Raw genomic sequence first — 553,369 nt, forward strand, 5'->3', positions numbered from 1 at the left:
CAGAGGTAATTTTAGATCTAGCATTGTACAAAGGGAGACGAATAAATCATCAGTTAAAAGACAGATGCTGATGATAATAGTGATACACGTAGGAAATATGCGTGAGGATGGACGACAGTGGGGGAGGGTGGAGGATAAAGCTCCCATTGCCATGCAGGAGCCTACTGAATTACTTTCAAGTGGTGCAAAAGCCACAACTGAGCCACACACAGCAATATGAAAAAATTCATGCCTCGCCAAAGTGATGTACAAAGCTTGGTATCAAGAAGGGCTGTGTTTGGCCTTAGGTGTCAGCTACTGCCCAGGACTTCATGTCAGGGCCTGGCAAGGGGGAAGCTAATCCAATCCCCTTCAGATCATGCTCACGTGGTATTAGCTGACATTGCTATTCAAATGGCAAGGTTGTTGTTTTAATTTCATATCCATTAAACAAGCAATATAAAACAGTTAATGAAGGCTTTTATTTTTTGTAAGGAATATGCTCTCTTTGGTAAGAGCCTGCTGTGATTTATGCATCCACAAAACCAGGATTTGCCTGTATTATGAGAAACATCTACTTACAAGGGTCTGTGCTTATTATCACATACCTGTAAGCAATATGCACCTACTATTGGCAGATTTGGGGAGGGAAAAAAAAAGACAACAACCAAACACCCATACTGAGCTCAGCAGGAACACTCCAACAATACCAGGACTAGAACATACCCACCCTGCTTAGGTATTTTACAGGCACAGAAACAAAAGAACATGCATTCTGAGAAAGTATTTGATCTGTACTCGTGAGCAAGGAGTTGTGAGAGGAAGCAGAAGGTGAACAAGCGTCAGAAAATATGATTAAAAAAATCAGTGCCTATTAATGAAATGAATTTCGGAGAGAAAGACTGATAAATGCTCTGCAGAGACACACTGAACAAAATCTGAATCTGAAAACTATGAGGGGTTGTGGCTTTGCTGCAAACTTACCATATTTAAAAGAGAGGCAAATAAATAAGGATGCAAAATACCACTTTTTTTTTTTCTTTAAATAAGGCTGTAGAAGGAGGTAGAGATGTATTAAAGAGGAATAAAGTGCAACCTCTGAAAATTACAGTATGCTTAAAATACACATGGCTATTCTTCCTTCTGCTACCCTGTATTAACAGGACATAACACTAGTCCAAGTGAGTCTTTATTTTAGTGCAGGAAGCTTTTGCCTGTGTCCAAAAACTAGAAAAGACCAAGAATGCTTTTGCCCAAATTTTAGAAGTTTGTTCCAAAACAGAGCTATTAAGCTGCTTCTGCTCACATCTGTAAAAACTGTAACCACTTCTTAGCGTAAGGAAACAAACTACTCCTTGTTCACACTCTCCAGATAAATGTCTCAACCACCTCCTTTAGAAAGCTTCTAAGCAAGCAACATGAGACATATATTTGGAATATGAAAGTTTAATCCTACTCATTAAAACACGACAAACTTATAATTAACTGAGAATGGAGTCAATAATGAGAACATCCTTCATTGTAATGATGTTGGTACTATCAGCTTGTAATATGGGAATACACCACAAGGAAAGTGAAGTGTAATAGGGGAAATAACAATTCAGTTGCTAGAAAAAAAAAAAGTGGCCTTGAAGTTTTCACTTTGGTCCAATCTTTAAAGCATAAATTTTAAATCCTCAAAAGTTACATTTTTCCTGTCATCAGACAAGATAATACACTACTGTGTTTTCCTGTGATGAGGAATAACTCAAGGTCTTACAATGCCTGATTAATCTCACAACCAATATTTAGAAAAGGTTTCTCTTTGAGCTAATCAAACTTGACAAAAGCAATCTTCAAACTATGCCACATTCACTGATTTGTAAGATACCTCAAACTTGTGTTTTATCAAGTGCAGCTTAAATTAGCAACAGCTCTAAATCCACTTGCTTGTACTACCTGCTGAATCTCACAGGCAGTGTATGAGGAACACAAAAAAACACACAGGTCAAAATTATTAGGACAAAGTATTCTTTTCCTTAAAAACAGATGCTATTTTAGCCTGAAGTCAACACCCAGCTACATCTCCACACTGACTTTATGATTTACTTCTGGAGAACATACACTGCTAGCATTCACTTTACCTTTGCTTCTGGAACTAAACTGCCTGACTGTACTGGATAACTTCTGTCCAGTGATTCTTCCAAACAATGCTTATTTTTATACCATTGAATCTGTATACAGTATACTCATTTCTTTACGTATCAAAGGTGTTGGCCTTTTGGCTTGACTGAGCCACAACGAGTGAAGAGGAATTGTCTTAGGCTGAAGGAGTTAGCTATAAAAATACCAAAAAAAGAGTCTATTTTTCATTAAAACATAAAAGTAAAGCACAACAAAACAAATCTAGCAGGTTGGGCATATATATTCTAAGTCTTCCAGTGCCACAGATGGATCACAAGGCCACAGTTCCTACAGAAGAGCACTGTTACTATGGAAGAGCTGCCAACATGAGTGCAGCTACCTGGGAAGCACTACAGATCTAACAGGGAACAATGTAGGAAGCATGTAAACACCTTCACAATCCCTTTTTTAATATTGGTGCTTCCTTTCTTTTTGGGAATGTCCATGCATATGTGACCAGGATTTTCCTATGGTTTGGGGTTCAGTTTGGCTGCACAACCCCTGCACCAGAAGAGATTCCTTAATAGGGCAGCAGAGCAGAAGGACAAAAACTACAAAGGTATAGCAGTAGTTCTCTATTGCAAATACTCAAAAAGAAAATGAAGCTTCCAGCTTTTTCTTCTCTTTATGCCATACTTAAGTTCAGGATAAATCTCTCTATAAATCTCTTTCTGAGCTACTAACTCCCTTTATTTCTTCACGGTTGTGTACAACATAGACAATGACTGTTCAAGTGATCTAATATCATACTTCATTAACAAAGACACACATATCAGAAGTTGCTAGTATAATCCTTTTCCAGACCCAAGGAAGTATAACCAAATATTGGGTAACACACTCTGAGAAGACTATCAGTGAGTTTCTCTATTTGTTTATATAAATGGGCCAATGCTTTAAAGTACTTCAGAGCACTTAACCAAAGCAAACAAGCACTTGAACTTTAAATATCTAGCAAGAGGAGCTATTGACAAGTATGACTTTACTTAGTAAATCTTAATATCTTTGCAAACTTGAATTTATAGTCTCTTCATGAGGAGAAACAGCAGACTCTTACCTCAGCCTCAGCTCTACCTCATGTTCCCACACAGTGAGAGGGGTAAGCAACTGCACACTCCCTTTTTATTTCTTTTTGTTTAAACAGACTGCTTCAAGTTTTCCTGGATGAGCACCCTGAGCCCACAGTAGTCTTCAGAAAGCTGTTTCTGAAGCTGAAACCAGAACATTATTCTCTCTCTCATTTGTCCTGTAAAGTATGATTTCTCCATCTTAAAGAACTTCCCTTTCAGCTCCTTGCTACCCACAGGCAACAAAGCATCAATGATGGAACGCATCTACCTTGCACTCTCTGAATAACTCCCAAGAGGTGAATAATGCTGTGGGAATAGCTCGCTACTCTCAGTAAAACACTGAGCAGAATCATTCCTCTGGTGAGCAACCCTGCAGTAGAGTCAGTTTGAGATCAGTCTTTTTGGTCTTCACACTTGTGAAACCCTTCTTAGCTACTGCATTATATACAATTAGAGTGCTCATTCCTTAGCCAAAAGATGATCTGATGTCCATATACGTTTCCGCTGAGAAACCAGCATCCAAAGAAATGGTCATAATTAGTATTCTGTTGGTTTAAACAGTATTTTTTTCTTTGAAACGTTATGACTTCATGTAGGTCAAGTACCACACAGCTTCATAGCTGGAATCTCTGCCAAATCCGGTTTGCTGTACCTGAGCAGCTGCACTCAGCAAGGATTTATGTGTTTTGAGGACAGGTCAGTGGCAATTTTCAGAAGGATAAAACCACCAGTACACACCAGATCATCTCAAGCCCTAAGTTTGCACTGAGAACCATGAATGCTGCACTTAAAGCAAGCCCTTCCATCCAGCAGCAGGCTAAAATCCTGCAGTGCCTGGAGGGTGTTTCCTTGTGCACACACCTGCATGAGTGTACGCACACTGAGTGAATTTGGTGGCACAGTCTATTAAAAGATTTGCACTAGCCAGACTGGTAACAAAGATCCCTCAAAATCTATTTTACTAGAAATAAAAAAAAAAAAACAAACAACAACACAGGAGAGATGCAGTTGAACATATGAACTACTCAGTGATAAATCTTCAGTCTAGATGCGGTTCCTCAAGGAAACGGCTTTGAAATTTCATTGAAATACCCTTTATTTTATAAATAGATTTTAATAAATAAAACAGCTGAGAAAGAAAACAACCTTTCTCAAAGTTTATGAAGTAATATGTCTGTTTCTTATAATTTCTCAAGAGTCCTGATTTTAAGCTCAGGTGTCTACTAGCACATGATCTCCACAGTTGATGCTGAAGAACACACAGTTTTAATCAAATTAATATTTCAGAGCCCAGTTTTCTGATATTATCTTCCCCTCATCCCCCCAGGTAGGTGTTTTTCTATAGAACTATTTCTGCTCCTTAATCTTAATCAGAAAGTGAAACTAGAATTAAGGTTATTCTTGGTTGCTCTGTTCAAGATACACTTTGGTCTACTATGTGAAGCAAGTTGGATTTGGACATACTGAGTACACATCACAATGCTCTGACAGGAAACTGAAAATAAATAGAAACTAGTATCTTTTTTATTGTTAGTAATACAGCGCTCACTTATTTAAAGAACAATTCTTATTAGTGAATGCATATTTGAAAGATCAAGTCCAACTAGAAAAGCAATATAGCACACTTTTGGGTACAAATATCCCAAATAAAATGCTATCTTAGAACAGTGATAAAAACATGGCTACAACAAAAGAAAGTGTAATTCAGTTTTCAACACACTGCAAGTAACATGATGTAATTATTTAGAAAGCCATCCATGACCCCATGGTTTTGGTAGAAATGAATTAAAGGGCAAAACTGAAGGAGAAAAACTCAGACAAAATGAACTCAAAGAGAAAAGATAAAAACAGTGGGAAAAAAAACAACCAGGCACAGGGAAAGTACTGGTCTACTTTGGTCTAATAATAGAGTCATCAACAGAGTATCTATATGCACTAACACCTAATTTGAGCAACCTGAATTCTGATCCTGATTTCCAGAGATGGCAACTACATATTAAAAAAAAAAAAAAAAAACCTTAAATTGCTCATTACTAGAAATAGATTGATTTGCATGAGAAAGTTAAGAACTAGATTCCCATTTTTTTAATGAATGTTAAGATCATAGGCTGAGCTCTCAAAGTGAGCCCTAACTACCAGGTTAATGTTTTCCTCATGTTGGTAGCAGCATCACTGTCCCTGGGAACGGTACTGTGTGGGAGTGGCATTGGAGTAAGCCCAGCAAAAAAAAAAATGGACAACGGCTCTGGAGATGAGCATGAGAACCTTTCAGTATCTAAGGAGGGGCTATTAAAAATAATAAAAAAAAAGGGGGACAAATATTTAGCAGTCTGTTGTGACAGGACAAGGGGAAATGGTTTTAAACTAAAGGAGGGAAGATTTAGATTAGATAGAAGAAAGAAGTTTTTGCAATCAGGGTGGTGAGGCACTGGCACATGTTGACTGGAGTGATGGTAGATACCTCATCTCTGGAAACATTCAAGCTCAGGCTGGATGGGGCTCTGAGCAACCTGATCTGATGTAGGTGGTCCTGTTCATTGAGGACACTTACAAGGAGTTGAGTAGACAATATTTAAGAGGCCATTCCAACTCAACTCCGCAATTCTATAACATGTAGCTCTGCTCAGCATTCAAAGACAAACAGAGAAACATCAGGATGGGGAAAAAAGAAATCATCAACAGTAAGAGACTGGAAGATACCTATGTTAGTCTGACAGCATACAACAACACGCATCAGGCTTACAAGCAGCTTGGTAAGGGCAGACCCTTTGGTAAGGGTGGAAAAAATTGGCACATGTTGAACAGCTTCCAAAGCTGCAGCCCTTCTCAACTTTTCTATTTTTCATTTGCTTTCTCTCCTTCAGCAAAACTTGCTGGTAGAAGTGCTTGACTGCTTCTCTTATTCTTATGTACACGAATTCAGAACAACCAAAGAAAAGGGAGCTTATCCTATAAGAACATCACCATGTAGGACTGATCCAGTGTGGTGCACATTTGGCACAAAACACTGACTGCAAGATAGCAGCCATCATTTTCAACTGCTTCAAGGTTTTATGTTTTAAATTGTGTACTAAATACTAACTTTAGACAGGCCAGGGTTTTTTTTGCGTGTTGGTTATTGGTTTTTTTTTTTTTAATCTTTTTTTGCTAGAATTTACTACATTTTATATAATTAAGTGACTACACTAAGCTATAAGATAATTTGCTTGTTCAGACAATATACCGAGGATCTAACAGTGTTTTCCCACATTGCCAGGTCTAAAAATTGTGTTGTCAGAATTGACATCCCCTGAATGCTACAGATGAAAATTCTTAATTCAGCATTTTTGTGCATTAGCACTTTACCCAAACACAGTTGTTCACGTTGTTAAGAACCACCCCAAAGTTCTTATAACTCATGCATTGCCCATTGCTCTGTAGGAGACAGTTTTTGTTGTACCAGATAGTGGTTTGTCACCCTCTAGGAGAGGCAGCCACCATGATCTTTCTCACCTTTCTTTACTCAGAGGACAGTGAGGCAGTGGCACACCTGCCCAGAGAAGCTGTGGTACCCCATCCCTGGAGATGCTCAAGGCCAGGTGGGATGGGGCCCTGGGCAGCCAGAGCTGGGGAGGTGGAATTGAGTGAGCTTTAAGGTCCTTCCCAACATAAGCCATTCTATGATCTGCAAGCACACAGCACATTTTCTTGTTTTAAATGTACTGCACAATCACAGCTGCTCGAAACACAATTATTTAGCGCAAACTACTAAACCCCCCCCCCCATCCAACCACCCTGGGCTCTAGAAAAGTTCAGAAACAGGACCCAGATTGGACAGGCTGGCATAAAACAGCAGTTCACACTTATTCTCTCCAAAGCCGAACACCAGAGAGGTGAGCAGCACGCTGCTGGCCATGGTCTCCCACCACCCCAACTCCTGCCTGTGCATTCTGCCAGAGCAGTGCACAGGAGAGGGCGCAGATCCCCTTCATCACTCACCATCCTTTTCTAGTCACATTCACTACGCATTGCACTAGAAAATCGTAACGGTGTTAAAATATTTTGGCAGGATTTGTTATGGCCAGATCACTCACTTCCTTTGGGACACACAAAGCCTCCTCTGGCAATGAAACAGCCAAAATGTCAGCAAATCCTATAGAACAAAAAAGGGTCTGTCAATGTAGAGCTTAAATGAATCTCCATTAAATGCAAGCAAACAAACAAAAAAAAATATGCATAACAAAGATATACACACATAAAAAGAAACAGCCTAGAAATAGTCACTTTTTATTAACATTTCCTTTTTTTACCCTCCAGAAACTTTTTAGCAGCATTCCAATGTATTCATCACCAGGTGCTATTAGAGAACAAGCTCACTCCAAGTGTTACCAATTCACAGACAGATTAGAGGGCACATTAATAACATAGTTAATATGAAGTGTTTAGAGCCTTTACGTCGGTGACAAATACGACTCAGCCAAATTTCCTGACCATTGAGGCCACGGAGGAACAATTTGGTAGATTTCATCAACAGCTCTAATTATGTTCCTGTCAAGTCGAGAACAAAGTAATCCATAACTGGGGGGCTGCTCAGAGACAGTGGCACACAAGAGTAATTTATGCCCAAGACATAGGGCCCTTGTTGTAGTTAGAGAGCACAGCGCCTGACTAACAAGTGGCTTCAAAAATGAATTTATTAGGGAAAGCGCAGCCCAAAGTGCAGCCTCACGGGGTGTTACAAGGGAAGGACTTGTAGCCAGCCTTGTCTATGCCAGCATCCCAGTTCATGCTCTCCCCAAACTCTGTAGGCTCTAAAATGCAGGGTCTGAGCTCAAAGCATTACTCAGCTGGGAATGGGACTCCAGGACCAAAAATCACATCAGTCCCTGGAACAGAGGCTGCACCACAGGTGCCCTCTTGCAATCCCATAAATAAGGCACTAATGAAACACGCAAAGGGATTATTAGCAATAGTGAACTAAAATATTGCCATGTACCACACACCTCTTACCACAGCCCATCTGGGAAACAGGCTGAGAAGAGGAAGAGGGGGCAAAATGAGGGAGAAGCCGTCATGTAATTTTGAGTCATTTTCCACTGTGATCTATATTGGGATGCAGCTTCTGTGCTTTAAGACTGGGGGGGGGGGGGGGGGGTTGCTGGGGGAAGGATATGTGTGGCACTCGTGGCATTTCACAGAAAGGCAGACACGTATCTCTGGGGTAGGGAGGAGCATGAAGTCTGCTCACTTGGCACTGACTATTTTGTGAGTAGTTAAGAGAAAACAAAAGTATGCACTGCCAATGTAATTAGGAATAGCTGTAAACCCTTGGAAAAATAATTATAACCAAAAATTAGACTGCAAACGTATGTTTATGACAAATATCAAATGCTGAATAGATTTTAAAGCACGGTTTTCTGAAGTTAGCTATGAACTAACACTCCTGTCAGCAGTTTAAGGTTTATATTTAACTAGACAGACAACACAGAACTAAAAAGAGTCATTTTGCTGCTTTATATCCTTTATATTCCTTTATTTGATAGCAAAGAAATAAGCTAATGAGATTGGCATCAGCTAACTGAAGCAGCAGCCTTCCTGAAGGGACTGAAGCACTGGTGATGGGAGCACTCAGACAAGACCTATTTGAGACTGACCACTGTTACAGGAAGGTTGCTTGCTGAGCTCCCCACTGGTAAAATGGATGCAACTATGCATTAGGAAGGGCATCATCCTCATGCGTTGTATCTTACCAAGGGATTTTTGGATCTGGCCTCACTGAACTATGGGTATTAGTTACCTCACCTTATAAGAACTGGTACAGATCAACTGCAAGATGTAGCTGGGCAGCACAACAAAGAAAAACCTTTAACTTCTTTCATGCTTTGCTAAGATTTCTTATTCAAGTTTGCTTGAATGTATCCAAACCTGAAAATCCTCTGCTGCTAGGTTCAGGGAATTCCCCAGTGCCTTCTGAGGCGGCTGGTATTAGTCTTATAGCAGAAGCACTTCATAGAATTATGATTACTTGCACCTTGTAACACTTTGCATCCAAGGATAAGCAAAACAACAGAACAAATAAAACACACACAACTCCCCTCCTTTCCCCAAAAAAGTCACTCCACAAGCATTGATGGCTTAAGCCTCACAAGGAGGCAGAGGGAAAAAGAAAGGACACAGTCCTATTCTACAGATGCAAGAAGAGAAAACTCTGGTAAATCACAGAGGGTAAGTGAGAAGCCAAGCAATGTCTGGACTTCATAATTCCCAGGCTCGTGATTCAGTCACAAGACACGCTTCCTCTCCTGGTGAAATGTCATGCTGCCTCATGCTTCTGTTACAGAACGCATTTTAACCAAGTGTAGCAAAAGCATGATGATCCCATTAAGTATCTAACATCTAATACCTTGTGAAAACTAATTTAGTGCTTTATCAAATCTCTAGTTTGTATGTAGAGCATAAACTGGCTACATTTGCTAATAGGGCAGATTGACCCATCCCATATATTATCAAAACACATCAAAGTCTGCTGGAGGACACAGCCTTAGCTACTTATTATCCTCTGCATTAACTCTCTCACCAGCTACTCAACCAATACGTTTTCCAGTAACACATCTGTCATGATTTCACAGAGAAATCAGCAATTCTGAGCAGCAGGGCAGTTAGAGACAGATAACAGGACTAAACCCATCGCCCGACTTCTCAATCTGCTGTTAATTGGCAAAAAACAGAAACCCACGGCACCAGCCTTGCACAGCAGCACTCCATTGCTGGCCTCCAGAGATTCCCCGTTAGGCTTGTATTTTTAGAGCTTTAGTCATTCACATGATTTCTGCATGATTTATTACATATGAGGGAGAAATAAAGTGATATACTAACATCAAACTTATAAGGTGATTTTTAATATATATATTTTGTAAGCAGAAAAAGGGCATCTTATGCAAGAGAACATGTGGCTTTGTAATCAGGAAAGAAAGTGCCAGAATATTACTACTAATAATGTTAGATCAAATGAGAACATCTTTGTTGGCTTGGATGCCATGCAATCGTATCCCTGCCTGTGATATATTTAGAGTATTGCTTGAGACACTATATAATGAACTGTAAATTTTGAAACCACACTTCTTAATGGCTGTGAGCTCACCTCCATGGCTAATAGAGGTACTTTTTATTTTTTTAATTACAACTGTTACTAATCTCTTTCAGGTAGTATTTGTCTTTGGAAATCTGACCCATTGTATGCAGGACTCTCAGAGACCTTCTCTGACCACTCGGCCACCTGAGTTATCAATTATCTCCATAACCCACTGGTGAGGAAAGCAGTGCTGGAATATTCCAGAAGAAAGCCAAAAAGAAACTCAACAGAAAGGAGAAAATAGATGTTTCACTTTTTGTATGTGATTACTTACAGTTGTAAAATATAAGCACAGCCCTAGCATGGTGCCTAGTCATTCACATTTAATTCTATGGCTTCCATTGTTTTGTTCCGTACAGACAGTTGGTCAAGCACTGATTTCCTCTTTTCCCTTATAATCTGTGGCTTCCCACATCTTTAACCAGTAATATAAACATGTAAAAGGCATTTCGGGGTGCAGGATGTTTCAGGGATGTATTCTCAGTTATTTCAAGCCCATTGAAGACAGGTCATTTATCACCAAGCTGTGGTTGGTTGTCACCAACCCAAATGGGTCAATACAGCAAGTTTTCTGCTGGGTGAAACATCTAGTCAGAGAAATGAATGCACTGAAAGCAAAAAAAGAAAAGTGGCCAATGAGTGAAAATGCAACAATTCTATGTTACAGAATTTAGCTGTGAGTCCTTAGAGCTTTATCCCATCTTACTTCCCTGGATGTTGGTTGTTTTTTTTTTCCCTTCTGTTTTTATTTTGAAATCACAGGAACTATACAGCCTACCAAGGCTGTAATCACTCAGCAGGAGCCTGGCACAGGCACAATGCAGCCACCAGTCAGGCAGTGGGGAAATAAAGGAAATCTCTTTCTTTCTCTCCCTGTGTTGCTTAAAAGGGGCTCGGCATGAATGAATCTTCCCGGTAGCCACCAACAATTTCTTATTCCTTCCGAGCAATCATCAATTTCAGTATCAAGTGGTTTAGTGGATCCACAACTGGTAGTGGCAGCAGAGGAAGCCCAGCATGCAAACGTTTTGGCTAATTTAAAACCCTTGTGCTGCCGAATCAAACATGACAAGACAACAGTAAAAAGAGAGGCTATTATCCCAAATGAGAGGCGGCGGATAGCTGAAATTGGCTTGAGTGGCAGAGACAAAAGAGGTAGAAGGAGCAGGCACGATAATACCAGATACAGCGTGCACATCCTCCCCCACCCCCAGTGGGCTCACACATATCACCATGAGAAGGGAAAAAGGCAGCATTTCCAAGTTTCACGCCCAAGCAGAAAAAATACACATAAAAGGATACAAAATAAATTAGCAGCTGGTAAAACATCTGCCCCGTGGGGATGGAGAAACTTAACTTACAAGAGGCATCGCCCTTGCGATAGAAAAGCTAACGCTCTGAACATTAAAACTGTCATTTCCTACTGAATTAATGTCCTGCTGCCCAGAGTTCATCAGTGAGTTGAGGAGCAGAAGCACTGATTTAGGATGGAGTAACCTTAAAAAGAGAGTAACCTGAGGTGCAGCCACTACGTACCAAGAGCTCGCCAAGTTCCCAGAGCTCAGGGCTGCCGGGGGAGGCAACGCAGAGGGCAAAGGAATTAATTTTGCAAGGCATTTGGGAGACCATGAGCAGACTGATGATGTTCAGAGCCGTGAACCCTGGTGATGGCTTGCAGCTCACAGAATGACGACCTGTGGGATCACTGGAGAGCAAGCAAGTTGTCTTTTGCAAGATTAACAATTTAAAAGTGCTGAAATTAATTTTGTTTAATAGCTGTGGGTGCAGACTCCTTACAAAGTAGGTTGCAAGGTCAGCAAGCCTCCTAAAGCCTTTTAAAATGCAGCTTTTTATAGGGACAGTAGATTTAGGGTGGCTGAGGTCTTAAAGATCTAAAAAGCAGAAGTGTAAGAGGTCACTTCCCACCACTTCCAAATCTTGGGTGAAGACATCTCTGTTTCACTTTTCACTTGTAACACACATTTACTGGTACATTCACAGCTACTCGAGGCAGCATGGGCTTTGTAAAACAAGGCAGAAAAGACAGTACAATCAAACAGGAGAACCAGGTTGATGAGTATGTAGCACACTCCTGGAGATCTCACAGGAAGGTGTCCTCCCACACTACAAGTTGGGAGAAGGAAATTTTAAAAAGGAGAACGAAAGTCTGGAAGGGAAAAGACAAGGGCAGGGAGTGCTCACCCCTCACAGCAGAAGTCTGTGATTCCTCTTTACCTGAGGCCACTGCTCCCCAAATTGCTGAGCAGAGTGCAGGGGAGCAGCTGGGCTCAATGCTGAAATTCAAATCAGCTGTTTGAGACACTTGCTCAGCCTCACATCCTGACACACATGAGCTATTACAACACACAAAACAGACTGACTATTGCTCTACTGCATGAGACTCTTGTCCTACTCTTTTATAATAGCATCCAACAAACTACACAGGTAAAGTTCTAGTTCCCAAGTTGCACTCACATTGAAACAGTGCTTTTGCTTTGCAAAGCTGCATGCTTGAAAGAAACTCACATAATCAAGCTGGATTACAGACCCAAAGAGTATACCCCCACCCTAAAAGCCAACTTCTCCACTTGGTATTTCTATGCATGTTATCCCACCAAATGAAGCTGGCCCACTGTGGTCCACACAGGCAGAGGAGTCATTTCCCTGGCAGCAAGGGGGCCACCGGTCATTAGTGAGGATGCAATTAATTCATCTGCAAGCCTGTCTGACAGCAGCTGAAGCAGAGCACCAGCCACCATTCTCAGCCCATTCCAGAGGGAGAAAGAACAAAGAGCCCCTGAGAAGTACTTGAGACAACACAAGAAAATAATTTTAGATGCATATTGATACTGCCACTGAGTAGCATGTGCTTTCAAACTGACAGACACTGCTATACAAATCTGTGGTATTTGTTCCCTTTTTTGTCCCCGAGTTGAATTCATATCCTCGTGCAGTGCTTCAAGAAAGCCCCAGTTCACAGTTCAGCGAGGCACTGCTTAAAAGGCAAGCCTGCTGCAGGTCCTTAGGGCACCTCATCCATCCTGCACTCTGATGGCATTCACCACCAAGGGACCCCATTAGGAAGGAAGGGCAAACTGAGACCCTAACCCAAAGCAGTCTGAAACAGCACCGGCATACTGGTGTAGCAGCAATGGATGAGACTTCATTTGTCTTCAAAGCAAGGGAAGCCAATATATCTGCTTCACCACAAGCTCAACTTCAATTTCCAACCTTGTAGCAAAAACATGGAACAACTTTCCGTCTGGGGATCTGGGGATAAAGAAGCAGAGAAGTGTCACCCAATTAAACAGATGGGAAGTGACGCACTTACAGTGCAGCCCCGTGCAAAAAAAAAAAAAAACAACAAAAAAACACCCTAGACAATGTCTGTGTCTCAAATCAATTGCCCAGAAAGGCAGAGCCACAGGCTATGAAATATTGCCTCTCCCTCCACACAGTGGAGTAACTCCGAAGCATCCTGTGCTGAATAAGATGTGCTTGGAAAGGCAGCTGCTGCAGGAACATTAACAGTGCTGGAGATATCTCAGAACCCACGCTCCCTTCGGAAGGTTAGGTCCTTACAAGCAGGAAGAAACTTCGTGTTTGTTCTACAGCCAAAGTAATTACAGGCTTACCTACGTTACTTTGTATTTCTCCCCTCATAAAAGAGCTTTGTATTGTTGTTGAATGAACAGAGCGTGAGACTACTGTTTATCTGAAAGTCTCAGAGATAAATTTGGGGCTGGCAGAGGATACAACTTCACTCCGATCAGGAAAGTTGATTCTGTTTGTACCAAGCATGAATATGGCCAAGTGAGCTTCCTTCCAAATTGCTTGTGAAAACAGGTAAGTTAGGTAGGTGTAACACCCTCACAGGCAATATGCACGTAAATATTTTTGGACTTCATTTTGCACATTAGTTCATTAAGATAGTACTGCAGCACAAACTGCCATTCTTACTCTGTGGATGCAATTTCAAGGAGAACATTCAAAATCTTGTTCAAATACTTTCAAGGAGAGATTTAAATACTGTAATGTAAAACAAGTTAGGTAGAGAAGTACTATTTTTTGAAACTTGCTCATCATTTTCTAGGAATCTCTAGCTAAGGCTCTTATTTATTGTTCAGCAGCCCCCTCTTGATGCAGACAAGATCCTCCTACGCCAGGAACTTTCCAAGTGCAAGGAGAGAAGACCACCACAATCAATACTCTAGAGGCTGTTTAAGCAGCTTTTAGGGACCAAACATTTCTTCTGCTGCAGCCAGCACTGTAAGCCTAAGGTTATACTTTCCTCGTGCAGAGCTGTATCACCTCGAGCGCCAATCTGGCTGACCAGAAGCACATATATCTACCTACCTATTCAATTCATATCAAGAGGAAAGCACGAGGAGAAAAGGCAAGGTCAGACACTTACGTATGAGCAACACACCTTACGCAGATCCAAACCAACAGCAGAAACAGCCTTCTCTTGACAAATGCACAATTTGTTGCTAACAAGTTAATTCACGTGAAATGCCAGACCAATTCTCCTCCTATTTATGCTAAGATCACAAAAGCATTTCCGGCCAAAAGCCTTTTTGTACATTCAAGTTTATCCTCTGTGAGCCCTCAGAGAAGACAAACCTGAGTGTTCTGCTAATGTAACAAACCTTATTAACACAAAGACAGCTCCATTCTCTGAATCACCAAAATGTTCACTGAGCATCATCCTTAGCTACTGCAAAATCTGTATGGATGAGATATCTGGGGACATAATCCCAGACATCTTCTTTAAACTCATTGTTTCAAAATATGGACCTCTTTCTCCTACATTCTATACTTTTAGCTTGTCCTTACCCTCCAGGAGAACGGAAGAAATGCAAGAGCCACCCTTCGGTTCAATTCTCCTTTGAGAATTGACTGACATCTTGTGTCTTGACATTTCTTCCAGCCCACAGTACAGCACTATTTCTGAATGTTTTGAAGAATAATAATAGGGAGAGGGGCAGTTGGAAAAACTCAGACTGAGATCTTAGCAAAAAAAAAAAAAAAAAAGAGAAAAAGTAAAAAAAAAAAATAATAATTAATAGAAAAGCCCAAGTCAGAAAGTTTCATCTGCAAAGAGATTTATGAATTTCTGCCACCGCAGGACACTGTTGAAAAGAATTTGCTTTTCCTCTGAAACACAAAAAGTTGGGTTCTGCCAGTGATTTTTTTTTAGCTTATTTTCAATCTATCTCCATATCTAGGATTATTAAACATAAGTTGCAAAAAAAAAAAAAAAAAAAAAACCAAAAACCATCAAGAACTGACAAGCTGGAGCCATGAAACCATATGTTACTCTCCTTGCCCTCACTCCTAACAAGCAGGAGACCAACACTATAGCAGTCATAAACATGGCCATGAACAACTTTTCAAGGCGTACAAAGAGTCAAATAACTTTGATGCTCATTGCAATGCCCAAAAAAGAGGAAGCTTACTATTTTCATCAAGAAATACTTAACTGCAGTCACCTCCAAACCTTTGTCAGTACCACTGGGACAAACGCACTCCATACAGGGAAGGGAAGCACTAGGAGGGATTTTCTGGTGTGGTACAAGGAGAAAAAAAAAAAAAAAAAAAAAAAAAAAAAAGATTCATACTGTTCATAAATAATAGTGATTTTTAAAGAGATGCTACAACATGTCCCATAGTTATTAAGGGGACCATTATTACTCATTTGTTTTAGCTTCCTTCTGCTAGGAGACATCTCTCCTGTCTTAAATAGGATTTCAGGTTTGGTCCACGCAGAGGATTTCCAAACTAGATGTTACTCTAGTACCAAAACATCATGTGAATTAACCAAAGTATCCTGATTCACAAAAAAATCTGTATAAACTAAGATGAAAGCAGAGCAGCAAACATGGAAATAATTTTGTGCCTCTTTCCTCAGGTGTACAGAACAGTTACTGGGGAACAGCCCAAAGTTGAAGGAACTTACTCCTAATTACTGCAAAACAGCATTGAGTGGCTTTTTTTTTTTTTTTTTTTCTTTCCATACAGGGTCAAAGCATGATAAGGCTTTTGGGATCAGACCACATCACAGAGTAGGGATGAGTAGCCTTCAGTCCCACTCTACAAACCCTTCCATCAGCATAAGTCTCCAGCAGGTCGGAGACAGACTAACTTTTCCAAGGTATTAAATTAAAAGATGTTGAATTAAGTTAAATGCCCCACATTGAATTGACATTTCCCTTTTTTAATGCAAGCTAAGATTGATGAAAAATACCACTTATCTACATTAAGGGTCAAAATATCCAGCAAAAGCAGCCTCTGGTTCAACGCGTCAAAGCAAAGTCAGTCTTACATAATCCGAGGACCAGGACGCGGATCACATCCTGATGATCCAATTAATGGTGGGATACTTTGCAATCAGACAGGAAGCAAGGCCCCTAACAGATTGTGGGGCTGTAACATCAATTTCTTAAGTGCATTTAAAGGATTACAAATGTTAGTCCTGGCTTGAGATTGAAACACCTATTGAGGTGCTCTGAACCACATTACAGTAATTGGGTACCTGAATTAATGCCATTTCTTCTGATGGGCAAGTTGAATACATTGGAATTACGGGTTTCTTTTGCTGTATTTCACTTTGTCTTCACCACCCCATCCCCTCCTCAGAGCATAAATCTGAGACAGAATATTCTCTTTCCTATCTAGTTAGCCTTAATTACAGCCCTGAGGCACCCAGGCACTGTCCTAATTTTACCTTATGCATTGTTTTGGTTCTTTTTAATAAAAAAAAAATAATAAAAGTGTGATTTATAATTTTACTATGCAAAGACATTAAGAGTGGAATAAAATAGCTTTTTTCTTGAAGCATTATAGGGAAGAGAGGGGGAAGGTTGCTTCCTTTCTGTAGCCCTCTTGCACTATGTAAACCTTTTTATGCATGCACCAGATACCATGTGCAGTGTTTTACACCTCTAGAGAGCTAGAACTAGGGCTGCCTCAATTAGTCTTCTATTCCTTCTGAGGTCAGTTCAAGTAAAGGTCTCAATCATACCAAATTGGCAGGAATGCTAACTACGTGGGTATTTCAGACCAAGCACAGTTCAGCTAAAACACATAGCTGTTTTCACACTGTGATTGTACAGCACAAAACCGTACGTGTGTGCCAGAGATTATGCTTATGTTCAAAACTTAAAATAGGTTCAGGGCATAGGGGTGTTTGTAGGGTTTTCCAGTCACCATCTCTGCTAGACTGCAGCAACAGCAGTCTAGTAGAGGCTGCACACACTCTCCTCGTATCATATGCATTTTGATAATTAGCGTTATAGGAGGGAATTGCATCCAGCTTTGCCCTCAGCCTATGTGGGGCTGACATTTCAGTGACCTCGGCGATTTCTCACTTGCAGCCAAATGGAACAAACACATCCACACTATAAAGACCAGGCTGCGGGAAAAAAAATAAAAATAAATGGTGGGGAAGGAGCGTGGTATTCCAGATATTCCAGTCCACTCAGTTTCATTTAGCTGGTTACAGCACATGAAATTTAGATATTGTTTAAATTACTCAATTTTTCAAGGTAAATTAGTAACTCGAGTTAAAAATACATGCACAAGCATGTTTTGTATTCCATATATACCTCACTTTAGAGATATCCCAACTTTTTATCCTATATTCAGGATTCTGCAAGAAACTGATTTCACAGTGATTCTGTTTTGATTTTGTTTTAACATAACTGTAAACAAAAAAGATACAGGAGCTATTTATCTTCATTGCTGGTTAAGAGGAAATCACAGTGTATACCTTAGAGGAGCTAAGGAAGCACAATGATTTAACTGACATATGCAAGAACCAGCTTCTAACTCACCAATACAACTTTCTGACTCTCAAGGAAAAGCAGTTCACATGGCGCTCTCAGCCTTTCACTTCTAACAATGTTTTTTTTTAATTTATTTATTTATTTCTTACTGTATTAAAAATACCATAGAAAGCAGGGATCACTGGGGACCATTCAGCTGCACTCCTGGTTTCTCCTGAATGTTTTCCAGTGTTGTTTAATTTCCCCTACACACTAACGTGAAAAATTCATAGAGTTTATACATAATCCTTTTGAAATAGAACAAAACCTACAAACTAGCTACTCACTGGAGGTGATTAATCAGAGGACAGACAGAGCTTTGCTGTAGGGCTATAAGCCTACACATGGTGCAAGGAAAAGACAAAGAAAGAATGAATCTGGTAAGTCTCAATTCAAATTTCAGAGCAGTTGTTGCCGCATTAGATCATGCTTGCTGAAATGATTTACGAATAGATAATGAAAACACAAGCCCTAAGGACTAGTTAGCTGTTTAGCAGTGTCTATATTTTGTATAATCATTTCCATACATCCGGTTTTAAATTCATTAACAAAAATTAATTGCTACCCAGTTGTTGATATTACACAGCACATAGCTTCAATATACTTTTTAAATTATTTTGTCACTCCTTCAAAGATATTACAGATAATTTTGCTCTCCTAAAAGTATTAGCTACCGATTTGTAGCAAAGCTCATAGTTGTTATAGTTAGTGAGAAGTAACAAGTCAACTCCAGGAAATGTTTGCACTGAGTTTGTCTGTTGGGTTTGCAGTTAGCACTGTTTTTATTGTTGGTGGTGTTGTTTTTAAAATATTTCAGTAATATCTTACTAGCATGGAACAACAGAAAACTTTCCCCCCCCACTTTCCTTTGAAAAGGGCAACATGATGTCCTTAACACTCTAGCGCAGAAATATAACACAGCTCTCCAACTTTTCTTCTGGACTTGACCCAAAACTTACTGAAGTTACATGGAGACTTTTCATTGACTTCAGTATTCTGCAGTTCAGGTCTTACAGTGATTCCCCAGCCCTTAAACTAAGCTTTGCCCTGAGAGCATTAACTGTTGTTATTGTAGCAGCACACCTAGCATTAAGTGTGCAGTGATAATGCTGTCCAAACATTGTTTTTTTTTCCCAATGTCTCAGATAAGGTGGGAAAAAAACTCATTATGTAATTAACAGAAATTGGTCTTGGATCTTTAAAGATGCTTTATAGCGATTTGAGGCACAAGGTAAGGTTTGATTTCTAATAATTACATATAACAGAAAAAAAAAACAGCACAAACCTTTCCATACTCTTTCCATCATATTTCACAAATATTTACAGTGTACACCTCAGGTTTGAAATAAGCCAGGGAGAACTAATTCATTGTTTACACTTGGAATCCGAGGTGGCCCAGTCCCATAAGGGCAGCACAATGCACTGTATCTTTCCGTTCTCAGTACTTATCTTAATCTTAATAACTAGCCAGACAACTGACTCCAGAGTCCTGGGCTTATCAACTGGAATTCGTCACATGCGCACCAGAGAAGACAAGAAATGCATTATATAACAATGCCATACAAATCATTATCTTTTAATATTTCGAAGTATGTATTCAAACTCTGATATGGAACCATTTTGGCTTAACTCAATTCCACTGGTTGTTACTAAATTTGATAGCAAATGAACAAAAATACACTTGTAACATATTTATCTGCAAAGGAGTTTATTTACAAGAGATCAAAAGGCTGCTTCTTACTGCATTTTAGTTACTGCTATCAAATGCAATCTGCCTTTTAAACATGCTTTGATATAGGAAGACTATTTCCAAAACAGTTTAATAGGAAAATACATACATATTTTTCCTGGTCTCTTCCGTACCAAGAAATGCCGAGAGCATGAAAAGAAAATCTATTGTGCCCTCATCATGGGTCTAACAATATGATTTCTTTGAAATGAGTTTATGTAAGCAAATTCATTTCAACTGCCTACACCAGAAACTTGGAACATGTTTTCAAGCTGACAGATGGATCCTAATTTCTGGTTCTGGTATCTCACATTTAACAGCATCTTTTGCCAGCCAGCAGACTACTCCAAATGCATGTAAAACAAAGAATCAGGGCAATTCTTTGGCCTCATTTTAGGGTTTTCATTTACTTGGGTTCTCACATGCACAATGGTAAACAAGAGAGAGAAGAGAAAGGTTAGTAATATACTTCAACAGAAAGAAAAAGGGAAAAACATTTTGAAAACAAATCTAAGTTGTCCCCATTTCATTGCCTGCAAAAAAGTGAGCAGATTGGCATCTTGCATACAAGCATTCCCAATATGCACTTACAGTGGGCTTATAAAAAATTATCAGGGGGTTACAAATACACTGGAAATTCACTCCTCAGACCACTTCACTCTAACATAGCCCACAAAGCATTACTTGTGCTAGGTATTAGTATCCTCTGCAATGGGAATCCTCCAGCATAAGACAATGGAGCAACATTTGCTGCTAGTTGAGGGCATTTCCAAAGTTTCTATTCCACAGCAAAAAGTTCTGAAACCTACCCTGAGCCAAACCTGGCATTAAACACAAAGCATAGTAAATCAATTAGTTAATCAATCCAATCAGGCAATCAATTAACATGAAGTAAGAAAACCCTGAGCAGACATTCTCACATGAACATAGGTCACCCACTGGGGCCTTCATGTGTCTATTCATATTAGTTTAAGCCCAGGTTTAGAAGGAGAAATTTCCTATGATAACAGTTCTTTGTAGTGATGTGTCAGCACAGACACCTAGTCTCTGTCTGCGCCTGGCAGAGATCATCCGTATTTTTACTCTTGTAATAATGAGAGGCCACTTCCAGAACAAGGAATCTGAGATTTGCATTCAGTTACAGTGCAAGAGATAAGACCTCCTTAGTTCCAGCAAAAAGACTTTGCACAAGGATTTGTAACCACTTTAACAAAAGAGGTAACTGGACTTTTTCAAGCATACACCTTGAAAACTGCAAGTGTAAACAAATTTAAGATCAGCCCCCCGATCTTTGATCCATTTGCTAGGTTCAGACTAATAAATGGGTGGGAGAGGCATGTTTTGAACTTCTAGAGAAACACCTGCTCAGTAATATGTTCAAAACTTACTTTCTAGTCAGAAATATAGAATAATCACATGAATTAATACTATTTTATAGCAATGTGATAATTACTGTTCAGATATAATCCACACTTTAATGATAAATCGTCATATATGCAACATAATTGAAGTTACTGCTATACATCAGTTGGGTCACTGAATTCTTGGGATTGGGGGAAAAGTTCCCAGTGCACGTAAGGTTCACAAAGTTCATAGCAAAGCAGCAGTTTCAGCAGAATCAAATATGGAGGTAACCCAAATTTTGTGGAAGTGAAATCTTATAGATGAATCACGTCTCTGCAGAAGTCTGGAACTGCAGGTTTGCTGTGTGAACTGGAACTTGTAGTTCTGTACATACGGTACAGCCAAGCCAAATAATCCATACCCAGAACAACTCAACTTCCATACTATTCTCATATGCTGTATTGCTTTCCTTGGTTCACCAAACGAACCTTAAGAAATGTCATAATGCACAGTCACTATCACTACTTATTTCAATGTGGCTGTGCTATGATGTTTCTCAGAGTAATGCTTCCTTCAGATAATGAAGTTGTGTAGAACCCAATCTTATATACTTCCAAGATCTATTGCAAGTTCAGCCCCCCTTCCACATCACTGCTTTTCCACTGAACAAATTCAGCAGCAAACATGAGTTCAGATAAAAGCTGGCACGGCTCTTCTAATTCTAGCCAAAGCCAGTGAAAGAAAGACGTATGGAACAGCTGAGAACCAGCCTAATCTGGGATTGGAAAAAATAATGCAAAGGTATGAAAATGTATTCAGAAGTTCTCTTAGTTCTCAGCTCTAGTGGTGACAGGGCTATAAGCAGATGCATTAGTCTGGAAATATATCCAGGTTAGATTAAGGTGCAGAGTTCCCATTTTATTAATGGTCCTCAATCTCACTCCTTAATAAAGTGGAATCCATTTGCAAAATTTTGTTCAGAGCCCATTGTTATCTTTCAAATGCTTGCAACCTTTGGGTAGGTTCAAGATCATATTTCAGAGAGCCCAGGCCTGAAAAGGAAAGATATACGGGGAAAAAAAAGGAGAAAACAACTTGAGGTGAATCAGACCTTGAAATGTATTATGTAAACTACAAGTTAGACTAAATGAAAAAACAACTGGGACAGTTTTGTTTCGTTTTTTCCTTAGATGACCACTGCAGCAACTGCCACAGAGGTGTAACTAGAAAAGTAAGTATCAAAGATGCCTATATTTAAATATTATCAAGAAAGGTACGTTGAAGACAAGAGTGTTGTTTGGGACTGGGAGGTCTGGGTCATCATCAGGATGAATAAAGAAGCTTGAGTTGCAATAAATGCACTGAAATATCACTATCAATTCCTTCAAATTTTCTCTCATCTGATGTTGGGGAATAAGAGGAAGAAAGATTTTACACAGCACTTACTGTAGAGAAAAGTCTTGTCCGATAAAATAAAGGTGACACAATAGGAAAGTTCCTAGAAAATTATCCCTCAGCTGCATTGCTCAATCAGAAGTTAGTTTACATAGAAATAAACTAAAAATTATACTTACTAAAAAGAATTTGAAACTCAGAACTACATGACAATCTCAATTAATAGCAAACCTGCCACAAATGCATATTCTGTACTGCTGCATTTCTGGTATCTGAATCCTGAAAAAGCAATCTTAAAGGAAATATTACTGATAGACAGTCTGTGGATGAGCTGACTGTAGACTATACAAAGTTTTCAAAAACAGCTTCAGCCAGGCTTTTCTCTGGAATGAGATCCAAAATAAAAGGAAAGAACTGACAACAGGTTACTCAAGTTCTTTCTGTAGCCTTCAAAGAGGGAGAATGATATCACATAGAAGATCTCCAAGCAAGATCAGTATTTCAAAAAAAAAAAAAAAAAAAAAAAGACAAGGAAAAGAGTAGAGCATCATCTACACTGACATACAGCCTTTGGTAAGAAGAACGGTCGCATTATCCAAGGCCACGGCCTTTGTTAGCAGGCAAAGGCTTTTCCTAACACTTGAACCTGATGACGTCTATTCTAATAAAGCTTACATCCATAATGAAGCTTGAGCACTTCCTCTGGGAAAGACCCAGAGCTATCAGGAAGGACAACATGCTACTGTGACAAATTACAAGTCTGTTTCTCTCCCTTTGACTTTGATATCTACTTGGATGACATTTGCAGCACTGATGGAGACGACATTACAGAAAGGAGAACCTTGATTAGTCTAGCCCAGAGAAAGTCACCTACTATCCTAGGAGACAAATTTGGAAATTTTTAATAGAACTAGATGCTGTCATTTCACCACCTTACACAACTTAGGCTCACGGTGACCCCAAGAAAAAAAATATAGGCACATATTCAGATTAACTGAACTATAGCTGAAACCTCAATCTGCTCTTCATGAAAAGCTGTGTATTCACTAAATGGGAAGTACAACTGAAATTCCAGATGAGTTTAAGCATCTTCTCTATACAGTGTTTCAAATATCTGTTATTTGACCTAGGGTGAAATAAGTGGTTTAAGACCAAAAATTACATACAGTCACAGAAATATTACTGTTCCACAACCTGTATTTCTACAAAATAGTTTCTTCATAATCTGCATAAGACAGCCATCTCACATTAGAATCTTCCTGTTAATGCATAACCTTTGGCATTTTGGCAATAGAATTGTAGAATATCCTGAGATGGAAGGAACCCAAATGGTCAGCTAATCCCATTCTGGACTCCATACAGCATCAGCCAAAGTCCAAACCCTATGTTTGTGAGTATTGTTTGAACACTCCTTGAACTCTATCAGCTCAGGGCTGTGCCCACTTCCTAGGGCAGCCTGTTCCATGTCCACTACCTCTGGAGCAGAACCTTAACCTAACTCCCAGCTGCTCCTCCCCAACACAGCTCCATGCCGTTCCCTCTGGCCCTGTTGCCTTCACAGAGAGCAGAGCTCAGCACTGCCCCTCTGCTCCCTGTGAGGAGCTGCAGCCTCTCTTCAGCCTCTTCCACTTTGGGCTGAACCAACCCAGGGACCACTCTTCACGCATCTTGTCCTCCAGACCCTTCACCATCTTTGCAGTCCTCCTTTACTTCTTCTCTTCTAGTTTTAGATTCTTTTAGACCCTAGAAAGACAGCATATTTCACACTGCAACCTTGAGATCAGGCACACGCTGAAATCAAAGATAAGTGTCCCTTATTCTCTTAGGCCTAAATGTAAGTCTCTCTACTCAGTATAACTATGTTGAGTGATATAATCACAAGGATCACAAGTATGAAACAAGAAAATAAAATGAATACTTATTCTTAAAATAAACAAACCAAGTCAGTAACTTGAAGCCTTCTCTGGAAGACATCAGATAGACTCTACAGAGCCTTCAGTTTAAGTCCATCTCATACTGAAACCGAAGGTATCGAGCAAGTTGTTAATCCAGTGCATCACACAAACTAGCAGTTTATTTAAAACAAAACTTGATCCTTATTGGAAGCTGAGATATTTGAAGCATACACAAGTAAAACTAATTTAACCTTTGAAAAGTTATCTCCGGAGGGAAGAAAAGAAATCCCTTTATAAGATTTTTAAGCACTGCAATTATTGACGAGGACTATATTACTTCAGTTTTCTCTGATCAGAAAAAAAAAAAAGCAAAGCCACAGGAGACATCAGCAGCTGTCAGGCTGTTTTCCAACCGCAACAAGGTAGTTTACAGTGGGCTTGTGCCAGTCTCTTAAGACCCAGTTAAGAAGCCTTTTTAAAAATGCCTTAAAAAGCCAACTCATACATTAATCAAGTTGAGCCCTCATCCATACTTACTGCAATACATCAATTACCATGTCTTTTTTTTAAATAATAAATTCCAGTTGACAGCAGACACCTTATTAAGGCTCACTAAAACGATACAATAAGTAAAAGGCTATTAATATTGCTTTTTTTTTTTTCCCTGCTGCTATTGTCTTGCTGCACTGGTCTGCAAACAAATTCAGGCTGCATTACAATTAATGCCAATGGAACTCCTAACGACTTCCAGCTTGCTAATTTTTTACGCTAATAATAAAAAAAAGGCATTGCTATGCAAGAACGGCCCCCTTTTATCATGCTCGCATGGCACACTAGAGAGCTCCTGCCATTGTTCACATGAAAGACAATTAAACCCAGGAACATCAAACCCAAAAATGACAATCTGCTAACCAGCACTGGGTATTGCTGAATTCTTTTCTCTATTTTCTGAACTGATAGAAAACAATTCTCCAAAGACCTTTCCCTCCCCCATGCCCACCCCTTTGGAGGAAAAAAAAAAGTTTGAAAAATACCCTCACTGATTTATGCATCTCTGCTCAGAATTTATTAACTGTCTAAGGCCAATTTCACTCTTGCACATCTATTGCCTCCAGGTTTGAATTCCGGACACATTTCAAGAAATGTAACAATAATATTGTCCATATAGGTTCATATTTAAAAATAAAAACAATTTTCTTTTGTGGCTCATGTTTTCTTGAATACAGCATAAAATGCCCAAGGCAGGCAGTTTATTTCTCTCAATCTTCTAGAAAAAAAGGATGGATAGAGAGAAGGGACATAAGGCTTGTTGAAAATTACATACATTCAAGATGTTAATTTAGAGTAAAGGTAACATCTTATAAAGGTGCATTCTTTCCTACTCTCTCATCCAACTAAAGACACAGTTTTACAGCAATATTTTCAGGTCTGTACCACTTGATGTGTATATATGAATTATTTTTCAATAAAAAATTCTTTGGTATCACAGTACTTATATGGAGACACAGTATTATAGATATGGGTAACTGTGCTACTTTTTACCTTTGTAACAACTTTCACCCAACAGCTTTGCAGAAACGTATTAATTCTCACAAGATCACTGAGAAGCAGGTGCTTTTATACTTGTTATACAGATATAAACTTGGTGCCAGAAAGTTTAAGTGATGTTTCCAAGACCATGACCTGGTAGCAATACAAGCACAGCCCTACAAATCCATCTGTCCTCAAGAACATGCTTCAGTAACTTTGAGGAGTCTTCAGCTCAATGTAACACTTAAGCATATACTGTAAAGATATCATTATTCAGGATCTTGCTTGCCTAATTTCAGTGAGGCTCACAGGGCCTGCTGGATTTTATTCAACTCCAGTTGTCCTGATTACAAGTACTTCATTTGCCTATGCCTACGCACGTCCTGGCAACTTGGGCCCTGGTTTAGCTATTTCATTCTACACCACAGAAGTATTTATTGCAAGAAATTAAAACTACAATAAATAACTATTTTATGTTCTTAAACATTCATGAATAAGCCTACAAGCATATGTATACGCATGTTACCTATACACTGTAAAGAAGTAATTGATAACTTGCTAATTATTGCAGGTTTGGTATGAGTAAAGCTTTGACTGAAGCAAGAAAGTCTCATGTAGAGTCTAAATGATATTTGGAACCAGATCACAGCACAGTGCACAAATATATGACCTTATAAGCATGCAGGGGTAGAAGGAATTTACATTCTTAATAAGAAACTAGGAAATAATTTTTCTATGACAAAAGAGAGACAATCTCCTAACCCCTTAGGCTGAAGGACATTGGGCCTTAAACCTGTCACTTGAATAGGTCTGAATATTTTCAGGGCTCTGCTTCAGACCAAAGTTATTGTAAATTCTACATTTGGAAGAAAAAAAATGTTTTTGTGTTGTTTAATAGCCACTGAGAGCTGTGGAGTGTTAAGAATATACCCCAAGAAAGATGGATTAGTAGGAAGTGGCCAAAAGAGGCCATAAAATGTGCATTATAAATGCAATTCATCACATAACTGTGCAATTTGTCAAATGGATATTGTACCATGCATAGTGTCTTTTGGGACAGAAGAAAAAGAAAAAGGCCTGGGAGATAATGGTTCTATTCCTGGCTCTGCTACTGGTTCTCTTTTCGACCTTGGAAAGGGCTTTTTAACCAAAATATGTAGACCATTTTCTATTTTTGTTGTTGCACATCCACCTTTATTTTTATTAGGCTCAGGGCTGCATTTCTGGAATTGCAGTATCCCAAACTCAGAAGTAAGAAACATCTGACAGACAAATCCAGCTTTTAAAGCACCTGTCAGCCTAGGAACTGAAACTCTGGATCTTTAGGCATTTTTTCCTATTGAAAATAGGAAAAAACCAAACATGTTAACATTGTAAAAGAAATACCACAAAAATTAACTTGATTTTTGCACAGATGTGATTGAATAGCTATTGAAGAGTCTCAACATTCAACTGAAATGACACTAAAATAATTGCTATCAACACAAAATAGAACCTCTCATACCACAAACTTGTATAGCCACTGAAGTCAATACTTGAAAAACATAACTCACTTTGTTAAAATACAGCTACACACCCCAAACCAGCTGCCCAGAACTGCTGTCTTATTACCCAATGGGTTGAATAGGAAATATCTTTTTTTGCCATTAACCAGAGGGTTACACTATGTGGATATTGAGCATGTGTTCTTTGCCTAACTCCCAATGAAGGAAAGGTTTTGTTGTAGCAACATGACAAATAAAGCTTACAGCATTTCCCAAGTTGTGTGCACCTGAGAAACCTTGGGAACAATCACTGTTAAATCTACTGGAAGCAGCTGTAGTGCTTTAGTGTGGTGTTGCCCACCACTATTGGTAGCTGTCTTAGCAGCTGTTTACAGGAGCATTGCAGACCAGCCTTCAGTAGCTTCAATGACTGCACCCTCTTCCAGAGTAGAAAAGCTCACATTGCTTTGCCCTGTCAAACCACTAACTTCTTTAATAGCTCTAGTTAAATCTACCATAGCTTGATAGGTCACGGTTCATCCAAACATGCACTGATCTGGCCCTCAGTAATGCAATTACAAACATTCATCTCTAGATTATACTACTTTTCCAAGATAACAGCTGGGAAGTCCATTCAGCTTGGAGATACGGACAAATGCATCTGCAGAAACTACAGTAAATGCTCCTGCAGCATCTTGATGAAACACATGGAGCAACCAATTACTTGTCTGTCCCACTACCAGTGGAAAAGCAGATAATTACCAGGGAGCTTCCACAGATGAAGATATTGCCATGCTAATCTGAACGCCTGGATGCTCAACAGGCAACTTGACCTTGGAGGTAGATATGATCATGCGCCTAACACCTTTCTGCCTTCCTTCCCTTCTCAACCCCATGATAGAGACTTCATTTTCTCTCTAACGAAGATTTCAACTCCACAGCAGAGCATAGGCTTTCACTCCATGTGAGCTTGATGCTTTATGACCTGCACTCACATGCACATAAACAACTGTAATTCTTTAGCACGACTCACTAAGATTAAAACAAAACAAAGCAAGAAAACCCACTCCATTTTTATTTTACTTCCAGAAAAGAGGAACCAAATTAAAAGCAATAAAACCATCAGTTTCTTTTTCATATGGACTCACATCCACTGACTTCGACTAATTTAGGCACTACATCTGAGCCAATTTATGTGTGACATCTGAGACAATTACACAACTCCCCGAAGTCTACAACAAAAATCTGAGACAAACATTTTCTTCTATTCACATCACACCAAGTTTTCAGCTCATCTGAGCTTTATATATAAAAGGAAAGCCAACAACTTTAAATTGATACTGCTGAAATTAAAAGCCAACTCACACACTTTCAATTAATATGATCACAAAATAAAAGTAGAGAAAATGAAGATGTCTGACACACACAGCCAAATTTTCTTATTGTTTTACTGATGTCAATTAATAATAAACCAACGGTTACTCTAAATTAATGCAGATGAAAACTGAAAGTAGACAAAACCTGCACTGACTATAATGAAATTGCTTATTGATAGTTCTTTGCTTATTGTCCAAATAAAACCAGAGTATATGACAGAACCGTATCATATGCATTCCTCTCCTTTTAATTAGAGTAAGAGCTGCAATTGTTATCTTTTCTATCAGCTTACTTAGATTTATCATATGGCCTGCTCTCCACACTTAAGACAATATAACCTTACAACAAGGCAATATTATGGTACCACATTGTGTATCCTAGCAACAGTTTAGGGCTTGCATTTGATGTCAAAATAATGGGTCCTGCTTAATCTCGTGGTTTTTGTTGTTGTTGTTGTTGGTTGTTGTTTTTTTTTTGAAGTAGGAGGTCAAATGTTGAAACCTAGGAATTTAAAAGAATGTATGTCTGAGGAGCATTCTAAAAGCATGCACATAGGTGCTCATGTGTGCATACACACATACACATGCATAATTGTGTATGGATAAATAGGTAATCTCATGTGCACGAAACAGATGGTCCAGTTCTTGTCTCTGTTGTTTGGGTAGATGTGAAAACTAAGAAATGGAATGTGGTATATAATTTTCTAGATATCAGAAGCTTTTAAGAAATACAATTTTCCTTCTCCTTTTATCAGTTCACGGTCTTAAATAAATTGAAGAGGGGAAAAAAAAAAATCTATCTAACTTACATTCATCTTTCCCCCGTGTCCACATTTGAGGAGATGGAAAAAGCTACCAGTCAGAAACTTACTGGACCTTTCTATTTCCTTTAGAAGAGTTGCTTAAAACACACTGCTTAAGTAGTCTGCCTCTTTATGATATTCACATGAGACAGCTAAGACTGATCTGTATTTGATTACGTAACACATTAATTCTGACAGAAGACCCCAAAAAGGATGTTATGAAGTATCTCTAAAGCTTTCTAAAGCTTTAAGTGCTGAAGAACAAGTGGAAGAAGTGTCAGCTTTGCTATTATAATCTTCCCCAGGTAACTCGATTCCTCTTTACATACAGATGCATTTTTGCTACTTACTGCCAATGCCCCTTGGAAGAGGGCTAAGCAGGTAGGGTAGCTGAGCATCAGCTGTCCCACCAGCAACAAGTAAATACTGCTTTGTTGAACTAAGATTTCTAAACATGGCTGGTATTCAAACACCGCCCTCAACTGTTTGCTCTTCTTTGCCCCTGAGGCCTCACCAGAACAGAAGAAACAAAGATTGTTTCAAATTGCACTTCATTTTCTCTATAGATCAGTATAAAATACACAGGAAATAAAGCTACAGAACTCTTGCCCTATAAAATCCAAAGCAAATGTGCAAACCAAGACCACGTTATGTGCAGCACTCACCATGCTTCCCCCAGCTATGCTAACAGAGCTCCAGAATCCTGCAGTGCCACCACTTCACCTTATCCCATTGCACCCCACTAATACGATGTCAGGAAAAGCCAGAGAAAACAGCCAGACCCGCAGCACGCTCCAGAGTCAACAAATGCCGGCTGTGTTGGACCAGATGAGAGCAAAGAAATTGGAGGAGCCGCACTTGGGTGCCTGGTACAAAGGGAGTGACACAGCACGAGAAGAAAAACACTACTCAGGCAAGAGCGGTTGCTTTTTGTTATCCACAATATTTTACTTCTAGCTGAAAGCCTATGCAGGGAGAGCTTGAAAGAATCTTTGCGAACTCTGTTTATTTATTTAAAGCAATTCTTGTAGTCCTCCTTCTCTCCAAATAACACCAAGGTGAAGAGTTTACAGGAGCACATGGGCATGAGTTCAGCAAGTGGCTGGCCACAGCTCCAGCAAAACCCAGCACTGAGCCTGGGAGCTTTTTCCCCCTCTCTCTTTAAGAGAACTGCTTACCATTTATGTACACACACACTGCAATTCACCTCTCTCTGCAATTGTCATGGCAGTCGTACTATTACTGATATTAATATCCCGTGAAGATGCTTCATGGACAACCCTATCCCCTGCTAGGCTGTCCCAGTTTTAGAAACAACAAATCTAGTCAGCTTACACTATTAAAGGGGAAAAATATATAAAATAAATCTGTTAGAAAGGACAGCTGCCACTACACCACTCGTTACTGTGGACACAGCAAGGGAATGCTGTACACCATGGGCAGATCTCATCCTTACCAGTGCCAGCAGCAGCAGAGATACACTGGGAGCCCTGCAATGCTCTGCTCTGATCAGCAACATGGGGCCCAGCAGCAATCACATGGAGTGGATGGGGAGGCAGTTTCAAGCTCCTCCAAGTCCCAGCTTCTCTCTACACCAATGCTGCTTCAAGAAAGGATTGGGAATTTAGGCAATACCTTAGCACGTGCTAAACAGAACTGAAGACAGACATAGCCTTATCTGCTTTTCTGAGCAGAGCTCAGCATCCCCAGTTGTTACACTTGGTATTACAGCTGGAAAGATTATTACGATAAAAATGGGAAAAGAAACAAACAAGAAAAGAATGCTCACCTGTATCCAAAGATCCAAGTTCATAATAAAGACTCCACAGCAGGGGATCTCAAGAAAGAGCCTTCCCCAGTGGCAGTAAGCCCTTAAATAGGGTCTAGGAGGGGTGGAGCCAGGCTCTGGTCACACAGCTGAATTGTCTTCACCTGTGCTTCCATGGCTGACTCAGTCCTTTCCTCAGGTGATCAATCAGTGGTTCAGGCCATGACTAAAGAGTTCCCATACACCAATACTAAAACTCAGAACAACAGAAAAGCTATAAGTGCAAAGCAAGACTTCAATGAAATAATTTTTTTCTTCTCCAGAGCTGTGTGCTCCTACAGAGCTTGGCAGTAAACATAACAGGGGGAACTTACAATGTATTTTCAAAGGGGAGTATCATAATAGAAACTTTCATCAGATCACTGCTGTTGTATGAACGTGGGGCTCTGCATACCAAAGCATTTATTTTTTTTCCTTTGAACATTCACATAGATCAAAATAAGTAAGAAACATCTTGCTTAGACAGTACTCATTTGTTTGACACAGGAAAATTCCCTTCACATTTCCTGGCACTGGAGACTGGATATTCCCCCTGCTCCACACACCACAGCAGGCTTCAGGATTCACTTGGGAGTGCATACATTTCCCACCCTGGTGTCATACAGGCCCATTTCATATTTCCATTAGACAAGCAAAATTAAAATGACAGGCAGGTAAGGAAAACATTTACAAAAAAAACCTGTCTGACACGTAAGCAGAAGGCTTGTCAGCCAGTTTCTGAGTGGTTAGTTTGCATAAACCCACCACAGACACACACCTGTCTGAAGTAGTATGCCCTGATCTTTGGTATTTTTTAAGTCCTTAGTTTTAGTAGTCTTTATTCTTAATAGAGTTAAATAAATTGTATTGATGCCACAACAAAAGTATTTCAAATGCTATTGGACAGGCTCTCTCTCTTGACTGGATGAGCAGAACTCTGTAGGAAAGAATGAGCATGTTCAAAACCCACAGAAAACTAAAATCTTTGAAAGGGAAACAACAGAGCAGCAAACTATAGGAATTTCAAAAAAGGCTTTAAAACAAGTCTCAGCTGAGTCACAGTACAGTAAGAACTGTCATTTTGATATATGCTTGCATTTTGCTTAGAACAAAGGGACAGAAGTCTCTAGTTGCTACCACACTACAAACAGTAACACTTCCACATCCTTAAAAAGTATGCATCAGGCTGCTGCCAAAAGACCAGATTGATGAAATTTACATTTTTTTTTTCTTCCAGTTAACATTCACCACCCCTTTCCTCCCCCTAAAAACACAAAAAACAACAACAACAACAAAAAACAACAACAACAACTGTATACTGTGTCAGAACTGTATACTAGTCACATTCTATATCATTCTTGTTGGTATGCTTCCTTCCCAAGACTTTTGTTATGGATTTCCAGCTCCATGAACAACCACAAATCAGATACCGAAACACAGCCAGCATCGCACCTAATAATTCTGCAACAAGTAATGAAGTAAAATTCAAGCTCTTGTATAACAAGTGCATGTTTTTAATAACAAATCTTTTGCTGTAGTTCACATTCAATAAGGAAACTGAGTTTTCAAGGTATACATTTCCTCTTGTTATCATCTGAAGATAGAGAAGAGCCCTACTGGCATCCTTATCTGTGACTTTCTACAGATGCGGGGTTTGAATATCAAAAAAAGTAATCTTCTGAAATGAAGTGTCCATAGTTAAAATTAGTCAAGCATTGTAATTCAAGAAATATTATTCAAGAACAATTTCAGCACAGCAGCTAAAGCAGAAGATTTAGAGTAAGGATCATCACTAGGTGCTTCTCTGAAAATATCTCTGGACCAACTGGGACTGAAAATTTGAAAAACAAATCTTAATAACAAAGTCTTTCCTCAGAGGTTTTAGGCTCTTCCAATTCTAGCCATGTCTATAAAAGTTAGGAGAACATATTTTCCCATTTTCATCACTGGTAAGATGCAGGTAGTGAAGAGACTTGCAAGAAAGCTAAAAACTTCATTTTATTTCCTATCATGGGTGGCAGAGTGCTCAACTCCGTAACATAACCAAGCACAATACAAGCTAGCAGGTGAATGGATTGAGAGCACCACTGAGGAGAAGGACTTGAGGATGCGGGTACATGAGAAGCTCAGCACAAGCCAGCAGTGTTCACTTGCTGCCCAGAAGGCCAACTGTACCCTGCGCTGCATCAAAAGAAACACGATCAGGAAGGCAAAGGAGCTGATTGTCCCCCTCTACTGAACTCTAATGAGGCCTTAGCTGCAGACCTGCACCCAGACGTGGGTCCCAAGCACAAGATATGGCACTGTTACATGAGTGCGGAAGAGAGCCACGAGGATGATCAGAGGGTTGAAGCACCTCTCCTACAGAGAGAGGCTGAGAGAGTTGAGGTTGTTCAACCTGGAGAAGACTGCAGGGTGACCTTACAGCAGCTTTCCAGTACTAAAAGGGACCTGCAAGAAAAATTGGGAAGGGACTTTTTATTTGTTTGTTTGTTTGTTTATTAAAACAAGTTAATGTAGGGATAGGACCAAGAATAATGATTTTAAACTAACAGAGAGTGGATTTAGATTAGACGTTAAGAAGAAATATATTGGAGGCACTGGCACAGCTGAGTGTGGTGCCCCATCCCTGGAGGAACTGGAGGCCAGGGTAGACGGGACCCTGGGCAGCCTCACCAGGTGGAGGGACAGTTGAAACAAGATGGTCATTAAAGTCCTTTCCAAGCAAAAACATTCTATGATTCCATGATTTTTTTAATTTTTTTGGGTGAATAGTTAAATTATTGGCAAAGACCGATTGACATTATTCCCTGATACCATAATAAGTACATACGTACTATAAAAGTATAAGCGAGGACAGGGAAATCCCTATAACAGTGATCTGTGACCCTAGGGGAGGAAACCCAGCTATGGGAAATGTGGAAAAGGATTCCAAAGAAAATAACAATTTTTCACTAGACTTTTCACAGGAAAATATCCATGTTGCATCAGACATATATATCAACCTACAAAACACCAAGGTAAAGGTGAGCAATACAAACATTCATGACCATCTTTTGCCATTCTTTCATTGTACTGCCAGATCCAGAATGCTAAATTTTAGTTGCTTTGCGTATGCATAACTAATCTAGTAGGATTTATTTTAACATTTACATACAACTACTATATTTTGTAAACGCTTAACAATGCAAATACTCAGCATCTGCCATTCCAAGTGTTCTCTGTCAGTAAAATGTTTTCAAAGGTTTTGATCTCAATATGCTGAAATGCTGAGCCTAGTATTCTCACATTTATGCCGGTGCAAATTAACAGCAAGTCAAGGGAGTTTAACTGGAGCAAAAAAATAGTGGAAAAGCAGAATAAGATTCTGATATTCACATTTTAATTATCACGGAAATTAGACTTGAAATGCACTGCAGCAATACTCAAGTAAAAATGCTGTTGCTTGGTAAAATTAATATTTATAAAATAAACTGAACATAGCTAAGATTAATAATGTTGACTTTGTTTCTTTAAACAGTAAGTTGAGTTGCCTAACCATTCTCAGCAGTTCCTTGTTTTACTCTCCCTTAATAATGAAGCACTAAACTAAGGTGATATTTTTAGGTTTTCAAACGTTTCTGAAATATAGAAAATAATTAAACAGTTGTACCTAATTAGTAGATTTAGTTACTCGGTTCAATAGAGACTCTAGAAGCTACATCACTGAGAACAATGTGTTTTTAAAACACATCATGCAGCCTGGTTAACGCTGATGCACGTGCTCTGATCTGCCAAGTTCAAATATGAAGTGCCAACTGCTAAATAAAGGACACGCTCCTCTCATGAGGGCAGATAAATAGCTCCTAAAGTGAGTTTTTAGTCAAGCAATGGACCAATGGGAGGAAGTTCACTGTGCATTGGATCTGAGTTACCATTCATTAGACATGTCTCGATGCTTATCTGCAAGCTCTCTACAGGACAAGACTTCATTTAACATGTAGGCAGAACAACTAATTAGCAGCTTTTTTCCTCTGACTAATACAGTCCCCTTGTAGTTGCTCCATAAAGAAGATTCAGTGGAATACCTCGGCAAAAGCATAGGAATTCCAGGTAGTTATGGTGACGAATTTCATTGTGAATGAGGATCAATGTCCCATACTACTTTGAATAGTAATTTCTTAATTCTTATTCAAATCCGGCCAGCAAGATAATATAACTTGAACTGAATTGGCCATGTGATCCTGATGGCATCCCATTAATGGGCTGTTCACTTAATTTATGTAATTTTAAAAAATTAAATAGTCATATTTTAAATCCCTACTGCAGTCTTTCAGATTGAAAGTACACGTTTAAAAGTTATAGTATCTTTATAAATCAGTATGTCTGCACTTCTTAGTTTGTTGACTGAACTTTCCTAAAGTTTTAACTCATCTTCCCTCATATCTCTCTCTCTCTCCTGCCTGTGGGAACACTGAAATCCCAGAACAGAACTGTTTCATATCCATTACTGATCATGCTCTCTGCCACAAAAGAACAAGAGAAAAAAAAAAATCCTCTACCTCCGTAGGCTCTTATTTGAGTTGGCAATTAAACTAAGGTTTTCTGTTTGTACAGGGAGAGCACAAAAATCAAGAATCAAGTTATAGGGCCACTTCCACTGATGGTTGAAAGCCAAACAAATTCTGTCTGTAAGCAAAATGAACACGAGGGCAGTTATTAATATCAAAAGCTTACAGGTCTAATCCTGCAAGATGCTGAGCCTCCTTTGACAAGCCAAGAGGAACCCAAAGCAACTTGCATCTCCTGCAAAGCTTTTGGCACTCTTGGCTGCTGCAGTCTGAGAGGCTCATCTCAAACACTCCCTCCTGTCCCAAGAGCACAGTTTCCCTGAGCAGCCCTGGAAAGCCAAGCCAGGAGAGGGCACACCGCTGGGAAAAGCAGCGCCCATCTATCTAGGGCTATTTATAAAACTTGTACAAAACATTTAGAGCCAAGCCCTAACTTGGCTAGGTGTCAAGGACCACACTGAAAAGAACCCCATACCCTCATTAAGAAAATGCACGAAGCACGATTTCTATTTTTGGCTGCAGTTGTAAGCATCACCAGGGTTACAGCTGCTTTATTGTGGCTTCTCAAGAATTTCCTTGATAAAAAAGGACAACAGAATTAGCTGAGCTTTTTGGAAATAGCTGCACAGTCCAGCTGTAAAACAATGTCAAGTAGTTGGCAAAAAAAAAAAAAAAAAAAAGAACACCAAAAAACCAAAATGACAACAACAAAAAAACAACCACAAAACAAAACCCTGTAACACAACAGTAGCCTGCTTGCCTTCTGAAGTTCTTTATCTGGATCTAGGAGAGGGAGGGTTGAGAAGATGGAGGCTTGAGAAAATAGCCACATTAAATCCCTGCCCCAAACCACACAAACACGTGATAACTGACTGGAGAAGACACTTTCTTCTAGCAAGACTTACTGGTGCTGCTAGCACGTACAGATAAGGGAGGTAGTCAGGAAGAGTTCAGTTCTCTTTCATGTGGAAAGGCATTAGTGATTGAATGATGTATTAGAAGCAAAAAGTGAAAAACAAAAGTAATAAAATCTTCAAATTAATTAGCCTTCCTTATTTTATATTTTCATTCTATGTCACTTGCTTGAAGAGAGTAGCTAAGATAAAGGAAGACTGGATTTATTAATGACTATCTGCATAATATTGGGCAGGCAATTCTGGCCCTTCCTATAGGCTCTCTGCAGGAGTCAGAGATTATCAGTGGTTCAAACCTTAACTGAACCAAAAGAAGGAAGGCTTTCAACTGCATGGACATTTATGCACAAGCTCATTTTATGTCTATATAGAGGGAAGGATCATCCATGCACTATTACGTATCTGGTGTTTCAGAATACTAACTTATAACTGTACAGACAATGGAGATGTCCTGAGACTCTGCATGTTAATCCCATAGTGTTTGTTTTGCTCACACACTATTCTACTTGCTTTTTTTTTTTTTTAATTAGGAAGGACAAATTTCCTGCCTCTCCTTTAGTTCAAATATGAAAGTGCTGACAAACATGCTGAACAGCTAAATATTTTGTCTACATAAGAAAGATACAAAGTGAACAATGTATTTCTTGTTACCTGTTTTTGAGGGCAAAGATCACAAAAGAAGTGGAAGGAAAAAAAACTTAAGTCACTATTAGGAACGGAGAGAGTGAAGCACTCCTGTAGATCACAACAGACTGCAAACTAATACCATGCACCAGGAGCCAACATCTGTTAAGCTTCAGAGTAAATTCTTACTTTAAAAAAAAATTAGTGGCCCTTAAATAGTCAAGCTTTCTTACATAACAGTATTACTTGCAGATATACATAGATTACTCCAAAAGTAATGCCTCCTACTTATTTCCATGGAAACTACAACAGATACAAAGCAAAATAACACTATTTGATAGAGCAAATTCCCAGCTATGAAACACTATCTTTGTGGTGTGAAAGCTGTGCATGGCCATCAGGGACACAGGTTATCTTTCATATCACTGCCACAGTTATTGAAACACACCACCCAGCACCTCACTGATCTCACATCCGCTGTTCGGTCTCTGCAAATGTTCAGCAAATGTTGATGAATGCCAGCATTTTTTTTCCACATGGAGAAATTCAATGACACCCCTTTTCTTCATATGCACTTCTATGTCTGCCGCCATTTTGTCAGAATGCCCCTCTGCTGCCACCTATCTCACAGCAACAACATGTAATGGAATATTGGTGAGGAAGTTCAACATCTACTGCTGTACCACCAACATTTGCCTCTGACATCATAGGCCAACATGCTAAAATGGAAAGTGCTACACTTTTGGAGCACTGCTCATACTAAGAAATATTATTACTGTGTATAATTACCCCCAAGATTATCTCACATAGGACCTTTCCCATTCCCTTCCATTTGCCTACGCCGCGTCAGCCACCAGAGTGAAGGCATGGGCAATACCTTCTCACATGAGGTGAAGCATGGGCAATACCTTCTGTGATTAAAGCAGATGATGGAATCAAGACCAAAGTGAGTTAGCTACTCTGCCCCCTGGCAGCCTTACTGCTGAGTGATAAAAACATCTTCCCCCTTATCAAGTTGTTTTCAAGCATTTGTATAAGAAACACACAGGAAACAGTGGTTTCATTTGTCATGTACAAGTATAGAAAACAGGGCACTCGGCTGGAACCCAGAAGACATGAATTACAGGCAATATTTTCAAAATTGCCTAAGGCCTGGATAATTAAATCAACTCAGGCATAGCTCCCTCTACATTGTTGTGACTGGATTTTTTGAGACATGAGTTCAAGGTCAGTGTTGAACAATATCCAAAGACTCTCAAAATCCCATATTTTAAGAAACAAAATCTCATTACGGAGCAATGGTGAATGTCTCTGAATACCAACAATGTCAAAGTTAGGCACATTGGTGTGCTTGCTCTATAGTATGTGCTATCAGTGTCGACAGATGAAGGACCTAAGGACCACATGAAGCTCATTGGGCTGGCCTCCTGGAGGACTTTGTCTCGATATAAACCTATGTGGAGAGGATGGAATATTCAGCCCTACAGACTGCTTTTGTTGACAACTAAAGAATTGTGATGACCTTCCTCAGAATTTAAGACAGCTCAGCCAACTTACCTGGGCAGCTCAGTGAGCCCACAGCAAATCAAGTGTTATGAAGCAAGTTACATCATCTCATGATTTAGACTGTTTGGGCAGAAGCCATCATAAGAAAGTTTTAGTCTTTTACTAAAATCATTTTCACTGATTTTGTATGCTTTGCAAACCACTTCATGCTGTGCATCCAGTGATGTTGCCTGTTGGCCTGATCTTTTCATATTACAAACCCCTCGGTCTAGAGACTGCGTGAATTCTGTTTTCCTTCTCCCTTGCAGAAATCAACCTGTGCTTGCTTATTTCAACTTAACATCAGCTCCCTCAATGAATCAGCTTGGAATAAGAATGCAATAGCGTGCTCAGTCCATCATTATCACAGAGCTTGGTGTGATGCCAGCTGGGGGTCTTTAATTTTGCTCCATTCAATGCAGTATTTCTACATACAGAAGCATGTACAAAAGATCATGTCTATCTTTGGATTCTGCAGAAGCGTTCTTTGCAGATTTCCTAGTAACCAACTTAACTATTTCCTTAGAAAGAATACCCAGCATCCCAAACATCAAATGAGTGAATGGAAAGCCAGAAATAGAGCCCTGTGGATCAATAGATTTGACTGAGAAAGCGTTTGCATTCTCAGGGGTAAAGATCATTGTGTTTCTAAGTGGATCAGAGATATGATCCTTGGCCACTGTGAATGGAATGGAAACTGGATGCCATCAGCGGGAGAACAAGTGCTGATGTGGTGAGGTAATGCGGTAAGGAATAGAAGAGTGGAAGGAATGCAGTGCCACTGCCCCAAGGAATCTTAAAATAAGCTCAATCTGGTATTCAAATGTTGGGTGAGGGCAGAGGGTGAAAACCAAAGAAAAAAGACATTTTCACACGGCAATCATTTCTGAAAGCAGGAAAGGTATCGTTTATAACTTGTTCAGAAAACCAGCTTTTGTTGTGTTTAATATTTGGTCCCTACCCTCCTGCTAAAAATGAGCAGGAGATCACCAATCTCTTGCCAACTTGAGGATCAGAATACCAGCTCCTCACACCAAGACCTCCAGCGGAAATGGCTCAGACACACGTGGGTCAGGCAGCCAGGGGACACTGAACTGGAACGTCTGACCATTGTGTCCAGTAACAGCTGCTTGCTGAAGGTCAACACATGCAGGGCACACTGTGCGAGCTGTCCATTTTGAGCAGCATCTCACCATACTATCCACCAAGATCTGTGAAGCAGCTCACAACTGGCAACTCACTGCCAGCCTGCCACTGACCTGGTGAGAGCCACAGCCCTGGGAAGGAATGGCACAGCTAAAAAAGATGGATTATTTCCACTGGAATGCCTCAAGTGGATGATAATTTTTATACAGAAATCTCAAAAGAAAGGTTAAGTTTCTCTATAGCTTTTGTACAGATAAGGAACCATGTCTGTTTTGAATGGTACCATTGGAAGTCTTGTTTTTGTCTTTTTGTTTTTTGTCTTTGATGCAGGTAGAATTAGCTTGAGAGTTAGTTTAATGAGTCCAAGATGCAGGTGTTTCTGTAGAGTTCCTATGGTTTGTGTTGCCTCCTCTCTAGTCAAGATGCCATTGCTTGGTTTATTCAGAGAAGACAGTTGCCTTTTTTTTCCTCTATGCAAAAAATAACCACAGTACATCAGAGCTGCATTATTAACCTTTCACAAAAGTTTCTATTATCAGAAATGCCAAGTATAAAGCACAACTCCAAAGCTACTAGAAGGCTGCATTCTGTGAGCAAGAGGTAAGAACTGAACAAAATATTCTCGTTTCTGTCTTCATTTAGGAATGGCATACCATAATGCTTGTAATTATAAATATCCTAATTTTCTCCTATTCAATGTTACTTAACTGTTGCACAAGTTACAAATGCCTTAGCCAAAAGATAGAGCCTGATGGTAGGCAAACTCCAAACTGGTGGTAAATGCACACACTCTGCAGTCACATCGCTGCTTCATGCTATTCCAGAAAAGGAGTTACAGACTAAAAGGCCGAAAGAAGATAGGATCTGACCAGAGAACTAATGCATAGATTTTATTATTGATGGTTACATGGTATATATCCCAAGGGCTAACCAGGGATTTTGAACTATGTTTTACATCTTCACAAGTATTCTATTAAGCATTTCCATAAAAAGGGAAAAAAAAATAAAGGAAGGGAAAACTGAAACCTTATGAGGCACAATGCTCAGTGAATAATATCTGCTTGGCACAAAGCAGATTGGGTCACGTCAAGGAGATGGTGATGTGCCATCCTTACAGACAACCCCAAATTCTCCATATCAGCAATTCTAAATTCTGCTGCTGTTCTACCAAGGTAGAACAGGTACTGGGCAAACAGAAAAGGCAGAGGTGAAATGAAGCTACACCATGTCATCTGCCTGCATCGCTCGCACCTAAGCAGAATCAGAGAGTGCAGGTCATCACATAAATAAAAGTAAGGCAAGACTCAGTCTTGCTCCTGAAGGAGCTCTTCTTTTACAGGAAAAAACCTCACCAGGGCTTTGCAATCAGATGATGGCACCCCATGCATTGCTCAAGCACTGTCAAGGGGCATTATACTCAGAAGACAATCCAGCCCTTGAACTCCCCAGGTACTGGTTTTAAATACCTCTCATGAGATCCAACTGCATTCTATGTCAGTATGCTCCAAACATCTAGCTTCACATTTGGTTATGTCTACAAAAACACCAGCTAGGAAAAAAGTGATAATGAAGAATGATTTTAGTCTTTTATTTGAGCAAAAGTTAAACATATGGATCCTGGCACCAAAAGTATGGAATCTGTGATAAAACATATGGATATCCATATGGGGGAATGAGAAAAAAAAAAAAAAAAAAAAGGAAAAAGCTTCTTGGCCAGAAATCCTGCTCTTGCATTTTTATCCTGTATGCATGGTGCAGCCCCTTTCCTCTGCAGCACAGTGCTGCCTGCCGACGGATTAGGATGTTATAAATTCACATGCAAATTCCACAAAATGCTCCACTGTTATCAACTTTATTAGATTTACGAATACAGTCCCGCTTAATTTTTTTTTTATTCTCTTAATCCCTTTCATCACTTAATAGCTCAGAAAGTAATGGATTTTGGTAAAAAGGAGAGGCTTATTACAATCAATTCTGTTGCTGTATCTCTCTGCTCGATGCTCAACTAATGAAACTTATTTTTCTTTGGGACCTCTACAGAAAATCCTTTCCTAAGGAAAAAGAAATAATGTTTATTATGCTGCTGGCTTGTAATAATGCAACTGTATTATTCCTCTCTTTTGGTTGTCCAACCAGAGGTTTGTAAAAAGCTATTAATCATACTCCACAAATTCTAGCCTGTAGTGTACCAAGAAGTCACTGAGGCTTGTTTAATACAAGATATCAACTTAAAGGTGCAATGACTGAGGTTCTCATGGCAACGTTCAACTCTGACTGCTCAAGGAGCCCTATTTAAGGAGAGATGGTAGCAACAGAAGGAAGGTCATCTGCATCAAAAATAGTTGAGACTCTCCATCGCTCAAGTCAACCTTCCATGTCTTATTTGAAATATGTCACTTCCATAAGTGTTTTAAGAACTCTCTTCTCCTTCCTTCTACATATTCTGAATGATGAGGCATAAGTAACTGAATATGAGAAACAGCACATGCACCAACCTACCAAATGCAAAACAGGGACCAAGACAATGAACCAGGGAGAACTCCCGACAGTTCAAAAGAAACAAGAAAATATTTCCTTGGATTATTTTATTATTAATGTAAATATGTATTTGCTGTTCCATTTCGCTTCTGGCCAGGGCTAGAAATGGAAGTAACATAAGAAAAGTTAAGCATCATAGGTGTTCTTTTACAAACGTGAGATGCTGGATGTGTCCTGGGATCAAGCAGTTAAATTCCATTTTCATTCTCCAGCTGCACCAAGTCCACGATACAACATGGTTTTAGGATTTTCTACAGTCAGTTGACAATAGCACAGGGTTTTCTATAGTGCTGTCAGTGCCTTGAGGCCAGTTCCAGGACCATCCAAGGAAGTCACGTAACACCACCAAGTAAGCAACACTGAACTGGGAGTCTTCCCAGTCCAAACTGGTTATTTATGGCTTCTCTATCTTTCTTATCACAAAGAGTGCAGTTACTCTTGAATAATTTACTGCCAGATGTTTTTGCTGTTTTGTTTTTACTAAAGATGAAAGAAGAGGACTTAGGAAAGCAAGGGCTTTGTGCATGGATACATACAGAAACCATAAAGCTTGACCCTACAAATACTTTACATGGTTAATTCATGTGAGTAAACTGCTTTTGTGATAAAGTTGCACACATGCAGGAGCATTTGCTAGGCTGATCCCTAAAACCATTAAATTAATGGCAGAAATATATAAAATATATAATTGATGAAAAAGTGAATTTCTTCTCAAAAGTAGGTAAAAAAGGATTATCACTCAGGCAAACTCTCTCTCCAGTGACTGCTCCTGATTGATAGATTTGTATAAGGCTGAGTTTCTGATTAGTTCTGAGATATGAATGCTTCAAAACGTAGGAATAAAATATAGACTTTCCAAAAATGAAATGCAATACCCAATTCAATTAAAAGAAAATGCTATGATCTGGAATTGAACCAAGACTTTGGGATAATGTTATTTATTCTGTGCCAAGTTTAGTAGATGTTTTCCAAAATGCCAGTTTACTTGGATTTTATGGAAAAATTGACCTTTTCACCCAGAATAGAGGCTGCTAATTTCATTAAAGTTGTTAGAGATTTTCTCAGACTGCATCCATGCCAATTTGAGTATTTCATTCCTCTATTTTCATCTATATTCCCCTAGCACGGAAACAGCCTGACAGAGCTATAGCTATGGCATTCTGCTTCCCGCTCCTACTGCACCCTCTGTCAGTGCAGTTATTCAGACTGCAAGAGCACTGCAGGCACTCAGAGAAGCAAGCATCGCCCATTCAAAGCAGCCCTTTCCCTGAAGGCTGGTGGCTGCAAGCCCCTGGGTCAGGCAATCCACACTTCTGGCATCCCAGAAGAGCCTGAATCAACTCAGCTGCCGTGAGACGAGCCGAGTCTGTCAGCTCATACAGCAGCTTGAGCTCATCATCTGTATTTACATAGTTCCTCAATCAAACTCTCATGCTCTGTAAACTATGTTTATTACCCTTCATGCAGGCCGATAGATTTTAGCTTGCTCTCCTTACAGTAGGAGCAGCCAAAGATCTGTGCTTGATGGCTATTTTCTGCCTTAATTTTGCCTTTAAGGAGGGAGATGTTATTACTTGCCAAACCAGCACATGTTCACAGAGAGAGTGCGGTCAAGTGGTCAGGAGCAGAGCTGATGTTAATTAGCAATGAAATGAGGAATGAACCAGCATTAGCCCTGAGACTAATCAATGGGAAAATCACTCCAAGCAGGCAGCTTAATGAAGTACTATACAGCTGTTTATTTTTAGTCCGTTTTAGCCTGACAACAAAATCCCTATTAATTAAACAACAAAATATCTAAAATGCATTTCCTTTTAGAGCCTTGCTATAGCTCTGACTTTTTGCTGTTGTTAATTATTGCATTTATCTATACCTTTCCCTGGCAATGATAGGTCCGATTAGGAAAAATTAAGGCAGGTCAAGGATGCTTATAGCTATCATTGGCACATGTTTGTCCCTTGCCATCACCTACCACCCCACAAATGACCCACTCAGGGTCCTGCACACTGCTTATCCTGGTGCCTTTCTGCTGCAACGTTGGAGGACATGGTGCCCTGCACGTGCACCATCCCCTCAGGCAGATGGAGAGACAAACCTTGCAACAGGCACATGCCACCTGTGATCTGGAGAAGGCATCTTGATCTCCACCCTGCCAAGTGGTTCTGTGATGTATGGGGTACCCCCCCACCACCCCTCAACTTTTCCTTTGCCCATCTCGCTGCTGATCCATCCTCCATGCAAACCCCTGTATTTGCTAATAAAGACAGGAAAGATGCAAGGAGGAGAGTCTTGGGAAGATGCGTAAGATCCAAAGTCTTCCCACTGCCATGCTGCACCAGACAACAGCACTGTGATACAATATTGATTTAGCCAGTTGAAAAATAGTGAGCTTGGCATAAAATAATGCAACTCTGAAGTTTGAGGCTTTGATAATTCCTTTTAGAAAAGGAAGCGCTTTCCAATGCTTTCCAGCAAGCAGACACTAAATATGAATATGACTGTTTGGATTTTGACTTGCCATTAAAAGCAGGAGCTCTAATACCAGCAGAAACAAGATTTGAAGATGCAGGCTGTGCCCTTGGGAGAGCTGTGTGGCACCCCTTCCCCTTCATATGCACAGATGAAAGGTTAACTAAAGCTTGCTTTTGTAGGAAGGGTTAACAAATAAGACACACAAAACTGTGTGTTAGAGGTTCACAGTTCGTTCGGTCAAAGTCCTTTCTGAGACTGACAAACTTAATTCAGGGATTTGGGAAGAGGAGTTTCTTAATCTTTCCAGTATAACCAATAAGCCACCTCTGAAACTGCATCAGAAAAAAAAGAAAAAAAACATCCTATGCAGATATGCCCTGAGCTAAACATACAGACAAACCTTTAAGGATTTTTGTATCTGCTGTTTTTGCCTGCATGTTGCACAAAGCAACATAGTGTGATCCTTCAGGTGAACTCTGCTGCCCCAGATAGAGCAGCACAAGCCAGAGAACAGCCCTTTCCCAAGGAAAAAAAAAACAACCAACTTCCAACTCACATTATCAGCTCCTCTACTGCAGAGAGAATTCCTAAGTCAAATTCACCTCCTGAAGATGGAGACATTACAGTAAATGTATTCATCAGATCTCAAGTGACAAGCCTTAATTAAAGTGTACTGTTTGCAAAACGAGAACCAAAACTGAAGACACTCTAGTAAATATATATTTTGCGCTGAGCAGAGCAAGGCAAATGCTGGCTTCCACCTAACACCCACAACATGAAAAACACTCAAATATGAATATTTGATATGTATTTCAATAATACCGTTAGAAGACATTCAACACAGCATGATACAGGAATCACACACAGTAACACATTCAGACACAGACATATTTGCATTCTTCAACATAAATTAAGTTTCTTATGGTCCCTACTGCATATATGAAGAGCATGTTTTACCAGTTTTTCCTCTTCAGTCATGCCACGATTCACCAAAATAAATATTGTTAATGTTTTTCACATCAATAATTCCATTCATGTAAAAATCACAACTACTCACAAATTTCAAAAAACTGCCTTGGGAAAGAGAGAAAGAACTTGAAATATCTGACCAGCTGCCGTGAGGTAGAGGCAAAACAACAAAAGGGGGATATCTGTTTAATAGTATGCAGTTGCATTCTAAAAGAAGTACACAGAAAAACTTTAGGCTTCCAATAGAGGCATGAGCTGATTAAAAATATCCACTGTTCTTGCAGCTGATTTTTCTCTGGTGTGGAGAAGAACCAGGGAAGACCTTCTCTCTCCCAACAGCTCCCTGAAAGAAGGTAGTGGTGAGGTCAAGTCAGTCTCTTCTCCCAAATATCGGTGCTGATATGAGAAGGATTGGGCTCAAGCTGCATCAGGGGAGGTTCGGGTTGGATATGTCTCAGCAGGAGTGGTGAGACATAGGAGCAGGCTACCAAGGGAGGCAGTGGAGTCATCATTTCTGGAGGTGTTTAGGGAAAGGTATTTAAGGACATGGTTTAGTAGGCAATGTTGGTGGTAGGTGGATGGTTGGACTAGATGATCTTAGAGGTCTTCTCCAACCTTAATGATTCTACGATTGCGATTTATGATCTTTAAAGGCACCTCCTTGCAAGACTGGACTCCATCCAACTGCAAAGTTTGATTTTCAGAGTTTTTATTCTTAATTATTATTTCTATTTTTCTTTAAAGCCACAGTGAAGCAATTATTTCTTAAAAAGCGCAGACCTGAAAAACAACATCACCATCCAGGTAATCCCCTTTATAGTCAGATTTGATAGCTCATGGAAATCTAAACAAAGGCACAATGCTGTGCAACCGCAACAGCTGGGTTGGAAATTGCTGCAGATTGTTAGGAGGAGCTGCAAACTAGAGATAGGCAATGAAAAGGTTAGAAATGATAGTTTAGAAAAAAAATAAAAAGACAAATTACTCCAAAGACCATATTCTTTAAATCGTTGAAGCAAAACATGTTTATTTGATTTGTTTGTATGCCTATTACAAAAATGCTACTTTGGGATTCTAGGAACCCAGTCTGTCAATTTTTCAGCTTCTGCACTTTCATGGTTGCTTAGAGCTGTTTAATGCAAATACACTTCCAATAAGAGATTTCATGCCCCTAAATTACACCCAGTTAAGGGCGAATGAAAATGTAAGGTAAATAACTATAATCAGCCATATTATCTTTCTCTTGGCACCTCTCACTTTACAGGCATATTTAAAGGCATCTCTGGGGTCCTATCCTTTTTAACAAGCGGCAGCGTATTTCCTGGAATATTACTTACGGTGCTATGCTGTGAACATTACACAGGTTAAAACGTTACCTAGAGACCTAGAAAGAATTGCATCTGTTGCAGAGCCACGCTTGTTGCCATGTTTAGGAACATTTGAAAAAGCAGCAAGAAAATTTTTAACTCCAAGATGAGAAAAAGAGACCAAAACTCCTGAAGTAGATCTTCCAGATCCAACACCGTTGATGACCACAGCAATTAAATGCAAGAAAATGAGACTACACACTTCTGGCATTCACTGAAGGTGCCCTGGAAATCACTTGGGAAACCATGGGGAAAAAAAAACTTAAAGGAACTTAAGCATTTCACTCCCATGTTATTCTTCTTTTTAGGCTAATAAAACCACGTTTAAGAAAGAAAGGTGACCCAAGCATTGTAAGAGCCACATAGTCCCTTGTTGCCTCTGTGAAAAAAGTACATACCAATAATCAAGCTGCTCACTCAGCAAGAAGAATATAGAGCAGGACTCTCCAGAAGGAAATGCATACAAGTCTTTCAACGCATACTGTGATTATTTTGAGCATTGGGCAGTTTCACTTTGCTTACAGAAAGATGAATTTCTGGTTCTACAAATAACTACTGCTCTGCTTCATCTAGAAGTGTCCTAGCACCAAATTAAACCAGAGAAACTCTGAGACAATTAATTCATTCAACCTTAGATCTGTTTGGATTGTCTCACATACATCCCAGTTGCTGCCATACCTCTATTTACCAACTTTTCATTACAGATGCTATTGTTACATCATTTGTTTGCAGATCTGCTTATGCCAATGTTCTGTTTTCTCCTAGGAAGTCACATTCCATGCAGACATTTGTCTTTTGTAAAGCAGCCCCCCAAATCCTGGACTGATTTATCCCCCCTCTACAGCACCAGCAGAAGATCACACTCAGCAATTTAAGTAGTCCTTGTGTACAGAAGCCATGCTAGATGCTCCATAGTGATGAATTTCTCCCCACATAGTTGTAGAAAAAAGTAGAAGCATGGAAAACAGATGGACAGACTCCTGTTTATGTGTTGCTTACTGACACAAAAGGTAACCTTTGGAAAGCCATAAATTATCTAAGCCTTAGCTCTCCCTCTGTAAATGGTTATGGTAACAGCTTCACAGAGTGAAGTCCACTTTTTGTAATCCTCAAAGTGCTGATGAGAAACAAACTGGTATAAATAGAGGTCTGCCTTGGATCTGTTAGACAGCTCAGCCCCTAGGACAGGTCTTTCACTATTACCATTGTGTTTCTGCTACTACAGTGAAGCCTCCCTGATGTTAGAGCAGCTACAGCAGCTCAGGAGCACTATATGCACTGGCTGAGTTTCTGTGAAACACTGACCAGGCTTAAGGACAGAAATGGTTACTAATCTGTACTTTGTTACAGAATGCAGCAGAGAATATAGTGTCAATTAACCCCTTAAATAAATGCACAAAATAAGTATCCAATTTTCCAACCCCAGCATCAAATCAATTAAAAAAAAAAATAAAATACCCTTCCATCTGTTTTATCTGCAATTGTATTAAATACAGATGGAAATGTGACTTTCAAATATCTGGGTTTCTATTATGTGCTCACCTAAACCTCATCCCAGCATGTGACAGAAGGAAGCTGTACACAAGACTTTGATTTTTCTTTTTGAATTAGAAGACATTAAGCATCCAAACCCTTTCATAAAAGATCTGAGGCAGAAGCTACATAACATCTGTGCAAGCAATGTTTTTTTCCCACTTAATCCAGACCTTAATGATCAAGAGATATCAGAAAAGTGTCAAAGCAGATAAACCAAGTTATCCCTATTAGTGCATCTAGGTCTCGTCACCAGTGGCAGCTGATCTGTAAGCTTCATTCCTGCACCAGGGATATACAAAAGAACTCCAACTTAAATGTCAATATAATGAATGGCTGATTCACCGGGAGAAGTCAGTCATCGTGTACCGAGTTTCTGTTACAGCTAGCAATGCTTCGAGGTTCCCAGGATGAACTCTGTGAATAAAAGTGCAGGACAAAACAATTGTCTCTTATTGTGCTCTAATGTTTTTCTGGACATGTAACTTCTAGAGCTTTGCAGACACCACAATAGGAGGTTTCAAGCAAGAAACCTGAGAAAACTCCTGTTATTGCGGACTAGGAGTAACTGCTGGCATGTATCTTCATCTAACTGTGGATACCAGCTATTCACATAGGTATCTCCTGTAACTATCCACCTCATTTTAGAGCTGCTCAACCATCAGCTATTACTCTGACACTGCTCAGACAAAGCCAGCTGTCTCACCAGCCCGTGCTACAGCCCTCAAAGGGAAAGGCAAAAAGAAGCCATCTCAACAATGTAGCAATTTAGCACTTCAACACTGCATTTTCTGTTTATACAATGTCTATAAGTAATTGGAGGGGGGGAAAATAACCTTTTAGAATCTTCCAAAAGAGATGTATAGGAACAAGGGTACTGTTTGAGAGCTTGATGGGTATGTCCTTAAACACCAGTAACTGTTTCTTCGTCTCGTATGTGACACTGCATAGTCCATAGACAGTGACAGATCCGAAAAAAAGTCATGGCTATGAGATGCGCAATATTGCCTTTAGCCACAATTCTTCAAGCAGCTCTCTGACCTGGCAGAAGTAGGGTTTAAGCTGTCCCTACAGAAGCTTCATTTGTCCAACTTCCAGTTTCACCCAGTTTTATGTCTCCTTCAGTTTTATTCAGGTCAGCCTCTGAAGAACTGCTTCTTTTCCCTGGTACTTTCTTCTTGTTTCCAAACCAGTTTTCAATTCCAGGTCAGAAACTACAGTAAAGTCAGTGTGGAAATCTAGTTGGTTAACATTGGAAAATAATTTTACAGCTAATTTGCTTTTTATTGACTTAGGATTCATTGAAAAATAGTCAGTTATGAAATCATAAAAGCTATGGGCACTGTCAAAAACAAAGCATATAACAAACAACTGCCTCTGTCCCTTTAAAGAGTAACAGGGCAGCAGAGGAGAAAGTCTGATATGGGCAATAATAAAGTCAGCACACATCTTCCACAACTCCCTTTTGGGGCAGACAGGCCCAAGCTCTTTGCTAATCAGAACATGTCATTCAATGATTTTCACATCTTTAAATTAGCAGACACACACGGGAGGGGTGGGGGAAGCCTGTGCACACACCACCACAGCATGAGCTGTTCCTAGTGGCTCCCAGGGCTCGGACACCAAAGCTGATAAGCACGAGCCACAGACTAGAAGTGCACTCTGATATCAGCATGCAACCTGACATCTGAGCCTTCAGCTCAGCTTCCTGAATTCCCACATCCCACAGTGCCATCACAGATTAACAAAGGAAGGAGGGAGACCTAGGAGTCTTATGCTCTCAGCATACGCTAAGGACAGGTTGTGCAGAAGGTTCTCCTAGCTTACTCCTCATCTTGTTTCCTTTAAGCATATTTTCTTCCTCTGCACTTGCTGAGAAACGCTTTGACCTTCAGACAAGAGACTTCATGCCTCCACAGGGACTGATGCTCTTTTCTCCTGAGTGTACAGCCAACTACCACTAGATGGATGCTTCTCTACCAGAAACAGGATATTCCGTACAAGTAATAAATGGAGTTGCCTTGGGTCTTTATCTGGTGGCCACATAGGTGATGGTAAAACAATCTATTGTGCTTTCTATTATTATTTTTTCCAAGAGACATCCCAGGATTCGTGGACACATTCAATTCCTTTCACAGGGCTGTTTTAAGGATGCCATAGACTGCCAAGATGCTCCTTCTGCTAGCCTAGTCTTCGCGTGATCAGCATCTAGTTTATTGTTCGTCAACACAGTATAGAATCCTCCAAGTAAGAAAAACCACAAATATGTGTGAGAAGTGTATGAATATCCAAAGTGTAAAACTTAACTATCATCGCACAGCCCTGGATACAGACTTCATGCTTAGGATTTGAATCCTCAAGGTTGCATTGTATTGGCATATTTCATCTTGGTTTCAGATTAAACTTGTAAGAAAGGAAGTTTAGATGTCAGATAAGCCTCAAATCTAGTACGCTATTTAATTTCCTTATTTAAAAAAATAAATAAATAAATAAGAAAACCATGTTGAGTTATTAAGTTAGTTCAAGACATACCTGCATCCAGAGGACACTCTAGTTAGCAGTCAGCTTGAAGCCAAAAATGTTGATGTTAAAAATATAATGGCAACTTCCAACCAGTTTCAAATGGGTACGCTTTGAAAAATAAATCTTTACTACAGTGAATTATTCTCCTCCCCTCACATCATATAACAGCTATAAAAATAATAGAAATACACGCTCCACAAAGATGGGAGAAAGATGTTCCTGAAATTCCTAGGGAAGATTCCTATTTCAGTGTCATTTCATGTGGTTCCAGAACTTTAACAGTCTACACATTTCAACCTGTTTGGTTATTTTTGCTTAGTATTGAAATGCTAAGAAAGCGATCTCTAAGTTGGGCTAATAAATAAAATCAGAAAACTCACCCTCCTTTTAAATACTTTCCCAATAAATTCTTTCTATCAAGTCAGAAGGAGGCAAATGGTTTTAAAATCTGAAATGTTCTGTGCATTAGGAAAGATGAAAGGGCAGCACGTACAAGCACTCTTCACAGAAGAGTGTTAAGTTCAAACTCTACAAGGAAGAGTTTTAAGTTCTATGGCAAAACCACCACGACCCTGAGCTCAGACAGAAAAACCGCTATAAGATGGGCGCCCCTGCAACCCCATGCCACGGGGTAGAGCAGCCTGCCTCAGGCTCCATCACTGGCAGCATGCTGCATCACATGCAGCAGGAATGCTAGCTTACATCTTTGAAAGGAAAGTTCTCTGGTAATTTCAAATGTTCTCAGATCCCCACCCAGTTCTGATCCACAGTAACAGTTGTGACCACCAGTCACACCATCCCAGTGCAAAAAAGAAAAGCAACCCTCCGCATCTGCTAGCAGTTGTCAGGGCAAAGTTTTTTTTTTCCATAGAACTTGTTGGCAGATACATGATAACTACATGGTTAGTGTACACTTACAGATCCTGAGTCTGCATCAGGAGATCAACTAATTAGCTATTTGCATGCACAATTACCTGATTTGTACAAGCAGTCAAGGTGATTGTACATGTAAATTAGGCATGGATTTGCACAACTTACTCATCTGAAAAACTGCAATTTTACTTATTTTTAAGCAAAAATCAACAGCTACTGTAGAGAGACTGCTGACTTAATGTCCCTATGGTTCATACATTCACTGAGTTTTACAAACACTCCTCTTGCATCACTTCTGCGCCACACTGTGGATGTGTACATGTGTGTTCATGCCCACTTTTGTTAGACACATGCATGGTGCTAACAAAGTCATACAGGAACAGTGACCTGCTTCCCAAGACGGGGAAATATTTCTTGTCTCCTAGAGGTCCCGTTTTCCACTGTTATCTCTTCAGTGCTGGGATCTGCTGAGCTTAGCAAAGTAAACGTGCTTTTACTTATCACACTGAGCTCAGGAAGCTCTACAAGGAGCAGAAACCCAAACAACAGTGATGCAAATACTCAACCTGGAGCCCTGAGGACTTTAAGTTTTAAACCCCAATGCTGCCATGCTGACTGGCTTGCAAGGGGTTTTCAAACACAAATAGGTCATCCACATTTTTAATGTGAAGTTGTACCATAGCTGCTAAACAAGTGGATATTTATGTCACTTTGGGTCTGAGCAGGGATTGCAGCCTGGAGCATGCAACCAGTGGGAAAGGCAAGTTCTCCTATCACCTCATACCTTTATTCTCTTCTCCCAAGGTATCTCCGTTAGTTGTGGAGGGATTCAGGATAGTATCAGTGCATCAGATAGCTCAGTGACTGAGTAGTTCCTGGTGACTTCAAATATAAGAACAGCTCCGCTTGCTTGAAGTGGCAAGGAAGTAAAAAATTCTCAGTTTACCAAGGAGAGAAAACATTAGCCCTGTCAAATAGGAATAGAAATCATAAGCTGATGAAGACCAAGCAACACTTACTTTAGAGCTGATGAAGTAACCCAAATAACATTACATTAGTAATAGTCTGAGAATGAGGCAGTATTATTTAGCTAGGCATGAAAGCCTTTTACAAATGGAGAAGGGTTCTGTCTCTGCTTCTATCCCTCAGCACACATTATTGTGATGACTGACTCTTGTATGGTTGTTCAGAGATTCTTACTTTCTCAACTAGGAGATGCTCCCCCTGACCTCAGGCAAACTGTTTTAGATGAATACAACACAGCTCCTTCCACCTCGTCTCCCTCTCTCTCCTCACTTATACTCACTAAACCAGGAACTGCTTCCAGTCAATGGTCCTGATGCTATGATAGAGTCACAGCTTCCTGTTCAAAGGGTCCACATAGCATCACAGCTGTAAGATTTAAAGTCCTCCTCAGTTTTCCATCAGTGCACTGAGCTGCGGAAGCACATGCTATCCAGTAAGGACCTCTGGAGGAATATCAGGGCTTTGCCGCACAAGCTGAGTGCAGCTGCTGTGGGTTAGTAATAGCAAAAGAGACAGGACCACAGCTGCAATACTGCACAAATGCCCTCACTGATAAACCATCACTGAAAAAGCCTAACTTCTTCCACAGCCAAATATTTATGCAACACAATGGCTTTGAGAATGGTAATTGCTGCGTTAGAACCTTCTTCTATGCCTGCCCTGCAAAGAAGTTCAAAAGCTACCTCACAAAAGCACATTTTCCTTTTGTTACATTAAACAAAGGAGGCATGCTGAATGTTTGCTCACTGAGAAATTCAAAATACTATAAATACGCTCAAAATAGGAGTCAAGTTGCAATTTCACATCCAAATATAATTCACCTCCTTGGAGAACCAGGGAATACAGAAGAATCAACCCTGGGGCTCCTTCCCATGCTCAGGGGTTTGAGTGTTTCTCTGGGAAGGCTCAGGTCAGTCCTGTGCCACAGGAGCATGTCCTGCAGCTGGAACATCTGAAGCAGGGAGCGCTCCATGTTGTAAACTGCTCATGCAGCAGGACTGAGAAAAAGGCATCTCCTGGTCACCGGCTGTTCCTGACTACAGGAAAATGAAAATACAGCATCTCCACACCTGTTCACCTGATGGTGAAGGAAGGAAAAGCCATTACCAAGTGACAGGAGACGAAAAACCAAAATCCACTTCAGCAACTCATCCCAGCACTGGTGATTAATCTCACACTCCCACAGCCTGATGCACATTAACCAGATAATTAATAATTTCTTTGGGGACTCCAGCTCGGCAACTGTTTTATCAACCTGCACAGCATTAGGAGAGACGCTGTGCTTGTGATCAAACTGCTGGAACTATAGAAACGTTCTACAGGAACAGTAAAAGCTTGAGAGCAATCTGTGAGCCCAGTTTTACAAGGAACAGTAACATATGTGCAAAAATCAAGGCTGCTTCTTTGTCAGTGCAGTCACTAGACTCAAAATCGGAGTGAGATCAGCATAATAAGAATAATTAACAGCAATGCTCAACTCCCATCTTTCCCCAACAGAAGTGCTTTTCCATATTTTTTTTTAAGTACATTTTGCCTGATGCAGTAGCATTATGTCAGATCCTGTTCTTTCACTGTCCTCGGTATGGATAATCAATTAGATGCACGTACCTTAACACTAAAGAAAGTTTAACATTAAAAGTACAGAAGCATCACACGATATTCAAATTCTCTATGCTTTCAATTAATTTGCTGAGGAGCAGAAAACTTGGTATTGCTCTTGCTAGTAACTGTGCCATCTTCAGTGCATTCACACACTATGTTCAAGGACAGAAGTTGTACAAGACCATGAGCACAGTACTGAAGCGCTGACACTGCATCATCTTCCCCAACACTTACAAATGGACTGCTGAGAAAAATGATGGTAAGTAGTCTTTCAGATATTAAACTCTCTAGTGTGTTAGATGTATGTCAGTATTGGGCAATTAAGAATAATTGATAATTAATTAAATCACACCCATGGCCCCACCCCTGAAAATAATATTTAGATCCACATTCCTGCCTAAATATATCCTTCTTTCCAAAAGAGCAATACTGTGCAGATGTTACTTGCAAGAAGGTACTGCAGTTTGTCAACAGGTTTCAGAAGAATAAGTTATTCGGATGCTTTTCTAAAAATAGTTTAGGTATCATCACTGTATGCATAAGGAAATAGAGACACAATTGTACAGGTGTCCCAATGAAGCCTCCCCACCACAAGTACTCTGGTTCCTAAGCAGAGTCTCAGTTTACCCTTTCATCACACAGGTTTCAGCTATGGCTCAGCAGTATACCTGATTTTTAAAGGCATTCTGCTCTTAAGATTACAACCATAGAAAAGCAGAGCTCCAGAAGAAAAGTACCTTGGCTCAGGTAACTGGGAGACTGGGTACATACCTCCAAAATGATACATTTTCTCTGAAGTCTGTCTAAGACTATGTTAGTAATAAAGAATGCATTTTCTTTTAGTAGATAGCACAGCTTAATTTGTATTTTCCTTTCATATGGCATTAACTAAAATACATAACATCTCCATTTTTTATCATCTACTCTAGTATTTATGACTCTCCTCACCATAATATTTGAGCCCCTTCATTTTCATAGTGTCAGTTACCATTATTCCATTAAATTAAATCCTTTTACAAGCATCTTCCTATAAACATGCACTAGAGATAACACAGCCACATGGTGAGGATTCACAGACTACAGTAAGCAGATTACACCTGTCTTGATTTTCAGTGTAGCTGTCGGCAGAGAATATTCTTCCATCAAACTGGGCACAGATCTCCTCATTAAAGCTACAGGGGAGAATAATTACAGAACAGTATATTGCAGTTTACCAATTGGTCTTGCATACATAATGGCTTATGAAAGAAAAACTGCATCCTTTAACAGCTGGGAAAATCTTTAAATTGTTATTATTATTATTATAAAATGCCCAACATTTTAAACTATCCAATAACTTGCCTCCTGTATGCAAAGCAGACAGATACAGGTGATCAGAGCCAAAAAGGTCTCAGACTCCCAGTCCATAAATACAATTATTTTTCGCTTTGTAAACACTCCATTCCACAACCTTCCGTTCTACAGCAAAATCCTCTCCTCATGAGAAAATTATGCTGATTGCAGAGGAAGCCCTGAAAGCAAATGGGTGGTTTTCTGGATCCGCTAATCTCTCACACTGAGTGTTAAGCATCCTGTTCCCCTGCATACTCATTCTTCAGTAGAGAATGAGTGAAACCATCAAGTCCTCTGTCCCTCTCCCACTGGAAGGGGAAGAGGATTTGCAATGGTAGACCAATCTCCAGCCATACCTGTGTCTTTCTTCCAGTAAGCCTTCTTGTTAGCCAGATGCCTGCAGGGGCACTCCCATCCCTAGTGGGATGAGGCCTATGAGCACCTCCAAGCCACACAGAGATAGCAGCTCTTGGTGTCCCCATGCCTCACCAATTGCAATCCAGGACCGAAGCATCCAGAATATATTCATACAATCATTTTAATTGGAACTCTTAAAGGTCACCCAGTACAAATGCCCTGCAATGAGGGGACCTGCACCTACAGCAGATCAGGATGCTCAGAGCCTCATTCAGCCTGACCTTTTGCACCTCAAGGAACAATGAATCCACCACCTTCCCAGGCAACCCATGCCAGTGCCTCACCATCCTGATTGTAGAAAGCTTCTTCCTTATATCCAATATAGATCTCCCTTCTTTTAGTTTGGGACCATTCCCTGCTGTCCTATCACAACAATCCTGCTGAAGAGTCTATCCCCTTCTTTCTCACAGTCTCCCATTAGATACTGAAAGGCCATTATCAAATTTCCAGGCTGAACAGCCCCAGCACTCTCAGCCCATCCTCACAGGGGAGGCGTTCCATCCCTCAGATCATTTTTTGCAGCCCTCTCCTGGATGCACTCCAACAGATCTATGTCTCTCCCATACTAAGGGCTATATATTAAATGTATATTACTGTGGCACGTTAGGAAAACTGAGTTTTCACCCATGTCAATAGCTAAGACAGATGATATGCATCACTGAAGAACAAGACGGTTCTGTCTGTGAAAGGGCTTTCAGTAGGAGGCACTGCAAACAACACACTATGCCACTCCAGCCAGCCTCAGCTCCTGGACAAGCTGGCTTCACACCTTTTCCTGGCCCCCATCATCACTAGGCACGTGCTGGTGACAGCAGTCCCATGAACATATATGCTGCCCATATATGTAGAACCTCATCTGTGTACCTACAGTACCAGAGGGAACAGTGCCTGCTCAGGCCAGCAGCCAAGAGCCAGACTGGTCACCCCAACAAAGTTCTAAATCTTTGAGCCTCTCCTGAAGAGCAATCCACTGCATGGCATACTCACAGGTTGATCACCTGAAGGCTGAAAGAGGCGACCCAGTCCTGTGTTTGTCCTGCGCAAACACTGACCATTAACTTTCACCCATTTTAGAATGGAACTCAGCAAGGCCATCCTCAGCCAGCAGCTCTTTGTCAAGGCCAGCAGTGAGAACATGTGGGCTGAAGGATGTTTGGCTTTTAGTCAGAAAAGAATAAAGCAGTTTCTCCTTCATTCCTTCTTCCATTGCCCCACAGCACAGAAGAGTCCAAAATAGTTTGCTATTGATTGCCACAGTAGCAGAAGACAGCTCTTAAGGAAAATCTTCCTTGTCTGCAGTGGTTCTGGACTAAAATCTCAACCAAAGTTCATAAACTAATACAGCTCATTAAAAAAATAATAAAAATAAATAAATAAATAAATTCAACATCCTACAGAAATTGTTCTTTTTAGAAGTATTAGAGGTCTGTAATATCTTTTCTTCCCACTACTGTCCCCTGTACTGCTGACTGTACATACATATTCCAGTCATCCATTTAAAGGTACTCAGTAACAAAGCAATCCTTAATTAAATTATCAGAATATATCTCCCATGTGTTTTTGAAATAAATCTGAGTTCAATGCAAACTGCTTTTACAAAGTATTTCTCCTACACTTTCCTGCTCTTCTGAGGAAAAAAACAAAAAAACAAAAAAACAAAAACAACCCAGACAAACAAAAAAATCAATTTGGCAAACAGAAAGAAAGCAATTACAAGCCTATTACTGAACACATAATATGAAGCATTAGCCAGGAACTGCTAAAAGTTGGAATCTTTTTTTTCCTGGATGGAGAAGGATGAATGAAGCACCTGGCAAAACTACCCACTACCCACCACAAGAAAAAACATTGGAGAGAAAGAAAAAAAGATAAGGATACTATCAGTTAAGTGGAGAAACCTGTCACAGGTATTTCAGTAGATCAGGTCTCTGGCTATGTAACAGAGAAGAAGCCCTGATCAAGTCACATGCCCTTTACTACAGAAGATCAGATCAAAAGGTTTCAAAGGGAACTGATGGTGACAGTTTCTTCATTTGTATGCAATGTGACATACCGGATTCAAACTCCTGGCTACTTTTTGAACTATATGTCAGGGGACAGAAATTATTATTTTCTTTTATATCTTACTTTTAAGAACTTCTAGCCATTTGGGGGTTCTCCCCCCAGCCCTCTATGTCCCACTACCCTCTTTTTTATTTTCAGCCAGGATTCAAACGTTCACCTTTGATGTAATATTTTTTGCTGCACATCAGAATAGCTAGACAAAGCTTCAGAAAGGCAATTGAATCCAGAGAATGAAAAGGATGACATCACTTCAAACATGAACTTTTAATAAAATTATCCTTAAGAAACCTCCCTTGTGATTTTTCTTGCCCTGTGCCTTTATTATTATTATTATTATTATTCCCTTCACTCTTTCCATGTGTCTGAAGTAATTTAATTATTGCCATACTAGCTGCAGTTTACTCTGACCGATCAGCTACAGGCAGGCACAAATATTTCTTCTTGTTTCTCACTGCTTCTGCCAAGAAGTGTTAAACATAATGCAGAAAGCAACTGTGCAAGATCACTGCTTGCTTAGCCAATAACAGACTGTGTAACAGTTGTATTCATATAGCATTTAAAATAAGTGGGAAGACTTCTGACTAGCTCAGACTCTCCATGGCCAAGACCCCAACTGGTTTTGTGCCAGCATTTCCTGTTTACATCTGAAAAGTTCATTCACTTGTTATATTTATTAGTAGATCCACTCCAAACCAGGCTCTTCTACCAAAAAAGAACCAAAACCCTCACTGAAGCGCTACAGAAAGGCACTCAATATTCATGAGCCAGTGATATGTTTAAGGTAACAACGCTCTCCCAAAAGTGTTGTGAAACATTCAGGAGCAGCAGTTGCAGTCATGCCAGTATCTGACACAAAGACAACCAGATCTGAAAACAGAAAAACAACGTTGCAGTCTCCTGGTCAAAGGAGAGGCTACTTCAAGCTACCAGAAAGTTATACAACATTCACTCTAGTTCTGGTAGATGCAAGCAAAATAAATGTTACAGTTGTGTAAGTTGTTTCTAAACGTGAAAAATTATGTTTAAATGTTTCAAACTCATACAAATCTTCATAAGTATTGGAGCAACGTTAATAAAGAATGCTGAATTTAAACACTTAAGCCTGTAAGCTTCTTTCAATACAATGGAAAAAAATAGCTCTTTCCAAACAATTTGCTTCAAAAACATTACTGAAATACCTGCTTTTTGTGTATTAGTTTATCAAGAGTTTACAGCGGAACCAGGCTCCACCTCTTGCGGCAGCACAGGTGAATTGCCTTCACCTGTACTCCTATGGCTGACTCACTGCTCACCTCAGGTGATCAATCAGAGGTTCAGGCTGTGATTCAGCAGTTCCCATACACACACACAAGCAGAAAAGTCACTCTTCATAGGCTCTCACAACAGCGCACAGTAATAAAGCAGCTTTTCTAAGGGTGCACAAGGGTTAAAGCCTAGGTAGGAGCCTGACAGGTATAAGTCACTCTTCTGACATGCTCAGCTGGCTGAAGCAGATGCTAATTCACTAGAACACACATATCTGTGAATAGCAAGAATCTAAGTACTTACAACAACTGTCTCTGCTATAAGGCCAACAGCTTCTAGAGACAGACAGCCTTTTATCACAAGAACTGCATCAGCTGTTTGGGATCAACTCACTACCACACATGAATCAACACCTTCAGGCTTTCAAACTATAGGTTAAAACCCAGGTGAAACACATCCCTGCTTCCCGGGTGTTAAACAAATCAGCATTTTATTCCTTTGCAGGATATAGTAGCTGTGGGTTTGGGGCTGCCCTGTCTGCTGCCAAAGGAAATCTGTGTGGTAATGATGATGACTGCAACTGGAAACGCGGATAAGCCTCTATGGGAACAAAGGGGATTCAGACAGTTCCTTCTACATTCCCTGTTAAGCTTCGGTAAGAACTGTGGGTTTTGTCCCTGTGCAGGTGTCAGTCACCAAGAGATGGAACAATTAAGATGTGCTCAGTATCCTCAGCGCAGTATAACGCCTCAGTCATCAAATAAACCTATTGTACTGCTCAATACTTTCTATCAGAGTAGGAATATGAGAGTATGTCCAAAGATAGCAATGAACACACCAGGTAATTATTTTTAAGCTTGCTAATCACAATCAATAGTTTCTTAGCAAAACTGATGAGCTGAAGTTGGCTCCTATTTTTAACCAACGAGATATGCAGTCAAGACTTGAATTACACCATCGGGCAATTCTCCAAACTCCTAATGACTTCCAGCCAAGAGAAGGATGGTGCCTTGGTAGGTCTTGCTCCCTTCCTGAGCATGATACCAAAGCTTTTTTTCCATATATTGTAAAACCAGAAGTATATTGTAACCATAGCATGACTTCACTGAAAACACTGAACGAGAATTTAACTCCATACATCAGAAAAGAGTAATAAAATTCTAAAATGCCTGAGGATGTTTACATGATTAATTTGAAGGTTTTTAGCTGTCATATGAGAGATAAACTCTTCATAGAGCAGTGCCATGTGCCTTCTAGGGGTGTACAATTAGGGACAGATGAATAAAAGTTGAAGACTCACTAGAAAGCTCAGCCCCTCTCCTTGTTGTGGTAGGATTTTTCCCCAAAGTAATCTTTCTCGTGTTTTGCAATCCCTTTTTTTTTTTTTTTTTTTTTTTCTTTTTTTCTTTTTTTCTTTTTTTCTTTTATTTTATTTCAAAAGCTCCTGCTAGGAAACTCCTCCATTCTCTGCCTCTCTCAGGAAGGGGTTTTGCCCCATATGATACTGCTTAAAACTGTTGCTGACATTCAGTACTACAGAAGTAATTCCCTCTAGGAAAAGAGAATTGGTTTTCATTTGTTTTGTTTCTTCTATCCACTGATTAAAAGCAACAGTTTGTATGAAGGAGTAGTACAATAGCATCAATGGTAATTATTGCCTCTCGCAGCAGACATGAATGGGATGAGGAAACACGTCTACCCTTATTACTGGGAAAATACCAGGGATAAAATGTGCCAGTGGGGACAGTCACAAGACCATCTTTGGTCCTGTATTTGCTAACTGGATGGAATTACTGTGGTTAAGAGGTTGCATAATTACATAAACAATTAAACCCTTCCTTCATTTTCCTGTAGAGTCTCTCTAGACTCAGACATATTCTACTTCATTCCTGCAGTCTGCTGTTGGGTGAGGATGACTGAGAGGAAGGTCTGGGCAAGACACTGGAGTGCAGGGAGGTCGGGTGGCCTCTCGCAAGGCCTTCTCTGAACTGGGAAGTGACACTGCTGCACACGACATTGGTTTCTGAAGTCTCTCCCTACCATTATGTGCATCGACACTGTTTATTAAAGATAACTAATGCCCTAAGTCTTTATTTACTTCTGTTTATTGCTATTTTAGCAAGAGTCATCAGAGAGCAGCTATGCTTCTGGTCCACCAGGGTTCTTTAATCACTGTTAGTAGGTAAAATCATGTGTGACAACTAATCCAAAAAGCAGATTATATTTATTTTGGCTACAGTGGCTTGCAATTCGTTAAAATCAACAAAGCCTTTTCATTAGCCCCCTGCTGATGTCCTAAAAACAGACATTTCAAGGGTCTCAAAGCACAGAGCTACACATGTGCAGCAAAGCTGGGACTGACAGACTTAACGTTGCCATACATACCATAAAATCTTATTAAAAACAACAGCAAACTTCTTACTTCCTTTCATAAGATGGCTTAATTTATGATCTCAAATTCCAAAATCGCAGTCATAAAAGCAGGACTTCTTAAATTGAAGAAAGTATAAGTGAATCGACAGTACAATTAGCAGTGAAATGGTTGCACAGGGCTTCGTGTTTAAAAAGAAGAAAGCTGTTCTAACACTGTAAGGAGTGGGATTAGAGATTCAGCAAGTCTAAACATTAGCCTACATGCTTGCTGAGCCCCCTGCATTCTGGAGACACATTTGAATAATTGAATTTCTAGTTAATGGTGTGATCTTGCAACTCTTATTCTCAGTGATTTCATGATCTCTGGCTATAATCTCCTGACGATGCTGCCTCAGACCTGCAACTGAGAGAACATACTCTAAAAATGTCAGTGTGTCAGAGCAGATTCTGAAGTTGTGAGATAACCATCTCCTCACTGACATCTCTTAAAGCACTGTGAGGAAGTTCATAACCCAGAATCAGACTCCTCATAGCCTACAAGGGTCACCATTCAACCAAATAGGAAAGGAATGCATTAAAATTCCAGGTGAGTGATCGAAAAAAAAAAAGAAGAAAAAAAAAAAAAAAGAAGGAATAACAGAAAATATCCTGATTTACATCAATTTTTTTTCTGTCTTAAAATAAGTTACCTGAGTAACAGACACATTTTTTGCTACAATACCTTTCTGGTAGTGAAGACAGCCACTTTTATGTGCTTCCTACCACACAGACATGCAGACATATTTATTTCCCACCTCACAGCTGGATTTGGATGTGGAGCTGCTCTGCAATTTTTCATGTCTACCACTGAAGTGGAACTTCTTGTTTGTCCCTCAAGCACAATCTTGAACATTGTCAAGGCTGATTATTAGACATCACTTCACACGAGGCTTTTTCAAATACACAGATCTCCATCAGTTCAAAGGGAAGCCAAAAGCAGTCCTTCAGTGAGACAACGGGTCTTAAACACCCCAACCAGTACCCTAGCAGTCTGCCCCAGAGCAGGAGGCTCAGTTCATCTGCTGAAAGGCTAGGGTCCAGCAGCTCTTCAGCCTGCCTCAGCCCCTCTGAGTTCACACTGTGAGCAAAACAGCTGTCTGTTAAAGCAGATAATAAAATCCAGCCTGGGAGGAAAACCAAGATACAAAGCTTTTCTCCAATGCCTAATCAGAGTTCTGTCCACAGGGAAAACTGAGCCCCATCTGATATACAAGTTATCATTTTGGCTCTCCATAATTAAAACTATTGTTGCCATGGCAATACAAAGGCTGTTGAAAATATAGGCAAGGCTAATGTCATGCTTCTTTGTTGATAGAATTTGTCGTCCCAGTCTGGTTTGTACCAGGATGGAAAGAAATTTGACTCGGGCAAAGGGTTGACTTTGGGAGGATTGTTGTTTAGGAATCAGATGCTATGTGTGCTGTAAGACTGCTTTCTCAGGCTCTCTAACATGACCACTAATCCTTTTACAGTCAATAGCAGTTTGAAAGATAATTTCAAAGAGAATAGTTCAGATCCTACACTACTAAATTTCTCTTAGCACTGTAAAAAAAATAAAAAAATAAAAAAATACATAGAGAATGATAACAAATAACAACCAATCACAGAACAATTAATATATGTAAAATTTAAAGTAGATAAGAAATTAAAATGCGAAAATAACTGTTTATACATTCGAACACCACACCATAAACACTCACAGTCTGTTTGGCAGTTATTTATTCATTTGAAACTACGATCTCTACTGAGTGTGCTATAATCAAACAGGAATTCCAGGTCACCCAGTGACCTCTGAACAGCAACAAGTAATCTGCTATTTAGGAGATATCACGAAGTACATGTCTTTCTCTATGGATACACATCTACATATGCAAAATACACATAAACATGCCAACATGTATTTTCATAGTCTAATGTGACAATTTTTGGAGTTTCATGACTCGCAGTCAAGCCATTTCATTCTCACTTGGAAATCTCTGTCTTTAATAGGTCTGTAGAAGTCTGCTCACACACAAAACTGTGCAACTGCCACTCTTTAATAACATGGACAGTCATACATGAATATATACTGCAACAAAAAGGTGAGTCACACAGGACCTAATTTAAGTGAAAATCCCATTTATGCCAATGTCCATTGAAATGAGCCAGAGTTGCTTGGCTGAAAATCTCAGAATCAGTATCATAAGCCTGGAATGAATACACTGGAGTAGAAGACTAAGGCAAAAGACAAGTGGCATGCAGTTAGCAACCATCTCAGCAACTGATTGTTCAGAATAGCAGTGCACTGACTTTATTGCCAGATGTGTTCTCACAAGGGTGCATAGGAAACAGAATACAGAATGTGATCAAAACACCTAAGCCTGGTGAAGGAGAAGGGCCAAAGATGCCACAGCATTTAATGGGTACCATACCTAGGAAACAGTCACTATGTCATGCAAGCTACAATGCCATCCCTTTGTACCTTTGTACCTTGCTACATGGGGGACTCAATACATGCAGATGGAAAACTGGTGAAAAATTTCACCAGCCTGCCAGTGGAATTTGCAGCACTAATAAGAAAGAAAAATAAAACAGAAGGCTCATAATGATCCACATGAACATGAATATAACTGTAAAGCAAATTTCTTTTGAGCCTCCTTTCCCTAAGAACATGTGATGAAAGACAGAAAATAAGTATTACTAATTCATCGTGCTTGGTAGGCTTATAGCAAAAGGGTATTATTTATATTGACATAGCAGACTTCTTTTGAGAAAAGAAGTCACATTGGCCTTCTCTACTTGGGAGAATTGTTAAGGACAATCAGGAAATGAACAATTTATTTACCCCAGCTACTTCTAAGCTAAGTAAAATCCTTTTCTTCATCTCAATGAGAGAAAATTGCAAATCCATGTGTAAGGGAAGAAAAAAACCAATGACTGTGAAGCCATTCAGACGGTAGGAATTTGAGTGAAGGAATGCAAAGAAGCATGTTTTCTGCAAAGAAAAGTTCCATACTGCTCAAGAACAGACCAAGAAAGATGGTCATAGGCTTAAAGGAGGGCACATTCCAGGAGAGGGGAATTACAACCATGACCATTGTGAACAACAGCTTCAAAAAATGCTCAAAACCAACAGACACTCATAATTTCACCTGGATTTGCATAGATCTAGTGCTGCTGCAAAGCAAAACACAAGGTCTGTTCTGAAAATAATGCATCCTATTTTATTATGTTGTCCCGTGACATCAGATGTAGATGGTGGTAGTATGGTAGCAGAAGTTGAACCTTCCTGCCAATATTCCATTCCATGCTGTTGCTATGCAACACATGGCAGCAGAAGAGCAGTCTGACAAAATGGCATCTGACATGGAAGTGCATATGGAGCAAATGTGTGTCATAGAATTTCTACATGCAGAAAAAAATTGTTCCCATTGACATTCATTGACACTTGCTGAATGTTTATGGAAACCAAACAGTGGATGGTGGATGGTGCATTTTAGCAGTAGATGGTGCAGATTTTTGCAAGCGTGGTATGCAGCTTCTTGTTCATTGCTGGTGAAAATGCATAGCTAATGGTGGTGACTGTGTTGAGAAGCACTGTTTTGTAGCTGAGAATTTGCTCTATCAAATAGTGTTATTGTGCTTTTTGTATCTGTTGCAATTTTCATGGCAATAAATAGAAGACATTACTTTCAGAGCTATCCACATACCTTTTATTCTACAAATCCCATCATAAAGTTTATTTTCAAGAGTTCCAGCTGCCACATGGCCCTTGAAGTATAAATTATAAGCCAGTAATAGAAGAACTCGGGGACTATCAGGATCAAGCCACTAGCCAGAGTTGAAGGTGAAGAAGAAGAAAGTTCATGAACAGTATCTAGGGAGAAGGATCAGGAAGATCTGTTTTGGGGAAATGATGCTGCACAAAGAGTCATTGCCCAGATATCACAAAAAAGTATCTGGGAACTTCCCTGGGAAACAGCTCCAACACCAAAGTCCAAATGGGGCAGTGCTGAGAGTAACCACTGTCTTAACTGTGTTAGTGTAGATATCACAGCCCATAGGAAAGAAGAGGGAAAATAAAAGGTGTAACAGCGGTCAGACATATCACTTAATATACTCCTGGAAGGAGCTCAGATTCTCTAGTCATTAGCACATAATAAAACTCTAAAAAAAGCCACGAGGCAATGAAAAAAGAATGGCAGAGAAAACTAATGGGCCAGAGGAAGAACAATAAACTGACAGATGGGAGGTCCCGGCTCAAGAAGAATTTGAAGGAATGGAGAGATGTATTCTTGGAAGAGGAAGGGTACATCAGGTAGTTGACATATTGAGTTTCCAGGAAAGAGGGTAGAGTATTAATGACAGTGCAGCTGACGGTTTCAGCAGCTACCAACGAAATGATTTGCCCTTCTTTTTCAGCTGAAGAGGTGACAGTGTGGATGTGGCAGCTGATTTACATACATCATCATAACTTCCATAGGAATATCAGATTTCTTTATAAGGACTTGTAGTACCAGCTTTGCAGGTCAGTATCAGTGTCTAACTGAGCCACTGGAGACGAAGGGGATGATTCAGAGAGGCACTGAGGCACCTGAAACAGGGCTTAAACTGAATTTAATTGCCCAATTGAAATTGGGATTCCAAAATCCCCTGCTTCAGAAACTGTAAACACATCAAAGCTCACATTTAAGACCATAAGGACCACTGGAATAAATTCCTGTTGCCCAGGCAGCTGTGTGCCTACCACCTTCCTGTTCTGTACTATGATCCAGACACGGGTCCACACATGCTGCCCATGTAGTGGAGGGGCCCACTTCCACCAGTGAACTTAGACTGCTCCTAGTACATACAGATGATGCCCTTCATCTTCCCCACCTACATTTTGCCTGCAACAATAAAGTATCCAACTTATGCAATAGCAGTGTGCTGGCTTTTGTGTAAGGTATCTATCTTGAGCTACTGCAAATTAGGGATTGTAACACTCTGAAGTAGAAGAACTTATGGTGCCTGAAGCCACAGCTAAATATTGTCGCAAAACATATCAGTTTATTTGTGCTGCGCAGAAGGTTATTAAGCACTTTTATTTTGCTGAATAATTTGCTATGCCATCAAACTACATTACTTACATGCATGGATGAAGGAAGGAGGGAACATACTAGCAGAAAAAAATCTTCAGTCATCAGATAAAGTAATGATGGTATTGCAGCATGCTTTCCCTGGTTGACATCGCTATGCTTAAAGGCAAAACTGTTCACGGTATTGGGCTCTAATTGTGCACAAACCCTTGTCCAGTGCAAGGAACAAAGAACTGTTACCAATGAAGCTGCAGAATGCCGGGTTTCTATCTATAATCCAGGTTTAGCAATGTATTGAGGCTTTGAAACACATAAAACAATTGAGGGACCAGCAGGATGTTTGATATTACAGCCAGTCTGACTTTTAACATGTTCTCAACATTTGCAGATGTCCCATGTATTTCTGACATCCTCTACTGCATGTAGATTTTGCTACTACAAAAGTTCAGGTTGTGGATTTTTGCCAGTAACAAGCTGATGTTGCTCAGAGCAGCATTAAAATGCTATCATGCTGTTAGATTAAGTAACCTATTTTCTCTACTAGCACAGATTGTACTTTAGGTTTGCCCTTGCACTCACCAAATTGCTGTTTCTTGCAACATTTCCCTTTGAAAGCAGTTTGCCAATCTCCAAAACAGTGCAATTTTCACCAAATGAAGGAGTTTCTAAATGAGTTGAATGAAAGTGGGATCCAGTCCTCTTTGTGAGATTCTTTGTTTCAAAAATCATGAGAAGTAAACTAAACAAAATAACAACAACAACAAAAAAAAACAGTATGGAATAATAGGGAGTTGAATTTCTTTACTTTTGAGCAGCACTCCCCCCTCCCTTGATGTGACCCATGAGTTATCTGTGTATGTATTAATATAAAACAGGTTTTATATAGAATGTAGCCCATAGACGTACAAGGTCCTAAAGCAGCTGACGTAACAACCAATGCATTTAACACAAATTTCTTCCTTTGCCTCTTTCTATTTTTTAAGCCTTCTTTGAAAATCTCTCTGCCTTCCCCTTTCCTCTGACAACTCTCTGAGTTTTGGTTTTTCTATCATACCATCTTTAGAGGAGACAATAAAAGGTACAGTCAGAAACCGAATACAGGCATTCAGAGACTCGAGGGCACTTCTAGGACATCAAACATAAATACTAAATAGGGTGGAGAAATACAAAAAAAAGCTGCCAAAAGAGACCAAACTACAAGAAACCAGTCGCATCGATTAGCTGATTAGTTTGCCAGCGAGCGATTAGTCAGAAAGACTTGAATTAGTCTGTCCAACCCTGCCTCCCATGAATAAAACGTGGGGAGGACACTCTTTCCCACCCTCAGTGACAGATGATATCTGTTTTCTCCTGCTAGCTTGAATTTAAGAGCCACTGAAGCTCAGCAAGAGTATATTCTGGCTCAAATGAGCTGAAAATTGCATTCAATTTGAATTTCAAAACCGGAGGAGAAGGGAGGATGAGGGGAGCGGGAGGTGGAGGGAGCTCGCCAGGACCCACCGGCCCTTCCCTGCTCCTCGCTGCTGTCGAGTGCGGAGCCGGGGCGCGGTGCAAAGGAGAGAGCCTTGCTGGACAGAAGCCCAGTCCCAGTTTAAAAATAAACGTTTCGCTGTCAGGATCAAAGCAAACTCCGCTTTTATGTGTATTGCAAGCTGTATGCTCAGAAGGAAAAGATTCTTCTGGTTACTGGAGGAGAGAGAGGCGGAAGGTAGAGGGGGATCCAGGATTTCCCACTGAAAATCCCTCAGTAAGATGGTCTGACCCCAAAAGCACTTCCATCCCCTTTCACACTGCGTGTGTGCAGAGTGTATACGCTGAACATATGTAAGGTTCATTTAGAATTATGCTTTTTAGTGTGGGGCAACTTTTAATTTACATCCTCGTGGGTGAAGGGATTATTTCCCTTTCCCTTTGTGCTTTAAATTTATGGTTATATCTGATGACACTGAAAGAAATGGAGTTTTGCCCACAACCCAAATATATCCTGTAATTTGATGGCATGAGAGCAGTTGGTCTCTTTAGTGCAACTGATAATATTCAATATCCAATACAATGAGATATACCAAATCAAGAGATTCTTCAGCAAATTTCTTACTGACTTTAGTGTGCAATTTGACCCAAGGGTTTGGAGTAGTAATAAAAATAATTACAATTAATCATGAGTAATAATTAATAACTTAAGGATTAAAATGTGTCCATTTTTACATTCAGGGTCAGCATTTTCTACGTACCCTGGAGAGGCTTTTACTTCCTTTTCTAAACAGAATGCTTGCAGTAGCACTTTATAACCAGAGAGTCCAGCCATCAGAAAAACCAGGGGTATTCTGTGGCATGCAATTTGTAACATGACATTATATCCATGGACAAAAGGGTCCCTGTTACACTGAATAAAGTACACATATCCTGTGATGCGGTTTGTATTTCAAACCCCAGTGATGCTACTGCAAGCTTTTCTCCCTTTTTTTTTATACTAAGTGGTTTTTTTCACTGATAAATAAGTAAGTTGCCAGCTTTATACATCTACGTGATAAGAGTCAGGATCCAACCCTCAAAAAAAAAAGTCAGGTCAATTTTCCTGGCCATTGCATTTAATAAAAAGCTCCCAGACAACAGAGTTAAGCACACACTAATAGATATACCTTAGCATGCTATGCCTTCAGCAAGTCTTTGGTTTCCCTCTATGGAAAAAGACTGCATTAACACGCTAAGTGAGCTAGCGTCCTGCTTTTAAGCTTCTTCCATCATCAAATTAAATTTTTACCTGAGCTTTTGACAGATAATTTGAACAATCTCTAAGGGAAGTTTCTAAACAACACCTTCACATGCACAAAAATGCAGATGCAGTTATTCTTCTGTGCTCACTGTCCCCTACACACAGCATGCAACTAACTGCGTCTTGCATTCATGTTCACTTGATAAACCTTTTACACATCTGCAAAGCTACTCAGAGGACTACTTTGTTCAGGATGCTTTCTAGACCCCCAAACATACATTTCCTCACCTCATATTGGCTGGCATTTTTTGAAAGTTTGTTTCATTGCTTGCATTGCACTCTCACTCTCTAGATTGAAAGGCTTCAGAAGATAATCTAATTGCTCCACCTTAGCCTCCTAAACATCACAGTTTTCTCAATACAGACTGCAGAGGCTGATTTCTGAATGGCAGAAAAGGAAATGCACAGACCTGGCTCCATCCCTTCATTTTTCAAAGCAAGCTTTCTCTGAAAATCAGATTATCTGCCATTACAGCGCTTACTTTACTGAAGACAACATTCACTTTACAAGAGCTGAACGAGGACGATAAATATGCAAAATGCATGGCACGCTCCTGACAGATCCATCTTCATCCTGTGCTTCTTGATCTCACGCTACTCGTAACGCACAGCAGGAGTTGCAGCTTGACGGCAGCATCACACTGAAGAGCTGCACAGCTCCCAGACCAGAACCAGACCATGCTCAGCCCGCTCCATCTACGCACACCTACCCATGTGGACATGCTCTGGTGGTGCTTTCCTCTCCTAGTCGGGAAGCTCTGACCTGATCCCATTATGGCTGCAGGCACTCAAACTGCTCAGACTCTGTGAGGATCACCATGTGAGCGTGGGTAACAAAGGCATGGCATTAGAGGAAATTCTTGACAGTTTCTCCAAAGCACTGGACACTAGAGTAGTTCAGCTGAATAGCATCCATGCCCACATGATGTTGCAAGGTTCAAAAAGACCTTATGCTATTTACTAGGTGAGTACTGATTTTAGGCATTACAATTTTTTAATTGAGAGAAGCTGTAGTTTTTATCTGCTTTGGAAAAAAAGTATATTTTTTTTCTACACACTCAATAGAAACATAGAATAGTTTGAGTTAGAAAAGACCCTCAAAGTTTGTCTAGTTCAGTTCCCCTGCAAAGAACAGGCACACCTATAGCTTGATCCGGTTGCTCAGCTCCTCTTATATTCAAGAATCATTTACCCACATGACATTGTGTAGTAATATTACAAGATGTCCACAGATCTTACAAATAAAGTCTCAGAGCAGTAACAGTTTCTCACATAAGCCATCTTCCAGTGGTCCCAGTTCTCCCACTGGCTGCTGAAGCCCATGTCTGGCTGTTGTTACAGCAAAAACACCAGCAATGATTTATGAAGAGCTCTTAGCTGCATCAGACACTTTACAATTAACAATGTTAAATACAAATAAATACATAAATGAAATCAGAGCTCTAAGTGCAGGGTGTACCCAAAGCTTCAATGACATCATCATCAACTGCCACTCACCCAGACAGCAAAAATAAATAAGAGCTGGGGCCGGGAGAGGCAGGGTATTTACTCAATCAGTACCTATTTTTGAATTTCCTTCAAGCTGGCTTGGACCAAGAGCCATCAATTATTTAAAAGAAGTAACATGATGCTTCCTTTGTTGAGGCAAATCTGCAAGTAGACCCCAAGAGAGAATAAAAAATGAATTAGGCAGAATTTATTAGTGCGCTTGAAGAAAACAGATTCAGCTATCAGAGCTGACTGTGGTTTTAAAAATAGCGTGCTTCTGCCCATGAACAATAGTTTCTCTCTGTCTCGTTTACCCCAGCAGATCCTAAATAAACCCACCTCTTCCCTTTCCTTATGCTTTTTTCTTTTCTTATTTTTTTTGAAAGAGGGCATAATGCTGAAAGAGGCATCAATCATTCCTTAAACTTCTTCCTTCTTTTCTGACTTGACTTGATGTATTGTCTTCATTTAAATTACAAATATACTAATCTAGAACACTGTTTACTAAGCAGCATATTAAATGAAAGATGCAAGAAATTGCATCACTCACATTTTAAAAATGACTTTCGACTCAGGGACACATAAAAACAACATGACAAGATTATCTGCCTTGGCTGCTCTATTTCCATCCATGGAAATAAGCAAATAAGCAAATAAGACTCACTTACTGGGGATTTCTGCTTACGATCTTGCTACCACAGTAGCTGGGTCAGTCAAACTGACAGGGCCAAAACCAGTACAAAACTTTCACCTTGGTAGACAACTAGCTGGAGCTGATACCATCAGGCAGGGACATGGTGAAACCAAATGCTCCATCACAAGACCCACTCTTCATAATACAGAAAGAAAGCGCAGGGATCTGGTGAGGATTCTGGAAACATTAGGACACATTCAGGCTGCTGCACAGAAGGAAGCACTGAGATTACAGTACTAGTCTGCAGCAGCTGCAGTAGGGAGGGGAACCTTGGCAGAACAAAAAAGTACTGCATTCAACCAAAGGTCCCCACTCACACTGCTCATGCCAGGAAAACAATGCCCTTGGATCATTTTGGGTGACCTTTGCAATGTCCAGCAGCAGGGAAGGGCACCATGCCGCTGTGTGACTACATGGGGCTGGCTCGTGCGTGAGCAGCATGTGGTGACAAAGCTCTCAGCAGGACAGGAGAGCACGGGGCGGTCACCACTCAGCAGGGACCAGCGTCAGAAATGCTGCCTTAGCACACCTCCTTCCCCCTCAAGTTCCAGCCCAAACACAGCCCATAACAAAATAAAAGACGCCGCTTCCTAGTTGTTCTGCTTGCAGGTCTTGACTAAAGGCACAGTCATGTCAGAAGCCAGATAGGTTTAGGAAAGGCTCTGAACATGGCCTTGTCATCTGAAATCCAGGAAGAAAACTCTCTAACTCCAATGTGGTGTTAGAACCTTGAAGAGCATTTTGTCACGTTAAACAAAATTACCAGAATATTATTTAGCAGCAGGAGCCAGGAAGAAACTATAAACCTTTGGAAATAGAGCCTTCTCCAGGCTGGCTATGTTTGCATTTCCTTGGATGAATGCAGAACATAGAAGGTTTTGCAGAGGTTGTCTATGGATATTGAGTGACAAGGAACAAGCTGAGCACCTGAATGCTACATCCCACCTTACCCCTCTTATGCTCAGTAGTACAGAGAGAAAGAAAACAAAGAAGTATTTAAACCACTCTGCAGCAGAAAAAAAAAAAAGAAAGAAAGAAAGAAAAAAAAAAAAGAACTGATTCATATTTGTTTTTGGAACAGAGCAATAACACCAACTTGCCAGGCCAGGTGCTGACTGTAGCCCCATGGCAGCCCCTTCTCCTCTCTGCCCTCACTGCACCACTCACAAGACTTTGCCCATGCAGGAATGGCTCCTTGCAGTGGCCTGATCCTGGCAGTGCCCTGGATGGACACCCAGCCCTCAGAACAAAGCGGTGCTACTGGAATGGCAATAAGCGGCATCTCTTTCAGGCTGTTCTCTAAAAATAATAACAATCTTCCATTCCAGTAAGCTCACAGCTACTCTCTGCCTTCTGATCTCACAGATTCATCCAGCACCTCTGTGGGCCTTTTGCTAACCAAAACATGATTATGCATCATAAATCTAAATGTGTTCATGAATTTGTCTTTGAATAAATATTTCAAAGGTTGTATCAAGTTTTTACAGTATTCTATTTTCACCATATCTGCTTCATTTTTTAACTCCCACACCAGATTACTCTTTTAAAGGAAGAAAAAAGAATTGAAAAGACATAATTCAGGTGAATGTGAAAGAGAAGCTGACACTGCAAGGTGCCAAGACAACGTCATTCCTCTTCTCTTCCTCACCTCTCTGTCTCTGGATGGTAATCACAAGATCCTGAGTGCCAAACTTTGGAAAATATCCTTGCAGAGGTAGCATCTGCTCCCTTGGCATACTTCTTGAGCAGTTGTATTGGCAGCTTTAGATTTGTCCGAGTCTATCATATGACAAGACTGCAGATGGGTTGCCTTGGATGCTCTGTTTTCCTGGATGCTGTTTTTCTTTTATGACCATTTTACTCTAAGAAAACTTATGTACAAAACTGTATGGGGAAGGTTCTATGTACATATGATTTCACACCAGTGAGACACTTCACTCTGCCTTTATCTAGATTTTTTGCTACCATTTAGCCTGCATTCTTGCAAAGGCCCTGACTTCTACTGAAGTCAGTATGTGGCATCAAGCAGATTAGGCCCTTACTGGGTGGGTCGGCATTTCAACCAGCTATTTTTCCACTTGCTATAACTTTTCCCATCTGTGTTGATCTTTCTTTGCAAATTAACACCTGAGTCCTCCAAATATTTGACATGGAAGAAAACTGCTCATTTTGAATTAACTTCTGTTCCCATTGAAATCAATGGGAGTTTTTTCCATTTGTCCATTATTCCAACAAACAAATAATGGAGCAATGACACAGTTGTTGCATATGGTGGAACTACATCTTTTTCTCTTGCTTTCTAAGCTTAATGTTCCTTCCCTATCTCCCTTACACTAATCACATGGCCGTGAATCTACGCATGCATGCATTTTTAAACTGTAAATAAAACTAGAATGCATAAATTCCTACAGAAATTAAGGCAAAGAATTCTAAGAGAAAAAGTAGGAGAAGTTATCTAATTAAACAGGGGGATACAGAGCAAAGGGGAAAAAAAAAAAAAAAAAAAAAAAAAAAGAAAGAATAACTAAATCTCATATAATCCCAAGAACATACTCCTAACCTTTCTGGAAGATTTTTGCCTTGTCATGAGAGTATTTGCTTGAATGTTTCATGAATACAGTATGAAACAGCTTTGAAAGTAATTTTAAATGAAATGTAAAATAGAAAGGCAATGTTCTAAAACCACTGCTTTCTCAGAGCATGTTTTAATATAATAATCTGTTATTTCCTGGATGGATAAAGGCACAGAGCTACAAAAATACAAGCTCTCTTTCAGTTCATTTTTACATACTGTTCCAACAAAGCATAAAGTATACTGACTGGAGTCCAAAAATAGACTACCTACTACCCTATAGTCATCTTTTTGGGGAAAAGCTTGAGAAAGCCACAACTTGCATTAGGCAAGAGACATCAAACATAGGCTCTAGTGAATCAAAGTGAGAAGTTATTTTAAGAATATAAAGGAGTGAAGTAGAGTCTTATAAAACAGGTAGAAACTATGAAAAAAAAAAAAAGCAAAAACTGATGGTTCTGCTGTTGTTTTCACCCAGACTTCAGAAAAAGAGCATTCACTGTAGCCTCTCCTTATTGAGTCAGTTGTCAAACTCCGAAAAGATATTTTGCAAGGAATCAGGATTGATAAAACTGATCCATATTTACCACTCCTTTAAAACTCCTTAAAAAGAAGAAACCTTTAAATTTTCTGGGAAAAGAGAATGAGACAGTGCACCAGTTATGATTCAGTGAGACTTCAGGAATTTAGGCATAATCACAGTATTGAAAAAATCATATATGCTCCAGCCCTTCTTTCACAGTTAGTTCCTAATCTCGGTGTCCATGGCTTCACTCTCTTGCTCACATGAACCGTCCCCATGGTTTCTCAGATAAAAATACACTTCTGACAGAAGGTTAAAAGTCAAGCCCAAGAGCTACAGAGAGGGGATCCTCCAACCATTCTTAGCCTCAAAGGGGTCTACATTTCTCACACCAACATGGGATATTCAGATCCTTCAGTTCTAGCTCATCTCTAGTGAATAAATACACTAAGAACCAAAACTTGTTTGAGAAAATCATACAGTCGGTTTGACTTATGTACCCATGTATCTCATATACATGTAGCAGACATACTCACCTTAGGTAAAACAGTTCATACTTTTGGAGACGTCTCAAGAAACCAAGAGTAAGCAGTAATACACAATGTTAATGTAAAGGAAGCAATCAAATTAGAAATTAGGAAAATAAGATGGGGCATAAACTTGTCCATTCCTGAGCAGTGATCCTCTCGAAGCATGGAAAATAAAACCTATGACTCCAAACCACAAAATGAAATGAGCACTGAATGAACACTTTGAGCTACTACATAAAATGAGGCATGGTCAATCACACTTTGCTTAAAAGGGTCTAACCTCTCAGATGTTCTTCCAAACTAAAAATATGGAAATTTGAATCAACTTTGCTAACACTTTCAGAGTGGCCAATATCAGGTTTTGGTGACAGGATCATCCACATGTTTTCTTTTGAATAATATACAGAAAGTTACACATACAACAGTCTGACACGTGTCTTGCAGGAGGGAAGACAATACCATGATAGCACTCCATATCACCAACCCTTCAATTAAAAAAGGGTTTGGAACATCAAGAGTCCTGGTTGCTATTCTCAGATGTTTCACAAATGTGATAAGACCTCTAGAAAAAAATTGAATGAGGAAAAAAAGATTTATAATTCAACAGATGTGTATTTTTCCAACTCCTGAAAGATGATGTTTAGAGAGATAGTACTAGGCTACATCTTGAATACCTTAAATTTTCACTGGTAGCAGTAAGACTCTAGAGGACTCCAAAAAGCCAAGCAAGGAATAAAGTCAATGCCCATCATCAATGATCAGTCCTGATCAACAATGATCATTGCACTTGTTTAATATTTTTATGCATAAGGCAAGCATTATTATAAAAAACAACTTACATGTAATAATCCATGCAAACACTGCTCTTTAAATTGAGATATTTAACTATATCACTAAATATTTAAGTGCTCTTCAGCACAAAGGACAAGGGAACCTCAATATTGAAAGTGATGAAATATTTGTGCTCCCTGGAATGTACAAATACACTGCCAGCTCCCTGCATTTTCATTTAGTATCAGAAACAGCTTTCCAGGGACTTAGATGCTCCTGAAAGTGTCAATATCAGTGTTACTATTTATAGCACCATAAACTACATTTTGACTTCTATCGGTAAAGTTAAGCTTAGGTAGCACTTCTAGTATTAATATCTTAATACAGAAATATTGCTATAAGTGTAGTTCACAGCCTGGAACATAAACACAAATTCAGCGTTACTAATAAATCACCTTCTGGACTGCATGGAAACATACTGCTGAAATGTATTTTACGCAATACCCAATGGAGCAAAATGCAACAATATAGATGTATTTAAATTTCCCATTTTTACACTGTCACTCAAAAACTTTTCTTCTTCCTTTTTTTTTCCTACCTTATCGATCTCACTAGCTTGCGATAGCATTTCAGTTGCTTGCTGAGCCATTTTTAGCTTTTGCTTCTTTTTTTAAAAGCTAAATCAGGGCTCAAATGATTCGATCAATTCAGCTTTTTCAATTAGAAAAGAAAGTTCAAAGAAAACCCCAGGACATGATAAACTACAAAATTTTCTCTCCCTCTCAATTTTTTTCCTTAGTATCAATAGTTTCCTTTTACATAATATCAACCCCGTGGTATGCAGTATGAAGTTTATCCACAGCAAGACAACCCCATTAATTTTTACCAGGAAGTGCGATTTTATCAAAGACCATTCATCAGGAAGCAAAATGTGTGGATAGGTAACTCTACACACCTTCAGAGTTACAGACTTCAGCAACAGCCTGCTGCAGCTCTCTGACTGCAGTAGAGACAGTTAAAAAATGCATGACTTTGGGCAACAGAGAATGTTGCAGAAGATATCTGGGACCTTTTTGAGTTGTATCAAAAGATTCTGTCAGTCCCAGGTTAAGACCGATGTTCTCCATTTGAACAGACCAAGCTTTTTAAAAGGGTACTTCAAGAAAACAGAGATGTTGCTCCAATGTAAATCAGGATCAGCAGGAACAAATGAGACACAATAGGTGAGGTTCAAATCACCTGGATCATACTTCTATATATAGATCTCATCTCTGAAAAATCTCAGATCAGTCCACTTGTCAATGTTTTGGTTGCACTCAAGCGGTGACTACCATATTAAATTTCAAATGACAAGCGGGGCTGAGAGGCTACAGAACTCCTCCCTGCAAGCCTGCTCATGGTTTAGTGTAGTTACTAAACCGTGAAGGATTACACAGGAGCTTGGATTTATGGAGTTTCTTTGGAACCCTTCCTAACTTGAATGAACTGCTCATATCTATATCTGGATAGAGGCAGAGGGTGTGAGGACACTCAGAGCATCTCTTCCTGAAAGCCCTGCAGAGAGCACAGCTTGCTCAAAGTCAGATCTGGGGCCCATGACACAAAGTTCACAGTCGTGCTCAAAGAAAACCTTTGCATTCTGCATTAAAAAAAAAATCCTTCAATAAAAATAACTGCAGCAAGACTCATATAACATATGAGTATAACAGACGTATAACATATGTATACGTATACGTATAACAGACTCATTCCTCATCTGTCTAAAGGAGCATCCTTCCCAAAGGGTCAGGTCCTCTTTCCCTTGTGTTCTCTTTCTCCATGATTTTTTTTTTTTTCCCACTATTACTGGATTCCAGGCACTTCCTTTTTAAGTACAGCAAGCCTTTAACTAAGCAAGGGTGGTAGACTGTCTGAATACTTTCCCGTATAATTAGCAGTACCTAGGATATGGGAGTGAATTCCAAATTCTCACATCCTTCCCTGGCACTTACTTTAAGCAGGTCACTTGGCTTTCCTTAGGTACTTTTGGTACTGCAGGAGGAAAAGAAAGTCTTCCTACTTTAAGTTGGACAACCTAAGATGGCTGCTAACAACAGAAAAGAGCAGTGAATATCGCAGAGCTGAGACTGGCAGCTTGTGCTTCATTTCAGGCTCCTCTTCAGGTTTAACTCCAGCTGTCAATTTGGTCAGTCATCACATAGATCACAGAATTATATTTAACCCAACATAGCTACACATTTTGTTTTGCATTTGGTCGAGATACACTGCTTGACTTTAGCTATCTAAATAAAATAAACATAGTAAAATAGGTATAAAAGCACACATTAATTCAAGAGAAATGTTTCACAATGATTAATTTACTCATGCAAGAAGAGCATTCAGAGAATTTAATGGGAGATACTAAAACATGGTTAAAAAGCCATTCTTTTAAATGTTATTTTCTTATTACCTTTTTCTTTCTTTTCTTCATACTTAAGCTAAACACATACATCTATTCAGGTTCATAATAGGGAGTCGTCACTAAAACAGCTAGAAAAAGATAGTTAGTTGACCCAAATAATTGGGGTGATTGTCTGATTATTTGATCAAAACTGTTGGAGGCACCTCATTAGGGTTTTAATGGCAAGTGGCATCAAGCAGTTTATCAGAAAATCTGCAGATGCTGGAAATCTTGTCCTTGCGCCCCACTGCACCCCATGTGCATGCAGTGCTTCTGAAGGTATGTCAGAAGGAAGCAAGTCCATTGTGTTCTGTTTGTAGCTACAAGGAAATTCAATGAACACTGCTTAGGAACTGGAGGATCTCGTAACTAATTGCCAGTACTGCAAAGGACTACAAGAGGGCAAGCACATCCATAATGTAAATATACGGGTGATGAATGAGCGGTGTGGTCATGGTCATGGATCCTAGAGTGGTTGTGAACCTTGCAGTCACATTTCCCTTTCTGTGCAGGGGCCTACATGGACAGAGTGATCTTTTCCATACTGCAGAGACTTATTCTTAGTGCTAGCAATAAGATTTTGTTAACCTCATTACTACTATTTCTGTTATTGTAGAAGTAATGAGTAATGGAGACGAAAGCAAAGGAAAGTAAAGCAGAGTGCAAGCCCTTTTTTACCTGAAAAAAAAGGAGAAAGATGGAAAAAAAATCACTTCTAAACTAATTTGATGTATCTTGTATGTGCATATTTTAGCTACTAGAAGCTCATTTGTCTCCTTGATACAGTCGCAGAGTTGCATGAACACAAAAACAAAACAAGTTCTTTGGAAATAAAATAAGACACTTAGGGTTTGCATCCCCTTAATCCCATAAATAACTGGGTCTTGCAATTATTTCTCACAATGTCAAGGCTTCGTATTGCCCATTCTTAATGCAGGTATGAGCATTTACTATTATAAACATATATTTTAAGAACAATAAGAAAGTGATGAATTGGCCACTTGCAGTTTTCTTGACAGCAAAGTGTAATGGTAGCTGCAGTGACCAGGGGATGTCCTGGTTCCTCCCTGCAGAAAGGTATTCCGCGCACGTAATAATTATTCATCTATCTCGCTCACACTAAAGGCATCGGCAATGCAATTTTAGCCTGATAATCAAGACCATATGACAAAAACCAAGGCCATTAGGGACCAATTTCAAGTATTCTCTGCAAGACAATGATTTTCCAACTGCACTTACATATGCTGAATAGTTACTTCTGCACGACCGCACCTGCTCTCATTTATGTAACCCTCCATCCTCTCCTCTTTTTCTACCCCTTCCTTTCTCATAATGCAAAGAAGGAAAGTTTCAAAGGGTTGCTGGGTTCTTCCTAGAAACAGATTTGATTTATTTATATTTCTGGCTTGCCACATGCTGTGAGCAAATAAGACTCTGGCAAATGTAAAAGTTAGTTTGTGCTAATGTCAGATCAAATTCTACCCTCAACAGATTTCATGGGGCTGCAATAATGTAAGTGGGAGCAGAATTTGGTCCAACACTTTCATTCTCTTCCTATACATATTCAAATTAAATGAATATTTCGGACAATCTCTTCCTCCTTCTTTTATACATACACAATTCTATCCCAGCTAGGTTCTAATCTTAGTTACACTAGTGATTTCCTTGAAGGTTTTTTTCTGGGTTTATGCCAGTGCTGCATGTCTGAATGAGATGCAATGGGACTATTTGCTCAAGAAAAGCAAGTAGAGTGTGGCCCTTAGTTTCTGGGTCAAGTCTGCTCCACTGTAATAACTTTGTCCCTTAATTACTCTCTGCTTATTTCTGAGTGTACCATTTCAGTATCAGTGACATAATAATGTTGCCTTTGGAAAGACTGTAGTGTCACTGTAAATCAGAGTCCCATAAGGTTAAAGACTTCAGTTGCCAGAAGGGAAAAAATGCCAAAATTATTTCAAAATTATAGAGGGCATAACTGAAAAACTCTAGCATTTTTAATTTAAATGCTTCTAAGGAAATGAATACATCTTCAAGCTGTTTTAGAGATAACACAAAATTAAAAGCAACAATAAGATCCATTATTAATGATGTAACAATCTTTTCTAGAAGAAAAATAGAACCTATAAAATTAGCAAATAGGAAGCCAACAAGCCAAGACTGCAGCAGGAAATGACTCTGTAATAACATATCACAGATCCTGGTCCCGTAAGCCTTTATTTGCATGAGTGATTGTCTCACATAAGAAGTGCTATGGACTTCAGTGGTCAATTCTTAGAAGTGAAAATTATTCATGAATTTGAATAAGAGAGTATAAGATCAGCTTCTAGCCTTCTCTGTCAATGATCAATCTTGCTACAAAACACTCCATTTGAAGTTAAACAATAAAAAAAAAAAATTGAAAAAGAATCTTATGAAAACTGAAATACATTTGGTTTTCTCAAAGAGAAGATTTGGGCTACTCATCTGTTATTAGAATGAGAAGGAATACTCATGGATCCTGTCCTTGCTCATATGCATTCTAGACCTGTAACTTTAGTCGCATTTTATAATAATTTAGGACAATGACATCAGGAAGATCACTGTAGCTACATCCTATTATTGAATTAATCTTGCAGTAGCTCTGGTGTCTTCAATAAACTACAGCATGGAATCCAAAGAAGAACAACCTTGGCTTGCTAGTTGTAGTCCTAATTTTTGACAAATAAATATGATGGTGTTTGGTAAAAATGTCTATTTGATTTTTGAATTGTTTAGCTGTTGGCATGGCTGCCTTCTGTTCCCATCATGAGCGATATTGCCCAAACGTAGAGTCTTGATAAAACTCACTCATGATAGTTCAGGAAAATAAAACTGAAGAGTAGGAATGCCATTACTATACACTCACTGTATTGGTTCCTATAGGAATATTCCTAAATTCCTATATTCCTAAGTTCCTATATGGATATCTAAAGAAATCAAAACACGGAACATCCTGAAGTTATTTGTAATCGTTTTCCAAATTTCAAGGGCCTTACTAAAGTGCCTAAAAAATTCTGTAAACTTCATTTAAATGTCTTAATTCAACTGAGCCCAGAGGTCACTGATATCTCAGTAATTTCAATTTAAAAACATCCATTCAAAATTGAGAAAACAAAAACTAAACTGCAGCAGAATCTCCTCTAGAGGTTATTCTCATTTTAAAAGAAATTACCCTGCCTGACTTTTTATAAGATAATTATTGCAATTGTTTTGTCTGATTAATATTGTTTGAGTATCATAGTGTCACGCTATGCATCTTGAATAAGCAACAATTAATAGAGCTTTGTTCTTTTGCCATCCCAGGACACATCTGAAAGGAAAACCTGGCCCCAAAGATTTCTTTCTCTGGCTAAACAGTGCCTTCAACACAGCAGAAGTAGGACTCAAAGACACTGCTGCAAAGAAGATACAAACCAGGGACATACTGTCAGTAGAGATCTTAGAGACAGAGCCGATCATTTCATTCCCTTACCGCTCCTACAAATCTAAAACATACTGGAAAATGAAAGCTTTTTCTTCCAAAGACTTTGGGGCTTGATCAGAGAACACGAGTTTTACATATGTCATTCTAAAGCCTTCAGTGGGATTATTCTTGGTTTCTATCAGTGTAAGCAAGAGGAGATCAATTTGCTGATATTTCAGTTTTCATTGAGGTAACAAAATTGATCTTTATCAGTTTTCATACAGACTGCTAGGGCAGGATTCTAATTTCAATTACACCGACACAAATGTGAAGCAATGCCCTTGTCTTGTACTTAAGAATGCGCCTTCAGGAAAAGGGAACAATTTACCTTATTCTTTCGACATTTCCATCCTTTGAAAATCTCTCTTCTGTGTATGGCCAGAGACAACTACTTAATCTAGTTAATAAAAAGGATATTTGAAGAATTGAGAGCAATTGTTCAGAGTCACCTGTGTACTACTCTCTGTAAACCCGGATCTCAAGGAGGATTTGAACACCAAGATGTAAATAATCCATTCTTCAAGACAAGACATCACTGGAAGAATATTCCTAAGTTATGGACAAGAGCTCTATGCGGTATTTTCCTACATCACATACTGCAACACAACCTTGGAAGAGAGATACTGAGCTGGAGACTGAAATAGCCCAGGAACCAATGCCACCGTTCCCACATCTGATGGATCACAGAGCCCAACATGAGCAAGTGCTTGGTGACTTGTTATATAACGAATGAGATTGGACCAAGCCCATGAAAATCCAAGCAACGCTTTTCCAGTGTGATCACCATCCTATGAGATCCATCACATCTAAAACAGAAGCTTATTGCCAGGTCACTAGCATATGGGTGGGGGCACTGCAGCGCTTTCCAGTGGGATTGCTTATCTTCAGGTATCTTAAACTGGAAGGAAAAAGGCCTCAGCTATGGTAAGGATAGGCCTCTGAAATAGATCCTCACAAATCTCCCCAGATAGTTGTCTGTTAATTAAAATCAAGAATAATGCAATCTTTGTGAACATGTGGCCATGAACATATTTCACCTTCATAAAACTTATGAGAAAATGACCACAGTATCATTTGGATTTACTCTCTGTAGCCTAGAAAAATAATAGAAAGTGAAGCTTGTCAGCGTGTCACCATTTTCCAGCTCTACATTTGTGAAAGAAATAACATTGGCAGGAAAATAATACAAAAATGTATCTCACACACAGGCTGCAGAAAGATATAATGTTATTTTACATATTTGATATAGAGCCTAAATTAAGCTCCAGAAAAGGAGCTATGAATCTTCACAGCCTCATTATCAAGCCTCCCTAAACCTCAGATACAGGAAAATACATTTCATAAACAAAGACCCAATAGGATTTTAATAGTACAATAAATTTCACTGATGTTCACCACGATTCACATTTCAAAATATATATTTAAAAACAAAGTTCATTCAACACAAAACCAGATTTGGAAAAGTAGTGTAGCACAAGCATACATTATATCTATTGTGCTTACTGTAGCCCATTTTTGACCGAATTCTTCAAATTACCACTTTTGATATGGTAGGCTATAATTCCACAGCATTAAGCATAAACACTCTCTCTTGCCCCTCATTTCCTATCTTGGGACATGGACTCAGACCATAATGCTATTCATGAACAAAAAATTTATTTTCCATAGCATGCTGAGACAGCAAAACAGATCAAATCCTTACTCCTATCACTGCACAACAAAACCATCTCCACTGAGCCTCTTCTTACCAGCCGCTAGGTGCTGCCTTTCAGATGTGATTATGAGTCACTTAATGACCCACAGTGAGAAAATCAGAGCTCCTTTCCCCTTTCACACATCTCCTAAAAGAGGAAAGTTTTAGGAAGTTTTAAAGAACAGAGACAAATTGTAGAAGCATCTTAAAATAATTTCTTTTCATGTTTTGAACAATCTTAGAAACACTCATCAGGTATTTCTAAATTATGATTTTCTGTATAGGGCATTCTTTTTGTATTTTGATGTAACTGAAACTGTGCAGGTGAGACTGCCAGCCAGCCATGAAGGACAGAGTGCTTTGGAAGGAAAACTAAAAACATGAACATTGTTCTAGATTTTCCATGCTCACAGGAATCCCAAACCAATGAGCTTTGAGTCAGCTCACTCCAAAGCCCAGCAGTGTTAGATCATTGAACAAAGGCTCATTTTTTTTCTTGCCAGAGCCACCTTTTCAGTGCAATTCTTCCATCTGCATGAATTGTTATGCTGGTATCTGACGTCAGAGCAGCTAAGTGCCATCAGAACTGGAATAAACTCCCCAGCTCATCTGACTAAGCCCATCCAGGGCCTTCAGACGGTAATACCATTATTGACCTGGGCCGAATTCAAATGCATTTGGAGTGCTTGATATTTATCCAAATTATGCCCATTGAAAAATCCCTGGCAGAATACAGATAATATCAAATTAAAATGTATCATTATAATTACTTCAAAGAGATGCCTAGTATAGAAATAATTAGGTTAGTAAATATTTTTAATTAAATTATGATTTTTAAATTGTGTTAAAACTACAACTTGCAGCTACGGGCATTGTAACAAAACTAAAATCCTAAGAATTCAGGGTCTGAATATGAATATTTGCATTAATATAATACAGTTATTGTATCATTAACTCCAGTGATGTAATTCCAAATTTACACAAGCACAATTAAGGCCAGATCCAAGATTCAGCAGATCAATACAAATCTTTCCATGTGCTGTAGTCGGCATGATAAGGCCCTAAGAAAACAACTGACTGGACTCCTCGAACTTTATTGCCTAATAGGACTTCTCCCAGCATGCCCTTTATCTCCCTAAAATAATGCTCCTGCTAATAGCTGCTATTCACCTATAGTGAACGTGAAAACACATGTATGAAAGCAAGTAGATATGAGAAAAACATAAAACATAGGCATAAATACTATCTGTCTTTAGCCAGAAATATTTAAAGAACTTCAAAAAATCCCATGAAGTTTTTTTTTTAACCACTTCTGTCCTTCACTGAGATTTGATAACAGTCGTACCGGTTGGGATTTTTTAATGCCACATGCCTTGTTGGTCAGTTGAATCGATTCTTTCTGCTAACGTAGGAAAAATAAGAAAGTTTTAAATACCATACTGCTTAAGACTGTAATTTACATTTATAATCCTCTTTTCTTTAAACAGCTTGACACCTTGAACATAAAACTGTGTTTTACAGATGCTCTCCTCTTTTAATTGAAATCACATCTCAGGTCGAGATCACCACTTTCCTTCTGCTTCTCTAACCTCTTCTTGCCCGAAGGCCTGTAACTTGTGAATTATTTAACAATCATATTTGCTGCTGAAAATTGATTTCTGAGAGAATCCATATTGATTGAGATATGTGAGACTAATGAGTTTGAGGTTAAGGTGTTTAGGTATCATTATCTCTGATAAGTTTTGAGCAAGAATCTTCATATTTTTGCATCTCCTTGTCAATATTCAGTTTTGTATTATATCTTTGCTTCAATCCATGCCTATCTATTAAGGTAAAGAGCAAAAATGAATAAACATTTTAGGCAATGTCTGGTGTGTCTCCAGCAGTCTCCCAAACATGCCTCAGCCATAAAACGCCACAAGAAACTGGGGATACAAGCAAAGCTCAGCCAAACTTTTAAACTAAAATAAAATAGATTATTTTAGAAATAGCTGGAGTGAATGGGCGGCCCTCGCTTGGGCAAAAACAGTGTGTATGCATGAGGATCTGTCTCTGTGTGAGACTTTATCTATATTCTTGTATAAGGATTCTTGTTTTCAAAAAACTTCAAAGCAGGCAAACAACAACAGAAAACCCCTCCAGAGTACTTGACCTTGGTATTAGACCCTGTTTGGAGGGGCAGATTTGAAATCAGCTATATATATGATTTAAAAATGATACAGTTCTTTAAATGACCCAGCTGGAAAAGGATATTTTTGGTCAATGATCTATTTTTATTTCTGATCTGCTGTTTCTCATGAAGTGAGATGAAAAAGACCTGTCCTTCAAAGCTAGTTTATAGCTTCTGAATTAGCATTTTCAATTCCTTTCTCTGGATGAAATCTACTACAGTTTTGTTATAAGGTTTATTTTAGTGAGGAAAGGGAGCAAAACACTTTGTAGGTTAGTTCTGCTTCTCTTTTAAGGTAAGAAACAACTAAAATTTTCAAAGGTTCTTTTTAAATAAGTACCAAAAAGTTAAAATAAGACCTATGCACTGCATTACAGTATTTAAGACACGTGCTTAAACTGTTGACTACATCCATTTTTGTTAACAAATTTATTTTATGTCACTCTTAATCAGTAGAGGTATATTTTTGTTACTATTATTGATTTTGCAGCCATGCCAGTTAATGCTATTATCTTGGATAGTACATTCTGAACAGTTACCCTTACAGACATTTTAAATAAAAACAAACATCAATTGGGAACTCAAAATGAAATCAGATCGCTTTATGAACCTGAAAGAACAACCTTCATACTATACTGCATAGTCTTCTTTGAATGACCTACCTTTTTACCGAACTTTGAGGATACTAGAATAAACTTGACAAACTACAGGGGAAGAGGACACTTTTTTTTTTTAGTGAGACAAAATTGACATATTGAATCCTCTAATTATTCCTTGTTCACTGAGGAACTGAAAACTCTCATGATAGATAGCTAAAGATTCTCAGATATTACAACAGGAAGCATGATCTAAACATGAAGATGAGCATACAGACTTTATCTACATTAAGATAAATCAGCTATGCCAGCCAAAACTCAATAATTTCTTTCTAATCAAGATGGAACAATAAGCAGCTCCCCAAACTGAACTTTTACTCACTGGAGAGATGTTGAATAACTGCTATCTTAATAAGTTAGACTTGCAGAAACTCAGGACTACAGAGGATCACATTTTTCTGGAGGGTGGGTCTTGTAGTAGTTAGCTACCTGCACTTTGATGCTGTGCCCAAAATTCCTACTCTTCCAGTCTCTCCAAACTGCTTTGTTCTGAATACAGACTACCTCTCACAGCATAGGTCTGATTTCACAGGTCAGCACCCTCAAGATCTTATAATTTTAAGGTACTCGGGGCTCTAGATACTAGCAATCTGTTAACTGGCCCCATTTAGCAAACTCATGTGCATGCCTCACCAGAAAAAGAATTTACCCCATCTCAGTAAGACTACTGGGGCAATGGTAATGTGAATGAATCTGCTAGCTATGCAGACTAAAATTTAACTCAAGGAAATTTGCATGTGGCCCTTAAATGGAGATCTGTGCTCAAAGTAATATTTCTACCTTCATTATTATTTCATCTTTTTGACCAAAGGAGAAAAAACAAATTCAGCTCTATATTTCTAACTTAATTAAGAACAGAAGATTTTTTTATTTTTTAGCTTAGCTTCTGGTGTCTAAATCTTTTTTTTTTTCTTTCCCTAATATTAGTTTAGTCATAGCAGAATACACTAGAGCAGACCAGAGTTCAGTATTCTAGATGTAGCGATTTTGTGCTGATTAATGCATATTTATACATATGTATATGTGCATGTACATTCAGAACATTAAATACTTTCTTAACAAGAGGAAAAGAAAATCCACAAGTGAATGTTAGATAGCCATGCTATCACAAAGGGCATAAAGAATATTCCTTTGTCCTCAGATCAGAAGAAGGTAATGTCCCATATTATAACACAAGGAACAGAGAACGGCTATTTTCTCATTGCTCACTTCACAGTAGTATGAGGCTAATTAATAGATGGGAAAGTGAAAACAGGCAGTGTTATTTGTGAAGCTAATTAAGATATGTGGCAGAGAAACATGCAGACAGGCAATTTCCTGATTTTAAAGGTTTGTGTAGCCAGATAGTTTTATTAGTCAACATTATAGGTTTTTTTAGTCCTCAGCTACATAGTTGTGAAATATGGACTCCACAATTAATCTTTCAAAGGCTGACTTTGATTTATCTCAGAGGGAGGTTGGAGTAAAAAAGCAGATGTGTATTAAGAAAAAAACAAGAACAACAACAAAAAAAACAACAGCTTGTTCCCTTTAGTTCCTGGTTACAAAACAAGTGCATTGATTTGATCTTCTAAACCTGTTCCTACATGCTCTCCATTTCATCTATTATCGAAGGAGGTGGGGAAGTGAATCTAAATGCCCGTTCCATTTAATTCCCCACAGATTTAAAATGCAAGGAAATTCTCACAACGAAAAAGCTTTGGTCTCAAAGACTTGTTCGTCAGCACATAGGAAGTCTGTGGCAGAGCCAAGAATAGTGCCCAGTTCTTCAAAGCACTTATCCACTGCCTAAATCAAGAAGCACAGAGCTAACAAAACTTAGCTATTTGGAAAGACTGGGGTCTGAAGAGATCTTCCTCAACATTATGATTGCAAGTTTCCAGATACCATTATTTTCCCAGACAGCATCACTTGATTTAGTGCCTTTTCTTTTGTTCAAACTGAAACAGTTTTAGAAGAGAAAGTCTAACAGATTTTAGTTTTAAAAAAACAAAAGTTCAAAGCAGTAAAAAAAAAAAAATCAGTGAAATGGACTATTCAAAATCTAAAAAATGTTGCTTGAATCCTTTATTTAGAAGAATGTACTTATGACCCAGATACCCTAGGACCCTCTTAGATAACTCAGTCTTTACATATTCCAGGTGACACGGTATTTCAAGACCCATCCAATGTAAATCCTGATGTATATTAACAATGGGTTTTTTTTAGTGACTGTACCATACAGCTCTCTGCTTAGTAGGTACCACCTAACTCTAGGAAAGGACTGGAAGCTTTAAAATGATCCATAATACGCATTCCCACAACAGCTGAATGCCAAAGACGAGCACTCAGCCAGCTATTTCAGTTCTGGACCTGAAATAACACCCTGCTCATTTTCACATTTACGCAGACCTCAGCCTATCTCGGCTAAGGCTAGTGGTCCTTCACAGAATCAAAGAATGGTTTGGGTTGGGAAGGGCCTTAAAGACCGTCTACTTCCAACCCCCCACTGTACCAAAATAACTAAACCCATCAGCTGATGCCACTGAGGCCACAACAGCACTATCCCTCATTACCAGCCCATGCTAATTGCAGTTATGGAACAGGTTTGTGTGTCACCACCTCCATCACAGCCTACCAAAACCATCCTATGTACAGCCTGGTGTGCTGTTTCTCCACGGAGATGGGATGCAAGGTAAAGGAGGGGGCAATGTGGGTTGTGGATGTTAAATAAACAATTTTTTCTTACAGCAAACCCCAGCACCTGTTTTCACCATGTCACAGCCTGTGATGACTTAGTGTCTACCAAGCATGACCAAGCGATTAGTGGAGCCGTGTCGCTGTATCTCAACAGTAATGGGGCTCTCTTTCCATTTGCCTCCTATTGAACTCTAAGCGCTCCATTGGCCTGTGCATTTTCAGCTTGATGAATTCATTATTCTCCAGGTTTTTTTATTCTGTTTTTTTTTTCTTTTTTTTTCTTTTTTTCTTTTTTTCTTTTTCCTTTCTCAGGTCAGAGCTTTACCTAAAAGCCAAGTGGCTGTTTTTGGTTTTCCCCCTCCACTTTTTTTTTTTTTTTTTTTTTTTAATAAAAAATGGAATATCTTTTTTCTCTCTTTCTAGGGAAATGTCCAAAAGTCTAGCAGTGACTCATTTGTTTCAAACAGCATTTCAATATATATTTGTATCTATGTATATTAGACAGCAAACAATCATGACACTCAGCTTATTTATTTATTTATGTGGAAGAAAAAACATGCAGTTGTCTGACATCCTTCAACTAATGATATCTGGAAAATACATTTTTGAATTCTGAGGCAAGGGAAGCATTCAATTCATATTCTCTAGCAAAAAATGACACCACATAAATAAAATACAAAACTATTCGACTATCATTAAAAATATGACATTCATCCAAAGTGAGAAATGCAACAATGTGGCTATTGCATTTTGTCTTTAAATATTTACATGGTATGAAAATACGATTAAGATACCTGATATCTGAGTTCTCCTGGAGATATTCGTCTTTTCACCTCAAAATTGTGCCTAGTCAAGCAGAAGGGACTTTGGTCATTTGTCTGGCACTTTTAGACACCTAGAGGCCTTTTTTAGGGCATAATTGGTGCAATACACTCAAGATAGTTATAAAGAAATAAAGGCATATTACATATACACCAAAGCATAAATTGTTTTTAAGAGGCACAGTTTAGGAATGCTTCTGTGCTGTGCTCAAGCACAGAGCACAAAGCCAGAACTGAGCCTGGTATTTAGCACTAGATCTGCTATAGGCTTTACCCTTGTTACTCCATTTTCTCCATTAGAAAAAAAACAAAACAAAACAAAAACATTTTTCCACTTCAAATAAAGTGATCATTATCTGTTTGTACTGTAGAAGCCTCTTGGACAAGGTCCCCACTACAGTAGATGCTGTACAAACACAGAGCCACATGTCATAATGTGGGAATGGCATACTCTTAATAATACCTTAGGCCATTTTGAAACTATTAAAGGGAAGAAGTATTTAAAAATTCTTATTCGTTTCCTCCATTTAAAAAAGAATTAAATTTGAACAAATAGGTTAGGAAGCCACTTCCAGAATGCCCAAACTCAGATTCTGAAGACAAAAGCACTGTATTGGTTGCTGTCAGGGTAATGAACAAAAAAACAGCAACACCACATTCTTTTACTGTCTGTCACCAACTTCAGATTTTTCCAAAATGGTTGATTTCACTACTGTTCAGCTTATTTACCACTTAAGTGAATACAGTATATCATGGGCACATAATATAGTTTGAAGAAGATCCTACCTAGACTGAACTAGTTTCACGGCAAGAGTGTTTATTACACTTGATAGAATTTGGAAGATGGGGAAAATTATAATTTTTTATTTATGTGCAAATTTGACATTATTGTTAACATATATTCCCCCAGAGCCTTGGATGGACATATTTTGGAAATATCAAATCAATAAGTGATTTAATATCTGTCAAGTGCTTTGGGATCTTTGCTTGAAATGAGTGTTAGAAGAGCAATATCTTATTCTCAACTCCATAATGTGCAACCGTGCCTTCTATTAATACTAGAACCCTTTGGAACCATTATAGTTTATCAGCTAAATACATATTTTGGCACATTAACTAATTTTTGATTACCCAATTAGACTTTAACAGCTCCATCTATCATGTAAATTTTTCTTAATGTGCAGATTATGGACCCAATAGAACTTAATGGAGCTCCTTACAGTGTTCTGAGTCAATGCAGCTGGCACATGGACACTAAGGAACGTATTTTCCTCACAGGTAAGAATTGCACACACATCTTCCCATGCTTCTAATGGGTGCTATGACCTAAGATGTCCCTGGGCACTGAGACAATACAAGAGACCCAAATGGGAGCCAATTTATACCATTTTATATGTTGGCTCCCATAGACTTCCACTTCTGACACCATAACAAAAGCACATTTGCTACAGTCAACTGAGCCATAACTGCACAAATGGAAACTCAGGACCATTTGATCAATACCTGCTCTTCTGGTAAACCATGGCAATTGTGAAAAGGTTAGCTAGTGGATAGCCAAAGCAGTGAGAAACTGCTGGAGATGTCTTCTTCCCATCAGCTACAACAGCAGACAGAAGTGTGCTGGAGATAGTGCTCCTGTGCCTTGTGCCACTGGGCACTTCCTATCTCACTCCATCATCTCGCATAAAGCAGTATATGCACTGTGGCCAGCACTGAGTCAGGCCTTCTCCTCTTCTCTTATGCAAGCAGCATTTTTCTTCTCCACTATACTGCCCCACATAACATCCCACTCCTCACACTCTTTGCCCTTACCTGCCTATGGGAGAGAATGAATTCTCATTTCCTAATGGAAGCACAGGCACTTAAAAAGCCGCTGGAAAGAAAAAGGTTACTTGGATCACTGGGATAATAGTTGTGGAGTAGACAGATGGAACAAAGAAGTTGACAGAGAGCTAAAACATTTAGGTAACAAATCTGCACCCCCTAGCCTAAAGGCTTAATGCATGGTACTGGCTTAATGCTACCCACATTTGGCATGAGAATGAATACAGAGCCTTTGCTCAGAATCAGCAAATAATTAACAGTTAGAATGGAAATGCAGAAATACAGTACAAGTTCTGCTGAGCTGGCTGTGTGCCCACATCTGCCAGAAACTCCAGCTATGTGGACAGCAAACAGGGCTCAGCCAAGAGGAGATCATGCTCTGCTGCTGGAAGTGAGGCAGATTAACTCCAAAGAAAAGTGAAAAAGGATGACTCCATGCACAAAAGAGCAAATGTTTTCCATGTTGAAGTAAATAACTCTATAGTTATCTAAAGTACCATTGACTAATTGAATTAGTTTTTGTATCTCTCATTTCTCCTGGCCTTGACAGTGAAACAACTCAAGCTGCTTCCTGTTAGTTTCACTTTCTCTCCTTCCACACAGGCTGTGAGCACAGCAGTGCAATGCTTTTACAACATGGAAACATTCCTTTACTTCTATGAGAAATCCCTTTTGCATTACTTCTGTAAGAACTTCTTAACAATTTTTTTCTTTCTTTGTAGTACTCCTTTAACAAAGAGTGTTTGTGACACTTAGGAGAACGAGCTTCTCATGTTCTGCATATGGTCTCACTCCTGTGCTTCCATTCTTCCCCAGCATCATCCCTCCCTGACGTCTCCTTCTGTGCACACTCAGAGCTGACAGCAGTCACACTCAGCTGGCCACACTGCCCTGCACTCCTCCAGCTGATCCCTCTTTTCCATCTGACAAGGAGTTTGAAGGAGAACTACCTCGGACATAGCTTAATGGGCAGGCACCTATACACCATCCACTACATCAGCAAGAGGGGAATAATGTGTTTTTTAGGAAACAATTCCCACTAGCAGTCATAACAACAAAAACCACACCGCAGCTACTGTTGGAAGAAAATGAAATCCATTTTAATCAATCTGTATTTACATGGTGCTCTCCTGCTCCTTGAATTTTGTGCTGCAAGATTTGACTCATAGAGGTCTCAGTGTAGACTTTTTGTTATAAAGTTCATTTATTTCTTAGTCATCACTCCCACCTAATTTATTTTTCCATCTCATTCTGGGAAGTTGGCCTTCCTGGCAAAAACTCCAGATGCCTGAACAGGTATGTTTCTTTCACTATGCTTTCGTTGCACAAGGAAAAACAAATGAAGGTATACATTTTTAATGGCACATAGGGACATTTCAGCAATGCCAATACACGCTGCATTTTGCCCTTTATCTGCACACATTGCAGGCTGTACTCAGACCCTTACTTCTGCCTTTCCGGCTGAAATTTGCACCGATGCAACATGTACCTGGAATTTGGAGCCACAGAACAGACACAGGTCATGGCAGGCACTGCTCTGCACAGCCACCTACACAGCTCCAGGGACAGCCCTGACACCAGGTCTATATCTGTGCCAAGCTATGGGCACGGAGGGTTACACACAGGCTGTCCCATGCAGCAGAGGCTCCTCTGGGAAATCCCATCCCAGCACCCGCATTGCTGCTACAGATGCTCCAAAGTACGCTTAGCATACAGAGAGTGGCAGCAACGATTTAGAAAGTTTGAATGATGCTTTAAGATTTGATACTAGGTACAAAGTATCACTTACTCCTCAGTCAACAGTTTGAATATGGTTCCAGAGGTGATAACTAAAATTATTACCTTCTGTGATAACTGTGCCCCATTTGAACCAACGGGCTCTGTCTAATTTCCCCTACTCACACAGAACAAAAAAAGTATTAAAATACCCACCTCAAACCCACTAGTATCATTTCAGTATTTGTGAGCAAGACTTATGGGCTCCAAGCATTACAGTATTGAAGTTTTCATCACTGCTTAGTAGTGGGCTTAGTAGCAGACTCAAAGCACTGCACACCAGGAGCTGGTACCATTACTTCTGCCTCACAGCAGGGGAAATGAAATACAGGACGTGAAATAACTCACCAGATGGGTATGATCTCCCATGCAGTTGTGAGAATCCTAAAATCACACGTGAATAAAGTAGAATGCAAGAACTTAAAAATAAGTTCTATAAAAAAAAGAAAGGAAATGTAATTCCCATAGAAATTAATACTGTTTTTTCAGGGATTCTTCTGCAATAAAATTATCTTTCCAAATCTTTTGGAAATCCTTCATTGTTTTTGTTTATTTAAAATCAGGAAAAATATTAAATACAGAAGTTAGCATTGCTGCATGTAGAGGAGTGCAGCCCCACTGATCAGAACAACACTTCCTCAAGCTCAGAGTCCCACTACAACACAAGCTCATTACCAAGGCAATAGCCAATCACAGAAACACCAAACCTAAACAGAGCAGCCAAATACTAGATGCAGAGATTCTGTTTCTAGATTCTTCCCCATGATGCTAGCCAACACCTCATGTACCAACACCTTGAACAGAGTCCGTTATGGATGAATTAATCAAAAAGGCTGTAGTTCTCTCTGTGACCTTCCCCCATAGATAAACATTAGATATCACTAGCGACCAAAAGGCGCACAAATGCTTTAGAATAACTCTCTTTCATCTTTCACCTCAGCTGCTCTATGGAAAATGCATACCTCAGGGCTCTGGCCTGGCTGCATCTTGCTTGCCTTTGGCCTTGGGGAGCCTAGTTCTCCCTTTGGGTGCTCTCTGGCCTTTGCCTTTTATTGATTTAATGAGTGTGCACCGACACACCCCCCAGTTCATTCCTCTTTGTTATAAAGCATTGGCAGTTACTTGCTTTGGATTCTGCAGCTTTTCATAAAGAGCTCTTCACCCTCCTTCCTCTCCTTTTACACATACCTTTGATCACACAGCTTATTAGCAACTTTGACAATTAAAGGCTTATCACTGAGTAGGTAAATCAGCATCCATTTAGATGAAGTGGGGCAGTAACATCTTTCCAAAATTGCATCTTAGACTGGTGAATTTTACTGCATCAAATAGCCTCAGTGATTTAGTCCTCTTTGACATTTGGGACCTCAGGTTACATCACTTAAGTGAAGCCCTTAATTCCTGAGAAAGAGAACTCTTTCTTGATGAGAAAGTGCTGGTGTACTATTCCATGTTCCTATTCCTGGCTGCTGCATGAACATAGCACATCTTTACAGTGAAAAACAGCTGGCTCTACAAAGCTGCTGTCTGTTGACGAGTACATGCTTGGTATGCAATAAAATACCGATGACTACTTTGTTCTCATTCAAAAGCACCTGTACTTGAAATATCCATCCTGCAAAATGTAGAATCTACACGGAGTCAAAGGAAGAAACTATATACCCCAAACTTGGGCTTCAAAGGAATTTATGCACCTGCTATAAACAGTAATCTTGAGAATCCAGCTGCTCACCAGCCCTGAGAATGTATGAACTCCATGTATTTCTCAGTCTGAGGACTGAACATACATCACCACCTCACAGCTGCATTTCTACACACAGTTCAAATTGCGTCTCTGCAAAGAATTGGTCGAAGCGATGTATAACATGGGACAAAATCTATATAGGAGCCACAAGCTGCTTCTGCCTATGTCCCTAGCAGCATTCATGGTGCTAGACTAAAAGCAACACGCATCAGCATGGTCAGAATTCACCCTGGCACTGAAAGCTACTCAGTACTGCTAGAATCCAAAATCATTGCCTTGTTCCGCCTATGAGAACCTGTTTCATGTATAATAAAATTCAAACAGCATGTTTTATCAGCTGCAATCCTCTCTCCACATGGCAGGAGGGTGCTCTGAGTCAGCTCCTTCTGTGTTTGTTTCTAGATACTTGAGTGCTCCTCTGTACAATGCCAAACTAGTGCATAAATGCTAAGCACCATCGCTGGGCTGACCTGTAAGGTCTTTACTACCTCTGAAGCCAGAGACCTGGCCTATAATTAGTTTTGAAGCCATTTTCTTCATTCTGACATCTGCTGCACAGTGTAAAATAAGTTTGAGAGTAAAACACAAAGAACTTAATACTGAATTGGTCTTTGCCATCTCATTTTCATATATTTAATCCTAACACATATCAGATATCATCTTTTATGTCTTGGACAGTAATGTAAACTTCTCGATTATTCTACCTTTCCTTTGCTGCAGTTTATCACAGTTCATCACATAGCCCTTAGAACAACACTAGGTACTAACTGCTGTGTTGTGCATGATCCCAGTCTCGTTGTGGAATGTCTTGATTTAATAGAGAAATAAAATGATATAAGGTCGTAAGCTAAGACTACCATAAAGTGCATTGCAGGCACCCTAAACTTAAATGCTCCCATGCTGCCTCTTAACTTCAAGTGAAGCAATTTGCCTAATGCCCATAGAAGTGACACAATTAATTCCCCTCCCTTAAATAATCCTAACCTTTCCTCTCTAATGTGCCTCCATAAAAGAATGTTTTCTAAAATAAAAATGATTTTGAGAAAAATCAGATCCTTAAAAACCCTAGCACTGAAAATGCTGTCACACAGAAAAGTACTTTAGAAAGTCCTTCTTGCATAGTTTTCAGATAATCACAGGAGATCCCCTTCTGAAGTGAAGACCAAACCCCACTCCAGTATAATGAGCACTGTAAATACACTCAGTGGACTGCATGAAAGTGGCCTCAGCCATGAACAGCAACCTCAGCATCTTTCTGTTCATGTTTCTGCTAAATACTTACAAAGGAATGAATAACATCCAAATGAGTCGTTAAGACTGGAACCTTTGTCCTGAAAGTGCAGTGCTTCCTTGTTACTCAGCAATCTGATATTTGCCACACCAGTTGATAGTTGGCTACATGGAAGAGGGTCCATAAGTGCCACCCCAACCTAAGAAGCAGTTTTTATTTCATAAACTTATATTTGAAGCATTTCCCAGAGGAAAAGATACGCAGTTTTTGGAGTATTACTTAATGCAACATACATACTTCCCATACGCCCAAGAGCATGGTCATTTTGTAGTATGGTTAGAAAATTGGGCATAAAGTACTGATACATCAGTCATATGTTCACAAACAAGGAATAGAAAACTACCTCTCTACTTAATCATACAAATCAGAAAAAAACAACAACAAAAAAAAAAAAAAAAAACACAAAAAAACACAAAAAAACAAAACCCTACCATCAGCTTTCACAGGAAGAATTTATGGTATATCAAACAAAATGTTATCCAACTGGATTGTTTCCTCTCAGTGTTTACTAGAAACATCAGCTACTGTTGTAGGCGAATGCGAGACCTGCCCCACGGAGGAATAAAACAATACTTTTTTTTCCTAGAGAAATTAGGAAGCATTATAGAAGTTACTATACTGGTATCTCAATGAGATTTAGCTTGAGAGAAAAAAGAGAAATAAATACTGGGTATTTCTCTCGAAAATTAAAGACTTCCCTAATCAACACATATCAGCTAGTAAATATATTATCCGACATTTAACTCAGTTAAAAGGATGAGAAAGGTAAACCAGAACATGCGCATTCATACTTGCTACTAGACTCTAGATACCAGAACACTAAAATTAACAGGCTCGTGATGCTTGAAAATGTAATTATCCTCATTGTACTCACTGTATACTTTAACATTAAACAATATAAAACATGCCTGGCATGAACAAATACTGGTTTACAAAATGAGCTAAACAGGGATTTGCATTTATAAGCTAATGCCAGTTCCATGCCAGTGGAAGTTTCGCCACCAATTTCAGTCAGTGCAGCATCTGCCCTCAAGCCTTGATAGAAACAAAGTGTCAGTAGTTTACCAGACCTGTCTGGATGCTGACTCTTTCTAAAGCCTTTTAGTACATAGAATTATTTCAGATGAGCAAACCATCTGTTTTTCTCTTGACTCACTGGTAAGCAAATTGGGAAGTCATCACCTTCTCACAGCCATGATTCTTAAACAGATTGTCACACCAAGGCACAGAAAATGGTTTTAGATGTCTGCTGTTCTTCCCTGTGCCACCACACAGGACCATCTACACACCTTTCCCATTCCTCACAGATATTCTCTCGTCTGCTCTGAAAAGTCTCCCAGAGATGCCACAACAAGCTCATTTGGCTTGCACTGATGTTTCATTTTATCCACCTTTGAAGATTATTCCTAATCTGAATTTTGTTTGGTTCAATTTAACAAACTACTTCTCATACCCTCCTACTTCTCTCCATGCACACAGAGAGTAAACTTCTTACTTTCTCTTCCACCAGTCTTTTGTTCTTTTACCACCCATCATCTCTCTCCAGCTTCTCTTTTTCCCAGGCTGAGCACTGTCATTTCCATCAATACTTCCTGACAGGTCACATTCCCTCTTATCATTTCATTGCTTTTCTTTCATACTTTCTCCTAATTCTCTGTATCTCCTTTGGGGTGCACCACCCAAATCTGTGCATACCCAGGTGAACTCCAGAGTTGAGAAGAGCCACAGGAGAACATTGCTTCATACTCCTCACAGGCTATTTTTATTTTATGTGTTCAGCCCTTGCTATCAATAAACGTTCTTAATTTCAAAGTACACAACATTTGTTCCGTAGGCTTCACAACTATTCTTAATTAACTAGAAACTTTAACACCGTAAACAGCATTAAATTAGAAGAAGTCATACTTAATTGGGTATCTTCATCAGCCTACACCCAAAAAATGACAGAACACTTCAGGATTACTACCGGAAATATGTAAACACGGGCATACACACACAGCCTGAGTACAATTATCAGAGACTTATAATATAGTCTGTATTCAGATGCAGATGTATAGAGATAAATAATCTACAAATACAATACAAACACCCACACACTGAGTGGGTCTGTAACTGAGAGGTTTATCTAAGTGATTAAGAATACCACAGATTTTCTAGCATTAAAAAAAAAAAAAAGGAAAAAGAAAATAATCAGATAGCTGAACGTAACTACAGTTAAAATCTGATTCCCTTCTTTTACTGTCCCGAGTCTAGATAAATGTCTATGCGGAATATATCATACATACTTAACCATGTCATATTGTCAGTTCCTCCTCCATGTAAACATGCTCAACTCCTCCAAAGTCAGTTAAAACACATATACAACATCAATATGTGTGTGTGTGAGCCCATGGTAAATGAGAGCAGAATAAGGCGCCTGGCTTGCTTAAGTAATTAAGGTAATAGAAAAAAACAAGAAAGTACTTATATGCTGTAGTTACCTACTATGCAATAATTATAATGTAATTATACTGTAATTACAGTACCTGATTATGAGAATATTGTAAAATAAACTGTTATCAAGGTTTTCTACTTCTATTTACAGTCGTCTGTGATAAAGACTAAGCCTTCCCAAAAATGCATGATAAAGCTTCTTATCACAGGTTTTAATGCCTCTAATAACTACTGTAATTCTGTATGATTTAGTGCTTTGAATAATCCACCAGGATTTTTCTCTAGATCTTTAAAAGGATTGCAATGTGTACAGAGGCGTCGTAGTGATTAAATTTACAGGACACTTACCAAAACAGTGATAAGAATGGGTGTTTAATTAACACGTGTACACGTCGTTCAACTGTATGATCATGCGAAGATGGAAAGACCTGCATGAGACCCCTACCTTCTTTCAAAATGTTAAAAAAGAAAATTAAACAAAGGATTATCCTCACCATTCAATATATGAGCAGACATTTTGAGGGCAACGTGAACTCCAGCAGCACCTGAGCATGGTACCAGCCTACTGTCTGTATCAGCCAAGGTTCTGTACTAGCTGGACATCCCAGAGAGAAAGGACAAAGCAGCATTTGCAATAGTACAGGCGAGTTTACCAGTTGGGGCTGGATATACCAGTCTCTTGGCTAGTGGATGGTTCAAGGACACTGCATTTCTCTTCAGTCATAAAACCTAAAAATATCAATGCTTTCAGGGCTCATTGATAAAAATCATTACAGACAAAATAGCAAAATGTTAGATTATCAGATGTTTTTGTATTCCAAGTCTCTAAAAAGCACACAGGCACTCTCAAAAATCCCTTTTCCCTCCATCAGTGGATTTATTTAGTAGCCAAGGCTATCCCTTCTTTTTATAACAGATAAGAAAATTTAAGTTAAGCTAGAAAGCATTCTAGCAGACTAAACCCCAACAGAAAAAAGCAGCAGGCTCATCCATATAACAGGCCCTGGAAGACAACCTTTATCTCCCTAAGGAAGCTTTCCATTTAAACTTCACCTGACATTTTGTCCACTGTGATGCTGACAAAAAAAAAGTGATAGAGAGATCTAAAGGTGTTAACACATATGATCAAAAGATGAAAAAGAAGTCAAGAAGCTCATGCAACCCACATTCCCACAGGGGAAATAGCCTTTTTAATATTAGAATTGTTTGTACTTTGAAATGGAAATCCCAGCATCTGCAAGTGCATGCAGTTGAAGCCCAAATGGGCAAGTGCCAGGAAGGAGCAGGGCAGGAGAAAAGGCTTCAGCTCCATTAACAGAAACATCAGCTTTGTAAAAGCAATTCTTAATGATCTCAAAGACCTCCTGATTTAGTATGGGAGACAAGTGTCACTGGTTTCTTTAGCATGAGTCCCACGTATTTTGCATCACAGTGTTGGCACAGGCCTGAAGAGATGAAGTCACTGCTTGACCATCATGGATATGCCTGCTCTGATCTGCAGTGCTGTGCAGGGGCAGGCAAATACTGGAAATGGTGCAACTGCGTTATTACTGTGCTCTGCACAGGCTTTTATACCCTGGTTCTCAGCAAGACTAATTATTCTAAAAGAAGCTTCACGGTACTGCAATTATCCTGCTCCCAAAACCTGAGTTACATCATTTAGGGCACTGTGCTTTGCTATTCAGGCAGATCCATGCAGCTTTATTTTTCGCAACAAAGATTGTACTAGGGAGGAAAAAAAAGCATTTAACAAGAACGAGCTCAGAGATCACTAACAGGGCTGAACACAATATAACAGGAATAAGCAGTAGGCACAGATGGTGTCAAACATCACACGCTCCTGAGTTTGATCAAATGGCCAGTGGGCAAGCAGGAGAGCTTGCCTACCTCATCCCTTCTCTACAGCAGATGAAGGTGAGGGGACTTCTCTTTCCCTCTTTTGCTAGCAGCATTCACTCAGCAGTGCGTGGAGAGAGACTATGGCAGAAATTTATTTCTCAGTGCTGTCATCAATAAATTACTTAGCCAACTCTTGGGACTCTCAGAAAGTATTTGAAACATAACCATCTCTTGGCTAGCTACTCTGTGGATGGGCTGACAAACTTGTCAGTAAGATGGGCAATGGGTCTAAAAACCAGTGCAAGTTCATCACACATTAGATAGAACATCCAGACTGACCTGTGGGTGAAGCTGAGATGGATTTTAATCAAACTCTTCTCTTCCTGGGAGAGAATTTACAGTAGTAAACATTATTTAATATCCCCATTAAGAGAGACATTAACAAATAAGAAAAAAATAGCATCTGCTCAGTGACTCCAATGTTTTCATCTGTGCTTGTTCGTGCCTTCTGTGCGTCAAGACTACTAGCAGCTTCCAAATGTGATAGTTAATCACATTTTTGTTACATTTCAGCACAAGATGACGAACAATTAGATTTGCAGCTGAGAAACGTGGGGGGGGGAGGGAGAGGAAAAAAAAGACAGAAGAAAAGCTGCCGCCTCTTCAGCCAAATGACTCAGAGAGGGAATGGCACATCATCATCTTCAGACATCAGAAACTAAATGATTTGTGAAATCTTCAGAAATGTAGATGATCTAGCTAACTACAACGAGGGTGGTTTTAAACTCAGATAAAACAATCTGTTGTAACCAACCATGCACCATCTTGAAGTTTATCATTTAAAAAAAAAAAAAATCCCCAAACATTCACGTAAGCATCTCTAGCTCACTTTCCTTTAAAGAAGCTTGCTTACCTTTCTATCCTCCCTCTGCTCTTTGCCTCAATACAGAAACAAGATGTCACAGAAGGCACCTGAATGGATTTCATCACAAAACATAGGCCGTATCCTTCGTTAGCACAGAAACAAAAAAATGAGCTTGTTTTGATCTAACTCTGTGCATTTAAAGAACTACCAGCAGAACGTAAAATGAAGCAGAGAGGTCTATTTAAGGTCTCAGTGTTCCAGCTATTTTTACCAAAGCTGCCAGGGATTGCAGTGGGAACGCAGCTTGCTGAATGGTGACAGGAAGCGGCTCCTAGGCTGGAGCAAACTGCAACTTGTATACAAAGGAAAAGATGCTCGCTCTATTGAAGGCATATGCGTGCTGAATTGCATATGTTAAATTAAAGACATCTGCACTTTGGCAGAATTTGGACAATGACTCACTTATATTTAATTATGTAAAAATTTCAAATGGGGCAAACTCCACTGTAGTGACTCACATTAGTGCTACCACATGATCTTCTGATAACTACATCAGTATATAATTCATGTCTCTGCCGCACAGAGTTTCTACAGAGAATGACATATTACCTGACTAGCATTAAAAGGACTCCATGTTCCCAACAATGACTGGTACATTAAGTAATGCTTCAGAAAGTAGCACATAGCACACAGAGGGTTTTTTTTTTCCTCTCTTGACACAAAACTACATATCCTCTAATGACAATAATTCACTGTCATTCAAAAATCAATTTTCTGTTTGCGTTTCATTTCCTTAAATTTATATAGTTGTGGGGAAAGATTCCAGAAGTAGAAACTTACATCATTTCCTTTTCCCAAGAAGAATTATGTTGCTGCAGACCTCCTTGCCCTCCAGCCCAACGCACTCCCTGTCCAATCCTAGAGGCAGCTGCTTGTACACCTACAGCACCTTCAGACACAAAAATTTCTGCCTTGATCTGTGAGGTTACCATGAAGTTTCTTATGGCTCCAGGACCACCCCTGGGCATTTCCCTGCACCACCAACATATGTTATTTTGCCTGATTTGAGTGTAGATGATGAGAATGGACTGTCTATGCATCCTGTGTCGAGTTAACAGCACTGATCACCTTGAACTGCCCACTGTGAAGAAAAGCTATCCTGTACTTTTTGCTTCGGATTTTCAACAGTAGCAAACATTTTATTTTGACATTCTTCAGAAAAGACAGGGTCCCTTGCTGATCTCCAGGTATCACTGCATTTGTATCCCAAGGTACCACTCCATCACACTTTCATTAAGAGTTTGAAAAATGGTGTTAACCATGAGGCTGTTCTGACACTACCTCCAAGTTTACTGCATGAGCTGACACAACCCTTAAGTAACAAAGAAATACGCAAAAGGCATTTCCACAATAGAAAAAATATCTCAGTGTGACAAATATAGCCTTTGTTAAAGCTAGATGTTGACCATAGGTGCGGATGAAGAGTATGATGATTGAGTGTAGAGAAGACAGTACTCTAAATTGTGCAATTAGTTCTTTTTTGCTTGTGGAATGTTTTGGCAGTATAGTTACAGGCCACTGATAGACTAGTGCTCCTAAACAACAGTTTTTCAAAAGAGCTCAAACAGCTCAGAAAGTCGCTATACCTTTTAAGCAACTACTCTGGAAGGATAATGAAAAATGATCCCAAGTAGCCTTTGTATGGCTTAAGTGTGAAGCTAAGCACTGAAGTGCAAGCACAGTGTGAGCAGCAAGAAACAGCAAATGCAGGGAACCCTGAGGGAATGCCTTAGGCCAGAGCAGTGCCAGAGGGGATGGGAGCCAAACTTGGCCTCAGAGAGATGGGGCTGGTAGGAAGAGGCTGAAGGCACTGTGACCATGTGTGTAATGAGCTGGATCAAAGAGCAATGAACAGATACATAATGCGTTCCTTTATCTTTCTTCACTTCTACCAAAGTAAAGACGACATCCTGACTATTCTACAGTCTTCCATTTCATCTTTCACTTATTCTCTTTTTCAAGGCACATATAACCTTTCTTTTTTTCCTCAGGGTTCACATAAAAGTTAGTTTCAAAATTGCAATTCATATTAAAGTTCACCATAGCACTCATTCCTGAGTGTAAAGATAAACTGCCTAGAATGCGATAACAATATGGGTGTTGAGTGATGACCTGGTCATAACACAGACATATCAGAGCATACAGGAGTTCATTTCAACCCTAGTATCACCTCAGGAATCCACACCACACACAGCTGGGGAGGAAAGGTATAAGACATAATGCCCTGTTGGCACCACACTTACTCAATTTGTACATTTAGTGCCACTGGGCATCAGGAAAGATGCCCTGATATGCCACTCCAAGGTGTTGACTGGCACATACTGTAGCAATCTGGTTTTCTTTCCAAAGAACAACTTAGGTCCTCTGGAACATGTTATAAACCATAGCAAAGATTGCCATTGATATTTGAATTGTACATTCATAAACATGAACAAACAAATAAGTAGAGAGTCAAGGAGTGCCAAACTAAGGCTTTATTTATTCAGGATACCTCTGGGCCAGACTCTCTGTTGCCTTTCAGACACAACACTGCAATGCCTTCCATCTCATTCAGGTCAGTACTCAAAACAACAGAAATATTAACAGAAATACTCCAGAAAATACCAGAAGTTTCAAGGTTGCAAACAAGATTTACTTAATTGCAACCTGAAGTTCAACTTGATGAAAGTATTTACTTCGAATAGAAGTAGGAATAATGTAAGAGTATCTTCTTCACTAAGTGAAGAAAGATGGCGTCACATGACTTTTTACCCTAGGTGCTGTTTATAGAGAATGCTTAATTCTCAAATTATTTACCATTGCAGAATGATACTGGATATACAACTCCAGGCAGAATCACAGAGAGCAGCATTGTATGTACACAGAGCTAAGATTCACATTCAGTAGCACCTCTTCCAGCTGACTGCAAGCATCTCTACAGTAAATACCCAGGCCAAAACACCACTTGGAAATTCATTAGCAAGCACAGCAAACAGCAGTCCTGAAAATAGCATCATTCCATTCAGTGGAATGAAACCAACCCCACAATATTCTATGTTCAAAGAGGGAAGGGCAATCCTCTTCTAAACCTAGCTTCTCATGAACCTGAATCCAATCACACATTTCCTTTGTAACAGCCATGTCTATTGCTGCTGTTCTACAAAACTTACATTGAATCACGACCACCTTAAAGGTCGAGAGTGGTATTTCAATAAATAGAGAAACGTTTCCTTAAATCACTTGTATTTCTCTTGCTGCAGTCATTCTGGCTCTCATCTCTTGGTCTTGCCTAGCTCCCTTTCATATGAATGTCAAATTTTGCATTTGCTGTGTGCTGTCATCTAGGCTCCTGCTGTAAAACAGTTTGTTTTTCCCTCAGTTGGTGCACCAGATTAGCATCCTCCTCTCCCCCCAGAACAGAATGCAATTAAAGATCATGGGAAGACAACACACACACAATTCATAAAGTTAGAGAATTTCAGGTTTAGTTCTGCTTTCCAATATTACATGCTCTGCTTCACATCTATATATAAAGATAAATATAAATGGCTTTGGTCACTGAATATCTATTAACTCCTTGTGAATCAAATCTCAATGAAGCACTGAGATGACAGCAAGATCCACAGCAACTTAAGAGAAAGAGCCTATGCTATTAAGAGCAGCATCCCATCCAATTCACGGAAAATGAAGCCTTTTGTCCAAGTATTTCTCTCTTCACCCTATCATCACTAAACCCTTACCACTCAACAGTTATGGTCTATAAACCAGAACTATCTCTGTGTTTACCATGTACAGGAAAATGTTTCAGGACCCAGATGAAAATTTAAATCTGAGAAGCCTGCCAGGATGATCATCTTGATAGCCTTGATAGATAGAGAAGAACAACCAATTGGCTCTGCAAAGATCAGAGTTGGAGGTAGCAATGGTACAACCGCCTTACAGCAGATGTTCTCTTTTGTACAGTCCCACTTCAGGTTTTCTGATGATAAGATGTAACTATTTGAGACATTACTTTGGCTGTGGGGCCAGTGTCGCCAGAAGAAAAGTTAACTGTTTCTTAGCTATTATAAAAGCAAAGCAAACCAAAACACTCAATCTGCTTCTACAGAATGGATAAAAATATCAAATTTCCATTTTTCTTCTCAAAGAGTGAACAAGATACAGTTGTTGATTATAAGAGTCTCCTGGCAGTGGATTCTGGAAAGGAAAAACCCACCCGGTGATCTCTTACTGTGAAGGCAGGCAGCAGCTGGGATGCAGCTCAGGACTCCACACCCCAAGGTCTACCACAGCTAAATCAGATTCCAGTCTGTCTCCTTGTTAAGAGGAAAAAGAAAGGAACAGGGGTCACTGAGAAAGAAGATATCCATGCCAAATCATTTGACACACAGCATTACACAGGCAGAATTCATAACTTATCTAAGCTGTGAAGACTGTGGTGGATGTCTAGAAAATAAATCCAGATGTTGTGGTGTTTCCTTAACCACAAAATTCCTCTATCTCCATCAGATAGGGGAGAAAGTACATATTCACCTTTACCGTTGTTCTACTGTAATTACTTTTTATGGTCAACCCCCTCCATTATTTAGAAGATTGCAGTAGAATAAATGGAAAAATGAAGTCTAGCCCAATTATTCTCCACTGTAATCTAAATTAAGCTAATACAAGTTTGTTTACATATTTCAGTGGAGTTATGCATTTTCAAAAGCTACTTGCTGAACTTGAACATATCTCCTGACACTATATTACCCACTATATGCAGTAAAATATATTCTAATGCAATACAATAAAACTGAAAAACCAATAAATGTTCCTATTTATTGAGAAATTGGACAAAAAAATAGCTTATTGTCAGTTTTTAAAGACTGAAAATCAATAGATGATAAAAGGTTTTATTTTTTGTTACTATTAGACTGTTGACTCTAGCAATAAGAGAGACATGGATTAGAAACTGGGGGAGTAAAGAACCGGTGAGATATACAGTTTGGAACTTCTTGGTTTTTTTAGATGCTGAATTTTCAGTATTTGTGCAGTAGCAGCCATCTCAGTAAAACTGCTATTGAATGGGTCCTCCATTTTGTTGACAAAGCCAATTTTAAGTATTTCCCTGCATTTATGAGCATTTGCAAATCAAGGAGGCTCTTGAACAGGCTTGATTCTCTTAAAGAGCATAAGGAAAGGAGATCCAACTTTCACTTACATTCACACTCTGCCAGTCTAAAAAGTCCTCAACCAACAGAATGAACCACAGCAATTTCCAAGAAGAGAGGAAGAGGAATTCCTTCTACTCCAGATATTGCAGAAGTCCTCATATTGCACTAGAACAAGCTCTGATAAGCTTGCTTACTAAGGTACAATGAATGTAGTGACGGAAAAGCTCCAAACCATATGCCTTTCCCATGCATGTATTTTCTAAGTCCCATGTGAATTGAATCCATTCAGATAAGCTCTATGGGCTCCCTATGCCTGGCCCTAACACCGTCCAGCCTTCACTTAACAACAAACACTGCCAGTGCTGGATGAAAACGAAGTTAAAATGGCTGTTCAATTTGAAAAGACCTTAGGCTCCTATGTGATTTTTTCCTTGTTGTACTTCTTCACATATAAGGTTTTCAGCACCAGAGCTGTGACTGCAGAGAGTCTCCCATCTGCAGCTGGATAATTTTTATCCAATACAGAGGGTCTATCCAGCGTAAAGGTGCAGAAAACAGAGATTTTAAAGCATTTCTTTTTCCAGAAGAACTTGTTCATTGGAGTCAGTTTATAACCCATGTTTTTTTGTATTCATTAAACCAAAACCACATAATTATGTAGAAGCTAGAAAGGCATTTTTGTTCTGCAGTGCACACACACAAAAATGAAATAGAAAAAAAAATTCACTGGTAAAAATCATTGATATAAACAGAAACATGGCACCCAGCGTCCTTCCCTAGTGATCTATTCCAACACTCATCTAAGTGTAACTGTAGGTATGGCCATTACAAAGAAACCCAAATATAGATGTTCTGCACTACTTTTCTAAGATCTGGAACAACTCTTGAAAGAATGCAAATTATAATAAGGAATTGGGGCTGCTTCGGGATTTATATTCTTGGTAGAGCAGCTGAAATCTTGCTAGATTGGAATGAAGTAGGAAAAGACTACACTGCTTTCATATTCACAGATGTTCGTCAGCATGCCCCTCATAACAGCGGTCAGTGTAAAAAGAACCAGCAGAGTTGTCAGGTGTGCTTGCAGTCATGCACTACTGTGCAGCACCTGACTTTGTAAGTGCACAGAAGTGTGCAGCTGTAAGCCTATGGAAAAAAAAAAAAAAAAAAAAAAAAAAAAAAAAGGTGTCCCAAGACTTTGAACAAGATGATAGTTGCAGAAATGGATGTCCTGCTGCTGGCTCCATTCCTGCACTCCTCTGATGCAACTCTTTTGCTTCAAACTGAGGGCAACACAGATATCAGTCATTTCTACAGCATAGTTTCCTCTGTTTTCCCAGGTAGAAAGCTAGCTGTTTCTAAAAAGGGGACTGTTACCAGATACGCATAATTGCATACCAAAAAAGATTCATGTTGTTCCTGTAAGCTTTTGCTTATGTACTCCATGGAAAATAACTTTGATGAAGTAATTTGCCCAGAGCACTGCCTGTCTGGAAGATTTCTATAATTTAACTGCAGTTCTGTAAATAATTTGGTGATAGACAGGCCATCAGCATAATTTGGGGCTAGACCCATGTAACATTAAGGAAATGGCCAGCAGGTCACAAAGTAAAATCTGAACCCTAGTACATGCATTAAGAAACATTAAATTAAAACATTAAAAACAGCCTAATTATATTCTTTTTGGAATCTGCTCATTCAATCTAGAGGAAAACACTGAGTTTTGCTTTGGAAATGAACACAAAGTAATTTCAAGTTGCTTTTCACTGAGAAAAAGAGCACTCACATATGTTACACCTACAGCCTTCAATAAAGACGTGCAGTATTTTTATACAACAATATTCCTAATTACTGCTACAGCACAATTACGTAAGGTTGCATTTTTACTTTACTGAACTATCAGTAAGTTTCACCAAATTCTCACGGTTCTCCTTTTTCTTTTTTTTTTCCTTGTAAAAGAGCAAATACTATTGCCCTGATTTTTAGTCAAGCCTTAACTGAGACTGCAAGATAAGAGGTACAAAATTGTATGCATGGTACATTGCACCTTTAATCATCTACCTACCTGAAATATTCAAGTAAGTAAATGTTCCAACTGCAGGCTTAAAACAAATGAGATCTGTGGCACATGACTGTGTCCGCATTACTTGAAAATTTGTGTTCACAGCCCCTGTAGCACTTCAGCCACAGGCAGACCACAGAGAGTCCAAGAAAAGGTCTGAGATTAGCATTTTGCAGCTGAAAAAAAGAGGAGAACCAACAACCTCAGGATGCTTTTCATGTCATCTGTGTCGGGATGACCATTTCTTCCCATCAGAAATATCCCCAATCAGCATTTCCCTCCAGCATGATCAGATTGCAGAACAAGATATGTTCACCATGGCTGCTGGAAGCTTCAAATGCTTTTTCATGAGAATGAAAAGAAAATAGAAGGGAAAAAAATATACAAAACAAGGCAATAAACCTCTACTGGAAAAATGCCACAAGCAGCAGATATATTTTTACTTCTTTTTCAATTGAAAAACAGAGAAGGAGGTGAAGTAGTTGGGTTAAAAGCCTGCAAAAAGTAGAATAAAAACCCCTCACCAGGTATTGTTGCAAGAACCCCTAGATAAGCATCTTAAATCAGGGTAAATTACACACCTCATGCTGGTGACTCGGTCATGGGAAATTATGAAGCTACGTGATGTCTCATTTGTTGTGCTGAAAACAAATGTAAATAAATTACTGAGAGAATCTCATTTACATTTAGAAATTCATCCCGATGCATGACATGACTGCTGATTTTCTTTTAAATGACACTTTGAGAAGAAGTGCCACTATTAAAAACAGATCATAACCACCTCAGCCAGAGTCTGTGTGTGTGTGCGTGCATACGTGTGTGTGTGTGTGTGTAAGCGCATGAGTGTGTAAAAGTAGCTCTTCTCAGGAGATCTTTTGCATCATTGGAAAAAAAGGTTTCCTTTCACTGTCTGACAACCAAAATGGTGGTATCAGAAGACAGAAACATCAATCTGTGTTCTTCTGTGTCTTTTTGCCCCCCTCAAGAGAGAGAAATAGAAACATGTTATGGATCAACTGCTGCCAGTTCAACAGAAATTGCAAATATTAAAATCACAGTGACAAAAAGTGTGGCAAGTCTGTCCATCATACAATTAAACCTCTCCTTACATACATGCACAAAAAGCATTTTGCTTGGCTTTAATCTCCGCTCTCTAAGCTTCACATTTTTAAAGCTGTCACTAAAACAATTGAACAGGATATCCAGGAAGCTGTAAGATGGACAGAAAGCTTAAACGTGGTTAGCTAAGCAGCATACATGCAGGCAAATATCCAAATGTTTAGGACCTGTCATTCTCCATCCCGTGTGGGAAGGCTGTGAAGAGACAGACTTGTTCGTATCATGATTGCTCTTATTATTACAACAGTGAAAACACTGCATACTAATGGATGCGTTTTCAGAAAGTAGGCTGTGTGATGGCTTTTTAGACTCTGTACTTGGCTGTCTGGGCTACAGGCTCTCATTCCTCCAATCCCTTTCTTTGCTTCCCAAGCAGAACTCCAAATAAAAAGTTTCTAACATGAAGGAGAAATAAAACATATTTCCAAATGGGGACATTACAGTGTTCTACAACCCCACATACGGCAGCATATTTACATAAGCCTGCATAGGTCAGAGAGTTTATTTGTTAAGGGACAAATAAGCAGGCCATGAAATAATTATTTTTCATTGTGCCCTGCCAAACCTATCCAGCCAAAGGCTAAATTGAGCTGCTATTGTGATTATTTGAACTGTGGAGCCAAAAGTCTTCACTGCAAAGCATCCCAGCTGTCCTAAATTTTATTCTGATGGCTAGTTTTCACACTAGCTTGAAACTTGCCAAAAATGCTCCACAAAATAGGCAGGCGGAAGGCTTGCTTTATCCAGACCTACATCAATTACGGATTTAGAGCTGTTCTGAGAACTTGATTATTAACAAATCACTTCCTGACACTGTTACCATAAGATTCTCATATGCAAATAGCAAGCTGCTCGTATGTACACAGCTAGCAGAAGAAATTAATAGAAAGGCTCCCAGATTTATTTATGGATATTTCCTATTGTGCTTTACTGTAAATTTCACCTTTAAAAAAAGTCAAAGATATGGGAGAAATCCAGCCACAGATCTGACACACAGCAGCGTGGAAATGCAGAGGTCATAAGCACTCAATGTGCCCTCCCTACAGAGGTGGGCCTGCCAGCATAAATGTCTTCCAGCATAAGAGGAAGCAATGCCACTACAGTAGCTCTCAAGCTTCAGATTTTGCCAGCACACCAAAGAATAGGTAGGATTTACCCTGAAAACAGCTCAACTCAATAGCTTGGGAGGATATTTTACACTTTAAACAAGGTGGATAGAAGAGAAGGAAGAACAACAAATATTTTTAAACCTCATGCTTCAAAGATTAAATTAATCCCAAATAATGAAAGATTAGGATGAGACCATGTAGAGAGAAGATTATCCTATGTCTTCCCATTGTGAGGCTCTTACGACTTTCCTTGAGGCATCTAGGACTGTTCATGGCTAGAGACAGAGGGATCAGAGGAATGATTTGTTTCACACTTTCTACATTTCTGTTTAAATAACTAAGAAACAAACTAAAGAAAGGAAGCTAATTTTTCTGAAGGGAGCAGGCATAAGTGACGTGTCCATCACTTGAAATCAGGCTGTACATGCAGCAATTCTGATGAGGCAAGTGCATCTCACTGCAGCTGCCCTCCTTCTCCCCAGCACCTCCTTTTTATTTTTGATATTGTTTGTAATTTCACTGTGATATCCTCCGGGCAGCAACCACTCCACATTTACACATGAATTAGAACAACACCTAGCACAACAACATACCAGTCCTGATTGGACCTGGACCGCTCCTGGGAATGCTATTGGGAATGCTGCTATAAAAAGAACTCATAAATGTATATAGTACAGCACAGTAACACACACACATATACCTTTTATCACAGTTAACATTGCTGGAATGTTAACTCTCTCTGTTCCCAATAAAAGTGCAGGTTTTGTGTATTCTTAAGCTCCAAGATGGCTGTAGGATATGCAAGTAATATCCAAGACACCTTCACCAGCATGATTTCTGGGGTTTACTATGCATGTCTGTACTTAATGTATAATAAAATGACAAATTTATGGAGTCTCATTACAGATGCAGAGGCATAAGGGTGAATTTTGGTTAAGATCTGCACGACCTAATCATGAACTGGGGCCATTGGGGCCATTCACAATGACGAATCAAAGGAACCTCATGTTGGTGTCAGCCACATCTGTTTGCACTGGTTACAGACCCACTGTATCTTAAAACGTTTAGCCCAAATTCCCTTTTAATTTCCATCCTTCTCTGGGAGAAGGTTTTGACCTTTGTGCTGATATTTTAATATATTCTGTAATTTGAAATTTTGCATGTAATAAACCAGTTATTTTTTGTTTCTTCAGATATTAACTACTACAATAGATAATGTTAAGTTATTCCAGTATTCAGTCATTTTACTTTTAACTGAAAATACAATAAATAAATTTGAAAATCTTCATCTACATATTTCCATTTTTCATAACAATTCTGACATGTAAGTAATTTTGTAGGGTTTCTACTTTCCCTAAAGAACCAGTGTAGTTTACACAGATCAAAAGGGAAAGGAAGAGGATGCAGGTAAGTTGGCAAATCAATGATTTGAGTATCAGCATAAATTCCAGGCATCTGAACTCCCTCTGAGATAAAGCTCTATGTTGGAATAATTCTAATATATAATATCTAGGGAAAATAAATAAATAAATAAATAAATAAAACCAAACCTGAGGAAATGGCCAAAATGTAAAATATATAACAATTTTTCTTAGAATAAGATAGTCACTTAACTACACCTGTATTCTATGTTTGTGTGGCAACAAAACTCCACCTCAAACATTTGTCATACAGTTTACAGATATATTATTTCACCCTTCTCTAAAGAAAAGAAAATATATGAATAACTTTTCTTGACTATCAGTTGATGAGCCTCTTATTTATTAGAGCAAATATAGCACACAGTCAAACCCTGTGGAAAATTCAGGTTATTTTTCTCTGAATCCTGACAGGTTTTTAGCTTTACAGGTCTTCATGTGCTTTCCCATAAAGCCCTGCACTCATCACAAGTTGTGTCCGTGAAATAAATATGTTGAGTTCTGCCTCTTGGAAACATGATCCTCCTTTTTGGATATTCTCAGTTTGAGCCCTTTAGCCTCCCTGTGGACTTCCTGCAGCTTGTGCCCTAATCCTCTTGTCTTCTGCCCAAAGCACCTACAGCTTCAACTGAAGCAAACTCCAAACAAAGCTACACTTCTGCTTCAGAGGAAAGATCACTCAGAAGTGATTTCCCTATTTCTACAAAGATAGTAAGATGCGGTGATCTACGTACAAGAGGCTATTGACAATGCTGTCCGCGCTTGATCATAGTCAGATATGTGAGAGAGTCCAATGAAATCTCATGAAGGACTAATACAAATGACAGAGCTTAAAGAATAGTTAGCTCCTAATTAAACAGCCCATAAATCCGTTCAGAACTAGCAGAATTTATCACCAGAACAGGAATCTGAAGACCTCTCACAGAGACTCATTTCAACAGACCACTGAACAAAAAAAACACTTGCTTACACACAAGGTACTTCACCAACCTAAGTACTATTAAAAGATGACTATGCACTGAGCTTTCCTGAAATTGTATAACATTTGCATGGTATAACACATACTCTTACTTGTTCACTGCAGTCTGATTCAAAGTGCTATAAATATGTTTGCCCTTTCTGCTAAGCCTGCCTTAGGGATTAGCAACCCCCCAAAAGTTCAGTTGAATATTAACTGCATTAACTTTGCAGACTGTAACATACTGTTACACTCAAACAGCCTACGGTGCAGTATGGATGACTTGCTTAGTAAAAAATGTTTTCATGCAAATCCTGGTTGCTAGTAAAAAAAAAAAAAATCTCTGTCAAAGGGGATGACCTCTTCCATTTAACTCCATTAAAAAAAAAAAAAAAATACAAAGGAGATATTTACATTGATGGCCAGAGAAACAATCATCATTTTGCCTGTCCAAACCAATGGACTTCCCACAGCAACACAATGCCACTTTATGTTAGGAGTTAAGTAAGTTCACCATAAAAACCTGAAACCATGAAATATGGTAGAAACGTGTCACCTACTGCAGTAGCATTAATTAAAAAGAAAAAACACCAACAGAAGAGCGATGGCTTGCTTACTTATTTTCTTAAGTAGTACTTTACATGCTGACTCCCATAAAAAGTACATGTGCCAGAAGATTTTCCAGTGTGAAGTTTCACAGCAGTGAAGAGAAATAAAAGGAACAGAAAATATTTAAAACTCCGAAAAGGGAAAGTGGATAGGAGTGTAAAAGGAAGCTGACTTGATAGCTAATGCCAGAAGTCAAGGAAGAATGGGTTCTTAAAACCTCACAGGTGGAGAGGAAGCTGAAAGCATCTGATAAAAAGAAGAAGAAAGTAAAACAGAAAGAGGAAAAAGAGAGTGGTTGGAACCACTTTACTTTCTGAAAGTAATATAGAATGAAGTAGGAGCAGAAAGTTGTTTGAGATATCCAATAACTTGTTCAAATAATTCTAAAGAATAAAAAACTGCAATAAGACAAAAAATGTAAATACCATGAATTGCAATTAGAAAAAAAAAAAAAAAAAACACAATATATTTTCTGAGTTTAATTAAAACAGAAAGATGAAACTTTCACTGTGTTGCTGTTAGAGAACAGAACAACTCTCAAAAAGATCCTGACACACCAAGCCACAATGAAATCTTTCTCATTCAGTCTTAAAGAATCAAATATGTTTCAAATGCACATACCAAGCCTGTACCCTCCCAGACAAAGAACTTTGGGTGTAACTGGAAACAAAAATGTAAAGAATTAGAAAACATATTTCTTCATAATGTTGTAGACTTACATGCTTCTGCCATTCACCATCACCATTACTCTGTCTAGAAATGGAGTCCAACAAGAGATGTTGATGATTATGAAAGAACCTGAGAACACAGGGAGTTCTCAGACCATAATGTTAAACTGGAATTAAAGCGTTAGAGGAAAAGAGAAATATTTCACTCCCTGCAACCCCCCCTCCCACATACAACATGCACACTGCACACCTGCTACCCACCGGCCAGATGGGAATGAATTCTCCTGAATCAGATCTTGGATTTTCAAGCCCAGCTTGAGTTCAATTGGATTTTGAGACATCAAAATATATTATTATTTCACAGATAAAAACTACATTGTTGTCCAAGATCTCCTAGTTTCAACATCGTTTGCATAGTTACGTATATGTTAAAGTGGGATTATTTCTCCAAATTTACTAATACAAATAAAATGAAGTTTCGCGACATTTGATTACATGCACACATTTGAAGCATGAAAAAAAAAAAAATCCCAAAAAGTTGATTTTATATCAGCATCATGCTAAACAGTACTGGAAATTTAACCTGTAGTTACCAGCATTGCTTTTAAAGGTCCATAAAGCCATTTTAAGCATCCCAAACTGACTTAAAAACTGTAGGAACTTGCCCTTAATGCACAGGTATCATGAAATATTAAAACGGGTTAAGAAAACACTGGAAAGCATTATATTCCTAGAGAATTTGCTAGGCTTGCATAATGCACTGCTTAGCTTCAGTAAGGTTTTTTTCTGTTAAGAGACCTCTAGCCTGCTCCTCAGAAGCAGCTCTCCCTCCCTCAGCACCAGCAGCAGAGCTCTCCTGAGTTTCCATCGCCTTCATTTCAGTCGGCTTCTTGCCCACTGGTAAAGTCACTTGTTTAATTGGGACCAGTCTCTGAACAAGGCTCTCTGCTCTCTCCATTGGCCCTGAAACCAATCAGAGGCTTCAAGGGGGCTTGTAAGCGATTGGCCAGCAGCAGGATATTCTCCACAAAGGCTGTGGACACCTGGAAGCTGCTTCTGGTAGTGTGCATCCAGGGTTGGTACCTTGCAAACTTTGAGGCACAGAAATGCTAATCCTGCTTGGTTGGCCAGCCTTGGACTGACCTTTAGTCATGACAAAGAACAGGAGTTTTGTTAGTGAACACAGAGTTCTGGTCTACACATTTTTGAATTGATTATTTTATTGATGTAAAGTGCCCAGGTGCCCTCATGGCAGTTACTAATATAGATTTTGAAAATAAAATTAATTAAGAACCAGTCTGGACCACCTTTACTGTCATCACATAGTACCCTTTTCTACAAGTAACAATGCTATCAACCAGCAAGCACAAGTCTGTGGAGTATTTCATTACATCTCAAAGCACTTTGCTATGGAGGTCAAGAACATCGTCACCTACCTATGCGCAAACACAGCACCCTCCTCCCCCCAACTCTCCCCTCTTCTCTCCTACCTTCCAAAAGGGAAATTGGAGTTCAGAAAATTCAGGTGACACCAGTTTGTGCAGCCGTGTTGTGCCAGCAGCTGCACTGGGCTCTGTCTCACCCGACAGCAAGGCACAGCACGGTTCCGAGAGGGAGCAGGGCACCCTGGCATACAGGCTAATCTAAATTACACTCATCCAGCCCTTGAAATGGTTCCTCATTAGCTGTGGGTTAATGGAGTCCCAATGAGTAGTGTTATTTTCATCCTCTGCCTACTGAACACAAAATTCATTTGCAAATATCCTGTAAAATACTGCAAAGCAAGCCAAAGAGATATGACAACATAAGAGGCATACTATTTATGGAATGCACTTACCGTCATTTAGAAAAGGAAGCTGACATGAGCAACAGCCTAAATTTAGCAGCACATTTAGTTTTTATTCACTAGTCACAATGACAACATTTTAGAAGGATACTGCACACCTTGTGCACCAACAGGCTCCGCTGAAATCAAGACAGACCTTGATCTGAAAGGAATTCAGGATCTGCTCCTTAATGAACCCAACACTGAGTTAAATTAAGGCAATCACCATCTTGACTTTCTATTCCAAGTAGATATAAAATTACATTGATTGCAGGAAATGGTGGCATTCAAACAATATTGCAATGGCCAAAGCCTGAAAGCTAAATTCATTGTCGAGCTAAACTAGGCTTTCAGAGGGTACCATTTGATTTGAGGGAAAAAAGCATCTACAAACCACATATTTTCAATTAATAGTTTAAAAGGCACAGAGTAAGAAAGGAAAAACAGTGGTCAATAAGCCAAGTGCCCCTCAAACAAGCAAAGCCTGTGCATACAGATGCATATACTGTGCACATACATAGATGGACGTGCCCACCTGTTTTTGCTGATTTGTTTTTTTAAGGGAAGCTGTACAATAAAGACCACATTAGAGATCCAGAGAGACACAATGTATTTTTATCAGTCTGAGAATGTTGTTGTTTTTTTTTTTTGTTTTTTTGTTTTTAAATCCATGCTATCTTTAATGCAAAAGTAATTTCAGATCAACAGCATTCAAAGTTGAATCTAGTCTTGAAAATTCAGAAAAAGAATTAATTCTAAGCCTTACCTTTTGCACCTTAAAGACTTTTGGCCATGACTTACCTGTATAAATAGAAAGAACTAATTTACTACAGAAATGCCCATGGGCAAACATGTTCTGGCTAATGAAGTGTTCAGCTTTTGCATGATTAACCAGCTGGTGGGGGTGGTGTAAAAATCACAGGGCATAAAATAATAAGAAAAATTGATTAGCAGTTCTCTTTAAAAGAACTCTGCAACATTTTCTTCTTTTTGCTCAGCAGTTTGGAAAGTGGCTGTACAGAAAGACAGACTTGGATGACTTACTGAGGAGACAGGCAGAATCTGCACCAGGCACTCGCTCCTTCAAGCCTTAAATTGCAGAGATGTTCAAGAGAAAAGCAAGATACCAAAGAGCACTGCAGCTGGATTACTTACACAACAGTTCTTGTCACTTGTCATACAGTGAATTTTCTACTGAATTGTAAAAGACATTATATGAAGTTAAAAACTCTGACTATGCTTTGAGTCAGTTCAGTTTCTTTCCAGGCTCCCTGTTTTTAAGCATCCTAGCTAGCTACAAGTACTCTTATGAGCCAGTTTAAGAAGTATAAGAAGTATCTCCATGTGAGCTGAGATGTTTATAAGCTACTCAGAAATAATACACATATTTATATTCTGCTACATAAAGAAGATGTGTCTTGTACTCGCCAGGACAAAAACCCCTTATCCTTTCCATCCCTCTTAAAGGGGTTTGTTACAAGTTCATGTGCTCTACCCTCAAAATAAGTTCTAATTAGTATACAAATACTTCACAGACAGGTCACAAAAATAAATTTATCATTAACTATCCCTAACCCAAAGCAGGTTATCCTGAAGCAATTTAACTTCATACACATTTGCTTTACAACTCCTTGCCCTAAACACACATGGCATGTAATACTCCCTTTAAGAATGAAAAACACTTTTTTATGTCATGGTATTACCACAGAAGTATCAAACAACTTACAACTTCTTAGCATTTTATTCACCAGAAATACTAATGCTAATAGTAATGCTACTGATTATTTTCAGTAGGTCATAGTAACAGTCATTTTAACCGTCTACTTCTATGGAAAATGCATATTTCACATCTATTTATGGACTGTTAAAAACTGGTTTACAGCTATGTACTATGGGAAAAGCAGATAAAGGATCCCCATCTCCTGGATCTGCAGTGTGCTCCAGTGTTGTGGATGCAGCTGTGATATCATGAACTGAGGAACTACACTGACTTCCTTTGGCACTACACAAGCATCCATGACTGATCTCTAACCTCAAGCAGATATTGCCTTCTGGAGCTTTTCCTCCTTAGAGCGTGTGGTGGTAAATATCTAGCTTCATATCCACAGCTACCTGGTATGGGTCCAGGTCCTCACATCATGCTGCTGCATCATGCGTACCACGACTCAAGCTATTCATTTACACCATGTTGTTCTTTGCGCAGAGAATGAACTTGGCCTGAAATTAGAGTTTCTGTTAGAAAAACCAAAACTGAACTATAAGCCCTTTTTCTTTCTTTCCATGACTCCTTCATTTATCTCAATTACCACTTTCTATGGAAGAAACACCCCAATTACACCAAAAGAGAGCTGATTCTGGTCTGGTTCCCTACAGGAGCCAGAAAGGTTATCTGAGAACCGATCTTTCACACAGACACTATATGCTCCAATTCACCCGAAGGCTCACACCAATGACTCGGCCAGGCTTGCAGAGATCAGATAGCTGCACAAGCACTCTGCAGAGGTCTGCCTTTCTTATCACGTCAATTCAAGAATGCTTGTCAGTAACTTCACAGTCAGACGAGACTTCAGCATCAAAGAAGTTTTTGCATATTTTCAAGGCTTTGCTGGATAGTTGGATCTATCCACGCTTGCATGGTTCTTGCTTTTGAGCCTCCCCTAACCTTTTGGAAACATTTCTACATATTAACACTTAGGGAAGTGGGCACAGAGCTGACACAAACAAACAAAAATAGAGGAAAACTGATAACACTGGCATGAAGTGACATTGCCCTCAGCACATCAATTTGGAAAGTGCTATCTCCAGATAGAATTCACAATAAAGGATAAGTCTCTAGTTAGGTGAGGAGTGGTGTTAAATTCTAATTGATTTCCATTTCTATGATCATATTTGAATCATTAGCAATTTCTCAAGTGTCAGGTGTTCCTAACTCTCATCTGCTGGGACTCATACAGCACTGGGTCTTCTAAATCCTATTTTGGGCAATTTTAAAATATGGATGCACCTAACATGACCACAGTGATTTACTGATTGCATTCCTCATTAAAAGACAATGCTGTTTGTACTCAAAATCTTACTTTAATTGTCTCTTTATTTACTTGTAAGCAATTTGGAACAAACCCACATTGAGTTGTGCGTTCTTCAGAAGTGTCAAGTATAAAACCTTGCTGCAGGCCTCAGGTTTAATTTCCAAGACCATACCTACACAACGGTATTTTGGCGCCTAATTCCACTTACTTCAGCTCTCAACAAAATGCATAGAGAATAAGCACCTTTGAAGGCATAGTATTTTCACATTAACATTCCTCATCAGAATCCAGATCTGTGCTTTCAGGAAAACAAAGGAGCAGAAACCAGGAAAACCATTTTGCTTTGTGGCCTCCTTTTGAGTTTCTCTAAAGGTTGACCATGGTCCCCAGTAGAGGACACAATCACCAAACAGGCTGGTCTAATTAACTGGAGTTTTTCCTACTAATTAGTAACAACAAGAGCAGAAAGCAATCAATAGGACACCTTATGCCACTTCTGCTCAAAGTCTGCTTGGCCTACCACTGGCACAGCCATACCCTTGAAGCACTTTTGCAGCATTCTTCCTGCTACATTCCCATGCTACATGAAGCTGTAGTCAGGATAAGCTTTCCTATTATTCTCAAAACTGATAATCAACATAGTTAACCTACATGATACAGCTCAAGTTAGGTGTAAATAGCATGACAAGGAGCCACAGAATTTTTAATAAAATGTTTTGACAACCTGTTGGATTTAAGGCTAATTGCATATATGGTCATGGAATAACAGAGAATTCACCCCATTGCAAAGAAGATGACCAAAGACTTGTAGACCCTATTCAAGCTCAATGAGAAGCATGCTCTATTGCTTCATTGTATGTATAGCATTTTATTTCTATTTTTATATTAAAAAAGCAACCAACAGATTAAAAAAAAACGAAAAACTCAGTGATTGAATTCTGAAGTTACATTGAGCTCTTTCAGAATAAATTCTGAAGGACAGCTGGAAAGAAAGAAATATCCTTAAAGAGAGAAATGCAGAAAACCTGTGCACCACGTTCTCCAATATAGAGACCAAACTACTAAAATCAGTTTCTGGAATTTCTTCTTTGCATGACAGTTTCATACAAGTTTCGTTCCAAATGACCACTGACCAACAATCCTCTTGACTTTGAAATAATCCACAACTAGTCATGAAGACCTACTTTCTGATCAGATATATGCAACTCCCTCTTGAAATATCATATACTTGTGATCTTATTAAAAAAAAAAAAAAAAAACAAAAAAAAAAAACACACCAATGCACTTCTGTCCCAGTGTCCTGAAAGTAACTGTACAAACCCAAAGAACTCAGATGCCCTCTCAACCCCCACTGGAAGTGACAAATGAGTCCTTCTAAAATTGCAGACACACACTGTCAAGTGCAGGTGTTTGTAAACAAGTTTGGAAATGTTTCTAAATATAAACCATAAGAGTTAAAATTAGAAGTCCAATCCGCTAGCTTAAAAAAAGAACTTCCAAAAAGGGTTCATCCAACTGAGAGCAATGAGTGATGTTCAGATTAGTTGCAAGAGCAGAATTTCTGTGCAGAGAGGCACACTGCTCTTCATCAAACTTTCTGCTGTTACTGTACACTTCTTTAAAAAAATTCTAAGTCAAATTTTAATTGCTGTGATATCATGATAGTGAGTGTTTGATAGTGCAATCTGAAAATACTCTATTCACAGGTCTCCTGCACTTCATATAATTAAAAAAAAAACAAAACTGTTCTCAAGAATTTGGAATATGTCTTGACTGCCAACATCAAAGTTCAGCTTTTCTGGGGAACTTCCCACACTGACTTTTGGATAAGCAGGCAACTATGCTTGAAGGAGCCACAGTAGTCTGGATGAAGTTCTCCCTGATAACCTTACTTACTGCAAAGTAACTTACACCTCCTTGGCATAGCCTGCCAAGGGATGAAACCAGGGAGAGCAAAAGGCATTGGAGCTCTAGAGGTCTGCCTGTTGCAGATCTCAGACGCCGGCATTGAAATGGTGGTGTCTCAGCCTTGCTTCCTACTTTCAGGTGCAAAGGTCAGAAATGCAGCTCTAGGCAGCCACGTACTTTGACCAACACCTCGGGGAGAGGTCAGAAAAAGGCTAATTGTGCAGTCCTTTTACACCCCAGATTAAGCTTGCAACACACTATGATGAGGTTGACCAGGTGAATAGATTGACTTTACCTCTGCAGAAGCTTTGGGAGAAAACAAAAAAAAAGTATTGCAATCTCTTCATGCTCCCATATTTCTTAAAGGAAAAACAACAGCACATTGGAGGATGTCCGTACAGCTTTGCTTGATCAGAGGAGTAAAAATAAAATAATTTCAGAGACTACAACCTCACTTTAAGCTTGAACAGAATCCAGCAGTGAGGACCTGTCCCAGCAATGAGGCGGGACTGCCCAACAGACCTGTGTCTGACCTCCTTCTCAAAGAGCTCAAGAAAATCCTTCTCTAAGGCCAGTACAGAGAGTAAGCTGCCATCATCCATCCCATTTCACTGAAAGAGCTATTTCATAGAATACCACAGTCCAATTACTCCTTTTTCCTCCTTTCAATTTATTTTTAAGATTCCCTTTGTAAAAAATAATTATGGTTCCCACATTTTTTCTGGATAGCATTTTGCATCTCAACTTCAAACTGAAGGTTTGTTTACCATCAACATGACCTTACTGGTTGGTGCCAGGCTTACACTTAGCAAGTGCAGTGCTGCATCAAGATGAAAATACAAGCGTGGGGAGCTTTGCAATCTGCACTTCCCTTTCTTTAAGCCATGGATATAACACAAAATTAATTACCATTTGTAACACCTCCCCTCCCCACGTACACTTTTTTTTGTTTGTTATTGGCATAAGGAACAAAGAAGCCAAGTCCTCCATTTTGGTGAAGAGACCAGAGCAAGTGCCACAGGGTGAGGGCACATCACCCCTCCTGCTGAGAGCAGCTGGTGGTCTCTCTCCTTTTTCTTGCCTTGGGTGACTTGTCCTCCCCTTCCCTGGCTGGTGCAGTGAGAGCTCCCCCTCCTGTCCCAGCCTAACCCGTGGTAGGCCTTGCTCTGCTGGATGCCCCTCAGTCAGGAAATCAGGGTCACAAGCACATCAGTGATTTCGGTGTCCTGCCCAAAATTGGCACAAAAATTAATTCCCTGAGGGTGAAATATGAGACTCTTTCATCTTAAACACAGTTAAACGTGGACACACACAGATCTATGTTAGTATGCATACTAACACATATACACTCTATATTTTTTGTATATGTGTATGCACACACACATACACCATAGCAAATCCTCAATACTAGCACCGGTGTTGCTATTTTAATTCAAATTTTATATAAAAATCATTATTTCCCACAAGCCCAACTAACTTACAAAGCACAGTATGTTCAGCAGAATGATTTTTTTTTTCCCCAAATGAATAGACATTGGAACCATGTTTGCAAATTTTAAAAACCTAGGTTTCTCACGTGGTATATGCATATTGTAATTAATAATATGTATCTATTTAGAGTCAGCATCCAAGCCTAGATCAGATACAGCAATTAGAATGTTACAGGTTTTTTGTTTTTGTTTTTTCCTAAGACACTAGATAAAAGAAAATACACTTAGGAAATGCTTAACTGGACTTAAATTAAGCATTTGAGTGCTAAAATAGTCTCAGATAGAGATTTATTCCTAATATTTTTTTGTGTGCGCCTAAAATGACAGCGTGAAGAGCAGCACAAATGCATGCGTCTTCTACCAAAAATAGCTGAAAAATACTACAGAAGAGTGCCTGCTGGGTGGGTTATAAAAGTAAAGTATAATCCATTAACTGCTAATTAGAAGCATCAGAAGCAGGCTTTGCTGCAATAAGAGCTGGCCCCTAAGTAGATGTTTCTGTAACCATTTAAAGGCACAGGGTTTCTCCAGTTGCTGAGTGGAGCTTGGATGGTTTCAGCATAAAGGCCATGTGAAAAGAGACTGTGGCACTTCGCCATGTTACCCAGCTGTTTTCTAAATATGATGACAGGTGCCATTTTTTCCATTTGATCGTGGAACGTAATACATCTTCAAACAAATTTTCCCCAACCAGCCTGGTGCAGTTACATTTCAGAGATTCAAATATAAGAATGTTTTTTCTCTGACAGACACGTATTACAGAATCTTTGGCAGATATTTCATTATCTGCTTTTTCCTCAAATCTGATTTTTATTATATGTATTATTTTATTTTTTATTACTAGTAAGAGGGAAAGAATAAGCACTTGGACAAAGGATTTCATTTTGAAAGAGAGTTTCTTTGGAGAAAAAAAAAAGAAAAAAAAGAAATGCTACTATTCATAATCAGACTTCATAAATTTGCTTTGCAATAATGAAGGATTCTATTCTTCTTTGCCCTCTGCTTCCAAAAGGATGAAAAGTATCCCTGCAATTTCTCCCATTCTTTATCTGACTGACCAAATGGTCAAACCGAACTTCTGCACACCTACTGAAGACTAAAAAGACCTTCTGATCCAATTGCTTATCAGAAGGCTTTAGGGAACTCAGGACAAAAAAAAAGGTGAAGCCTAAAGAAATACCAATACTAAGCTCCCTGCAGAAGTAGCTAAGACAGGAAGTGGCAACTTTGGACATTAGCAACAAAGAGAATGTCCTACAGTGCATGACAGGCTCCAGACCCATGCTGGATGTGGAGCCAATGCTGCCTCCGCTCAAGTAGCCTTGAGCGGCTTTGAACAAGGGATGATGACAGGTTACAAGTCTGGCTGTATAACTCAAAGAATCAGGAAAAAGAAAAAAACAAGCAGATAATTAACTTCCCCTCTTAGGAAAAGGGACATAGCTAACACGACAGGAAATGTTTCAGGTCGTAGGTCTGAGCTTTTTATCTCCTTGTATCAGCCAACTGAAAAACAAAGGAAGAAAGATTGTGTTGGGCAGGAAATAAGAGTATTTTTCTCTCTTTCTGCCCTATCTCCATCTACACACATAAGAATTCTTTGTTTGTTTTGAAATAGTAAAACAGATTCATTAAGAAAAACTACAACAGCAGAATTTTTTTTCTGAAATTAAACATTTAATAAACAGTAACAGTACAATTATAATAGAAATGATAAAATAATTAATTTAAAACAATGCCTTAGGTATCTGCTATCACTAGCAACTACTTTTACAAGGTAGGTGAGTAGTTCTGTTTTTATTGTGGATATAAGAAAACCATAAAATGCCCCAAAGCCATGGAGGGAGTCAGTGTCAAAGACATGATTAGCAGTTCAGAAGTTATCTGATTCGGGTCACATGGCGTTCCAAAAACATACCTAAATATAGCATGCAAGAGATCTGCACAAAGAGCAATCCCATCATGGGAGCAAAGTAAAATCTCCTTTCCACAAAATTAATTAGAGTTATTTTGAGGCAATCCGATGAAAGCCAGGAGGAAAGATCAGTCCTTTCCCTGCCCAGTTCTTCAGTAGCAGATGCCTCTGCTGGAAAGAAGCACAAGGACATAGGGAAACTCTTAGCAGCCTCCTGTGGGAAACTGTACTTGGTGCTAATGTGGAAAGGAGATGGAGGACAGGACCAACGTGGTGGAGGAAAGGATGATCCTTCTTGAAAAAGAGACTGCAGGTAATCTAGGAGCAAATACCCAGCCACTACTTAAACTTCTTTTACAACTGTTAGTAGTGTGACTCTAGTGGAGAAAATGATCACCTTTTTGGAAAAAGGTCAATCCAAATCTTAACTTCAGCACGAACAACAAAAACTCTGGGAAAAGCTAATTCTTCTGAAAACAAAATCAAAATAAAAGGTAATTTGAAAGACATTGTTTCTAATACCTGGTACTTTGATTTTCCACAAGGCTTTACCGTTGCCAGGGAGGACTATTTTCTCAACAAATGCAGTGTATAGAGCTAATTTTAACATAAATATAGGGAAGGCTGTATCAGAAGTATCTATATGAAAAAGTGTGTAAAACACCCTCAAAGTGCAGCAGGAACAGGAGAAAGGACAGAACATTCCCAGACTTCTCAGGCATCTTTTGGGCCTCTGTAAAATGCAAAGGCTGTTTCCCATATATCCTTAATAATGAATTTCCATTTGAGCTTTGCTTCTGACTGTCGCTGCCTGACACACTCATTTCAACCAGCATCTGAAGTTCAACATTTCCCAGTAAACAGTCAAAGCTTTTTTTAAAACAACAACAACAAAAAAAGTTTTGTTTTGTTTTAAGTCCATTCTGGAATGGCACAATGAAACACTTATGTTCACTACAATGACTGTTCTACCTTTCTATCATGCCTGATTCCTTTGTACTCAAGGAAACCTAGATGCTCTTCATTGAAGCATTACAACTGCAGCAATATTGACACTATCTCAAATGAAAAGCTGAAGACTGGGGCATGGAATGGACAGAGAACAGGTGACAGCAGGACAGAACCAAAAAGAGGTGTTTTTGTTAAGTACAAACTCATGCACACATAGCATAGCAGGTGCTCCAGAAGGCAGGTGCTAACAGTCTGAGTGTGTGTGGTACATGAACTGCAAATTTCGGCTTGAATGCTTCAGGCCATTAGCAGGTGCTTCAGGCACTCATCCAAATCAAAGTAAGAAAGTGGAAAGAGCCAAATGCTGGTTAAAGAGGTTTGCAAACGTGAAAATCCCAGCGAGGGCAGATGAAATGTTTCCGGGGTTGTGGGAGCAGGCAAGTAGGAAAAGGAAACAAACAAAAAGCATATGTAGTTTTCGTAAAAAAGGCTGTGTTGGGGATTTGACTATCTTGTACTCAAGCCCCAAGATGCAAATGTTGGCTAAGATGCTGAGATCAGCAGTTACATGTCCTCAGGTGGTTAAAGACAAGGCAGAAAAGAGCTCGCATTTGGGGAAAATAGAGGGCCCATTTGATAACGCTTCACTTGAGCGTATGAGGGTTTCCCCTGTGGGTATTGTCCCAAAGAAAGCTCCAGGCAAGTTTAGACTGGTTCATTACTTGTCACATCCAGAAGGTGAGTCAGTTACTGATTACCCCAGCTCCCTTTTGAGTTCCGTTTCACATGCTTTCAATCAGAGAACTGCACTCTCATCAAGGCAAATGCCACACACGACAAGCAGAAACGCAGAGGAAAGCTGCTTTTTAGTTGCTCGCGGCAAATCTATACTTATTGCATTAATCAGGATTTCACTATCAGTTTGCAAACCGCGGTTTTGGTAGCTAAAATATGGAACTTATACCCCATGTTATTGAGTGGCACTTTTTGATATAGAAGACATAGAAAATATAGATACCTGGCACTTGCTTTTTCTTTTCTTTTTTTTCAATTAGCTTCCAAAGGGCCCAAGACATCAACTTTTCTAAATAAACAGATATTGGAAGCCGGTGTGGTTTCCTTACAAAAACTGACTACTTACTTCCTTAGGGGTTAATTCCCTGCAGTCTCCTCAGCCTGCAACATTGCCACTTGCTTTTAGCCCTGTTACACAAACACTACAGATAGGATTGTCTCCTCTAAACTATTGTGGCTAACGTTCATATATTTAAATCAGATGGTCATTTGAACTTTATTGGTAAAGTTCTTCTCGCTGAGGGTTGCATCCTTTGCCAGAGGCTAGCAGGCTTGACAGAAGGGGAGAAACAAATTCCTTTCACCAGAGTAACATGAGTCAATATGTGGAAAGATACTTCCATCTGCTCTCTGTTTCTGGTGACATGACATTACCGTATAATTTGGTATACATTTCTAACAGAATACATAAAACAAGATAGCTCAGTGAGTACCGTTTATGTCCCACATCTATGGGAAGTTCTATCAAAGCATTTTCAACATACGGAGCTATATGAGCATCTAAGACTTGCAATGGAAATGCTGGAGGGAAAAACATGTTGCTGTTTATTGTGAAGAGTTATGGCACAGACAGACTCATCTATGGTACACATCTAAAAGGAAGCACATTATATTTTCAGAACCCTCTCCAAAAGGACACATTTGGTCAGCCACAGACATCACCAGAGAAAGAAACCTGCTGTGTCCAGTAACTTACAGACACACGCAACTCATTAGCTGTAACCAACCCCTAAAGCGGCCTGGGTTGTGTCTGCAGTAATTTTGTGTCCCTGTGTGTTACCAGAGTCCTGGGAGTTTCACGGTCTGTGGGCAGCAAATCGTCTGAGCCAAAAGGGAAGGTTCCACCTGACTAAGCCAGTAGGAGCTATATTAAGCTTTGTCTCAGCTGGAGGTCATTCTGCATATTTTGAAGGCTGCTTTCTTGGTTCTTGGTCAAGCAATCAGTGTCCAGAAATTAAGAGTTTGGTTTTTATAACCACCATAATACTTGTAGCTCTTCTGAACTCTAGTCTAGCCTCTACATATCTTAAGGTTTTAATTTCTAGAATGTTTGACCATAGCCATTACTTTCAGGCCCAAAGAGGCTCTTCAGTTTATTCAACAGTTGCTTTGTGCCTCATTCTCATTGATATCTCAGTAGTAAAGAATTCATTTTTCATAATTCCAAAACATTTTTTGATACTTCCTGACTAAATGGGTTTTGCAATGGAAATTGGTTTCTGCCACCATCTGTTGTTAAATACTTTGGAAGTGTGAGAATTTTCCTTCAAGAGGGAAGAAGCTGGGGAAGACTCATGGCCAATCCCAATGGAACAGATATTCTTCTCCTTACTGTCTTTTTATGTGGAAGATTTGGCCTATTTCTCAGCAGCTGTGAAATTGTCATCAGCAGGATTCTTTACAAAGCTTGGTGGCATATGGAATATATTGCTCATTTCTTAGTACTGTAAAAACAACCTTGCTGCATAACTGAGCTAGGCAAAGAAAGCAGGTGCTTGATAAAAAATAACCATCATGCATCAAGCATTTATAGACATCGTGGAAACTGTAGACAAAGATATTTTGGAGACAGTTCTGTTTACAAAGTAACTAAACACTATTTTGGAGAAGCTCCTAGAATTCAGAGGTAGAACCATTCCTTACAATGAGTAGGTGAATTCACTCTGTTGAAGGATAACATCATATCCTTCCATTCTCTAAGGGGGCACATTCATGTTCCACATTTAAGTGTCACATCCATTCTGTGACACTTAAGCAGTGCAAGCATCCAGTCTCAATTTTTGGTGCTACAGAAGACTATCTACCTAGCATCAGGTTTAGTCTTACATCTGTGGACAGGTCACCATGTGAATCAAACAAAGTAATAATGATATTAGAAAAAAAAAAAAAATGGCATTTGGGCAAACATGAAGTCTAGTAATTTTACCCTGTTTCTAATTTGGTTTAAGTCCTCCCAACAGAAGACTTACAAAAAGCAACAAAAGATAAATAAGCATGCTGAATTTTCTTGAATCTCAAACACAGAACAATCAATAGCATTTTCATACACAGCTATAAAACATTACCTCTACAGAAGCTGTCAGAAAAGAGATTATGAAGATACGTAGTCAGTGTCCCCACTATTGTGCATTCTGTATAGATTCCAAAGTTCGTTCAGCTGAGCACAAGCACACACACACACCTACATACTCAGGGTCATCTGTGTTCTGCTGGACCACTGAAGGTCCACTTAAGTTTGGGATAGCAGCAAACAGCAGACACTCAATGATGATGATGGGGCAGACATCTAGTGACAATTCCCCATGCCACTCTTCCCAGCTTCCATCTATTTGTGGCTCAGAGACTTCCTCCAGCACAAAACACACAATTTTTCCAGATTAGCTATCTGTTCTTAGAACTCCTCACTTGCGGTTACAGACTATTTGTTTTAGAGCACAGGGTCCCCAGCTGTGCACTAAGCAAGCCACTTTGTACCAGTACAGAGAAACCCAAACTTCCTCCTGGAGCCCAGAGGAGAGGATAAAACAAGCACCTGGACAGCCTGTGCTGTTTGAACTGCCAAATGTGTCTTCTACAGCCAACACAGAAGAGGGGTCTGATGCAGTCATTACGTTGCTCTACCAGAGATCCTTCTACTATGGTGATAGCTTTAAAGTCCTGACCTAAGGGTTATAGTTTCAAGCAGGACATACACTAATAAAGCAATAGGTTCTGGTCTGCCATGGATGGAGCTCTGAAATTGCTATTCTAATCATCTCCTATTACTGCCTGGAGAGCACAAAAGTAGTCAGTCCTTCAGTAGAAGGAACCAGAAGCATGTCGCGGGACACTGAAGAAGTACCAGTTCCATGAACAGCCATGAGACAGCACATACCCATTCTCTCCCCATGCTTTCACACTGAGAGGGTCAGTATTCTTCTAGAGGTACCCATAACCTCATTTGTTCATGGCTCAATATCTTTGCTATTTAAGCACCTCCTCATGGCACAAATAGCTGCTGCATGCTTTACCACTCAAGAACATGTGATTAAGCCAGAAAAACCAAAGCCAAAGGAAAGAGCCAGTGTGCAAGAACAAAAGGCTCTCCTAGCTGCTTTGCACTCTATTCATGTAACACATAAACCAAAAAAATAATGCAGACTAAAGCCCACTGTCTAACTAAGCAGGCTTAAGTAACACTTAGCTCTTTTGTAATGCTTTTCATCCAGAAGTCTCAAAATATTTTACAGAGGCGTGCAGACAGGGTAAGAGCCAGAACACAGCCCACTGCTCCTGACTCTCAAGCACTTGCTCTTTCCATTTGACTACATCTCTACTTTCAGGTACATGCAGACTTTTCCTATAGTTGCCACAGAAAGATGCAGATGTGCATTAAAAGAATAGTTTTTCCTTAATTTTCTCTGCACTTACTGCTTTTAAAGCCTTGTTTTAATAACTCTCTTCAAAAATAATAGCTCACAACGCACCCACGTTTCTCTACTTATCCCTACAAATAAAGCATCTCATAAAATGCGATCCTCCTTTCTGCTACAATAAGAAAATGGACAATAATCAAACTGGAAATGCTTCTTCTCAAAGCTGTTATTCTCTCCCAATTATAAAGGAATAAATAGATTTGCCAATCATCAACACAAAATGAAAGTGACTATGTTATCTTACACAGAGTGAACAGAAAACTATGAAGAGCATGTTAGAGACAGGCAAAAGTCAGCAGTACTCTTTCCCCAAAAAGAGACAAGCTTGCAGAAATCATCACGGAAGCAGAGTTTCCTTGCAAAATTCAAACAACCAAAATGGAACAAAAAAAAAAAAAAAAAAAAAAAAGAAAGCTCAAAGTTCTACTTTCACTTACTTTACTTTCATCAAAAGTCAGTACCAAGTGCAGCCCAAGCCAATAAAACATAATAACGTTCATCTACATTCTCAAATCAGAAAACTTCTCAGTCAGATAAGTTTCAACCCACACTCCAAAAGAGGAAAAGCGCAATAACTCCTCAAAGAGAGTAGATAAATTCCAGATTTATACATATAAAGCATCAGACTCAGGACTACATTTCTGATTTTTAAAGCATTGTTGAGCAAAAGATATTCAGCATGCATCAGTGCCCATGGGCTTCCAAAGAAGAAAACTAACAGAAATAAACTGCATATGAAAGAGGATGCATGCCAAAGCTCTCTGTTTATATTTTTTTAAGGTTTGCAATAGTAATAGTATTGTTCAGAGAAAAAAAGGAAAAAAAACTACCAAAATGTATTGTGTGTTCTTACCAGCTAGAGCTGCTGGCTAATGAGTTCATTTGTGTAAACTCAGTTCAAAGAAGACACAAATAGCATCTATTTTAGCTAGTGATTTTCACCACAGGCCATCTAAAGCAGGAGTTCAGAATGGCCTTAAAACAGACCCCTTCTGTGTTCACATGAGTTTGTTTATTTTTGTTTTGCTCTACTTTAATGTATTGTATACATCCTGTTTTCAGCTTGTCTGTTTTGCCTCCTCCCGTCCTCCGCACTCCCAATCTGTCAGCAAGACTCAAGAGAGAGTTATTAAAAATGACCATGTTTTAGAACTGTACCTCACTGTGTAACAGTCTTTCCAGAAGTAAAAGGACTAAAAAAAACTGAAGAGTCCCCCACCGTCTTTGCCTATTAAAGTCCACAGTTTGCTGACAGGAAGCCACATTTTAGTGTCAAAGAACAGGGCATCATCTTGTGTTTCCATGTGACCGGTAGCGCTGGTAATCCTGGAATAGATCACACTGTTTGTGGAAAAAGTCAGCAATGCTGGGATGCTCAAAAACACCCTGTAGTATTACACAGGGAACGCAAGCTGCGTGCTGAGACATGGCGCTAACACTGTAATATGGGTGATTCAGCATGAGTGATAAAATTTTATTTTTGGTCTGCTCAGGCAGTATTTGATTAAAATAGGATGAAGTCCTCACCAGACTTACTTCATCATTTTGCACCTATCCCATCGGGCCGCTCCATTCTCAATCTTATGATATTTTCTACTGCTAAGAAGAAAGGCTTCTATTCATCAAATGGGCAAAGAGGGAGGCAAAGTCCTTGAAAACAGTAATTCAAGGAAGGAGAAGGAAGGCTTCCGTCAACTGGCAACCAAGCAGAAGTCTTCTGCTATTTCCCACAGCAAAGTAATAGTATCTGGGCTATAGATATGTTTGTCAAACATATCTATAGCAGAGATAATTAAGTTAGTGCAGCAAACTAGCTGCATGCTTTGAAGTGTTCGCACAGTTGCTATACTAACCTTTCTTTCACCTGGTAGGTTAAGCTCACCAATCTCCTCACACGTACTTGCAGATTCATGACCTATACTCTGTCCTCATTATCACATCACTTATGATAGCTGAACAACTTGGAATGATATTCAAGGGTTTTGTTATAAATAAAGGAGAGACTACCAGAAGCCCAAATACAGATTTCTGTTAAAAAAGGAATAACTGAGATTTCTTACGGCTTCTTTCTATTAAAGAGTTCAAATATTTTATAAACAGTTCTGTAAAGCACTGCTATTTTTCCTCTTTTGAGGTGCCCCTTTCAATTAGTGCCCATAGCCTTGATTCTCAGTATCCTATCACTGAGATAAAAGAAAAAGAAAAAAAAAAGAAAAAAGAAAAAAAACACACACAACCATTTTTACCCTGCTTGGCAAGAAGCCCCACAAACATTTCAGTTTCTGTGCCGGTATCACTCAAAATAACTGTGTCAAAACATAAAATAGAGAGTTTTAAAACTCCTGTCTTTGGCAGTATTTTTTTTTTATTGTTGTATTACTAGCATACTAGCTCTTCCTGTAAAGATCAAACCTAATGTTATGGTGAGGATTCTGCTGAAGTCTGTACTGGGGTTTCAATCACCAGCAGGAAGAGCACCAAAGGAGTATACAGAATATACAAAGATATCAAAGCAGATTCCCACTGATCTCAGTGAAGACAAGATTTTATCCTGCATACTTTTCTATACAGCTGGAGAATTATTTCATAGGTAAAGATCCTCACTTAACTACATCCTCCTACAAATCAGAGCTCTCAACTTCCTGTTCTTCATGCAACTTGACAGGAGCCTATTGCCAACCTCAACTTCTTCACAGTGTGTACCTATGGAAAAAAATACTATTACCTTTAATTACATTTGTGTATTTCTAACTAGAGTAGGACTTTGTGCCCACAAGACAGTCTCAAGACATTGATTTGCACTGCAATGGAGCAGAGCCCAATGGAGCAGATTCTGGGCTTGCTGCACAGAGAGACATGTACTCCTGAATTTCATTTCACACAGAAGTAACTGATACTTACTTCTGAGCAAGAGCTAAAATGTTGATAAAAACTGCATTGTGTGTACTCTATTAGGCGACTCCTGATTATTTTGTCAGAGAGAACTGCATTTGGAGCATTTGTGAATCTGAGAAATTCTAGTTCAGCCACGATCACACATCAAAGACATCACTCTTATCATCCTTGTAGTTTCCATTCTGTGGGAAGATATAGGCCCTCATTTTCCAGCAACTTCAGCTAGATATGTTTCAACCTATTCATTTGGGAAAGAAAAAAAAAAAGAAAGAAAGAAAAAGAAAAAAAAAAGAAAAAATATATACATATCCCCTTGATGCATTTGGTTGTCACCAAATTGTACCTCTGCCTTTATTTTCAAACAAATTCTTAGTTATGCATATTGTCCCTAGTACTTCTCAAAGTGTTCTCTGGATGGCTGAAGTCTAACCTACTGTGTTAGTTTTATATTATGGCAAAAAAAAAAAAAAATCACCTGTACCCTAAATTCTTTACCTGTACCCATAAGCAAAAACCACAAACAAAATCTCTGAAAAGAGACAAGCAACAGACTTACCTCCTACACTTTGGCTGCCTCCACAGAGACAAAGCAAATAAGCATTACAAGGCTGAGAACCTTGCTTTGAAAATAAGCTTCTTGCTTGCCTTGAAAAATAAGACTCCTTGCTTCTACAATGGATCTAAGTCCACCTCAGACACAGCATTTTTCCCACACCAACATGAAACACACTAGCTGACAGATCATCGGGGATCCTAGAAGCTGCTTTTAGGATAAAGAAGTTATGGTGCGCAAGGGAGACCAAACTTCCTCTCACACACAAACCCAAGATTCAATTTTCTGCCAGATTACCTCCAATAATTAAAATGTCCTGTAATTTATCCTTAAAAGCCAGTGACTATGGGATCCATGAGAATCAATCCATTATCTTTCACCTCTGCATGTACTGTGCATATGTATATCATATGTAATATGGTTTACCAAATGAACACAAGCAATATTTTCCACTAATTGCAAGAGCCACTAAGCTGAACCTTAACTAAAATTAAGTTGACTACTAAAAGCTCAATGAGTAACCTGGCAAATAGAAGTGCTGCATATAGGATTTAGCAAGCATGCATGCAAGTAATCTAGTAGCCACGAAGACACAATATTTGCTGAACTTCCTATACCTAAAATTGGTCACATACAATAGCCACACATTCATTACATACTGCAATTAAACACTCACAATGCTATCTCCTCCCTGCAATCAGACAGAAGTATGTTGCTTTCTGTCACCTTACTGTGCTATATCTGATTTGTCACTCTGTGTAGCAAGTTGGTATCTTCGGAAAAGTCCAGAAACAGATCTTCTGCAGCAGAAGAGGTAAAACAGCAAAACAAGAACGCTCACAGGACTGCCCCTGACAAACTTGATCAATCTGTCCTTGAAATGCCACAGTGTGATTGTATGACAAATAATTCAAAAGTACAAGTGAAATTATGAAAGATGTGCCCAGGAGCTAATGTTTGTATGCATTAAAATACTCAGATAAATATGTCACGATTCAAGTATGCTATGCTGAAAATACAATGTTAGTGGACTGAAAGGTGCACAATAGCTTATAACACCTATAATCTCCATTAAAATAACAGATTTTAAAACCATATAGATAACATTCTTAGCTATTAAGATGTCATTATATTAGGCAGTCCTAAAAATGTTATCTACCCAAACATAAGCACACCTTGTTTCTGTACAATACACAAAAAACAATCACTATTAGATGTTAATATTGTTCACTATATATTGGTTCCTTCTGATCACAGTTTCAGAGTAGTTTTCAGAGTACATCTGACTGCATAGTTTCTAGGCTACATCTTTATAAAAATGTTTTTGGCTCCGTTCTGTTGTTTATAGGATTGCATACATACACAAATTAAAAGCAGTAATAAACAGCTTTATGGTTGCACACGGTCCAACCGTCTTGAGAAATTAGAAAACCAGGAGCTTCCCTGAGAAAAAATATGGGTTTTCAGTGGGGAAAAAAGACTTACCCATTAATGTGCAGAAAAGTGTGCATTTGCACAACTTCTGACTAAAAAAAAAAAGAAGGGATGATTCAGTAGAAATTCTGACAATTTTTTTTTTTACGTACAGCGTGCCCAAAAAAGAAAAACAAACAACAATCACCTAATGTTTTAAAAAGAAAAGGTCAAAATGAGCCTATAAGAGTTAAGGGAAAGAGTTAAGGTTATTGATTAAAGACTATTTGCTGATAAAGTTTCATCTATTTGAAATGGGATAGCATTTGGGACTACTCGAACAGAAGTCTACAGAAAACTGATACATCAAGGAACTGAGCAGGATTTAAACAAACAGCAGACATGGCTAAGAACACAAAAATGTCACGAGTACAGCTGAGAAATAAGTGATGGTACAGGACCACTTACTCAGCTGCTAACAAAACATTATTTGCTTTCACCTCCACAAAATAAGGCAGCCATCACTCCACTCACAGCTCAAGGAATTCAAAAAGTGATTGTTACTTCTGTGTGTGCACATGGAACACCCCAACAAGTCTGGCTTTCAGAAAATGGAACATTTCCCACATGTCACAGAGACAGGTGGGATTCTATGTGATTCCTTGCAGAAAAAAGTTTATAAAAGTTCTTCCCTATAAACCTGCTATTACAAAACAGCAAGCCTGGATTCATCAAGGTGTGATAATTTCACAAGCCAGTACCCAAATTTTAGATGTTTTGATAATATAATGAAACTTTCAGCCCTGATAACTACTCCTGTGTCTTATGCTGATAATTCATGAGAGATCACTGCCAGCAGCAAACAGTCCAAGACTGCCAGGAGGCAACAATGAAGGCTGTGCTGCATCTTAAATCTCACTTCTTCTCTAGGACCTTTGGCCCTCCACAGTAATGATCAAATTTCTAAGTTTCCCAGCTTGCTCCTGACATAAACTTCATGAAAACTCCTTTCATTTAAGGACACAACTGAAGAAGGTGAGATACATCACACTCAGACAGTCATAGTCCTGCAAGTGGAGCTTGTTTTTTCTGAAGTCTGCTAGAACGTGAGGGAAAAGATGGGAGCAGAGAGGCTCAACCTTGTCAGGATGGAAAAGCTTGAGAACATCCAAAGCACATCTTTGGCCATCTGGGAAAGCTGGATATTGAAAATATAGGCATTCACATAGGTTAGGCAACTTCTAAGGTTAAATGGCAGTTCAGTGAGAATATTGAGGATCTCGATTTGGGCTTTCAATGCCTAAATCCCACTTAAGTCCCACTTAAGGCACCTAATCCTTTTGTGGATCCGAGCCTAAAGCTTTGCCAGAAAGAAGAGAGTCTATGCATGCAAAAGCTAACGGTCAGCGTCAGTCTGGTTCTATTAAAACTAAAATATACAGAGAATAACCTTATTTTATACAAAGGAATAATACAGAATAATGGAAGACCTTCTAGTCGCAGAAAGTTAATGCAAAGTTAATCCAGCCAATTCTGACCACAGTCCTGTCTGTTGACCCCACAACACATTTGCTAACATAGAGAAATTTACAGTCCATAAGCCATGTGTACAATTAGCAAATGTACAGTTACAAGAGTGGCATAGTTAGGATGGTATTTTGCAGTTTTATAGTTAGAAAGATTATCGCAGTGGAAAGAGACAATCAAAAATGAAATGCTCACCCATGCTTGAGGCTCGCAGTAGAAAATTCCAAAAGGAGGGATCTCCAGAAAGAGATCCATCCCCAGTGGCCGTCAGCCCTTAAGTGAGGTCTAGGAGAGGTGCAGCCAGGCTCCACCCCTTCCGGTCACACAGCTGAATTGCCTTCACCTGTGCTCCCATGGCTGACCCAGTCCTCACCTCAGCTAATCAATCAGTGGTTCAGGCCACAACTCAACAGTTGTGCATGGGAAGAAGCACATTCAGAAATGCTCATAAGATTGAGTGAGTTCTCAAAAAGCTTTGCTTACTCACATCAGCTAAAAAATAAACTAGAAGAGAGTGGAAATTTATCAAACACTGTACTGTTCACATAGAGTTAATAATTTAAAGAACAATGTTCTGTCATTCAGTGACCAAATAGTTTGCTATGCTCCACGAAATTAAATAGTTTCAGCCCAGTTCTCTATAGCCAGTAGCCCACCTGACAAGAACTACAAATTTATTTCTCACTCACCTGCACCAGAACTGGCAGTCTTAACAATTAAGTGTGAGCAGATCTAGGTACCAATTTACTCTCTATACCTTACGCTTGGCACATCTATATCAAGATTGCCTTTACTCAGCAACACTTGAATTTAGCTGATAAGACTATTGATGTGATATTTACATATCCAAATATTACCTAATCAATTAAAGCAGTTTGAATAGAAGTGGTAGATTAGAATTACAATCATGAAATACAATTTATTATTATTATTATAACCATGTTTAAAAGGGATATTGCCATTAATTGTTACCAATTATTCTTATAGAATTTCTGCTAGTCACCAAGGATGCTCTCTATAGCACTGCAACATTTGCCTTATTGTATACACTGAGACTTCTCTACAAGTAAAACACCATGGTCTCCATTCTGGGGACTCAAATGCATCATTACAAGGCTCTGCTTCCAATGAGAATTCTAGCCTAAATCTTCTGCAAATACCCAATACAGCACCTGAACTTTATAAACTGAGAGAGGAACAAAAGAACTTGCCTTCCAGCTCTTCTTATCTACAAATGGGAAAAGATTTCTAGCAGCTCATCCACTAACTGGTCAAAGTTTAACATTACAAAATACAGGAAAGTAGACTTGTGCATACACCACAAATTGCAAAGATACCAAAGATATTTTGAGCAAAGGAAAACCACCTATTGTCCCATGCCAGATAAGTCCATGGAAGGCATTGCACACTACTTCCTTCCTGAATATTTCACTATCTTTCCAGATTGAAACCTGGTTCTTCAGCCAGACACAACAATTCTCCATTCTTCCACCTGTTTTTTAAGAGTTGCAAGAATTATTAACAGTACATTAAAAGCCCATGGTGGATAGTCTAGTGTGCTTTCTCCAGGTCATTCAGATGTTGGTCTCGACTCTCATTGCTTTTATCAACATATTACTTTCAGTTCTCCCAGATTGTGCATGCAAAGTTAAGATGGTGCCCTCTCTGTCTCCTCCTTTTTGGTAATTTTGTAGGTCTGGTTTACAAGAATATCCTCTCTATGACCAGCCCCGACAGAAAATGTTTTGCAATTTGGCATTTTTTTATTTTTTTTTTCCAAATCCTCCTTTGCCTCCTTATTGAAAAGGTTGCTTGTTGTTTTGTTGGTGATTTTTTTTTTTTTTTTTCCAGTAGAAGACAGTCTATTCTTGCCTGTATTATGTGAGTGACTTGCTGTTAATCTATGTATAAGCTAAATCTTACCTTTCTGACTCACACAAGCAAAACCACCCAGCTTGACAACTAATCTCAGAAGAACAGGGAAAGCAAGACTTGTCCTGTATCTACCTACACATCTTCAGTTGCAACCTGTGTTTGACAGAGATTGGTCATCTGTAAAAGACTAATGAGAAATTCTTTAAAATATTTCTGATTGAAAAACATATAAACCACAATTACTGGGAAAGCAACATCTATATGAGGAACTCTAGAAAGACAGAAATAACTGAAAATAGAAATAATCTAGACCTAGACTGGAACTACTCTTGGCTTTTCCAAAAGATGTGTTAAGGAAATTTGGTACTCAAATGAGTCAAGTTGGTATGCTTCAAGGTGACAGTTTCGCCTACAGAACACTAAGAGTTAAAATTTTTTAGACATTTAGGGTAGAAGGTGTGAGTTTAGATTGGTAGTGATTTGAGCTGTTGTATTACATAAAGCACAGAGATATTTCTGTTTGCATTTCTGACCAACTGCTATTATTATTCCAGGTTCCTTCTTACAAAGGACGTGTGGTTAGCAGAGGCATGACAGGGAAGCAGCGCCCAAGAATAAATTAATGGAGAAATATTAGTGGAATGCAGCAGGCTTGGGGGAGAGCCCAATTTACACAGAGAAATCACTTAAAGCAGGGCCATTTGTGCCTGCACACACAGGGACGTAGCAAGGTTTGGTTAGAGCATGCACACGGAAACGGATTTGGTTATGGTTAGAATTTGTGAGTGACAGCCATGTGACAGCTGGGAGTCAGCAAAGATTTTGTAGGGATGGAAATTCTTGAGATAGGACACACGACTGCTCATGCGATCTGCATGTGCCTATCATCATGCTGTATTATAATAGCTGACACCCCAGTGTACCAGTTATCCAAAGGAGAGAGGCTATAAATTAAGAAGAGGATTTGAGGAATGGTGGATATGAGAAATGAAAGTCATAACATTTAAAAACGAAGGGATAAATATAACTTGTTTTCCTGTTATCCAAACAAGCAAACGATTTCCAACCAAACCGCACACCAGTACTAAAACTCGCATTTCCATGATTTATCATTAGTGACAGGTTATTATTTCCTTACAATTTAAATTTTTTTTCCCTTTACTAACTTACCTAGAAAGGCCTTGATCCTACAAACACTTATACAACCACCTAATTTTAAGTACATGAATAATCTCACTGATTAGAGTTACTCATACATTTTTGGGATCAGGGTATAAGTCATAATGTGCAATTAAGCAGATTCATTTCCAAACACTGCTTCATTTTCTGCGGGTCTCACGCAAATGTGAAGCTCCCAGAGATGTTCAATTTAAATCAAACCTGCAAATCTGAAATACTTTCCCTTTAACACTGAATTCAAGCCGATACAGTATCACATGACCTTTACCGTAATTTCTATTAAAATCATTTCATGTCTGGTTGCTTCTGCTATCCTGGCTCATTTGTATTGTTTACAACAAGTCATTGCTCTCGACAGTTAGTGGTGGCTGAATCCATGGTTACCAGTTTTTACATTCACTAGTTAAATGGAATGCAGCTCTTCTGGGGGGTTTCGTGGAGAAAGCTCTTAAGAAACCACAATCCAGCCATCAATCAGGCTAACCTGGGAGAAATTAATCATATAAACATAAGGATTGTTGCATATTAAAAATTTATCAAAAGGGAGCTCTGGGCTTTTATTAGTTGTAGTCACAAAAGTGGACAGGTTTGGCTCTGACTTAGTGCACAGAGGACTTGGTTCTATGGTCTACATCTAACATTCGTCCATGTTGTGCCTCCTCTGGTGCTCACTGCTAATAAAACTATACTGTTTAGCGGCTTTAAAAAAAAAATCTCAAACACTTATTTTACCAGAAATGTGCTCAGAATATAAATAGTGCTTAAATACAGGTTTAACCAGACTGCAGTCCCAGCAAAGTAACTTAAACAGACACATACAAGACCGTAAAAAACAGAACAGACAGCTCTGAGTAGAATTCAATTAAGACAAAAAATACCCCCAAACAATGGAATGCTACTAACGAGTAAATTAAGCCACAAAAACAAATATATTTTATGGCTACCTCAGAACAATGTGTGCTAATTCCCTTTGCCCTGTTATTTATAGTTTGTCGTAGGGTGGGGTTGCCAAAATCAAAAAGCAAAGGAAAAACTTATCTGCACAATGGCTACCAAAAATCATTTAAAATGCCTAAAAACATCAGAAAAGTTCTGTACAGGATGATGGCTACAATCATTGTCCCACGAGAGCAACGAATAGTTAAATCAAACACATTACTAGCTCATCTACTGCAAAGTCACTGTATCAGAAGCCCGAATTGATTTGTTTCCTTAGAACAAACTGAAAATGAACGTAACATAACATCTGAAAACAACCCCTCCTGCCCTGCTAATCGGATATTGTATAATGGTTGATTGCAGCGTTGCTCTGTGCTATTGTTGCCTATAGCATACATACTTACAGGTTCTGGGTTCTTCCAAGAGTTTGGTGCAGTTTCAAGGACAAATGTCTTAAGGAAGTCTTTCTACTGTGCAGCAGTGATCCTAGCTCTGATCTCATTACATGAGCAAAGTGCTAAATCTGACAATATAAAGAAAACTTCCTGTGTGAAGAAGAAATCTTGGAAAGTCTCAGGGTTAAAAAGGCTCCTTAAATGTGCTGGTTGATTTGCTCCCTAGTTGTGTATACACAGTAGCAGCTGATCTCTGTTTGCAGCCCTGCAGAAAGAAACCTTTGCTGAAAACCAATGGCATCACATTTCAGTGGAGCTATTGCCAGGCTCTGGAGAGCAAAGCAACCTTTGACAACTTCACCCAGTCTGAATCACCGGGGCTTGCTGCATGTCCTGCAGGACTTCAGAAACCCACATTTACCGTATTACCGCCATTAACACTATCTGAAACCCCTGCTTGTCACAATACAAGCAGTAGTCTCGGTCACTGTAAAAGGAGGTTTTAGTCTGTCAGGACTACAAACTGCAGAATTCACCAGGAGATATTTTTCTTTATCTTGATCGCGGTATTTGCAGATGAGAAGCTGTAAGCTGCACCCAAAAGCATTTTATGCCTCAGAATTGTTCAATGAGTACAGTGGGCATCCTGCTTATCCTAAATATAACCGGAACCTGCCCTGCATCAGCTGCACACACGCCAGCTGTTTTCTTCTGATACAAAGTACAAACCAACAGATTTGGGGAATAGGAGAAGGCTGGTTCTTTTAATTTAATAGTCAAGTTAGACCCGCTAGCACTGGATCAAATCTGCGGAGCCCAGTGCCCCTAATTTAACAAAGCCTGGGACTCCAGGGCTGTGACTCCAACCACACACAAGTACCAGCCCAGCTTGAAGCTTGGCCCCAGCACCATGGGAGACAGGCAGGACCCAGCCCCACTCCTGAACCTCTTACTGCTGTCCACACGAATTGATGAAACTGGAAAAGCAATATATAAACACACTAGAGCTGTTTTTCGACCCTAAACTTGACAGCAACATTTGATTTTAAAGAATTACTAAGGATTAATTTCAATTAGTTGCCTCAGCACTTAGCCCAGAGTAATGCCCAGAACAATCATGACCCATGACCAGAGTATGACCAAGATCCTGCATGCTGCCTTCTGGGGTGGCAACCATTCCTCGCAGGATAACAACCAAACCCCAAAACAACGCTTAGAAGAGCACTTTTTACAAGTACATCTCTACAGAGTTGGGTCAGGAGTAGCTAAGGTTTTATTTTAGGCATTCATAAAACAGATTATTCACCACATTCCTTTCCCCTTGGGCACTATGACTATCCTAGCTCCTAATATATTGTGTGTTATTTCTTTAACATTTTGAACTTTATTCCAAAGGGCAGAAAGCAAAACTGACAGTACATCAAGATAGCATGCTCAGTGCTTCAAACAGGAAAATAATTGAGATCCTGTGCACACACAATATCTGAGCACGCACGTTGCACACATGTGCACACTTGCAAGCACAAACAAGCATAAGTGTTGGTGGCCCAATTTTCAGAGGTACTCACAGTTCACACCTTTTGAATTAAAAAGCACCAAGAAGAAACATAAATCTTCTCCCTGGAGGGACGATGCAAGCAAAGGAAATGCCATCTTCATGGTGAAGTTGGACTCTTTCTAGCTTCTACCACTGCTTGGCTATGTAACCAGAACACACCACCTCACTTTTCCGTGCTAAAACCAGCACCATAAAATGTAATGCATGCTACAAAAGCAAGGTTTCCCTGCCTTCATTGCTCAAGCTGTGAAACAAGGACTGCATGTTGGGGAGGTAATGGAGTAAAACATGAGTTTTGGAGCGCAGCTCCGAGCTGCGCCATAAGAGAAGCAGTGACCTTGGACAACCTGCTCTCTGTGCTCCAGTACCCAACCTGCTGCCCAGGCTCTGCATACTTTGCTCCCAACCTTTGTCCACCTGGTCTCATTTGTCCTTAATTCAGCAAGAAATGTTTGGTGTCACTTTTCTTTTTCCTGTTAGAAATTCAGCACAGAGTAAAACAAGCTCTTTGGCAGATGAAACCAAGACATCCACCCCAGTGGAAACAGAAATGTCAGTGAATGAAGTATCCTCACCAAGAGCCCACATGTCTATACAGATGGTCTGAATCTTCCAAATTCTGCAGGAGAAGAATAACCTAATCATACTCAGCAGTTCCAGCCCCTGCTTACTCTAGTACTTGGCCAGGGCTGGAGAACGCCCACCCAGGAAAACAGACTCAGTTTCTCTTTCCATCTCCTACACGATTATGTCATATCACTCACAGTCATGTAACTCTGTATCTGGGACACTTCTTCAACTCTTTTTTTGTGCAAGTATATTCTGATCCCAACACAGGGCACCCAAAAGCAAAACCCTTCTCCCAATCTTGCCAACTATCCCTTAACCTGGCACATTCTGCCTTCCCTTATTTGCCCCTTCCTGATTTCCTCATTGAGTTTTCAGGGTACAGGAAAAAGAGTTAGGAGAGAAATGAAGGGAAGCTAGTCCTGAGCTTACACAATGTCAGAAGGTGTATGACTCCATCCCTCCTCCACCTATGTCCAGGCTCTGGGAAACTAACCCCACTGCCTCTGACACCCAAACCAGTGCTGGTGCCAAAGGAGGGCCAGGCCATGCCATGCCATCCCTTTGTCCATCAGCTTTGTAACAATTAACAAATTCATACGGATCTTACAATTCAAAGACATCATCAATAGCCAGTCATTTAAAACTAACACTACTAACAACTAAAAATGGTGTGAAAACTTCTGGGATGTTTCTTACGTATTTTAAAGCCTCCTTTCCAGAAGTCAAGTAATTAGTTATCAGCTTGCTCTTTTAAAAAGGGATGCCTGGGTATTGTAACAAAAGAATTACTGAAAGTAACCACAGTGAAACAGAATTCCAGCAGAAACATGACAACAACTTTAGAAGTCAGACCTTTTAGCTAATCCCCAAATTTGTGGTAGAAATCTTCCTCTTTCTTTTTTTTTTTTCATTCAGATTTTTTCTTGAATAGAAGAAACTCAGTTCCTCCAGACCTGCCTAATTTCTGCATGCATCCCCAGTCAGTCCATATAGACATTAACAACGACTACTCTATTTTCTTTTTAACATTTTAATGCCTTTGGATCCTTATCAGCATGAGGTAAACCTTCCTCAACTTGATGAGTTGAAGGACTCATCAAGTCTACTCACTCTTCTCATGGAAATTCTTCCACCATAGCATTTTGTCCCTTTTCATCTATGAAAGATTTCAAACAAAACCAAACACAGTCACCAAGAAACTTGTATGCTTACGCTTAGTGTTGTACTCACTTGCAGCTCTGCAGCACCTGATCAATCAGGATTCTCCTTCCTGTTCTATTTAATAGAGTACAAAATATGGCTGTGCGTACAATCACAGTTATTCTTTATCCATTTGCTTTCCGTAACATTCTTGCCTTTTATTTGCTCCCTAAAGTAATCAGCATATTTTGAAGCCAATATAAACAATAACATAGATGTAAATATTGCCACGGAGGCATCACAATAAATATGACATTCGGAATAATTCATTCAAGGTGTCTAGATCACAATTTAAATCCTTTCCCAATTTTAACCAAAGCTTCCATCACAGATGCGCTTAAGCCAAGGTGTACGGCTTCATGCTAGGCTGGTAATCCACGCTAACTAGGAAATAAATTTTCAGTGATTAAGTTGAATTGTTCGTACAAAACGCCAGCTTCAGCCTTTCACCCATACAAAATAGCTTGGAAAATATATACTGCATGTGTTTATTATAGCTACAGTTGCTATGAACATCTATAACTCTCCAACAATTTCTTTGATTTATGTTCAAAAACATACAGGGCATGAAATGATGCCTGCAACCTTACATTTCCCTCAAGAACATTGTGGGGAGAAGATATATTCCAAAACATCATGTTCGATTCCTTGTTATGTCTCCTTTTTAAAATAAATGTATGATAATCAATTACACATGCTTCAAAGCAACTGCCACAAGATTCCCCAACAGAAAAGCTATTTGAGAAAAGTTCCATTTCCCTTTCCCCTAATGGCTGAGTTACAATAAGAGATCTTATTCAGATATTAAAAGCAGAAATCGTGTTACAAAGGATGGGCCCTGCTCAGCCTGTATATGCACATACAGCAGCATGCATGCCCAGACTTGACTCAGGACAAGGTTTTCAGCACAGGAATATCCCCACCGATCAGCACGCTGACACAGGCACACACGTGTGAAGCAGTTGCATGAAGAAATCCAGTTGATTTCAACAGAATGAAAAAGACATAAGCTAAAGTGTCAGGCTTGGCTTTCCCTTCAACCCCAATATGCAGAACATTCCTTTAAGAAGTCCATCCCACTGAAGCTTCCACTAAGAACACACATCTTCCAGTGCTGCTAGCAACAAAGCTGAATAGCACCTGTGCTGTCAGTGCCGGCGCACATAAGATTTGACTCTCCAGGCCTGTCTGAACTCCATGAAAATGTTGAAGAGAGCATTCACCCTGAGTATTGGAGAGAACGGGCTCTGTGCCATCAACAGGAATGTACAATAAGGTTTTCAACTCCACAACCCAGCACAGGGGGCGAAGGCAGCATCCTTCCTGTGGTGGGGTGGTTTTCCCATCTGAGCAGGCAGGAGTGCCTGACTCAGAAAATGTCAGGACCTTTTGCCTTCCTGCACCAGGTCCTTGTGCTGCCTTCATCCCAAGAGACAGCTCCCTTTCCCTACATCCCAGGGCTAGGTTGCAATGCGAACAGCTTGGGACCCAGGCTGGGTGGGACATACCTCTCCAGCAGGTCTGACTCCTACTGGCACCCACTTTACAGCAAATACGGGATAAGATGGATTCGAGACTCGTTTCAAATAGACCATGGCTCTGATCATCAGTGCAAGAATGCAAAATGCACATGCCCAATATGGAAAGAGAAATAAACTCATTCACTGCACCCATTTTTTCTGTCTTTCTTTGAGTCAAACCCTCAGGGATTGAAAACTCACGAGAGAAAATACTCACATGCACCCCCTTAAATAGAGCACTACCATACCCATTAGTAATGAGGTCTTCAAGGAGGAGGGGAGTTTACTGGATGTGCCCAAACAGCCCCAGCTAGATAGCATCAACAGTTGTTCTCCTATTTTCACAGCAGGAAATAAGCAGGTACTGTCCGTATAGGAAGAATCCAGAGGAATCTAGGTCAAAATCAAAGCAAGACTGCTCTGTCCATTTGACAAAACTCACAAGCATACACAATACCAATGCAAAAACAAAGAACTGGCTTGTAATGCTATCTCTCTTAAGATTGCTAAATAAGTGTGCAAACATTGAACTACTTGGAGTGAAGACAACATTCCTTTTGTGCGACTTCTGAAAAGGCATTTAAAAATCAATCTAAAACTTCAATATTAGGAAATTTTAAAAGCATTATTTCAAACAGGCAGACTTGAAAGAGTCTCTTGTTCATGAGTAAATCTGCAGTTAGTTTTTCTAGTACTGGTGGTTCAATCGAAAGATTCGCCAACTGCCCCCTGGAGAAAACTGAAGATCTGCATTTAAATGGAGATATAGTATTTCCAAATGCACACTACCTGGAAGGCAGATACTGTCAAGGTTTCTCAGTGAGTGGATCTCAAATTGTATTAGGTACATTTCAGTGCTGTAACTATCCCCATTCCGCAGGACTGGGACTATTTCCATATCATTTTGCCATGTGCGTGCTCCGTAATATTTGTCCTGATAAGCCAAAATTAAACCCCCATCTGCAACACAGCCTTCACAGACTAACAAGGAATTACAGCCGTATAAATAATTTTCTGATACGCACAATGAAGACGATATTAGATAGCTCGGCTAGAAATCTTAAATAATTGAAAAGTATGATGACTTAATAGAGTAGTAAGCTTGGTTTACAACGCAGCCAATTTAGAGCCATAAAAACACTGTGTAAAATTTTTATCTTGTGGTTGACCATTACATATCCTATTTATTATTCCAAAGTATTTCAACAGCATTTTTTCTTCATTAATGTGGCTGCTGGCATTTAGCACCCACTCTCTCCTTGCACGTGATTTTCCTGGAACAGCTTTAAGAAAAGAAAACAAAAACGGAGCAGACCACTACGGGGCTGTTCCTCAATACAACATGCATCTTTTCACAGTCTGACTCGAACTGGCTTCACGGGCTGTAAAATACACTCAAAACCTCCGAGACTTAAATATAATTAATCAAAGCCATAGACGTAAAGTTAAAAGGTGCAGTGTGACTACTGATCCCGACACAACAGTGAGGAAATAAATAAATAAATAAAATCAGACCTCATGAATATTTTGTTGCTAATGCACAGTAGCTCAAAGATCGGGTGATCCTTTTAGGAAAACAACTTAATCTTGGAAAATCATAATAACCTTCCAGAAAAGTTTTTGCGAGTACATAACATGGGGAGAGAAAAGGTTTAGAGTGCAAAAGACACTCGTGATCAGCTTCAAGCGCACAGGCATTAGTCCAGGCAGCCTCGTGCTGAAATTCAGGTTGCTATTGAATCGTCCCCGTAAACAAGGTTACTGTGAACGGCCCCAGATCTCCTTCCCGCAGCACCTTCAGCGCAGCCCTTCAGCTGTCTACTTAGTTCGTCCCACCTTATCTCGCAGCCCTGACATTCTAATGCTGATTCAAATTCAGGATTCAAAATGAAAGATGAAATCATCTCCAAGATCACTTAATATTGAAATACCGTTGCAGTAATAAGTGGTGCTGGGTTTGAGATAGGAACACAGCACTCCAGCAGTAACCTTTTAATTTCTGGGGGAAATAATAATAATAATTAAAAAAAAAAAAAAAAAAAAAAAAAAAAAAACCGGTATGGGATGACTGCAATACCATTAATGCAATCGATTTGTTTGCCTTATTTTGATAATGAGCGTGCTGAATGCCATGTTTGCTTTCTCCTGCCCCCCAAACATCTGAACTGGAAGGTGCTGGAGAGGAGCACGGGCAGCCTGCAGGGGCCCCCGGCCCCAGGGTCACCTCGATGCCCCCCAGCAGCAGGGACACGGCCCTACGGGGTACTTCTCCATGCTCAGCCCTGGTACATGCTCAGCGCACCATCTATAAGCTAATGTAGGTTATACCGCAAAGTGCTCCCGTCCTCACCGCGGCCGCATGCAACGTGTGCGGCACGGGAACATTCTGTGCTCGAGAGCAGGGGGAAACACGTATCAGATAAGTTTTACACTCTGTATCTCAGACAGGGCTGCTGCTACATGCTTAAAACTTCGGTGCTTTCAGGCAAAAGGGCGTTCGGGTTCTCACCTCCCCCAGCTGCATCCCGCGCCCACAACGGCACTTTGAGGCTCGGGGTCACCCCGAGCAACAGAGAGGAGCGGGGGGCCGGGCCGCCTGCCCTGTGCCATTCACCTTCACTCGCACTCGGCTCCTTCCCACCGCCTCCCCCATCGCAGCCGCCTCCCACGCGCAACCCAAAGCGCCTGAACTCCACGGACGCTCCGAATGCTGCCCGGCACCGCTTCTCCCCCCCTCACAACACAGCCCCAGGCCCAGGGCACGCAACGGCGTCCCTCCCCCCCGCTCTCTACCCCGCACGTGTGCCCTTGCGTCCCTCCCCCCACTTCAGCCCGGCAGGGTCCGGCCAGGCCCGGCGGCTCCCGCTCGGCTTCGGGACGGAGCTTTCCCGAGGGGGAAGACCCCCCGCGTTAAAGTAGCAGTCACCCCGGGACCCCGAACTCTCACTGTGCCTCAGTCACTTCCCCGGCACTCCTGACCCCGTGAAGGGGGGGAGGGCAGAACTGCGGGGCTAGCGGAAAGAAAGAGAAAAAAATCGCACCCCCCTCACCCCCCTCGCTAATTGCCGATGACCGGGCGGGCCGGGGGACGGCGGGCGAGTGTGCGGGGCTGGGGGCGGAGGAGGGGGGGGAGGTTGGCCGCGGCTCGCCTCCGCACCGCCCCCGCCCCGCCGCAATGTCAGCGGGTGGAGAGGGGGCCCCGCGTTACCTGGTCAGCGCGGAGCCGCAGGCCGGCTAGTCAGGTGAGTCGTCGGGGATTTTAAAGAAGCCGAAGCCGGTTTCTTTGCTAGGAAAGTCTACAACACCATGCAGGGACATTGCAAAATCTTTACGCACGCCTCCTTTCCCCGGGCTCCCCCGACCTCCGTTGGAGAGGGGGGAGCCGCCGGCGGGCGCAGGCCGAGCGGCGCCGCTGCTGTGGGGCGGGGGGCTCAGGGGGCGGCGGCGGCGGCGGGCGCGGCCCCGGCGGGCGCGAGGGCGGCGGAAGGAAGGCGGCGGCGGCCCCGGCCCCGCGGCCCCGGCCCCGGCGGCGGCCCCGGGCCTCCCTGCCGCCTTGGTAGCGCCGGTCCGCACTCGGCCTGACCCGGGACGTCACGCCGCCTGTCTGTTTTCTCAATGATAACTTGGCAGCGGCAGGGGGAAGCGGCCGGGTTATGTATTTTATTTCATTTTTTTTCCCCTGGGCTCGGTACCGGGTACGTGCGCGTTTCTCTGCATGCGTTTTTAAGCGAAACGAAGGGGGGAAAAAAAAGCCGAAACAGGAAATCCGGCGCGCGGCGGGGGCTGCCGGCCGCGATGGTGGCGGGCGCGGGGGAGCAGGCATGCGTTCATCTTTTTGTCTTTCATTTTACCTTCAGGTTGACGCTGGGCGCCGGGCGAGCCGCGCTGGTCACCGCCGGGTCCCACCTGGAGGAGGGAAGCACACGCAAAAAGGAGGAAAAAAAAAAAAAAAGAAAAGAAAAGAAAGAAAAAAAAAAAATCACGGAAACAGGCGGGGAGGGGGGATGGGAGAGGGTGCCACCCGGATGCGGCGGATGGGACAGCGCACCACGCGCAGAGCAGGGCCCCGCCATGTCCCTGCAGGGAATGGGACTGGGGGAAAAAAAGCACCCCGTATCGCGAGGGAATGTGGGGGACATGGGGAATGCAAGCCCATACGGGCTGCCTGTGGGTCACCAGGCTGTTGTGTGGAGGCTGGCAGGTGCTGGGCCAGGCTGGGTTGTGGGTGACCAGCATGTGGTGACAAGGGCTGCAGCCGCCAGGTCAACCTGTATGACTGGGTGTTGTTGTGAGCAGGGGTAGGAGTTGGCACTGGGGTTGGCTTGCTTTCCTTGGCATTTGTGTTCCTAAAAGGAAGACCATAGAATCGTTGAGATTGGAAAAGGCCATTAAGGTCATCTAGACCAACCACCAACCCATCACCATCATGCCCGCTAACCCATGTCCCTCAGTGCAAGTACACATGGGGGCAGGGACCTTTTAGTTGCGTGCATTCCTTCCTGAACAGAGTTATTTCCAGTGCTAGGCCTCACTTTCAGGTATCCATGGTGGCACAGACCACTGTGCCCTTTCAGCCAAAGATTGCACACATACACTTTTAATATCTCAAACTGCCAACTCACCGCAGCACCTGCACACTGACCAAAGATCTCAGTAAGGCCCAAAGTCAAGTGCCCCATCCCACACTGCATTTTCTACTGCCTGTTCTGACAACAGCTCACCATGTACGTGTAGCTAGTGCAACAGTTCACAGAGAAGCTGAAAAGCTGAAGCAGCACAGGGCTGAAACTAAATTATTGTTGCAGCTTCTATATTAGCATTAACGCTTTCATTTTCCTCATTTAAATACAATAAAAGAGAACATGGTCTTTGCTTAATATTGTTACTAACCAGGTTTTGCTCTTCCAGTTTTTTAAGAAGATGAAGCCAGGGAGAATCTAGCATGCTGCTGTGCTGCTGCTGTATTTAGTACACTGAAACAGTGCCTTATTTTGGTGAAAAGTCTTTGCTCTTTAACTGGGAGGAAAAAATAAGTTTTCAGAATACAGCGAAGTCCAAGCACTGCTCTAAGGAGAATGAAATTGAAAAAAGTACTTCTGATTTTTAACACAAGCTAGTCGAGGTGCTTTCTGTCTTGTCTATAAAGACAAATTTGCATAGTGTTTCTGTTTCAGACTTGTTTTCAGCGGCATTTAGACGTAGAAGTTTTTATTTGTCTTAAGTATACCGTCTCAACAGTGCGCTGGAGAGCACAGGGTACATTACTGATACACTGGTTTTGGTAGACTTAAAAAGCACTTTGTGCAGCTTGATTGTTGTCTGTATTTTGCCATTTATTTTTCAGTGAGGCTCTTCTGATTGATGTGGGGAGTTTCTTTAAAGAGATGTAAGTTATGGCATAGCTACCCAAGATGCTCTGCGCAGTTGTTCCATACCTCTCCTAAGAGAGAGATTTTAGTTGTGATTGTTGTGCTTTTAAAAGGGAATTAGTTAATCAAATTGCTGGTTTTGGAATGCATTGAAAGGAATATTGAAATGCATTAACTTCATTAAAAGAAGTGAGCAGATAGGTAACAAAACAAGTATTAGTCAAATAAGCATGAACTTGCCTATGGAGCCAATTCAGCCCTAGTGAAATCAACACAGTTGTGCTTGTCTACAGCATATTTAATTTGGCCTATGCAGCCACAGAGCCAACACTTCATTTGGCTGTCAAAGGTGTGTATATTAAAAACGTATGAGCCATGCGTCTCCTTCATGTGATTAACCTCTGAAGTCAGTCGCCCAGTTTTCCACTTAGTTCAGCTGCACAGTCCTATCACATACGCAGTATTTGGTGCACGTATGCACTGGAGGTGCAGGGAAACATTCCCATCCCAGCATTAGCACGGGGATGTGAGCTGTGTCTAAAGCGAGGACATGACGAGATGTGTTGCAGCAGAGGTTGCTCACAACCATAAGGGTTCCTGTGTGTAAGTCCCAGTTAATGGGCTGCACTGAGGTCTTTGCCACCATCTTTCATTACTGCTGTTACTCACACCAGCGAGAGTAAAGGAAAGGCTGGTATGTCTATAATCACACATTCATTTGCTATGTAGATATATCTTAAGAGCCACTCAACCCAGGAAAATTGTGCTGGAATGAGGTAGTGGATGGATGTAAAACAGAACCATGTGCAGGTGGCTCGTTCATTCTGGAATGACAGAGCTTCTTCCTGGTTTCACTTAATCCACTTCTAAAGTGGATTAGGAGAATTCAAAAACGTGAACTCTTATGCTGGCATGATATTTGACTACATATGGTTTTGGTTAAGGGTAATTACTGCAGTGTAGCTAATAACTGTTTTGGAATAATTTTGTGTGTAGACAAGTCCAAAATCGCACACCTGAAAACAACACACTGTACATAGCCTTTCTGTAGAACATAAAGTTAATTTAGCCCAACATTTGACCTACTTCTTTCCTTGTGAGGCATATTTAATTCATTACAGGTTTTCTTTCTTAGCAGAAACTGTACAACAGCCATGTGCTTATGATCAATTCAAGGACAGTGCTTCCATGTGCACTCCACAAGATAAATAAACAATTTACACAACATATAGTCTGAGTACATTCTCAGCTGTGTTGAAGCAGACAGTTGGCCCTCTACTGCAGAAAATATCAGGTTCTAAATTGTAAATATTTTGAGTAGGCTGTTAACAAAAGGAAAACAAAAGCCAAAGGTCTGTGTCCTCTTGAACCCCCATGATCTGCTTATCCTTTGACTACGTAGTGCTCAAAGCAGTAGTGTCTGCATGAAGCACCCGTTATAATTCAATACCTCTAGCTCCTGCATGAGGAACCTCTCAGGTTAGCACAAGATGGCTGGCAAAACAATGGGGTTTCCAGGAGGTACCTTAGGAACAGGGAGCTAGTTCTTCATTTGCTTACAGAGACCTGAATCAGGAAAAGCCTACTGTAGTCTCAAGCAATTATTCTGCTCTGAACAGATGCAGGAGGGCTCAGAATCAGCTGTGTTGTATCACTGCTGGTTCATAAGAAAGTTATTGAAATGATAATGAGAAAGGAATTTTTTTTTTTTTCAGCTTTGTGCCAAGCAGAAAGATCTTCAAACATTATTCTGTCTCATTCTGTACCACACACCTCCCTGCAAAGAGAGGTGACTCTGACCTGAATTACAAACTTTAACCTCAAAAAAAAAGGGGGGAAGCTGAAGGTGGGAGGGGGAAATAAGGAAAAAAAAAAAAACAAAACAAACAGATGTAAGCTCAGGTAGTAAATCAAACAAATTTTAAAGAGAAAAATAAGATGGTACAAATTACTAACCTTGAAACACTGACATGGGAAAAGCCAATAAAAACTACGAAAATATGAAGAAAAAAACCTTACTATTTGTAAAAGGCAGAGGTACCCAAGGATCTTCCTATGTGTAGATGAAGTCATCCTGCTATCCCATGTATCAGTCAACCAAGCTACAAACACAGTTCTCATTCTTAAGCTCCAGTTGTGATTATGAGCATGGCTTTACTCTGCTGTGCTGGGCTTTGGCTGAAGGATACAGGAAATGGATTTCACGTATGTCTCCTTCATGCTAAGTCTGCTTATTTAAGTACAAAGCTTTCTGATAAGAAAGTAAGCATTGAATGAAGAAGATAAAAACACAGATAAACATGATAAAAAAACCAAGTTTTTGAATCCTGTTGTAGTGTAACATTGGCCATGGGCCTAGTCTTGATAGTAAGGCTGAAAGCGGACTGAGATTGAAGGCAAGCAAGGCTTGGGGACCATGCAGGAGCATGTCTAAAATCATTATCGTGTCAACAGCTGGAGTAGATTGCTTTACACTGCTGCCACTAGGAGCACTCTAAAAGCAGGAGCCACCTGCAGTGAGAGGGTGTCCAGGATCTGCCCTGCTCCTGCTGGGACAGGGGACTGCTGATCCAGCAAGGAACAGGTCTGTGAAATCGAGAGCTCTCGGAGAAAACAACACAAGAGAAAAAAGAGGAAACCTCAGCATATGGCTAGTGCAGAGAAATGAAGGATCCTCTCTGGGAATTGGTTAGTAGCGCTGATGTTTAATATTTGTCATAACAACCACTGACTGTTTTGTTTTTTGTTCTAACAATGTGAATTATGCATTAAACATTAATACAAGCGAGTGTACTTTTCTTTTGATCTTCAAGCATAATCATTTCTAATGAGAGTTTATACACGAGCACTGAAACAAATCCCTGAGTCATGTGAATTTACATTGGTTTTACTCTGTGTGAAAGATATCCCACATGGGTTACTCATGTCTGTTAAACATAACATACTTACAAGTCAGAAGAAAAAAAAAGAACTCGTGTTTGGCTTAACGTAAGTATCAGTGTAGACATTTGGTTCACACACTAGCAATAATGCAATATTGAAAAGTGATTTTATCAGAGATCAGAATCAGGGTGAGGTCCCCACCTAATTAAGTCAGATCCAAGTCCTCACAGAAAAAAAAAAGCTCACCTGACTTCCGCAGCCTGGCTTCTAACAATGCTTGGGCCAAGTATTGGAGGAATTTGAACTAAATGAATAAAGAAGGTGACAAAGAAGTGAGGCTCTGGCTTGCCTGATGTAGATAAAAGCTGCCCAGCTGCCATCTGCAAGTACCAATACTACATATAGACAGCAGAGAAATTCTACGATGCTCAGTGGCTTCCTTGATGTTCTTGACAGACAAGCTGCAGTGCAGGGCTGACTTCATCTGAACCAAGGCCAGAACCATGTCTCATTTCTGCTCTTTTAAACATTAGTGACAAACTGCATTTTGTGAAAGCACAAACACTGTGCAACTGCTAACACAATTATTTAAAGTAAAAATGTTTGAGCCCTTCCACACGCAGTGTGTGCAAAGTACATACAAGATACAAGTGCAGGGTAGAACAGTCTGTAATGAGCCTGATCCCTCTGCATACGAGGTCTCATTACAAGATTTCTAAAATGCCTCTCCAGAACAGATCTTGAAGGCAAGGGCTGCAGAGGAAGAATGGCTGCCAAGAAGATATTATGTTTAATGGCAGATAGACTCTATCTATGATCCAGAACATTCCTCAGGAATTCTCAGAAGTCCATTAACATATTTTATTCTTAACATATGAGTGCTACAGAAGGATTGGAAGCCAGAGACCCAGGATTACCCCATGTAATATGGTGTTCTCACAGGAGGCTGCAGTCATGCTTCCTTCTGCTCCTCTGCTTTGGCTTGAATAAGCTTAAAAGCTAATGGTGGAGTTTTGAAAGGAAGGGCAGAAGATGCCTATTCGAGGAATAGTTTACAGACTAGAAGAAGAGGGAACATGAAACCCTTCATCCCTGAATCTGATTTCTCTAACTGCTATTTTTTATATGAAGACAGAGGGACTGATACTACTACAGTCGAGAAGAAAGTACCTCTGACTCCATTATGGAAACCCAACACTGTATGAACTAAATCTTCCCTGAGATTATAGGGCTTCATATATGGGAGGCACATGGCGTGTCAAGTTGGAAGATGAATAAGTCAATAATGAATCTTTAATAATTTTCACCTGAAGGACCCCAGCTCCATCTACACCCTGCTAGCAGCCCATTTTCAGAACCTAGCCTCAAAAGTTCAACAAGTTTTCTGGCTTTTCAGAATCCCAAGTACCTCCTCAGGCATGCAGAAAAAGCCTTGCTTTCAGTGATGTGGGTAGAAAATGGTATACGCAATGCATATGGAGGGCTTTCTCAGCCGTGGTTCAGCATTACAAAGCCTGTCAGACCACAGGCTCCTGGGATGCCCTCACAGCCCTGGAATGCTAGCTGGAAGTGTTCCCCTGTAATTTAGCTCATTTGGAACATTAAAGATGCTCATTTCTAGGGACATAAGTGAAATGCGCTGATACTGAACACATTGTTTTACACCTGCGGGCCTTTAGCAACCAGCATAGAGGCTAGTGGGAAGGGGAGGACACCAGTTTTAATTTTGTTGTTTATGACAGAAAATGGTGAGAATAGCAGGAAAAGATCATATTCTACAGACTAATGCACTTATTTACACTTAACTGCCTAACCCCAGTCAGAACCTTATATTCTATTACTGACTACACAAAAATACCATCTCATGTTGAAGTAATTAGCTGGTCAGAGCCAGAATACAGACCAAGCATACAGCTGGAGAAAGCTGACAGAGCTCTACTGAAATCAGTGGAGGCATACCAGCTTATACCAAATAGAGACCTCATTTGCAACTTTTAATCACAAAAGGGCGAGGGGGGGGAGGGAGGCAGGGAGAGAGAAGTTGCATTTTGTTTCATGAAATAGTGGCCATACAGTAAAGCAACAAAGTAATAAAATAAAATGTAATATATATATATATTATATATATAATATATATAAATACTTACATGGTAGCCAAGACAGAAGCAGAGAAGCAGAACAAACATGTAAATCTTAGCAATGAAATCCTACACTTGTGTTGCTGCGTATTTTAGCATCAGAACCACAGAAATTACCACTTGACTTTGGGACAGGAAGCTGAGCTCATTTTCTTGCCTCTGTACTTTTGGACCCCATTAGGGCTGCAACCTTCTCATCCCCGTCATAGCTCACCTCCTGGTAACACTCCAGGGAGAGGGGCAGAAACGACACAATAGGTGATTTTCCATGGGCGGATGTGTACATGTGAAGGGAAACAATCAAATTTTAATGACAATTTGGAGGCTCTTGAAGCTAATTTCTGGGCAGTGCAGAAATTACTGCCAGGAGCCACATGCTCTCTTCTCCTGCTGATGTAAGCAGGAATCACGGCTGTCCAAATTTTGTAGAAATAAGTCCAAAACCATCAGGTCACGCCATAAAAGGCACAATGAAAGAGTCCAACTGAGCTGCCCATTGCCAATGCAGAGCAATTCCTACAAAACTGCGGATGAGTGCACCAGATTAATGCTACCAAAGCTCTGTTCTCATTAGGTACTTATAGCACAGTAGCACTGTTCAGGGTAAGAAGATAATTTGGTTAGGTGCTGTATAAAGCATTTAACCAGATGAAGTTCCTGCATCCAAAGCCCTGTGAGAAACCTTGCTGAGGGAGTGTAGCAAACGGGATATCCTGGGGAGAAAGCGCAGCAATGATGGTAACAAAGGCAGCTACAGAGGGTTTTCCTCCATCAGGCTGGTGATAATTCTGCCAAGAAAATAAGCTGTTTATTTCCTTTCTAGCTATGATACTACATTACATTACTGAAACACAGTTCAATAACAGCTTACAAACGAAGTTTATAAAGCTTTATAAACCTTGTATCTAAGACAGCATGTACTGCTTAAACTCCCTAAACTATATGAAAACCAATAGGGTTTATTTTTGTTTTTGTAGATACCTCCTTATAGATAACTAAATTTAAAAAGAATTAATTTTCTAAATAGCATTAGCCTTTAAGTTGCTCTGCAGTTAGGTGGCAGAGTTGCAAACACTTCTACTGAAATAAGGGAACTCACTGCAGAGAACTGTCTTTTCACTTCTGAGCTAGACAATCACAGCCTCCAACAGGCCAGAAAAAGGGTCAGTCCATCCCCCTTCATCCCTCTGCTCAGGTTGCAGCTCTGGCCACATAGAAGGGGAAAGAAACACAAGTCTAAAGGGCAGATGTGTCCACCTGGCACTGCCTAAGCACTGGGAATGGCTTATGTAAGGCAAAGCACAGAGCAATTCACTTTGGGAACTGCCTCCCTTGCAGACACCTCTGTATCACCAGCTGCCTTCTGCGAATGAGAGCCTACTGCAGCACTTTGGTGAGGCAAAGTGAACAAACTGTTCGCTTTCAGCACTGTGTGGGGTCTGTTATTGCTCATGCACCCAGCACAGTGCAAAGAGTGCATAAGACATCATCATTGGGCATGTTTGTGAAGCTCTCCTGGCCTGAAACACCTTCTCATTTTAATTTTGAAGAAACCTCAGGAAGACTGGTGTTAGTGACTGATATCAAACCAGCTTTTTCTCAGTGACTCTCTGTATAACTGACTGAAAGTCTTGCTCTTTATTTTCTCTATTCAGTCATTTCATAATTTTTGTATGGCTTTTCTTTTTTCTTTGGTACCACGTGATTGTATACTATAGTACAACTCATCACATTAGAGCAATTTTACTACTACGGAGACTGCACTATAATGTTTTGCTACCAAAACTCTGTTAAAAAATAGAGCCACTAGCTCATGAACACTTAATCCAAGTCCTTCTGGAGCCATCTTGAGAACTTCATTGATCTGCCTGAGGCCTCTTTTGTAATAATGACTCTTAGAAAGAGATTGGTGTTTTCTGTTGTATCAATTTCCATCACTTAACAACGGTAGCTCTACGGTCCTACCTTTATTAGTAGGATATCACATTCCTGCATTATTTCTATATGCCACACAGAGCAGCATCCAGAGGCAGGTTGTTTCTCATATTCCACATGTACTCATTGCTTCTTGAGACAGCTCTTTTGGTTCAAATTCAATGAAAGTGACTCTTCATTATTTTTCCATTACATTTCAGTTTTTTTCTCTCTCAGCTGCACACTGCTGCAGAGAACAAACAACATCAGATGCTGGTTTTGCTCCCCATGGCCTCAGCACTATGAATTGCTTTGTCAGAGGAATTCCTTATGATTTTAGGTATTTCTGCTGTTATGCACAGAAATACAAGAGATAGCATTCAAGGAATTTTTTGGTTCTGGGAAGACAGGTGGGTCTTCTCACTCTCATACAGGTACAGGCTTTATAGACATTTAATGAACAAAATGTTGCCACTAAGCAAAGGAGGGTCACAAAACTCTTGAGGAGACAGTTGGAACCAGGTTTTAGCAAGTTGTGAAGGCATCATAAGATGTGTGGGCTTGATGAGACTGCGTACATGTAGCAGTTCTATGCTACCTGCTTTGTAGTCTCACATCAATCACTCACATACCTTTGGGATCTTGGGCACTTCTCTCTCTGTCCCTCAGTTCACATGTGTGAAAATACAGATGAAATTTACTCTTTAAATGTCAGTATTATAATCACTCACAGGTGTTTCATGTCTGTTTCATCAAAACTTTTCAAACCATAATGCCAAAATAAGCCATTCATAAGAATTGAGCATAGTTGCAGTAGATCCAGAGTGCAGAGCACGAAGCAAAAAAAATCAAAACTAAAAAAAAAACACCAAGATTTAAAGATTTTATCTATTGTATGTTTTTCTCTAAAAGAATTCTAATTAATTGAGGACAATTTATTTGCCAGAGAATGGGTGAATGAACTGAGAAATAATTCAGTCAGCAATTGGCTGCGATCACTGTCATTTGCATATGATGGAATATGATTTGTGATTCTTCCCTACTGAAACTGAATTGTGCTTGAGAAAGGAGGGGTGCTACCATTTCAATAATTTCTTCATTCTACCAAGACAGACAAATTAGGACCCACAGAATCCCTCTCCTACGTGACACTTCCTTTAAAGCAAAATTGTCACTCTGAGTAACTTTTCCCCTAGCTGTGAGACATTCCTATGTCATTTATTCCTTTAGATAGATGTTATTTCAGCCTAGGAATATTTAAAAATAAAAATAAAAATAAAAATGATTCACCCTCTGAGTTGAGTATCACCCAAGTTAGAAATAAATGCTCCATTTGCTTCAATTTTTCCCTGAATACACAACCAGAAGCAATACTATATGTACACATACAGCTGCAAAATATTTTCATTTCCACATGTCAGTGGTGACCACCACTGGATTACACTATTTTTTCTGTCTGCAAAATAGGTTATCTTCCTAGTTCTTATCACCTTCTAGTGATGAAAAGATGTGACATGCAGCTCCAGGTATCGTGCAAACACTGAGGAGTGATTACACAGGATGCTACTAAAGTACATACCCTTTTCAGCATGTTTCAAATTGTCGAGTTGAAGAGAACAGTGTTAAGAAGATTATTCAGGAAACATCCATACATGAAAAAGTAACAAGTTTTCCTAATTTATAATTCAGAATTCTGCTCTATTTTCATTCCTTGTGTAGAGTTTTATATTTTTTCTATTACATCTTAAGCAAATTTTAGATGCCTCACTCTTTCCTTGAATACAGAAAATACAAAAGTTAAAAGTTCTAAATAATCATATAATTTGTTCGGGAAACATACTGATAAGTGAATGCAAGGAATTGCCTGGTTCAGTTTTGCTTTCCTCAACTTGAACATTTTTCTAACTGAAAGAAAACTTCCCCATCCGTTTGATCGGTCATCATTAATGAGAGTTAAACACTTTGACTTTTGACTGGTAACTTCCCCATAAAGGCAGCAATATAATGTTTTGTATTCTATGCAAGTTTAAAAAAAATAATAATAATTAAGAAATTATTGTCAAGCTCTACTTGTACATAGACTTGAAACAATTAAGCATCAAACACCAAATATCCCACTTGTGAACATGACAGTGATTTCCATGACAGCAGAGAGAAGACGGAGAGAAAGGAGGACGAGGGGTGAAGGAAAGCTTCTTACTACAAGATGTCAAAAGTAAAGAGCACTAAACAGAAATACATGAAAAATTAAGGCCTGTAACCATAGATTCCTACAGAGAGGTGGTGTTATTTTTACATATTTCCGGCTAGGAATTCTGAGCATTTCTGTAGTCCAAATAGTAAGAGGAAGCTACTCAAAGTCACGAGAATTTTCCTATCAACTGCAGTGGAAACAAAAATGAGCCTTTAACCTTAATTAGCTACTTGAAGCGAACTTACAGTGAGTTATCTTTTCTCTCCTCTGTGCTCAAAGATAAAACCATTATTTATACATTACTGATGTTCAGGCTGAAAAAATATGCGCAAGCATATTACTATTCTTGCAAGTATTTTCAGAGAAGGAATTTGCGTTTGTTATTCCCATGCTACATCTTAAGGTCATGATTCACTAAGAAAATACTTATTTTTGTGCTTTGAATGAGACTTCTTTTAAAATATAAATATGATGAAATCATTTCTAAGTTTATTATTCCTACTCTCATTATTAAAAATCAGACACACTTTGAAACATTAAGTTCTTAGGTAGAAATACATCATTACCACAAGTACTTCTCACAAACGTGTCTACTCAGTTGAGCTGCTAAGCATTCTTCTATACCTCATGATGAAAAGAGCTCCAGATCTATGCATACATTAAATAACAGTAAAAAATAAATGTTCTAAATTGGTAGTTATAGAGCTACTGAATCTTAGGCAATATCTGCTCTTATTTACCATGGCTACTGGTAATTCTACACATGCAGTTAGCACTGAAGGCCTTTGTAATTGTTGAAAACTTGAGATTTGCATGACTCTGTAGCCTCTATCATTATATACTCAGCCAAAGAAACAAAAACAAAGTAAAACTTGGCCATTTAATAGGGGAAAAAAAGCTTTTAATTTTGGAACAAGAGATAAACTAATAAAAGAGAAGAAAATATTAAAGTTGCAAATTTCCACTCTCAAAATAACTCATATAATTAAATGCTCTCCTTTCTTTTCAGTTAAGAACTAATTTTCTGAGGGGATGTCAAGGGGACTGCTGCTATGCGTTTTGATAAAGTTAGCATGCCATCATCTGCTAAATGCCTATGACACGTTGTTTTACATTTCTTGTCAACTTATGGCTCTTTCATTTAAGAACTGTTTAAATAAACCAGTATACATTCATACCTACACATAGAAGTAACTGCTTTAAAAGAGTGTTTATTTTACACTTTCTCCTTATTCTTGTTTTCTGCCGTTTGCTGTTTCCTCAGTGCTGTTCTGATATCATATACAATAACAGGTGCAAGTGAAGTAAAAAAGAAAGCAATATATTCCCCCTCATTTGTCTCAAGTATTTATTGACAGACAAAAACTGTGAGGCAAAAGGTCTAGCCTGACATCTCTTTTAAAGTCTCAATAGTGTACCGAACAACTGCAACTCAGTAGCTTCGTCTCCTGCTCTAAAGAAGCAAGACAAACAAACTCCCAAAATACCTTTATATATTTAGATTTTCCTTCTAAAATCTGGCCTGATATTTGGAAAGTTATATTTGTTGGCAAAGTTCCCAAGAGATTCAGCAGAGTATTGCTGTTTTTTTAAAATATCTATAAATTCTTCATCTATTAAAATACATGCATATCAGTAAAAAGTATTTAAAAAAATAAAAAATAAAAAAAAAAAAAAGGGAAAGTTAATCAACACAAAATAAACACAACCCACTCTTCCTTCAGTGGATTCTTCTGAGTCAGAAGAATTCATTTTTCTCACGCTGCAGAACTCCTCTATTCAAACAACAGCCCAGGGGATCAGCAGTGGCCCCCTAATCATCCTTGCTACCAGAAGGCAGAAGCAAGTGCTATTGATTAAACACAGCATTCTGTAAGATCCAGTTCTTCTGATCAAATTTGTATTCTCTCCCTTAGACGTCTAGTTCTGTTCAGTTCTGAACAAAATTACAGATGTACCTTTGTTAACTCATGTTCATTTCCAGAAACTGATCCTCTCGGTAATGTTAGCTATTAGTGATTATAGTATTGCTCAAGGCAGATTCCTTGTTGTAAATGGCACCGAACGCTTTACCTGGATATTGCAACAACACATTATGAGCATTGGGATATAAACAGAGTAATGAGTAATGTGGCCAGCCTCTGGATTTAAGCAATAAACTAGCTGACTTCTGTGTGAAGACACACTCAGCTAGAAAATTGAGCTATCATCAAAGCATCTGATATGATGCCTGTGTCTTTTCTACTTTGCTAGTGACTGATCGTTATATTCAGCTGTGAACCATGGCCCGAAATGAGAAAGGTCAAAGTTTTCAAGGGCGGCTTCTGGATTCAAGTTTCCAGCTTGAAATACCTATAGGCAGATTTCCCAGGTGCAGGGTTGCCTGACATTTTGCTGGGTCCATATCCCCTTAGTATCAGGAAAAAACAAGGCTGGAAAAATCCACACACTACCTCAGATAAAAAGCCATTTCATTAAAGAATTGATCCTGAGGTTTAACATCTGTCAGAAGGATGGTATGATGCCTACTAGCATATGCACATTAGAAAATCCAGATCTAAAAAATTTATTTAGACTACTTAACCTTTTCTCTCCTCATTTCCCAACATGTTTTGTCTGCTGTTACAAAAAAATCTATATAAATTTTGGAAATATAGCTCATTACCATAAACAGTTTTGGCCTTTTATTCAATACAGACGTACTATGGAAACAGTCTCTTATAAAAATAAGGCTTTGTAGGATCTCTACATATATAAAAATAGAAAATGTACATTATGCTGGTATAAACATTTACAGCCATCTCTTGATTACAAAAGAAAATACGAGAATTACGCTCAAGAATCTTTCAATGAATTCCAGAGTTTTACATTCGTCCATTATGTCACTGGCTACAAGAACACGAGTACAGCAGCACTGCTGGAGAAGTCTGCCACTGAGTTCAGGGCACAAATCTGGCGCTGTCAGCAACCTGTTGTCACCTAGTCCAGCACACCATCTGAAAACTTCACTTCTTGTCTGCTTTTCTAAAACCAAATGCACCCAAATGAACTGTTTCTCTGTTTTCACATAACAGGAGCAACGGGTGGGTAATTCCTATTTGCAAGTTATGGGTGATTTCTTAAGAAAGGGAAAATAAGTGTAGTTCTCAAGCATTTCACTGCTATTGGTAAAGATGGGATAACATACACAATTCTGTACTAAATGAAGAGTTGTTCCTTTTCCTTATATTGCCAGCACCAAATGATACTATATGATCTCCCAGTAGCGATGCTAAGGCTGTCCTTTAAGCTGCTCTGTGAAGGTATTTCATCCCCTCTCAAGCTAAGTGCCAACTTGTTTAACTTGTGACATTTTGCCACAGTCCCGTCAAGCGAACAGGAAGAACGCTGAAAAGACGGCGATTAGGCCGAATGCCTCCCAGTTCGCGCAACTCAAACGAATACACGTCCCGTAAAATCCAACGTTCAGAAATCCTTCATCCCTGTGACCTCCCGCCTCATCTCATTACAGCGCATCTACCGACTGTCTTTGCCCTTTCGTGCCAGAAAGGGCAGCGCGGACAGGCGCCCGCCGCAAGGCCAGCAGCTCCCCGCGGCGCCGAAGGGGTGCCCGGTCCGGAGCGGGGCGCCGCACCCCATGGAGCCTCCGCGGCTCCTTCCTCCCCGGCATCGCTGCCGGCGCGGCCCGCTCCCGGCTCCGCACGCCGATCCCGACGCCAAGTGATACAAAACGACGCGGTCCGGGGACAGAAGGAGCACCGGGAGGGAGCCGTGCCTGCTCTCGGGGCTCTGACGATTTAATCCCGGGGCTTTCAGTAACTTTCACCCGCGCCTCCCATTCTCCCAGAAACTTCGTACAAAGCCGAGGAGCGGGAAAACAAAGGGTCAAAGAACAAAGAGCCCAGCCGCGAGGGGAAGGAAGGGCTCGGGCTGACCCCTCTTCACCTGCCTCCACCCCGGGGCATACGTCGGAGGCCCCGACCAGGGCGTGAACCCCCTCCGCAGCATGCGTGGGCTCGCTCGGGGTCTGCTTCGGGCCCGACCAGCGGTGCTCTAGGGAAATAACTCGGCTAGAGATGTCTCTGCTCCCCTATAACGCTGGAGGCCCCAGCGCCAGCTGAGCACCGCGGGACGCCACCATGGGAGAAGCGATCGGGAAGACAAGGAAAAACGTCCTCACTGCTCTGCTGCAGGTGTCCCGCCCGCCTCAGCGCTGCTTTTAACTCTCGCTGAAACGTCGCCAAGCGCCGTTGTTTTGGCTGTCCCTCTCTCCCCTACACACCTATACCGAGAGTGATCCCTCCCGCGAAACTCCTACCCTGCTCAAACTCCCCTGAAAGTGGCAGGTATCCTCTTACCTGTTGCTACGAGGTCCCTGTGCTTTCACCAGGGTGCTTTAATCCTTTTTTTTTTTTTTTTTTTTTCCCTCCCCCTCCTCCCCCGCACTGTAACCTGGTCGTCGCAGAAGCCACACTGCTTTTGGAAAGCGAATTCAGCCAGGCGGCGGGGCACGGCAGGGTTCGGTCGGGAGTTACAGACTTATTCGGGACAGCATTTCCAAACACTTTAAGAGGTTGTTTTTCCTTCACACGTAAGCTAGAGGTGAGCTAACAGAGTCTCTTTCCTGAAGGAGAAATTAATCTAGCCCTTAATCAGGGAAAAGCAAAACAGAACCGCCACGGATGTGTATATCGGGGTGTGAAAGTGGCTGCGCTCACGCGGAGCCCCACAGCCCGCACGGGAAGAGCCGCCGTGCCCCTTTCCTGACCTCACCGTGAGAGAAAGGCGCTGCGTGGGGAACGAGCCCGAGCTGAAAGCCTGAGGGTCGCCACTTGGGAGCAGCTGCGACGCTTTCGCGTGAAATCTGCCGAGGGGACGGGAGCAGGACCCGTGGCAGCCCGTGCCCTCGGTGAGCTGCAGCCAATTACTTTGCTTTCATGTGAGAAGTTTTGCGTATGGCTGCTTGTGAGGAAACGCGAGAAGCTGACGAGCCTTTGTTATGATTTAATCAAAGAAATTAAAGAGGGAAGGGTTGGGATACACCCAGTTTGGGACTTCAAAAATTTTTTTTAAAAGGAAAAAAAAAAGGGGGGGGGAATTAGTTTTCAGGACGCTCTGTCCAACCGTTTTCCCGATGCGCAGGGCAGCGCCGGGCTCGCCAAGCCCATTCATCGCACCGCTGCCTGGGGTTTGGGGTTTCTCTTTTCCCCTCAATGGGGTTCCTTTCAAGACGCGATTGCGATTTCGGGGGGAAAGGATGAGTAGGTGCCAAAACAAGCTGAGGGTGGGGCGGATTTTGGCGTTTCAAGCAATTTAGCAGTTGTGCTCGCAGCAGAGATGTAGGTGGGTACATGAAAACCTCTTCCACCGGGGTGTCCTATTTTAGCAATTCTAATTAACACAGAGTTTAAAAAAATGCGAAGGAAGAGCGAGTTCCTTGCCTTGTTTCCAATGGGCGCGGGGGATACCGTCAGGTACAAAGTGCTCCTAGCTTGTTCTAACGTGCACCTTTGTTTAAAAGAGGAAAAAAAAAATAATAATAAATCAAGCTCTTCCTCCGATTTCAACTAATGTATTTTAAACTGGATTTATTTCCTCTGCTTTGTGTGATTTGATACCTACCGTGTAGCCCTGGCCCACTTTCAGCCCTGCGGGTGCGCTCTATTACGTGCGCAGCTGAAAGAAAAAAGACGCTCCTGCTCGCTGTACCTGCGCTTGGGAGCTGAATTGTGAGCAAACCCGGGCTCAGCGGAGCGCGGATCCTCTCCTCTCCCTGCAGCCGTGGCTGTGCGAGTTCAGCCCAGCCCCTCGGATCAATCCCTCAGCCGTTTCCTGGTGCTTCTTTACACGGCTCCTTATTGAAAAGGAGCCTTTACCGCCACCTACAAATAGCCCCGGAGAGGAGGCACTTTTCCTGCGCTCCGTTCTCCCCACTCAGCGCTCTCTCCCATCTGCGCCGTGCGGGAGCTGCCCGCACGGCCCCTTCGCAGCCTTTGGAGCGAGCGATCGGCTCCGGGTTCCAACACCCGACCACGCCGGGAGCCTTGAACTTTGTTCCTAGGCACGTGAGGGAGAGGAGCAAACACCGACACTCACCGCGCTCTTTGGATTCTCAGGCGCAACTCCGTCTCTCCCTCTTCTTTGTGTATGAATGAGCGGAGGTTACAGCCCGGGCACGCTGTATAATGCCCCGGATAACCCCGGCCCTGTTAATTTAATGCTACGCTAACCCAACGGCGTGCCATTGGAGCCCTGTGAAGGAACCAGCAGTACCGCGCCTCCCCGCGCACAGCCGCTCTAAGAGCCACCGTCCCTCCTACAGGACGCGGGGGTTTTGTCCCCACTTGAAACAACCGAGCGCTGCGCGTGGTGTGAGCGCAGGGAGAGGGGAAGGAGCATCGCTCGAGGCGCGCAGATAGCGCGCAGCCATCGCCCCCGCGTCCTTGTAGCCCGCTCCTCTCTCTCTCTCTCTTTTAATTCCCCCAGATAGGTTTTGATGAATACAGATCGTTACCCGCGCGGATACCACGGGAATTGTCTGGGGGGCCGAGCTGAGCGCTCCGGGAAGGAGGAGGGAGGGCTCTGAGCCGCGCTCTCTCCCGTCCCCAGCTCCCCGCCGGCTCGGGGGACAGCGCGAACGCCTCATCCCCCCCCTCCTCCTCCGCTCCTTCCTTCCTTCCTTCCTCTGCCCGAGCACATTTCTCCCCCACATTCGCCTACGTTCCATTCCTCCTTGCAGAAAGGAAGGAGCCGTGCGAACTCTAACTAAAAAGGAAAAAAAAAAAAAAAAAAAAAAACACCAGAAAAAAAGAAAAAAAAAAAAAGGTGGGAGGGAGACAAGACGGGAATAAAAAAAAAAAATAAGGAAGGGGAGGGAGGAAGGAAAAAAAAAAAAAAAGACAGAAAGTGTCTGTGCGTGATCGCTGCCCATCTGTGCGAAAGGTGCTGGCTGCGCGGTACTCACATGGCTGTGTGGAGCGGCTCGCGGCAATTAATGAGTCTCGCAGCTGGAGCTCCTCTCGGCCCGCTCTGGTGGAGCGCTCTCCGCTGCCTCTCGCGCACGCACAACCCCGAGCAGATGCTCCAGGACCGGCCGCTTTGTGAGGGGAACAACGCGGGAGGGTTTGTATCGCTCCACGTTCGGGTGTGTAGCCTATAAATAGCGAACTTTTTGATGGAATCAGCGAACAAATGAGAGGAGAAGGCGTAATTTTGCGCAGGGAGCCCCCCTTTCTCTTTGCGAGATTAAACCCCCCCAGGCAGCGGCCAGAGCGAAAGTTGTGGGTGTGCAGAGAGGAATTTGAGTTCACTTTGATTGTGCGCGAGATTTTTGTTTGTTTGTTTATTTGGGGCTCTGCTTTCTGTTTTCCCCCCACAGCCCATACATTACACCCTCCCTCCTTCAAATCGGGGGCAGGAACTGACCCGGATTAATGCCGACTTTAACTCTGAACTGGAAATATGAGGCGTTTGAGGGTGTTCCTTTTTTTTTTTTAATTTTTTTTTTTATTATTTTTTGGAGGACGAAGAGGGGGGTCCACGCTATCCCGGATGGACGTGGATGAGGCGGGCAAGCGGCTTTCTTGACTTGGAAAGCAAGAGGGGGAATAGGAAAAAACAAACCAGACTGGAGTTATTTGAGGGATACTTCAGGAAGGAGGAAGGGAAAGGGGAAAAGTGTTTGTCCGCAGCTTTAGGCAGTGCCCCGAAAGCGCTTCGCTTGGGGTTCCCCTCAGCCCACACAGAGTCGCACTGAGGGGTAGGAGCGAGCGCAGTGCTCCCCCCGGCTGAGATCAGCACGGAGGAGCCCGGCCTTGCCGGGGCAGCCGTCGGGCAGGGTCCCTCGGGGCAGGCTACGCTCAGCCCTCTCCCCGTATTTTGTCTGAGTATCGGCAATTTTGGGTCTCCCCTCTCGCTGATCGCTCCCTGCCTACTGAGGGTTTGCGTGCCAGGAGACAGAGATCCAACCGCGGCACCGAGATTTTCTTCCCTGCCCGCTCTGACCTGCCGTCCTGTCCCGGGGAGCACAGCCCTGCGCCTCCCGCAGCTCCGGGACGCGCCGCGCTCCCCTCTCCCGGCGGCAGCGAGAGGAGCGGCTGCGGGGCGGTGCCACGAACGGCCCGGCCCGGCTCCGCAATGCCCGCTGCCGCAACCCGAGCCCTGCTGCCCTGCGTTCCCTTCTGCCCGACGCCCTGCTCTGTCCGCGCACGTTTCCAATCTCATGGCTCATAAACTATTAGCGAGGAGATTTCATTATTCACCTTCTGTATCGTACGAAGACGAAAAGAAAGAAATCACAAAGATAATCCCGATCCGAGCAGCATCGCGCTGCAATGGGAGAGCTGCACGGGGCCCCGGTGCTTTGCGGTGGGTGCTCCCGAGGAAAGGGTGAATCCTGCGGATGGCACGGGGGCTTTCTGTTTTTATTTTTTTTTTCTTTTTCTTTTTTTTTTTTTCTTTCTTTCTTTCTCTTTTTTTATCCCCCTTTTTTAATAGGCTGTGCAAAAGTTTGGACCACGAGGTAATTATAAAAACCAATATAGCGAATTTTAGAGAGAGACCCACTTTGCAATTTTACACCGAGAAACGAGATATTCCAGCAAAATTTCGGGTCATCGTCGACAATGGAGAGATGTTCTCTCGCTGTTTAATATACATGGGGTGGGAAATGGAGGGGAAGGCACCGCTAGAACACGTAGTGCCAAAGGAAAGGAAAAAAAAATCAAATTACTGCATCACATTTTGGGGCTATTTGGCAGGACGCTTCAAAAAGAGACCCACACTTGATTATATCTCTAATGATTTTGCTGTGTAGCTGCTAGTTAACAGTAAGGAGCAAAAGGGGCTTTCTACAGAGTTTGTGCATTAGGATACCTTCAAAAAGAGAAGAAAAAAAAAAAGATTTTCCTTGTACATTGATGGCACATCTGGGACTGCAGATGACCAACCTGGACCGACTTTTAATTAACACATTGACCTGCAGAAGAAGCGAACTCCCTGGGAAAAATGCTGTGTATACACCAAGAGCTTTTCACGTGCTGTGGGATCAGCTTGATTGCCTGCCCCAGCCTCCCCCCCAACTCGTTCTGGAGGAATACTGCCACTGAAAGGAGTGCATGGCAGTGCCCCAAAAGCCCGGAGCTGCTCAGCAGAGCGCGGAGATTCGGGTGCTCAGGGGTGGGTTTCACACTGCACGTTGTGCCTGGGGCTGAGAGTAGCCCCACCCGTGTGTTGTGGCCCTAAAGCCCCCCCCCCCGCCCCGGGTGAAGCACAAAGAGAGGTTAGTGGCCTGAAATGCGGATCCTTCCCTCTCTATTCTGTCTCGCTAATCCTTTATATCTGTATTTGTATTCCTTTTTTTTTTTTTTTTTTTCTTCTTTCTTCCCCCTCTCCCCCCCCCCCCCCTCCCACCCCTTTTTCCAGGGCAGATTTCAGACAGGTTAGGTGCATTATGCCCCCCTACCCGCCCCCCCCCCCCCCCCCCCCAACCTTCAAGCAGAGAGACCAGAGTATGTGGAGTTAAAGTGTAACTTCTTGACAGGTAATAATTAAAAAGCTTCTTTCTAAATCTCTTTCCCCTCTGCTGAAAACACCAAGGCTTGCTTTTGCAATAGATCGCATTGATCGCACTCTATGCACTGATCTGTCACCAGCCCCCAGCCCAGATGCTCTTCTGCACTCACCAGCACCTTCCCCTCTTTTGGCTAGATGGCTGCTCCAGGGCCGTTTCTGGGACCCACCAAAGAGGAAAACCAGAGAGTCAAAGGGGACCAACTATCTCTCACACAGCTGGGTTGTGCAGACTGTACCTCTGATTTTTGCCCTACGTTCACACTGTGGGGGAGTTTGGAAAGAAAAGATATGCAGGAAACCAATTCACTGCCATTGTTGGGGAGGATCTCTGCCAAGAGGCCTCAAACTCTTCCCAGGGGCAGAACTATCCAAAGCAAACCTTCAGCCTCGTCCTAGCAGCCGTGTTGAAAGTTTTAGGTGCTCTGAGTTACATGAGGTCATAAATTAATCTGCCAGAGGAGCGCGGCAAGCACCTGATATCAAGGGAGGGTCAGGAGCCGGCCAGCTCCAGCTGGCCCCACGTGTGATTTACTCCAGGCTTTAAAGATGTATGCTGTGGTGTTTTGATAAGAATAAAAGAGTCATCAGTTTGATTTGGCAATTTTTTTTTTTTTTACTCTTCTTTCTGAAGAGGGCTGCAGCTTTAGCTGTGGAATTTGTTATTGCTCTCAGGGTGCTTTTTAGCAGAGGCTCTCGGTCTGCATGGGGCTATTTCATCCCTTTGCTGTTAGACTTAACTACGTTTCTGTCTCTATGGAGCAAGTCAGACAACAGCACGCACTTCAGCTCCTCTCCTGCCTGCAGCATCTCCTGAAGCACTCAGAAAAACCACAGCCCAGTTGTGCAGATAAGATTCTCTGCCTCGGCAATGGCCCACCACTACGTCACATTTCTGACCTCCTACCACAAGTCCTTGCCCTATAGGTCACTCTCTTCCCCCGACATCATTCCAGTACATAAGCACTTTCTTTTTGTCCTGTACAGGTGCATTCACACATTGTTCAGGGCTGAGTGTGGGAGGATGTCCTGCTCTTAGCTGAACACATCTCTTACGTGCAGGTCCCATCACACCCACGGTGCCCTCATCCAAAGCCCCCAAACTTTCAGTCATAGCTTTTAATCAGAGAAAACTGAAAGAGTGATTCCCATTCTGACATGGAGAGACCACCAGAAATACCCCAGAGCAAGGAGTAATGCACCAGGAGCATTCTGCAGAAATGACAGCAGTCACAGATAGCAGAATTGCATGAGGAGTTTGGGATTATATCCCTGTTTTTTTCTCCTTTCTTCCTATTTTAGTTTCTCTGCCTGTAAAATAGGCAAATAGCTTCTGACCCTACTGCTTTTCCATGAGGCAATTGCTCTCTGAAAAAAGAAAAAAATCAGAAACCCTCCGAGGACACAATTGGTGACAGTGTTCTGAGGTGGATGCACTGCCATTCTTGTGTTGTGCTTGGCTTAGACTTCCCAGCACAGACCCTGTTTTCTGTTGCATGTAGCTTTAGAAAAAACATCATCACTTCAGCTGAAAACTGATATGCTGACTGTCTGTACCAAGATGATTATTTTGAAAATACCTGCCAAAACAATTTGTCCATTTCCAAGAACAAGGTTATGGAAAAATAAACAGTTTTGCTCATACTAAAAAAATGGAAACTTTTTCCTTTGAAATGCTCTGCTGCCCTCAGGCTTTGAAGCACGGACTCAAAATGTGACCTCTTTCATTCAAAACGCGCCTTTCCTTTCTCTGAAAATTTACACAAATCTGGCTAACTTGTACATATTAGATTATTTTCTTTCTTGGATGAGCACACTCTCAGTAATGATTTCTTTTCTTCTAATAGAGAAAAAAAAATAAAAAAGGATCATTAAAGACTGGTCTTGTCTGAGAACAGAAGCTTAAGAATACTGTGGTAAAGCTAGATTTCCACTTTAATCCCCACCTCCAAATTTTCCCAGTGAGCACAAGCCTTGGCACAGGATCTGAGAGGTAGGAATCCTATCTCTTCTAAGCTCTAAATGATTTGAAGGTTGTATCAAGAAGAAAGGTCTCTGCATGAATACGACAGGGAGAAAATTCCACCCTGTGACAGAGAAGGCAATGGAAGCAGCCAAGCAGCCTGGAGAGAAAAACTGGGACTGGTGTTTGGAGCAAGATCCTGGGACTGATTAGGTAAGGAAACACAAAGGTGTTATGGAAAAAGCAGAGAGAAAGTGCTCAGCAGAGAAGCCTGGAGGGGAGAAAAGGGGCTGCCATGTCCAGAATGTCCAGAATAGCTGGGCTGAATCTCAGGTGAAACACAGTAAAAACTGTAAGTCAAAATGTTTTATTTCTGTATTGTTAACTGATGTACTTCAGCTTCTCTGTCAAGCATTAATGTTTTTTATTTTGAATAGAATTTGTTTTCTGATTCTGGAAAATAAAGAATTTAATGACCTTCACAATAAGTATTTCTGAGCAAATTCAGAACATTTTAAAATGATTTTTGTGTGTGTGAGAGACATCAAGCTAAGGGAACGTCGGCACAAGCTGTAACATCAGGTACTCAAATGTTAGGACAACGTCTAAGCTGAGAGTTCCTAAGTTCTGTCTCCCTACACTGAGGTACACAACCACAGAGAGTTCATTCCACCAATTTCCCAAAATACAAATGTAGCCCTGCAAGGTATGCCTTCTCGGTGGGCAGGGCACAAGTTCGTAGTTTTTATTCACTGTATTTCCAATTTGTCACAGAACTAGGTACTGTTCACAGACAAGGCAGACAATTATAAGGAGAGAAAGCAGGGCCTTGTGGCAATGTGACAGCTGAATTTTGTTTGTAGAATCTGAATCCACTCCCCTTTCACCTCAAAGCTTCTATAATGTGAAGAAAGTCACCACAAGATGTAATAATTAGCAGAGATTTTTGTGTTATGGGAGCCCATCATGAAATTCTGGAGTTGGATTTACAGAAGAAAATTCCTATGACAAAATCCATGGGACTGTACATCGACAATGCCAAGGAATGCAGAATGTCAAACAGGCTGAAAAAAACAAGTAACCAGCATCTCTAATTGGATACTCAAAAATAGCGGGCACTTCTGACTTTAATCTCATTTAGTTGGAGCACAGATTTATTAACAAGGATAAGACTCTCACTGCTTCAATTTTTTGTTGTAAAGGATGTTTGCCAAACACCCAGACACTATTCATCTTGTGGCTGTGAGAGGAACAGCAGAAAAATGTGCTGGGTTCAAATTGGGATTTCTGTGCCCTAAACAAAACCTACAGAGTCCCACACAGATAAATTCCACAGCAGAAACTAGCTCCTGTTAGCCCTGTTCCACGTACTACTCTGAATGACAAAGGGGTGCTCACAAAAATATCAAGCAGAAAAGTCCCACACCTTTTCAAATGATATTCTTGTAGGTTGTACGTGAATGGATGAAACAAAGTTTTTGTTTTGTTTTGTTTTGTTATTTTTGAAAAGGGAGGAAGCGAGGAAGAAAAAAGCAGAGGAACAAGCCCATGATGTCAGAAAACATGGAAAATATCAGTTTTGGGCATTCAGCCCAGCAACTTCTCTTTGGTTACTGCAAGATCTCTTTTCCTTTGCATTTTTTTTTTTAACATCCTTTCAGTCGCTTCAGAACAAACATTTTTTCCAATGACAAATTTTGAATTTTAAGGAAAGCTTCCCAGTATTTCCCAGAAAATTCTTGATCATCTCCAGGTATGTGAAGGTGCCGTTAGGAGCTGCATGATAACACATCTTTGCAAGGGATTGTAACTGAGTGGTGTGATCAGCTCTCATTCTGTCAGTTCCTACTGCTTCCTGCTGGCTTTAAATGCTTATAGACTCTGTAATTTGCTTTTAATTTGAGTGTGTGTGTATGTGTAAAATACTATATGACCACATGACCATGCAAGATTTATCTTCTACCTAATTTATTGCTGTTCTATTTCTTCCATTAAAGCATAAGTTTTTACATCCATTCATTGATTTTACATTCCATAGAATCACAGAATATCCTGAATTGAAAGGGACCCACAAGGATCATTGTGTCCAACTTGTGGCTCCGTACAGAACCAGCCAAAATCCAAACCCTATGTCTGAGACCATTATCCAATCGCTCCTTGAAGTCCATCAGCTCGAGACCATGCCCACTGCCCCCACTGCCCACTTTGGTTTTTTTTGCTCTTATAGCATGTATTTAATTGCTTGATTTTTAATTGCTTATATATTATTTATTTTAGCATTGACAGCTATATGTAGGGAACTGGAGTAAAGTCTCCAAAGTTTTCAGGTGGATGGAGGAACCATTAACCCAGACTGCTCTACAACAAGCTGGATTTGCACAAGCAAGGGGCAAAAAAAAAAAAAAAAAAAAGAAAAATTTAAAGTTCTGTTTTCTGTGTTACAGAAAAGTTCCAGAATCACTCTCCTTCTTAATGTAAAGACAGTAGCATGATCACCAGGCATGTGGTCCTGACCTCAGACCGAGGATCCTTGGCCTAGAGTCAGGCAGTCCCTGCAGTCACTGAAACAGCCAAGTTAACTGTCTGTTTAGCCATGGATTAAAATTCATCCACTGATCCAAGACAGTAAGTGAGACAATAATTTGTGACTCCTACTTTGCTTCACAGCAGATCCTCATTTAGAATAAAGCTGCAGTTCAGCGGTGAGTTTTTATGCCCAGAAATAATCATGATGGCATTGCAAAATTGTACCTGTAATAATTTGAACAAATGGGATAAATAAATGCAAATTTAAAAGGGGCAAATGGATCCAGTTTTCATTATTGCAGAGCCTGTTCAAGAGCAAGGCATAAAGATAGCTTCGGGAACCCTGATACAATCAGCAGTCACCATTACTTTGAGTAGTAACTCATAACAAATAAAGTGCCATTTCCATTGAGTAAGGACCTCTTCAACATTGCTTTTACCACCACAACCTAACTCACTTCTCTAGCAAATCACAGACTTGATTGAAATGTTGTGGAGTAAATTGCTTAATGCTTTCTAGAGACCTCAAATATGTGAAGTACCTAGTGAATAAATGTGACAGCTAATTTCAAAACCAAGGACAAAAAAAAAAAACAAAACAGCCAGCTAGAGAATAGAGGCTCTATCTTTTTTAATATTTCTACTAGATGCTGTACTTGGCCTTAGTGACAAAGCAATATACACTCCAAAGTTTATCATTGTTATACTAACATACAAGAGAGAACAACTAGCGCAGTCTCAGTTACGCAATGCAAGGGTGGCCATCTGCTGCTGAGGAACTGGTTTTGACCCAAATAACAGCAAGTGTTTGTGTGTCACAGACAGAAACTCAAGGTGTGTTATCTGCATCTCCATTGAACAACATTAAAAATAAAACCAATAACTTCAAGACCTAGTATGAAAGTCAAGTTAACATAAAACAGTATGATTACTTCTGTGCTTGTGTACCTGTATCAGAAGCCTTTTCACACTGATAAATGTCCTCATCATAGTCAATAATAATTAAAAAAAAAAGAAAAAAAAAAGCTTTTTCTTTTTCTCAGCATATCTGTCCAAATCAAAGATCTGTTATTTATGTCAATAAAGATTTACTCTTGCTTGTGATGATAATCCCATACCATCTCACCTCTGAGGTGACTATCTCTCAATGACGAGTGGATAGATCACTATGTAAAACTAAGTACCTACTTTGAGGTACAGTAATCTGACCGTATCTCCATGTATCTTGGAAGGCTCCAAAACAACTGTAAGGGTCATGATAAATCATTTGAGTATAAGGTTAATGCTCATTGCAATAGCATTGCAATATTTCATAGGTATATGTGCAAAGGCAAAGGTTTTATTCATAAATACACTGATGATATAATTGCCTTGGACCCTCCTAGCATAAATTTAGAGAGAGGAGTAAAATAAAAGATGACTCTAATTTTCTGGCTATGAAGATGACTTTTCCTACGAGCAGTGGCCGGTCCATCTTTGTCACACTCGGCATTACAAAACTCCCCACTCGCTCACCCGTATCACCACCAGAGAGAAGGTGAAAGGCAGAGCTGTCTAAGGAAGTAAATTTAAGATGATTAAGATAGTCTGGACTTGCTGTGTGGCCTCAGTAGTTCACTCATGGGAAGGCTTGCCAAGGCAGAAATGGAAGTTAGGCACCTAGTCCAACTCTCACAATCAAGAGGCAACCTCCCTAAAAGCAGCATGCCAGTCTTTCACTGAGTTTGAATTGTCAGAAAGAGCTGCAGCATTTAAACTACTTTCATGGTGAGGGAATTTTTCAGTTTTGGGATTATTTTCTTGGTCACTCATGGTAACTCCACATTTATGAGAATAAGGAAAGTATACAGGCCTACTTGTAACACTTCAGTAGAGAAGAGGCAATTGCTTGAGATCTAGCAGCTAAAATTTGTGATTCTAGTTTTAGCTCTCCTTCCAAATAATAAAACTGTATTTAAAATAAATATCCATGATAAGATGTACTGACAACAATAATAAAACTGTGGAAATCTAATATATTTGAATGCTTACTATCAAATGGAAGCTACTGTAGAAGGAGTTACTGAATGCTTTCAGCATGATAGACATACTGATTTCCATCCTACAGCATATATGGGTATATAAGGGCCAGGAGAACAGCGTTCAAGCCTCCATTTTCTGGAGGTGATGATTATGAAGATATGGTATGTAGAACTCTATGGAGGAGGATGAGGCTAAAGGTGAGACATTCTCATAAATACTGATGCCAAAAGGAAAAAAAAATAGAAATGACTTCCGAAGCCATCAGAGAAATCTTGAACACCACGCTATTTTAATGATTTTGTTACTGTTATTGGAACCTGAAAATTACTTCTGTTCTTAATAAATACACATTTATTTCAGTATGCCTCACTAATACTTTAACACTCCTTTGGTACCTGATTCATTAGAATGCAGGTGAACTTTGCCTAAATACGGAGAACTGTAGAGCTAATGTTAGCATCGTAATGTAAAAAGCTGAGAAAGAGCATTTTATAAAAAGTCTAAAATAAATTGAATGCCTGTAATTTTTTATTTTTTTATTTTTTATTTTTTTTAGTGGAAGATTACAGATCTGTAGTATATATATTTATCTAGTCATAAATGTACTAGCATTTTTAAATGCACTAATATTTTGAAACACGTGAGTGAATCAAGTAATAGACTGGAACAAAGCATATTATTATCAGTTCTGCATTCAGAGTCAGTTTGAAGTTAAGCAGACAAGTAAATTTGAACTCAGAAAAATAGATTTCTAGCCCTATATATTTACCTCACAGCCACTTTTTTACGGTTTGGTAATACTTTGTTATGGCGGGAGTGCAACCTCTATTAATCTGAAAGTACAATGTAAGCTCCCTTTCTTCAGGAATAATTCTTCTTTGCCTGCATATTTGTATCTTCCCTACCTTTGATTTAGAAACTCTTATTCATCTCAGTACAGGTGGATATCAAAGCCTACCTTTTCTTCCGATTAGAATCTATTGGCAATTGCTCAGACATATCGGTGCCACAGATAAAAAGAGATTCAGATATTTTGTAGGGTGCTTGGTTCCTTGTGCAAAGATGTTACAGCCTTTAAGCTGTGCAGGTGGTCAGGCTGCCAGGGCTTCCCTCAGCCCCCTTCCTACAGAGTTGTCTTCTCTTGAAGGGAACTTGGAGGAAGACTCTTATCTTAGATGGCCTGACATCATCTTGTGCAATCTCTTTTCTCAAAGCTGCTGAATTCTCACTTGTACCTCTGAGGCACTGACTGTGCCGTTCATTTAAAGAATTTATTTATCCATTTTTCATAGAATCACACATTATCCTGAACTGAAAGGTACCCATAAGGATCATCTAGCCCAAGTCCTGGCTCCGTGCAGGATCACCCAAAATTCAAACCACATTCCTGAGAGTGCTGTCCTATCTATTTACTATAATAGGAACAATTTCATTCTGGACTAGTATGCTTCAGGCTTCAGATATCAACATCCAAAACAAGTCAAAGCTGTCTATGCTTCACATGGCACAAGAACTTTTACTCCTTCCCTAAAGAAAATGTTCTTGTTGAATAGGAAATGATACACTGGATCATACAAATGGTCCACCTACACAATGTACACTGCCTGCACCGGCTAGAATCTGATATAACCAGGAAAAATGTTGAAACTACACTATAAACAAGTGGAAATTCTCCTGGAGGACTTACTTTTGTTTTTAAGAACAAAATAATGTCCCTTGCTTCAGTTAGGGGAAAAGCTGATTGGCTTTTATTTGATGTTGGAACAGGACCAATACACTGATACAAAGATACTCAGAAAAGTGAGTTTATAATATCCACATTGATTTAAAAGAAGCCTAAAATTAAGGCTGTGTAAGCACCATGGCAGGTTTCTGTTTCTATTTATTTGTTTTTCCACATTAAACAACAAATTCTTACGCCAAGAACCAAAGAGCAAAATTTTACATTCACTGAAACCAAATACATTTTAGAAGAATAAATTATAGAATTGGCTTTTGTTTCTAAAGTCTCTATCTTTTTATTCAGCAAAGGAATTGAGAAGATGACATGATCAGCAGGTAGGAAAAGCATCTGTGGAGATGGTGGTTGTTATTACTGCTGGGTGAACGTGATACTTATGGAACATATAAGAAGCTTTCTGATCTCACACTTCAAGATTCACGATGTGCAAACACTTCTGGGACTCCCATTGATTTAACTGGATCTTGAATATTGACACAATAAACCAGTACTAAAAATGCTAAAAGTTCTGCTTGTGGATAGCCTGGACACTCAGTGCTGCTTGCCTTAGGCCCATGGTTAATTTTTAACAATGTGGACACAAACCAATGACCTGTGCTATTGCTCAGGAATGTCTGACCACTCACCGACTCCCAGTTTCAACAGAACGGCCACTATACTGGAACTTACTGGTGCCTAAGGACGCACCCAGTTCAAACTACTCCCTCCTGTTACTGGGATGAAAGGAATATTGTTACTTTGGAGTGAAAGCACACTGAGATATGTGAAAAGTTTGCTGAAGTTAAAAATGAAATGGGTTCCAGTTGTTATTTCTTATTACTTTTATAAAACTGTTTTAATAAAGATGGAACGTTTAGACTGAATGCAGCAAAATGATTACTTTAGCTTAAAAGAACAACACAAGGAAAAATACATAAGTAAATTAAGACAGTTGTTGTAGAAATATGATTAAGATCTGTACAACTAATAATACAACTGAAAAAAAAAAGATGTTCTACTGATTTTAATTTATTTGTGCATAGCAATTTGTAATTAAAACAAATCCTATTTGCTGCTTATTTACAACTTTATCATAACAGGACCATAGAGCTGAATTATATTAGGTGATTTTTATGTTTTTTTTTTTTCTTTCTACTTCTGTGTACACATCTAAATCATGAAGAGAAGATGAGAGCACTAGCAAAATCCAAACACTTTATTCAAAACAAAAAATGTAATTGTTCAGAAATAGGCTATTGACTTTCACTGGGTTAAACAGCTCATGTAGTGATTAAGCTTGAAGCTATAATTGTTCTTGTCACCCAAACTCTGCTCAGTCAATATCTTTTTATCATATACATTTTTAATCACATATTAATAAACAAGAAGGTGTGCTTTATTGATGCCTGGATTAGTTTATTGACCAACTCAACAACTCTATGTATGGTTTCTGAACACAGAAACAAGGTCAGTGTGTGAAGATGAGGAATAGTACATTCACCATCTTTAATATACTTCATTCTAGCAGTCCTCTTGTAAGGTGTTGCAATCTCTACAGTTTCTCCAATTTTTTAAAATAAATTATTTCATATTTGAAACTGCTTCAAAGTTAAAGCACATTTTGGGTTGAGCTTTAAGAAATATAACCACGAGTTTCTCTAATACAGCATGATTTTGACACCTTGACACTAAATTATTTGGAAATGTTTCATGTACTTGTAGATTCATATGAAATATTCTTTATTCACATATATTTCTGAAAGCATCTACGCTTTTCAGATTCTCCTAACAACTAACTCTGCTCAAACTTCTTATTCATTCCTTTCTTTTCTCTATGAAGTGCTACTGTGAAGATTCCATAACAGTAACTCAGATTTGGAAAGAAGGCCTCTAAAACAACTATATAAAATTAACAATTAAGACAGTAATATAACACGACAGTATTTTTGTGTGTTCCTTCTTGTCAGACAAAAGCTGCATATAGGAACTCACATTTCCTTTTTTTTTTCCAGCTTGTTTTTCAAAAGGATTAGAGATAGATCTTTTCATCAGTATTTGCACAAAATACTGTTTTGCAATAGGAAAGTATTCAATTGAAAATGTTTTGATGATTCTGTCTGTCAGATGCTCACGTGATATCCTAAAAGAAGAGTCGTTTGGAAACAGAGCTGACTGCAGCATGTGTGAAAGTACACATCAGCCAGACACAAAGATGAAGTCTGCTTCCAACCTGAAGCTCACAGCCTCTAAATCCAGCTGAAAGCTCTTCTCCTTAAGGTATGAACTTAAAATAGGCCAAAATGATTACTCACTACAGTATCGTGTATGAGTATCTCTGATGTTACCAATGTCTCACATACCTGAATTAGGTGATGACACATCTTAAAGAAAATACTTTTAATCTCTACTTTCTCTAAAACCACACACACAGGCTGCACTGCTTTGCTTTCCCACTGCACACTTCTTCAGGTGACTTGCCAATGGGCTCCATTCTCTACTGCACAGCACTGCTCACCGTAACAAGAAGTTGTTGGAATAGCTCTCCGCACCTCTTTTTCTCACTCAAGAATTGTGTTTCATCTTTGTCCTCTAAGTACAGCATTATCAGCTACATTTTCCGTGCAGATTCACTTGTGTAGTATCTGGCAATATTTCTGCTCCTTCTGGGCCCTTTTCTGATACTGTCTAGATTTACACAATTTTTCTAAGTAGAGGGAAGAAATATCTTAGTTCAATCAAGTAGTGCTTTCCTATGCCTTTGATTATAGAGTTTAAAAGACGTACATCTTTTGTTTTCTTTTGCAAGTGCTACTCTATAATCCTCAAGCTATGGTGTTGGGAAAAAAAATAACTATGTACACTGAAGTGAAAATAGCTAGTGTAACATGAAGAGAAACTTGCTAGTATAGAACAAAAAGCAATACAGATGAGCATCGGTACCAAGTGCAGGCAAAAATCCTGCAGATGACTAACACACTGGCAAAGCCATTCATATTCACATGAACATTGTATAAGTGCCAAGTGCACCAAGATGTTGCATAGGAGTTCTGGTCATGTAAGGTAAAGCTTCCCAGAGGCATCCTTTAATTGGTCTAATTTTCTCTGCCAAACACCATCAAAGTTCTAGATGTTCAGGCCAGGTCTTGTCACTTTACTATTTCATCACTTTCTGGATTATCTACTCCCAGCATAAATGCTCTCAAACACATTTGCTGCCTGTATGTTGCTCTCCCTTTCACATGCATAGCCACCTACACACCTCCTTCTATAAGAGCCTTACTGAACTCTCAGAAATAGAGACAGGAAAACAATGGAGCCTAAACTGCTATTCAACCTCAGCAGGTAAACGGATGTCCAGACACTTCCTAATTTCACGGGTAGGCACAGAAAATCCTCCTAGCACATTAGGAACACAGTCCACTCTACTTCTGTTAATTTTCACCTTTTTTGGGGGGGGGAGGATAGGAGGGGGGTGGAGGCAAACACACACACAAAACTAAATCTCAAGACAAGGAAAAAAAACCCACAACAACACAAGCTTCAGGTTGCATATGCTACTCCATACTGTCAGTGCTTATACATAGGAAGCATATGGAGCTAGGTAAGCAATAACATTTCTGAGAAAGATATTATTAAAGGGAAGACAACTGCTAGAGCCAGTTTACGAAATGACTGAAATGAGTACAGCACTCAATGAATGTCTGTTTTCCTTAGTAGGAACACACAAAATCACGCCAGCATGGGATGACTCACCACAAATAGGTGGGTTTGACTCTTGGCTCTGACACTGACATATTGCATGGCCTTAGGCAAATCCCAAAACATTTGTTTTTACTTCTCCACTTATATGATCTGGATAATACTTATATACCTAAGGGGGGTATTTTAAGATACAATATGTTTAAGATACTACAAAGATTTTAAGTGCTGTAACATAGCTATGCCTCATTAACAACGTCAAGCTAAAATAAACACTGGGATGATTTAGGTAATGTGGTACATGTTCCTGGAACCGGGAACTTTGCTGAACAAAGAGCAAAATCTTCAAAGAGCCAGAGGTAAGGGAAGGCACAGCCCACTGCAAAGCTGAAGTACTTTGCAAGGGTGGATGAATTTATAAGAGAGGAAGAACAAGTTTGTTTAATAGGCAAAAGTTCAGTCTTCATTAGTTTTTTAAGTGGTTGGGCTGAAGTGAAAGACAACACAAGCTCAGAGGTGGGTGAATAAAACAAACGTAGGCCTCATTTATCCACACGTATTGAAGTTAGAGAGGATTTTGCCAGGATGAGACCTGACAGTTTGTTCCTACTGCCTACACAGTAAGAAAATTATTAAAGTATCAAAAGAGATACCTTTCATGCAAAGCTTCCTCTCATGTTGTGAAGGGCAGTTCTCTCTGAAACTTTGAAAGGTGTTCTGCAAGGATCACAGTACTGCTTCATGTAGAAAGGATCACTCTTATCCTGTGGGACTTATCAGTAGGTCAGAAATCCAAGTGCAGTGCAACATGCATTGGAAACCCTACTGAAAGAGAAGGCCCTGGATAGCAATCCCTTGGCATGTTAATTGCACTTAAGGAATGCTACCAGAAGCAGGAGTGAGGCATGCAGCACAGACAGAACTGAGGGGCCACAAAACTCTGCCTCAAGAGTCTGAGCCCATCACCACTGTTTTTAAATCCTACTTGCATTAGAAGGAATACATTGCTGGGCTATGCCAGAGAGAGGCAACTCCAGCCCACAGCATAACAGGTGATAGCACAGCATTATCACTTCTGAAGTTCTCTTACTTTTTTGTCTTCTCCAAGATGTTTTTGCACTTAGGACCTAAAAGAATAGTGAGAGGAAGTCTGACAGTGTGGAGAGTGGTATAAAAGGATGTGAAATCAGGTTAACCACTGTGAAAGTAAGAGGGAAAAGCTTGAGCTGTGAGGAAGAAAAGAAGCTGAAGTGGATGTTCTTGGAGTGAGGAAGGACAGAAGAGACATCCTCAGAAGTGATCAGTGGCAGGGAATGAGTACAACAACAGCAGCAAACTTTGAAGTATCAATAAGTGAGATTTGGGACAGTTAGTGCCAAGATCTATTTTTTTCATTAGATGTTACTGTTTCAGCATTTCAGTAAACATGAGAAAACAAGCTGAATGAGTTGTGATTTGGAGTGGGCCTCCAGCTACTGGAGGTAAACCATAGTCCTTTTTACTGTGGAAACAGGAAGGGACTGAGGGTCTGGTCTGGCACCTAGTCCAGCTCAGGTTAGTTTCACAGAAAGGAACCCTGATTGTGACTTCTGAGTCTGCACAAAGATGTGAACAAAAGTGTTGCCAGTGGAGAGATCTGAGAGACTTTGGTGCACTTTCAGTCCTAAACAGAGCACTCAAATAGCACACTATGTAGGAATCAGACACTCTGGACTTGCCACACCTCATAAATCTACATCAAGGTAATTTTTAAATTTCTACTACAGGCTATTCTGTGATAGATGACACGACGAATAGGGCAGTTTCTATACTTCATACTGCATCTTTATATCTGTCATATTTACTACTTAAGATGTCTCTAAAAATGGGCACTGACTCTAGAATGCAGTTTGAGACACTAACATATAACTGGATACGGAAGTTTCTCTCAGCAGAAATCAGTTTTCAAACTGAAAATACTTACACCCAGTACTTCATTGATAGACTTCATTTTAGAGACACAAAATGAAATTCATATTAAACTAACAAAGCTAATACATTTTTACTACATCTGCAGACCACAGAACACTTTGCTTTCAAGAAAAGTTGAATAAATCACAGAGCTTTCTTAAAGAGACTTCTCCCCTTGTCTTCAGAAAGTCTTTAATGTGACATCTGTCCCTGCACTGTCACCTCTTTTAAAACTAACAAATGCATGACATATAATACAAGATTTATAAATTAAAGAAACCCACCCCTTTTAAGTAATATTCTTTAAATCTCAGTTTCTGACAGTCCTCCTATTTGCTCACTAACTGTAGTAGGCGTATTTTTCAGAAAATAGTGAATAAAAACTGACAAGCTATCGGGGGAATCTGAATGCATAATTGATAGGGGCATAAATTAATATGATTAGGCCTTTATTGGGTGCCACTGCTGCCAAACCTACAAAAGGGGCATGGAATAAAACATGGCTATGTTCTCAGGGCTGATAGACATCAATATGTAATGCATATTATCTCAAGCCTTCTCATGTACTCTGCTTATGACAGCACTCAACCTAATTGAAATTTTTATCTTTCTGTTGCATACAGACAGTTTTGACTAGGTGCTTCCAGGGAAAAGAGAGAAAACCAAATGACCCAAACGAAGGTTTCTCTGCAGAGGTATATACCCCGCTAGCAAACCACTGTAAAATAGCTTTCTGCTTGTTAGCTTTCTAAAGTCATCTTCAGAAAGCTGTGTTAAAGGTATCCCAGGACTTGGATACCACTCCCCCATTTAACTAAACAGTGCGTATCCCTAAAATTAAGAAAAGAATCAAATGATTGCTTTGTAGAAATCAATATACTGCGTGCTCACTTCAGCTGAGGTTTTGCTTACTACAGTTCTTGTGTTGCATACATTTAGCTTAGGAAGAAATTATTTTCTTTCGAATAATGAACTTCTTAAAACTATTCTACTTCAGATCTGTGATGGAAAAGTTAAAAATTAAGAAGAGTTTCTTGAAATGACAGCCTTCATGTCTCTCCAAAATACATTAGCCAGCTGACACATTGTCATCCGATAATTCAAAAATATTTTCGACTTTTTCTTTCCTTTTCAGTTATTAACTATGAATTCCCATCCATCCTGTAAAAAGCCATTCCAAAAAACATGGTATCTGACAGTAATAAAATGTTTCAAGCATTTGCTATAAATGAGAATTCATCAATATGCACTTTTCCTAAAGGGTTTTGCTTTGACAAGTCAAAGTTGATGAAAAGGTTGCACAGTTAATATTTTGCTCTTTATCAAAAAGTTCTGTACTGCTCAAGTGTTCCTGAGAATCTATGCTGCAATTACTAAATACTTTTATTACAGTAGTGCTGGATGTTGTACAAATAAGATAAGGAGTCAGTTTCTGCTCCATTGTTTACAGTCTAGAATGGGATTATCCCTGGAGTAAAAAACATTCAACCTGTAAAAATCAAACTAAAACACAGAAAGAGGCAGAAATGGGTCCAACACATCACTTTAGCTTCATTGAAACTCACTTCCAAAGACACAAGAAATAAATCTATTTTTCTTTTCTTTTCTTAATTTATTTCTGGAATATATTTTAAAATCTATGCATTCAGTTTAATAAATACAAATCATGTTATTGGTTATTTTTATGCTATGAAGACAAAGACATCATAGGCAAAAAATGACTTTCTCCTCTCAATGGACAATGTTTCACTCTCCTAACTCATTGCTTCATTATCATAAACTGTAGGGCATGCATAAATATGAAGAGGCCACACGTTCTATAGATTAAAGAATGACACACAGACTTCTGAAAGATCCATGTTCCTGCACCTGTTATGTCAAGTCATTTATTTATTTCAGAGTCTATAGAGCACTCTTACATTCATTTTATATCTGCTACTGGTAGCTGCAAGTTCAACACATGGAACCAACTTGGTATGATTTCCTTTACTTCTTTATATTACATACAAAATATTAGGACATGTTATGGAACACATAGCGAGAGTTGGTACCTAGGGAATGGAAAAAAGAAGTCTTGAACTTCCCCTCAAACATCTTGGGGAAACTCCAAGTCTTCTTCTGCCCTAACATGGATTTGTCTTATAAATGAAATTTTAATGAAGTACAATTTGAGAGCCTACTACTACGTGGTTTCAGAGCTGTTCATTCCCACTTTGATGCTCTACTGAAAAGGTACTAGCATGGATCCTTGTTCAGCAGGGAGATTGGAGTGATTTGTAGCTGTGGAGATTTCAGAGTAGTAAGCTTAAGTTGTTTTATTATTTTGATTCTTGTAACTTTTTTGTGCTAGGTAGGAATGCCAATACTTACAGTTCACTGGCTAGAAAGAGAATAACAAGCACACTGAACTCATTAGTTAGAAAATTGAATCTCTTCAAGGGACAGCTTCTAAACTTTCTGATAATGATATTTAATACCTGAAAAGTTTCTCTCTAGCACAGCTTGGACTTGCAACTATTTTGGGCAGTTCTGAAGAGAGGAATTACTGTGACTCAGAAAAATTTCTAGTGATTTGCGATACAACTTGAACATCTTGTAAGACCGATAGCAGAACGATGTCACAATAACAACAGGCATTGAAAGACAACAGATTAAAATGAATTTCAGGAGATTTAAAAATAACCTCATTTTTAATGTCTATTTTTCAGTGGATCTGCTCTTTCTTGGGGCCTGAACATGGACCAGTTCTTTAATTGGTAGAGTCTGCAGCTCAAGACAGTACTTAGGGCACTCCGCTTTCTTCTTTACTCACTGAGTTACCAAGGCTTTCTGTCCCACCACAATGCTTTGTTTCATCCAGTCTTTTCCCAAGACCCAGAGACATCACTCACCCACTGGAGGAGCCTAAAGCAACATCTCTTCCAGGCTTTCTCCTCTAGAAGATTTCGGATACTGCTAGTATCACCAGAGTGGATGACAAAGACAAGCTACATAAATCTTAGGGTCAAGATGTTGTCAACCAGAACACTAATATCAGAATGATCTCACACAAAAGTAAGATGATTAGGACTTTCATAGAGAAGTGATGGTGGTGGGGCTAGTTGTTTTCTGAGTGTGGAATTACATAGGTTCTTTGTAACTTTCAGAGTATCTGGTAATTTCTGATGATCAATCAAGGGATTTTTCAACAGTTCAACTTCATATGCTTACTTGTGAAAAAAAAGAAAAAACAGGAAACCGTGTCCTGGCATAATTTTGGTGCCACTCTAAGGGCGAGACTTTCCTGATGCCTTATCTTCTTTATTATATACCAAATTTCTTACTTAGCCAAAAAAGATTTGAACTGTGTTTCAGAGGATGTATTTAGATGAGCCTTGGTTTTCAAGATGGATATTATGTGGGGGTACTGCCTGTTTAGAAAACTTTTACACTCTCCATTTGGGACTGGACACTACAAAGCTATAAAGATGTGTAATAATACACATAAAGTCTATATTATTGGCCTGAGCAGCAGCCAACAAACATAAGCCCAAGAAGTATGTATCATATAGTGCAGAAAAAGAGAGAATCTAGCACTGTTTCACTAGCACTAAAGTGAATGACCACACAGAAACTAAAAGCAGTACCTGTAGCATAACCATAGTAAATCACAGACAGTAACTAGCACATGGTACCTTTGCATGATAGAGCTGGATTGCTATCCCTGTTTGCAGAAGGGAAAACTGAGACCCAGGGAACAAGGGATAAATTTCCACAGATGAATGACACCTCAGGACTCCAAATCTATTCGTATTTTTGAGGTCTGCTCTACCCTCAAAAGTAATATTGTGAAATGTCAAACAGGATTTTAAGAAGAGGTTGCTGAAGTTCCAGCCCTAAATCTCCACCGGACCACCTTGCAGGCTATTGGCAGAAATCCTACTATGCTTACTGTTGTCAAGTAACTAGGACTCTTCAAGAGGCTTGAACTTGCCTTAACTTAGCAAAGTAAACTCTCTATGAAGTGTCAGCATACCCTCTTCTCACTGCAAAGCCATTTGAGGAATTTCAACGTTGTGATATTTCCAAATTATCAAGTTGAAATACTTTACATGTTAGTAAAATGCATTGTGCCGACCATGCTTTAACAAAGATCATTTATCATCTCTGGAAAGTTGCTGAGTAAATCCTTTTGACTTCGTGCTATCTCATTCATCCTTGTTTCAAATAATGTAATTCTAACATTGTATTGATATTCTTTTTGATTTTTTTCCTCGTTTTCAATTTAAAACTGGGTTATAAATACATTTCAGGCCACTAAGTTTTATTTTTGTTTCCTTATGGAACTATGCAGAAGATGTGCTCAGCTATATTGATCTCTGAGGAAATGTGGACGAGGTAGATAATGTGAAACCTTTTTGTCATTACTAACAGTTATATAGGTTGTGGAAACTTTCAGTGTTTGGCTGACTAGATAAGTTGATGCATTCACATTTATTTGATTGGAAAAGTATGGGGAGTAAACTTTGTCTCCCTATTTTCTGTATGGAATTGATCTTTTGTGTATTAACACTTTTCTAGTAGAGAAAAAAATTAATGATTATGAGAGCAGAAACATTCCTTTCTTTCTGCTAGACTCTTTAGAGAGAAGGGACATAAGTTAAGAAGGGACAATGGAAGGGTCATAAGGCAAAATACTGAACATTTCCACCTATAACCTTCAAAAATAGGAGGAGAAAGATATTGCAGCTCCTGCATCTCTCCCATCTGTAACAGATCCTTCCTAACTTTCCCTGGTCTAGCATAGCTGCAAGCTGCAGGTACATGTCAGGCTTTGGCTCAGTTCCAGGAGCAACTGAGTATATTGGTATATTCAGCTTAGCTGGGATACCAGGAAGGCTTTTAATGTTTATAAGCAACTGGCATAGGAATTTGTCTAAAAGGTGGGTGAGTAAAAATGCAATGAGTTCTTTCCTAGTGAAAAGCAATCACCTCATTTTTTTTCATTCTAGTTCTTCCCTGATTGCTCACCATGTTTCAGCTCAGTCACTTTCTCTAAGTTTCCAGAAAGCATTCAACATTCTCCTGAGTTCTTGAGATTCATACGAGCCTCTGCAAATCAGATCTGGACTCAACTCTGAGTCCAGGCTCTATGTCCTCCAGCAACAGAGATCTTGTATTCCTCTTGCCTCACTTACTCCCAACCCTGTGTAGCTTACTGCCTTCTCTGAGCCCACTCAACCCTCTTGCCTGGGAAGACAATGCATTTAAGAGGTTGTTTTTTTTTTTTTTTTTAAAACATAAAATCATACCTTACTTTGTTGATTTGGTTTACAGCATGAACATGAAGAACAGCTGGATAGGCTTAAGTGAGGCAGAAGGATTTTTTGACAGTCAGGATCATTTAAACTACAACCGCTGTGACAACGTGAACAATTCATGATATTTCTGCTGTATCCACTCAGTTTGGGGAAGCTGCAGAGAGACCCTAGTGCTGCTACCTTCACCTGGGGCCTTTCAGAACCAGCTCCATTCAGGGCCAGGCTGTCAGAGACAGCATCCCAGTAGAGAAGGAAAGGAAAGCTGCATCTATACTCCCACAAGGAGGCTTTGCAACTGAGACTCACTGACTCCTTGTTACCGCATGCTGCTCTCCTTGTGATTATACAGGTATGGAAAAGTGGCTCTTGGCACAGTGTCTTTCCAGACAATCTCACAAATCCTCTAAGAGCATTTATTTTAGCAATTCCTCTTTTTTTTTTTCCCCCTCAGTCATACAAACTGGTGTGAGACTTCGTCACTAGATAATTTACATTTTTAACATACATATATATATAAATTTTTGGCTTGTCCTGGTTATTTTGTTGCTATCCATGTGCTCAATTTCCTTTCCAAGTTAGTTCCTGACTTGCAAGACAATTCCTCATAATGATGGTGATTGTCCTAAAGATCATCTAATCACAATAAATCCTGCACAGACTATGAGCTCTGTCCTGCCCTTGGTGACCTCTTACACATTTGAGCTTCACATATAAGCTTAGATTAGTACTTTTTAAAAAATTCATTCTTATTCAAAATTAAACAAATCTCTGCCATGATTGCTAAAATTGGCAGACAGAAGCACAAAAAAATTTCAAGTAAATTAAAAGTAAACAACTTGTGCAAGTAAGCAAATAGACGAGACACAGCTCATACAACCTGGAACAGTCACCAGCTTCAATTGGCTGTACCAATTCATATTGTCCAAGAATCTGGCCTAATGCTTAAAAAATGTTTTGTATGTGTTAGAAAAGGTGGGTGTGTAAATTATAGCTGCCCCTATGACACTTTAACTTGAATGACCAGTACTTATTCAGTCAACTACAATAGGTCTCACTGTCCTTGGCAGAATTACAGGGGTAATATTTTTTTTAACATGGATGAGCAGCCCTTGAACAATTTCTCCAACATACTAAGCATGGACAGGCTTTTCTTCAACATCAGGTGCACGTGTCTTCTCCTCACATTTATTTTTCTCCAACACTCATATTTATCATGGTCATTACAGAGAGAGAGAGAGAGAGAGTGTAAATCTTCCCTTCCTACAAATGTTTGTCTGCTCCTCCATCCCTCCTACGGGAACACCACAAAACAAAGGAGTGACCTCATTTCATATATGTCTAGTTTTATTTATTTATATTATCAAAGATGACATCCACTGTTAGAGTATACAGCTACAAATTCCTCATACCTCGCAAGTGAGCTTGTGTGCAAAACACAGACAGACAATGATAAATACTATACCGAAGACTTGAGTATTTAGATTACTAATGACAACAAACCTCACTTGCTCCAAAGGAGCTTACAGTGCCCAGAAAACTGAAACAGAACCAAAAGAAAAATTAGAAAAACTTTTCAGGGCCTTGGAATACACTCCTCTGATATAAAGAACTTCAAAGTGATGAAATGGGAATGTATCTTCTACATAAGAATGATTGCAAAACAGGACTAATACATAAGAGAGCATCAGATTCTCCATTTTAGGTCCTTATTTTCAAAAAGAGAATTACCATCAGTTAATGATAAAAAAAAAGGAAATTCATTACCTTTGAAAGTAAGGGTTTCGCCTTTTTAAGTATAGTAATGTTTTTACCTTTCTGAAGTGTTTATTAATTTATTGGAATAAATTCCCTTGTATTCATACATATTCCTTGGGTAATATAGTATTTACCTTTACAGAAGAGGCTACTGAAAATCCACAGAAAAGAAATTTACAGATGCATCATGAAGTAGAAACAAATGTTTTTATTCCTCATGCAAATAAAATATTTGTATATTTGGATTTTTATTACCTCCTCTGCAGAAAAGGTTATTCTGAGCCTCATCCTGCTCTTTCTCCAAAGTTCAGAAATAAGGCTCAGTGATATTAGACATACGGAAAGACTGCTAGTCTACACAAAGTAGCATATTGAAAGAAAAAGCCTTCATTTTCTTGGACGAATTCTCATTTAATTATTTGAGACTCGTAACTTCCCTTTTCTTTAAGTAGTATTCCTTTAAGTATGTCTTCTCAGCTCAAGTGTCAGATCAATTAATTTTTTCTCTCTTTGTTTGCTCTAGAGGAGACTTCTTTTATTACAAGAAAAGAAAAAAAAATGTACATATGTGATAGTAACTTTAATTATTGAAGGTTTTTGACACCACCGATGAAAATGCTTCCTACAAAGTCAGCTTTGAGCATAGCCAGTGACAATACTGTGAAGGTCAGTGTTCAGATTAACATGCTCACTGTAAAAACACATGGCAGATTTTTGTACTAATAAAGATAGTAACGTGTGAACCAGCTGAAGAAGTGAAAAACATCCAGAATAATTAGAAGCCTCTGATATCAAGTAACTTAACAAACTTCCTTGGGAAGCAGAAGCCTAAAATTTATGTCCTTGCCTGTTTCATATAATCTGAGTTGGATTCCAAAAAGCCTCTTTTTTTTTTTTTAAATTTATTTCCTTCTCAGACAGTTGTCAGGAAGAATTTCAATTGATGGAATAGATCCCTGGTATCTCCCCTAGTATTGCACACATTGCACGCTGGTATCCTGATTCTTCTCACCTCTCAGGATGTAAATCAAGGAACATTCACAGAAATCAGCAAGAATTGGGCCCAAGAGCTTTCAGTGTATGATTGAACTAATTTTTGGCTGGCAGACTCTTATGAAAACTGATTCGTGTTTTTCACAAATCAGTTCAGTGACAAGTAAGTCCTCACACACCAGACATTAGATGGGGAATTGGGCAGTTCTTTGCACCAAAGGAAAAGAAAAATCATGCTTTGATACTGTCACCATCATGTACCCATTCAAGGCTGAAAAGGAGGATGAATAAAGATAAGCATGAGACTTTCCTAAGGCAGCTGACAATACATTGATAGGAATAGACATTTTAGAAAGGAATTAGATCTTCTGGGGGGAAAAAAATTACTTCCTCTCCCTCAATTTTATGTTATACACACTCATATATATACGTAATTATGAAAGGACTAAGAAAGGAGTGGTAGCTGATGAAAGAGAAGTTGGTGAATATGCTTTGAAAGAGATTCTGCAATCCATTTATTAAAACATAGAGAAGGCCTTTTAATACAGTTCTTCCCTGATTTGTCCTCTGACTTTCAATCACCTCTTTTGAAAGACCACTGTCCTGGAGAAAACACTTCCTCAAGTGTTTCCTTTCAAGAAAAAAATCAAACTCTATTACACTAAGTAAATCAAATCCATCCTTTAGATGTCTTAAACCAAAATGAAACAACAGAAATCTAGACTTTTTTTAATAAAGAGTTCAGCAGAAGAGACCAAATGTTCTGTATCTTCGTCACTTGCCATACATGGATTTGATTGATGCTCTAAATTCTAAAAGCTCTAAATTCTTGTGGGGTGAAGCCTCATGTATTTTTACACATCTTGATTACTGAGAGCAGTTTACTCTTACATAGCCAAAAAGCATAGCATAAGGAACAAATAACATTGGAGGATGGAAAAAAAAATCTGTCCCTTAAGCAGTAATAACTGGATTTGAGGCTCACTCCAGCACAAATTAGCATTCATGGCATCCGGCCCATGGACCAGATGCTGTAGGACTTTGGATGAGTTTGGTAGTGTCCAGTTAATGGCAGAAAATGACTGTTAAGGGAAGAATCAAAGATTAGGGAGAATAGCAGTGCTTTCACATCCACCTCACAGCATTAAGGACTAGTGGGAGCTAGGATGTTTCTTGAAGCTGATGGAGCTAGCACTTTTCTTCTGGAAAGGTCAGGAAAAAAAAAAATCCACTGGGTCTACAATTTTAACTTATTTAAAGAAAAGCAATTCAGGTTTGATTCAACCTAACATGGCAGAACTCTTCTTCCAAGGAGTGGAAGGACACATTACCTCCTAATTTGGATTAGCTCCTTTAAAAAGGTTATCTGCTATATGAACTACTCTATCATTTCAGGAAATTCTACCTTGTTCTACAGTTGTAGGCCAATTTGGCATACTAATACTACTGGCAAATTGAGAGAATCCCAAAAGCCATGGAACATTTTGTTCCATGAGAAAAATTAAGGAAGGCATGGCTAAAAATATATATATATATATACACACACACACGCGCGCCATTTCAGAATCCAAACCATTCTTTCCAGTAACTTATAATTGTTTCAATATTTGTAGGGAATTCTGTATCTTTAGGAGAGATCAGGCCTGATGAACTAGAACAACACTGCATGATTATGCACACTTTCAAAATCGATGTGAAAGTTGCCTACAAGCAGCGGAGTTACTGGAGTCTTCGTTCATGTAACATTCTTTAAAATGTAACGTTCTTTAAAATGCAAATGTCAACATTGTCATCAGAACAACAAAGACATCCAACACCAAAGCTGAATGATCTAAAATAAGTGAGAAATATCGAGAGTCAAACAATTAGCTGCTGTGAAGGAGCAGAGAAATACAGTATGAAATAAATCATAACCAATGAGATTTAGCAATGAACAGATTCCCAGTGACACCTTTTATTTGGCCTTCTAAATAGAGGAGATACACAAAGCCTCATTTCAGTTCTGTCTTCACTTCTGGATTTGCTGATTTCTTTGATCAGCCTGTTGCGTTGATGCTGAGCAGAGCTACTTTGGAAATTTTCCAGCAAAATACTGTTGGTTTTGAAGTGGACAGTGAAACACTACCTGTCAGAAAAGTTCAAACATTTGAACAGCTCTGCAAACACTATGGCTAACATTTTACTTGGAAAACATTTAGAGTTCCCTAATGTTTGAGGAGGGAATGAACATCCCTCTTTCTCCGTCAGCTGTAACTTTACTATTCAGTAAGCACCCAGAGTTTACATACAGTTCACTTATCCATTTTCAAAGTTCTCTCCTTAAAAAATGAAAAAGAAATGTAATCTTCAGAGGAACCCTTAGAATCTTATTTTAATTTTTACTTAATAAATCTTGTCTGAAACAGAGCTTCTAGAAAGAGATAATAGTTATGATTTAATCAACAGCCATTTGAAATGTACTTCCCATTCTATGTGCAACATGAATATCTCAGGAGAAAAAAGCACGGAATGATCTGAAATTATGAAAATCTCCACACATTCCATATTATATAATTTTATATCATAATTTGCTCCATGTCAATCCATTTGCTATGGTACCCTTAGCTAAGAATCACTTAGCATGTGATGGAAGGTGGGAGAGGGAAGAAAAGGAATGCTTAGCCCTGAGAGCATCAGCTCCAGTTGGGGCTTATGCAACCCAAAGGTAGAGGACTAGAAAACATACTTAATAAAAAGAAAAAAAAAGAATGGATGGGAGACAGACACAAGGATCCACAAGAGTCCATGGATGAAAGCACTGCAAAACGTTGTGCTTGATGTGGACTTGTGGAGGAAGGCAGTGGTAAAGCACCATTCAGAGACAGGGTAGGTACCTGTGCTAATGCACCGAACAGCAAAGGGACCAATCATTGCAGAGCCTGTGGAATCAGCCACAAAAACTCCAGATAAAGTTTTATAGAAGAAGTGAGGTTGCTCTGGGCATATTTCATGATGAAACGGAATTCTTTTCTTACTCTTTTCCTTACTCTCCCTGCCCCAGAGTTTCTCATTAATTGGCTGCCTGTGGGACTGGCAAAATAAATGCCCACTGACACCCCAAACCTCACTCAAAAGGGAACTTCTGTTATTTTTATCTTTTTCTCCTGTAGGACAGTGAAACAGATATATTGATGATTGTCATTCATCCTACATTATTTTTAAATACAACCTACTCATTGCCAATTATCGAAGAACAAGATTGGCAATTTCTACAGGAATATTTCCATATTTTCATATTTTTTGTTCACTCTTTTGCTCTTTGACCAGGGCAGAAAGCAAGCACTAGAACTGTCTATATATTAGAATTAATGTGTCAATCTGCTCAGTTTTAAATGCTTCTTTCTTGTTTACCCTTATAAAGAGAAGCTGGAATTATCTTTCAATGCCTTATCTAACACTGCTGACACAAACTGTTCCTAAACACTAACAAGACCAGAACGTACAAACATGCTTTGTTTTTAAAAATCTCTTCCCACTCTACGTAGGAACTTGGAAAGTAACAGGGCAAAAAATTCCATCCTGGTGAAAGAGTGACTACCTCTTTAATGAATTCAAATTCATTTATTTAGATTTCTTAATCAAAATTAACCTTGGGAAACTGAAGACAAATAGCTTAATTTACTTTATACCAGGCCATGCAATATATAAATTGTTATCAAGACACAGTACTATCAGGAAAACTAAGGTTTGGTCATTCAGTCCACTGTCAAGACAGACTCTAGGTTTCTCTTGATGTTGTATCAACTGCATGTTCTCGCTTGCTAGCTGCTACATAAAAAATACTGGAATCAGAGATGTGAAGTGTCAGTAATTCCTACTGTGTGCATTTTTCTCCTTGCTGAGAGACTCACAGGATAGTCACAGCTGTACAGAATTGCATAATTAGGTCAACACAAAATTTTAAGATAAGCATGGCAGTTTCCTTCCTCCTCTCTCTACTTCCCCTGTCCTCCCACTTCCCAAGCACAGCACACCACTAATTGCACTTTCCACTTACTGATTTTACTTGAAGGCTTTTCAAGAGGATTGTCATTTCTAGCCTGCAATTCAAGACCATTATTCTCTTTGCAAAAGAATCAACTATATTGAACTGGAAATCCCACCCTCTAACTATTTATTAATATAGTTTTAAAGGAATTCTCAGATTTTTGTTGCTAACTGTTCACTTGCGTCGAAATGTGATGCACTTGTTGGCAGAGTTGCCCCAGAGGGACTGCAGTGAGACAGACTTACTCAAGCTTCACTTGAACACAGAAATGAAAATCAATAAACAATTTGAACTTCTCAGAAGAGAATTTTTCTCCTCTAATGAATATACAAGCTTGGTTACAGCTTAATTTAAAGATTGAATTCAGTGTGTATTTTTTCCCTGCACCAGGAGCATGACAAACACAAGCCTCAAGTGACATGTCCCAAAGGGAGACTCATTGTTTAAGGAAAGAAAAAAAAAAAGGGGCAAAAAAAGAGAAAAAAAACAAAAAAATAAAAAAGACCCTGGCTGCATGACAGTGAGCTAATTTAAAAATAAGGAAAACAGCATGCAGTGGGCAAAGAAATCTGCTTTGTAGGTGACTGCACAATTCCTAAACTTTTAGCTTCTGGTAGGGCAATTTTTTTGATACGTGTATTTTTATTTGCTTTTCTAAGACTGCAGATTGGGACAGACTAAAGCATTGAGATGTGATTGTAAATTCTGTAGTAGCTGGAGAATGCCTGAATGCAGAACAAATGTGCTTGCAACTTTTGCTTTCAGCACTAGCAAATGTTAATAAAATCATTTCTGTAGCAATTAACAAATTCAATATAGAAACTGGCTGAGGAATCATTGTTTCCAAAATAAGATTCATTTGGAATTAATTGTCAGAAAGGCTGTCACCTGGATGAGCTCTGCATTGCTGTTTTTCAGAATTTCTGTGGAGTTATCAAACTAAACTGCTTTTGTCATCTGATAGTGCAACCTGGCAAAATGATCTGTTGAAAGATGTGAAAGTGATTGTGTACAGCATTACGTTATTTGGCTCATCAAGAAATAGATTTGGAAACTTTGATCTCATCTGTGTAACATGGAAAGCAGATAAGCCAGCTTTTAGATATAAGTGCAAAAGAGCTAAGTGACAAATAAAAAGAGTCCCGAAAGCATGGTGTTTTTCTGAGAAAAAAAAAAAAAAAAAAAAAAATTAACTGGGTTGAAATCTACATTTTCAGGTATCTTGGACCAGATAAGCCCCCAGAGAATACATTTACAGCATTCACAGGGATAATAGGTGTTTCAGCATTCCAAACCAAACAAGTTAGTCACTTTTTTTTTCCAGTAAAGAATATCCTAAATTTCTCCAGCTCCTGAACTCTTTTTCATGTTTATAATCCTAACACCCCACTCAAAGGGATCTCTAAAGCTTTTCATTTAAACTACAATTATTCTTTTGTCTACTGGGAACCCAGTGCAAAGATGATGTCCTGTGTGCAAGAAGCAAGCAAGCTGAATATTAATTAATGAACGCTACTTAATATGCAGAAGAAGAGGAGCAACAATCAGTCGTGAGCCCTTACATATTAACTGGTAGATCATTGTTATTCTGGGAGGCATCATAAGGCCAGTGCAGGTTACAACTAGTTTAGAAAATCTCCTTAATTAAGAAACATGAAAGTTTAAGTCTCATTATAAATATCTTATTGTGACTATAAAGACATCATTAAATGATGTGATAGTATAGCATTTTTAATGCACTCTGAGGTGATAAATTGGACTCAGGCTATTAATTTGTTTGGAGTGAGATTCAATAAACATAGAAAACACTGAGTTTTCACTATTCTCTCCCAAGGAAAAAGAAACAAGTCTTCCTTTTCCTAAAGGCCTGGGAAGCCACAAGCAAACAGATCTCCACAAAAGCCCTCTGCACGAGGAGGTGGGCCAGGACTGATACAAGCAGGGGAGTCACTCAGCTCTTCTCTTTGTCACTTGCAATTACAATCAGCAGCCTGGCAGAACAGAGGAGAATATGCAAGTTGTTCTCCAATACTGTTTTATTTGCTAAATTGTCTGAGGCAAAAGATATACCATTCCCTTCAGCAAGGCTCAGTGCATGTTGATAAAGGAGGTTGGCCTTTATATTTCTATTTATCAGACTGGAAAGCAGATCTGTAACAGCGAGGAGCCAGCAGCAGAGGTAGATCCATATGGCTTTCCAGACAGGGTCTCTATACTCATTAATATTACTTTCCTCTCCAATGAATTAAAAAAAGTTAGTGAAACCTATGAATATTAAAATCACTGCAAGAATATATTTAAATAAGACTCCTACTTCCAATCTAGCAAGTCTAGTGACAGGACTGTCAAGGATCTACCATTTGTTACCTCATGGAAACATCCAACAACTAAAACTAAACCAGTGCACTGTGATGAAAAGAAAATTAATTTCAAATCCATTGCTTCCCAGTATGCCCAACGGTGAGAAAGACAGCAGCAATAGAAAGAATCAAATTCATTTCTCAACTCTGTGTAAAGTTAACAATTGATGACAACAGCCCTTTTAGCAAAGAAGGGAGCAGTGCGTATCGATTCAGCTTTTAATGTTGTACAGTGAATTGTACTTTCCTGCATTTGCAGTATGATAGTAAACAACACAATACTTTTATGATACATTACATAAAAATAGCTTTTTACTTGCTGACAATAAAAGGCTTCTCTGCCAAACACAGTTCCGCTCTGAACAGTTATTCAAATGGCTCTAACAGGAGCAATTTTGACAGGCAGATAAGATGTAAGAAAATCTTATATGATAGACTTCTTTCTATAATAAGCTAATTCTTCTACAATAAACTAAAAAAAAAAAAAGTGTTTTTATAAACTTTATATGGCAAAATTCTTAGTAGTTTTAGAGAGCCTGGACAGTTTCGGAAACCTGAACAGACAAATATGAGCACTGATTTGGAAGGCCTACACTACACACTTGTATTTTACTAATAGTGTTTCAGTAGCCTGAGAACGTAGCAATCCTTGTGGAATGCTTGCAGGTCTACCTGTCTCAACACAGAGCACAGGAATGCCATGAAATGTGACTCAGTTAAAGATTTCAGAGTCATTGCTTCTTATCAGCACCCTGCTTTGATTACAATGCATTCTCCATTCATGGAGATCCTCAAGGCCTTGAAGAACCTGAATCAGATAGCCCCATTTGCTATTTGTTTGCATGACTGCCCATCTGAATACAATTAGTCTGGTGCAATTATACCACTTGCTAGACTGGATGCCAAAAGATGCAAAAAGCAAGACTGAGTGAGATTCAGAGAAGGGATGATTACAAGAAATGGAAAAGAAACAATCCATAATTTTCAGGAGCCTCCTGCAGCAGAGCAACAACTTTTTCCACTGCAAGAAAACTCCTGCTGATGTAAAGGGAGCTGAGCACGGCCAAGAACATCTTGAAAGTCTCACCAGTGAAAGAAGAATCACCAGGTGGCACTGTTACATATCACCATACAAATCTGCATCTGTTTCTCATTTTGCTTTTGAGTGGAGAAGTCTTTGAGAAGGAAATGCTGGTAATGCGAAAGACCCTGTTCACAGCTCAGCCTAGATCTGGCTTCTGCAGACAGAGGTGCTGGGAATGCTCCAAGAGCCTTTACACACCTCCCTAGCCCATGTGGATTCCCTTCTTCCAGAGGGAAGTGATCTCTTCTGCCATAACCAAGGCTCAGTAAAAGGATGAACCTACAAACCTGAAGGAATATACTGCTCCGAAACAAAAATCAAATGAGAACAGATGGATAGGACAGGAAACATTGGAAAAAAGCACATAAAAAGGGATGTGGAGTCATCCAGATCACAGCAAGCCAAAAATCATTCTAGGTATTAGAGATGTTGTAAAAACCAGTGTATTAACGAGAGCAGGAAAGGAATGCAAAAGGAACAGAAACATGAAAATGACTGAATCACAATTCATTGCGGTTCACATTTGTTGTTATTATTATTATTATTATTATTATTATTATTATTGTTATTGTCTTCTTTGGCAAATTAGCAGCATTCAGAGAACCTTCTAATTTTGGTAGCTGCTTGAAAGTTCTACTGCACTTCTTCACTTGTAAAACTGAAAACAGGAAGAAAACAAAAGGAAACCCAAAGTGTTTTGCTTTTTTTTTTTTCTATGTTCTCCCCTCCCCCCCAAGAGGATTATTCCTGTATGAACACGCAGCGGTCTTTAAGGATTATCTAAAATTTCACTATTTTAAAAGTCTATGGTTAATGTTATGATCAAGATCATATAATAAATACAAGCTCTACACTGTGTAAAAATTTAGAAAAGAACACTTATCTTAATTTGATGCCAGTCTTGTGATTTTCTCTCTAAGAAAATTATTCCCCCTGTAGTCTCTTTCAGACGGGGTTTTCATACAGCCTACCATCTAAATTTGTTTTCTGTGTTTTCATTACAGAAATAACAGGCCATGAGCATATCAGTATCTTTGTTTGGAAGTCTAGGAGTCCTCACATCCCAGAGATCTCACACATCCCTATCTGGACTCATCATTTTTCTTCTCTTAAACTCAGTATCATACATACGTTTCCCATACTTTCAGAAGTATGAGGACCGTGCAGGTTGCCAGGATACAGGAGATACTTAACTGGAAATAGCTTCTCTGAACTTAAAGGCAACACAAGCCACGGGCCATACCAATCACATTAGATTGCCTATTCCTAATGGGAAAACCTCCCTCTTTCTAGCTTTCTAAATTAATTAACGTCTGAATGGCCTTAATGATGTCAGTAGCCGAAGAATGAAGGCAGCTTGTTTACTATGTGACACGATCTCAAATCCAGCGTGAGGTAAGGCTCTGCATCACAAAGAAAATGTCACCTCCCTCGATTGTAAGAGATGTCTGTGACTGAACAGGTTTCACTGTTAACTAGGCTCTCACAGATAGGAAAAGACTCCAAAATCCAGAAGAGAATGTACCAAAGAATCACTACAGCTCTGCATGTTGTGTTTTAATGTTTCACATCAGAATTAAATGAAAGAACACTGAATGGAAATGGAAGTCTTACCATTCCTGAAAGTCAAATCTGTGGTACTTTAGAAGTACTAATTCATAACTCTTCAAAGTCATTTTAAAAGTAAAGAGTTCCCTACGGTGTGCATAGTCCTGGATCCATCATCTTCAGCTAATGTTTACCTGCTTTTTCTACACCCACCTTTACATCTTTTAGATGCTTGAGCTGCGTGATGGGTACCCGCACTTGATAAAAGAGGGTTGCAAGAACAGTAATTTAGGCACTTTGTGAAAGAATCTTAATGTAGCCAATGTCCTCAGTATTACAGGCTGCAGAGTAGCCTGAGGTTCACACTTCTAATGGAAAGAGTTATATTCTATTTACTAGATAACCTTAATTTGCCATCTGAACTGAATTATTTCATTAGTTAAACCAGTGCTTAGCACCATTTATCACTTTAAGTTGCATCACTGAAATTTACATGAGAAAAATGTGTAAACAATTAATAAAATGAGAAAATAAGAAACCCATGGAGAAAAAAAAAAAAAAAGAGATATGCACTTAGCCATCTGATAAGGGTGGGGAAAGAATCCGAGTCCTTTCTCAAAAAGGAGAAAGGACTGAGATTGCCACCTATGTTACATTTGTGAGATCTGCCTTTACCATGATCTCTCTTCACCTTTTAAAACACCAATGAGGATAAGAATTACAGCTACAAATGATAGAACAGGAGTGAAAGTAAGTAAAGGGGATGAAGAAAAGTGATGCATAATGGTTTCTAACGTGCATATTTCTAAAGTGGGAGAGAAGGATAGAGAGAACTTAAAACATCCATGAAAGAATCATTAACTTCTTGAAAAATTATTTTCAGATTAATTTCAAATATCTCATGTGCCTGTACCCCCCATTTATTAAGTAAACACTGAAATCCTTACATATTCATGCTAGTTTATCATAGGAATTACACAGAACGCATAGAGAAAAATTCCGAGATACGTTTAGGATTTTCTTTTCCAGTAAAATATACCACAAAGGGAATAAAGAAATTTTTTACCCAAATTAGTAGTGAATTACTTTGTCATGAGAATAGAAGTTTATATTCATTTAAATGAAAGCACATAAATTGTTCTTGACAAGAAAAACAAAGCTAGCCTTAGGCAGTATTTTCATTATAGAAAAAGGCACATGTCCATGAATATCTAGTGTAATATTAACAAAAACTGTTCAATTAGCTATGCATGTGCCATTGTTATGAATATTTATTTGGATCACAGCTGAGTAAGAATGATACCTTTCTTTCAGCCTGCTTAGAGATAGAAAATGAAGTGAACATTACTGCTCTGCAGAGAGCTCTCAGCCAGAAAACAAGCCTGAGATTGCCTTGTGCTTTAACATAGAACTTCTCCAGAGGACTGGCCTGGCACAGTACTTCTCTCTGGGAGACTCTGCTTTGCTACAGGTTGTTTCATTCCTTTTCACATTGGAAATCTACTGGAGGAATTATGAACAATTTTACAGTAATTTCAATGCATATGGCAGTCATTTTTTGCAGACTGATGCACGAGTTCATTTTATTTTTCTTTCTTTTGTAAAGCCAATAATAAATAAATAACAATAAGTAGCAACTTTAAAGCAAAGCAAGCTTTACAAGTGTATGAAACAAGTTATTATACTCATCCCCTGATAAAAATAAGAATATTTTATACTGGTGATTTTGATATGAATATGTGTGATCACTAATTCAGAATTAAGTGTCATTGGATTTAGGTATTCTATCACAAAGAAGTTTGGAGTATGAAGCATCTGTAATGAACTGCCAGTAAAAAAAAAAAACTGTGGACCAACAGCCTGCTTGGCAAAAATATGCTCATGTGATTAAAAACAATGGCCTGTACGTGCATGAAGTTATTAACTGCAGAACTTGTTCTAGGACAAGTTTCAGATAATGAATCATTTGATTACTACTCAAAAATTGAAAAATCAAAATTAATTGAATGGATTTTTTTGATCATTTTTGATCAATGGTCCTTTAACAAAGTTCTCAAGAAATTACACATGGTTTAGTGTGTAATTTCAGCAAGTGAAACATGATATAAATACATGGTTTAACTGTAGTTCAGTAAACAAAGACAAAAATCTTAATTACACTTTAAACTGGGTGAGCAAACAAGTTTCATAAAATAAGGAAAGCACAAGCTAAGTGTATAGCAGATGATTTTGCACTCATATGATGTTTATTTCTAGATGGGTTCTGCCTGTGCAAAGAGTTCACTTGATTCCATTCCAGAGTAAGAATTACTACAAAAGTAAGATATTTTTTTCCTGTAGCTGATCACACAGACACATACAGGCCACTCTGCTCAATAACAGATAACATTTTGTACAGTAACACACTGAGAAAGCTAGACTAAATAAAGAGCTGTAATGGAATGTTCTGATTGTAGTATATCCAGAATGAAGACACTGAATAAAGAACATCTTTCAGCAGATGAGCTGAGTATGGCTTAAATAAATAAATAAACAAACAAACACTGATTTGTATGACAGATCTGGATAGTCCTCAAAATTGAAATATCAACAAATTGCAGTTTTGGAGACCACTGCCAAGAAGGATCCATGTTCAAACTTTTGTTATCAGATAGAACGTGAACTGCTCGCATCTTCCATTGTGCTCTCTTTGCATGTGTCATACCAAATGTGTAGCACTGCCATCACACAAGCAATAGGAGCTGTTGTTGTGAATGGTATATGCTGTGTGTTGGTGATGAAATAGGAAGAGACAAGCACCAGAGTAATTCTGCTGGTAATTTCTTTTGATGAGATTCTTGCAAACATAAAAGCAAGAGTAAGACAAGATAAAAAAAATGGTAGTGTTCTAGGAGAGTTAAAAAAAAAAAAAAGAGACTTCTGATTAAACTAGTCTTTTTCCTGCTTAATTCAGAACATTACAACTATGCAGATGGACGATGGCTTGGTAGGAAAGAAGCTATGAAAACTGTGAAGATGTGGCAGCACAGATCCAATCATGAACTGTACAAACCTTCAGGGCACCTGGCACAGTGGTGCAGTTCCTGGCCCACAAAGAATCTGTGCCTGTTGCATTTTTGCTGTTACCTGCGTAGCTAAATTAAAGATGGCACATATGCGCCCCATCGTACTATAATCATGCAATCGTTTGTCTGCACAGGCACAGCACTTGGCTAGGTTCTTAGCACTTAAGCAACATGCATTACACAGTAAGATCAATAGATGTATTTGATGGACCAAAATCAGCTCCAGGATACAAAGTTCAAAATAGATCAGACCTGAAGTTGGGCTAGTGGAGCCGGGCAAGCATCAGCCCAGGGCATTATTCCCCTCAAGACAGGGGGACTGATAGCAACGAAGGAGCATTTAGCCTGAATCAGCAACAGCAGCTTTTCATATAAGGTTACAAAACTTGCCATTTGTGAAGAAAAAGCCTATAAAAGGGTGTTTATTTAGTGTGGGAAAGGTTTAAGACCCAATAAAACAAAGGAGCTGAGCAGGCAAACCTCAAGCTTAACCTCAACCCTCTGCAGCTTGGAGCTCAGGCGATCTCTGAAGTCATTTCAGTTTTATCTCATCCTGTCACTGTAGAACAGCAACCATGTTATCCCATGAAGGAAAGAGAAGAATGGAAGGTTGGAAGAGCTTTCTGTTTATCTTCTCATTTCTCAAACTATAAAATTCCATCAGAATTTTATTTTTACAACCCCTTAGATAGAAAGAAAAGTTCTTGATGTTTGTAGTCCGGTTACAGACCCATTTCCTGAGAGATAATAAGCTGCAAATTACACAGCCATTTGCTTTCCCCTGTGCCCAAAAGAATTTCAGGCCTGGGCATTCACATCAAAACACTCTCTCAACAAGCTTAGAAGAGATGCTCCCGTGGTAACTGAATTGAATAGTACAGAAGTTTGCAGAGCCCACAAGTTTTATATCTGTAATGTGTTATTTAAATATTTTGTGGCTGAAGTCTAAGATGGCATCAGTGTTCTTTGAAGAAGATGAAAAGGAGCTTCCTTTATTTCTGTCGTTCAGGACTGAGAAGTCCTGGGATTCACCTTAGAAACCTTGTCCTACCAAATACCCCTACCATCTACATTCAGTAGATATAATAAGATGTCAAAAGAAGCCTATGAATTCTAAAACGCAGTATAAGTAGAGCAGGCATGGAGTACGTTTGAAACCAGACTGACGGGCTTCAACTACAGCTTTCTGGAAACATGGAGAATTATTCAGCATCCTCAAATGCAGCGCTCAACTGAAAGAAGGTAGTAAGGTAATAATTTCCGCAGTTGGCAGTGAAAAAAATTGCTTTTGAGAAGGTAAATTTGGGGTAGGAAAAAAAATAAGAGATATTTATTATGCTGTAAAAAACCAGACAAGATGAGGAATCTTTCACACCAATATGGTTTTTTGATATTCTGCTCTCACACAAGGAACCTTTAATGTAATTGAAGCTGCATAGTAACTGCTCGTTTTTCCTGACCATGAGTGCACACATGTATATGATAGCATGAAGACAGCAGTCCAGGATGGTAAATGAAGCATCTACATTCAATAAAAAGCAAACAATGGCGTTAAGGCTCCTATCTTTTTCCACCCCCCCCCCCCCCCCATTAGACTTAGTAAAGTTTTCAAGAGATAACACATTTTAAAAGTCCATTTAACTTTAATTTCTAAATACTGAAGTAGGTTTTTTTTTTTTTTTTTGTGGCAACTTATGAGCCTAAGCTACTTCAGAATCTGAGAAAAATCTCCTCTGTTGGATTATTCTCTTTTTCTTTCTACCTTTCATCATAGCCCAGTACGTTGAGAGGCCATGGGTGATTTGAACAGTTTTCCCTGTTAACCAGACTACTGAAATATCTTCAACACTTGATACACAAGAGAGAGAATTACACCAGTAGCATCCACATAAACAGTCTGCTTTACCACAGGCTAGCAAAATCTCTCTAAGCCTGCTTGTCTTACATTTTCTAGCAGGCTTCTGCACGGCCTCAAGCTTGGTCATTCTGCTTGTAAAACAAAAAACTTCCCATTCTTTATGCAGTTCTAAAATGGTGGTATTTATCTAGGTCCTACTTGAGTAAACAATAGCTTATAGACTATATAAGATTGCTGGGAGCTCTACAGCCTTCACCTTATTCTTAAACCATAGGTAATCTGCTCCATGCTGCTGTCCCTTCTTTTTTTGCTTAGGGAAAAGGCGAACAAACAAATATTTGGACTACCACAATACTATTAATAAACATGAGAACGCAACAGCTAGTGTTATTCTACAGAAATGAATGAATAAATAAATAGACTATAAGCACTTTATTCTTCTCACATAATTTCTTCTCAGTGACATTATTGAACAGACTGTTGAAAACAAACATCGTTAAATGAGAAAAGAAGAGCGGGAGCCTGCCTAATTCCCCACTGCAACATTTTCCATTGACGAATGCTCCCTAAATGGATTTAGCTTTTTGAAAAGAAGTCAGAGAGAAATTTGATGTGGCCCCCTGACCCCTGGTAAGCACATGTATCTTCACCTGTCACATAACACACTGGCACTTGCTTACTTTTCAGCAAAGACTATCGATTTTGCTTATTGGCTGCAGGCTAGTCCATAAAGAACAAATTACAAAGTCAGAGGTCTACAGTTAGCAATTGCTTGCATGATAACAGGGAACTCAGCACAATTCCCACAATGCAATATTAACATTCTCACAAATGCACACAAACCTAAAACGTACACTTCTGAAAATATAGGGGACTTCACAGCAATGATATGCAGCAAGTGAACCAGACACTACATCTTGCATGTTTGCCAACAACCTGAAAGTACAGGATTTTTCCTCCTTTCATAAACTGTCTCTGTGGTTAAGACAAATTTCTTTATGAAGAACAGATAGAAAGAATCAAGCAATGGTTACATTCTGCTATTAAAAAGGAAAGAAGGATTGACACAATTATCTTCACAACTGAATTTAATTTCACAAAAAGAAAAGCCAATATTTTGACTTCTAAGAAATGCATGGCTGCACTATTTCTTGGAATCCATAGCAAAGTTTATCTTTGCCCCTTGCCTAATAGATGACCTTGCTTTTCTACGCTTTTCATCTTCTGTAAAATGGGATACAATACTACCCTCCACTGCTGAAAATTCTAAGAATTCCATACAAAAAACAGAGCCTGGTTTTTAGTGTCAAAATGGGACAGGTGGAAGGGAAGAAATCTGCATGAGGATCAAAAATAGGGACTAAGAGCTAGATCTTGAAAGCTCACTTTTGCTTTTGACTCTTTATGATTGCAGTAGTTTTTAATACCCAGTCACACTAAATGTAAATATGTATTGCTCATCCACCATGCATTACCGTAGTTACAAACACTTGAGAACTATATAAAAGAACCTGATTTTAACACCATTTAAGTATCAAGGTTTTAAAATGTGTATGAGATATATAACAGACTTAAGTTAATCTGGATATCTATTTCATCATAGTGTTTTCCTGAATGGCAGTTTCCTTGAATATTCAGAAATGTTTATCATGCTAAGAAACATCGATTCAGACTTTTTCTGTAATATTTGGTTGTGGCAAAGACTGGAAATTTCAAAGATAGGCTATAAGTGAGATTCTGTTGAAAAAAGCTCATTGATATTTGAAAATTCTAACTTAGTTCCCTGCTGAAGTCAAAAAGTTCATGAAGAGCAAGCAATAAAGACCATTTTTGGAATCTTATAGTAGTTGTTGACCTCATGCATTTATATAATAGATTGCCTTGCTTTCAGTTAAGTAATCAGCAATTAACTTGAACTACTGAACGAATTTGTCAATGCTTGTGCTGATACTTCTAAACATTTTTGCTTTATCCTAGGACTTAACACAGTAAGTAACACAGTAAGAACTCAGAGAGATAAGCTAAACAAGAAGTCTCTCAGGATGAAATAATCTTATGGAGTTATTTGCAGGCAAAACAGATCAATTATTTTCTACAATATGGACTCTCCAGTGGAAAGTCACAGGCACCTGCATTAGTAAACATCACTCAGAAAAAATAACACCTCACCAGACAGTAACAAACACAGTGAAAAGCAATGATTGAGCCAGGCTCTTCTCACTGGTGCCCAGTGATAGTTGAAGAGGCAACATACACAAACTGAAACATAGGACATTCTCTCTGAACATCAGGAAGTATTCCCTCACTGTGATGGAGCATAGGCACAGGCTGCCCAGAGAGGAGTTGCAGTCTACTCCTTGGAGCTCTTAAAAGCTGCCTGGGCAACCCGCTCTGAGTGGCCCTGTTTGAGCAGGGAGTTGGACAAAATGGCCTCCAGAGGTCCTTGCCCATCTCTCAAAGTCCGTGATGGTGTGAAAAGCTCAGTGACAGTCCTCAGGAGACTTGGTCCCTGGGATTTCAGAGCAGAATGGCAAATAATTTGAAATTGCTAAGAGACATTTGGGCTATGTGATCAAAGGATGACATGAATTTGAAACTGCATGAATATACAAAACTGAATTTAGTTGTCCCAGTTTGAGCTTGTATTTCAAATCTCTCCTTACCCTCAAGTACAGAAATGTTTAGTAAGCATCAAATGTTCACACTGTAGAGGAATGCCCTTCTACCACAAAAAAAAAAAAAAAAAAAAAAATTGACTTTCACTTACTTCCTCTCAATTCACCAACATTTCCCTTTGACAATGCAACACAGACACAAACTTAAGACAAAAAAAAAAAAACAACAACAACAAAAAAAAAAAAAACCAAAAAACAACGAAGCCAATATGATGCTGTGAAAAGAAACTTGGCCCTATTGTTCATTTCAACTTTTTGTTGAACATAGAGGAACCAGTGGTGGAACAAGCAAGTCTTCCTACTGATAGCTAATGCAGTAACCAAGGAGCAGCATGCAGCTTCATATGCAAAAGGCAACACTGAATTTTGCTTGATGATTGTAAAGGAATTTTCAAACAAATTGTTAGAGTATTGCAACTACAGAGAGCAAAGACATTCAGTGTGTTGCCCAAAATATTTTGATTTTTAAAAACTTCAGATCTCTTCTGCTGAACAGGTATTTTATGGGCTATTTCTTCAAGGCTTTGTTAAAAAACAATCAAGAACACACAACATAAAAGAAAAGGAGGCTTTCTTAAAAAACATGGAAGTTGAGATTATTACTTTCTTTCAAGGTCTATTAAGAACAGCTACATGATCGACAGTCACATGAAGAAACAGATACATAGTGGACTTTTACCTAGTCAAAGGAGGAAAAATGATCAAAAAGGGGGAGTCTACATGGTGTCTAAACCTACTGACCTTCCTGGCAAGGCTTTATAAGAACTTCTGGCTGCAGCTCACTGTGCTAAGAAACAAAAGGTTAAAACTCAATTAAAGAAGAACAGAATATTATCATGAAGCATGTGTTATTTCACGATATTTTTCCCTCTTTAATAAAGCTGAGAATTACTTATTCAGTTAAGTCTACAAGAGGTGGAAATTCACAGGCATTTAGTAAACGATATCTGACATTTTAATTTTTTAAACTCTTAGCTTTCAGTTTTGTTTAATATTAGCATTTCATAGAAAAAAAAAAAAAAACTTGCTAATTGCCCTAAAGAAAGAATACTGCAATCTCAAAAAGGAAAAAAGGTCAGAACTATCTGGAAATTACACCTACATTTTAGCTTTGTCCAAGGGAACAAAACTAAACATTCTACTTTAGTGCAGACATCAAGCTAAAGTAGATGAACGTGGAAAGAAAAGTTAAAGAAACTCAATGGATGACAGACTTAATGATCACATGAGGCAAACCCAAGAACTTGTGCTGGAATCTGGGCTGGAAAATGGATGATATTTGTCCAGCTCAGTGCCAACAAGCATGTAATTACTTTTTGACCCCCTTGAAGTTTTATCAGATTAAGGTCTTCTAAGACAGAGGCAGGTGTCTCAACTTCTCTTTCCAATTTGTGTAATCGCTACTAAAGAGATTACTGTACATTCTACTTTGATTATTAAGGAAGTATTACTGTTACTCTATTTTCTTTATGCACATTATGTTCAAAATAAGTTAAACTTGCATTTTGCACTTGATTACCTCCAGTGCCACGGGGGGGGGGGAAACATAAGAGAAAGGAAATCGACTTCTCTGCCCCAAAAGCTGACTCCTGCATACATTTGTTTCCTATGGCTGACTTCACTGGGTCAGAGTGCAAATCATACCTCCCATGCTAGTTGTCTCCTATGTAATTTCACTTTCGGCTACTTCAAGCTGCTGAAAACACGTTTAATAAAATCATTATTCAGATTGGGTTATTTAATTAATAAAACACTGAAATACTTTAAAACTTCTAATGCTGTAGGATTTTCCTTTTCATTTCACATTAACTTCCACAAATGGAAGAAGCAGAACTGCTATAAGGAACAAAAAGACACATGCTGTCTTTTAAGGTCCTGTCAAAGAAACAGAAAGTCATCTAAAATATATGATATGATAAAAGACATGCAAAAGCTATCACTGACACTGAAAATTCCTGGGTTTTATTTTCTAAATACTGTTCTTTTGACAATAAAACTATTTCTGTAAGATGTTTTAATAAACTAATAGTGCTCTGAGCCAAGAGCAAATACCTGACAGCTTTAGATTTGCAGGTAGTTTTAATAAGATGACACTGCTCTAAAAAATAATAATAATAAACTGTTCATTTGAGCTGTATCCTGTAAAGAAAAAAAAAGCTTTTAAAAATACCTTTGGATACTATAAAAGAAATAGGATCTGACTTTCCTCTTCCCAAGCTAAGGCTAAGAAATTTTAAGTGGACTTGCTATGTACAACATATCTAAGCATATCCTAAAAGCTGTACTTTTAGGGACATTACTGTAAGTTATGAACAGTTGCTGAGCCAATTTTTGTTTCAGGTAAGAGAAAGTATTGCAAATTTATTTGAAAATGTGCACGTCAGTGTCACTGTTTAAAATTCATCAAAGCACATTTTGGACAGACTGCTTATCTATTCAAGACACTTTTAAAGTGAACTCCTACTAAATTCACAATGTAGGAATCAGAAATACATGTATTCTGAATAAAAAGAACTTCACCTGACAAATTAAGAAAAAAGTGAGAGGGAGAGAGAAAGTACAGGGTGCACAGCGGAGTCCAGACGTAGAGATCTAGTGCACCTCATAAAGCCTGACAGCATAGTATGTCAGGCAAGGAAAGCCTCAGGTACTACAGCCAAGTTCTGCCTGTTCCTATGATGTGATTTAGTGCCTCAGAACCACGGAGCTTTGCAGTGCCTGGACATCTCACAGTGTCAAGTGAAAGGAACAGATCTGTCATCGTTCGCTGCCAGGAGCAGCCCAAAGCAGGGACATTTTCAGTCTTCGACAATGATTACTGTTACTAATTCTACTGTAAAATACGCAAAGCATCTGCATGGGGACCTCAGCAAAGTGCTGCCAAGACAGCACTTGCTTTGTGCTGTTGCTCCTGGTGTCTGGTTAAGGCGATGATGAGACAGATCGTATGACTTAAGCCATTGCAAGACCTCATCACTTTTCATGGGAGAACGGAAAAGTGCTGATCCCGAGGCTTTTATGCTGAGGGAAAGCAGATAAAAATCTGCAGGTGTAACTTAAAAAATTGGTGTGAGAAGCATAAAATAGAGTAAATAAGGCTGAGTTTTCTTTTTTTTTTTTTTTTTTAATAAAAAACAAAGATCAAGCATGTGATAGTAATTAAATAAAAATAAGAATATAGTGTATAACTGCAGAAGTTCACATTGTAAATTAACGTGGACAGCATTTCAATTTCCAGGCTATCTGTTGTTTTAAAGCTAAAACTAATATTGATATAAATCGGTACAAAGATGTATGAATGTAACCATTTATATTTTTTTTTTTTACCTTTTCCAAAGAAAAACAACTAGTGATAACTGAGTGTAACTCAGTCTGCCTCTCTCTCTGGAGAGGCATAATCATTCTGGATATATGAAAATAGATTGCTCATTCTGACCCACTATTGTTTTATACTCTTTGGGGCCCTCTTCTCAGCTGGTGATAATCAATGGCATTAGTCACTGAAATATAGGGAGCTGATTTACATTGTCAAGGGCTCTGGCCTTGAGTAACACTCACATCACCTACTTAATTATTTTCCTAGTAGCAGCAAACTTCACAACGCTTGAATAAGAAGTTGCCTTCTCTCACCCGATGCACTGGGGAAAGCTCAGAAACACTATCCATAAGATGCTAAATCACACCAAGAGCAGCCAGTGGAAGATGTAAAGTTGAGGTTATGACCCTAGATCCCCTAAACACTTGAGTTTTCACTTTGTAATCTCTTCAAACATTTTGTGGAGCTGCTGAGAAACTGATGGCTTAGAGCCAAGGCAAGAACAGTTTTGATTTCTGACTGCATCTTCAACCATCACCAAGATGCCCATCTTTTTCTAATCTGTATTTTCTTGGTCTGACTTACTATGCCTGACATTAGAAGTCTGATAAAACTGTGTGGAGTTTACCTGGTCTGTTCTACTTCGTGCAGAAAAATATTTCTAACACACATAGAATATTATTTTATTTAGTCAAATGTCAGTTGGCCCCATTTTATTTGAATTACCTGTCTGAAAAAAAACCAGAAATCAGCTGCATTTAAGAGCTAAGTAGCATCTTCATTCCAATTCCAGATGTCTAAAGGGAGCATGAATTTGATACAAATTCCATTATTCAGTCACAATACTGTTAACAGAGGAGAAGCAGGGTTTATCAGTGTTGTCAGCATGATTATACAGCTCTCTCATTTGCCTTACCTCAGAGAACATACACAGCATGGTCTTGATCAGGTTTGTCATCTTCTCAATGCCTTGGCCATGATGACAGTCAAAATGAATGAACAGATCGGCACTTTGAAGTGCTCATTGATATCTTGAGGTCAGATGTTTTTTGCATGTATTTGGACCATTTCCAGACATATGGGAGGCAGCAAGAGCAATGGTAGCACAAGTGTCTCTGCCAGTCTTCCTCAGCTCTCTCTGGCACCTTCAGTGAACAGCCTGATTAACATGTACCAGGAGTTAATGCATAAGATTGCTAGCTTTTTTTCAGGTAATGAAGAGCTATTACATCAAAGCAGTTTGGGGGGCATTGCTTGAATTGTCTTGCTGAATCTGAACCAGCTATAAAGTTATTCCTCCCACACAGAGCAGAACAGCTTGGTCCTGCTGTTCAGGGGTCCTTGCCAGCTGTAGAGACAGGAAAGAATTGTCCCCCAACCCCCCTCCCCCCTTCATTTTTGCATGCTCCTTTTACTCCTGATCTTTAACTGTACAAGTTTGATAAAATTTGCAGCTTGGGAAAAATGCAATTCAAGAGAACTCTGAAAGAAAAGGAACAAAGATGAAAAGAATCAGTAAGTATAAGCAAGCCATGTAGATGTGCAGAGATTTTAGCAGTATGAATATTCAAGAAGAGAAAATTCTGAAAGTCTTCATCTGTTTATTTATTTTTTTTTTTTAAAGTTTTTGTTTTTATTCAAGTGAGTGTATCCTGAAACAAAAGAATAACTCCAAGAAGAGTTACAATTGCAAAGATATCACAGTTTTCTTCTTAACAAGGTGTTACTCCAAACAGAAGTCAATGAGAATGGTTGGATGAGATGATCTCCAGAGATCCCTTCTGACCCCTATTATTCTGTGAGAATCTGCCTAAGGAAAAACCTAGGAAGTGTACTATGCTGATATAAAAATTTATAAGATAGTAACAGTCTAAGGCATATGAATTTAACTGAAGTCTACACTTCAAGAAAAAAAAAAACAAAACAGTTGAGCAAATCTTTTTCAACTTTAGATCTAGTAGTTACATTTTTCTGATATTTAATTTCTCTCTCCCCCCTCTTCTCATCCAGTCACAGGCTTTGCAGACCAGTATGAGAAACTGTAAGACCCTCAACAAAACCAATGGCTGGCTCAACTCTAGAACAGTCCCTGGAAACCAGTGTGGATGCAGCAAGAACCGGAAAGACTGTATTATGCCTTAAGAGATGAGATGTGCACCCTCAGTAAAGTAACACACCCAAGTAACAAGGCTAATCAGCAAAGATTTTGTACTATTTCCATAATGAAAGTCCACTGTTGTGAAGAATTTTCCTCCTCAAAGCCCAAGGCTAAAATAAATAAATTAGAAATTGGAAAACCACAATCTTCATGTTTTGTGTATTATTCTTGCCATAGATTCGTGCCAAAGTCCCTTGATGGAAGCAGGCCACCTCAGCCACTGTCCACAACATACGTGCACCTTCCAACTTTCAGCCAGAAGTTAATTGGTTCTCTTCAGCAACTCTGGTAGCTAACAAGTCTAACAAACATCACATGCTACTGCTTGGCTTCCCTCTGTATCATAGCCCTACTGCTTTCAAAGCCAATCAAACATCCCACAAATACAAGTGCTTTTTCTATGGTCAGTTTAAGATTTAAGGTGATGCTAAAAAGAGGTTTCAAAACACAAACACTATGAGCCAGTGGACTGCCACTTAGTACATAATAGCTTGTATTTACTTGATTAGATAGTTTGCACCTACTTACTTAATGAGTCATGTAGAATATTTTTGAATGTGTTTACAACAAAATGCAAAAGCCTAACCAAAGCAATTGTCTAAATTAACCCACTATGAAGGCAGTCTTCAAGTCAGTCACACAAAGAAATCAGAGCTCTTTCTATATATGTTGTGCTGCAAAACAAAAACAAAAACAACCAACAAACAAACCCAAAACATGACTAAGTATCCATAAGGGCAACATATACTGAGGAAAGACACGAAACAGCCAAATGTAAGTGAACATCAATGCCTTGTATTCAAGACACTTAAAAATTTCCAGTTAAACTCTTGAAGAAAAACACAAAAGACAGGTAATTCCAGAGATATACAGGATCCAATCCAAAAAGAGCTTTGTACACCAAAGACAGCAGTTGTATTGAACCCATAAATAAAAGGCAAGTCTGAAGCAGGTCAAGATACCAGGGGGTCAGGGATACCTGCAAACAAACTACAGTAATAGATTTAAAACGTGGCAGGTGTGTGTTGCAATTTTTACATCCAATAATTGCTTGACAAGAATGAAAGAAATTACATCTTCCTTCCCTAATGATGGGTGACTTGCAGGTACAGAAATGTGACTGTAAAAATGAATAACACCAAGCTAATATTTTTTGGATACACTGCACAGTTGAATTGTTAGCAATACTCATCTCCATGCAACCTGTTTGCATCTTACTCTGAGTGGTTCCATCACACTCCTTTTACAATCCCATTACTAACTCTGGTCATGATCTTCTTGAAAAAATCACCTTGTCCATCCCCTCTTGCCAGTGAATGCACACCTAACCTCTTGGCAAATAGCATTCAATGAGACTCTACAGATTCTCCAGCCTGCCTACCCCACTTTAAAATTAGGTAGCTTTACTTACACCCTGATTGCACCATCTCATTTAACCTGTTGCAGATATGACAAAATGCTAACAATTTACAGGTTAAACTCTCTATTGCTGGCTTATAAAGATTTGAGAACTGCTATCATGCTCTGCTCTTGCTCCTTTATTCCTCACTTTCTTTGCCACACTGAACAACCCAGATCTTTTGCCCTTTCCATTAGACCCTGGATTTGGAGTCTTCTGCCAGCCTTACTGTTCTCCTTTGCACTGTCTCCAGGTGGTCTCAGGGTGGAGAGTAAGAGGCAGAGGAAGGGAAAGAAAGAAGTGGGAAAAGACTGCATCTGCACCTCTCTGCTTGCTGACAGAAGGATCTGACCAGGCACAATGGGAATGGAGTTCACTGAAGACAAGGATTTTTCCCCTCAGAACCAAGGATGAAGTGGAAGGGTGAGGTGTAATTCAATTTATTTTCTGTGCATGTGCACTGATCATTACAGGAGCACTACTAAAAGTAACTTGCCAGGTTGCAAATTTGCCTTTTGTAGCCAAATATTAGAGAAATAGCTTCAATAGAGTTTTTGGTTTAGCTGTTAATGAGAGCTCTCTACTTTGGCACTGAAAAATGGCCCTTCCAACACACACAGGATTTGGAGCACACTGAAAGATGCCTTTATTGCAAGAAAAAGAAAATGCTCTCATTGTCTTTGCATGAATTTGGTTTGGAAGACACAAGTATTCCGGGCAGCTGGAAGCGAGGGATATCTTCAAGGAGGAATAACAAATCAAAATTCCTTTCAAAAGCCCAGTTCAGTCTAGAAGATGTCAGAACCTTTGTACACAATCTAATGGGCCATTTTCTATCTAATCTGCAGATAAATCAAAATAGCTCAGCGGGCCACTACCATTTACGTATTTTATCTCCACGTGGGTTTACAGACAGGTTACAGTAACAACTGCTTTTCTGATGGGCTCTTGACTTATTAATCTCAATGGTAGACTTTTCTGCATGCGTAACTTCCCCCACATGCATTCTCTGCCCCTTAAACAATACCCCAGTGAGATTTGAAAGTTTATTTAAAAAAAATTAGCCTGAAACTTTTTCCATTGAAAGAAAAATCTTGATCATAGAAAGAACTTTTATCAGAGGAAAGTTCCTAATCTTTCCCTGAAAAAGTTATTTCCTCCTGCAAATTTCACTATGAAGTAAAAAAAATCATCAAAAATATTTCAGCATTTGCAGAACTTAAAAACTATAATTGCTATAAAAAATTATAATTTGTATAATTTCTTGATCTGATCACACATTTGAATATATGCCTTCTTGTTAATTAATATTTTTTCTTTTTTCCTTCCTTTCTTTTTTTCCCCTGCATCACTTCCTAAAATGAAATAGCCCTCACAGTGCCAAGCTTTTGGTTCTCTCAGAATATTATTTTTCTGAGCAGCTTTTTGACGTGCGCTTTCTCTGCTTTGCTCTATTCTCAGTCAAGCATGCAAGAACTGAGCAAGACAAGACAGAATAATTATTCACAAATGGACAGGAGGACATTCCAGGATTCATTTTCCAACTTGTGTGGAATTGGATACAGTTGCTGAAGAGGCTGATGTGCTCAGAAAGCTCTTCAGCCACCACTTTTGAGTCTGACAGAGATCGTGAATCAGAGCCCTCAGCTGCTGCAGTTCACAGCCAGGGATATTTGTGTAAACTGAAATCAATAATGATTTAAAAGGAGGTACCAGGCCCTGGGCTCTGAGCATGCCACCCAGCTGGCTGCCATGACAGAGAGGGGATGAATCACCAAGACAGGAATCTCTGACCCCACCTCTCCGTAAATTGTCAGAGCTCTTGATCCTGCACCCTTGGATATCCGCCTCATCCTGAGCTGCACCAGTGTCAACATTGGAGCTTAAAACCAAAGGGATCTACAGCATACCTACACCAGAGTTCTGTATTTTTTAAAATAAAAAAAGACTCCATGTGTGAAATAATACTTTTAGTCTAAAGAGATTGCTGTTGTATATATGACACTTCCAATAGTTTGCAATTGCTTGTATTAAATTCTGGAAACATGACCCCAGAATAAATTTATATTACAAATTCACGTGTTCAACTAGTTTTAATGTGTGAGAAAGTTGATTGACAGAGTTTTAAATAGGCTATATTAAAATGACTTTTGATACTGCTATTACTACAAATAGAAAACCTGAGAACAAAACAGGTGTGGTTAACAGAGTGATAAAATTGGTGCATTTGCAATTGGGATTCTTCCAGATTGGAAGAATGTTTTACTAATAACTTTGTTGAAAACCTATGGCAGAACCTGCTGAACTTGTCATTTTCAGCAATCACACTTCTCTCTCTCTCTCTTTTTTTTTTTTTTTTTTTTTTTTGAAGAAGCTGAAAGAGCATGCAATTGTTTTAGGAACTTTTTTTTCCCCTCCAAGTTGCAGAGTCTTGCCTCAATGGAAATATCAAGAAATATGATTTGGTGAACCAACTGTTTGAAACAGCCCAATCCGTAAAAATCTGGAGTTTGAGATAAGAGGGAAGGTCTTACTTCTTTCTACAGCTTTAGAAGATAAAATTCACAGTCTTAGATAAAAGGTCAAATTTATCTTTTACTCATATGCCTGTCAAAACATAACTCAGTATCAACAAAGTCAGATGCAACTTTTCAATGAAGTCTTATTACACACATGTGGATGTTATCTTCAACACTAATCTTTTGGCACGATACACAGCACATTGTAACTACTGCAGATCTGATTCTTAGGTCATACTGAAGTAATTTGTTATTTATTCCATTGGACCTGCTAGAATTAGACAAATGGGCTAATCAGAATATGTATCTTTCAAATCTGTGAGCACTTCCCTATTAGTGAATCTTTCATTTTCACGCCTCCCCAAACTTTGCTCAAATAGAAATTAAGATACCATGGCTGAAACTGAGAAGTTCACAAATCTATAAAAGGCGCACGACTGGTATTCTCTACATGATGGCAAATCACACTGCTTTGTGTTCATTACAATACTTTTACAAGAGTTGCTATGTAAAAAGAAAATACTGATGATCATTTAACAGAGTAAGAATTCACTTAAATGAACTGCCAGAAGAACAGAACTCTTAAAATAATTGATTTTTCACCCACATAAGATGAAAAATGCATAACACTGTACAATGAAGCCCGTTTGAGCAAAAGTCATTTTCTGTCCATTAAAAGAAACATAAAATACATTGGGGTACTTAATTAAAGTCTTAGGAGAACTGATCTTCATACCATAAATTTCTAACACAGAGAAATCTTAGCAAAATATCAAGATTTATGCTTTTCCTAAACCTATAGGGCTCCAAAATATTTTACAAGCGTAGAAAATTAGCATCTACCACACTTGGAAGAATACCACCATCTCCAAAAAAAAAAAAAAAAAATAATAATAATAATTCATAACAGTTGCTGCCTCAGTGTTTCTGCCAGCATGCTGATGCATTACATTTGCTGAATGTATGGAGTGATTTCAAAATGACAGCTATCTCATGACAGGCAATACCAGCAGACAGCCTTTGAAAAAAAAATAAAAATCCATACTGACCTCACCTCCATCCAACACCTATTGACAGTTGTCACTCAAACTCTGATATCACATAAACACTTTCCGATCTGCAGCTTAACTTTCCATAGTAGGGCAAAATCCTGTTAACTTCTGACCCACCTCTCAGACATCCATTCTGCTATATTCATGTTTGCAAACCGCTGACAGTTTTTCAAAGCAGAGCATGTATGGCTTGTACAACACTCATGCTTCTTGCCCTCTAAGTTTCTCTTCTAAAACCCTACTCAGAAACTTGCTGCTAATTGAAAGTAAACAAATTTGAATGTGAAAAAGACAGAGCAACCTAGAAGCAGCAATACAGTAGTTTATGTACTTCTACAGGAGAACTGTGGCATCTTCTCTGTGTCATCTCTTCAACCATCTGGTAACAGGTGGATCAGTTTTCCCCATTATCCATATCCTTTTATTTCTATACCACAAAATGGCTTTGAAATTCTTTGATTAAATGACGACGAACCACAAAACCAAATTGTGGAGATCACCCAGATTATAAAGAGAGATGAAGGAACATGAAACTGTCAAAGGTCATGAAACTCCAGGCTTCTATGTAGAGACAGCAGGGAATGAAGCATGCGGAACATTATGAAAAGAATGTTTTATAGCTGCAGCAAAGAAAAAGACCTCTTATTACAGCTGTTGATACAACACTAACAAGAGATTTTAGAAACACAGATTTTGCTTGGATGTTCATTAACACATTACGTGTGCCTGGACAAAAATTTTGTCCATTTGTAATAAACTATGGAAAGACAAACTCTCCCTTCCGAACTTTTAAAGGAAATAGCATTCGTTTCTCTTTCCAGTAAATGCTGCTTAAGGCTCAGTACTTCAACAGACCTACTGATAACACAGACAAAGTTCTACCCAAATAATAATGCCTTAATCTAGCCTCTCTTTTATACCTTTGTTTCTACCCCAAGAGAGTACATCTTACTTTGATTAATCTCTTGGGCTACATATAAAATATCTGTCTTGACAATCCACTTCTTCACCATCTACTCCCTAGCCCCAACTGTGGATATATTTCCTAGTTACATTTTGCATTCTGAGGCTAAATACAAAACACAGAGGAATGACAAGGAAGTTCAGTAAGGTTTCTGAAGTAAATAGAAACTTAGTTTTGTAAAACTGAACTTTTGTAACGCTTATAATTCACAGAAAAAATACGATCTGGTCTTTGTGAAACTGCAGTAGATATGGATCTAGAATGAAAGGCTGTCCTATAAAATTAGACAGAGTTTGAAGATATGGATTTATTCTTAAGGATATATTCCTTCCTGGATGTCAGGTGCCATTTGTCACACCCTGGATTTCGCTGTCCATCAGGATATAGGTGAAAAAAAATTTAAAATGCTCCCATAGCTCAAGGAATTTAGCCAAGAAGCGTTTTTGTACAATGGAGAAAGAAGTCACTAGCCATTAACAAAAAATGAAAGAGTAAGGCAAATCTGTATTAGTGCGCATATGTACAGTGGCAGGACACACACCACCCTATTTCTTGAAGGAGTGCTGTTGAGGGTATGCTGCATCACAGCTGAAAACATCATACACTTTTGACCTTTTTGTCTGCCAAGTCTGATGCAAGGATGCAGTTTTGTTTTTTTTTTTTTTATTAATTGAGACAGTGTCAGGATTGCAGGGAAAGACAGAATAGCAGCTTCTGAATATTTATGCACTTTAAGGTCAGTATTTCATTTCCTGTGCTCCATTTGCCAGTTTGAAATTACATCAAAGACGTAAACAAAACAAACAAAAACATCAAAAACCATTTTACAGGCTCTGGTCCTGAAATTGATGCCACACGGCCAGGATGCTGAGTCCAGTCTGAGCTCTGTAGACATCACCACTGTTCTACACTGAGCATCATCAGCTTGCACATATGCTGCTCACCTCAAGATCACTGACAGTGTGGACAGGTACTATTAAACAGCTTAGAAAGAGGAAGAACAGCTCCACAACAAAGGCCAGAGGATGTTATGACAGCTATTACCAAAGATCACACCTGGACTTGCACCACCAGCTTCTGCTAGCCCCTGTCAGACACATCCGTTTCTTCTGTTTTCCCTGATGGGCCTTCCTCAGCAAAAAGAAAGAAGTTAGTGCCAGAGAACTGCTGTTTTATTGCACGTATTCATGCGCTGTAGGACCAAAATTCTATGAACTCATTTCTTTTGTCAACTTTCATAACCGCTGTATTCAGCTAGTTTGCACTCCCATAAATTCAGCCAGTCTGAGATACAAGCACTTGTACAACTGAAAACACAAACCCGTGGAAGTACAACAGCCCTTAAGATATAGCAAGAAAAAGATGCTTGGAACTTAATTATTTTAGAGATCTACTGTGCAGCTTGATTGGTACATATTTCCTAGAATTTTGACACTAATCCATTAAAAAGAAAAATAATCAAGCCCATGGCTGTAATGACATTCCAGTAGCATATGCTGCCTGTTGGCTGCACAACAGCACCTCTGTTCTTAGAAGTCATGAACTGCAGGCAGTAACGTACTGACGCTCAGAAGATCATTTCTGAGTTCTTTTAAACATATAATTTAAAAAAGTTTTAATTTAAAATTAATTTTAAAATTAATTTTAAATTTTTAAAAAGTTTTTTTATTTACATAAGCACACATATAAAAATAAATAAAAAATAAACAGCATGACAGGAGATGTTTTTCAGGAGTCACCATATTCTGTGTTAATCACAAGACAGCAGAAGCCAGGTGAAGAGACACGCAGAACATATCCTTTTCCTATTCTCCCTTCCCATCCAACCCTGTGCTTTTACTTTAACTATCTTAATTTAGTGATCATTACAGATGCAAATCTGTTTATAAAATTCAAACTTAAGAAGCAGATAGTAATGGCTGGGTAGATATTAACATCAAATGTTGCCTTAGCATCACATCTGATTGTATTCTGAGAGTACTACTTTTGCTGGGAGAGGCATTCATAGTTATGTTTGAAACTGAGATGAAGACTCTCGCTATCAAGGAATTTATCTGTCAGAAGTAAATTAAAACCTGAAGTAACTCCATTCTCAGTATTGCACAAGCCAGAAATTAGTGTGATGTGGTGACATTAGGCTAGATGAGGTATAATTCCACAAGCCTCTTATGCAGTTTTATGTGAAAGGGACACACACTATGGAAAAGGGAGTTATTAATACATCTAGAAGAAACAGAATAAGAGTCTAAATGGCTGATGTTTCCCAACACATCACTGTTGAAAGACATCAGGCAAAAGTTACTTAAGCTAGACGACAGTGATGATAATATTAAGAAATGGAGCCAAAAATACATATTTTTTCCAGGAGCTGAAACTAGGTTTCTGAGACTTGGGCATCTGAGCTACCTTCCACTAGCAGGGCAAGTGACCTAATTTTCTTTCCACCTCAGTGTGGGAGTATTTTTAAACAGAAAATATGAAATAAGCGCCTGCAATAGCACAGGCATTCCTTAAAAAGCCAAGAGATTTCTTCCAGGCCTATATCCTCATAAAGAAAAAAGAAAAAAGAATGTAAAATAGCGAGCGGGTATGACTTACCACAAGGAAACATGATTCTTGTTAAATGCCTTGACAAGAATATTGTGGTTTGGGAGACAGAAGGGCAGCAGGGGGAAGGGTTGTTGAGGGTCACACTGCTTCGTAGTCCAGGGCATGTGGTGGCCTCCAGCTTTATGAACACTTACTACTGCAGGGTGTATTATCTGCCAGGCCTGAAGCCTGAATTATTGTATTTCAATAAAAATTGCAGCTTTGGTACTTAACCCAACAGCTAGATTGTTACATTCTCCTCCCACACTGAACTAGCATCAGCAAAGAAACAGAAAGCAAGTTAACTACCCCCATCCTGCCCTGTTTCTCCTTTTCTCCTCCAGACAGAATGGAACAAATGGCAACTTTAGGCTCAGAATGGCCAGGGACCAACTAATTTTGATTAGCGATGAACACCACATAACAGCAGTCTACCACAAACTACACAGACCTCTACGCTAGAAGAAAATTATGAAATGCAGCCTAAGCATAGTTAAAGTGATAGTTAAAATGTTGGAAAGGCAGATAGGAAGCAAGAGCTGACCAATCCCAGTGATTCCAGGAAAAAAACAAACAAACAAACAAAAAAAACCAACCCAGAAACTAGCAAAGTGTTTTAAGAAGCTAAGAAGAAAAAAAAACCAAAAAAAAAAAAACAAAGAAAACCAACCACGCTACTTAGAAATGCCTCCATAAATGCAGACTCATTACTCATTTATACATGAAGTGAAACATATCAAGATAAATGATACTATTCACTGGCATGATGCACCTAACATCAAAACAGATGTGTATTTTTAATGCTGTGCACATTAAACACGTTATCTAACTTTCAAAGTACAATAAGTGATTTATGTTAGAGGTTGAACATGCCAAAGCAGCAACTAAAAACAAAATAGAAAACTCAGAGTTTATCAACATAGCTAAAAGACAAAGTCAATAAGAGAACTCAGAATTAACCAGAAACCTGGAAGTTAAAGCTTAAATAAATTCTTACTTACAAAAAAAATATAAATCAGCTTTTGTTCCAAATTGCTAGCAGTGTCTCCTAGGAGTTCTCCAATGATCCTGTTAGAGATGCAAATCATAGAAGGGCTTGGGTTGGAAGAGACTTTAAAGGTTATCCAGTTCCAACTCCCTGCCCTAGGCAGGGCTGCCCCCCTTTTAATGGGCATCACCTGAGCAGGACAAAGAAAAGCAGATTTTGAGAACACATGTAAAAACTTCAATCAGCATTGAAGACTCTCAGGTGATTTTCATTGGCACAACACTGATTTACAGCCATCTGACAGCCAGGCCAATCAGCTAACATAAACACTGTAGACTAAACACTGCATGCTAATACTACAGATGACTGGAGTTTGCATTGAATATATGGGCAGAGAGCGATGCAGTGTTTGGCCCAGGCTCTGAGGGTGCCTGATGAGGCCTGCTGTGAGTTGTGCTGGTTGTTAGGGGATAACGGCCGCGTGTGGGAGGTCCCTGCACCTGTTTGCTCAGAGCTGGGGAGGGAAAGGAATTAACTTGGAAAGGGCTTAAGCACTGCTTGTGTGCTCTGTTAAGGGCACTGAGATAAAAGCAGGAGTTTAAAATGAACTAGGGGACACTGGGGAGCTGTAGGGATTTAGAAAAGGCTTACAGTGACATACAGTAACAGTGCAGTGATCTTTGACACACAAGAATTGTTCTTAGTTCATAAACTGCACTGTTTGCAATACTGAAAATCAGGGTTTGTTTTCAAGATGATGAGAAATAAGACTGCCAATATTCAGGAAACAGCTCCAAGAGCAATTTGCTTCATTAGCCACAGACCTGAGGCTCCCTGTGAGAACATGTCATCACCTCAGGGAAGAGGAGAGCTGGGTGGAAAGTAGAGGAATGTGCACCAGCTGGACCACCAGAAACTGCAGCAGGTGGTCAGAAAGCAGAGGGCTGAAGATGCATCTGCTTAGCTCCACTAAATATGAAGAGCTGGTCCCAAAAAAGCAGGCTAGAAAAGCCTCCCTGTAGGAGGTAGAGCTTGTAAGTGCTGCTCAGTTTTGTGTTGGTTGGTTAAGTCACTGGGTTCCTCCTGGAGCAGTCAAGAGGCTGTACTGTAACCCAGGAGAGCACAGCCAATCAGACAGGCGTCCTCTGAGAAATGCCCTCTCTTATACTATACGTCATATTAAGCATTCTGTCCCTTGCAGGAGGTAAGGTTGTGAGTCATGCTTGTTAGCTGTGTTAGCAGGAGCTGTGGTTTGTGCAGCACAGCCTGGTGATGGAGGAATCTCCCTGGCACAGAAGCCGCTCTTAGAAATTCATAGCCCCAGCATGGGCACATTGTGTTGCTGTGCTCGAGAGAGAGGTCTGATCTCTTCTTCCTAAGTGTGTTTAAGTGTACTCTCAGTTGCCCCTTTCAGCTCAATTCTTGCACAAAAGCATAAGGACAAAAACAAAACAAAATTCTGATATCCACTGAACCCTTAAATTTTGAAAGGTAACCTTATCAGTGTCCTTCCTAATTGTAAACACCTGATTGTAAAAGCAATCAGCTGTGAGTGAATTGGAGGCCACCTAAAACTCTGTTAATTGCATAGGTTTAGGGAAGCCTGGAGTAAAACTTCCAAGAGTCAAGACCAGATGAAATTACCAATCTATTTTCCATGCTGTAGCTGCTTGCTTTCAGTTAAAGAGATGAGGAAGGATACGTTCCATCTGTGTGGCCAGCTTTTACTATCTGCAATTTACTCTGTTGAGGTCAGCAGGGAAGATGTATATTTGAAATAAGTTAAATCCAGTTTAATCATTTCTATCCAAATATGTACAAAAAAACCTCTTTTCTTGTAATATTTTAAACTCATTTTCTCCTAAAGATTAAGCTGGGAGTTATGTTGCCACAGGGAGACCTTAAGGTAGTCCAAGGCATCCTTATCAAGGTGCTCTGTAATTCAACAAAAAATGTACTGAAAATGAGTTGACAACAGTCAGAAAACATTGTAAGATGCACTTTTTTGACTAGCCCTTTGAAAACCTGCCTCTTATTCCCTAGTATTTGGGACAGGACTTGTCGAGCAGGTGATCCCTTAAGAATTCACTTCCCCCATATGAAGATTTGATAGATTTTTAAGTCAAGTTCTTCACAATGCCAACCATGATGAGCTGCGTTATGGTGAAACTGTAGTGGATGAACTACATGTACTATGTTTTACAGAATTTTGCATGCAATTTTTTTTTTAATTTATTCTGTTAGGAAGTTTCACTTTCCTGCAATTTCACAACTGATGTGAATAAAAATGGTAATCTGATTCATTCCCTGTCCTTCTTTGCAATGGACTTTTCCTGGTCTCATATTTAACCTCTTATTTCAATGTCTGTCCAACAAACAATTCTGTAGATATCTGTCAGGATGTCCAATTGTGCAATAAATGCCTGTGAAGAGAATGAAACTACACATATGTCTGTATAAATGTTGTAAGGATCACAAAACATTCACTACAAAACGTAAAATGCAGACAACAATAAATTCTAACGCTGAAATCTTAATTCTTTGAATTTCTTACTGCATTTGAAATGTTGAATGCTGCACATTTTTGTTACTCTTGTTAAGAATATTTATTTCTACTAAAATATTTTTGTTTTTGTAACAGAGAAAAACAAAGCTTATCTTTAGCAACATTTTAACAGCCTTAGCAGGGTGTGCAAGTTCACACTTCATTGAGGAATAGAGTGAAACATGGAAAATTTCCATCTTTGCAGCTGCTGCTAGTTGATATGATAGTGAGGCAGATTGCTATGAGGACAGTGGTACATCTGCTTCTTTTTTTATGGCAAGGAATCAGATACCCTCCATGGTTCCAGCTTCCTTGTGCTGCTTGCTTAGTGCAAATGGCTGCTAATAGGTCCACAAGTACCTCATGAAGAATTATCGTTTTTTAGGAGAGAAAAAAACCCACAAAACATTCATCTAGGCATACCGGATTTGAGCCCCATTCATATGGCTCCTTCTGTTATTCATACTACATGCACTGAAGAGAAAATTTTGGAAACAGTAGTGCAATGCTACAACCAACCAATAATGGCCTATTCCAAAATTACAGTTTAGCACAACTCAGTAATTACTGTTATCAAGAGGAGGGAATAAAATGCCTTCAGAATGGCTCCTAGGATTATACTGAAGGGAGCCCTTGCACAGGAAGGAATTTAACCCCGAAGCCTGGAAAAGGAAAAAGATCAAATTTTTTATCTTGGTCGTTTTCTGTGGCCTGAGCTCACAGGTCAGGGCAGAAATATTGGCCTCTTCAGAGTCTTCAGAGTCTGGGATGGCTGCATGCCAAACAGGACCACTGCAGCCCAAGCATAAGGACAGCTCTAAATAGCACTGGCTACCAACAGCCCAGAGGGCAGGAGTACAAGAGCTAGGAGTGAAGTGGGGCGAGCTGCACCATAGCCATGCATCCAATTTTGACAGCAACAAAAGGTGATGATTTTGAGAATGCCATCTCTCAGACCAACATAATCCTCTTGTTCCCTGCTGCAACAGTTTTAAGGTCGTTTTCGTCTTCTGGGGCTGCATAAAGCTGCTCTAGCTCCATAGAGGAAAATGTTGGCTATTCCTCTTAGAACAAAGCTTGACCGTTTGAGATGTTGTAAAAAGGAACATGAATCACAGTAACCCTCTGAAAGTGCAGTGTACACAAATAATCTCTGTGCCTGCTATTCTCTCCTGGCCTGCACTCTTAGGCAATTTTTAATGAGGATTTGGCTCTTGGTGTATATTTCCATGATCCCACAATAATACCTATGTGCACACAAATAATGAAGTCTAGTGCATAAATATGCAGTTCCACATGCCAGTTTTCCAGCTTTCCAATCCTTCGAAGGGCTCTAGAAAAGAGGCAGGAGCACTGCTGAGACACTGACACTCAGAGCAAGGGGCACAGAGCAGCATATTGCACTGCTTTGTCCGATGAGATCTTTACTCTGGCACAGAAGAGAGAGCTGTAGACTGACAGAAAATGTTTATTACACAGACAGCGAGAAAACAATAAGCAAAAGGATCAAGGCCCGTTAAAGCAGGATACAGCTGTCCCCAAAGCACTTGATCCAGGCCAGTCTGCTTTGGCAAGGAACAGCTCACATAAAATAACAGTGTTTCACTGTGGGCAATTGCCTAAATCTCAGCTTAAAGTAGTTAAGTGACTCTCACTCAGCCGATGAATCATCTGCATTTAGGAGAGAGGGATGCAAAAATAATTAATATAGGGAGAATTAATGAGTAACATGTCTTTATTTCATGAAGATTTGAACAAGGTACTGGGAGAGTTGGCTATCTGGGAGGGTGGAAAGAGAAAGAGGTATTCCAGTTGCTCATTCCAGTGAGGAACGAAAGGGAACTGCAGAATGTAGATGTTTCATCCTAAAATTGAGACATCTAATAGTACACGACCCCTTGGCACTCCTCTTACTATTTCAATAAAGAAATGCCTTTCACTTTCTTAAAAATTCACCTGATCCTAAAGAATAAATGAGTAAAAAAAATGCAGCAAGTTTTTTTTTTTTTTTTTTTCTTCTCTATTAATGAAAAAATATGTAGACTATTATAGTGTTTCTATGTAGGAAAATACAGACTTGAAAACAGACTGGCTTCTAGGGAAATGCAAAACATAAATAAAGAGCTTGAGGAAGCAGAAGTGTCCACCTCAACAGAATGGACCATCACAGAGATAAAGCTACCTTGAAGGGTCCAAAAGGCAACTGACTGTGCAGGTCAGTCACTTATTGGTGCAAAGTATTTATGACCAGAAACCCCTTTGACATTTACATTTCTACTGGGCAGTGACAGTGACATCAAGTGGATGCATTAGTGAATTAAACAACTGAGTTACCCTGACAGAGGAGATACTGTATTTTAATAATTATTCATTTCAGAAGCGCTTATAAGACAGAATGAAAAGTGACCTGCCCTTTGAGAGACTTTTTGTATTTATGTGTACAGAAACCCCTCCCTGCCTCTACATATTGAGAGTAACTTATTATTATTATTGAACAAAGAAATAGGGAAATTTTCCAAAGAGGCTGAGGAAAGAGTAAAAATTTGGAAGCTTCATCTTCCAGATACAAATAGAAACAATTCATGAATGCAGAATTAAGTTAGGGATAACTCAGATGCATAAAATAAGGCTGCCCCAGGCTGTTTTAACTTCTTCACAAGTAGCTATTTAGTTATCCAGTAATGCCAAGCAACTTTTGATGACTTAATTATCCACAAAATATGCATGCAGGCACCCCAAATGAGTCCACTGCAAATGTACATGCATCATTAAATTTTAAGAATGTATGTTGCTCTGAAAGTAATGCCTCCTATTTATTTCCATGGAAACCAGAACAGATACACAGAGCACAATAACACTGCTTGATAGAGCAAAATCTCAGATACAAAGCATTATTCAATACAGTCACTCCTATTAACCATGCATTTTCACTAGCAATAAACAATGCTGGTGCTTATAACAATCTACATCAGTAGAGATGACCCACTGTTGCTGTTGCCACTGCTGAAAAGTACCATCCCCCACCTCACTGTGCTCACATCTACTGTTTGGTCTCCACAAACATTCAGCAAGCATTGAAGAATGTTAATGGATGCCATTTTTTCTTCAAGAAGGAATTCTGTGACATCCCTTTGCTTCATACGTATTTCCATGTCAGATGCCATTTGTCAGAGTACCCCTCTGCTCCTAAATGTCACACTGCAACAAAATGTAATGGAATATCAGTGGGAAGGATCAACTTATACTGCTATACTACCAACATCCGCCACTGATGTCCTGCACTAGTTTAATAGGAGACATTACTTTCAGAGCAGCCTTTGTGAGGCATCAAAGCATTTTGAAAAATACACTGTAACACTTTAGTGAAGAGCTTTTCTTTTCCCTACATCAGTAAACATATTCAATCAAGAAACTTTTGGCTTACTATTATTCTAAGAAGAAAACATCATTTTCACTGTGAAAATGCTGGCCTGGTCTTTTTTCTCATGCACCAACATGATTTCACCAGGGTACTCCCATGTGACCAATACTCCCATTTCAACCTGAATGCCTGCCACTCACTGGAACTTCCTTGACTAGGTCATTTTATTTGAAAATTTGTACTGCTTACCACTCCTGAGATTAGCACCTTGCAATTGAAATCAACAGCAGCTGTCAAGTACAAGTTGAACTTGGTAAATGATTCACACTTTCGGGAGTTAGAATTAGAGTTGCATTTTGGCTTGACTTCTCATCAGTATCAGACCCTTTAATACAAGGAAAAAGTCAGTGTTTAAAACCTGAACTACATGATAACACAATTTTTCATGGCATCTCCCAATGGAAGTTATTCTAGATGCCAGCAAAACTTCTTTGAGTGGACAACAGTTTGTCCATGAGCCAACAGTGTGCCGTGTCTAAGAAGGACAATGGTACAGTGGGCTGCATTAAAAAGAGTGTGGTCAGTAGGTTGAGGGAGTAATCCTCCCCATCTATCCTAGAGTCAAATGGGTGGGGTCAAGCTATTTTCAGTAATATGCAATGAGAGAACAAAGGGCAATGGGCAAAAAATGGAACACAGGAAGTTCCATACAAACAGGCAACAGAATTTCTTTACTATGAGGCTGACAGAGCACTGGAACAGGCTGCCCAGAGAAGTTGTGGACTCTGCTTCTCTGGAGTTTAAAACCCACCTGGACACTTTCCTGTGAATCCACCTGAAGGGAACCTGCTTTTAGTAGGGAGTTAGTTGGACTCTATCTCCAGAGATCCCTTCCATCCCCTATGATTCTCTGATTCTGTTGTGCCATCTCCAAAACCTACAGTTTATCAGCACACAGACTGTATGTAAGTACCATTTTGTGGTGGCTGGATGGAAGACTGCAGAACTGAAAAATTTTGCATGAGTTTCCTCACATTGCCTCTATGGGAGCTGTGGCACTGAGGAACTACTCTGTCAAGCACCAGCATTCTTCAGGTACTAAATAAATGTCTGTGGTACTCTGCTTTGCCCAGCTTTTACAGAGAAGCCAAGATAATATCCACTATATCCAACTAATTAATACTTGCTAGAGTAATAGCTAGGACAAAATTAATTCTTTTGTACACTGTAAAGGACTTTAGAACTTTCATGTTGAATCTTTTCATTGTACAAAAGAAAGCTCCCCTCAGACACTCACCTGAGAAGAGGTTTCCTCTGCTTTTCAGATTGCCCTGTGCAGCTGGGGTGGTTCCTGACTTTGCTCCATTTTCAGATGAGAACACACAGGGAAGAAGATCAGGGAATCAAAGAAGGTATGCTAATCCCTTTTATTTTGTTGAGGACATAATGGCTCACTCTCTCTAGCTTTCATTCTTAGAAGCAGCACTCTTTCTCAAACTGCAAGTTTGCTGTAAAAGAACAAATGTCTTTTTGTGCCCATCTCTGTGTGAGCACCTCAGTGTACATCCTCTCTCTTCGGAGGCCTGGGTTGCTCATCCAATTACAGAGGTGCTCAGCCTTTGCTGAAGCAAAGTGACTATACTGAAAATCAATAGTAGAGATAAACACTGTAATACCATGACTCACCCTCTGCGCTTCATCTTCCAAGACCAAGCACCTTCTGCTCTGAATAAAAGCTGAGTGGAAGTTAGAAATAGATTTATTAAAAAAAACACTTTAATAAGTTATTGCCAGTGGAACTTTCTATGGATGCACAAGTGTAAACAGGAGTTAATTTCCCTCATTGCTTTAGAATAAACTTCAGATTCATACTTTTATCCTAATGTTGACCAGCAGGAACTATAAAGGAACTATTATTGAGATATTTGTATTGGAGTAAAATAGAAACCAAATAATTTAGTAAGTAAATCTGAGATTACTTGCTTTCTGAGCATTTCAGGTTTCTGGAAAAAAAAAAAAGTGTGTGTGTGGGAGGGGGGGTTGGAGCTGTTTTCCACTACAGAATTGTAAACTATTTCTTGGAGCGTTTTAAAGACTGCTGCTAACTTTTCCTTATTCAAATCTGGATATAGAAGCTTTCTTCCCTACAAAACCATTGTAATGTACTTGGGCAAATAAAACATCAAGAAGCTAAGGCATTTAAAGAGAATAATTAGTATGTAGGTAAATACTAATCCCAAAGAGTGTGTTCTAGTGCAATGTAAAGTTGCATGAGATCTGCAATTTGTAGTACCAGTTTCATGTCAGTGACAAAGCTAGAATAATGCCTAACAGAGTTTGTAATGCTGTCATTAGGAGGAAAGAGTAGCTTGTTTTCCCAATAATCTAAAAATAAATAATTAATTAGAAAATCCAAAACCAAAATTGAAAATTATAAAAGTTTCAGAAGCGCACTAAACTGGGGTAAGTTATGTTGATCAGGTGCTTCCACTTTATTTTAGCACCAGCTTGTTCTCAAGGCCATGAGATGCGATACATCTGGTTGGAAAAAAGAATCTCAATTTGTGAGATATCCCACATCCTCAAATTTTGAGGTATTTTTGCATTTGAACTTTCATAGCACTTCTTTTCCTGGAGATCTTGAAGGGAACACTATTCATATTCTTAGAATCTTTCTCAGTTGTCAAATGTTTAATCATTTCTATTAGCCACTATTTGTACAAGGTTAAAATCAACAGATGGGCTTGCTTACCCATTTAGAACATCTAATACATCTGTATTCACACTTTTAAAAGCCCAAAAATGTAAAGTTAAAGGAAGCATCATCCCTGTCTTAAAGTCTTAAATCTGCCCCCAGATTTAGGAGGAGTATAGTTAATGGGGATACGTATGTATGCTTCAGCCACTGTGCATCTGACATACCATCATCCCCCTGGCAACCCCTTGCCTCATTTATCTTCTTGAATGCTCAGCTAACCTTCTCTATGTTATAGGCAGCTGCTCTGATTGGCACAGATGTTAATTAAACTAGGTAGTAACAGTACACACTCTGAAAAGAAGGGCCTTGGAGCTAAAAGAGATCTTAGTCAATCTCCACTACTCCACTGCTGCACTCAGTTATGTGCATTGTGCAAGAGGAGAAGGAGAATAATCTTATCTGTGTTCTTGAGGCTTGTAGCAAGCTCTAACACACCCAGTAATAGCACAAGAATGAATGAGAAAAGTGGTAGCCGTTGGCAACAAGGAATGTGTGGAGGGTATTGGAAAGTGGGAGACGTGGGTGAAGCACTGCTAACTTGGTGGTCACTAACCCTTGTTTAAGTTCAACTTCTGTTTTATCTCCTCTTGCTTAGTAGCTTTCTTTTTCTTCCTATCTGTACTGCATTCCTTGTTGCATGTTGTCAAGCTGGTTTAGTATTTTCAGAGTGAAATAAAGACAGAATTAAAATTGCAAAGAAATTACCTCTTGCATACTTCAATCCTATTTGCATTCTTTAAATTTAGCAATTGACATTCTGGAAGGGAATAAAGTATTTGTTTTCTAGAACTTCGAACTGTGATTTTCTTTCTTATTCAAGAAAATCAAAGCTACAGGGTGATCATAACAGTGAGAAGAAGGCATCAGGAACGTTCCCCTGAAAATTGTACTGCCATCACATTATAACACCTATTCACAGAATGCTGCAAAGGACAGGATGAACTCGTGGGACTTGAATCTGTCTGGATACAGTGCTTTTTATCACATACTTTTCCTGACATCAGTAAATCCCTGTCCAATGCTATGATCTGCAACAGAGCACTGGTCTTCCTGCCCTCACTATGGGCTCACTTTGCATCCAGCTGCCTTGCAGGTACAACCTGAACCTTGAGTTTTGAAAGTTATGACAGTTGATGATTTTTAGCTACTGGATGTGAGTGATCATAGAAAGATAAATCTTTTTATAAATTTTGGATTGGGTCCATTACTGTACTTCACACATACAAGAAGCAAAGAGAAAAAGGAAGAATAAATCTCGGGTATCTTCTAACACATTTGAGGTGCTGTGGGAATCTCTTGCTCAGATTGTTCAGAGAATCATTTCTTCTTCATATCTCAATAACTGCTCAACTTTTCAGAACACAGAACATCTGTGGGTTGTTTTTAAGGAAAGAGGGTTTGATATGAGAGACGGAACGTGTTTGATATCATTTTGATTAAATCTTTTAGATTCACACATTCCAGATATTAAAAATCAGAAATCAACCTATTGTTGATGTTCAAACAGATATTCCAAGTTGGAACTGTCTGGACCAGAAAGCTCATCCAGACCTATCTGCAGTCCAAGAATATATACTGTTCTGTGAGGAATGAACAAGGATTCCCTGTACCCATAGGTAAGAAAATACCTGCTAGCAACAGCAGCAACCATTTAGCCCTCCTTTCACCCAGTTCTGTGGGAGACTGTAGAGACAAAAGTGCTGCCTTTTCCATAATGTGTAACCTGAATATTTAAGGCTGTTAAAGGTCCCAGAGGATTTGCTACTAGACTCAAGTCATTACTGGTCTACCCAGCCAGCATGCTGCTTAAGAACTTTATGCTCTGTTTGTCCAAATCCTCTCTGCTGATGCAGAGTCAGATAGGGCATGCTTTCCCCTTTCTTCTCAAAATTACAAATTCAAAATTACATTTGATTTTGTAATTTCAAATACATCAGAAAATGCCTCAGTTATTGTAATATACTATTTGCTGGAACATTCCTTTAAGCTTCCTATCTTTGTGAACAACAGGAATCATATTGTTAGATTTACATATCCTGTGCCAAATTCATAGGAGCTTGCAATTTTGTTTAAGTAGAAAAATAATACTGCTATTACAATTTTTAAAACCTACTATTCAAGAGCATGCTCTAAGAGTGCAAACATTGTCTAGATAGAACTGAATATGAAATTCTATTTCCAAAATTTAATTAGCAAATATCTTTCTATCCAACTAAAATACTGCTTTGCAAAGACATTTCTAATCAATAACCATGCTTCTTTACTATTTCTAGAATCACGTAATTCCTTAGGTTGGAAGGAACCTTAAAGATTATTGAGCTCCAACAGCCCTACTGTGGAAAGAGCTGTCGTCCCTCCCCCCAAGCTGAGGCTGCCCAGAACCCCATTCTACCTGGCTTTGAGTGTCCCCAGGAATGGGGCACCACAGCTCCTCTGGGCAGCTGTGCCAGGGCCTCATCAGACCACAGTGAAGTGGTGTTATCAGCAAATTTTCTGAGGGTGCACTCAATCTCACTGTCCGTGTCACCTATAAAAATGTTAAATAGGACTGGTTCCTATTACCTTGTTTAGAGTTATCATCATAAAACAGAATGCAGAATAAAGAAAAAAGGTGTTTAGGAAACAGAACAAATACCAAAACCCAGTCTGTTCCTATCAGAACTTCATGAGCAATAAAGCTTCAGGTCCTCATGAAAAGAATTTAGATCACTTATCTCCATTTGAATGCCATAAAGACTCAGTGTTCCCGTATTAAATTTAAATAGGTCACTCTGAAAGTAATGCCTTCTATTTATTTCTATGGAAACAACAGCAGATACAAAAAGCACAACAAAACTATTGATAGACAAAGTCTCAACTACAAAGCTCTGTTTTTTTTTAATACAGTGACTGCCATTAGCTATGCATTTTCACCAACAATGAACAAGAGCCTGCATGCTACGCTCATAACAATCTACATCAGTAGAGACGACCCACTGTTGCCGTTGCTACTGCTGAAATGCACCACTCACCACCTCACTGTGTTCACATTTACTTTCAGTCTCCATGGACAATCACAGCATGTGTCAATGAATGTCAGTGGGTGCAGTGATTTCCACATGGAGGAAACTCATGACACTCATTCGCTTCATATGCACTTGCATGTCAGATGCCATTCCGTCAGACTGCCCTTCTGCTGCTATATGGCACACAGCAACAGCATGTAATGGGATACTGGTGGGAAGCTTCAACCTCTACTGTTATACCACCAATATCTGCCTCTGACATAGTGGGTCAACATATTAAAACAGGAGGCATTACTTTTGGAGAAGCCCTTGTATGACTGTATATCTATATATGTATTTTCATTACTTACCTGAGCAAATTCCAAAAACAGATCCTCAGCTCTAAGAAGTTCTTGTTAGTATCCCTGTCACATGACAGCACTTATTAGAAATATTTGCATTCCACACACTGCAGAATACTCTCTCTCTTTTTTTTTTTTTTTCTTTTTCCAGGTAACAGCTAAAAATTTTACTGCAATATTAGGAAATTTTAATCATTGTTCCCATGTTTCCTGATAGTAACAGACAATATTTTACTGATGTCAGCAACTAGCAGTTGACTTATATGGTACTACTTTTTAATCTGGTTTGTGTTCTTATATAGCTTTGTTTAAATTCTCAAAGCAAAATCTTCAGCTGCATCTCAGCTGTGACATAATAGGTTTACTAACAGTGTTCAAGAGGTTAGTGCTGAAGGTAGTTAATGAAGTAAGTGTTGTCTCTAGTGCATGATCGATTTTTCATGCACTTTCTCATCTTCATTTACATTGGGAAGCCTGTCTGTGAAGCTGTCGAATAGCTCCCCTAGGCTGTCAACCCAAAGTCTCATTGTTCATGCCACAATTGCTTTTCCAACTCATCAGCAGCAGGTCCAAATTCTGATTCACAGATGAAGATGACATTCCAGGCTGAGGTGCTTGGTCTGTTTATTTCTCATCTGCTCTGAAAACTTTCAAGCATTACTTTTTTTTTCTTTTTTTTCTTCCCAAAATCATCCGATGCTCTTCTTTAATATCTGCAGAGGTACATATGATGGCATATTAGGACAAAGATAGAAAGTCTTTGAATAATTACAAAAAGGTAGAATCAAGCCATCTTTTCCTACATACACCCACACCACACAGAAAGGAGATGTGGCTGATATTTTGTTATATTTACATTTCTGATTTAATGTACGACCTCAGGCAAGTCACTCATCTTTTTTTTTTGTGCCTGTTTCTGCATCTGCATTACAGAAATAATAATTACATTTTCTGCTTCACATAGTTCGTTTGAGGACTATTTAGTGTTATCAATACTATGCCTCACAAAATAGCAGAATTATTTAACAAACAGGACAGCCTAGAATGTCCTCTGAGAATTACAAATTCAGAAAAAGTTCTTATAGCAGTTCTTATTTCTGCCCTATGATCTCAGCCATCTATCTGATCGAAAAAACTCTTAAAGAGTTATTTTATCAGCAAAAGTCAGTGCTATCAAGGCCCCCGGGTTGCTCTGGCCTCTAAATGCTATTGCAAGAACATAAAGGTGAAACAGATGCAAGACTGGAGCAACTCTCATTAACTGTGCAAGAGGGAATTAACAGTTCGGGAGAAAGTCTAATGCATTCACTGGCCCCTGTGGCTGGACTGGTTGTTGCACAGCAGAGCACAGCTGATTTAAAATTACACTGCCCTCTCAAGTTACTCCTCATAGAATGATGAAATCACGTTAGTTTTGATTACCTCTTTGTTTCTTTTGGTTGAAACCATGTTTGGGGCCATGTCATGCACATGCAAGCTAAAGATGGAAAGGATGTAGGCACGAAAGTTTCCTACATAGAAATCCAGCAGTTTATTAGTGTACTTTCTACGTCCTTGTAGAGTCTAGAAGGCCACAAATTAACAGAAGCAATTAATAATCACACATGAGATTCTGGACTCAATCTGGGGGAAAGACTGACAAGTGATGGGGTTAGAACTGAGCTCTGATAAGACTTTCTGGCCTTACACCCTGTGACTATTCAATTAGACATGAGATCGAGTTGTGTGCCAAAAGGCCTTTTGCTGCAACCTCCGGTGCTATGGTGCAGAGTTGCTCTGTGCAGGATGTTGTGCCAAGCCATGGACCTTGCCTGGGAAGTCTGGGCCTCAGTTAAATGCTGGGCAGTGGGGATGCTTTGGAGCTCAGCCCTGAAATGAGGGCAAGCAAGTGACAGCTCAGTCTAACTGCAGCCGCTCTTCACTTCAGCATTGCCTTTAAGGGCATTTTGTTTTGTCATCTCAAATTAAAATTAAATTACAACCACTTGGGTAAAACTAAAGGCCTCTGTTCTTCAGTGGTTTCTGCCATTCACAGATGTTTCTCTCATTGAAACTCACAGACAACCATGCTTATTCAAAAAACATTCAAACACTATAACGTTCAACAGAAAGGGGCATTTCTTGTTTAAAAAAAATCGCTAATTTTTAGATCCATTTAATCTTTAGCCTTCCTTGCAAATCTCCTTGAAAACGATCTCTTTCTAAGTGATTCATTTGCTATAAGAGGATGCTAACACCAGGACAGTGCAAAAATAAATATCGGAAAAGAGCAAGCAAAAAGGAATGTGTCACATACTGACTACAGGGAAACAGCGCAAAACATCTAATCACAGCAGTGCCAGGAAACTTGAACCTGTCCAAAAAGATCCAGTGCTCTCAATGTTTAATTGCTGTTGATGGCTGCTGGTCAGTCATGCATGACAATGTGTGTGTCACGCTGCTTCCTGCCTATGTTCATTCCTGTCAGCCTTCACTCCAGGTGATGAGTACTACTCCTCTGACCACAGTAGAGAGAGAGAGAGAGAAAAAAAAAGAAAAAAAAAAAAGCCCTCATAGACATAAAGCAACATGTACCCAAATAACCTAAGCCACAGGAACAGAGCACCAAAAATGGACAGCAAAAGCCAGTTTATATCAACCTTTCTCCCCAGCTTCATTTATGCTTACAGAAAAAAAAAGTGGCATCTGCGACCGACAGTATTCCAACTGGCAAGATTCAAGTCTCCTGTTTGCTTGATTATATGTTTGAACACATGCTTGGGGCTGTGTGGAGCAATTTGAATTACAATTGAGTAGCAATGAACATTATAATTTTTCGTGAACTGGAGCTTTAAAAACCTTCTCCTTAAGCTAATAAGAAAGAGAGAGAGTGGGAAATGCAGGAGGTATGACTTAAAAGGTCTAGAATTTGTATAACAGCTTTCCACCGTTTTCTTAAAGTGACTGTTTAATGGTTTATGTATCTGGGCCCAGATTCAGCAAAGCACTTAAGCATGCATTTAACTTTAAGTATGTGAATGATCTCATCCTTATTCAGCAAAACCCTTAAATAAATGCTTAATTTTAAGCCTATGCTTATCTGCTTTGTTGTAGCAGGGCCTATTGCACACTTCTATATCCTGTTATATCAGTAATATAATTAGGAGGAGCAATTCTCTTTTACCTCTCCCATCACTATCCTCATGTCAAAATAAAAATCATTAACCCACAATTATTTAACTTCATTCTGCTTTGGGCAAAACTGAAGTCTGAGAGTCAATAAATGTCTTAAACATACAGAACATATCTGCTCATTCACATTCCACTTCAGATCCATCTGCCGTCAAAGTCAATGGGAGTCCTGCCACCGTCTTCAACAGGAGCCAGGTCAGGTTCTCAGTCAATACTGAGCACAGAATCCATCACAATACATAAACTGAATTGTGAAAGAATGGGAGAACCAATGGGGCAGGAAGAAAATCTGCAACAAAAGCACAGGAGAAAATAAAGCTTTAGCTGAAAATTATTAAACTTAACTACAGATAGGATTCTTGGAGGAAGGAAATGAAGCACCATTTCTGGATCAACAAACTTGCAGTAATTAGGACACAGAACATATGACACTAGTTTTGATGATCTAATCATTTTGTGGCCATTTTATTGTCTGTGTACTTCATTCTTCTTCCCGATAAGTTGAGAACGAAGGTAGAATACAAAGTAGGGAAAAGAAGCTGTTCACATGACATTTCAGGCTCATTCGATGATGTTCCTACTGCAGTCACTGCCCTTTTCCCCCTCCATATCTACACACATCTCACTGAGTGCCAGAAAAGCAGTTGAGTTTCACTGCTATCAAGGATGAGAATAGTGTTTAAGTAGTCTTACAAAGAAACACAAAAACACTGAGAAACGTTGGATTGAGCTCTCAGACACTTTATCATTTCTGAATCAACTTTTGCCACCTTTAAGATTCAGAACAACTTGACATCCTCTCACATCACTGAGTCTATGGGTTTTAAAATTATTATTACTGCTACTACTACTGAAGAGATTATATGGATTAGGAGAGTAATATGTGTACAAGAAAGAATAACTACTTGATTGATGTTGTTTAACATATGTGCTCATTCTTTTTTATCACAGATTGAAAAGTGGTTGCAAAATAACTCCATAAAGAAGTCCTGAGGCACATTCAAGTGTCACATTATCTATGTTCTGAAGCACAGTGGGAGGAAAATAAAAACATAAATAAGTAGTTCTGCAAGAACAGAACTAATGATGCTGTATTTCCTACTGCTTTGTGTCTCATAATTAATTGTGAACTACAGTTGAGGCTTTTCCCACGGGTGGGACACATATGGTCCATCTCTCACACTCTCAGAAATATAGATATACATACTGTGTGGATTCTTTATGGTTAATAATGCATGAACTCATTCTGTGCTTCTGTCGTTAGGCAGGGTTCTTGCTGGATGTCTCTTCTTCATCATGCTCCTCTATCTCTATCTGTTCATCCATCCTTCCACAAAGAATAAAGTTCAGTACAGTATTTCTATTCTGTCACTTCTGTCTGATATCACCAAATTAAAATCTGATTAATTTTAAATACACACATGCATATACCCAACCTTGCAAACTACTTGAACAAATAGGCCTACATCTTTATAAAACATGACTCCAAACTATAAAATATCTATAGGCATTTCCTTTTTAAAACATTTTAAAGCAAAGGGAAAGTACTATTAGTTAATATCTTGTCCTCCTGAGGCATCTATTGTTTTAAAAAAGAAGTCTCCAGAACTCTTGAGAACTGCAATATAAATAAGTTAAACATGTTCACAAAGGGCTGACAAGCTCACTGCCAGTATGGGAATATATCACAGAAGCTTAGTCTATTAAGTTCAGGTTTTGAATGCATTATAGATTTTGAAGAAAAGCTGAAACCAGTTGTATATATGGTGGCACTGAATTACTTCATCTTACATTCATTCTTTCCCTTCCCATTCTTGGAGATATTAATGACTTAAAGCATTAGAAAGCATCATTCCTAGTTATCGTGATTTTTAGAAAATAGAACTGTGAAAATTGAATTACTGAAGCAGTGTAAATTTAGAACCAGTTTTAAGTTCAGTTTATATAATGGCTGTGTTTAAAAAAGGATGCAGCAAATTGCTTGGAACTCAGCCTTAAATGAGATAGCCAAAAAAGCTCATGTAAAATTAATAAGCAGCCTTTTTTTTTTTTAATTTTGAATGCAGCCAAAGCCCAAATGTGGAAATAAATACATTCTGTATACATGCAGAATTTTCATAAACCAGCCATGCTTATGCATATCTTTTGCACTTTGTAACTGTTAGCCATATACTCTATTGAACACGACGTTTTCTAAGATCCGCAGTGGTTTAAGTATTAATCTGAATTTTGTGATACTACTTATCAAATTTAAAATTACAGATATGACCATAAACATCAGAAAATATACTACTCTATTCAGTGTACTGCCCTTCTTGATTTTTGTATCTTTGCAAATATTTTGCTGTTTGCTTTTGCAAAAGTATGATGAGGCAATGTGCTGAATTTATGTCAGGAAACATTGGGGGAAAAAAAAAAGAGAATATCTTCATGTAATCCATAAATCTAACACAAATTGGGTGTTTGGTGTTATATATTTATAAACAGTACACCCTGCATTTTATTATTTATTTAAAGGATGAAAGCTTAATTCTCTGAAATACCAGGGGGCAAGTATAAGCTGTCCAGAGGAAAGCACAGTATGGCCAGACAAAATGATAGCTCTCTCACACTGCTCTGTCATTGCAACTAAGCCCTGACATGAAAGCCTTAAGGGTGTGGTAAAAAGGACTGCCCTCCAGTGTGCTGAAAGGAAACTTCAGCATCCTTGCTCATTCGTTTTTTTGTATAAAAACTGACAGATGTGTCAAAGGTGTGATAGCTTCGTGAATAAGTAATAAGTCCTGACAAGTTGGACCTTATCATTCCCTTCTGCCTAAGGTGAGGAAGGAGCCTGGGGTAACAGTGAGGGCAACTGAAGAGCCCTGGATTGGACTTGCGGGATGGCTCGCCTTGTTCATCTGTGCTCCTGCTGGTACAAAATGTATTTGACGACAAATCTGATCAAATTCATCCCCGGTGTAATTTCAGAGAGGTCAGTGATGTTACACCAGGGAAAGTACTGGTCCTTTCAGTTTATTTAGGGAAGACGACAGCAGCTTTGGAATAAAAGCAGTTGACTGAGCAATAAGCTTCCTTACCCTCAGCAGAGCTGTATAGATACTTTACAAAGAGAGCTGTGATTATCAGAACAATGTACAAGTACTTTGTCAAAACCTGTGTTTCAGCATGGCTCACAGGGGCAGGAAGGTGCAGTTAGTGTGCTCAGCCACCATGACCCTTTGATGTCCTGCCCAACACTGCAGGATCCAGCTGAGAAAGAAAACAAGCTTCTCTTAAACAAAACCAATCCAGGAGTCTTCACTTTGTAAAGGGACATCAAGGTCAGATTACAGGAGGCTTATGTTTAAGTGGAAGAAATAAGGACTAATAAATTTGTGTGTGAAAAGTTCTGTGGAGACAGCAAAGCTTACAATCAAAATACAAAGATCTCCAGCACAATGAGAAATGCATGAGGTATTTTGGAAAGTGGGAATTCAATAGAAGGGGGCACCATCTAAACTGGAGCACAGAGATATTTTCACACATCCAAAATCATCTCATATAATATAACTACACACAAAAAAAGCTTTTCATGGAAAGCTTTCATCAGAAGGAAATAAAAAAAGTACAGAAATGACAACAGATGAGTAATGTAACTTGATTAGTTCTCAAACTTGGGGAAAATATATTTTTCCACTCAAATTTGTAGTAAATCACAGAACTCTAATAAACATTTCAGATAATGGGGAAAAGAAAAAAAAAATCAAGTTAACATATATATATGCACATTTTGTAGAGCATATAGGCAAAGGGTTAGAGAAAAGGATACAGCAAAAACCATCTGCTGTTCAATGGCAGGCAAGAAGCATGGACTTGGAGGTGCTGGATAGAAAGAAGACAGCCTCAGATGCAAAGGAAAACTGGGCTGTGTGGACAGCAAAAAGCGCAGAAGCATGAGTAAGGACTGCAGGAATGGCACAGCAGTGCAGGACATCTGTGGAAGATGTCAGGACAAGGTCAGCAGCAACAGCCAGGCAATAGAGTCCATTATTCTGAATGTAGGGCAAGTGGATGGGGGGCTGTGCAGAAGAAAATAAATGTGATGAGGCACAGAGATCTGGAATACCTCCAGTGAGACTAGTTGTGCACTGATTCATGGGCTTGGGCTGGGGGTAGCAGTCAATTCTACATCACCCAGACTTGTTTGGTCTACTTGTGGTCCCCCTTTCTGCATTTTTTGAACTGCTTCAGTGTTGTCTTTCCTCGATTTTTTCTCCTAAGGCCTGAAATGCGATGCCTGCTATGAACACTGCCTTCTTTTGACATTTTCACTCTCTGATAATGCTGCAAGCTAGCCTTGAATTTTAAAGAGTGCCATGCATGCACACACTCAAGCACTCCCACTCAGAGGCTGTCATTCTCATCAAACATCTGGAAGTCTGCTTGCCAGAGTGCTGCTGCCAAATGCTACTGCATCATCCAGGCAGAATTTTGCTTCCCCTACAGGGTAAGCAAGAAGAGCTCAAGAGCAGATTTACAGCTGTTGATGTGGCAGCACAGAAGTCTCATGCAGTAGCTTAAAGCTTCTTACTTAGTTTTAGCTCTCCGAGGAGTTTGGTTAGAGAACGGGTTGGCTGCAGACATTCAAATCCTTGTGGCCTGAAGAATCATTCCTTTTCCTTTTATTTTTAACTTTTTTACTATCCAGCACTTGATAACTCTGGCCAGACACAGATGGCTGTAATTCCTTCAGACTCTGAAGAAAGCATCAATGTTGGTACAGAAGCTATGTGAAGTACCATAAGATTTCATCTTTGTCACTCATGGGGAAAAGAAGGAGGATCAGACTTCAAGGCATCTGACCTCCTAAATCCCATCTCCTCTCTGAAGAACTCCCTGCCCTGGAGGAAATCCTATGTACTTCAGGCAAGGCACACAAAACAGTGGTAACAAATACTACATTGTCTTGTCTCTGGCCATAAGAATAAGGGAGCCTTCTGTCCTGGATCCCTTGCCCTTCTCTCTACACAAAAAATTCACTAGGGAAATGGTGGGTGGTACGGAGGGGGCACTAAGGCTCTGAAGGAAAACGATAAGAAAGACAAGTGGAGGAGAGAGAGAAATGAACTTCATTCAGTCCAGAAGTTGTTTCTATCCAGCTCCTGAGAGAGGGTAGAAAAGCAGAGGAAGAGCAGTGGGAAATGAAAAGCACCACGGCAAGATAACAAGCCACCTAGAGAGGCAGAGAAGAGCAGCAAGCCTTTTCTGAGCTCCCCACAATGCTAGGATAGTATCCAGGAATCCTGGTATAAAACCAAGATACAGTGGTTACCTTCCTAGCCTAAACAGCTTAACAGAAAATTTACATCCTAGTTGAGACGTTCAGCATGTTAGTGTGAAAATGCGTATCAGAAATACCTGATTTCTAAAGGATTTTCCCCCAAAAGAGCAAAGCTTGCACACCAGGAGACAGGGAGACATTTGATAGCACAGCACGAAGCAGGGAGCTGACTATTCTGCCTCTATTAGGACAGCTGGAAGTTAAAGTAAGTGGGCTATTGAGAACAATGGGCTGGAGCCAATGGAAAGGCAACTTCCCAACATTTCAATTTAAAGGTCTCTCAGCTATGGAAAATTATTGCCATGGGGCTTTGTTTCAGGTCAGGGCAATAGGGAAAGTGCATTTTGAAAGCATGACAGTCCATTTAGCAAGCATCCCTCAGCCATGGGCACATATTTCTTCAGCAAATGGTTGACTGTGTGCGCATGCACTCTTCATCCAACTTGTAGGAAAAACACTACCAAAAGGGGAGGAGTTTTCCAGTGATGTTTGTGTGGAAAAGTTCCACAGTCCTCTTCTGATAGCAGAAAAGGTTCAGAAAAAGGAGGTTGTATCATCAAGTACTACCTCATTTTATGGCTAGTAGGTCAGCTTTTCTGAGGATGCTATAGAGAAACATAGCGCCTTTCATCCTGATGATGGAAAAACTGAAACAGTACACAAAAAGTATTATCATAATTGCTGGAGAGCTAGAATAAAATAAAGGCATTTAGACAATCTTTCTCCAAATCTTTATGAACTGCTTTAGTCTTCAATTTTTGCTTTTTTTCGTTAAGAAAAACCATTAACAAAACCAGGCACCTAAATAATCATAAAGAAGTAAAAAAAACCCCACAGAGTAAGTCAGTGTCTTGTTCTGACTTAGACAGTCCCAATGTCTGCTTTAGGCAACAATACTTAAGCAGAAAGAGGCTGAAAGCTGCAATTTTTCTAAGGCCTGAGAACAAAATGCAACCCTGACTACAAATGCATTTGAACGGAGATATCATTCCCACTGACTTACAGAAAAGACACCCCTGTACTTGTGGCATGCTTAATGCATTTGAAAGAGCCAAAAGCAAAACTTGAGAAAAACAGGTAATGAAAAATACAGTTACACTTTGCTTTTTTTCACCTTTATCTACTGCTAAGTTGTGCCCTCATGAAAAGGATGAGGAGGGAGCGCTGAGACATAGTGAGCTAATAGTTAATTGGCTGATTGAGCACACATTCTTACCTCCACTGCCCTGCATCATCCTGCCTTTTACATCTTGCTTTGTAATACCACACATCCTACCATGTCATGTCCTTCTTAGAATTTCACATGTTACTTTGCGTCTAGAGATTTGGGATACTTGGCTCAGGTGTCAAAATACTATCTCCTTTTAAGCTGCAGAATGAATCTCTTTGGATGCTTGATTACCCAAGAGCAGAGAGACTTATAAGGGAATTAGTTGCCCTCAGCAGATGATCGGCTTATTCTACAAGTCTTATAATTTTATCTTGCTCAGGAAGAATAGGATTTAGGGGAAGTCTGAGTCATTCTAATAGAACACATAATTGTGCCCGTTTTATAATTGTGAGAGTAGGCTTGTTATAGTCATTTGCTATCTCAGCTGGCAGGAACCCTATTTAAAAAGGAGTTTGAAGACTACCTGAGGCAGCTTAGGCTTTTGAGCACAAAAGAACAGCAGTTTCGAGGCACTAAAGAATTAATGGTTTATTTCCCAGTCTTCTTCCCACATATCAAATGCACCCCATTGTTGTGTGTGAATGTAGCATACATGAAGTACAGCTCTCCCAGGAAGGGAAGCAATAAGGATGTATCAGTAGACTGTTAACAAAAGACAGCACCCAGGAATGTAAAAGAAACTTTGATCAAGCATAATAAATCAAATCTGCAAATAAACAAAACAAAAATGTTATTTATGTCCCTAAATAAGTATTTGCAGAACAAATAAATTAGGGTTGGACAGGCTTCATTCTCAAAATGAAATGGATGTTCAGAACTCACCTTTTAGATGTTCCTTATGGTCAGATCCAGCAGATGCTGAGACATGAATTATAGATTAGAAAGATCTTTAATTGTTTGCATTACAACCTCTTCTGCTGTTTCTCTGTTACCTGGAGAACATAAAAGTTTCTTTCACTCCTTATGTAAAAGATTTCACATTACGTACAGACAACAGTGATGTAGACATATTGCATCTTCTATGGGTGGCTATCTACTACGTTTTCTTTAGTGAAACTCTCACATAACCATAAAACAACAGATGTGCTAAAATTTAACTTGTGTCAGGGTCGGGGTGCACATACACAACTTGCAGGTTAGAGTCTTCTGTTCCTTTTCTCTTTAACACTTTTTTTTCCCTCTAACAACATTTTAAGAGGACTCCACCATTTGTTATCTGTACTTCTTTCCAGTCTAGTCAGCCTCATTATTTTTATGCGCCTGAATGCTAAGGTGGTGACAGCTGATTAGGTTTGTATTACACTTGCTTTTCTTCTGTTGCACATCCTTCAACAAACTTTGACAGAAGTGAGACATCAAGAAAAAGAAAATTAAAACAGTAACAAAAAGGAGGAAGCAATTGAATGCAACAGGATTTTACTTTTAATCAGCTTTGTTCTAATTTCAGCTCACCCAACAGTTTTTGTTATGCAAAGGAACTGTCCTTCCTACTGATTTAATGAAAATGGTCATTTTGCTGAGGGTGTGTGTATGTATCATCCATTCAAGATTTGAATATGCCTATCTGAGTTTTCTGAGCTCAGTATGCCCTCTGGTTTGTTTCCCAATGTGTTTAAAATTAGAGCAACTACATTTAGTTTTTTTGCCAACTCAAATACCATTCTTTTTTTTCTCATAGTCAAATCATATGTTTCAGCTTTAAGTTACTTCTCTTAAGGTGTTTTTCTGGACATATTTCTTTTTCACTCTCTACTCCCTGTACCCACACCTGTTCATCCAATACATCATATAAACCATTTGAACTTCCCCACTTGTCAGTCACAATGCTATCAGAGGCAGTGATCTGTAGGCTTGGAGCAGCAGAGACAATACACGCCTGGGTCACTAGTAATTAAGCAATGTCAGTGGTTGAGAGGAGAAAATTCAGTTCAAGCCAAACTGAAGCATTTAGATATTTTACTGCTGCATCCTTTTGGTCCTCTCTCAGCTTATAAATATTAATTTAAAGACTACCAACAAGGACAGTAAACGGATTTAGGCATAAAACTTCCTGTCAGGAGTGATTTGTGCCCAATAAAAGGAGAGCTGGATAGAGAAAGCTGCTTCACTAAGTTTATGATAGACAGTGAAAGACTGCCATCAAAATAAAAAGGCTTTCACTATGTAGACTGCTATATGCTGGGTTGGGGGGGGTGTCTTTGTTCCTAACAAGCATCATAGTGGCACTATATTGTTTTCTTCCATAAGCACATTTTACCCTACTGGAGTAGAACCAGCACTGGTTAGTGGGCTTTGCACAATCACCATCACAGGAAGGGAGCTCTTACATCGGTGACCTCTTGTACTGAACTTTGCGATGGAGAAAGTTGACAGAAGTTCATCTGTTTTTTTTTTTTTTTTTTTTTTTTACTTCATTCCCAAATTGAAAATAGAAAATAATTCAGTAGGCTCTATACGGTCTGTAAGAGCGTGCCTTCAAAATGTGAATGCAATAATAACTTTCTCCTGCTCTCCTTTTGTGAACATGTGGGATACCTTTGTTCTAACTTGTAATTATTTCATTCTTGGTTAGAAAATAGCATAAATTTTGTTTCCCTTCTTCATTCCGGTTTCTTTAACTTTTAAATCATTTTGTTGCTGGATGGTCATGAATATCTGAATACCAGATAAATGTAAGCTAAACATAAAATTTTATATTAATTCAACTGAATATGTTATCCATACTTAATTGAGCCCAGATATAGCAGCTGATGCTTTCCATAAGCCAGAATTGGTGTCTGCAATACATGCCCTGTCTCCATAGCCAGATCCACCAGTGGACACACACCTCACCTCTGACAGCCATACTACATTTATTAATCCCCCACGCTGCATTCACTGCTAACACTGCATTGTTAGTTTTTACACGGGGCAGCAGACCTATCCTTCTAGCTTGCCTTGCTTGTCTCAGGTTTGCAGTTTTCATGTTTTAGGAAGGTCAATTAAAACATTAACTTCTCCATGAATTCTTAGATCTCTAGTGGGCTGAATAAGTCATGATGATTACTTCCTTGCCTTGAGACTGAGGGCAGAAGTGGTGCACAAAATGGATGGCACCGTTCTGAGGAAAAAGACTTTCAGTGTAGGGTTTTGCTCCTTCAGTACGTGATATTTCCTGCTGGGCAGTTGATGGCCGTGGCTTGATCCATAAAGGATCACTGGGGAGAAAGCGCTGCTTGTGAAAGCCTTACATCTGGAGGACACTGGGAGGAAAGGAAAGGAAACACACAAGTGGGGAAATACCCTCCTGAAGTAATGCTGAAAGACAGACCTATGCTTTGCCAGTGGAATTAACGTGAAACAGGGGCCCTTAGAGATGATCATTCTGAAGAGAAATGAAAAATACATAAAACTTTGTTTAATTTATGGAATTTATAGGCTGCTGACCAGTAAGTATAAAGTTCTGTTCCCTTGGTCCTCACTATCACTCATGTATTACTTGTCAGTAAATGTGGTGCACTCAGAACATAACAGCTACGGTAATATTTCTGTTCCCACTGCAGCTTTACTACACCCATGAAACTCTGTAATCTTTAAATTCCCTCACTGTTAACATCTGCTGAAACATTATTGGTCCCAGCATAGCCAAGCTGCTCTGAAATTACATTTAGTAGAGTAGTTAATGCTAACAATATAATTCCAGAAGCAACCATGTTTTAAAAAGGCTTTAGGACTGGCACAGTTGCTACTTTTGCTTTTACTCCCATCCCATTTCCTGCCTTTTATCCACCCCCTTTTCCCCCCATCATCTCACTTACCAGCCAGAATTTATGTTTAAACACCAATTCATTTTCCTTCTAGAAGAAAATATCATCATTTTGTTTGTTGGTCTGCATCGCCAAAACAAATTTCTCAAAACAACGTAGGTTTTTTTTTTGGCCTAAAAATAATACAATTAGAACATGATATTTTAAGAATCCAAGAGGTTGAAGTTGGAAATTAATCAAACTGCAATAAAAACAATAGCTTCCATCACCCATTTAGGATACTTTCCATGGTTTAAATTCAAATGACCTTACGTATAAGCAAAAGGAACAGTCTGCTGCTTGTGGCAATTATCAGTGAAGATACCTCAATATATCCATTTGCAGCAGATAAGGAGTTCATGTGTTCAGTTTTGCTTCTCTATGAAAATGTTGGACAGAGCACATTTAACTTAACCACTGAGTGCTCTTGTTATACAAATACTATTCCAAAAGCTAAAAACACAGAAAACATCTTCAATTCTTCTACAGATTTTTTCAGTGCTAGCTAATGTAAAACATATTATAATATATGTATGGCTGTGTAATGCTATACGAAGATTTATGCACAGATATTCTAGCAAAATAACAAAATTACTTAGGGAAATAAAGAGGAATGTATAAGCATTTTTCAAAATAAACTAAGATGAAAACTTCCACTTTCTCTCCATTGAAAGAAAAAGCCACATTTAGCAGGAATTCTGTCAGCTTGCTAACTTGTGGCTTTCTCTCAAAAACTTAATGCAAAATACAATCTTCTGGAATGGAAAAATTACTTCTTATTACATATTTATGTCACTTTGAGTGTGACAGTTTTTTATTTAGAGTACCAACATAAATCTAAAAACTATAGTAATTTCAAAAAAATTATCAAGACTTTCAGTTCAAAAAATAATGAACCGCGTAGTTTGGAACTTCAAAGAATAATCAGTGTATTACTTAGCCTTGCACAAGGGTAAGCAGACTGCTAAGTATCTTAAATTTAACTGGTTCCTGACTCATGAGCAGCAGTAAATGACATCTGTGCCAGATGGCAGTCAGCATTTCTATGTCTATACACTGATTTCCTCTTCTCATATCCCATCTAGCCTATGTTATTATTTGCTGTTTAAGTGATGGTGTCCATAATGGCACCCTGTACTGTAGGCTAAGGCCAGAAAAGGAATTTCCTAGGAATGCCTTGCAGGTTTTTAATACTGTTCAGTAACAAAATTTGTTCCACTGCTCAAGACAATTCATTAAATATTTTCCAATCAGATTTTATCCTCCCACAAATCTCTTCCATAAACACATTTTCAAGAGAGATTATTTTTGTTATTGTCCTTGTTTAAAATGTGCTAATATTTCCTTTCAGCAAATGAATAAGCTCATAAATTCTTTTTAAGTACTGAAACAATATTAGACAGTATGATGCTACTGTGATTGAGTCACCATCCCTGGAGGTGTTTGAGAAACACAGATGTTTTACTGAGGGACACAGTTTAGTGGGGAAATACTGGTGGTAGGTGGATGGTTGGGCTGGATGATCTTGGAGTTGTTTTCCAATCTTAATGATTCTACGATGCTATTTGAAGTAACATTAAATAATTTCTTTTGAAACTTTGCAATGAAATGCAGGACGATCTTGTTTGAGGTATGGATAGCTTACTTTTCATTCTGTCACACTCATATCTGATTTCTGTACAAAAGGGTAAAAAAGAAGGTGAGAAGATTGAGAATTGCAATAGAGGGAACCGAGAACAGTAAAACTCACCCGACACATCAGCAAAGCCAGTGATTGTTGAAAGTTTAACATCAGCTACTATTACTACTTGCCAGAAGAGAGTCCAAATTGTATCAGTGACATAGTTCTCCCCAGAAGAGGGAATTACAAAGCCTGTAAAAGCAAAAGTTGAAAGCTATTTTATGTACCATTATCATAACACACTAAAATATAAAAATCAAAGCACATGATGAGGCACTGTTCTACAAACTTCTCAACGTAACTTTTTTGAATCAGAACTGGAATGCTGCCCCTCCCCAGACTTTTCAACTTGTTATAGAAACTGATACAAAACTGGTTGGAAAGACTGTTCCAGTGCAACCATTTGGAAATCTGGAAATTTCCATCTCTTTCTGGAAATGCATAAAAACCACAGAATTTTTGAAAAATACTAACACTCACTAATTAATCCTGACGTATTTTTAAAACAGAACATGAGACCAAGCCATTTTAGCTGAAAATTTGCTTTAGTTAAAACTAGAGCTCACATGATGATTATTGATCTTTAGTCAACGCCAGCTGTGGGTAGGAATCTGAATTCTGCTATTCACAAACTGCTTTCATATGCAAAGTATAGTATTGATCAATACTATGTCTTCTTTTGTCAAAAATACATTATCGAAATATTTGCTTCACTCTCAAAAGTGAAGTGTAACAAGTTCTGGAACCTTCTCAGAGGAGCTATGCATCTTGTTGGTAAAAAACTGATTTTCCTGACAGCATTTTGTCAATTGTTGATGAATGTCATACCTTCATCACTTGTCAAGACACTAAAAACAGTACGTAGTTGTACAGAGCACTTTGGATCTTCTTGCTTTTGTTTATTTTTTCCTACTAGCTACACAACTATTTGTTAAATCTCTTAGCTATTTTAATGATCAATGCACACATAATATTCTCATTTATTTTATGCACAGCTGCCAATTTCTTAAGAGCCTACAGTCCCAGGAGCAGCAGACTCCTGAGATCCAATGAGCCATTCAGCCTTTGACCATTTTCCTCCTTTAAGTAATGCATAAGGCAAAAATAAAAACATATAAAAGTGCCAAAAAAAAAAAAAACCCACCAAAAAAAGAGATAAAAATACAAGTTAATGATTATATTATGTAACAAATGCAAAGTAAGAAACAAAAAGATAAAAATTTTGGGCAGAGCATGCAGTAATGGAGCCATTCTTCTCCAACTCCGCCCCAAACTTGGAGCCTCTTCCCCTACTGTCCCCTTTTTTGTCTCATTCATCTCTGTTTTCGATTCCTTCTCATAGTCCCATTTTCCGCACATAATCAGTTCCAGCATTACATCTCATTTCTTTCTTCACAACCCGGAAAAGCCCTGAAGCAAATGCATTGTAAATTCAGAGCTGGATCTTTGCTTACCTATTAGATCTGGATTTCCCTCTCCACATTATCCCTTTCTGGATCATATTTTTGGAGTGTATGACCTTTTACCTATGCTGTAGAGGAAGATGAAGTGTTTAACGATGAATTAGATTTAATTCTGGCAGCTACAGGCTTAAACTCTATATCCCACAGTTCCTAGTTGTATGTGCTTAACTAGTACTGACTCTAATTCTTGCTCCAAGCAAACATTGTCTTCAAATAGTTTTAAATTAATACAAGTTCTTTGCAGATCATATGTATATAGAATTCCCTGTGAAAATATACAACATGAGAAGTTTCTGCACATGTGTAATTTTGAGGGATTTCCATATGACTGGAAAACGTAATTACTACAAACTCAACCTGAAGGTGACAGCCACCAATGCTGCCATATTCACTGAGCAGCACATATGCACTGACTCCAACGGCCTTTTCCTTTTATTTGCTGACAGAAGTTTTGCACTACATCCAGTTACATCCCCTTGCTCTGCTTATGAATGAAAACAAGTACCACCCTTCTTCTTTCTTTCAAAAAAGCTTGTTTAAGAACTCCTCACACTTGAAATTGGCATGGGGAAGGACAACACAGAAGAGAAGCCCTCAGATCTCAAGTATAAAGTTGAGGATCATCGAACTAAGGCTCTTGCTCAGATCTTCCTTCTCCAAGACTGACAAACAACACAGCTCTCAGAAGAGCTTCCCAGATCCTTGCAATTTCCCACCAATGATTCAGCCACATATCATCCCACATTCTGCCTGTGCCCTGGTGAACATGGAGGACCCATGGTCGATGAGCATATTATAGCCTATGATGATGCTTTGGTTAGACCCAACCTTATTCTGAAGCTCCTGCTCAAGCACTGCTGATTGAAAGCACAGTATTTACAAATTACAGTGCACTGTACTTATATATGTTAGAGGAGGAAGAGTATGTAAAATAATGGTGTAATGCTATTATTATGATAATGATGATGAATACACGGCTCTAAGCTACACTAGCCCAAATATGGAGTTTCACAGCAACTTTTTCTGTCAAAAAGCTAATTTAGAAAGAGGAAAAGAATTTTCTTAAATAGCTTTTTTTGAAAGAAACATGGAAAAAAAAATGCTCTGATATATAATTACAATCTTTTTTGAGCAATGTGTTGCAATACATCATTTCAACATGACTGCTGGCTGTCACACATTAAATGAGATGGCCAGCAGTAATAAACACATACATAAAAGCAAAATCTAAAAGCAATGTTAAAATTGACCTGAAATAATATTTTGTTTTGGGTCAGATGGTGAATTTTTTGAAGTGTGGCCTATGGCCTTCTTTCAGGGCACTATCATTAAAGAAATTTTCTTCAGCTGGTTCAAGCACTTCCAAGCTCTTTATGCTGCTCCCAACTTTTAAATGAAGTGGAGGCTGACATGGGGGGAAGTGGTTTGCTCCACAGCCTGCACTTTGTGCTCATGAGGGAATTATTATGAAAACAAGGACAGCAGTTCACTGGATTATAATAAAGATAACATTATTTGTATTACTGGCGTACGGAAATCATAAAATAAGAATAATAATGGATAGTTGATTATTTTAGAATGAATTCAGCCAAGGTTGAGATGTGTAACTGAATGTGAAACTGTGATCTGTAACAGCACGTTACTGAAGGTGTGAGCAGCTTGTCCACCTGTGGTATAACCCCTTTTCCCTTTCCTAGTTTTAGCCTTCTACAGCAAAACTTATTTGTCAAACTGCTTGGGTTTCCAGTTTTGTTTTTTTCTCCACAGAAATCCAAAGCTGTTCAAGAGTTACTCACCTAGAAACCTAGAAATGTCTATTGAAATTAGCAACTAAGCTAAGTAGTCTGGGGATGCAATTTACATTTATGGCACTTTAAGACTCTTTTACATTTCCTGAGCAGTGGGAAGATAGGTCAGCAAAAACGTGAATCAGGCCTTAGGACTATGCTATTTATAAAACAATATAAAATCAAAATCAAATGTATTAAAATGGTAGAAAAAAAGGTATTTATATCCATGTCCAGGTGCCTTCTTAATCTTAGGTCACAATACCTCTTTCTTTTCTGAGTAGAGGTTTTGCAATATAGTAAAAATTGTATTTTGGAAAAGAATCGTTTTATAAAAAAGCTGAATTAAAAATTGCAGAGCCACACTGTAATAGCATTAAGACACTCCTGGGCATGTTTTAATGGTCCATTAATGCATGCCTCAGGTGGCTGAATGCATGAGGCTGCACATCTACAACATGTGTTAATGAACCTCTGAAACATGCCCCGTCATGTGTTAATGGTGCACTACCTGGAAAGCCTCAGAAATACCTTCCAAAAGCACAGAATGTTTTAGATCTTTGGAAAATACTATGATTAATTGCCCAAATTGCCTGTTGGTCTGCGTCTACTGTATTGTTGAGATATGTAATAAATAACAACGCATATCATGACAATAAATTCTATAACATCTGCAGAAAATGATCTGCTGTTAAATATTAAAACACACCCTGAACCACATTAGGCTTCTCATATATACTCAGAATGATGAATTCCCACCTTAAAGAGCTTACACTTAAATACGTTACAGATAAAGAAAATTATAAATGCAGAAGTTCACTAAGAGATGCTTATGCACTTTTACTGTACTGCAATCCTCCTCTGTTTCTATCTTCCATCCGAACGTTCCCTTATTTGATCAACTGTAAGACTTTTCTGTCTTTCCCAATAAGAATTTTAAAATATGTGATGTCATAAGTCTTGATTACCTTGAGTAGAATGCTATACATCCTCATTAGAGAGAACTTCAGGTATTTTTAACTCAGAAGGGCCTTTTAAGAAGTCTTATGCATGGTAAAACCTCTTGAGAAAAGTACTTAAGGATCTACTAAAATGCATTCTCACTCAGCAAAGCATTAAAGATTCTCCATGAACTTAAATTCCATTCAACTTCATATCCAAAGATAAGCTCACATGTAAGACTTTATCTGGAAGGAGATGATGCACTGTTGATGCAGAACTAGAGCAGTCTGTGATGCTGCCTTTTATATGACACCATATGAGACCATACTTTATAGTGCTGAAATAATTTTGTCACAATTTAAGAAGGAAGATATTTTTAAAATACAGTTTACTTACCTTAACAGAAGTAAGAGGTAGGAGTATCTGACATGCTTAAAAGTTGTTTCTTGTTTTCACCACTAATAAAATTGAAGTGATAGTGAGCAATTACTGTAAAGAGTTATTTTCCTCCTCTCCTGCTTTTTCTCTAGTATTTCTTTTATCTCACTGCAAAGCCTCTTAAATAAAAGGTATTAAACAACTAGGTTGAATTCAATACTTAATGAAAATAAATAAAATGTGCTTTGCAGAAGGTACAGTTAACCAATTACTAGGCAAGCTTCTGTTTTAGTCCTATATCACCAGGGTAGACAATTCTAACATTACAGCCAATAGTAACCAAGTGGAGGTCTTTACATATCCTCTGGAGTTGCCCTCAGGCACTGTAAGCTTAGCTGAAGATACTTGAAAAGTTTAAACACTAAAGGAAATTAAATAAATCAAAATTGGGTAACTCTAGGAAGTTCTGCTTTAGTCAAACCAAATTCATAAGAGATCCATGGCAAATCTGAAATTCTGTGATACATAGAAGGTTGGACACAATAATCAAACACTGCCTTCTGGCAGCTTCCTGATTAATAAGTACTTTCTTTTTTTTTTTTTTTTTTTTTTTTTTGCTTTCTTCCAATTCAGCAAAGACATGCACTGTGTTGCTTTGCTCCTGACAGTGTTCATACTATCAGACAGTTGTCCATGCACCTTGTGAGAGGTAATAAGATCAATAGGGTGAGAAGGAATGGCTTTAAGTTGCACTAGGGGAGGTTCAGGTTAGATATTAGGAGGAAAATTCTTAGAAAGAGTGGTGAGGCACTGGCACAGGCTGCCCAGGGAGGTGGTGGTGGAGTCATCAACCCTGAAGGTGTTTCAAGAACTGTGGAGATGTGGCACTGACGGATATGATTAGTGGGCATGGTGGGGATGGGTTGGTGGTTGGATGGACTACATGATCTTAGTGGTCTTTTCAAACCAATGATTCTATCTTCTATAAGATAAGTTTCTCATTTATTAGACACTTTTACTCATTTGTTTTCTTCTGAAAAATGTCACCCTTTTTGTATTGGGGTTCTATTACTTGCTAATAGAAGTTTTGCTTTCCATTATTTGATCTCTGTCTGCATTTTTTCTCTTTGAAAGCACTTCTGTTTCTGAAACCAGCATTGGCCCTTTATCAAAAATAGCAGATGTCAGGGTCTTGCAATTTGGTTACCCATCAAAATAAAAGAGCAGTGGTGTTAAGCCTGGTGATACCATAAGTTTTCTTGCTATAAATAGGATGCAAACAATAAGGAAATGCTACCTATGAATTAAATTAATTCAATAACAATTTAGGAAAAAAAAGCGCAGTTGGAAATCTTGCTTTGTAGCTGTGAAATGGTGATACAGAATTGCAATGCACATACCTTCTAAAGAGCATCACTAAAAAAATTCAAATGAACAGAACTAATTATAGAGACATCCTAACACTAACAGGAAGAAATATAGACAGAGAAAATTGAAGTTGCTGAGAAAAACTTCCTGACATTGAAATGCACAAGGCTTTCAGACTGCCTCTCAAGGGAGCAGCAAGGCCCTAGAAACACTAGAAATGTTTAACACTAGACTGGAGGAATCACTGGAAAAATATACTATAGGGAACAAGTTGTTATTAGCAGAAAGATGGACTGAATGCTGTAAAAGGGATTTTCTATTTCTAATGTTTACTTTTTATGATAGTCATTTATGTTTTTCCTTCATTACAGGTAAAGAAAAATCTATAAAAGTTATTGGCTCTGGCAAAGCATCTTTAATTTATATAGGGCAGTGCTTTTGGTGCACTCTAGCAAGCTTTAGCTCTACTTGCATTTTTCCACGTATATTGGAAGGTTTATTTATTTATTTATTTTTATATTTTCCATTGCACCAAGTAAAACCTTCATAGCACTGAATGAATGGTCCTCTCTCTTCTTCACAGCTTTCTCAGTATGTATGCAGAACACCCAGGAAAAACCCATGCAAAATCCCCAGATTGGGTCTAGCTGTGGGGAGGAAGAAATTAACATCAGAAGGCTAAAGGAAGAAAGAAAGCAGCAGAGGCAAAAACAAAGCTTCCAGATAATGAGAAAGGAAGCAGAAAGATCTTTAGGGTTGGGAAAGTGGGAATTGAACACAACTAGAACAGGAGATGCCTCATAGCTACTTAGGAAACACTGTGAGCCAACTGGTCTCAGAGGCATTGTGTGACATCCATCTCCACCTTAGCGATACCAGTTTTCAGGACAACATTTGCCATATTCTAAGTGAAGAACTGCATTCAGGATGCAAACTTCATTGTTGTAAGTACAGGGAAAAACAAAGATGGAATAAGTAGAATAAAACAATACCTGGTGATGGCTCCGTATTGCACTGGTATGGTACAGGCTGCTCAAGGGTGAGATGGTCAGTGTTATCATAGAATCATAAAGGTTGGAAAACACCATTAAGGTCAGCAAGTCCAACCACCAATCAAATGAAAACACACATATTTCTATTTTTGTATGCAGAAAAATAAGTCCATTTTTAGTACCCAAACTCTTCTCCCAAGCAGCCTTACAGCAGAAAATTGAAGTATCAACCTCATTGTGATGAGACCAAACATGAGAAAGGTTATTTCCCCCTGCAACCGCTCGCCACTCCTGCAGCGCAACAGCAGCTTGGGCTAGGCTTCCCAGAGGGATGCACTGAGGATACAGCCATGTTGTGCCATCCCTCTAGGGACACCATGATAATGCAGCCAAAAGGCATCTCCAGTACTGTGGAGTGATGAGAGATGAGAGTGGTTTCCAAAGACATGGGCCTCTTGTTTTTGCTGAGCAGATTGAGTCTCCTTGCCTGGCTGCTGAACAAAGGCTATGATTAATGGAAAGATGTCAGGATGATAATCCTTACTATCACAAAACACTGGACAGGGTGTTTTTCTTGGCAAATTGAGGGGTAGCGGGAAGAGAATAAGAAAGGAAAAAGGAAGCAAGAGAAAGGGAGAGGTTTTGAAGAGAGAAAGAAACGTTATATGCATATATATATATATATATATATATATATATATATATATATACACACACACATACGTACATATATATATTTTAAAAAAATACAACATCCCTCTGCCCATCCTCTTTAATGTTTCTCTGGTGGAGTAATAAGATACCTTCAGCGTTATAAATAGCGGCACAGATGTTGACAGAAAAATGCTCCCTTAATTACCATACAAACTGCTTTACTTGAGTGAACCGTTTAAAGCGGCCTCCAAAGGAAGTTCACTCAAGCAATTCCACAGATTACAGCTAATGAACAATATTTCCTCGCTCCTATTTAGTGCTCATTAAAATGTAAAAGCCTTTCATTTTCAACAGGCATACAATAAATAATTCCTTTCTCCCTCTCTCTGCTGCCTCTGAGCAGTCAGGATGGAAGCAGGGAGGGGAAGGGGCTGGCAGGGGAAGAGAAGGGGGGGCTGTGGGAGGCTGAGCAGCGGCTGGAGAGCAGCAGCCATGCCATTGCCATCCCTTGTTGTGCAGGGCAATGGTTGTGGTTGGTGATGAGATGTAGCTTGTGCAGAGGAGTGTGCCATGGGACCAAGTGTGCACATGAACCTGTGGGATGGAGAAGGGAATAAGATGCAAATGCTATGGAGAAAACCAGCCATCTGGCTCAGGCTGAGTTTGTTTTGAGCCTCACTGAAGATTTCTTGCCCGGTAAATGCCCATTGTGCTTGGCTCCCTTTGAGCTCATGTACAGCCCCACAAAGCTGGAGGGGAAGGCAGTTCAAAGGCCGCACATTTTAGATTATTATTTTAAGTGCTATTCAAACGTTAAGTGAAAAGCAGAAGCACCAGCTGGATTCCAGTTATTCACTGTTCCTATCTGCCCATAGGCACAGGGTAGTAACTGCCATTGGTTTGTGCAGGAGAAGTAAAAGAAGAAAAAGATCAGGAACAAAAAGTTAGCCAGCCCCTAAGATGGTTTGTGGATACCCATTTGGGAACTGCAGGGGAGAGAGCCTGTGTTGCTCCACTTGCAGGGTGAATGGATAAAGTAATGCGTTACTGAAACATGGTGCTGATGTTAAGCTGAAAGCATACCAAAACAGGCTTCAGCAGTCAGTAATTACAGATAGAAACACAACTCTTGATTCCTACATCTGCTGAAAAAAAAAAACCCCACCAAAAACGCCATACCCTTCACACTGGTTTTGTTCACTGTCGTGGTTTTGTTTTCATTTCCTTCTGAATTTCTAAGCTCTGCTCCCCACATGGCAGAGGCCACATGTCCTGCTCTGCTGCCCAAGCAAAGCCTAGTGTTGGCCTCTCTGAGTAGCCCCAGTAGAACAAACCCAGGAGAGCTTTCTCCTGGCTGAAAGAGTTGGCAACTGCATTTCCTGCCGTGATGCTAGTGTGCCCTATACCTGAGCCATAAATAAGGCAATGCATGGTATTTAATCATCAGAAAATAAAGAAGAAAGTGGAGAACTAAGATCTCATGTTGACCTAAGTCTCAGACTTTGATACACTTGTCAGGAATATCACACTGTGATGACTTTATCTTGATGAAACCTGTGTCTGGGGAGGAGGCGCTCGCAAGGCCGTGTGCCGAGGAGCCCTCTGGTTGTGAAATAAAGCTTATGGGCACACTGGGATTTCTGCATTACAATAATAATGACTGTAACAATACTCAATTTGTGAGAAGTATTTGCTATCAATAGCTGCAAAAAAAGGGCAGAAGAGCTATAAAGGAGGTCCACCTCCCAAGCTCTATTTGGAGAGGTGGTGTCTCAGTCCCATCAATTGGATGGGCTCCTTTCTGATCATGTCCTGACATCACAGCCCACCCTCACAGTGGGTGAAGCCACCTACCCCAGTGAAGAAGTTTACCAGCAGCCTTACGTTACTGATGCTTTTAGCACTCTGTACTTGGCTTTCAACTAAGGTCATTTGAAAACGGTCTTCAACACCCATCTCATTTGCTTTTTTATGCTTGCCAATTTAGTGTTGTATTCACAGTGATTAATTAGTTTGTGGGGAAGGTTTATTAGGTAATCTTCCTGTCAATCAAAAATGACTGAGGTTTCAGAGAAGAGAACAGAACGCACAGAGATCTTATAATGATAGAGAACCGATGTTGTTGCCATTCTGTACAAAAAGTTGGAGCTTAGCCTTGACATGCAACCAGGTATAAAATACTTTAAAGTGTGTTTACTTCTATTCATATTCAACCACAGAACCAGTCTGATTCTCTAAGACTTCATTTATATTTCTAACAAGAACACAGAAATCCCCTTATCTGCTGTGCCTACAGCCTGCATTTGAAGACTGACAAACCTGCAGGGTTGTTTTAACAGACCAGGCTTTAGGCTGTGGTTGCTTCAACAAAGAAAATCCCATAGATCATCAGCCTGCCTTTTTTATGCATGTGTTACCAATCGTTTATATGGTTTCCAGCACTCCATGGGTTTACTGGAAAAAAAAAAAAAAAAAAGCTTAAAATTGCAAGGTTCTTCTTTTCCTTTTAGACAGGAAATGTAACTAACCTACATGAACTTGGTGTTTTCCAGAAGATCTTGAACCTTACTGTGAAAAATATAGTGAAGTTAAGTGGCTTTCTTGACCAGAAATGGTATTATATTGAAGAGGCTACAGAGAGGACTCGAAGATATTAGCTGATTAAATTATACACTACGTAAATGTATGTCGCATTATGATTTTTGCAGTATTAGGTTAAAATGTGAAAGGATATAGATTAATACTAAGAATCTGACTAGCTTACCACTTTTCAGAGTCATTACTGTTCTAAATTACACTAGTGTCTGTCTGTGAATGTAAAAAGATATATAACACCCTGAGAATTAGTAGAAAGTTAACCAGACTCTTTCCTCCATCACCTCCTTGAGAGAGCTGCAGGTTATTTCTATCACTCAGAGGTGATGAACAGGCAGCAGCAAATCAGATGGTAAATTCAGACGAAATTATACAGATAGACTTTTTCTTTTTTTTTTTCTTCCCTAGCTAAATTTAGGAGTTCATTTCGTGGGCTTTGGGATTATAGATCTGAGGCTGAAACAGGAAAAGATAAAGGGCACACAGGGCTGCAAATTGGATAACTGTGACATAAGGACAGATAATTTAAAACTATAATCTGCTGAATGTACAGTCAGAGTATTCAAAAGCAGCTTTTTCAAATAAAAAAGAAAAAACAGAAGATGAAAGGAATAGGTAAGAGTGTGGTTGTGTTAAAATATTTACAGCATGTGTTCTACAGCTTTGACACATGCACCCTCCCTGCACCCGCTCCTGCACAGCCCAGTGCAGACTGATGGCAGCTGATGAACATGAACGCGGGCAGACAGGTTTCATCTGAGCGTTCCCTCACAGACTGAGCTCTCCATGCAGATGAAATAATTCAGGAGTGCACTATCTCAGTGTTACAAACACAACGGTTATATGAAAATATGTTGAAAATCAGTCTGGAAGCCAGAACAACATAATTTCCATGTGCGTTTATTAATCTGCCTTTTTTTTTTTTTTTTTTTTTTTTTTGCTTTTATAATTTGTTCTAGTTTGTATTTTATTGAGTCCAATTTTGAAAAAATCTAGCTTGACAGAAAGTGGTAAGGCTCCACTCAGAGGTTTCTTTTCATGCTCGAGACATGAAATTGGAGTAACCACCAATTTGCACGCATAATTCCAGCATACAGAATGGAAAACAAAGGAAGAGACAAAAATTAAATCTGGTTTCTTGCTGATCTCATTGCAGAAGACCACAAGGAAAAAAAAAAGCTGCACATTAGCTGTTTTCTTAAGATTTCCTCGGAAAGCTGTATCAACAGCATTTCGTCCATGGGTATGCAGGCGATGCGGGTATGCCTCGCATGCCTGTGGTAGATGGATGATACTGATGGCAATCTAACTGGAACATCCTGCCTGAATATGAACAACAGATTTGTCAGTGTGTGACAGGCTGACAGCCCAGCTCCCAGCTGCTTGTCCACTGTTGTTAAATCAGTACCTTGTCTAAGTGTTCAGCAAAGAGGCAATCTGCTTCCTCCATTCGTACAGGCAGGTTGCCAGTTAAAAAACAAGTATTGGCTTTAGGCTGCGGTGCCATAATGCATTGAAAAGATGCAATCTAAACCTTTGTGTGCTCCTTAGGCAACAAACAGCAGGACTTGGGAGCACAGGCTTAGGCTGGAGACTCTCCTTTTCAAAACAACAGAGATAACTCAGAACAGGAATCAGGAAAGAAATGGAGGAGGATTTGAAAGCTGGGGATGACTTAATAGAACTATTTCAAAAGGAAAATATTGGTTTATTTTGGTGTCTGGGAAACAAGTTTGTGCTGCTGTACTGAAGCTTGTGTCAGAATTTCCCTTACAGCCCTGTCTTTAAGCAGTTTGTAATTCATCAGCAGCAACAACTTGCTGTAGGCTGAAATTTTACATGCAAAGACACTACTCAGGAGCACGTCAGGGAAAAAAAAAAAGGGTAAAACAGGAAAGGAAAAAAAAAAACCACAGTAATTTGTACAGAAATACTACATTAGGGGACACAAAGAGCTTACTGGTTTTGGGAGCCTTTTCCACTTTTCTCCACCCAATTAATTTGTTTGCTATTGTATGACCACATCAAAGCGGATTTAGACCTGAGAACCATCACAAATTGAGCTAAGGAAACAACAAATCCAAGCATGAACACCAACCTTTCAGCTCCTGGGTGTGGCATTGCACATGGGGCAGCCTGCAAGGCGACGCTCAGCTACACGAGGTCTGCAACAGATTTACAGTGTCTGGCAGTGTCTCCTTTGTAGCAGCCGTGGTTTGTCAGGCCAGTCATGAGATCTATTCGGGAGTCCTTGAATACAGATCTATAGATCTCAATAGGCCTCTGTAAGATCCAGGGGAGCCACTACACTCTGTTGGGTCAATCCTCATCACGGTTTCTCTTGTGCTCCATGCAAGTGGTTGGGGTGTCACCTGGGGTGTCGCTCTTGATCCAAGGTCATTGTGCAGCCACACAGGTCCTCATGTTTTGCTTCAGCCTCCAGTCCTCCCTAAGGAAAAGAATTAGGTGGCAGGTGCAGCTGGCTGTGCTTTCCCTCCACCACTACCACTTCAGTGCTGCCTACTTTGGGCCAATTAACAGTGCCCAGTAACAGGGTCACAAATACACAGCCACAGCTGAATTCTATTCTTAGTATGAAAACCACATCTAATGAACGCTGCAGAGATCTTTAGGTCACATGCTTACAAGTGATATAACAGGCAGACTTTATGAATAAAAGGAGGGAAAAAAAAAAAAAGCTAAAAAGTTAAAAAACCTATTACTGGGGTATTCGGTGATTCTGTTGCAATTACCAAGCATCCCATCAGTCTGTATGACATCAGTCTGTGTCACGGTGTTTCTCCTTTCAACAGATGCATGAGATCCAGCAGAGGTATGCAGCCTGCAAGGCTGAGAGGAGGAGCATGGTCACTGTGTTTTCTGCAGCCAGAGTCACCGCCACTGTTTGCCACAATCTACTGGGGAAAGGAGGCAAAATGTTTATGAGAGCAGTGCCCACTCTGCAGCTCACATCACTGTTGTTAGGATGCACTACAAATTCAAACATAATTCTGTCACCATTAGCTTCATTATAAATAATAATATATTTAGAAATATATCACATTCTATACCAGGAACTATCTTCTGTTCCAGTGTTTCACTATGGCTGTACTTTTTAAGGAAGCCAACTATTTTAAACATTCACATACTTAGATGCAACTCATGGTATCACTGTATGACAGAAAAAAATCATTACAGTAAAACTAAAAAGCTCAGTCCCTTCATACAGTTCATGTTAGGAAATGTATGAAATAACAGATGTGTTTGTCTTGCCAGTCTTTCTGATGATTATCTTTAATTAAATCTGTGATTGAATCCTCTTTTTGCTCTTTGGTCTATCTTGGTAACCTGGCTAGGGAAAGCGAGCGACTGAGTTGTACTTTAATTTACAGCTCCTTCCATGTTTGCTTTTTAAAGATAGAGTTAAGGATCCTTGAGCAGCCCTACTTGCACAAGGTTTTAAGATAGCTGTGTAAAAATGGTAATTAACATGGAGGTATTATGCTATTTCTTTACCATGACACTGATACTAATGACACAGTCACTGAGATGCAATTTTTCTGGCCAAAAAACAACAACGACAAAATATTTTAAGTCAACATGAAGCTGATACGACGGTTACTCAAGGCAGTGGAAAATCTCTCTCAAATTGAATGGGCTTTGAGGGGTATTTTTGGGTGTCATAGTTAAATATACAAAAAAAAAAAAAATGCTTGCATTAGTCTATATATATATACACACACACATACATGCATACGTAGTACTAATGTCAATGGCTTAAAATGTGGGGAAAGGGAGAGGAAGAGAACAGTCAGATCTGTACCTGCAGCAGCCCTGTGGCTCTGGCCCCGCAGTGGTCTCTTTACCACGCACACAACCAGGAATACTAATGCACACCCAGGGACAGCGTCCTCCCCTGCACTCCCTTAGAAATTCAGAAGGAAGAGGGTTTTGTATGTGATAACTATTTCTGCCCTCACATTCCACATTTCAAGATGATTTTCAGTCAGCGAGATATTATGAATCCTATTTAACTATGCTTAAGATCTCTCATTTAGAGTTAAGTGGAAGAAGAAAAGACAAAATTGTCTTTGCAGATGTTAAAAAGAAATTCATTGCAAGCAATCACCATTTAATATCCAGTGCTGACTTTTTGAACAAGTGCTTTCTCTAAATAATAAATCAAATGGGTTGGCACTAACAATAATACCTCAGAATATGAATGAGGAAAACAAGAATATTAAAACAATAGAAACATTAACATACAACAATCTGCTGCTTACGGGAAGGAATGGCAGAGGACAGAGTGAAAAATAGCGATTGCTTTTATTCTGTTTTGCTGTGATCTGTCATCTACGGGAAGAGGAGCTCCAGCCCCCAGGGCACACAGCAACAGGGATGGAAATCCTCACACCAGTCTACAAAGCCCAGGAGAGTGGTTCGGTGTTTGCCACCAATTTGTGCCAATCAGTACACAGGGCTTGGGATATGAATGTACTGTAACAAGATTGTTTTTCCTTTGGTTTGTCCTGTATCTTAGGGTTTCACCAAAAGAAATGCCTCCTGTTTTATGATGCCAGCCCACAGCATCAGAGACAGATGGTGTTGGTATGGCAGTAGGTTGAACCTTTCACCAACATCCTATTACATTTTGTTGCCATGTGACAGATAGCAGCAGAGGGGCACTCTGACAGAATGGTGCCTGACATAGAAATTTGTATGAAGCAAAGGCATGTCATTGAACTCCTCCACATGGAAAAAATGGCACCCATTGACATTCATTGATACTTGCTGAACATCTGTGGAGACTCAACAGCAGACATCAGCGCAGTGAAGAGGTGGGTGGTGTGTCTCAGCAGCAGTGACAGGGGGTAACCTCTGCTTATTCAGAGGTTTACGAGCATGGCATGCAGGCTTTTGTTCATTGCTGGCAAAGATGAGCAGCTAATGGTGCTGACTATATTGAAATATAGTGCTTTGTAGCTAAGAATTTGCTCAAATCATGTTCAAACAATCAAATAATGTTACTGTGCTCTTTGTATCTATTGCAGTTTCCATGGAAATGAAGAGGATGCATTATATCCAGGGCAACCTATGATATGATATTATGTCCTGGACTAGCCACATAGTCCGTGGAAATGGCTTTGCCTTAACTCTGCCATATTCACTAACCCCATAAATAAAATACCTGTTGACATGGTGAACGGATTTGCAAACTGAAGACACAAGCTAGAAACAAAATGAGTAGCAACTTCTAGATCAGTAATTGAATTGGTTGACCTTTCTTCTAGGATCAATGTGTCCAATTACTTCAGACTACCATGCTCCTGTCTCCATTCACTTCCACAAAGGCACCTGCCATTTCTAAGCAACTGGATGCCAGCAAACATAAAGAAAAGTATCAAGAGTAGAGTGGTAACCAAGACTGACCTAAAACTATTCTCTGCTCTTGTTTTTGGGCCAAACTAATGTTAATTAGTTAACGTTATATCAACTTAATTAATGTTAATTAATTAATTAAAGGCAACTTGAAACTGTCACAGAAAACAGGACACAAAGGGATATGCAGACAACTAAAGCTGAGGAACAATCTCTGGAAGAACTGAGTCACAGAGACTAAGCTTCCTGACAGCCCTGTCCCTTTTCTGGGGCTGGAATTGGTGGGGAAGCTGCCTGCTGCCTTCTTGGTTATTCACATGAGGACAGCATAGTTTCAGTTCCTGTTGCTGAGGTCTGCTTAAGTGACTTTATGCCAGTTCCCAGTTCTCAGTGTAAAAGTATTTTCTGTTAACCAACAAGTGATTTTAAGGACCCTTGAGATAACTGCACTTCATCCTAATTATATCTGAAGTACATCCACATCCCTGCTATGATTTCAGCCTTATTAGACCTTGCTGCAGCTTCCCTCTTTGCTCTCCTGGGCTACTCCTACTCACTATCCTTGATGATGGGTATATCTAGAACAGTAAATGAGGGCTTTTAAGTCAGCTGCAACATAGCACATGTGCACTGTCAGAGACCAAGGGGAGATGCTCTGGTAGCTCCTGCACACATACAGGCTGACATTCCAGGACCTATGGTCAAATAGAAGTGCATTTTGGAAGCAATCCTACCCAATAGCTGCATGTTATGGAAAGTTCCCTGCCAGTAAAATAATCAGGATGATCATAATAGTTAAAGGACTTCTTCATAAGTTCTCTCATGACATAACTACTATCTTTTTAAAGGTTATCAACAAGTATCCAGATTTCAACAGCCCCTTTGGGTGTTTCTTTAAAATCAGGCTAGAGTAGCACATTGCTAACTCAACACTGTTTACATGAAGCAGCAAGAAATCTTCAGTCTGAAGGGGAGAGGAAAAGCAAAGCAATGATGCACTGAAGCTGAAATAATCTCTTACATACTAGTCTTTTTCCAAGTGTCCATGTATCAACATACTGATAAACCAAAATTAAAAACCCTTCCAAATGTTATTCAAATTAAAGTGCTGCTTTCTTGGCATGCAGACACACATTTCATCAGAAAACACTGCAAGTTCATTACTGGAAAATCTCCCAAATAATTTCAAGGCAACACCTGGGACAACAGTTTTATTGCTGAGTCACACTGAGAAGTTTGCTGAGGAGGGACACTATATCACAATCAGGTAAGTTATCAAAAATCAAAATGTTGTTAATGCTCCAAGATAAAACAGAGCATACAAAACCGTGGCAGATACACTTACTGTGTGTGAATGTCTTCATCCAGTAATTTCTCTAACAGATATGTCTCCCAGGATATGTATGATTCTTGTGGCCATTCTGCAAATTTTCTGTTACTTTACCCTTCAGCACATGAAAAATCTTTTCTGGAAAAAAAAGTTAATCAACGTTAAACTGATAACAAAGCTCAGTTAGGAGCAGAGAACTATGGAAGAGACAATACCATGGAAAGCGCATTTCAGACTCATCCCCAATAGACCTTCTTTAGAAACACAAAAGAACGTAATTCAGGTCAGGTCAATTGATTTCTTCTGAAACCCTGAACCAGGACTCCTCCACCCCAAGCCCTGCCTTCAGTCACCATGCAGTGCACTGGTCACCATTCCCAGGGAACTGATGTTGACAGTCTGTTCTCCAAAGGCCCAGGCAGGAGAGACCCTGTTACGATCCCCCCGTTTTCCTTTTCTACCTATTCCCTCTCTCTCTGCCACCAGTAAGTCCAACTAGCTATGAAGTTGCATTGTGAAATCTTCCACTGATCTTGCCAATAGCTATATGTATTCAGGACTTCCAAAGGAAAAAAAAAAAGAAAAGGTAAAACTAAGGTACAGTGTAGGATTGAGGAAGAGAACGATACCAGTCTTTTAGGTTATATTTTCCTGCAATAACATCAAGCTTATTGTAGCCATAACCTGAACTGTAATAACTGACCCAAAACTGCAAATTCTTTAAAAGACGACATGGTGGATAAATGCAGGCAGATACAGTTCAATCACCTGAAAGCAGATCCAATCAAGGCTGGCTGCTGGTACCTACTCATGGTTTTGATGCAATTGAATAAAACAGCTGAAGAGAGTCAGGCAAGACTTCACCGCATGTGAATGTTTAGTAAGAGCGTAATTTTACTCCTTGGTGAGAGAATTTTAATTAGTCATCTTAACTCTCCATTCCAGAACATAGTGTCCAACACAAAGTCTGCCCAAGAACAGTATAGCACCACCTTGAATGTATGCAGTGGATGTACTAAATGTATTTTCCCATGGAAGCTTTCACAGAAGCTTGACAGCTCATGTAGGTGGCCATCTCTGTCACTGTGCTTGCCCAGTGCCTTGGATGCAGACCTGGATGTGTCATGAATCCTCCATGCTCAACTTCCCCTTGAGACAGAGGTGTCTTGTCCCCTCTTGGGAAGGGTGATGAGGGGGCTGAGCATGCTTACCTCTCTACCATCCCTGCTCTTTTTAATGCAACGGCCAACTCTCCCTTAAGGTCTTGGGAAGATAATTTGGATGCCAAGGATTGTGAAGGAGATGGCTTTATGCACAAAGCAGACTTTTTTTTTCTTTTTTCTTTTCTTCATCTCTATACAGGAATCATCTGCCTTCTGCTGCTATACACCTGTGTTGTCATACAGGTCTCTTCCAGTGCCTTCCACTAAAGGAAATGGAGCTTCCAGAATTTCACAGAAAGCTTCTGGCATGAAAGCTGCTGCCGGAATTGCAGTTACCTGGGATGGTATCATCATTTGCTTCTCAGCTAATGCAATATTTGCCTTAAAACATTCTTGAAAGGTGTTAAGAACAGTTGCAATTATAATATATAAGTAATACTATCTGCTGTTATTGTTGGACTACATTTCCAACTAGCAGAGCTTCTTCTATTTGCTACGAATGTATATCTTTTAAAGGCCATAACTGTGTGATATTTTTTTCAGCAATATTGATGGGTTGATGTCTATTTGCAAATGAGTGCTTCAGAAAAGACTTAGCTGAATAGTCCTAAATGATTATATTTAAAATATAGAAACTATTGAATTATATTTGCTTCATATTCTTTTATGGAAAGCCTGCTTATTTAAATACCCTGCACACACTGAATTTCCTGGTTATGAAAAAAAGTGAAGAAAAATACTATTTGCTTTTAGGTAATCGGATTCTGTGGGATCTAATCCTATATCCTATTTATGGCTGTGCTAGCTATTCAAAATTAAAATGAACCTTTCATCCGTGTGTATCATAAATGGGCATTTATCAGGATTATATGATTTTGCAATCCATCTGAATATGTAACCAGAATTTGTTTTCTTTCCGTTTCACTATGTAATTACCATGCAACAATAACAAAAGTGACATGTTTGAAGAACAGATAAAATGCTGTAAATTGGCCAGTAATGGTGATATTTCCTCATCTTCTGAAAAACCCATTTATTCTCTCTCTCAACAAATCAAGGCATTGTCAGCCCATACTCATCTTGTGGCCAGAGGGGCCCTACCAATTTCTAGATGTAAGCGAATACTGGAATGCAGATGAGGGCTACTAACTAAGGCTTTCAACCCAGGCAGCTGGTCTTAGCTTGCTTCAATTTCTAAATCATCCATAATGGGGCCAAGACCTCCGAAGCACTAAAAAGAGCAAGCTGACATGCTGGACAAACTGTTAATTTTTTCCTGAAGAAGCTGCTATATTGCACATCTGTCACTGCTGTGCAGACAATTACTCACCGAGTGGAAAAAAATCTGCTGCTTGTTTCTAGTGTAGTTGTTAACGGGCGTGATGGAAGAACACAAGAGCGTGAGAGAGGCTGCAGGAAGGCAACTCCATGCTCCTCCTTGGCTTGTGAAGTTCTATTTTGTAATCAAAACATCAATGCTCTCCATAGCGTCCAGAATGCATCAGCTGCTACAATTAAAACCGTGCATTAGGCCGTCTGACATTCTATAGCTGATTAGTGATGTAAGTTGCATACATTACTGTCCTTAAAATCCTTTTTGAAGTGCTGCATTGCTTCGCAGCAGACATGGGTAAGGTTTTCAAACAGTATAATTGCAAACAAGAAAAAAAAAACAAAATTCCAACAAATCAAAAACTCCAACAAAAAAAAAAAAAAATACAAAAGCAAAACCGAAAGGAGTAAGTCTGATCGAAGTGTTACATTTCATGACCTTTCTTAAAAACCTATTAATATAAGAAAATGCTTAGTTGTAATTACAAATTTAACCTGAGAGCTGCTGCAGCAATCATTAGTTATTGCTCTGACCTGAGCAGGGCAGGCAAAACATAGGTAGCAGGATGTGGAACATGTCAAGGCACGTAAAAAACAACCAGGTAGAGCCTTCTAGCAGATATCAAAGATGGCAAAAGAATCCATAAAAATCCCAATCTGTGACCATGATCAGCATACCAGTCATTACACCGTTAGAGTAAATCTGTATGAAATATCTGTAGAGAACAGGTTTCAATATTTTAATTATTAAGTCAGAGTAACAACAGCAAATCCACAACCCACCCTTCTCGAGGGCAGAAAGATTTGAGCACAGCCCTCTGCTGGCCTGCAGACCTTCCTCCCTCCTTTACAGCTTACAGCGCAGTTGTGCCCAATGAAGAGTTGCTCCATGTTCCAGGCCTGCTCTGCCAACCCCAAACTTTCAGAAGTCTTAAGTCAGATCCCTTCTTCCACAAATTAATGAATTCAACTTAAAATTATTAAGTGAAAAAAAATATTACCTCCATGGTTCTTCTTCCTTCCCTGTGGCAATGAACATAATATACAAATAATTTGCGTTTTCCAGGGAGAATGTTGCAAGATAGTGCACAAATGGAAGTAGTGACTTTCAGCAGAACAAGCATTAATTACTGTAGAAGACTCTCAGAAGAACATCTGGGCCATGATCAGAAAGCTTCATATAAACTGTAAACCCACAAAAAAACTAACTCAATTTTTAAGGAAGAGGTGCTGATCCCAGCTTGTGGATCATTACGTCAGCAGCCATCAGTCCTGGAGTAAAGGCATGAGGTGGGGGCATGTGGTCTACTGGCAGTGTGGCCACAAGGAACACCTCACCTGCAGGAAAAGTGAAGTAACACTGAAGGACACTTCTGCAACAGAGCAAGTGGCATCTGCAAATTGGAGGATGATTTATGCTGTCTGACAACTCAAAGATAGAAGACAACTCTAATGTGTAGATAAAACCCAAAGTGGTAATAGTAGATCACACCCTTGGCAGCTAATGGCATCGTCTTGCTGTAGAGAAATCTGGGCCTACTTAAAATGTCAGGGGTACAAAGTGATGCGCCTGTGCTGAGTGGTATGCCAGCAGCTAGTCTGCGTGATTTACTTGTCAGTTGATTATATATTACATAATCCTGCTAAATAAAATAGTATTTATTACTGGTTGACTCAAAAAAAAAAAAAAAAAAAAAAGATAATAACACTTTCAGGATAAATTTTGATATATAAAATTTTTTGTGATATTAAATTGACATCTGAATAGGCAATAAATATTGTTAAATTGGGTTAAAAATCAAAAGACTAATAGCATACTTCATTTGCCAAAGTTAACAATGATGAGAAATGGGTCCACATTCACTTACACAGCCAGACTGCCAGCATTCCTCCTTTCTGATTTACCATGTATACGACAAAAATGCATTTTACTTCAGTATAATGACAGTGTCACGTTGCTGTTAGCATCTTTATCATAATGGTTCCAAGAGATCCCAGCTTACCTGGGCTGCATTTGTAAGACCTGCACTGACCGAAGAGCAGCTGACTTGGAGCAGACAGGAAATTTTGGCCAGGATCTCACATGATTTTCTTCTTCCAACTACATTCAAACCCTCACTTTTTTCCTTCCCTCCATCAGTATTTACTGTAAGAAACAGCTGCTGATTCTGGCTCCCAGTGAACAAAAGGACAGCTCTTATTCCTTGTGTGCTGAAAATCTGCCTTTTTTTCCAGGGAAATCTCTTCCAAATATTTCTCTGTAAAAGCATTATTTGGAAACAATTGGGATCACAAAGGTGGTATATGAAGTGTCACAGAATTTTTCTATGGCTTGAAAAATAATTATCAGCTTATTTGCATTGTTAAACATTAATTAGCTGTGAATGGCAATTTTTTTCTTCTTTTTTTAACACTGCAATACTTCAAATTCTCATTACAAAATAATTTCAGCTCTATTAATTAGATCCAACAGTAACTCATAGTAATGGATGACAACCTTAAGTGAGCTATTAAATGCACTTTAACACTGATTAGGAAGAAGACAACAAAAAAACCTGGCTACGTTTACATAAAGGTGGAATATTAAACAATACATTGCAGATTTATAGACTTGTGTAGAAACACCTCACCTCTTTTATGTATTGCAGGTTACCAGAACCAAACGTCTTGTGACACTTTGGTGAAGTACATGGCTGATAGCTTAACAAAATGTCCAATATTTAAATTTTCATTTCCTAATTTTATGTATTATTCTCTACAGGGATCTACATCTATAAAATGTATGGGTGTTTATTCGTTAGATAAACAGGCAAATGGCTTCACCTGCTCTACCACACAGTAAAACAACGCTTTTTAAAATTACTATTATTTTTAATTAATTTTGTACTTTTTGACTTGCCAGGTCCAAAGAAAGCACAGGAACGGGGTTCTGGCCAAAATTCTTCATGCAGCCACTATTCGAGACTGTGGCAAAATTCCAAGCTTCCCTCGCCATGGCCATTGTAACCCTTTTTTTATGGTCCCATACAATCAGTCATGTAGTAGTTCACTAGAAACAATTCCTATCTCAAACCTTTGCCTAAAAATGTGCATCTATAATGAACTGATCCTGCCAAATATATGAACCTTAAACATCATCCAGATGCTTTTTCTCCACCTCCTGGCAGCCTGTGCCAGGAAGAAAAAAAATCCGTGTTAGTGGCTATCAAACACTATGAGCAGCATATTGTGACTTCCTACCCATGTTGGAAGTCCAAGCCTTCACTTAAGGAAGACATTATTAGTAATACTATTATTGGTAATATTATTGGTCTCAGCCACTGGTGCTCCACATGCTCACCTTTGCACCTGAAGCAATTATTCCATAAGAGTCAATGTGTCTCTGGGCTGCTAGGTGAGCCTTCAGAGCCTTCACACTGTAGAGCAGCAACTAGAGCGATCAGGAAGAACCAGAAACCAAGCTTTTCATGGTAAAGACCACTCACATTCCTCACGTACAGTAGCAAGTAACATAATTACCACTGGGTCTAAATGAAGATGCCCTAAACACTGTCCTTCACATGTCATTTCAACAATTTCTAAAGAAATCATGGAGCACCTGTCTTACTGGCTATCAGCAAGAGTCCTCACCAGCTGATAATGTGGAAACTGCTGCCATGGCAGGTTTCATCATTGAACTACACCAGAACTAAGGAATTCTTTAATCCAGGTTAACATACTATTATTGCTGCCCATGGTCAAGAGAATTGTACATTTAGCATTAGTTGTGTGTACGTACACTTTATGTTGTAGAATACATCTATTACTACGAGAAATATGAAGCCCACCACCATATACACCAAAAGTTTGGCATTTAGAATATTTTAGATAAATGTTCTACTTATTTTATTCTACAAATTGTACAACATTCAAGTGCTTGTAGTACGCTAGAACATTTGGAAAAACTATAAGGCAACACTTATGGGATCCAAATTTAATACTTAACTCTTGAAATCAAAACTACAGAGAAGAAATTTTGCAACTTGATATCTGCAAATGCAACAGAAGAAATTCCTGCCTCTTTCACCACAATACTCTCTAAGAAAACAGCCAAGTTTTTGCGAAAGAGAAACAAACGGGAGGATGGTGAATCTTAAGTGAAATGAAGGATTCAAATGGAGAAACATTTTATGGAAGAAAAAATTGAAGACCATTAATCCTAATTCTTCAAAGAACCTTTTTCCATCACTGCAATCGAGGTTATATGAAAATATATTGAAATTGTGTTACATGAAATTTCCAAGGAAGTAAAATGAAAAAAAATAAAATAATCACAGTTCAATAACAAAACTCATTGACACAGACAACAAGGGAGCAATAAAAGATGTCTGAGAAGAAGATGGAGTTTTACAGTGGACAAGGTCAGAATAAGCTAGGCTGAGTCAGTGAGAAAGACTGAAGAATTAATGGTGGTAAGTTCATGAGAACTTACCTCAATTACTAAATGAGCCAGTACATCTTGTGGAATTGAGCTTCCTGTATCACGTGTTTTTTAATCACTAATAACAATACTCTTAAGTGGAAACTAATGTACATTGAAATGATATATTTCTTGCTGGCTTCCTTTTTTTTGTTCACTGGAGAAAATATTTGGGACATGCTCCTTCTGCATAGTTCTAATGCATGTTCTCCCTTGCTTATTTTCACTGAAATTTGAGCAATTTCAAATTGCTAAAACTTACACCTTTCTGCTATTTCCTTATTGAATCAAAAACTTTTTTTTTTCCTTCCCTTATTCTTGTTACTTGGCTGGAATGAAAGACTACATAGCACATACAGAATCAGTTAGTTACTGTACCCAATACTAGGTACAGCAGCCAAACAGGTGCTCTGAAGAAACTCTATGCTAAAGATAGTCCAGTATGATCCAGCTGACTCCAGGGTTTTGTGGGAACTCTGTTGCCATGGAAAATTGAGGATCCATATCTATAACAGGGAAGGAAGTTAAGACCTCAAGTCTGCAAACACTTTTATGCATGCTTATTTTTATACCTATGAGGAGCTTCACATCTAGAAGTCAATGCAGATACTCAAGTTCAGAAAAAGTTATGTGTCTTCCAGTCTTCATCAGTTTGTGGCTGGGGAAATAGTAGTCTGGTGGGGCTGAAGAAAATTCAAGTTTGAAGTGTCAAAGTGTCAAAAAATAACTCACAAGAGCAGGAGTAGGCCAGTCTAAAAATTGGCCAGGTGAGGTATGAAAAGCAACTTCACTAGTCTGGTACGAATGACAGAAAATCTGGAGCCCTGCCACTTAATACAGACATGAGATAATATTTTGAGACAGAAAACATGGGGAATTATCACTTAACACATATATAGTTATACTTTTTCAGAAAAAAGGAAAGGAAGAACAACACTGAAGACTTAAGGCACACTAAGCTGAAGATACCTATAATCAAATATTCTGAATGATAATCTAATTTTCATTCTCAGCTGTTTACTTAAAGACTGACTATTCAAAACAAGCAATCTATTGGCCAAAATACCTCCAGTATCTCCTTTGTTGAAGGACACCCAAGACCCACAGGAAGCCTATGCATTTCCACTAGAATTATCTTACTGGCAGGTTACCCATGAAATTTTCATTGCTTTAGTTAAGTTTTCCACAACGACTCAAAGCAGACATATTAAAAAGTTTGTTGATCTTACCAAAGTCTGTATATATGGTATAGCGTAGATAAACAATCTATGCTGGTAAAGCTCACACAGTTTCTATAGCAAAAAACCGCCCACCACTTAAGAATATCGATACTGAAATTGCTGTACATTCTCCAAGACTTTTTCCAGAACAGAAATGTCATTAAGCAAACACACACACACACACACAACCATAAGTACTGTGTCTGTAAATAAACAGACAAATGTAGCTGCATCAAAACTTTTCCAGGAAGAACTCAAACCGAAAACAAGGTGTTCTTTTAACATGCTAGATTAGCTCTAGAGCTGAACAAATGGACAGTGAAATAATTCTGGTTTTCACTATGCTGCACACTGCAGGCTGAACATACTGCCTTTAGGTATGGGACTCTGTTGTGGGCACCTTGGCAGATGCTGTGTACTAGCTATGCCCCTGCTCCCAAAAATTTTGCTATCAATTAAAGCATAATTAAAAAGCCTCCTCACTGCACAGCGTAAGAGAGGGAAGGGATCCCCATTTTTGATATGCCTTTACTGCCCAGCACAGGGAGCAGAAAGAAGAAAAAAATGGTGTGATTTCTTCTTGGAGCAACAGTTTTGGAGTCCTGCTTGAAGAGTAATCACAATCATGTCACAGCTATCAAAGCATACACATACTTAAAGAATGAAGAGAACTTGTATTTAAACATCCCAGAAGAATATGATAACAAAAGTAATGCAGATATTATATATGTGGCATTTTGTGATGTGGTTCATGTTTTCTGGTTAATAACCACGTGGAAAAGTACTGGTAAGGAGGTACAATGCTTTTACTAAAACAGTGTTAGCACAATATACATGTGCTTGCTACAAGATATTAGCAATCCTAATCACATTTTCAGAAACAATGCTTTTGCACTCACCTGAGCAGTAACACCGTCATTGAAAAGGGCAACTTAAAGAAAAGAACATACAAAACCCATGGAGTCTAATTATTTTATTTCATCTTGCATTTGTGCTGTTAAAGCAAAGCATTCAATACATATTATTTAGCTATTTACTGCCATTCTACACCCATTATTGCCCTAATTGAAGAGAGACAAATGCAGGGACAAACTTGTTAAAATAAGCATATCGATAACGCTTCTCTGACTTCAACAAATATTTACTTAAAAACAGTATTCTGCCAGCAACTGCTCATGTGTTTCTTTTATTAACAGTTAATGGCTTAATTCACAGAACTCTGAAACACAATGGAATGTAGCAAAATGTGATGTTGATAATACTGGATGTGTCTTCTTTTTACTAAACATTCTGCATAGGCAGAATATTATGTTAACAGCTTAACTACCAATTAATCAAACACCTAAATGGAAAAAATTTGGTGAGTGATAGTAACTTTTAGATACAAGATGAACCAATATTTATGCAGGCATAAAAACCTCCAGTATCATAGTCAGTACGAATTCTTATTGGGAATAGTTTTACATGTACTGTAAAATAATGTGAACCAGTTTTATAGCAAGTATGATTGTAAGTTAAATAGAAGATGATTTTAAGTTATGCATGGGAAAATCCTGAAGAAAAATAACCAGGTACTTCAACTTGTTTTAAAGCCAACAAACATTGCAGTGACTTAAAAAAGACAAAACAAAACAAACCAGAATGATTTTGTTTTTTATTTTCCTCCTAATGCTAGCCTTAATTGTGCAAAGTTACACTACCAGAATATCATAAATCACACCTGTGAGAAGTGATAAAATGATGTGATTTTGAGTGGGAATTTTACTGCATTAAATTACCTCAAAAAATGAGATTAAAATATTCTAATAAATCAATTTCTTCTACACCTGATTGTTAGCTGTGGCATCTAAAAATATCTGCTGGAAAACAGTCAAGGTGTACTTATCTCCGTATGAAAATCAATTTGACCGGTTTTAGTGTCTAATAATTTCTAGCAGACTGATATAAAACAAAAAACACGGGACTTGATGAGACCCACCCGTGGGTTCTGAGGGAACTGGCAGATGAAGCTGCCAACCGCTATCCATCGTATCTGAAAGGTCATGGCAAACTGGTGAAGTTCTGACTGTTTGCACTGTTTATAAATGCCAAGTCTGTTTAAAAATTCTTGTATTGTTAAAAGGCAAAACCTCACAATGATATCAAGGATGCAAAGAACAATAAATGGCTCTTCTGAAACTCATAGAACATCTGCACTCAGCTGTCATCAAGAACAAGAACAGGTACTAACCTTTTAGTCTACACTATATAAGTTGTGAAAGAAAGTGTCCAAATTGACTGTACTCACCCTGGAAAGAATCAACAAAATTTTTAAGAAAATTCCATGTTATAATGTTGCTACATTTCCTAGCATTGCCTTTCTGGAAGAAAAAAAAAGAAAGGTGAATCTGAAAGAAAAAAATCAGTGAAAAAAACAGTTCTTAAAATTCATCACTATTTCAGTTACATGAAGGAAGCTGCACTCCTGTTATTCTCAGCAATTATCTTTGCAATAATCTTTAAAATATTTTTCTAAGCAGTTTGGTAGCAAGGACAGGGAAGAAAAAGAAACTGAAGAACCAAATCCCGTTCCCTCTACAATCAAAGTAAATATTTCTAGCTACTACAGCAGGTGCAATATTTTCTCCTTATACCATCTGCACAACTGTTTTCTTCAGCCCTATCATTCAATTTTAAAGTGGAATTTGTTTTATACTACAGACCAATAGTGTCCTGGGAGCTTGATTGGTTGCCGCTTAATGAAATTACTTCTGCTGATATTAGATACATTAGGATACTGATTAAAACACTTAATGACTCCTCTTGATTTTAAATTGCTAGCTTGGATGTTTAAGAAGCTATCAAAGTATCTTTTTCCTTCCTTTCCTCCATCCTAATCTCACTTCTTCTCCTTTTTCAGTTACTTTATGTTCCTTAAACATTGTGGCTCACTGGTACCAGCACAATCACAAAACAAATGTTGAACACTACATTGTTTAAAATACCAAATCCCAGCATATTAACACTGATGGGGGCATCTTTAAAACACAATTTTCTGGTTCAAAGTTGAAATATATCCTTGAGTATAGACACATTAAGGATTATTCATATAAAGAGATATCCACACTCAGAATAAACTCTAAAATTTTAAAATATCTGCTGAAAAAAGATAATCCTGCAAATGTAAAAACAAGTATAAAGGCTTTACTTTTGAGCTTGAACGTGGAAGACAGTGATACATTGCCGGATAATGATGTTGAAATGGCATTCCTATGATGACAAAACCATTTTTCATGCTCTTATACAAAATTGTATAACATATCACCTTCCAGCAGAAAACATGTATATCTTACAGGCAAAATGACAGCTTATCCTCAAACACTGTTAAACACTAGAAATATCAGGTTTGGAAACTTGGCCTGAAAAGGGGGAAAACACAATTACTATATAAACTTCAATTTTCCTTGACAAACCTTATCAAGGCTCTTGAGATGAAATTATACTTACAAAAAAAATTGCTTATATACTAAAATCTGCTGTGTCAGAAGGTTCTATGAAAAGAAGCAAATACACTGAGTTTTTTACTTAATACAAACTTTAAGACCAGAGGAAATAAAAAAGTACAAGTGTTTGTAAATTTTAGCACCATTGTAAAATTAGATTCAAATGCCGGTTCTGTCACTGTGGCTGTACCTTGCAGCTGGAGTAGCTGATGTGAAGCACACAGGTTTCAGTGATCTTTGAGAGAAGAACAACTGGACTTGCTGATCATAACAAATAATACAAGTTTGCAATTCTTGTCTTTTTAAATTATTTTCTATCTTTACTTTCACATGACAGCCAAAGTGCATTTCTGTCAGCTGAATCCGAGGCCGAGTCCTTTTGGTCTCTGGATGGCTCGTATTGGCTCTGCAATCCCTTTCCCGTCTGGTCCAAGGCCACTGCCAGGAGTCCAGCCCATGCTCTGAAGCATTCGGTTTCCAATGTTGTTTTCTGGGATTGGTTGGGTGTTTTCACCTACAAACCCTGAGATTAAAGAAACACACAGCATTAATCAGCACTGCCTGCCATGTGGAGAAAAGGAGGATAATCTCCTTTAAAGCTTTAAACCTTTCTATTCTCCTAATTCATCTAATAGGTTGCTAGAACAGGCTGTCTTTGCATATGTTGACCTCCTGACTGCATGAGTCCAAATAATGCAACCTAAGGCTTCACTTTATTTTCAATATTTCTGACTCCCTCGTTATTTAAGTGTGACAAACACTGTTGTGGATCCTTTTTACTCCAATACAGTGGATTTTACATCAGTCTTGAAGAATATGCATCATATGCTCAAGTCTACCAATAAAAGGGCTAGATTACACAAAAGTCTTGTCCTACAAAATAATTAAGCAGAGACACGCCATACTATCATGGCCACCTATCCATCCTCAGCAATATTATCAATGCTCAACAAGATAACTTTCAATAAACACTACAAATGTTTTCTGATTAAACACTTGCAGCTTCTAAAGAGATTATAATATAGACAAGAGGTCCAATATTCTGAAATATGGGTATATCCTTACTCACTTTCTGTTTTACTAAAATTGCAAGAGTTTTGATATTGTCCAGTTCACTTTTTGGTATTTTCAACAACATTTAATTATGTTTACAGGCTTCTTCCTAGACAACTGTAGAAAGTTTCACATACACTACAGAAAAGACCGTCAAGATTGCAAAGTGTAATTTAACATTCATTTTCTAATGAAAATAGCAAAAAGAAATGTGAATGTCAAATGACAAAGCTTTTTTTTTTTTTTTTTTTTTTTTCTCCAGGCTTCTAAGCTCCTCAAGATAGACTTCTGGAAATGACACATGGGTAACCTTCCCTTATGTGTCTATCTTGCATCAGGAATACAAATTATATTAGCTTCAAGAATTTGCAGTGATTCTTATGACATCACAAAAGGCAAAATTTTAAGAATGAACTTTTAAGCTAGCACCAGCCATTGCATGTAGGTGGTTGGTTTTTGTTTTTATCTTTGTACAGCATGCTCCTTCCCCCTGACAAGAGAACAACAAAACCCACCACATGCCCAACACCAGACATTCTCTGCTTAACTTTTTACATGCTCATTCTAGCCTGCTACTTTCTGAAAAAATATTTTAGGAGGAGTCCATGGTGTTTTGTTTTGGAAGGCTATGTTGTCTTCAGTCAAGAATTTACCAGACAAGTAGCTGGCTTACTAAACAGGAACAAAACAAAAGTTGAACAAGCACTTCTGAAAAGCCTCATTTAACACCCACAAAACAAAAGCAAAGCTGAAGGGGGGGGGGGGGGGGGGGGGGGGGGGAACCCCACAGGGAGATAAAGGTTCAAAAGAAGAGGCGCATTATGGTGACTGAGTTGATGAATTTATGGTACTCAAACACAGTTCACTACAGATCCGTTTAGATTCAGCAAAACAGTGGCTACATGAAAGGTAGGCAGCTTCCAAGTACCTCAGTCTTCGAGTCAAAGTAAAAGGGAAATGCACTGAGAGAAGGCATTCTTTAATACTAGTTTGAAGCTATGCTTAATGCTAGACTTAAAAAAGGCTTTTAAGTCAGCAGACTCTCATCCCCGAGAGGGTTTCCCTTGAACTGACCAGCACAGAATTCAATGACCAAGACTTCCTTTCTTTTCAGGCCCCCACAGGCAGAGGCAATTTTCATACAGTCAAGTCCCTGACATTGCCTGGCATACACAACACAGGCTTTGCAACCTTCTTAGTTATACTTTCTAGGTCAAAAAAACAGAAAGAAGAAAGGCAATGGTTCAACAAAAGCAAAGGTAAACCTCACAGGTAAAATCCTGGAAGCCTGTTTTGGTTCACTCTTCACAGCAACTCATGGTAAGAAATGGCGTGTGGTTTCAGTAGCCACGCAACAATTAAGTGAACTCCAAAGAAAGAAAGATCCAAGAGATCCGTGAAGCAAGAAAGAACAAAAGTAAGAGTATATTTCATAACATATAAGTATTGGAAATACTAAATCATTCGTAATATTGCTTAGACAAAGACAAATGCTGCTGGGCTGGCATGCAAGGCACAGTTTGAGTCAAAATATACAGCTTTTTGTTAGTCCATTTGGGGGGAAATCCACATAATTTTTCCTGTAAAATACACACCATTGTACTTGAACATTAATTCTCATGAAATCCAGAGCAACTTCACAAAAAAATGCACAAAGAAACAATCTGTATCATGACATAGTTAAATAATTGGATATTACTATTTTGCAATTTTTTTTCTTAATGTTGCTCGTTGTGACATTGTTTTCTTTCTGCAACTGACAGGAAAATTAGAATTCTTTGTTTCAACAGACATACATACATCAGAAATGCATATAAATTTTTTTTTTTTTCCCCACTGAATATACTTCTATTTCCTATTAAAACACCAAGGCCTGCCCTCAAGCCTTCTGTTTCATTCTTACACTTTGCCAAGTTATAACAAAAAGAGAGAGCAGAAACTACCATAAACTTGGCTTCCACGCTCCCTTTTGGGCAAACAATCAAGCAGTATGAACTGTCCAAAGGGTAAAGTGCTTGGAGGCTTTCTATAGCAGCAGTAATAAAGCAAAAGCAAAAAGCCACACAACTTGCCTATGTTATAGGCATGTACATTGACTAATTACTCTCATGTAAATAATGTAAATATGAATAGCTTTTATTTCAATTTTGAAAAAGTTTAATACATGCAAATCATTTGCAGTATAGTCAGTTTTTATATAAACATTTCTATGTCTGCCTTAAATTTCTCAAATGATGAATAAGAATTGCGGGGATATGAATTTATAATGTAAATTTTTTTCTGAATCAGAAGAACATGGGTAGTTGTATTCATAACTGCCTTTTTCCTCCATCTCATGGTCAATCAGAAATAAAAACAAAATAAAACCATCTCCGCATCTTCGACCCGCTGCATGATAGAAAAGAACTCTTAAAAAAAAAAAAAAATCACACTACACTGTTTGTTATTTCCCTGACCCCCAATTCATATGCTCTGGGCATTAATTTTCTAATTAAAATCGGTAATTGTCCTTGTAATATTCATCTTCAAGTTCACTTTTTAATTCAAGCCCAGGGCACTTCTTGGACTAGCCAGTAGGGCCTTTTAGAGAGAATGGTCCAAGCACATTGGCCTTGAAAAGGGCTGTGGTACCTCTGGGATGTGTTCAGTCTTGACCCACCCAGGAGCAAGAACAAAATCAACGCATTGTGCCATCCCACAAAACATAACTATGCAAAATCAGATTAAGCAAAAGAGAAGGGGATGCATTTTTCAAAGTTTATTGCTGTATGGGGCATTGTGGGGTTGCATGAGTTATGAGGAAGTTCCTGTATTAATAATTTGCTGGAATCCCTGATGTAGAGTCTTTTCTTTTTACAGCCTGAAAATGTCTCAGTTATATATATTATATATATTTGGTTCCTGAACTTTCAGATGAGAAGCCTACATGCAGGAATAGTAACCATCACACAAGTGAGGACCTAATACTGAAGAACAGTAGCTTGCTTGAGAGGATAGTACTTAAAAATTCCTCCACTTGCATCCCTTCACTCAGCAATGCTAGTAGCCAGAATAATAATTTTAAAAAGCCCTACCCTCAAACATTTGTGCACATGAATAGACACACTTCAAGGTCTACATTTATTATGCATATGACCTTACATACATGGAATATAAGAAAGAAACAAATCTAGGAAGAGAAAAAAAAACTCACCACATTTATGTAATTTTTGATATGATATTTATGATGTTATTAAAGGCAAGTTTCAATGAAAAATAAAGGTATGCAATTTTTTCTTAACAGCTGTTGAGACAGGTATGTCCTGGTTAAACAGTACACTAGCATTCAGTGCCATACCCTTGATTTTACAGTGATTGCCATGAATTAATTTAATTCCATCTGTAAGCTAAAATCAGATCAGAGGTCTAATGCTGCTGCAGGCTCCACATCTGTTTAATCATTTTTGGATACAACAGCTTGCAAAAGTTCAGGTTTTAAATTTGCTTCATATTTAAGAAACAATGCTCCTCTGCAGGAAACAAATGAGCCTATGCATAGTTTTGATCAGACAGCTACATTTTATTTGCTAAAAGCTTCTTCTAAAATACTTAAAAGCTCACCAATTAAGTTATCATGTATTATAGAATAATAAAGGAACTGTGACCCTATCAACCATAATTGTGACAGTATTTATTTGTATGATCCAATTTCTGGGTAAGACTAATATCAAGCATGTTTGGTTTAAATATGCGTCAATAAAATTGGAATTCAGCTAGGTTAAATCTCTTAAATAACTCTTATTTTAAAAAGCACTACTGTTTTTATTTTTAAGCTGTAAGAAGCAAATTAAGGCATACTGAAGTAATTTCATCTCTGGCCATTGAACTTCTGTGATGTTAAGAAATTTTTTTTTTTTAAACAGTTCTGAGAAAATGACACTGTACAGAAATATAGTCTTGGCCTTTCATCTTTCTTTTATATGATTAAGACCTGGGAGTAGAACAGCAATGCCTTTGCAGAGCATTCCACAACTATTATTTCCTTTTCTATCGGTCTCAGCAGCCTTAAATCCTTTAAATCCTTTCCTAGAAGGATCTCTTTTTGCTTGGGTAATTTTTGCAATACATGGCCTGCTAACCCTTACCCCCTACCCTAGATCTCATGTCTATCACAGCAGAGTCAGTCTTTCTACCTCAAATCTTCCAAGGTGCATTGTGGATGGTAATTCACTTGCGTAATTGGCTCAAGAGATGAAAATCTTGTATCTGCCTCTCTTAGCCACTAATCTATCCAGCTGACTGCAAGCCTAATTGGCAGCTTGTTTAGTAATTTGGCTCCTAAAGTGTTGTATTGATGTTGGATAAACAGCCAATGGAAGGCGAAACGATACATGCTGCTTCACTTTAAAAGCTAGTGCACTTTCCCCCTCATTTTCTGAAAGTGTTTAATATTCCATCTCTTCTTTTTCTCTTCTGATTTCTGACTAGACAGATGAGCTCAGAACAGTAGGGACTGATCTTGATACACAATACATTTTAGAAGGAATGTAATCAAAATAACATGCTACTGCAGTGCATCTTTGCTATGTTCACTCTAACTAAAAAAGGGGAATCAGACTACCCAGATATTTATATTCTTAAAGCTGTTTTGGATAATTGTACAGAGTCTGGCAGCCATACTGTGATTTTTTTTTTTTTAAATCAGTACCTCTAGTGGTTTTCACAATTCACTATGCTGTGGCAATATAACAAAAACAAGCAAGCAAAGAAAACCAGATATGAAAATACTGCATTATTTATATAAGTATTTGAGATTGAATTGTTAGACTAAACTATCATATATGCCTCAAAATGAGGTAGTAAGGACTATGCCTCAGTAATAGCCTAAGAATTACGTTTAGGTAAGTCTGCTTGCATTGCATTGTACTCTAGCCACTATAGAGATGAAACCAGCAGAGAAGGCAGTTAGAACCTCAGCTGCTGGAAGCCTTCATACCTACCCAGCATCCACAGCAGAACTCAATGTCTGTGCTGCTACAGTTTCATTCCTATCATCTCACTGCTAGGTGCATTAAAAGTAATTGTTGCATAATTGCAGCAGGGGTAGATGCATCCTGTAGTACAAACCCTAGATTTTATATTAATTTCCAACCTTCCCAATTATAAATCCACACACTGATGGAAATTTGGACACTGCACTGGTTTAACTGGTCTTCCATTCTTGCAGATCACTTGGACTCCCAAGCGTTCTTCCCCTTTCTTGCTCGACTGGGCCACACTGTGGGTGAAGTGTATTCTTTTGCCTATTCAAGCTCTACTATCTTTGGTCGGAAAAAGCCAGAATTAGTAGAATTCTGCTTATTCCTTGGTAGGGGAGAATCTCTTGATATTTGTATTTTTCATATTTGTATTTTCACTGGGGTCCAAATGAGGCCAGCTTTATTCCCTATCTATGCTGACAGTCACTGGACAGTATTTCAGAAGTGCTTCCACCAGGGAAAATTCTAAAGTTCTGCACAACACCCTCAACACTTGCCAAAATTGCCCTCTTCTGATAAGTTTTCTCTAACTTGTATGAAAATAATTGTAACCTTGCACTGAGTCCTGCTGAGAAAGAACTTAAACCACAAAAAATGTTCTCCAAATGGATAGCCCTATTATTAATTCCAGCAGAGAGACTGAGGATTAAATGGATGTTAGCACTATGCCTCTATGTTCTGAATAACCTTAAACCAAATTTGGATGGAACACCAGGATACCACTGCTAATGGGTAATAATTACTTCTATCACTGATGCTGTGCCTACGTAGTTAGAGTATTATCTTCTGCCACATTAAATTTAAAGATGAAGCTTAATTTATTGAAACTAGTCAAATACATCCACACATATATGTATTTACTATGGGTTAAATAAACATTTGCCTATTTTTCAGGGCCCGTATCTACACTGCTGCTAGAGGCTACTTTACTAAGAGGTATACAATAATAAACATGAAGAACAAAAACTGGAACATTACTAAGATTTCTGGCTAGAATACATAGGTGATAATACAACTTAGATGACTTTTGTTTTGGAGAGCTTTCTAATAAAATGAAGGCCTGGGAAGATGCTGAACTCTCCATTTCCATTTGAAAGATATAAAAATAACCACAATCAGCAGCACTTTTTCTCTTTAAAATATTATCGTGTCACTTATACAAGCCAACTGCAATCCTTGTGTTGGTAATGAAGACCTCAGAATGCAATTATTAGACGTGGCCTTAGCAGTGATAATGTCAAGCTAAAGGTTGACAATAAAAAAAAAAAAAAAAAATCAAAATTTCCTCAGCTGTTCTCTTCCTGGCCCTCCTCTGGACCCACTCCAGTAGCTCTGCACTGAATTTGTGTTGGGGGCCCCAGGCCTGGATGCAGTACTCCAGATGGGGCCTCATATGAGCAGAGTGGAGGACAACCACTTCCCTTTCCCTGTTGCCATCTCTCTTTTGATGCAGCCCACGATGCTGTTGGCATTCTAGGCTGTAAGTGTACACTGTTGGGTCACATCCAGCTTCTTGTCCTCCAGGACCCCTAATTCATTCTTTGCAGGGCTGCTCCCAATGAGTTTTTCTTTCTGTGCACATGCCAGGGATTGCCTCAACCCAAGTGCAACACCTTGCACTTGGCCTTGTTGAACCTCATTAGATTCATGTGAGTCCACTTTTCAAGCCTCTCCAGATCTTTTTGGTCCCCTTTCGTGGCCACCAGGGATTTTGCCTGACAGTTACAACTTTTCAAATATCATGGAGCATGGCTTGGCAACCACATCAGGCAGTTTCTTCAGGACCCTGAGATGCATGTTGTTACCCTACAAACTTGTATAGCCTCACGAGGTGGTCTCTCATTTGCTCCACTTTTACATGGGGAGGGATATTGTTCCCCCAGCCTCATCTAGAGGTTCAGGGTTGTGAGAAGTATGGGAAGCCCAATTGCCAGGGAAGGCAAATAACTTGAGTACCTCAACCTTCTCCATGTCTTTTGAAGCCAGTTCTCCCTTCTCATTTACCAGAGAGGGTACACTCTCCTTTGCTCGTCTCTTCTGACCTGCAGAACCCCTTGTTATTTTTCCCATTTAAGTTATTCATTCCAAGAACAATTTATGATGCAAGTTCAGTTCCATCTGTGCTTTGGCTTTCCTGATCCAATCTCTGCGTGACCAAATGGCTACCCTCTGTATTCTTTCCAGGCCAAGTTTCCCTGTTTGTACATTTTCTTATTTTCTCTCAATTTGAGCATCAGGTTCTTGCTCAGCCATGCTGGATTCCTGCCTTTCCTGCAAGCTCTTGCTCTCAGAAAAGCATCCATAAAGCGCTGCAGCTCTGTTCCATTCCTATGTCTTCCTGTGGCCAGTATTCTAGGGGATCCCATCCACTAATTTCTAAGGTGGATGTCCGCTCTCATCAAGTTCAGAGTCCTGACTTTGCTCTTTGCCAGGCCCTTATTCTCCAAGATCAGGAGCTCAAACTATCAATGCATCTGAGTGGTTGACAAAACAATCAAGCAAAAATCAAAACAAAATTAAAAAAAAAAAAAAAAAGCAAAAAAAAAAAAGCTCTCCCTAAATCATTTAAAATGGAGGCGGCTCCTCTGTGAGGACTGTTTTTTTTACAGTACCTAGTGTTGTTTCTAATGCATGGTACACCCAGATCTCTCACTTTTTAACTGACTTAGTGAAAAAATGAAAAAAAGCCTCTAAAATTCCATCTCATGGAGAAATAAATTACATTAAAAATATATATATATCTATAGGCTGGATGCTCAGGTAGATAAGCTTTGTAACCCATAAAAGATGATAAGAATTGGTGTGCTGCGATAAGAGAGAGTATTCACAAAATGCCAGTATTGTAACTGCTCTATGAAAAGAGATTTCTGTTGATAGAGTTGTACATTTAGTAGGTAGAAAAGCCATGAATCAGGCTAAGAAGAAAGTAGGCATAAAATAGTTTGTCTAGAGTTTTGGAAATCTACTGACAGTTCATTCAAGTCAGCAAAAGCCTTCCCTGTCTTAGCAACTATTCAGTAACTTGACCTTCACCACAAACTCACCCTCAGAAACCTCTGTTATCACGGTGTAATCACAATCTTTTTCAAATCATCATTTTGGTACTGCAAATATTCAGGTCTGATTTTTAATCAATGACATATTAAGCATCAGCAAAATAGTTTGCTTAGCTGTTCTGTTGGTAATTTTTAAAAAGGAATGAAAACATGTACCCTTTTGATTATCTTGTTAAAGTGAGTCATGATGGCATTATAGGAGTGCTCAATGTTTCTACTGTAATTAAGAATGTCATATTTTTCATTGAAAAGCTTTTTTTTGTAATGAGTCTTAACTTTGTTATTTCAGTCTGTATCAGCCTGTAACATAGCATGCAACACTCCAAATAGATAAAGACATAATATTTGAAGTTTGCTTTTCATAAAAATTATCAATATTAAGTTGTCTATAAGATGCACAATAACATATTTAATACGTAAATTCTTTGTATTTCAACTACAAGATACCTTTCTTTTTAAACTTAGATTTTGCAAATCCACACTACAAAGCACAATGATAAACACCAGATATAGAAGAACATTTTCAAATACAAATAAATGGTTATTTATAACGCATACAAATAAAACTTAACATTTTTGTTATTCTGGATCCAATTTTCTACACTCTTTAAATTAAGTTATTAACATCCTTCAGACTTGAAGCAGAATTTGCTCACCAAAAAAACCAATTTCTTTCAGGAAGCAAGGTTTAGAAGCATCTCATATAAAGACAAACAAACAAAAAAGAAAAAATAGCTGATTGAAAAATAAAATCTTTACAGAAGGTGACAAAGTCACTAGGAGAGAAACTGGAGTAAATATATCATGGCATCTGAAATTCTGTAGCATCTGCTAGAGACTTTAAATCGGTAATCTCGGTTGTTTACTAGAAGCATTTCCAATGTACACATTTCAACTATAAACACTTCATAGAGAATATCCTTTCTCTTCTATACAATTTTTGTTGTTGTTTGTTTTGTTATTACTTTCATTGATATCAGAACGCAGTTTTGGTAGGGTTATTTCCAAGATGATATATTGGCTTGCCTAAGAGCTTTTATACAAACTTGAGGACGTTGTATTGCTGCAGTGAAATACGTCAGTATGTCACCTGAAATAGCTCTACTGCTCAAGTAGACAAAGAGGGCATAAAGATATTAAAAATGACCTGGCGCCAAAATTTTACTTCTGAATCACTGAAATAATATTGATTCCACAGAAGAAGGTGCGCAAAAACAGATACTTCTAATGTACAACACTTGATTCTTACAAGCAATTGTAGAAAGTAAACAATTTTTTTTTTTTCGATCTTTTTTCAGTTGATAAACCAATTACCTGCCTAAGCTCAATTAATACACAGATGGGGCATATATCAAGCATCCAAAATCCAGAAAATTAAAAAAAAACAACAAAACAGATTAGGACTTCACTACCAGGTTTTAACAATCCATACATAACATTATTTCCTGCTTTCGTCAAACTATATAATGCACTGTGTTGCTCAAACTTTCTTGCTTCAGTAGTTTCTCATTGCTGTACAAGTAAATCTACATCCTTTGCTACTAATATACACAAACCTATTGGTATGTGACTTTGACTCCAGGTTGAGAACAGGTTATAAATTTAGAAATCAATATCTAACTCTATCAATATTCATTTTATTTTTTCAATACAAAATACAAAGGTGAAAGAGCAGTAAATAAGTTGGAGTACTGAAATAAATTGGGTGTTCTTGTCACAATTAATAAACGTTTAACCAATAACACTGCTTGCTACAGAAGTCTATAGCTTTTCAGAAGTCTGAAAATAGCAGGTGCTTCTCTTGTGAGACTCAAAACAGAGAACATATTTCAATACTTCACTGGTATTGCCAGTTATTCTCTCCACTACTACTGAATCTAAACATTTAAATGATAACTTTCAAGGCTGTGCATAGCACTACTTCAGCAATTTAGCAATTTCTTTATCACTAATTTTTTTTTTTTTTTTGAAAAACACAGATGATTTTTAAGGCGTTTCCAGAGACTACAAGCTTAAGCAGGTCATGCTTTTTGTGATGCTATTAAATTCAGTAGTTTATTTCCACTTTTTCCTCATAGCATACTAGAATGTTCAGTTTAAGTAGTATACTTTAAGAAGCACAGTCTATGGAACTGTCTGATCTACAAGGGCTGCTCCAGAAGTAATGCCTCCGACTTTATTATGCTGGCCCACAACATTAGAGATAGATGTTGGTGGTATGGAAGCAGAGGTGGAACCTTCCTGCCAGTATTCCACTGAAGACTGTTGCCATATGACAGATGGCAGCAGAGGGGCAGTCTGACAGAATACCATCTGACATGGAAGTGCATATCAAGCAAAGGGGTGTCACTGAATTTTTCCACATGGAAAAAATGGTACACAATGACATTCATTGATGTTTGCTGAATGTTTATGGAGACCAAAAAGTGGATGTGAGCACAGTAAGGTGGTATGTTGAAAATTAGAGCAAATTTTCAGCTACAAAACATCACCAAATAGTGTTATTATGCTCTCTGTATATGTTGCAGTTTCTATGAAAATAAATAGGAGGCATTGCTTTCAGAGCAATGAATGTACCTTTGGTTTTTTTTCAGAGGACCGACTTCTATTAGGCAAAACATTGCAGCACATGAGTCTCAGGAAAATATTTGCAGTTAATCACTCATTTACAGACAGCATTTCAGATTTCACTGTTAAATAAGGAAGATTATTAGCAGAATTCTACTTCTACCTTCCAACTTCCGTTCAAGTAAGTACACACGTATGTATTTTTCTTTCAAGAAAATATTTATTCACAAACTCTTCTGCATAAAATTTAGTCCTTCTGTTCCTATATCTTATCTGAAACAATTGAAAGGAAAATAATACAATATTAAAAATGACCATTTTAATTCAGATTTCCAGATGTATTTTCATTCTTAAAGGATACCATACACCTTTCATAAAATGGTTTAAAATATTAACATATATTATCAAGCCTCATAACAGATGAGCTATAACTTAGTTGTAGGAAGAAAAGCAGTGAAGGAAATAGTAATAATTTATAAAATGTTACATATTATCTACATGTATGTGAAGTTTACAAAAATTGCTTAAAAATTTACAACAGACAAGTTGCTTAAAAATGTATAAAATGCAGAAAAAACTTGAAAGCACAGAAAAAAATCCTACCTCATTCTTAAAGAAGAAAATTGAGAAGATTACCTTGAATTTAAAAAAGAAAATAACTCCTCAAATTACTTAAAAAGTATCCCATATGATACATCTACTCATCATTACTCTGTTATCCATCAAATAAAAGAAAGTCCTGGGAAAACTCAGAGTCTCTAAAACTGTAAATATAGAGATACACAATGTTGAATATAATACATTTGCTTTAAAATCAAAATATTGGCTTTGCAAAGTTGCACAGAGGAACCAGATTGTAAAATAAAACACTGAACACTGAAAGCCCAAGGTAAAATGAACAATAAAATGAATTTCATGATATTTCATACCCTCTTAGTACAAAATGACATCCTTTAGTACTTGAAAGTTATCAAGTGAAAATCACCTTCTAGAAATAATTATATTATTCTCTCTTCAACCATTAAGAATTTTTCTTTCTCACTTCACATATGTTCAGAGTCTTCAAACCTGACCCACACATTCTCTTTTTCCATACTACTGCCACTGAGGTGCTTTAATAACGTTTTTACTATTATTCTTAGTCTGTTACTGCCACTGAGGTTTAAAACAATGAAATTTCAGAAGAGAGAATTCAGCTGGAATATAAATATTAGCCTTCTCCAAAGACAGACATCTAGAATATACATGAAAAAACGTGTTATGTATAATTACATATGACTACCATGTACAATCCAGATTTACATATTACCAATATATAAAATGTCTTATGCTGACATGCACATGTATACCACCTATTGTTTCCAGTATGCACATATATAATTAATACAAACAAACTGACAAGTGTCCTATAAATCACTGCTAGGTATTGAAAAAGTCATTTCACAGCAGTGACATCAGCAAAATGCACACAATGGTTGTGACCTCGCATCTGTAAAAATCTTTCAGAAATGTGCTTGGAAATTGCTTCCTATTTAATCCACAGCATTAATTTTAAAGCTTATCACCAACTTTTCAGTTGTTTGCAGGTTATTTACTATATTCATGTGCACTCCTCACAGAAAAATAAAAGACAACTTAAGTTTCTATCTTGTAATGCCTGAGTAGATACGAGCCATAATCTTTACTGTCTGTGATTCTTAGAATATTAAAAAAGATACAGTCTCTTTAAATAAATGCTCTTACAAAGATCTAGAAATTGAGAATGTTTGAAAAAAAGAAAAAAAAAAAAAAGATATACTCTTTTAATTCTACTAACAAATAAGGACAAACAAAAACAACAAAACAACCCTGAAGTTACAATGTAAGTTACTGAATTTACCCAGCATTTATCTGGGTCACTGACCTACTGCTTCATATTTACAGATTTAACATCTTGTGTTTTGTGTTCTGTCCCACTGAAATTGGTTACCTGTGGGTCCTGGCAGGGGAGCAGCTTTCCTTCTCCGTTTGATGTCTCCCATGCACAATGATCCTAAATGCACACTGGTTTGCCTGCAAGTAATTACAGGAGGAAACTATTAACAAAAGAAGAAAAATGCCACAAACACAAAGCTTGTATAATCCGAACCTATATCAAAACATTCAACTGAGATGAAGCTGTGCTGTGAAGCCACCAATCTTGTTTATATCGAAGCATAATTATGTTTGTTGACAAGTGCTCAGTATCTAAACATAGCACCATAAATTGTTCTTGGAATGAATAATATAAAAGGGATGCTTTTTAATTTTCGAAACTGGTGATCTTTCTAGCGCAACATAAAACAAAAAACAAAAACACTGTTGCTTCTGACAGGAAAATAGCTAAGATTAATTATGTAAAGAAATCACAATATTGTTGGTACAATATCAATTGGCTAGTAATGCCTAACTGTCAGAACAACATTTACTGCAGGAAAACCACTGTCAATTTCTTTTTAAAGTAAGATGAAGAACAAATGAGAAAACATGAAACAGCCAACTCTTCAAAGGTACATGAAATCATCTTGCAGCACAGCAATTTGCCCTTTACTAATTCAAAGGCACGGTGTGATAACGATATAACAGAGCACAATGTCCAGTCTCTCATTAAACAACCATAAGCTTAAGACTGGTAAACTGTTGGAACTGTTTAGGACAGTAGACAAGCCAAACTTACTGCATTAAAGCCATAAAGCCATCTACCTAACAATGAGATACCACAGGAAGGGGTAAACTTGGAATTTCCAAATAATGAATTTTGCAATATAATCTTAAAGGAGATATTGTTTTTCTCAAAGTAATGTGCAATCCCTGCAGAAAGGAACATACATACTTGGCTTTTTTTTTTTTTTTTTTTTTTTTTTTGGTGAAGAAATGAAACCAAACAGGGGATAAATGGAATAATTTACAAATGCCACAATTTTATTGTTTCCAAATATGTTATTCAGAACTGTGAACCTCTTACCACAGTATTGTGGTGAATTTTGATAGAAGTACAAGCTGAGAACTGCATCTGAGAGTCTACTGTAGCATAGTAATACTCTGTTACTTAGGGAATCTGGTTTCATCGTAGATATATGACCTAGACTTTACTGCATGTATTTTTTTTAAGCTGCGATGCTCCTAAATGAATAACAAATGATTGCTTATGTCCACAGACTTCAGATCTTTTCAATAATGCAAAGAGCGAAAAGAGTATATTGATTTAAAAAATGGCAATGTACAATATTCTATATACTTAAAAAGAGATACAGTAAATTAAGAAAGTACTAAGAAAGTACTCCAGTGCTTTTATTTAAATAGTAAAATATTCCAATAAATAACTTTCATGCAGAAATGTATTCCAGCTTCACTTAAAGAGTCCCTATTTCAACATGCTTCTCTCTTATTTTCAGTTTTTTTCTTCCTTGCGGTTCTAAGTTGAAATACCACCCTATTTAACATCCAAAAACTGCAGTAGAACCAGTACACTAACAGTGCTATATTTCAGTCCAAATTCAGACATATCAAGGAATGTAAGACATAACCAACTGTACAATACAGAAAATGAATACTTAAACATAATATGGGAAAATAAATATTTAAAAGATGCATATAACATTGATATTAAACGTGTAGAGTAAGTTGTGTGGCAATTTATATGCCAAACATATAAACAAAAACAGTGTGCAACTCTGCACTTTCAGAATGAAAAATGGAGAAAGTCTCCAGGAATACAAGCGGGATGAAAGATAAAAATTAATAAAGTCAGGCAATTGAACCTGAAAACACAAGCTAGAGCAGTAACAGCTAGCAGTGCTTGAGTTATTTTACCCAGAATTGATTATCTGTTATACTACATTGAGATATCCAGATTATTGATCTGTAAGATTATGGTACTTGGGTCTCCCCACTTTTCCTCCAGGCACAGGAATGGAGTTGCAACAAATAACACTAAGTAAGGACTAGTTTGTTATTGTTGTCACCCTTCATGTAGAACACAGCAGTTACTTTTTAATTTAAAATCAATGAACATCTGAAAGGCAGTCCTTTCCTTCAGCATAAATGAATCATTTGTCTTTGCAAGGCACAACAATCTGATCACCAGCCAAGGTGAGTTTGGGTATTTCTTTCTTGTTGAGAACTCCGTGTGCCACAAATAAATAGCAATATGCTAGAGTCCCAATTAAGCTTTGTCAAATCTGGTTTTATGGCCACTAACACCAAGTCTCTGGCTCTCAATGCAGAAGTGGAGTTCACTTTCACCAGGTCTTACCATCTGATATGCACTGCCATTCAGATCACAGCGAAACATAAAGCTAAGGGTTTTAAGAGGAATGGACAAGAACCATCACAGTTCTTGAACTAGCAGTTAGATGAAATGAAGCATCGTACTTCAGCAGAACACTACATTTTGAAATGCTTGTAATGGGGGTATTAGAAAGTAGGGAGAACTCTGACCCTCAATCAGGCTAAGTTCAGCATTATGTTCCTTAGCATTAAATCAGAAGAGTGAGGATTACAGAAAGGAAGATAGCTATTTGCCTGACTACTCTCTACTTATCCCTAGCTTGCTTCTAGCTATCATTTATAAATAGTGCTCTGCAGGGAAGCCAGGCATTTTATTAGGGAAAAAAATAAAACTTGTTAAGACCACCTTGCCTGAAAACTTGGCTTTTGACGAGCTGGTGACAGGGACTAGAGCAAGCAGTGTCAAATGGAATAATTTTTAAGGAAAGACAACAGGAACTTGTCGCCTCATTGTATGCATTTACAAATAGAGGCTTTCCAGAGTATTAGGCTTAGTTAAAACTGCCCTCTGGATAAAAAGTGTTCCCAAGCAGCCTCAGACAAGCTTGGGAGACAAACAGATGTGACTATGGTCCCTGGCGTTTGGCAAGAACACTCACTGTCAATAAGAAAAATATGAGCATGGACAGGGCATCAGCTGCACCATGGCAGAGCAGGCCTGCAAGTGTCACAGCCGCGGCAAAGTTGTGGCAGGGGGAAAATCAGAGGGCTGCAAAAGCCAGGCTGGTGTGAACTTACACTAGCATGCCAGGAATTGTTGTTGTTGTGGCATGCCTCAACATATTAAACAAAAACACTGGATAAACTACTGTCAACTTTTACTTATTTATTAAAAAAATCTTGGGTGCTTCATTAGACACAGTAAATAAGAGCCTCAAAACTGAATATAGACTAAAGAAAGCAGGAACAGCAAAACAATCTACAAAAATCTGTGGAAATAACAACAATGAAAAGCTGTTTTGGTACAGAAATATGTTTATCTTCTGTACAGAAGTAACATCACACAAGACTATTTAGAAGCATGTAGACATTGTGACAAACATTCGGACAAATTCTGTTATCTCCTTAAATAGTGGCAGTTTTCCTATCATTTTTTTTTCCCTCAAGAGACTTGCCCTTGTTATCATAACATACAATTTTTGGCATCTTCAAATTCCCCAAACAATTATATCTATACCTACAGAACAGTCTCCTTTTTTTCAGTCTCCTTTTTTTCCCCCATAATTATCAAAGTTGAGTAAGTAAGTGATTTTCATGAGTGCCTTTTCTGTTACTCATGTCATCATACAATCATAAAATATCAGAATGTTTGGGGTTGGAAGGGACCTTAACGATCATCTAGTGTCAACCTGCATACAACGGCAGGGTTGCTACACATCAGATCAGGTTGTCCAAGGCTACATACAATATGGCCTTGAACACCTTTAGGTGTCCAAGACATTTGTTAGAGGTTATATCAGATTTATATCTGCAAAATCCCTCTGTAGACAATGGGTCATTTGGGAACATCCCCCAAACAAACCATTGTGTGATGGAACCTACAGCTGCATGGCTTACATGGTGACCCACACTGAGAGCACCTGAACACACAGCTCTGCTACTACTGGAGTTAAAAATTCACTAGCTCAATCACTGAGAAGGGTAATATGATGAACTGGTTAGTTGATACTCTCCCAAATGACTTTTAGCTCACTGATTTATTACATGCTACTATAGTCACAACCATTCCAGGAGTGAAAAACAAACAAAAAACAAAACCCCCACCCCCCTAAAACAAACAACTACAGCAACAATCCCAAACTCAATGCCCCCCCCACCCCAATTAAAAAAAAAAAAACAAATAAAAAAGCACAAAAACCAACTCCTCCCATAATTACTCTATAGTATCTTCAGAAAGAAGCAATGAAGGCTGTTATTAATGCAGTTAACTTCATTGACATTCAGTATATTTACTGTCAAACCATTTACCTTACTACACTGCAACATTGCTAAGATAACTTGTAAGTAATGGAGATTATGGTTTTATGTTCCATGTTAAAAATGCATAAAAGTACTGATGACCAACAAAGTCAGATGTGGGAGAGTGTGCATTTTTTATTTAAAAACATATTTTTAATATCTATACTCTTGATTTGGAAAATCCTATGCTGGAGGCTATTACAACAGAATAATGTTTTGAAGAAGCCTGATTTCTATACTGTAATTAGGTGAACCTGTAATGATCAATACTTGTATATCCATTACATTCCAACCAACATCTCTCTCTCACCTGAGGAACAAATCCACTGTAAACAGTGCCACATCATTCTGCCACAGTATCAATGAATTCCTGCAGATGGCTGTAGAACTCTTCAATTTTATCATCAGAATGCCTTAGCTACTGTAGAAGCTTGACAAAAGTTTATAAGCAAAATTCTTTAAGAAGAGATTAAAATAAAGCAAGTGTTGATGGGTTTGCAGTCTAGAAGAGACTTGAAAGAATTATTTTCAAGTGGAAATGTAATTGCCATTTCTCAGTCTTAAAATATAGATAAGCAATAGATATGAATATAGATATAATTGAAGACAGAATGTAGTGAGGACCATGATTCACATTATGCTTCAAATGCTTTGACAATTCCTTACAAGCTGAAATTAAGTAGATGGTATGTGAAATAACATTCACATTATCATAAAGATTAAAAAAAGCAATAGAATTCAAAATTGCGTAACAGAAGAAAGTCAATAAAATGAAGTGCATTGTGTAACTCAACTTTATAAATTCAAAGCATAATCTGAGTGATGATGACAATAGCGCAGAAAAAGTTCTCAAATTCATACACATACTGGACCTGTACTTAAGATTCTTATTTATTACATGGCACAAAATGCAGTGTTGTATGCAGTAGCCAACGGAAGCACATTCATTAGCACTGCTTAAATAGAAAGCCTGGATGCATTTTTAACTCCTATTGTACCCCTCTAACTCTCCACAAGTGACTAGCAATGGCTTCAAGACCATCTGAGTCCACAGAACAGTTTATGATCACTTTAAACAGAATGAAAAACTACAATGTATGTCTTACTAAACTTCCAATCACATTATGATGAACACAAACTTCTACAATTTCTTTTGACTGAGTGTCCAAACGTGGGCACAGCCTCTGGTTTCCATGCAAATGGCCAGAGAACTGTAAACCTGTGGTAACACCTATAAACAATTACACACATGGATGGCTTTCTGCCCATTCTCAAGAAGGTTTCTACACCCTCTCACTCTCTAAATATGCACAACGCATGTGCAGCTCAAGCAGATGAGCAAGACACTACTCTGAGGTCATCTCGGTGTGTGGACTGGATGACACCAAATAAGAATGAACAGAATAATGGATTTAACAATGAAGATCAAGACCCCAGATCTCAGTATAATGTAATACAGTAATCTTGGAAAAACAATCCAGTAACATCTTGGTAAGAGAATTTGAGATAAATGTCACTCAGTGCAAATTTACCTTACTTCAAGTCAAATCAATGTCTACAACCTATTTTGTTATTTTTTCACAGAAACATCGTGTGTGTGTGCCTAGTGACAATCTGAGCACTGTATTAAGTATTAGAGCAGCTCCCACTGTCTACCAAAGCTACTGTGATAGCTGCTCTGTTGGTGAGCAATTCTTCACTTAAATTTTCCATGCAGAAAAACCCAAAACCCTTCAATAACGTGATGCTGAGATCATATACTCAGGGTAGACATGAGGGTCTACCACTACTTCTATCATACCCAGTAAATTAAAAGGATTTCATGGACTTTATAAAGTGACAATATTTAGTGCTAGGAGACTGACTCCTGGAAATTAAAAACTTAAAAATCTCTACTATGCCTGATTTTGTTTTTAATAGGTGAAATCATTCACAAATTTATACATGTTCCCTCAAGTTAACATTCTGGAGATTGTAGAAAGAATACTGCTCCCCTCCATACCCTCTGAACAATAGAGCGTTGACAGTATTAAATGGATTTCCTTCTTGGCTATGAGTGCTAAATGAAGACTGCTGCTAATTAACGTTGTCTACAAAATATGCTAAAAGTTTTTACAGTAACTCTTCATTCAGTGCTAAAGAACTGACAAAATAATATGGAAATATAATTCATATGTAGCATAAACATTATTTTTAATGGTTTTGAAAATGAATATAGATTTCTTCTTGGTATCATTTTTCTCAGACACCATTCACATGAAATCAGTTCCACATTTGATTCCTCTACTTCCTTTGCAAACATTGAAGCTTTTCTTTAAACTTGTTTAAAGAATGACATCATCCATACAACAGATTGCAGCATCTGCTTCCACAAGTGTGAAAAAATATTGTATTAACCACAAAAGCTATGCACTTTGTCCTTTCACAAAATTTTAAACAGCTGTGATAAAACAGTGCATGTCTAACTCCTTTCATACGAAGCCAATCTGTTCACAACATAATTTTCAACATAAGGATGACATACCTGTTTTATTGAAAGTCCTATGAAAATACTATCATTAATAAGAAAAACACAGTTTTCCTCCTACCCACGTCAGCTTATCTCATCCAAATACTGTATCCTAATACCTTCCTCTGTGTTACCTGTTCAGCATTTCTAAGGGTCATTCAAAAATAGAAATAGTGCAAGGTCTGAAAGTCTATACAGGTAAAACAAATACTATGAAAAATAAAATTTTGTGCTGCTACAGAGACACCTAATCTCAAGTCACTCATACTACATTTGCAAATCAAGAGTCTCTAAATTTTTTTCTGTATTAGAGGCCTACTGCCCTCAGAAAGGATAATGCATTGTTTTTTCTTGTTTCTAATTAGTAATTTAAGCATATGTTCAGCATTTAACTCTAAATGTTTGCCTTTTCCCCAAGCTCTAAGACAGCTGTCCAAGATGTGAATGCCAGAAAACATTTAAATATCAACATCTGTTGAATTATGTTAATTTAGTGTAATATAATTGGGCATGAGTTGGAATTGATCAAAAGTATATGAATTACACAAAGGCAAATCTAAACCAATATCTTAGTGTACAAACAAGTCACCAAGGAACAGTGATGGAACAGAACTAAAAAATCTACTTCTGTTAAAAATTAAATTGCTAAAACTACAGCTTATTTTCACAGATGACATGATTTCATGTTTTTAAAAATGAGTATTTGTAGCAGAATATTTCAAAATAGTTTCAAATACATATTTCCCATTATGATTTTTTAATCACAAAACACCTGATAAAAATAGGTAATGCTCATCTTTGTGTGATTATGTAATACAGACAGAAAAGAGGTTCCATGAATAATACCATTCTCTTATAGGATAATATTGTTTCACAAATTCTAAAACAAACAAACATTCTTTTGTTCCTTTTTCATCTTTTGACAACATCATTAATATCCACAATATATGGGTCCTCATCTAGTCTGAAACGTTTTCAAAAGCATCTTTTTGACTTGAGCAATAACCATGGCCTTGAGCAGTTATTTCCACTGGGCTGGATAGCTTAGTCAGCCACACTGTTCATTACAGATATTTGTGAATACATATTTGTTTACTGAGCATGACATTCACTAAATATAGTCAGTACAGGACAAATGCAACTTGTTGAAAAGCCTTGCAAGTTCAGTACTGGGTTATACTCACACTTAGATACTTTTAGATTATACTCATGTTGGGACAGGTTAAAATCATTGCAAAAATTAGTCCCACTTCCAAAATTTTCTTTCTCTGCAGGCTGAAAACAAGAAGCAACAGCGCAAAAATATATATCACAAATATCTAACATAGTTTAATAACGGAACAAGAGAAATGTTTATAAGGTTGGACTTTGATAAGGCTGGTAAACTTTGATATTGGTTCCCTACTCTACTATGAGAAAATGAGAAAGCACAGTCACTTCCACATTTAACTTCCACATTTTTAACAGTGTGCTTGATGAACAATTCTTGAAACAACCTCATTTTCTGGTCAAGATAGCTATAATTCAAATAATAATAATGTTCCAAGAAAATGAGATACAACCACATGTATGAAGAAAGAGAGAGGGAAAAAATTCACCAAAGCCGAGACTGAACATCATGCTGTTATGAAACCTCACTAAGTACAAGGTATCTGCACGTGTAGGAGTTAATGCAAAATTTGAATTTCCGATATCAAAGAAATGCAGATAAGCAGCAGCTAAAAAGGCACTGACTGATGTCCTCTCTTCTCTATTAACTGATGATACTAACACTTCAAAAAGCCTTGACAACACAAAGTCCCAAATCCAAAACCAGTACACTAATTACTGTCCTCTTCTTTCTTTTGGCTAGGACAGTTCTTGAATAACATTTTTCCACATAGGCTGAAATGTGTTGTTACAATAAATGACCATGATTTTGAAACATCAAAGAAAATAAAGAAAATTCTACATAATACAAAACAAGCTACTCACATTTTCTAAAAGAACAGAAAAATGTAATCCCACCTTTCCTCCATACATAACTATTCATCCTTATGTTAAAGGAGAACAGCTTTCATGTCCCTGTATGGTGTAAAGACAGAGAGGATCTGAATTTTTAGATCACCCTAGTACAAATCACGTCCCCAGTACACGTAATTTTATGACTACACAAAAACTCATGCTGGGACAAACAAGTGCTGAAAAAACAGAAAGCAAAAAGGCCTGTTGTGATTGCAATGTTGTTTAACAACAGACTAAAAAAATTAAGGGAACTCCAGCTCAAGTTCTGGATCACAAACTGGAGTAAGCTTCAATCTGGCAACTACAAAAAAAGCATAGCTAAAAACAGGTGCGAGAAACAAGCATATCATGTTGAAATTCAGTTATATGAAACCGAGAAACTTGCTGTCAATTCATACAGGGTAAGATTCAATCTAGACTGCATATATGAGGAAGATCCAGAAGTACACCAGTTCTGGAGGTTCTCTGTCATCCTGTTTATTTATATATTTTTTTTAAAATAAGGACTAATTAACTTATTATTAACTTGACAGTACACTCATGTATTGCTGGAATTTTAAAGTTTTTTTTTCCACCATTATTTAGTAGCTTATTTATGCACAATATCGTTAACTATATTAGCTTTTAGTACAATAATGAAATTCTGTTTGTGGTTTTTTAGTTAAAACTTAGATTTACATTGCAGATACAATGAAAGAATGTATTTTTCAAAAGAAAGTTGGAGGAGTTGAGTTAAAAACGATATTACTCTTTAAAGATAGTGACTACAATTAATTTTGTCAATGGATACTTTAATCTATCCAAGAATTAATATGGAATCTTAAATAATAATTTTTTTTTTTTCCAAAGCAGAACATACTAGCTATCCTTACAAATAACAACCAAACTGCACTCCCCTCTTTCCGCATACGCAAGTCTTCTTATGACCTTAAAAATAAGGTCATTGTATAGAAAACTAGATCAGGAATTGCCCTCTTTCAAAATGGCACCATCTCTTCTCAAAGAGGAAAAATTGCAAACTGATGAAATAACATTGTCCCTGAGGGTGATGACAAGGGAAGAAAGCAATGTGTCCTCAAACATTCACATAATTTAATCTGGAACTGCAAATATTATTAAGCACCAATCATAAGCGTAGAGTTAGTGCTTCATGGCACTCCAAAGACGAGATAAAACTGCTTAGTTGTTAATTTCTAATGATGTAAACACATTTGGATTTTAATATTTTATCTGAATCTCCTGCATGATTGATTAGCTCTGGGGTTATAATGTATTAACTTATTACCTTTAATAGTTGTACACTTAAACTAAAATGTTTAAACATTACCTTTTAAAATATTTTTGTTAGGAGCATTTCTTTATGTGATGGCAAAAATGAACCAGGCAGTAAACCAGTTATGCGATCCTTAGTTTTACTGCAATGCATCTGTATGCACATTTTCTTGTATAATTTTCTAAAAACTGGCTGAATTTACCTCCTCTGGTATATTGTAATTTCATTCCACAAAAGCCACATTAAACAATTACAGTACTTGTAATTAACCAGTAGTCTAATGTACAGTTTTCTTATCCCAATCTATTAACAGCTGCTCAAAAAATGTAGTAATTAATGGTTTCATTTATTTCTGGCAAACCTGCAAGACGACAAATAGTTTTGTATCTGCTGCAAATTAGGACTCTTTCCCAAACAACAGATGACACGGTGGGAAAAAGGGAGCAGACAGAATACTTGCACTTGCATCTTTATTTCTTCAGAAGATCAAATAAAGAGCAGTTGTAATTCTATTTGTCACATCTGTGAAAAAGAACATAATGTCTTTGTATCAGATCTGTAATCAGATGAAACTGAACAAGTACTATACAAACATACAAATAGGGGTCTCCCTTCCAAACTGGGAAAGGCTGAAATTCATGTTGCTATTCAGAGGAAAAACACACTTTTGAAAAGCTCTCATCAGCTTTGGTGCTACTTTTCTTCTAGAAACTTTTTTTTTTTTTTTTTAAGAGAATACTGTTAGTCATAATAAAGAAATAAATAAGTCACAAACATACATACTTGAGATGACATCTTTTACTAACACAGGGCATAAATTTAATCTGGATAGAGAACAACTAAGGCAAAAAAGTGAAGAAGTTGCAGAAAACCCAGGGACACTCATCGTTGTTCAGTATGATCTGACATTTCCTTCACATAACTCTTGAACTATTTCCATAGCCGTCTTCCATTAAGGTCTCTCATGTGGAGAAACCTGTATTTCAGCCTATGTTGTTTGCCACTGCACGAGCATGCTTTAAAGCCTTCTTGACAATTCAGAAGAGAACAGCAACAAGTGGCCATTGGAAGAATGGCACAGTCTTTCTTCCTCATTACAGTAATGGCTAACTAAATGCCCCTGCTGATTTTTAAGTAAGTATCATGGTTCTACCTCAAGTTATGATCTACTTTGCAGCCACAAGAAGTGGATAACTAGTTCATCCTAAGCTACACTGACAAGATTGTTAGCACATCAGCTACCTCATTTAATCCTAACTTGAATAATTCTATACCGCTTTGAAATCACTTTTGTAAGACTTTGTTCAAGCCAGGACTGAACTGTATAAGAACTACAAACAGGTTTTTTTTTGTTTCTCATTTGAATGTGGAAAGCCAACACAGAGTTGTCAAGACCAACCAAAGAACCTGCATACAGCAGCAGTTTGGACGCTCTTTTCAGTTTCTCCACCCATGCATGTGCCATAAATTCTTACAGTACAATAAGAAAAAATAAATATGTAGATAAAATAAAAATATATATTTAACATGGGCACATTGTAAAAAGAAATTATGCATAAGACCACTATGCATAATGAAGGAAACAATTATGAGCTTAACTTATTTAGTTGTAGTGGTTTCCCAACCTGAAATGTCGTTTCTAGATTACAGCCTAAATAACTAGTTATAGTGTTGACTGTATAACTAAAACTTTTACTTAAGCATTCTGGTTATTCTGTCAAATGAGAATATAGCAGCATGTCCCAGCTTTACAGAATATTGTGCAGACAAATACTTAAAAAAAATTAAGACATGAAGACAGTTATGTGACAGAGGTGCCCTAAATACTTAGCAATACATTACTTGTTGAGAACAATAATACTGTAGTAGTAGATCAGCAAAATATGGGTCTACTGTGTTTCAATAGCCAACCAAACGAATGTTCTTCACACTGTGCAATCTTCCTTAGGTACAACTCCTTTTTCTAAAATTTTACAAAGGTGACTTACGAAAATGCGTGTCACCTCATGCTGGGAGCATGCAAACAAAGAGCACATGCTCAGCTATGGCAGCTCAGCTGCCAAGCAACAACTTGTTAACTTGCCATAACTCAATCATGTTCAATTGTTTGCCCGCAGCCTCAGGCTACAGACAGACATTTGGTCTGCTAACAACTGCACCAGATGAAGACATTACTATCCCAAGCTATTTGTTATCACACATCTGCTAGAGATTATCATCTCCACAGCTCTGCTGGGGGAAGAAATCATGTGAGCACTCCCTAGTACAAACCCCGCCAATTTAATTTAAATAGGTGAGTTGAGCTAACCAGGTTGGTTTTGCCCAAAGCGTACTAAAAAAATAAAAACAAAAAGCCTACTTTACTGGCAAAAGACCATAGCATAAAACAAGCGGCTGGGAAAATTAACACCTTCAAACAGTGTAGTGGGATTTGGGAGCAAACAGTTCCTGTCCTAATGCAAAGAGATAATATATACTTATAAAAATATAATTTTTTCAAGGCTATGCAGGAGGAATAAATACACAGCTTTAAACCAGAAATAGGTAGCACTGTTGATACAATTTCAGTAATCAGTGACAGAAGAGTTTACTTGTAAAGGTAACATAAATAAATGTGTATTACAAATACACAAATACAGAAGATCACATGTTGAATTGTATCAGAATTGTTTAACTTATCCAGTTTCTATATTTTGTTGTGCAGGACTATCCCTTCCTAACGTTTTGTTTCTCAATAGCATTATTAACAGTTCTCATCAATCAAAAGATCCTTCCAGTAATAAAGCTTGCTATTAATTCACATAAGATTAGCATATAATTATTGAGTTTGAGAAAAACCTAATACAAGCAATCTGGTATGGTAAATCTTACCCATAAAGTATAAGCAATACTCCACTATGGATAGAAAGTTTTAATCCACTGCAGTGTTTTAGAACTCCACACCTTTTTGATGTATTCACCCAGTAAATTATTCCTCAAGTCACCAATCTAACATAATGCAGGTCATTACGTTTGTCTACTTGCCAAGACAAGAAGCGTCACCAAAAAGAGGTAAGGAACAATCCAACCATAAAAAGCATGCATGTATACAACTATCTTATATACATGTAAAAAAAGAGTAAATGTTTTCAAGAACAGAAATAAAAAGATAAAGTTCACCACTAAAAAGACAGTTGTGTGAAAACTATCCAAAGAAATAGATGGAGAAATTAAATCTTGTAGTAAGAGAATCAAACTGAACTATTTTCTAGGTAAGTACTATAATTCTAAAGAATTTCCAATCCTTATTTCACCACCACATTCAATAGCTGAATAGGAATACGGTGTAAAGTTAGAATACTTACTTGTTGAGTACTCATCCAAATTACATTCAATGCATCAATTAGTTTAAATAGTCTAAAATACAAACTACTTATGTGTCAGTTTTAAAATGCTTCAGACTCTCAGGTGTGAGTAAACACCTGTTTAGCAAAAGAATGCAGATAACTGCATATGAACAGAGAAAGTACAATTGAGAAACATTCACTTCAAGGATACTTGATTCTGAAAGGATCTAAAATTTGTTCTGGTATTATCTCTTGGCACTGGTATCTTGGAGTGGTGTTTTTTTTGTTATTTTCATTGCTGTTGTTTTTGTTTTTTTTCTTTCGTTTTCTGTTCTAAAGCATCTGTGCATACACAAATGACAGATTTCCACTTTAATACTCCACATAATGAAATTGCATATTTATAATAAGGCTGAGATCACCATTTTAATAACTGTACATAATATATGCCATTAAAACAGTAATTTTTATAAGTACTTTGTTAAGTAAAAATGTTTTCTCTGTATTGAGTGATGAAAGTAAGTTTAACCCTTACAGTAGAAACAACGATTTATAAGTTTTAACACAGGCAATCTTCAATATTAACCTTAAATAAATCTCTCCAAATTTCTTGGAATCATAGAATGATTCCTTTAGAATGAACCTTAAAGATTGTCTATTTCCAACTCTCAGCCATGGGCAGGGTTGACGCCCACATCACACGACACTATGAATTTAATTTGTAATAGAAACCAGACAAACAGTCATGAATTGAATGAAGGTAGATACTATGAAGATCTGATGACATCAAATATGTATTTGCCACATGCTGTTCCTATATATGTGAAGAAAAATCTATTTTGATGAGAACTGCTTTTGATAAAAAAGTGAAATGTTACAATAAAGAACACTAAAATTTGTAGGAAGAAAGTAGTCCCCAGGACTGTTATTGGCCTAACAGAAAGAGCTTACAAATACTTGATACTCTAAAAGTTGTCACATTGTAAATAATAATAATAATAATAAATCACCATAGAAGTCTGAGAACTTATTTTCCATTCATTCTCAAGAACTGACAATGAAGGTTCTACAGTAGGCAGAGAAAACTTCCTATTTTTCTGCAAAACCACAAGTAATTATTGTGAAATAACCCAATGACAACCCAGCACACGATCTTGCTATTTTTAAACATGCTATAGTATGATAACATACCCTGGTACCATGTCTATTTGCAATAATAGTTTATGTAAGTCTTAGTTCAATAATACTACACATATTTTAGAGAAAACAACAGTCTTCAGACCTGCATTGCTTTTATGCAATCCTGCCAAGAATATTTTTGGAAATACAGTCTACCAGCCTACTGCTGAATTAGATGTGAAGAGAGGTTGAAGACCAATCCTTGTATTTAATGTCATTTAAAAAAAAGTAAAAAAAAAAAAAAAAAAAAAAAATTACCTACAAAAGAAGTTAGAAGAGATCAATCATTTTGAGAGAACTTCACTGGCCAGAAAAAATGAACATGAAAGTTATGATTCTGAATTCCTCCAACACTGTTCCAGTGCACGAGGGCATAAAAATGGTCCTTAAAGGACTTCAAATATAATCTGCTTCTTAACATCCACTTGCTCTCAGTTTCAAGTAAATAGCTTGATAGTGTGTACTTACAGTGAAAATTTGTATCTAATGTGGATTCAAACCAATACTCTAAGCAAAAACACAATGTGATAAAAATATTTGCTAGAAAATGTATGCAAAACTTTTTAGATATCTTTGCTTAAAAAATAAAAGGTGAAACAGGCAAACCCACCATTTCTGAAGATGAATGACCAGCATTTGCCCGAGAAGCATTTTAAATACTGTCTAAGCAAAGTTTGAATACAATGTCATGGATTCATATTTAGTATGATATTTTTGAAGAAGTATTGATCCCACTTTCCAGTTATTCATCAAAGCAATTATTTAATAATGTGAAAAACTTGTTTCAGCATGATCACGTACATACTACAATGCAAATGCTTGAAAGACAGCTGTAGTGTCTCACACAAACCCATAGTATTATACAATGATACAAATCTATGATAACTTTTCAAAATAATTTCAGGACGTGATGTTTACAGCAATATTACAATTCTGAAAAGTACTGCATACCTTTCCCACAGTTTGTCAGTTTTGAAAAAATACTAGTTACAAGAATTCCTTTATCAGACCAGATTGATTCAGCAGGTAATGTACAAAGAAACCCCTCCAGGAACAGACTTCTAGACTAACGCCCATCAGTTCAGTATTTAACGTGTTATTTTGAGGGGGAGGAAACAAGCTGGAGGATAGAATTAGATGTGTATGATTAGTTTTCACATTGAGACTCTTGTTGTTGAAACATGACTTAAGAACAATTGAAGTGTTAAGGTATTTATGTTGACTTTTTGATTTCAAAAGTTAGCATGCATAATGGTAATTTCATACATTTTCAACAATTAACTTAGATGCCAGAAGCATAAACCTTGCTTCAGTATCCATTTAATTCTCATGTTTATTAAAGAGATTGAGTTTATTAAGTGTAGTTGGATACAGACACCGATAAAGTCTGTGCCAGCAAAGATTAGGTTGTACAAAAGAGACTGTTTAAAGTAAATCACAAGCATGGAAAAACACTGAAAATACCCCGAGATATATATGAAATTTATATTAAAAAAAATAATGAATCAACAACTGCATGAACAGCTGTAAAGATGGCTGCTAACCCAAACTTACCTGCTAGCTGTTTTTACTGAGCTGTTCTTCTTGTGTCCTCTGTCCGACCGGTTGTCTCGCAAGAGCTGAAGATATTAAAAAAATTGCTCAGAATGGTTTCACATGCAATGCCTCTATTTGTCTTTTAGAAATGTTATTCTTTCCTGACTTTTGAGTAATCCTTCAATAATGTTTTCACCCTGGAGTCTAAAACTGACGGATACATAATAACATTTTATGGTAATAACTAAGAGTGCAAGATACATTCACAAACACACACCTTATTATAAATTCCCAGGTAATTGAACATGAAAACATACGCATTTTAAAGGCACATTACAAAGCCATTCACAAGGTTACATTTTAATTATCTTTAGACTTTTTCACAATTTCCATACTCAAATTTTTAAATTTTAAAATCAAAAGTGTTGGGGAGACTTAAATCATGATAAAAATATAATCAGGTTGGTGCTTGTAGCTAAGCAAGTATGAAGCAGTTATAAATTTCTCTAAGCCCCAGGAGTTTTTTTTTTTTTTTTTTTTTTTTTTTTTTTTTTAAATATTTTGAAAACTGCAGAAGCAACAAAAACACATTATTAAAGCTTCCCACAATAGTGGTGAAGCAGGGATAATAAAGGAGCTACTTAACAATAGTAATGTCTCAAGTTCTGGAACAAGCTTTGATTAACTCCTTTTTAGACAAACAACAGAAGACTTATCGTTAGGATCATCTCCAAAGTTCAGAATTATATTTCCAGCATTTTGGTATTTGTCAAGATGGGTGAAGTGGCAGTTAATAGCAAAGAAATGCTGCTAAAAAGCAATACCAGAACTCAACAGTATGTAAAAAATAGAAACATTTTTCAGAGCTATTCATATATTGAACAAAGCATAAAATAAACTTAAAAGTCCCTGGAAATCCTTGAATATTATGACTTAGTCAACTATACCTTCATCCTGTGCATGAGCATGAATTCAAAAAAATTACACCTATCTAAAAATTATGCTTAATTTTTCCCTGAATTTTTATTGCTTGCTTCTTGCATGAAGACTGCTCCTTATCATTTCAGTTATTAAATTTTCACATGCAGTGTATAAGCGTGATTTTAAAAGGCAATCAAAGGATGTGTAAAGACATCTTATTCTGATACATTATTGCAAGTTAGTTTTTTTCCATTTTCTTATGGTCAGCAAATCACTTGCAAATTGCATTTAAATATGGCCACAATTCTTACTAGTATAATTATTATATACTGTGTATTTATCTCATGCTGAGATAAAGACAACATTTCTATCATTATCAATACTCTGGCTGAAAAGTAAACTGAAATCATATCGTATGAAAATACCAGATCACCAGACAGATTTCAATTACTTATTTTCTAGTGTAACAATTTTAATTTCAGGAATTAAACTAGAAGGTATTTAGCCCGCATAACCTACAGTTATACAGTATGGATCTTCACAACTTCAGCAAGAATTCTATAGACTCTCTCATTTCTTATATTGGTCTAACAACAACAACAAAAGCCAACAAAAAACAAAAACAAAAACAAACATGATACCCCAGAAGCACATGTATTATTTGACACTAGCTTCAGAATTCATTAACAGTCTAAGTTAAAAACAGAGTGAATTTAAGATAATCTCTGAAACTACAGCCCTTAGGAAATGCAAAATAAACATGCAGAATTTAATTCACAGCTACTGTTATCCGAGAAAAAATTATACTCTGAGACAAACAATATATTAAAAAAAAACCCACTCAAAAATAATTACACAAATTCATTTTAATCTAGTAAATTTTGCTACATACAGCATAAAAATTTCAGGAATAAGACAATGATACCCCAAGGGAATCTTCTATCATGATTAAGTCTGGATGAGGAGCTGCAAGATATGGTTTACTGCTTGTGGTAGCAATGGTAAAGGGAGGACGGTTGGACCAGATGATCTCGCAGGTTGTTTCCAACCTTACGCTTCTATGATTCTCTAAGACTAATCACGCTCATTTTTAAAATGCTGTTCTATTGTGATTCTTCTACTAAGAAACACATTTTGAAATGATATGAGTTAAAAGTGAATCATATAAAGCTGCCTGTTTAGATGTCAATAGTCAGTCAGCTTAGTGTGAGATGTCAGAAGTTCTCAATTGATAGTTAAAACTGTACTATGCACTTTTTTCCACTCCAACAGTTTTAAGCAGATAAAATAGAGAGACTCAGTTTTACTGTGGAGTTCAAAAGAAGTGGAGGGCACAGGAAAAGGAACATGCTGATTGAAACTTTGACTTTCTAGAGTTACAAGTGGTCATGATGGATCACCCTATGATGAACCTTTCAAAAGATTGTACGCACCTTATTTCTTTCTAATGTCTCAAATTTAGTTAAATTTGTAAGCACACAAGCGACCTGGTACAGATCTAATCACATCTACTGAGTTATAACAATTTTTACTAACTGAAAGTGAACTGTGGAACAGTTGTCTTAAACGTTGATGCATCACTGATTTATCCTTTTTACTTAATGTTTCATATTAAGTATATAAAACCAGATATATTTTCCTAGTTAAAAGTTCTTGGACAGCATGTTCTCTTTGCATCTTATAACAGTCCATAAGGAAAAGTATTCCTCCATGTCTGAAAACAAGCTAAAGTACTAAGTGTTATGTCTCTAACCAAAAATAAACAGGCCTTCACATTCCCTTGAGCACATTTCTAGGCTTGAGCAAGGAACCTTAGGAACTATACCATAGAGGTAGTACATACACTTACATTTTATTCTAACCAATATCTGTATTGTGGCACTCTTTGCTTGGCTGGATACAAAGGAAATTTAACAGCCCTCTGCTACTGCTGTGGTCTTTTTAAAAAGTGAAATTAAGAAAAATCGGAATGAAAATCATCCTGCAGAAGCCTGCCCACTCTTGTCACTGTTATGCTTCGTTCACAAAAATCAGGAAATAAATTTTGTTTTACTGCATTCTAAGAAAAATAACATTTAGAGATTTTACGGTTAACAAAATCTTTCCTCACTAAAACAAATATGCAACAAGAGACTTTTTCCTTTAACCTGCCAACACTCAAGGAAAATTAACTGAAATTAAATTACTAACTCACAATTTTTAATTAAGGGATTTTTTTTGAAAGGAGTTGCTGTTCATAAGTTTTCTTGCAAGGAAATACGAAATTATACGTGCTTTGTCAATCATTTCTTTAAATATTAGCCTGCTGCCTCTGGCACAGAGGTAGTTAAATTCCTTAACACATCTCAAGTAAACTGCTTTTGATCAAAACAGTTCTTACCTGGCTATGTTCCTTCCTAGCCCCAGGGCTAAACCAATGGCTGTGGGAGAAGAAGAAAAGACAGGTTTAACAATATAACTAACAAAGCACATGCTGTCATATGACCAGCCTGTGCGTGCTTTTGGGTATTTTATTATCTGCCAGGAAAATACAGCCGTTGGCTACGCTTTATTTTAATGGGATATTTTTATTGAACTTTCGGTCTGCTACAGTTCTGAAAGAATACACTACAAATTTCACTTCTCAGTAGCTGCTGGATTTATAGGTAATTATGTTTTGTCAGAGAAGGTAAAATAATATAAAAATGATAGTATTTTAATAAACTATAATGCACATACTATAAATAAAAGCAATCTGATATTTAATGCTGAAGAGTTATTTTTTAATGATTATAGCTGGAAAGATTTTTAAGTACTGTGGACTATTTGGTAATTGTTACTGTACTACCTCGCAAACTGAGGTCTGAGTTTGAATATAAAGTGTAATTCAAAGTCAGCAGAATTAGTGGACTCATCTACACACAATTACACAACTTTGACTATTGGCAGCCTTATTGCAAGGAGTTATTGCAATTATTTGCAATTATAACTGTTGCACTTTTTCTGAAGTTATTAAATATAACAGTTTATTCCCACTTTTTCTGCACAGCACACTGGAGCACCTACATAATGATGCTAAAATGTTAAGTTTAACTAGCATACTTCGAGAGGAAGCAAAGTCTGAGCAATGAAGGCTGCTCCAAAAGTAATGCCCCCGATTTTATTATGTTGTATCACAACATGAGATACAGATGGTGGAGGTACTGCAGTAGAGGTTGAACCATCCCACAAATATTTTCATTGCCACGTGACTGATGGCAGTAGGGGGGCACTCTGATACAATGGCAGTTGACATGCAAGTGCATATGAAATAAAGGTGCATTGCTAAGTTCCTCCATCTGGAAAAAAAAGGCACCCACTGACATTCATCAATTCTTCCTGAACAATGATGGAGACCAAACAGTGCATGTGAGCTCAGTGAGCGGTATGTTTCAGCAGTGGTAACAGCAACAGTAGGTCAACCTCCACTGGTGTAGGTATTGATGAGTGCAGCATGCAGGGTTTTATTACTGGCAAATATGAAAAGCCAATGGCAGTGAAAACGTTGAACACCATAGTACTGTAGCTATGAATTTGTACTACCACATAGCATTACTGTGCTAGTGCGCTCTCTGAATCTATTATGTCTATGGAAATTAATAGGAGGCATTACTTTCAGAGCAACACATGTAAATTATTAAGTCCCAAATCTGAAAGCTCTTTGCTGATGATCAGTCCATCTTCTCATTCCCATATTATAAGGAATTATCATACAATACCAATTGTACCTGAAACCTATGTACTGCTAAATTCTTTTTCTACTTTCCAGATAATTAAAGGATAAGTGTGAAATTTATAAAAAATGACAGAAAGAAAGCTACAAGTATACTTTGACATACAGATTAGTAGACATTACTATAAACTGGACAGGAAAAGTGTTAAACAGCTGCACTGAACAGTTCAACTTTCAAATGCATGATTTGGAAATTATAGGAAAGTTCCCTTATTGTTGTAATCACTCAAAAGAGATTAAGAAAGAATACAACTAATGTTTTCAGCTGGACAGAACAACAGTTCACATTGCTTGCACACTGGAGTAGCTTAATAAGCTGAATGACATTCCTTATTTGTGTATGTCTAAACAATTAATGCATTTTCATAAATATCATGATAATCTTTTTTCCTCACCTGACACTAACGTTTAAGATTCAAGAAAGTGATGCTTTATTTTCAATTATTCAAATGAGGCATTCCTGAAATTGTTTACTTTTGAAAAAACAAAAACAAAAACAAAACAACACAGTGCATCTTTTTAAACATCCTGTTCCATTTGATATCTATCTTATTTTAGAACACTAAAAAGTGTTGCTTTTTACAAGAGCACATACTTAGCAGGTTAATAAAATTACATTTATAAAATATTGAACTGCATGTTTCATTAAGAAACATAAAATAAATTATAAAGGATTATAAATGTTACTATTAAATAAATAACATTACGTAGCTGAGCTGAGCTTCCCTTATCACATTTGTACAGTTGCAAAATGTAGCTTTAAGAAAGAGGTACTACTGTAACACAAAAGTAAAAATATTTCTAAGTCCAGTACTGATACTCACTCATGGTGAAGAGAATCCTGGGACAGGTGAATTGTCTTTCTGCTACCACCTGGTCCTGGAGTTATCTATGGTAGAAAAGTGGGAAAAAACGTTATTTGAATTATGGAGCAGAATATGAACACAGAGACTGTTTATTAAGGAAGCATATTGCATGTACTGAATGCTGTATCTAGTGTACTGTCTCAGTTTTGAAAATGCAATTAGCAATATCTGCATTTTTAAATTAAAAACTGAGTGCAGAAAGGTACTGTACAGGGATTACTAAAATCCTTTGGGCCTAATTCTGATTGGATGTTAGACATTTATAGATATCTGGGGCCCACGTTACTTTTTGAAAGCCTGTGAAATGCTTACTCTGAAAAACTGAAAGTTAGACAGTTAGATGGTTTGAAAATCACATTCAACAGACAATAAAAAAAATCTATTCAGCCTTTGAAATCCCGACACACAAATCTTGAAACTCAAGTTGATGCAAGAAAAAAAGCAAAGAAAATGTTTTTTTTTTTTTTTTTTTTTTTTTACCATACTATGTTGCATTATTTTTGTCTAGCCCTTTACATTCACTGAAATAAAAATGACTTAACTGACTTAAATTAAGAGTAATCATAAGAATTCATGACAGCACACGTAGAATTTTCCTGTAATGTGCAGATGATAATATTCTGGTACTGTTCAAATATGCAATCAGCTTTATTTTTATAATCTCCTTAATAGAACTAATTTGTCTGCACATGTAGACAGGCAAAAAAAGAATTAGGGACCACCCAATGAAACTGATGCTTGGAAAAAACAAAGCAGAAGGCAAACAATTCCTACTGGAGGGAATGCAGGAACTGACTTTCAGTTCATTGGAGTTAGCTCTGCAGTCATGGGAAAGAAGTCAGACATTGTCAGTTTTGAAAGGAGGCAACAAAATTCACCAATAATATGCTTATCTGGCTAAGACTTGCCAAAAGAAAATACGCATAAGGTTCACAAATAAAAACAGCCTATGATTCATTTAAAGAATAATGTGTTCAACTTTTAAAGAAAAACATCTCATCTTATGATAGAGAAAAACCACAGCACTTGGAGCTCCAAAATCTAGAAAGCTTTGACAGAACACTTACAAAGTAATTTGAAAGCCCCAAGATTTAAGTACTCAACACTACTCTGTTTCTTTGACCTTAACAGGAACAAGGGGCCTAAAAAAGGGACCCCTGAAATTTGTCAGTCTTCTGGCTGCTGGTGCTGAGAAGAAAGTACCGCAAAAAAAATCTTCGCATGCATTAAAATCCTCAGAGAAAATGAGGGTGACTACATAATTTTACTATCTCAAGGATTCTCTTCAGCACAGAACACACATGGAGAACAGCACACCCAGTCCTTTATCGGCTTTCGCAGTTTACTGTTTTACTATAACCACATGACAGCACTAAACCAGTGACCAAAGTTCAGACAACTTCTACACTGTTATTCATCTATTAATTGAGAGTAAGAAACACCAGTTCACAAAGGCAGACCTAAAAGTACGATAAAATACTTAAATATATAATTTCTAAATGTTAAGGTTAATAACTAAGCTGTTACTTTAACAAAATAGGTAAACATGTTGCTCGGCTCTCAAGAGTTACATCCTGCATTAATCTCAAAATGAAGTTTTCATGCTATTCCAGTGGGTACCCCTGGAATATAGTAATCCATTTTCTACACTATGGCTATAAGAAAAGCCGACTGTGCCTATGTCATGCTTTGTTAGAGGTTCATGATCACATTATCTCATGGTGGACCTGACACTTTTATTCAGTTTACAGTATGTTCTGTGTACAGGCAACTTATTTCCTTTGCCAGGGCTGCTGACAACCTTTTCCACACTATATTAATCTTGTTTATAGACTTTATCTTGGTACAAATATCAGAAAACTGAACTTTTTATCTCAGGGAGAAAATAAACAACATGTTGACAGAAGCAAAAGCTATTTTCTGGACTAAAATTGGTTGTTTACCCACAGCCATACTTATGGAAACAAGTTTAAGTTTCCAGCTTACTCAAAATACATAATCTGGAATTTAATAAGCATTGAAAATCCAAGAAAAAGCACTTGACGGATTTTCAGTTCTAAAATAATATATAAAAGACAAATACATTTTTCCATTAATTTATATGAGAATATGAACTACATGAACAGATACAACCAGAGTACACCACTCAAATTTTTCTTACATAACCTAGAAACCTTCAATTTCACTGAGCGGACACACAACATTCATAAAATTACAATCACAATGCATAATTACAGATCTTTATATAAAACTGAATGGTGATGACTATAATATTCATAATGGGTAATGCAAAGAAATTTATCTTTGCAAAACTGCCATCTAGGGCAAAAAAAAAGAGCTGTGGCTCATCTTAATCTGCTAAATCACTATTAGCAAAATCAATTGCAATGTTTACGCACAGGGAAACAAACAGCCACTCAACTGTTCACATTCTTTATTCATCTAGAAAAATTGCATGGTTTTCTAGAGTTGGTTTAGAAGTCTTAGTGCACAAAAAGGAATTAAGTACCAGGGTTCCACTAGTAAACGAAAAATAAACAGAACTGAAGGCAAAAGATTTCTTATTTTTTTTCCCCACTCACAAAATTGCCTGGACAGCCTGATCTGGTGGATGGCAACCCTGCCCACAGCAGGGGGTTGGAACAGGATGGATTTTAAGGTCCCTTCCAACCCAAACCATTCTATGATTCTACAACTTCATTTTTTTCTATGGAGTGCATTCAAGGGGGTAGGGCCTGAATGTACACACACATATCAAGGAATCATAATTACTGTGATGGGAGTAAGTAGAGTGACCAGAGTGTCATTTAAACTTAAAATGAAGTTCATTCACTAACAGCATGCTTCTGGTCAACTCTTATACAATATTAAAGGTCTTCATTCCATGCACAAGACTTTTAGCTTTTAAACACTCATATGTTAAATTAACAGTAAGTATAGAGTATCGCAGAGCTGATGCACAATAACCTCTCTCAAGCTTTTAACCAGTGTATTTAATGGCCTGCATTTCTCCAAGCCCTATTGTAACTGAGCACACTCAAAGGAAATTAGGTAGCTATAACTAATACAAAAAGTAGAACTATTTCTAACTATTCCCCCCCAAATAAGAATAGCAGCTTTTAAAAAAGATCTAAAAGACAAATGACTAGGAATAATGTCTTGAAGAATGAAGAACAAAACTGATTTTCAAAAATACAGAAGAAACATCACGGGTCTTCACACAGCTCAATTGTGTTGCAATCTGCATTGTAGCTCAGATGCAGAAAGCAGCAAAATATGACGTGTAAAGGGAAAGTAGGGCTGACTTAGTGGTTCTATTAAGCCTTCATGAAGACACAGTCCATTAGCAGAATACCTACATCTGTGCCAGTTTCTTGCTACTCTATAATTATTTAAAATCAAACTCTTACTAACAAAGCATTGCAAAACTCAATGGATCATTGCCATTATGCTTGTGAAACATAAGCAAACGATCGGAAAGAAAAATCTCAAGAAAAATAGGTCAGAAGACTTGGAGTTTAACACTAGAGCTAACACTTTTCTCCCTGTACATGTTGTACCATTTTCTCTTCATAAAACAAACAAATAAGCCTCCATGCATCCTACATAAAATGAGAATCAGAATGTTTCTATGAGTCAAAGAAAATGTGCAAGTTCACCTATCTCTTGAGTGAGTTTCACACTCTACATTTCTTTTTTACACAACTAATAAAATACATCTCTCTCTTCACACTTGGTTTTCAATTGAATGATTAATGGAAAAACAAAAAGAAAGCAGAGATTTAAAAAACAAGTCCAATATTCAACATCATTTCTTCAAAGAAAGGATATTTAAATCACCTACAAAAGCCATAAAGTGCACTTCATTGTAAACCTATTCTTTCACACAGAATTTCTCAGCTGTTTTTTTATCTTAAAAAAACAAAAAACAAACAAAAAAAAAACAAACAAAAAAAGACCCTTGCATTTGAAATTAACTGATTATAAAAATTAAAACAAGTGACTTTTGGAAAGAGTTTAAAAATGAGTCAGTATGAGATCATCTTTCAAGATGTCTGATATGTAATATAAAATAGTACTATGATATCTTTGCCCCAACAGCAGCTTGGAGCACAGCAAAAAGGAGACTGACACTATCAAGGATTAAGAATAGACTTCAGAAGAAAACATAAAATACACTTTTTTCTTTAATTTAAACCAGCTCGTGGTATGAGACACATATAAGCTTCAAGATTGTATAAACACCATATAGTATCACAATGTCAATTTTATACAGTGGGAAAAGAAAAATTTTCAGGATAGCAACTTGGAAAGTATTAAGTATGACAACAAAACATTGCCAAAATTTTTTGGAAAAACATTTAGAATTCAACTAATTATATTTAAATTAAAACAAACTTCCCTTACTAGAAAAAGCTACCACTAAAATGAGGTTCATATTGTGTATGAAAACATCTTTATTACATTTTAGCTATCTATAGATAAAACTTATTCTAGGGTGAAGTCAGCTTCACTAAGCCAGCAGGATTTTGACTTCAGTAGTGCAAGGACTTGATCCTTATTAGTTACGAATGTGCTAAAATGCTGAAACAACGCGTTTTATGTAAAACTATTATCAGTAAGTGAAGTTACCTGTATGGTGATACAGACAGAAGAAAAGAGCAGAGCACAGCAATTAGGACAGTTGCCTCAGCCTGTGAGATTGGATTCTATTCCTCCATCTGCTACACACTTGCTGTTTTGACCTTTGGTTAGTTTTTACTTCAGCTCAGTTCCTCATTTGGGAGAAACAACAAAAACATACAAACAAGACCTTCCTCCCCCCCAGAAATCTATATTGTGGTAGTTTCTCCTTACTTCATGAGGGTAATGTAATACAGTGACAGTAAAAATTGTACCAACAAAAGCTATTAAAAAATGCATTTGCTTTAAGACTGCTTCAAGTACACTACTGAAGGTGATTTTTATTCTTAATATGCTAAGACTTATTAGAGGAAACAAAAAAGTCAATATTAAACACACACAAGCAGAACTACTCATAAGCAGAACCCTTTTCAGGTACAAGTCATGTCACGACAGCTCATGGCAGTGTAAGCTTACTCGGAACAAATTAGAAAACTCAAGCACACAACAACACCCTATTTTCAAATCACCGTCCAGCTTCAGGAGCAAGCTATGAGTGGCCTCTACTGGCTGACCAAAACTACATAAGTCACTAAGCTTTTGCTATCAGTTACAGCCATGGTATCAAGTGCGTGAAGAAATGCAAGCAGAATTTGCTCATCAGTGCCAGATAACTGACTTACATTCACCTAAACGACTAAAAATAAAAGGCAAGTCATGCATAGATAGGCAGCAGGAAAAAAAAATACATTCAGTCTTGGTGCTCTTACGATTTTTCAAATTAAGTACTGCAAATACAGGCATGCAAAAGTTTGTTTTCCCAACACTGATAATGGAATTCAGCAGAATATACTGTCTGCTATAAAGTTGAAAATAAACACAAAAATGAAGTCATTTATAATTTATTTTCCTTATATAAAAGATGATTAACTACTCCAATTATGATATCACTAATTTGATTTAGGTGTGCAATTAGAAATCAGGTTATACCACCTGAGGTGATAGGAAAGCAGGGACTACAAAACGCCTCCTTTCAGAAACATGCAATAGATCTGGCCTTTTCCTTATTTATAAACTTAAAATGTAGCATAAAAAACAAAGAAACAACACCCCAACAACCCTAGAAGTATGAAAGTGCATCTATTCTCACACAGCACTGTCACAAAATTTCATCAGCAACGTAAAAATTTTACTATCATTAAGAAAAAGAAATATTGAATTTTTTCTGGTTGCTGTTTTGACCAGAAACAAAATAACAACTGTGGCCAACACAACAGGAAAGAATAAAGGCAGTCAAAAACAATGGTAAAAAAACATTCACTAGGCTATCATTCAATATCAGTATTCCAAGGAAAAACTAGTACGTAATTTGATTTAAAATACAAACACACACACAAAAAAATAGCACCTTGATAAAGAAGCCAGTTTCTTTCTTCACCTTTCTTCTGTGCAGGAATATGTACTTGATTTGCCATCTTTCCCCATTTTCACTGCACCCAGCCTTAAGGGACTATTGTCAAACATAAGTCACCATTCATGCCAAAAGGTGACTGCCTTTATAAGCAACAGCACTGCTCACATGTGGCATTGTATATTTCCAGCTCCCGTTCCGAATTGTACCCCATTTCAGAATTCTACCTCATTTCAGAATTCAGTCCTATTATCTTGACTGCTCAAAATGGTTCACAGGGATATCTGGCTGACATATGAGATAACCCTCCATCTCACCAGACACCACTGGGATATGACATGCTGACCTACAGTAAGCCCTAATGATTAGCCTGAAACACAAACCATACAAATGGAACTTCTAGCTAAATAATTTGTTTTAAGGTCTTTTCAGTTTACTTGTTCATTAAAACTCAATTCTGTCATCAGTTCCATTAACCTACACAGCAATGAATATATTTAGACATGCTAATGTAAGATTTCAGATAGTATCAAAAAGTAGATTAAAACATTCTGACTAGTGTACAAACTGCAAGTAACATCATCTCTGTTTCAGAAGAGAAACAGATTTTAGTGAAATTTATTACAACTAAATGAAAAACAAATGGCCTACCACTGGAACTGAACAGAAAGCACCACTGCCCATAGCCCACAGTGTCATCTTAGAGTAAAATAATTCAGTCTCTTTCTTCCTTTTGTATAGTTTCTACATTCACTGTACTTCCAATAGCTGAGAAAGTCATTAAGACTAGCAGTCACAGATGTAGATCAAACTGAGCTGAAGGGATAACTCACCTTCATCTTTCTGCTGCAGAAGGGTTTCCTATTTTAGTACCTCAGTCCTACACAGTCTTTGATCCAGTCAAGCTTCATTTGCACAATTATTATTATTATTTTTTAATGTGGTGTTCAATGAGTTGTATTTCAGATTACAAAAGCCAAAAAAGCTGATCAGTTTTCAGGACAACAAGCTAACAGGAAAATTGGGTAGTAAAGAATGTTGACTGCAGCATACTTAAGAGTTGCATACATGAAGAAAAAAATCCAGGTATCGGAAAATTATGATTTATATTTTGATAAGACTGGAATAAAGTAACATTCAAAATGTATACAGATCGGTAAACCACAACAGTTACGAAATTTACACATTTGAACATTCACCTTTTAGATTACGTAGCAATGGAAGAACGAGCGCCCACAAACGAATTCCTATTTTAAGTGAAGGTTGCTCCCACAAATAATAAAACTGTGGAGAAAAGGTTTAAGAAGAGCCTCAGACACAAGCTTGGCTAGTTTCATTGTTGACTTCTGTACATGGATGACAGGGCTTTTTTGAGCTTGCCTGTCTGTATCTAACTGTTCTAGCCTGCAAGCATGTATGATTGGCCAGTTTTATAAATTTCTCTGTATTAGCCACTTTTTCTGCTGTCTGAACTTGTAACATATAACTGTAACTGTTGTCTCCAATAGTTAATGCCAGATAACAGGAGAAGCAAGTGGGAAGCTCAGAAATCAACATTTCATTGGGCACCTTTAAGGTCAAGCTAAATCCAGGCTTAAAATATGTTTTCTCTATTTCCCCCTAAGCAAAACGATGTAGAAATAAAATGAATTTAAAGTATATCACAATAAACATACATTTTCTTAGTAAGATACTCTCATGGCTTTTCCATCTTCTTGTCTTCAAATATCAAATGTAAATAATTCATGAGTTCCATTATAGAAGAAATGGAAACAAGTAGGTTCTAATAGGGGTGTGTGAGAAATCAGAAGTGGGAATTCTACTCATACATTTTAAAAGAGACGGTCAAGCATGTTAGATTTAATAGTGGTCCCATATCAGGATATCAACTAAGAAAAAGTAGTGTTGCACTTCAACATTTTGAACACAATGCAGGTTCCAAAGATGTATCGTACCAAAAGCTCATGAATGTATTGTGCTAAGTCATCAACCACTTAGATTTAAAGAATAAACTGTACTTATCTTACTGTCAAATCTCTCTTTATCAGTATGAATCTTTCAAGGTTCTCTTTGTATGACATTAAACCCTACATAATGGAAAACTAGAGTAGACTCTTATAAGATCTAATAGACCTTTATCTTAGGGGGGTTGGACTCGATCTCTAGAGCTCCCTTCCAACCCTTACAATTCTGTGATTCTGAGATATTAATTTAAACTTGTAATACAAAAATGCTAATTCATAAAAATGGCAAAACCTGTCTTCTAGAAATAGAATGTTGCTTGTGCCTGCTACCCATTAATCTAGCAAGATGACATATCACTGCTGTTTTGTTCAGCGATTTCTGATTATTAAAATGAATATCTCATGGTTTTCATGGCACACAACATGTATCTGCTTTGTAGTTCCAAGTTGTTTTGTCAGAACAATGGATTTTTTATATTCTTTGTTTATGCTCAAAGACATCCTAGTGGTTGTGTAAATAACACAACTTGCTCAATACAGTGCTTGTCCTTCAATTTGGTTATGGTATGATTCCAGGCACAGCTTACCAAGTGAGTTATTAAATTTGCATTTCAGTTGCTGCCAATTCCCATCTGTGGTATTTGCTTACTAAAGTTTCAGCAGTAGCACTGCTGTACATATACCTCCTGACAAGTTTAAATTCTATAGGTGTCAGATATTAGAAACAGGTTTAAAAAGAAGTTACAAAAAAGAATTTAAGACACTATACTGACATGGACCTATGTTATATACAAACAAAGCAAGGCTATGAGTGTATTATGTGTATTAATAAGCACAGTGGATAAAACTGCAGAGATGACAAAGGGGGTACTGAATATATACGTAGAAAGAACAGTCTAAAACTATTCAGAAATTAGACTAAAGACAGTCAAAACAAACAGCGAGACTCATTTTTTTAAAATAAAGTATTGGCAACACTTGCATTGATTTAGGGGTGTTTTTTTTTTTTTTTTTTTTTTTAAATAGTCTGTGATTTTAATTAAGTCAATTTACTCAAAATTAAACTTTGGATTTTATTATCTTTTTTTTGTTAAATACATTCTTAAAATCAAATAATAAAATATCCCAGCCTGGCAACCAGTTTTGAAACTTTTCTCCAGGAAATAACTTGTACACATCAGTAACATCTAGTGGCAACCCAAGGTATTTAACCAACTCAAAACAAAATACATTTTGAACTTATTTTTGTATTTTAAAAATTCTAACTATGTAGCGAGATTTATTAGAAGAGATGCTGTTGGCAAGAATTAAATGTTCAATAAAAAGGTGACATAAGCACCATCAAACATTTGGGAACATTTTTAAGTTCTTCCTGCATCTAAGTATCTTAAGGAAGGTAATCAATTGAAAAGAAAACTTGCATATAATTCCGGGAAGCTGGCACAACATTTCATATTCAAAAAGAATGATTCAGCTTACTATTAAACCAGAGGTCATCTGCCCAATCATAAAAAAGTACTAATTGCACCAATCAAGATAGCTCCAATAGGCATGATTTGAGTCCTAATCTTTACAAAAGTCTTCAACTCTGAATGAACGAAGTGATGCAGACCCACTTGCCCTACTAGTTTCCCCTAGATTATTCCGATCTCTGACTAAACTAGCTTTAGAGGAGGAAAGAACCGTAGGGGTGAAAGAGTTAGCTCTCATCCAAGGTGAAAGTGTACTAGCTACAAAAAATCCCACGTGAAACTACTTACAGCCAGATTTCATTGCTATGAAGGACAACAATGTACCTCAGCTTAAAGTTCCTGAAGTTTCTTTTTACAATGTTCTATGAGCCACTGTTACAACATCCTCCAATCCTGATGAAAGATTCCTCGTTCCTATTGTGGGACTCTTCCACGCCACCTGAATTCTTTGAATTGACTCAATTCATCTTTAGGTAAGATATTAGTTTATCACATGCAAATGCATTTCTGGTTGAAGGCACCATAAGCAAACAACATTTGGTGCTATGGATTAATTCAAGAATAAAATGAACTATATTTTGAATATGCAATATCAAATATTACAGGCTCTTTTCAATAGTGCAAATAAGTTGCACTTGACAAAACTCTCCCTTCCAGCATTGCACAAGAAAAGGAACAGTAGTACAGAGATACTGGTCTGCATGTTACTTTCAGCTCTCTAAATTCTGATTTTTCTTACCCTTTATTTTTTAAAGGAAGTAGGCTTTCAGTTAGTATAAATATGCACATTAGATGAGCTACATTTAATTGATAAAACTATAATCTCTGTATTAGCTGAGAAGCCAGTTCCAAAATGTACACTCAAATATGGTTCTCGGACAATAAACTTCAAATAGGTTTGAAAGAGCAAATGTTAAGATCCAGAGTATCACATCATCTTCCATAATGCTATACTGTAATATTTATATTTAGAAGCTAATTATCCCACAGTGTAAAAAAGCTCACTGGTTTGCATTTTCAAAATAGTTCTATATATTTAAACTATAAATATCCTTCAGCTCTTCAGCAAGAACAGACTGCTAGCTTTTTGAAAAGGGCAGCTGCCACATTGTTCCCTGGGTGCAACACAATGGCAGGTCAAACTTTTGTTCCTCTTGTCCTACAAACAATTTTCAAGCCCACGCTCAATAAATAAATTTGGTCTCAGCACTCCCAATCAGGGCTGCACAATCCCCTCAGTAGCAGACCTATGATAAATGGACTTATTTTCCCAAATCAAACACTTGAATTTAAATTCAGATGAGTTAATGCAAAGGTCAACATTGTAATCAGTTCTTTTGATCTTTATAGAATTTCTGGAGTAATACATAATAAATCTGAAACAAGGCAATTTGCAGCTCTGTATGTGTGGCTGGTAATAAAAATCTTAACGATTAGAGCCTTTATGTACTTAGGGAACGTTTTATAGTAGTAGCTGTAGTGAGAGCCTCAATGCATGGGGAATGATGGCAATAGATAACACTGAAAGACATGATTGCTTGATTGTTTATATAGTTTATACAGTACATATAGATTATACATTATAAATTAAAGTGCGATGTTTCTGAAGAGTCTCGATGTTTTTTTATAATATTCAACTTATGATTTGTACCCTCTAAAAATATAATCTTGATAAAAACTTCTAAATTTAAAAAGGATCTCACATACTGAGAATTTTATTAGATCACACGCTAGTATGTTAGTTCAGCAAATTTTAAAGAAAGCAAATGTTTAAATCAGTGTGTGTGTTTATCTCATAGCCTTTCTAAAATAGGAAGATTCCTTTTATTGAAAGCATGTATTTAGAAATACAGAACACCACATCTCCTATGAATGCAAAGCTGACTGTTAGGTAAAAGGTACCTCAACTGAAAACTGGAAGGTACAATCCTAGAAGTACACCGAACATCCGGAATCATATGAGGAAAGGTAATTTTAAGATAAAGAAAACAAAAGTTGGAAAATACTTTTTTAAAATAAACCCTTCATTTCACAGTTATCTTGCCTATCATTTGATAACTAACGAATTGGTCTATAAACCTCTAAAAATATCTTCCTTCTCCAATAATCACACAGGAAATGAGATATTTAAGAATTGCTATCAGTGAGAACACCTTCCACAAACACTCAATTATGCAGGAGAATAAAGGCTATAATTTAGAAACAGCAAAAAGAACACTTTCCTAGGAAAACTAAACCTAAGCAACTGTTAGCAACAACTGCAAAGGAAGGACCAGGAGTACATCCATAGAAATTGCAAACCAAGATCCTGTCACCAGGGCATATCACTTAGCCAGCATCCATTTAGTGAAGTTGAGAGACAAAAATTGATTACTTATATAAATTTTCTTACTCAAAAGTCTCCTATTTTCACGAAATATACAAACTTCTCTTTGGTAAAACTGTTCTTTATCTCACTCCTAGTGCACTCTGTGTGTTAATTATACAAGCTAGGTAAACACAGCATCACAGATGAGTGTTTGCAAAAAGTAAGTAATGCGTATCACTTAGTTTTGGTGCAGGACACTATCTCTTTCATAATAAACAGAATACTTGAGTGTGATCCACTTGGCATACATGGCAAAATGTGTGAAGTCTCGTCAGCCAAAATAACGTTACTGTTTTAAGATGAATGCACATGGTGCATCACGTAAGGGTGATGAAGTGCAAGTGAGCCCTAAGAATTCTCCTAAGAATGAGTTAACACTGCATGACAGACCCATTAAAAGTTATCATTAATCTAAAATCAATACATCAGCTAGTGTACATAGAATGCAATAAAATCATGGCTGAGCATCTTCAGAAATAATTGCATATGGGGAAAATCTTATTTCAATAGACCTTCCTTATAGCATTCCATAGGAGTTTGATAAGGATAGCAAAAATGAGAAAGTGCAAAAATGGGAAAGAAGTCACAGCACATACTGTGCAATGTAACAGTTGATACTGGGGCAAGTATGCACATATCAGTTTTGTCATCATTTTGTCATCAAAACAGCTTTGACACTTGAGTAGAAAAAGACTGATGTGTTTTGATGATTATGGATTAAAACTCTCACCGGCCCTTCTCATAAGATACTAGTTTTCTAAAATACTGGTCAAGGGCATAGAGTGATATCCAGTCTTTTGCTCTTGTTTCTTGTAAAAAACGAACAAGCAAACATCAAAGATGTACGATACAAAACAGCTCACATTCTCATGAGCAAAACACATTCTAGGAACACACTAACAGTGGGGATGGGCCACTAGTTTCTCACATCTTAACTCACTAATACAGTATAGTGTTTGCTTTGTATGAAGAGAGAAAGCTTGGCATACAAGGTTTCAAACACATGAAGTTACTATTAGAGGAAAGTACATGCGTTGCCATCTCTGATTACTGGAGTTAAAAGCTTATGATTGCCAAAAAAAAAAAAAAAAAAAAGTAGCTTTGATTAAATTGGTTAAAAACACCAAACAACTCTATCCTACTGATAAAGACCATGGACTTCTGGATTGAAATGCATAAGGAGGCACCAAAGACAGATTTTTCCAGCTTTATAGAAAATTGAAGACAGACAAATGTAGAATTTTTAAATTGGAAGGTGGGTGACGAAAAGAAGTAATAAAGACTGAACACCACATCACCACATTCAAAGAACCACTTTTAGAGGTACTTGAACAAATAACAGACAGCAATATCAAACCACAATCCATGTACCTCACATATCGTGCTACATGATTGAGAACAATAACCCACACAAGACTCTCCAGAAGTGTAAATCTTAAACCGCAGTTTTAACCCAGGTAAGTGGCTGCACTTGATTTTTGGCTACAAAAACAAATTTAGAAGAATCATAAGAGAAGGAAAAATGTGGTTAAAAAAAAAAAAAAAAAAAAAAAAAGTGGGGGAGAAGGAGGGAAGGGAAGGCAGTGGAAGGATCATACGCTAAAGATATTGAGCAATCTTTTTAACCACGTTCCAAAAGGATATGAACAGGCAAAATGATTTTGCCAAGATTAAACAAGAAACCGTAACTGAAAATACAGAGAGATGGGAGCCTGAGCAGAAGATTGAAACCATGTAGAAAGACCATAAAAGAAAGGCTGTTTCTTAATAAGACAGTCAAATAAAACAATTTAGAAAGAAAGGACTGAGTGAGGTGGGGATGAAAACTAGTTATGATCAATTTGCTGTTACAAAAAAATGGTCTTATTTGTGCTTTGCAATAATAATTAAAAGCAATATTGTGTAGCATATTGAATTTTTTTCTACTGCTTCATCTTCTAGTATATTCCTATCCTGTTTTCAGCAACACCATCACGAATATTTCCCAGCTGTTTGCTCAGAACAGAGTTTCTGTTCAAACAGGGACCAAGATGATACTATATTATTTTAATACTAAATATTTACTTTAAACAAAACTGATTACAGAATGCTAGCTACAAACTTGCTTTCAGCTGTCACATTAACGCACCCCCTCCAATATGCAACTAATTTAGTAACTAAACATTTTGGTAGTATAATTAGTACGAATACATATAACTTACTAAGTAAGAAATATAATAATTTGAATGTGCAATTACACAACTATCATGTACAATTTCCAAAAATTTACCTTGACATAACAGAAGACTATTTTAAGAGATTCCACAGTCTTTCACAACTTATCTTGAGGACTATATCCAAATAACTAGATCATACAGCATGTTTAAACAATGGAATGTTTTTTCTCCGCAATACAATTGCTTTCAAAAGTAAACAGCACAGACAGTAGAGTAGCCAAATAATTGAAAATATCAGTAACAATATATACCTTGTTTAAAGATTCCAAACTTTTTGGGAAAAAAATAATCTTCATTTTCTAGGTACTTCCTGACATACAGATGCTCATATTATAAAGGTATGTAAGCTTACCATATTAAAGAAAAAATAAGTTGAAATGCAATACATAAGTACAAAATGGGTCTAATGAGGCATCATAACAATAACCATTTTTTATAATTGTTTCTAAATATAAGCACTACTGAGCAAAACAAAAAAAAAAAAACAAGAATAAAAATGTTCTTGCATTGGTTTCACATTTTGAAACTGTGAGCTGCTTTTTTTTTTTTTTTTTACAATATAAATATCAAGTAGAAAAGAGTTATAAAAAATGGAAATGGTTGTTTCATGTTGAAGTTAGAGATTGTTCAGAATTGTACTGGCTGTACTGAATTACAACATATCTTGTACTACTTAGAAAAGACTAAAAAGACTCCTGTCAAAAACCGTATACACCATAATTTTTGTTAAACAACATGTTTGTTCAAATAGAATTGTGAATTTACATACATTTGTATGCTAATTGTTTATATACTAAAAGAGCTGTTGTGTAAAAGCAACTAAACAAATTAGAGAGGTACAATGTTGTAGAAGAGAAAAATATTACTGTGCAATAGGTGACAAACACCCTGGCGTAACAGCTGATTGAGAGACTGTGGTCTGACTGTCAGACTATTTGACACTTTACACAAAGGTTTTAAAAAGAATACACCACTGCCAATCCCGCCATATTCCTGAGATAACTGTATCACAAATCACGTGCATTCAGTGATCCTCTGATCCAATAAACAATACATCCTACAGTTTAGATTACAGATTCCAAATTAACCATGAGAATCAGAAGTCAACAAGATACTTATTGAAGTGTAGTCTGTAGTTGCTTATATCTTTTGAGATTCCTTTATCTTCTATATATAAATAACATCTAGCTGGTATAGAAAATGAAGACATCAAAGAGAAAAATATATAAATCTAGGAATGAAGAGAATCGTCTTTCTTCAATAACAAATAAATAATGTGCATCAGTTCAGTTGGACATAGATTTTGAGAAGGTATACGGTGAAAGATTTTTACAACCATTTTGCTTTAAAAGATACTGGTAATTAATGCTGTCTACTGTCATATACTCATGACTTCAGCTTCCAGTTACTGCTACAAAGTACTTAATATCACTTACATATCATTTTTCACATTTGTTGTTGCAGGAAGAAAAAAAAAAAAGCCCTTCTACTTTTGTATTGCTCACTCTAACAAGAATTTGGAGCTTTGTGGCTTGTTAGGTGGTTTCATGATGAACTGGTATTTATTTAGCATAGTTCTTTAAAAATATCAAGTTTAATTTGCATGTAGAATGCACAAAAAATATCTTATTACTGCAAAAAAAAAAAAAAAAAACAAAAAAACAAAAAAACATATCAACCCCAGCTCTACACTAAACACAGCGATGAATTCAGATTACACAAAGCTAAATTGCACTCTAAAATACCTGCTTTGGGACCTTGTGTATATGGGTAGCATCTACGTCCAACAGAGGATTTCAGCTGGACAATGATAAAAAGTCCATATGTTACTGTGCCACCATAAATTATGTTAGAACGTATGGTCAGGCCACAAAGGGGCTCCAAAAATAGGTTAGAAACAGCTCTCTGACTGAAAACAAATTGCCTAAATTCCAATATGAGAAAACAGAGTTCTTGACATATATTTTCATGTGGCTACTGCTGTTTTGAGATAAGCCCATTGAGATGGAATACAATGTGCCAGTACTTTAAATTTGGAAGTTGTTATTCCATCAAGACTCTAAAATGCAGAGAAATCATATGTGTCTGAAGCCTCTAGGCTCAAAGATTTATCATAAAATAAGGAAAAAAATAAAAAGGGATTGTATGCCAGTTTGCCTGGACACTAGCTACCGAAACTGCTGATATGGAAGGACTGAAATCTCAGAAGACTTCTTTTAATCGTCATACACAATAAAATGTTTGTTCAACAACTATTGTCAGACAGCTAAGGCACGTATATGATGTAACACTTTTGAAATACAAACAAAAGAACATACAAACCAGAATATTATTCTCCCATTGCATTTAATACTCTAAAAATTAAAAGAACACCTGACTCTGCATATCTGTAATGCATCAATTCACAACTTTGAATCTTTTAAAGCTGGGATTAAGCCATGTAAGAACCTACCATGAATGTAAAACAAGACAGCTTTACAGAAGAAACTGCTGTTAAGCCACCTGCAATCCAGATACTATAAAATTCTAGCCTCTAATAAAATCACCTTCACTTTAAAATGATGACATCTGACAGGATTCTTCTTTCATGCCACTAGGTTTTTTAAAACACAAGAACAAAACATATTTAAAAGAGAGCAATTACATTGACTTCGTAAATTAATATTCAATAAGCTCAATTGTTTTCTGTTGAAGAACTGGTACACCTAAGGGGGAAGGAGGGGGAAATCAATCTGGGATTCACTGATTAACACGTTATGTTGATTAATCCTATGATCTTATTGAAAAGTCTAAAGATCAAATGAACATTAGATAAGCTGCCATGTTAAACTAAATAGTATTCACTTTTCAAATTTTTATTTCAGGTGTACAGCAATTATTTGAATAATCTTTCATGCTTGCCTGACTGATACACTTGAAAGTTATGCATGCACTGTTAACCCAGAAGAGTTGCATTTAGCAGAAAAAAGCATTGAGTTAAGATGCATTAAGGCAATTAGGATTAATAGTAATTACAAGAAACTTGCTGGGGGCTAGCAACTCTACTATTTCTACAGCAGAAGTTATGTCTTCAAATTTTTGCCAATTTCTGTTGTGTTTAGACACTTTCAGGTAATTTAAAGCATGCTACAGGGAAAACACAAGAATTCCTTGCATTTCAGAATCTTTTTCCATTACCACCTTAATGTGTTCAGTAACTTGCCACTCATCTGTCTAAGTTGATTTCCTGTCTCAAAGAAATGAAAAGCTCCATTAATGTAAAAGTTCCTTCTTAGGATCACCTTTGGCTAAGGTAAAACAGAAGCTTGAAGTAAATGAAAAGTTTAGTTATTTTAATTGCCATTGCTGTGCCAAACAGCACAAAGCCATATTGTCCCACAGCATGAAGTGATCAGATATCTGCCCGAAATGATGGACAGCTCTGGTCCAGTGAACAGGCAAAAAAATCCCATTTACTCTCAGACAGATGGGACCTACTGGACGCTTCAGCGCAAACAACTCATCCTTCTTCAGACCTTCTTGTCCGACTCTTGAGCTAGCTCCAGCTGATAATGATGGATATCAAGGCTACAGTAAAGTGGGTGACAACAGCAGCCTTGTTATAACTGCCAGTCTTTCAGTGTTGTCATTATTACACACTGAAGATTTATTTGATTTTATTGTTGTGCACTGGATCTAGCCATTTACAATTCATCACTTTCCATAGAAGGTTCAAGATAGTGGCCATAGCTATAATTGCCACCTCCACCTGCTTCTGGAAATTATGAGGTCACTTGCTAGGGCAGCCCAACAACCATAGAGCTCAGCAAGGCCTGAGGGGCATTCACAGAACATACCACTGATGCTACTCTTCTACATTTGGAACCATTATCTCGGACATTTCAGAGTGCCAGTCTTCACCTACAGTTATGGTATATACATGCTTCAGAATGTCTCTGAAGTTCTAATTCTTAGCAGCATAATAAAATTTTATACCTGCTTCACAATCCAGCGTGTTGGTGTTATAACTCTCCTCTATTTGTAAAAAAAAATTAAAAAATTAAAAAATACATATTTTATGTAACTATGAGGAAGTACAATGGCAGCGCACTTTTCAGACAAGATTTCTTAAGACTACAAAATAAGATGATGCACAATTTGTGAAGTTTAAATAAATCAAAAATAATTAAGAAAAACATTTCACTGGAAGAATCATGTACTTTTATTATGAATTACTTTAAAAATTGAATTGGTTACTCAATACTTCAGTTTTTGCCAAAATTGGTACATACAGAAGTGTATGAATTTTATTTTCCTTGCAAAAAAAGGAAATGCTGTCTTGACAGAATACTGGAAGATCAAATCTTCCATTCCTAGAACAAAATATGTTCTGTTTCTAGTGTAATACTTACTTCTCACTTCACTTTTTTTCATTTTTAGAACAATTAACGTTGTCTAAAGCAAAAATCTTGTGAAGTACAGATTTATCTTCTACTAGCCGTCATAAGGTAGCTTTGACAATAATGCCTCCTATCTATTTCCACAGAAAACACAACATGCAAAGAGCACAACACTATTTGATGGAGCAAATACTCAGCTACAAAGCATTACTTTTCAACACAGTCACCACATGAGCTACCTTTTTTCACCAGCAATAAAGAACATCCTGCATGCTGTGCCTGTAAAAATCTGCACTGCTAACTCAGTCTTCCACCACCGCTGGGAGATACCACCCATCACCTCACTGTGCTCATATTCATGTCTAGTCCCCAAAAACATTCAGCAAGCTTTGATGAATGTCAACGGCTGCAACTTTTTTCACTTAGAGGAGTTAAATTCCACATCTTTGCTTTATACACTCTTCCATGTCAGATGCCATTTTGTCAGGCTGCCCCTTTGCTGCCATCTGTCACACAGCAACAACATGTAACGGGATATTGGTGGGAAAGTTCATCCTCTACTGCCATACCACAAACATCCAACTCTGACATCAAGAGCCAACATAATAACATAGGAGGCATTACTTTTGGAGTAGCCCTTGCATTATTCAGACAACCCACTGATTTCTCTACTGTCCACAGTATTCTACAAACACTGAAACACAATATAGGGAAATCATGAAGGAAAAGAACTGAAACTCTGTTCAGGAAAGCTAGGCCAGTGAGGAGGGTTAACTAGAATCCCCCAGAACGCGGTAGAAATACTTTTACCTAAAAATTATTATTAAAGGTGCTATTTTAGAAAAATAAAAACAAGCCTGTTCTGGGTCATGGTTATGCACGCCCAGTTAAGTCCCTTCACAAAGCTCTTAAGTTTTCTGGTACTGTTAGAACAGTATCCTCCTAGTTCTTGTATCTTCTGTATATGGACAGAAACGTCTTATAAAGAATGGTGTTATTAAAAAAAAAAAAAAGAAAAAAAAAAAAAGAAAAAAGTAGCTTAGGCTTTAAGTCAGTCATTAAAAAGGTATTTTCCAACAGAGTCTCATACAGAAGTGCAAACATACATGAAATTATTAAATTATTCATAACTCAACATGACCTAACATTATTAAAATATCACTGATGGATTTGCACATTTCACTTTCAAGTAACTCCTTTCATTCAGGAAAAGTTCCGTATTTTTTTTCCTTTTCCCCGACATCACAGAAGCAAGTGACATACAGAATTCTCTTGGAGAATTTATTTATTTTTTTGCTAAAGTAGTCTTATTTAATTTCCAACTACAGAACTATCTAGTACAGCAAAAATGCTTTAAGGTCTCAGTCACTCAGTCATGGCATTTCTAACAAAGGTGACCATCTAAGAAAGACACTACAAGACACAAAAAGTCTGAAAAAGGCTGTCAGTATAAGAAGATACGGAAGTATTTCTCAAGTATTCCACATCAAAACAAAGCTTCAGTCTGTTGTTCCCTAGTATAATGTAAAATAGAAGACTTAATTTAGATAATTTCACATCAGCATTTCACTAGTTTGAAAGAGTAATAAGGGCAGAACTTTATCATAAAACAATCAAGACAAAAATCTACATATTTATTAAATACATATTGAAGTTTGCCAAAAACATCTGAGAATGAAAATGTATAGTTGCTTTGGATCCTAAGTAGAGGGGTTTAGCAAACATGAAGGTCTTGTGTTGTTACACTCTAGTCAGCTAGAAAAATTTTTATTTTTGATATGTATGCAATACCACATAAACTATCTCAGTCTAATCTGGAACTTTACAATTAAAATTATTTTCCTATTTTAAACATAATAAAATATCATTTAGGCTACAAGAAAATCCCTGCTTATTACTAAGTTAAGAGTTTGGAAAGTGTCCGAGTCCTCTAAAACAAAATAATCATTTCAAAGTTACCAAACTTTCAAGGTTCCGCTTAAGAGCAAGCTGTATGTGCAAGGAGACAGAGCAGTCAAGGAACTGAGAACATTAAATCATTTTGGAACTTATTCTCTGGCAAATACATTGTATATACTTTATGAATAGTTTTCCCAACTAAAGTAAGATTAAGTATATTTATTAAAACTGTCTCCTGCACCTCATGATTAGTGCCAGGTTTTCAAAATGAGATTTCTTTATCTCCCAATGTGCTTTTAAGGCTTCTTTCATGTGTTGCTTCTGCAGCTCACAGCTTTGGGGCAAGAATAAGTAAATTCTGACTGCTACATTCCAGCACCAGAATTTAAAAAAATATATAACAAACAAAAAAAATCAGTTTTGTGATTATACCTGGATTTAAAACAAAACAAAACTTAGGGATTTTTAGAAGTGACTGTTCTGGGAAAGAAGAGACTGAAGAGGGCAAGAGAAAGTATCACACCAAATGGTTGGCATTTAAGAAGCTCTTTGCTAAAAATATGGAATGGTGTTTTATATAAAGTATTAAAAGCAGCATTCTTGCACCCAGCACTTTCACTGTCCTCGAGCATATGCTTGTGCCTTACACATTCTCTGTTCTTGTGCCTCCACACCAGTTACATGTACCACTGTGTGTGTACACTGTAGCTCAAGAGCGATGACTTACTGATCTTCGCATTTCTTAAACTAGAGAAAAGTTTCTTAACCTCTTTCCAAGACATTTTTTCTAGTTGAAGTGAAAACTAGAAAGGATAATACCAACAAGAATGCTAACAAAAAAGTTAAAGAAAACTTCATATAATTTGGACTACAAAGGGTCTTTTAATTCATGACAATCAAAAGACATAAAGCAAACTGGCTACTAATACATGTCTTTATACGCTCCAAATAAAGGGATGGAAAGAAAACTGATATCAAGAATCTTTGACAAAAAATTAATACTGAAAAGCATAAATAAAATAGAGACAGAAGTGCAATGTTACAGATTACTAAAACAGCTTTAGAAAGTTTTTTTTAATGCCTTAATCTGACGTGATAAAAATCATCACTTAAAAACGATAACATTATTTGCAAATTGAGCAAGAGGACCTGATGATAGCCATATATAATCAGTTGTCACCTTGCAGCTCAATTAGCCCTCATGTAAAAATGAGGCATGTAAGGAGAAATGAGGTTTTGACATTATCTCTGCCAGCAAGATAATTACACAGCCTTCATTTAACAGTAGGGCAACACTACTGTAGCAACAAATTAACTCAGCTCCATTTGCAATTCATGGTGTGTTTTCTCATTTAATACCATTTGTCTTACCCCAAGTGAATGTTTCCATTAGTTTTCTCCATCACAGCAAAATACTCTTCAACTTCATACATTACATCACCAACTACTTTAGTTCCAGTAACTTTCAGAAAGCAGTATAAATTTGATTAAGTGATTCCCCCTCCTTCTTCTCTAGTTTTAACTAAAGCATTCCTTTTTTGGTTTACGGCCAAATATAATACGGCAGGTACTTCTGGATTTGATTTAATGAGCTAAGAACTGATTCCATTCTACATTTATTTCATTTATTTAGTTGACATCAAAAGCCTCTACACCCTTCACTTTAAGAAAAAATATATGAATACACTTATATAAGTTTGAGTCCAAAGAAAGCTTCACTACTGTTAGGAAGTGACACAATACACACTGCACAATGGAAACATTAAATAGAGCAAGTTTGTGCGTAGTGATGATATGCAAAGATTTTATGAAAAGGCAGATTTAACAACCTGGGTTTACACTTAGAAAAGACGCATACAACTTCTTAAAAATAAGAACAAACAAACAAAAACAAACACTAAATAAGAGATCCTGGGCAAGAGCTGCCTTCTCTCAAAGGTGGATGCACGCTAGCTTAAAAGCCCCAGTATTATCTTAAAGCTTGCCTTTCTCACAGCAATAGCATTTGAATAAAGCTCTGAGAGACCCTTAGTGCATGCACTGAACATTCACATACAAAGCTTCATAATATCCTTATTGGCAGCAATTAAGTAGCTCACCTTTAGTTTTTCATTTTTGAAGAATAATGAACAGTCATACCCTGGTGGCTTTATTGCAGTTAAGCAGAAATTACCATAAATGATCAAAAATTACTGTTTTGTGACCTAGGAAATGCTTGCATTCTATTATATACAGTTTTGTATATATTGTAACTAATAGTCATCTTTACAATGTACACAATTGTTAAACCCTTTTCTAAAGATATCAATAGTTTGAAGCCTCTTAAGTCTTTAAATTCCCTCTCTTCTTCACTGGAATTCTAATTGCACTTGAACTAGAAAATGCACAATGATTCTACCCTGTTATGTGGCAGGTACAGATGAAATGACTTATCTCTTTTCAAAAGCTGATTTCTCAGCATCTTCATTCTATTCTTCATAGCCACCTGTTTATTGTAACAACACTTTAAAATGTTACATAAAACTCTAAGATGATTCACAATTTCTTGGTCTTCTGAAGAATTATTTCTACAAAATACAACTTTTCCTACAAATTCCTACTATAGAAGTGTGACAACTACTATTGTGCTGACAAAAGCATAGAAGAGGGAGTAGAGGATCGTCCATCACAGTGACAATCCATCATAAAAATAATCCACTCAGAACATGTAGGCCCGAAAACTTAAAGTTACCAGTGTAGATAGTATGAACTGAGGCAGGCTGACTGGCCAGTTTTATTAAATGCAAGTTCTCTCTTTGCCTATTTATGAAATACATGGCTATTACTCTCTGCACAAATAAACAAATTTTGAAAAGATGCGCAATGGTTTTAATCACATGCTGTTAAAGATCAGCCATTTTTTGCACCAGTTGTAGGTCTCTTATCATTCTCATCATATTGAAAGCTTATCCAACAGATGTCCTCTTCTTACCCTCCAGTGGTTCTTTGTGTGCTCAAGATTAACACACTATCACAATGTTTTTATTCTGTATTAACCAGCACAAGATATTTGGAGGAGTCTTTGTTGCCATAAAATAAGGAAAGTTGCATTAATGGCATTCAAATTGTGTTCCCTTGCAAGGAACAAGAGCAAAATACTATGCCAGCAATTTTGTGTAAGGTATTCCATGCAAAAGCTAATTAAAGAGTTTGAAAAACAGCATTATAGATACTCTTTTGAAACTTTACTTCATTTAAAAATCAACTACCAACGATGTGCTGAATGTCACCTTTTTGTAGTGAGAATGAACAACCTCTCTGATAATAATCTAAACCACTTAAAAGAAATGGTTACGTTTTTGAAGCATTCAACAAACATGAACTCTGCGCTTGTCAAAGGAAAGCAACAACTATTTTCCAAATTAATTAAACAGAATAACAGATAGAACTGACACACAGATGATTTATCCAACTAAAGTTCACAAGATATATTTAGCCTATAATAAAAGAAAGGGTGTCAGTTTTTGTCACACGATTCCAAGGTGACTGCTTATATTTTGAACTGCTAGGCTAATTCTAGCCTGAGCACAAATCTGTCTTTTATTTCATAATTAATTCTCAGTGTCAAAACCAGTCATGTCTTTTTTTTTGTTTTTTGTTTTTTGTTTTTTAAATCAACCTCCTCTGTCTGCTAATTATACCACCACAAAAATTAGGCTTGGAAACAGAATAACATTGTGACAGTATGAAAGCAGAGAATACTTTCCGAATTCAGGCTCAGGCAAGCAAATAAGTAAACTCCTTAACTCAGCCAATAACAGAACTTCACGTTTTTGTGCTTTTTTTTTTTTTTTTTTCCCCTTAAACACAGTTAGATAACTGGTAAATAGTAAATAGAAGAAGCATTACCATTTTAAATTAGCAAATGTTCTATTTTGCACCATTACCCAAAATTCTTCTTTCTATATGCTATGTGGAAACTCTACCAATAGAAATGTCTGTTAGGAGTAGAATGGCAAAAGAAAGGAAAGGAAATTGATGAAACATACAGCTAAGATTAGTGTTCTGCATCATTCTTTACAAGTCCCACTGTCTACATAAGTACTTAAGTTAAAAGCTGAAGCTCCAAAAGTAAACTCTGACTTAAACCTATGGAAATAGTTCCATGAAACCAGCTCTTCAACCGCTGTTGTTGATCACCTCTGATATAATTAATAAAACCTGGCTGTGTGAGTCTGCACTTCACTAAGACAGAATTCTTATGACTCATTCTCCCTGAACTTTCTTCTTTGTAGACATCCTTCGACAAATGTTAGATTTCCCACTGCGCTCAATATACTGGAGCCAGGGTCTGCTTGATTGGAATAGGAAACTACTTTCAGCAATACATTCCAACTAAACAGTTTCAGCTAATTTCAAACGGAAAGTCTCAAAATACTACAGCACCTACCAGCTCCTCACACGCTTAGCTGTGCACCCTGAAAAAAAAAACAAAACAGGAGGCAGCTGAGATCCTGCAGACAGAACAGGCTCTCAAGAGTGTTTCCCTTACATTTCATTTGTTAGCTGAACTCCTTACCTGAAAATGATGTCTCAAGTTCAGTTCAGTCCTAAACAACAATAAAATCAAACTAAAAAAAAAAAATCTATACCTCCAATTGAAAGGACTATAAAACCTGTTCCTATTTCCAAAATCTTTTAACAATCCTACAGAACTATGACTAGCAGTAATACTAATGTCTCCTCCTAAAGGCTTCCTCCTCCTTAGTTATACTCAACTGAAGCAAAGGTTCAGGTTTCAGACTCACAGATTACAGGGATTATTTGAATTCTACCACCAACAGCACAAAATCTAATTCAAGCTTTTTGTCACTTTTTCATATCCTGCACACATTTTTCTCCTCTTTTGTTTTGTCATCTCCCTCTCCCTTGGCACAGAGAAGTTACTGCAATTTTTTTTAATTTTTTGTTTTTTAAAATTCTTCCAGCATTAGTAGTTCTTTGATTTCTCCTAGTCTCTCGTGCACAGAACATTCTGCATGAACTCATCTATACAGCTTTCACCCTTCCTCCAGTTAATTCCCTTTGGAACATCCTCATCTGCAATGCTGCCCATGGGAAAACCAGCTGACTTATACTGACAATTTTTTTTTATTTTTTTTTAATTATTAACAAAATAACATCTTATTCTTCAGCAAATCTGTTTTCACCTCCTTGTGGCAGGGACAGAGATTTTTATATCTGAAAGTACCTACTAATTAGTGAGAAAAAAAATAAGTACAAGCATGTAAAACATAAGTTTGCTAGTAATGAAAATCCCAAGCTGTAATCATGTTAGAAGTCATGGATGATCTCCTATCAATTAAAGCAGAAACACACAGTATGAATTTTTACCTCAAGCAGGCATTGTTGTTTTTTTAATACAAATAACATTTTGGTAAGCACATTTAAGATATTTGGTAGAATCACTTTGAGACCTACCCATATTTTAAAGTGGAAGTTAAAGACCCACCTTCGGATGGCTTTGCCCAAGAAACCCAATAAAGAAGATACCTTCCCTGCCAAAAACCAAGTTTTCTATTCCAAGGGGTTTGTTTTTCCCCTCTCCTTTCTCCTTTAGAGCTATTACTCACACTGAAACTTTAAGACAATGAGCTAACACATTAGACAGAACTGTCACCAATGGCTCACTTCACTATAACTGGTCAACAGCTTCACAAAGTGAAGGTTTTAGACAGATGATAATAAGAGAGAACTAGGATAAGGCAGTAAGCTAGCTGTAGACTCTGGCTGGTTAATATTCTTTGCTGATTTAACAGTGGTAATTCCCAAGATAAGCATTGCCTCTGATACAGGACTACCAAAGCACTTGAATTTAAATGTTTCCCTGTAAAATTTAAGCACCTGGTCAAGAGCATAAATCAAGAGGCTGCATGCACCCTTTCAATGTTGAATACTATTAAGTTAGCCAAAAGACTAAGTGAGATGAAGTCTCTGCCAAAATTGGCCCTTAACCACTCAATTAAATCTGACACATTTTAAGAAACAAAAGTGCTTAATCAGTTGTTACAGGCTTTTTTTTTTGGGGGGGGGGGGGGGGAGGGAGGGGAGAGGGACAATGTGAGTATATGGAGTTTACTCTGTTCTTACCCAAGTTAATAACAGAACTTCTGCAATGCTACTTCAAGTCCACTAAAGGCAACAGCAGACACACTTTCCGTTCCCACAGTGGATATATATTGGTGCCAAAAATAAGTACGAAGCTTCAAGTAATGGAAAAGACACAGTGTATGGGAACGAGAAAGACTGTCATTAGCCCATCAAACCCAGACTGGTCTTAAAGTTCCATGAACATTGGTTTCATTTCTCAATTCTAAGTCACATAAACAAAACCTAAAGGAAAAATCCCACCACGAAACACAGCCTGTCCTACATGACTCTCTACTGCTGAAAGGAGCTGCCCTACTTTCTCCCCCTTTCCATTCTTCTGTCAACTTCATTTTCCTATCACAGAAATCTAATCTAGAGAGAAAAGTCTGATTTTCCTCCTTCCCCCCCATTCTGCAAAATTGACACAACTCAGAAAATGGGCTTTGCGACCCAGAACTGTTGCAAGAGGAAGAACCAACACTGTATGGAAAAGGTATGAGAAGAGCGTAAAAACTAGAATTGAGCTTAAAAAAGAAAAAATATTGAGAGAAAGAAATAAGATTTTTCCTTCTGGTTGCAGGAAACCACTGTATAAACTCAGTCACAAGAAACCTTCCACATCCATGTTTTTCTTAGAAGACATGCTCTTCTTAAACATTAGAAACCCAAAAACACCTGCTTCAATTCCCATTAAATGAAAGACTGAAATAACTGAAAATCATAACAAATAAGCAATATTTTTCTTTCAAGCTTCTGATATAATTCAGATAATGCATTACACCTGGAAAAAACTTACTGAATTTGTACTTGGACAACATTCAGTAAACAATTCACATGCAGAACCATCTCCCTTTGCATCAAATGAATTGTGTTATAATGGAATGAGTTTGATACTTGAAAGAATTGCTTACAATTGCACATACAAGAAAAAAGATAGCTAAGTCTAAATTAAGATGTTGGCTATGAAGTTTCCAATAGGACCTTGACATGACTGTTGACCTACTCATGACATGATCACACCAGTAAGGATTTGGAATTCTATTAGTATTACCAGAGGAAAAAAGTCAAGGAGTCATCAGGAAAACAAATCTATATCTGCTACTCCATCAGCCAATTACTGTTGTTAAAGTGGAATTAGATGGGTATTGACAATGCAAAGGGGATAAGGATTAAGCAGATGACTGAGTATACAGCTAGCACTGCTGTTCTATTTTTTTTTTTTTTTTTTTACTAAAAAAGCCTGAAAGATACTCAGATAAGAAATATTTTCATACAGAATATAGTTTTTTAACTCCATAATGTCTTGAAAGTAGCAGTTATATCTACGTAGTATATACATTATTGTTCAAGACAATCACAAAACCAGGTGAAAACCTAGAGTATTGGAGTACACTAAGGCAAGAGTACATGACATGAGATTAAACTGAGAACTCACTTCAATTATCTATATGCCACAAAGTAATATAACTAACTTATGTTGGAGGTATTTTTCTTAGTTCTTGAGAAATTTAATTAAATAAATAAAACCTTAAAAAATTATCAGTTAAATATAGCAATCCCCACAAAGTCAGCAGACTCTAGACATTTAGGATTTAACTTCTATTTCTACATCTTTTTAGATATCTCAGACTATGGTGAAAAAGGGCAGAGTAGGAATTCTTACCCATCATTTATTGTGACATAATAATTATCAAACCACAACCAGGCATTATCTGAAGCTACTATCATAATTCCTTAACTCCTTGTTAAACACTAAATCTGTGAGAGTTATGTCGCTATGGAGCAACTATATAAAAAAATCTTAGCAAACAATTTTCTCTTATGGTCTAGATTTACTGATATACAACTTCCTTTATTATAAGGGACAAAATCAACATAATAATAAAGCTAATCATGAAGCTGTGATGAAGTATGTATGTTTTGCCTGTATTAGCTAACAAAGATGCCAATACTACCAGCAAACATGGCAAAACCAGGAGACAGACTGAGTAAAATTCTCTCCTGAATGTTGTTATTTTTCAATAATACTAAATATTTATTTCCAGCAAAAGTATTGAATGTCTACAGAATTACACAGCTATGGTATGAGTTTTCATCCATGATCAGCAGTACTGAGCCACAAATTGTGTGTCACACAAACCGAAGAAGAATTTGTTATATTCAAGGAATTTACTGTCAGTATCATTTTCAGTTTGCCTATTTGGTCCTAATAAAGAGCCCTGATTGAAGTTGATACAATAAAACATGATGAGAAATTAGAAGAAATTGTTGAATTTGAATGGAAATTTAAATTCCATGTGAAGGATAAAAAAAAAAAAAGTATGAAGATACATGTAAAACAGTTACCTTGTTTTACTCGATACTTAACAGGACTGATCAAAATAAACATACTTTGTATTCAGTCCAAATTCAAAGAATTCTTATGAATTCTACTATTACCTTTCCCATTATATGCTTCAGCTGACTATAACTAGCTAAAACCTAATTCTTATTCTGTGCTACCAGGAAGCATGTTTGTTTCCTCCTTGACCCATCATTCCTGAAACTCAAGGGACTGAACCTTCTTAAAAATTTGCCAAGAATCTTCTTTATCTGTACCTTAGGGAAATTTAACCTTATACACTAATAAAACAGGAAAACACTATATTTTTAGAATACTCAGACAAAAGTTGAAGTAAGAATCATAGGTCACTATAGCCACAGATCTAGACACATCACAAAGAATTCAGTACAGCTTCTATAATTAAAAAAAAATATATATATATTATAATGAACTGAAATATAAATGTCAAAATAATTAAGGGTGAAAGAAGATAGCATTACTAGATGTTACTAAACTTCACTGTTTCTGAAGGATTTATACTAGTTATCTCTACTTATTCATGACTCATTTTGGATACAAATACTGTTAACTGGAGGGAGAAAAAGCAACACCACCTAGCTTCTTATGGCTTTACATACGACATTTAACTGACTTTGAGGTCTAACAGAAGAGCGAACACTGATCAAATGTTGAAGCATTTATAAGGTCATTCCCACATGGGTTTCTCTCATGCTAACAACTGAGTTTATGCCACAGCCTTTCATCCGGGGAATTATTAAATCCAGGGTTGTCACCACAGGCTGGCAACTTTTTCCTCAAGAAATGTAAAGTATCTAATAATCATTTATTTCTGAAGGACTGTCAAATTGTCTGGGATTTTCTGAAATTATTAGAATAAGGCAGGAATGCAGAGGAAAACTGATGATTGCTTGCCTAATTCCCATAGAATATCCTGTTAAAAACAGCAAGATAACTGAATTTCCATCCAGAGAATGATAACATACCTACCTGCCCTCACACCCTACCAAAACAGATTTATTGTGCTGGAAGAAAGAGGTACCAACATCACTGAAATATACTTTCACAAAGGAGGTTGTACAATTCTAGTTATGTATTGCAATTAATTGTCATTAAGATGCCTATGATAAGATACCATGAAGCTCGATGTAAGTTGGGGAGACAAAGTAAACTGCAGAACTTTTTTTTTTTTTTTTTTTCCCCTAAGTTACAGTGTATACAGGTATGAAATTCTGGGAAAAAACAATTTTTCTCTCACATGTACAGAAAAGATATCACTGAATTCAACAGCACTCTTGGATGACCCAATGGTTGTAAGTCTCTTGCACGCATGGTATTCATGTGATACCACTGCACATGGAAACTATGTACCCAGTTTGCAGAATGCCTGTCATACCCTAGATTTTAAGCAGTTGGAATGGCAGTGAACAACAGGAGTTCATCTGTCCCAGAGTGGACTTGCTTTGCATTTGTAAATATTCACGTGGGCTTACTAAGCGTGATTACTAACACTATGTTTACAAAAAAAAAGGCTCACATTCACAATATTTGATTCACACCAGATACATTTGCTAGGTTTAGTATGTGTTATGTGCAGTTTTACATTTCACCTGTATTCCAGCTCAGCAATCAGCAGAGCAGGTTGAACAGACACAGATACGGACAAAGATGTTTTAAAAGAACATGTAAGAGGATGCACCTACAGTCCAACAAGTACTATGTAATTGGTCATATGATTACTTAGAATAAATGAAACAGTTTAACCTTCAGGTACGAAAGAATAGAAGTGAGAGAAAAAAGTATTTGCAATGGTATATCTTGTACATAGCAAGCAGCTATATGATGAAAAGAAGTAAAAAGGAGAACTTCGTTATCACTGTCAAAAAAAACCACACAGCACTAAAATTTTACTCAATAACACAGTACAATTGGTCATTTTGAGAATTTATAATTAATTTTATCACCTTTAAGGTTAGGATTTGTAAAGCTCATTTCAAGGGTTTTTAAGTGTTGAACCACCACCAAATACAAATACATAAATTAAAATGCTGACTAAAGTATAATTGCCTTTTAACCATTTGTTTAGAGTTTAAAGCTCAGAAAGCTTAAGTTGGGTCAGATTCGAATTGCCTTAACTTCGTATTAATTCAGAGCGCAATCGTCTGCATTGCCATGGGACATTTGAAATATCTGTAACAGTGATTGAGAATAAAGGGCAAAAGAGCAAAAAGTATGCAAACAGGTAACGTAGAAAGATAAACTTAAACCAACCCACTAAATGTAATCCGACTTGCCACGTCTTTTTTAACGTATTGGAAAAGTTGCTCTACTTAATATTGACAAAGAGATGTATAAATCAATACATTTGGAACAAGTGATATATTTTAATTTAAAAGCGTTCAAACTGCAGATGCTCTTAGCACATACAAATCAAGAGTTTTCTTCTTGGGTATTCCTGACAAGATAAAATGCTTTAAAACACTTAGGTGCAAGCAAGGAATAACATAGAAAAAAGCTTCTGAAATAAAAACAGTACTAAAAATAAAAACACATTGAAATTAACTCTATTTAGTATTAGTCTATTTACCTAATGAAGTTTTTTTTTTTTTTTTAATTAAAAAAAACAACAACCATGCACACTGCATACAAAAAGAAAAAGATTGAAATGCTCAACGTTTATTTCTCAGTCTGGTCCAAATATTTGTTGTTGTCAAGAAGTTCAAACTCAGGTAACTATCAGTAAAATGGATATCAGAAAAAGAAGAGGAAAACTATCTCTCAAAGTCCTAAGGGTAAATAAACATTCTCCACTTGCTTCTACTAATGCACATATTCTTTCTTTACTACTTCAAAATCACTGTTAGCTTTCCTAGTTTTGCAGTCTTAGGCGTATTAATTGCAATGAACTTTTACTGAAAGAGTACAAATTTAAAATCAGTTTTCAGTTTCACAAATGATACGGCCATAAAGTCATAGATGCCACGCAGAAAAAAAAAAAAAGTTTTACCCATAATATGAGTTTAAAAAGTCTCTTTCTGTCAGTACAAGGCACTCAGCAAATTCAGAAACAAAAAGTTGGTATGAAACTATTAATAAAAGGGAGAGTGGGAGATTCCTTAACCGTGTACATAAACATTAATTATTTGAGAAGCAGCAGCAGGCAAGCTGGGACAAACTCAAAAGGATCTCAAGTTAAGGAAGTTTTAATTAACATATGCTATAGTTACTTATTGTGATTCTCAGTTTGTATTCTTCATCACTGACGGACTGAAGGATACAGAGAGATAATTCATTCTTAAAGGAAGAAAAATCTTTAGAATATACTTCACCAATGAAATTTCTAGTCCTAACTTTGTAGTTATAATTGTTTATAAGGTAAGCAATTATGTCACCTTTACATACAACTTTTATAGAGAAATAATTTTCGCAGCAACACTACTGCTCTTTTAGCTACTCCCTAGCATATCATCAAATATATGCTGTTTCTGCAAATGAATTCATCAAGTTTATAGTAATTTCAAATTGGACTACAATTTTGATCATAATAAATTAGTGTTAATAAGGCCAACTGTTCATTCACCATGATGCTATGCTAAATTTGCAATGAATGATAGAGACTGATTATAATCTTACTTGTAAGTTCTGCAATACACCATTTGAATGGAGAGACTGGATTAAATAACTCAAAATGGAATTCTGCAGTTGGGTTCTTAGAGAGACATTCCTCTCTGTACTTTCTATCCATTTCTAGAGAGCATAAATGTTTTCATTCCTAACAGCTATGCCGTATTTAAAGCTACCATCAAAACACAAACTTAGAAATGATTGTAGTGGGCTTCTCTGTAGGTTCCGGCTATTGCATTGCCAAGTGGGGGTTGCTGCTGCTTTTCATCTTTGCTGTTGCTACTCTTTAATGGCAAAGCATACTCAGCTTTGCATTAGGCTTGGAGTGATATACACATTTATAAAAACTGAAGTGAAATTATGTGAGAAGCCATAGTAGTTTATTAGAATTGTAGGTGATGCTGATACAACAGTACAAAGCATTAGACTTCTGGAAATGAAAGCCTCAAACACTAAGATTTGACATGGCTGATTTATACTGTTTCACAAGGGAAGTATTTCATTATTTTAATTGTTTCTAGTAAATATGAACATATTTAATAAAACTCTTAAAACAGTTTCAATCTCTTTTTAGCAACAGAATATCATCTTAATAATTTGTCAGCAAGAAATTTTTTTTTAATCATATACCCATTTTAAAATTACTTTATTTAATAAATATGCATCCTCCTGCCACATGCTTTACATCAAACATCTTTCCTTGCTCTTCTTAAAGCCCATGCACTATAAACCCTATTCTGCGTCACCGATTTTAAATTTCATCTATAAAAGTCATTTTACATATATCACAAATAACAATACATGCCCCAGTTTGAATATTAAAGCTGTAATTCAATTTCAAGGTTCTTCTGACAGTATTCCAGAATCACTGTGGCTTTTTTTTTTCTTCCCTCCAAGATGCAACCTGAATCCTTTTCAGTACATTCACAAACTACTACAAATCAATAGCTTAGAAGTGGATGCATTTAATCAAAAAACTAAATTAGGCTTTATTGCTATACATTCAATCAGAACTGAGAAGTTGGTCCTATAGTGCAATTACAGAAATTAACAAATATAGTTATATGTTCATAATCCATAGTCCCCCTCCCCTATTACTTGATATGTATTCTTCCATTCCTATTAAATAGAAGTGAAGGTATTACCAGCTATTAGAGAGAGATGAAAACCCACATAAATGGAAACTCAGATTTACAGAGTCTAAATTCCACCCAAGTCTCCGTTCCTCAGAATTTGTTAAATTTAAGTGCTCAGAAATACTAAACTAGTTAAAAATACCAAGTTAGGACTGGATGAAATGATTGGAATTTAGTCTCCACGAATTGAGATTGCAGAACCAAAGAGAATTATTCTTTCCTCTGCAAAGCATGAGATTATATTTTACATCATTATCAAAGCCGGGATCATATTAATATGATCATATCAGGTGTGGTGAACATAGTTACAGTGAAATATTGGCTTCTTGAGAAGTTAACCACTGTGTTATGTGTATTTATTTCTACTTGCTAAGCAGCAAGCTGGTCCTATAGAATTAATTTGGACTACTTTTTTGAAATATGGTTAGCATTAATAAGCTATATACAAGTGGATATCCAGGCACATAGGAGAACATTTTTTGCCATAGCTACGTACTCAAGTTTTTAGTCCTAAATTTCTTGTAACCGAAGCAAATTGTTTGCATAAGTAACCTTACTGACAGACAAATGAAAAAATAACACTTCTGAAAATAACTTTCCCCTGAATTCTATTCTCCTCAAGTTTCCCTTCATATTGCTGTAAACATCTACACATCCAAACCCAGCCAAAGCTATCTATCTTGCATTGGACATAGGTGGCAGGGTTTTGACAGTGAAAGAAGCTGCAGGTGAGACCTGTATAGGACACATCCAGGGACTGATCTCTGGCAGTTGGTATTAATCGGCTCAACAACAGACCCATCATGCACCAAGATGGAGTTAGATGTGTTCCCATTAGCTTTCCAAAATGCTCAAGAACTGAGGAGACAAGAGATGACAGCAGGATGGGAATAATACATAAGAAAGAGCAAGTGACAACAAGCTAAGTGACAACAAGCAGTGCAGAAGACATAGCAGAGCAGGAGAACTGCTGAAGCAAATAAACTACCTGAGGAAGGACTGGAAAAGAGACTGAGAAGGAGGTATTACTCCAGAGGTCCATGGCTGGTGAAGAAACCCATGCAAGAGCAATCCTGCTCTGGATTACCACTTTGAGTGCTTGAAATTTCCCTGCCTTCCCCAAATTGTTCTTCAGAGAAGAGTTCTTAGGCACAAAGGTGCTGCAGCTCAAAGAAATAACAGTAAGCAATTCTGTTTTGTCAGGCCACACAAAATCTGGTTGATGCTAAGCAACACTGTGCACATGGATCCGAAGGAGTTATCTATACAAAGCACACAGCCTTTCAAAGTCGTAGAATTACCTACAAACCTACACGAGAACCATCAACTTCCTTAGAATGCTGAAACTTAAACAATGTGAGTTAAGGAATGCATGTAAAGCTTTAAAAAAGTCTGTTCTGAAAGAATTTTTCAGGCGTTCTGCCAAGGAACAGATCATTAATGGTTTCAATGATCTCCCCTTGGAGAGGGGGCTGCCAAGACAAATCCTCTTAGCTATACTGGAAAGGTTAAGTGAGGTCAAAAAGTCCCACCTCTCCCCAGCTGTGGGCACTTCATCAGTTTGATAATTTTGATAAAGAAATAAATGAATGCTTTAGGTGTTTATGTTTAATTAGTCTGATGCCAGCAGAGTTTCTAGTAACTAGTATTATACTTAGGCTTGTGTCTGCTTTGATTAGTTCTTTTAACAGCCGACCAGCTCTGTCATCCTACTGGAATAATCTATTTTGTGCAAGTCAATGCCATTTGAGACCTCTGGGCTACATGTATGCTGACAGCATGGCTGGCCACTTACAGCTCCTCCAGCAAGGCAGAGTAAAATAAAGGGAATGCCAGATGTACCTGAATCTCCAGGCAGTTTTATTTCTCCCTTTAGGTTAAGGTAGACAAGAGAGCCTGTTTACTTTCTTTTGAAGGCATAAGAAATAACTGCAATTAGGAACATGCTTTGAAAGCTACAGACAGCATCGTGGACAATGCCTCAAGGATAATATTTTCCTTTCACAGCAAACTGTTTAAACATCAACCTCTTTCCTTAATACTTCTATGCAAGGGAGGCAACGTTAACCTTCTTTCAAAAATAGTACTTCCACAGTAAATCATCATAGCAACTGAAAATAATTGTAACGTTTTCTATCCTAGCAAGATAGCCACAACAAACACCAAGAGCTATTAATTCAAACACGTTCTTCACAGATTTGTGTGTCACTTAAACTATTTTGAGGTTTCATTTCTTTACCTTACTGCACAACACTAACTGAAACACAACACTAACTTTCTAACTATCTTTCTCAAAGAATCAATAAGAAGCAGCACATCAATTGTATGTGATAATCTTAGCTTTTACTGAAATGATAGCAAAATAATCGATGATTATCAGGGTCACTATAAGACAAGCTCCTTAATTTGAAGGAAACACACGCATTGAGAAGTTGCAAGAAATTTCTTCCATGCAAGATATGCATTTTCTGAAAACAAACAAACAAACAAACAAAAAAACAAACAAACAAAAAAAAACAACAAAAAAACCACCCACACTGCTGGAAAACAGTGCGATCTGAACAAAAAAAAAATGTTGAGAATATAATGTTTTGAATGAATTTGAAATAATGAATTTAAAAGATGTTTAAATTATAATAATGTTTTTCTAGTATCACAATTATTGGATCTCACAGGTCATTTGTAGCTCAGTATTGGTGTACTCCATTAAATATTTATTTTACCAACTACGTTTAGTGATGCTTTGTTAGTTTCCTTCCATTTGGTGCTTTTACCAAGCATGTGTCTATTAGTCTTTCTGCATATGCATTATAAGGTTGCTGCTCACCAATGCTGCTTTCAAAAGGTAATTTCTCACTGGATCGTTTTAATTACCAGTACTAGTTAGGTGATCTCCGCCACCCCATGGTAGTGAAAAATACATACTTAAAGCATTCAGAACCAACAACATTTAAAACAGTTTGCTAAAGGTCAAAACCAAGCTCACAATTCTATGGTAGTTTCTACAGAGTACATATCTTCGAATAAGAGTCCTAAGGAGACTCTGCATTCATATAGATTCACGTAATTGCTAGAAACTCATCCTTTCCAGAATCATAAATTGAAAGTTTCAGTTGTTTTGAGTATTTTTGTAACATGTATTTTATAACAAGAAATAGATTAACTGGATAGTATCAATTTTGACATTTTATATAAGTAATACCTAACCAACATGCTCTTAAAGAGTTTTCTAAATAGATACATTATGACATACAAATACTGTCATAAATACTTTTTGTATCAGATTTATGTTTGCATACAATTAAACTTCATTAAAGTAAGGTCTAACAAACGTGTAACAGAATGGCATTCCCACAGAAATATAAAAAATTAACTTTGAGAGACATTAACATATTGACACTATTTTTAGATGAGTAGCTAAGACCTGCAATTAAAGCCTGATCTTTGCCTAAGAAAACATCTGTTTTCTTCACTGAGCAATTAGTAAAATTAATGAATTCCAATTCATCCACACAAATAATTTTTTTTTTTTTTTAAACAACTTTGGAATCAATCACTTCAAGATCCAAGATGCTTTCACCTAAGCAAATTTACCAATAAATGATGCTACAGATCAAGTTCAAATTATCAATGTCATCTTCCCACACGTACACTTGAAACACTTCCTTGCCCTCTCCCCCCCTTCTGCCAGCATTTATATTACAAAACAAAACAAACTTGTAGATTAAGTAACTTGATGTGCTTACATACTATATCAACCTTATTTGATGTGCCTACACATTAGATCAAGCTTCTCATACCAAATTCTTGACAGAGAAGTAGGTAAAAGATCACACTACATCACTGAGTGAGAACAGGAAATACGCCTATTAGGAGAATTAGAAAAAAATTAAGAGTATTCCTCTCCGACACATTATATAGAGAGCAGGAAACTGCTGAACAGTGAACAATTGCACTGATGAGATTGGCAGATCAATCATTAGGGAAAGCAAAAAAAAGTTTCTTCTGAACTATTTTCTTCTTAAAAAAAAAAAAAAAAAGTTATGTCTAAGAACATTTTTAAGAACAAGATGACCATACATTCAGAGGTTAATACTGGATAACTACAGAAACAATGCAGAGTGCTTTAATTATTTCCAGAAGTATCACTGTCTTGCTGCTATAAAGAGACAACAAAAGGAGGCTTATATCATACTCTTCATTGTTACAGATGGCTTTTAATTCCAAGGTAGCCATTCTGATCACCTGTACTAAAAATCTTATGCTAAATCTTATGCATCTGTTCATCTGATACAATTCTTTCCGCCCTCCTCTTTGAAACAGGAAGAAGCACAGGAGAAAAGCAGTGAACAATCTCCTAAGTACTTGTTTTATGAATCTGGCCCTCAGTCAAGAAGTTGCAGTGAAAAAGTCTTTTAATCACCTTCTGATCAGAATTTACTGGATTGTAAGTTCAAGGGTATTAAAATGTGCAAAGGAGACTATGAAAAAATGGCTAGGTTATAGATTTTAACTTCTTAACTAGAAAATTGACTCAAAATAGATTTTCTAATTTACAATGAATCAAAAGAAAAAACATTAGACCATAGCAAAAGTGGCACAAATGTATCAAAAAGCAAATGAATAAACATTTGAAAAGATTTATTATTAGAAATTGTAATAAATTTTGGGAAGATGAATCGATTTTAGTTAAAAGGTATAACTGACAATTTATTGGGCGGGAAGATGCATTATTTTCCAGTTGTTATCCACCTACAGTAAAACTGATTTGTGTCCTATTGTATTTTATGGAAAAGGAGAGAGCAACTTTCAGTGATTTAGATTAAATGTATTAATCATAACCAAGCACTGTGAACTATATATCTACTATTAAAGAAGATTTTTGACATCTAATTCTGTAGCAATATTTTGGCTCTGTACCACTCTTCCTAAATCCAATTCCTGCTACAGTTGGCAGATTTCTCCCTTTTAATTTTATGGGGCTTAAAGTAGCATTTAACCACCCATGCGGTAAATAATGCAGGATTAGAAATATTTAGTGTTTTGTTTCCCTTTGAAGAGTACTAATCCATCAACCTCCAAATATTTTTAGAACATTTTCCACATTCTAGTAATATTTAATACAAGATTCAGTAAAACACCATGCAAATGAAGTTGAATTTGTCTTCCTACAAAAAAAATCACATTAAAGCTTTAAGAAAATATGCATATACGTCACTGATATAAGGGAATTAACTTAATAAAGATATCAGTTTGTGTACAAAAGAAGCCCTAATGAAGCCTTCACAATTATTAAGTATTAAATATGCTGTGCCTATTACATGCTTTTTTTGACAATCTGGCCAAATGCAGATAGGCATACTGTTCTTCTGAGCAAGAGATAACAATAAGTTTTAAAATGTTTACGACCACCTTAACAATGAAATACTGGCTTTTCAGAAAGTTCAGCTTTTTTGCAGGTTTTTTTTTTTTTAATCTTTTGCTTACATGCTACATTGCAGTTCACAGGAAAGCTGCCTTATGGTAACTTTCAACAGGCAACGCTCTCATTCTAGGGACTGTAAATTGTCTTAAATTGCCCTAGATTTACATCAGTGATTTGATCCCAGATTTATAAAAAGAAAAGACAGAAGTTCGACAACAAAATGTCAATCACTGTATGCATGCATTTTCAAAAAGTAACAGTATGGAACAAAAAAAGAAAAAAAGATCTCCTTTCTCTAGTTGGACTCTTTTACAGAGATTAAAAAAACAAAATTACAGTAAATCCACTATATATATATTTTTTTTCTTTTTCAGTCTTTGCATACTAATTCTTTTAGAACTCAGCAATGTAACAGGAGTGCATCAAAGGAGAAAGGAAAATGGGACAGCTTTTGTCTAACATTCAATAAAGTGAATTTTAGGTGTGTTTAAAAATATACGTTTTAAAAAAATCAGTTAAAATAGTTTCCTCATCAGCTGGCAGTAAATATGACCACATAAATAAGACAATTTTCAGTTCTTAGAACTGAGGATAAATTTATTTCCTGACCTTTAAAACTCCTATCTGCAGGACTGCTAAGTTGAAGTTGAGAAACAACAAAACACAAAAGTTATTTTAATACTTAAGCATGCAGGTTTTAAAAGCATCTGTCAAATTAGGCACTGCAGTTAATACAAAGAAAAGAAGTTGAAGTTGGAATTTGCTAAATGAAATTGCAAGGGACCGACAGGAACATATTTTCAGCAGTTATCAGAAGTGAAATGGATGAAGCGATCAGTTGTAATGGTTTACAGGGATCTCTTGATTCACTTAGAAATAAACTAAAAAAAAACCAACAACAAAACACAACACAGCTACTGTGCCCTAAGCAAAGGGACAGTAACTTAACTGCAAGGACCAATAGATACTGAACCACTCCAATTCATTTGGATGTAATATATGCCAGCAACCCTTTTTATTGTCCTGGTAGTAAACCTAATCCAGTTTACTGCTTATATATTCAAGATCTGCTCCAAAAATATTGGCTCCCGATTTTATCTTACTATATTGGTCCACAATGTCGTAGGTGGGAAGGTTGAACCTTCCCATCAATATTCCATTATATGGTGTTGTATGAGCAGTCCAACAAAAAGGTGTCTTACGCAGAAGAATACATGAAGCAAAAGAGCATTACTGAATTCTTCCATGCAAGAAGAAATGGCACCCACAACATTCACTGATGCTTGCTGAATGTTTGCAGAGACCAAAGCTCTTCTTTCTGAAGATCTTAGAAAGACATACAAAATAAATCCTACAGCTTCATTTAGAAGAGGATCCATTCTGTCTTCAGATACATGCACACTTGCTGTAAAAACAAAACTCTTACTGTAAACATCACGAGATACCAACTACCAGCAGTCAGTTCCGAGAAATTTATAGCTTCACTTCCTCCTTGAAACCGTGCTCAGATATACCCATTTGATTTTCTTATTTCAAGAAACACAATGGTAGCAAACTTTTTGCAGACCATTCTCAAAATTTCACATTACATTCTTGTTAGGCTTTTTAATTCTAGAATTAAGCATTTCTTTGCAAAATTAGAAAGAACTACCCCTAACAACAATCCATTCCTCTTCTAGTTTCTAGACTGGAGAGAGTTCAGTGAAGTCACATCTACCAGAACTGTGGTTGTCTCCTCTTCTCCATTGTTATTTTTAACAGGTTATGCAAAATTTTCCTTACAACTGACTAACTAGAGCCACAGTAACAAAACAACGGTACAGAAATACCTCCTCACTTCTGCATTTTATCTCACTTTACAAAAGCAACAGAATGACATTCCTGGGGGATTCGATTTCAGTACAACGCATCACATGTTTGCTGCTTTATTTTTCAGCCTGTATTTTGAAGATACTTGATATGACAAATTACTGCAGAGGATTTGAGAGATCCAGTTTAATTCACTGTTTTCAAACAGGGTACAAGGCATATGTACTCATAATGTAGAAAACAAATATATATATTAAGTTGCAGTTTGTATTTTTGCTTCTGTTATTAATCTAGTGTATGGGAACTGCTGAATCATGGCCTGAACCTCTGACTGACCTGAGGAGAGCAATGAGTCAGCCACGGGAGCACAGGTGAAGGTAACTCATCTGTGCTGCTGGAAGGGGTGGAGCCTGGCTTCACCTCTCCTAGACTCCCATTTAAGAGCTGACCGCCAGTGGGGAAGGATTTCTTCCTGGAGATTCCTCCTCGTGGAGAATATTGCAAGCCTACAACATCAATAAGTGTTTTCCATTTATTATCCTCCTGTTTCCCTCCTACTGGAGGGAAACTTTCACAGAAATGGGATGCATTATCAACACCATATTAGAAGTGAGAGTCCAAGGATCAAGTCAGTACAATTACATTAGTTAGAGGCTAATCTTTAAATATCAAAGTACGCTCTGATTTTTGTAGCAAGTGGAAAACTACACCACTGTAAGTTCTTCACTATATAAACAAAACATCTGTTTCAGTAGCTGTACTGAAGAAATAACACTTTTCCTTTACCAACAGAATGAAGTTACCTCAAACTGTTGATTGCATGACATATTAACAATACTTTTACTTTGTAGCATCGGAGAGTTTAAGAATGAAACTAAAACAAGTTTCAAGGCTACCTAAACTTTAATCAACAATTTAAATGATATGCCATAACTCTTTTCATGTATTATCCTTTCATTATGAGTTACAATCACATTTTATTTTACAACTCATTGTAAAATCATAGTTCAACCACAGTTTGAGATAAAACAAAAAAATGGAGTGCTGGAAATTTTAGACATACAAAGAAGATACGAACAGCATTAGTAGTAAAGGCAAGAAAGACATCTGTTAAGGAACATGACTTTTTTTTTTTTTTTTTTTTTTTTTTAAAGAGTTTGTCTTTCAAGGACTGTTGGAACAAGCCATTACAGTTTACTTGTATTTTTAGTTTTCAACTAGAGATTTTTGGATTTTCTAAATATTTGCCTTCTGTACTGATGCAGGAAGAGACAAGAAAGAAGCAGTAGCTAGGCTACCAGTTGCTTCAGCTCCTTCTTACTTATGAAGGCTTAGAAGACAGATTGTAAGTATCAAGGATGGCTTATAGTTAAAGATTAAGTAGTACACTTTTTCCACGCATCTTGAGAAATCTAATTATTGATTTGTTAAAAAAATGTCATTGGTTGAAATCTATACATCCGGTATTTGAACTCATGTTTGGCTAATGAACTGCAGCAGCTTTGAAGGAGACAAGAGCTGAGCTGCAGCACAGCGTTCATGAAGAGGCTTAGGAATGATACTGTAACAACAGTGCTCAGTTCCCTCTTTAAAGAAGGTATCTGTAAAAAAATTTTTTTGTCATATAACACCACTCACTTTCCAAAATAATATATTAAGAAAAAGCACCTGAATACATCTAGCTGTTTCTTCAGTTATTGAGTACTTAGAAATTGAATTTCTAATCTTGAAAGCAGGAACAATTCTCCATGTCTTCTCTTCAAATTAAGGTGGTAGTAGTTACCTGAATTCTGTATGTGAAGCATGTGTTTGCGAGAGAAACAAAGTTGCAGGATTTGACAGAAACAGCCCAAAAACCAGACCTTGAATAACAGGTCAATAGATGATAGCTTTCATGCCTTATGTAATTTTTAATAATTGCAACTACGTTTTGTTAAGCTCAATAGTATAACTGTGCTAAAAGAAAAAGAGACATCCCTAAGAACAAAAGACTCAAGAGGAGATTTTCTTATGAATCATGAAAATCAAAACTCATAGTAAGTAATAGATGGAAAAATTTGTGCAGTTGAGAGAAAGCATTTTTATTGATTATGCTTTTTACACTGTAACCCAGAGAAATCACTTCCCAGGTTTTTTTGCCTAGATAAAGAATCAAAGCTGCAAAAAAGAAACATGTAAGAGAACTTAAAGTCCTGCAGCATCTTTGCTCATTTTTGGTAAAGGAACTGTGTAAACCAGATCATATACAACTGCAGAATTCAAGCAAACAATGTAATTTCACACAGTACAACGTTGTTAAGAGTTTGTTAAATATTAGTATGGTATAAAAGTACTCTTACCACTGTAAGGGAACAGTTGAATCACAGCCTGAATCACTGATTGAGCACTTGGGGAAAGGATCGGGTCAGCCCTCAGAGCACAGGTGAAGGCAATTCAGCTGTGTGACCAAAAGGGGTGGAATTGGCTGCACCTCTCCTAGAACCCATTTAAGAGCTGATTGCCACAAGGGAAGGATCTCTGACTGGAAATCCATCCCTTGTGGAGTTTTTCCCTGCGATCTTCAGAGGCAAGCAAGCATTCTTTCCATTTGTCCTTTTTTCCATTTCACTCCTATATCACCTTCCCATTACACTAATCTTTCCAACTGCAACAACCATGCTTCTGACTAGAACTATAAAACTGCTACAAGAAATATGACACAGGCAGGATCAAAAGTATAGTGCATTACACAAGTAACACTTTTTCTTTTCAAAGAAAGTTCTGTTAAAAATGAGACTGCCATAATGTAAAGCAATAGAGATGTGAAATCTCAGTATCATAAATACATGCCAAAATATATGCCTGATAAATTATTTAATTTATGGATTCCATTAAGAATTGTACCTTTCTTTGTTAAGTACAATGAACAATCCAAGGGAAATAAGTATTTCTTGTGAATATATAGATTTTAAATTTTTGTGCTCATGTTTTTACCTGCCTGCTACCTGCTCGCTCAACCTGCATGTTAGATTAAGTAGAGATTTCTACAGTATTTGTCCTGGTTACACTGTTCTGTGTTTTACTTCCGATGTTTTTGCAGTGCTGCACAGTTATTAAAAAAGTGTTTTGATTCAAAGGCAGTAAACTGGTGATAGAAAGTTTCTATGAGTGTACTTAAAGAACTAGTCATTGAATGAAATGCAGGAAAAATATCTGGACAGAATCTGAACATCAGATGTGGATACTTCATGTTAAAGATCACTAACTGACCTACAAAGAGGTAATTTCCTCTGGCTCCCTATTCCTGCTACTTCTAGAAATAAGGGTGAGAAAATTAAGTTGTCATCTTCCTTGGGACATAGCGAATCGTCATGAAGACATTTAGCCTGATGTTTCTCTCACAGCATGTAAACAGTTGAGCATTTAAAATCTTTCCTAGAGGGTGATGATCTGTCAAAGTATTATCTTACCTCTGCATTTTGCATTCTCAACGCCAGTAATCTTTTCAAGCTGCGACATGCACAAACCTTTAACTAAATCATGCAAAAAAAAAAAAAGTTCTAAACACATACTGTCTCACAAAGCACTAACTATGCTCACATTCCACAGATACAGACAACACATCTTTAGACTGAATATAAACTGTGTACTTTAGGAAACATATCTTCGCAGGAAAATACATTTTCTTCTGTGTGTCCCTTAAAGTCTGTGTAAAAGCAGCAATAGAGACATGAGATTACAAAAAGGGATACCATTATTAAAAAAAAAAAATGAAAGAAGTCACATCACAACTCTGTTCAATGAGTTGAGTATGCAGTGTTCTCTCCTCAGGATATTAATCTCTCTAAAAGCATTGCTGCTCTTCTTCACTGTTACCATCTAATAGCAGTAATTACTTCTTGTTCTGTTTTATCACATGTCACAGGTATTAAATTACTTTTTGTCATTGAAGTATCTAAAAATATTTTCTTTAAGAAGCAATCACTGCCTAAAAGGAAGTACATGAGCTCTTGCAAAGACAGATGCAGCAGATGTGCCCACAAACATAAATAGTTGCTAGGGAGGTCAGAAAACTCTGCATCTGAAGAGGCAACTGCACATCCATTCTATATATGCTATCCTGTCTAAACATAGTGGTTTAGAATGTACATTCAGATGTCAACCTTGTTTCACAACACTATGTAAATGACACATTTAATAACTGAAACTGAATTATCAGTCTTTAGTAGATCAGCTTTTGAATTTGTTATAAAGCAGACTATGATACTATCTTTATATATGAGATATCATGGCAGGAAGACAAAATGGGCTAAGGATAACCTAGAAAGCATAGAAGAAAATAAACATTAGGGGCTTTTATCATATATATACATTCACAGTATATCTTCAATTGAAACTTAATCACCTTTTTACAATTTAGAGGAAAAGGCAGTTTTTAGGGTAGTTAAGCCATGTATCATCAATACCATGAAGCTAACCTATCAGTTATAATAGCTCCTATAAAGTATCAGAGTGAAATTGCAATAAGCTTAGAAAATGGGCTACAAATCCTAGATATGCTCAAGCAAGCACTGAACCAAAAATAAAAATAGGTAGATAGGAAACCAAGAACTAGATAACATTCATCTAATTCATGACCACTAACAGCAGAGATCACAGGCCAAGGTTTTAAGGCATCTTATTCTGCTTCAAATGGCAATTATTGGATAGAGGTTGCAATGGCTATAAAAACCTTCTCTTTTAAAAAGTTACATTTCTAACAGTTCCATCTTATTCTTTGCATATGCAATGGAACTGACATTTCCCAGAACTATCTTTTTTCGTTAAGACAAATTAGAATTTGAAAACATGTACTGTTCCCAAATAACAAAGTCAATGCTGCAGTATTTACCAGTGAATAAAAAACATAGCCCGATATGATAGTCTTTCACGTCTCTCCCTGTCTTCCAATCACTTTTCTGATAAGAAAGGAGTAGACTGTGCTACAGTAAACATACTTTAACATTTTAAGTTAAGAAGTCAACTCATTCTCTTCATGACTTCCACCAAAGAAAGAAATTGTAAAAAACTCATTAGAATCTTAGTTTAGAAAAAAGCTAATAGTACTATGCATCAGCAAGTGAGGACTTGCTCAAAAGCAACTGTCATGAGTAGAGACACAAAGGAAAGAATCTGCTCACCTTCACAAGATCTCAGGTACACAGGGACCTCCAGCAAGATACTCTTGCCTCTACTGCCAACCCTTAAATGAAGGGGTTTCTGGCTCCATCTCTTCCTGTCACTCAGGTGTACTGTATGCACCTGAGCTCCCCTGGGTTGGCCCTGCCTCCCAACAGGTGCTCAACCACTGACTCAAGCCGTGACTTAACATTTCTGCTACTACCACATACCCATCCTGGAACGCTATCAGTATTAGATAAAATTGAAATGAATTGGGTTTGATTTTCTTAAGAGGAGAGAAACATATTTTCATAGACACATAAGATATATACTGAAAATTTTGTTAATTATAAGAAAACCAAAATACCTTCTCCTACACAAAGCGCAAAATAAGCACTGAGGGACAATCTTGGATTGTTTTTGCCATTTTAGCACTCAGGTATATTATATTAAAATAGAACTGTAGTAGAGAAAGTCTAAAGCACAGAAACAGCAGTGACACAGAAGTCTTACCTTTCCATTACCTATTCACAACATTAGGAAACAAGAATGAGAGGAGTATGCTCTTACAAACAAAAAGGCAATAAGAATGGCTTGTAGAAATGTTAGTATCAATGAAAGGACATACCAACGCATTTTGGTTTCCTGGAGCCTTTTTTGTGTTTCTTGCTGGCATTCCATGAAGATGACTAAACCTGCTCTGGAAACCTTCAAATAAAAAGTACAGATTTATTTATGTATATTTCCTATACCATATAATGAAGAATATTTACCTTTATATAACAATCTATTGATTTACCTTTAGTTAAACAAAAATACATTTAATACAGCCAGAGTATTAACAGGAAAAAAAAGAACACAGAAGAGGAAGCGGTTAAAAAAGGCTAAGCTGTAATGAAAATGAAGTCTTTCTGTAGGTGCTATCCTGCTTCTATGCCCAACTGACTAAATAAGCAGAACATATCAAACTACAGGAAACCGATTTTGCATTGCTTACAACATTGTTAGTACTAAAAAGCATTAAATCCTGTGAATATGCAGAGACCAAGACCACTGCAAAAAACTGCAAGCATCAGGAAAATAAATCTCATAAGAATTCAGTTTGTTCAATGTGTAGAGAAGTAGTTTGAAGGTAATTTGACCACCATTCATACGAAAGATCTATATTCGGGTGTGAAAGAAGGTAAGGTAAGATAAAACTGTGGCAGCAAAGTGAGGTCTGACAACTTCAGTCCTGAAAGAGTGGATCTATATATAAAGGTAATCAAGCGCTGCAACAATGTGGCCATGAGACACAATAGATCCACAGTTGTTTAAAATATTTTAAAGTAAAAATTAAATAAGTATATAAATCTCAATCCTTGCTCTAAGTGAACACTTAAATCTTCTTTACAAACAACAAAGCCATCCATAAAGCAAAGCAAATGGTCAAAGAACTCTACTAAGGATTCCTTGAAGCAATACTTACTAATTCTCAGTGCAAACATCAAGACAACAACAAAAAGGCTATGAAAATGAGCCAAGTTCTACACTGACTTTTCTAACCATTGACTGTTTTCTGATTATTTCTGAGATCTCAAAAGTGACATAATTCAAAAAGCAAACTGGCATCTCCAAAATGTTCTCAATATTTAACATACTCCCTTTACAGACATTTTTCTATTGCATCCAAATGATTCTACAGTTTGCATATGATTGTCACTTACCTCTCCTCCCTGAATGGGACATGAGGGGGAAAGTACCAGTTAAGATACTTTCAAAGACTGGGTCGGGCAATTCTCTGTCCAGTTCTGTAGAGTCTTCTTGTTCCCACCAAGGAATGACTCCTGTTATTCCACATGCTCCACCAGATTCATTTTCATGAAACCAATCACTCTGCTCATCATCACCTGTGTGGGGACATACACCCAAGCCCCCCAAAAAACAGGGAGGAGCAGAGAAGATAAAAATCAGATGTTATAATCCATAAACACTAACAGGACAATTCTTTCTTTTGCTTTATAGCTGTACAACAATTACTTGTGTATGGCAATTCTATTTGGAAAATGTTTCTCAATAGCATGACAAGTGCTGCCATCAATGAAAGCACATAAAATGTAATGTTTTAAAACCAATTTACAATAGTGAAAAACAATAATAAACTAGTTAATCCTTTGGCAATAACTGCAGGGAAATCCATTTAAGTTACTGCACTTTACATATTAACAAAAAACAAGCTCTAATCTCCTGCAGGGAATTAAAAGGTATAAAACTGTGAAACTAGTTCTTTGCAGCTGATAATGGTATATAATTAGCTTAATTTCATGATTTGTATGGCTAGTAAGAGGGGAAAACAATCATGAACAGATGTGACTAAATGAAGTTAATCTGATTAAGTTCATTTAGAAATAAGTTTTGAAAAAGTTGATTTTAAATGAAAACTGACAATACCACGTGATTGAGCATTACACTGCATTCTAGTACAAAGCTGGTCACTTTACTATTTAAATGTATTTAGATGTAGTATTTAAATACGTGGAATCAAAGGCAAAAGCGAGATGACTGAAAACCTGATCTTACATATACCTCGTATACAGTACCAGCAATTAAAATAAATTGCTGTTTGTTTTTAAAACATGTTCTATTAAACTGGGTAGCTGACGGAACACCAGAAAATATCTTCAAAGACAAGAAAAAAAACTTGCCATATATCCCAAAGTTAGATTTTGAAGGGTGTGCTATGTATTTTAACTCTTCCATGAAGTAGCAAACTTTCTGCATATCGTTTTTCAATTTTTTTTTTTATTAGGCAGGACTATGAAAGAGATAAGGCACAAAGGCAAGATTTTATGCACAAATTTAAGAACAAAAAGCATTCATGTGAAATGACATTACCACTCCTTCCTATAATGGGAAAACACAAGTACTGAGAACGTAAGCCTGGGGAAAAATAAAATTCAACACACTTTCTCTAAATAAGAATTTGTTGAATGGAAAAGAATCCTTCTCCAAACACAGAAGAAAATGCATGCAAATGATTGTCAGGACAAGCATATCAAGAAAACAGAATAATTAAGTCCTTTACTGGTATCTTGCAGATGACCTATGATCTCTTCTAGCAGTAAATGTAATGATCTCTACTAGCAGTAAAATTAGTAAAGGCTAGAGAACAGAAGCTTTTAGATGGAGGAAGGGAAAAACAAGAGATGGAAAGGGATTCACAGGACCAAATAGTAGTTATGTTTGAAGACTTTTCAGGCAGAATTCAGGTTATTCAGAGTATCTATTTTGATGACACCAAGCGGTGGGGTGTGGTCAACACACCAGAAAAATAGGATGTCATCTGGAGGGACCTAGACAGGTTTGAGCAGTAGGCCCTGATGAACAAATCCAAATGCAAAATCTTGCACCTGGTCAAAGCAATCCCTATTACCAATACAAACTGGGGGATGAAAGGACTGAGCACAGCACTGCCGAAAAAGACCTGGGGGTACCAATGGATAGAAAGCTACTACAAAGCACTACCACAGAATATGCCAGCTTTTATTTTCTTGCACGAAATCAAGCAGTCTGCAGAAGAACACAAGAAAACATATAGGCCATTCCAGAAGTAATGCTTCCTATTTATTTCCATAGAAACTACAACAGATACGAAGAACACAATAACACTACTTGATAGAGCTACAAAACACCGTTTTTCAGCATAGACACCACCACCAAGAGCCTGCATGCTGTGCTTGTAAAAATCTGCATGACCATCCAGAACATAGCTTATATTTCATGTCGCTGTCACCACTGCTCAAATGCACCACCCACTGCCTCACTGTGCTCACATTCACTGTTCGGTCTTCATTCAGCAAATATTGATGAATGTCAATGAATGCAACATTTTCTGCATGGAAGAATTCAATTCCACCTCTTTGCTTCATTTGCACTTCCATGTCAGACACCATTTTGTCAGATTGCCCCTCTACTGCCATCCGTCTCACGGCAACAACATATAATGGGATACTGGTGGGAAGGTTCAAATTCTATTGCCACACCACCAACATCCACCTCTGGCATTGTGGGCTAATGTAACAAAACAAGAAGCATTACTTTAGGAGCAGACCCAGTAGTTTCCAATACCATCCACTTAGAATCAATAACACAGCAAGTCTTCGTTACCTGAGCGACTCTTTTTGCTTTATCTTTTTATATTGTCAAAAACTGCAGGCTCCTAAACTGTGAGTTTGGCAAATATGCTAGCACTGTGAAGGTTAAATGAGTCGCACTTAGAATAGCACAGGGAAAACTGAACTTGAAAACTTGAAGAAAAAATAAAATATTAGACCATTATCCTCAATAGTTATATCAGATAATGTGATCATGTATATTAAAAGAAATTTTGAATCTTTACTGCATTTTAATTTAAATGCAAGTTCTTCAGAGAGGAGAGGCTTAAAACAGGGTACATCTGCTGTCAGTCAGACTGATAAAATTGAGTGGTGGTTTAGTAATTGTCATCTCTAGAACAAAACACAAACATCAACATGGGGAAAAAAAGAATAAGCCACATCAAAAACAGCCTGAAAGGCAGTATTATGATCACATTGTCTTGTCAGAAAAGTGAAGCGCTGAAAGAATTAAAAAATAGTTTAGATAATTAGAATATCTTCAAAATATTTTTATGTTATCTATATTTTTGATATTTCAATTTTTTAAAATTAAGTCACGGGTTTGGGATGCCCTCTCATAACATTTCAAAATCCCTGAACGAAAGCTCTATTTCAGCTCATTAAAATAGTAATAGCAATTCAAACAGTAATTAACTCATGAAATAACTTGTAACACTTAATGGAATTTCAACTGAGGCTGTTTGAGGGGTGAAAGGAAAGATTGTTTCAATACCTTGTCTTCCCTCATCATTGGTAAACAAACCAGCATCACTGCTGCTCAGACTGCTGGATTCACTGTAATAAGAGAAAGAAAGAAAAAGATCAAAAGAACAATTGATCTTTCAGTCGTAAAATGTTAAGGAGACAAGGCTGTGCTCAGATGGAAATTAAGCACAACAAAGATCAGAAAGAAAATAGGATTTTATTATTATTATTTTTAATCAAACTGCAAATATCCTAGTTCCATTAACTACAGAGTATTATTTTTGGCACATAAAACCACAGGAATCTAATGGTACCCTGACAGTAGGCCAGATGTGACTGCTACGAGGTGCTGACACAATTGATGCATTTTATTATGTGCTTCCATCAAATGTTCACTGCTCCTTTCTTATGCTACGCAATTCAGCTTGATTCTGGAAAACCTCTGCTCAATAAAATAGGAAAAATCTCAATCAAAAGCAACCTACGCCTTCCTTCAGCATGTGAACTGCAGGAATCTGAAAAAACACAAATTATCTTTCTAAATATCACTGGCAAATAATCTGAAAAATGCACTGCTTAGGGATTCACAATATATTATTGTCTCACTGAGAAAGAAAAAAACAAATTGACAGCACCAGTAGCAAAATATATAAAAATAAAAGTTATCTTGAAAAAGTATGGTCAATGGTTGTAACACCACCAAATGATCACAAGAAAAAAAACACAAAAGAAAACAAGGCACAGATAACTCCTCCACAATTTCTGTCAGAACATTAAGATCAGAATGCCTGCATACAACATGCATGCAAGTTCTCTCTAAAAAAAAACACAAAAACACCAAAACCAACAGAATCAATGTACTTCATACTTTACTGTGCACATATTGCCAAAAAAATACTCCATACATCTCTAAAAACTTAGAATATTCTCTTTCCTTTTAATAATACAGATTATGATTTGTTGAGTTTCACCTACAAGGGATTTCTCTAAATCACATATTTACTTTCTGTTGGATAGAGCAGGAAGTAATCTCAGCAAAAGTTAATGATGTTTTACTTACAGTGAAACATAAAACAATTTGGGCAAAACAAATAATCAATTCACCATATATTCCAATTAAAGCTGCAAATACTGCAATTACTCTCAACACTACACACAAGCTATGTGTGTAAACAAAGCACAAGTTCTTTTTACACCTGTACTCACCAGAAAACATTCCAACAATGTGAAACAATATGGTATCAGGAGCCAATAAGCAATATGAAGTTTCTTGTTCTGTTCTCATGTACGTAACTTTGAAGATGGAAGTTCTCCTAATCATTGCTGCATGTTCTGCTTACATATATTCTTACTACATTAGCAAAACTTACACATACACCTTTTATATAATATACACAAAAGAGACTCAAGTGTTTAATTTGCACAGTTGTCCTAAGCAGAAGAAAGGCGACATTACAAGTGTTGATATTGTAACTATCTTCCATGAAGGAGACCAAGACTTAAGCCTTCTGATGCTGTGCATGCTAGTAACTTTTCTCTAACAATCATAACCAATTTAATCACCGCACAGGCAGCTTGACTAGCCTTACACTTAGTCTGTACAGTTTTACATCATACATCTCCCTAAAGAAAAAACACTTCCTTTACATGGATCCTTCCAGTCCACTTACTACAGTTACAACGAAAGGTAGGAAATCCTTGCAGCCTCAGTATTTCTTTCATTTTTCCCCATCAAATTTTCCTGTTATTCCCTGCTCTGGGAACAGTTCGTTCATTTGTTTTAATACGACATTTTCATTGTGCAATTATTCTTACTGTAGGACCAGCCGGTTTACTTTTTCCCTCTCATTTGTTTAAAAATAAATACAAACAAAAACCATCAAATCACAAACAATACAACACTAACATATCCAACAGCAAACAGTGTTCATTATTCTCATGCCACAGTTAGATAGGGCAGGAACTCCACCTGAGAAAATTGCAACATGGCAGTCGATGAACAAAAAGTCACAGATTCCTTTCAGCAATGAAAAATAGCAAGCAAAAACTTTGCAGGAACACTTTTGATACTGAAGAAGCTTTCACAGCTTTATCTACACATTTGTGGAAATAAAGAAAAGGAAACAATTTTCTTAATAGCAAACTGTCCCCTTGCCTAGTGGTTACTAATTAATCCTGCCCCCAAAACTGAGCAGTCACTGGGCACCAACTGGCATGCTGCTGGGTAAGCATCTCCTGCATTAAAGGACTCAGTTGAACTGCTCTCATTTTCAAAAGCAATATTCAGACTTCTCTTTTCAGTAACTTAAATAGCAAAAAACCCCCAGAAACAAAAACAAAACAACCAAAAAACAAAACCACCAAAAGCTTAATTAGAATTAAAATATCTTCCAGAACTCCATATATCATCAAATTTGTCTGAAATTGACATTAACGATAAAGGGAAAAGGAAGACAGGCTCTGATCAGAAATTTCATTCCTAGTGCTCAGAACCAACTGGACAGGAATTCATCTCCAGAATCACTTAGATACCGGCATTGAGAGCCAGAAAACTGAGCCCTGAACTTCAAAGAAAAAGAAGTAAAAATCAACAGTAAGAAAATACTTTAAAAATAAAATTTAAAAGATGTGACATATGCACATAGGATGAAACATGCAATGGTTCCCAGCTCCTAGGAAGATTTCTAATCATTGGTCTTCAGGTACTGACCCTGAGGGAGGCAAATTCCCTGTATCAGAGAGGGAAGTGTTCTAAAGGCTCCCTGATGAGGCAATACCTCTGACTTCAATATAGAAGTGAGATGTCTGAAGCTAAACTGGCTGCCAAGTAGTACTGCTTCTGGTCTAATAACTGAGACATAAGGAACACTATCTAGAAGTAAAGATTCACATTACTTTTTCAACTGCTTATGATCTGCTGGTATGAGACAATGCCAGCATGTATAAGCAATTCAAATAACTTTTCAGACAATAATTGGAATTAGACACTTATCAATACTGCCATTATACTGTAACCAATCTGCTCAACATTTTGTAGACAAAATGCCCGGAGGGGGAAAAAAAAAAAAAAAAAACAAGCAACAAAAACACAACCAGAGACAGTAGTTCTGTCACACATTAGATCAAAGTTATGCGTTCTAATAGGAGTCTTTCTTGTTGACAGTTCTGTACTGAGAAGCAGACACACGGGATGAACATAATCAGGCATATCAGGCCCTGCAGGTAAAGTCCCTTGTGTAAGGTGGAAAAATGACTCACACCTTACTGTGTTGTCAAAATAGTACTTCCAAAACAATTACCATTGTAGTATGCCTGCTGTCTGGAATGGATGGATGAGGAGTACTGTCAAAGGGTCATCATTCCCCCATTTTTCTAATGGCAAGCTCAGGTGTTTCTGAACTGTAAATTGGTTTATGCATTTCATAAATGATGTATATCCTTAGCAAGCTGCAGACTTTTTATGCCCGTGACACAGAAGAACATACTGTCTAAAAGATAAACCTAAATACTGACAGCCTTTCTGAAGAAGAGATAGCCAAAGCGTAAGTGTCTAGAAATTAAGAAAATCTTAATTTTTGCCTGTGAGAGTGTATGAGAACTGTTTCCAGTTAAAATAGTCAGGAAAAAAACCCACAACAAACAGGATTGTTTCTATATTCTGCCATTCTTACCCTTGAAACAATTATGACGTACTATTACTTTGTTACTCCTCTGCTACCTGACTATTTTATGCTGGATTCCATTAACCTGATCAATTCAGCTTAGTTTGTATTAAAGAATTGCAAACTTATGTCAAAAAAACAAGAAAACAAAAAACATCAACAATCCTAGAAGATTGTTAAACAGATGCCACTTGTACTAGCAATTTAACTCTGAAACGAAAGGAAAAAAGCACAAATATTTCCAATATTAATAATAGAAACATAAGCAAACAAATATTATCTAAAGTTTCTGTAAAAAGAAAAAAAAATAACCTGTCACTCATGTTCTCATCTGAGCCCTTTTGCTCCTCATACTCCATTTTGTCCTTATGTGCTTGGTTCATTTCTTCATTTTCTATTACTACTCCTTCATCCAAGATTTCCGGTCCTTGTCGAACTGCAGCTACTTTTCTCTTTTTCACTTTGCTCTTCGAAAACTCCTGATGTTGGTGTGATTTATTGTCATTGTCCATTTCCTGATCTCTGTTATCCTGCTGTTGAGTTATTGTCAGTGCATTAGAAACTTCTGACGGCAGATCAATTGCCATCCGTTTCACTTTTCTTCTCCTGCGCAAAGTTCTGTTTCCTAAATTGTCCACAGCCAGATCTGGCTCATGCCATAGAGGTCTTTTGCCTCTAATATTATTTAAGTTTGAGGAAGGCCTGCGTTTAGCAATCAACAACTGGTCATCAGAGTCACTGTGGTCTTTCTTGTTAGTATGATTCTCCCTGTAATCTTTGCTTGATTCTTCTAAACTGGAATCTGAACCTTCACTTAAACAGTGACCAGTCTCCCAGGGATGATGGGTGGTAAATGAACGCCTTTTTCGTCCCCTCCTTTTTCTTGCCTGCCGCTTCAGAAGACAAGAGACACTTCGAGAATGATCTCCAGTATCAGCAAAACCTCCTCTGGCTTGCTCTGAACTTTCTTCCAGTGCTGAGACTAAATCATGAACCAGCTCCTCCATAGTCCTACTGAAATGCCTATATTTTCCAAGAGGAAAAAAAACAAAACAAAAACAACAACAAATGAATCTTAAAAAAAAACTATTAACAATCTTATATAAGATCATTTAAGTCATTTAGGCAATGTACTCTGATTGTCTATTCTACAAATGCTGTTGTATTTCTGCTGAGATCCAAATCCTTGCCAGTCTGCCCTACAGAACTTACATCAGTAGGCTCTCCTTTGGAAAGACACCAGTAGGATGGCAATGGATTAACATGGAGGACTGCCTGTAAGTTTTATACAGGATGTTTAAAAGCAAGATTCTTGGTTTTGAAATGCAACTTAATGACAGAATTAATAAGTAGCTATCTATGCGCATCAACAGAGTTGTAGATATTGAGAAACACTGTATGCATAGCATATAAGTTCCCTCATTCACCACAAACTCCAAAGTTAAAGATGCTTAGACAGTAATAGTGAATAGTTAGGAACACAAAAGCATACAAACGCTAAACATTAACAGAGGGACTGATGAGTACACTTAAAAACAAATCCAAGTCAGTAATGAAAGCATTTACCTAAAGAAATGATACATTTTCCTTTTACACAGTTTTCACATATACTTAAAAATTCACTAGCAAGCTGACCAAAAGCTGTGCTAAAAACACAAAGTCCTTTTGAACTCCTGAAACTACTCTGTCAATTGCATTTATTCTTTGTATCTTTTTCTAACCTGCTATAATCTCTAGTCCCATTATTCTCACGTAACCTAACATTTTCTTTGTCTCTTAGTACAAGAGAATCTTTGCTTTATCTTGTAAGAAATGAAAAAGCTCTGGAAGACTGCTACAACTGTTTTTAATCCTTGTGTTCCCAAGAATCAAACTCTCTACAACTGTCCTTAACCCACTTGGTTCCCAAGAATCAAAATCTCCGTAATCATACAGAAACACTCTCAAGAGCAAGAGAAACACCAACATAGCAGAAAAAGTGTTTCAAATGAAGCAATAATTATCAAGATTCAGGGAGAGAAATGAAAGTCAATCTAGAATTGACTTGCAGGTATGCAGCATTACATTGATTTTATACTGATTCTTGCTTTTGGTTCCTGAAGCTTCTCTCTTACTGCTTGGGGTGGGTTTGCTTTTTTCTTTTGTAGTAGGAGTCCTTACCACAATGCATTGTACTTAAGCTTCTTAACCTCACTGCACTTTCAATGTGACAGTGGCTCACATTAAAACTTTATTTCTGAAGAAAACAAGAAATCTCTCTAATTTTACTGGAGCTCCCCTTTCTCTTGCTATGATCTTGCTTGGCAATCAGATGTTTGTCTGGAAACAGATTTTTTGTTCAACTGCTCTAAAATTAAAGAGCATATGGCTACTTCTGTACTATTTATCAGGCAAACCAAGTTTTGCAGCTTTCTGCATTGATCACAACCAGCTGTCAAGGCTGCATTCCAATCCCACGCAGTAAACTTTAATCATTGCTGTAACAAAAATATTTGTGTTTGAAATAGGTTGAGAAACAACTGTGATAATGGGAGTCAGACAAAAAAAGTATTAAAGACATTACCCGTGAGTTGCAACTGTATTCTCTAAGACAAGACATTTCAAAGACTGCAATAAGGAACACAGAACAACATACTGTGATAGATAAAATATTAAGTTGAGCTGTAGTTTAGCATGACTCACAGCAGGCTATAAAAATGCTGTTACAGCAACAGCCCATAGCTAGCAATAAACGGTAATGTCCTCACTAGGAGAAGATTCTATTTCACTATAAGAAAATATACCTTGCCCACGCTGACCTTTACAATTATCTGAAGCAATTTCCTCATAGTTCACTCAAGGCTGACCCGTTTCTTCACTGCTCTTATCAGAACAGACCATAAAAGTTCTGGTTGCAGGAAACAACGTAACAGTTTTTACCTACTCCAAACCAGTTAACACAGATCACCTATAGCATTAACATTCAGTATAGAAACTACTAACGGAAGTAGTAGTGATTCCATTAAGTACTAAGTAGTAGCATTAATCCCTATGAGCACTACTACTTAGGCACTTGTTTTTGTACTGCAAATCAACTATACTTTCTGTTCACTTCCCACCTAACACACACAACGTAGAGCTCTGGCTGCTCATGGAACATGTAACAAACATTTAACACACTGACAAGAGAGCTAATACAGTTTCACAATTCTCAAGAAGAGGTAATATCTTCTACTGACAGCTGTATTTACATTTACCGTCTAGTTCTATAGATTTTCCTGTTAAATAGACAAAGTGTTCCTTGCAGCAGAAGTTATGCCACATCTGTCTCATCAAGTGTGAAAAGTAACCACTGATAACAAATCCAAAGAAAAGCAGTTTCCTCAGATCCATGATTTATCCTTCCTTCACAATCAAACTTGATCAAAAGCTAAATGAACACAAAAAATCAAGTGCTCCCTTGCACACTGGGATTATAAAACCAGACTTATATAATCTTGCCTCATATGGATTCCTTGATGTCTTGTAACATGGTTGTACTCACACTGCTCCTTTATCTGCAAACAGGTATCAAATTCAAGCCTTTTCTCACCTCAGAATTTATTTTCTAAAAACAATAGTTTTAAGACCTCCACTACTTCAACAAGCTGGGCTTGTTCAGCCTGAAGAAAAAGGCTGCGGGGTGACCTCATTGCAGCCTTTCAGTACCTAAAGGGAGCCTACAAACAGGAGGGAAGTCAACTCTTAGAAAGGGTAGATAACTGCAGGACAAGGAGAAATGGCTTTAAGTTGAGGGAGGGGAGATTAGGTTGGTTGTCGGGGGAAATTCTTTACGGAGAGAGTGGTGAGGTGCTGGAACAGGCTGCCCATAGAGGCTGGGGATGCCCCATCCATTCCCAGAGATGTCCAAGGCCAGGCTGTATGGGGCCCTGGGCAGCCTGCTCTAGTATTAAACGGGGAGACTGGTGGCCCTGTATGTGGCAGGGGGGTTGGAAATTCATGATCCTTGAGGTCCCTTCCAACCCAGACCATTCTCTGATATTTCAATGCTGCATAAAGCTGAAATTTGAAGTGAACAGATGTAAGCACTTGGGAGGATGCCATAAATGAAAAATCTCACTGCCCTGTCAAGAGAATTTACTGATTCTGAAGAACTATCACTGTTCTAGGGGTAAGCATGAAGCAGAAATCACTTCAGAGCAACATAACTAAGTTTAAAATAGTAAACAGCTAATAAGATACTGTAGCAGGCAAGGAAATAACTGAGGTTTTTTTTTTTTTTTTTTTTTTTTTTAAAATATATTATGGTAAATACACTTACTGTATACAGAAGAAACAGAAGTCAGGCTTCCATTATTTAAACCCACCAGCCACCAAGTGGCCATCCCCAAGAGGAGGACCCAGAGCATACAGTCCATATCTGTGTCTAGCTACGTCTTTAGGTGTTCTCCACAGCACACACAGGTTTGCCAAAGTTACACAATGACCCAAATGCACCCCACTCTTGTAGCAACAACCATCACAGTCAGAGCAGCTAGCAGTCAAGCAACAGAGAATCCTGTACTCCTCCACTTCTAAGAATCTGGCCCAGTGCTTCCTGTGAAGACTAAGAGCCAGGAAATTCAGAGTAAAATTGATGTGCAGACCAAAGAAACTCAAAAGTAACTTTCATTTTAGTAAATTTTTTAAAATCTGAAAATGTCAAAACAAACTTACAAAAATTATGCCTCAGAAAACAATTATTCTGAGTTTCGCATAAGAAATTGTGAACAGGTACAAAATCAAGGATGCTTGAGACAAGTCAGGACACTGCGCTGATGCACACCTATGTCTAAAAAAAGAAAAACAAGCCCCAGATCCCTGGCTACAGTTCATCTTTGAGGTACAGAAACTCTCTTTCTGTAGGAAGATGTGTGTGCATTATATAAATGTTTCACAAACAATCAGAAGTGCAGAAGGGCCTCAAAAAAAAAGAAATTTTACTTAAGTCATAGTTCTACATTTAAAGCTGTACACTTACTACACTCACTGGAACTTTCAGTGAACTAGTTTTGATATCAAATACATGGCTTCTAGATGGTTATCTGTACAAACAACATTTTATTCCCCAAGTTACACATTAAAAGTCAATTCTCAGTCCTGACTTTGCATTTGAGAAAATACTTTAGATGTGGTTTAGGAATTCCCCTACATTTGACCTACACAAGAGAAAGTTATTAGCATATGAGTAATGATGGAATTTCATCAGCTGATCATGCCGCTGGTCCCCCTAAAAATTAACGCCAGACAAACCTGTATCTAGTTCCTCTGGCTTTCCTACAATTGCTACTTACCTAAGAAAGAGCAACAACAAATACTCTCAAGCCTTTTTAACAACATTCTCCACTCATATCTAACAGTGAAGAAGTATTCAGTACTGAGCAATGGTATACAGTCAGAAAGATGCTGACATTTAATAACACTCTAACACAAATGAATTGGTCAGCCAGAAATGAGATTTGGGGCAATTTATCATGAGAGGTAGCAATTCTTGCAATACTATTGCTGCCATTTACTGATATGCTTGCCCTTTTCAGATGTATGACTTCATTAATTAATTGTCAAGGTGGAGAATCACATGAACTGTCAAATGGTGATAATACACTGTACCATCAAAGTCATTGCTGGAAGAATCAGAGTGCCCAGTAAGTATCCAAATTGCAAACTATTCCTGAGTTGTCATAGGTGCTTGTAGGAAAAAATGAAAAACCTTTGGCTTCAAAGTAGATATGAACAATTCTACTCTACGGCAGTTCAGAAATTGTCAGCTTTTTTAGTGCCTTAACATTTTTACTAAGATCAAGTTCTTTATTTTCTACATTAAGTATCATGCGTTGAAAAATACCTTGCTACATTTCAATCAAACAGGCTTCTTTTAAACGACAGCTTACAGAACAAGGATAAGAAAAGTGCAACTCCGAGGGACTGTTAGAATTTTTAAATGGATCTCCCTTCAGAACTACTAAACTAACAGTCCTATAAATTACAAGGCATCAATAACTCTCTCAGTACTGAATTTCTCTGGGCAGTGTATTTGGACAAGCAAAGTCATTGCTGTCTGAGGATAACTACAGGAGTATATGTCAAAATCCCACAGCCTGTTTTGCTGAACATTGATTTTAAAGCCTCAGGAACTAAATTACTTTACATGGACAGAAAAGAATAAAACTTAAAGACAAATGACATGTTGACTTTATAATGAAAACTTTTTCATAGTAACGATACAAGTTAGGAAGGTCTTAAGCCATGTTTCTGCTACATACAGCTTTAGTATAGAATAAATATAGTTTTGCCAGAAAAACACACCCCATTTTCTGAAGTGTTACACACTATATCAACAGAAGTTAGAGTAGGCAAATACATATACTAATATCACTAGTCTTAAGTTTTCTAGAACTATATGCTATCCAGGCAAGTACAATCCTAATTAGAAAGCCTTCTCTCCTATAAAAATGTGAGAGGCATGAAAATACTCCCAGGAAAAAAAAGTGATGCTATCATACGAAGTGGTGGAGTTTGCTACGTTAAAAAAATTAAGTGCTAAACCAATCTTTCCCTTCTTCCCCATGCCTATATAAGAAACAAAGACAATGATAAGGGCAAATTTGTTGAAGCTCTGGGAACTCTAACTGCAGATCTTTGTGTACAGAAACTCTCTCTAGAAAAAGCAGCTAAGACTCAAGCCAGGCCTGGAGTCATCATCAACATTCAAGAAAAACAAAACTAACAAACCAAATAACAAAACCAAAACTCATCACACACCTCTCCACTCCCATTAGTGAAAATGAAATCAACTGTAAGTTCCCCATGAGTTGTACATAAAACACTAAAAATACTGTGCAAGAGATTAAAACAAGCTGGTTGTGAAGGAAACGGAACCTGGTTTCCAAAACTGTGATCCTTCATCAGGGCTCCCCTCAAACAGCCTTTTAATTTCCATCGCCTGTTAACAAAACTCACTCTTCTATCTTCTGCTACAGAGTTACCACTGTAGTGCTAGAGATGTAATAATAGAGATGGAGTCACTGCGTTAATAAAGATTCAGAGAATCATTAAGCTGGAAAGATCACTAAGGTCACCTACTCCAACCATCCCGACCATGCCCACTAACCATGTCCCTCAGTGCTAAATCCACACGTTTCTTCAACACCTCCAGGGAAGGTGACTCCACCACCTCCTGGGCAGCTGCGTCGGTGCTTTATCACTCTTTTTTGAAAAGAAATATTTCCTAATATTCAACCTGATCCTCCCCTGGTGCAACCTGAGGCCATTCCCTCTCATCCAGTAGCTGCTTCCCAGCAGGAAAGTTCAACCCGCACCTCACCACAACCTCCTTTCAGGCAGTTGTAGATAGCAATAATAGTCTTCCCCAGACTGAACAATTGCAGTTTCTTCAGTCACTCCTCAAAAGATTTGTGCTCTAAACCCTTCACAGCTTTGTTGCCTTTTGTTGCCCTGTGCTGCCCTAGCATCTGGAAACAAACAACCCGTGAACCACACCGTAGCTTCACCTGCTGTGGTTGGCCATTGGCCAAAGCCACACTTGTTGATTCTCGGTTTGAATCAAGACGGCCCCAGAAGAGCATCCACACCTCGTTGGACGTCTCGGCAGCCTACACTGAGAGGTGAGGCGTTCGGCAGGCGTGCCACGGTGAAAAACAAATCCCCGCTGAGGCTGGACACAGGCCGAGGCACCCCAGTCCCATCGCTGAGCCCCATACCCGGCACTGCGATGGCTCTCCCTCGGCGCTTCCCCTCCCACCCAAGCGGCGACCCCGCCGCCCGCGGCCCTGCCTCACCAGCTCTTCCTCGCTGCCGGAGCTCGGGTCGGGTTGGGCTCGGCGACCCGGAACATGAACCCGGCGCCTGCCCCGGCCGCTCCCCAGGGAGGCTGGCGCCGCTTCGCAGAGACTGAGCCGAGGGGAGCCGCCACGGGGTCGGGGGCTGGCGGCAAGGGCCGGACGGGGAGGACGCAGGCGACCGGCGCTGCTCCTCAGTCCCCCATGATGAGAGCCCGGAAGCGGCCGCGGCTGCGGCAGGAAGGCGGCCGCGACCATCTCGTCTCTCCCCCTCTCCGTCCGCACCGCCGCACGCGCCCTCCCGCAGCCCGCACCGTGCTTACGGTCCCTCACGGCTCCCGCGCCGCGGCGCTCCCGCCGTTCTCGCGTCCTCCGCTCCTGGCCGGCAGCGCCGCGAGATACGCCGCTCCTCCCCGCGGGCTCGCAGAGTGGTGCGGCCCCGTTGCCATGGCGGCTGTGGCGTCGGAAGGGCGGGGGGAGCATGGCCGCGCTGGTTCGGCTGGAGGCGAGGCTCTCGCGGCTGCGGGAGGAGTATTTCCTCAAGAACAGGTAACCCCTGCGGGATGGGACGCGCATCCTGGTGCTGGGCTGGGGCCGCCTGTACCGCTGCCAGCCCCGGCTGTGAGATGGCGGCTGTTCCTGCCCAAAGCGGCGGGCGTTACCGTCCCCCTCAGTGCTGCCGGCCGGTCCGAAGGAAGAGAGCAGCAGGTTCCCTGAAGGGTCCGGTTATTTGTTTACCTATCTATTTATTTACTCACTTTAAGAGTCTGAAAGTCGTTGAGAGAGCTGATGCTTAAGATCCACAGATGCTTAAGTGTTTGAAACTTTGCCTTGTTGCTATGTCAGATCATGGAGTTTGACTTTGGCCCTTGTTCTTTTGGTTCTGGACGTCGGTCCTCTGCAGCACCCATGACAGGTTTTATGTTTCTCCATCAAAGGAGAGAGACACCTGTTCTGGGCAGCACCGTCTGCCCAGGCCACCTGTTGCCATTTCCTTGGCGCAGGAATCCTAAGGGGTTTTATGACAGCAAAGGCAGCAGACAACTTGTAACATGTCACATTTTAGGAAATGTTTTAGGAAATGAGGTGTTTTAAGACCTATTTTATTTAAAACCTACTTTATTACTTATGTGAATTTGTACTGTGAAGCCAAATGCACTGTACTTATTAGTGCACGGTTAACACTAAAACTCACATATTTAGGACAGTTGTTTTTCTTCACTATTTAATGCAGCTTTTCTTTCAGAAACGAATTACAGCACCATTAGCATCAATAACACAACTGTAACATTACTAAAAGTTAAGAGTTGAAGTTAATATATGAAGTGTTCTGTTACTTGTTCTTTTGCTGAACCCCAGTTCATAGTGTTGCAGCAGTACAGCAGTTGGCTATATGACCTTCTCTTATCATGGAATCAGAATGGTTTGGGTTGGAAGGAGTCTTACAGACCAAGGTCCAGTCCCCCTACCATGGGCAGAGTTGCCAACCACTAAATCAGGCTGCGTAGGACCTCATCCCAGGACCTGTCCTTGAGCATCTCCAGACTTCTCTTGGATTTCATACATTTCAGGTTAGAAGGAGTAGGCTGAGCCAGACATGGCAATCCATTAGCGGGCAGCATGCTTGATGTCTGGTGGTTTTGTTTGTTTGTTTTTGGTGTTTGTTTTTGGCACATTTTCTTGAAAATAAGCTTTTAAGAATGGGCTATAATCCATCAGCTTCCTAAAACTCAGACGTTTTCATCTGAGAATTTAAATGAGAGGCTTCAAACACTCCTGCTGAGCTAAAGAGTTGACCAATGATCTGATCTCTGTTCTTTAGTGTGCAAATCTTGAACTTCTTCAACAAGGCTGTCAGTAAAACCTTGAAAGAAATCAGAAGAATTTGTTTAGAGATTTTGATAGAACCACAGAATCATTAAGTTTGGTAAAGATCGCTAAGATCACCTTGTCAAACTGCTAACCCATCACCACCATGCCCACTAAACCATGTCCCTAAAATGCTGCATCTGATTTTATGTCTGTTTAAAGTATTAATAGTCCAGTTCCATATTCATTGCTTTTGTGAAGTGGCAGAAATTGTAAAACCCCTTGTAATGTTTAGGCAATGATGAGACAAAGTACTCTCAGAGGTGCATTCTTCTATAGGCAGCACAGCCCCATTAAATCATTGGACATACTCTGCATTTTCGGAATAAAAATGATGATGAAATTATTTATGACATATTTTTAAATGTTCCTCTCAGCATTTTGCTTCATTATACATAAACACAGTTGAAAATGGTTGTTCAGCTGAGCCCAATGAATGAAGGACATAAAGATGTGAATGCTACATAAATGTGAAGATCTTTTGCTTAACTTTTAAATTTAACAAGTAAACTGTGGGCATTGAAGTGTGTCAGTTTTGCAGTGGTCTGAAGTATTTTGTTCAAAGTGAGACCACAGCTTTCATTTCTGCTGCAGAACTATTCTACTTACAGTAATGGATCTGTTAAAATTGCCAAATCTGGGATGCTCTGAGTACCAGTGTGGGTAATCTGTGTGTTCATTCATTAGCCACATGGTTGAATGGTATTCATACAGAAATCAGTGGTATTTTTAAAAAGCACTTTTTGAAGTCAGGTTTGAAGTATTCTGCCATGAAATATCAGGTTTCCCAAAGACTTAACTTTCTCTGAAGCATCAGAAAGTGCAGAAGAGTAGAGGTTGCAAAGTACTTGGTTTTGTTATTTTTTGGGTGTTTGTTTTTTGTTGTTGTTTTTTGTTGTTTTTTTTGTTTGTTTTTGGTTTTTTTTTTTTTTTTTTTTTGTTTGTTTTTGGTTTTTTTTTTTTTTTTTTTTGTATTAACTATGCTGTTTCCAAGTACCTCCAGGAGTAAAGCTTGAATGGTTTAGGTCTACATGTACTGAACAGATTAAAAAAACAAAACCAAAAACAAATAAATATACATGTCTTTCTTTACTTATCTGTCAAAACCTAAAGGCAGAACTTTGTAGAACATGTAGAAACTCCAGAGCAACTTGACTTAATGGGACCCTGGTGAAAACTAAGTATTCTTGCTAGAAATTGCTGCTGCAGGAAGAGTGCAGTAATTGAAGTGCCTGAAAGTAAATCCCAAATTAGAAAAACTTTATCTTTCAGAATGCATTTCCTGTTTGAGGACTCTACATCTGTTCCATTAAAGATCAGGGCAGGCCGATGGCTGTGATGTCCCACCTGTTGATTGTGGTTAGACCAGCAATCGATTTAACCTGGCTGTTCTTCTGATCTTAATCATGTTCCTGTCATTCTTTATGCAGAACTTCATTTTATGTCAGAGTATGGGGTCTCCTAAACTGTCTGTCTTCTTAGGGAAAGTACCTTCCTAGGGAAGGTCTTGTCCAATTATAACACAATGCACAGAGGCATTAGGCCTGCACTTTGTCACGATAAACATTAGAATATACAAGATCTGTGAGCATACTTACTTTGTCAACAACTTACTTTATGTCCTGTAATATCTATCTATATGTCAGATTTTGACCATTAATATATCTTAAAAAAAAAAAAGTATTTGAAAAGTATTTTTGACTCTTCAAGGCTAGTTGAATGTCTTGCAATTGTGCAATCTGATCAGGACGGTAGATATAATATTGCACAACTTATGCTCCAAACCACTTATTTGCTGACAAGGCCAGTTGAAAGTGGAAACTAAACTGCAAGAAAAACTCTGTTCTGGACCTGCTTAAATAAAAATGATTCAGCCCTTCAGCATTGGAACTTGTAATAAACTCTCTGAAAACTCTCATCTTTAGTCTCTTTTAGATTCCTAAGTTTCCTTATGTGCCTTTTTGCTTTGTCACAATCACTGTTCTCCTAATAGAGCAAGTCACAGGAAGAAGACAAGCAGGGACTATCTCTTGGGATTACTTAGTAACTTTATGATGAGGCCCTTTTGCTTGTGTTTCTCGCCCCATTTCTGCACATGCTTTTCGCTTGCACTACCTAATGTAACATAAGTCTTCAACAGGTAATAGTTCTTGAAGATCACTTCAAGGTCATCAGTTCTCCACCCAAGTCTACCTTGCATCTTCATCTGCCTGACCAGTATCTCTGTAGATCACCTTTCTTCTCAAGTAACTTAAAAACAAATTCTTTCTCTATATCCTCACTTCATCATCAGTTCCTTTAGCATCTACACTAGTCAATGCTGCAGTCCCAGCATGTTTTCTACTTCGTTTCCTTTTGCTCCCTCCTTTCTGGCCTGCAGCACACACCAATTTCATTTTTACATTATCTCCAAAATCCACATCTTTGAATTCCCATTGTGCAAAGTCCTGTCAAGACTCAATAAGCTGTTGCATTGAGTACTATAATTCTGTGTAAAAAGATCCCCATGATCATCTCTTTGGAATCTGTCCAAATTACTTACACGATTTGTTTCTAACTCCTGGCTTCCTTTTCCTATTAGGCTACATTCAGATTTCATATCCTGATATTACAAGCCTTCCAAAATTTGGAAATTTCTGCATCTAATTTCTTTCCTATGAATATTTTTCTCTTATATTAGTCTTTCACCTTTTCTTAGTCATTTATTCCTCTTTTCAGTATTTCTCTTTTTTTAATTCCTTCCTAAGATAGCAGCTAAAAGGTCTAAATCGTCTGCATTTGTACTGTAATATAAGCTCATATTCATTAAAAAAGTCTGTGACAAGATATCTGTCACCATGGATTCTATCATTGTTCAGGCAATATACAAATAAAACTTCTAGTATTGTTCATAAAAAAATGTATTAAAATTAGATCTCCTTAATAAAATTTTTATCCTTAATAAACACTCAGTATTTACAATGATGACATTGACTGTAGTTAATTTATTTAATATCTCTGTAGCTACCCAATTTCATACACAGCTGTGGGGGCTTTGTAATATTTCAGGCCTAATTATTAATAAAGAGTTATCTGTATTTTTCAGCTACAACTGAGGAGGCCCATAATATAACATGGGTATTCAGTACTGTATGAGAATAAGGCTTGCACTCTTGCAAATCTTATGTCATCTAGATGTTCTAATGCTTTAAGGTTGCAGTAGCGTACAGTGATGTTTAGTTTTTACATCCTTTTAAAATCATTTTAATCCTGTACTAAGTTGTAGCATAATTTGGGCTCATTCGTGCATTGATCTAACGCAGTTTCTTCTGTTTTTCCATTATATTCCAAACCTAATAAAGTTCTTTTTTTTTTATATGTCGATTTTATTTAGTCTTCTTTCTGTACTGATTTTAAAATCTTTAAAATTGGGTACAGCCTATCACTGAGTCGCTAATTCTCTTCCAGAGACTTAACTCTGTTATCTTGATGTTATACAGCTAAACTAAATTATTTTTTTCTGCAGTAATATTGAAGTGTGTGGAAATATAATTGTAGTTGTGGATGCAAAAATCCAGTGAAAAAGATCACAAGCTACAATAAGGAATAATTAGAAAGAATTTTCTGTTTTGGTAGTGAATTGTTATGTTAACGAGTATTATTACTTCTTATATTTTCTATGATTACTATAACTAACTACTCCTTATATTATCAGATCTGTGGATGAAGACAGAAAAACAGTGTACAAAGCTGCTGTCAAAATTCAGAGCTGGTTTCGAGGATGCAGAGTCCGAGCCTATCTGAGGTAGTGTGTTAGACATATTTTAATCTGTGTTTCATTTCTGAATTTCTTTCTAAAATTTCTCATGGTATTTCTTGATTTTAATAAAATGAGAATGTTTTTAAAAGTAAAAAATCTATCAAATGAATAAAACGTATGCTCTACTCTAAAAATTTTTGATTTTCAGAACAAATGTGATTAAAATGTCAAGATTCTCATATGCAGCTAATAAGTAGCACAGAAACAGTCCATCTTCAGAAATAGAATCATAGAATGCTCCAAGTTGGAAGGGATTCACAAGGATCATCAAGTCCAACTCCTGGTTCCACATAGCACCGCCTGAAATTCTAACCCTATGTCTGAGGGCACTGTCCAAGTGGTCCTTGATCTCTGGAAGCTCGGGGCCATGACCACTGGGCAGCCTGATCCATGCCCATCACCTTCTGGTGAAGAACCGTTTCCTAATTGATCCCCAACCTGGCCCTACCTGGACACGTCTCCATGCCATTGCCTTGGGTCCTATTTCTGTCACCTGCCCCACCACTGCAAGTAGTACTCACTTCTCAACCTCACATATTGAAAAGGTTATAATAATTGTTTTGGATACACATGCTACAGAGACCCATTTGTGATGACTACACATCAGGACGCATTTGCCAGTCTTTCCCGTTATCTGTGACTAACTTCAATTTGTTTTGATACCAATTAATAATCAAACTTTTAGAATAGAATTAGCAGTCCCACCAACACTATACTAATAGGTCCTAGATAGGAAGTATTAATTATGAGATCTTGGTGTGAATGGGGAGATGAGGATGTTCCTCAGATATGCTTTTTGCAGTGACTTTTCATCTCTCAGTTACTGTGGACCTTAAAAAAATTGCCTAGTGAGCATTTGGTGACTGAATTCATATTGTAGAAAATTAAATTCCACTGCTCAATTTGGCCAAGTCATTTTTTGAATTGTTTCATTACATATTTTTCTCCATTTGTAAAACAGAAATCATAAACAATTACTTTGGTCTGTAAAATGCCATATATGACATTTAGATAAGTTTTTTGGAAGTGTTGTTGATTCCTCTCCCAGGAGACTGCTCCATTTTTCATGGATGTAAGCCCAATTGGTCCAACTCATTTACTTGAATTTCACTATCCTTATAAAGCTTAAGACTGTGAGGGGTGGGGGTTATTAGATATTTCAGTTTGATCCCTTACTTATCACAAATTATTATGTATCACCCAGACATATTATGTCAATCCTAAATTACTGTTAGGCTGAATAGCATTAATCACTTAAAGACCAATATTTTTCCCAAGAACAGCCATTATTTGCACTTATTTAAAAAAAAACAACAACAACAAACCACTAGTAATCTGTTGTCCATTGTCATGTGTGTTGTCACAGGATGCAGCCATCATATGCATGTATTTAGCAGGGAAACAAGGTATTTTGGCCCTTCACAGAATATCAGCTGTACCATCCATGTCAAAAGCCCCTCCAAAGACAGACAAGAGTAGTTGGTGCCCCTCTCTTTCTAAGATGAGTGACAACAGCATGGTGCAGAAGAAAGTGAAAACTCAAGTGTCTCTACTGATGTATTCTATAGGAAAATGCTCTTCTAAACACACATCTGTACTACCTAATGGCACATATGGCTTTTGTAACATAAGAAAAAGCAGCGTAATTGTTATGAGCATGTAAGTAAAAGTAAATCAGTAAGTGGAGAAGAGGATTTACTCTGCCTCTGTGTACAGAGTGATCCTGCTCAGTGAATGCCCTCTTTCTGAAGATGGATGGACTTAGGAGCACAATTTCAATATATTCAGTTGTGAGCGTTTTGATTAACCCTCCTGAATTACCCCCATGCTTTGGATCATGTACTGGGAAGGCCTACCTCCAATAAGTGACTGTAGCTGTACTGAGTGGTTTCTGTGTTAGATGTTCATAGGTAAGTAGTACAAAAGGTCCCCAGTACAGGTTCTGAAGTGGTTAGATATGTTGGTTAAAAAAGCTCACGGAACCAGCTGTCTTGCAAATTACATTCTTACAACCAGTTCACAAATCTTTTGTAATGATAATGGAAGTAGTATATGTGTTTATACATATGGGAGATTGCAGTAACAGATTTTTTCCAAAAGTAAAGTGAATGTGTGTGAATGTATGTATATAAGTTGAAAAGTGTGTAAAGCATGTGCGTGCACATATATATATGTTTGCCTGCAGTCATGCACAAATATGTATGAAGTAGGTCTGCAGTGGCCTTCAGTTTGAAGTATGTATAGGTAAAGCACTATGCATTATTTTTAATATTAGGAATTAATGCATTTGCAGTTGTAATCTTTCAAAATAACATATTGTTAAATATGTTTAATTTTAGATATCTGACCAAAATGGCGATTTCTATACAGAAATGGTGGAGAGGTTATCAAAGCAGAAGATACTTCAGAAAAATGATTAAGGTAGAAAACCGGGTTTATAAATCTTGTTTGCATATTTATGGAAAAAGTACAGAGTAATTCATTTCCTTGCCTTGAAATTTAGGAGCTGAAACTTTGATTCTTGATGCATGCAGTTATGTACTTAACAGTTACTATAATGAAAAACACCATACATTTTTGTAAGCCTGTTCATGATAGTCAGGTTAGTTCTAAAGTGTTTGCAGCTCTGGAGTATCAATTCCCAATCTAGCAATGAGATCTGCTCATGTAGAAGCCTGCCTGCATGATGCTAATGGCAGGACTGGAGTGTTTCAAGATGATTTTTTGTTTGTTTGTTCTTGCTGGTAGAAACTCTAATTCTGAAAATAATATAAACTCATATCTCTACATAGCACTGTTCTATATTTTAGTGGCTTAAATTTCTTACTTAATGAACCTTGAAGTATTTGAGGTTTTGCCTTAAGGCACACAGTGGATCACAGTCAATCTAATTCCCTTGAAAGAGAGGAAGATGGCAAAAATATATGACAGCATACAAGCTGAAACCTTTTTAGCAGGTTTAGGAGATTAAGAAGGAGCTAATTTATCTTTAACTTAAAATAGTAAAGTTTTTAATGTGTAGTTAACTTCTGTAATTTGTCAATTTGTGTGAATATTTTACAGTAATTTTGGCTTGTTAGTCACTTATTATTGATGGATATTTTTAATAGTTGTATTTAGTCAAAACTGACAAGTAAAGCAGAAGGAAAAAGCTGAGGCATTATAACTCATATCTTAAAGGCTAATGTCCATGCCTCCTACTAAACTATGTTTTTATGCTTGCAGACTTGTGTGCCTAGAACTTCTCTATTCCTCCCCTACAATTATCAGTCATTTAATTAAAATTTTACCTCTTCCGGTAAAATTTAAGCCAGCTTACCTGGCTTAACTTAATTATATCATCCTTCCAGGCTGTGATTCTCAGTCCATCTTCCAAAACACTTCTATTATTGTTAATTGAATTAAGTAAAGGCTAATTTAATTAATTTAAGGCTAGATAGCTGTGTAGTTGGACTGGATTCTGCTTTAAAATAAATTGAAAAATAATAATAATTTAAAAAAAAACTTCACTGAATGTTGTCCTTGAATTTAGGGAAGTTTGGTTTCTGTGCTGTAATCTATGACAAAGCCTTAAGCACACCCACTTAAAACATATTCAAAATTATACAACAAATCCATCCAGTTTCTGGCATTCGTCCAATATTAGCCAGAAGTTTAGAGAAACAGAATCATGACAGTGAGCGATATAGAGCAATCAGCATAGAAAACCATAATTTCCCTCAAATGCCTCCATTTGTGCTTCCTGACTTTTTGGAGAGGACTGAATAGCCCAGCCTGATTGGAAGCCAACCTGAAAACTACACAAGTAGCAGATAATTTTGTCCCTTTAGTCTGCTATATTCTATGTTGTCTGTTCTCAAACTGTATTTAGACACAAAGTTCAAGTTCATTCCCTGTATTCACCCTTATTTTTGCACACTCAGTAACTGGGTGAATTTGGAAAATTTTAAAATGAAACAAAAATCTTATCAGCAGTTAAATGCAATTTTTCAGTTAAAACATCACTTGATGTTCACTCTGAACTCTTGCTAACAGTAGTTGTAATGACTCACGATAATGAAATGTGTGGTAATATGTTTGACGTGATTGTTTCTTAAACACAAAAAAAATTTGGTCACTTCAAAATTTCTCTGCTGATAATGACTGTATTGGTATCTGCTGCCAGCAAACAAGGGAAACCATATGCACAAAATACCCATGATTCATAGATAGTAAATCATTTTAATGATTATATTCAAAATTGTGAAATGTGAGTGGTACTGATGCGGAAAATAACAAAGGCTGAGGCTCATCAGATTGGCTGTCCATATGTGCATCACTACTAGTATTTCATTTGTTATTCCTCTAGTGCCTCTTCTGTTGATTTTTAACATTCATTAACTTAATAAAAATCTATTTATAGTGTTTATGTGACCAAAGCTATGGAGCTTTCTATATTCTAATTATAGCAGCTTTGGTAAAAATGTTTCTTTCTTAAAAAGTTTAGATTAAGAACTGAGCTACTAGAAGTTTCTTAATGCCTTTGTTAGATTGGTAGTACTAGGTTTTGAAAGTCTTTAAGTACCTGCAGGAAAGGATGAGTTTTCAAACGAGGCAAACACCAAAACAAGAATCAGTCTATATCTCTGTGCTCCATTTTATGGTACTTCCCAAAGACAAGAAATCGCCTATTGAGGCAAATGGAATTCTAACATTTCGTTATTAAATGAAGTTGGTATACATGATGGGCTTGTTTTCAGCTCCCTTTGGAAGAATATGTATATGTAAAAAGTTTTTTATGGTACATAGTTTGAAACCATCTTAAATAGTTTAGCTTCAACTCAGTAGCCAGTTTTGAATTCCCAGATTAACAGGAATTAGTCAAACGTTTATTTCTTCTATTAAAAAAGTATATTGACTCAGACCAAATGATTTTTCTTCTCTATGTCTGTTTGCAACCACAATTCTGGTTCTTTGAAATTGTCACCTCGCATTATCTGTATAAATGCAATGAAAACGCTAATCACAATCAGAAAATATTTGTAAGTGATCCCCCAGCGTGTTTTTAAATAGTAAAAAAGGAGAAAGATTAAGCGTAGCACAGCAGTTTACACACAAAAGGATTCAATTTTGCAATCATAGCCTTTACAGTAAACTATTAGGGAGATCTGTTCATAAACCTCAAGGATAGATACAAAGACTACGTAGTGGAAATGGTGGTGGTGGTTCATGTGGATGGGATAGCGAGATAGTTTTTCTCAGAGAGTCAGCATGAAAATGTAGCTTTGGAATTGGTGTCCAATGATATGATGAGAGGCAATGATCATAAACAGAAATGCAGGAAATTGCACTTAAGCATGAGAAAAGTAGACATAAGCAGGTGTCTTCTGGATAAGAGAGGACCTTGGATTCAAAGATAATATTTTGTTTACTAGGAAGTATGTAAATACAGACTTGAATTGAAGCACGAAATAATGCTTATGTTTTGTGAAAAGGGATGAACACATTATCTGTCACTTGTGAAAGCAGAGTTTACTGTGTCGTATTCTAATCAAGATTAGATCAGACATCACAAGAGAAGCAAACTGTGCAATGAAGTGATATGAGCACTTCTCCATTTGACTGACTTGTGATTTAGAGCAGCGGTGAGTAAAAGCAGGAATGTGTAATTCCTGTCCTGTTATGACTGATTTTGTTGAGTAGTGGTAGCATAAGGTACAGATTTGTCATGTCTGTGTAAGGTGTGTATTTGCAGTCTAGCTGACTGTAAATAGACTGTCATAGGAAGGTGCTTTTGCAAAGCTCTTCAGTACTTCTCTAAGTTCAGGGGGAAAGGGAAAGTCACTACCAGTGACATAAAGAGCACACTGATGATAATTTAGGTTCTGCAGTGAACTGGAATCATTCAAACCAAAGCGCTCAAGGCCTTCAAGTGTGAGGAAAACAAAAAAGTGTGAGATTGGTTAATTATATCACTGATGGAGAGAAACCCTTTATCATATTTAAGCTATTTGGTGGTACTGCAACTCTTATATTCTCTTCCAAAGAAAGAAAAGATGAGCTGAAAAGCAAACTTATACCAATTTAATTGAAGAGTTTAAGAACATGCTTAGATATCTACAGTTAGCAGCACTTAGAAAGTAGTTACATAGAGAAAAGTGAATATAGGGCCTGCTATTTATTCTAATTCATACATTTGGAACTGTGAATCCCTCAAATATATAAAATATACATCAATGTTCTTGTGTATATGCTTATACATATATAAGGGAAACGTTTTTTTTTTAGATTTAGCAGTTTTGCATTTTTCTTTCATTTAGGAAATATATTTACTCCTGTATCTATTACTAGTAGATTGGTATGATATTAAAGCGAGCATTTAAAATGCACCTTAATTAAACTGCAGGAATTATGCCTTGCTTAATGTAATGAAGAAAGAGAATTTAAAATGAAGTAGCATCATTGTGTTCATTTGTAAATAACATATTGCAGCCAACTGTTTCTTAATTGCCCAGACTGTTGATAAATAATCCAGTCCTGCTGCTCTCCACAGACAATTTGCTTTGGATCAGACTAGGCAATTCAAATAACACTAATGACGGTGAAACCCTTTTATAGTGAATTCCTGTTTGCCATGGGAGAGAAAATCACAATATCAGGGGAAAGCACTTTTGCCTTTGATTTGTGTCTAAAACATGAGAAAAACATAAAAGCTGCATGTTGTGCTAAATAAAGGACATACTCTTGCATTCAAAGTACTTATATTTTACTTTTTATGATACAATTGTGAATTATGTTCATTTTGCATTTGTAATTAGAGGGCGGAACAGATGTGAAAGCTTAGTTTAAAGTGATGTATCCATTAAAATAACCTATGCTGCCAAGTGATTGCTTAGTATAATAGGGGATTCGTTCACTATGAAAGGAATTCTACTTTATTGGAAGGAAACCAGGACTTCAGGAAATGTTTTCTATATCAGGGGATTCACTGTAACATGGTATCATTGTATTTATGATTTTATGATGTTAAAATGAATATTAAATGAAACAAAATTCCCAAGGATTACTCGGGAGACAGCTAAGTACATAACATTTAGTACAGATGGTTGGAAGGTACAATTTTGCTCCATCACTGCATCCGTATCCTTGAACGATTTCGACTGAAGACAGCATTTCTTTGAATTTTTCATTAAACCAGACGTCTTGAAATATGAATTCCTTTTATGTTTCTGTGAGTTTTGGCTAAAAGAACCCCAGTGAATAAATCATACAATACTATGTGTCACCAGCACTTGTGAATATTTCTGCTTTGTTATTCTACTCTCAGTAGAGCACCATTGATTATCAAACTCAGCGGAGAGCATTTTATGATCATATATCTCCATTAGCTCCTAGTTTGACTACCATAGATTTTTCTGGTTAAGCCTGCATTATGTATTAGGAAGCCTATCTCTTCAATACAAAGTTTGATTTTATTCTCTCTAAGCCTGGGACTCTTATTATGTATTATGTATAAAGATTCTTATCTTTTATATGTAAAAATAGGAGCACTGTCTTTGTGTTAACTGAAATATATGCCATCTTTTTTTTCCTTGATTCACAGACAGCATATTTTATTATGAAGATGAATTTCTACAATGAAATGGCTGTCAGGGTAAATATTTCTTCACTTGTTAAACAAATGAAAAGTCAATTGTGCTCCGAATTTGCTTTTAATAAAATGAGCAAACCAGAATAATATACACTTGATTGATATGCTGATGGCAACAGTGGGAAATAGTACGTAGTTAAAAATTAAAGTTACTCTCAGTAGCCTGAGTTATATTTGAAAACTGTAGCTGAATTGAAGATATTTGTGTGTGCCTTGCCCCATTAAATGTTCATTGTACCTTACCATATATGATGATAAAACAAACACTTTGTTTGGGAGTATTCTTACAAATGTAGACATTTACTTAAAATTCTGACAAACAATAGAAGTTTAATGTTCATTAAAGTAGCTGTGCTTCTTTCATTACTATTCTACAAATGATGCATTAAATGTCAGAAGAGTTACTTTGTACTGGATGAGTTCACTGCCAGGCATAGGTTAGAGCTGCTCTGATCTCATTGATGATATTTTGAGTGATTTGTGATTGATGAAGAAGTGAGTAAACAGTCCTTGAAGTTTAATAAATATACAGTTGTCATGGGAAAGCTGCAAAATATATTAAACTAAAATTAGCATTTTTTTTTCCTGGACTCTGGAACTGTATTTGAACAAATAAAGCAAACAAGGTAAGGAGTAAGGACATGAGATAATCCTTGAGATGAAATCTTTTTGCCTCCTTTACTTCTTTCATACTGGGGGAAAAAACAACAAAATGTGCTTTACTTTAAAGGCCTAGGCAAGACCAGGCAAGGCATATTACATTTTGGATTCTACCAAACGAAGGGATATGATGGGTTTGGAGAGTAAGCCAGGGAGATTCTTATGAAGTAGAAAGACTCCCAGATAAGTCAGAATCAAAAGCTGAGTCATTAGATTCCCATTAGGTTTTTGAGTTGGTGGTGTTTCTCCCAAAAGCACAAGAATCTTTCATTTAGTGTATTTTAGAAAGCTAAAGATGTTTTACAGCAATCTAATTGTTCAAAAATGCACTAATTTGCTTTAGTTTATTCTTTAGTTAGCTGGCTTGCAATTATTCTATAGAGGGTAAATGCTATGTATTCATGCAGTTAAAATCAGTGGGAAAAAATATGGTGTAAGTCCTCTCTCAAAAGTTAGCTGTGTACTTTTGGAAGGCACTTGAAGACCAAATTTCAAAGGTAATTACATATTCTAGTCAACTAGTGTTTTGCATTTGGTCTTTCATTTTTGAAATTGAATGTGTTCTCATTCATTTGTAATGGAAATATAATGTTGAATCATTAGGTGATATAAATCTTCAAAGTAGCATTTTTTCAGTCGTCCTTTTCTTTAATGGAAATTTAAATCAGTAGAAAACAAGAGAACAGACCATTATTTCACTGCAAATATCAGAATCCAGTTCTCACCTCTCTTTATCTTTTGCAGCCATATCTACAGAGCAGATTTAAAATACTACAATTCTGAAACACTGAATGTGTTTTTTTGCCATTATCTGGTTATTGAAAAGCTAACAGAAATACAGAACAACAGCAACTAAGGCCTGTTGAGTTTGATCAAGGAAATTGTATGGCCAGAATTCAAATTTCCTAAGCCAACAGTGCCTTGCGTTCACACATAATGGACTGGATTCACAATTAAAATGCCTCAGTGTTTTGAAAATATAGCATTAACTGTGTATATTTTTTGTATTAGATGGTTAACTTTTGCTTTGTAATATTATTAAATGATTTATTTTGGTTTCCATTCACTGGTCGAAAAGACATTTTTGATTTTGATATTAGAATTATTACACATGCTCACAGTTTTGAAGTCAGTTACATCTCTGTCTCCCTGTATTGCATTTACTTGTAACCAGAACTGTCAGTTTCATCCTTGTGAGTTAAAAGAAAGAACTTGTTTTAATTAATTTTACTTTTGAGCACTACTTTGCAACATGATTCTCCCTCCTAAAAGATTTAAGATGCTATAAATTTTCAGCTGCAAAAATAATCCCTGGGAAAAAAAAATATTTCCATGAGCAGATGGCTTTTGATATATCAAGGTTTTGCCATTTGTTTTAGTGCTTAAAATAAACGTTATTTATAAGACCACTTACATTTTGATGTTACTTAATGAGGAATATGCATCATTGATTTGACTAGCTTAAGAGGTCATTTAGAACTTGCCCGTTAACAAGCTGTAATCTGCTGAGCACACAATGACTTTGTTTAAAATTATCTGTTCAGTGCTGATCAATGACAATAATTGTTTTGTACCAATCACTGTTGAAACTTGCTAATTACTTTGAAGGGCATACACACTTGCCTCTTTTTTTCCAAGAAATTTTCAAACATTCACCTTGGAATTATAAAGAAATATAGTTGTAATACATTATAAGTCACTCCGAAAATAATGCCTCTTGTTTATTTCCCTGGAAATGACAACAGGTACAAATAGCACAGTAACACAGTTTGATAGCACAAATTCTTGGCTACAAAATTATTTTTCAACAGTTACCACCATTAGGTTTGTATATTTGCTAGTGATGAACAAGAGCCTGCACCCCATGCTCATAAAAATCTGCACTGGATGAGGTGAGCCACTGTTTCAAAGCTGCTATGATGGCGTCATTGTTTGGAACATGTTGCCCACACTGCCTGTGTTTCATCAGACCAAAAAGGTGCAAGACAAAGGCACCAAATTATGATGTCACATTACTACCAAAATAACACTTGCCCATTATTTAGCATTTATTAAGCATACATTTAGAATGTTCACGTTACAAGAGCCTCATTAACATAGCTGTGTAAAGTGCTCTTTTCCAAAGAGATTAGGCTTCAGTCTTCTGATTTCTGACACATATAATTAGTGAAGTAGAAATCAACAAGTGCTACTCCTAAAGTAATTTTATTATGTTAGCCCACGACAGCAGAGGTGGATGTTGGTGGTATGGCAGTAGCAGTTGAGCCTTCCTACCAGTATTTCATTACGTTTTGTTGCCGCAAGATGGCAGCCAAGGGGCAGCCTGACAAAATGGCGTCTGACATGGAAGTGCATATGAAGCCAAATAAGTGGAATTGAATTACTCCATGTGGAAAAAATGGCATCCATTGACATTCATCAATGCTTGCCAAACATTTATGGAGACCAAACAGCAGTGGCTGTGAGCACAATGAATTGGTGGATACTGAGTCTCAGCAGTGGTGATAGTGATGTGACACAAAAGCTGCTTACCAAATGGCCAAGCAAATATTAACAAGCACAGCACGCAGGCTCTTGTTCATTACACGCAGGCTCTTGTTCATTGCTGGTGAAAACACTTAGTTAATGATAGTGATTATGTTGAAAAAATGTGTTTTGTAGCTGTGAATTTGCTCTATCAAATAGTTTTATTGTGCTTTTTGTAACTGTTGTAGTTTCCATGGCAATAGGTAGGAGGCATAATTTTCGGAGCAATTTGTGCAGCATAAAATAATCTGTGATATAATGCAGTGTTTGTTTCCTATGATTCATTCAGTGAGGCCATTCTAGACAGGAAGTGGTGTAAATAAAGTCAGAATGTGATGTTTAATTGGTACACTGAGCCTATTGGAGTTAATTATAGGTTTATGCAATTTTACTCTTTTTGGGTTTTGATCCTTTAACCAACAAATATCTAGTTCTGCATTTATAGCTGGAAGGTGAAGACTGTCAGAAATAGTTTCAGAGGGACCATAATCCTGCATTAATGAGCACACAGCTATATGGGAGCCAAGTTACTCTTGTTGAGAAATATTGAAGCCAAACAGAGAAATAAAGCTAAGATCCTTATTCACATGCAAAGGATTTTGCTTAATCCCACATCTCTGAAGGCATGCTCATGCTTTCCTCTTCCTATATCCCTTTTTAACCTGATGCACTTGTGTATGAGAAAGGGAGTTGTAAAGACTATGAAATTTACTACAATTTTGTGCAAAGAAAGCATGTTTCGGGTGAACCTTTCTTGCTCCTGTGTTCAGCTGATTACATGACATTTATTTCTATCAATGTCTAGAGATTGAACTCTTATTATTTATTTATTAAAAACAAAGAAACAACACATAGGTAAAAGAAAACACCAACTTCTTATATTAGTTTTGAGTCTCATTTAAGAAGAGAGGAAAAGCATGGTGGTGCACACAGGGAATGCTAACTCTAAAAGTAAATATTATTCCTCATACCTTTAGTGAATCATTTTACTTTTTTGTGACATATCACTCACAGACTTACTGCAAGCTTTCTTATCATACTTACTATATCTTACACAAAGAGATAATAATAACTGTACCACTAGGTGTTATCAGGTTAGATTAAATGCCTGTTTTTACCTTAAACAGTAGTTTTGTGCTTGAAGAATGATACCAGAGGCAATGTTTAAAATTATGCAGTTGTTAATTAATCTTCATATAGATGGTTCCAGTACATTATTGTTTTCACACAGAAAGTGGTGGCAGTTGCAAAATTACAGTAACTTTTGTTACCACAGTTAGAGATACACAGTTCGACTGCAAAGGAGCTGGAAGGAGTAGAGACAGTTCTGCCTATTTCCTAAGAGCTCTGCCCAAACTTGAAGTCACTCTGAGCAGAGTCTGATTTGTGATTTGAGCAAGTGGCAGCCTTTTCCCCCCTTGCTTTCTTTCCCAAATCAAGCACAGTTTGTGATTCTCTTTCTGCCTCTTCTGAGTTATGCAACTTTGGAATAAAAGTTAAGGAAAGAAAACAGTCAACAGCAGCAATAACAAAGTAGCAAAAAAAGGATTCACTCCACTTAAAAAGTTGTAGCTTGCTTGTGAGGTTCTGGAAGGAGAAGAGTTGATGCAGAAGGAAAACAAGAAAAACGTTCTTTGTAGACACAGTGAAGAGTTACATTTCTTATAACGTTTAGAGGCCAGAGGCCTACAGGAAAAGGAGAGCTCCTGGCAAATCTGAATCTTCTTTTTTTCAATACATCTCGTTGAGATGGATAGCTTCTAACCATGAAGTTGCTCCTCGATAGCAAGACCTCAGACTTTTTTTTTTTAATTATTATTTATTTAGTAGATTTTGTTGTTCTGCTCTTATGTCTCATAAGATTTCAAAGCTGCAAAGATCATGAGGTGTGAACTGGAGCAGAAATAAAGTAAGGCAGAACTAAAGATGGAAATTGAGAAATTAATTTTGAAATACGTTTGGAAGCAAGAGAAACAATACAAAGAAGAAACTAAATAATAATTTAGGTGGATAAATTCAAGGGTGGAAGAATGTAAATAAAGAGAAATTCAGACAATGAGGACAAGAAGTTTGTGAATCTGTTTTTGAGATTTACTGATACAAAGTACACTGATCTGTTACAATGTAGATAACGAAGTCTGAAAACAGCCCTCAACATGACTGAAAAGAAGTTGTGTTTTCCAGCAGCATCAGTATATGTGATGCAGTACAGAGGGGTAGATATGACTAGCAAATGGTGGTTGTGATAATTAATGCTTCCCTTCCCTTTCCACAAAATATATAGCCAGTAAACTTGTAATTGTTTCAGAAACATCATAACTAGTATTTTCACATGTTGAGGGAATGTTTAAACTGTTTTGTTAGACTAAATACTTAGAGAGAGCCAATACTTGGGGAGAGACTGAACTGTCTTTTTTTGAAACTGATGCATTTTAAAATGCATTAAGCTGAATCCTTTCCCATGAAGGACACTACATAATTTCTGTTCTTACCACAATGTCAGAATTAACTACAGATAAAGAGGTTTCCTTTTCTGGTATAAGCTTCATCTGTTAGGCAGAAGGAATAGTGTTTTGTTAAAGATTGTAACTAATGTGTAACAAACAGACATGCATCATCTTATATGGGAAAGACTAACAGTTTGTAAATGATATTTTCAGAAATCCTCATTCACTGAGTTACTGGAAGTCTTTCTTTCAGTTTATAACATATCCAGAGCACAAAAGAGTGTAAAGATCCTGTAATTTCAAAAAAAGGCACCTCTTCTTTTAACCATTCTGACATGAAGCAATGCCACTAGCAGCATTGTTAATAATAGCAGGTGTTTCTTAACAACATAAACAGATGCAACATAAATAGTTACTTAAAATTTGATATTAGTTGATAATGTTGGAATTTAATAGTAAATTCATATCACCATTTAACTACAATATGTTACATCTTACCTGCATTTTCTTCACTTAAAGGTAGTGGTGCCTCTTCTTGATATTGCTTTTAAGGACATCCTATTCTTTGGGAAATATAAGAGTTATTTCATACACATAAAAACTTTCAATTTAAAATGTACTAAACAAGTCTTTATTTCTTGTAGATTCAGAAGAGATGGAGAGGGTATTACGTCCGAAAATATACCCATAATTACTATGCACTGAAGAAGTACCTGGGAGCCATTTCTCTGAATAATGAGATTGTCAGGTAAAGATAAAAACTTCATGTGATAGAACCTTAATTTCCTTTTCTTTTACTTGGAAAAAATGATGTTGCTAATTAAACTATTTGTTTAAGTGTAGGATCCCTTCCATTATCAAATATATGTGTATGTTTCAGTCATTGTTCTCTTTAATTCTAGTCCTATGCATGTTGTGCTACGTTCTCTTCTCATTTTGACCGTTATGAATTCTCATTTCTTTGAATTAACTGGAAATTCCTGCTTGTACCAGGTTAATAATAGAGGATTTGCCTCTTCACCTATATTCAAAAACTAATAGATAATTATGCTATAAATGTGATCTGTTGAACTGGATTTTTTTGTTGTTATTTTGTTTTGAAAATTGATTATTGACAAAGTATGAAAGTTGTGTGTTTGAGTCTAAGTTACGTTCATGAGCCATTGTGTGAATATTAATTGACTTTAATTGTTATTTACCTATACTCAAGTTCTTATAATCATTTGGGAAAAAAGTTAAAGCCCTGGTGTACTGGTAACCCAGCTTCTCATTCTGGTTCATTGGTGACTGTACACTATAGAAGGAAGATCAATGTCTATTTAAGAAAACAAAGAAACTTGTGTTGAGAAGAGCAGGCCTGTAAAACAAAGGCTCACATGGATTCTGTACACGTTGGTTTAAGTACCAGAACATTCACAGTACATCAGAACTTCATTAGGCCTAAGGACTCTCAACTGTGGATGTGTGGGCAGACCTCAGGCCTTAAGAAAGACACTAGGTCTTTAGAATTCATATTCTGGAAGTCTCATGTAGGACACATGACAGAGACAATTCAATCAGAATTCTGTTACAGAAAACAGCATATGCAATTTCTGTATGTAAAACACAAATTATCCAACTTTCTTAAATGCTACATATTAATTTGTATTATTTTTCCCCAATTATTGTTGGTATTGTTGGTGTCCTCTTTGTCATAGCACTGAACTAACTCTTGCATTACATTGTTAGATGTAGTGAAATGTACTGATAACTGCCTATCCATGGTGTATTTAAATGTATTTTTGCACAGAATGTTAGATTACAACTCTGCAAAACTAAATTTAAAAAATCTTTTCAAGTGTATCTTCAAAACATCTGTCGTATCTTCTTGTTCAGAATTCCCTAATATTTCTTTCAGTTCATTAAAAAAAAAAAAACAAACCACACAACAGTGCCTATAATTGTATAGATATTTTAATCAATATGTTTCTTGTCTTTAACAGGTAAGATGAATGGTGCAATTTTAGGTACTTGAAACTGTGTCAAAGTTGGCGTGTATGAGCTCTTGCTTGGCTATTGGTATATTGATATTCTGCTAATTCGAATTCTGCCTTCTGAAATTCAGAGAATAATTTCTAACTATCAGATTAAAAAATAAAATCAAATCTGTCTTTCAGATAAAAAAAAAAAACAAAAAAAACAAAAAAACAAGAAGATAAAAATGAATTTTCTGGAAAATTTGGTCAAATAGACCATATCCTCTCAGTTTTAAAAATTCTTCACTTCTCAAGTCCAACCAAGAATTGCTGCAGTAATCTTTTGCTCAGGTATATTTGAAACTAATATGTATATTATCTTCAACATTATTTTGATTAAATCTAACAGATGCTTAGTGAAGATCAGGTGTAGGCCCTCAGCCAAACAGATTATTCCTGTCATTGGGCTAAGTTGCTGCCAACTGCTTTGGCCCCAAGGTGGCATGGTGTGTTTCCTACTAGGAATACTGAACAAGGTGGAGGAGGGATTCTCTGCATATTTCCATCCCCTAGTACATCAAAAGGGAGAGAACAACTTCATTGCTAATAGGTATCTCTGTATATATCAAATACAGCAATTTACATTGTTTGAAAGGAGCGCATTTATGAACTGGCTGAGTATTATTTCAGCTTCAGCATTATAGAAATGTATGTGTTTATGGACAGAGCCCCTTGTTATACTTGTGCATTCAGATTAAACTGCCTTTGAGTGTTTCACACCTCAAGAACACCAAGAAACAACAGAACCATGGTAATTGAGGCAATGCAATTATTTTATCATTTCTTACAGCCACATTCATCAGACTATATGCATTAGTGCTGTGACCGTGAAAGTAAAGAACTGAGTTTCTCCACAAATAGTACTGCAACCACAGTAAAAAAAATAAACTGATTTTTAGAACTTTCATAGTATAAAAAAACGATCAACTAACCAAAAAACACAAACTCTAAGTTTGTCATTTCAAAAATTTGTTTAAGCTCAAGGTATGCTGTAGTCCTAAACTGTACTGCAATATGTTTCTTAGTCTTCTATAAAAATGCTAATAGATTTTTTATTTATCAACAACTACCTGGAATTAGATTGCAGGTTCTTTCAAGGTACCTCGTGGTCACCGGAACCAGAGGTTGTGCTTTGTTTTCTCTCCTTTCATTAGGGAGGAGCCTGTACCCACTTCACAGGAGGTTACTATAGAATTTTGGACATTCTGTTAGATTGCAGCCTGGTATCTTAAAGGAATTGCTGACCGAAGTTTGTTGCCTTCTCTCTCATCTTTCCCCAGTTGTTTTTGTTTTTTTTTCCCATAGAAGGCATTTCTTTTACCAGGGGGTAATCTCATCTGGTATCTACATCTTTACCTTCCAGCTTTAATACAAGCCGGCCTTATTTAATAGCTGCCCTCATTTAGTAACTGGACCTTTATCATTTGTCTTTACTGTGAAAGTCCCAGGAGAAAGTAAACTTAATAGAAGCTGCCCCAGTTTAAAGCCATAGAGGGATGTAATTAAGTTTAACAGAAATTGATTTAACAGAAATTGACCTAAAATATAATTAAATAATAATAGTCATATTATATGTGAGTTTGCGCACCTTAACAGACTGCTTATCCTAACCTAAGATGCTGTTTTTGTAAGAACTGGAGATAGCTGTCTGTTTTAGCTCCCAGACTGGCTGAAGAATAAAGGGCAGAACCAATAAGTTTAATGGCTGTAAAGTCTTCATACAGTCCTTAGTTGAGGAGTGATTCAAAGAATCCCTTGAGAGACGGCAAAAGAATGAATTTGTACACTGAGTTCTATCTTCATAAGGGCGTTCTCAAATTTTTTCTTTGAATTTGTATTGTTTAGCTTCAGCATAACTTTGTAATGAGTTTCTTAGTCCTAAATTCTGAAATTTGTGCAATTTGTGCTAGATTTTTGTAATAATTCTTCATATGTTGCAACCATTTGTATTTGAATAAGTGCCGATGCAGACTGTATTGTGCCTGAATATAGACTAATTGGATGGTTGCATACATAAATGTATTAAAATTAATTTGATTATTTCTCATTAAAATTACTATATTTCATGTTGAGGAAAAATACTTTGTTTTAAAACATTCTCAAAGCTACATTTAGCATCTCTGAGACTTGGCAAAATTGTTACAAAGGGAAATACGCCAAAAGCAATTAGCATAGACTATATGCTACGTCCGTATGATATGTTAGAATTTTGTTTTATGTGAAGCTGTTTCCAATCCATGATAAGAAAATGGACATCACATAAATTAGCATGCTAGTGCCATTGTATCAAAATAACTTATGGATAACGTCAGTTGTCCAACTGTGTGATTAACTTAGACTTCTCTGTCTAAGGTTATCTGCACACTGGCCTTTAAACTACCGTAAAGCAACATTGCTGTATGTCAGGTGTGCAACTGGAGATAAGATTTTGGGATGTAGTGCTCCTTTTGCTGATGAATGGCACCATTTAGTTTTTCCTAGGTATACAACTCAATAAGATAGCACTATCAGAAAACTAGCAAAGCGTTGGCCGAGTGCTGGTGTAGGGGGTTCCTTTATAATCAAGGCAGGTAGTTTAGTCTTTGCTTTTGAATAAACACTGACTTACATATAGCAGACTAAGACCAAGTCTAGTTTTAGCACGTATTATAGTGTATGTAAACACTGTTAACTCATGAATTTCACACACTGAGAAGATTCACACCAATTTTTTTCTCTTTTCTTGTTGGCTCTTGTAATGAAAGGGTCTTGAGTGTGGCCCTTGTGTTTGACTTTCATCGAAGTTAGACTAGATGTTCTATCAGCAGATTTATAATCACAGTCATCATTAAATCTTCTTCAGATAATGCCAAGGAAACAGATAATGCTAAATGATAAAAATCACTTACTTGGTAATACATATATTTACAAATCCTTTATGTAGTCTAATTATTTTATAATCTTATTGAACAGTGAAATATGGTACTGTTGTATGTTGCTGGTTATCTAATCCAGTGTTTGGCTTTTCTGCAAATATGCTTGATCTTGTAGCATGGAGAAAAAGTAAGAGTATTGGGTTTATTCTTCATTGCTTCTTGGAGCATTTCTGAGTTTTATTTACTTTTAACATAAGCACTTTGCTTCTTAAAACTTTTGAGGTATTGCTGTTTTCTACAAGAGGGTTTGAAATAAATCATCTGTTGTCATACTAATATGAGGAGAACTTGTTCAGCGTCCATCTGTCTGATTCTTTCTGATAAAGATAAGTCCAGGTGCTGGCTATTTTCTCAAGTGTCAAAGTATTTTGAAGAATGCATATATTTTCTTATAATTCAATTAAAACGTTCCTCCTCATTGACTGCAGAAGCAATTGATTCTATAGTCTATTTTCAATTAGTGCCAAAGCCTTTCAGACAGCTCCTTGGAGTTCTTAAAACAATAAAAAGCTCATTTTTGTAATGTTGTCTTTCACTTTATGCTTAATTATCTAATTTATCTTTAACCCATCTTCCTTTTCTTGTCTTCAAAGATGTCTAAAGGAAACAGATTAGAGTTTTTAAGTTATTTGCCTGTAATTAGAATTTTCTGAATGTAAACATATCCTGTCAGCTTTCTCTGGGAGCCACAGAAACAGAGATAAGTGCCAAATATGCTTTCTTTCATTTGAATATTAATCTTGAGTGATAGTTTCTGTAACTTGAGCTATCTATGCCTTTTCAAGAGAATTTTAGCTGTAACTGCTAGATGTGGTAAGAAACACGGAACTAGAATCATTGAAGTTGTTCTTTGCGATTTGATCTAGTTTACTGTGAACGATATCAAATGTGTGCACTAACTTAAGTGGGAATTAGATCAAAGAAAAGCTTTAAGAGAATCATTTTAAAGTTTTAAATCTAGTTAGATTATCTAGAGTCATGTATATTGTTATTGCTGTTCCTTCTTAAATGTGTTGTCCGTAAGTCTATCTTTCAGCATGGTTTCAGAGCATTAAAAAAATCCATGAGAAGTTACCCCATTTTCAGGTCTTCCCTTTACCTACCTTTATAGATATTAACACAGTTGCACATACACATATGATTTTATACAGCATATGTGCTTGTATTCCTATAGGCTTTCAATAGTACATTTTGCAAACCAAGACTTTTTAGATGAAGTTTTTTCTTTTTAGTTTGGTCATGAAATTGAAATGAACTGGCTAAAGGTATAAAACAATCAATATCTTGTTTTATCTGCATAGGAAAATAATTTCTGATTGCACTGAGAATAAGATAGGAACCAATATGATTACACAGAAAGCTAAATAGCTAAATTTCCAGTGCGGATTCAGCTACGTACACCTCAGGCGTGTCTTATTCTATATAAGTCTCTCTTGAGCAAGTGATGTGTTAGCCAGTTCTGTGTAATATAGAACAACGTCTTCAGATAAACCTGAATAACCTAGGTAATGTAAGTAATTGGTTTGACTGTACTCTTTAAAAATATGAAGGCTGTTCTTTCATATGTATTTTTGTATAGCAGTAAGCTCACCATTTGGATTAAGAGGTTAAATATTAAGCTTTATTTCACCTATATCCAAAGCAAAGTTTTTAATTAGAGTTTGTAGAAGGAAATTTTAGGTCCTGACATTCAGTCATTGAACTGCATTTATTTTGAACTAAGTGTCTTAAAATTACTGAGATTTTATAAAACATTTTCTATGTAGGCTGACTAATCCTAGAATTTCATATTGTCCTACAAAGAGAGGCTTCATGGTTTTATGTTTTGGCTGAAGCAGTATCTTTGCTGTAAAATAAGTAGAAAAGGAGAAGAGGCACAGTTTCATTAAGCTCTAACATATCATTGACTGTCAGGTAGGTCTTGTTATGCTGTCCATCCTCATTTAACTATCCCACAAGATCTCTTAATGAAGTTAAGCCCCAAGTTCACTCCAGTAATTCTGTGGCAAGAGTTTGTGCAATGTAACAATTCATCACTTGTCAGGAAGGCACTTTTAGTTTATACATTTAATAAGGGCATCCTCTAGCTTGGTTAATTAGAAGTGAACAGTTTGCATATTTACTAAATGCGGAGTGTCATTGCCACCACGGCCTATTGCCTACATGAATTATTTCTCTATCTGCAATAAACAGCTGGGTAATTATTACTGCCATAATCAGATAAATTCCCTCTGTAAGGCTTTTCTTACATGGCAATTCTTTGAACTCATCCAAAGCTGAACAAAATTTATGAACTCCAGCAGCTAGGCCACTTTTTCATAGTCTAGTGTCCCTGTTCCCTATTTCAAGGACATGTAGAATACTATAAATATTGTGTAAATTAGGAGCATAAATATGATTACCTAAAGATTACATATTAATAAACTTGATTTTCAAAATACAATTTTCAGTTTGTAACTGATTAAATTATAGCAGTTCTGGTTTTATCTAATTGTAGAGACATGACAGGCCATCTATATACAGGCTATACTCAGTTATCAGGGAAGAGCTCTACCACTTGAAGACTAAGGACTGTTGAGAAAGTGTATCAACATTTTTTCATGCACATTTTGGAGAACTAGAAATGTCATACATTTATGAAACTAGAAAAATGATATTTTATATGCCATTTACTGAACTTATTTAAGGCAGTACATTTGTCAGTAAAAAAAAGGTGGTTCTTTTGGTTTGCAACTTTCAGCTTAATAATGAAGCATAAAATTTAAATGTGTGAATTTGTTACCTTAGAAAATCACATATTTTGTTTACTAAAGCAATCTGCGTGCAAATGGCTAAGTAACTAATCTTGTTCTACATTGTCCAAATAGTCCATCTTGTTCTTCCGAAGGTCAAGTTTGATTTTTTTTCTTCTAATGATGCTCAGAACACTCTTCTACTCTGAATCACATGGTCTAGTCTAAATTCAGATCCATCAACTTCATATCCATCAACAACACTTTTATAACAATACTTATTTTAGTTCAGTAACCTTTGGTTAAGACACCAACAGTTAAAAAACCAACAGTTTGATTTGATATCTCCAAAAGATGGAAAATACCATTTTTATTCTACTGCAGAAGTTAATTTTCTTATGTCCCATATTTCTCTGCTGAAATGCTTTAATTTCTTCTTCAAACCATTGCTTCTTTTTATATCCTCCTTTGATAGACTGAAAACTCGTTTAATATCCAAAATTCATACATTAATATAGCCACTTTTTTGTTTTCTGTTTGATAAAGAAATAAAAATATCCAACATTTTTATTCTGATGGATTGTCAGTTTGTATATTAATTTATATACCTTTTCATCACAGGATCATAGAAAAGCTTCAGTTCTGTGAGTCCTATTCGTACTACCCCTGTACAAGACATAGTATACTTCGTCTTACTGTGAGCATGATTTTTTTTAAGCTGTGTAAACCATTTCCCTATTGTTATCCTCCTTTCAAATTCTTCATACTCTTCACCTTGTAGGGATAATTACATGAATCCATTAAGCTGTTTATCCTTGACAGTGAAGCTAAATCCCAGTTCTTTTACCTTGAACTTCACGGTTCCTGCTGTCTTCAAAACAAAGCAGCAAAAGAGAGTTTAAGAAAAGCAAGATTTTCAACCTTTATTTCTCCAATTAGGCTTTTCTTTTATTGTCCAATTTACTGGCTTATTGAAAACATTCACAGCTTCTTCTATCAGACTAATCTGATCTTCCAGGTGCATGACGCCCAAAGTGATCCAGTACTCATTAGCCTGCTTGTACTTAGTGGTTGGAGGCCTCACCACCATTCTGCACCTTTGGACTTATTTACTCAAGGAAGGATGTAGTACTCCAAGTAACAAATTATATGCTTAAGTATAGACAATAAAATCTAAACATCAGCTGTACTACTTAGGCATGAATAATTAGATGCCCAAATCTCTAATGGACTATACTGTTTTATATAGAAGAAACAAAATTTCATATAATAGACTTTAATTTTGAGTGTCTCATAACCTAAAAAATGTCTGATTTTTGAGATCTTGATTACATAACATTTTCAATATATTCTAGCATTTCTGAATAATTGAGATCTAGCTGATAATTTCATATTGCCAATTAGCCACTGCCTTGAATTGTACTGCATATGAGTAGTACTGCAGTACTCCAAAATATTAGATCTCTCCTAAAATGACTGCATTTTTTATTTAAAAGATATAGTTCTCTGTGTTATTTTTCATAGTGTTTGTGACATCACAGATGCTCAGGTGGCCACACAAACTCTATACACAAATTTATTTGGGAATTTGAGAAAGCCATCAGGTACAGTGAAAATCATTAGAGTGTTGTGAGATTTGGCATTACTGCTGTGCTCTACATAATGGGTTAGTATATAAAAGCTCTGTCTGCCTTGCCATTGTAAGACCTATTTAATGTGAAAAATGTATACCAAACATATGCAGACTTTAAATATCAAAGTAAGTAAAAAATGTGAGTCAGTCAGTAAGCTTTTAAGTCTAATTGTTGCTTGAAACTTTGAGAAGGAAAATCAACTTAGCTGATGACTTTTAGTCATCACCTAGTGATTTAAAATCAACCTATATGTTGCCAAGTATCATATATTTAGGTAAAAGAAATATATACCTGTATATATTGTCCTGCACTGCAGCAGAAAGGTAACAGCTTAAAAGGGTGTATTCTTGTATCAGGAACAACTCACTACAACTGCATAGAATAGCAGCGTGCTTTCCTGTTGCTATTACTGTGCAGATGGTAGCGTGCACAGTCTGCTGGAAATTGCAGTGCCAAAAAATAACAGATACTTTCACATTATATTCACTGAGAACTGTCATTGGTAGCTGGCTATCTTTAGACATCTTCATTCATCTGTTGCAGGAAAAATTAAGAACTTGACAGCTCTCTTAGCAGCTTAGCCCTGACACTGTGCTAGAAATGACCACTTCTGCTGCACTGCCATTAGAATAATTTGTGTGTCAGGGCTGTGTAATCCATTCAGGACCAAATCAGCTTTGTTACCCCTAATTACTAATTTCACTATTTAGACTAATCAGGCTGATTTATCGTGACAAGCACCCACTTGAAAAAAGCCTGCCCATAGCTTGCTTCTACCTGTTAGAGTTAGCTGTATTAGCATAAAACTGAGCAGAAATAAAGTTGAAACAGGATACTTGGATACAGTTCCTCAACCAGTGGAAACTTCAGTACTGTCAATATTCTTATGCCACATCCATAACGGGTGAGTTTATAACTTTAAATCAAAATAGTTAAGCTAACAAAACTTCAGTGTTTAAATCATGCCTTTTACAAGAAATGTTCTTCAACTACATGACATTTTAAGCTGCTAATGAGTAGGAATTAGAATCGGCCTAAGGATTTGTATACACAAGGAAAAATATTTAGACCAGTATGTTAATTTTACGTATTTCCAGAAAGTTAAATAATTTAGTAGCTTTTAAATATGTGTATGGAAAAACCCTATATGAGTTGAAACCTTACTTAGAAAATTCTGTGTAACGAATTAAGGAAAACATTCCCTTTTTATTTATAAAGTGGCTATGTTACCCATGACTTCAAAAGCCATTGCACTCTGTTGAGTAACTGTGCAGCAGTTGAAATTGGAAGGATAAGAAGGGTACATCAGTCTGTTCTTTCCTATCAGCTGATACATGCTGTGTCCTGATCTCCTGATCTGCACAAGGTGTTCATTCACTGTATGCCCTTCACTGCTGTGTTCATCACATTTCCTCCATAGCATATTGATCAGATGGTGGACTTTGACAGTTGAACTGGTATGTCACTTAATTCCACTGGTACACTGTGTGATTAAAGAAAGGTGGGCAGAATGTGTTCTGCTGTGCACAAATGATAATGGGATTTTAAGGTGTAACAATTTTTTTTCTTTAAAATTAATAATTACAGAATCCATTGGATGTTTTTGCTTTTGCTTGTTATTATTAGTTTCCTGTTCACTACACTGCAATGACAAACCAGTTACAGTCCTCCAAATTTTGAAGAGACATGTCATTGTTAAGTTTATATAATAAGTTTTATGATAGGTGTTTAATTTGACCTCATAGCCCTAATAGCTGTCCTAATACCTCCTCAGAATTGACATTGACCCTGCTCTCTGAATCTGTAGAATTTCTAAATCCCAATTAGAATTTCAGAAAACTAATCCACTCTGCCAGGTTAATGTATCCTTTGAACTTAAAATCTGTTTTGAACACCAGTATCTTTAGCTCTTCTGGACTGAAATCATAACAAGTTCAGGATTATATTTTAATTCTAAATGAACACACTTGTTATTCCTATAAGTAAACTCTTTCCTCTGTTTCTTCCTGAGCCACACGCTTTCTAAAAAACATATCTACATTATTAAAGTTCTCCCTTCCATTTTCTCAGCTATACAGCACTTGTCTTCATAAGACAACACTGTGAATACAACATACATAACAGAATCAAAAATTGAATATCCTACAGTTTGCTGTCTCTTGCATTACTCTCTATCCGTAGTCAGTTCATGGCAATTCCACCAATGCTAAGAATTTGGAAAGTATGTTCCTTTTTCAAGTCTTCTTTCAAAAGGCATATCTTATTTTTATTTTAACCAGGTAGCTTATTTGCTGATATTTTCTTCTTGAATTACATTTTAGACATGTAAAATGCATGCTAAGCTGCAAACTTTGAGTGCCTTTAAAGCTTTATTGCTTTGTTTGCATATAACAACGTGTAACAATGCAACCTGCTTCAACCTCTTTGGAGCACTTGCAGGTAGCCTGGAAAGTGTTTTGGTCTAAAGGCTCACCAGATAGTTGACAATCAGTATCATAATCTGATTGTCACCAGCCCACATTGTTTGTAAACTGTTTGTATGAGGTTGGTAATTTCCATTACAAGCATAATCACTTGTGAGAAAATACCCACTTATCCAATGGACATCTGACTTTCTCTTTACATCTCCATTCAGCACTCTTCAATAACCTTCAGCCATTTGTGTACTGTCACTAGATCTCCAGGAATACTGGAGATTTCTCCTTTTCCTTGATGCTCTAAAAACAAAAAGAAGTGGAATGACAATTGTTCCTTTCTCATCTTTTATGTTTACAGAATGGTCATGAAGACATTCAGGCTACATGTGTGAACACAGGTTATATTGCTGAGTATTATGCTTTTGAGCATAAGGCCACATGAACAAATGCATGAGGCAGTAATACATAGAGGCAGCACATGCATTACAGTAATATAAGCACCCATTATTAACTGAGAACTCTTCAGTGCTATATGAATATAATACCTTTAAATACTTACAAGTATTACTTCTTGTCTGAATCTTTTACATAGTCCATCAGTTTCCTGATGTTTGAGATCTGTTAAAGCTATTATTTAAGCTTTTTTTTTTGGCCTTTATTTCAAACTTATAAGATGTTGAAAACTTTAGAAAGTAGTACACAAATGTATACATACTACTTATAAGTACTACTTATAAGTATATATATATGTACTTATATATATATACTTACGTATACAATATATATACTTATATATGTACTTATATATATAGTATATACTTATATATATACTACTTATAAGTACATACTACATATGTATACATACTACTTATGTTGTAGCAAATCACACCTTTAAAATACTCAACAGGATATATATATACATCGTTTTTGCAAGATTCATGGGTCTCAGCGTTGAATGTTATGTAAAACAGAGCTGAGTTGATTCTTGTTTTCAACAAAATGATCATATGCCAGAATTACTCCGAAGAGTGAGTTTTCTCTTTCTGAAAACAATGGGATTTCATCATTACAAAGAAGCAAACACCTACCCTTCTATTTAAAAAAAAAAGCCACAGTGCATGTGTAAACTAATGTGTATATCTGCAACCAATCTGCTATAAACATTTTAATTTTACACTAGCTGAAGTCTACCTAGCAAAGTAATGATGAACTGCAGAAGCACTTTCTGGACCTTTAATCACTTTATGTTTTGTTATATTTCAAGCAAATACACTCTGAAATCCTCTCTGATTCCCAGCAGAAGGAACAGTGTTTATGATTGCATTACCAGTGAGTGGTTTAAATTTCAGCCGTGTGAATAAAACTATCTGGTACATATTTGAGAACAAATAATATACTTTTAAGAATTGGTTAATCCCAGATTTCACTGGGCAAGACCGCACAGTTGCAAACGTGTCACATAACATGGCAGTACACATCATAGCGGAGAGGAACAGGGTGTTACAAAGCCTTTCTGTTTGCTCAGTAAATCTGAACAGATTCGTTCAGGTATTCTGAACTAGGATGAGGATGATGAAGCTGTCTGACACAGCTAACACAAGAGTAGTGTGTATGTTCTGTTAAAGTTCTGTCTTTAAACTATAGCCCTCTCTGTAAACTACTTGTACATCCTGGACTGCTCTCGCTATATAGGCCTCATTTTTTACCCAAGTACAATAGGTAAAAGTAAAATCATATTATCACAACAAGTCACACTGTATTCTCATATACACCAGTGTAATGTGAAATCAAGTGGCGTGCAGTTGTGTACCAGAAGTGTTGTCCCACTAATTTCATTTTCAGTTCCATACTCTCTGTTTGAGGAGGGAGGATGATAGATAGTCAGGAAAGTAAAATTGATTTAGTTTTTCTCCTTTTATGCTAAGATTGCCTACTGCTATTTTCCTGGAAATTTATGATTCGGAGTCTGAACTATTTAAATTCACAATAACTTTATACTCTCAGTACTATTGATCAACTATTGATTTTCCTGGATTCTCTTTTGTTTAATAAATATTACAATTTTATTATGTCTATCTCATCAAAGGATCACAGAATTTAAGTGGAAGTGCAAACGGAATGCAATTGTTTGATGAAGTTAATAAATGTAGGTCAGTGTGAATTTGTAAAATGTTGCAGTTCTCTGCAGAATTATGAAAATCTGTATACTGCTGAAATCATCACTTCAAGACCTTTCCAAAAGTGCCGGGAACAATATTATGTGTGTATTTTTAACCTTTATACAGACAGCGGGAGTACTGTCAACCAAATTTGCATCTCATAGCTGGAACCAGCACTGCTGCCTACTGCATAATGAAGTATCAGAATAACAATAAGTTACCTTGTCATATGAAAATGTTTTATTGTCAAACTATATAAAGCAAATGATTTTGTCATTAACAAATCAATAGCTACTTTACAGATTTCTTACACGAGATCATTTTTATTTGTTTTCTTTGCGCACCTGCATTGATAATGCTATGCTTGATTTCAATTACTTGGAGTATTCTGTATTACAAAGAAAATGCACTTTATATTACCTACATATTCACTTTTTAAGCAAAAAAATGCATGGTAAGGTTGTGCTAATTAACACTGATATTCTTTGGACTTGAACAATTTTCAAGTAATGAGAAAGCACTATATTTGTCAAAACTTATACATATTTCCTTTAAAATGGTATTATATAAAAATCAGTTTGATAGAAACTCTAGTTAAAATAGGCAGACAGGAGAAGCCAGGTTTGTAGGAAGATACAGTAGATCACATTAAAAAACTTAGATATGCTTTAAGACAATGAGAAAATTATGTTAAAAAATTACCAATTTTTTTACTTATAAGTTAGTTTAATTATTCCAACTATGAACCATGTAAAAGACAGATTATTTGCAAAAACAAAACAAGATTACTAATTAACCTAGAACATGTTATACATTTACAGAACCCTTTTTCTCTCAACAAATTTGATGCAAGCCAAAGTATTTTTCCATATTCAGTTCTCCTCCTTGAACCATGAAAGGTTTATCCTGAAACAAATTGCATACAGAGTCTGAAAGGATAAAGTTATTGATCATGCATGGTAGCTAGTATTGCTAATATCAGATAGTCCCAAGAAAGCATTGTTTATTATCACTGATTGAACTTGAGTTGTATATGAACAAAGAGAAAGCTCGGTTTAATCCAAAGATCATCTAATTTCATGGAATTTTCTATTGACTGTAATGGAGTTTGAATTTATTCTCTTTGAACCTTTAAGATTTAACTCTAACTCTGTTTGGAAGTCTAGATTTATGTCTTTAATATCACTTATGCTTATATACCTTTTTCTGTACGGTAACAGTGAAACCCCCTGCACAGTGAATAATGTGTTGTTCTTGAACTGCTCACATATGAAATAGTATATTCATATCCTATCACTTATTGTTTTCTTGATTTTGTTGCTCCTATTCAAATTCTTTGAAAATACAGTGTTATTTTCTGTTGCCCCTTAGAAGAGAATCATCCTGGGAGCTCCCATCCTCCAGTCACTATTGTCTGTATATTCCGTACAACCGTACACAGCAGTATTATGGGTGATAGAAATATTATTGCACAACTAACAAGGTGTGTAGGCTGCAAATGTATACTGAAGATTATTTGTAACTATAAGCTAAAAACAAGCAAACTTTGGGAAGATTTCTGGCACCGTGTTAATGAAGACATGATTATCCTGAAAGTATCTTAATACTTTGAATTATAGTACTATCTAAAAAGATCATGATTTTTGTTGAATTTCTACAATTATTTTTTAATTTTTTTTTTAATTTCAAATTAGTATTATTATTATTTTTTTTATTTCTTTTTAATTTCATCACATGCTGACTATTAAATATTCCCTGAAAATACTCTGGTAAATTCATTTTAATGACAATGGAAAACATTTTACATCCCATTATTACTACATCTGTAGCACACATTCTACAGGGCTTCTTTTGAAATAAGTACATAAGTATCTAAGAACATGAATAGCACCAGTAATGTGTTGATACTGAATGGTTGACTGTCATAAAAAAAAAAAGAAATAGTATTAAATAAGTAAAACAGATTATATGGTCTGATACTGAAAGTAAAATGGCAATTTTTTTTTTATGTGATACTATATGCATTTTTTATTAATCCATTTATTTCGATTGATTGATATAGAACAAAGAGTATCCAAGTAAAAATGCTTATGTACCTATAGGCAGTGACTCTGAAATCTGCACCTTAAGGACAAAGAAAGGTCGCCAATCTCTCCAACTCCTAGTTCTTTGTCAAAAATGGACACAGTTAATGAGGTTTGTTTGGTACAGCACAAATTCTCAGACACAGATAGAGATCCTTTCAATGGAAACAAATTTGTTTGGCTTTACCAGGTTACTTAGCGATTAATAATAGCCTTGAGATGCAGGTCAGAAAGGTCATCGTACCCGCTTGCCAACACAATCTAAAATGTGCAGCTAGTCTGGCTTTGCAGGCTTTGAGGCCCCGAAACACTATGCATAAAGTAAAACAGGCTATTTTCCAACTTCTTTTTTCATATTAATAAGCAATTTTCAAGAGAAGGGTGGCAAAATGGGGGCCATGCCACTCTAAGTAATTCATTTATTTTGCAATTTAATCTTATGTTGGAAAAAAATTACACTGCTGAAAAAGCATAGCATGGTGATTTTTAAACGTCAGTGTGCTTCATAAGTAACCTTGTATGAAATATTGTATTAGAAGCCTTTAACAGTAAACTGCAACAAAAAATATTTCCAGAGTTTGAAAGAGACCTATACATCTTTTCTGATCTTTAATTTATTTCCTTTCCATTTTATTTTTTCTGTTACATTTGAAGTAAAATGTGTAAATAGTTAATTTTTTACTTACTGTAGTTGATAAAAATTTGAAAGATAGCATGAAATAAATAACAATTCTGTGCTGCAATTTCTTTTTAATAATTCACTCATTCGCATATGTTGATGAACCTTTTTAATGTTATGATAGTTCAAATATTAAGAATAGATCGGATGCACAATCTTAAACATACTTTCAGAAGTAATATGATGTTCCAGAAGAATTGTTCATAGTAGCAAACTTCTTCGCATGTGACAGGATTTGGATTTTGTCCTGTTGTATCTTATTTAGTATCCACTGACACAAGTGAGACCATTAATGTGGGCCTCTCTAAATATGTTTTGCTGGAACATTGAATAATCCAGGTACATTAATATCTGGTTAAATATTATAAATAATGGATAAATATTGATGGTGCATTTTTCTTTTTTTTTTTTTTTTTTTTTTACCATGTACTCAAATGCTTAAAAAAGAACCAACAAATAGATTTTACTCACCTAATTAACTTTAAAACAATCTAAATGGTTGACTGAATATATTTGGTGTCTTTGGCATGCCAATTAATTTGAACTAGCTATTTCTTAATAACAAATATAACAAATGTTAATCAAACTAATCTTTTTTACCTGGGTCAAAAATCCATACTTGTGTACTGTGCACAGTAGCACACAATTTTGTTTCTTAGAGAGCACTGATTCTCTTCACCGTTTGCATAATTTATGAGAAACTTTGTTCTATAAAAGAAGCCATGGCGGTGGAATCAATGGCCATTTTCTTTTGTAAACGTTCATTTGGAATCATGAGTTCTCTCCATTCTCTGCCAGTTGGTATTAGGTACAGTTCTTTAGTTCTTTTACAATGAAACAATGTCCTATAACCTATTGACTATGTCCTTTAGTTGACACTATGTTTGCAAACTTCTTTCATACACTGTCTCATGAGACAGTTATATTTTTTTCTTGTGGCCTGTACCATTGCTATCAGACTACAGTAGAAAGTGACCTGTGCAAGAAACTTAATGCTATGGAAACTCCTCTTTTTAAAGACACTGCTGCATAAGGTTATATCCAGTTCTCTATGCATAAGTGCTCAATTTTACAAAAGGCTCAAAGGTCTAGGAGAAAATATCAACTCTTATCCTCTGTTTACTATGCTTTTTCATGTCATAAGTTTGCAGATCAGAAGGAGACGTCACAAAGCACTAATCGAAACTTAAGTGGACAGCTTCAGTTTTGAGACTGAGGGAACATTACTAAATTAAATTCTAGTTATAAATAAAAGTCAAACGAGAATTATTCTGAAAGCAAAATATCTAAATTTTATTTTATCAAACTATTAAAATGAACATTGACATCTTCTTCAAAGTAATAACTAAACAATATGAACTAATATACTGGTTTTGGCATTTTAATCCTATTTCTTCACAGATATTTCCATGTAAATCCTGCTGCTGTGGAACTCGATGAACTGTAATTTTCCATGCTACTGTTGCAGTACATTGCTAATAGTTAATAGCAAAACACCATGAGACTATAAAAGGGTTAAAGTAAAATAAAACATGTCCAGGTCCTTTATTATCACCACATGATTGATAAATTTATTTTATTACAGGAATGAGCTCCAAGAGTATGCAGAAATGAATGAAAAGGAAAAGAAGAAGAAAGACCTAGAAAAGGAAGAAAAGGAAAAGAAATACAAAGCCCGAAAGATGCATTACCTCCTTAGCACTGAGCAGGTTGGTATACCTGTCCCTGACAGCTCATGCAAACCACTTGGGCCCCCAGCCTGACAGAGATAAACTAGCAGGCTGAATGGGACATGACTTGTTGAAAAGATATCACAAAGACACTACTTCGAGTTCAATTTAGTGCTTTTCTATAGGCAAGAGCAGGTACCATGACTATTCCACGACAGCAGCTTCATAGAGGCAGCATCAGCACTGCTGGCAGAAAGAGTCCAAGTCAGCAGTTTGATCTGCCACTGTGATAACACAACACGAAGGGCATAACCTCGCTTTAAAAACTCATTTTGACTGGCTTATTGTTGTGTTGTTGCACTTGTCAAGAACTAACAAGTTATTAAGCTGAGGAGGGATTTCATTTTTTCCCCTTTTTTAAATTGAGCTAATGCTGGGACTGGTTCTATCTTCTCTTTGTTTTCAAGGCAGATTGTAAATGCAGTTTTTCTGTAAAAGCTTTTCCTAGAACTGCCTGAATCAGCTTATTTAGCATAATTGTTTTTACATAGAAATGCCTCATAAATTTTAAATATTTACTGATTAATTTGTTTTGTATTGATAAAAGTGATATATTTTTCAAGCATCCTTATGTATGCTGCTTTGCAGACAGCATACCTATACATGTATCTTAGACAAAATGAATGTGATTGGTAATGCTTGTGCTTTTGCCTTTTGTTAGTGCCCTTTTTTAAACTTTCATATAAACCATAAATGCCTAGTGATTGGTTTTACTTCATATGAATAAGGAATAACAGACAGTTAGGATATGTTGACATGAACTAAATGCTTCTTTTTCTTGATTCTTACTCATTTCTTACTTTATGTATCTGACTGGTTATTAATCTATATAGATTATCTGTGTGGAAGGAGTGCAAATCCTAAGGAAAGCAAGAAAAATACCATGCCACTTAGTGGCAGAAAATTAATATTTTCTTCTGCTTGGGAATCATTTGTAATCTAAGCATTACTTAAAATATATGTGCATTGACTGGATATCAGTTATAAAAAAAAGATCAATTTTCCAATAAAACATGAGTATCTTTATTGCAAAAAAAAAAATAAAAAAAAATAGCCACATAAAAATGCTGTTTAGTAACAGCAGAAAAATTCTGAATGACTTTGTTTCTGAGGGAGTTAGTAACTAAAATTAATTCACAGTAATTAGTTTCTCCAGAAGTAAAACTAGAATATTAACGATTAGCTGTGCATTGTTTTTCTTTTGCTTTATACTATGTTTGTGTTGGAGAAACTTATGTAAAAGAAATAGGTAGACATTAATGCATTTACCTGGAGCAAAAAATTGGATTTTTATTGAGAATTAAGAGGCTTGCTGTGTAAAAAGATTTTAGTAAACTTAGTTCACTTTTGATAATACTGTCTTAGCAAACTTATTGACACTTATTTAAGGAATGGCAAGAGGGGCCTAATTTCAGCCATGCACCTGGAGGACTTCTGGTAGTAGGCTGCAGTAATTATTATGATCCAATGAATTTGGGTTATGATTTTACAGAACTACATATAATTCATTTTCAGAATCTTTCAGAACAAAAATATACTTGATTTTTCTTGCAAAGATAACTTGTGTATACAGTGACTCAGTCTACAGAATTTTTCCTTTATCACGGAACTTTGCTTCAAGAACTGTCTTTCTAAGGTAGTATTTTGAAATATGAATGAATGTAAATCAAACACCTTGAAAAACAGCAACCATCAATTTATTGTCATCAAGCTGTGTATTCCTCATAATCATAAAACTTAATATCTTCATAAGATACAGAGCAAATGATTTTGCTTCAGAATTTACTGTTTTTATGCTTTGTGCCTGGCAATTTGCTCTGAATATCCTTGCTCTTCTGACCTGACTACAAGTTCTGCTTGCTATCTTCAAAGGACAGTTAACTCTGATTAAGGTCTGTTCATTGTCTTAGTATAACCAGGCAGCAAAAAATCAACACTTCTGAGTGAGTGAAGGAAATGATTTCTTTTGTAATCTGGGGACATAGCAAATGAAAAGAGGAGGCTGATAAAATGGATTTCTTTTAAAGCCGTGTGTTAACTAAAGCCCAGTGAGTACAGATGATCTGCTAAAGTTTTTGTAGTGGTGGAGCTAAGCCACATAAGGGATCAAGGCTGCAGATACTCAAGTGAGTTATATGGACAGCATTACAAAATCTGTACCTGCAATAATAGTGTCTAATATATCCTATATATTGTGAATCTTTTTGTTTTATTGCAAGCATGGAAAAAGGTGTGCTTACTTACTGTCAGAAAGGAATTGTCAGAAAGAAAGAGATGTCAAGTTCCTCTTTCTACAAGCCAAAGCCCACAAAACTATCTCAGAAATATGTTACAGGTTAAACAGGGAAATAACCAAGCATGTAGCTACACAGTGTAGCAGATAGTACAGTAATCCCTTGTGCCTTTAAAGACTGTTAATCCTGTATTGAATTCAGAATTTGCATTTCACAGATATAATCTTATCGCACTGATTAAAAATATATACATGTATACAAGGCTGTGCCAATTTTTAATTGGTAGCATTATTTCACATTTCAAAAAGTAAATCTTACAAATGCTGGTATTGTAAATATATAGGGTTTTCTAGTATGTTTTTATAAAATCATGGCTTTTGATAAAGTAAACTTTTTTTTTCTGGTGTTAACTTTCTATTCAAGCATTTGTTTCTTTCATAAAAACTGTTTCCTTTATAAAGGAAAAAAAAAAAGGGAAAGAAATGGAGATTAAATTCTGAATCACTATACATTATTTGTTTTTGTTGGGAGCAGGTATATACACATAGCCTTATATAGACAGCTCTGAGCTTGCTTTGGTTGCCTTCCAAGCCAATCTAGAGTTATAATATGGGGCTGAACCTAAACTAATTAGCCTTGTTGAGAGCCATGGTATATTAGCTGTAGAATTAATACAATTACACAGCTTCTAGTGAGCTCAAAATATGAGCAGAATAAGTGTGTGAACACTTCAGTCTCAGGCAGGAAGTTTGATCTACCTAAAAATATTGAAAAGGCATGCCTACATTTAAATCTGCATTACATCTTTTTTTTCTTTTTTTCCTTTGGCATACTGATTTCCAATAACATGAAACAGTGACATTCAGGGAAATAGTTGGATTGTAAAACCTGTATGCTATTATACTATGTTTTACACTTTATGTTTTGCAAACAATTAATGGAGTGTATTTTGACATGAAAATCTAACAAAACACAACTCTTTCCCATTGCTACGTGTACAAATACATTGACACAAACATTTTAATAGACATAAGCCATTTATTTGGATTAAAGAATTGTTTTAGCAAAGAAGTTTAAGGAAGATGAACAAAGGAAAAAATGTATATATATATATCCTGCCAACTTCATCACAGAAAAATGTTTTTTGGCTTTTCTGAAAAACAGCAACTTTTTCTTTCTTTCTTTTCTATCTATAGTACCAGAAGTATCTATGCAATACAAATTTAATACTCTTTACAGGTAAGAGTTGGCTTGAAAAAAGAAAGCAAATTTTGTTTGATTTAAGCTAAGTTAGTTGCCAAGTAATGTCTGGAAAAATAAAATTTGAGCTCTAAAGCTTCATGGTTATGAAATGCCTGAGCTTTTAACCTATGTCAGTAGTTTCAATAACTAGTCAAGTAATATCTAACACACATTAGCTTCCTTTGAAGAAAATTTCTCCTGTGTGATTGCCATAATTATGGAAAAAAACCAAACCACTTTGCAGGTGTTAAATCATGTTGTCTGCTCCACCTACTGGTTGCTTTTTGTAAGAGACTCTAGTGTAAAAATACAGCAAAAAATAAATCTGTGAGATAGCAACTATAAGGCTTCCAAGTAAAATTCCATTTACAAAATAACATCCTCTATTTCAAATTTTAATTTTTACATTACGTTAACGTTATCCTTTTTTGTTTTTACCTTAACAATGGGATAAATTCTGACTTCATGATGAATATAATAAAAATTGCAGTACATATTTAACAAGATTTTGCCTTTGTTCAGAGTATTTCTTGCCATTTATTACTGGAAATAGTGTACAAATAACAATGCAGCTTTATTTCTATTTTTTTCATTAATTTTATTAGTCATACTATGAATGAATTAGAAGTTCTTTTTGAGATGTGGAACTTGACATATTTTACTGGTCCATAATCACAGTGTAATATTTCTGATACAGAGGTCATGATCTGGTTTTTCAGTTGTCAGTAATAAATGAAAAAGATCTTTAAGTTAATATTTAATATCTATTATAAATATGTTTATCTATATGTATAATACATCTCTAGCCCTTTGATTTCTATCTATGTAATTGAATAGTTCCTGCTCTTTGTCATACTAGCAAGGTGGACATTTGTAGGAAGGATTGTCCTTTGCAAAGGGCTGACAAACTGTAAAGTCAATGAAAGATGGACTAGAATTACTGAATACACTGATGACACTTTGTAAAAGTGAGTATGAAGAGTCCATATTTGTCGAAGTGTGGTGGAGCAATTCCTATCATTGGTATTTCCAACCTTCCAACAAATTTTGCAAACTTTGGTCTTTGCCTTACAATGATGGTTAGAATGTATGATAGACTAAATCCAAATAAGCAGTGTCAAGCTAGAATACTGAGGTGGATTGTTTAAATGTTTCTTGGTGGAGCAAGAAGCAGTGCTGAATTGAGTCTGATCCTGGGTGAGAGCAAGCGTGTCATCTGCTGCTAGCACTACTGTAGCTACCCCCTTACACTTTAGTTTTAGGAGGCAACTGTACTGGGTGAAGTAAGTGAAAATTTAGTGCTCTTGTCTTCAACATTCCTCTACTTTTGAGCAGATAAATTTATCTGGTTAACATTTTCAAAGAATTCATATACTACACTTAAATTTTTAAAGAAAAAGTGATCTGAAGCTAGTCCAGAAAGCAAAACTTCCTCACAATATACTGTCTACAAAATCTTGGGGGCTTAGCCACGTAATTGTAAAACTTGTTTTGATATTATTGACAATGTGGTGTTATACATGGCCTCACTTTGTCTTCTCATTGCCCTGGCTTGTGGACTCAATCTCAGCCCGGCTTCCAAAACTGAACTTCATGTTCTTTTATAAGTCCTGCTGAGATTAGATGAATTAATATTTGTCCTCTTTTCAGTGGGATCTTCAATCTGAATGTGTTTACTCCTGAGACCTTGGGAAAAAAAATGAATTGTGCAGTTCTGTATCTGTGCCTACTCAGACTCTTGACTTACAAACATAAAAATCATAGTCATAGAATGGTTTGTGTTGGAAGGGACCTTTAAGACCATCTAGTTCCAACTCTCTGCTATAGGCAGGGACACCTCCCTGTATACCAGGTTGCTCACAACCCCATCTAGTCTGACCTTGATTGCTTCCAGAGAGGGGTCATCCACAGCCTCTGGGCAAACTGTTCAGTGTCTCATCACCTTCACAGTAAAGAATTTCTTCCTAATATCTACTCCAAAATCTTCTAGTCTGGGATCTTCTTTCTCTTGGGCCCTGATCAATTTGAGGTCCTAACTGAATCAAACTGAAGGCTCTTGTGGCCCACAGGGCTGTCCTGACAGTGACCAACAGAATGTGCTTATGGAAGAGTAAAAAAATGGGGCATGGAGCAATATAATGATAAGCCAAGAATACTCTTGCAGTTTCCTTCAATCTGTATTTAAAAGACTTGTAGTCTTTCAATTGTAATTGTAATTCAATTTCACGTGTAGGCTTTCAATTTTTGGATTATTAAAGTGTTCAGGTTTTGCCTCAGTATTCCTCCAGTTCCTACCTCTCTTAAATAGTAAGAGAAGAAATAGCTTGAACAGAAAGAATGTAAGCCCACAACATTAACTAGACCTTGTATTGTGCTTGCTTTGAAGACCAAATTGACTCTTTCTCTCTGCAATATTGTTTTGCAGCATGCTAATTTCACAGCATAGACTGTTATTGTTAAGCAGTTAAAAAAACTATGAAATTTCATTTATTAACTATCAAGAACAGGATAAAGGTTATTTAAAATGAAACTGTCTCTGGACACCTGGCAGTTTTGTTCTTGTTCTTATAATCCTTATCCTAAGATAAGGATTCAGATATAGCGCTGCCCTTTGATCTTCAGATGCACAGTTTAAGAGACAAGGCTGCAAGTTTGGTCATTTTAGCTTAGTCCTGAGTGAGCAGTCAACATCAAAAAATTATTATACATAATTTGTTACTACTGGCAGTGTCTGTTCAGGAAAGGCCAAGGACTGAGCTAGCATGAAGAATGAATTAGCTCTTACCTTTTACATTTTATTTCTTTTTTTTTATTTTCTTATTTCTAGAATGAAATTACCATTAATTATAAGCACTAATACATCCTGAAGATAAAATAAATGTTTATTTATTTTTTTAACGTAGGTGCCCCAATCACTGAACATCTTCACCTATCCATATATGATTAATATCCACTTATTGCTCCTCTGCCAAGAAGTCAGATGCTTCTTACTACTTTTGAAAGCTTATACCACAAAAAAAATCCCATTTAAATTAAAGAGGAAGAAGTGAGATTTCCTAGCTCTCAGACTGACTTGCAGCTACATTTTAATAGCATTACTCTATAAAACACTTTATGCTACAGTGTTCTGTTATTATAAAATATTATTTCTAAAAGATTCTCAATTTACAAAAAACTCTTCTTATAGTATTTGTGACAAGTATGTTTGATCAGAAAGCCTTCTTCACATATTCACTTATTTGGGAAGCCAGATATTTCTCTTTATTCACAGATATTCAGTAAAGGAAAGTAATTCAAGGGAAACTGTACTCACCTACAATCTCACTTTGCTTGGAAAGAATCTCAGTGTTAATGCTGTTTAATGTTTCTGTCAAAGGACAAAGTAGGGTAAACTAGAAGTGGCCAGCAATCAGGCTGTTTGTGGTTGTGGAAGACTGTACCTGAACAAAGACATATATTCATCTAAAGGGTTAATTCTGCTGATTCTGAACTCCAAAAATGAAGTTGGAATTATTTCTGCAGACAATAAAAAATGTTTAGTTTGCTTAGAATTTGAGCACAGCTCTTCCTCTTTTGGATTACTCATCCTGGGAACACTCAAGACCATAGTTTTGCTTCTCAACACAGTGGTGATGTAAAAAGAAGAAAAGGGCTGGAAGCCAAAGGGTATCTCCAGGATTTCCCCTGTATTCACTCTACACAGCCATTTAGTGGCAGTTTACAACCCAACTTCTGTGTATTTTTCATTTTTGCTTATATCCTTTTCAATCAACCTTTTCTCCCAGAAGTGGTGATCATCTCACTAGAGAGGGGAAGTATGTCTTTTTCAAGTGTTTCCAAAAGAATTTCTCTGTTTCTCATGCTCCCTAAAAAGAGACATTTTCATTATATTCTTAAAGGTGGAAGGGTGAACTTATAATTGGGAAAAATAATTCATTTTAACCATGTTGCACAACAGTACTGCACGCTAATTTTCTAGAGGCTGCTTCTTGTAAAATCATTGTAGTTTGATACCTTCCATTTAATGCCAGCAAGAACATTTGTCTGTTATTTTCTGTCCAAAGAAGTGAGATAGATTTTACACTAACTAATCATCTGTTGCTAGGAGGATCTTACAATAAGATGTGAAGATGGAGGTTTTTGGGGATTGATCCTATGCCAAGTCCTGCAAGTCAGTTTAAAGATTTGTCCATATAGAGACATCTTTTTCAGAATCTGAATTGCATAGCCTGTGTTTCTATGGTTTTTCTAGACAACAAAATTCTTCCTCTACTCCTGTGGATTAATGGCAGAGTTTAAAGGACAAGCTGTGTGATCTATCAAAAGTGTACATGCTGAGATCTTAGAAAAAACATCACCACGCTTTGTGTTTTATTCTCAATTGAGATGGCAAAAGGGTGGAATTGCTGCAGGGTCAGAAAACTCAGGGAGTTCCATACTGAATGTGGGCTTTGTGTATGATGTGCTACATGCTTTTGAGAAAGAATCTGTATTGCAGAGAAATTAAAACATAGTACATTGTGAACTAAGTCACTCACACATGGAGCCACATTCACACATGCATGGAGTGGAGCTCCACTGATGTTTCTGAAGTAGTTATTGGGGTAAATTTGCCTGATACATAGTAGCCCAGCTGTTGTTTATACAAGTTTGATGTGATGTGTGATGTTACTGAGGTAATTTTTGAAATTGTGATATGAGAAATACATGCTGAATTAGAGATGAGTGCATGAGAAGAGGGAAGGTCAGGAATGGCATGGGAGAAGTCATGAAGATAAAATGCTGTACATTTCTCAACAGCAAACCTTGTTGATTAAGAAGTAGCACTGATGGTATCCTTGCTTTAATGAGACTTCAAGATGAGTGATGCACCAATTCTTTTGTTTTTCAGCTCTTAGGCAAGTTAATAGTATAGAAGTAAAGTTATTTCATTAACTTGCTCAGTTTACTAAATATTCAATACTTATATTTAGTATATAATATATACTGTTAATCTGGGAAGTCTGTCCATCCTGCAGTGGGCATCAGGAGAACTGTATATCTTTCCTGGTATTGTTTTTGCCTTTATTTTGCATGTTTTATTTGTTTTTATTTTTTCTATTTCAACTGTCTTTTAAGAAAATCTTGTGGGGTTTTTGTTTGTTTGTTTGTTATTACATCACGCTTTTCTACCTGTGCTAATCTAAGTACTGTGGCTTGGTTCCCTCTTTATTCTTTCCTATATATGATACAATGAACGTTCATTAAATCTTCACTTAATACTTTACTGGTGTCATTGAGGACTGCTTCCTTAAACTCTCTGAGTTTTTAGTTATTGTCTAATCCTATAGGTTTAATACAACAAATTGCATAATAAATCTGTCAGAATATATATCAGTGAGAGAACATTCACATGTAAGTGCAATGCAACAGACACAGGGAACAGTGAAAAACAATTAAATGTTACATGATTTTGTTCTGTATTTTTTGGTGAAGTGTATGAAGTCTCTAGCATTTTTTTCTTAAGCAAAACAAATTTACACATGGTTTCCATGGCTCTCTGTTAAGAGTTTGTTCTCCAGTCTTCTGATACATTGTAAATGGTGTACTTATAAGGATTTCTCTTTACTCAGTGAGAAAAGCAGTGATTTTCAAGTTGATTTTTATTTTTAACAAAGGTAACTTTTTCCATTATCAAAATGAGAGCAGATGGAATTTTAATTTTAAAGACATGAATAGTATCACACATTTAAATAAGTGTTTTAGGGTTCTGGAAAACTTCTCAAGAGTGTAAATAATGTTAGCTTACAATATATTCCTGGGCAGAGAGGAAACACACACTGTGTTTTCACATGCAGTTAATAGAATGTGCAACCACCTTCAGGGATTATTCTTCAGACTAATCTCTTAAATTCCCATTTTCACAGGGTGTTTGTAGAAGCAGGCTTATTTCGGAGGTTCCTAGAATTCATATACAATCCCATGCTCACAATAGCTCTTAAAGAAGAAATGATAACTCTAATGGCATTTTCCATTCCTATTTTTAAAATAAAGACATTAATCAAGCTAAAACCTATTTTCTGCTTGTTTTGAAATCAGTTATAAGTCAAATTAGAAGTCAATAACAAAACTTTGAACGTTCTGTCACTATTCTATGTCTTATAATAAGTGTTGTTTCCCATGCCATCACTCACTCATTCACATCATTATTCCTGATCTGGTCAAGTCATGAACAGCCTGCACAAGAAAGAGATCTGATAAAATAAACCTCAGTCAGAGAGTTAAACAGTGAATGACAGATTTTTGGATTCCTCAGTATTTGCTGTGCTGCTGTGTTTTGGATATTGTGTCATATTGATCCATGCATTAAGCTAAGATTTTGTTCCTCTTTTGTCATTTTGTGTAAATACCCAAGCAGTTACCTGCTTGGAGACTCAAAAAACATTCTGATTTCCTGCAGTTGAGCTTAGTGTCTCTGCAGGGTTCGTGGTTGATTTTATGATCTGTGAGCAGGGTACCAGGCTTGAATGTTACATTGACACCTCTTTGTATAGTCTGTAAAATTGCAGCCTAGTTTACTCCTAACCGTGCATTTAAAACGTGATTGCATTATTGTTTTGATGTCAAACAAACATTTTGCAGATGAAAAGAACTGAAGCAAGCTTTAAAATCTGAAGGCAGAATAACAATAATTAATGCTTCTATTACTCTGTTTAAACAGTATTTATATTAAGCAGAAGACAGGTAATTAATCCCACTTGAAAGAATATACACTCCTCATCACTCATTTATGAATTCTTCTGTCTTTGAATAAAAGTGCTATCTCAAAGTTAAAATACCTTAACTACAATCACAAGCAAGGTCCTCCAATTCTTTTAGAAGCGATTTCGTAGAGTATATTTTTATTTATTATTTTTTTAAATTAAAGTTTACAGGATCAGGCCTAAAAAGTAGCATTATCTGGTTGAGCACTGAACTGTCATTTATAAAATTGGGTGACGGTTTTTCTATTGTCAGCCATTACAAGAAAATTTTATTTTGAATTCAAATGGTGAACCAGGCTGTGATATTTTTCCAATATATCAATAAAATTCACAATATATTTATTGATTATTCATAAAAATATATGTTCATATTAGTTAAAAGTAACAGATTATTCCTGTTAAGCGACTGTAATGTGTCTTAAATATTTTGTAGTTTCAAATTTGATTTAGTGGACATCATTTCATTGTACTTGTTGCTAGATTATTGTTATACAGAATTTTAATAGATGAATATTAACCCAATAAATGTCACATTACAGGTATCCTGTTTTCATAATGCATGGAATGTTTTGACAGGCTGTAATAAGCTACGTATTTGGAAGTTTTAAATTTATTTTTTCTTGCAGATGTGGCTGCAGCACCATTTAAACAAGGGTTTTTCTTGTGAATCATTAATGTTTTAAGGTATTTCTTTTACCTCCCAGAGAAACTATATCTGGGGATTAACAAGATTGTTCACTGGAATTCATGTGGAAGCATAACTGCAGTAGCTGAGAAACGATCATGTTTCCTTTTAGTTCTCAGCAAGAGTAATTGAATGTTGAATATCTTACTAAACGCTGGACTGTGACAGTGTGTTAACACTCCGACTATCTCCTAACAGCAGGGCAATTATTTGCTGAGTGGGATTTTTATAAATCCCCTGGCAGTAGTATGTCCTGATAATTATGATGAAGTGCACTGGTCAGTGTTGATTCAGCAATCCCTTCTCTAGCAAATATTTCATTCACAGCTCTCCTTCATGCTTTTACTTTTATGGCTTTTAGAGATCTCTTACCTCTTCTCTCAGCTTGCTTAATTTTTTACATATTACAGTGGAGAAAAAAAGGATTTTTGAGTTCAGTCCCTATCTTGCTGAAGTCTTTACTCCTTACGTGCGTTTTGAAGAAGGATTTAAGACATTATTAAGAGAGCAGTGTTAGAAAGTAGAGCCTCATTCATGGTCTTATTGCGACAATTTCTTGCAAAGACCACTTCCGTCTAAGGTATTGTTTTCAAAATTAATTGACTGTTAATAGAAGCATTTATATTCACTATATATTATTTTAGAATTTTGGAGTTGATATGAAAAGGAAATTAAAACTTATCTTTATTATAGTTCTGTTTAATTACAGCAAATTGTATTTTTAATGTGTGAGGATACATTTTCTATTGACTTCATACTTGCAGTTTCTCTTCAATTCATCCTGTTGATTTTTAATTTTGCATGCATGTAATAATTCACAAAGCAGTTGCTACACTGTATCTACTAGGGCATTTCTTATTTGGAATAGTGGGTGTAGGTTTAATTACTTAAAGTCAAGGAATAAGATATGTTTTAATTCATAAGTAAAATTGCAACATCATTGTTCCCATTTTATTATACCACTCATGATCACTGATCTTTTCTGAGGAAATATCTAACATAATCAACACTGTTGTGTCTTTTCCTTTCTACTTCTGCCTTCTCTTTTTCTGCACTTTCTTCCTCACACTTTGTTTCTTTTGCTGCATAGTTTTATTTTCAAGGCAAGCTTCTAAATAATTTATTTGTTAAATTCTGGGAAAAGATATCAATTACATTTTTTCTCTGTTTCTGGAAATAAAAAGGAGATAGAGACAAAAAAAAAAAAAAAAAAAAAAAAAAAAAAAAAGGCCATTCTGCAGCATACATTAAGTTTACAATTAGAGGTGGAAGTGATACAGAATATTTTAAAAACATACACATTAAATTTTTTTTCCTTATTTATTTATTTATTTATTTATTTGTAGTATGCCATCATTAATTACAAATGTAAGAAAATATTTGGGAGAAACTAGATGATAGAGTGTTAGAAATGCAAAATCATTCAAAATATTAATGTAATGCTAAGGATGACTGGGTAACAAATGGTACATTTGCCAGTATGCTTGACCTGACACAATTAATATTCCAGGTCATGCTTGGGTTTCCATGATGGAAGGTCTGAGGCCGAAAATTCTAGGGGAAAAATATATCTATTCTATAACTCATTTCTCTCCCTCCTTTTTCTTTTTTTCTTTTTTCTTTTTTCTTTTTTTTTTTTTCTCCTCTGATGGGTGAGAACCATAGTCTTATAAAAATAAATAAAAAAATAAATCTGTGCTTTCACACCTCATTTGCCATATTCACCACTGGGCCACCATTCAGCAGAAGAGGCTGATGCAAGGAGGTCAGCAAGAAGCTATTATCAGAGTCGCCTCCTGAGATTACCTTGGTCTTATTGAGTTGGAAGTTAGCATGACAGTACTGCAAATAACTCAGCTGCAGGTTTTTTAAAAGTAGCATAGATTTCCCCATAGTGTTTGTCACTTTGGAAAATTGTTCCTGGAAATGAAGTCCCAGAAATCAGGCTTTGACAGAGGACTTTCTGAGTTGTGAAGAACATGAGTACAGAAAAATGTCATACTCCCTACAGAAGAGCTACTTTCTGTAACCTATCATAATATTTGGGAGGGTGAAATATAATCTTGTGAACTAAAGGTGGAGAAAATATTGAAATCAAAGTATGAATTAGTATTTCATGATTTTTTTTATATTAAAAGAGCGGTCCTAACTACAGTAGTTTTGTAGTAGAGAGGATATTATATTAAAGCAGGGAAACGATGAAGTTAAAGCTTTTAACTTATAGTAATTGTTTCAAGAAGATATGAAAATCTATTAAATGCCAAGGGCTTTGATCATTCAGATTCTTACATTTCTGCATACTGCCATCTCTCTGCAGAGGGTAGAGTGAATAAGGCATTCATCAGTACGCAGCACATACACAATGAATTGCAAAAATGACTCTGATTTGCAGAGATATTTTAAAATTAATGGAAGCAATTTTAGCATAGATTGATCTGAACTGGAAAATAGAATCCAACTCATCCCCTACCAAACTTTCCTAATTTTAAATCTAGGCTTAAAACCTACCCACAAACCTTGGGGATTTTAAAGTAAATTAGTATTAATTTTATCTATCCAGATACGAACTCTACTGATTGCTCTGCTATCTGTCTGTTTGAATACTTGAACACATATGATTAAAATGTAAAGTAATTAACAGGATTGCTTGAAAAATCATTAGTTAAAATGCACTTCATAATTAATTTCGACCCAGATCTTAAGTAGAGTTTCAACAGTAGAAGGCGCAACTTGTATCTTGTAAAGTGTCCAGCTGGCTTCACAAATGTGCCTCACTAAAAATCCAAATCTGTTTTCATATTTGTTATACCATTTGTATTTTTAACCTGATAATATGTGAAAACAGAGCAATGAAACATTACTCTTACTTATGGCAACTTTTCAGCAATAGTAATCCAAATGACACTGAATCACTGGAATCAGCGGGTTCCCAAACCTATTATGGCTAATTTGGGTGTCATTAAAAGTGCTAAAAGTCAATCCAATTTGTGCACCTTGAGACAGCTGCATTTCAATGTTTGAATACTGTATGAAATACACATTACTGCCAAACGTTTGAACAAAGAAATGTCAAGAACATGCATAGTATCACAATATAGATTACAAAATGCAGTTTCAGAAGACAAATAAACTCATATGGCTATTAATACATCTCCAAATATGAACTGTAGAAGCAGTGCCATTTCTTACAGCCCAGAATAGCACATGGACTTTTATTTTGCAGTCACTCATAATCACACAGACTAATCCTGCTTGCCAGGTATTTGAAGCATGGATCTCTGTAATTTAGTTTGATATGCTGATGAGCTGAAGGAACCACCAGTAGTTGTTTGGAATGAGTATGTTTCTGCCACTAATCTCTATTCATGTCCTTTTTACCATCACACAGTTACACTGATAATATAACAATGTAGTTTACACAAAGAAGAGAATGTATAACATGGACAAAAATATATTGTTGGGTCCAGAACACTTACAGAATTTGAGCTTATGGTCCTTAGAATTTGCTAAAATTATTTTGAATAAGCTACCATCTTTGATTGTTTTTGTCCATTAAGTAAGGTTGAAATGAGCCTTATTTAACTTTTTTGAGACAAGAAATTGTGATTTCCCAGTAGGATATGCTAATGAAAAATGCAGTAGACATAATTGGGGATTGTCCTTTTAGCTCAAAGATGTTTGCACTTTAGGAGGAGGCTGGAGAAAAGCAAGGTCAGGAACATATACTTTCTTACTTACCTTTCCCTGCATCTCTAAAATGATGTCTTTCTTATTCTGTTTATTCAGTACTTCTTAGCAAATAAATACAATAAAAGAAGAACAAACAAACAAACAAACAAAACCAACTGAGCATTAAAACTACCTTAAGAGCATTAGGAACATTGCAAGTATTCTATTGTACATAGGGTACAATTTCAGGTACATGAAGATCATCTGCATAATTCTTGCTTGCTTGCATAAAATGAAAGTTACATGCATTGAAAGAGCTGAAACACAGATAACACATTATGTTATCCTATTTAAACATTTTGTTGAAGTGAACTGTAAGTTAGTTGAAGTCAAAAGTAACCTCATCTTCTGTTCAGATTGCAGGCATATACAATTCACCATTCAGAAAATCCCCAGATCCGATGGAACTACTGCTCCGGCAGTCAAAGCCATTGAGCCACAAGCAGCAGCGAGTGAAGAGTCCCTACACATATGATCTCTATGACTGGCCAACTTGTAAAAGACCTCCAACTTTCCCCACAGGAGAGGCCCTGCCGCCCATTGGCAGACAGAAACCTCAGGTAACATTTTTCAGTATCAAATCTGTCTTAAAGAAAAGTACATGTTGTGTAAAAACAAGGAAATGTGATTCTCTAGTCTTTGCTTTGGAGAAAAAAAATGTCATTTCTGAGAGTCAAAGAGATCTGATATGACTGAGTATCATCTTGATTCATCAGCTGTAAAATTTTTAGATTCCAAACAGTTAGGGTAAATTAAGGGTAATAGGACAAATTTGCAGTTGAAATAACTGCTAACTTTTTTTGACATTATTTTCCACGTGGAGGCTAAAAGTTACTCTCTCAGTATGGAGTAGTTCCTGCTCTTTTTGTCCACTAGCTGTGTGTCACCTTTAATTACGAAAGTTTCTACACATTGTTCTGCATCAGTCATCATGTTGCTCTGCTCCCTTCTTTAACTGTCATGGTCTCAATTTCATTTTCTGTTCATGTCAACATGTGTCGCAGATTGTTCTTTTTTCCTCTCTTTTAAGTAATGGAGATCTCCAAGATAATGCATCAGAGTAAACGTATGATGGCAAAATGGCAAAACAGTTTTTACAACCTTAGCTAAACCTGCTGGAAATATGTCCAATATACACAGTAGATAGACCTTTGAGACCTTTATGTGCTTCACTTGATGACAAGTGGATATTTTTTCAAACATACAGCTTTTGCCAATACATGCCTGATACAGTTACTTTTGAGACAGTGGATTTTGTCCTCCATTCTGAACAATGTTACAGTTTGCCCAGTCAGCTGACTTTCTTTTTTATGTATCTCACACATAAACTTTATTGCCAACTTCATTTTGAAGGACTGTAATATCTTCAGAACATCTTGTGCATGTTTTGGATGATAGAATCCAAGTTGGAACAGACTCACAAGGACTACTGAGTCCATCTCATGGCTCCACACAGCACCACCTGAAATCCAAACCCTGTGTCTGAGAATGCTATCCAGCACTCCTTAAACTCCAGAACTGGGGCTGTGCCCACTATCCTGGGCAGCCTGTTACATGCCCACTGCCCTCTGGGGCAGAGTCCTGCCCCTGTCTGGGGCTGCCATTCCTGTGACACAGCTTCGTGCTGTTCCCTCAGGCCTTGTCTCTGTCACAGCAGATCTCAGCTCTGTCCCTCTGCTCCCTGTGAGGAGCTGCAGCTGCCATGAGGCCTCCCCTCAGCTCCTCTGCTCTGAGATGAACAAACCTCACATATCTTGCACTCTGGATTCTTCACCATCTTCATAGCCCCCATTTGGATCCTCTCTAATAGTTTTATGTCTTTCTTCTATCATGGCACTCAGACCTGCACCTAGTGATAGAGGTGAGGCTGCACAACGCAAAGCAGAGCAGGACAATCCTTCCCCTCACCTGACAGCAGTGCTGGATCTGGAGCACCCTAGGAGTACAGTTGGCCCTTTGGACTTCAGTTCTCACTGCTGGCTCAGGTTCAACTTGCTGTCAACCAGAATCCTCAGCTATCCTTCTGTGGGATTACTTTCCAGCCTTTTATCCCCGAGTCTATACACATATGTAGATCTGCCCCACCCCAGGTGTAGAATCTGGCACTTGCTTTCTTCTGTTAGTGGTTGCCCAGCTCTCCAATTTGATCTCTTTGCACAACCTCTCTACCCTCAAGGAATTCAACAACTCCTCTCAGTTTAGTGTCATCCACAAACTTAGAATGAATTTAAGTTCTGCAACCAAGTAATTGATGAAAGCATTAAAAAGAACTGGCCCTAAAATGGAGTCTTCAGAACCTCATGTTTTTTTCAGAAGGACAATGATTCTAAATAAGACTTTATCAGTAACTTTCACTGAAGCTATCATTTAGTGGAAGAAATTAAGTAACAGCAATGAGCAATTATCAATATATAATACACCTTTGTTGATATTTAACTCCTCTGAACTGATATGGCTATTTCCAAATACAGTCTTAAGTTTGAGCTACTGCTAGGTTCAAGCTTAGTTTAGACATGCCATCTGTCACAATTTACATGTGGTATATTGGTTGAATTTGCCATGATCGCACAGGCCAACACACACTCAAGAGGTTTTTCTCACCTTTGTATCACATCTGACTTGTCCATAAGAGGACAAGTCAGTATCTGTGATGGGATGTGAAAGCAGAGGTAATTGGGTTAGAGCACAAGGAACAGATGCAGATCTGCCAGAAATAGAGGTGAGTCCCACAGAGGTCCACACTGCTTGTAATAATAAGGATCAACTTCAAATAAATTCTCCACCTTTGTTCTTCCCTCCATTCATCCCCACACTTTAGCTGTTTAAGCTTCTTTGTATAATGAGCTCATTGACTCATGTTAGACCCAAGTCAAAGCGTGACCCAACTGTTTAGTGATCAGGGAGTTTGAAATTGACTGTGTATTGAAAACCGGATATATATGACATTACAGCCTTATCTTCTGGGACCAAAGGGGCTATGACTATGACTATCCTGCTTGAGTGGGATGTGACTAAATGCATGGTCTCTCAGGGCAGAAAGAAAGATTTTGTGTGGGTAGTAATGACACGGGAGTCATACTTTTTAAATAGAGAGAAATCATAGTTTTTACATTGCTAAGTTGCTCTTGCAAAACCACTTTACTGTATGTATCTTACAAGCTTCAGTTTGGGTGTGGAATATTTTATAGATGTTTCTAAGTTCAGATGTACACAGCAGTAGTGCACAGACAGCCTTCCAGAACAAACCAGAAGAGTCCTGTTTATTTTCTGCACCTCAAAGAGGGAATTTACTATATAATACTTTAATCCTTTCAGCACCCTGGGATGTACACTGTGGGGCAAATTTTCAAAGCACAGTGCGTGGATTTAGCTGTGCGACTCTTATTGATGTTAATGGGAGTCACACGGCTAAATCCCTGCACAACACTTTGACAATTTAGGGTTGTATTGTCTAAGGAAAGGATGGTGTTTTGAGCTGATGAAACAGCTGGAAATGAAAACCCATCAGAATGCATCATCCTGAAAGTTGTCCAGTGTTACAGTAAGGAATTTAATTACTAGCTATACTTGTGTCCTAGTTCTCTGTGATAACACCTTCTGGCACCGTGCTTCTTTTTCCTGTACATATGCATGTCACATCCAGGGTGAGCCACTTGTTACTCCACTGTTCATTCAGATGTCTAGCAATTGTGTTGCTGATAGGGTTGGATGTATTATATAAGAATTATATGTGCTTGAAAGAACAAAACTTAGATATCTACTAGCATTCTCTTGGAGTAATTGACATTTAGCATTTTATGTGTAAGCTCTCTGATAATGTATTTTAGCATTTTAATGATGCTTCTATGTTAGTTATAACAGATCTAACATTTTTGTTACTAAGTTAACTAGAATTACAGCTTGATGGAAGCTCAGATAATTCTGAAATTAGTCCAGTGCTCATTCAGAGGCATTTATAACAGAAAGCACGTTCCCATTTGTAGGGCACTTTTTTCCTTTTTTCCTTTTTTCCATGCTAGTGACTGTCCTGGCATGGAGACAGTAAAGAACATAAGAGCTTGTGTAGATTTTATCACAAGTTTTTGACTTTATGATAAAGTAGTAGGAATGCCTATCTGCTGTAGACAAATCTGTAGCAATAATATTTATGCTATTCAGTAGAGATTCAAAAACATAACATACGGTGTAAGTGTCTTTCAGGGTGAAAATTGCTGGTTCCCTTTTGAAGCAGAGCGGCTGAAATGCTTGTAGGCATTGCAGATATGAAAATATTTTTTAGCAACATTTTTTTCACAGATTACAACAAATTTTGAAGTTCATCTTGTGAAATGGAATAGGCAAATGGATTTTTTAGAGGTCTTGTCATCTTAAATAATACATTAGTTGCTTATTGCTAAAAAAGTTTCTACAAATACGTGACTCAGAGAAATGGAAAAATTTAAAGGGAAAGATAAGAGTAAACTTAATATTTTGCAATATGCCTCTGTTTCATTAGAGATGACACAGCCTTATTGGAGGGACCTTTTGCATAGTTAAACTCTTTTTATCTTCCTTTCATTAGTATTTGCTGTTTTCTACTAATTTCATTTGAACTGTGAACTGAGAAAGAGTTAAAAGTTCTTAGAAACTGAAGAGAGGGAAAAAAGCTCCCTTGGACATCTGAATTGGCCCTTACACTTGTGAAATATGAGTATTTATTTTATTATGAAGAAGAAATAGAATATTCTGAAAGAATGCTTTCCAAAAGCAAATGTATCTGTTCTGATATTACTTGACAAAAGTTTCTTTCCTCTTTTCTCTGTATATTCAGCTCTGCAAACATCTTGAGACTGTTCATCATTTTAGTAACTATTTTAAACTTATTTTATATCTCAATCATTTCATTAAGAATTCAAAACTTGTTTTATATCTTGATCATTAGTTTATGCATTAGTAGAATATTGTTTACCAGTTTTAATGACCTTTTTTAGTATTGATTATTATCTTACAAGCAATAGCAATTTTCGTTCTGTTTTAAAAGACTGGTAGTCATGCTAAATGAACAACTTCTTTTTTTTTTTTTTCTGGTAGAGACTTTAAGAAAATGAAATCAAGAGAACATCTGCAATAAGTTTAAGCAATATGCTTGCTTACTTACTAGGATCTTTAAAAAGATCTCCAAATCACGATGCTGTGTCTTTAAAGAGTAAAGTTCCAGTAAAAATCCATTAAGTACTTTCAAATATAGCAATCCTCCTGTCCAGCTGTGAAAAGTACTAGATGATACTTATTTGCCATTTGTGTTATTTACGGTCCATGACTTTTATGGTAACTGGTTCCTATTATTGGTTTCTATTAATGTAAAACATAAGTGAACATAAATGAGGCGTGAATCATTTCTTTTTATTAGCCCCACAGTCTTCACTCAGTGCTTGCAGTAACTCCAGCTGTGACTTGTTAGTGATAACCTATTTAAAGAAGAATATCTTAAAGAATAAAGACTGTGATTAGGATTCTTTGTCTGCTCATAGTTTCTAAAGGTTTTGCTAGTTCCTGGCAGGATCAGCAATGGTGAAAATAAAATAAAAAATAATTAGTAACACTTCTAAATCCAGAGATGCTACTAAATTGTTCTGAGCATAATATGGCACTAATTGTACTCTAGGTGAGTGCACAATGGTTAGTACTGAAAGGAATGCATGGTGTACGTCACTTTGACAGTGCAGGAAAGGACTTTCTCCTGCTGTTTATCTCTGCTGCTAAATGGTAGATGCTGGTATGATCACTTATTAAGCAATGTAACCTGAGGAAAAAAACTCTCTCTCTCTAGACTATGTGTGTGTGTATGTATGTGTATGTATTATAGATGTATACACACACGTTTATGAAATAAGTTGGAGCTTTTAGGATTATTATTGTTTTTGAGACTAGTGAGATGAATGTGGAATTAGACTTAAAAAATTGACTATACAGTTACATTATGGTGGTCATTAGTTTGAATTGTATTAGAAGAATTATGTTTTAAGTCATGTATTAAGTTCCTTTCCACATAGCTTTGTAGTAAAAATTGAAAATAGCATGTTCTTTAAGGTGAAACGTGCTTTATCCTATGAAAAGGAAAAGACTTTCTGCTTAAGCAGAATCTAGATGAAAATAAAACTTGTATATCAGATTTTATTTCACCAGTATTTTTTCCAAGAAAAAAAATAAGCTCTCCTAATCAGTTCTAATGTATTATTTTAAAATAATAAATATTTATTAGAAGCTAAATAAATCTAGGCTGCACATTTCTCATTCTCTCTGTGGGGCTTTAAAGCATGTTATCAACCTTTGTGTTATCTGTAACTCTCTATCAAAATGAACTGCTTTAATTATTTTGGAAGAAAAGTCTTGCTACACTTCCCAGGCACTCTATGCCCTCTTTCATCAGTGATGTGTCACGAATAAAAGAAGGAAATAAAAGAACTATAGCCCCACAATAAAACACTCACATTATCCTGTACCTTTCAGGGGCCTTTCCGTGATACCGCTGAAGTATTGCGGCAACGCTACAAGCCTTTGGAACCAACACTGCGAGTGGCAGCATCAATCAGTTCACCACTAGAGAAGGCCAGAGAGGAAATGAAAAGGGAGGAATGGAGAAAATGTATACATGACAATGAGTAAGTTCTTTGGTTTTTTTTCTTATAGTGTTATGAGAATGTTTTCTTTGTTCTGTTGCTTTCGGAAGCCTTTCATGCCTGACAAAATGAAATGTCAAACCTGACAGCTTACTAGCAAATATTCTCTGTACGTACTTCTAAATCTTTGTCCTTAGATTATAAACTCTACAGGGCAGAGACCTTATCTTGTAATTGTGTGACATGTGCCTTCCATCTCTATGAATCAATAGAAGATCTTGCTGTAATAGTACTACGGAATGCAACAGATGGGAAATAAGCAAACAAATGCAAATTCCTTTTTGCCGTACATACTTTGCCAAGGAACACATACTGTTTCAGTCCTCGTTCAGGAATTTTCTGGACTATGGGAAGAGAAACGTTGTTGCACGCCGATGAAACTTGCTTTCTCTTCAAGTAGACTATCAAAACTCACTTGGAAGGAAACGGAGCATATGTTGCACATGTTAAACATGATTTTCAAATACTGTAATAACTTTTGAAGCAGTTTGGCTTTCTGAGCCATAGCATTTGTAATAGCACCAGGGAAAACAGCTTGTTTTCCATACAATCCCAAATACAGACGTCATCTATCCAAAAAGATTAAAGGTTATTGCTAAAATAGTTCCAGCTCCTTTTTTCTTGTGATGGAACACTTTTGTCCAATCATAATAAAACCTATTAATTCACCTGTTCTGACTTTATAGTTAACTAGAAACAAATGATGTTTTGTCAGCTTTTCTGTTGAATTCCTGCTCTTAGCAATCCTTTGATATTTGAATACCAGAATTCTGGACAGAAAGGAATTTGTTTTTCTTGTGAGCAGCCTATGATCCACTGATTCACTAGGATGTGATACTTTGCTCTCAGCTTCACATTGCACATGTTAGCTTAGGGACAGGAACTTTAGTATGCTAGAATCAAATGTATTTACACTTTTTAATTTTGAGTGTTAGATGTTTTCTCATATTTTCCCTAATTGAATATTTTAATAGTGGTATTAAAAGGAGATTGAGCTTAAAAAAGAAATCTCTGTGTTCTGTTTTATTTTTTCTGTTTGCCAACAAAAATAATTGTTTTCGTTCCTTTTATACCAAACGCAATAGGAAAACTTTAAAACTAAAAGTGTACTTCAGTTTTCTGTTCTTTCCTGTGTTTGTTGTTATTCAGAATGAGAAAAAGCAGCTTAATTTTCAAATCTCAGTTTAGATTTGAACTAAGTTTTTTAAAACTTATTTTTATTTTTAACTTATCTTACTGAAATCTAGAAAACACTGAGTAATGATTTTCTCTCAATTAAGATGTTCTTTTCATTGAGAAGATTTTGATTATGCATTCCAAATGAGGAGGAATTAAGTCCTTCACTTATGGGAATGAATACATTGTCTCCAGTCTAAGATTCACATAATGACTTTGTGTGGTCATTATGTGGCCAGTTTCAAGTCTTATCTTGAAATATTTATTTTTCTCATTCTTTTTGCTAAGTGAATCATTAAGAGTTTACACTTGTACAGTTCAAATCTGGACATGCCAACTTTGACAGATATAAATTGATCAGCAGTCTTTATTTACCTTATGGGTAAAGAAGCATTTAGTATCATCCTGAATGCACAGAAGCAGTAATTCTCAGCTTCATGCACACTAAATGTATAGTGGATTATACATTTTCAGGCTGTGATTGTTCCGTTTGTGCTTCAGATTCAACCAACCATGCAAGGGTCACATCTGTAACCTTGAAAAGGTGATGACAGAGCTGCAGGTCATCATCAGGACTAACACTCACTAGTAATGCCGCAGCTGCTGTGTGGTATGATGGTCTCCAGGGAGGAGTCAACAAAGGGTTACTCAGATTCTACAGTAATCTTTTTCTCAGCAGTGTCTATTATGAATTGACAAATTTCTTGTCTCTTTCTATGTAATTGTGTACTTTGGGACTGTGTTTCTTCCTGGTAGTGCTTCCTATGCTTATCATTCTTCTATTTTAGAAAATGAGAGAAAGAGCAGAGGAAGTGTGTGGCATTTGTGGGGAAAGTTTGTGCTTGCATGTAAGGAGAAACAGAGTCCTTGATCTGTATTTTTCAAGAATGAATATTAGTGTTTTATAGGTTTTATATCAGACAATACAGAATTCCCACCATGTTTCGTTTTAAAAAAAAAAAAAAAAAAACAAGCTCTGAAATCAGCTTATACATTTGTCTCTAAGTGTTCCAAGCTCTGAGAAACTTCTTGCTTCTGATAAATGCAGAAATAATTGAGAAAGCTATGGGAGAGGTTCAGGTAGGCAGCAGCAGTGCAAATGCAAAATAAATGAGTAAATTTTGTGAATGCTTATAGCAACTGCTGGATTTTACAATTTTGTACTGAAAGAGCAACTGGGCAATCTAACCTAATAAGGATGATTCCTTTTTCTTGCGTAATTGAAGCTGTTACTGCCTTATTGTGCTATTTTTCATACAAATGAAGTGATTTCCCCCTCCACTTGGATAGGAATGACAATTGGACTCCTTTGGGATGACCACTTAATAAACTGGTGTCTAGTTTGAGACATCAACTGCCGGATCCAGCATATTTAGATCACTGAGCATGAAAAGTTCTTTACTCAGTCATATGCAGCAGTACACAGGCCTAATTTTCCGGAGAACAAAAACGTAAATTATTTTCATTAATTTTGCCAAAAGCTGTCTCACATAATATGCCTCATGATCCAAAGTATACTATTAAATATCTTTATGAAGTCCACATACAGTAGAATGAATTGCAGTGTGGCGATAGAATAAGGATAAGCCAGTGATAACCAAGGCTGGGGCTTCCTGATTTATTGTTGGCTGCTGGTGTGACATCAGGCAAGTCACCTCGCTGCTGGCTCTCTGTGCTCAGCACTGTACTAGAGGCAGCCACGTCAATCCTGAACACATGGATTCACTTGTGTGCAGCAGAGTGCAATGTTTGCACACCATGGCTCGCACTTGTTTTCAGCAAGGTGCTTTCTTTTAAAACCAGCATAGGTGCTTCTGTGCTACAATGATATGCTCAAAAGATGTACTTGAAGGCGTCTGTTTCAAAATGTGCACAGCAATAAAGGTAATATAAGAAAGCAAGTTGCTCTTGTTTGATAAAATTTTAAGATTTAAAAAAAATCCTCTCATTTGTATATTTTTAAGATCTTTTACTGTCTTTCTGACATAGCTGGAGTGAAAATGGCCACTATGTTTTATGTCATGCAGATATAACACGTTTGAAAACTTTGTTCAAATTATGCTTAGTTTTTCACATGCTTTGCAACTTCAGCAATCTGCATATTTTCCGGACTGTTATTGTATTATGATAAACAGGGATTATCATATATTTTGAGATAATGTTTTCTTAACAATTCAACTTCTATTTGTAACTCTTCCATTTATTTTAATTACTAGCACAGTGTGCAACATTTATTAATCAGCAGAGTCTTTTTAAGTTAAACTACTAAATTAGCTAACCCCATTAACACAGAATACTCCAAACAAGCAGTAATAGGAGAGGTAGTTACTGTGCAAATCGTATTATACATGCGGGTGCTCTAGGGCACAGTTAAGCATGATTACCCTCTTTTGATCCAGTATTCCTCTGCTTCTTCCAGCTAATTTCCACTGGAAATTTACAAAGTAGCGCCTTCATTTTTCCATCTTAATTTTTCTAATGAAGTTCTAGTACTTTATAACACTGGGGATGCAGATTAATAAGTCTGTATAATTAAGAAGTTCTGGAATTTGCTACAGAAGAGATCTCTTTTTCTTCCTACAGGAACTAGACAGTGCTTTTCTTCATCACTTCATCACGTATGGTATTGCAGACACGGGTTAAATAAAGAAAGAGACAAAAGACTCTTAGATTTTCTCCTGTTAGGATAAAAATAGCAGATAGTTTATTGAAAAATTATCCATATGTATGTAGCACATAACTACAGACAAGATTTGTAAGAATGCATCCAAAATAGGCTTGTCTTGCAAAAATACTGTGCTGATCTTAGATGCACTAAGTAAAATATGCTGCATAAAGAACTTTGATTTTTAATGCACACTCATTATGAACTATGTAATGGCAGCTCCACTGCCATTGTTTTGCTGTGGAAAACCATTGTTTTTTGCTTTGTACACCAAATGTAAAGATGAAGAGTGTTGGCTTCAGGTAGAAGCTGAATCTGAAAGCTTGAAATTCATTACACGTTTCATTTAAAAAAGCAAACAAAAGAGGTGTAGGGGTGGGGAGGGTTTGTTTGGAGCTAATTTTTCATGGCCATTACAGTCAGAGGAAGCTTCTTTTCATTTGAGTTAGGTCAAGGCAACATGAGGCAGCTTCTCTGAGCAGCCTGTTCCAAGTTCTGAAGTTCTCCAAGTGAAGATTTTGTCCTTAATTTCTGATCCACACCTACCCTCCAGTTTAAAACTGCTACTTGTCCTGTGACAGCATTCTTTGACAAATCCTCCCTCTTGTTTGCACTGCTGCGCAGAAAGCTTTCTCTCTTGGATTGCCACAGGCAGTAGAGTCCGTATCTGCTGCTGCTTCTCTCAACTTGGTCAGACTAACTGGACAGCCTTCAATATGTAAGAGCCCTCTTATCTTTCCTGTCAAAATAGAGACATTGGAAGAGGAGACAGAGTGGACAGAGGAAATAATAGGTGAAGAGATGCAGGAAGAAAGAGAATTAGGGAGCAAAATATATGGAAAAGAAGAATTAGAAAGATTAAATTAGTGGCAGCCTAGTGATACAGAATAGAATAAATGAAGAGACAGAAAATGCAAGTTTTATTAACAGATATTTAAGCTATCTTTTGAAATGTAAATATATCTCACTAACTACTGTCAAGTCTAGGACTATCTACTCTTTGAAGGCTTCTATGTCTTCTACGTCTTTTTTCTTGTTAATTCAGTCCAACAGATTGTGGTCCTGGAAAATTTGTAACTGGCCTTTGGTACCACTGACAGTGCCAGCTGTGGTCCTGGTCCTCTCCCAGTTTTTGTTTATATAATACTGCTATTTGTAAAACCTGAGTAGTTTCTCCTTTTGGTTCCCCTTTTTTCACCCTGTCTTGACTGTATTTATTGGTACATCTCATTTAAGCTTTTGCAATGGACAAAATGAGATCATTTTTCCTTTTTTTATTTGCTTCTTTGGAGAAAACTCACCTCTTGTTATATCATGAAGTTTTAGGAAGGCTCAGCTTATGCTGACTATGCCTTGTGGCATAATATGAAATCAACGTGAAATTGAATTCTTCTTTCATCCTGCTACTTCTGTTTCTGTCATTTTTACCCTTCAAGAACTTCTGAATTTGCACTGAAGTAACAAAAGCTGAAATCCAGATATGAGAATCCTACTCGAGTGAACTTTTTATGGTATAAACTACTGTGGTCTTAACTTGGGCAGGTCATAATGTTATTATACCACTGTCTGGATTTAATTTTCTTCTCCTTCCATCGCTCTCTTCTATCACATTCAAAGCACAAAGTTGGGGAATAGCTGTGTTAGGTGTGTATGTAGAGCTGTAGATCAGAATGCCATTACTGAATTTTATGACAGAGCTATTGCTATTTTACTATTATTATTGGTTGCAGGGCTATAATGACTTCCATATGACTCATTAATTTGGTTATCTACTAAACACACATACAGAAATGTTTTAATGTTATCTTATTTACTTATTCACATAGAATGATTTTTGCTTGATTTAAACAGGCACTGAATTTGCAAACATCTTTTCTTGTAGCTAGATCCTTGTTCCTGTCAGCATCAGCTCACACAGCTCTGACCTGAAATTTTCACAGTCAAACATTGCAACTTTGTTTCTACCACATTCAAAGATGAAACAGTGGTAATCTCCATTCAGGCTATTATTTATATTTATATATATTATTATATTCATATTCAGGCTGCTATTTATGAAATAATGATATGTAAGTGACATTTAGACTCTAAACATTGCTTATTAATGAGCAAGAAGTGACTATATAGCAAAATAAATAAATAAATAAAATTACTGCTTCATGCCATCATATCCCATTATATTTTTAATGTTCTTTCATTTCAATTTTAGCATTCTTTTATTGTTCAGTGTTAAAAAATTCATAGTTGCTTTAAGTTTTGTCTCAACCACAGACATACGTTCTGGGCTGTGTGGCACTGAGTTGCATGTAGAGTATACAGTTAGTTGTGTACTCACAGTCCTGAAATGTTAAAATGTCTGTATAGATATTTGTTTGGAATCATGGCATACAGAGTTTGATCTGAAAAGAATGCCTCCTATATTTTGTGATATTCCAATGATGCGACCATCGTTTCCAATGTATTGAAGGTGATATTCAGCTCTGCACATAGTTCCTATGTCATCTCCTGATTCGTGTGGATGAGCTGATCAAGGCGCTCTTCATTTCATGATGTGGCAGCTGTGCATGGCCATCTGGAACACAGCTTGTCTTTCATGTTACTGTTTCCACTGCTGAAGCACACCACCCATCACCTCACTGAGCTCACATCCACTGTTTGGTCTCCATAAAAATCCAGCAAGCATCAATGAATGTCAATGGGTGCCATTTCTTCCATGTGGAGGAATTCAATCATACCCCTTTGTTTGATATGCACTTGCAGGTCAGATGCCATTTTGTCAGATTGCTCCTCTGCTGCCATCTGTCACACAGAAACAAAATGTAATGGAATGTTGGTGGGAAGGTTCAACTTATACTGTCATACCATCAATATCCGTCTCTGACATTGTGGACCAAGATCATAGGAGACATTATTTTCAGAGCAACCCTAGTGGTGTACCCTGAGTACTGGTCTGACCCAAAAAAAAAAAAAAAAAAAAAGAAAAAAAAAAGTTCAAAGTGCAGTCAAGCCGTCCAGATTGGAAATGTTATAGGGAAAGCTAGAATCATTGCTTTTCTTTACTTTATCTTCTACTCTTCTACTCTTCTCCATTTTTTTTTTTCCCCGTTTTGTGTATGAATTTTACAGATGCAGTATTCATGTTGAATTATGAATGTTGTGGCTCAACTAAATTCTATGCATATATAGGCAAATCCCTAAACTGCTAGCCTTGTCTTCTCAGCTATCCAATCCCCTGAGAAAGCCAATTTTCTTTCATGTCTGAACAAAAGAAAAATGTACTATTAAAATGCAATTCAGAAGTGATAAAAACTGCAAGTGGAGCAGCCGGCTCACAGCACCTTCGATGTATTCTCTGGGACATTGGGGCCGCATTAATTTTTGTGTGCTTGTGATGTCCATCCCATGTGCAAATTAGCATTACAAGTACCATAATCTGTCTTATGTGAGAGTGTCCTTTCCCATGAGTATACACATGCTACTACAGATTTGTATAATTTAGAAGTCTGCTAACTCAGTGTTTTTCTCATGCTAACTTTACATGTGGTACTTGATAGAGTAAATTGCTATAACTAGTAAAATTGCAAAATAGTTTATTTTTTATGAAGTGGAATTTAAAACAACTACAACAACAACAAAAAAAAAAGCCCCCCCAAACAGTTGCTGATGGATTATTTAGTGAAATGATTTTCTGAGTTTGTATCAGCCAAGAGACAGAAATAAAGTTTTTATTATCCCTTTCTTCATAAACAAACAAATAAATAAATAAATAGACCATCTAACTCTCTTAGGGACTCTAGATCTGAAATGCTTTCAGTTACTGAAAAGGTTTTAATTAACTACACATGTGGCAGTTAAAGCAATGTTTTAAGCTCCTGAAACAGGTATTTCTAACTTTATAATAATTCTTCTGCACTTGTGAAGGACACTCCTTGCTTTTTTTGCAATACCAGTAATGAAGAGCTTCCTTCATGAGATTTTCCTTTCTATGAAAATGTACCTGTTTGCTTTCTTTCTTGCAAACTAAAATAGAGAGGTGAAACTAAAATACATTTGTAGGATCTCTTTCAGATCTTTTAGAAATGAAGGATCCTTTACCTTCCTTCACACAGTTTACTGTGGGTCCAACCCTGAACACTTGTCCGTGGGATTAGGGATATCTGCAAACCTCTTATATGTCCAGGCGGGTAGCTGAAGTTTCACTCTATGGTGGCAGCATGCAAGAAGGGAGTTCACCCTTAGTATGATCAGAGATGAAAGAATCAAGATCCAAGAGATCACTAATCAGGAAATACTATCACTTCAGAGTAAACCACACAATTTGCAAATTTAAAAGAAACCAGTGATTTACTTTGTGTTCTGCCAATATGTGAATATCAATAGTATTATATTTAGTTTTCATTCTGATAAACTAGACTACAGTCTATTTTACTCTGTGTAACAGCTGCCAAAGGATTCATTTTCTGTTTTGATATACAGAAGGAGTTCTTTCTGGTGCAATTTAGATTTGGTTTATACTTAAATTGCTGACATATTGAAGTATGTCCATCCTGATGGAATGATCAGATTGAAGTTGTGTTGTGAGTCTTTTGGACTACTTGTAAGACAAATGCAAGGTTCTCTAGAAATGAGCCCTCAACTTGTGCATGGTTTGTGCCTTCCACTGGCTTGTGGCATGGACTGCATTGCCTGTATCAACAAGCAAATCACTGCAAATTGAACCTTGTTCATTTCCTCCTTGTCCACATCCATTAGTAGGACAGATACAGCCAAAGTAAGAATCTAGTAATACTAGTCATATGCTGTTGAAGCTCTTTAGCTCTTTGCTGCAATTTTGGTTTTAAAAAGTAGTTATAAGAAATACTTTAGTAATCTTTTTCACATTACTTGTGGAGGGGAGAGGATGCTACATCAAGAAAGTATAGTGAGAAATATTAGGAATGCATGTCAATATCCTGATTTGCTGATATTTGATTTACATAAATCCTGGGGCATTCAGAGTACTATGTAGTAATTCTTAAATATTCTTAAATTTCAGATTTTTGCCATTTTCTTCACATCATAAAAATGAGAAGTATGACCTGTCAATTCATGCATCAGAAAAAATTGGCAAAGAAACTTACGGAATTAAGCATTTCCGAGAAGTACAGCCTAAAAAGTGGATAGCAGGCAAGGTAAGTCACTGCAAAAGTTAAAGAAAGGCTGACTTTTTTTTAGAAAGTTATTTTATGTGATAGGACCTAATCCTGAGATAATCAAATCCAATCTTATTATAACAAGCATGTTATAAAATCACACTGAGCTATTGTGATATCAAGCTTTCTCAACACTCTGGAAAGTTAAATTTGAGGAAATTCAAAACATCTCACATCAACTACATGAGGATTTAGGAGCATGCTTAAGTACATATCCAATTATATCAGTTTTGTAAAGTTTTGCTGTTTCTGTCTTTCCTCATTTAAGATATATTACATTTATTTACTCTTATATGTGAAGACAAACCTTCGGAAAATTACGGAAAGAAATAGACCAAAACTATTTTGTTGCATATATTCTTCAAAAAATAGTACAAGTGAATGAAAAATTGTTTTTAAGAAGTTTTCATTAAACTGGCTTCTTAGTCAGAAACATCTCATATATTTCCAGTTTTGTGCTGTAGGAAATAGTATCCTCAGAACTTTCAATGTTATGTAAACTATTTTCAGTGGTTGAAACCTAATACACTATGAGATTTCAAAAGTCCAAAAAGTTCCATCATTCGCCAAGCACGATACAGAAAAAGGAAAACTGAGCAATTTCTTCTTAGGGTTTTTCAGATTCTTAGCAGCATTAGGAAACCAAAGGTTCAGAACTTCTGAATCTTCACAGTAGGTTTGTACAAAAACTAAGAAAGGATTTATTTTTTTTTAATCATGTCAACTTCTGCAAAACCAAGCACGCTCTCTGAAACTGTATGAAAAAGGAATACACTGTTATAATATTACAATAGTGTAGAATTAATGAAAAAGGATGTAAGTGAGCCAAAACAGTGTTCTAACATGAATTTGTAGTTGTGTTTGTATTACTATTTTTTCATAGATATCATAATCAAATTATAAAATCCCAGTATGAGAAAGATATGGATTTGGCAGAGCAGTTCTAGTGTAAGACCTCAAAGATGATAAAGGAAGTGGAACATCTTTTATGCAACAGGAGTCTAAGAGAGCTGGAACTCTTCAGTTTGGAGATTATCAGGGGTGTCTCACTTACTTAAATACCTAGTGGGAAGGAATGAAGAAGATGGAACGAAATTCCTGTCTAGTGAGTCTGTGCTGTGAGGGTGGTCAAACACTAGAAAACGTTGCCCATTGGAGGTTTTGAAATTTCCTTCATTTCACTGAAGATATTCAAAACCCTAAAGGACACAGTCCTGGGCCACCAGCTCTAGCAGGTATTGTTTGAGCAAGGGGATGGAATAGGTGATCTGAAGAGGTCACTTTCAACCTAAGTAGTTCTGAGAGTTTTTAAGATGTGATTACTTACTTCCTTGGAACTAACTTATCCTGTATATATATATAATAAGTTTCAATTAAATTTAGTTTGAGAAGTAATATTTTTAATCGTATTTTTTCTCAAAGTGTTAAGTTTTTAAAAAAAGATCATAGTAACATTTTGATACTTTACTATACAGATATAGCTAAACTGCATTGCAAATAAAAACATGAAAATCAACATTCAATAAAAAGATTAATTTATCTTTCAAAAGCAATTAGTGGAGGATGGACTTGATTGGAGTCCAACTTCATGAGCATGATATATATATGTAAAACAGTATAAAGATTTGTTGGTCATACTTATCTTACAGTGTAAGGATTCTCCCTCTTCCAGTCCTTAGCAGTTCTTAGACCAGCAGTCTTAGTCAGTTCAGCAGACTGAAATGACAATATCAAAAAATGTGAAAGTTGCTATATTGTTTATCCTATAAGATATACATATATATATATATATATATATAATTTGTATTATATAAATTACTGAACTTATCTGGTATCACTAAACTGACTTTTGATCTTGGGTATATTTCAACCTAAATCTCTGGAGATGTATAGCTGTATGCATTAACTCAACATGACAAACAGCCTTCCAACTCTAATTGTAAATCAAAATTAATCTTCATTTCAGAGTTTTGCTTAACAATTCATCTGTTTAATACAGCCATTTTGGGGGGTTTCCATGAGATTATATTTATGTTAATGCATTATTACAGCCTGAATAACTGATAACTGCCAGGATGTGTATTCCACTTCTTAAAGGAGTATCCTAGATAAATCTTTCTTATCATTGCTGATGAGAAAAACTATGGTGTAATTTCTTCCAGGAAGGCAGTTCTATGGTTAGTGGGTCAATAACCCCTGTGATCTGCTGCAGTATTATTTGATACTAACTGCCTTTTTAAAAACTATATGTTAAAAAGCTTTTCTCTGTGTCCATGTGCATGTCCTGGTTGTATTTCCTTTAGATTTTCACGTATATATAAGCATTTTAATTCAAGTTACGGAATTAGTATGCAAATTATGTAATTACTTCAGAAGCAAAATGAGCAACAGTGAAAAATAGTGCCTTGTAATACTTCATCTGGAATACTTCCACGTAGCTTTCAAAAAACTTACTATGTTAAGGGAAAGCTAGTTCTGTTCTTCCATAAAAAACAAAAAAGCTAAGAAGTGTAAATAATAACGTACTTCTAGTGGGGGATGAGTATGTTCTTATCCAGTTGTATACTACTATAAAATAAAAATGCATGCATACTTTTTAAGTTGAAACAATATATGTCTAAATACCTTGGAACACTTTTGATTTATATGTGAGAAATACCAATATAGAAAAAAAAGTACTACCAGTCACTGTGAGTTTAATTTACAGTGATAGGTCCCAAAATAGCTGGACAGTCAGGGGATCAAATACACTAACTATAATCTTTCAGTTGTCAAAACACTCACATATGTTCATATTTACTGAAGCAGAAATGATAGCTTACAGCTTTTAATTGGTATTGGAGTTAGGTTTGTGTATGCATTTTAGAAAACTGGCTTAAATGACAGCATTAAATGTTTTCTTATTTGGAAAATTCGGGACGTGATGTTTGAAGACATTCTTTGCTGAAATATTCTTTCCTCTCATGCCTTATTAGAGGTGAATTACAGTACAACTGCATCGTTGTTTCATTATTTGCAGAGGCATTTTGGCCCTAAACAGAATTTTATTATCTACAAAGCATAAAAATATCCAGTACTGCAAGGAATTAATTTAGAGAACCTAAGCATATTGCACAGAACATAAAGTTGACCTTTACCGTCTACAGCTTTTGGAATGGAGTGGGATGTGGAACACATCATAGATTTAATGTGGCACAACGCTGTCTGCAGAAACTTGGGTGGGACTGTGACTGCCTGCCCATTGCACCTCATGATTGAATCTGCTGTCACCAGCATCCTGATAATAATGAACATTCAGCTTAACGACCGTGATTATGATTATCATAATTGATGTGCAAGTGCTGTGTGTGGGGATCATTACAGCTGAACTGTACAGCAGAGAAACATGCCTTAGTTATGGATAATTTTACTTTTATGCATTGATTGGGATAAAATATGCCTTTCAAGTTCAACAGGCCAGAGTAATATAATTTTAGGAAGACTTCTACATGTATGAATTGATGATTATGAGCTTCCTGCAAAAACAGTCATTCTGGCTGTTTGTTTTGAATTGTTTCCTTCCATTAATAATGGGAAATAATCAAATAATTAGATGTTGAGTGGAAATCACTCATAGAGTACTGCCAGCATTAATCAAATATCAAGCTGAAATATTTCTGATTGTGATGGCCTTGCCTTGCCTAGCCTAGGAAAAACAGCACTTGTATTACACCACAATTTTAGTTATGTTGGAGCGGTAGAAACTGGGCTGGAGTCAACATCACTTTCATTTTCACGCTGTATTGTGTAACCATTAGAGCAGACCATAGTTGTTGGTTATATAAATTGTACAGCTTCCACCTCTGTCACCAGAAGCAGAGCTAAATGAATTAAGCTAAAAGCTTAATTCAGGCAGTGTGGATGAAAGCACAACCAACAGTTTCAGTCAATTTTGCTGGATAGTGATTGCCATCAGCTAAGATTAGGTGAAGTTGCAGAAGTATTTCATTCAGTCATATAATGACGTGTAGATGCACTTCAAGCTCAAGTTTATAAAATAAATGTTGGAGCATTAGTATAATGCTAGGTTTTTCATTGATTTACAGTAGATGTAAATTCTTCCTCTTTGTTCAAGAACTGGCAGAAGTGACCTATTTGGGACAACAGAGGTAACAGACCACAGAAAAAAGTCTATCTTGCTTTCTACCATAAGGAAGAAATGGCCTGAAAATCTCAGACCCTTAGAAAGCGAGCAAGACTTTTCTACACACGTGACTTTTCTGTGAAGTCAACCCATTTCCTTTCACATTCTTCTGAGGTCAGTGTGTCCTGTAGTTTCACAGAAAAACTGTCTTTGTAATACTGCAAAAGTACACTCTTTGTGTTTTTCCATCCCTTCCTACACTGAAATTTATTTGAATTTAACTTTAACTCGACTTAATCTGGCAGCAATTATACTTGAGATAATGTATGTGTGGTTTTTTAAACTTTTCCTTAGACTGTAACAATTTTGAAAGGAATTTGCTTGTTATTTTTTTCTTTTTGATTAGAGTAAAAAAGAAAGTACACACATAAAAAAGAAAGTATACACATGTACAAACATGCGCAAGAACTTCTTTACAGTGAGGGTGACGGAGCACTGGAACAGGCTGCCCAGGGAGGTGGTGGAGTCTCCTTCTCTGGAGATGTTCAAGACCTGCCTGGATGCCTACCTGTGCGACCTACTGTAGGGAACCTGCTTTGGCAGGGGGGTTGGACTCGATGATCTCTGGAGGTCCCTTCCAACCCCTACAATTCTGTGATTCTGTGATTCTGTGATACACAAGCATATTTTCTAACACAGAATAGTATCCTTGTGGAACAGGGACCTGTTCTATCAGCCTTATTAAATGTTTAAAAAATTTAAACACCATAGTTACTAGTATGCTTTGTAAGAGAAGTTTCTAATATACATGAGGTAGGATATTTCCCTAAGCAATGTAAAGCCAACATAATGTGGCAGCTAGAATTGGCTCTATTGTAGGGGAATTATTAGGTGATCTGTAAGAGTTTGTGTTTTACACTACTGATTTCTACATGAGCCATGTCAGGGATAAGGGTTGTTGGAAAACTGTGTTGCACTCTAGCAGTCTCTGGCCAATGACATGGCTCCTGTGTAATTATTACTGCTACTGTAACCTCATGGATCTATTCAGATGCTTCACCTGAACCCTTAGCTTGAGTTATCCTGGTGGATGAAAAACTTTACATGAGCCGCCTGTGTGCTCTTGCAGCTAGGAAAGCAAACGGTATCCTGGGCTCTATTAGAAGAGGGGTGGCCAGCAGGGACAGGGAGGTGATTGTCTCTCTCTATTCTGCTCTTGTGAGATCGCATCTGGAGACCAGGTCTGGGGCCCCCAATACAAGAAAGACAGAGAGCTGTTGGAGAGGGTCCAGGGGAGGTCCACAGATATGATCAGAGGGTCCCTGGGCAGCCCGGGATAGTATTAGATATGGATGTTGGTGGCCCTGCCTGCAGCAGGGCAGTTGGAGGCTGATGATCTTTGAGGTCTATAAATCCATGATTTTATGATTCTATGATTATCTTGTTCCAAGTTAAGGCCGCTTTCCAGCACTTTGCTTCTTACCATATGTCTAAACCAAATTAAATAATCAAAATCCAAGAATCTGATCCTTCAAATGCATCCTACTATATATCCTGTAGAATTCATGAAAAGTTAGTGTCTTGGATTCTGTCTGCTGTTCTCAGAACAATCATTGTGAGTCAGAGCACTTCTGTATCCTCATTTCATAATTGGCTTGAGGTACTCCTTGACTCCACATAGGGTGATTCCTGCAACAGCATCAATGTTCAGAACTTTGAGCACCTTGGAGCTCAGCATTTGGCTATAATCTTGGATAGACAGTACTATAAAGAAAAGCAAACATGCAAAAAGCCAGGAAATGTAAAAAACAACAGTGAGAACAGCAGTCATTACCTCTGATTTACAGGAGTAGAATGAAATCTCATAAGATGCATCTGTTCAGTCTTATAGGAAAGACAGTCAGAATTTCAACTTTTCAACATACAATTTTTCCAGATTCCTTGTCCAATGTATATTTACAGAAATGCATCTTATTATAAAGATCCCTTTTGGAATTCCTACTGTAAAAGTTCCTGTGTGGTGGTTTTTCTCATTTTGAGAAAAATTCTTCAGGTCACCGCTACTGTGCTGCTCTTAAAAAACACTACTCATTGTGTAGTGCAAATGATTATTAAGTATCAGCCACCTCTTAACTTAAGTGTGGAAGGAAGGCTAAAATTGTGAAGCAAATTAAAATATAGAAAATATTATATATATATATATATATATAAAATATAGAAAGGAATGGCTGGGTAGCTGGAAGGCTGGAAAGAAAAGCTGGAAAAGCTTTCTAGCAAATGTTACTGATGACTTACAGGATATGATTTTGAAGGAGTAGTACAAAGTAGTGATTGGGATGAGTCAAACCATTCAGTTGGTTATTTGCATGAGAAAAGATACTGTCACTGCTCTTCCAATCAAATCCATTCTAGTAGTTATTTGTCGGCAACTAGTTAAATATTTTATAAAACCTGATTTTTAGTCCTGTGATTTCTCAACGGGAAAATGCAGTCCCTTGATGATGATCCAAGGCTTTGAAGAATAAATTGATTCGAAAGAGAAAATTAGATGGTACTTATTATACTGTCTAACTAGCAATTCAGTGTCATTTGTCTGTAGGATGATAAATGTCTTGCTTTGCCTACCTTCCTCATTTAATAATGCAACTTGCATGTTTGTAGCATAGAAAGAAAATCTTGCTTTTTAGTAAGTTAACTTTAACCAATATTTTCTGAGGGAGATAGATATACATATTTAACTTCCCATTCTATACATTACTTAAGCATTTTAAATGCTCTCGTTTAATGAGAAAAAAAAACAACAACTTTACTAACGGAGTATCTTGCCTAATTATGTCAGTGCACACTCAGAGGACATTATAGCAACTTGGGGCAAAGTTTTTAGTCCAAAAACAAAAACAAAAAAACAACCTGCCTGCAAGTTGATCTGGAAACATTAGTGTTTGTTTACAAAATATTTAATTGATGTTAGTTTTAGAACTGACTGGAATTGATGTGATTTTACTGGAATTGAAAGTCCTCTCACTAAACTGGGACGTGTTTGGCCTTATCTTTTGATGATGGCTTTGCAGGGGCTGTTCAGTATTCATGGAATTAAGATTTGTTCATACATCCACCAAACAATGTATTTCAACCAAACCAATTTGTCACAATATTAAAGTGAAAGTCTAGATTTTGAAGTCAGTAGCAATCCTTGGTGGAGCATATCTGCAAAAACATGCTACTTATTATTTGGTTACTCAACTTTAGCTTGATTGTGATGATTAAATATACTTGAAATGGTAGTAATAAAGACTTCCACAACTCTGTAAGATTAACACAGCCCATGCTGCTATTAAAAAATGCCTGGGATATTAAGACTAATTCTCAATGCTTACTATAGTTACATGCGATAACCAGTGATGACTGTAATTGATACACAGAAGAATTCTATCATTTCCTGTTGGGAAGAATACTCTAAGAAGAGTGTTGTTACTCATCTTCACAGAAAAACAGACACTTTGAATCTCATCTTTAATTGCATGCTGCTGATGGATTTACAAATCGCAGTCTAAGAAGCATGTTCTAGTGGCTTCCTGCAACATATGCAGTTAGGATCTCACATCTGAATGTCACATCTGAAAACATGGGCTGAAAGAAATATTTTATTGTACTGATACATTACGATTGAATAGCTGTAATTTATAATGCTATTAGCAGATATATCTGCTTTGAATGAATTCTAAAAGATTATGCTGGATATATGTCCAACCTGTGTGAAAGGCTACATGTTTGTTGCTCTGATGACAGAAAGCTAGTGTAGATTATTCTCAGAGCAATAGACTTCAGCGCAGTAAAATGTAGTCCAGGTTTTCGGAATCAGCATTTCCTGAATAGGAAAAAATTGTAGTGCAAGTTTTGTGCGCTTGTGTTGGAGTGAATGAGAAACTACAAGTAACAGAGGCTGCTTGTTGTCCTAGTGGTTTAACATAGGCAGCTACTGCTTCTTTAAAATTTAGATTATGAATAAACTCTGAACTTGTTTGCTCCATTTCAAGCAGTGATGTGGCGCACTTCTGTATATTTATTCATTTCATGCCAGTGAAAAACTGCTTGCAAAATACCCTTTACAAATGTAACTTAAATGGATCTTTCACCATGATCAAAATTATAAACTCTATTCTCTCCTATACTTTGTTCTCTGTTGATCTCAGCATAAAATATATGTAGAAACTGAAATGCATAGCCACATCAGTAGTTATTTATGAACAGTTGTATTACTGTGTGTTAATATTCAAGAATGAGAGTTACGTAATTCTTCAAGAATAACCTTTTCATTTCCATCTTCATTTTCATTTAAATAACCTTACAAGCTTTGATGAGTTAATGTACAGGGATAATAGTAGATATGGTATATGGGACAAGATAAAGACTGTGATGAACGCAGTATCTGTTTTCCAACTGTACTGCTTTTGTTTTCCATAATGAGTCTCTCTGAGTACGAATTTACGTTTTGGCTGTGATAATAGGAACTAACAATATTCCCAGCCCATGGCTTTCTGATATGTTAGGATCTTTCACTTGTAGTTTTATGCAGGAACGACAGTGTAAGTGACAAACACTGATCATTAGGAATTTAATGCACTGCTCTTTTACAGTATAACTTGTTGGATATGAGAAAACAAAAGAGAAACAATAGAAAAACTGCATATTAACAGACTTTGTACACTAATGCGAAGCTGCTTGATTGAGCAGTGCAGTGTCAACCATATCTTTCTTCTAATGCTAAAAGTAATGCACATAGACAGAGTGACAATCAGAGTACAGCCTCCCATCAGCTGTAATTAATCTTTTAGTTAACAGAGACTAGAAAAGCTTCTCATCAGTCCCTTCTGAAGTCTGAGGCACCCTGTTTTTTGATGTTTGCATTCTCAGTAAAATTGTCCCCACCAGTTCTAACAAATTGAAACACCAGGCTAATTATGGCAGCTAATGAAGTGTGTGGAATGGTCACAGCTTGTCGTGAAACTGTTCCTTCAGCTCAGATTAGAGTTTCATCAATCACTTTTTTAAACTGATCCAGAATTGCTTCTGCTCAGTGCTTGGCATTTTTAATGCTGTTTCTGTAATTGGTTTTTTCCCCAAAGCTTAGGCGATTTTTTGAAATATTACATTCTTAGGACAGGACTTACAAACTCTGGTTTATAAAAAAACATTTCATTATTGCCTCTATCAGCTGATCAAGTGCTAGAAAGCTAATAAAAGAGGCAGAAATATAAAAATTGATGTATTGCTTTTAATCCAGCTAAAGGTAGCAATAAAGCATATACACATATATGTATATGAATCATTATTACAGTGGGCTGGGTGTATACTGCAATCTCATGAGACATGGTTTGTGGAACTGGATGGTTCAAATCCTACTGAAGGACCTAAATGAAATGAATGAATTGGTCTTAGCTTATTTCCTTGTGGATTGTGATCCTCCATATATCACTCAAAGAGTTTGGCATGATTTGTAGTTTTTGCAGATACCCAAGCCTTTGGCGGCAGGAAGACCAAAATGTGTTGCTATTTTAAGTATTTTTGCACTTCAGGTCAAATCCAAAGTCCTCAAAGTATGGGAAACTTTACAGTATAACTTATATTGCTACTACACTGTCAATGAATAAATTAGCATATAAAACATTGAGTTTCTCTTTATCATTTATAAGATATAATAGTATTCAGCTGTACATTGAAAGTTCTGCATGGGCATCAAAGGCACAGGTGTTGAAGTATAAGGCTAAATTCTTTCCTCAACACAAACAGTGGGGTGTAGAATTTACTTTGGAAGTTAGCCAGCAAAAAAATGAAATAAACTTTCTCTTCTGTATGACCGTAGAATATGTTTGTACAACTTGTCACATTTGTTATGTGTTACATGTATTCATATCAGAACCACGACAGCATGATCTTAGTTCAAGTGTTGTGAGCAATCTATTTATTGAATTTGTGCTAATACATATCATCAATTTCATTTTTCTAAACACTTGAATATGAAATAATGATTGGCTATAAATTTCAGATGTTCCTCTCCCTGAAATTTCTTAATCATCTGAAATTTGACAAGAACTAGCTTTGTGTCAATGCCGAAACAAATCTGTGGCACAACTGAATAATCATTGATGCCAACGCTTCTCCTTGAGCTGTATAAAACAACAGGAATGGAACAGTAAACAACGCTGAGAAATGAAGTAAAAAAGGATACACAAAGATATGTTTTTATTCGTAAATAACAAGCAGGGAAATAAAAAAGATATTAGTCTAAGAGCTGTTTTCCAATGTTGTTAATTAGTTAGAGTATTTGTGAACACTGGGTATGATATGACTAATTTTCCTATCTTTAGCTGATCTCTAGAGTATTTGCACACAAAGTGAGAAAGTCCTCCTCGTTCCTGTTCCATTATTTCAGTCTCTTCTGAAGGTAGCTTATATTTACAAAATATGAGTTTCTCTCAGTGTGCCAAAGGAAAGTAATTTGTTCGAAGAATAAAGTGTTTATTTTACTGTAGTCTCCCTTTGCCTACTTGTATGCTTTCACTTTTGGAATGAGACTGTGAGGATAGGGAGCAGGACTTTTTCCTCACTGTGAGTATTCCTCTTTGACATCTGTACTCATCTGTACTCTTCTTTCTGACATGACATAAATTCTCTTCAAGTCAAGTTCTTTTATATGTCTTCCAAAAAATGTCCCCCTGCATGGAACATGACAGGGAACACATCTTTCATTTAGCTCTGGACGTCATCAAACCTCCACCAGTCATGAAGACATCACCTGCTCAAGCATTCTGACATCCAGAAGCAAAGAGTCTTTGCAAGGAAACATATACTCAGAATTAGGCCCATAAAGTCCTGTTCACTCCCTTATCCCTGAAGTACTGGTACATACTTCATTACTTTTCTCTATAATGTAAGAATATATTTCTTTTAGCTTTCAAAATAAAAAAAAATGTGTGAAAAATAGCACAGTATTTAGCACATCCTATGCACATGTAGCTTTTGATCAGGTTAAATTATGCTCTGTGAAGAGTCATGAGAAAATAAGCTGGGAAGGCAGTGGTTTGCAGTAGAGTGGACTTTGCTTTTGTAAAAGTAATTTCAATGGCACCAAAGTGAGAATTAGTACAGTATGTGCTTTTCTTGATAGAGATGGTAGACAAGATTGTTTGCAGTTATTTCTTCTGTTTAAGCTAAAAAAGTGTTTTCTTAAAAAATTATATACAAAGTCTATTAGAAAGCAATGTAAAAAATAAAGCTGCATTCTTATTCACACTAGGTGGTTATAATCAGTAATCTTCTAAGTTGTACATAGGATCTGAAATGTAACTTTATTAGATAATGCATTTTTAAAATATGTTTTTTCCTTAAAAACAAAGTTGGTTAAAATCTCTGTAAAACTGTTTTTCCTTGTGGAACATAGAATGCTAATATAAGTATTCAGCAAAAAGACAGTACTGCAACCCAGGAAACACTACTATACTATACTATAGAGAATATCAGAAACATGAAAACGAGTTTTGAACTTAGCGTCCAGTAGCATCTTTCTCACAATTAGCAAGACACAGGAGTTAGACAAAATTCTTGTAAGAATTGTGTGAAAAACATTTGCTTTTCTCTGTCACTTATCACTTTATCAAGATTTTGCCTGTACTTAAATAATTTGTCCTAAATCCCTAAGAAATGGAAGTTTTGCAAATATATTTTCCAGAAACTGAAATAATTATCTTTGGTCCCAGTGGATGCCAACATTTTTTTCATAATTAGAGAAGTCAGAAGATTAGGAGCTGAAGATAAATTTAATTAGAAGTACAAATGAGGAGGTTGTCTCAAGAAATGCCACTTGAGTAGCAATCTGTGATCTAGTGACAGTCTGTCCTTCTGTGTTACTGTAGAGAAATGTTGCTTTAAGCACTTGTTTTAATAATACGTGATATCCTCTCAATTTATGTCAATTTATCCTCTCAATTTATGGAGGGTGAGATGCAAGGAAATGTACTGCATACTTGGCTGGACTGTCATACCATATAAAAATACTGATTCTGGACGCGATATAACAATAAGTTAATCTTTTATTTGCTACTTGTAATTATCAGTACCAAGGTGGGTGCTGATAATCTAAAAAAATTGCATCTGGATGTGAATTTGGTGAGTCTGAAAAACCTAAAAAGAATGTGATACTGATGTGGCTCAGAAATATCTTGTTGATATTGGAACAACTCACAAACCATATTGGAGGTTATAGAATTTACAGCACTAGTGTAAGGAAAGTCTAAAATCTAAGGTTTCTCTTTTTTGCAAGTTCATTATAAAGTTTTAAAAGCAGACTTTTTCTTATAACTAATGTAAAATCAGGCTTTTTCTAAGTCTTTGAGTTAATTTTTAGTATTTCACAGTTATAATGTATATTTCTTCTTGTTTACTGGCTTGTGTGCTTCTGTACGAAGACTACACAAAAACTTATTCTGTGACTGATGGAGGAATATTAACTTCTTATTCCCAACGAGTTCTGAATGCCAACTGAAAGCAATAAAATTCATAACTTATCACATTAAAATGACACCATTAGTGTGGTGAATCTTTTCTGAACTTTAAGCTTATTAACACTAGTCTTGCATTGGAGAGCCAAAAAGTAGATATTCTATTCCATATGTCCAACAAGCATGAAATAATGTGGACTATTACTTCTTTGGCTATATTCCTGTGATATAGGCAGTTTTTACCTTTCAGTAGTGCATGGCACATTCCTAGCTCATATTTAGTGAATGGTCTACCCAGCTTCCATGATTCTCTTCTGCTTCCCAAACTGTCAACATTGTTCCTCAGGTTAGTCTGTGCCAGGTGCATTTGTCCATACTGAATTTTATTTGACAGACCATTCCTCTAGCCTGTCTGCATCACTCTGAATAATTACCCTCAAGTGTATCGATTGCACCCGTTAGTCTGTTGCTGTCTGTGAACTTGATGAGCGTACGTTCCAGCTGCACCTCCAGGTCACTTATGAAGATATTAAACAAGATAGGTCTCAAGACAGTGCCTGAGGAAATACAATTGTAGCCAGATTCTAGTTAGACTACCAGGCATTAATTGCTACCATTTGTGGCTGATAGTCCAGACAGTTACTACATCTGTTAGTCTGTACCTCTTGACTATAATTTACCAACTTGGATAAAAGGATTCTCTAGAATGCGGTGTTGAAAGCCTTGCTAAACTTGACACAGACAGCATCTACCACTCTCCTTTCATCTACAGGTTTAATCATTTCAGCACAAAAGGTAATAAGGATTGGAAAGTATTATTCAGAACAACATCAAAGTGGATGCAGTCTTGCTGAGTATTATTTTTGCTGCATATGCCAAGTGTGATAGAATCAAAATGTATTTTTGATTGATGTTAAATGACTACAACTTTTGTTCAGAAAGGTACAACTGAAACTGTTAAGAAGAAAATGTTTTCAGATGAGAATTTCAGTTTAGATTTTTTTCCTTGATAACTCCTATAAGCATGATTTTGGCAAGTTAGAGATAGATGCAACTTGATCTTGGCAGGTTAAACATTTCTGGCTATAGTCCAGCAGGTTAAAAGTGGTTCTGAGTTTATCTTGGCAGTCAGCACTTGGCAATGGCTTATTTTCTATTCGAAAGAGAATGTTATGGTTTAACAGATTAGACAATGAAAGAAGCAGCATATAAATGGCATAAGTCAAGATACCTATTCTAAATGCATTATTTCCTAATGCACATCCTGTTGGTATGTGATGGTGTATGTGATGGTCTGGACAAGGAGCCTGTTTAAAAACACAAACTGTGATAAAAATGGATCCTTTACTTTTCATCACTTTTAAGACCCTGTACATTTTTTCTACATTGGAATGTAGTTAGGCATAGTTCCACCTCAGATTTAGTAACTTCATAAAAGGTTTATGCATTACTCATTACTGCTTTTTATATTCCACAAAATATTATTTATGTATCTTAAATTAACATTTACTCTAGTCCTAAAAATATACCTATATACATTTAAACACTCTGCAAGTTGTAGGGATTTAAAAGAAAATAATAAACACCTCTTGGGATTCTGAGCAAAAATTAAACTATTTCGAGTGCACATTTGTTTTTAAGCCCAGATTCAGTAAAGTTCAAGGGTATCCAACTATGAAATAGTTATTGGAGAAATTCACATTGCTTTCTTAATTTAATTTACTTGATACAAAAAAAAAAAAATACATTAGGTCATAAAAATAGAATATTATCTTTGGCAGTTTTGGTTCAAGTGCAGACATTAGGCAAAACAGAGTTTGGGTGATGCTGTTCCTTAACATTGACAAAGTACTGCATGCAGTATAACTTTGTGTGGCAAACTGTACTTGTAATATTGATGCTGGCTCTGAATATGTCTAAAAGCACCTAACGTGTCTACATAGTGGTGATCTATTCCTTCCCATTCGATTAGCTTTATGCACATAAATAAATTAATTATCTGCACATATATTATAAAGGAGGATGCTCTTTTTAAAGCATAGCTAGTGCATGTTTGGGAGGAAGAGCCAAACAGTATCTGGCTTGCAGATCATCAGTAAATGGGCTGAATGAATTTAGAGGGTACAGCTGGGAATTCCTTCCCCTTGGGCAACCACAGTGACTGCAGGATACTAAATATATTTAACAAATGCAAATTCAGACCACAAATCTTCATTGCTGGTTGTATTGCACATGACATAAAGGACAGGCTATTTTCAGATTGCAGGTTAATTTTATACAGGCAAGCTTACAAGAAAAATTATTCACTAGACAAAATTCTTCCCTCTTTTTTCTTTATTCTTTCTTGAACATAACTTCTGTCAAATATGAGATAATTTGCCTTTTCTTGTGAGAAAGCATTGTAGGGTATGAGACAGTTGTAATGTTTAATAAATGCAAATATTGAACTAAAGGAGGGGAGATTTAGATTAGATGTCAAAGGTGAATTTTTCCCTGAGAGAGTGATGGGGCCCTGGAACAGGGTGCCCAGAGAAGTTGTGGATGCCCCATCCAAGGGTATGTTCAGGGCCAAGTTGGATGGGATCCTGGGTAGCTCGATCTAGTACCTAGTTCTGTGGTTAGCAACCCTACCTATAGCTGTGTGGTTGGAACTAAAAGATCTTTGAGGTTACTTCCAACCCAAGCCATTTTACGATTCTGTGATATTGAAAAAATATCTTGTTCAGTCAGAAATATTTGTAAGTTCCTGTAGAGTGGCTCAGACTATTACATTCTCAAAAGGATCGCTACTTTCTATCACGCTGTGCCTTAATTTGAGCAGCTGTAGAAGTGGGTAGTGGGGTCTGCTTTTGTTCTTTTGTCTGAGGTGCTTCCAACCACACAGGGGCAGAGAGAGGCTAGAACTCCTTTCCTGCAGAGAAGTTTTAGAGCTGTGCTTGTTTTTGACAGTTATCTCCAAACCAAATCAGTTAGCGCAGCTTAGCTTCTAAGAAAGCAAACACAGGTGAACACAGTAGAGCACTTCTCAGAATATTAGAGCAGGTGAATAATAGAGTTATAATTTCCATATTAGACTGTCAGAGAGGAACATATACTGCTCTGTTGTTCATACCGGAGTCATCATATAGGAAGTATCAAAAATATATGTGATTGTCAGAGCTCTGTTTTTTTCAAATTCGTGAACCATAACATTTCATTTTGGCAAGCCCTATTTGAATTTGGCTTTATCAGTTATAATTCCAAAAGATGAAATGTGTAAGAGCCAGTGGTAGTTTTAAAGCTCCATGAAAATTTAACTGTAATGATAATGAAATGTTTCTTACATAAATTAAATGGCAATTAATGTTTTCTGTTTCTGTTTGGAAGATAGGATATTAAAATGGTGTTGTTAGATTTCCTACTGTGAGCATAATTTCCTGATTTGTTTTTACAACATATTATCATAATGTCAATAACAGATTTAAACTAACAAGTAAAAAATTTTCCTGATGTAAGTATAACCCAGAAGGTTTTAAATTGCCTTTTATGATGTCTATACAATATCATTTTATTTTAAGATCTAATGGCAAGTTGATTCAAAGGGTAAGGTTTGCTCTTACAAAGTCATTAAAGGAAGTATAAAATTGCATTCCGTAGTCACCCAGTCTTTTTAAATCAAAGAGTTTTATTGTTGTTAATGTCATTTGCATTTGCAGGAGGTAATTAGGGAATGAGTTAGACATCACACTCGGGGCCCTCAAGTTTATCAAGAAGAACCATAAAATCCATTTGGAGGGAGAAAAAGAACAGGCAGTTTAGGAGGAACATTGCAGAGACTAGAGAGAAATGAATTCATAACATCTTAGGTCAGTTTGTAAAGCACTGTGTTGATCCACAGTATGGGGAAGCTCATAAAGTTTTCATGGAAGCAGCTTTTCTCATTGCACTTACACAAAAAGGTTTAGGATAGGTTATAACAGTAGGCAGTCCAAGGGGAAGATGATGGCTTTTCCCCTCTGCACTGTGCTGACAAGCTGAATAGGTCAGGGCATAATTTTACCCCTTTTTACATAGCAGTGGTCACTTGTCTACTTTAGTGTGAGGAACTCCGATTAGGCAGGCTTTTCCCTTTAAGTCAATACCTCTGCACTGACAATGAGCTCCAGTCCCTACGGCATGATACAGGCTTTTGTTATTATCTGTTATTTGATGGGTCTAGTTGACCCAATTGGTTAACACATTAACTTTTCAATTTTATAGCCTTAAGTCACAGAAGACCTATTCCTCACTTTTGGAAAGCAGAATTGTTAGTCTGTGCCCACTGCCCACAAGCCACAAAAAACAATCAAAACAAACATCACCAGAGTTCTGCCAAACAACTGTGTCCTGAACTTTATGGCTAATTAGCTGCTAAAACTATGCCCAAGAAATAGGCTTTGTGGCCCATGGGAAGAAGTGTGGCCATTATTAATGTCCTGGCTCATATCTCTCCATAGGTCTTCTAACCAATGCTGCTTAAAGAGACTAAATGTACAACAGGGAATTAAAAATTATAGTACACCTTTCACTGTCTGAAATATTGTAAACTTGTTTCACTGAGGCCAGGATTGGTGTCAATGTACTTTGTGTGAAAAGTGCAATAGAAGCATTAGTATTTGACAGCCCTGGTTGAAATAAGTGAAATTAATGGAGCTCTTTTCATATACGACAAGGCCATGGCACCCCTTTCATGCTGCTTACAGACAGAGAAAAGTCAATACTTTTTTATTACTTGATGCTGACCTACATTCTGCACTACAAGTGCCAGGCCCACTAATTGGTTTCAGTTGTGAGAAAAGTTTGCCCCAAAGAAACACTTGAGCAGATAAATCAATCTTTTTTAGGGTAGCTTAGTGGGTTTTGAGCACTTGAAATGACATTTCTGTTGTATTGACAGAATGGGTTGTTACACTCATTTTGTCATGTCAGAAGGCCCCATACTAGTTGGAAGTATTGTTAACCAGTATTGATAAATTTGCTAAGAATAAAAGTTATCTGGATCAACGTTTCACTTGAGTAACAACTTGCCATTTCTGGTTTTCTTTCTTGTTAGAGACCTCTGTTGCGATTAATAGGTCAGGAGGTTTACAATCACTGTTCAATTTAAAACTCTAATTTTACTATTACAAGCATTAAGATCATAGGGAATACTTAAATATGACCACAGTTTTTTAAACAGACAGGGGTTGTGGACTATGGCTGTATAGTGGCTCTTGGCAGTGCTGACTGATTTTCAAATGAGGCACATGTGTCTCACCTTTGTGGAAAAAGAAAGATTGTACAGTGTGCTTACCATCTAGTGAGGAACTATGGCGTGGATTTTTATACAGAATTTCTCACTGCATTCTCTAAAATCATGCTATTTTTCTGTAGGTACTGATTTCAAGCAAAAGAGAAGTGACATTTGTTCTCTGTTTTTTTATTAATCAGTAGCAAAGTACACATGAACACAGAACTAGTATTCTAGCAACTTTTCAGTTATTCCTTCTGCCATTGACTCCTAACTGACGTTTTCTGCAGCCATAGCTCTCAATAAGAGCAACAGGTATTCTAGCACAAAAAAGAAAAAGATTTTAACATCCAAACCTTGCACTGATTTGTTAAAAACTGCGTAGCACATGGAATCTTGTTGACATCATGCAATCATACTGTGTCTTCCACATTTTTAAACTTGCTCAAAAGAGGACTTGGAGCTCTGAATCAGTGCTGTAGGAAGAGGGTACGTGATTATTAGGGAGGATATTTGATTTATCTTTGGAATAGTTTTGCACATTACTTTTGCTCACGCAGAAAGAAAATCTCCATTCATACAACTGTATTCAACAACTTTATTTATGTAGCAAAATCTCTTTTTATGTAATCATGGACTCATCTGCATTGGGAAAAATCTTCAAGATCATCTAGTCCCCCGATCACCCATGTATACAAGCTATGTGGTATCCCTTGAACCTCCTCTTCTCCAAGCTAAACAACTGCAGTTCCTTCATCCTCTCCTCATAAGCCTAGGTTTCCAGTACCTTCGCTGGAAAGTGTTTTTCTTCTCTGCAAGTGCTCAAGTAACTCAATATCTTTCTTGTAGTGAGAGGTCCAAAATGGCAAAATAGACAACAAAATGAATTGCTGTCTTTGCAGAGAAAGACTATGGAATGCTGTTAAGCAGAAATCAAAGTTCAGTGTAAGTAAGTGAATTGTTCCAAGCTGATCATATGCTTATTAGCTTCTTAATTGTTATGGACTTGATAGATTTGCTGTAGGAAGTAACCTGAAATGTATATCCAGGAGCTAAGAATAAATTGTTGCAATGGTACTTTCTGGCCTTTAAATCTGTGAGTGGACATGATGCTGCTGTTTGCCTATTTTGGACTGAAGTGATTGACTTTCCACTTCATTAAATTTCCCAGCTTGAATGTATTTCCTAGCTCTATCCAAAGTGCATTTTTATTTTATAGGAAATTGTACAGTGCACTCAAGATTGTTTGGAAAAATACATTGTTAGTGCAAATTTAGCACTAGAAATATGAGGCAACACATTTTTGAAGGCCTTTAAGCTGATATGCATACCTCCACTTGTAGCTCTGCAAGCTTTTGCTTGTTTGCCCATTGTTTGTAAGCTGCCTTTATATTTATGTATGCCTATGTACACAGATGTGAATTTCCTTTAGAATCTACTTTAATAATAATTTTCCAAAGATGAACTATGTGAGGATTTGGCAGGTCTAATCTATGGCATCAGAGTGTGCTAATTGACACAAATCTTTATTTGGTGGCTTTATGTCACCTTTTTATCTTAATTGTTTGGAACTGATGAGTGCGCAGGACAGTTAAGTAGTCAAATATATTGAAAGAATTCATAGGTCTTGTTAAGCTCCACCATTTGGATTGAGTCACTTAAAATTTACTGACGTGAAAGAAGTCGAAGCTTGACAAGTTTAAAAAGGAGGTGTTATATTAACTTGGCTTGGGAATTTAAAAATAGATCTCATGTCTTGCAAATTACAGATCTCCGATTCCAGGAATTATATTGCACTGTAAAAATGCATTGTTGAAAGAAAGTAATAAATGAAGAAAACTCAGATCTGTCTTCTAAGATCTTGAAGCAGCAAAACTCTGTTTCACCAGTACATGGGAGTTTGCATTCATAAGCTAATTTATTCCTGCTACCATCGATGACAGAGTAAAAATAGTATTGGGAGAGTGTGTTTTTCTGCACTCCCAACTTTTGTTCTTGCAAAGCAATAAAAATAATTCAAAATTGTTTTTTACGTAACTGTGTAAATTCAGTACTCTGTGGGAATCAGCTACAATGATATAGTAGGATAGGCTCAAGTCAGTGCGAAGAAGTAGATCTTGCAAGGCTAAATGATATTTTCAATCCTTTTTTGCACTGTTAAAAACTGATTAGAAGTTGTCTCTTTAAATATAGAAATGACTGTGTGTGTTTTCCTCAAAATATATTCATATTTTATGTGCATTTTGTGCAATACTCATCTAGCATTCATTATAAACTTCTTAAATTAGTCATATTGCAAGGCCAGTAATAATTCCATTATCTGTCAGACTGTGTGATGTTTCCCAAAAATCCATAACTGCTGTCGTCATAATCAGAGCCAGTTGTTTAAATGCTCAGTTGTGAGTATCTAGTGAGATAGCTTTAAATAACAAGATAAACAGTGCAGCTGCCAACCCAAAGTAATCTTACACTGAGGGGGCGTGTGGCACAGAAAATTTCCTCTTTGTCATCTTGATTTGAGTTTGAAGCTGGACCTGGGCTTAGTTCCAGCTCAAAAAACTGTTCACTTCAAAGGCTCCTAAATCGTCCCAAGGAGCTAATTTTGGCAGCCAATTGTTTTTGTTTGGCCAGGCATCCTAATAGCAAAAGCCGTCTGCTCCAGCAATTGAAGACTTCTTCAGTGCTCAGAGTCACCATTCCTGATTTTATCCTGATGTAGGGGGTGTATACCAGTTTCCCTGTCTCACCCCAATTTCTCTGCTTTCTTTTTCCTTCCCAAATTGTTAAGCCAGAGCTTAACTCTCCTGAATGTAAATAGGACTATGTTTCCCATTTTCAAAAGAAAGGATAGTCTAGTCTGCTCTGAATTGTCTGAATGGACAATTTTTTCCTGCATTATGAAGGTACTTGTGATGCCAAACACACAATGAAAATTGAAATTCTGTGCCATTCTCAATTATAATATATGAAAATATGAAAATATGCTAATAGGCAGTTTCTGTCGGGTAAGAAGCTGGGAGTTGCAATTCATTAAATGATATCACAGAGGAAGTATTTCATTTTGAATGTACATATCTACCTTTCTGCTTTAAGATTTATGCTCTAGAGCGTTGAAGGAATCATACCAAATAAATTTAATTATCTGATGTAAGAAAAGATGTGGCCATGGTGTGGAAGTATGAAGTGCAGGAGGTGAAACTTAGGTGCTCCAAGTTAGCATAGAACTTACCAGAAGTCATAGTCGCTTTGCCTGCTTATGGAGAATCAACTGAACTGTGGACTGTGAAGTAAATATAAATTATCCAAGGAATTATTATTCTACTTCACATCACCTTTCAGAAAACAAATGTTATTATTTTGTTTTTGAGAGAAAACCAAACCTTTCAAATTGCAAAATGTGTTGTGAAGCTGTACATTTTGGCTTGTCCCCAGACTGTTTGTGAAGACTCATTGCATTTCTGTAAAAGCTTTTCACGAACATCGTTTTTGCAGTGAAAAGTTTTCTCTTCGAAGTTAACCATTAGAGCCTGGGAAGCTGATAACTCCTCTTTGGCATGTTACTGCCTGAAAAGAAAAAAGATTTTAACAAACAAGTATTTGCCATGGCTGATAATATTCTTAGTATTTCAGATACCTTTTTTAGAAATGTTTTGATGATTCTAAATGTGTGGTCTTGCTACAGGTGTTAATTAGTAAGTAGCTCAATCAGAATAATGTTTAGAATACCTAGTTTATTTGGCTTTCTTTTTTGTCAGTTGTGTTTTTATTTTACTCCAAGGTTCACTTTCACTTCTCTTATTCAATGTGGATTTGTAAACATCTGCATTTTAAAAAATTCAGTGCAAGAATGAAAAATTTTCCTGAAAAAAAAGTGCTCAAAAATCATCCTGCTTGTATTCTTTGCCACAATTCCATAGTCAATTTACTGGTTAATTTGATAGCACTCATATTTGTATAATACACATCATTTTTTTATTCTCTCTCATGCAGCTGATTTTATATCCATATTCTAAGTTTAAACAAGATAAAAAAAGTTTAAAAATGGCAAAAAATAACCTGCTCTCTTTATCTTACCTGCTTCCCACAGAGAAGAATAGAATTTTGTAAACCATGAGTCATAAACGACAGTAAAATCTGTCTTGTGAGCCTGGAAATCTTTGCAATACCTATTGTTACACAGAACTATATTTTAGATACATATTTTCTCACAACTGTATCAACAGATTATTGTTTTCTTCTCCAAACTAACGTACATGTTATATTAAAATGTGCATTTTGTATGCACATCATTTTTTGTAATTCATATTCTAATTTATGTAAAGAAATTTAACTAGAAGAGAATATTTAGTATTCTAAAGTACTGTGAGAAGTAAAAGGTATAGACTTGAAAACTAAATTTAACATTCCTTTTTGTCTCTCTCTTATTTCTTTAGGACTTTCAAACTGTGTTACCATCGATTGTTCTCTTCGAGAAGTTTGGAAAAACTTACTCAAAAGCTGGACAAATAGTGTAATCATTCTGTAAACTATGCAATGTAAGACACTTGATAAGTAATCAATAAATGTAATACAGCAAATGCACAGCAGTATGTTGACTGAATGTTCCATAAATTACCTTTTTGTAAAGTGATGTATACTATGTCTCAAATACTGTTAATTGATTTTGCTTGATATTTAAGCAATACAGCTTTCAACATTAATCAAAGGTGGGTTTTTTTTTGTGCAAGCTTTTGAAAAAGAAGTCAGTATTATCTTAGGAAAATTGAATGACACTTAGAAACTATTTCTGAACATGCTTTTATTTAAATGCAAATTATTTATGATACAAAACTAGAGAAATCAAGTAAAAGACTCCAAAACACACTTATTAGGGGTTTGCAAGTGAAGCTAGCTCTAAAAAAGAGAAAAATTAAGAAAAGTTAAAATAAAAAAGAGTTAAGTCTATTTTTTTTTCTTTCAACTACAGATATACCCGTTTCATCATTGTTCTTCATCATTTTCTCTATTAATCTACATCCTTTTTGAAATCCATCTTTTCAGAGGGACAGTGGAATTAGGTAGGCTTTTTAAATATAAGATGCTATTTTAAAATATTTTAAGTCCTCGGTAGGTGATATAACTTTACTGTTGAATAATGAAAGTTCTATCAGCTCCAAATATACCTTATTCTTAAATCACTTTTTCTATATCTACTTAATTTTCTTTGTCAATGTCCTGTATTAAGCAGCATTTTACATAGTAACGTATTTGTGTGATGTTTATCAAAGAACATATGTGATCTCAAAACTGGAATTAGACTGCTGTGTTTTCTAGCATGCAATTCAACTGCAAAAAGTTGAATATCTTCAAAGCTCATTAATTTCTAAAGACTCCAAGAAGTTCAGCATTTTGTCAAGACCAGATCATAAATTCAAAGTGCACAAATGAGTTTTTACAGGAGTTTTCAGTTACCACACTCTCTCTTCAGTTCATTTGAATGCGTTTGAATCAAGTAGTATTTTATCAGATAGTATTTGATTATAGTGTTTGAATGAGATATTCAGTGATAGGCTTTTTATTACTGAATTTTGTTTTATTATTTTCTTGTCCTCTCCAAGTGTTCAGGAAAACTCTATAGGATGTAGGTTTATGTAAACATGCCTGAGCACTTTCTGAACTAGGATTCACAAATTTCACTTCCATAAGATTTCAGCTGTTTGCCACTGTGGAAAAGTTCTAGAGCTACGCAAGAGTGAAAGCTCTTTCAGTTCCGCTGCAGTAGGTTATGAGTTTAAGTATTGGCTGTAGTGTTGCTACTTTTTGGAATTTGTGATTTTCAAGGTTTGAAAAGTTTCTTGTTCTACATGGAAATGAGAAATTCATTCTGAAAAGTGAGAAGGAGACACCTCAGTGGATGAGTCTCCCCATTAAGATTTAATCTCATCAAATGTATTCAGAGTGCTTTAGCCGTTTATAAAGGGGATTGAGCATGATACATTTTTGCAAAACTGTTGATAAATAAAGATGCCACAGTAATTTTTAGATATGAGAGCTATCTATTTGATTGCTTCAGCTTTAAGGTAGTTCATCACTTCAGAGAAATTCACCCTGTGTTACCTTTTTAACTCCATACCACAGTTTCCCATCAGTTCGATTAGAAATGGCAATGCCTTTATCAGATTAGTCTTTCTTTCTCTTTCTTCCTTTCAGTATCTCTGACCCCAGGACAAAACAAAGCTTGCCATGCAGATGAGCACTGGAATAGCAGTAGTGCTCCATAGCAAAGGGTCTGCAGCACAAATGAAGGTTGAAACCTTCTTGTTTATTTTAATTGTCTGACTAATGCATATATATATATATAACCCAAGAAGTATAGGTGCATAAATAAATATATTTGCCTCCTCTTAACAAACAATGAAACAAGTGAAAAAGCGAAACAACACAAAAGGCAAAAAAAAAAAAAAAAATTAGTTTCTAATTAACTAGGTACTTCTCACAAGCCTCTTTACACTGTTCACTTTTATTGATAGATAAGCATTTCTCCCTCCTTCCTTCCCTTCCTAACTTCCTCCCTCTGTTACTGAATAGTGTGTACTTTAGAGGAAATTTTTCTGTTTTATAGGGGATGTTGCAACCTCTTCTCACAGTTCAGTCTTACAAACATAGGATGGCTATAGATAGAGGCACAGGGAAAGGAACTGAAAATCTGAAGTGAACTCATGAATCCGAAAGATATATAGTTCCCTAGAAATCTAGTGGGATATGACAATTGACAGACTACTCACAGCAGTATCCAAAAATCAAAAGAATCACTGCAATGCCAGGGAAGTAGATGACTATAATTTGTAAGTCCTTAAGGGAAAAAAAAAAAAAAAAGGAAGGAAAGAAGGAAAAAAAATACAAAAAAACCCCAACCAACTCTAATTGCCTCATCGTCAGCATGAAGCTAGAAATGCACAATCCTTGCTTCTCAGACGTGGAAACACAAATGTTTTGTTGTCATTTGCACTGATTGAATCCACTTGCATAGAAGAGAAAAACACTGTTGGGCATTTTCATATTGTATGGCTAAAGATGCTTATCAAATATCTTCAGGAAGCAGCAGATACTGGGAAGAACCTGTAATACTGTCTTGCTAGCAGAATGTTACTATGCCACTTGTCTAATGCATAAAAAGATTGTAACTTAATACTTTGACACTCAGTGCTACCTGTTCACCTTAAATACGTCATAGATCTTGACAGAGTCAAACAATAATTTTATTTATTCCTGTACCACATACACTGGCCTACATTCCACGTATTAAAGATTCAAACCATTTATGCTAATAATCTTTGGGTTTAACCACTAGTGGGGATCGCTGCACTTATAAAAAGGATTCAGGCAAAGTCATTAAAATGGAATATTTTTCTGCTACAAGTTGCTCACAGGATCTCATGTTATGAGAATTTTCTGGGATACTTGAAATGTCTGGTAACATTTCTTCTCAAAGAATCTATCTGCTGTTATCCTGTGGATTAAAGATCTTTTGGTGTTGCTGCCCAATAATTTTGTTTGAGTCCTACATAAATGATGTCATTAACACAGAAAATCTCTTAATTTAAGCAATCTAAGGGCTGTCTTCTGGGCTGATCCAAGACGCTCTCAACACTCCTCATAGAAAACATTTAGCTTGTAATGCCCTCTAGAGGCAGAATAACATTAGTAGTGTTGACTACATTTTGATTTACTCTGTAAACAATTTTCTGGTCTAAATTTGATACTGAAGCTTTCAAGCAAAAGGGCATTTTTTGGTTGGTTAGTTGTTGTTTAAAATAAGCCACACTTCAAATTGTATGAAAGAGGTCTGATGGTAGGAACACTGTGAGTGATCTAGGTCCTTCATTCTGGATTTACAGTGAAGGCTGTGTTCAGCTGAGCTGTGACCACATTTTAACTGCAAAGTATAATAATGATGCTTGTGAACAACAGCACAGTTTGACATACCAATGCTTAACACTGTATAAAGCTCTGAGAAAAAAAAAAATCAAATTTCAAAAATATTTCCAAGAGATTACTGGCATTCCAAAAGATGTGTTTGCAACATGTACTTGATAAGTCAATGGTCCTCAATTTAATGAATTCCATACGTGCTGCATAGAGTAGTGTTAGGAGGATGAGAAGCTTTGACTCTTATGGACAGTCATAGGATCCTGTATTCAGAAAAGCAGAAACCAAAAAGCAGAGAAAGTACATAACTCCTTAACTATAAAATTTGGGTATTGAAGCAGAAATTCTACAAACATAAAGGAGTCACACTCTTGTCATCAGAAACAGAATTTGGACCTTGGAGCTTAATTTGTCTTCACTGCTTCCTTAATACATTTTTTTTAATTTGCTTTCTTTTACTAGTTGACAAAGTTTTCTGACAATTCTGGAAAAAAGTCAGCAAAGAATATCAGACATTGCAAAGCTGGCTTGGCTTCATATTCCTCCATCTTTTAATAGTTCAGTTCATTAATGAGAAAATCATCTGGCTGCTGGCACAATCAGATACAGTCACTTATCAGTACATTGAGTTCAGTTTATAGTACTCCGATTCATATTCATGATCAGAGGATGCAGTGGAGCAATTCATTAGTGCACTGCTGCATTAAGCAATCACTGCCAAAATGTGACATATTGAGAGTTTGCATTAAACTGCTTCCTTTGAGGATCTTTTGGTTAAGAAATTCCTAAGCATGGAAATCTGTTGAGATAAACCATTCAGGCACTTCAAGAAAAAAGCTTTGATGCTCCATGTATATAATGGTTGGTTAAAAAAAGTATAAAGCAGCACTGACAGGTGCTGTTGTATGTGTGGCATGGTAGCGTTCTCACATGTAAGTTGAGAGTACTGTGATAGCCAATAATGCACGTAGACTAGATTAGTATTGTCCCAAACTGAACTCTCATATCTCTTTACTACTTTATGCTGTTTAATGAATCTTAATATTGCTTTTGTTTTGGGTGAGACTGTTCAACAACATAAAAAAGAACCTAACCATCTACATAGGTATCACTGGTTACTGTACAAATAAGGGGCACTTGCAATTACAGGCTGTGTGTTCTCATATCATGAGAACTATCTTTAAAGGACAGTGTTTGCCAGTTATTAAGACATGCTTCTTGTGAAAAGAAGATGAGAACAGGTTTAGTTGCCTTTTTACTTTTTCTCCATACATTTGTGGCATGATGTGGTGGTAATTCCTCATCCACATGCTTCATTTGATTCTACCATATCATTTTCTAGTAACAACAGTTGTTCTTCCAGTTTATTGCCACTTCATTAGATTTATAGTCTAAACTACTCTGGTGGAGAGGTAGATAGAGGAAGAACTGTAGACTTTAATCATTTGCACATAAGGAAAACAAGTGCTAAACTTTCTTTTAATATACTCTTAAAGTAGCTTCTCTCTCTTGAACAGGATCATTCTCTCTCTTGAGCAGGATCATTCTCAGATTTTCTTTCTGATATTGCTGATATTTTGGCCAAAATCTAGGCAAGTGAATCACTGCGCATAGGATGCAAAACCAATATGAAACAGACTGTCCATCCTTTACATTTTTGCAGCTATAACCATCTCACACATGCCTACTAGTTTTGAACAAAATTATGCAGCCAGTTGTGTTTCAGACCCTGGCCAAACAGACTGATGTGGTCTCTTGTTACTTCAGAAGATATTTCCTGACTTCATTTTGCCCAATTTTCAAAGCAATGTGCCAGGTACATTAGATTCCTGAGTTTCTGCTAGGAATCATTCACCCTCCTGCATTTTTCCATGCTTTTATTTTATCCTCTTTATTTTTCCATTTTCAGAGCAACATAGCATATCTGTAGTTTATACTAATGATGGCATTAAAAAAAAAATACTTAAACATTTGTTGGGAATAAAAATCTCAAATATTGAAGAAATTTGCGTCTCTTAAAGTTTCTTTCCCTCCTGGGGTACATACTGCTATATTAGTAGATAGATTTCCTCCCCACAAAGCTTTGTCATCTACAGATGAAGCAGGAATTGGTTTGCCATCAATATTTCACTTTTAACAAAATAGGAAATGGAGAATTCTGAAGAAGTTAGTATGGATTTCGAATCACATCTAAACATTTTTCCCAAGCAGAAAGATCTTGCTTGTTTCTTCACAGTTCCTGAACACACGGCAGTAACATAGGCATGAACATTTTGCAACCAATGGTTGACTGGGCAGCTTATTTCTAAATCACAGAATATATCAAAGTGTTTAATGACAACTGTATTTTAAAAAGTTAAATTTCATCCCCAAGTAGTGTTCAGCACAGCTGATTATTTAAACTATCCAAATTGCTAGGCTGTTTCAAAAGTAATTTACAATGGCTGCATTTATATCTTTCTCTACTGATGTACATATTTGTTTCAGTAATAGAAACTGGATGTGGAAGAGGTCAGTGCTGAACTCCAGATCTCTACAGACTTGCCAGGGTCTCTGCCCATCATATTTCTGGGGAGTTCGGTTGTGACTATCACAATTGGTCATGTTTCACAAGAGGGTTCATGTACCCTATTCAAAAGAGAGACCCTTCGTGCTATTGCCACACAAATCTAAAGGAAAGATAAATTACTTGAAAAGGGAAAAGACCACACAACAAACGTAAGAACCAGGCCAAGTAAGCAAATACAGTAAGAACTGGAAGAAACATGAAAACAATCTTTCCTATGAAATCTATCCAGTGACACATATTAAAAGTGGGAACATTTTATCCAGATGTGAAAGAGGAAAATGGAAGAGGCGGAATTATTCTGGGCAAGGGTGTGAATCAGTCCCTGTTGTTCAAAACGGTTGTGTCAATCATTCTAAATCTACAGTGGAGTGACTCAAAGCGATGTCTCTGCAGTAAAGAATGAACTGACAAGTTGGTGTTGCCCCTGAGAATGCAGAAATTCTGACTGAGACCACTTTTCACGTAGATATTTGGGGCCACAGCTCCTACAACTTGTTAGTTCGTCATTTGTAGTCTAATGACAGTTGAAGAGGATGACCGTGACAGGCAGCTGTGTCTGTAAACATCAAGAGAGAGCTTATGTTTGACCTAGTTCTGGGAATGATTAACACATGATTTAGCTCTCATTCATTTCTATTCATGGTCATATATCTCACAGCTGTTGCCGAACACCAAGAATCAGGAAAGGTTTTTGATGACTTTATATTTTACAAGTGCATAATCGAGTGGTGGGATCTGACCATTTATGACAAAAAGATATGTTTCTAGTTAAAAGACAAGAATATTTGCTCTGGTTCCTTTTAATTTTCAAAGTGCAAGTCTCTTTTAATATAATATTTTTACAGTAAGGACTGCGTGATTCTTCCTCAGGCATAATCATAGCTAAAACGACAAGGCATTTCTACTAAATCAGTATTTATCCCTCTTACATCCTTCTCATTATTATATATGCATATATATGTATGTATATGTATGTATTGTATATGTATACAGTATGTATGTATATTGTATGGCCAATACAGAATGTCCCAGTGCCGCAAATAATCCTTATGCATGTACTCAGAAGTTCATAGTTCTGTCAGAGATTGGATGTGGCAGGTTATTTGCTCCTCAGTAGCAACCTGGTGACTCACACCTCAGAACTAAAAGAGGATCTCCATTGCCAGGAGAGGTTTCCAGCAGGTTTGACCTGAAGAAGACAGTGAGCCACATTATGTTATGCACAAGACTAACCATTCTTGGGGAAGGTTTTAGAAGCTATGACCAAGGACAGGCATGTCCAAAGATCTGTAGAGCCTATAACAATTTATCTGAGAATTTTTTGCAAATTTCTCATACAGTATTATTGTAAGGGATCTTTAGTAGTGAATCCTGTAAAATCTGGATCTTTAGGGTATCTCTATTTCTATCTATCTCCTTTTTATTTCCCCCCCCCTTTTTTTTTTTTCCTTTCTCCTTCCTTTTTTCTGGTTTGTCTTTGATAATGATTGCTCCAAAAATCAGCAGATTCTGATAGGATATGCTCACTTCTCACTGGTGTTTGCTTTCTCTCTTCACACATATAACTGATATAAGTAAACTTGTAAAGATGTTCAGATGCACACCGTTTTCAAAGCCACTCTAGCTAAAGGTGTTCAAAGCTGGAAAAAATGCACTCTTTCATCATAACTTCTTTTAAGAACAGAAATATTTGTCAAAGAAAATAAAGATAGTTTCTTACAAAGCTGATCGTCATAACAAGGGTAAAAAAAAATTGCTCTTACAATTTAAGAACATAGAAAAATTGCAGCTTCAGAGAGCTGTTAATGTTTGCTCCTTTGATTTTGTCATTCTTCTGTTTTTTCTCAGTCCAGCAGCTAGCCAGAATTACTAATGATTTGTTATTACTTTTTTAACAGAGAATGTATTTTGATGTCTATTTAGAAGAAGAAAATAAAATCTGTGCCAGCGATTGCTGAGAATTCTTTCAGAGGAATCACAAATTCTATTGTGAATATGAAAAGTTCATTTGAACAGCCAAAATTTGAAGGACTCAGATATTTTCTTCAGTAATTTTATGTGGAAATAGGTTAAGCTGGCTAATATTCATTCAAATCCAAATTATTCATAAATTCCAGATTGTTTATAGCTTAGAGAAGTGGTAATGTTTTGACAGTACCATAATTCTCTCATCAGAAAGCCTGAAGTGAGAGTTGAGAGAAGATTCACTTTGAACAAGTCATTACTAACCTTCTGTTGAACTTGATTACTATTAGGTTGCCCCAGTTTTTACACTGATAAAAGGGATCTGACCATGCTGTTTCTGAAAATATATTGATAAACTGGCTCTTCACAGCATGACCACATTTAGCTGATACGTCTGTTACTCAGATTGTCACACAGAGTTAGCAAAACATATTGAAGATTAAATGTTTTATTTCTGTCTATAAGTTTGAAGCAAGGACTTGAGTGATGGATCTTGGCACTTCTCTATGCAAAGATTCTAATTGAATAGGATTAGAAACAACTGAGTCATCTTCTCCAAAAATGCTGTGTAAGAGTTGCTGCTAAGACATGAATATAGGTCTGAAAATCTGTTTTTCGTGCAGTGTCCAATAGACTTTCATAGAGGAAAAACATTCTTCCACCAATAAAGGAAACGTTAGAGGTGGTTGGAATTGGGGTGACAATTCACTAGTTATTTGTTTCATATATGTAACTCTTCTGTTCTTCTCAAACTCTTTCTGTTCAGTTTTGTTCTTTAAAATTCGTAGAAGAATAGCATAAGTTGTACAGCCCAATAACTGTTAGAAACTAACCTACCAGAACACAGTTTTGCACAGTATGCAATTTAAATCAGAGGTGACCAACATAAGAGTCCAGAGCAACGAAAAGCACAAGTTATGCTTTCCTTTTTGCTGAGGAGACTGATATGGCACCAAGCTGAAGGGCAAGGCAGGTTGTCAGCTGTAGAGCAAAGGCAAGAGAACTATGGGGTTAACTCAAGGTCCGAGCTGTGAGCCTAACCCAACTGGCTGTGTAGGTTTACTGAGGATGTTCAGAAGCTTTTGCTTTCAATTCCTTTAAACCACTCTTGGATTGTCAGAGGTAGGAGGTATGTATTTTATAACTCTACTTCATAAAAGCTTCAATAAGTTGCTTGCAGTGTCTGCAAAACAAGTTATTCCTACACTCGTTTGACAGAGCTAACTTTAAACAATACTTAAACAACCATGTAATATAATGTTAAAAAATTAATTCTATGTCACTAAGTGGAATTAAAAGCTGAAAATAATTTATTCACCCTTGTAATCCTAATGATGCCCCTTCAGATAATGAAACGTTTGTATTTATTACCAAGTGATGGATTATATGACAGATATAATCCAGATTTTCATGAGTCAAAGGAAATCATTGCTAATTTTTTCCAAAATACAAAAATGGTGCTGATGATGCAAAATAATCCAAACGTCCATTGAGGGATCTAACATCAAACATATAAAAAAAAAAAAAAAGAGAAAGGTGTGAAACTGAACAAATTTTTGTGCAGATATTGGTCTGTTCCTTCAAAAACTAGAGCAGGATCCTCAAGTAAATAGTTACTCTGCACTTTACCACTATTTATATCTTTTCTTAAAAAAAAAGAAAAGAAGAAGAAGAAGAGCAGGCAGGAAAAGTAGTGATGCATGTCTGATATTGATGGAAAGCAAGTACATACCTCATCCATTGAAAACATTGATCAAGGCCAGTTTGCTCTTTTTTAATGATGGCCCCATAAATCTGCCAGCATCAATGAAAGTCACTGTTATCTACTTGAAGTTCTAAATAGGTAAGCTGAGAAAGCTAAGTCATAGATAATGGCTCTTTACATCCAGAGACAAAATTGTCACTCTTCTCTCGAAACAATCCCCTTTGTTTTATTTTGTTTTGTTTATTGCTGTTGTTTTGGGCTTTTGTTTTTGTTTTGAAAAAACATGAACAAATATGGGACACGTTGTAAGAGAGCAAGAAATTTTACATACCCCTAGTGATTTTTAGTGAAATAGTTTTGATGTTTGAAGACTTTTTTGCACATTTTTTTCCTCTCTGGATATTATCAAAAAAGAATGAAAACCAAACAGGGTGCGGCATTTTTCCATGCAGTCTATTGACTATGGCAATCAATTTTAAATAAAATATGCTGGAAAAAATGATATTCCAGTTGAATGTCAGTTAGTTTGTGATTTAAGGTCAAATCAGAATTGGGATTTCAATTCAATAGCTATGAAGCTCTACAAGTAGCTTATCAAAATGATATGAAAAAATAGTCCATTCTGACTGAATCATCACCCAGAAATCTGCACCTGAGCCAAAAATTTCATATTCATATTTCAAATTTTATAGTAATTCCCTATATATGTATAGTATATATTGCTATGTAAAATAGTAATTTTATAATACTATAAAACAAGTATAATAATTATAGGGTATTTTTAACATCAGTCAATCCAAGTAAAAGTAGAATGTAGGGGATGGGCCTGAAATGATGAAACAAATATCTGTTGCCAGTTAGGTGATTGGACTTCCCTCCCACCTTCCCATAACATCTTTTCGTCTTCTGTGAGTAATAGGGTGAGGCTAAAAGGAAGTTTGGGCTATGGCTGGAACACAAACCACACTGCAGGTGCTTCAATCACAGGACTACTCCAAATAAGCTGCTCTGTATGGTGGAAGAAGACTGGAAATTTCAGTCATCTGGTTTTATGATCATTTTAAGAAGTAACCATATAATCACAGCTGAGGAAGCATTGCGGCGGTCAAAATTACCGCTTTGTTTAGTAAATCAAGACATTCAATTTGTCTAACAGTGTCAGAGAGGAGCCTAACACCATATGTGAGGTGCTAAGGGTATTTGAATGCATAACCAAGCAGAGAGGACTGAGCTTGTACTGGGGACTCAGGGACTGTTTCAATAGGTGGGCCTGTTCTGCACTGACAAACTCTCTATCTGCGTCACAGACCCTTTATTTCACATTTGTCAGAGGCATCTCAGCAATACCAGGGCAGGCTGAAGAATCCTTTAGGAGAAACACAGTATGAAACAGATTACCATTTCGACATTTAAAAACATTAAAATTTTCAACTATATACCTCAGTGGAAAACTTCACCTCACACAGTGAGAAACAGTAAGCACTCCTGCTCTGAAAAGATGCTGAGAACATTTTGAAAAGGGTTTTTCTCTTTGCCTTGAGAGTATCAAAGAGATTCTCTAGACAGATCTGACTGTATTTCAGCTATCTTGGCAATGAAACCCCTGCTTAGCCTTGCCCCAACACACACTCCTGTGTAATATGTACATGAATCTCAGAAACAGATGGAGTACACTTTACCCAGAATCTAATCCTGGTGAGGTAGAGGGGCCAGATGGTCTCACTTTCCAAATGAAAACTTTCAGAGTCTTTAAACTAAGCAAAGATTTTATTAACATTGATGGCTGGATATAGTGTAATACACAGAGAAGATTAATTAGGAACCCTAATTAAATGTAACACTGTAAAAGAACCAGAGCACTATTTGGCATCAGACAGTTTTTTAAGATTCTTGTTGAAACCTGGGTTCTGCAGCATGGCTGCAAAGTGAACAACAGAAAAGCAGAAACAATGAGGTTTACTAAAAGGTGCCAAGCTCAATTCGATATGTAATCACTGAACACATTTTTTTATAGAAAGAGGGCTGAAAGGAACCTTTAGAGGTCGTCTAGTTCGTCCCCCCACCCCAAGGCAAGATCAACTATACCTAAATCATTCCTGACAGATGTTTGTCTAACCTGTTCTTATAAAACTCCAATCATGGAGATTCCAAAACATCCTGAGGCAATCCATTCCAGTGTTTAACTATCCTTGTTCTTTGAAAGTTTTTCCAAATGTTTAAGTCTGAATCACCATTGCTTCAATTTAAGCTTGCAATTTTATTATTATTATTTTGTTCTACTGTCAAAGAGCATGGAGAAAAGTTTATTCCTTTTTTTTACCAGGTACCTTTTACAAATATGAAGATTGTTTGTATGATTTCCTTCTTTTTGTTCAACCAAGCAAACAAAATGTTGTCATTTTCTTCTCATTTTGACTTCCAGTCATTTGTTTTCTCTCTTCATCTCTTTCAAAAAAGGCATCTGCAACTGAACACTGTAGCCCATATTTACAACTGTGCTGAGAAGCACAAATGGACTACATCACATGCATTATGGGCAGCATTCTTGTTATGTTACTTTTGAGAGGCTTGATTATTTTCTAAGGTTTAGGTTTGTTGTTTTAAGCTGAATTCATGCTCCTTTCCTACAGAACTCTTTCCTAGCCATATTCAGGTTGATTTTAATTAAAGTTGACTGAAAAAGTTGAATTAAAAAAATACCAAAACCAGAAAATGCTTATTTGCATGAAGACATCATATTCCTCAAATTAGATAAAAATCTATTTTCTTCAGACATGAAAGAATACACATCTGGAAGTAATGTCTCAGTTCTCAGACATACAGAACGGAGACACTGGGGATACAAACATCACACATCCCTTCTTCCTTTACATTGTATTCTCATATCATTGGTTTACAGCAGGATATCTTGAGAACGATGCACAGTAAGCAAAAGAATGTTCCCACACTTTCATAACATCCTAACGTATTTCCTGTTACTTAGTTGGTAATACTTCTGCTCTCCTGATGAGGTTGTGTAATCATCTTCAAACTAATTTGGGTCTTCAAGAGGTGAACTGCATGCTTAGGTAAAGCAACTGCAGCTGGTCGCCTGCCCGTGGCACAGAGAGTGGCTTCCAGGAGCCTCCTCCTGATCCCATTCTCACAGTATGCTCCTGCTCCAGCTCCCCACCCAGGATGCTGCAGTGAGATGAGCACAGGGAGAGCTGGACTCTGGCTGATGTGAAGGTTTGCTGAGACAAGCACATTTATAGCTCAGAGAAAAGGGAACAGATGTGCAGATTCAAGGAGTTTTATCTCCCCCAAATGCTGCAATCACAGCTAAAGAACTAAAACTAGATACTGGTGTGGGAGCAGCAGTGATGGCAAGCACTAATGCTGAAAGGATGCAGAGAGGGAGGAGAGGACAGCTTCTCACAGAGACAAGGATAAGTGAGAAGGACATTAATTACAGACTGCCCTGAAATAGTGACAGTGCCCAAACTGCCTCTCTTAACAACTTTCCTCTTCTGTAGTTCCCATCATCAGCTGCATACCACCCTTTCCCACTACCAGTGTGCAGCACATATGGCCGCCTTGCAAGAATCACACAAATCATCCAGTAAGTTCATTTTTATTAGTAGCTTCTGCTTAATTAAGGGATGCATCATGCTTCATCAATCAGCTTCTGTGCATTTGAGTCGGTCTCAGCCACTCTGCTGATTTAAACTCCACACTGATACATTTCTTATCCTGTAAGCAAGTAGAGGCTTTAGGAAGCCAGGAGCAGAACTTGTGTCTCTCATACATCAAGTCTTCTGCAACTGCTATGGCAATAGTAAATCCACAATGACTTACTGCTGTAATACACTGAATGACTGATGTCAAAAACTAATGCAAAGAAAGTATTGGTGTTGGACAGGGAAAAGCTTAGTTGCAGACTGAAAGCTGTTGTTTATTTCTGAATGTAAACCTTCTCCAGCTTTCTGTGCTTTTCATTTTTGTTTTAAAGAAATAAGTTAAGCATATGGATACTATGCTGGTTTATCTTGGTGTATTTAACCTTGTTTAAGAAATTGCTGCAGAGGTTTTCACCACACAGGTGCGTCTGACACAGCTCAGTCCAGTGTCAAATTGTATGCAGTACACCTTTGCTTCCTGGAATGGACAAACAAGTCCACACATAAGTGCTGCATAAATAGCCCAAAGTTGGCATCTCATGATCTCTTCATGATGCTGTGAAGTCACATGTGTATGTTATTACAGATAATCACATTTCCTAGTCTCTTGGTTAATGATAAAAAAGACTACCTGTTATTAGAATCATAGAATCTTTAGTGTTGGAAAGGCCACTAAGATCATCTAGCCCAACCATCAGCTCATCACCAACATAACATTAAATTATGCACTATTATTGTCAGTTCATTACTGGCTTCTGAATAGCACTCAGCATCAACTTAGTTGATTAACTTTATTTGCTTAATAACATTAAAGATGCAGTAGGTCAGATAGAATTACATTTTAGCTTCTCTGTTGCAGTCCCTCTTATAGCCAAAAACATACTTTTCCTGGATTCTTTCTGTGTAGGAAGATTAATTCTGATTAATTATACCAAACTCTATTGTAGTTTTGCTGTTCGCGAAATTAATTAAGAAGGGGGGGTCCTCCAAAACACAATGATATAGAACCAAAATCAAATTTAACTTTGGTCCTGTAATGTGAAAAGCTAATGCATTAACCCATCAGGTTATTTAACACTTACATGCATCTTTTCAACAAAACATTAACTGAATGGAAGTAGCACCATAACATACATGCAGGGTACATCATCTAAAATATACAGGTCATCATTTTCCTCTGTTTTCATGGTAGTTTATCCTTTACATATTTTATTATTAATTTTTATGATAGCTATTAAAGGCCTTTAATATTAAAGGCCTTTAATAATGCTCTATGAATTGCTTGCGTAATAGTGCATGTACAGTATATATGGTTTTTAATAGTACAGTTAGGGTAGATCCAACAGTTGAACCATATTATTAGAAACATCTCTGTACTAATATACTATAAATGTAGCAAAAGCTACATATGCATTTGACTATTGCAATGTTATCAGGGTAAGCGTATTTTATTTTGATGTTTTCCATGCATTCAGAAGAAGGTAGGAAACAAGTCAGTTTTCCAAATTGCCTCTCACCCATGTTCAGATACCTGAAAATTCATAAGATCACCTTAGCCTAATTAAAGACAGGTATTTTTTACACCTTACCAGTCCTGACCCAAAAGTACCTTGAACTCTTCTCATTCTGTAAGGTAATAACGAGAGTTAAAGACTCTGGAAAGTGATGCTAAATTGTGTTAGTGCCAGAGACTATTAGTCAGCTGTGGTAAGAAATCACACACAGACTTTATACATTCTATGAAGGATGCAACAGAGATGGAAAGCCACATGCAGTTCTGTAGACATCTGTGTTGAGATCTACTGGAAACTGACTATTCCAATCAAATTTATTTCCAAGGAAATAAATCTGTGAGGCAGATGACATGGAGCTGTGGACTACTGCCTTCTGTTAGATAGAATCCAGGCCTGTCAAATTGTTCATAAAGCCTAACAAAGGAACAGTGATGATCCCGTTTATTGCCTGTTGTAAATTAGTGACAAACAGTGTAGACTCTTCCAGTGTTTTGGTTTTATTTGTTGCTTTGCTCCTAGAACTACAAAACCTCCTTGGAAAATAGATCAAGCCTTTTCTGAGCTTCACTCTAAGTAGATTTCCTAATGGCCATGAATTTTAACAAGTTCTTAGCTGACCAATATTTCTGTATTAAAAGTAAATTGCTGTGAAACTTCCTATTTTATCTGGAGTTCTTTTGTGTCCAGTGAACAAAGGGAACAGAGTTGTGCTTATAAAACTGAATTAAAGAAAGAAAAAGAAAAGGACCAATATACATGCAGCCTTTAGTTTTACAACATCTATCAGTTACAAAACTAGGACTGCTTAGCTGTCCTTAGGTGCCTCCTGGTTCTACACAGATTTGCAATGAGATTTTTCCCAAGCCCCTGTAATTAGAGGGGACCATTCACACAAGTTCCTCATGCATTGAGGAAAGCAAAGATATAATTTTCCCTTTATCTCTTTTACTTAGGTCTCCTAACAGTAAAGGTAGAGAGAAAGTAGAGAAATCAATGCAAACTGGGGAAAAATTGCCCAAAACAGTTCATATCATTTCCTTCCATTTGCTTTGCTCCCTTATTGCAGTGGGCCTGTGAAAACAACCACAGGCATTTGGTGGCAATCCTGCTTTAGTGGAGTCAGGTTGTTGAGCAACACAATAGCATGAAAACACTTTCACAAAGAATGTTTTAACCTTACAGAAATTTCTAGTGACTCACGGGTGTAGGAAGTGGCTCACAAAAAGGGAGGTGCTGTGGTTAATGTGGAATAGGATTTCTATGAAGGATTTTATCCTGTGAGATCTCCCCTGTACGTTTCTCCTTGAATTGCCAACCACTTCACTGATTTACTCCTAGTACTCCTGTACACATGCTCAGAACAAAATGGCAGCTCTCAGAGAGGTTCTCCAGAAATTTTGAGGGATTTCTGATTTTGATCAAATTCTGGACCCAAGCTGTATCTTGGTAATAGATTGGTAAATAAATTTAGCAAAGGAATCAATCTCAAGTGTGTGACAGTAATGCATATTAAGGTCTTTGTTTGCAGGATGCTTTTAATAATAGGATGCAATTAGGCCTTTCTGCTGAAATGCAAATACTGATTTAGAGAAAATATATGAAAAATATATTCCCAAATGACTGGCTGATGTATTTTTCCAGGGAATCATGGCTGACTTATAGAGATGGAGAAAAAGTTCCCATAATCTATGACCTTGTTCTGTTTCTAAGTAATTCCGGCTGTGTCGATAAATTTGTTTACAGGTCTAATTGTGTTAATGAATTGAACATGATTAAACTTGCAGAATGTCACAAGCTTCCTCTGACAACTCAAATAGGCTTCTTAAGTAACAATTTGGGGTAGTAAGAGGGGTGACTTCATCAGAAACTGTCATTGCTGGCCTATATCTCCCTACATACGTATCTCAAAACAGTGTTTCGTTACATTTTCATCACTCATTTAGCTGAGATAATGTGTGCCATTGTTTTGGAGAGTCATCCTCTGTTTGTCAACACTGCTTACTATGGATTTAAAGAAATTTAAACCACGTGTTTTTAAGCTATGTTATTTTGATCTGTCTTGAATATCCCTTTCATCAAAACTTAGATAATGAAAATATTATGCTATCTAATGGTATTAATAGCAAGATATAATGACTCCTTTTCTAAATTATATTACCAGTAAAAACTTACCCTTAAACTTGTATTTATTCTGTTATTTTAGCACTGTTGTCTTAATAACATGTACAGCACTTTCCGTCTTTAATTTAAAATGTAATTAAGAAATGGTGACTGTTCACTCCTTATTGGTAACACTCATTTGTTGAAGGACCTGCATTGAATATATAGTCACAGCTGAAAAAGAATTGATAGTATAGATGTGTTACAATTTAATCAATAAGCTCATTCTATTAAAATACTGATTCTGTTTCAGTGTTTCCATAAGAGCACAAAGCCTTGTAGGAATTACTGATGGTGCAAAAACTTTATCGGGTGAACACAGCATGATGCCTGCTCTGTTTTCACAATGTAACTTTTAAAGAAACTCCAGCAAACTAAACCCTTTTGATGCAGCAGGAGATAAAAATATGGAACAAATAAGATGATCTAGGAGAAATGTTGCCTCTAGCACGAATGACTGAATCTCATTAATATCCATGCAGTTATCTGCAGACTGCAAAAAATACATCTCTATGTGTTAACTAGCACAGACACCTCTGTTCAGTACTGCATGTAGAGTGTGTAGAGATGCACAAAGTATTTTCTAACTAACCTGCATCAGGTTCTTAAAATGCTATTCTTTCTTGTACCTTCATGTCTAAGTCTGGGTCTAATTTTCAGCATCTAAATGAATTGCTGCTTTGAATATTTTCATAAGTACACTGTGCTCTATAGACTAAGCAGTTGCAAACTCTCTGCTACTTAACATTTTTTTCAGCATTGGAAGAAGACTGGGTAAAATCTTAAGTGAGTAGATAACAGCAGCACAATCAAACTTGCAGGATATGCACTTAGCACGTATGTGTCAAAGACGCTTGTGTGATAAATTACACAGACCATGTGGTAAATTGCAGTTTGTGCTTTTGACTGCCTCATCTACCCTCTTCTTACTAATCCATTTCCTCTGGGAACACTTCTATCATTTAAAAGATCTGATCAACATCAAATAGCTCCCTTAAAAAAAGACACAAAACAACTTGCCTCTATATATTCTCACCAACAAGGAGGGGCTTGAGAGGAATGTGAAGCTCAAGGGCAGACTTGGATACAGTGGCCGTGAAATGGTGAAGTTCAAGATCCTTAGGCAGCAAGGAAGTTGCACAGCAAGCTCAGTAAATTGGTCTTCAGGAGAGAAAACAGAGGCCAATTCAGGGATCTGCTTGGTAAAATAACATGGGATAAAGTCCTGGCAGGAAGAGGGGCCCAAGAAAGCTGATTAATATTCAAGGATTGCCTCCTTCAAGCTCAGGAGCAATGTGTTCCAACAACAAGGAAGTCAGGCAAAAACATCAGGAGTCCTGCATGGATGAACAAGAAGCTCCTGGACAATCTCATATACAAAAAGGAGGCTTACAGAGAGTGGAAGCAAGAACAAGTAGCCTGAGTGGAATACAAAGAAATTATCTGAGCAGTGAAGGGTCGGGTTAGGAAAGCTAAAGGCCTGACAGAATTAAATTTGGGCAAGTATATCAAGGGTAATGCCTTTAAACTAGTTGGTAGATTTAGACTAGATATAAAGAAGAAATTCTTCATGGTGACGTTGATGAGGCACTGGGACATGTTGCCCAGAGAAGCTGTGGGTGCCCCAACCATGGACGTGTTCAAGGTCAGACTGAATGAGGCTTTGAGCAACCTGGTCTAGAGGGGGTTGCCCCTGCTGATGGCAAGGGACTTGGCACTTAGACCTTTAAGGTTTCTTCCAACCAAAAGCATTCTATGATAGTATGATAAAACAGCCTTATCTAACCATAGCAAATGCTAGTTTTGTCAGTAATCTTCAGCTAACCTATTTTGTGACATCTTAAAGAGCTGTAAATGGAAAAAAATACTTGAGAGAATGCATGTGAATGCCTTGTCACAGCTCTTAGTAGAGATCTTAGGTGGACCTGAGAGATGAGATCAGTCTCCCAGTGTATTCCGGGAACAGTACTTTGGTTGTACTGAAAAAAATAAAAGATGAAAATGAAAGGAAATTAATCACACTCCATTTCCCCAGAACAGTTCCAAAACTTTCAAAGTTCTAAGCCAGAAAGGTAATACGACAGTAGATGCAATATTGAAACTAAAATGCTAATTCCACATGGTTAGATTAATACATTAATCATAGCTAACAATAATTGTGAAAATTGTGATTGCACTTGAATTATCTAGATCTATCTTATGAGAAGTAAAGAGTAGAAGACTTTTTAGAAGTAACTTCTGTGTTCATAATTAGTATTATATTTAAAATGTGAATCTTACACTGATGCTCTGCCTTTAAAAAGGCAAACCAATGTCCTCTTCTTCAACAAGTCTACTAATCTTAGTATTAGCACCTCAGAAATGCACTGCTCTGGAACCCAGATTTAATTAAACAAGGTTAGGATGAGACAATATATCAAGGTTATAAAATGGAACTCTAACATTCTGGAGAGAAAAGATTCTCAGCTTTCCAAAGGAAACAGAATTTTGTGTCTATAATTGGAAGGTCCTGAGAGAACAAACTTTAGCATCAGCATAAATTAAGTATAGAGGAGGTAATTTAGGTATAGTCATCCTCTTTTTCTTTCATGCCGTGATTCACAATTGGAGATCCAGGGTGTTCATGGGCAATGCTGCTACAGCTAATAACCACCAAAAATGAAAGGAGGCTGATTTCCACGAGCTTTGGATCAAACCCTAAATTACCATAGTTGGCAGCTGTTCTTCAGCAAAGGAAAGAAAGGGACTTCCTCTCAGGATCCTTTCTGCTGCCTTTCCTCTGTTTATTCCTCAGTGCAATCTGGTTCAGTGGTGCCATCAAACTTTGACTCCAGAGTTCACCTTGACATCAAGGATGCCTGTGGATGGACAGGACCTAAACCAAAACATTCACCTGCTTAAGAAAAAAGCTGAACATAAGCCTATGAGGAAGAGAAAAATCCTTTTATGAAATATGCGATTGCCATCAGAAAACAGAGCACAGAGCCAAGAGAACTACTCCTTTGGCTTCTGGTGAAGCCTCTCTACTCTGCTAATAATCTCTTAGACGCTGTTTCATGCTGGGCATCTTTTGCAGATTTGGGTCACAGATGAGATGCCAGAATCACACTGGAGTGGTGAAGTCTGTGCATATGAGAACTTCCTGTCCAAAGAAGGCAGAGTCTTTTGATGCACTGAAAGAAGCACTGAGGCCATAAGTGTTTAACTGAGGGGAGATTGTCTGGAGTAATAACTCTGTTCATCTGCTGAGACCCAGGGAAATGTTACAAATTATACAAGTAATCAATAGATTCATATTTCCAAGTGAACAGCATAGAATAGAAACCTCAAACTCAATGAACTGTATTTCTGGAAAGGTTCCCTCTGTTCCAAATGACAACAGTGCTTGTCATAGTTTTGTAAAAGACCTTCTTAATTTCATTCAACTGTTTTTCTGTAAAGAAGATAAACTATCATTATTAATTTTTCATGCAAACTATTACACATGGAGTAATTAATTATGAAAGAACTATTATGTTTCCAGAGTCAATTCTTGAAAGGTTAATAGCACTTCATTGAAGCAATGCTTGAAAAGTATAAAGATACATAGTGAAAGCTTGGCTAAACAACAAATAGGGGACAATGAGCTACTAGTTTGCAATGATATGTAGCTTGGATGAGCCAGAAGGAATGAAGAATTATAGAAATGTACAGTGAAGTACAGCAAGGGCTAATGGAATGAAAATAAGAAATGAAAAATGTAAACTGAGCACATCAGTAAAGAAAGTTATTGGCAAAACTTTTTAGACATCCTAACAGCATCCCAGAAGATATGTTAGAATTCCTGAAGTCCTCAGAAATAGCTAAAATGATTCTAGATAAAATATAGTAAAATATTTTGGCAAAAACAATGCTGGAGTGGGTGATGAGGAAAAGGTCTCAACTTACATCCACCTGGCTTCACCTCTTCATTCCACTGGCCTTTGACACACAGAGGAAACACCTTAACATAAGAAAATACTTGCGTAAGCTTTGTGCTTTTCTCAGTAAACAAACAAACAAAGAAACAAATAAAATAAAATAAACCTTTCCTATTCCTCAGATCAATATGTGAATATTAGAGATGTGGTCCCTGACTGGCCTGTGAGCATAGGAAATTCTGCAAATAACTGCTTTCTGTTCATCATCAGTTAGTTTCCAGGATAAAACTAGGTCTCTGTCTGGTAACCCAAATTTTGTGTCCTGAGGTCAATTTTTCCTTTGATGAAAGGCCTCACAAGTTCTATAAATGCACTCAGGCTGAGCTAACTACTTAACATCATGTTTTGTTGTGGAAAATATATTTACTGTGTGTATATATGGAAATGCTACTTTATAATCAAACTTTCTCCTCCCTCTAGCAACATTTGCTCATTCTAGTTTATTCATTCAATTTCTTCCACAGAAGTCCACATGCTAATGATGGATACTTATGGACATTTCAGCTAACCATATGTAGCACTGTAACTTATAAAGGGTAGAGGACCTGGGCTCAGGCACAGCATATCTGCTAAGAATTAAGCCAATCATATGTTGAGGTTGCTGTTAATGGGAAATTGATTGGAAGAACACAAATTGAAAGTGCCAAAATCTACCTCTCAATCCAACAACAAGAATCCAATTATTTTCACTGCTTAAGGGTATGAATTTAACATATTTAACTGGCTAACATAAAAAGCTGAATGAAACTTTAATTCTGTCAAGATTTTGTTGTTTGAAAACAACATAATTGAGCAATAGTGATCTTGTCAGCTAGACTTGGGGAGCTCCATATTTTATGGGACTCGTTTGGCTTCTGCTTCTGATGTGAAGATAGATAGACAAATTTGAGTTTGAACTCATAGGAAGTTTAAAACTGTATGAACATCTGATGACTAAACATTTTCACATCTGCTAGTGGGATTTTGATATCAGAATTTTTTCAACATCCTCTTCTTAGTTACTGAATTTCTATATCACTCGTATTTTGATATCAATGTTCTTAATTATCTAATACAGACACAGAATCAGTGGGAAGTTAACTATCGTTCTTATCTATAGCCCCTAAAATGCCCTATTGCAATCTATGGAGAGTTATGTACTTAAACGGACTATTAAACAACAGTAAAAATATTGAAGGGCCTTTTTCTTGATGAAAAAAAAGAAGCAAACACTAATCAATCAATCAATTGACTTGCCTTATGAGATGAAAATAAGGAATTACTATAAAAGCAAATATTTCATTAATTGACAAATATGCATATTTATGGGAAAACACCCTTGGTAATTTCAAATGGTAATACTTGATCCAGTATTGACATTATTATTGTTATACTGGAACCAATAATATCACTTTTAGGCAGTTGTTTGATTGATGTTATACATTCTGTTGTATTCTGACAATAGAAACAACCCCTGCTTGTCTGCACCAAGGCTTAGTTACCCTTTATATTTCTATTCAGGAAGGATCTTTTCCTAGAAACTAGTGATTATCCTTCAAATTAAAAGTTATTATCTCTTATCTTTATGGAACCTAACGCACATCAAAAATGAACCTGACACCACTCTGCTCTTTCCCTCAATTATTTTAAGAATGAAGTCTACCAGGAAAAAAATTATAAAATATGGAATTTCTCCACTCCCAGGTTTACTTTGATTCTGTGCAAATTTGCTGGAATGGAAAGATTACGTCTTTAAAGTAATCAGGTGAAAAAAAAGTACATTGAGGTTTTTTAAATTAAAATATTTCTTTTGACGAAGGGATTAGTCTAAGTTTGCACACTCAGTGTAATTAGTGCATATGGTCCAGCTGTGAAGAAATAGCTGAGGACTTCTAACTTATTATTAATTAGACTCATTAAAATGCAAGTAAGAGAACGATGCCTAGATAAACAATACCTTATGTCGTAAAGTCATTACTTGACAAGAGCTAGTCTTGCTAACAGAAGTCATTACTGATATTTTAAAGGAGCTTTTTTTTTTTAAGACTCCATGGGTGCCAGTTAACTACTTTTGACTGACATCAAGGACAGACATGCAAAGCTGTAAGGAGCCAGCGGTACAGCACAGCAATTCTTTTCACATCATTTCAAAATATGTCTGGTTGAGGTCAAAGGTTGACAACCAAATGACAGGCCTTCTTCAATTGCTTTGGTGTCACAGCGGGAGTGTGTCAGGGAAATTTTCCTGGGCCCCTCTGTGAATTTTTACATGTTCACATTTCTTTTCTTGTCTTGTAAGTGGGACAGGATTGGCAGATTTGTGATTAACACCTCAGAAGGAGAAGTGCAGACACCATCCCAGGTTGGGAGCTCATGGTAACTGCAGCTAATAATCAAAAGGTTCTCCTTACACATTAGCACAGTACAAGAGACCAGCATTTTATTTGTGTTCATGTATATTAGAGAAGGAATGGAAAGTTAGCAAGGATTTTAACAGTGTGTATTGGTAGGGCTTACTGTGCTGCTCGCTATCAGCACATTTTCCAGTTATACCAATACAGCAAAAACTGTCCTATAGACAAAGAAAAAAATGTTTTTTTTTGTTTTTTTTTTTAATATATATTTTAAATAAGTAAATAAACCAGAAACCAACTTAAGATAAATTTCCTTCTCTTCTGACTCTACACATGCTCTTGTACAAATCACTCTACTGATACAACCTCCACTCTAAATGCATAAAAAGATGCTATTGACAGGTGCTGAAATGAGGGTCTATCTTTAACACAGGGTCAATTGATAAGTGCCTGACCCGGACTTTTGATTGACATGAAGAGCTGTCAGGCAAGGTGCATCATTGTAAGTGGTGAGTAAGCACTAAGGGGTCTGAGTCACTTGTATGTTTGGAAAAATGTGATAGAAAGAAGAGATGAGAATCAGATTGCAAGAGTATAAGTAATGTAATTTTACTGAGATTTAGATTATTAAAGATTTCTGTAATAAATACTTCCCATTTTCTCTTTACTATATATTTAAATAATTATATCTGGTCAGTAAGTCAAAAAAAGACATCTTGAGTATATCTGGGAATAAATGTAGATGCCAAAGTACTTCTTAACTTGCCCTGTCTCAGAGAACCTGCACACTTTGTACCTTCCATGCTCCCCATACTCATGAGATATAAAGTTTTCCCCCCAAAATAGGTATATTTGGGCCCTTGGGACTGTTTTTTTTTACCATGCATTTGCATTACACGTTTTACTAACCAAATATATTCATGATTTAGTGTTGGAAAAGTTATTACACTGCTGGAAACAATAGATGATATAGAACTGTAAGCAATCATAGAAATGTCTGAGAGATACAACGGAATAATCAACTAAGAAAAATGGGTATATCTACATTGTCAGATATGCATGTGCCATTGAACTCGAACATAACAAAACCAGGACTTTGAAACTCCTAAGGAGATGCCTCCTATGTTTGGGCAGTCATTATTTGCATGTGAATCTACTCCTTTTCATGGCTGCAACAGAAGGTAGCCATGTTCTCCTTAATAAGATGCGGGAATGTCACAGATGCCAGCTACTGTCTTCTTAGATTTACGAGGGTATGACAAAAACTACTGTACTACAAATGGCAGAAGCAGTTTGGCTTTAACCACTGGAAACTCTAACGAATTTCAAAATCTCCCAAGCCAATTTATGGCATCTGTTTTCACTTCAGAATAGTGGAAGACTTTAAAATGGCAATACAATATTGGCTTATTCCAACTTTATTCACTCTTTAAACACATGTGAACAGTGGTAGGAGAGAACAGCTAGTGAAGTACAAAATGTTTGAAGATGCAAGTGGATAACTGAGCTAGAGTTGAAGGTTTCAGAATTCTGTAATTAGTGCAAATCGAGGCAAATTATACTCAAACATTTTGATAAATATTTAGAATTAAATTCAGCTGCCCAGCACAACACCCCATGACTCTGTAAAAACCCCTTGGATGGAAAACCCATATAGTTGATATGTACATAAAATGAAAGATGATAAACTGTGTGATACATCTGATTTCACAGTGACATGAGGATGTGCAACCTTGCAGGCTGCATGGACTGAACACGCAATGAGTGCCAAACCCATCCTGGTAACAGAGGCTTTGTTTCTTTATGGACACACATATATTTATATTATATTTGTATTTATATGCACATAGCTACCTAGCTAGAAGCAGCAGAGCAAATAATTTGCATAGAAATAATCAATAATAACTTTCTGTAGTCTACCATATTCTTAAATGTATTAATTGCATAAACTAATGCCCTTGGGATAAGTTTATGATATATAGCTAATTCTTTGTTTCCATAAGAATTTTAATGTGAGCATTTGATAGTAAAATCTGAGGACACTGATTAACTTTGGGAGAATAAGTGAGTAATAGGAGCCACTTGTGAGTGAGAACATTAATTTTTAAATACGAAAACTTATGCTTTTTGATAGTATTTCGTAACATACTCTCAGAATCAGTTGCTTGCATGCATAAACTAGTTCACAAGCATATGTGAACAAATATGCACAGAAGAAAAAAAAATATCTTGTTTTCAAATGCATTGTTTTCAAAATTCATACTTCTAAATATTTTAGTCTTCATCTAGGTGCAGGATTAGTTCTCAATTGTAAATCTTCTATGTGTATCCTAAAGACCATCCAAAGATTCATTGAGTTTATCACTGGAGAATAATTAACACAAAGAAATTGCAGACTGTGAAAAGCCAGCTTCCTTGTACATTGTATAAACACATCCTATTCATGTATGTGCAAAGAATAAAAGCAAAGCCAGAAGAAACCGTGATCATCCCTAGCACAGAGAGAGCTTATGGGGCTTAAATATCAGCCTGCTCTCCTCATTCATCTCTGCTAGCCATAGTTTTAGGAATACTTCACAAACATTTTCTTCTGTACTTCAGGCAAGCAGAAAAAAGCAGCAGAGCCAGGGAGCTGTGGTGCTGTACAACAGCTGTGGCAAGTCCTAAATGACCAAATTAATTAAAATAATTAAAAATGCTAGCGCGGTGGCAAACATGTGGTGGCAGGCAAGAGCAGCCTCATCAGAAACATCCATAACCTACAAAGTAAAATTCTAGCCATAATTTTGACCTCAGAGTAAGGCTGGCATGAAGATAAACCAAGCTGTATTTTATCCCTCTTTGGGATAAAGTTTTTACTATGGCAATACAGACATATCCATTGCACCTAAGAACAGGAGCTTGTGGGTGGGGGCGATGGAAAGGCTCGCTGCACATGGAGCATCTCCCTCAGTTACAGTGCTTTTGTGCCTCTTGCAGGAGGCAGAAGCTTCCTTGCCCTCAATTTCCATGCTGTGAGCATCCTCCGAATGCCTCCATGACCTTCCCTCTCCCTCCCCGGCGCACACTGACACATTGAGCCTAAATTTGCGTCTCGCATCACCTCAGGATACTCATGGCTAATTTCATTATTTTGGAGAGAAAATGCAAATGAAGCCAGACAGCTGGTGCTCTCCTCGTGGCTAGGAGTGATGGAGGGGCCTGAGGCCTACCTCATCAGAGGCTCTCATACCCTTCTGCTTAGACAGGCCCTGGCGGGAGGAGAGCAGGGAGGCTGCGGGAGCAGCAGGAACAGATGGCAAGGAAGGTAAAAAGATGGAGAAGGAAGACCGGCTTGAGTTATTCAGAGGAAGTCACAGTGTCAGTTACCTGTAGACTGATACAGCGCTACAGGACAGTTCTGCATCTTTCAGTCTCCTACGCTTTGCAGAGTTGTTATTTCTAATCCGCTGGGGATCAGAAAGTCGGTCACTGATTAGGCATCGCACAGCATCCTTACACTCAGGATGCTTGAAAGCCTGCTAATACTGCTTTAAACCAGCAAGGAGCTTGGTTATCTATTAATGCTGGCCTATGGACTGCTAAGTCCTAATAACAGTGTAATTCCAACTCCAGCAGCTTTGGAGGTTTTTTTTTGAAATTGCCTTTCAGGAGTAGTTAAAGACTTAAAGTATTTTTTCCTCTCAATACACAAGAGAGGGAGAGATTTTAAATCAATTTCTCCAATTATTCATGTAAGAAAGAAGGGAAAACAAAACCATACCTGTAAAAATCTGTCAAAACATCATCTAATAAAGCACTTTTACAAGAGGTCTGGAAGAGTAATGTCACTCAACACAAACCACTGAGCATTTCAGAGCAGTTCAGACTAGCTTGTAAGAACACATTTCATGGAAATGTTTTCTGACATCTAAAAAGGTAACAAGACCAGGGGCATCTTAGACGATGGGAGTTTTTATATTACTATTTTATTATTATTTTATTTTGAGAAGTTTTTGTTTCTCAGGAAGTCTGAAATCTTCTTTCATCTGACATACCTGCAGGCAAACAGAAAATGTAGAATTTTTAATACATTAATTGGAGAGGTAGGCACTTTCAAGGGAGCAGATCTCTCACTCTTCTTACTGGTGGTAGAAATAGATCATTTAAGCAAAAGAATGAGAGAAAAAAAGCAGATTTGAAGATGTTAACGTGAATAGCTGTTTCTAAGAATTAAGTAGGATCTGGAAAATGGAAGAAAACTAATTTCTTACAAATACATAGATTTTTCCTCTTAGAAATTTTAGGAAATTAATTACCAGAGCTTCACGACTATCCTGTATTAAACAAACAAATACAAAACACAAAATACCTCTATATTTACCCAGTTTAATAATTACTCTGATGATCTGACTAGAAATTGTAATAATTGTAATAATATATTGACAGAGTGTGAAAGCTAATTTCCAACCCATTAAACAAATAAGCAGGTCAGTATTATCACCAAAGTTGATTTCAGACTTCAGGGGAGATTGCTGATGTTCTGCTAACAGAAGTAATAACTGCTTTCTGGCAAGACAACTAACAACACAGCATTTAAGAGATTTGGTTTCCACTACCTTTCAGTTACAGATCTGCAGTTAGTCTGCTACTATATATCCTGTGATCATCAGCTTAGAAATATGTAGACAAATCTTTTACATCCCACTTTGTAGAGAGTGCAGATGATTGTTTCTAAGGAACTCTGTCAGTTCTTCTCTCTCTCTTCCTCGCTCCTTGGCAACTGTGGTACAAATCTTGCCAGTTTTCCATTCACTGAGTTTATATTACTTTTCCATCTCTCCGTTGTGAATTTTCTTAATCTTATGGACAACGTGCCTCCTCTACTCCTTGCAGTTTCTTTTCCTGTTCTTTTTTCCATAAAAATGTTATTCAAGATCTTTCCATCCCTCCTTCCTTGTGGCTACTCACGCTGAGTGGCACAAGGGCTCTTTCCTCGGATATTTTACATCTCACATGCACTTAAGGCTTCTCCCACTCCCCTCTAATTTTTCCAACGCTGTCTTTTTTCATTCAAAACCTCAGTTTCTCTACTTTTCACTGCCCATCTAATCTTGCTGTGGCGAGATGCTTTATTTAGTCCTTAGTCTTTCTCTCTCATCAGTTTCACTGATGGCCTCTATTCTTCTCACCCTCTTTCTTCCTCTGATACTTTGGCATATATGATGAAGAGTCAGCTGAACATCAGTTGCATGTGCCCATCTTGACATCTTTCATTTGTCCTGATACCCTTTTTCAACTCTCCTAAACTCTCTCCAAGAAAATGGCTCCTCATTTCACCTGTTCTAAACTAACTATTGTTTCTTTCTGGTCTCTTAGGTGCTGAATCCCATCTCTCTGACTTGATCCTCTTCAGCATTGTCCATCAGCCTGGCTTCTTGCCATGACTTTCAGCCCATCAGCTTTGACACATTCTCCTCTTACCTCCCCAAGCGTACTGCATAGGAGTTCTTTTTATCCTTTTTTAACTTTGATAGATGTTTTGCTTCGGTTCTGGGTCAGCACAGCATTTTTTCTACATGCTTTTCCTTCTAAATATTCTGCCAACCTTTATACTGAAACATAAATCTGTCATGTAATTTCAAAAATAAAATATTGGAGTATATTACTTCCCTTCAACTGTGTTTAATGTAAATTAAACAGTAAATTTACTCAGAAAAAAAAAACCTAAACTTTGGTGTTTTTTTTTCAGACATATCACTTTCTGCCCAGGTTTCCTTTTTTCCCTCCTTTTTCCATTATCAGTTGTCTTGGTGCATGCTTTGGTCATTATCTCCACCATAGTCTACACAGAAGCCTGTATCTAAACACTGGAGATACTTATTGTGTGCCATTTCCATGATTCCTATTTTCACATCTGACTGTATAAAGATAACTCCCAGACAGTATCTTCTAACCTAGCATCCTGATTACTGCAACATCTTCTTCTTATTTCGTGAGTTGCATCATTTACTCGCCCTTACAGAAGCTCTCCACAAATTATCCATCATTTCATGATAAGCAGAAAACTGATTCCTATGCAGTTTGGACTGCTAGCTTTCTTTGTGCATATATGTCTCACGGTCTTTATATTTCTTTTTTGGCATATATGCAATGTTATCAACAGCAGAAATACTATAAGCTCTCATGCAAGCTAAAGATCTTGACTTCCTAGGTTATATTTCCCTTTCATTTGTTTGTATCTACATTTTGCAACTACTTCCCGTGTTGATATTATGCAGAACTGTGGAGCAGACTCTTCTTTTACCCATGTGATTTCATGTACTGGAATAACTCTAAAGCAAAACCAGCTGCTATGATCTATGTTAAGATTAAAAAAGCTCTCACCTGTAACAATAAAAAGTCAGTACAGAGAAACAAGACATTGTGCTCATACACCTGCCTATTGATAAAAGGATATGGGAAATATCAGAAGAAGCACAGTCTTCTAGGTGGGCTATTTTCCATCCATCCTACTGACCTCTTTTTCAAAAGAAATAATTGCCAGTCTTCCTGGGGAAAGGAATTTGCAGGGATTTTCCTGCTCAGGGAGTCAGATATTCATCTGAACAATGATCATCTTTGAGTCAGCTTTCAAAGATCAGTTATGAATTTCTGCTGAAGACTGTTCAATGAGTAGCTGCATGGGATGCATCTGACAAGACTTGGGTCATTGCAAGCATTTTTAGCTCTTCCCAAATGAGAGGTAGTTTTGAGAAGGAACATCAATGATGTGGTAAACACTGCAGGAGCCCTTCTGGTAGACACAGTCATGTCAGCACCAAGCAGAAATGAGCTGTATTAGCAATTCCTCTTCTGTCTCCCAGTGAAGCTGAGGAATGGCACAGCACAACCCTATGCAAGAGACACTTGCTGAGGACTAAAAGTATTTTAATCTAATCTGCTCTACATTTCCAGCTGTGCAAATAACACTCACACAGGACCATGCTGGCAGATCTCTACTGCCTCCTGTTCTGGAGAGAATTTAACAGATGAGCTGTATCTCTGCACAGCCCCGTGTTTTTTGATGTAGAATAATACTGGGGACTGGAGATTATAGTTCCTAAGGAGTTGTGCTTTTTTTTAAAGACCCCGGAGTTAGAAAATATTTTCTCTTGAAAATGCCCCAGTTCAGGAAGATTGCCAGAGTCACACTTGATAGCCAATTAGCTATTTAATGATTAAGCAAATAAACGAGATGTTTACCATAACTTCCCTAAGATACATAGCTTTTTTTTTTCTTCATCAAAGAGGCATTCTGTTTAGCCATCAGCTTTTACAAAGGCAGCAGCACAAGGCATGTCAACTTCAACATGTTTTCATCTTGTTACCAAGCTCAGCAGTTAGAGCATTCATTAATTTCCCTTTCTCCTCTACACACTGAATGGGCACCTTATTTATATTCACTTGCTGCCAATGCAAAACCCTGAAGATGCACACCTGTCGTGGCAACAGCTTCACATTACTGCTTTGGATCTGTGGGCTCCACATTTTAGGCCTTTTTAAGGTTATCTCTGCTGCAGAGCTCTTTCTGTCTAAGCTCCCTCTTTCTTGTATTCTTTTTTGACTACACAGTCAGACTGCTTGGCTCACTGCAGTTTGCACTTGAGCATGAGTTGGTTCCTCCAGTCCTCCAAGACTGCATAGCATATCACCTTCTGATTTCACCTACCCATGTGCATCTCAAGAAACAAGATACACCACGGTGTGTGAAATAAAGGGTGCTGGCTGTGACCTGCACTTGAATCACAGACCTGTGGATATTTAATTTCAAATCATGTTTCTTGCAGACTTTCTTCTCTACACAAGGTCCACATAACTTAAAATGTATGACAAACGTGGTGCTAAGCATGCTGTGTTTGTCCTGCAAAGCATGTGTGTGTTTGTAGAAATGCACGAACAATAGTCCTTATTTGTGATGGCACTTCATTATATACAAAAAAGAAGTACATAACTTATCAATGGTCATAAGACTTGAACAATAACTGGAAGGTAAGGATTTAATGAATTATATGTTACTCAGCTATTTGTTACACAACTCAGTGCTTAGAAATAAACCTTTCTGGTGGTATACAAAAACTGATCAAAGCACAAGAGAGCAAATTGTGTCCCATTATATCTGTGCAGCTGATGAAAAATACTGAGTTCAAAGGCTTTTATATACACAGGCAAATTTCATATATTTCAGGCTTTGCAGAGCAAGTCCCATAGTCCACGTGAAGTAGCAAAAAAAAAACAAACCCAAACCCATTCTCTCTAAGGAAATCGGGATTACTCCGGGCTATTTTGTAAACCACCTCTGTCTCCAGACCCTGATACAGCAGCGTGCAATCAAAAGGGTTGCTGAGATTAATGAACACCACAACACAGTTTGTACTGAACAGAGAAAAAAGGATTTCCACTTAAAGCACTCACAGTTATAAGCTTGTCTAGAGTGTTACAATCTTGGAAACATAATATGGAGTGATTTGCTTTTGGCAAGCATTTCTGTAATCATCAGACTTCCTTCTATATAATTTAGATTTGAAAACTGATTGATATAAGACAAAAGCAGCAACACATAGTACTGTCACAGGAGGTTTATGAAAATTATAGGTTTATACAATGGTTTGGGTTGGAAAGAACCTTGTAACAAGATGCCAGCTATTACTCTTCCTCATGTGCAGGAAAGTCTCAGGGAAAGAAAACTTATGGGGAACATCAGGCACCTCCAGTTGCGAGTGACATTAGTTTTGTTTCACCTACAATAATTATGAGTTCCAAATGTAATATCAAATCTTTATGTATCAAGAGATACAGACTTCCTAATTCCAGATCTCCTCTTATACAGTATATCAGGAGGCAAGACTGAAGTTCTTTTGTATAGAAGAAAGAGACTCTGGATGTAGTCAGTCATCTGTCCTGATCTTTTGGCAGAGATCATTGTCATAAGGAATCAACTTTCCGTGAAAGGAAAAGGAGAACTTCAAAAAGTCAGCGCCTTTTCTGAACTGGCAAAAGTATTTGTAATCCTGGAGAAGGGCCATGGAGAAATAGATCAGTAGACAGGTGACATCAGTCACAGGCAGTGACACGGAGCAGTGGGGGTCACATGAGTTGGATGGCTCATGGAGGGTAGTGCTACACACTTCATCCTTTGTCCTCTCCAAGGTATTATTCAAATATAGTTTCTCTTTACACTGTATGACATTTAGAAAGATTTTAAAAACAGTCACTCTGAGCATGACTGTAACAGAAATGATCCAAACCAATGCGGATAGTCATTTCCATAAAGCATATTGCTGTACTAGTTCTGTGTAAATACTGGCAATCATTAATTATCCACAAGAGTGGCTGCTCACAGTATCTTGCACCCCATGCACAATCTACAGAAAATTTAGTTTGGTTAATTTGACTAGGAATGTAATTAACAGAAAAGATTTCATGATTAGAACTGCTCCTTTAAGATTGTGCATTCTGAGCTTTGGAAAAAAACTGTCAGAACCAGAATCTCTTAGGTTGGTAAAGATCTGTTATGCCAGTTTCAGCTTAATTCTCACTAAATTAGTTTAATCTATAATCAAACTCTGCCAGCAGGCTATATAGGAGCATTTAGATGTATCAAAATTAGGCACTACTTCCACAGAAATCAATGACAAGAATGCTGCGGTCATGAAGGCAGAAAAGAACAAATTATTTTTTTAAATGCACAGTATACAAATGCTGAAAAATAAAATAATATAGAGAAATATACATATGTACATGTAAGGAGTGATAAAGTCTATCTTACCACACACATCAAAGCTTTCTTTAGAGTTGAAAGGTACTTCAGCTGAAAGATTCTGTAAAAGACTAAAATGCTTTTTTTTTTTAAAAGCAAATTAAAATACCAATTGATAAAAAGAAACTTTCATCCAGGAAATTCTCAAGCATTGCTTGTGCTCAACAAATACAGCATACCAGAATTTTATTGTACATCTGATATTAACTTCAACTTAATTCCTTTTTCCACCGCTCTTTCATCTCTAAATTCTCCATTCTGTTTTGACCGCTGTATGAAGCTGCGATTTGATGTCTCATTCATAGCCCAGCTGTGCATGATTTCTGTTTAGTGCAAAGCTTTGCAAAAAGAAAAAAAACATATCTTATTTGACCATGAACTTTAGATGATCTAGTTAGCGTTACTGTCAAGCATCCCGTGGTCTTTTTGAAAAGCAGGACTTGTCCACGTTGCCCTCTGGCCAACTTCAGTGGGATTGAAGCACTAGCAAGAGCCATCAAACCATCTGACAGCTTGTCACCAGCGAGACTCCATTAATTTACACACATTTTCCACTGTTTGGCATTTACCATGATAACTCTTTTCTTTCCAAGCAGCTCCTGTTTGCATTTAACACTCGGGTTAATTTTCATCAGAGTTTAAATTTAGCCATCAGTTATTTCAGGGGAGCTGTCAGCCAACATATGGAGGAAAAAAATCCTTCTGAATTTATAATAAAGTGGAATCTGTTGAATGTGAAACAAAAAAAACAACTGCAATATAGTCCAAGGCCCCGATGGGGGGACCAGGGTCAGCAAAGAATAGCAGAGTGGATTAGTTGTTCTATTCACCGGAGTGGCATCTGAGCACCTCAGGAGCTTCTTGATATATCAAAAAATGATGGAAAGACACAGTTCAATTTGTCCCCCTTTTATAAAGGATAATTAACCTGTCAGTCTTGCTACTTTAACAACTTCATTAAATTGGAGCAGAAATGGGTGCAGGGAGCCCCTGCCTTTTTCCAAAATGAGCACAGGGCACTAGTTTAAATAGTTGAATAGCCAGAGCCTTCCATTCTTCTCCACCCTACAACAACCTGATGTTACTTTTTTCTAGATGGAATTGAACGCCCTTCCTTAAAATGTAGAATTAATACATCATTTATATGGCCAACACTAGGAATTTTCTTAACTCCAAAGGATGAAAATAATCAGTCATGCAGACAAGGAAGGAAAACTGTATGAATTAAAGATGGAGCTTACAGGATTGCTGCAAAATTTCAGCTACTGTGATGCTTCTTAATGGTGAGATGACTTTCACAGATAAGCCAGAAAGAAAGAAAGAAAGAAACTCCCGCTTTCCCCAGGGAAAAAAAAGTGCAAACTATACGTGTTCTGAGCTGGGTTAAAAAGCTGTCAGTGAACTGAAGAGTCTGCAGGCAGTTTTATATTGAAACAGAATATCAACTTAATATGCATACCTCTGAAATATATGATTTGATAAATAATACTTCCTACAAGTAATTAATGTGATATAGACTGAGTAACATGTCAGTCCAAGAAGCTTAATCTGGTACTTAATCGTACCCTGCTTTCTTGTAAGATTTTTTAATGCACACTGTACTATTTTCCTCTTCAATCACACGAGAACGGACATATTAAAATGTCTGAGCGAAACTTTTTTCTTGAATATTAGCTTTCATAACATGTTGAGAGAATATCCAAGCACTAGATTGTAATCTTGCATCTTATAAACAGAACATTTTCCTAGTGATTATTCAGAAAAGCTGCTTGGTATTACTGCTGAAAATAAATCCTTGCAACCTGTTAAATGATATTATCCAGATACTAAGTTTTATACAACATGGATCAATCTTTAGATTAAAACTTTCATATAGATTCACTTATTGCAAATGAGATTGACTCAATTTAATTTAAGATCATAAAGAAATCAAGGTAAAATTATTAGGGTAGGTGATTGTTTTGTATTGCTTTTTTTTACTGTGTTGATATATGCTTCTATACACTCATGAATAAAACTGTGGTCCATTAGAATAGAATCTCAGCATCTAAACAGACCGAACAGAAGAACATAATTGGAAATTATTGCCACTGCAAATTCCCTCTAAGAATAATAAAACTTACTCTTATTTGTATTAATTATTTTTATGAACTATTTTGTTATCTTTTAATCTTAAGCAACCAACTAATGACATAATTGGATTATTCTCTACTTCTGTATCTACAGACTCATAATTGCACCACAGCATGTTCTCAGTTTCATTTTTATATTCCCTCTTTTGTCATCTATGCAGATTTACAACCACATTTTAAAATAACTTTAGTTCTAGTGCTTTAATTTACATTTGAAAATTCAGGCAGATTTTTCAGATTGCTGATACATTGATACATGTGTCAAAGTAGATTCACATGCCAAACTAAGCTTACACTTGAATTAAATACATACGCACAAACAGTTTCCCACACCTACTAGCAAAAACATAAAGATAAATTGGTTAAAAACAAGAGATTAATATTCTCAGCATTATGATAGCATGAAACAAATTGAATATCTATTTGTTTGAGGCTATGGGTAGTGTTTATCCACGCAACGATATCAGAAACTTCTTTATACTTTAATAATGGAGAAACTTCGCTTTCTATAATTTAATGAATTATATTTTTCAGCAAAAAGTTAACTGTGTACTGATTAACTCAAGTCTGAATATGAACGCTAAAATGTCAGGAAATTATTTCATAAAACACATGCTTGATAATATGTACACTTATAACCTTTAAATTTGAAAATAAAAAAAGTGACAATTTACTCATCATTGTCTTTCCCCTCCTTTACTTACATGTTTTAAAGAACATATCTGATGAATTATCTTCATAGCTCTGTACAAATAAAAAATGTGTGGCCCTCCAAACTTATACAGTAATTGATTTGGCATACTTTGCATCATTCCAGTTTAGACCTCTGTCTACCTGCATTTGTAAGTAGAAATTAAAAGCTTGATAGTCTCTTCCACAGTGTTACTGTGAGAGCTGGAATGAAATTCAAAATGGCAACTGTTCTTGCCACTGGTGGTTTTCCAACTTGTACACTGCCTTAAAAATTGGGGTTGTAGACATGGAATGTCAGTATTTCACCAGAGCACTGACATCCCACTTTTTTATGCCACTTGGCATGTTTGTTAGCTTTTTCTTTTAAAGAAAGACCCAGGGGCCAGAAAGAGAGGAAGAATCCTGTGTTCTGTTAGACATGTAAGCAAGGCTAGCATTAGAGGCACGGCAGAAAATGACTCAAATTCCTTATGAAATTGTGCTGGAAGATTGGAAAGATTATGATGGCAACAGAAGGGAAAAGCTATCAGTCAAGGCTTATCGGACATCCACTAAAAGTAAATGAAGTACAGCAGGTGTAAAGCCTGAGAAGCCATTATGTACATCACACTCCATATTTAAACATAGCCGAGGGTATTGTGGTAAGGTTTCTATAATTAAAATGTATAAATTCCTTGGGCCTAATTAATACAAAATGTACTGATACATATGATGTATGCATGTGTATATTAATAAGTTTAGATAAAGAAATGATTATTTTGTTCCATTCTCCAGCACTCTTCCTTTATGTTTTCATATTTGGGCACTTTAGTTTTTCCCATATTATTCTTACTTGATTATAAACTTACAGTTTAATTTTTAAACACCTTTAAAAAGCAACCCATAAGAAAATAATATCTATCAGTATCATTTTGGAATGTGTGGTATTGTGGAGTTACTGAAAAGTTTTTAATGAACGCCTGAAATAAGGGAATAACAGCTACTATGGCTAGGTAGGAAAGTAAGAAAGCTTAGCTAGCGGTGAGATGAAACGTACATAGATACCAGTATGACCCTAAATGAAATACTTAAATTGACTTAAACTTAATCACTATAATTAGTACATTTTAAAATCATGGGTCAGCTAGTCAGCAGCTGCAGAATCTCTATGAATACCAGAAATAATTTTCTTCAATGAATATATTTTAGATCACAATTGTTTTGTACCAATATTGCATTGAGAAATGCAATTGAAAACATATAAGAAAAATAGCACCAGCAGTGCCATGCTTTGAATGTCTATTAAGGTTCACTAGCTACAGCCATATAACCATATAAAAATGATAACATGTTAACACAAGAGAAATTTTCAATGATGTTAACATATCAGAGCCATAGGTCAAGTTAGTTCTAGACACAGAAAAATCTGAGCATTTATTATTTTTTAACTGTAGTTTCCTGTACATCTTGCTTCAATTTTCCAAGATGTGACAAGATAAAATAAAGACTTAGGAGTACTTATTACAGTGAGACATAAAGAACAGGGCCTGGAATTACATTGGTTCTTTTAACATTATTCCTTTAGAGAGAGAGAGAGAGAGGAAAAAAAAACAAACAAAAAAAACCTACAAGCAAAAAGAAAACAAACAAAAAAGGAATTTATTTTTTCCCAATCTGGAAGCAGCCAAATTTTTTCCAGTGGGAGTTATTCTCATAAGATCACAGTTCACAGAATAGCTTCTTTGGACTTTTGATGTAAAAACTCAGGACCAAGTGAAGTGTATTTCTGCTAGGAGCCTATCTTGTGGTAATCAGTCTCAATTTTAATTCCGATTATTTGCAGCTGTTTGTTCCCTGGTTTTAGCCAGTCCTGTGCCTTGAATGTGATGTAATGTCACTTCCTGTGAACTATTACCCACAATTTGGAGCAAGGAAGTTCATTAAGAGAAGTTTGCTATGAGATGATCTGAATGGGCAAGAAATGCTTGTTTGGCAAAGAGGAGGAAAAAAGAAAGACTATCAGATTGCTTATAATATATAGGCTGTTTTGGTTTCTGGAATCAAATATAAGACTCTTCTTTATTTGATATATTTTTATGAAGCGTTCTCAGTTTTATTCTTTGTAGTTAAAAATGTACTGCATTTTTTCATTGTATTTTCCTCTTCTATTCTTGTATCCATAAGTGTAATTACTCAAAAAAACTTCAGAAAATATGTGTATGTAGGGAAATACTCTCAATTTTTTAAAACAAGGCTCAAGCTAGATTTGAGAGCCACCCCTGAGGACTCAAGAACAAAGAGTGAAATTTGCATTTAGAGTAGCAGGTGGGTAAGCTGTAGTCACACATAAGAGAAGTAGATGCAATAGCCTACCTGCAGAATTTGCTTTTCTTGGGAAGAATTCAGTTAACTTGGATGATGCACTGAACCACGCACCTCAAAATTTGAGGCAGTTTACAACTCCTCCTTGCACTGTGAGTATTTTGGTTACAGATTCTTGGCATAATATTTTTAGGGTGTAAAGGGCAAAGGTTTTATCAGATCATGCCTCCTGGTCCTCTAATTTTTAATGTGTTAATGTGGTTAGAACTAATTATTTGGTAATTATCAGATTTTTGTCCCCAGGAACATGATATTCTATTGCGATGAGCATGACCAAAAATTGTCATCTGCTGAGGTTCTGTAGCTGCAAAATAAACAAAAAAAACAAAAAAACTCATAAAATGAGCAGTACCATAAAACTCGGTGATGCTACGCACTAGAGAAAGATCGCAGCATCACAACCTTACACAGCCATCTCAAGCAATAATGTGATGTATAACAAAACAAAGGAGACAGTTTAGATGGGAATGACAGCCTCAGAATAAATGCAATCCCTTACTTCCACGTATAAAACTGAGTTTCCCATCGATTCTTTTTTTGGACATATACAATGCCAGCTTTTATTAATTTGTGGCTGTATACACATGTAGCATATACAAAACTTTTGCTGGTAAGAATAACAGAAAGAACTTTTACATTTTAAAAATAATAATTTTTCCATCTGACCGCTATTTTTTTTTTTTTAATGTTGGAGACTGTTATTTCAGTCATCATGTATCCATAGATTGAAGCTATTGATTTGTTTCCCCTATTCTGGCAGGTGCAATCTATTTGTTTTAACTAAGGAAAAGCTACTTTTTTTTTTTTTTTTTTTTTTTCAATAAACATGTTAAGTGCCAACTACAGTGCAAATAAAATCTCTCCTTTCATAACATGATTTTAGATGACAGATATTTGTAAGATCATAGAATGGTTTGTTGGAAGGGACCTTAAAAATCATCCAGCCCCAACTCCATGCTGTGGGCAGGGCTGCCCCCAAGCAGCTCAGGCTGCCCAGGGCCTCATCCCTTGGTCTTGAGCACCTTGAGATGGGGCATCCACAGCTTTTCCAGGCAGCTGTGCTCGGGCCTCACCACTCTCTGAGTAAAGAATTCCTGCCTAACATCTAACTTAAATCTCCCCTCTTTCAGCCTAAAGACATTCCCTCTAGTCTTATCACTATCAAACCATGTAAAAGGTCAGTCTCTCCCCTCTTGTTATAATCTCCCTTCAAGTACTTGAATGCTGCGGTGAAGTTTCCCTGGAGTTTTCTCCAGAGTGAACAAGCCTGGTTCCCTCAACCTTTCTTTATGGGAGTTGTGCACCAGCCCTTTGATCATCCTTGTGGCCCCACTTTGGAACTCCTCCAACAGCTCTACATCTTCTTGTGGGGTTCACACAGGCAAAGTAGAGGGGAACAATCCTTTCCTTGCTGCCAGCCACTTTTGATGCAGCCCAGGGTACTGTTGGCCTTCCTGCAAGAGCATGCTGCTGGCTCAAGTGGAAATTTTTCATTTGCCTATACCCTTAAGTCCTTCTCCTCAGGGGCCTTCTCGATGTATTCTTCTCGCAGTCTGTATGCATATCTGCAATTGTCTTAATGCAAGTGCAACATTCATTACATTGCTTAAAGATGTGAATTTCTCTAGCTAAAGACAGGCAAAGGAGTTCCTGTTACGTAGGTTCAGGCTTCCTGATGAAGGGAAGCACAGTGATTAACCTAGGGATTATAGATGTACATAAAAGACTTCGTGTTTTTGAGACATGGAATATTTCAGCAGATTCTGCGTGTTTATGTTTTTGTAAAGCAACTTGATGTAAAAGGTGAAGCATCTTTTATTTCAGTGTCTGAATTACACCCCATAGCTGTGATGTATTCTTACTTACTAATCGTTATTAATTGGTATTACTTGGATAAAACACATCCCTTAGCTTCTCCTTAGATGAAATGGCTTCATTGATCCTCCAAGATACTTTTGATTAATGCTGCATGAATTTCTATTTCCAAATACTTTAAGAAACTAAAAATCTGTGCAGGAGTATACGCATTCTGAGAAAATAAGTTCATGCAACTCTAGGCAGATCCTGTGAAAAACAGAGCTGGTAACTCAGATGCACGTGTCCCAGTTGTGTTCAATAGATCTGTCTTTATGAAATGGCGTTCTCTGAGATCCCTTTTACCAGATTTAAGAAAACTGCAGCAATGCTTTCATTACATGGCTACATGAGAAATGGATAACAGAATGACACATCTGTAGTTAGTTAACAAGTCAAATGTATCTATATTTTCTGCAAAATGAAGTCTGTTGCCTCCTGTAATTTTTGGTCTGCATTTTACTCACTTCAAGGTAAAAAGGCCAACAAAGTGTTAATAGCTCATTCTTGAGTGTCTTCACTGCATTTCTACTACAAGAATTAATACAGGACAGACAATATACAAAAAGATAACTATAACTTATTCACTGGCTGTTGTGCTTGTTGGAATTACAAGGCAATACATATTTGACATATTAGAGTTGCACAGCATCAGATTTCTCTCATCAGCAGCTGTTACTTAGGTATTTATGCTGTGCACTGATCTTTCAACAGCATGTGCATCTAAGTAAAAAAATTTAATAGTATTAATAATTTTAGCTGTGTACACAGAGTTAAACGTAACTGTTACTGTACACAGATTTAATGTTGTTAATACTATTAAAATGTATTCAACTCTTTATGTTTAAATGCAAGCCTGTTAAAAGCCTGTCCCTGACAAATGAAAGCTGTGCTCCAGGTAACCTGATGCTTTGTGTTTCCTAACATTACTGCTCACCTCACGTGCTGACAGAAGTAATCTATAAACAATAGATTAAGTCACACGTTTCAGAAGCTGTCTCTGTCTTTCTGCATGTGCATCCCACTCTGCCTGTGTATGGGGAGGCTCCAGGAAAGGCACCTGTGGTGAGGAATGAATATTCTAATGCTTCTGAACCTTTTGGTGAAGGTGAAGGGGGCTTGTTGAAAACATTGCTGTGAGCAGATGGACCCCTGAAACCATCTGCTATGGAAGCAACTAAATGTTCAATGATGCATTACGAAATTATTTAGCTCTCAAAGAGCCTGAAAGTAGTTAGTAATGATGGCATCTGTACTGAGAGCAAACAACCTATTTATATATGATCTATCACTTCATAAACCATTTGGAGACCATCTTTCCTTAAAGCAGCAGTAGTCTTGTCAACTCCTAGAGTAAAATCCTGAGCTGCACGTGATAATTTGTACAATCTGAGCTAGTTCACTTTTTCTCCTTGTAAGAACACGCTATTTGGGCTTGCCATGCTGCAGTATAAGCTTTGACTTGGAGGAAAGGTGTTGCACTGTGTGTTAGTGTACGGCTTCTGTACCAGTGCACCAACATAAAAATGAAATTAAAAAAAAAAATAGAAATTACTGGTTTTAGTCAAATTACAATCCTACCTTTTACTTTCCTGTGAAATATTCCTTCCCATTTAGTGTCATCAGAAAAATAATAGGCGTTTAGGAATCCAGGTGTTCAAATATAAATTAATTTTTTTATTTACTTAGCATATTCTTATATAATATACAGTTACTATGGGAACTACTAAAACTTGTCTGAGTAGATTTAGTTATGCTCTAAGCATGAAGTCAGCTTCTTACTGTGCATATAGATATATTATTGTATTTTGGAAGTTTCTACACTTGGAAAAAGTTAAATTTTAATTATTATTTGCGGCTACATTGATTTCTAAGCATTTTAATTAATAATGAGTTTTATATGAACATTTCTTCAAAACTAAATGGCATATTTCAGTGTAACAGAAATGCTAAGTTATGGACTGAAGTAGTGATTGAGCACCTGGTAGGAAGGCAGGGCCAACCCAGGGTATTGCAATGCACCTGAGTGATGCACTTGGTAGAGCCAGGATCCACCCCTTCCCAGACCTCATTTGAGGCTTGTTGGAGATCCCTGCCTACTGGAGGCCTTCTAAAGGTAAGCAGATTTTCTTCCTTTGTTTCTGTATCTATGGTTGCTGCATTTGGGCTTGTCCTCATTGGCTGCATCTTGGGGCTTTGCCATCTTGCCATTATTGCTGTGTTTTCCATCATATTATAGCATAATATGCAGATTAAATATTGTGAGCTAAGAAACTAGGCTTTGACAGGTCATACTATTATCCCAACCAGCCTCATGTTGGACCCACACCCTGTGCTAGTGTTAAAACAGAAGATCTTGCCTAAGTAGAGACTTCAGCTTAGTGTATGTACTGATCGTACTCAAGTGGACCTGGTAGGGTCTAGCTTGGGTGAGTCACTTCATGTGCACAGATCGTCCCACTCACAAAGCCTGCACCAAGGCAAGATTTAACCCAGTGCATTGAAAAAGACACATTTCTAATTTCTGTGAAATACAGTTGCTAGATACTATTGATTGTCTTGAGCTGCAAGAGGATTTCTTGCCCACAAGTTTCCTGTCCTGGAAGCCTTCTTCAGACACTGTGCCATCTGCTCAGTATGGAGTAGCTCCTAACTGCAACAATGCTACCTCTCTGGGTGTTTGGCAGCCAAGGGTCTGCACCAGTGAAACCACAATTTCTGCATCTAGCATAGATCCTATAATGAGAAGCAACTTTAAGCATGGTCGTTATAATATGTGCAAGTGCTGTGGAGAGGAAAAACACATCCTTCTGACTCCCATGATGTGCAGCCCTCAAAGAGATGATGTGTGGAGTGCTTGTAATCCATCTCTGCATAAAACCATTGCCACACACATTTGCTGTTCCAGGCTTCAGTTTACTCCATGCATATTTAAAGAAAATGAACCTTGCTCAGCATAATTCAAGACTGTCACCTCAAATTTTCAGTGTGGCAGAAAGACTTCAGTCCCAAGTATTTTGTTGAAGTGCAGCAATTTTGGTTTTTGAAAGAGTGAACTAAAATTTTTCTTGAGTGTCAGTTATGTTTCTGCTTGTTTTACTAAGTATATTTAGGAAATAAGTTATTAAACTACTATAGTGTTTATAGTTGTTACAAGCAAGATATGTCAGAAAAGCTTTAACTCCTATAGCCTCTGGAAATGTGGCCATGGAAAGGGAGAAAGGGGAAAAAATACCTTCTTTAAATGACACTTTATCACAGAATTAAGCTGTACATGTTTGCAGGAGTCTGTTTGGCCAAGCACTTTCCGTGCTGTCCTGTTCTTCTCTGCAGATTTCAGGCTGACTTAAAATGGAGGCTGCAATGCCAACGGGGCTAAGACAAAAATTGCCCCCATGGTGGCTAGATGCACCACAAAATTTACAGGTCTGAAACAAAAGGCTCACATGCCTTGCTGACATGCTATATCCCTTTCCTCCCAACTACCTGTCAATCAATCACCAGTCAATCATGGGAAGCCACAGTCACCCACTTAATGATAGCCAGATGGCATCAACTTCTCGTGAACTGTACTCCTGAAGTCATATTCACTGCCTGTAACCAGCAGCATTTCCTATCCTGGGTAATAATGAGGTGTTTTTTGTATTCAGACTAAGTGGTAATGCCTCGCACCTCTGACAGAACACCCCTGTGAATGGAATACACGTTCTGTAAGCAGCCTTGTTGTGCTTCAGCAGAAGAATCAATGCTGCTCTGAAAATATTGATACCCTCCCCTCTGCAGCCACACATCCCTCACAATTTGATTGCAGAGTGATGCACTGGTTTGCAAATCAGAATTGTGAATAACATGGAAATTTTAGTAAGCATTTGTTCTGTCTCTCTATTTTCTCTGCTGTCTTGACACAGGAAAAGAATCCGTACAGAGACCAATGCTATCTTTTTCACATTGGTTTACCAATGATTTCAACCTTGACCCAAAGGGAACGCTTTTTCTGGGAGTGACAGGCAATTTAGCTTTCTTGCTTAGTTCTGGGGCTCTCTTGTGGTGAATTATGTATAGTGCTGCTGTGATATGGGCCTTTGTCCATGAAAGACCCAGCTGAGGCTGTTAAACTTCTTTTAAAGACATTTTATCCATAAACACTTATCTGTCATGAGGGTTATTTGTAACAAAAATTTTCTGTCTTGGGACCAAATGACAAACTTAGTGTTGAAGTGATCAAGTTTTGGTCCTTCTAGCATGGAGCGGGATTCAGGCCTCTCTTCTTTACATGACTTTTCACAGAGCTGCATAGTAGAAAACAAAGGCTCACTGCCTTTCATGGGACCTTTAAAAGTGTGCAGGTTCTGTATTGACAGAGGGAAAAACATAAGCTTACTACTTAATGAAAAAAAATTCATTTAGCCCATGTTCCTATGGGTAAGTGTGACTCAGGTGCATCCCTCCAACACATTCTCTGCCCTGAATGATATTCTCATGCTTTGTTAGGCAGAAAGGCCCAACACCTTCATGAGAAGTTTCTCCCCTGTTCCTTTCTCTGTGCTTGTGTTGTTGCCATACCAAACATGCATCAAAGCTAAGTGCATGGATCTTTCTTGGCAATTTCAGTAGTTTCTCCCTCAATAAATCTTTTAGAGGTAGACATCTTGGAACTCAAGGACAGGCAGTTTTTATCCATTAAAGATGGGATGTAAATGGAAGCAACCTTCCACAATATCCCCTCCTCCTCACATATACATACGTTTTCAGCCCTGTTTCTGGAGTGCAGATGGAGAATCTCATTAGGAATCTAATATAATAAGGACATGTAGATACTGGGGTTGGGGGTGGAAATCAGATTAACTTCATTACTTTATTCTGCACCTCACAGCGCTTCTGCCAGTGGACAATTGCATTAGATCAGAGAGGAGATCAAAAGGCAAAAGCTCCCCAGAAATACTGCTGCTCATTGTCTGAGACAGGAATGGGAAAATGCAATGATGGAGGACACAGACCGACAGTAGATACTAGACACACAAAAGGGCAGCAACTTTTTTCTTTAAACTTATATGACACTTTTGTCTCAAGAACTCATAGTTTTTATAAGGCCAAACTAGAGTCTGATCTAGAGGCATGAAAACAAAGCAACTTGTCCAAGGCGATGCAAGTAGGCACTCCAAGAGCAAAGCTGGTGATACTCTGGGAGCTCTACTGCCTCATTTTACCATTGGCACTTTTTTTGGATACCTCTCAGTTTTGAGTGTGGGAGTAACAGCTTAGCTGTTCAGTCATGGTAATGTGCCAAAGGAGGACGTGTAACTTGACGTACACAAGAACCAAATTCCAGATGTCTGGATCTCTGTCAAGGAGCAAGTGAGGAGAACAGACTGAAGCCAAAGCAGAGTGAGTTCCTTGACCTCAACCAGCATGAGTAAGCTGTTCTGCCTGTGTCCAAAAGCACTGGATGAATTGTCAAACCCCAAAGAGTTGTCACTGTGACATTTTTTTCACTTTTATAGTTGCAAATATTTTGTATGTGCAGCATCGTCATTGTCTACTTCACTACTCCTAATGGAAACCCTGCAATTTAAGCAAGAAAAATGCTACTCAATATTATACTATTGTCACAAAAGGTTGCATGCTATAGAAAGGGAAATTTAAAAGGAAAAAATGAAAGCTGAAGCACTGGTTATGATGACCTATAACCACACAATCCTCTCAGAGTCAGTTTACTTATACCATCATACATTTCCTGAAAGTGCTATAGTACTCCTGAAGTCTATAGTTATTGTCCGATATTTAATCAAAAGGCAAATTCAGGCAGATTTTTCCTACAAAGTCAGGTTTTTACATTTCAGATTGTGGTTCATGGTCTCATGTTCTTTAGTTTGTAACTAAGAAGAAAAATTGTAATCTATAAAAACCTAGAATTATTATTTACGTGAAAAGTAAAAACATATAATTTTTATTTTATTTTATTTCCCTCTGTACTCAGAACTGGTGAGGCCGCACCTTGAGCACTGTGTTCAGTTTTGATCCCCTCAATACAAAAAGACACTGAGACTCTGGCAACAAAACTGGTGAAGGGTCTGGAGCACAAGTCTTAAGAGGAGCAGCTGAAGGAGTTGGGTTTAGTCTGGAGAAGAGGAGGCTCAGGGGAGACCTCATTGCACTCTACAACTTCCTGAAGGGAGGTTGTGATGAGGAGGGGTTTGACCTCTTCTCCCAGACAACAAATGGGACCTGAGGAGATGGCCGCAAGTTGTACCAGAGGAGGTTTAGGTTAGACATAAGGAAAAACTTTCTGTCTCAGAGAGTGGTCAGGCACTGGAATGGCTGCCCGGGGAAGTGGTGGAGTTGCTGTCCCTGGCAGTGTTCAAGAGGCATGTGGATGAGGAGCTACAAGATATGGTTTAGAGTCTTGTGGTAGCAATGGTGGTGGGTGGACAGTTGGACTGGATGATCTTGCAGGTCATTTCCAACCTTGCAATTTTATGATTGTTATTATTTTTCTGTACTTACCAATATTATGAATCTCTGCAAAATACACAAGTTATGTAAGATTTTATAGATCAGGTCAGGCTCACATTTACTACAAAATCACTTGATAATTTGCTAGCATAAATTAACATACACCATACATTAAAAGTGTCTTTTTGTATCACTACATGACTATAGATACAACTTAACCCAATCCAGAAATGCTACTCTAATTGTAAAATAAATATACTCACTTAGGAAGGACGCCCATCCAGTAAGTACCCAGGAGGACTTTCAGTTTGGTCCAGATTTTACATTTGTTTCTGTCACATTTCTTTGCTTTTGAGAAATCAGAGTTGTTACTGTTCTTGAATGCTGCTTTTAGAGATTCACTAGTGAAGATTTTATCACCGTGGATGAAACATTTCTCTGCTTCAAAAAATTGCATTTGTGGACGATAAAAAAACAAAAGGTATCAGTAAAAACACTACAAGAAAATAGTCTGAGCACTCAGGGGTACAAATAGACCAAAGAAAGACAAGATGCTTGAGGCAGCCAATAACACGAATACTCCAATACTAATGACAGCAATATGAAGTTTTCTTCAAGTTTCTTCACCAGTGTGTACAGAAAAACCAATACTACAAAATTTACTGACAGCAGCATCTTTTATATTCTTCCATATTTTTAAAAGTCTAATGAAAAGCATGCTTTAGGTTTTCCACAGACTTTAGTACTTATGCACTTTATCCCTTCTCTGATACCATCAACCAAATGAGAAATATTTTCTCTGAATTCTCATAACCCCTTCTCTTCTCATTTCCAAATGCACATTGCAGATACCACTGTTTGTAAGTGTGTTAACCTCTGAACTGCTTGACAATGCTTGAAGGCAAGATATACTGGCAAGGAGAATTCCTTCCTTAAAAATTCAAGCAACTGGGCACCTTTAATTAAAAATTTTATTGATTTTTTTTTTCCCCAATTGCTTTTAATGACAGGCACTAGTCTGTGACTTCCAGTGTTAGCCATTGATGGTTTAAGTAGTGAAACAAAGGGCACTTATACAGCACTTAGTGCAAAATTATGACTGATTAAAAAGTGATTTGTCATGGTAACAGCATCTGCTTAGACTTCACAAATTTTCAAATGCACTCTTGCATGTAGTGTGTAGGAATGTGTGGTACCTGCATGTCTCCTTAGCTGTCACTCAGCAGTTTAAATACGTTATTAAAATGCCATGTGCGTCGCGTTCTTTAAGCATATCCCAGGTTCTCACATTTGTTGAAAATGTTTGAGCCCTGCCAAAGCTTCAGTTTCTGTCTACAAAGGTAAATGTATAGAGATCTGTGCAGCCATGTTAATGCCTTTTAAAATGTTGTGAATCTCAGAAAAAAAATAGGGCACTTATTTAACAGCAATTTAAAACTATTACATCAAAATTTTAATATCTTAATTTTCCAATCTTTACTCAGGCAGACCTTCAGATAAGTTGAGAGTGTTGCTCAGTTGCTGTTCATAGACCACTATTACCTGCACTTGATCATTCTAATAGAGACTTGAGCACAATTAAGAAAAGCTAACTACATGTATCAGTAACACTTAGCACAACCTGAAGCAGTTGTGCTGTGTTGCTCACTTATAAATATCTACAGAAAGTGCACCAATGCTCACAGTGTAGGGCAAACCTGAAAGAGATCTAAGCAATTTGAAGGACATTGCAGGTAGAAAAGACAGTGGGTGGAATTCAAACATTGCCCTCAGGCCAGCATCCAATTCTGGAGCAGATCAGAGTCCTATTCTCCTGCATGAGCAAATAAAGGTATTTCTATTTGTTAATTCCTTTAAAAGAAGCTCCAGTTATATACTCTACACTATTTTCTTTGCACTGTTTGTTGGAAGCTTCAGTCATTTCAGGCACCCACTCCCCATAAGCTGAGCCCAATAATGATGTCTAGGAATGGCTGATGTGGACTAATTTCTTCTCCCTTTGTATGGAAATATACAAGGACTGTTTTTCCAGGATGATCCACTTTCATCAATGTATCTGAGATTTTTTTCCTGCCTACTTTGTCCCTGGCCTCCCTGGACAGCCATTTCTAAGCTTCCAATTTTAATGCATTTAGGATCATGCCCCAGTATTTTGCTGACAATATATGCATATATATATATTTCATAAATCAATGAGGACCTAGTCTTGACATGGTAATAGTGCCATCCTACTGCTCGTATTCTTTTTTTCTTAGGTTTTAACTTTCCCTCTTATCAGAGCACTTCTGTACATTTGGTTGCCATCTCTAAATTTGTTTAACATTGACTTCTAAGCTTTGAGGAAAGAGGCAGTCTTACAGCTCAGGAGTTTTAAAAAGTCAATACAACACTATTGTGCTTAAAGCACACTCTCCTCTGCTAGTAGTGAAAGAGCAGGGTAAGTACAGTCAGTATAAGCTATGATAAGTCAGTATTACCCTTTAAAGTACAATTAAAATGTATTTCAGACAACCATGAACACTTGTACTAAACCAGCACTTTGTGCCATGTTGACGCTGGGTATTTTCATTCACTCTCAAGTCAGTCTATTCCACAGAATTACAGTTTGAAACTTGTATTCATTAATGTAGTGATACATAGGCCAAGAAAGAAATATTTTCTCACTACAGCCAAAGACCTTCATTAATTTTATTTTTAAAAATACTGCATTTCTCCTTCCTACTGGAGGAATTTAGTTCAGCTTCTTCCTCTGTTGATTTTAATTCTAGCTTTTAAAAGTGTCATTGCACATAACACAACTGCGTTCTCATTAGGCTTGTGCCCAGCACATGGGTTTGTCCTTAATGCCTCTGTGGGAAGCATGTGTTATAATTATCATAGAATCATAGAATCATTCAGGTTGGAAAAGACCTTAAAGATCATCGAGTCCAACCACGACCTAACCATACTACCCTAACTCTTAACAAACCTCTGCTAAATCATGTCTCTGAGCACCACATCCAAATGGTTTTTACACACATTCAGGGATGGTGACTCAACCACCTCCCTGGGGAGCCTCATCTTGTCATGATTCTCTGTTCCCTTTCTAACACTGTAGAAGGAAGATCCAGAGCCTTCAAGACAGGATATAGTATTATGGGATTTTGATTTACCTTACCAACATCCTGCAGCATGAGATTGAGTATACCAATTGTGCAGGTACCAGCCCTTCCAGATTTGAAACATCACTGAACACTTGTCCATATCTACAATTTTAATTTTTTTTTTTTCAGGAAAGCTGAAATTATAAGTAAAACTGGAAGACCTGATTAATGTGAAATCTGCTTAAGTGCTTGTGTGTAGGATTCAGCTGCTTTTGCTCCTTTTGCTTACAAATTTCCTGTTGATAGTAGTTAACAATTCTGAATCCATAGTAAGAAAGGGAGGTGAAAAATCCAAGTGGATTCCACATTCATTTGCTGACAGCAAAGGAATAGTCAGGCCCAGAAATATTTGTTTCCATTCTGATGTCTGTGTCTTTCCCCCAAATCTGATTCCTGAGGACATATTTACTAGAATCCAGTCCTCAAACAATTTACCTGCCAAAATCTCTACAGATCGCAGAGGAATTTTTCAGAACTTCACAGCTCTCACACATGTGGCTATACCTACTTCTGACAAAAAAAAAATGACCAGCCCTGAAAATTCCCCTTTTGATATGGCTTCTCAGTGGCAAGTTTTAAAATAATAATTAATACATGAATAATAAATAAAATTTAATAATTTCTAGAGTGCAAAAGACTATTTTTCTCTACTAGTTGTAGTTGAAATATCAAAATTATCTTGAATGAAGCTTTCTGAATTGAAATTTTCACACATCTATGAAGAGGTGAATTTCATTTTTTTTTGTAAATAAGTGAAATGTTATAATTAATGTAGTTATAAATAAACATTGCATTTTAGAATTATTATTAAATGTAATATGGACAAGTAATAATATAATCTCCTGCCATCTTCAAGGCAATGCAACCTGGAAGTTTGCTAAAAATTTTGGTCTAGGCTCAAGGGCAACTGGTTTACATGCCATAAAAATTCATAAGATATAGAACACAGAAAATGCATCCTTTGTAAGTGAACTGTAATCATGTATATTTTGTATGTGTTGAAGAAACTAACCATGTAAATGATGACAGCTAATTATATACAACTCTCCTGGGAATTAGTATCACTCTCTCTGACAGCGTAGTGCTCTTTAAGGCCTTCTCTTCTTTGTGTATAGGCTTATAGGCTACTATTTCTGCATATTCCTGAAAGGAATTTTCAGTTTTCACTGATAAAATGAAAACAAAATGTTTTTATCACAGAAATCCTTAGCGTGATCTAAATAATTCCCCTGTTATTGTGCTAATAAGACAAATGAGCTCTTCTTACCAGTACCAGACTAACTCTACTGATTTCAGTGAAGTTGCTAAGGGTTTACACATGCAAAGCTGTCAGCAGATATTTGGTGGCTGGTTTTACCCCCCTGGGTGTGCTGGAGATTACAGCCTGCAGAAGAAACAGTGAAAAATTTGAGATTGGATCAAGGCCTATCCTGTATTTCTGCAACTGGACTCAGAGATGTGTATGTGATTTATCTATATTGTTCAATGCTCAGAAATCCCCCATGGCTAGAGCATCCCTGCTGTGTGGATCCTCTTTCATCATTACTTTTGTGAAGCGGAATAGAGTAGTTCTTCAATAAGGCATTTGCTAAGCAATCTAAAGTGGAAATACACTGCTAGTATAATGTGTGGTTCAGAACTTCTGTGGTTCTGTATCTTATCATGTTGCTATAACTACCATAACTACCATATGTACAGCTCTGACAGGTACCATTCAACAACTGAAGTACCATTCAGAAACTGAAGTTATACAAATGCACATAAATATTACTCAGTGTTCTCTCTTGGAGGGCATGTAGGGTCAGAGATCTCTTGTCAGGAGGCCAGCATAGCTAATAGCTTATCTCTTTGTTGGTGCTTCTCTCATTGCTCTCCTTGAGCCTCAGAGACATCTGAGGAACCCAGACACATAGTCTTGCTAAAAATGTAACAATATACATGCATCTTCTAAGAAATCTCCATGGTAAAAGCAAGGAAACAAGCTTGCGTATCTTCAGACTTGAAATTGGCTCAGTATTTCTGTTGCTGCAAAGAATAGGTGATTTAGCTTATTTTCTTTCCCACTGCCAAAGCATGGTTGAACACAGCTGAGCTGCCTAGGCGGCCTGTTCTCTCCTCATGTGCTAAACCAAGATCTCCCTCAAATAATGTTTCATTCAGAACTGCCTCCTAGTTCTTTCACTCACCAGAATACAACAGTGGTAGTGCAGTTCATCCATTGTCTCTCTTTTTTTTAATCTTTTATTAATTCCATCAGAATTTCACACTTAAGAATGGAGATGCATTGATAGTCAGCCTGCTGTGTGCAAACTCACTCTCCTTTAGAAACTATTAGAAGCTCTTTTTTTTCTATTCTATTTTGGAAGATATGTTTGGAAGATAATGTCTCTAAATTTTGAAAGTATGCACAAAATAATTTTCTCCTGAAATACTGATCTCCTCAGAGACCTTAAGCTGATGTCTGTGTTGTCTTCTTGTGTAGACTTGGCTGTCTAGTCATAGATAGCTATTACTTGTTTGGTCTTTCATTATGAAAAGAAAATGTGTGCAACACAGAACATGAAAGTAATTATATTTTTGTCTTAGATATACACCTAAAATAGCTTAGAAATAATCCCCTCAGAAACTTTAAGAAGCTGCATAAATGAGTGCTTTGGGATATTTGCCTTCAATGTTTCATTTCCTGAGTTTCCTGTTTGTATAGAAGGGATGGTAACATCTCACCCATCCTGTTGTGCGGCTACAGTCTTGATAATTTCAGACTTTGTATATAAGACATAGAAACACCTGTTAAAAGACTGGCCTGATTCCATAACTAGAGCTCTCAGAAACTCCTTGTTCTTTTTGTGCACACAATGTTCTTACCACATACCCCCACCCCCATTTTTCGTAGTGGATTATCTCATTAAGCACTCATCAGTCCTGTGAGTCCTAAGATGTTTGCCAAGGTCACACAGGTAGTATTCAGCAGTCAGGAGAGGTTCCCATCTCCCAGTTCCCAGCCCTATGCTCTGGCTACTATTTTATTTGAGTAATTTCTGAAAATATGAACAAATTCAGCATCTGGAAAAATGAATCCAACCAATTTTGTTCAGTGGTAAGATTTGTGTTTTGTATATATACAACAATTTACCAAATATTATTTCTTCATGAATCATAGAATTGTGGTTCATTTTCAGCCTACATGTGGAGCAGATTTTATCACAGAAGGAAAAATATAACTAGAAAGTATCTTCTACTTCTTTTTGAGTACATTCATAAAAGCACTTCCTTAATTTGAGATGAAATATTAACAATAGGATTTTTCTTCTCTGCTGTTATCTGAAGCAGTAATAAGGAAATCTTGTTGTTGTTGTTTTTAATGAATAGAGAGGTCCAACAGTCTCAATGGATGTAAATCAGGTTTGCTTCTCAGGTACTTACGAAGTTGCACCTGATTTCTTTGGATCAAATCCTCCCAGAATTTAAATGTGGGAGTGCTTTCAATTGGAATTATATATACATATATATATATATATATATATGTATATATATATGTATATATATATATACATATATATATATATATATATATGTATACATATATATATATATGTATACATATATATATATATGTATATATATATATATATATATATACATATATATATATGTATATATTAGTTAAATGCAGACATGTATCCTGGGCATCAGGGTATAATATACGTCTATGAAAGGTAAGAAAAGGTATTTTAAAAGCAAAAGAAATTTGATAACAGCAGGAGCAGGGATTATTGTCTCTAATGAAATATCAGAGAGAGAGATGCGTGAGTCTTACAGTAAATGCTTTATTTCTTTTCTGTATAGTATCTCAGATAGATTAATTTCTTTGACGTCTTCTTTTTTTCTTTTTCTTTTTTTTTTTCTTCTTTGTTTTATTTCCTATGAAAGAAGATTTGTTGATTCTATGGCATTTGTTGTAAACACAGGTGTCTTGGAAGAGCTGCAGGTGTTCACCCTCCTCAGCTTATTCTAGTCCCTATGGGCATGGGGGGGGGAAGGGGAGCTTGTCTCACCAGAAAAATATTCTTTGCATGACCTTGAAAATAACGTCTAAATCTCTGAAGCATATGATTATGCATTGGCACGTGAGCAGTACTTGGCCAGTATATGACCTAAATGTAGTTTTCAAGTACAGATATTGGGCTTTTCCCTTTGTGCTTGCGTTTACTTATTATAATTTTTGTTTCACGTATGATGAAAAAACAGATCTGGACATATATCTTTACTCATGGATCATTCTTTTCTAGTTGGTGAAGACTTCTTGTGCCTGCTCATCTCTTGGACCGAATAATTTAATACAGTCATGGAAGTAGAGGCCAAGGAACATAGCCTCTCTTTACTTCCTTTGGCACATCCTTATTTTTTCTTGATGTCTCCATATGGGCAGAAAAGGAAGCTCAGCAGAGAAGAGAAAAATATCTCCCGTTCTCTTCTCCACTCATCAAAGCCCTTTGGACAAGTGGAAATAGAATAGACAGTTTAGCTGCTAAAGTATTAAATTAGGATGATTTCTTAGCCCAGAAGGCTAACCCACAAAGGTGTGACAAGATTCTGGTTGATGTAGCAGAAGATTAAATCCATCCTTCTTTTATATATATATTTTTTACCTCTTCTGCTCATTTTTCTATCAGGCAACAGTTCTTCTTCAAGCACTGCTTGGGTCAGAAGGAGAGGCAGTAGGAGCTGTAGGCAGTTGAGCAGCAGGATGGCAGGGACCTGGGTGACTCATGGGATGTGGGCACTCCAGAGAGCACTACCCATCCGGGACAGAAAGAGGAAGATTCCTTTCAGAGCATTGCTAATGACCTGAGGAGGATCTGCACAGCAGTCATTTCACAGATCCGATGGCAGGTCACTGCGACAGATGTTCCCAACATATGTGGAGAATTAATTACCCACTAGTAAACAAAATCTGTGATGCGGAGAGTCATTTTGTCCAAATTTCTTTCGATTTTGCTGTTATTAGGAGCTTAATTTTTCTTGATCAGCCAGACCCTCTTGAATTAAACTGTTCCTTAATGGACTTACTGAACATTTTCTAAAGAGAAGTTCAGAGGGAAAGTGGCAAGGAGAGGGTCAGAAAAGATGGGTTTTGCTGGACGACTTGATTGTGAAGCTGTATCATAGTGAGTGATCAGTCAATTATTTGATTAAAAGATTGGATGCCAGTCATATGGATATTTTAGGAAAGAAAAATAATTATTAACCTGTATTCAACAATATTTATTCTTAGGCTAAGAACTTACAGTAGAATGTCTGGGTCTTCTGGTGAAAGGATAATTTTAGAGCAGAGCTTTTGGAAAAAAGGTTTTATTTTCCTTTTCTGTCAATATTCTGAATGTGTTAATGTCTCAGGGCCATATTGTGCCATTGATTTTTAAGCAGAACCCCCATTTAAATCAATGGCAAAATCTGCTTAAAAAAATCAATGGCATGATATGGCTCCAGGACATTAGAATTAAATTCTTATATTCATGACCCAGATAACAAAAAGGAAAGCCATAAATCCCCTGCTGTTTCTTAAAACTCGTGCAGTGCATCAATACTTGTAAACTAAAAAGTTCATGGAAATGAACATCCTCTAACAGAAGGGTATCAAAGATCAAAATATTTTGCTGTTTTAGGTTTGGTCTGATTGTCCTTTCACAAAATCTCCAGTGTTTCAGTTCTTGACATATTGCTTAGGATTTGATCTCACCTCTCTCTTTTGATCCTTCATATAACTTCCATAAATACTAAATCAAAATTACAGACCAGGTGCTTATTCTAAGACATGTAATGTTTCACCATTCTCCAGAACCTGAAATTAATTTCTTCAGGTCTGCCATGTTTTACAGCACAGATTTCCAAATAGACGTGATGAAAGAGGTCTCTCTGAAACAAACGTGTACTTTGTAAAGTCATGTAACAGAAACAAAACATGTAGTTTAGCTACATTTCTTGCAACAGTCTGCAACATGAAGGTTCATTATATATTCAGATGAACAGGAAGACAAAGAAATCCCACCCTTTTGGCTCTCCAATCTGTGGAGGATTATCCTGTATTTTCTTCTTGAATCTTCACACAGGTAGAAAATTTATTCAGCAGCAAATGGACAGATATAAGTTATGAAATGCTTGCTTATGTCAGTGATAAAGAGGAGAAACAACCTGCTAAAAACAGGTTTACTTTTTATTTCTACTGGTCTACTTATTATTTTTTTTCTGCAGAACTGATCCATCACAGGAAATGCATAATTCCAAATAAACATGCTTGACATATAGCTAGAGTTAGTATCAGTTTTCAGAAATTGGTACTCACTTATTGACAGGTGACTTTTATCTGGGTGAAAGCTGTCCATGTTATATTTGTCTTTCTTCAACATGCTCTTTCTACTGAAAAGATGAAGTCCATCAACAGAGGATTGTGCTCAGTGAAACTCAGAGATCTATTTCTGTCTGAAAGTGCATTTGTGTGTACATGAAAACATATTGTTCTTTAAATAATAAAACAATCTATTTGTATGAAAAAAAAAAAAATTGTTAATAGGACACTATCTAGATAAAAAATTTAAGACCCCCGACACTGGTAAAAAGCAGTGCTAGCAATGCCTGCAAAAACCTTATTTAGCCCCTGAAAGCCTTTCCTCATGATAGAGTGTGTTTCTCTATGATTTCTATTTTTTCACCCTGTCTTGTGCCTTATTAGGCAGAAGATAAATAAAAATTCTGCAATTTATGATGACTTTACAACCATATAATTGATATGTAATCTGCAATTATATGTCTAAAAAGTGACGATATCAGAGAAATCCTGTTTGTATTGATATTTATATCTGGACAGACACAACCTAGCCAAGCCACAATGCTTATCAATTCTTAAAGCATGGATTTCAGAGTTATTATCTAAGTGGAAAAGTCATAATATATTGGAATAAAGTCAGCAGACTATTAATTATCTTTGTCCAGAGTACATCTCCAATGTAGCATTTTATCATGGCTCCATTATTCAAAATGCCAGCTAATAATATTAATATGCCTCGCTACATTAGTTCCTAATATTTGCTTACCGTCTGTGAATACAAAAAGAAATTAAATGTTGGACAGATGCAACAGCAAACTACCTCAAATACTGCAAAGAGAGTAGCAAAGGCAGATAGATCAAACATATTGCTGAATATTCTTTCTCACCTAAGTAGTTCTCTGAATTCTTAGAAATGTCTGTTGTATCAGACTCATAGTTCAGCAGGCAGCAGTATGGACTTCATCTGCATTAATTTATTATTCCGAGCAACAAATGATTAAACCAATTTTCTGATTAATCAAAACCGTGATTTGCAACCATCCGTGTGAGATCAGAATTTTTAATCACTCTGCTTAAGCTGTAGCAATATGAAGAGCAAGATTGAAAAATTTATTTCATAAGAAATATTTATCAAATAAAATCTAGCCCTCAGTCAGAATTAGCATCATTGTGAAATAACAGTTATTCTATAATTGCGCACTTGAAGGTTTCTTTCTTCTCTCTTCTAAACGTGACTTAAAATGACTACTAATGCTTATCAGTGAAGCTGTTTCTATGATCCAAAGCACAGATAGACAGTAATCATCCTTGCACAACTGGAGCTATGAAAGGAGGAATCGGAGATGACAAAAACGTTGAGGAGATCAGACTCGATTTCAAAGATTACAAGTATGCTGTATAATGTTGAACTAATTACTCTCTGATTCAATTTAAGACTTGAGTCTCATGCTTATTCATTTGCATTTCCTTGAGTCCCCTTTTCTAACACTGTTAAGCACCATACAGTTCTGCAAAGAACAAAGCTGCTATTAAAATATATTTATGCTTATTGCATCCTATTTATGATATAAAATAGGTCAGTACCACCTGAACTATTGAAGTACTATGAAGTGCAAGGTAATATCTGTCATTCCTTGTTCTTGGTGGTTTTAGAGTTCATTCTGTGGTCAGTTTTGACAGATACTAGCTAGAAGCATGTCACCAAGATGAGAGGGAAAAATCTCAACCTCAGTATCTGTGCTCCTACATATCGATTTGTAAAACAATAATGGCTGGCTTGGAGGCACTGCTACAGCTTTGAAAGTAGATCAAGAATTTCATCACGTATTTGACAGGGTACCAATCACTATGCCTATGGTATTACATAACCCAAAGCGTTCACAGGAGTGTGTTACCTAATCTTATGGAAGCCAGAACTAGACCTGTATTTTGACCTCTGAAACATTTAAAGAAAATACACAAACATGTCTGTCTTCATGAACTCGAGTAATCTCATTGTTAGAAGCCATGCGGGAAATAACATGACAGTAAAACACCTTTGGCATGATGCTATCTCCACTAAGATTCAGTGTCATTCTTCAGTTATCCATGTACTGGAGTCAGTGAGGCTTAAAGAAGAAGCATGTGAGGTAAGAGTTAGTAATGGTAGACTGTAAGTTGGAGAATCTATGGGGTGTCTCTAGAGCAACACCTGAAGGGAAGGATTGTCCTTCAGTACTTTACCTGTCTATTCCTCATTGTACCTGAAGGTTCCTCCTTCACTAAAGGCAACACATAGAAGACAACTGCCTCTGCAGGTGGTGTTAGCAGCTCTGGTTCAATAGGAAAGAAAGAAAGATCCACAGATGAAATAATCAGTGGCTTATGGTCAGATTCCTAGAGAGTTACTCTGTCTTTAATTTGGAAAATAATTTGAACTGGTGAGCATGGTCTAGATTTCTTTTTTCCTTTGAGAAGTGAGAGGTAAGGGTGTCCCAGAGTGATTTTTGCAAAGTCAGCATTTTCTTTGTGTCCTCCTCCTGCACTCCTCTAACTCTGTGTGCAGATGGGAGCACCAAAACAACAGTGAGAAGACAACACAAATAGAAATGAGGTGGATCTCTTAAGGCTATCAAAAATGTACAGAAAATTCAGGTAGACCCTGGAAGACAGTAATTCAGACAGAAATTCAGAAATCATATATTCTCAACCAAATGGGCTGGGAGTTTTGAGGTGAGGCACTCAAGATGCCTAGCACAGTACTTACAATGTCTGGATATTAACTGATCTGCATGACAGATGGTCAGTTAGTTCTGCTAGTTAGCAGTGGAAATGTTGGTAATTTTTCAGAATTTTAACAGGGTTGGTCAGCTGTATATATGTCCAAAGCATCTATTTGAATATTTGTGTGGAATACCTAAAACCTTGTGTTCATTCTTTGAATATGCAGTGAAAATGGCCGGCAATATCTTGGCTAAAACTTTGTTGTTACAGTGGGACTTCAAGACTAGGGATGGTTGGTTCAAGAAAAATTTGCTTTCCCTTAACAAAGTACTAGAAGTAGGACTGTTTGCATTTGAGTGTTAGGGGAAGTGTAATGTCTAAGTGGACTTCCTGAGGAATTGTTGAGGAATCAACTAAAATGAGAGAAAGAAATCCCGTGTAGCCTATGTGAAAGAAAAAATCGCAACTTCTACTTTTCTAGCTAGGTATGTTTTAATAATTCCATATGAAAAATATGCAACTAAATCATGCATGCTTTCTACGTACATTAGAACCAAACCACTGTTCCTACTGAATAAGCTAGCGTTAATTAACATTACTGTGTTAATATTCCTTTGTAAGATTGGGATGTTACATCACAATCAAAATTCCAGATTAACTTGCAGGATTCTCTAATCAATAATTCATGAAAAATCTCTTTCAGAGATTATAATCGGAAGAAAAGCTTTTCTGTCCACTACAAAATCATTCTTTAGAGTGCCTGGTCAAAGATATTAACTAGTCCCATTTAAAATGGTACAAGCAGTTATTCAGTAAAAAATTTTCGTTAGTACCCAGGAGATCTATACCTGAATTTTACCTTCAAGAGTCTGTGTCTTCAGGCTTTTCTGCTATGTATTTTCTCTCAATTCTCTGAGTTTAACGTCTGTTAGCAAGTATTTGGTTCTTAATTTCTAATTTCAGTTATCTTAGATCATACTAACTTGTTCTATTCTAATTTCTTATTGCTGATAAACATTTTGTTTCAATACAAAACCCTAGAAAACCTTGATGTGACAAAAGTTGAGGGAACTAATCAGAAAGGCCTCTCTTTTCTGTTCATAATTTTTAAAAAAGTCTTGTATTACCTGAAAGAATTAAATCATTTATAGAACAAGTTACCGAATGGTATTAGAATTTTCTAATTAGTCACAGGTTCAAATGAAACCGGTATTGGTTTATGCTTCAGGGCATGAACAGCACTGAATTAGCTGAATAAACTTATTATAAATTGGTAATTAATGATAATTATAAAATGTGAAGAAGAAGAGTGATATGATTGGCTAATAAGAGTGGTGAGCGCTGAAATTAATACAACATAATTTCCTGCTCAGTACATGTTAGCCTTAACATGTTAACTAAATTAACGTAAGTAATTTTAAAGCATTTTATTAGAAAACTTTGTAATTGCAATGAGGCAAGATGGTGTATTAGTTCATGCCTAGTTGCATTGATGGTAATCAGAATGAGTTTATACTTGATATGGTGGTTGAATATTGATAATAAATCTAGATGTTAAGAAACACACAAGAAAACATGTTTTTATTATTCATTTTTCATATTTTTCAAATCTGAAAATTTTAGTCTTGTAAATACTGATAAACTTTTGAGCTAGAAAACAGAGACTACAGTACCAAATTGGTCAAGGTCGTTAGCTAAGTGTTGTTGCTTCACTAACCAAAACTGGAAAAGCGCAGCGATGCTCATGCCAAATACTTTTGAAAAAGCTGCAAAATGAGAAAGGTCTCTTTTGTCAGATTAGGAAAGTAGAACAATCCTAGGCTGTGTTTTAGATCAGGTGTCTCAAACCATTCTTACAAAGCTGTGTTTTTTGCAAGTACCAAGAGCATATATTTAATGAACCATAAATGACTTATTTGAATATACTTTTGAGAAGTATTAAGAGATCATTAATTTACTGCTGACCAGCCACCTGGAGTGGGTAATAGAGAGAGCTTTGCTCTCTGGATCACTACTCAGTACTCATAATGGTGGTTTTTTTTCCTTAACACCACTGCAATATTGCAATGACTGTAGGTTCAAGCTCCTCTACAGTGCTGGAGTCAATACAGCTTTCCATACGAGAACCATTAAGGCTGCTTTTATAATCTCTCTTATATTTCCATGGTTCAGGGAATATCAGGCAGAGCAGAGCAACAGTCAGAACGTTTTTCTGTACTGGAAGACATAGCTTTTTGGCACCAAAAGTATTTTGACAATTTGTAACAATTTCAGACAGCTGCTACAGCCAAAAAATAAAGGTGAATAAAAAACTGTCTTTAAAACAGATGGTCAAAACTGTGCATTTCAATATTCTCTGGATCAACAACAGATCTTTCATAGCGCATCATTTTATTTCAACACTTTCTAAATGAAACTGCACTTTGAAACAACTTATCACCTAGAAAAAAGGGGGGAAAAAAAAGAAATTTATCTACAAAAGCTAAATGAAAGTTATAAATTAAGCATGCTGTTCTATTGAAAATTTTCAAGTTTCACAGTTATTATATTTAGAGAGAATTTTCTGCCAACAAGGCAGCTGGATATTTACATAGTCCGAACATTTGTTTTTAGAGGTGTAAGAAACAACATTTAGCACTTTTGCTATATGTCATACTGCTCCTAAAGTAGCATTATTATCTCCACTACATTCAGGCAGAGAAAAGGCACAGATCTTCAAAATGTTGCAGTTTTTTCCTATTTAGTGACCTGACCTCTGGACCTCAAGGGAGCCACTGAGAAATCAGTAAGGAATGTAGATGACTTAGCAAATACCTCTTAAGGAGTCTCAGAAAATATTTTGCATTATCCTTTCTGTGGCCTACTTCCTCTGAAAAATAAAGCTGGAATTCTTCTGGAATTCCAATTCATCCCCAGAACAGGTTTCCATATGCACTGAAAAAAGAAAACATCAGATGAAAAAAATATTTTGCTAAATAATTAGATATTAGAAGGCATAAATAAAAAGGTAGATTATAAGTAAACTTATTTCTGCTGTTCAAAGTTTGAGATCTTTGATTCTCCATCTTCATGGCATATTTGATAATAGCTTGATATTTTCTTTGTAAGGCATAAGCCAAATATTTTCTATGGTGAACTTTCAAGGAAGCCATCGGACTTAAATGCATAGAGTCTTATTTATTTACATATACAGAATTACAGAATTGCATACATAGATCTATGAATGTTTACATAAATTGAGGTAACACAGCAACTGCTCTCTATGTTTTATAGCATCAGTGACTGGGGCTCCAGCTGTGGATGCCCAGATCGTGCATGTATTGTTTTAGAGACTGAGAGCCTGGCCTCTACTTCTTGTCCGGTTACTCTCCCCAGGGTCTGTTACTGATGCACAGAATTGTGATTGCAAAGATTTTATGGCGAGTAAATGTGGATCTAGACATAGAACCATCATGTTTGTAAAGTCTTCTTGGAATCTGTTGCAAAAGGAAAGACACTTTGGGGTTGAGTGGTGAAAAAATCAGCACTGAGAATATAGGTCAAGACATTAATATAAATTTGATCACTTCCTTTTTATTCACCAACAGTCCTCACAATAAATCAGCTCACCTCCTCACCTACACACCCCCCGCGTGCTTCACCCTTCCTGTCCTGATTTCGGATCACCGAATGTAAATCTGTGACAAGGGTATCTATATATAATATTAATGGTGCTGAGGAGTGTTGGTGTGAAGCGTGAGTACTTGCCAAGTAAGGAGTGATCAGAGCAGAGCCGTTCATCCTCTGCAGCATGCTCTACATCATCTGCAGGACAAATGTAACATCATTAGGCAAAAACAGGCAGCCATTCTGCAAGGAAATGGCTAAGCTGGAGGTACCAATCAATCTAACCATGCGAGGTTCCCTGTGATACTGTCAGAAGCAACAGACAAAACAGATTGCAGTGTAGATCATGGGGTGGTAGGTGAAAAAAAGAAAACTGAAAAAAAAAAAAAAAAAAAAAAAGAAAAAGTAACAAAAAGCAACCATCCTCTTTCCTCCTAGTCCTACTCCTATTTTTCCCCCCCACTATCTAAGATTAGCTTGTGTAACCAGTTGCTGCTGATCTGAATCCATTTACCAGACAGCTCATACTAGAGTGCTTTATCCTTAAAAGCACAGGAATAATCACTGATGTTTGGTGTTAATTTAGTAAGGCATGCAGTAGCTTCTGAAAGCAGGCTTTATCAGTGTTGTAATGGGCACTATTAAGGTCATTAGGCATGAATTGTGAGCTTAAAAAGAGTTGTTAACAGGCTCTCGAAAACAAGGTACAATAAATAAATAAAAGTAAGCTAAGGCAGTTCCAGTTATCATCATTATTTAAGCCTAAATTGCAATTTAATCATTTTTTCAGATATTTATGAGTCTTATTGACTTTTTACCTTGATCAATGTCTGCTTTCAAGTCACAGTTTTCTCCACATATAAGACTTGTGCATCCTTATATTCTAGTCAGTTGGAATATTTGTGCTGCCTGCAATGGACAGTGAATGAGAGACCCATCAAGGCAGTTGTTGTCTTTTTTTGTATTATCCACATTCTTCTGACTTTGCTGTTGAATGGAGAGTAAGTGCAATTATATAGCTTGCATAATAAAACTGTTCCCCAAATCTTTTACACCAGGTAAAAATATGTTTGTTAGTAAAGAAACCAGGACAGTAATTTGATTTCTATGGATAGCCTAATTAAAAAAAAAACAGGCACACCTGTTGTCTTAGTATTCACAGCCTAAAAGTTCTGCTGCTTGACCACAATTGATGTTTCTGTTAGCTGGAATTTATTTTTAGAATCAGCAAGGGTTAAATCTACCATTCTCTGTTTCTGCTCTTGTATCAAGGTCAGAATGAGCAGGTAGCCCAGTTCACAGTTTGCAGGACTAATAAATCTTTCCAAAGGTCAGCATCTGCAGTCATTATCAACTAATCAGTTTTAATTTGGTTTTTAATATATAAACACTTGGGATCATGTAGAAAACATCATGCATGTTGTTTAAATCTGATATATATTTTTAAACATAGCTTGTTTCGGTCAGTTCATTAATATTTTAAATAAAGGAAATCAATACATGCATTAAAGCTGCTTACCTTCAAGTATTTCTTGTTTTCCCAAAATATTAAAGATAACAATAAATAGGTACACTTTTTACAGGGAGGCTTTTATTAAAGCTGCTGCCTCTCGTATGAGGTAATCAGATCAACTGCAGTGTAAATCAGTATACATGGATTCACTTGAGAGAATTGACTTGATTCAGCTTACTTCCAACTACTGCAAACAGACTTTTTTTTTTACCATTTAGATTATTATAATCTAGAGGCATAAGAACAGCAATGTAAAATGTCGTAGTACATTTTAAATGATCAAAACAGAGGGTTTAAAAGCTTCATTGAGATTTCTTTTTTAAGCATAGTATTTGGAGAGTTTCCCTTTAGCTTATTTTTGTGATGTAAAATATTTCCACTTTTAGTCATGATTTCTCACCAGATGTAATGTCTAGAAATTCAACAGAGTGATACCATGCAACCTGTCATATCCAACAGGATCACAATTGCTGAACTGATGAAGGATGTTGGTCTGGTCTGTCCCTTCATTGCCATGTTAGGTTCCTAGATCCAAAATACAGACTTTTCAAAGTACCTGCTCAAGTGATATGATCCTAGAGGCTCTTGTATCTGAGGATCTTCTTTGAATTTTAAGTTTTCTTTCAGTGTACAAAAGGACCAAAGTCATACAGACCACTCTTAAGACTAGATAAGAGCAACTGGCTCTGCTGTCCAGTTGCTAATGGAAGGATTTTAAACAACCCTGGTCCTAGGACAGCCATGAACTAATCATCGCTACAAAACCTACTGGCTTCCACTCCCCTTCCTTGTGTCAGATGAATGAATTTAAGCGAACTATTATTTCCTGAAGTGGCTCTTTGGGATTGGATGTGGGATAAATATATGTACTTTTATCTGCCTTCTTGTCCTGTTGGGCTCTCAGACATACACACTGTCAAGGAAAGTAGGTGAGATCTTTTTACATGTGCCTTAATGCTTTCAAGGATGCTCCATTGGACAGTTTGGACTGTGTGAAGTGAATCTGCTGTCCAACTGGAAGAGAAGCTGAAGATGCCAAGTGGCATGGCTCTTCTGCCTTCTGAAACTACATTCCGATTTGAGAATGAGCAAATACAGCACAGACAGTTTCTTTTGTGAGTACTGTGTGCTCTGAAGTTATGGTGGTTTGCAAGGCCCTATTACCATAAAAATATTTTAAAATTCAATAGTTATCAATTAAAATATTCAATTCCAGTCTAATTTTTATTCTTTTCAGAATACAACATTAATTTTAGGATAAATTGTACATTAACTCTATGTTTATTTTCCAGATTTGCTTAGTGAAAACAACAGGGTTTTGAATTCTAGCATCTCTGTAATATACTCAAATATTTTAAGAAGGGTTTTTAATTTCTGTGTCTTTGTCAGATTTTGTTGTGCTATTAAAAACACTGCATGGCACACCTACGTAGTAATCTATAGAATTTATAGCTTCTGTTCGTCCAAAAAAACTTCAAATAAACATTGTCAGTGCAAAATTTCTCAGTGGATTACACAGTATTGTAGAAAAAGCATCAGAGTGCAGCACCTTTGAGCTTATGTTTGAAATGCAGGCTACCTTGGACCTTGGTATGTCCAACCAGATGATGTCTGAAGGACTAAGCCTGTAGGACTGGATCCACCACCTGTGCAAAATGACGCAGAACATTTCCTTCTGATTGAAACAGCAAATGAGTTAGATTTTGAATTGCTGGGCTACTCAAAATATTCGTGTGCAGTTCGTATTTCAGTAAGCCTGTCTAGTGTATCCACTGATATTAAGGGGAATTCTATGGGACTCTATAAGATTAGAAAATGTTGCATTACCTAAATTACTTAAAATCCCCAATTAAAACACAGAAAAAAAAGTGTTCAGTGAAAATTAGAAACTATAATTTGCCAATAAGAGAATAATAAAAATATTATTGATAATATAATAAAATAACAATGTAATTAATAACATAATAATGTTGTACAGACACTGTAAGAAGGGCTCTATAGCTACCGAGATAAGACTGATATTTTAGAGAATATTAGAAACTTCAAAAGTGAAAGTTTGCCAGAAATTTGCTCTATACACACACAAGCTGGCATCCTCAGCAGCATAACGTAATTCTCTCCAAGTATTATGTCATCTATGGAATAACTGTAGCAGTGTCTGAGTGTCTGACACCATTTGCTGCAGTCATATATTACCTTTGCAGTATTATCCAGTCTACATATGACTTGTCAAGTTAAATAAAATAAATATTGAAAAGAAGTGTTATAGCTTTAGAAAATGCCACTCTTTTTCAATTTCCATTATTCAAAGCCTTAGTGCTAAAATACTTAAGTGTTACTTAGACAATATATGTCACGAACAGACAGCAGATGAGCACTCAGTGAAGAAACTAACTCCACTGAACCTAACTCAGGAATCTGTATGTCTGTTATATCCAGTGAGAGCCTTAACTTTCCATGACATGTTGGTTACTTGGCCCTTCAGATGTCTCAGTTTAAAAATGCAAAATTGGCAAATCCAGTTCAAACAACATACAGATCAATAGGCTATTGGATGAGCTGCGTGTGTTACAAAAGCCATGAATCTAAGGGAACATCCTTACATTTCATGTGAAGTAATATCATGGTGGAAAAATTGAAAAGGTAATATGTTAGAAGTTAATAGACATGGAAACTATTTACTGAGAAGTCGATTCCTTACCTTCTTTCAAAACAAGGCAGAGGTATAAGAGTATTTTAGACGGGGAGATATTTCCAAGGTTGATTTTGAATAATTTATTCAGAGGAATGGTTCTCTCTTTTTTCAAAGTCACTGAAAGCAGAACACTTACTTGACTCTGAAGAATTACATGCAAATATTAAAAGGGCTATGGGCCCAGTCTTACTCTCACTGAAACCAACCAGAAACTTTCCATTGATTTTGTAGAGGATAGATCAAGCTCACTATCCTTTGTATATACGACCTTCCTCACAATGTTATCCCGTAAATTTGATTGGAATTTGAATGAATGGAAGAAAATCTCTGGTAGAAAAAGGGTGCTGCTTCTACTTTTCAATTAAGAAGCTAGAATTTCTTTATTACTTTCTGTTACTGTAGATTGGCAGTTAATACAATCAAGTTCATTATGATCCAAAGTTTGCTAATATCAGAAAATGACTTCAGTTGACTTTGCAGCAATCCATAGTACTCATTTTGTGTGAGACAATTCATTTAAAGGATGCAAAATCATCAGCCTTTATTTCTACATCTGATTATTTTTACTTAAAATGGGCATTTGAGTTTAGTGGGAGTTGAGGAAGTTTAAGGTAGTTTTAAGCCTGATATAGTGTTAAAGAATAAAAACGGATTTCTGGACAAGAGGAAGTCAGGAAAGCTCAAGAGGTCTGGACAAAGACTGCTCCAGTTCAGACTCTGTCTCCAAGTTGTAAGTTAGGCTTTAGATGTCAGCCATTGCAAGATTTTTTAAGCCTCTCGTGAATACGTGTGAGGGCTTCCATCTACCATCTTGATTTTTTCCACAATATTGTCATTTTAATTTCATTCTGAAATATTTTTCCTTTGAATATAACACCCTAATTCACTCTGGTACTTAAGCTACAAAAACTGTGCAACTATACAAGTCCTTGAAAATGAACGCTACATTATGTGTAAGGGTTGTCTTATCACTTACTGTACAGTTTAGAGATAATAAATCTAATTGATTCTCCCTTCTGTTATCTTAACACCAGAGCCCAACGTAAACTGTACAGCAATATTTAAATGATCACAACCCAAAGTCAACATGATGCTGTGGAAAAGAATAGAGTAATATTCTTAATTCTGAAAACCTGTATTGGTAATCAATTGAAATGCAGAAGCAATTGAAGAGCTGTCCAATTTTCAATTGCAGTATAAGTTGGGAAACAATTTGAAAATAATGGCTCATACAAAGAGTTTTTGAAACAGTCAATATGGTCTTCATGTGAAGGACAAATAAGAATTTGGCAGTCTACCCACTGCTCAGCTTTTGTGCTTAGACATTATCTGCAGAACTCACTGCAGTAGCCCAACTGAGATCACAGTGTGAAATCTTCCAGCGCAACTCCAATGAAAATGCGTGTTGTAGGATATTCATTCTGAAGGCATATTCAGTGGATATGTACTAATGTGTACTATAGCATTGCTATGACTGTTACTATCAACATATTAGGGCTGCTCCAAAAGTAACACCTCCTATTTCACAATGTTGGCCCACAGTGTCAGAAATGGATATTGGTGTATGGCAGTAGAGGTTGAACTTTCTCACATACAAAAAATCCATTACATTTTTTTTACCACATCACAGATAGAGTGGCACTCTCACAAAACGGTTTCTGATATGGAAGCTTGTATGAAGCACAGGTGTGGAATTTAACTCCTCCAGGTGGAAAACTTTGTACCCACTGACATTCATTGGCACTGTACATTTATGGAGACCAATCAGTCGATGTAAGCACAGAGAAAGTTGTACTGTGCAGGCAATATTTTCCTGCAACAACTTTGTCATAGCAGCTGTGAAACAGAGGGTCACCGCTGCTGGAGCAGATTTTCACAAGTGCAGCATTCAATCTTGCATCAGTGATGAAAATGCGTAGCTAATGATGGTGTCTGTCTTGAAAAACAGTGGTTTGTAGCTCAGAATTTTCTTTATCAAATTGTGTTATTGTTCTCTTTGTATCTGTTGTAGTTTCCATGGAAATAAATAGGAGGCATTATTTTCAGAGCAACCTATACATATATTCACTGATACACTTTTATACGCTGATTCACTTTTGCAAACTGAGTCACATTTAAAATATTCACTGTGTTCTTTTTTATTATATTGATATTATTTTCTATTGCAAGTTTTCCCACTGTGTAGCTCAATGATGTCAAAATAAATTTTCTTATATAAATATAAATTATATAAATTTTCCATTATGATTTAGAGATAACATTTATGCAGCTTTCCTTTTATAGAAATAAACTTTTCAAAAACTTCACTCTTAACCTGAATTAAGTTACAAATTTGCCCTTCTTTAAAAAAATGTTCTCGATTAGGTTAACTTCCACGGCAATGTCTGGCCAACATACATTTTGGCAAAACAGCTAGGAGATGGTTATCTCCAATGTGACTGAAGCCTCATTTCGTGCCTTTACCTCTGTACAACAAAGATTGTTATCTGCTAATATGGAAGAGTCTTGGCTGATGCAAATAGTATGTATTTTTAATGCTCAAGATGCCAAAGGAGAAAGGTAGATCTTCTTGCAGGAATGCCTGCCTCTGTGCTCTTGGATACCCTTAAACAGCATGGTTCTTTGGGTTTAACATTCCTGGAGTCTTCTCCAGACCTTCAACTCCTGACTGCAATAGCAATCAGACAAAACCTACCATCACAGTCACAAAAGTAGAACAGCTGCATCAAACAAAGCCTTTGCTCCAGTGTCAAAGACTGACAGTACTGAAATTCAGCAAAGAAAATGCTTTGTCTTTGTACATTCATTTTGTAAGACACTAAGATGCATTCTGTGATTAGTGACTGACTCTGTGATGTTGCCCACACACTCAAAGTTGGGATGCATTTAAAACTTCAGTAGAATGACTTTTATTTACTCACATGTCATGGATATTACTCCAACTATATTTTCTCTGGCTACTTTGGCTTCAATAATGTTTGATCTACGTTGTAAAGCTCTTTTACATGCTACATTTATAAAGCAGAAAAAAAGTTATTTTATCTTGGGTTAGCTTCAAAACCATTTCATTTTCCATGTAAGGGCTGGCTGCACTTTCTTAGTTGATTGCTTATGATATAATTAGCTGGCAATCTGGCATCAAGGTAGCATACGCAAGTATTACAATAATGCAGTAAATTGTATAAAAGTTAAACAAATGAGATTTGTAACTCTGAAATCTTTACGATGATCAGAATAAGCCTGTTAAAAATATCATCCTGTAATGTTAATCTTTTAAGCTAGATCAATTTAATTCATTCCACATGTGGGAGAAATATTAGCAATTTCATTGCTGACTGACTGAAAAGGATGTCCTGCATGAACTACAGTAGCAAAAGCAGTTGGACAGGTACAGCATGTCTTCTGTTATATGAGCAAAAGAGAGACCTATAGGATCATAAGCCAGTGATGTGTAAAATCAGAACGGGTCAGTATTTAAAATTCTTTACACAGATAATTACATTATGTCTAAATTAGTAAAGCAAAATCTAAGAACCTTTTAAGGTATTTTTAGCCCTATTTTATGCATACGAGGCATGACAATGAGATCAGATCAGTGCTGAAACTGAGGGGATGAGAAGTGAGCAATGCTGAGGGGGCTTCATCATGGGTGCATTGAGACAGGCCTAGGAGAGACAGATCCCAGTGCTGAAGCATTGCAGGAGGGCTACCTTTTGTGAGCCAGCCCTGGTTTTGTGTGGGGACACTCAGCCTTTTCTTTTTTAAGGGCTAAATACACTGCTCAGTTGCTGCCCTCTCATGTCCTGTCTGGCAGTTTGTTTTCCTCTCCCCTCTTGTCCTTTTTTTATTTGACTGTATGATCTCTCAGGCGAGCCGGAGGGAACGAGTGGGAAGAATGTGTTAGTCCACAGCTGCCTATCAGTGGAGGACAGTGGGTTTGATTAAAGGGGAGCTCCCTCCTGGATTTCACACATCACATCAATCACATTGATCAGCCCCCAGAAAGGCAACATATTGTCTGGGAATAAGCCAAGGAGGGATATCAATTTCACAATAGCACTTATGTCTTTCAGCCAAGAACTGGTTTATTTTTGGCTACTGAAGGCTGAGACTCACTTTGGATCTCCATTTATGTCCAAAGATTTTCACTGCTCAGTTACTATTTCATTATTGAGTCATTGCTAATTTTTGCCTGAGATTTGTAGCCCTATGCATGGTTTCCAGATAGAAAAAACAGCTTCTGCTTGCTGCCTGTGTCTGATGATGGGACTTGCTATGCATGCCTTTATGCTATTTCTTTCTTTTGCTGCTATTCTGAAATGCAGTCTTTTGGAATGATTTCATTTTTTATGACTTTCCCTAAAATCTTTAAGATTTTTTTTTCCCCCTGAGGACTTAATCCTTACAATTGTAAAGATTATAGGGATCCACTCTTTTCCACTCCAGAAAAAAATTGTATCTAAACATTCTGTTATTCCTTCACCTAAGTGATGCAATATAAGTCAATTGTTTTGATATATAATTTATTAATACTATTTGCAAAAGAATTTTATGAAAGGTATCTTATTTTTCAGTACTGCTATCTACACTTCCTGGTCCCAAATGTTCCAGTTTTATGGATATGTTGCTTTGTCAGATAGTTTTGTGATTGATTATCTCTGCCTGTCACTTTAAAGAAATCATTCTTACATATTGTTTCATATCACACTCCCAAGGAGGTTTCATCTAGTTTGTTGACATAATGAATTCTACACACCATGATTAATTACTTGTATTATATTATTATACCCACCTAAATGTACTGTGATTACTTTCTCAATAATTGCTACTCTGTAAATGTATTTGAGAGTGCCTCTGTGTCTGTGAAAGAAAGAGAATGAGGATCAGGGCTCCGTGAGGCTGCAAACTGCTGTAGAGAAGGAGAACAGGAATTAACAAAATGACCCCTTCATTATTAAAAATAAGGACTTGAAAGAATATTGCCTGCATGGTATTCTTCTCACGTAAAAACCTGATGACTTCATCAGTTTTCTAAAATAACATGTATCTCATAAAATATCTTTTAAGGCTAGTTATCATTTAGTACTCAAATTGTTATTCTCCCCTCACTACTTACTGAATTATTTAGCTAATGACAGGGTGACCACAGCAATCTCTAAAAAGAGATGGCTTGTCTCTGTGGTGAGCTAGAAAACAATGTACTTTTTGAAAAGCTATTTTAACATTTGCAGTAATGCAAAGCCTACTAACTCCGTTGCACAAATTTGCCCCCTCCTTTCATCTTTGCTGAACAGTCAGTGAGACATTATCTCCATCACTTAATGGAGTCATTTAGCTAATTTTATTTTTCAACAATGGAGTGAAAGAGAATTGTAGTCTGTAACAAATGCTCTGGAATTTTATAAAATATTCTATTGCATTTATTATCTACATTGTCTACATTATCACGACCCACCATACTATTTTCATAATATTTGTAAACACACAGGAAACTAGGATATGTGCAAGTTTGAACTGTTTTGTACGAGAGAGAAGCAGAATAACTTCTTAAAGCTCTCCATAGTACAGACTCAAATTTCAACTCAAGTGCTGTGATTAAAAAAATATAACTAGAGCAACACTATTCTTTCTTGCAGTAATCAGGAGGGTGTAAACCTGCTTTCAAATGTTTGAGCACACATTCAGCTATGAAAACCCTGCACTCTTGAAAATTGTATGGCTATGCATACCTTTTCTTCATCATTCCTATCTTACTTCAGACACACAGAGAGATAATGTTCATGGTAATCTTATTTTCTAATTAGTTAAAATGGAACCTGAAGAATCAAAGACACTGACCAACTTTCCAGTTATGTGATAATTAATTACCTGCAAGAATTTTATGAAAATTTATCTTTTTTTTTTTTTTGTCTCTAAGCAAAACAAATATACTTACAATATTAATATTCATATTTGTAAACGTAAAGGCAACAAATTATTTTAATGTTTTTGGAGCTATAGTATCAGGCTTGTCCATGTTAGAATGTAGTATTATTTTTATAAAGAATGATACAAGAGCATGCACATAACATATAATTACTCTTATTTATTTTGCTAAGCAACATGAAGGGTTGCATTTTCATCAGCGTTACTATTGAAATTGGTGACATTTTATTGATAAAGTCCAAGATCTTAAAATTAAATTTTTACTTCTTGGCACCACAAATCTGTTTTCTCTGTGACTGATACTGTCTTTTGAAAATTCCTTTGCACATTGTGAGATGTGTGCGTATTTTAACATTATTAAGCATACTTGTGAATAAATCTCCTGCAGAGCATTAGCAGTGTTTTCATAAAATTGTTATAGTAAAAGAGCAGCAAACGTTCTAGATAAAGGAATGTAAATTAAGTATTTTTGTGTAACTAAAGCATGCCTGTGCTGCATGCAGCAAACTCCAAATGTTTTTTTATTTTTTCCCTGAGTTTCTATATCATATGAAGAACCCTGGAACCTTGAAAATAATAATAAAAATAGAAATAAAAACAAAACAAAATACCAACTTGCGGCAACAGGAAATGTGGAGTAAAGATATTATTTGCTTAAATGAGCTTCAGTTCCTTCAGTAATTTATTGTTAAATTTCCTCGAGTTCCTTGACTTTCTTATATTGAGCTCACCTGTTCTGTATCCACCATTTCAATATGTAGCCAATATTATCATACATGGAACCAAGTCAGCAGTTTTGACGTCTTCATTTCAATGTCCTTTTCTGTACCTTCAGCAATGTTAATGTTACAAATTATGGGAGGGTGTATTAATAGCCATACCCAAGAAGCAGAAAGAAAAGTGCATTTTTTTAGACTAAGTACTAACTTGGGATTTCCCAGGCCCATTGTCGAGCCAGCGGAGCCCCGGCTCCTCCGTGGTGATGATAATGGATTCCGTGTTGTTGGCTCAAAGGTCGATGGGTCACCGTAAGCTCCTTAATGGACTGTGAAATAACTTTAACTGCATTAACCTCTCCGGATCACATGGGTGGCACCAACATCCACTCCTGAAATTCTCATTCGCTTATAGAGACAATACCATTAGATTATTATATTTTCCTTTTGGAATAGCAATAGGCTCAAAGCAATTATGCAGCTAAGCGTTTCCATTAAGCGAATAGGGCCTTAAAGAAGATTAACTGGAGCTTCTCCGATGTTCGGCATAAAGGTGGAATAAGTCTAAAGATTTCAACACAATTCAAATCTGCTGAAACCTGCCATGTGATATCATGGTGCTTTAAAGTATGAAGTCATTAGCCAAAATAGGAACAAAGTGCAGCCAGACTCGCAAGGTAGGTGTGGCTGGGTGGCCTCCCACACAGAGCACGCTCCTTAAGCTGCCTTTTCTGAGCCATTGCTCGTAAGAAGGTTATGAAAAAATTAGCCCTGAAAAAAAGTAAGAAGATTGACTTCCCACACAACAAACAGCCAAGAATTTTAACCTGATATTTAGGTTCCTCCATCTTCTGATGCAAAAATCACATCTATCCAGCAAGATGGGCTGATGCAAAACATAACTTCATCCCACTGCAGCCAGTGTCACAGTGTCACCTATGTCACACTGTGATGTGGATGTGCACTGAGGTTGCGTGCCCTTGGAAGGGGCATCCCATAGCCCCACAGCCCCAGGGCTGGTTTATGAGTCCCTGGAAAGTTTGCACAGATCCTCATTCCCAGATCACTCCACTTCCCAAGACTGAGGAAACCATGCTCAATTCATGGCAGCCCTGTTCAGCAAATATTATGTTTTAAACCTCCAAGCCAATTAAACTTGAGAATGTGCAAAGAGTTAAGAGCTTGCTCAAGTGATGTGCTGAGGTGGGGTTTTTCAGCCCCCCAACTGCCCACAGAGTACACTGTCTGATGGTAATGGAACCTTCGCTTCTGCCAAGTACTATAATAAGCACATAGGAACAATACAATGAGTTCAGCTTTGAGATCATAACAATTATAAAAATTATTGTAATACTTTATTTATGTCAATACACATAAAATTGGAATCAAAATACCCATCACAAATTTTAGCCATTGCAAAAGATTAAAGAAACAAACACAGCACCATCTCCTGAACCACACAGCAGGAATTCATCAAAAGCAATTGGATAAAATATCATTCCAAAAGAGGATATATATTTATGGGAGGATATATAGGATATATGGGATCTGGAGTTCAGTGACTGCCCAATAAAACCTCTAATTATCCCTAAAATTTTGTATTTGGAAAGACAGACTGTGATCATGAGATATTACACTGACTACTTGAAAAAGTTCAAAAACTTGAGATAATATAAGATGCTGTTGTCAGAACATTTTTTATTAATGCTGATTTTGCAGGGAAAATTGTACCTCAATTAAACAGGAAAGCATTTTGAAAGACAAGAACACTATAATAGCTCAAAACTGAAAACAACCATAACGTGTTCTCTTTCATTACTTGGAAATTATTGTCAATAAGCTTAAAAGTTTCAGCAGTAAGGTATGAAATAGTATCCATAGAATCTTATTTTCATTCACTTGCTTAAGCTTCACTGTAATACTGGAAAAAACTGAGATTACACTTTAAAATCTTTATTTATATTTTGGTTTTTGTCTGACCCAGTAAGTATACTTCATGCTGCATACAGATTCATCACTACAATGAAGCCATTATTTGGTTGTAGGGAAGGCCAGGTGATCAATCAGAGTAAGCAAAAGGCTAGATAATGGACAGAAAAGAATTTTTCATCAGTCTTCATGGGAAAGTTTTATGGTAAAGAAAACACACTTTAGATGTTGAACTGCGTATGCAAATGTTTAGAATTGCCACAACCATATGCGCAAACATACCTAAAATATACATTTATATCTATTTGTAATAAATTATGTCAGCAGAAAGGAGAGATGGATAGCACCTGTCAGATATTAGCAAAATAAGGGATGTGATGGCAGACAGATTTTATGAAGAAGGCCAGCAGTATGGGGCTTACATTTCCCCAGCCCAGGAGAAGAAGGGCAGCGCTCCCTAGAGAAGGTGCCTGTGCCACGTCCATGCTGTCTGCCAGATGAACACATTAATGGCTCTGTCTTTTCTTCCTCCTCACTGCTGCTTCCCAGTTTGCTGTCCAATAGGAATCAATATTGTCTTGTAAAATATCATCTATGTAAAGAAAGGAGACTCATTGTACCTTAATTCCCTTGGTAATATCATTTTGGTCCTTCTCAGTTCTGGGAACTCAGAATTGAGGCCAAAGCAATTTGAGGTTTAACGAGTCAGGAAATACATCCATTGCCCTCCTCTGTTTCTCTCCCATTTCTCGGTATCAAGGCACTGTCTGCATTTTTCTGTGTTCCCATAGCCCCCCGTGACCAGGCAGCTGCCAGCAGACTTGTCAACTCCTACAAGCTATGTGTGAAACTCAATATTTTTCTGCACCTCTAACATACCTGCTCTGCTTTTTTTCTCCCCTCATGGGTAGAGATCACACCACTCTCATTTAATTCAACTGACATTTTAACCAATATTAGGGTTTTCTACTGCTTTTTTCTACTTAATTTTTGAGAGTTGGAGAGATTTTTAGCATTTGTCATGCTGAGATAGAGATGTCAGCCAAAATCTAGTTTGTATTTCCACGTACTTGGCAGATGCATAGTGTAGATTGATTTGCTAGATGGAAACATATTCTAAATACCTACAGGTCTCATGGAAGTTGAAAGAAACAACTTAGGAATGTGTCTTGGGAAAGGAAACTAGGAGATTGTTGTACTTAATTTACCCTGGCACCTTTTGCCCACAGCAAGCTTAAAGCAATGACATTTAATAATAACCTGAAAACTTGGACCTGACAGGAAATTGCAGGGGCCTAGTTATACTGCATTTTGGCAGTCTGTATAAGTGTATCAGTAATAAGTCCTCTTAATGTTATAGTTTTGCACTTCTAAGGGAATTACGTTGTCGTTGTTTTTAAATAAGAATTTAAAAATAACCACTGTAAACTGAATTGAGAAAGTTATCAGGTTAAAATAAAAGCTATTTCATTCTTCTGGTTTCCAAAATTACTTTCACCTCTTGACCCCAGTATCTTGGTATTTAACACTTGAGCCAAGCTTAGCATATCTGCTTCAGAACATCTACACTTTTAGTGGTGTGTCTGGATAAATGAAAGGCAAAATCAGAAATGGTTCTCCCTGATATGAATCTAGCCAAATTTGTCTTTTGTCAGCACAAAAATATTTTTCATGATGCTATATAAGGCTGACATACATGCATGTCAATAATGTCATAATGCATGTCAACATAAGCTCTTCCCTTCATTGCTTATTCTTCAGCACTCTTCTACCTTCATACTATGTTACAGTGATGGCTGTGTTACTTTAATGGACAGACTATCTGAACTTACAATAACTGTAATACTTTAGCTATATGAGTCCCTCTTCAACAAAGATATTTTTGAGGTCATCTGTACTCAGTGTATCCTTAAGCATAGTTCCGCAGTTTCGGGAACTTTTGCTTGAGTGGGAATATTTTGCAAATTTATGTTTGTGCCATGGGAAGGTATCTGCTTTGCGCTCTTTAGAATGAAGTTATTTCTCCACTGACTATCATATTTCTTTCTGTCACTGAAACCTTCTTTATAAGCAAGGTAGGCATTACTGTACATGTTATCCTCAAAGCAGTGCTCCCTGCAGCTCAGGTTTTCCAACAGATGGGAAATTGTAAAAGGATAAAATTGGTCTTATATAAAAAAAGTGCAGCTTAAAAAATCCATTCATAAACTCTCATCTGAGCATGGACTGAATGATGAGCTCCACATTTCATAGGAAAATTTTAAGCACCACGTACAATAATCTGTTTTAAGTCTGTGAATCTACAGAACATATCTAATTAAAGTTTTACATATATGTGTCCATCAAAGAAAGAAAATTTGTTCATTGGAACCAGTTATTTGCTGGCATACAAAACCATGTCAAGATGAGGTAAACTGGACTGATAACTATCAGTTCAGTTGTGATTTTTATTTTTTGCATGTCAATCCTAATGATGTAAAGTATAGGATGTCAAGAGGCTTCCTTGGATCCAGAAGGCCCACAAAATATAAAAAAGCATTGATGTAAAAGTGAAAAAAAAACAAAAAACAACAACAAAAAACCTTTAGGTTTTTGGGAACTACTAATCTTTGAATTGTGGGAAAATTCACCACCCTTTATCAATCTGCAGTTAAAATTTACTAGTCTGAAATTCTGTTTTCTATTCATCCTGTGTGCTGTTTGAATTTCTAGTTCCATTTTCTTAAAAAAGTGATTCAGAGAGCTCAAAAAATGTACAGAGAATTGAACAAGTCGTGAGTTCTGTGGTAGAGATGACAGAGCAAAGTAGGACTTTGATCTGGAAGGAAAGTTACTGATGGAGTTATGACAGAGATCCATATGACTTGTCCTATACATGTGCTTAGATATCAGTTATCAGTGTTTCATATCATACTATAATAAGATGACATGAGAAAAATCAGGCTCTTCGTTGAAAATAAATGAAGATTTTTAAAAATTATGTTTTTCAAAAGTGAAGGTAGGCTGTAGAGTCTACATATTTTTAGATAGAAATGAAAATCCATCCAAAGAATTTATCTTATTATGATTTAAAGGAGACCAGATAAATTCTTGGTATGAATTTTCATCATTTTTACCTAATAACCCACAATTTACCCTCCAGGATCGCTGATATTATCACTTCAGTTTTTGTCTTGCCTATGTTTTGACTATGGTCAGCCAGGCCAAAGAGAATTCAGCTATCAATACAGCTGCATTAAAGGTCCACAAGTGGATTCTAACAAACTACTGAGAATACTCTTAAATAGGAAAATTATATGATTTTAATATTTTAATCATAAAAATAATATTAAAGCAGCTCTTAACCATTGATAAAATTCTGAGTCCTCAGCTAACTTCAACATTGCTGAATTTAATGATGTATCTGTAAAGTCAAAATAAACAGATCTGTTGTTTATCATGTCTTTCATCTTAAAGCCACAGTACTTTGTATGACAAAGTGGAAGCACACATTCTTGAAGTGGCAAGAGTGATTCTTAGTAGTCAAGAACTCACCTTGGCGCTGACAATGGGACTTATTAGCCTGCCGGACAGTGAAACATCAGCTTTTCTTTTTCACTGAGATTCTCCATTCATGCTGAACTCCCTGACAGCACAAAACAAACATGTACTGTTTCTGGAAACTGAGAAGATAAACTTAGTCTTCTTAATAAAGACAACTGGGATTCAAGAGATGTGAAAGAATTTACTTCTGGAAATTGGTAACTGTTGTTTGATAGTCTTGTAACTTAGAAATTGTTCTTAGCTTCAAGACTGAAGTTCAGATGGATTCTAGATATAGAAATATCCTTGCACGATTTCTCACAACACATAAACCTCCACCTGAAAGCAGGGGCACAGCATACACAGTGTAAGTACTGGCTTTTACTGCATGGTCATTATCTCTGAAATTCAGACTTTCAACGAAGCTTTTATGTACAGGATTATGAGTCCCATTTTGGCAAGCAAGTTCAGACATCTGGACCAAAATGTAATCAGAATTTAGCTCCAGGACCCAGGCTTGCTTTTAATTAGAAAAAAAGAAGTGTGTTCCAATAAGCAGACGTGAACTGTAACACAACCACAACCAATGGCTTTGGGGTCTAAACTTGCTTTTATTGAAGTCAATGGCAAAATTCCCACTAAATTTACTGGGAGCAGGACCAAGGCCATAGCTTAGATAAGAAACAAAATGGAAAAATCTTATATGTTCCAGTGAGTGTACAGCACCCAAATGGAACATTTCCAAAGTTGCATTTGTGAACAGTTTACTAGTTTCTTCTCTTGGTACATTTGACCATGAAAATCAAACTGGAAGTAATGAAGAATCAGTAAGACTTCAGAGGAATGCTGTTGACTTGTCAGCTTATTCACATAAATACTATTTCCCTTCAACATCAGAGTTTGCACTAACACTGTGCCTTTGCTTCTTTGTGTCACCTGTTGCAAGAGCAATATTCTGTCTGTCTGGGGTTCTGAAGTATATGTACACAAGTACTTTTAGTTGGATCATGTCCAAAAGCAAGGGATTCCTTCTACATTGCTCAGAATCATAACTTAAGAATACTTGTATTTTCTATTTTTTTATTGTAAAGCTAGGCTTATATTCTCTTCGGTTCCTAATTATTTACTGATTAAGGCAGAAATATTTATCTGCAAGTTAATTCACTAATTAATAATAAAACATTTTGAATTGTTTTTTGATACCAATGTCAGTTTCACACGTATGCCACAGATTCCTGCCCCCTCTGTAAGAAGTGAGTTGAACATAAGTCAGGTCTGGAAATTCATAAATGGGTTTACAAATCTGAGACAACTTCACTACTTGTGCCCTTTCTAAAATGGTAACGTCTCAATCTTGGATGAGGTCCAAAACACATGTAAATCAGTAGAAAAATGTCTATTGACTTCCAATATAGTTTTAAATCCGGACCATGGAACATATGAGATTGGGTCCAGTGATCTGCCTCACAGCATTAATGAAGAAACACAAAACCAATATGTATTGTTATATAATACATCACTATAGCCAAAGTTGCTGCACATATTGCTTTACGTAAAACTTGCTCAGCTTTAACATGTTCTTCTGAACTCATGGAAATCTACAGAATTAGGATGGTTTTTCAATATGGATGTATTTAAGCCCATATATATCCCTGAACAGTGATGTTCAGAACCAATATTTAGCAGAAGCACAGTTCTCATCTCTTGCTGCTTTTGCTGGTCTTGAACCTTTTAAACTTCATGCTTCAGGGTAAAGCCTGTCTTGACAAATTAGAAATCAAGCTGGCCCTTAGATGAAAGAAGAAACGAGACTGCTTCACACCTTCTTACTTACCCTATCCACCGGCCACTGTCACAGGTGCAGAAACAGACCAGGTGCACCTAAGGCCTGAACCAGCTTGACAGTTCCTACGGTCTCTGCTTAAAAATTCATTTTTCTCTCTATTATGATGTAAACTGCATCTGCTTATTGATGATATTTTCAAGCCAGCAACTGCTACTACTACTGAAATCAAACATCTTATTTCCAAGGGCATTCTGGGGCTGGAAAAAAAAAAAAAATGGAAAGAGAAGAATTTGACTCTCCTCCTGGCTATGTGGAAAGGAGAGCTGGGTGATGCTCTGCACCATCTCAAAAAAGAAGTGGTAAAAGTCTTCTGCCTGAAGTGCATACTGTTAACACCAGTTGGTTCCCTTTGGCAGAATTAGATAAGATGCAGCTGTGTCTGTCCCAGACGCATAGTTTCCTTTTGACATTAACTGCATGGGCAGCCAGTGTAGTGAGTGTACTGGGCTGGAAGGTAGATACAATGGAAATAAAACATAAGGAGAGAGGGATGAATGTAAACAGTACTCAGTGGCAAACCATTACAATTGTGCTACACACTCCATAGCACAGGACATCTTGTGATGCGGTCAGAGAGTTGCCTATTGTATTCTTCAGCTCACAAGGATCTTCACTGTACGAGAAAATGCTGGTCTTCAGTCTGTTTTCTCTTTAATCTCTGTTGAGCTCTATGAATAGTCTTATTTTTTCTCGATTAAAAAAAAAAAAGTTTACATGCTGCAGAAGAGAAAGTGTGGGCCTTTGTTATTAATGTTGTAGAAATACAAATATGTCCACCTAAGAAAGGAGTCTTCATTAACTCCCACAGCCCAGAAAATTAAGGCACGGCTCATCAGGATCTGCACTTGCTGTTGGCTAAATTGCAAGGGACTAGTTGAGTTGCTGGGGTTCATAATGCTGATAGAGCGGTTTCCACGTGAATGAAGGATAAACAGCGATTAATTTCAGCCAATAAATAATGGTTTGAGGCCCACATTGAAAGAGGAACAATTACTTTTCCATTTTTCCTGCCAAATGAGCTGATAAGAGAAAACAGGGGAGTTGGCCACGTAAATCAGTCTTAATTTTATCTTCCCCATTAAAAAGCAACCATTAAGACCATCTTCGGCTCATTTCATCCTCTTCTTGTTTCACTTTTTCAATTTGCACAAAAGGGGGGAGTTTGCTCGTCATAAAATTTCACTTTGGCCAACCTATCATTTGCATCTGAGCCAATAAATAGCAATTAGCATAAACATTTAAATCAGGAACTGGAACAAATTCTTGTTCCCCCAGCAAGCTGTTAAATTACAGTATTTCACTATATATAAGAAGCGTTAGAAACAAGATCTGCTGGGCACAATTATCCCTTTCAAACAAGACATGCTTGAACTAAAAAAAAAAAAAAGAAAGAAAGAAAAAAGAAAAGAAAGATCACTTGCTGGGCAAACTTCGTGCTCACAGCCAACGAGCTTAATCAGTACAGGGAAAAGCTATACCATTAATGATGTTCAACAAAGCCTCATTTCAAGCTTTCTGTCTTAAGGGATTTATTTGATCTTTATCCAAAATATTCCTTGGGAATTAATTTAATTTGGACTGATCATCAAATTTAATTTTGAAATCAAACTTAATTTTTCTTGTGCATCATTCTCAGTTTTCCAAAATGTGCATATCTTTATGTACTGGTGAGCCTGAGTTTTGCAGATCTTTCTTCTCTGGCAGCATGTTAATTATGCCAACACATGTTCGGCTAAGCATGACTCTATCTTCCTTATGATGTGGTAAATCAGGAAAAACTGCAAACGTCAAAGTAACTCGAGTGGGTATATAGGACTTGAAATAGGGTAAGAAGGGGACTCAAGAGGACTCTGTTTTGATTCATTCTTCTTGACTTACAAGAATATTTTTTACCTCGTATGCAGCACTTCCCATCCTCACAGATTACAACAAAAAGTAAGAGATGCTTCCACTCTGCAGCTGAGGAACCTGAAGCACAGACAGATTAAATGACTTGCTGAAGGTCATGCAGAAAGTATGAAATGCAGCCACAGTTGGTATTTGGGTCTCAAATATACACCTAGATTTAGGTCTAGCTCTTTGTAATGTATATGCTAAGAAAATTGAAGACAGATATGAATCAATTCTCCCTTAAGGTTGTCTAGGCTCCTTTTGAACGTGACGGATGCTCATTACTTTCTAAAGGGATTTGGAAGATGTATGACTTTTTACAGGCTGGCCAGTGCATGTACCTCAGAGTATTTCAGTTTAATTCTCAAATACACTAATTTTAGTGAGTATAAGTTCCTGTCAGGCTTCTTATAATACTACCTGGGGGTAGATGCTGAATCTCCACTAGTGGAGATTTTCTGTCCTTTGTCTTTACCCAAAATTCTTCATTCTTAAGGAGAAAATACATATAAATATTCAGGGGAGAGCTCTTACTCCAATGTAGTATAAGGTAACTTTTTCTCTTGCGAAGTTTTTCAAAACAAGTATTTCCAAAATTTATATTTCTTGCTGACGTATATATTTATACATATGGCTAATTTCTTAGCCCCTGTACAGAGAAAAAGGCTTTCAAGTCTTTGCTTGTGACTTACTCCACAAAATGCCAGTCCTTGGTTTTGGATTTATTCTGCATCCAGACTTGCTTTGGGATAACAGACAGGATTTGATTTTTTACTGTCAGTTCAATTTTGATTGAAAGTCTCTGTGAGGATCACCTTATTTTGAATTGTCTTGTCTGAGGTTTATACTAAAATAGGTTGAATTCTTTCTGTGTACATTTTTCTGGTAACTTGCACGTTAATTCCACGATACTAACATGGAGAATGTTTTGTTTTTTTCAATAGCATGTTCCACTCAAAGATCAGAGAGGTAAATGAGTATTATTACTCCCTCTTTAGGAATGTGAAAACCAGAGGCTGATTTATAGGCAGAAGTGCATTATTTGAACTGGCAGTGTTAATTGAACCAGATAAGTAAAACTGATACAAAAAAAAAAAAAAAAAACCTCTTCAGAATCTTATTAGGCTTTGGAAGAGTTACCATATCATAAAAGTCACTTGAAAAATAACGTACAAACATCTGCATATGGCATTAGAGCAGTTTGAATAAATTATTTTTAAAATAGAGATGACAGCATTTCAGACTGTGAACAGAATTTGAATACAGAAACAGAATAGGTTCAGTGATCTGATGTAATGTCATGTAGCAGCAGATATGCATCCAAGGCCTGAAACTGTGGGGTTTGTTAATGTGATTACTTTCTACCATATGGAGCAGTTTATGAATACGTCCATGGTATTACACTGTTCGTAAAATTCATATGTTCCGTTTTGCAAAATGTATAGGTTAATATTTGTGAAGTAGCAATTCTGGGTGTTGTTTGACCTGTCCTTCAGAATACCTTTCAGAGACATTTCAACTTGTCCACCTGAAGATGTTCTTTCATTACATGCATATACTGAGGCATTCCAATTTTTCATCCTCACAAGTGGGAAGAACCCAATCTGTACCCCATCCTGATGACAACAGAAGTTAAAATTAAGACAGTGTTCTGAATATAGTTATATAAGTTTCATAATTGTGGTGGATAATTGGCTTGACTGATTCTTGAAGAGTTTTTAGGAGTATACTTTTCCTGGTGAACCTGAATACAATAACGTCTGAATATGATAAAAAAATGTGAAGGTCTCACATCATTTGCTTGAAGAGAAGCAAATGAAAAAAGGAGAAGATACCTGAAGGACTTTTGTACCTGGAACTGTGTCCCTCAAAGAGAAAAAGAACAAGTACATAAATAACAAAGAAAAAATATAGTGGTATGTTCAATGTTTAAAACTGAATCAGTTATGTAATAATTGTAATAATTGCAATACCATGATTTTACGTGCCAGCAAACTCAGAAACACAGTAGTCAGAAACATAAGCAGTGCTGGGACTTGAGGGGCCATGTGAGACATTTGAAATATATTGTTCAGAAATAAGATTTAGGAGTGTGAAACTGTAAGAGCAAGTCATATATTCTAACAGCATATAGGAAAAAATACAATGGATATATTTTGTGAGAATAAATACTACTGCCACCACTGTGAATCAATTCACACAGAAGAAGTGTCATACAGTTTTATGAAACTGTTAGTATTCTTCTTAAGCTTTTGAGAAATACAGATTGGGAAACATTTCTGTTAAAGTCAGAGATTCAGTATCAGATTCAGGGTTTTCTGAATAATGATTCAACCATGAATAGTCATGAAATTGACATTTTGTTTAAGATCTATAATTTGTTTTTATTATGTTAATTGATTTATAATTCCATAATGCAGAGACTAGTAATTTGATGAAACACCTTAAGCCTCAATCTGCATTGAATAATAGTAGCTTACTGCAATATTAAGTAAATAATGTTAAAAAAAAATCAGAAGTGAAATAAACCTTTCCATGACATATGCATTGACAGAGATATATTAATCCATTGTTTCCATGTACATTTAATAATCTTTCACATGCAAATTAAATGTAAAGTAGATATAAAATGGTAAAATATCGGAAGAGTAATATCTCACTAATTCCAAGAAGCTGCCTTTTGTTTGAATTAGGTTTGTAGTGCAAATAAATCACATATTTTTGTCACAAATTGGGAAAAATTAAAATGACAATTCTCTACAAATTTCTCCCAGCCTGAGATGTAACATAGGAGAGGAATTTAGCCAATTAAATATAAATTTGACCTAGCAGGTTTTCACAGTTTTCTCAGAATCTATCCTAGTGCACAGCAGTTTATATCATTGACAGATGAATAATAAATGTCACAATTTAGGGAACATTCAAACTGTAACAACCAGATATAAAAGCTTTCTCAATTAATTGCACGCTTCAAAACAAAGAGATGGGAAACAAAACCATTAATTGCATTTAG

The 553,369-nt window shown here is 37.4% G+C and overlaps 3 protein-coding genes and 2 long non-coding RNA genes across 25 annotated transcripts in view; 2 read left to right on the forward strand and 3 right to left on the reverse strand.

Moving 5' to 3' along the window:
* ESRRG (estrogen related receptor gamma) overlaps positions 1-170,897 on the reverse strand; it is a 382,131-nt gene extending 211,234 nt beyond the window's left edge. The window contains exons 1-3 of one of the 12 annotated variants that reach the window (XM_048937124.1): positions 167,740-167,838; positions 167,085-167,151; positions 7,283-7,341 (exon numbers count right to left, since the gene is read on the reverse strand). Coding sequence is in view for 2 of the 12 variants with exons in the window: in XM_048937112.1 (XP_048793069.1) it covers positions 142,307-142,404 (98 nt within the window). In the remaining 10 variants the exon portion in view is untranslated. Of the gene's footprint in view, positions 1-7,187; positions 7,342-53,347; positions 53,531-107,036; positions 107,137-142,306; positions 142,637-150,353; positions 150,556-167,084; positions 167,152-167,739; positions 167,839-168,607 lie in introns of those variants that run through there. The other 11 variants (XM_048937116.1, XM_048937120.1, XM_048937122.1 and 8 more) reach the window with 11 other exon arrangements.
* A 237-nt stretch (positions 170,898-171,134) lies between these two features.
* On the forward strand, positions 171,135-215,347 carry LOC125689630 (uncharacterized). Of its 2 annotated transcripts, XR_007375370.1 has the most exons (4): positions 171,135-174,929; positions 175,621-175,801; positions 181,569-181,721; positions 215,085-215,347. It is a non-coding gene; the product is annotated as an uncharacterized LOC125689630 (long non-coding RNA). The 2 variants fall into 2 exon arrangements; XR_007375369.1 differs by having other exon boundaries at positions 171,135-175,801.
* A 20,753-nt stretch (positions 215,348-236,100) lies between these two features.
* On the reverse strand, positions 236,101-273,587 carry LOC125689636 (uncharacterized). Of its 3 annotated transcripts, XR_007375372.1 has the most exons (13): positions 273,271-273,587; positions 272,269-272,605; positions 271,266-271,443; positions 268,788-268,910; positions 264,817-264,981; positions 264,162-264,512; positions 256,473-261,922; positions 253,339-253,415; positions 251,954-252,076; positions 250,216-250,337; positions 247,241-247,350; positions 240,031-240,213; positions 236,101-237,466 (listed from the first exon to the last, which is right to left on the reverse strand). It is a non-coding gene; the product is annotated as an uncharacterized LOC125689636 (long non-coding RNA). The 3 variants fall into 3 exon arrangements; XR_007375371.1 differs by having other exon boundaries at positions 253,339-261,922; XR_007375373.1 differs by lacking the exons at positions 236,101-237,466; positions 240,031-240,213 and adding an exon at positions 241,138-241,251 and having other exon boundaries at positions 253,339-261,922.
* Positions 273,588-279,827: 6,240 nt separating this feature from the next.
* GPATCH2 (G-patch domain containing 2) lies at positions 279,828-378,401 on the reverse strand. Of its 4 annotated transcripts, none has more exons than XM_048935913.1 (10): positions 378,325-378,401; positions 370,506-371,216; positions 366,560-366,621; positions 363,397-363,579; positions 362,319-362,398; positions 315,714-315,778; positions 313,519-313,558; positions 310,236-310,300; positions 294,093-294,175; positions 279,828-280,951 (listed from the first exon to the last, which is right to left on the reverse strand). In XM_048935913.1, exons 2-10 carry the CDS (start codon positions 371,198-371,200, stop codon positions 280,782-280,784), a joined length of 1,443 nt encoding a protein of 480 aa, XP_048791870.1. In that variant the 5' UTR covers positions 371,201-371,216; positions 378,325-378,401; the 3' UTR covers positions 279,828-280,781. The 4 variants fall into 4 exon arrangements, with proteins under 4 accessions (XP_048791870.1, XP_048791867.1, XP_048791868.1 ...); XM_048935910.1 differs by lacking the exon at positions 378,325-378,401 and adding an exon at positions 378,011-378,233; XM_048935911.1 differs by lacking the exon at positions 378,325-378,401 and adding an exon at positions 377,723-377,773.
* On the forward strand, positions 378,383-475,927 carry SPATA17 (spermatogenesis associated 17). Of its 4 annotated transcripts, none has more exons than XR_007375038.1 (11): positions 378,383-378,559; positions 383,574-383,663; positions 386,018-386,099; positions 391,261-391,311; positions 397,586-397,689; positions 415,162-415,285; positions 430,296-430,499; positions 436,429-436,580; positions 445,475-445,610; positions 467,934-468,557; positions 475,876-475,927. XR_007375038.1 is itself a non-coding variant. In XM_048935915.1 (11 exons), exons 1-10 carry the CDS (start codon positions 378,492-378,494, stop codon positions 468,012-468,014), a joined length of 1,092 nt encoding a protein of 363 aa, XP_048791872.1. In that variant the 5' UTR covers positions 378,383-378,491; the 3' UTR covers positions 468,015-468,035; positions 468,467-471,423. The 4 variants fall into 4 exon arrangements, 3 of the variants coding, with proteins under 3 accessions (XP_048791872.1, XP_048791871.1, XP_048791874.1); XM_048935915.1 differs by lacking the exon at positions 475,876-475,927 and having other exon boundaries at positions 467,934-468,035; positions 468,467-471,423; XM_048935914.1 differs by lacking the exon at positions 475,876-475,927 and having other exon boundaries at positions 467,934-471,423.
* The last annotated feature ends 77,442 nt before the right edge of the window (positions 475,928-553,369 follow it).

The sequence above is a fragment of the Lagopus muta genome, chromosome 2 (assembly GCF_023343835.1).
Source record: "Lagopus muta isolate bLagMut1 chromosome 2, bLagMut1 primary, whole genome shotgun sequence".
NCBI lineage: Eukaryota > Metazoa > Chordata > Aves > Galliformes > Phasianidae > Lagopus > Lagopus muta.

Coding starts and splice junctions, on each gene's coding strand:
- GPATCH2 (XM_048935910.1), bottom strand. CDS start 378,066: ATGTTCCGGGTCGCCGAGCCCAACCCGACCCGAGCTCCGGCAGCGAGG. Junction 315,779..362,318: donor CAGGAAACCAAAATGCGTTG/GTATGTCCTTTC, acceptor TTTCTACCATAG/ATAACTCCAGGACCAGGTGG. Junction 280,952..294,092: donor TCCCCTGCCAGGACCCACAG/GTAACCAATTTC, acceptor CTTTAATCTCAG/GGTTTGTAGGTGAAAACACC.
- SPATA17 (XM_048935914.1), top strand. CDS start 378,492: ATGGCCGCGCTGGTTCGGCTGGAGGCGAGGCTCTCGCGGCTGCGGGAG. Junction 378,560..383,573: donor GAGTATTTCCTCAAGAACAG/GTAACCCCTGCG, acceptor TTATATTATCAG/ATCTGTGGATGAAGACAGAA. Junction 430,500..436,428: donor TTGGCAGACAGAAACCTCAG/GTAACATTTTTC, acceptor TGTACCTTTCAG/GGGCCTTTCCGTGATACCGC.